This window comes from Artibeus jamaicensis, unplaced genomic scaffold, assembly GCF_021234435.1.
Source record: "Artibeus jamaicensis isolate MK-2021 breed Jamaican fruit bat unplaced genomic scaffold, CSHL_Jam_final contig_2790, whole genome shotgun sequence".
In the NCBI taxonomy this organism is placed as follows: domain Eukaryota; kingdom Metazoa; phylum Chordata; class Mammalia; order Chiroptera; family Phyllostomidae; genus Artibeus; species Artibeus jamaicensis.
Window position 1 is genome coordinate 2,957,217 of NW_026521616.1, and position 520,586 is coordinate 3,477,802.

The 520,586-nt window shown below is 50.0% G+C and overlaps 14 protein-coding genes, 2 long non-coding RNA genes, 3 other non-coding genes and 3 pseudogenes across 36 annotated transcripts; 8 read left to right on the forward strand and 14 right to left on the reverse strand.

The window, feature by feature from the left end:
* Positions 1-888: 888 nt before the first annotated feature.
* RPH3AL (rabphilin 3A like (without C2 domains)) lies at positions 889-96,901 on the forward strand. Its single transcript, XM_053662740.1, is given in 10 exon segments — positions 889-1,082; positions 14,057-14,168; positions 17,898-18,041; positions 22,180-22,309; positions 47,136-47,222; positions 72,784-72,958; positions 91,801-91,914; positions 93,800-93,909; positions 93,911-93,946; positions 95,784-96,901. Coding segments are annotated over 9 exon segments (993 nt in total). The 5' UTR covers positions 889-1,082; positions 14,057-14,091; the 3' UTR covers positions 95,904-96,901.
* Positions 96,902-124,624: 27,723 nt separating this feature from the next.
* DOC2B (double C2 domain beta) lies at positions 124,625-185,827 on the forward strand. Of its 7 annotated transcripts, none has more exons than XR_008391097.1 (11): positions 124,625-125,238; positions 133,140-133,219; positions 133,662-133,688; positions 136,068-136,142; positions 140,157-140,266; positions 140,401-140,527; positions 143,096-143,253; positions 151,128-151,209; positions 151,959-152,055; positions 152,661-155,663; positions 185,793-185,827. XR_008391097.1 is itself a non-coding variant. In XM_037133687.2 (10 exons), the coding sequence occupies exons 1-10, from the start codon at positions 124,854-124,856 to the stop codon at positions 152,795-152,797; spliced, it is 1,278 nt and encodes a 425-aa protein (XP_036989582.1). In that variant the 5' UTR covers positions 124,625-124,853; the 3' UTR covers positions 152,798-155,738. The 7 variants fall into 7 exon arrangements, 3 of the variants coding, with proteins under 3 accessions (XP_036989582.1, XP_036989583.1, XP_036989585.2); XR_005080902.2 differs by lacking the exon at positions 185,793-185,827 and having other exon boundaries at positions 152,661-155,012; positions 155,447-155,738; XR_005080903.2 differs by lacking the exon at positions 185,793-185,827 and having other exon boundaries at positions 152,661-153,127; positions 154,845-155,738.
* On the reverse strand, positions 166,603-211,288 carry YWHAE (tyrosine 3-monooxygenase/tryptophan 5-monooxygenase activation protein epsilon). 2 transcript variants are annotated; one of them, XM_053662742.1, is made up of 7 exons: positions 211,108-211,288; positions 180,629-180,828; positions 176,950-177,056; positions 176,060-176,266; positions 173,374-173,510; positions 169,408-169,451; positions 166,603-167,596 (listed from the first exon to the last, which is right to left on the reverse strand). In XM_053662742.1, exons 1-6 carry the CDS (start codon positions 211,169-211,171, stop codon positions 169,444-169,446), a joined length of 723 nt encoding a protein of 240 aa, XP_053518717.1. In that variant the 5' UTR covers positions 211,172-211,288; the 3' UTR covers positions 166,603-167,596; positions 169,408-169,443. The 2 variants fall into 2 exon arrangements, with proteins under 2 accessions (XP_053518717.1, XP_036989587.1); XM_037133692.2 differs by lacking the exon at positions 169,408-169,451.
* On the reverse strand, positions 205,200-211,097 carry LOC128626994 (uncharacterized). The gene is made up of 2 exons (XR_008391098.1): positions 210,952-211,097; positions 205,200-209,653 (listed from the first exon to the last, which is right to left on the reverse strand). It is a non-coding gene; the product is annotated as an uncharacterized LOC128626994 (long non-coding RNA).
* Positions 211,289-221,563: 10,275 nt separating the features above from the next.
* Positions 221,564-221,662, forward strand: LOC119040703 (small nucleolar RNA SNORD16). The gene has a single exon (XR_005080914.2). It is a non-coding gene; the product is annotated as a small nucleolar RNA SNORD16 (small nucleolar RNA).
* Positions 221,663-238,470: 16,808 nt separating this feature from the next.
* Positions 238,471-266,368, reverse strand: CRK (CRK proto-oncogene, adaptor protein). Of its 3 annotated transcripts, XM_037133700.2 has the most exons (4): positions 265,961-266,368; positions 254,828-255,193; positions 245,099-245,206; positions 240,995-241,088 (listed from the first exon to the last, which is right to left on the reverse strand). In XM_037133700.2, exons 1-4 carry the CDS (start codon positions 266,199-266,201, stop codon positions 241,081-241,083), a joined length of 723 nt encoding a protein of 240 aa, XP_036989595.2. In that variant the 5' UTR covers positions 266,202-266,368; the 3' UTR covers positions 240,995-241,080. The 3 variants fall into 3 exon arrangements, with proteins under 3 accessions (XP_036989594.2, XP_036989595.2, XP_036989596.2); XM_037133699.2 differs by lacking the exon at positions 245,099-245,206 and having other exon boundaries at positions 238,471-241,088; positions 254,658-255,193; positions 265,961-266,367; XM_037133701.2 differs by lacking the exon at positions 245,099-245,206 and having other exon boundaries at positions 265,961-266,367.
* Positions 266,369-271,962: 5,594 nt separating this feature from the next.
* MYO1C (myosin IC) lies at positions 271,963-296,043 on the reverse strand. 4 transcript variants are annotated; one of them, XM_037133712.2, is made up of 32 exons: positions 295,803-296,043; positions 288,238-288,393; positions 288,005-288,120; positions 287,240-287,438; positions 287,080-287,160; positions 285,544-285,723; positions 285,361-285,459; positions 285,044-285,157; positions 284,887-284,958; positions 284,351-284,470; positions 284,145-284,227; positions 283,830-283,935; positions 283,645-283,725; positions 283,254-283,345; positions 281,680-281,774; positions 281,554-281,600; positions 281,345-281,425; positions 277,644-277,749; positions 277,421-277,538; positions 276,738-276,851; positions 276,589-276,665; positions 276,145-276,213; positions 275,962-276,046; positions 275,703-275,862; positions 275,336-275,419; positions 274,525-274,618; positions 274,382-274,437; positions 274,101-274,236; positions 273,952-274,022; positions 273,765-273,862; positions 273,591-273,690; positions 271,963-273,187 (listed from the first exon to the last, which is right to left on the reverse strand). In XM_037133712.2, exons 1-32 carry the CDS (start codon positions 295,875-295,877, stop codon positions 273,161-273,163), a joined length of 3,192 nt encoding a protein of 1,063 aa, XP_036989607.2. In that variant the 5' UTR covers positions 295,878-296,043; the 3' UTR covers positions 271,963-273,160. The 4 variants fall into 4 exon arrangements, with proteins under 4 accessions (XP_036989607.2, XP_036989609.2, XP_036989606.2 ...); XM_037133714.2 differs by lacking the exon at positions 295,803-296,043 and adding an exon at positions 294,887-295,029; XM_037133711.2 differs by lacking the exon at positions 295,803-296,043 and adding an exon at positions 291,546-291,588.
* A 2,118-nt stretch (positions 296,044-298,161) lies between these two features.
* On the reverse strand, positions 298,162-317,270 carry INPP5K (inositol polyphosphate-5-phosphatase K). Of its 2 annotated transcripts, XM_037133734.2 has the most exons (12): positions 316,859-317,270; positions 314,940-315,047; positions 314,494-314,602; positions 310,890-311,006; positions 310,386-310,561; positions 309,764-309,875; positions 308,967-309,076; positions 301,389-301,575; positions 300,165-300,302; positions 299,851-299,934; positions 299,609-299,713; positions 298,162-299,413 (listed from the first exon to the last, which is right to left on the reverse strand). In XM_037133734.2, the coding sequence occupies exons 1-12, from the start codon at positions 316,909-316,911 to the stop codon at positions 299,360-299,362; spliced, it is 1,353 nt and encodes a 450-aa protein (XP_036989629.2). In that variant the 5' UTR covers positions 316,912-317,270; the 3' UTR covers positions 298,162-299,359. The 2 variants fall into 2 exon arrangements, with proteins under 2 accessions (XP_036989629.2, XP_036989630.2); XM_037133735.2 differs by lacking the exon at positions 316,859-317,270 and having other exon boundaries at positions 314,494-314,595; positions 314,940-315,026.
* A 1,186-nt stretch (positions 317,271-318,456) lies between these two features.
* On the reverse strand, positions 318,457-358,237 carry PITPNA (phosphatidylinositol transfer protein alpha). Its single transcript, XM_037133702.2, has 12 exons — positions 357,975-358,237; positions 354,272-354,302; positions 348,828-348,973; positions 345,187-345,278; positions 340,862-340,869; positions 339,729-339,803; positions 337,801-337,884; positions 335,669-335,746; positions 335,398-335,508; positions 334,551-334,673; positions 322,130-322,197; positions 318,457-321,066 (listed from the first exon to the last, which is right to left on the reverse strand). The coding sequence occupies exons 1-11, from the start codon at positions 357,992-357,994 to the stop codon at positions 322,153-322,155; spliced, it is 813 nt and encodes a 270-aa protein (XP_036989597.1). The 5' UTR covers positions 357,995-358,237; the 3' UTR covers positions 318,457-321,066; positions 322,130-322,152.
* On the forward strand, positions 323,162-323,265 carry LOC119040702 (U6 spliceosomal RNA). Its single transcript, XR_005080913.2, has one exon. It is a non-coding gene; the product is annotated as a U6 spliceosomal RNA (small nuclear RNA).
* On the forward strand, positions 357,993-359,957 carry LOC119040687 (60S ribosomal protein L18a-like; annotated as a pseudogene).
* A 3,099-nt stretch (positions 359,958-363,056) lies between these two features.
* On the reverse strand, positions 363,057-411,071 carry SLC43A2 (solute carrier family 43 member 2). 3 transcript variants are annotated; one of them, XM_037133752.2, is made up of 14 exons: positions 410,992-411,071; positions 409,951-410,148; positions 397,380-397,590; positions 396,187-396,242; positions 395,451-395,527; positions 382,056-382,148; positions 380,534-380,667; positions 380,248-380,450; positions 379,684-379,830; positions 377,029-377,167; positions 375,550-375,676; positions 373,272-373,345; positions 369,152-369,275; positions 363,057-368,640 (listed from the first exon to the last, which is right to left on the reverse strand). In XM_037133752.2, exons 2-14 carry the CDS (start codon positions 410,108-410,110, stop codon positions 368,479-368,481), a joined length of 1,707 nt encoding a protein of 568 aa, XP_036989647.1. In that variant the 5' UTR covers positions 410,111-410,148; positions 410,992-411,071; the 3' UTR covers positions 363,057-368,478. The 3 variants fall into 3 exon arrangements, with proteins under 3 accessions (XP_036989647.1, XP_036989648.1, XP_036989646.1); XM_037133753.2 differs by having other exon boundaries at positions 411,003-411,058; XM_037133751.2 differs by lacking the exon at positions 410,992-411,071 and adding an exon at positions 410,519-410,664.
* Positions 385,142-385,213, forward strand: LOC119040698 (small nucleolar RNA SNORD50). Its single transcript, XR_005080909.1, has one exon. It is a non-coding gene; the product is annotated as a small nucleolar RNA SNORD50 (small nucleolar RNA).
* Positions 411,072-413,195: 2,124 nt separating the features above from the next.
* On the reverse strand, positions 413,196-414,698 carry LOC119040686 (tubulin alpha-1B chain-like; annotated as a pseudogene).
* Positions 414,699-415,031: 333 nt separating this feature from the next.
* Positions 415,032-425,593, reverse strand: SCARF1 (scavenger receptor class F member 1). Its single transcript, XM_037133750.2, has 11 exons — positions 425,104-425,593; positions 424,736-424,797; positions 424,498-424,599; positions 423,059-423,584; positions 421,473-421,691; positions 420,964-421,092; positions 420,071-420,174; positions 419,471-419,591; positions 418,232-418,353; positions 418,003-418,149; positions 415,032-417,354 (listed from the first exon to the last, which is right to left on the reverse strand). Exons 1-11 carry the CDS (start codon positions 425,202-425,204, stop codon positions 416,495-416,497), a joined length of 2,493 nt encoding a protein of 830 aa, XP_036989645.2. The 5' UTR covers positions 425,205-425,593; the 3' UTR covers positions 415,032-416,494.
* Positions 425,594-425,683: 90 nt separating this feature from the next.
* Positions 425,684-429,513, reverse strand: RILP (Rab interacting lysosomal protein). Of its 2 annotated transcripts, XM_037133756.2 has the most exons (8): positions 429,097-429,506; positions 428,929-429,022; positions 428,721-428,827; positions 428,387-428,632; positions 427,942-428,087; positions 427,485-427,607; positions 426,462-426,545; positions 425,684-426,171 (listed from the first exon to the last, which is right to left on the reverse strand). In XM_037133756.2, exons 1-8 carry the CDS (start codon positions 429,322-429,324, stop codon positions 426,042-426,044), a joined length of 1,158 nt encoding a protein of 385 aa, XP_036989651.2. In that variant the 5' UTR covers positions 429,325-429,506; the 3' UTR covers positions 425,684-426,041. The 2 variants fall into 2 exon arrangements, with proteins under 2 accessions (XP_036989651.2, XP_036989652.2); XM_037133757.2 differs by lacking the exon at positions 426,462-426,545 and having other exon boundaries at positions 429,097-429,513.
* A 543-nt stretch (positions 429,514-430,056) lies between these two features.
* On the reverse strand, positions 430,057-463,117 carry PRPF8 (pre-mRNA processing factor 8). The gene is made up of 43 exons (XM_037133698.2): positions 463,032-463,117; positions 462,727-462,837; positions 461,589-461,757; positions 460,197-460,361; positions 459,893-460,111; positions 459,554-459,766; positions 459,300-459,425; positions 459,100-459,205; positions 457,859-458,049; positions 457,536-457,655; positions 457,257-457,446; positions 457,006-457,125; positions 456,762-456,896; positions 456,271-456,400; positions 455,585-455,781; positions 455,034-455,240; positions 454,745-454,908; positions 454,474-454,600; positions 454,165-454,357; positions 453,703-453,890; positions 453,343-453,581; positions 452,759-452,905; positions 452,370-452,580; positions 452,051-452,167; positions 439,259-439,506; positions 438,977-439,156; positions 438,660-438,795; positions 438,376-438,545; positions 438,082-438,211; positions 437,806-437,952; positions 437,447-437,607; positions 436,966-437,157; positions 436,490-436,727; positions 436,220-436,348; positions 435,182-435,295; positions 434,928-435,101; positions 434,439-434,632; positions 433,242-433,481; positions 433,002-433,143; positions 431,089-431,229; positions 430,813-430,952; positions 430,506-430,708; positions 430,057-430,388 (listed from the first exon to the last, which is right to left on the reverse strand). Exons 2-43 carry the CDS (start codon positions 462,824-462,826, stop codon positions 430,234-430,236), a joined length of 7,008 nt encoding a protein of 2,335 aa, XP_036989593.2. The 5' UTR covers positions 462,827-462,837; positions 463,032-463,117; the 3' UTR covers positions 430,057-430,233.
* An 11,949-nt stretch (positions 463,118-475,066) lies between these two features.
* Positions 475,067-477,878, reverse strand: TLCD2 (TLC domain containing 2). The gene is given in 10 exon segments (XM_053662717.1): positions 475,067-475,765; positions 475,767-476,000; positions 476,002-476,121; positions 476,620-476,630; positions 476,703-476,782; positions 476,979-477,042; positions 477,218-477,328; positions 477,330-477,419; positions 477,513-477,603; positions 477,868-477,878. Coding segments are annotated over 10 exon segments (882 nt in total). The 3' UTR covers positions 475,067-475,695.
* Positions 477,879-478,747: 869 nt separating this feature from the next.
* Positions 478,748-483,407, reverse strand: LOC119040690 (uncharacterized). Its single transcript, XR_005080908.2, has 3 exons — positions 483,314-483,407; positions 481,628-481,716; positions 478,748-481,273 (listed from the first exon to the last, which is right to left on the reverse strand). It is a non-coding gene; the product is annotated as an uncharacterized LOC119040690 (long non-coding RNA).
* Positions 483,408-489,685: 6,278 nt separating this feature from the next.
* On the forward strand, positions 489,686-501,379 carry WDR81 (WD repeat domain 81). Its single transcript, XM_037133693.2, has 10 exons — positions 489,686-493,645; positions 494,520-494,627; positions 494,892-495,082; positions 495,208-495,398; positions 495,676-495,841; positions 495,920-496,085; positions 496,768-497,457; positions 498,444-498,589; positions 498,874-499,053; positions 500,137-501,379. The coding sequence occupies exons 1-10, from the start codon at positions 489,967-489,969 to the stop codon at positions 500,455-500,457; spliced, it is 5,838 nt and encodes a 1,945-aa protein (XP_036989588.2). The 5' UTR covers positions 489,686-489,966; the 3' UTR covers positions 500,458-501,379.
* Positions 501,380-502,150: 771 nt separating this feature from the next.
* SERPINF2 (serpin family F member 2) lies at positions 502,151-509,950 on the forward strand. 2 transcript variants are annotated; one of them, XM_037133695.2, is made up of 10 exons: positions 502,151-502,259; positions 503,481-503,547; positions 503,683-503,721; positions 503,842-503,904; positions 504,175-504,376; positions 504,858-505,001; positions 505,141-505,344; positions 505,838-505,980; positions 508,018-508,222; positions 508,872-509,950. In XM_037133695.2, the coding sequence occupies exons 2-10, from the start codon at positions 503,485-503,487 to the stop codon at positions 509,282-509,284; spliced, it is 1,476 nt and encodes a 491-aa protein (XP_036989590.2). In that variant the 5' UTR covers positions 502,151-502,259; positions 503,481-503,484; the 3' UTR covers positions 509,285-509,950. The 2 variants fall into 2 exon arrangements, with proteins under 2 accessions (XP_036989590.2, XP_036989589.2); XM_037133694.2 differs by lacking the exon at positions 502,151-502,259 and adding an exon at positions 502,315-502,861.
* On the reverse strand, positions 506,499-506,692 carry LOC119040661 (translation machinery-associated protein 7-like; annotated as a pseudogene).
* Positions 509,951-520,586: the final 10,636 nt, after the last annotated feature.

Here is a 520,586-nt window from a genome sequence, read left to right on the forward strand (position 1 = left end):
TTTCCAATCAGCCGCCAATTCCTGCATGTCTCAGTTTCTGTGAACAGCTGGTTGGCCAATTCCTGCATGTCTCAGTTTCTGTGAACTCCTGGCACTCCCCTGAGTTCTGGGAGCATGGGAGATGCTTGGAGGATACCTCCTGGTCTGTTGCTTTCATCGGGTGCCAAATACTGAAGCCAAGGCTCCCTGGAGCAGAGAGGGTGATGGGAAGTCCCTGGGCTCAGCTCAGTCAGTGGGGCCAAACTGAGGGCCAGGGGCAGCTGTGTGGCCTTGAGAGAGTGACTTTGCCTCCCAAGAGCAGGGTCTGAGCCCCTTCTCTGGAAGAGAGGGTGTCATGCCATCCCCTTGGGATTATGAGAAACTTCAGGTGGCAGCTCTGGGCAAGCACCTGGCAGGTGGGCAGTGTCCTGTAGAGCCGACTGTTGTCCCTTCCCAGTTCAGTAGCTCAGGGTCAAGCTGAGCATGTGCAGGCATGTTTAATTTGTGGGCTTCTCCTAAAAGCTTTGAAAACTACTGGCAGATATGCTGGTGGTTCTGTCTGGCCTTTCCCCTGCTCATCTTCTCTGTGCCAGAAAACACTCCGGAGGTAGTTCCCTCTTCTCACTCTCAGATGACCCCCCCACCATTGCCCGAGTCCTCAGCAGTCCTCACAATGGTGGTTCGTGACAGGCACCCCCACTTGTTTGGGGTCTTAGCCTCTGCTAGCAGAACAGGGAGTGTGCACAGAAGTTGACAGCTGGTCCCAGGCAGCACGGCGCTTAACCTTGGAGTGGGGACAGGGAAACGTCTGTTTGTGTTTCCACGAATGAGCAGGGACAGCTGGCCCCCAGATAGCAGGTCAGGTCAGCTGGGAGGTGCCTCGGCTGCTGCTTTAAGCAAACAGCCAGGGCCAGGGTCCCTGCCCCAGCTCCGCCAACGCGGGCGGAAGGAGGATGGAGTCCCTGTCGGAGCCCCACAGAGCCACCTGAGGGCTGGTGTCCTGGTCAGGCTGTGCGGTGGCTGCTGGGGGAGCCAGCAGTGTGGGACGCTGCTCCTGGGGACCTGGAGGACTGCCCCTGAGGAACTGGGACTTGACCGAGCAGGTGAGAAGGGGCGGGTTCGTTTTTCTTCCAGAGGCTTTTTTGCTTCAGAGCGTTTTCTCTTGGGCTCTTCCAACAAGCAGCTCACATGTGATCTACAGTCAGATTTCCTCTACACAAACCCTGTTTGCCTGGGAGTTTCCAGACACACACAGATCGCATGCACGGATGCAGGCTTCTGTCTCTGCACTGAGGACACAGCAGTAACACCCCTCACCGCGGGCCCAGCCAGGCGCCCGCAGCCCCAGGAAGACTAGACGTTTTCTGAGCGAAGAACCCAGGGGGCCTGGAATCCTGCCGACGGCGAAGGCTCGATTTCATTCTGATCACCTTTCTGTCAGGCTCCGATTCTATCCCCCGTTCCTTGTTTGTGCTGGAGACCCACCTCCCTCTTTATTTTTAGAGTCTGGCGATTCTTATGGAACATTTCTCAAAATAGTGATTTTAAATGCACAAACAAGTTCCGAAGGAAACCAATTACATCGACTCATAGTTGATCAGGATATATTTTTTAAAAACAAACTTTTGATATAATGATCTGTGTGCTTCTTTTTTTTAATTGATTGATTATAGAATGAGGAAGAGAGGAAGGAAGAAAGAGAGAAAATTCATACCTTGTTCTGCCTATTTATGCATTCATTGGTTAATTCTTGTATGTGCCCCAACCAGAGATCGAACCCACAACCTTGGCATATCAGGACAAAGCTCTAACCAACTGAGCTACCCAGCCACAGCTTCTTCATTGAAGCTTTACGTAAACAGCCTTGAGGTAGATCTTGTAACTATTATAAAGGTAGCGTTGAGCAAAAAAAAAAAAAAAATATTTTGACCTATCTGCAACTCTGCATTGTGATATAAAAATAGCTGAGATTCTACGGATGACCCAGGCACAAGTTCTGTTAATACTGTGGTGTGTTGCTGATATTCATAGATAAAGGAAATAGAAAAGTTCAGTTGTGGGTTAACGAAAATAAAGATATAGTTTGTTCCCATCCAAGTTCACAGCCCACCTGTTAAGAACTCCCAAGTCAAACAATGACAGAAGAGACCGTCCTCATATGTCCTCTTCCTGCCTCGACCATGACAGCCCCGTGTCTCAGGCGGAGACCCTCGCCCTGGCCCTGAGCACCCTGGGGGCCCCAGGGCAGCTTAAACATCCCTGCACACCTCCTCGGGGGTCCACTGGGCCCGCTGTCCCCCACCACCAGGTAGGGCTCTGGGTCCTGTTTTCCCCATGTAGAATGGGGTGAACGGTGGCCCCCCAGAAGGACATGTTGAAGTCCTAACCCCCAGAACCTCCCAATGGGACCTCATTTGGAAATAGCAGCATTGCGGATATAATTAGCTAAAACGAGGTCAGATTGGCATCTCCTTTCGTCTTAATGTTCTATGACGAGTGTCCTTATAAGAAGAGAGACTCAGAGAGAAGGAGGCCAGGTGAAGGCAAGAGACACAGGGAGGTGGCCACGTGGGGTCGCAGAGGCCGGAACGCCCGCGAGATGAAGACAGAGGTCGGCGACGCAGCCGGAAGCTGCGGAATGCCAGGGATTGCCGGCCAACGCCAGAAACCGAGGGAGGAGCCGGGGACAGACACGTCCCGGGCCCTTCGGGGAGAACCCTGCCCTGCAGGTTCTTGGTTTTGGGCTTCGAGGGTCTAGAACGATCCCAAGCCTCCCAGCTTTGGTATTTGCGTCAGAGGCCCTAGGAGACAATATCATGAGACCTGTGAGACCCCTGGGCCCCTCGGGCCCCTCCTTCTTGTGCGCTCCCGGGTCACTCCAGGAACCTGGTTACCCTGTAGCCTTGACTCTGCTATCACCTTGCTTCGGGACTTCTTCTGCCTTGTTTCAGGCCTTCCAGAGATGACAAAAGTGAACTGTGCCTCCGGGACAGGGAGGCAGGGTGTGGAGCTGTTGAAATTGGAGGGCCAGCACTTGAAGGGAGAGGAGGAAGAGTGGGAGCCTTTGCATAGCGTTTTGGCCCGGAAATGAGAAACTGATTTCAGTTCAACAAAAAGATAGGCAGGGGTTGGGGTTGATGGAATGGGTGTTTTAGACGAGGGTTTATTTTCCTGGGGAGAAGACCCCGCCGTGCTAAGCAGGGCCTCCCAGCTGTGTACCAGGGAAGGTCTTCCAAGGGTACAAAAATCAACCCTGCTCAGCCTGCAGCAAACTGGGATGCTAGGCATGTGCCTAGTGCATACTTGGCACTCAGTGCATGTTTGTTGAATGTGTGAGGGTAATGAAGCCAAAAGTAGCTGTTTCTTGTCCTTCTGGAGACAACAGCAGATGCTTAGCTCTGTGACTCAGCGGGGATGTCCCACAACGCAGGCCACAGGGCGTCCAGGGTCTACTGCTCCTCCAAGGGCACCACCGATGAGGAGGGTGGCAGGCGTGTGAGCAGGGGCTGCAGGGCTTTAGAGAAGCCCACCCCAGCGGAGGAATCTCAGCAGAGGGCTGAGGATAGGTAGGGTACCCTCATTTGTGAAACTCTTAACTAAATCCTCCTTAGAAAGGGATCTCTGGAGCCCTGGCTGGTGTGGCTCAGTGGACTGAGCGCTTTGCCTGCAAACCAAAGGGTCGCCGGTTGGATTCCCAGTCAGGGCACATGCCTGGGTTATAGTCCAGGTAACACTGATGTTTCTCTCCGTCCCTTACCCTCTCTAACAATAAATAAATAAATTCTATTTAAAAAGAGAGAGAAAAAAAACTTGAGAGAGAGAGAAAGGAAAGGATCAGTAGAATAAATTCACCGGTAACCCCAAAGCCGCCTCCTCTGGCCGCCGGGCTGTGTCCCCGGGGTTCCGTGCTGGCCGTGCTGGCCGTGCACCTGCCACTTGCTCCCACTTCTTGCACCTGATCCTGCGGTGGCCCCGTCCAGGCCGTTTGTCGTTTTGACACCGCGCCCGCTCGTGCCATTGTTGACCATTCCTCCAGCTGGAGTCCTTTCGAGGTGTTCCGTGGTTGCAGAGGGTGGGAACCACTTGGTGGAGGCAGGTGTCATGGGCCAGCCCTGTCCAGTGCCCGGCCCTGCACAGCGCTGGGAGGAAGGCAGGCTGAGGAGTGAGAGGCCGCACCGCAGGGCCTTGAACCCCAGGCTGGGGAGGCTGGGCATTACTCCACGGGCCACGGTGGGCCCTTGGAGGTGAGCAGATGTGTGCCGGACACCTGCCATGTCTCGGGCACTGAGCCAGCCCGTGGACGCCAAGATGCATCCTGAGAGCTGCAGTCTTCACGGGGGAAACAGAAGCAAAGTCCCCCCGTGAAGTGCTGGGCAGAGGCCAGGGGGTTGGTTCCCACTGGGAGCTGAGCGAGGAGGAGCTAGAGACTCCCCGAGGAGAGTGCTGGGCCCCTGCAGGTAGACAGCTCCACGGGACATGTGGGACGAGGCTGAGCAGGCGAGCAGCCGGAGCGCGTCAGGGTCCAGGTGCCTGGAGCGCGAGTTCCTGGAGCGAGGTGAGACTGGAAGGGCAGTCTGGGCCCCGTCATGGCTGACCTAGAGTGCGGCCTGGGTTTTCGCTTCAGCAGTTGGGGAGCTGCTGTGGGTCTTTAAACGGGGCTTCTAAGCATGGCCCCGCCTAGGCTTTAAGGACGGCCTCTGTGGCTGCCAAGTGGCCGGGGTCAGGTCAGCCCCATTAGGTAGCTTTTGCCACAGTCTGGGCAGGACTTGGGGAGAATCAGAGTGGGGGTGAGGGAGAAGAGTCACCTGAAGAGGCAGATCTGGCGGGGTTGCTGTGGTGGCCAACAGGGTGAGCTCCAGGGACAGTCACCAGGGAGTAGCTTCCTGGGGCTCCTCTCATCTCCGGGTCCCCGGAGCCCTGCCTTGTGCACAGTCAGCCCAGACATGCCGAGGGCCCCTCAGGTTTCAGACAGGCCTCGGGCTTCCTGTCTGCATCTTTCATCCTCCCAGCACGGCTCCTCTCGGCTCCCCTTATCTTGCGGCTGTTATCGTGTTTCCCGTATCATAGTAACAGAGCAGATGTCAGGGCTGTTGCTAAGGGTTCCCTGGCATATTAATACCTGGGAGTAGAACTGACAGCTCTTACAAGTGCCTCTGAGGCCCGGGGAAGCACTGAAGCACGCGGCTGGGTGGCAAGTATTCTTTTATATATTCATCCCTGCTTTTTCTCCCTCCCTTAGACGCCTCGTCTCCTCCCCTGCTTCCCCGCCCCGCCCCGCCTCTGCACAGCTAGGATGTGACCAGCAGCCACTCTCCCCTCCCCCACGCCCAGGGCAGGTGTGACAAAGGGTCTCCCAGCCTTCCCTAGGAAACTAAATGCAGGGCCCGGGGGCCTCTTTTTAAAACAATTTTTTTAAAAGATTCTATATATTTATTTTTAAAGAGGGGATAGGAGGGAGAAAGAGAGGGAGAGAAACATCAATGTGTGGTCGCCTCTCATGTGTCCCCTACTGGGGACCTGGCCCGCAACTCAGGCATGTGCCCTGACTGGGAGTTGAACTGGTGACCCTTTGGTTCACAGGCTGGCACCCAGTCCACTGAGCCACACCAGCCAGGGGGGAGGAAGCCTCTTTTCCAACCTGCACAGGCCTCTTGAGAAGGCCCTGGCCTTTCCCTAGACCTCCCTGCTCTGGCTCTGGCTCTGGCTCTGGCTCTGGCACGTGGCTGGGCAGCTTGCCTTGTGGGTCTCCCGCTTGCCTCCCCACCTGGTCTTTTTGGCCTTTCCACAGCTCACCAGTTTGAAAGTCAAACTCCGAACAGCCCCGGCAGGGGCTTGGCCAGATGCGGAGGTTGGGGTTGGGGTGCCATTTGTATGAGCTGCCTGTTGCCATGATAATGCTGCATAACAACCACCCCCCCAAAAAAAAACTCAGTGGTTTACGACGTTCATGTCTTGCTCCTGAGTCTGTGGGTTGGCAGCTGCTCTTGGCTGGTCCACACATTTCATTCATTCCCTACGTGGGCGGAAGGGTGCTTTTGTTCTCTCGGAGTCCTGCACTTGCTGGCGACTCGGGTTTGCCTTTGTACACGGTGTCCCCTCCCAGACCCTGCGGTTTCCTTCAGCCCTTCCGTTCCGCCTGCCCTTCTCCCCGTATCATTTCTCGTCTGTCCATGAGGCCGTCCATCCATATCACACCCTGTGGGGAGAGGGTCCATTGGCTCAGTTGTATCATTGAGTTTCCCTGAAATAAAATCAAGGGGGCGGAAAATGTCAGGGTCTAAAGGTGGGAGAGAGAACCACACCGGGCAAAGGTGTGGGCGAAAGGGAGCTGTCCTTTCTGGGACAGTGGCTTTGTCCCCTTCCCGGCTGGCCCTGGTAGGTGGGTCAGAGACCCTGTGGCGGGGTCGTTTCCAAGTCTGGTGCATCTTAGAGATGCCGCAGGCCGGCAGCGCTGGAGCGGCTGTAAGTTTTGGGGAGTGGGGTGTTGAACAGCAGCGCGTTCCTGGGTTGGTGGCCGTGTGGCGTTCACAGGAGTTTGCTCCCATTTCATCCTCACTGTGAGCCTGTGGTGGAGGCGGAGACCCACCCTTTGTAGAGAGGAACTGTGGGCTGCAGAGGTGTTAGCTGGCTCCAAGGCCAGTGACCCGTTACCAGGTTCTGAGCCCACGAGTCTGTTACGTGGGGAGAGCCTTCTTTTGTAGACTCAAATGTTTCTGGAGAGGAGGCCTTCTTTTTTTTTTAATCCTCACCTGAGGATATGCTTATTGATTTTAGAGAGAGAGGAAGGTGTGGAGGGTGAGGGAGAAGCATTGATTGGTTGCCTCCTGTTCACGCCCTGAAGGGAATCGACCTCACAGCCTTTTGGTGCACAGGACAACGCTTCAACCAACTGAACCACCCAGCCAGGGCAGGAGGCGTGTGTGTGTGTGTGTGTGTGTGTGTGTGTGTGTGTGTGTGTGTGTGTGATTAGAACACTGTATGCATTATTAAAACCACGTATTGGAGACTTACAGATAAGTTCTCCGCCTTTGAGCTCTGAGAAGATACAAAATCCACATTATTCCGCCAGGATGCAGTTGCCTTTAGCAGATCGTTTTGTGGTGGGCAGTTGTAGGGGCACCTCAGAGAGGCCTGCAGCCAGGAGCTTTGAGGGGCTGCAAACATTGCCATCATAAATGTCTCAAGATACGTGCAGAAAAATACCCTTCCTTTCCGTTTCGGGAATCTGTCCTACGGGAATAACCAGAGATGGGCACAAAGGCCTACCTCCCAGGTTACCAACTCCAGTGTCCGGTACCGCAGCACAGGGTCACGGGTGATCTTGTGCCTCCAGACAGGACGCGATGAAACATACCCAGAAGACCGAGTCACCGTTAATCATGGTTCTGAGGACTTTTAATACTGTGAGACGATGTGATGAGAAAGCAAACAGCATATGTAATAAGATGTGAAGAGCCTCCATCTGGGAGCGGCGGCGCCTGAGCTCAGGCTGTCTTTGCCGCTGCCATTCCGCAGCGCCCGGGAGACGGCCTGCGCGGCTGCGTTATGGTCACGCTCCGTGGGGAGTCGGCTGTGGCGGCAGCCTTTGCCTGCGGTGACTGATGCCCAGGGAGAGGGGCTCTGGACTTCGGGGGGATGGGAATTGGATCTTCCTGTAAACATGTGTTTGTTTTCACAGATCTTCCCCAGAAAGTTACCTGGCCTCATGGACCTCCACCCCCTCCCAGGTGTTTTCTCAGGAAGTCACCACCAGTCACCTCCTGTTCTTCTTCCCCCCAACGTGGCCCCCTGAGCCCCCCGCTACAGGGTTTAGAGGCACTTGACAGAATGCAGCCTCCGTGGGCTCGTCTCGGCCCGCGGGTGCAGGTGGTGCCCGAGGGCCACGTGGGCACACGGGCTCCCGGGAGGCCTCTCTGCTGTCAGGGCACAGCGGGAGCGTCGTTGGGGTGCTGTCAGGAGCCCTGGGCGCAGGCCACCCCCGGGGACGCTGAGTAACAAATGCCTATGAGCGAACGAGTCCCAGAGGGTGGCGAGAGCTTGTCTCTGCTCTGAGCGTGTCTGGCTTGTTGTCTGGATTCTTCCTTGTCTGGGAAAGGCCATCCCTGATGAAATCAGCCCAGACAAACAGATACTCACTGAACACCCTGTGCCGAGATGCAGAGGAGAGGGGCGGGGCCCCCTGGGGCCGCTGTCCAGCCGGGAGGGAGAGGTGGGAGCACCTCAGAGGAGGAGGATGTCTGGGGCCGGGTCTCAGGTAGAACATCCACCTCCCCCAGGACTCGCTTCCCTTCCCCAGCCCCACACACACACCACACACCACACACCACACATCACACACACATACCACACACACCATGCATACCACACACATACACACCACACACATATACCACACATACCACATACCACATACATATACCACACACCACGTACCACGCACCATACACACCACAACACACATACCACATACACCATGCATACCATACACATACACACAACACACATACCACATACACCATGCATACCACACACATACACACCACACACCATACACTGCACACACCACACATATACCACACACCATACACACCACAACACACATACCACATACACCATGCATACCACACACCATACACACCACACACCACACGTGAGTACCCTACACCCTACACGCACATCACACACCACATGCCATACATATACCATACCATACATACCACACACATGCACACCATACATACCACACATGACCACCATTACCACACATACCACATACATGCTATACCCTGTATCTCACATACACTGGACATATACGTCATACTCCCACACTACACACGCACACACACAACTCACACACACACACCTCTCTTCCTCATCCTCTTTCTCTCACAGCTGGAAGGGCCTCAGAGACAGGCCTGGCCCACGTGCCCCTCCTCCCCTCGCTCACAGAGGAGGCCAGGCTCTTGGCAGCCCCCTTTCCGTGAAGCCCGCTGCCTCAGCTCCCCTCCCAGCCCTCGGCCAGTTCCACCGTTCCCCTTGTGAATGTGTGGGTTCTCCTTCCCTGTTTTTTACTTGGCTTTTTAAGCCTCTGTTTTGTTCCTCATCATTTGATTTCTGTCCAAGACATTGACATTTATTAATACAAGGGCACATCCATATTCAACTGACGTGACACTGCACTTTGGAAGTTTGAAGGACCTGCTCCGAGAGGGTCTGAGCCCGGCAGTGCCTTGGGAAGGGCCCTCCCGACCCTCCTCCTTGAGCCCCCCACTGGGCGGGTCACAGAGCCCAGCAGGGGGTGCTGGGTGGTGGTGAGCACAGTTTGGCAGCGGAGCCACATGGTCAAGGGGGTGTAAGAAGCCGGGGACGGATTGGCTGACGGGTCAGGGAGCTGGCAGCTGGCTCAGACTGAGGAGGTTTGGAGAACCTAAGCTGGTTTTGTCGGCAAGTTCCTCAAGTATGGCTCCTCAGGCTGCCCGCCCTCTCCCACGTCTGCCCTGGGTTGCTCTTTTTGGGCAAAGGACAGCTCCGGGAGTGAGAGGAGTGGGGGCCCCGGATGTGCTCCTCCTCCCGGACCTGGCAGTGATGCTGGGGTGGGGGCTCAGGTCCCATCTCCCAGGTCGGAGCAGCCAGCAGCTGCCGGCCCCAGGATCCTTCACGGGTCCCCTGCCTGCCCCTGTGCCTCCCTCCTGCAGCCTGGCAGGGTGGAGCCAGGCATTGGAACTGCACAGGGCAGTCCCTCCAGCTGCTCCATCTCAGCTCCCTTGGGTGCCAATGAGGAAACTGAGGCCGAGGAAAGATAACTGACTAGTTCCTGCACTTTCAGTAAGTTTGCGTGAAAGCCAGACTTCGTGGGTTTTTCTTTCCTAATTGAGTCTTTTCTCCACCATCCTCACTGCTCCAAAACCCCTCCCTCCACACTTGCAGCCACCAAGTGACCGACCTGCTGCAGAGAAAGCAATACTGGCCCAGGGCTAGTAAACCATCGGTTAGCTCAGTGACCTCTTCTGTTTCGTTACTTCTCCCTTTATGTCAAACAAACAAACAAACAAGCCCCCAAATGATTAGATTTAGTAAGAACAGAACAGAATACTCTGTGGGTGATCGCAGAGTTGTTTTGGTTAAATTAAAAAAAAAAAAAAAAGAAAAGAAAAGAAATTGCCGTCATCTTGGCTAGTGTGGCTCAGTTGGTTGGAGCCTTGTCCTGTACACCTAAAGGTTGCAGGTTCAATTCCCAGGCAGGGCACAGCAGGTTTGATCCCTGGTTGGGGCATGTATGAAAACACTCTCTCTCTCCCTCCACTCTTAAAAAGAAGAAAAGGAAATTGCCCTCAAATGGGTCAGAGGACACATAAATGTGAGTTTAGGGGTTCCCTTGTCATTGATCTCCCAAATCTGGCCACACTGGGAAGTGAGTCAAAGTGTTAAAATGGGGCTTCATGCCCCAGGGGTTCATTTGGGGAGTTGCTGTGTCCCTACCTATGTTTTCTGTTGCCTTCTCCTGGACGCCCCACCTGTCCCACCATAAAGGAGCTGATATTCTGAGCATGAGGGCGCAGGACCCCTTCTTTCTCCCCACCCCCTCCCCCCGCCCAGCTCCACACCCTTTTGGTTCAGAATCTTCTGCAGAAGATGGACTTCCCACTGTGGCTTGCTGCTCCCTACCATGGTCACCCCTGCTGTGGTGCGCCGTGCTTCTGCAGGGGTGCCTGGCAGACGAGAGGGGCCACTCCACACTCGTGGTGCCTGGCTGGCCTGGACGGGCCACAGGCTCCAGGCCTTCGAGGCCTGGGAGCAGCGGCCTGAGATGTGGCGGCCCCTGCAGGCCGGAGCAGGAGCGGCAGCATCTGTGAGGCAATGGCAGGTGGCTGCCCGGGCACCCAGTTTACACAGGACACAGTCTCTGCTGGCCAGAGAGACCCTTTCTTCCATTTCTGGAAGCTTCCAGAATACAGAGGTCCCCCGCGGTTTTCCTTTCTGTGGTTTCAGTTAGCTGTTGTCAACTATGGTCCAAAAACATTAAACGGAAAATTCCTGAAATGAACAATTCATAAGTTCTCAGTTATGTGCCGTTCTGGGTAGCGTGACAACATCTCATGCCATCCCACTGTGTCCCGCCCGGGCTGTGGCCATCCCTTTGTCCAGCGTGTCTGCTCTGTGGACACACTGTCCCTGTTAGTCACTCAACAACCGTCCTGGTTATCGGGTCCACTCGCAGCATCCCAGTGCCAGTGTTCAGGTCGCCCTTGTTTTACTTAGTGGTAGCTCCGAAGCTCAAAAGTAGGGGTGCTAGCAGTCCGGGTGAGCCACAGAGCAGCCGGACCGTGCTCCTTTGAAGGGAAGAGGCAGGCGCAGTGCGGCGAGATACTTTGAGAGAGGTTGACCACATTCACATAACTATTATTACAGCATACTGATGTAATTGTTCCATTTTACTTTTGTTGTTGTGGTTAATCCTGCACTATGCCTGACTTACGAATTAAACTTTACCCTAGGCGTGCGTGCGTGCGTGCGTGTGTGTGTGTGTGTGTAGGGAACAGCGTTGCGTGGCCACTGGAGGACCTGGAGCGTGCCCCCCCCCGAATAAGGGGGTGTGCTGTTTTTGAAATAATACTAGTAAAGAAACAGGGCTGCCGAGCTGTAGTGTATTTTAAGCCTTTACTTGGAACAGAGTAACACTTTTCCCACTCACAGCAGCGCGACGGTGCTATTCACAGGATAGCAGAAATTTTAAAACAAAGCAAAACAAACCACAATGCACCAAAGGCTGGAAGTGGGACACCTGTTTAAAGTTCTCTGATGAGTCTCATTTTTTTACCCTGTGTTTTCCTGGTGTGCATGTTGGCCTCATTTGAGAGAAGGTCAAGGCCGAATCTGAGGAGGACTTGGAGGATGGGGGCACGGCCATGCTGGGCCTGGCCAGGGGGTTGCCACACACGTCTCCCTCCCAAAGCCGTCCACAGTGGGAAGCAGGATCCTGCATGTGCTTGCAGAGTGGGATAGAGACACCCCCGTGGGAAGGGCCTGGGCTTGGTCCCCTGGTCACTGAGCTGTGGTCTGCGTGCTGCCCCCTGCTGGTCACCACAGAAATGGGTGACATTGGTCTGGAACAGCCATTCTCAAACCATGGGCTTGGGGGTCCCCAACAGGTCAGGGGGTCTACAAGGTCAAAATTATTTTATAATAATAATAAAACATTTGGTCTCATTTTCTCACAAATATAGGCAAGGTGAAAAGTTTATTGATGTGGTTTCAGATGCCACATTAGAACTAATCTTTAAGAAACAGCCAACGCTTGGGTGTTGGGGCAGCGCGGGAGAGGAGCCAAGGTAGCTGGGAAGGTCATTCGGACACCCCCCCTTTTCCAACCTTAGCACACATCTGCGAGCGTCTGGATGTCCCTGCTGCACTTAACAAAACCACTCTTGCGAGAGGTTGAATGAAAAGTCAGGTAGGGACATTGGCTGCTTTTTGTTAAGCCAGCCATTACACAGACTTATGAAAATGTAAACCAATCCTATTATTCTCACTAAGAGTTTTTGTTTTGAGAATATAGTTTTTATTTTGTAAAGTATGTGAACATCTAATGAGTTTATTATTTTAATGAAGTTTAAATCTTCCTGTTTTAAATATCCTAATGTTGTATCGGTAGATATAGCTCATATTCCTCTGGAGTACTCAAGAATTTTTGTAACAATTTAATGAGATGTAATTCCCATGCCATCAAATTCACACTTTTACAGGGCACAATTCCGTGGTTTTGGTGTCACACAAAGCTGGGCGACTGTCACCATAACCCCAGGACATTTTCACCCCAAAGAAGCCCCGAGCCCAGTCAGCCCCCCAGCCCCGCCCGACAGCTGCTGAACTGCTTTGCCTCTGCAGGTCCACCTTTTCTGAATAGTTCCTGTAAACGGGGCCACACAACATACAGTCTTTTGTGTCTGGCTTCTTTCACTTAGCGTAATGTTTTCAAGGTTCATCCACATTACGGCCAAACAATATTCCTAGTATGACAAGCCACACTTTATCCATCTGTCAGCTGATAGACATTTGAATTGCTGCCACTTTTTGGCTATTATGAATACTGTCGCTGTGAACATTCACGCATCTGTTTTTGTGTGGACATGTTTTTAGTTCCCTTGGGTGGGTATGTACTGAGAAGTAGTTTCTGGGTCAGATGGTAACTCTGGCCCCACTGGGAAGTGACTCAAGACTAAGATCCAACCTCAGTGCTTTGTAAGAGTAAAGCGAAAGAAGTTCCATGTTTGAGAGCCCCTAGGCTACATTAGAGCAGGGGAGTGTGGGTAACTCAGGACGGCCCCTCGTCTTTGCTCTGGGTTGATACCCTCCAATCACCCCTCTCCCCACCCTCGTCCTCCTTTTTCTCCTTGTGTTTTTCTAACACAACTCCTTGGTGGCAAAGAGAAAGCCATTATGACAGACTGTAGAGGTTAAACCACCAGAAGGTCCTGGGGCCGAGTCACCTCTCTGTAGAATTTCCAGGATGCCACTCATGCCACGTCCCCTGCAGGCCTGTGGGTGGCGGTCTCGGCTGCAGCTGTGAGTCCCGGGCCCCCTCCCCGCCCCAGCACTGTGATCGCTGCTGTGGTGGAGCTTCTTGGGGGCAGAGTCTGAGAAGTCCCTGTTAGCAGAGCTGGGGAAGGCGGCTGGCTTCAGCCACAGCCGTGTGCCTGCGGTCGCTACTCAGGTCCCCTCCAAAAAGAAGGGCTGTCTAGTCATACTCCCCACCCCACCGCCCGCCCAGGCCCCTCCAGGGAGGTGTTGTGCGAAGCACAGCTGTACTCGGAGGGAGCAGGCATCAAATCCCCCCCAGCCCAGGCTTGCCAGCTAAGTTGAAAATGCAGTTACCCTCCCAGAGTTACGAGCCTTTCGAAAGAGGAGCTTGGAGGGAACAGTATTTATCTGGAGGAGTGAGTCTGAAGGTGAGACTGCAGGCAGCAGTGGGCAACGTACGGGGACAGGCCGGAAGTGCCCGTGCGGAGCCTGAGGGACCCGCCTGCCAACTGCACCCCAGCCAATGACACGCTCTTTCTTTTCCCTCCTCTCACCTCAGATGTGACTGCCGCCCACTGGCTGGATGCTCCAGGCATGGCCGACACCATCTTTGGCAGCGGGAGTGATCAGTGGGTCTGCCCCAATGACCGGCAGCTTGCCTTGCGAGCCAAGTGAGTACCTCCGAAGCCCCGCCAGGTCTCCTCCTTCTTGTCCCTGTTCCCCTCCTTCTTGTCCCTGTTCCCCTCCTTTCTTGGGCAAGATTCAGTCCCAGGGACCCGGAGAGACACGTATGGAGACAAGCCCTGTCTGAGAAACACCATGCTCCACGCCCTGAGCCAGCACTGAATGGCCACTCACGCATTTAACCAGCCTGTGGGATTTAGCTCCATTTCTCAGGGGAGGAAAGGGAGGCCGGGCTCCTTGCCCAAGTCACTTACCCGTGACTGGCAGGGCCAGGACCACGCCAGGGTCCTTCCGACTCCCGTGCCTGGGTTATTTCTATCACAACAGGCCTCTCGGAGGCAGGCCACTTGCTTTGCCTGCCCTGTTAAGAGCATAAATCCCTGCCCCCCACCCGGGTCTTCTGTCCCTGAGCTTCCAGAGGCGGGGAGCCTTTGACCTCTGGAGACCCACCGTACAGCTGAGTGCCCGGTGCTGACAGACAGGACAGAGTGCGGGCAGGTCAGCGAGTGCAGAGCTGAGCCAGTGCCAGACACACGGCCGCCTCAGGGGCACCCCGGGCTCCACCGCCCTCCTGTCAGGGGCTCTCTGGTTCGGCCTCGTCCCCTTGGGGCCCTGTTCTCTCTCATCCTGGTGACTCAGCGCCACTGCCCCAACGGGCAGCGGGGGTCAAAGGGGTGCCACGTCAATCTGGGAATGGGCCAGGGCTTCACTTAGAGTGTGACACTTTCGTGGAGTCCTGGAGGGGGGGTAAGTGTTGGACGGAAACATGGGGGAGGGGTCCCTAGAAGCCCTGCTCTCCTCCTCTGGCTGAAGACCAGAGGCTCGGAAAGGCCTGCCTTGCCCTCCTGTCTCCCTGTCTCTCCAAGGGGTCAGAGGTCCCTGGTGTCACATCAGCCTCAGAGTCCCCTTCATCTGTCAAACCTTGCCAATTACCAGAGCCAGCATTTCACAAATGGGACCAAGTTCAAACAATCTGCAATTGGACGTGAGGAGCCTGGAGGGACACAGAGCTGAAACATCAAAGGGGGCGAGAAAAATTAATCTGAAATGCCCCAGAAGAGCAGAGTCCTGCATGATCTGCAGTTCATTTGTCCCTGTCACTGGGACAGCTCAGCCCTGCAGGGGAAGAGACCGGGGGGGGGGGGGGGGGACACCGGCCCCTCTCCCGTCTCCTCTGACGCCTGGCAAGGCGATGTGTCCTGCCCGCCTGGGTCCAAGGAGCCAGGGAGCGCTGCACTCTGGTACCAGGTCCCCGGGTGACCCCTGCTGTCCCTCCAGCATTTCCTTCAGTTTCCCCTGACCTTGGCCTGCGCTCAGCAGCAGCCAGAAGCTGTTGTCGCACCTTTGAGAAGAGCAAATGCTTTTATCTTCTCCCTGGGGCGTGCTGCCTTGGAGCACCAGGCGCCGTGTCACGCCAGGCCCCGTGTCACGCCAGGCCCCGTGTCACGCCAGGCCCCGTGTCACGCCAGGCTTTGTAAAGGAGAGCACTCCCCTTGTCCACTGTGCTGAGGGACCCCCCCGGATGCCTGGGGAAATTAGCGTCCCTGGCTCTAGCTCAGGTCTGTCCTTCTTCCTCCAGCCACGACCTGACATTTTCCAAACCCCTGCTGTGTGCCTGGCACCGGTTGCACAGCAGTGAATAAGACCACTACCGTCTTTTGTCTTCAGGCGCTAATGGGTACAAGTGAGAATTATGTGCATGGTGACCTGTGAGCTTTGACAGGGGACACAGGCCGTGGGGGTGAAAGGGGTGCCAAGTCAATCTGGGAATGGGGCAGGGCTTAGCTTAGAGTGTGACACTTTTGTGGAGTCCTGGAGGAGGGGTAAGTATTGGACGGAAATATGGGGGAGGGGTTTCTAGAAGGAACAACAGCATGTGCAAAGGCCCTGAGGCAGAAGGAGCAGGCACAAAGAGGACCTAACAGGAGGCCAGTGTTGACATGAATGCAGGGTGAGTAAGGCAGTGAATGGCATAAAGGGAAGACAGCAGAGGCGAGATGGGGCAAGGATGGGTCCTCCAGAGACTCACATTCTGGAGAGGGAACGAAGGGCCCTAGCTTGCCTCAAAATGAAGTTTAAGCTCAGTGATAGAGCTATGCCTGGACCTTATGAAAACTTGGAGCATGGATTCTCCAAGTTTTCCCATGGGGCATCTCAGAAAAACCTCCAAGATCCATCTCGGAAGGGATCAAGGAAAAACCTGCTGGTGAAGATCATGTGTAAAAGAATAGGAGTGAGCTCATGGAAAGGGGGTTCGGGAGAGGGGCTTGCTCCCCAGGTGGAGGGCATGGAGTAAGCAAAGGCCTGGAGACACCCTGGAACTCGGCGCTAGAAGCAGATGTTGGTAATGCACACCAACAGGGGAGGTCAGGGGAGCTGAGGGAGGGGGGTGCCTCTGGGGGGCATACAGATGGGTGCTGGGCACCACCGCACGTGCTTCCCCGTGGGCTGCAGCCCGTCTGCATCTAGCACCTTGTTGGGCCTGCGCTGGCTGTGTGGAGGGACACTGCAGGGCAACAAGACACTCAGTGGCAGCTGTGGCTGAAAGTGGGAGTGGGGCCTGATGGACGGGGGGAGGAGCCGGGGGAGGAGTCACATGGGAGGCCTAGTGGGTGGTCAGATGGAGGCAGGAGAGGCAGCTCGGAGGATGACCTGGGGGAGCCCGCAGGCTGTCCTCCCTTAGATGGGAGCCCCCTCTGAGAAGCTGGGATCCTGCCCTGCAGAACAGCACAAGGCCCAGTGGGAGGGGCCTGCAGAGCACCAGGCTGGTCCTGGGCCCTGTGTGAGCTGAGCAGGCGCTGCACCCCCTGCGACAGCTGGCGCTGCTGGTGTTGTGCCCTCCTGCCTCTGGCGGACTGGGTCAGTTCCCCTTATTTACGTGTCCTCCTGACACCCACCTGCACAACACCCGCACAGCATGGCTGCAGCCCCTTGTGGCCGGGTATCACGGTGCATGGATGCTCAATAAGCGTGCATTGAGTGAATAGCTCTTATACTTTCTCATTAAATGAATATTGTGTAATTGATTGGGCCTCTGTCTCCCCCAGCACACTGAAGTGCTTTAAGGCCGTGACTTCGCCATCTTGCCCCCAACACCTGGCATAGAATGTCTCGGAGAAGCTGGGACCCCGGGCAGGCAGCCTGGGGCTTGGCCTGCTGCTGCCACTCTCCTCAGCCAGAAAAACAGAAAGGATTTGAGTCTGTCCCCTCACACCCCGCTTACAGCCACAGGGCCCCGGGCCCCAGCCCACCTCTCCTCCCCTGCAGCTCCATTACCCTCCCACCCTTGATCCCTCTGCTTTCAAAATGCTGTCAATCTCCTTTTATCCTCGAGATTTATTTTAAACCCAATTACAGTTCTTTCCTTGTCCATGGTAAACTCTGTCTCACTTTCTTCTGTGACTCAGATGTGGGTTTTTATTCTTGTCCTGATCATCTTCTGGGCTTCTCCCGCAACACCTCACGCGCCGTGGCGGTGGCCTTCTCCATTTGCACAGCCAGCGCGTTCCATGCTCCTGCCTCCCGGGGAGCTGAGGTGGCGCTGCCGTCCTCTCAAGGCCCAGCAGCTGGTGGGTGGTGGAGCTGGAACGTGGTGCTGGCATGTGGAGCCTGACGTCTGCCCTGTTCCCTGACACAGCAGCCAGGCGTTTTGTGGATATGATGGGGTCGGGGTTTGCACTGGGGTGGCCTCAAGGCCTGTGTTGTTCTCTCTCGAGGCTGCAGACAGGCTGGTCTGTGCACACCTACCAGACAGAGAAGCAGAGGAAGAGCCAGAGCCTCAGCCCGGCCGAGGTGGAGGCCATCCTGCAGGTCATCCAGAGGGCTGAGCAGCTTGATGTCCTGGAGCAGCAGAGGATCGGGTAAGGGCTGCCCCAGGCTGGGTCAGAAGCAGGTTGGTGAGAGGAGAACAAGGGTGCCTAGTGCCAGATCAGTGGGCTGGGAGGCTGGCACCCTCGTCCTAGGGCTGGGTTCTCACCTCCAGGAGAGAGTCAGCTCTGCTCGAACACCCCTGAGTGCAGACATGGAACCCAGCCCAGCCCTTTGAAGCCTCAGTGAGCGAAGCCCCATCTGTAAGGTGGGGATAGTGGCTGATGTGCAGGCCCCAGGCCGTAGAGGGTAAGCGAGTGTGGAGAAATGTGTGAGGGGCTGTTCAGCTCTGCACACTTAAGAATTAGCTGTGTTCCAGCAGTGAGGGATTTAAGTCAAGGCTGAACCTGGGACTTCTGGCCAAGATGGAGGCATAGGTAGAAACACTGTACCTCCTCACACAACCAAAATTAAGGACAACAAAGATTTAGAAATAAAAGCACAACCAGAACAGACAGAAAATTGAACTGAACGGAAGTCCAGCAACCATTCGACCAGACCGGTGAGACGGGCGAAGTCAACGGCAGGCGGAGAGGGGTCTTGGCAGGAAAAGGTGGTGGCTGCCAGACCCCGGAGCACAGGCGGCACAGGGCTGACCACGGTCACACATTCCCATGCAGATAAACCAGCCAAAAATGGGCAGTGAGACAACTAGGCAACCCAGGGCCCCAGTGACAGGAAATAAAGCCTAAAAGCACCGAATTGAAAAGGTGCCAGGAGAGACTCCCAGCCTCACAGGAGAGTTCGCTGGAGAGACCCACAGGGTCCTAGAACGCACACAAGCCTGCCCACCTGGGAACCAGCACCAGAAGAGCCCAGTTTGCTTGTGGGAAGTGTCAAAGGGGACTGAAATCTGAGAGAGAGCGAGGAGCAAGCGCCAATATTCCCTCTCTGGCCCCGCCCCCACATATAGCCTCACAACCCAGCAATGTGGGTTGCCCCACCCTGGTGAACACCTAAGGCTCCACCCCTCATATGTAATAGGCACCACCTGACAAAAAAATTATGGCTCAAACAGAAGAACAAATCGAAGTCCTAGAGCCAATACTTCCAAGTGACAAAGAAATAGCCAACCTATCAGATGCACAGTTCAAACCACTGGTGATCAGGCTGCTCACAGAACTTGTTGATTTTAGTCACAAATTAGAGAAACATATGAAAGCTAAATTAATTGAAATGAATGGTAATGCACAGGAAACCAATAGTAATGGAAAGGGGACTGGGACTCAAATTAGTGGAGTGGACCAGAAGGAAGAAAGAAAGAAACAAACAGAAAAGAATGAAGAAACAAGAATTCAAAAAAATGAGGAGAGGCTTAGGAACCTCCAGGACATCTTTAAACGTTCCAACATTCAAATTATAGGGGTACTAGAAGGGGATGAGGAAGAGCAACAAGTAGAAAAGTTATTTGAACAAATAATAAAGGAGAACTTCCCCAATCTGGCAAAGGAAATGGACTTCCAGGAAGTCCAGGAAGCTCAGAAAGTCAGTCCCAAAGAAGGTGGACCCAAGGAGGAACACACCAAGGCACATCATAATTGTATTAGCCAAGATTAAAATGAAGGAGAGAATCCTAGAAGCAGCAAGAGATAAGAGGATAGTCACCTACAAGGGAGTTCCCATCAGACTGTCAGCTGATTTCTCAAGAGACCTTACAGGCAAGAAGAAGCTGGAAAGAAGTATTCCAAGTCATGAAAGGAAAGGACTTACATCCAAGATTGATCTATCCAGCAAAGCTTTCATTTAGAATGGAAGGGCAGATGAAGTGCTTCTCAGATAAGGTCAAGTTCAAGGAGTTCATCATCACCAACCCCTTATTATATGAAATGTTAAAGGGACTTATCTAAGAAAAAGAAAATCAAAAACATGTATAGTAAAATGACAGCAAACTCACAGTTATTAACAACTACACCTAAAACAAAAGCAAACTAAGAGGACAGTTAGATCAGGAACAGAACCATAGAAATGAAGATCACATGGAGGGTTAGCAACAGCAGAGTGGGAGAAGGAGAAGGGGAAAAAAAGGTACAGAGAATAAGTAGCATAGATGGTAGGTAGAAAATAGACAGGGGAGGGCAAGAGTAGTATGGGAAATGGAGAAGCTAAAGAACTTGTGGCACATGGACATGAACTAAAGGGGAGAAATGGGGGAGGGGTGTGCAGGGTGGAGGGGAATGAAGGGGGAAATGGGACAACTGTAATGGCATAATCAATAAAATATATTTAAAAACAAACAGACAAACGAACAAAAAGGCTGAACCTGGATCATCTCAAATAAGACTCTAACAGGAGATGCTCTCCAGCTTGTTCTAAGCTCTTCTCCTGGTCGACATCGAGAGCTGACTACAGCACAGATTTCAAATAACTTTGTTGAGTGTTTTTTTGCTTGCTTTTAAAAAAAAATTTGATTTATTGATTTGAGAAAGAGAAACATCAGTTTGTTGTTCCATTTAGTTATGCATTCATTGGTTATTCTTGCATCTGCCTGACTGATTGAACCCACAACCTTGGTGCAGTCGGGACAGTGCTCCACCCAATTGAGCTACAAAAGTAATTGCCATTTCCTCGAAAATCTGAAAAACATAGAAAAGCACAGTGGGAAAACCAAACATACTGTATTCATTGCCTCAGGCAGGAATTAATTTGATGCTGAATTCCTTGTGCTTCTTCTATTTATCTTTTTCTTTTTAAAGATTTCATTTATTTACTTTTAGAGAAAAGGGAGGGAAAAAGAAGAAGAGAAAGATCAATGTGTGGTTGCCTCTTGCACACCCCCTACTGGGGACCTGGCCCACAACCCAGGCATGTGCCCTGACTGGGAATCAAACTGGTGACCCTTGGCTTTTCAGACTGGCACTCAACCCACTGAGCCACACCAGCCAGGGCTATCTATCTTTTTCCGTTAAATATATGATCATTCGAAAAAGTCAGACATTATTGCCCTGGCTGGGTGGGGTTCTGCTCACTGCAGGATGGGGGGGTGGACAACTAGAGGAGATAATGTAACCAACCCCACTGTCCGTTCATTCAAGAATTTTCACTGAGTGGCCACTGGAGATACTGCTGCCAACAAAACAGAAGTGGCTGCCAGTTTCGGGGAGGTCATATTGTTGCATGATAAGATGTCATGAAATGGGGGCCATGGTGGGCTGAGGGGCCGTGGGACCCTGAGCAGAGGCACCTACCCCCGGCTTGGTGGCGTTCGGGGGAGGCTCCTGGACGGGCTCTTTTTCTTCCTTCTCCAGCCTCTCCATCCACCCAGGTGCTCAAACCAAAGTCCCCTGCATCATCCTGGATCTCTCTTACCTGCCCTCCCCCCAGATCTGTCGAGGCTGCCTCGGAAGTGCAGCCCACCCCACCCCCCTTCCCTGGGCCTCCCACCACCCCCTGCCGCCTTCCTCACCTCCACACCCCCCCCATCCTGAGTGGGATTTTAAAATGCCATTTGGTTTAAATCATTCCTCTACTTAAAATTCCTCAGTAGCTTCTCCTTGATCTTGGAGAATAATCCAAACTCCATTTTGTGACCCGCAAAACCCACGTAGTCCAGCCGTCCTCAGGCTCCCTCCCATGTGCTCACGGAGCAGCAGCCACTCGGCCTCCTGATTCTGCTGTGCCAGGCCCTTTCTTGCCCGGGACGGTCCAGATTCCCTCTGCCAAGAATGCTTCCTCCCCTAGCTTTTCGCACGGTTTGGTCCCTGTCATCCTTCAGCTCTCAGCCCAAGTGTCCTCAGCGAGGCCCCACCCACCCCCCCTGATATGCCCCCATCCCCCTTGTTTCTTCCTCCCCCACCCACTTACTTTATCAGTTTGCTTGTTGGCTTGTATCTGCACTTTCTCCCTTTACTGAACATACATTCTGTGAGAGCAGGGACCACGTCCGTCCCTGGCTTGTTTGCTACAATATTCTCAGTGTCTGGCACATCATAGATGTTCAGTTAATACTGGTGCATAGATAAATAACTAGGAGCTATAGCCAGGGAAAGAGATGAGGTGGGGAACAGTACCCCAGGTGAGGGGACAGCACATGGGGCTTGGTGCAGCGTGGGGCCTCAGGGCAGCCGTGTCCCCGCAATGGTTGGGCTGGGGACAGGAAGTACATCCCATCTGACTCTGTGTCCTCTGGTGCAGGCGGCTGGTGGAGCGGCTGGACACCATGAGGCGCAACGTGATGGGGAATGGCCTCTCCCAATGTCTGCTCTGTGGGGAGGTGCCAGGCTTCCTGGGCAGCTCGTCAGTGTTCTGTAAGGACTGCAGGAAGGTAAGACCCTGCTCTGGCCCTGCTACTCCGGCTACCCAGCCTGGACTAGCTGAGTAGCTGCTGCTCTGTGCCTTTGCATTCTGGCTCCCGGGAGTGTGTGTATGTTTGTGTGTACATACGTAAGCACATGGTATCCTATGGTTCTTGGCAAGAAGGGTTGGAGCCTGAAGGTCGAATGGCCCAACTTCTAGGGCTAGCCCTGGGGAGTGCACCTGTGCATCTCACAGGCCATGGTGTGAATTCAGCTCCTCCTCCAGCCATGTGACCTCAGAGAACTCGTTCAATATGCCATGCCTCACTGTTCTCACCTGTAAAACAGGAATAATGATAATACATACCTTAGAGAGTTGGGAGAATTAAATATTACATGCAAAGCATTTAAAACCTTGTCTAGCACATTAGGTACTCAGTAAATGTTACTGAGTAAATACAGTTCTCCTCGGAGCCAAATTATATGCTCGGATCACACCTCCTGTTCTGTTGGTCTGCTCTCCCGACCCTTGGCTGCCCAAACAGGAGTGATCTCTGCAGCAAGGCCAGATGGACTGTCCCCTGTTCTTATCATAATATCCCATTGATGGTTCTAAATTGTGCCACAGGTTAAACTGTTTCATATTGAATCCAATACATTTTATAGTAACTTTTTGTTTTTCCTGGAGTTTCTGATTGCCTTTCTTTTTCTTATTGACAAAAGAATAATGTGCCTTCTAACCCTCAAGATTATTTAGCATCTCAGTTTCATTCTCTCTCACATGGAGCCTGTGTTTTGGTCCTGCCAGAAACCCTCTTAGATTCTTACTCTTGCTTGGGCTTAGAGCGACAGCTGCACGGCTGTGATCATGGGACTTCACTTTTCTGCCCTCCTAGTTCAGAGGCACTGTTCCTGAGACACCACGTCATTTACTTTTTTAGATTTTCACTCTAAGTTTGCTGGGACCAATCTTCAAGTAACTTCCCTGGGCCAGTCACTCTTAAGTGTAGAATTATTTTGATGAACAAGACAGAGAAAGAACCTTCTTTCATGAGAGTACATTGGGTGGGGGAACCCAAAAATTTGATTAAAAATGATCAAACAATTAAGACCTCAGGAGGAATAAATTCTGGGAAGAAGTAACAGGGGATAGAAGTCTGGGGGTGGGGTGGGGTTGAGAAGACAGTAAAACATGAAGAAGTCAAAACCTGGAGGCCACTGGCAACCTTGATAAGGACATTTGCAATGGCGTTCGACAGCTGGATAAGAGAACAAGGCGCAAAGAGGTTAATATGCCCAATTAATAAGTGGAAAAACCAGGACTATCGCTAAGATTGTTTGCCCCTTACTCTGGGACATGCAGTGAACTGGGCTCAGGACTGTGGATTTACTGGTGAAGGTTCTCAAGGACACTGGAGGGGCCTGGGTGTCAGGGAAGGGATAGGCACTCATGTGCCAGCTCCTCCTGAAACCTTCCACAGACTCTGGATTCAATGCCAGCATAGGTGGTGGGCACAGGGACCTGGGCAGGCGGGGCTATATTTTGTGATTTCTGCCTTGGCAGTTGGGACCCAGCAACTTCTGACCTCCCTCTGCCCCTCAACCCCACAACCACTGTCCACATTCAGGTTTGCTGGTCCATGAAGAGGGGGCAGAACCTTACCTCCTTCCCCTAGAAATGTCGGGGGGCTCTGCCACAGAGGCAGGCTGCTGCCCCTGCTGCGGAGGGGCTAGGCCGGCTGCTCCACAGAGAGCCGTTTCCTGGGGCACGTGGCAGGGGCACGTGGCAGGCCCAGGGGAGGACCTCCGCTGGGTGTGGGGGCGGGCGAAAATGCTCCTGCAGACGCTCCTGCCTCCCCCACCCCATGGTGCCTGGAGCACATTTCCATTTGAAATTATTCTTATTCTGCTGTGGGCTGAGGACTGGGTCCTGGCTTGCGTGGCCAGTGAGGAGCCCTTCAAGCTTCTGAGGAGACTTGTCCTGGATAAAAGTGGGAGGAGAATGTGCTGATCGCGGCCCCGGCTGAGTGATGGGCATGGGGGGGGGTTTCTTCATCCATCCTGAAGAAGACTGTGCTATTCATTCATTCACTTTGCGGATAGTAGAGGGGCCACACTGTGCAAGCCCTGTTCTAGGGGCCGGTGATACTGTGAACGAGAGGGAGAAATCCTTGTTCTCATGGAGATTACTTTCTGGGGGTGGGCGAAGAGTGACAGGAAACAAACAAACATAAAATCACGTCAAGTGGTCTGAGGGCTCTGCAGTGAGTTAGAACGCAAGCAGCCGCCAGCCCCCCGAAAATCTGGGTGGAAAAGAGTTCCCAGCAGAGGGGACAGCAAGCATGAAGGCCCCTGAGGCAACAGCCAGCTGAGCAGGTTCAAGGAACTAATGAAACATCTGGGCCAGAGGGAGCGAGAGGTGGGCACAGCTGATCACACAGGGCTTCATAGTCAAGGTCAGGAGCTGAGATTCGTGCTGAGTTTAGTGGGACGCCAGTGGAGCCTGTGAGCAGGGCTGCGATGTGAGCTGATTTGTTTTTAAGAGGCGAGTCTAGTGCTGTCTGGCGGGTGGATTGCAGGGGGACACAGAGTGCAAGCTGGAGACGAGGTCGAGATGGCTGTCACCGGGAGATGATGGGGCCGGGGGCAGGGCAGCCTGTGGACAGGGACCTTCTGCTAGAGCATCAGGCTCTTCACTGCACTGTGAGCAGATGCACTGTGAGCAGATGGGGAAGGGTTCGAGGGAATGACCTGGGAAGGAAAGAGGGTCCTAGGCGGCAGTCGGGCCGGGGCAAGAGGGCACCCGTCCCCCCCCCGCACAGTGAGTGGGCGCTGTCCCTGCTGGGCTTGCCGACAGGGCTGTTCCCATGCAGGTGGACGAGGTTGTGGTCCCAGTGCAGTGACCTTGTGCAAGTCTCTCAGCGTGTCTCAGCCTCTGTTTCTTTATCCGTAAACAGGATAATAAAGCTTATGAACTCATTGCCCGGGTGTGAGCAGCAAATGAGCTAATGCAGGGAAGCCCTTCCTAGAGGGTCCACTTCGAACGTTCAGTAAAGGACACCTGTCGTTGCAGCCGTTACCGTTCATCTGCTCCAATGTCCTAGCTGTTCGGACTGCCCACGTGCTGCCCTGGCTGGGTGGCTCAGTGAGTTGGAGCATCATCCCACAGACCAAAAGGCCGTGGGTTCCATCCCCGGTCAGGGCACATACTGGGTTATGGGTTCTGTTCCCAGTGGGGCACATACTAGGTTGCAGGCTTCATCCTTGGTCAGAACATGTACTGGAGGCAACCGATCAATGTTTTTTTTCTCACGTCAACCTTCCTCACTCTCAAATCAACAAACATATCCTTGGGTAAGGAGCAAAAGAAAAAAGAATGGAACTTACCCCCATATATCTCAGAAGAGGGTTAGTGACATCCCACGAATTGGTCAGCTCAGCTGCCGAAACCAAATACCACGGACCAGGCAGCTTCAACGGCAGATTTATTTTTCGTAGCTCCGGAGGCTGGGAAGCTCAGGATCGATGTGCTGGTCAGGCCAGTTTCTGGTGAGAGCCTTGGCCTGCAGGTGGCCACCTTCTCACCGTGTGCTCACACAGGAAAGAAAACTCTGGTGTCACTTCCATTTCTGTTAGGACAGCAGTCCTGTCGGACCAGGGCCCCACCCTGACGGCCTCATTAAACCTCATCACCTCCAGCAGACCCTGTCTCTGCTGCAGCCACTTTGGGGACCAGGGCTTTAACGTTTGAATTTTCAGGGGACACAGTTCAGCCCATAGCACCCCACATTCTCCTTATTAGAATTCATGTTTTCTTGAACTTAAAATCAGAGTTCCTACACTTAGTCCCATATTTTTTGTAATTTCTAGAAAAGCCTCCGGAAGCCCTGTAGCCGTCCAGCACTGGATGCCCTGAGCCATCAGTGAAACCAGACTCCTCTGTTTCTGTGCAAGTTCCTCATATCAGTGACAGGCCAATCTGGGCTAGGGAAATCCAAAAGGACAAGTGTCCAGGTCCCTTCCCTCAGGTCTTCATGGTCACAGAGGGAAAGCAGTGTTCTCTAGAGTGATGCTGACCATAGCTGGGACCAAGGTATCCAGGACTAAGAGCAATCAGGAGGGCTGCCTGGAGGAGCTGGCTCCTGAAGCCTTCTGAGAGGCTGAGAGTAGAGTGAAGCGCATTCCACTCAGGGGAGAGCAGCACAGCAAAGACATGGAGCTGGAAATGGGCGGGGCAAGCCCCTGACGGTGAGGATGCAGGCCCTGAGGGCAGGGAGAAGTACTGAAAGAAGAAAAAACAGAGGAGATGACATCAGAGTTGACTTAGGAATGGGGGACTTGGAGGAGGGACAGAGGCCAGATCACAGGGACATGAAGACACAGGGCAGAGCTGAGACCTTCGTGTAGTAGGAGATGGGCCTTGTTGGAAGGAGTTCTCTGAGGCCAAGCTGCGTTTGAGCAGAGTGGGCAGGTGGGCAGGGCCCCGGAGCCCCAGGAGACGATGGGGCTATCACACAGACAGCCTGCAGCCACTGCCAGGCGCCGGCTACTTAGGAGATCAGGAGCGGGGCCCAGACCTAGCCCCAGAGTCCCCAGCAAAGCCCTAGCCCTTGCAGGGGCTCTGTGGTGTCCCAGAGGGGAGGACACCGTCATCGGTTCCCTCATCCGACAAACACGTATTGTTGTTCTCCCACTGGTGCAGGCAGGGGTTGTGGGGTGAGGACAGACAGACCCCTGCTACCTGGAAGGATGGGTAATTAGAGATGTGCTCAGGTTACAGCCACAGCCCTGGGGGCCTGAGAGCTCTCACAGGGCACTGGCCCAACTGGGTCCACCAGTGGCTGGGGTGCCTCTGTTTATTTCCAGCTCCGCTTTCTGCCCCTCACTCTTCGCAGCGGTGGGCAGCCCTGGCTCCTGGAAGCCTGTGGCCACGGGCAGGCTGCTGGGGAGGTCTCTGACACGGGGATTATCCAGGTCCAGGCCCGGGGGCCGACCCTCAGGTGCTCCTGGCCTCCCAGAGCGGAGCCCGCTCCTGCAAGAGCCCCGGCAGCACTCAGCAGCCATAGCTAACGAGTGCGCAGGCGGAACCGTGACGCGGCCCTCGGGCAGCGGCCCCTCCGTAATTGGGCCGGTGCAACCAGGCTGCCTGCCCTCATTAGGGGAGGGCTGGGGAGGGGAGGGAGGGGGCAGGCTGGTTAATTAGAGAGGCCTGGCACTCCTAATTGCTTAGGCTCTGAGTCAGCCAGCTCTCAGTTTAGCTGAGAGTCAGGCTTCACCAGCAATGGGAAGCCGGGCAGGGCTGCAGGAGCACCTGCCTGAGCCCAGGAAGCAGCAGGATTTTTTTCTGGTTTCAGAAAACGTGGGTCCCTAGGCGTGGATGCGGAGGAGTCTGTCTGTGAAACCACGGTCTCGGTACTGTGTGCTGAGTCCCCTGGGAAAGAGGATGAGGCAGCACCACTCTCTGCGCAAAGCCCTTGGGGAGTCCAGCCCAGGGAGGGCTCAGGCAGCCCCTGCTCAGGATGGGCAGGTGCTGGGGGGAGGGTCCAGGCCAGAGGAGGTGTGTGAGGGGGCAGGAACCTGGGGCAACTCATCCCATCACGGGAAGGGGTGGGGGGGGCCACCCTCCTGACCGCATCAAACTCCAATCACCTCCCAACTCCCCGCCTCCAAACACCACCACGCTGGGGCTTGGGGCTTCACCGTGGGAGTCTGGGAGTCTGACGGGACACAAACATTAGGCCCATTACAGCCACTGAACAGAAGCCCTGGGGGTGGGAGCGGGATCTCCACGTAACAAGCCCTCCAGGGATTCTGATCCTCTTCTGGGGTGTGAAAACTCCGCTCTGTGGTCACAGCCCCAGGCCTGGCTCAGGAAGGTGGGGAAGCACTTGAGTGGCAGGCAGGTCTCCCTCCACTGCTCTTCCTGCCTTCGCCCTCCCCCACACCCTGCCCTGCACCACTCAACCCCCACTCCCTCCCACACCCCCACCTTTGCACGCCACACATCCCACGCACCCCCACACAGCTCAACAGCCTGCCCACACTCCCCACCACGTCCCCCCAGGTCAGGGACGTGCGCCCTCAACCATGGTGGTTCTGGCCAACAGAGACCCCTGAGGCGAGTCTCTCACCTTGTGGTGCTCTTCAGAGTTTACCAGAAGCTTTCACAAAAGTCCGCCTGTTTGCTGCTCAGGACAAAGCTTTAAGGGAACCGGGGTGGCTGGGGCTGTTTCCCAGTCACAAATGCAGAACAGGGGCTCCATGGAGGCTGTGTGGCCTTCTAGGGTCACCCAGCTGGGTCATGGGGAGCTGGGTCCCCCAGGGACCTCTGCTGAGCCCTGCCCCCCCTCCGTTCTTTCAGATCAAAGCACTCAGGCCGAGAGCTTCCCCTCCCTTGGAGAAGCAGGGACCTCTTTCTAAAGCACACAGGAGGAGAAACATAATACTCAATGGTTAAATATTGAAAAGGTTTCTGTAAACCCGGGAGTAAGACAAGTTCTCTGTATCTCTATCGCCACTTGAATGCCGTGTTGCCCCGGAGGCCCAGCCAGAGCAATCAGGCAAGAAAAAGACCTGCCGTAAGGACTGGAGAAGAATAGCCCAGACTGTCATTGTCCACAAAGCGGAAGGCGTCTAAATGCGAGTGGCTAGCCTGAGCAGGTCACCTCAGCAAGGTTGTCATGTACAAGTTCAGTGTGCGAGAAAATCGGTATTTCTGTCCACCTGAGACAAAAATGGGAGAAAAGAAAAGTCCAATTTACGACAAAGGGGACACTGGCGTGCGGTGGGTAAAGAATGGTCTTTGGGTTAAATACTGTGAGGTCATTTGATATTCGTATGGAAAAAAATGTATCCTGACCTTTACCTTGCACCAAGACATGAAAGTCAATTCCAGACTGATTTCAGATTTAAATGTGGAAAGTAGAATAGTAAATATTTTGGAGGAAAAAGAGAGAGGGAAAGAGTCAGAGAGAGAGAGAGAGAAGTAAAAACGGAACACAGGGGAAGTCACCTTAAAGTGAAGGAGCAGGTGTCTATAGCAGCATGGACGGTGCCTCTGGAGGACCCCAGGAGGCCCTGCTGGAGGCCAGCTCCCGCTCTGCTCTGTCCAGTGGCCAGCTGGCGGCCCACACCACCCCCGAGGGAAAAGCATTTCCAGCCACTTTCCCCAAGGCCTCCAGGAGCAGCCTGAAGGTTCTCAGGATGTTCCCACTCCAAAAGCTAAACCTCTGGGCCTGGCTAAGCCCCGAGGGGCCAGGACCTGGGCCACCCTTCTGGGAGACTTTTACCTCCTTTGGAGCCAGCTCAGCTCCCTGGGCCCATCCTCACAAATGAAACCTCAGCAGAATGTTTTCATTCATTCAAGCTACAACGTTTCACCGGGATTGGACTCTGTGTCCAGCCCCAGGAGTATTGTGTTGGAGCAGGTGGGAGGTGGCTGTGCCCCGGGCTCCTGCTGGGGGGGTAAGAAGGGCCACTGCTTGCTTCTCCTAGCGCTGTTCTAAGGGCCTGACCCATGTTAACTCCTGTAGTTTTTTTCCTAACAGCCCTGTGGGGTTGGCACACTCGCCGCTCCCCTTTCACAGATGGGCAGGCAGAGGCACAGAGTGGTTAAGAGTCTTGCCCAAGGCCACTCAGCTGGCTGCTGGGAGAGCCGGTGTTGGAGCCCAGGCCGTCTGGTCCTGGGCATCCGTGCCTTGAACCGCTGTGCCACATCCGCCCAGAGTGTGTGAGCTGAGAAAGGGACATGGACCAGAACAAATACACACAGTCATTCCAGACAGTGGTAAAAACACAGCAGGTGGGCAATGGGGCATCGGAAGAGCCAGGGGATGGGAGTGGGAAGGCGGCTGTTTACCTCGGACACGCAGCACGGGCCTCTGTGGGGAGGTGACATCTGAGCTGAGACCATGGCGAGAAAAGTCAGCTCTGGCAGGAAGCGTCCCGAGCAGGGGGGCAGCGTGGACGAGGTGTGGGGTGGGGAAGACTGTGGCACGAGCGAGAACAGAAGGACGGCCAAGGAGGCGTGGGGGGCACAGGGCCCCATGAACGGCCCCCGGAGCTCTGTGGCCTGGCCCTTCCTGGGTCTGTGGAATGGGGGCTGTCCCACCCTGCTCCTTGGGTTAATTTGTGTCCCCCAAAATCAGGGGAGGCAATGTAAAAAATTATGTTTTAGCCCTGGCTGGTGTGGCTCAGCGAATTGAGTGTGGGCCTTGGAGCCAGGGGGCTGCTGGTTCGATTCCCGGTCAGGGCACATGCCTGAGTTGCAGGCCAGGTCCGCAGTAGGGGGTGCGCAAGAGTCAGCCACACACTGATGTCTCTCTCCCTCTCTTTCTCCTTCCCTTCCCCTCTCTCTAAAAATAAATAAAATCTTTTTTTTATTATTTTTTAATTTATAATAAAATATACATAACATAAAGTTGACTACTTTAACCATTTTTAACTATACAGATCAGGAGCATTAAGTACATTCACGTTGGTGTGTGACCATCACCACTACCATTTCCAGAACTTTCTCATCTTGCAAAGCAGACTCTGTGCCCGTAAACAGTAACTCCCCATTCGCAGCCAACCTAAGCCCCGGTAGCCATCTTCCTGCTTTCTGTCTGTGAACGTGACTGCTGTAGCAACCTTACACAAAGCGGAATCTCTCAGTATTTGCCTTTTTGTGACTGGCTTATTTCACTTAGCATGCTGTTGTCAAGGCTCATCCGTGTTGCAGTAGCATAGGTCAGAATTTCCTTCCTCCTTAAGGCTAGGAGCCCGTCGGATGCAGACAACCCCTCAGCTGGTCCGTCTGTCCGGCAGCAGACACTTGGGAGTTGCTTCTGCGCTGCAGCTCCTGTGAACGGCACTCCTGACGCAGCTGTGCAAGCGTCTCCTCCAGGCCCGCTCTCAGCGCTTTGGGCAGGTGCCTGGAAGCGGAGTTGCCGGGTCACGTGGTCATTCTGCTGGGTTCTTGGAGCTGTCATCCTGATTTCCATGGCGACTGCACCACTTCACATTCCCACCAACAGAGCACAAGGGTGAGGGGTGCAGCTTTTGCAGGGTCTCCCTCCTGAATGGGGGTGCGGTGAAACTCATCCAGTTGCCCCCCATTCCCTTTCCAAACCCAGCTCCCAGCACCGCTGCCCCTCAGGAGAGGACACAGAGGCAGCAGCCTCCCTGAGCAGTGCCATTGCGTCCGAGCTGCCTCCAGAGTAGCCCCATTGTGTCCTTCTTCCTCCTCCACCTAATTCAGATGCCTGTGCCCCATTACCAAGATAGATTTTTTCATTTAGCTACTGATGTTCCTAAATTCCTGGGAAAAGTCCCTTAATTTGCCTGCTCCAAGGGCCTGCTGTGGCAACTGCGTCACCGGGGCTACTGGCAGGGATCGACTTGGCTGCGGTGGCTGGAGCTGAGGGTTGGGCCAGACACCACACGGCGTCTTGGAGCTCCGCAGTCTGCCGGTCAGAACGTCTCCAGTAAGGCACACTCCTTTCTTGCTGCTCTGGCGCCTGCGGCGTGACTTTTCTTCTCCAGAGTAGCTTCTTTCTCACCACTTTATGCAGCCCAGATACCATTCTGTTCACCCTGTCATGCCACTGACCTTCAGCTCAAGGTCAAAGGCAGCTGAAGAGCTGCCAAGAATGAGGGTGGAACTGGGGGGCCTTGAGGTCCCCAGGTGGCAAGACCCGGAGCTTCCTGGAGACAGGCCTTGGGGTCATTCAGTCATTCGGTCATTGGGTCAGTTCCTGCAGCCCTCTGAAGACCCTGCCCCTGGGCTGCACGCGAAGCCCCGCCCCCCACAAGCTCACCTGTGGTAACAGATACCACAGTGCAGCGAGAGAGGTACTGTTGCAGCAGAAGGCATGGCGTGATCCAGAGCAGAGGGCGGCAGGGCCGGCCCCTGGAGAGCTGTCAGAGCCAGGCCTGGAAGGGTGGAGACCGAGGTGCCCACCCTTCCAGGAGAGGGCGTTTCAGGAGGAGGCACGGCTCTGTGGCCAGGGTGAGAAGGAAGTGCAGGGGTGGGGAGAGAGCAGGGAGAGGGAGGCAGGCGGAGGAGGGTGGAGAGAATGAATCGAGGACTGTGAAGGGCCTGGGTGCCAGGCTGAGTGTCCTGTAGGCAGCTGAGCCATCACAGAAAAGGGCTGTCTCTTCAGGAATCAAGCAAGCCTCTGGGGAGGTCAAGTCCAGAGCCAGATTTGGCGGGGGAACTTGTGGGGGTGGAGAGAGCCTGTTGGATGCTTGAGAACGGTACCCCGGGTTGCATTGCAGAGGCACGGAGAAACAGGTGTTCGAGTACAGCTGCGGCTGCTGCCACTCCCGACCTGGGGGCCGGTGCTGGCTAAGGAGCAGCGTCTGGGGCAGCGACGCTGCAAGGGCTGGACTCGGAGCTCAGTTTGTTGTTGTTGAAAGCCATGGTAGGTTTGCTTTCCAAATTCCTTTGTCTCATGTCCTCTTAATGGGGGGAAGGCAGTGTGGGGTTGGCGTGTGCTTCTGAGACCACCCCCCCGTCTCTAGGTTTCTGTGATGCCATATACCTTTCACAGCTCACCGCCCCCCACCCAGAGGTAGGTAGGCAAAAGACAGTGATTACACCCATTTTCTGGGAAGAGAAACTGAGGCTCTGAGAGATGCCTTGCTCCTGATGGCATAGCCAGGGCCTTAGACCTCAGTTCAGCACTTTGCTCTCATACTCATTGGGGAGCAGAAAGAGCTGAAGACTTGTAGGAGACCCCCCCCCCGAAAGGAAGATGATGTTTGGTGCCAGCTTGCTGATTGGGTGCCAAGGCCATTCACTAAGTGCCCCCAACACTGGGGAAGGGATTGTAGCCCTGGTGCCAACCATCCACAGTAGGGTGTGGGCCCCGTGGCCCGTCCCTGAAGCAGACCAACCCCCAGGGTGGGCCTGGGACTTTGCACTAGTGTGTTGCACCTCCAGGGCAGGCTGGGCAGAGCCTGGACGCACCTGGGGGTCTGCCAGGGTTTGTGGCTGTTGCGTCATGGATGAGAGTGGGCGCACCATCTGTGGGCTTGGGCCAGGGCTGGAGCTGGGCCTCTTTCCGGAGAGGGCTGCCTGGCCCCGCCTTGGGCCCCTTGCCACGGAGCTCAGGGGCTCCTTTCCCGGGTCCAGCCATTGTAAATTCAAGAGAACGCAAGCAGCAGGAAGCAGCGTTGGCAAATCCGTTTAGCAGCTGTTACCAGGAACGGTAATTTTGTGGCGCCTATTGTCCTCTGTTGTGGTAAATGACAGATAATGGCATTTCCCGTCCGTGGTGCGGCAGGCGCTCCACACGATGGCCTCACCTCACCGGCTGCGCCCTGCGAGCTGCCACACTCAGAAGACCTGCGATTCTTCATCGCTTTCAAATCAGCCTGTTTTTCCTGCCGCAGGCTGCTGGCTGTTGGCTGTTGGCTGACCTGAACTCCAGGTGGATTTAGTCTGATCTCTGTTCCTCTGTTCCCCCGAGAATGGCATCAGGGCACCTCTCCTACCGATGAAAGCAGCTGGGACAGGGGTGGGGTGGGGGGAGCCGGCCTCTCTGTAGAGGTTCCCTCTATCCCAGGCCTCCAAACCAAGAAAGAAACAGGCCTTTTTAGAGGCAGCTTAAGAGATCTTTCTTCTCCCCCATAAATTGTTTCTCACCCTTGTCATCCCATCTTCCGTGAGAGAGGTGATTCTCCCAGGCTGCAGATGGAGAGACTGAGGCTGGGAGGGATTACGATCTGCCTGGGAAGCATCGCCGTGCTGAGCTCCCAGGCGCACACCGGCACACACTTTGGAGCCTCCAGGGAGGGAGGCCTGAGCCCCGGGGTGCCGCTGCACGGCCTCCCCACCAGGCCCCCGCTGCCTGCGGGGGAGTCTCATTAGTCTTCCAGCTCATCCTCTGTCCCCCCACTTGCTCATCTTGCTCAAAGGCGGCTCTGGTCATTGTGCGCTGCCCATTAGCCCTGCCCCAAGTCTTCGCTGGCTCCCTCCTGCCTGCAGAATGAAGTCTAACCGCCTCCACATGGTGTCCAGGGCCCTCAGTCCATTCCCTGGGCACAAGCTGCTGACTTTAGCAGCATAAATGAGACACCAGGGCTGGCAGCTCTGAGGCCCGAGGGCTGGGCCTTGCTGTGCTCAGCCCAGACGTGCTGTGGCTCCCTGTGGGGTCCGTTCGTGAGCATCACCAGGGCCCCCAATTAATCATTAGCGCTGCCGCTACTGGAACATTAAGAAGTCTGAGGGTGTTTGTCTAGTCCACTGCATTTTTCAAATTAAAAAATCAGTTCCAACGACAGGTATTTACTGGCTTCGAGTATATTTCCTTTTTCCCAGGCACTGGCAGGGGCATGGAGAAGGGAGAGGCTATTTTCACATCAACTGACCATTTGGGAGTTATGACGATCCTGGGAAGTCAGAGAAGACAGTGCTCAGCTCTGGGACAGGTGGGGCTGCTGAGGGGCTGGAATGTCCTGTGCGGAGTTGGTGGGGGCAGAGCTGGGGGGCGGGAGGGCCTTCTGCCTTTGGTCGGCCGGTCTGTGCACGGTCTCTGGAGACTGTTAATGGAAGCAGTCAGCCCTGCTCTCCAGACGTCTCACTGCGGGGGCAGCAGGAGGGAGCGACCAGTGTGTAGGGTCGGGGAGGGGGTCAGGGAAGGAGCCATGGAGGAGAACACCCTGGGGGGTGGTTGCTGAAGGATGCATAGACGTTTACTAGCCACGAGGCACGGGCCGGGCAAACGCATGGAAGCGTGGAAATACCCAGAGTGCTGGGGGCAGGCGGTGAAGCATGTTGGCGGGCATGACGGGCTTGGTGAGGCTGTAGCATTGGGTGGGGTCAAGGACATTCGTTTTCTTGTCTTTCTGCCCCTCAGCCTGGGAGCCTTGCCGTGCTCTCTGCCTAGTCCAGGGCCTTGGGTTGTGTGCGCTGAATACTCTTGACATCATTAGGCCCGACCTGCACCAAATTCTAAGGGAAGGGATGGTGGGAGGTTTGCCAGAGGCTCCTGTGCCGCCCACGGAATAACAAGGATGTGGTTTCAAGGTCAGGCCGAGAGACTGGTCATGTGCCCGAAACGGCGGGATCTCAGAGCTGGGATCTTCTCAGCAGACCTGGCTAGGGGCTCCCCGCGTGGCTGGTGCGGACCGCAGCCAAGGCCCTCCCTGCCCGGTGGGGCGGCGTGGTGGTCCCGAGGGGCCAGGCTCACTTTGTGGCCATTAGCTCAGGGCGCTGCTGAGAGGGGCAGCGCATTTGGAGGATGCTGGTCGTGAGGACCACAAATTAAAAAATAAAAAAGATCTGGCCTCCGCCTTGGGGGTTACTCGGAGAAACAGGCTTTGACAGAGGCTGGACCAGACTGCCAGGTGGCAGCCGTGCCCCTGGGTGAAAAATTCTCTGTGGGAGGCCCAGCCCCAGGGCTTCTGGGAAACAGAGGCAGGTTACACGGCAGGGCCGGGCTGGGGCAGACTGCAGCTGGCTTTGTCTGGCTGTCAGTCGCCTGTGCTCGTGTTCCTGGCCAACGCCTCGCTCGGAGAGTGGGCTGCCGTGTCTTGAGACCACCGTCGTCCGTGGGATAACTGGCTCCCAGTGACATCTGTTTCCTGGGCCCCACGTGCATCCTTCTCGGCAAGTGTGGGGGGTCCCAGAGAGCACGGGTGGGAGATCGGGATTCGGACCCCAGTCCGCCCTCCACCCACTGCCCTTGCGTGACCCTGGACAAATCACCTGAGCGGTCTGCCCCGACCCAGTCACAGTTAGGGGAGTGATCCATCAAGGCACTCGCTCTGAAGCCCCACACAGTGCCAGGTACGTGAACTTTTGGTTTTGCTACTGTGACCTGGGTCCTCGTCCTGGCTCTGCCGCGTCCTCGCCACACAAACTCGTCCAGGCCACCAACATCTCTGGGCCTCCAGTAGCCTCATCCCCGACATTTAGATCGTAAAACCTTCCTCAAGGGGCCATTATGGACGTAAATGAGATTACACTTGACCATGATAATGTGTGCTGAGCGCTGAGCTTGGTGCCAGGCATGGACTAAGTGCCCAGTAAATGGCAGCTGTTATCATCATCATGAGTTGTAACTCCGAGTAACCACACAGCAAGGAGCAAGAGGGACGAAAGCGGCCCCCTTCTCCGCCTGGGCCTTCCCTGCCCCGACTCCCTCCCAGGCGGAGCCGAGGCACAGAGCTGCAGGCCGCCGTGTGGCACGGCCGTCCTGGGGGGCCACTGGCCCGAGTGTCGTCCCTCAGCCGTTCCCATGGAGCCCAGTGGACCTGCCGCTGGAAGTCTGGGGGGCGTGACAAGCTCAGGCTCCGTCACGTCCGGGAGCCAGGTCGTCAGTCAGGCGCAGGAGCCAGGAGCGAAGGCAGGCTCCGGGAGTCCAGTCCCAGGACATGCTGGGCCAAGCAGGGTGGAGCAGGCCATGGTCAGGGCTAGGGAGCTAGACGAGGGTGGTGGGACTCCGTCCACCATGTAGTCGCCCTCCCCTGGCAGGCTGGCCCAGGCACAGGGCAGGCCCGAGGCGCACAGCAGGCGGGGAGATTGCAGGAGCGGTATGTTCCAGAACCCTCCATAGACTCCTTCTTAGAGGAGTGGCAAGTTCTTCCCCATAATGATTGCTGGGTTTCACGTAACCCTGGAGAGTGGCCTGTGCCCACACAGGCCTCAGGACACCCGAAAGGTCCCCTCGGGTGTTTGTGGGAACAAGTGTGGAGTCCCCACACGGCTCCCAGACCAGGAGCTGGTGGGCCTTCTCCTGTCAGGGGTCCAGCCTTGCAAAGCCCAGGCTTCCTTTGGGTAAATAAGGAAACTCTGCACATTCTCTTGTAACACCGTTTGAAATTTCAAAATAAGATTCTGTGTTGGAAAAAAGTGAGTGTTATCTTGAATCTGCTTTCCCGTTACACGTGTCCTCTCCTCGGGCCCCTGAGGGCCTGCCACCCCCCTCAGAGGAGAGGGACCCCAGATGGAGTGGCAGAAACGCACACCTGAGGGGCTCGCCCCGCCGCTGGGTGGACGTCTGGCCCTTGGCTGAGATAGTGCTGGGTGCGGGAAGCGTCGTCCCTGGCTGTCCCCTCCAGCCCTCTGTCCCTTCTGTGTTTACATGCGTGACTCTCGCCTGCACACCCAGTCCTGCGTCGGTGCCCTTCATTCTTGTCACCCCGAGTGCCCTGTGCATGCGCAGGCCCAGGGGTTGGGACACTTCACATGCAGCATGGACCTAGCACCTGGTGCTTCCTCCACAGGTGCCTGTCCAGTGAATGAGTTTCTCAAGACTGAGTGCCATGGCGCACACAGTCCCGCTTTGATCGTATGTTATTAGGTTGGCTGGTTTTTTAAAACCTGCCTCGCAGCTTCAGATTGAATAACCCTCCTCCCCTCCTTTGCCCAGCTCTTGTTTGAAACTATGGCGCATGCCCCTTGGGCCCCATTGAGAGAGCTCAGACCTTCTTTGTTTCCCTTGTGCTTCGGAAAGGAGGCAAAAACCAGGCACACAGCCTCTGGTCTGAGAGGCGATGCTGAGGATAACCATGGGCAGGAAGAGTTAAGGGGCTGGCGGGCAGCCTGGCGGTCCCATCCTGTCTGATATCCCCCATCAGATCCGCACAGTGGGGCACGAGGGCTGGAATGATCCAAAGCCCATGCAAGGCAGGATTTCTTATTATGCGCTCGTGAATGGTCATAATCAAGAGCTGCTTCTGTTGCCTTTCTAACCCTCCCCTCCACACCAGACACAGTGCTGACTGACTAGTGAGTGGCAGGTGGAGGGAGGAGGTGTTTGGAAGCTCGTCCTGGACTCCGCAGTGCTTCCTTTCCTCTGGAGAGGCGGCTGGGACTGGGGACTCCACAAGCCTGGGGTCTGTGGGTGGTCCCGAGCCGTGTCATCTGAGGGAGGTGGCAGTGCAGCCTGGCAGAGGCCTGGTGACTGGAAGAGGCTTGGCCGTGACTGGGTAATGACACCTGCCAGCGAGGCCGGGGTGGAGGAAGGCTGATGCTTTCCTCGTGGGGCATTAGAGTGGGGAACAGAGAGGCCCTCGTCTTCCTTCTGAAATTCTTCTCTTGTGGCCTCCTGGCTTCTTCCTCAGACCAAGCAGTAGGTGACTGGCACTCAGGCTGTATGTCTCTGGGCCCTGGTGACTCCATATTTGCAGTGGTCAAGGCTAAGGTCAAAGTGCCCTGTGCCCCGCTGGCCCCCAGACTGTGTCCTAATGAATGGAAGGAGGGGTCTGGCTGTGCCCTCTCCCGGTTGGGGCTTGACCCGCTCTGCAGTTCCACAGGAGAGGCCCAGGGAGCCAGCACTGTCTTCATTTGCAGGGTGGGGGAGAGTGACCGCTTGGAAAAGTCCCTTGTCCAGGTGGCTACCAGGGCTCAGACAGGTCCACATCCCACCTCCCTGTGGTCAAGCGACTCAATGTTAAGCCTCAGGTTACCTTATTTATAAAACAGGGACATCTGTGCCCACCTCCTCTGGGGGTTGTGAAGGTGAAGTGAGGTTGTACAAGAATTACCTATTTTGGTGCCTGGTGTAGCTCAGGTGCTTGATAAAGTATAAACTACAATATGTACATTAATATCTAAACTGTGTAAAACCATTTGGCGTGGGACTTGGGTTCCAGATATTGAATAGATGGCCCCAGGGCCGTTTCCAGCCCCTTGGTCCCTGGGGCTGGGGAAGCACCTCCAAGCCCGGGAGACAAGCAGGGCTGAGCCCGGATCAGGGGGTCAGTGACCCAGTGACAACTGGGGTGCGGGGCAGGGCTGACTGCCTGCTTTTAAGCCACAGTCTCCCGAGAAGTTCTGTCTCCTGCCTCTCTGTGCATATATTTCAGCTTCTATAACCCAGGGGTGGCCAGTCCCCTGGCCGAGGACCAGTACCCATCTGTGGCCTGTGAGGAACCGGCCGAGCCCGGCAGGAGCTGAGCGTGAATGCCATTCCCTTGAGTCATCCTGAAACCAGTCCCTCCCCCACCCCAGTCCCTGGGACAATTGCCGAAAAGGTGGAGGACCGCTGCTTTAATCCACCCTGACACACAAAAATCCAGATCTGGTCAAAAAATGCAGTTGGGGGCGAGTGATTTCCCAAAACATTTAGCATTAAGCTTCCTTTAAATAGGAATTCTGCTTATCCATTTAAAATAGGCTTTGCCTCAGCACAGTGTGATCTACATTTCAGCCGCTATCTCTCTGCGCATATATCGACTTCTAAATAGCTTCAGGCACATGCACAAATTTATGTGCTAGAAAATTACACTGTGCGTGCTGTTTATAACGTGCTTTTCCCCCCATTTAGTTTATTGTGAACACTGCTCCATTTCAGTACCTGTGCTGCTTCGTTGTGGTTGTCTTCACGTTTCTGTCCCTACCGTCGTTTTTATTGCTGCGGAGCTTTCCCTAAAACACAGCTGGGCTTTTCCTTGTGGGAGACTTGACTTCCAGCAGCGAGAACCCTGTGTGTGATGGTGGGCGCGCGTGTGGGGGCCCGTCTTCACGTTGCTCCCGCGTGTGCCGCCATCCTCTGCTTGTGGCCCCTGCTGCCCTGCTTTTGGGGGCTGGGGAACCGGCCGCACCGTGGGCCCCGTTTGCAGCAGGGTTCCCGGAGGAGACCGTCTCACTGTCCCTGCCGGCGTGTCCGACCCCTGGGGAAGGCCTTTCCAAGTGAGCCTTGCACGTTCTCCTCCGTTCAGCGGGACGCTCGTCCAGGACAGAGGCTGTGCCTCATTCATCCTTGTCACCCCTGGAACAGTGCCTGGCATCCTGTGTCGACTAAACGTTTGTTGAACTGACGCACCAAATAGTTTCAAATTAACTGTCTTCAATAGTCGTCTCTGCAGCACGTTTTCCTGCCTCCTTGTACAGAACAACAGGGCACAGTTTCATCTTTGCTCGGTTGACTGCGCATCACGAACGGCGCTGTCTGGGTGATAGATGGCTGTGCCGCGGAGCCCTCCGGGCCTGTCGAGGGGCACGTGGCTGTCTCCCGGTGACTGAGTGTTCTCTGAGCACTGTTCCTGAGAGGCCCTGGTGTCTGCGTCCCGAGCAGTTTTGCGCCCAGCCCTGCACTGGCACTAACCCCTCTGTCTTCTGATCGGAGTCCATTCGGAAAGCCTGCTGTGGAGCTGGGGGCTCTCGGTGAGGATGGGAAGGCCCGGCCTGGGAGCAGGGGCCTGAGCTCTGCCGCCCCTCGCAGAGAAAGGACACTTGCGCTTCCTGCTCCTTGGCTGCAGTGTGAGAAGGTGAAGGTGTTGATGGCAATGGAGGTGCTCCAGGAAGGCCAGGGGTACCCCAAGCGGCCAGGATTAGGAGGACGTCAAGGAGGGCACCCAATCAGAGTCTGCACACACGGGCAGCCTGCAGAGTGCTCCCCAGGGTGGCGGGGCAGCAAGGAGGAGTCACGTGGGGTGCGACCCTTCACAGAGTACACTCAGGGTCCTTCTCCTGCTGGTGGGTCCAGCCTGAGAGCGAGGCCTGCCCGGCCAGCGGCCCCGCCACCGCTGGACCCTCTCCCTGGATAGCGGGCTCCCCGTCCCCCTGCCCCGTGCGGTCCGAGGAGAGTTTCGTGTCTTGCTGTGTCTCATCTCCCCAGTAACCGGCACATTCCAGGAGGGATCACATCGTGCGTTCTCATTGTCACACTAGAAGTAGCTCCTGAGGCCCTGGCTGGTGTAGCTCAGTGGATTGAGCACAGGTCTGCGAACCAGAGGATCGCAGTTCGATTCCCAGTCAGGGTACATGCCTGGGTTGCAGGCCAGTTGCCAGCAGGGGACTCATGAATGGCAACCATACATTGATGTTTCTTTCCCTCTCTCCTTCCCCTCTAAAGATAAATAAATTTAAAAAAAAAAGAAATATACTTCCCTAAAAAAATAAGTAAAAATAAAAGTAGCTCCTGTTTGTTCATTCATTTATTCTACAAATATTCATTGTGCCAGGCACTGGAACTAGAAAGGTGAACAGAACAGACATGACCTCTGCCCTCAGGGAGCCGGCAGCCTGGTGGGGGAAGTGAAGGCCGTCATGGGCCACGTGAATAAGGGTGAAATTCCTGACAGGTGAGGACAAGAGGCAAGAGCCAAGTACAGAAGCCTCAACCAGATGAGCAGTCAGGGAAGGCTTCCTTGCAGAAGGGGTGCTTTTGCTGAGATCTGAACGACGTATAGGTTAATAAAGAGAGGATGTGACCACACGTGCATGCCAGACAGAGGGAGCAGTGTTTGCCAACGTCCTGTAGCAGGAAAAGCTCAGTGAGGGCGGGGACTGAAGGCAGCGGGTGGGGCTCGCCCAGTGGGGCCGGGAGGGAGCGGGGCCTGGCCAGGAGGCAGGGTCTGGCCTGAGCAGGCGTCGCACACCACAGGAAAGGAGCTGTCTTCATCCAGAGAGCAACAAGAAGTCTCTGGAAGCTTTTAGGCTGGCAGGAGGAATAACAAGGTTATATTTGCATCTTGAAAACATCACTCTGGAGGCCCCGTATGGGGTACCTACGGGAGACGGGCCAACGTGGGGGCGAGGAGACCCGCCGGGAGGCCTGGGGGAGAGGACTGTGGCCGTTGCCTGCTCTCTACCCTGTGCTGAGCCGAGCACATCCGTGCATCGTCTCCTCCATCCTCTCTGCTGCGCTCGGTAGCCTGCGACCACGGTTTTACAGATGAGAGTCAGAGAAGGTCAGCACCAAGTTCAAGGCTGCGTCCCGTGCTGTCCAGCCCCAAAGCCTGGGTCCTGTGGGCTGTTCCCTCAGCCACCCCCTCCTCATTTGTGCTCTAGTCTGGGCGTACATTTGCAAAAGGGGTACATGGAGTGTCTGAGACAGGACGGAGGAGCTCGCACGTGCCGACTGCAGGCCCGGGCTTTTGTCACTCTGCTGAGTCAGGTCCGGAAGCTGGACTTGGTTTGTTTAATCCTCAGACACAGTTTCAGGCTGTGGGACACACAGGCAGCCCCTCCAGGGAAGCCAGTGCCCACTCGCCCAGGGCAGTTCTGCTCAATGCCAGCCCGTCCCACGCAGGAAAGCAAGTGACGGCCCTAGGCCCCAGGGCCGGCCTTGACAGGGCTGCTCAGTGTCCCTTTAAAGTTGCAGCTGGCTCACACTCTCTCTCACTGGCTTTTTAAAATACTACCTGCTTAATTTTCTTTTTTTGGAACCTGGGAATAAAGACCAAGCCCCTAGGGGAAACGGCTCATTAGTCTCATTGATTCGAGATTCAGCGGAGTAGCAATTATGTATTACTTGAACTGGAGCATGTTATCATTTTGCTGGCCTGGATTCCCCAGCCAGAGACGCTGCACGGCTGAGGGGCGGTGGGATCTGGCCGTGGGCTCCGCCGCTGAAGCCCGGCAGCCTGCAAACAGGGCTGTGCGTGGGCGAGGGGGGAGTCCCTCGTCAGGCTACCCTGGCCCTCACAGCACCCCACAGGGCAAAGGCAGGAAGGGACATTTGGGACATGCCACACATACCTCCACCCCAACATGGGAGCTGACCGTCAGCCTTCGACACACCCAGCCTCTGGGGGCAGCTGGCCCACACCACTTCTGTCCCCGGTCAGGCAGTGCCGTGGCCTGTGGGTAGAAGACAGGATGCAGCTCTGGGCACTCTCTCCTGGTCTCTGTCCCTGCCCCCAGCAGCACAGCTGTGTGGTCAGTCAGACAATGTTTATCGAGGGCATGTGCACACCCGTCCTTCAAACCCTGCTTACCTCTCACTCCTGCATGCAGCCGGGCGGCCCCTCGGCCTTGGCAGGCTGACCTGGGACTGAGCGTCGGGTGCTTCACTGGGAGCACACGAGGCCCGGGCCCTGCAGGTGATAGTTACCGGAATCCGTGACCTGAAGCTGGGCAGGAGTCAGATGGGGAGGGGTGGGCTGAGGTGGGGTGGAGACCAAAGCCACCCCAGCACACAGGTCTGAAGGAAAGTGAGGCCTTGTGGGGGAGCAGCAGGAGCGGCCGTGAAGGGCGACGGGGGTGCCGAGGCGCCAAGACCGAGGTCTGGGTCCTCTGGCCCAGAGCCAGCTGGCAGGACTTCCTGCGATGATGAAAATGTTCACTTCTGTGCCATTCGACATGCTCACCACCAACCACGTGTGGCTGTTGAGCACCTGAAATCTGGTTAGTGTGACTGTGAAACTAGGTTTTTCGTTGTATTTAATTTTAAATAATTTTAATTTGAGTAGACACATGTAGCTGGTGGCTACCTTATTAGATGGTGCAGGTCTAGAGGAGAATCACGCAAGGTTTTTGAGCAGGGCATGGGTGTGTCACTGATAATAACGAGACTGGCACTTACTCAAAGCTTCTTACGTGCTGGCCTCTCTTCATGTGTATCTCAGTTAGTTCTCAGGACAACTGGGGATCGATATTATCCCGTTTTACCGATGAGAACATCTGAGGCTTGGTGAGGCGTGAGTGGCTTGCCCAAGGCCTGCCTCACTCCGAAGCCTGTGCCCAGGGCACCAAGGCCCAGAGCTGTGTTTCTGGAAATTAAAACTGGTGACAGTGCAGGGCAGCGCAAGGTCGAGGCCCCAGGAGGACTGCGCTCTGAGTGATCCAGGCTTGACACGGGGGAGGATGAGCCCATTTCTAGGGCTCCCCATGTGCAGAAGCAAAAGAAAGGTCACTCTTCCAGTCGGAGGCTATGTCCTCCCCTAATTCCTATGCTGCAGCCCAACTCCAGTGTGATGGTGTTTGGGAGGCGACTAGACTTCATGAGGCCATGAGGGCGTGAGGCTGGGTACCCACGCCGGGGGCGGAGCCCTGGTAAGAACAGGAGGAGACCAGAGCTCTCCCTTCACCCTGTCAGGACGCAGTGAGAAGGGACAAACGTAAAGGGCCCTCACCGAGAACCTGACCGAGCTGGCACCCCGTCAGAGTCCCAGCCTCCAGGACTGGGAGATGGTGTCTGTCAGTGAGGCCCCCTGGTCTACGGGTTTTCATTATAACAGCCCAAGCTCACTAAGACAGGAGCACAAGCCACACCTCCACCGCCCCATCTTTGCTCGATGCATAGGGCAGGGAGGGCAGAGTGGGAGGGAGGCTGTGGGGACGGAGGCTGAAACCCCTCTCCTGTGATGAGCTGCTTGCTGCCCTCCTTCCTGAGGAACAGTGAGGAGGGCGGAGCCAGACTCCCCAGCCCCAGTCTGTGCTCCAGTCCCATCCCAGCAAAGCCTCATCCCAGGTCATTCTGTCCACTCCTCTGCCCATTCATTTTATTTTATTTTTTAAAAGATTTTATTTAGCCCTGGCTGGTGTAGCTACCAGTGGATTGAGTACAGGCCTGCGAACCAAAGGATCTTGGTTCGATTCCCAGTCAGGCCACATGTATGGGTTGCAGGCCAGTTCCTAGCAGGGGATGCACGAAAGGCAACCACACATTGATATTTCTCTCCCTCTCTCCTTCCCCTCCCCTCTAAAGATAAATAAATAAAATGTTTTTTAAAAATATTTTATTATTTATTTTTGGAGAGAGGGGAAGGAGGAAAGAAAGAAAAGGAGAGAAACATTGATGTTTGTGATAAATGTATCGATTGATTGCCTCTCACACGCCCCCTACTGGGGACCTGGCCTACAACCCAAGCATGTGCCCTGACTGAGAATCAAACCGTTGACCTTTCAGTTCACAGACCAGCTCTCAATCCATTGAGCCACACCAGCCAGGGCTGCCCATTCATTTGAGAGCCATCGGCCACACTCCCAGCATGTGAACCGGCTCCTCGGAGACCCGTGGCACCAGCTGGACACCAGGCCGCGGAGGGTGTTATCCGCTCTCCTGAGGTCTGGAAGGAGGGAGCCTCCCAAGTCCCAGTGGCCCCTGACTAGCTGTGGGACCTCAGGCACTCTTTAACTGAGCCTCTCTGAGCCTCAGTTTCCTCATCTGTATAATGGAGATCCTAACCCCCGCCCCCTTCCTCCTTTGTTGCCTGGCACAGACAATTGCTCGGAAAGGGTAGCAACTGGTCTCCGTTCTCTCCTTATTCCCAGCGCCACTGTCTCGCAGGGAGGGGCAGAGCACTCTGTGCTTGCAGGGTGAGCTGTCAGCAAACCCTGTAAGCACACAGAAAACTTCATAGGAAAATCTTACCCCTTGAGGGCCACACCTCTTTTCACACGTGCACCAGTTGCTTATCCCGGGTGTGGGAATTAGCAGAGAAACCAGCCACCTACCTGGTTTCACGTCCTCCTTCCCCTCTCTTTACCCCTGGGAGGCAAGGCCTGTGCGTGCTTCTCGAGGCCCACCTTATGGGCCCCCCTGCCCCAGAGGTAGAAGGGTTTGGGGGTGAGCGTTGTGAGGAGTATCAAGCGGCAGCTCCAGTGGAGAAGAGAGAATCTCCAGACAGGGTCAGGGATGGTGGCTTGGTGGGTGGGGGGTGGTGCCGCACGCCCCTGGAGAGGAGAGGCTGAGCCCCGGGCCGGCGTGGAGGCAGCCGGGACCCTTCCCTTTCTGAGGGACAGCAGCATGGCAGTGAGCACCCCGGACATGGGACCCTCCCAACATGTGCTGCACCTCGGAAGACCCAAGCCAGGACCCTCACGGGAGCTGGGAAGGGGCCCCAACTGTGACGGCGGCGGACTTTCTCGCCAGCACAGGGAGCTGGGGGCTTGGACAAGATGACATTTTGTTTGGAGAGACAGAAGGAAAGGGACGCTTGCCACACCCGAGTTTTGGATGGTGGCGAATGCACACGCCCGAGACTCTATCAGAGCTTGCCTTCAGCCGAGAGCTGGCTCCCACCTGCTGTGCTGGGCTCAGCTGCCCAGTCAGGCAGTGACGACATGCTCTGGGAAGCCAAGTCGGTGACATTTTCCTCTCCATGGAGAGGTGTGCTTCTTGCTCAGTTGGCAGCCTGCAGAAAAGGACAAGCAGTAGATCTGGCCTTCCCTCGGTGGAGGGAGGGGGGGGCAGGAGAGAACCCCCACCTGCAGGGACTGGGCAGCTACCCCGTGGTAGGAAGATGGATTAGCCCCGAGTGACAGTCCTCGGAGGAGCACCTGCTGTCACCAAGTCAGACGCCCCCCCCAGCCGGGAGCAGGTCTCAGCCCTGCCCAGTCCCCCTACCTTCTGGCGCATGTCATCTGGCCTTTCCCAGCACTGTGTGCTGCTGGGCATTTGGGGGAAACAAGTACCTACTTAGAAGTTATGAGCTTAAGCAGCACTACAGAAGGAAGAACACTGCAGACACTGGGTTCTGGCTGCTTAGGGGTCCAGAGCAATGATATGATGGCTTGAGAGTCACACCTAAGGTGAACTCGGTGGGTGAACTTGGCAAATTCTCAACCCCAGATTTCCCACCAGTAAAGTGGGCCTAAAGCTTATGTAGTAGGATTCGCGGGATCATTTACTGAGAGGACTTGGCATGAAGCGAGACCTCAAGCTGGCACTGGTATTTCTCACCACGTCATCTCACCTGGTCAGGCACATGCATGGTGAGGTTTTCGCGTGTTTGTACACAGTTGTATGTTTGCTTTGTGGAATAACATCACCCCTGCCCACAGTGCCAGGAGCGGACACGCTCTGCTGCGTACAGGGCACGTCGTGTTCTGCTGTGCGTGCTCCGATCTTCCGCTGGGACGCGCGTTTGGGCGCTTTCCAGTTCTCTGCTGCTGAACAAGAGACAGCTGCGAAGATCAGCAAGCTTGTTTGTGCTGGGCCCCTGCAGGACGAAATCGCGGGGGCGAACCTGTACCGCGGCCATCCGTGGGTGGGCACGTGCATTGTGCCCCAAAGCCGCCCATGGGCTTCAGATGACCCATGTACGCCCTTTGGGTTGTCTACCCTTTGGCCTGAAGCAAAAGCCGTCTCCTTCGGAATACGGCACAGGGTTCCTTGGTTACAGTTTTCCAGCCCCTCAGCTGAGGAGGAAGCAGCTGGTGTTCACCTTCCTGTGTCCTCTCTCTTGTAGAAAGTCTGCACCAAATGTGGGATCGAGGCCTGCCCTGGCCAGAAGCGGCCCCTGTGGCTGTGTAAGATCTGCAGTGAGCAGAGAGAGGTAGGGTGCCCAGGGCAACCTGGCGGGGGGCCCTGGGGCTGGGTCTGAGCCCACCCCATTTGGGGAAGTTCATGGTTGGGCATGGGGAGGGACTCCTCTGGAGGTCAAGGAGGACCTCTCCGGGTGACCGGGGAGAAGAGTGGGAGGGGTCAGCTGCTGGCTTGCTCCTTTTCAGGGTGCAGGGGTGGCAGTGGGCCCTGGGTCTGCTGTGCCTGGGGTCTGGCTTCAGTGGGAAGCCCTTCCCTCTGAGTGGAGGTCATGTGGCATCGGGAGTGGCATCTGTTATCACAGCAGCAGTAATGGCCACCCCAGATCGAACGTTTATTATGAGCCTGGCACTGCGCTCAGTTATTTACATGTATGAATTCATTTCATCCTTTCACAGCCCCTGTGTGGCTGCTATTATTATCCCTTCCTACTGACGGGAAATGGAGACTCGTGGGCACCAAGCTGGTTGGTGTGGGAGCTGGAAATAAATGCAGCCTCTTTAGGGGAAGAAATGGAGGCTCAGCGAGGCAGTAACTGGTGGGGGGCTCGAACCTGCATCTCCTAACCCGAACCCAGGGCTTCCCTCACTGCACCAGCGTCGGCAGTGGGGCCGAACCAGAGCAGGACGTTGGCAGGCCGCTTCTGGGGACAGTCATAACGCAGGGATGGGGGGCCAGAGCGAGCCCAGCAGAGGGAACATGCCCCTGGTTTTCCAGATGTGAATTTTTTCTTTATTATCTTGCTTAGCACTTGGTTTGCGCTTTTCATCTGAGGGTCCAGAAAACACCTTCAGTGATGGGACCTTCTCAGCCAACGTGGCTGCCCTGCCCTCCCCTGTCCCCACGTCTGAGAACCCAGGTGGACACCTCGTGGGGCCTCTCAATCCATCCTCCGTGGCTTCCAACCACGCCTGTTCGTTTCTTTGTCTTTCTGGGCTGCTTTCCGGGTAAATGGTTCCGTGCGGTCTTCCAGTTCACTAGGTCTCTGGGACTACCTCCCAACTGTTGGTAGTGTTGATCACCTTTCTTAGCATTGGCTCTTCTCAGGTGTTTTTGGATTTGGGTCTGCATGGTCATCTTGAATAGGATCAGCTTCTCCCCCTTTCTGTCCTTGCTCCTCACCTCCACCCAGGCCCACCTGGTTCCCCCCAACACAGACCCAGCCAGGTGTCTCTGGGTAGAGCAGAGCCTCATGGCTGTGGTGATTATTCCCAGAGCCCTGGCCACAAGCTGCTTCTAGCCCCACATTCACACTCTCAGGTAAGCTCCAGTGTGGGGGTGCAGGTGGGGAATCTGGGCACTTATCAGCCTCTTCTCCCAGGTAGGAGACCTCTTCATCAGCCCCCATTTTCAGTGACTCTGGCCCTGGTCCCCCACCTCCCCGGGGACACTTTCAGCCCCTGCGCCCTGGACCAGCAAGCCCCCAGGTGCCTCCACCTGCTTCAGAACCCAGAGCTTCGCAGGCTGCACCTTCGAAGCTCCCGAAAAGAGTAAATATTTGGAGTTTCTCGCTACTGAGACACACGTCCTGTTTTTAAACACAGACAGATTTGCCTGTCGTGTTCAGACAGTTTCTTCTGTGTGTCTGTAGAACAGGAAAGCTTCTCAACACGTGAACTCAACGTTCCGTCTGGCCGGGAGGTCCCTGATTGCTCGCCCTGAAGTGGAGCTGCCAATCTCTGTTTCTTAGAGAAGCTGTAAGAATTCGGGAAGGTTGTGAAATGTGCAAAGTACCCATATGTCCTCACATAGTCACACTGTCAATGTTAGGGGCCTCCCTCTGTCCCCCAGCCAGAAGTGCCCCCTTTAAACTCAAGGTCTGGGTCCCGGTCTTCCGGGGGTCCCATTGAAGGTGCAGATATTGACGGGAGAGGAGATTTCTTCAGACAGTGTCTTGTGGGAGACGCCTTAGCAGGATGAAGTCACAGCTGAACTGTCGTGGACAGAGATGGAGGTGCTGTCACGAAAAGAAGGTGGACTGAGGAAAGAAGAATGTGGTGGGCGACCAACCCAGTGGGGGGCTGCAGAGGCAGCGGTCCCTGTCCACCCCCACCACGAGCTACCCTCGCATCCTTGACGGTCCTGAGATGCCAGTTGCAGGGGCCACCACCAGCCTGTCCCAACCTCCGGAGCGCTGCTGTGCCCAGAAAAACCCGAACTAGCTGAGGATGAAATTTCTTCTCTTTCCTAAGGCAAAAAAGATTAGGCTGTGCGTGTTGCTAGCAGTTTGTCCTTGCATTTCTACAGTCCAGTTAACTTAGCAAGATGAAGGATGGTACATTCCATCTCTGCAGGACCTGGCCAGCTGCGGACGTTCAGTGGGCGTGAATGGGCCGTAAAAGTGTGCGTGCCTACGAGGCTGGGCACCTGTGCGAGCCGCACCCAGGTGCCGCCTTTTCCCGCCTGCTGTTGGGGTGGGAGAGTGACAAGGTAATTGGTTTCCTAATGTCTTTTTTTCCTTAGAAAGATATCTAATCACAGCAGAGAAATAGCTAAATATAAAGAGCATTTAAAATGTCATTTTAAGTGCCGAACAGATAGCTGGTCTGAATCTGTGATAAAAATGAGGAGTTCCACCCTGGCTGGTGTGGCGCAGTAGATGGAGCGCCGGCCTGTGAACCAAAAGGTCGCGACCCTTCGATTCCCAGTCAGGGCACCTGCCTGGGTTGCCAACCAGCTCCCCAGTTGGGGGCATGTGAGGGGTAACTGGTTGATGTTTTTCTCTTTCATCAGATGTTTTTCTTTCTCTCTTTCTCCCTCTCTTCCCCTCTCTCTAAAAATAAATAAAATCTTAAAAAATGAGGAGTTCCGTCCCGCCATAGAAGGCGCATCCCAGTGGAAGAACAAGTTTTCTGGTATAGGCTGGCATAATGCTCTGCCCGAAAACTCTTATCTTTCTTTCGGATGTTTCACTTCCATAATCTCCAGCTTTTAAATGTTTTTTTTTTTAATTCTGGAGTGAGATGAATGCTGGTTCAACGTCCCTGGGGCTGTCAGGTTGGCTTCGCTGCCCGCTTTGTGCACAGCAGCGGGGCAGCGGTGTGTGCATCAGCCCTCTGCGCTCCGGGGGTTAACGGCCCGGTGCAGGTGTTCATGCGGGTGCAGCACATGTTTCCTGGGCGTCTTCCATGGGCGGGTGAAGTAGCTCTTCCGGTGGGAGGGAGACCACAAGCACAGTTAAGTAAGTGCTGCTGTGTCTCAGGTTGTGATTAAGTGCTTGGGATGAAGGCAGGAAAGGGTGCTGGGAACAATGGGGGTACCTGTTACTTTATATGGGGGGTCAGGGAAGGGTTTCTAGATAAAATGACATTTGAGCAGAGCTAGAAGCATATTGTGTAGCTGTAGGGATGGGAGGCATTTTCAATGGAGGGCATAGTGAGTGCAAAGGCCCTGAGGCAGGTGTGTGCTTAGTAGTTTTGAGGAACAGCAAGGAGACCAGTGTGGCTGGCTTTAGTTGGGGTAGGGACAGGAGGTTGGAGATGTAGCAGGGGGTCAGATCACGCTGGGCCTCGTCGACCATTGTAAGGACTCCGGCTTTTACTCTGAGGGAAGCGGGGAGCCTTTGAGCGTCAAAGTGGGGGAGACACATGACCTTCGCTCTCCCCCTCGTTTTAAAGGCTACTCTGGCTGCTGCGCTGGGAATAAAATGTGGACTATAATGTCAGTGTCAGTATTATGATATTTTATCTTTCTTATTTAATATTGCTCCAGATATTTAAGTCCTTGACTATTGTTTTCTTAGGAGTTTTCATTATAAAAAGTATTAGATACGTTTTGCCATTTTCTGATTATAAAGTTAATATGGATTGTTGACATTTATAATGTGTAAAGTAATACACACCCAAAATATCCATAATCTTACCATGTAATCACTGTTAACATTTTGGCATATTTACTTCCGATCTTCTGTTTTTTTTCTTTATATTGTTGAACCCATGTTTTACAATTAACGTATCATAACTAGTTCTCAGTGTGATCAATAACTCCTTGTAAACATTCTGTCGTACGGATATTCTGCTAATTTAAGACATCTATTTCCTTTTGCCCCTCTTACTAATAACTGCACTACCTATCCATACAAATAGTTCTTGACCACGTTTTAGATTACATCAGAACGGATTTTTAGAAGGGAAAAATAAACATCAGTGTCTATATTCCTTCTTTTCTTATAGACACTTGAGTGATTACTATGGATTTATCTCGTAATAGGCTGGTATGTGATTTTAATTTTTTTAAATAAGATGCCCTCGCTGGTGTAGCATGAATGGATCATGGGCTGCAAATCAAAGGGTCGCCAGTTCAATTCCCAGTCGGGGCACGTGCCTGGGCTGCAGGCCAGGCCCCCATTGGCAGCCCTGTGAGATGCAACCACACACTGATGTTTCTCTCCCTCTCTTTCTTCCTCCCTTCCCCTCTCTCTAAAAATAAATAAATTTTAAAAATAAATTAAAAAAAAACAATAAGAGCACATTGATGTGTGTTTTCTTAGTTTTTGCTATGTGATAATAACTGTTGCCTTTACACAAAGAAGACAACTCAATTGATAATACAGTTGGCCATAGTCTCCCCCACTCGGACTCCTGTGGATTTGCCCGTCTTGTCCACCAGCCACACGGGAAAGGGCCGCCGCGGGGGAGAGGCAGCAGGTGGAGAATCGGCGCCCAGGGAACTAGAGATGATAGTGAAACCGTGAAAGAGATGTAAACAAGGTTCCAAAATGAATTAAAAGGGAGAAGAGAAGGAATAGAAACCAAATTCAACAAACAGGACCTTTGAAAAAAGAATGAGCACATTTGAAAAAGCAACAAATGAACCATTCTCATTTCTGGAAATGAATGTCATTAATGAACTTTAAAACTCAGTTGTACTGTATCTTGGTAATTTTAGAATAGTAAACCATGTCATTCCCATCAACAGCCACAGCTGTTTCCTTATCATTTGCTGCTTGTGATGGTTGGGGGGGGGTTGTTTGTTTGTTTATGTTTCATCCCTGGGTGGCACTCCCAGCATTGGTCCCAGATATCCTCTGTACCAGTGGTCACAAATGTGCTGATTTTATCACCACACCAAACTACAGTCTTCGCCACTTAGCCGCTTGCCTTTTCTCAGCTTGCTGCTCACGGAAGCATTCGTTTTCCCAGCTGCCCGCCCCACCCCTTCTCCACGCCTCCTGTGGGCAGGTGCAGTCTTTAGTCACGTCCCTGGTTCCCTTGCCGGTACATTAATAAACTCGCAGGTGTGTTCAAGATGTAAAGACACAGAACAGGGAATGAAACTGGGCTCAGCAGCCTGGCCGACTGGCTCATCGGGCAGTCACCCGGAGAACCCCGACCGAGAAGGACCTGGGAACCAGACAGCTGTCCCCAGTTCCGAGGATGCAGCAGAGGCGACCGTTCAGGGAAGCCCGCGATGTCCAAGTTGGGAGAAGGAGAAGACAGGATGAGAGGAGCTGATGCCTAGCGCGGTGTTGTTTTCAAGGCAGGAACAGAGACCTGGGGAGGAGTCGGAGGCTGGGCTTCTGCTCCGATTCCCCTTTGAATAGGCTGGCAGGGGCTGGGGGGCCGTGTGTGTGCAAAAGTAGGTGTGCAGCTGTGAGTACACGGAACATGGTTTCCTCTCGTACCGTTATTTATCCTTGTATGATATCCCATACAAACAGCTGCAAACCTACGTTGCCCCAGTACATATGGAAATTAAAATTTCTGCCTTGCTCTGTCTAGGTCATTTTCATTGATTTTTGCGTAGAACAGACACATGTGGATTTTTGATTCAGGAAAGCTTTTTAATTTTGCGTTTACTTATTACTTTGTTCCTGAACATTCTCATTCTTCTCTCGGGGGTACGTTGGATTTGAAAATGGCGTTTCCACTCTGTCTTCTGTATCCATCATCTTCTACCCAATCAGTTTTTTTCCCTCCACTCTGAAAAGTCGTAAAGCTCCTTTCCCACATCACTGATTCCTTTTTTTTTTTTTTTTTGCCTGACTTTGGCGGATTCCCGTGTTTCGCCTGGAGTGCGTGCATTTATGTCTGGCACATGGGGTGCTGTGAGTGCCACAGACCCAGACCCAGACCCAGGGTTTACCAGAGGCAGCACGCACACCTCTCGCCGCCCCTTCCTTTGCCCAGGATCCTACCTGGGATGCTGTGCTGCACAGGGGGGCACCTGTGACTGTGCCGTGACCTGGTCCCTGGCCTTTAGAACTGGGGTGGACGTGGACGTGGGCAGCCTCCGTTGGTGCTGTTTCCTTGGTTCTTCCTGCCTCTCCCTGCCGCCCCTACTGAGCTGTCCTGCAAGTCACGCGCCTTCCCAGAGGCAGCGCCCCGTTCCAGCTCCTTCCCGCTGCCGCCTGGCCATTTCCTATTGTCCTTGTTTATCCCAAGGATAAAGACAGGGTTAGAGGAGGAAGGACAAACGCCTCTGTGGCACCAGAAACCGACATGCCAGGCTTGCCATGCCAGGAAGGCTGGCCATGAAGGGGCTTGGACCCTGCACCCTGGTCCCTGCCAGGCGGTGAGGGCCCAGGTGGGCAGAGACGCCCTTTCCATCCAGCGCACTTCCCTGTGTCGGGGGCGAGACTGCCTGCCTGTAGGTGGACGTCTGGTCCCTCCTGTGCCAGTGTGTGTGCGCCCTTTCTTTCCACTTTCACAGGGTGTTTGTGCGAAGTTGGGGGTGGGGAGCTGCGTCAGGCTTCTCCAGAAACTCATTTCACTTGCTGTTTAACCTTTAACCCCATTCATTAAAAACAACAAAGTGACTCATTGAAAGTTATACTGTAATCAGTGGAAAAGTTAATTGGAACATGGATTCCCCAGGAGTCTTGAAAGCATCCCCCCAGCCTTTCTAAAAGGTATCTTTGAAGTAAGAAGGCTTCTGGGAGGATGCAGGCGTTCTCTGAGGGGTGCGCTGGAAAGGGGCGAAGGCCAGTTTGTAAGTATCTGAAAGCTGATTAATACAATTAGATCACAGTTCTCTGCTCGGCAGAGGCTCAGCCTCCCCAGGTCCACAGGCTTCCTGACGTCGTCCTCGGCGCCAAGGCCGTCCGCACCAGCGCTCGGGTGCTTCCTGCAGTGCTTTGCATATCAAAGGGGCACAGGAAATGACTGTTGACTGAAAGAGACGTTTGCAAGAAGGAAAGCTGGTTCCTTGTTCAGATCACCTTAGAATCTCTTCCCAGCAGGGCGCTTTTGATTTTCCCGGTAGCCTTATGACAGATGGCCCCGGCTGGGGGCTGGGGTCTCACCGTGCTGTGGCTGGTGGGTCTGCAGTCCTGCCTCCCGGCCCCTCCCTTCTGCTTGTTGATGGACTGTGGGAAGAGTTTGTAAAGTAGGGAAGTGGCTTCATGTGGGGATCTTCAAAACATCTCCAAGCAGCCCAGCCTGGAGCGCGACCAGTGGCCCAGTTAGGGCCCCCGGGGGAGTCCACCTGGGCTCAGGCCTGCAGGAGGCCGGGCGAAGCAGGGGCGCCACCCCTCCCAGCCAGCGCCCGTGGGAAGCAGCCCTGCCGGCCGAGCCCAGCATCCCTGTGGCACCTGCCTCTCTGGCGGGCAGCCTGGGCTCGGTGCAGGCTGCCATCTGCTTCCCCACGCTAGTTTTCTCCTGGTCCTGCTGTTACTTGCAGTTTGGATTTTTGCTGCAAACAGCTTTACCAGAGGGTCCCCTCCCGAGGCCCGCGAGCACAGTCAAGAATGGGGGGCCAGCGCTCGGGTGGGCGGGTGGGTAGCTGCCTGAGCTCTTTGCCATCTGTGTCTAGCTCATTCTGAGTTGCTGTCACGGTGTCCCTAGCAGACCCGGATGGTCACACCTCTTCAGTGTGTTGGTCACCTCCCACACTCCCGGCTCTGCCAGGCAGACCCACTCTCAGAGCAGGCCCCTGGCCTCCCACACACGTGGAAGTAGCTACAGGAAGAGACTCCTGCGGCCGACCAGTCCCCCCTTCCTCCCAAGGGGGGGCAGGGCAGTCTCTCACCCCTCCTGCCCCACGTCTGGGGTGCCTACCTGGGCCTGTGTCCGTGCATTGGAGAAAGAACTTCCTTCCTTTCTGAGATGCTGTCGAGTCCAAGAGGGAACTGCCTTTCTCACTGCTGTGCTCGTCCTCCGACCCAACTGACCCACCCGTGCACACCAGGAGGATCCCGTCTGGCACTGAGTGGTGGACATTCACTGAGTCCCCACTGTGGGCCAGGCAGTGACTGTCTGGCTTCCCTCCTCACCGGAGCCCAGTGGGGTATCACCCCCAGGCCACAGATAGGGAAACTGAGGCTTAGAGAAAGGTCACTTGCCCAAAAACACCAGGTTAATAATTGATGGAGCCAAAGGTGTGTTTACCTCCAAAACACCTTCTAACAACTCTCTTTTCATTCATTCATTCATTCATTCATTCATTCATTCATTCATATATAATAGTTACTGAGCACTTACTACATGCAGGGCACTGTTTTAGGCCCTTGGAAAATTGCAGTGAACAAAGCAGCCAAATGCTGCTGCCTTGAGTTTGCATTCTAGCAGGGGCTGGGGCAGGAGAGAGGGAACAGACAGTGAACATAACCAAACTAATAGATGAGCAAAGATTATAGTACGTTAGGTGCTGAGTGGGAAGAAGAAAGAGTAGAGCAGGGGGAGGGACCAGGCGGGCTGGGTGGAGGCAGGGTGTGGAGGGAGGCTGTGGCGTTCAAGGTGAGCCAGCTGCCACCTCACGCCCGTGAAGGGGGCTCACACATGAAAAGCAGGAAATAACAAGTGCTGGTGAGGACCGAGGGGACCTGGACCCTTGTGTGCCGCTGGCGGGAGCGAGAAGCAGTGCAGCCACGTGGAAGACAGCAAGGCGGTTCCTCGAACAAGGAGTGATGTCACAAGTCTGCTTCTGGGTAAACGCCCCGAAGAACCGAAAACAGGGACCGAAACAGACATTCGCCCACCCCGTTCACTGCAGCATTACTCCCAAAAGGTGGAAGCAACCCAAGCATCCACTGTCGAGTGACTGGACAGACAGAAGTACCATGGATATCAATCATTCCTGTTGTTCAACCTTAAAAAGGGAGGGAACGCTGACGCAGGCTACAAGATGTGGGCGAACTTTGAGGACATTACGCAAAGTGAAATAAGCCCGTCACAGAAAGGCAAATGCCGTACAGTTCCACTTATCCGAGGTCCCTGAGCAGTCACACTCCCGGAGACTGGAGTAGAACGGTGGTCGCCGGGGGCGGGGCTGAGAATGAGGGGTTACCCTTCAATGGGCACAGGGCGGCGGTTTGGGGAGATGAAGGAGGTCACAGTAGCGCATCAGTGTGAACGTAGTGTCCCCGGACCACATAGAAAAAGTGGCTAGAAGGCTAAATTGTGTGTTATGTATATTTTACCACATTAAAAAGGGGGAGGGGCTACTGGCCAGGGTGGCTCTCTGTGAGAAGGTAAGATGCGAGGGGTGGCGGGGAGGCTCTCCAGGGATGGAGCGGCCCAGGGTGGGGTCCTAGGCTCCCCGAGGCAGGCATGGGAGGGGCGGGTTGGTCCCAGGATGCTCGTGGGCCATGGAGAAAAGGGTTGTGGGTCAAGGTGTTCCAATACAAAGACCCCCGGCCCATCAGGAACACGGCCCAGACCTCCGAGTGTGTGGCTGTCTCACCACTGCCCCGCCCCTTGCTCAGCCACCCGGGTGGGTGCTCAGCAGGCTGTGTGACCAACCTTGAGAATAACAAGGTGCGGCCCTGGCTGGTGTGGCTCCGTGGATTGAGCACCGGCCTGTGAACCAGTGGGTCCATGGTTAGATTCCCAGTCAGGGCACATGCCTGGGCTGCGGGCCAGGTCGCCGGTAGGGGCCACACAAGAGGCAAGCACACATTGATGTTTTTCCCTCTCTCTCCTCCCCCACCCCTCTGTCTAAAAATTAAAAAAAAAAAAAAGAAGTGCGGAGCGGCTTCCCTGTCCCTGTAGGTGCGGTGGTGTTACAGCGTCCTGACGCCACAACCCAACTCACCCTCCCCACCCCCCCACTCACGCCCTGTTAGGGCCCCACAGCCTGTTTTACCTGCTCAGATACCCTCTTGTTCGTGCCCCTCGGGAAATGGGCAAAAAGCTAGAGTGCAGACATCTGAATCTGGTTGTTTTCTTGCATTAATCGGAATAAAATGTTGCATCATGAGATCTTCCTGCTCAGGTTTTTAATTATTTTGCAGATGCCCAGTGACATTGGCTGGCACAATTTCGCCCCTCCCCTTAGCCAGCTGTCTTGAAATTGGACACTGGGGAGTACAGTGTGGCTCCATCCTCCAGGAAGTAGTTAAGCTCCTAGGTCACAGGTGGCAAACACAAGGCCCACAGGCCGAACCGACCCTCCACCTAGTTTTATCTGGCCCGGTTACTTTGTTTCTACCCGGCGGCAGTGCCGAGGGTCGCTTAACTGTTAAGGAGCGGTTACATTTATCCGGTCCTAAAATTACATTCAGCCCTTTGAAGGCAACTGCGAGGCTAATGTGGCCCCCAGTGAAAATGAGTTTGACACCCCTGCTCTAGGTGGTACCCAGTCCTGCAAAAACCTACCAATCCCTTCTCCAAAGGAAATAACTGTGGTGACAAGAAATTCCTCCATGAAAAAAGGAAGCAGAAGAGAAATGGTATTGTTTGGGATCATCCCCTGGTACGGAGAGGTCAGGGGCTCTTTGTCCCCATTTTCTAGCCGAACAGAAGCTCTGGGACCTTAAGTGACAAGTCCCCGGTGGCACAGCAGAGCTGAGATTTGACTCTGGGCTGTCATACAGGCTCTTGCCACTAGACCAGATTCTCCCCCCTGCTTTCCACCAAGCCTGTGACCACCCCCTTCAGGAGGGAATAAGCCCTCAGCCTTCCTCTGACAGGCCGGCCTGGAGGCTGGAGAAAGACGGGACAGATGAGTGGAGCTGGTCCCTCAGCCCGGCTCCCTCCCGTTGCCAGAGCAGGTCCTGCCCACTTCTCTCGTCACGACCCTGTGTGTCGTTACATCCCAGACGGGCTAACGTACTCACAGCTGAAGCCCAGCCTGGCCCTGACTGTCATCTAAGTGCATCTCTGAACCTGGCTTTGGCTCCCAGCACCTGGTGGTTGTCCCCTTGACCCGTGAGCTTTGCCTGCCGCTCCCAACCCTGCACTGACTGGAGGGCTGCGCTGTGGTGCCAGCCAGCTCCGCACGCTCCCTGTTTGCAGACCAAGTCAGAGAGGCCCGTTCAGTGGGAGGCCCGGCCGGTTCATCTCCACGCGGCGCCTGTCACCCCCTATGAATGAAACTCCTCCTAGCACCCCACTCCTAGCTGCACCCTAAGGAAATTCTCACATCCTCCCCAGGACGTGTGAGCAAGGGTGCACGTGGCAACAGCTTTTGTAAGAGGAAAAAACTGGAAGCAACCCAAACGCCCTTTCACAGTGGGATGGGCAGGTAAATTGCAGTTATGAAATAACACACGGCCATGAAAGAACTGCAGCTAAATTCATCAAAGGAAGGATTAAAAATACAATGAGCAATTGAAAAGAAAACAAGTCACCAAAGAATACACAATGATTCAAACATACGATGTTCGAAAACAGGTAATAATAAATATTTTATTTAGAAATGCACAGACACGTGGACTTTTAAAATAGAAAGAAAAGCACGAAGTTGCCGTACACAAGAGGGTGGGCTTCCTCTCAGATTTGGTAATATTCCATTTCTTGATGCGTTCACAGGTGTTTGCTTGAATTTGGTTCTTTGAAATGTACTTCATTTTCACACACTTCCGTGTGCTCGCTGGATTTCACAGGCACATACCCAAAAGATGACAGGAGACCACTGAAATCAGGCCCCCAAAAGCTTGAATCAGCGAAATGGAGAAAAACCTTTAAAATCCCCCGGAAGGGAGCAGGGAGCAATAAAGGAGCCCATGATGAAGGTGGAAGAGACAGAGGCAGTGAAATCTCAGCATTACAGGTTTTCCCCAAAGAGGAGCAGGACCCGTTGGAAATGGAGCAATAATCAAATCCAGAACCAAAGAAAGCATCTCTGATTCAAGACTGTCCCTGGCCCGGCCCGCTAGCCCAGCCGGGGTCAGCCCAGAAATGGGTTCACGTTGGCTTTGGAATATGTTTCTGAGACTGTGTTTAAACATAGGATGTTTGTTGTTCCGGGAATTGAATCAAAATCACAAAGCTCTTCTGAAAAGACCTGGCTGGGCACAATCGGCCTGTCCAATTCTCTGATCCAGCGCTATTCATTTCCTGCGCGAGGCCCACTCCATCTGGGAACAGAGGCCGGCCTCGCAGCCAAACACGGCGGTAACACGTTCGCCCTCTCTCAGATGTGTTGGAACAGGGAAGAGCGTTAATATTTGGGATTCAAAGGGATTTCATGCTGCATGCAAATGAAGAGTGAGAGGAGGCATACAGGCAACATCAACAAAGCAAGTAAATTAAGACCAGTAGTGAGAGCATCCTTAGCCTGCATGGATTTGTGGCTCATGCAAGACCACTCTGAACAAAGGGAGAACCAGGAGGGATCAAAGGCTCGTTGGTAATGCAAGGAGGTGGGGGGGGGGGCGACACTCAGGACACAGACCCTGAGCTCAAACAGTGAGAAGGGGGTGAGGCCAGCGATGGAGGCTGGAGGCGGGCCTGCCCCTCTTGCCCGCCCTAGAGGTTCTCCCGGGCCCAGGGCACGCAGCCCCGCGGCCATGGAGAGACATCATTGACTGTCACCTCCCTCCGAAGATGGCAAAGGCTGCTCAGTGGTAATTGTGCAGAAGTGTCGCAGGATCCAGCTCGTCCACAGGGGTTAACGGAAGCCAAAGCACTCCCTATGGTTCTAAAACAATCCAGCTGAAGTGTTTAAATTATTGGCCAAGAAAACAGCACCCGCAGAGTATTTTTCTCCTCCCTGCGTTTTTTCCTTTCCACTGTGATGGCAATTGCCAGCCTGCCAGGCTGACCTGCTTGCTTGAAAACCCACTTGAAATGCAGAGAAAATTTGCTCAGGCCCTGGCGTGGGCTCATTGCTCTCGGGCTGAGCACGGAGCTGCCCGGGGGTTGGAAGAAGGGGCCCTGTGCACCCTGCCTTTGCTGGGCCTTCATTTCCTGCCCGTCCCCTGGCTGGGACACACACACCTGAGGTTTTAAAGTGATGTCCATCAAAGTGCAAACACACAAGTGCTCCTGGGAGGGGTCTCACTTTGATTTCCATGACCACGTGGGTTCTGAGGTAGCACTTGAGAAGGGGTTAGTGCAGAGTCACAACCTGACGATGGGGTGGAGGGGAGCCCTGCCCTGCACCAGTGCCCGGTGCTTCTCACAGCCCTCAGAGGCGGGCTAGGGATTGTTTGCTGGCGCCGGGCACCGCAGACTGGGAACCCACCCCTGAACAGAGTAGCCTGGAGAGCAGAGCTCTTATGTGGCAGAGGAGAACAGAGCCACGGACGTCAGCCCTTTGTGGATTCATGCCACGGGGCCACCCATCTACCAGAACACTCGATCTTTCTCTAGCCCAGTCTTGACGCAGGATGGGGCTGAGTAAATGTCGTTTGAATGAATGAATACCTTTTCACTAACTCCCTATTCAGAAGTCCTTGGTGAGCTTCATCTTTCTGAAGGAGGGGAAGCAAGCTATGAGAGAAGCTGGCTGCTCTGAACTCAATTCCCCCAGAAGAAAAAAAGACAAGAACGAGGGAAAAAAATAGAACAAAATAGCAGGGTAGGGAGAGGCAGGGAAGAAGGGAAAGAAAAAGAAACACAGTAGAAAATCAAGTATTTCAAGTATGATAAATGTTTTTTCTAGTTTTATAATTTAAAATTTTTGAAACCAGTATTTGTCTATCACGTGGTAATAGATACTGTTTCTGCCCAGCCCCTTGCCTTTAAGAATGAGGAACCCAGCCCTGGCTGGGGTGACTCAATGGATTGAGTGCCAGCCTGTGAACCAAAGGGTCATTGGTTTGATTCCCAGTCAGGGCACATGCCTGGGTTGCAGGCCAGGTTCCCAGTAGTGGGTGCATGAGAGGCAACCACACACTGATATTTCTCTTCCTCTCTTTCTCCTTCCCTTCCCCTCTCTCTAAAAATAAATGAAATCTTAAAAGAAAAAAAAAAAGAATGAGGAACCCAGTGCTTTTTTTTTCCCCAGCCACTTCTTACTTTTCCTTGAGACACTCTGGAATTTGGGGTCAGATTATTATTATTAACTGATTATTTTATATCTTTTTTTAAGCATCACTTCTTTCACATTTTTACTACTTTGTAGTTGTATTTATATTAGCTATTTAGACTGCATTCTGTCTTTAATGCAGTTCATTGCTCACCTAATTTTCTGGTACGATGAGTCCCCCATTCTGGAGCTTTTTATTTTAATTCATCTGTTGGTCAACTCAACTATACTTTGGAGCAACTTTTTAGGAAGACCAGGTGCACCCTGTTTTCTGCTGTTGCCAGTCCCCGGGCCCTTCCTGGGATAAGAATCCCAGCCGTGTTGCGGACTGCAGGGCAGGTGGAGGTGCCCTCCTAGGCAAGTGGGGGGCAGGTCCTTCCTGGGCTACCTTTCGACGTGTTCCTGCCCCACCGGACGAATATGCAGTCACATCCCTGCCCCAGCCATGCACACTGTGAGATTCCGAGTCTCCATCCGAGCTGAGTAGGGCAGCAGGTAACCAGCTCCCTGTCAGAACTGTAAGGTAGGATGGCCCCAAGCTGGTTTGAGCAGCAGACAGTATTTCTGAGGCAGAATTGTACTAAAATCGGATGTGTTTGTTGCCTTAGCACATCTTGCATCTCCTTCCTCTCCGCTTGTTGTCCTTGGCCGTAATCATGGCTTCTCACACTCAGCTTGTCACCACGGAAACCTGGTCAGACTGTGCCGCCCCCAGTCTGAGAGCAGCAGCCCCTGCGACAAACAGACCAGCAGCACGGCAGGAGGGCCCCTTCCCGCTTTTCCAGGGACCCAGCTCTGCCGGGCTTACTGCTGGGAAGCCCTGGCCCCCTTTGAAAACTGTCCAGCTCCCCCCCCCCCCCCATTGTCAAAACTCCGACCCTGGGGGCTGGGTGAGTACAGTGACATCCGAGGGGGCCTGTTTTCCTTTGGGTCAGAAGTTTCAGTGGTGTGGACTCGTGCTGTGTTCTCGAACTCACCGTAATTTGACTAGGTCTTTTCCTATCTTGTTCCACTACAGAAAGAAATTTTAACTACTGATTTCTTTTCCTTTCCTGAGCTATCAGCTAGGAACGGGAAAAGGAGCCATATACTAATCCCGACAAGCTGGATGGGCAGGAGGGGCCCCTGCATCGCAGGCCTTACAGGCTGGGTAACTGAGAGTAACCACACAGGATGGTCTGATCACAGGTTCCAACTGGGCAGGTCGTAGCGGGTGGTCACATCCTAGGCCTGCAGCTTCTTAGCAAAGGGCAGTCTTTTTTCAAAAAAATTGTTTAAATTTATTTTTAGACAGAGGGGAAGGGAGGTCAGAAAGAGAGGGAGAGAAACATCAATGTATGGTTGCCTCTCGCACGCCCCCTACTGGAGACCTGGCCTGCAACCCAGGCATGTGCCCTGACTGGGAATCAAACCAGTGACCCTTTGGTTTGCAGGCTGGTGCTCAGTCCACTGAGCCACACCAGCCAGGGCCAAGCATACGTCAGTCTTTACCTTATGTGAGCCCTGCCAGTTGTTCTTAGGCATCTAGGATAACATTCCTTTGAAATGTCAGGGTACCCTCATCACACCACAGCTGGAGACCCCAGAGCCCCTCATTGTTTATTTGTTCCCCCGAATATGAGCTCTATGCACTGTAAATGTTCATTATTAGTGACCCTGCGCCCACCAGCGTGAACTCGTTTCTCCATTTTGCTTTTTCTCCGTCCCCAGAGATTTCCCTGCTTTGCTTTCTGCCGGCTCCTTAATCTACCACCAATGGACTTCAGGTACTTTCCTTATGTTTCTCCTTTGGTGAATGGGAACCAAAGGGACAAATATTGAATCTAAAAAAACACAGAACACTTTGTCTCCAGGTCAGTTCTAAGAGCTGACTACCAATAAATAGCATTTAAGTTCGCAAAGCTGGACGTGCCTCCGAGTGAGGGTTAGGGGACAGGCCCGGAGCCGCTGCCTGGGCTCCATCCAGAGCTCTGTGCTAGCCCGAGCGCCACGAGTTTCCCCTGCATCCACTTTCCTCCCCTGAAAAATGGAGCCGATGGTGGTGCCTGTCTCAGGGTTGTGTGAGAGTTAAATAAGGTATATATAACATTTTTGAAACGGTGCTTGATGCGTGCAAGTGCTCAATACTTATTAGGGATTAATTTTTTTATTATTTTGTAAACATCAAACACCTCAAGGTCAAATGATATGCGAGGATTGCATTTTACTAACTTCCTTGACCCCTGGACCATGCAAAGGAAAGTGTCCCTCGCATCATGATCACGTGGAACCCTTTTTAACTCCTTGTTTCATAGAGCCAGGTCGTGTTTCAGTTTACCCAGGAACGGGGCCATGACTTCCTGGTATGGTTTGTAGTTTTCCTTGGAGCATTTTATTGCCCTTTTTCCTCATTGACCAAAGAGTAATGAAACCATACGTCCTTCTACACAGCTTCTTCATCTAGCCTTCCGTTGTGCAGAGCCTTCCCTTTTCCAGTCCGTCAGACCCTCTCCCGGCTGTAGCCTAACGCTAATTCCTAACAGCTACTTTCATGGGATTTCCCTTCAATTCGCCCCCTGAGCTGGAGACACTGTCTCTGGGAGCCTCTGTCTTCCTCTTTCTTGTTTTCCACCTGGGTTTTGCTGGAGCTCATCCTTAAGTAATTTCTTAAGAAGGGAATGTGCAAGGGAAACTTGGAGGTGTGCAAGTCTAAATGTCTCTACTCTGCCCTCGTGTGTGATTGATAGTTTGACTGATAGATTCTAGGTGCAGAGTTGTTTAGCATCCAAGTGTTGCCAATGAGAAGTCTGATGCTGTTCTGGGTTTCTTTGGAGGACACCTGCTTTTTCTTTCTGGATGCTTCTGGGATCTTTTTATATTTATAACTAACTTTATGAATATATGTCTATCGCTTTTTACTTTTTGTTTTTCCTGCCTTATATTTTATATAAACCTGAAGACTGAAGACTCATGTCCTCCTTCAGCTCCGGGAATTGTTTGTGTATTGCTTTCTCTTTCTGGGAAGCCTGTTACTAGGAGTTTGCTCCCCAGGTCGGGCATTTGTGTGTCTTACTTCTTTCATGTTTTTCTGTTTCTTCATCTTTATGTTCCAGATCCCAGACTTCCTCATTTCTATCATCCATGCTTTATCTTGCATTTTCATATTCCTGCGAAGTATTTTTAATTTCCGGGAGCCTTTGATTACCCTCCAGTTGTTCCTTCTTCACAGTGTTTCATATTTGACAAATGGCTGTACAGTTTAGGTCCCTGAATTTAACTTGCCTACTGTACTCAATTAATTAGCAGCCTGTCTGATTATTTCTTTTTCTAGAAGTGTCTAAATGGGGCGGATATCCTGCCAGAAGTGTGGAGGCTTAAACAGCTTAAAACAACAACCTTTATTTGCCCACAACTCTGCAGCTGGGGCTGGACTCCAGGGGACGGTCCCATTGCTGGCAAGGGGCTGGCCGCTGGCCAGGGTGTCTTCCTTCCTTCCGGGTGGTCTCCCCTCCTCTGGGACCCTAGACGAGGTTCTACCACCTGATGGCAGTGGTGTTCCAAGTGGCCAGGCCTCTGGCTGCCAGGTCAGAAGTCACATGTTACTTCTGCCACATTCTGTTGGCCAAAGCGAGTCAGAAGCCTAGGCCAGATTCAAGATCCTGGAGAAACAGGCTCCACCTCTCGATGGCGGGAGAGGAAAGTAATTTGGGGCCGTGTTTTATCTACTAAAACAGTAGCAGCTGCTCCCATCGTCCCACTCGGCATGGGCTGCCAGGACAGACTGCCTGTGGGGACGTGGGGCTTAAACAACTGGAGTCTGTTTCTCACAGTTCTGGAGCCTGGAAGCCCCAGATCAAGGTGCTTTGGATTGGGTTCCTGCTGAGAGCTCCCTTCCTGCCTTGTACTTGGCTGCTGCTGCCTTGTGTCCCCACATGGGGAGAGAAGCAAGCTCTCCAGTGTCTCTCCTTGTAAGGCCGTGAGTCCCATCATGGGGCCCACCCTCATGACCTCAGCTAATCCTGATTGTGTCCCAAAGGCCTCACCTCCAAACACCGTCACATTGGGGGTTCGGATGTCAACGTATGAATTTGGGGGTGAGGCACGATTCAGTCCATAGCCGTCTCTGGGAGCCAAGCTGCTCTTAGGTAAACTGAGTTGCTTAAAGCCTTGAAATGTGGGCATGTTCAGGAGTCTCTGCCGACAGGTGCTTGTTCGATGCCTAGCACGTGCGGGCCTGGGCCGGGCATCCTGGGAGGCCCGTGGAGCTTTTGATCTCATGCGGGAAAGAAACAGGCATGTAAGTAGGCAAACGTGACAGTGTGTGTTTTGGAGACACATCCTGTCCCCCACTCAGCAGTGGGAGACCCGGAAGCTTCTGGATTAAAATAGTCTGAACTTCCTTATCCCAGTCTAGGGAAGAGAAAGAACAGCATGTGCAAAGGCCCGGGGGGAAGAGACAGCTTACATGGTTAGGAATGGGAGTGGCTGTGCCTGGTTGATCCAGAGAAGCAGGAGAAGGTGGGAGACAAGGCCGAGGGAGGGGTGCCTGGCAGAGATCTTGGGGTCTTGTTGGCCATGCTTCAGAGTTCAGAGTTCCTGAGAGGCCAGCTCTCTCTCTCTCTCTCTCTCTGTCTATCTATGTTCAGGTAATGCGGTAGGGGGGGCCATGCTGCCTCTCTGCCAAGGTGGGTTGACCCTTTAAAAGCCCTTTTTATTTTATTTTATTTTATTTTTATTTTATTATCGACGCTGTTACAGATGTCCTGAATTCCCCGCTTTGCCCACCCCCACCCAGCCGCCACCCCCGCCTTTACCACATTGCTGTCTGTGCCCACGGGCTGTGCATACATGCATGTATGTCTTTGGCTAATCTCTTCCAGTTCCCCACCCCCTCCCGTCTGGGATCTGTTAGTCTGCTCCATGTGTCCATGCCTCTGGTTGTATTTTGTTCATTAGCTTGCACATATGAGTCAGATCATACAGTATTTGTCTTTCTCTGACTGGCTCATTTCACTTAGCATAATGTTCTCCAGGTCCATCCATGCTGTCCCGAAGGGTAAGAGTTCCTTAATGTACCACAGCTTTTCCCTCCGCTCATCTGCTGATCTTGGCTGTTATAATTAACACTGCTATGAACGCAGGGGTGCATATTTTCTTTCTGATTAGTGTTTCAGGATTCTTAGGATATGTTCCCAGAAGTGAGCTCACTGGGTCAGATGGCAGTTCCATTTTTAGTTTCCTGAAGAAACTCCATACTGCTTTCCACAGTGGCTGCACCAGTCTGCATTTCCTCCAGCAGTGCACTCGGGTTCCCTTTTCTCTCCACCCTCGCCAGCACCGTTGTTTGTTGCTTTATTGATGGTGGTTAAAGCGACCAAAGTGTAAGCAAGAAGACCCTCTGCAAAAGGCCATTTCCCAAGGCATCTCAAGATGGGCCAGCCTGGAGCCTGTCAGGCAGGGAGAATGCAGTCTCCCTGGAGACCCCACCTTCTGTCCCCTGGGGACAGTTCTTTGCTTCACCTTCTTCGCTTGGTCAGTCAGTCAGTCCTCAACATCCCTGCCACACACAGGCTCCTCGCTGGGTCCGGGGAATTGGGGGGTGGCGCCAACACAGCCCTGCCCTCGAAGAGCTCACAGCTGCTGGCCGGGTGAAGCAAAGACCCGCAGCACAGGGTGGCCTCCGGGAGCTCAGCAGAGGCACTCGGTTTCACACAAGGTGGCACGCGAGGCTTCCTGGGGGAATGTCACTGCTTGATGGAGCCAAGGACGAAGGGCACCCCAGGTAGAAGGAGCAGCATGTGCAAAGGCCACAGACTGTCCCCCTGCTCAGACCAGTGGGGCGAGGGCTGGAGAGCCTGGACCCCTCCCCCAGGCCCTGCAGGTGCAGCCCTAACGGCATGGGAGCCGGGAACACACACCAGGGGAGGAGCACTAGGCTGGGACAGAGGTTGGCATCCCCTCCCCCTCCCCATTCTCCCCAGTGGCTGGTCCCCTAGGCCTCCCCTTCTTTCCAGTAGGGCCTGGCAATTACCATCTTCTCCAGCCACAGCCACTTAGGAAATGCCAGTGATTAGCGATTGTTATCATGGTAATTAAAATTCCCTAGGAACAGCTTGGCTAATAGCCATCAGTGTCTGCAGTCAGGTTTGGCCGTGAGCTGAAACCGGAATGAAAACCTGGAAGCAGAACGCAGAGGGGTGCTGTGGGGAGATGCAGTGCCATCGGCCGCCCCAGGCAGGTGCCGTGGCGGCTGCGAGGGTCTTTTCTCTCGAAATGGCATTTTCAAGGCTGGCTGCTTTGCTGGCCTTATCACAGCAAACCACACGTGGGGAGCAGAGAGGGGCTTTGCAGAATCACACAGCTTCTTCCAGTGGTGAACCTTTTCTGATCTGTGGCCCCAGATAGGGTGGGGTGGGAGTTAATTCGCATACAGGGCTTTTCCTGCCACTGTGCTGGGGGAAGGAGCCAGGCAGTGACGCTGGCAGTGGGTGATGGGCCTGGATAGAGGGAGCAGAAACCACGTGATTAAAAGCTACTGCTGTGCGTTTTGTAGGGCAAGGGAATGGGCATCGAGGCCAGAGAAGGCCAGAGGATGCGCTCAGATTGGCACCAGGGGAGGAGAAATGGCTGCTTCTAACTCAGCCCAGCTGGGACTTCTCACGCCGCACCTCACCAGTCCTGCTCTCTGTGGGGTAGGCATTTCCCCAAACACACGCACAGTGTGTTTTTCGCACCTCCACCCAGGTGCGCCCTCCATACCAGGTGGTGCACCTGTGTTCGCTCCTCGAGCTGGTGCAGGATCACCGGCCAGTCCAGCCTGGTCAGGTCTCTGCCGCGGCGATGGCGTCAGGCCCTCCCCTGGACACAGTGCTAACCCCCGGGAAGCAGACAGGGTCCAGGCCCCACGTTACAGGGACTCGGGGAATAACTGACCAGCCCCTGGGCCCTGGGGACACACTGCAGGCCTGGCAGACCCCTGGGGGCATTGCCTCTGCTGAGCGTAAATATCGGGGCAAATTGTATGAAATTGACTGGGGGCTTATAGGTCAAAAGTGGTTGAATACCATTAAAAACATTGAATGTCAGCAGTTTCATGCAATTCGACCTAATAGTTTAAATCCTGTTCTCTTTATTGTGTTTTCCAAAAGCACCGGGCTGCTCAGTGTTTTTTAAGTACTGAGGGTGTGGGTTGAAGATGGGTTGTTGCAACCAGAGGTGAAGCTGATGGTAAGGGGCCCTGACTGTAAGGTACCAGGTCGGGCAGGGGCAGCCGGGGCTGTGGGTCGCACTGGTGCTGGGGGAGGGGCTGGGAACACGCAGCCGCCTCATGCTGTGGAGTTCATGGTCAGGGATGTTCACTGGAGCTTGCTCTGCACTGGCATGCCTTGCTGGGCACTTCCTCTTTATCCTTCTTTTAATCTGACGCAGTAAATCTATTTGAACTTGGGTGAAGCCCTCAGCCCACTTCCCCAGGAAGGCGGCAGATTTTATGGGTCGGGCCACATTCCAGGGGACATCCCACACCACCAGTTCAGCTGTTCAGCGGTGTTTACTGAGCACCTACTGTGTCAGGAGTGTGCGGGGAGCTTGAAGGCACAGTGGTGAGCAAAACACCCTGACCCTCCCTCCTGGGTGGGAGGGTCACGAGGGAGAGACAGATGAACGTGAAAGGACCAGACCAGGGTGGAAGCAACCCAAGTGTTGGATGGATGGACGAAACGTGGTGTAACAGGCAAGGGAAAATTATTCAGTCTGAAAAAGGAAGGAGAAAGTCTGATACATGATGCAACATGGGTAAACCTCGAGGACATTATACTGAGTGAAGTAAGCCAAATACTGTATGTATGTCAAAAAGACAGGTACTGTCTGATTCTACTCATGTGAGGGAACTAGAGTAGTCAAGTTCATAGGGACAGAAAGTAGAAGAGTGGTCCCCAGGGGCGGTGGGGAGAGGGGAATGGGGTTGTTTAATGAGCAGGAATTTAAGGTTTTAAGATAAAAAGACTTCCAAAGACGGGCGAGTCAACAACATGAATGTACTTTACACCCCTGAACTGTGCATTGAGAAATGATTAAGACGGTAAATTTCATGTTATGCGTATTTCAACACAATTGAACATATTTTAAAAGATTATTTATTCTTAGAGGGGAAGGAAGGGAGAAAGAGAAAGAGAGAAGAGCATAGATTGGTTGCCCCTTGCACACACCCAGACTGGGGATCGAACCCACCACCCAGGCCTGCGCCCTGACTGGCAACGTTTTGCTCTATGGACGATGCCCAGCCCACTGAGCCACACCAGCCAGGGCACAACTGCACATTGTTTAATTAAAGGGAGAGAAAGAAGCATGCATGCTCTCGAGCCGGCGCAACAGCCCCAGCTCGGCAGGAGACGCGCGGCGGCGGCGGCGGCGACCGCGGGCTCACGGAGTGCTCGTGGTGTGCTCGGCCTGCTGGCCTCCCCAGACACTGCTCTGCCGCGCTTCTTGGTCCCTCCTGATGAAAGCCACACAGGAAGGAAGAGTGAGCCACATCTCTGAGTCTCCCTCAGGGTGTCCCGTCCACTCTGGCCAGGCACAAGGGGACTGTGCCCCAGGGGTGGCAGCAGGGTCCCCATCCTCCCCCGCACCTCATTCTAGTGACCTCAGGACCTGACAAGGCCACCCCCAAGCCCACCACCCCACAGCCACTGCAGGGTCTTCCAGACCAGACCCCGGATCCCACCAGGAAATGCAGTACAGCAGACACTTAGCGCCCCAATGGGCATTCAACGTTCTTTTCCGGGGGGAAAATGTATCACCATCTAAATGTACACACGTCCCTTGACTTGGTCGTTCCACCCCCAGAATGTTCCCTCAGGTGGTGACGGACCCGCGTCTGATGCCATGTGTGCAAGGTGGTGGCCGCGGCGCTGCTCACAGAGTGGAAAATGGACAAGAGCGTCAATGTCCCTTGGTGTGGGACCAGTTTAGTTAAGTGTGATCCAAACCAGGGGCCATTAGAGTGTGAGTCTGCAGACGGTCACTTATGAACAGAGGGGCTGCTGGGACACAGAGCCGAGTGGGGGCAGAAACCGTTCGCCTCTGCAGCATGGGGTGGCAAACACAGGGCCCCCCACCTTGGTTTATCGGCCCGACACCTTGTTTCTACCCTGTGGCAGCGCCGAGCTCCTAAAATTGTTTCTGCTCTTTGAAGGCAACCGTGAGGCTGATGTGGCCCCCGGTGAAAATGGGTTTGACATCCCTGCTTCTACATGATGCTGTTCTTTAAAAAAAATTACGTCTATGCCCAGAAAGTTCACAGCATCGTGTTAAACAGGGCTCCCTCTGTGTGTTAACGTTATGAGTGACCTAAAGTTTATCCATTTTACTTTTTTGTTGTTGTCCTGGTTTTATCACCTATGTATGTGTGTCTCACCTCAGGAAGAAGAAAGACAAAGCCGTTTCCATGGCAGGGGTGGGGAGGCAGTGTGGTGCCGGTCCGCAGCCAACCCCGGCCCCGCTGGTCACACGAGGCTCTCAGGGGCTTGCTTCATGTGGCCTCTGCCCGCCCCCAGGAAGCCCAGCCCGTGCTGGGGGCAGGGGCCAGTGCGCTCAGGGGAGGGCAGGCAAAGCCCGAGCTCACGCTGACGCTGACAGTGAGCCGGCCCAGATGAGCCTACTTCGCTTTGCAGAAGTAGGTGGAGTGAGCCCATCACCTCCGGCGGGGGCCCCTGTTCTCAGGAGCTACGCAACAGCTCCTAGGGACAGGGTGGCCTGGGCAGCTGCTACTTATGGTAGTTATCCCCCCCTGTGTGGCACTTCCCTCCCCTCTACGTGTCCACTCTGCAGGATACTTAGTGTCCACGAGGAGAACCCACTGGGGATTTTTTAAGTTTATTGAATTGTTCAAGTACAGTTTTCTGTGTTTTACTCCCATCCCAGCCCACCCCCCACCACCGGGGATTGATTCACCGCTCAGACACAACTCAGTGCGCTGCTACTTCGGGTCTGTAAACTTTTGGGTTGAGACTCTGGCCTCCAGTCTGGCCTGGGGCAAGTGGCTTCATAAGTCAGAGCCTCGGTTTCTCCATCTGGAAGGTGGGAATAATAATAGCACTTCCTCAAAGACTATTGCACCAGATGCCTCTGGGACCAGGGGAGGAGACTTTTTAATTGTGTATTTTGTGAATTTTGGATCACATGCGTGCGTTAGCAATTCAGAGAAATAGTTAGGTATGGGAGAGAGAATCAGAAGGGGGCTCCGTGCAGCCTGCACCCCTCCAGATGGCCCTTCTGCAGAGGGGAGCTGGGCGGGAGGGGTGAGTGACTCCCACCAGGGACCCGTTGGACTCTGGTCCTGTGTCTGGCACTCTGGGGTGTAAAGCGGGGGCTGCTGGCCGCGGGGAGCAGGGATGCTCGTCACTCCGGGAGCATCCGTCAGTGCTGCACAGCGACACACACCCGCGACGGGGGCTGAGTTTCTCAGGGAAAGCTTGCTGGACGGTTCCCTGTGGGAAGCGTCGTGTGTCCTTCCACCCGGTTAGGGGACCCGGAGCACGTTCCCGCAGTGACAGAGCTGGGCCCCACCTAGTACTTCCCAGCATGTGTCATTGGGGCCCTTTGGTTTCTCTTTCATTTGGATTTGAGTCGCCCCTGGTAGCAGCCGCTGCACCGAGGAGGCACAGAGGAAGCTTGGGGAGTGGGGACACTGTCCGAGAGGGAATCGGGGCAGACCTGGCCCTCTGAGGTTCCCTTCCCCCTGTCAAGCAGCAGACTCGGTCCACAGGCGGTGAAGTTGTCCCCGTGTGTCGGGTGAGAGGCTGAGGGGGACAACGACAGTCATGAGCATCCGTCCGTTTTGTCCAGCGGCCCGCTGTGCCCTGCACTGGGCCGATGTCCTTTGTGAGTCCGAGCCCCACAGCCGCCTTGTGAGATGGACACTGTGCCCATGTCCGCCTACAGGTGACGAAATTGAGGGTCAGGGAGTGTTCCCAGCTCTCAGCTGCGGGGTGACAGGTCCAAGACTCAAACCGCCAAGGCTTCCTGTTCCCCGAAAAGGTCATGTCGTTCCTTCACACATTCCCACTCTCATTAGAGACCACAAGTGTATCTCCTCCCCCGGAGAAGAGGAGAGTGGCCCTGGGTGTCGTGTGAAGTAGGCATTGAGTTCGGGCCCTTGTCTGGGTGGCAGCTCTGATTCTGCTCTGTGGCCTTCTCTGAGACTCCAGCCCTCCCGTCGCCCGCTGCAGGTTGTCTCATTCCGAGTTGCTGTCCTGACAGCTTCCAGTGCTGTGTGGTGCCTGGCCAGCCTCCTCCTCCAGCCTCCAGAGTCCCAAGGGGGAGGGGCGGGCAGGAGGTCGCAGGTGGCATCTACTGAGCACTGTCCAGCTTTGCACCAGGAGGGGAGGTGGGCCGGCGTGGGTTCGTGGTGTGAGGGGCGGCTCTGCATTCTGCGCGCTGAGCAGCTGTCTCCCCCTGCTCAGGTCTGGAAGAGGTCAGGGGCCTGGTTCTACAAAGGGCTGCCCAAGTACATCCTGCCCCTGAAGACCCCCGGCCGGGCCGATGACCCCCACTTGCGACCTTTGCCTGTGGAGCCGGCAGAGCAAGAGCCCAGAAGCACGGAGACCAGTCGAGTCTACACGTGGGCCCGTGGGAGAGGTAGGTCCCGTTTGCCCCTTCTGTCGTGGTAGCAGCTGACACCCAGGCCGTCAGCCAGCCAGTGCCACGGGCACCCGGCCAGTGGCCACCACAGTCTCCACGTGGCTCTCACCAGTGTTCCATCCCTCTGTGTGTCCTCGACTCGCCACCTGCACCCCCACGGGTGGCGGGACGGACCTCAGCACCATGACTGCTTGCATCCTGTGGGAGCCATCCCACACACAAGCGCTAATTGGAGGGTGGGGAATGCCAAGAGCAGCGCTATAGATCTTTGCAGAAATGTGATGTCAGCTGAGGTTTTTTGCAAAGTATGAAAGTGTGTCTTTCTAAGGCAGGCTGGTGCCGTCTCTTCTTAGCACTTGTCTTGGGTCTCAATAAGGGGAGACTCTGGGCTTTCTGGGTCCTAATGAGGAAAATGACCTTGTGCCAAGGGCCCCTTGGTATTTGTGGTGGATGCACCCAGGGGGCCACCTTCAGAAGGGGAGCCCCAACACACTGGCAGTCACCATATTTTGCCATGTGTTGTGCACACTGTACACGGGGTTCTTATACCAATGGTATGCAATCAGTATACCCATGTGTAATGCACATCCTTCTTTTTCCCTCAAAATTTTGGGCAAAAAAGTGTGCATTATGCCCGGCAAAACCCGGTATATGTAAAAGTACCTGGTGTGGCAGGTGTCTCCGCACAGCTTGCAAGATGCTTTAATGTTTGCGGTTATTTCCAAAGCTCCAGGCCACACAGCAGGCTCCACAGCAGGCGGGGCTGGTGTTTGGCAGCCCGTGTGAGAGATGAGCAGCCTGAGGCCCAGAGGAAGGCTGGTGTGTGGCAGGGCTGGGACCCAGAGGCCGGGTCCCGCCCTCTGGGCTCTCGTCCTTCTGCCCCGAGGGGCCTCGTTTCAGCGTAAGACTCACGGACCGAGGGTCCTAAACGAGTTGAAGCCAGAGAGGTGAGGGGCTCCTCCCGATCCAGGGGTTTTCTTGGGTTTCTCAACCAAAGACAATAGACATGCAGCTGCTGCCAAGGGCTCTGAAGCGTGTCTGTCTTTGGATTCTCACCTGGCAGCTAACTGTCTTTGTGCCATTTAGGCTGTTTTCTTCTTCTTACAGAAGTACAACATGTTTATTATAAAATTGTGAGGGTTATCAAAAGCTATCATTTAGCTGGGAAAAATTCCCTGTAGGTTGGCCCCTCCAAGCATGACCAGCAGTTAACAGCTTGGCGTCTGTTCTCCAGACACCTCTTCCTGGCCCTCACTCGGCTCTTCCGCAGCAGGCCGTCTCCGCTGATTCTTCAGGACTCTGTCTGCTCTTCTGATTCCCAGGAGTTCGCCTTCCCTGCCCTTGCAGGGACTGGGCCCGCTGGGGCTGGCCCGCCTCGGAGGGAGCCTGGGGGATTTGCTGGAGAAGTGGCTCCCTCTTCCCTTCTTCCCTGTTTCCACCCTTGGTGCCGGGCTTTCCTCACTCCCAGGCCTGCCGGGGAGAGTCAGTGCCCTTCAGACTGAGGGAAGAGACCCCACAGCGGGAACCAGCTGGTGGGCACTGTCGGGGTTCGAACGGTGGGCCCCGGGGCCCACCACCTCACCCAGAGGGGAGATCCCTGCCCTGTCTGCTCCAGCATCAGCATGGCACACGCATGCACACACGTGCACACACGTGCATGCACAGTGCAGCTCCTCCCCAGCCATACGGACACAGGAGGCCTTTTAATGACGTGGGTGAGGAGGCCAGGGACCCGCACACTCAGAGTGGGCACTGTTTATTAACCAAGTCTGCACTGAGGCCAGGCCGTGTGGAGGCCCTTTGCGACTTCGGTCTCCCTCTGCACACCAGGCTGGGAGCCCCCCACCCCCCAGAGCTCCATGCCAGGCACATTGCAGCCCCGCGATGACCCATATGTTAGCGCTGAGCAGAAGGAGGTGGCCCTTCTGCTCGACAGGTGGCCTACAGGTCTCACCCAGGGACAGCGGGACAGTGAGGGCAGGCTGCGGAGCTGGTGGCGGGAGTGGCAGGAGGAAGGCAGAGGTTCTGTGGCACAGAAGCCAAAGTGTCAGAGGTTTGTGAGGAAGGGCTCCAGAGAGCCACCAACTTGGCCGATTCTTCTTGGCCTGATCTTGGGCAGTGGTGTTTGTCCTTTCCATGGAGCCTGTGCACAAGCCAGGATCTGTGCTTTCTGGTTGCACTTGGGTCCCATGGCCGTCCTAGACTTGGCTGTGCAGTCACAGAGGCTCTCGGGTGGCTGCCAGCTACTCGTGGGAGACCGCAGGCCTGGGCCAGCTGAAACCATCCTTACAGGAGGTCCTCCCTGAGGCTACAGGCAAGGGCGGAACCTTCCATGAGGTCGGCCCCGTACTAGCCCTTCTGTGGTTCACATGGCTTCAAGGTCAAGTCTGTGGCTGGAAGGACTCCGGCATGTGTGCCGCTGGGAAGCCCCCCAAGCTTCCAGGGGCTGCAGCTTCCATCTGATTCCTTCTCAGGTTGGTCTCCTGGAAGCCGCCAGGTTCCTGGCAGCAGGTGGGCCCCATGAGCAGCCTTGGGAGCGTGGCACAGGGATGTCACCAGGCCTTTCCCGACCGCTGCCGACTGGGGCACCAGTTGGTGTTTTTCCACCTTTTAAAGCAGTTTCTCTCCCCATCCCAGGCCCACCATCAGCAATGCCCAGGTGCCAGGCAGATGGTTGGGGTCAGACCTGCATTGTGTGATCCGGGTAAAGCGGGTCTCATAGGCCTGGCCCTCATGTCACCCCATCCAGCCAAATCCGAGCTTGAGGCCCGGGAAACAGGGACCAGCCTTGGGGTGGGGTCTCCCCCACCACCTGAAAGCTGCATGTGGGCAAGGGCACAGCTATCCTGGGCAGCCTGATTTTTCAGCACACAGCATGGAAGAGGCACAGGAGAGATGCTAATTAGGTGAATGAATGAACCACCCACCTGCCCCAGGATATTCGAAAACCTTTGGAGAAGTTTCATTAGGGCCCACAGGCTCCTCCAGGTCAGGGGTCCCTTGGGCAGCGCCAGGAAACACTCCAGGATGTTAGTGTCCTCGCTCTCATGAAGAGTCTCACCCCGGCTGCTGCCTGCAGGGGCCCAGGGCCAGCGTCCCCCTTCCGCCCCAGAGTCCTTGCTCCCTGGCATGGAAGCTGACCCTGACAGCCACACACTCTCTCCGGCCCTCTTTCCCACGTCGACCCTAGCCCCTGTTCTTCCCGTCTGCTTCTCCCTCCCTCCCGCTCCCGCTCCCTGGGGCTGGTGTACCTGTGGCCCGCAGCTCTCCCCCTCTTCCAGCTCACCCTGCTTTCTTTCTCCTGCCCTTTCGGATCAGGAAAGGTAATCAATAGATACAAGCCGTGAACTTTTCAGTTCACAAAACCATCAAATGAAATGTATTGATGTTTCCAAGGCAGGGTCCTTTTCTTCTTCCTTTAAATTTTCTTTGTTAATTTTTAACTGCATAAGCATACATAGTATATTTTAACAAGTTAATTCAAAAGCATATGAAAAATTAAAGTCTCTTGCTGTCATCTCTAAAACCCTTTCTCCCTGTTCCTGCAGACAGATACTTGATCTTGGGTTATTTTTCGTTTTGCTTGGGGTTTTTGCTTTTGTTTTAGTAACAGAAATAGGCTTTTACACATAACTCTCCATGTTGCTTTTTCAAATCATGGGCACCCCTCCAGATCAATAGATGTAGTTTTACTTTATTATTTTTAATAGCTGGATAAAATCCCATTATATCCTGTATTGTTATTTAATTCACCTATTGCTGGACATTCAAATCGTTCCTGGCTTTTCATAACTGCGAAACAGCCTTGTACGTAGGTGACACCGTGTTTCCATGGGGCAGGTCTCCAAAAATGGAGCTGCGTGTGTCAAATTTCAATAGTCATTGCCAAACTGTATTCCAAAAACGTTTGCTAAAAAAAGCTTTCACACTCATTTATTCCCGCATCCTTGCCTGCCGTGAATAGTATTGGTATTTACCATCTTGGCAAGTATGCCAGATGAAAAATGGTATTTTGTTACTTTAATTTAAAAAATTTGCGTGTCTCTTCATATCTTTATTACGTGTTCATTATTTAGGTCCTCTTTTAAAAATTACCTGTTTAAATCCATTGATCATATTTTATTAAATTATTTTCTCGTATTGAAATGTTAGGGATACTAAATGGTTTGCAAATATTTTTCTCCTTAACTTTACATTTTGCATAGTCTTTGCCATTCAAAAATCGATTTCACCATTCAAAAACACTTTTTTTTCTTACTTTTTGTGAAGTCAAGCATGTCTGCCTTTTGCCTAGTGGTTTTTAGTTTTCCTTTGAAATGTCTTCTTCTCCAAGGTTAAAAAATGTCTGTTAAGTAAAAAGTTTAAGTAACCTAATGATAAAAGGAAATGACCTGAAATGATAAGTCTACCAAAAAGGGAAATCATCTGACACCAAACACCATGTAAAGTGGTGGAGCGCTGAAGCCATGTTCGGTCAGAATGCAAACCACGCCCACCCCATGGTCCCCATCGTTCAACAGTATTTTATTGTATTTAACGACTGTCATAAGGCAAGAAAATAAAATAGCCCTGGCTGGTGTGACTCAGTGGGTTGAGTGCCAGCCTGCAAACTGAGGGCTCACCAGTTCGATTCCCAGTCAGGGCACGTGCCTGGGTTGCAGACCAAGTCCCCAATTGGGGGCATGAGAGAAGCAACTGATGGATGTTTCTCTCACACATCTAGGTTTCTCTCCCTCTCTTTCTCCCTCCCTTCCCCTCTCTCTAAGAGTAAATAAATGAAATCTTTTCATTATACAAAGGAGAAGAAAATAATCTCTTACTATTAGAAAAGAGAAGAAATGCTTATTTGCAGATGAGGTGATGGCAAGCCAAGAAAGCCCACAAGAATCCACCATGATAAACAACCCACTAGGATTAATGGGAAAACTTGGGAAGTGATAGCACATACAGTAAATCGATGGTTTACACAAAGAATCAATGGTGTTACTCTGTACTGACTAATTAGAAGTAGAAATGGGAAAATCCATTCAAAATTGCAGTAAAAATTATAAAATGCCTACAAGCATTTTAAAAAACAATTAATTATAGGCTCAACAAACTTATCACAGGACAGAAGTAAGACGGGAACGGAGGGGCAGCAGGAATCTTGAGGCCTCTAAATGAGTAAGTGGAACAACTGTCTGATTCCCAGTGGAGTTTTCAGCGACGAGTGAATTCTGATGTTTTTCTTACCTGTTGGACAAAGAAGTGGCACAGAGCGGACTGTGTTCGCTGTAAAGCGAGGAAGTTCGACCCACACGCTGTGTCACGGACGAGCCCATGCGGGCGGAAGGCCGTGCGGCGTGTGAGTCCACTTCCATGCAGTGTCCAGAGCAGGCAAACCCACAGTGACAGAAAGCAGACTGTGGGCTGCCAGGGGCTGGGAAGACTCGGGACATGGGGAGGAGCTGCTAGTGGGTGCAGGGTTTCTTTTAAAAGTGGTAAAAATGTCCGGAATTGGTGGTGGTTGCGTGACTTTATGAAGATACAAAAAAACACTGAATCGTGTCCTTTCTTTTTTAAAAATATTTTATTTCTTTTTAGAGAGAGGAGAAGGGAGGGAGAAAGGGAGAGAAGCATCATTGATCAGCTGCCTCTCATACGCGCCCCCAACTGAGGACCTGGCCCACAACCCAGGCACGTGCCCTGACTGGGAATCGAACCTGTGACCTTTTGTAAAAGGCGAAAGATTTATACGATCTGAGGAGAAACCAGAGTGTGAACCAGTGACCTTTTGGTTCGCAGGCTGGCACTCAACCCACTGAGCCACACCAGCTAGGACTTGAATTTTATGGTACATGAATTATATTTCAATAAAAAAATTTCATCAGGAAGTTAAAGAATAGTTTAACAAAATATTTCTTAAAAAATAGCAAGGGTAATGGGAGGAGTTGCCTGACCAAATGTTAAAGCTTACTCTAAAGTTACTTTAGTCAATAGAAACAGTAGAGTGTTCACACCAGAATAAATAGAATGAATAAATAGAGAAGTGGGACCGAATAGAGAAATAATAGACCTAAGAACGCGCATGGAAGCTGAGCACCGGTAGCTTTTCCACTCAATGGGGAAATAGCAGGTTTTGCATGACAACTGGAGCTGGCATAGTTAGATCCCCATCCTATTCCATGTGCATCCAGAAACACACTGCAGATAGATTAAACTTCTGTGTGTTAAAAATAACACAATGAATGTATTAGATAAAGATTAGCCATCTCCCTCCCCCCCTCCCGGTTATCTCAAAGACAGCTAGCGACACTCTGGCACCCACAGGCCCGGTGGACTGCCTACCTGAGTTTGCTACCCCCTCCTCTGGCTGGGGTGTCCAAGGTTTGCCTGCAGGCCCTCTTTGTGAGCCCCTACCAGCTTGCCGTGAGTAGGACAGTCTTTCCTCAGGAATGGGCGTGGCACTGTGAGGCCTGAGTGTCTCCTGGGGACGAGCCGGGGCCGACCTGGCCACCCCTGGGGAGAGGTTGATCCCGATCAGTCTGGACAGAGTACGGGCTCTCTGCTAATTTCTCCTGGCAGACGATTGCTCCAAGTTTATGGCAGCAATCAGTAAAGTCAACTTTTGCACACTCCCAGGGTTCTTTGTTCTCCCGTGAAATATAAGGTGGAAATGGTGAAACCAGTATTTCAGGCGCTTGGGTCTTAATCCCTTTGCAGCCTGGCCCACCTTTTCTTCAGGTCTCTTTCCTCTGGTCGGGATTCCCTCCCTTGAGTTGTATGTAGAGGAGTTGGAGTGGGGGTTACCGTACCAGTCTTGCATTTGGGGGCAATAAGAGATTACTTTTTTTTTCCTTAGAAGAAGGCAACTGTAGCCAGTTCAGCAGCTTGGTGACATCACCACGTCTTTGCAAGCCTTGCTCTTCCTCTCATGCCCCATGACGGCTACTGCCGTTCCAGCCATCACTAGAAAGGAAGGGAGAAGAGATCAGGGGGACCTGGGAGATGAAGCCTATAGCTTCTGCAGCCCTTCCTTATTGTAGAAGTGGGCAAGTGGGGCATGGCCTGGTTTCCTGCGAGAGCTGGAGAGTCGAGAGGATCTGACCAAAGTCACTGCATGTGGAAATCAGCCTCACCCAGGGTTCGTGATGGGGCTTCTGTTTTCTTTAGTCCCAGCGCTGTGAGCAGGAGCCAGCTCTGCCTGGGTCTGCCCTGTGGCTGGTGTGCCCCGCCTTTCCCAGCTGCGGCCGAGCACCTGAAGGGGACAGTGTGTCGGGGGAGGACCGAAGCCCCGGGTCAAGAGTCCAGACAGTGTTCAGTGGGCCTTCTGGGCTGTACATCCTCTTCTCGGGCGGGGGCAGAGAGCTTAGGGCTCTTAGGAGACTGGCCCCTGGGCTGTGCCGTGTTGCCTGTCCCAGGGAGCCCGAGGCCATTGTCCAAAGCCTTCATCACTGCCCTGTGGCCCGGCGGATTGGCAAATCCTTTTCACTTTGTCCTCCAGCCCAGACCCCGAAAGTCTCCAGATGAGCACAGGCAGGTGCTTTGAGCTCCCTGTCACCAGGAGGTGAATTCACTTCCCTGTCTGCACTGGGGCCTGGGTCCCACAGTCCCTCCCCAGGACCCTCGACTGCGGGAGGCCTCCCCCCCGCTTCAGGCATCCCGCCCCCCCCGGAGCAGAGCCCAGCTTCCTGGATGGGTTTGAACAGAAATGACACGCTGGTTCACTTCAAGGACTATTCTGGAAAAGTACTCAAGTCTCGGATTTGTTCTGGTTGAGTGGTTTTAAGAAAAATAGGAGTTTCATTATCACTTTACTGGTCTGACAGATTTTAAATAATATTTTTAAAATTCTGAACTGTGGTTCTGTTTGCAGACCAGTGAAAGCAAGCTTCAGGGCAGTTTAGGTCAAGCAGTCTGGTCCCACTCAGCCTACAAATGTGTACCGTGGCCGTCCTTCCCAAATGAGCCATGGCTGCCCTTTCTGCCCACCCCCACGCCACCGTCTCTGCTCCCTGGAGAAGTCGAGTCACTGGGTGCTGCGCTGGCCTCAGCCAGAGCTCCGTGACTCACAGTCATTATCTCATCTGATGCTCAGAAAAGCCGGTGGGGCAGCTACAAGCGGCAAAATTGACGCTTAGTGATGGATGGAGTGGGGAACCTGCCCAAGGTCACGTAGGCTGCGGCCGAGAGGGCCTGGCACCCAGGCTTCTGAATCCTGGCCCACACGCCTCCCCCCTGCATGCAGTTCAGAGTAAAGCTGTGGCCCAAATAGCCACACACGCCGGCTTCCTTCTTTTGGATTTGGTGGGAGGACTGGGGGTTGCACGGGACAGAGCCACTGAGGCCCAGGTCGACTCAAGGTGTGGTTGGCAGGCAAGGGAGGAAGTCTCCCGGAGGCAGGGATAGAGACAGAGGCTTTCAAGACCCATGGGGACAGCAGCAGCTCCTTCTCAGGGAACTCTTGGACCAGCTCGTCCCCCAGCCTCTGCCTGCTCGGGAGCTGGTACTCTCTGTATGCCCTTCAGTCTCAGCATCTGCCCCCACTCTCAGCACCCCACTCAGCAGGGAGGGGATTGGCCTTTCTGCTTATGCTGCCTCCATTTGCAACATAATAGATGGCATGGCCAGTTAGTGCTGCTTTTCCCCAAAGCAGATCTGGGACAGAGCAGGGGAAATTTGTGTCCCTTGCTCAATAGTCATTGAACCCCAAATTGGGTGTTTGCATCTGACAGAGTAGTGAGCTCCCTGTTACTGGGAGCATTCAAGCAGAACCTAGGTAATAGAGGGTTGAGAAACTCACTGTGGGCTCGTTAGTGTGTATCCAGAGTTATGCCCCTGTATTAAAACCAGGGCTTAGGGGACAGAGATACATTCCACTGTCCAAGATGGAGAAAGCCACACAGCCCACGAAAGCTTTAAACCTAAGGCCTCTGTCTATTTAGCACCAAGCTGTAGCCGACTAAGCTAATAAGCAGTTCCGTGGCAGCCGTTTTTCCATCAAACGCATATGCTGTTTCCTGACTTCTTAACGCAGCGTGCTATTTATACCAGTAGATCCATTCATTCTTAATGAGCCACAGTTGTGGATTGTAAAATGTTTTATTTTCAGACAGGATTGCTCACTGCCCAGAGCCAGCTGTTGCTATGCCACCTTCCTTCTTTCCCTGTCCCCGAGAAAGTAACATTTCCAAAGCCCCTCAGTGCACTCCGCTGCCCTTTCCCAGCCACCCCACTGACCCCAGTGTTTCCCCAGCAGGCTCTGGACTTGCCACGTGTGTGCCACATCAGCCCGGACGTGGTACGTGAACTTCCTGCAGCCTTAGGAGCAGCTGGGAGCGTGTGCTGTGGGCGGGTGCCAGGCCGGCTGGGGCTTGGGGAGGGGGCAGAGCGGGGCAGGAGGCGGGCTTCCGTGCCGGGGGTGTGGGGTGCCATCTGTCCTTGGGGGGGTTGGACCTCCGCCGCTGTCATAAGTCGCAAGCTGGTGGAGCAGTGACTCAGTCTGGCTCACTGTTCTGAATTCATTGACAACTTTTAAAAATGTAGAGAATTCTCATTTAAAAGAACACAGGGTGGCTCTGGCTTCCCTTTTGAAATCAGAAGGCCTGCCCGTGCTGCCCCTCCCTGAGAAAACGGGACGGGCCAAGTAAGAAGCAGCTTCCCCCGCACACAGGGCTTGCACGTGGCAGTCTCCGGTCTGCCACGGTCCCCTCCCTGTGGCCTCTGACACGCTTCCGTCATCGCCCTTATGGGGTTATTAAGACAAAAGTGAAGCAGGTCTTGTTTCCACATCCCTGTGGCAGGAGAGAGGGCCCGCTTCCCTGCGGCAGCGAAGCCTTCTCGCAGCCGGCCCACGTGGCTCCCCGACCCTTCCACCTGAGCGGAGGAAGACAGCAGCCTGACCCTGCCGCACCTCTGTGTCCCGCCTCGCGATCCGGACCCACAAACCCTGCCCGTGGTGGCTCTGCGCCGGCGCCTCCCGGGCTTCACCAACTCAGGGGCGTCAAACTCATTTTCACCGGGGGCCACTTCAGCCTCATGGTTGCCTTCAAAGGGTGGAACGTAACTTTAGGACTGTGTAAATGTAACTGCTCCTTAATGAGGGGCAAGGAGCTCGGCGCTGCCAGGTCCCCAGTTGGGGGCACGTGAGAGGCAAACACACATTGATGCTTCTCCCCCTCTCTTTCTCCCTCCCTTCCCCTCTCTCTAAAAAATAAGTAAATAAAATCTTTAAAAAAAAAACAGCAACACTACAGCTTCCAGGGGTTCACAGTCACTGGTGGAAGGCTGTACCAGGTGCCGTGCAGCCACTATTTCAGGTAATCCCTGACCACCTGTGTGTGGGGGCACACTATTACCCCATTTTATAGAAGGGGAAACTAAGGCATGAAGAGGTTAAATAACTCATACCCTAATCTTGGCATGACAGAAAGAGGCACCTTGCGGCGTCCGGAAACTGCCCTTCCCCCAAGGCCAGGGAAGGAGCGACCTGGCCACATCCTGTGTAGCCGTGTCTCCAAGGAGAAGCCCATGCGCACTAGGTTGTCTTGGCCTTCCGGGCCCTGGCGAAGCCAAACGCGAGCTGAGTGCCACTGGGTGTGAATAGAGGGGCCAACCCCAGGACAGAAGCCCTGGGCTTCGGGAAACGACCTGTGCACCCTCCCGCCTGTCTGGGCGGCGTGCAGATTAATTTTTCAAGACCAGAAGGCCCTCATTAGCCACACTACTGAGGTCAGGGGCATGGCTGTCGCTTCCAGTTTGCCCAAACCTGATGACAGCCCAGCTGCTTGGTTGATTCCAGCTGCAAAGTGAGGTCTGGGGGCTCCTTGCCCCCGGTCTGAGCTGCAACAGGAAAGCAGGGCCCGCCCCCCCCCCCCCCCCCCAGTCAGACTCTGGCTTTGGTTCAGCTCCCGTGTGCCAGACCTGGGCTAGGCTCTGTGCAATAAAGCACACTCTCCGCAGCCGCGCCCCTGCCTCACCAAGTCAGCCTCCAACTTAATTCTGCCCACTCTAGATCATTCAGCCTCTGGGGAGCTGGGCAAAGTGAATGACTCCGGACCAGCCTGTCCTGTCTGACTCCGACTGAGCCTCAGGAGAGAGCAGCGCCAGCTCCGCTCAGCTCAGCAGCCCCACCCGGGCCTCCTGTCTGGCATGGAGTGGGGGCGGCCACTCAGATGGGCTGGCGTTCATCTCCCTGGGCTGGTCCAGGCTCAGCAGGAGAGGCTGGGCGGTTCTTTGGGCCGCTGATCTCCATGCAGGAGGGAGGGGCCCGGCAAACCCAGCAGCCCCTCCCTACCCTCCAGTTCTGAGCACTGAGCCCACATGCCAAGCAGGGGCTGAGGTTCCACACCAGGTGAGGGGCAAATCCAGAGGCCAGGACAGGCGGACCCTGAAGGCATGTGACAGAGAGGCCTGAGAGGAGACAGAGATGCGGAGAATTTTTAAAACATCAGCAAGAGGAGCACAGAGAGACAAAGGAAAAGACCAGGAGACAGAAGGATGGAGATCGCTGAAGTTAAGGAACTAACAAAGGCGCATTTTTCATCCCAGCAAAGGAATAGGCAGGAAGTGTGCACTTGCTTGGTTTCGTCTCTGCCGTACATCAGAAGCAATGATCTGCCAGAGAGGAACGGTGCAGAGCACATCTAAACCAGACCAGCCCCTTGTCCCTTAAGTGCCTGAGCCTAGAGCCTTTCTCTTGAGCCAGTAGGGCGCTCCTGGCCCCAGAGAAGCCCATCTCTGGCCTTTGCCTTTCCTATTCTGTCAGAGATGCCAGGCTCACACAGGTTCCAGCATTTCTACCTGTAAATCAAGGCCATCTTTAAATGCCACCTCTTCCAGGAAGCCCCCTTCCCTGAACACTCACCGGCTCTCTTTCAGGGTATCATATTCTCTCTAAAGGGAGCTATTCTTATCTTCCACCCATCTATCTCCTGTTCAATATGGAGAACCTCAAGCAAGGACAGGACCACAGGATTTTGGTGCTGGCGACTACATCACTATTGATTTGAGGACTTGTCTTCATTATCCGGTGCCTCCTGTCTGTGAGCCCAAAGGAGGGAATTAATTAAAATCAATGGCGAATGAATAAACAAGCACAGAAAGCCCTCCAGTCTCCAGCTCTGAATTCCCAGTCTGGTCTGGGCAGTCCCTGCTGGTGTCCCCTTTGGCAGCCTGGAAGGGGGACCCAAGAAGGAAGGTTCCCTGGGACCCTCCCCGCCTCACAGATAAAGAAACGAGGCTCAGGGTGGGCAGGCAGCTGGCAAGTGAAGGTCACCTGGATCTCCTGACCCCAAGGTCCCATGAGGAGGGAGGCTGTAAGCCTCTCTGGCCACCGCCTGGCCCACTCCCATGAGGACAGGTTCCCGGCTTCGGGGCCACCTTCCCCCTGGTCCAGGCCCTGACTCTCCAGGGCTCTGAAGAGAGTTTCCAAAACGAAGGAAGGACCTGCTTCCTCTGTCAGGGCCTCAGCTTGGGTTCGGAAGGAGAGCAGGCTCTGTGTGAACAGTGCTCTCCCCGCCTCAGGCCCACTCATCTTGTGTCCATGGCAACTGGTCTCAGACAGCCCCTCCCCCTTTGCCTGTCCCTGGCTCAGGCTGAGGCCACCAGCTGCCTGGCTCGTCCCACTTGAGTGTCCTTCAGAAGGAAGCTGGGAGGAGGCGCCTGCTTGGTGGAAAGCGCGGCCCTTCTGGAGACGGAGCTGGCTGCCACCGCCGTGCTGACCACTGCCCAGGCTCCGGTCTCTGCACCCTGCGGTGTCCTGTCCCCGGGAAGGCCCTTCAGACGGCTCGGCAAGGATCCTGAGAGCCCACTCGGGCCGAGGCCCAGGGTCAGGGGCTGAGGGCAGGCGCCAGATGTGGATTAAGATGTGTCCCCTCCCTTGAGTTGTGCCAGGAACAGTTGGGGAAGTCAAGGCAGGCATTTGTAGGAAGGCAAAGTCAGTGCCAGGTGGCGGCTGAGGGGCCAAGAGCTGCCTGGCGGTCGTGGGGAGAGCGAGGGCAGCTCTGCCCCCGCCCCTCCCCCAGGCCTGGAGGGACTTCAGGAGAGGCTCAGTTCAGATGGGTTCCTGGAGGATGGATAGTATTCAAAATTTTAAAAATATTTATAACCTTGCTTTGGCCAGGTGGTTCAGCTGACTGGGCCATCGCCCAATCATCAAAAGATTGCTGGTTCGATTCCCGGTCAGGGCACACACCTGGATTATGGGGTTCCGTCCCCGTCGGGATGCACAGAGAAGTCACCCGATCGACGTTGCCCTCTCACATCGATGTTTCTCTGTCTTTCTCTCCCTTCCTCTCCCTCTAAAATCATTAAACATATGCTCAGGTGAGGACTTTATTTAAAAAAATTCATAAGCTTGTATACCTTTTAAAACTTACAGCGCCCTCTGCCCTGCTCGGTCTTACTTTATTGGTGGTTGTGACTGTCTCCATTTTACCGAGGAGAAGGTCGAGGTCCGGAGAGGTGGACGTGGGCGCCCAGGACGGAGAAAGCGACTGCAGGTGCCGGGAGGGGCCAGAAGTCCTTCTCTCTGCATTGCGGCCCCGCCTCTGACAGGAAAAGGGCCCAGAGAGAGAAACGCAGGAGGGGCCTGCCCGGAGGGGGCTTCTGAGGGAGCAGAGCTGGGGGGGGCGCACCAGAGCCGCCCTGCGCACCAGCTGAGCAGGAGAGAACAGAGACTCCCAAGAGAGGAAGGCCTGGGTTCAGATCCCAGCTCAGCCACCAAACCGCCGTTGAAGATAGTCGTGTCCTCAGCGTCCCATGAAGTACAACTTGGGAGCATAAGCGCCCCTGGAAAAAGTGAGTCCACCCCTGTGAGGGTGGTCTCGGCATCGGTGACCCCAGACAGAGGCCAGCCCCACACCAGGAGGTGCGGGCCGTGAGTTCAGGCGGCCCCCTGGAGTGAAACAGCTCCCTCGTATCAAGCACCTGCCATGCGCCAGACACCACCTGTGCGACCTCTTTTAATGCTCACAGCAACCCCGAAAGGGGCCCATTGCCCCACATTTCATGGGTGGGCCTGCTGAGCAGTGACATGGAGAAACCAGCCCAAAGCTACATGACTGGGAGGTCGCAGAGCCAGGGCAGAACTGGGCTCTCTCTGACTCAGAGCCGGTGCCCATCACCGCCGAACGGGGCCCCAGACCAGCCAGGCATCTCTGTAGGCTCCCCGGCTGCGGGCCCGGCGCTCCCCTGGCTCACCGGGGCAGCGTGGGCCTCTTCTCCGCAGCTGCGCCAGTGTGGTGGGCTGCGTAAGGCTGATTGGGGATGTCTGTGCATTCCCCAGGGCCTTATCGTTTTTCCTCTACATTAAAAGAAAAATGTCTTGTTTTTAGTATGCAAAACTTTCCACCATCTGCTTTGCCTTGGCAGAGTGTTTGCTGAAAATCTCCCTCTTCCTCTCTGATTCCCATAATGTCTGGGGGCTTCGGGAGCCTCCGAGCAGGGCAGCGGCAGCAGCTCGCAGGTGCCTCCCGGGCTCCCCGGCGGCCACTGTCCTGGAGCCGGGCAGGCGGGTGTTGTGGGGTCCAGAAGTCGCATCTCCCCACCTCTCGGCCAGAGAGGGGCAGGGGGGTCTCTCCACTGATGGAACAGAGAGGGCCTGAAGGTGAATCCTAGAGTCCAGACCCAGAGTAGCTGTCCAGGTGGTATGTGATGAAACCCTGAGGGTAGAGGCCCCGGGTCACAGAGAGAGGTGGTGACAGAGCAGAGCCAGGAAGCCAGTCCCCCAAATCCCAGTGCAGGCTCATGAGGTCAAGTGGCCAGTGTCCCGCCAGTCCCCTGACCATCCCAGGCCAGGTGTTCCACAGGGCTGCAGTGGCCACACCTGTCCTTTCAGGCGTCTGGAAAGATGTTAGAAAAGGGAAGACTTCCCCCCACCTTCATGTGCCAAAACTCTTGAGTTTCCATGGAGACAGTCAAATTGCAAATTCATCCAAGAGTGAGCCAGGGGTGGGGGGGTTGGGGGAAGCTGGCCGATCCCCGGAGAAGTGGGCGGGGCTGGTGCTTTCATCCTTAGCAGCAGACGGCCCTTCTGGAGCAGGTGGGGGAAATCTCAGAGATGCCGGCCCCGGGCCAGAGGGCCAAGGGCTCAGGCCTCTGGAGGGGAGGGCCCTCCGTCCTCCCCGCCTCGAGGCAAAGCCCAGGTGAATCCCTTTGGCGACACCTCCTTGGGGAAGTTCTTGAGACAGTCTTCCTCCTGATGGGTCTTCCCATCTGAAAAATCAGATGTGAGCAGCACAGGAGCATTCATCACCCAGCTCCCCTGGACTCCGCCTTTGGTAATTAGAGGGGGAGAAAAGCAGCCTTCAGACATACAGCGTTTGGGTGAGGGTGGAAGAGCAAGGGCCAAAAGATTTATGAGGCTAAACGCTTTGTTAACAGACCTGAACGATTTACAGCCACAGCGGCCGTGCAGGCGGGAAGGTGGCTGCAGCCATCAGACGGCAAACTCGCCGAGGTCCGGGCCTCACGGAGCCCTCGAAGCGCCGCGGCCTGGCCCCACCTCGAGATCCCAGACACAAGGCGCTGAGATGCTTGAGCCAAGGGAGATGCACCCGCGAAGGGAGTGAGTCTCGTTGGCCGGCCGCTGCTCTGCCCCGTGATGCCTCCGTGAGCTCCTCACTGGGGCTGTCCCCACCTTCCGTGGCCGGAGCCCTTTGGGGTCTGAAAGGAGACAAAGAACAAGCCAACCAACTGTCACTTGAGGAGGTTTTATTTTTTCAAAACCTTGTGCAACAAAGGAGCCCCAAGGGATGTACACGACATGGCGCCCGAACCCACCTCCAGGGTGATGCTTTGGACAAGGCGCACCCCCCACGAGGAAAACTGCTCTCCCAGAGGGCAGCCCAGCACAGCCTTCTTGCAGTTTAATCCCACGCCCACGCCCAACCTAACGCTGTGCCTGGGTACGACAGGTGACAGGAGAGGAGGGGGCTAAAGAAGTGTGATAAGTGAGCTTGCCCCTGTGACCCAGGCCCTGGGACAGTCCTTCCCATTGCCTCTTTGGAGTTATTGGTACTTTTGTGCTTTTTTGGCATCCGCCTGTTAGCACCAAAGAATCCTGGTACTGTTTTAACGCCATGGAGCCCCATGTCCTCGCTGCCCCAGATTTATGAAGATCCTGAACGTCAAGCGTGGGAGAGACGGGACACTCCAAGTCGGAAAGGAGGCGTAGATCATAGGTCCTTAAGCGTCTCTGCCAGAGAGATAGGGAGACCAACGTGAGACCAGTCACCAGTCACCGTGCCCTCCCAAGGGATTCCCACTGCTTCCCCGGCTGCTGGCCCCGCCCCCACCCTGCCACTGGGGGGGGGCAGATCCTCTCTGATGCCTTTGCCGCTGCCTCCACTGCCGCCCACTCCCTCTGTCTGGGGGCCCATAGGGTTGGTGTTTAGTCAGTCAGTGAGTCAAAAACACGTAAATGCTTCTAGAATTGACACCGGTTGTGTCTGGTCTCGGTGGAGTCACCGTCATAGAAACCCGGTCCAGGACCTGAAAGACAACTGCAAAGTCAGGCCTTTACTTCTATTTCTCAGCTACGGTGAAAGAGGCGTGTGGACCACCGGCCCCCAGGCCCTGCCTCTTCTTGATTCCACAGCACAAAAGCCCAAGAAGCCCTCCCTGAGGGCAGGGGAGGGAAAGAAACAGGGCAGAGGAGGCAGAAGAGTCCGGAGCAGAGGTGCGCCTCGCTCTCGCCCCTCCCACACAGGTCAGACTCTGCAGAAGAAGCACACAGGCCTGACGCAGAGTGTGATTTGGCCCCTGCCGGAAAGGAGCCTCAATTCTGCTGGGGGCGGCCACACCCACAAACACGTACATCAGAACGTGGTCGGTACAGGTGTAGCAGAATGCACAGGGCACCTGGAGGAGGTGGTGTCCACCTGAGCCAGGAGAAGAGCAATGGGCGAGGCGCCCTGGGCAGAGGTGGGCAGGAGGTGCACACTGACGCTTTGGCAGGAGCTGCAAACCGGTGGGGCCCGGGGACCTGGGTCAGGGGAGCAGGCTGCGTGGGACGAGGCCGGACGAGCAGACGAGAGCTCGGGCTTGATCCCACAGATGATGAGGAGCCTTCGCAAAGGCGTGACTAGGACTTGTGTACTCGCTGGAGAGAGAGGTGAATGGGTACTCCGCGCGGACCAGCAAGTTGAAATACATCTGAGAGGACGGACAGAAGGATGGACTGCCGTCCCAGGGGAGCCCTCCTTCCTGCTGCCTGTTAATGCAGTCTCAGCCTTCTCCGCCCACGCTGCTCCAGCGGGGTCTGGAGGATCAGACGAAACCGCTTAGCCACCCTTGGTGTAGATCAATTTTGTTTCCAATCTCCTCTCCCACAAATGGGTCCCTGTGGCACTGGGTTGTTTGGCAGGTTGAATAAGATAATGCTCGCTGGGCGCCCAGCACAGCGCCGGGCGGAAAGCGCTCAACCCTGCTAACCGCCCTCTGTGACCAGCGCTCCGCACCCCCTGCATCAAACCTGAGTCTCATTATCCTGCCGCTGAGTGAGCCAGTCACCCGTGAGAGCTGCTTCCCTGAATCCCAAGCCTTGCTGCGAAGTTGTACCTGTTATAATTACATCATTTAGTTAAAAGTTATGTAAAGTCGTGAAAAGAATCAGAAAAGACAAAGAGTTGTTATTAAAGCTGAGACTCTGGAAAGCCTTCCTTCGGCAGCCACTTGCTTAAAATAGCTATTGAATTAGCTGTGGGCAGGACAACTGTGAAAACAGGAGGAAGAAATGGGAAAGTGGAGGATTCTGCCCTCGTCTTGCGTTGCCCCTGCCTCCAGCTCGGCTCCAGCGTACAGACGCCAGACCTGGACTCACAGACGCCGGGCCTGGACTCACAGACAGCTGAGCGTGGGTGCAGTGCAGGCTTGAAAGACAGGGTGGACCCAAGCCCGAAGGAGCACCCAGGCTCTGCAGCAAAAGATTGGCGAATGGATGTACATTTCTACGCTTAAAGTTAAAATAGAACGTTTAACATATGAATGTATCCTGTATTGTGACTCCCACCGGTGACAAAGCAGCCAAATGCAGTTCCATTTAGTCCAGAAAAGAGGGTTTCTGCCACAGTGGGTGCTGACTGTGAGGGATTTTCTCCTCTCCCCTCTCCTGGGGCTCCAACCCCATCAGCCGGCTCCCTTCTGCTGCACCCACGAGACCCCGCTGTGAGTTACTGGGTGAACTGGGATGCGAGCCCAGCCTGCTGGCCCCCAGGTCCATCCTGCCGGCAGAATCGGCATGGTCAGGGACACAGGCTGTGGAGCCGACTGCAGGGCTGGATCCTGGCTGCTCCACTTACTATACTGGGCAAGTGCCTCAGTTTCCTCACCTGTAAAATGGGGGCCATGCTGTTTCTGACCTGACAGGGTCGTTCCGAAACATCAGTGGGTTAGCAAGTATAAAGCGCAAGAGTGTCCCGTAGGGATTGGCGAGGGCCGGCACTGCCGTGACTACAGAGCGACACCTCGCACCTCTCGGTGTGGCTGGGTGCGGGGCTCCGAGCGTTGGTGCCTCCACCAGAGGGGCTCGTCGGCTCCTATCCCAGCGGCAGACTTCCAGTTCCACCACAGGGAGCAGGTAACGTGGAGATGGCGAGCCCTCCCCACTGGTCCTGGTCATGCTGGGCCGGAGTTCCAGCCTCCTCACCTCAGGACTCACCTCTCCAATTGGCAGAAAGGGGCAGCCTGCTGCCCCATCCCCAGGCCACTGTTCCTGTGCCCCAAACACACAGGCCAGCTGAGGTTCTGTGCCACCGTGTCCTGGCAGGAGGGAGGTCTGCCTGGCCCCCTCTGTCCAACATGTCTGCTAGTGGTGGCCCATAGCGGTGACCTCCTGTGCTGGCGTCTCTTCTTTCCAGTGGTTTCCAGTGACAGTGACAGCGACTCGGACCTCAGCTCCTCCAGCCTGGAAGACAGACTCCCGCCCACCGGGGACAGAGACCTGAAAGGCGACAAGTTCTGCAGGGAGTCAGGTGAGTGTGGGAAGCACACTGCCGGTGCAGGGAGCTTTGCTGCTTCCCTGGGCCTCCGCTCCCCTCGGGTGTTGGCAGGGTTTTTCTGGATCAGGAAGGAGAAGTAGCCCGGGGTCTGGGACAACCAGGAGCTAATGTCTTAGCACCAGTGAGGACTGGGCCCGAAAGGCCGCTTGGGTGCGTATTCAGTAGAGGGAGGGGCGGGTCCAAAGGCCACCCTGCCCCTCGGCCTGCACACCGGGCCTTCCTCCCTCGACTCCCTGTGAGCATCCCAAATGAGGTGCGGCCACGTGGCTGATGAGACTGTGAGAGTCAGGTGAAGTTGTCCGGACTGGCTCGGCGCCGCCAGCAGCCTGCGGTGGGAACCCGGGTACATGCGTACTGTGACCTCTTGGGCCTCCACTTCCCGCCAGTTGGCACAGACAGGACGGAGCAGGGGTCTCCAAAGCTGCTTCTGAATTTAACATCTCTGAGCTCTCCTCAGTGACCCTGCTGTTTGAAAGAGAATTAATCAGGGCCCCTGCTGGTGTGGCTCAGTGGATTGAGGGCCTGCTCACTGAAGGGTCGCAGGTTTGATTCCCTGTTGGGGCACACGCCTGGGTTGTGGGCAGGTCTACAACTGAGGGCATGTGAGAGGCAACCAATTAGTGTTTCTCTCACATACCAGTGTTCCTCTCCCTCTCTTTTTCACTCTCTTCCCCTTTCTCTAGAAATAAATAAATAAAATCTTTTAAAAAGAGAGTGAATTAACCAGGCCTCGAAGCTGGTGCAGACAAGGCCTGAGGGCACATGTGCCTCTTCTTTAAATCCGCAAAGGGCCTCCCTGGGAAGAGGGCCAGCTTCATTCAGAGTTACTCCAGAAGTTAGAACTGGGATATTTGAACAATGTGTCAGGAAGGCTCATTTCAGTGCCTGAGAAAGCTTTATAATAATTGCCCCAACCTGGAATGAAATGCCCCGGGATGCTGTCCTGGGTCAAAGGCTGGGTGACCTTGTGCCAGAGCTGACATGGAAGGAATTCCTGCTGGGATGACAGTTTGGGCTGGACCAGAGATGGCACATGCCTTGCACACGTACTCGTACTTCCACTCCTGGGCCCATGGCAGGCATTACTAGTTGATCAGGATACGTTTTTCCACCGAGCCTGACTTGGTCTCAGAATCCTGCTCTGTGCAGTTTTCCAAGTGGTCAATGTCAGAGATGACGTGAGGATGAAAACTGTTCCCAGACTAGATGATCTCTTCGGCCCCTTAGGCCAAAGATTCTACCTTAGGAACGTGTGAAGGAAGCCTTGGTTTCCAGACCGGGCTCTACACTCCCCTCCTCGTTCCTCCCTTCACACCAGCTCCCAGCTCTGACCAAGAGGCCCAGTGGCGAGGAGAAGATGGAGCAGAGTGTCACAGGCCCCAGCTCTGCTCTCTCGGCCGGGCAAGGACTAAGACATATTTGAGTGAGGATCCTTGAGTTAGTAAAGGCAGCAACTAATAACCCATGGAGCTCACTGAAATATATACCCTGCCCCCCGCACATTCTCATTCTCTGAAGGCAAGAAAAATTCCTCCTCGTGGCCAATTTTCATGTTGGTGACTTGACTTGCTCCTAGTGAAAGGTCCTGAGGGCCCACTTGGTGGCTCTTATGCGAGTTATGATGGACCCATCCGCAGCAGCCAGAGGGTGGGGTCACCTAGAACATGGCAGCCCTGTGAGGGCGGGAGTGGCAGTTCCCAGGGTGAGGGGCTCTGGGCAGACGGTCCCACAGACACCCATCATGAATCCACGGAGAAGGCTGTACGTCAGCTCAGTCAGGCCGAGATCATCCCAGTCTCAGTTTATGACCGGAAGGGCCCAGCCCTGAGCCATTTGGGCTCACACAGGTCTCTTGCAGGTGGCAGCATGGGGTCCCCCAAGATGGAGCTGGCCCGCCCACCCAGCCACCTCTCGGGAAGCCAGAGCAGCCTGGCCAGCGAGACTGGGACCGGCTCTGCGGACCCACAGAGGGGCACCCCGCCCTGGCCCGACCCAAAGGGCCCCAGTGAGTACCCAGCCACTTCTAACCCCCACCCACTGCCTCTCCCTCTGCCCCTCCCCCGGGCCCTCCTCCTCTCCCACCCAGTCCTCCCAAACTGGAAAGTGGTAGATGAGGTTTCCAACCCTTGTGTTTACTGAGCTCTGGGCAGGCACTGGGGGAACAGAGGCGCCAGACCCTCCCCCTCCCACCCCCGCCTGCAGTGAACAGTGGGAACTGCAGATCAGTCACGGCAGACATCCCTGTCCATCATCAGCCACCGTGACAATGGGGCTAGCACCCCAGCTTCACGGGGTGTGTGACCTTTCATCCCCATCTCCGTGACAGTCACAGTAACTCCCATTTTGAGAGAGAACACCTACTACGCTCCAGGCAATCCAGCGCTCACCAAGCCCCACAGTGTGCCCAGCCGGGGTCCCAGGTGCCCTTGGGATAGTCGTTGACCACTAGAAACCTACCATGTAGCTGAGGAAGCCAAATCAACTCACCCAGAAGAGCCCAGCCCAGGGCAGGCCCAAATCAGAGGGAGAATTGGGGACCACCAAGGCTGTTGGCACTGGGGCCCAGCCTGCCCTTGCACTGCCAAGGTCAAATTTTGTTCTATTGGAAGAATAGGCAGGAAGCTTGGCCCCCCCATTTGATGGGCGTGGGAACCAAGGATAAGAATCAGAGCCCCCACCCCCTCTCTGTGCCTGCTCGCTTGGACTGGCCAGCTTGGGGTCCACAATGGGGGTGCGTGGGGGGAGGTCTCCTCACAGGCCAGAGAAAATTGTGCAAGTGATGTTCGGCCCTTAGTTTCTTTCAAGAGAGAAGCCCCAGCTGGACTGGGTGCCCCCGGGACCAGAGGCTCCACAGTGAGCGTGGCACACGTGTGCATCCGTGGCGGGCCTCCCAGCTTGGTCACTGCTGGAGCCTAGATGTGCCGCAGTCACCCACCAGGAGACCAGTGGGGGGTCTCGCCTGCTCCCCACTCCCTGCCCTCCCCCTTTCTCCTTGCCCTCCCCCACCTACGATTCTCAAGAAACTGCAGGGCAAGGTACCAACGACAGGCAGCTGGTGGGCAGGTCTGAGCGAGAGGGAGCCACAGCGGGCGTGGCCATGCAGTGGGTCCCCTGGCCTCCCTCTGGCCCCTGGACACCCTCTACAGGGGACAGTTTAGAACCAGGCAGGCCCGAGTTCCAGTCCCAGCCCTGCCACCCACAGATGTGAACTGGGGCGAGCCATCAGATTGAAACATGTGAAACTGCATTTTATAGATAAAAATTCCTGAATATTGGCAATTCAGTATGACTCAACCTAATACCTGGTCCATCGGTGCCCAGTTTCACTGCCGTAAAGTAGGGCCCTCATCACGTCCCTCACGGGGTTGCAGGAGGGTGAGTGCAGGGTGCGTGTGGGGTGCCTGCCCCAAGCAGGTCTTAGGAAACGTCCAGTTGTGTGGCCCGTGCACAGAGAGGGTCCCAGGGCTGGAGACACAGCTTGGAAAGGAGCGGCCTGCAGGGAGGTCGTGCTTTCCCCCGTCCACTCGCCCCGTCTGGCAGTGGAAGACCACCCGTGTTGTCACCTGGGTCTCAATGGGCGCACTGAAGCTCGGGCAGCAGATGGCCTGCCGTGGTGGGCAGCACAGCAGCGCAGGGCTTTGCCCTGGGCCCCCGCCCCCCACCCTCCCTGGCAGCCCCTGTTAGTTTCACACGAGGAAGCCACGCCAGGTGCTGGGCTGTGCCAGCGAGGAGCCCTCCTTCCCTGCTGTCGCCTCCGTTTCATTCCCAAAGGTCCAGCTGTCGCCAGGGAGGTGCCCTGCCTCTCTTCACCGTACAGTGGCCTTTTTTTCTCTCCCCCACAGGCAAAAGGCACACCTGGACGAGCCCCCGCTGTTGATGTGGCCTCCAGTGACCCCCTCTGCCTGCCCTGGGCAGAGGCCTGTCTGGTGCGTGGAGTGGGCTTTGCAGGTGGAAGAGGTTGACAGAGAAAGAGCACGCTCGCCGGAGCCACGCCCCCCGGCCCCTTCAGGCCAGTCCAGGAGGCCTCACACCCAAGCCTGTGGGACGTGACCCCTGAGTCAACAAACCAGTGGGCCAAGTCCGCAGCCCCCCACTCAGTGCCTTTTCCAGGAGCCCTCCTCACTGCCCACCCGGCCATTCCACTCAGCCGTAACCTTTATTTATTGTCCTCCCCGACCCCTCCTCAGTCTCCCCACCCCCCGTGTGTATTTCAAGTTGACCCTGGTCTTGGTTTGGGCTGGAAGGGCCTTCAGACCCACCGGGCGGGGCCCCCACATGCACTGCGGTTTCAGAGGGCACCACACGGGCTTTCTCCACGTTTGTATTAAAATAGAAGAAGAAGCCCAGTCCCGAGCATTACCCTTCAAAGCTGAGCTGGGCCCCTGGAGAGAGCAGTAGAGCCCAGAGCAGGTGGGAGGAGACTCACCCCCCTTTCCGTCCGCCTTAGAGCTGGGGGGCCTGCAGCAGCACGCTGCCCTGCCCTCCTCCCCTCACTCGGCGGCCCAGGGCTTTCTTCCAGCCCCTCCCTCCGCCTCCCTGCTTCTCTCCGCCTCTCCCCTGCCTGTGGAGCTGAGCAGGGCTCTGTTGAAGTCTGAATTCACTCACTGAAGAGCAGCGGGCCCAGGCCCCAGCTGGGGCCCGAGGGCTCCCCTACGCCATTAATTCACTTCTCTTCATTAGGTTGTTTGGCATGAAAAATACTCAGTGCAAAACACAAATGCTTCTGCAGCACCCTTCCCTGAAGAGAGAGTAAATGTGTGTTTGTGTGTGTGTTGCCTGTACCCACCCAACCTTCCTCTCCGCCCCCAGGACCCCCCCACACCCAGCCCTCCAGGCCCTGGGGCCCCCACTGTTGGCTTTTGCACCATTGCTACGGGCCGATGGTTAAAAAAAAAAACCTCACTGCTTCCCAGTGACTAGTTAGCCTCAGAATGAAAATAAAGATGAGGATTTGTGTGGAGCCGGTGTGTTCATTCCGAGGGCCACGCTCGCTCGTGCTTCTGACCTGCGTCAGGAGAGAAACGGACAGAAATGGTGACTCGCTGGTCACTGGGCGGTTCCTGGGCCGCAGTGGCGGGGACGGATTGGCGCTGTGTGTGCAGAGCTGACAGACCTAACGCTGAGTGGGGAAAAGCAAGCCATCTATGTTTTTTAAAAAGTTAAATATACATACAAATAGTCAAAACGAGTCATCCAAACTTATATATACATTTGTAGAAATGTTCGTAAAACAGACAAGGACTTCTGGTTAAGTATGGTGGGCTGAACCATGTTCTCTCTGCCCAGCAAACTCCCAGTAAAATGCATAAAGGCATGAAAATGGCATCAACTACAACAGCGAAAAGGTAGGAGAGGAAATGGCAGCACATGAGAAACACCTGGCCCTGGCCCGGCGGCTCAGTTGGTTAGAGGCTTGTCCGGATACCGCAACCTTGGTGGTTGCAGGTTCGATCCCCAGTCGGGGCACATACAAGCATCAACCGGTGAGTGCATAAATCAGTGGGACAACAGATTGATATCCCTCTCTCTCTGTCTTCCCTTCTGTCCCTCAAATCAATGAATACAAACTTAAGAAGAAAGGTCTGAAAATTTGAGAGAGAGTATAACTTGTTCAGTGCTGGCTCTCACTACTTCCCAAAACATCTGCCAGAGAGAAAGCCAGCCGCGAGCAAGCAGACAGCTCTGCAGCGTCCCCCAGACGCTTAGAGCTGGGCGGGGCCGGTGTCTCTCAGGCGGAAGTTCAGGTGCGAAAATAGTATTTTTCCTTGGAAGAAGAGGTGAGATCCCCAGGTCCCTCCTTCCAGCCCCCAGCTCCCATGGTCTGCAACTGCCCTGCCTTTCCCTGACCCCGGCAGGAGACAGGTTTACTGCTGGCCGGGGTGGGACTAGAAAGTCTGGATTGGCACCCCAAGCCAGCGAAAGACAGAGGTAAGGCTGCAGTTAATGGGGGGGCTCTCAGCACCCATCCCCCCCCAACAGCCAGGCCTGCACCCCAAGGCGCGACGTGTCTGTCTGGGAAACTGACCAAAGAGAGAAGCTGGACAGAGCCTGATGTGGGTGATCCCCAGCCTCTGCCCAGTCACCATGAGACCCCGGGCCACCGGCCCCGCCCCCGTGGACACAGCTCCCCCTGGGCTTTGCTGCGCTGCGCTGGGCAGGAACAGCCAAGGGCACCGACAGAGACCAAAACCAACCAAAATACAGACTCCCGCCATCCAGAGGAAAGGGGTCAGAGTCCAGCCCTCTGCAAATATTCACCCATGAAACAGGAAAAATAATGTCATTTTTAAAAGGAAGAGTTAAAGCTCTTAAAGTTAAAATATACAAGTAGTAGCAGAAATTTTTTTCCACACTGCTGTCTGTGTCTATGGGTTATGCATATATGTCCTTTGGCTAATCCCTTCACCTTTTTAAAAAATTATTTATTGATTTATTTTTTAGAGAGAGGGGAAAGGAGGGAGAGAGAGAGGGAGAGAAACATCGATGTGAGAGAGAAACATCAATCAGTTGCCTCCTGCTCCCAACTGGACACCGAACCAGCAACCTAGGCATGTGCCCTGACTGGGAATCGAACCCTTGACCTTTTCCTCTGTGGGACGACGCCCAACCAACTGAGCTGCACTGGACAGGGCTCCTTTCCCCTTCTTTCATCCCTCCCCTACCCAACAGCTGCCGATCTGTTCCATGTATCTATGCCTCTATTTCTGTTTCGTTGTTTTTAATAAATTTATTTTATTTTTAGACAGTGGGGGATGGAGGGAGGAAGTAAGGGAAAGAAACATCAATGTGTGGTTGCCTCTTGCATGCCGCCCACTGGGGACCTGGCCTGCAACCCAGGCATGTGTTCTGACTGGAAATCAAACCAGTGACCCTTTGGTTCACAGGCCAGCACTCAATCCACTGAGCCACACCAGCCAGGGTGATTTGTCACTATATATTTTGTTCATCAGATTCCACATATAAGTGAGATCATATGGTATTTCTCTGACTGGTTTATTTTATTTAGCATCATAATCTGCAGGTCCATCCATGCTGTCACGAAAAATAAAATCTCCTTTTTTATGGCCACAGAGTATTTCATTCCACAAAATATATCTCCACTTTTTGTATCCACTCATCCACTGCCAGGCACCGGGGCTGCTTCCAGCACTCGGTGGCTGTGAAGAATACCACACCGAACACAGGGATGCACATAGGCTTTCGAATTGGTGTTTTGCTATTCTTAGGATTTACTCCCAGAAGCTGGGTCGAAAGGCAGCTTCAATTTTTATTTTTTGAGGTACCTCCACACTGTTCTCCCCAGTGGCTGCCCAGCCCTCGTTCCCACCAGCAGTGCACTAGGCTCCCCTTCCCCCGCAGCCACGCCAGCACCGTTGTTTGTTGCTTTATCGACAGGGGCCGTTCTCAGGTGGCAGTTGGTATCTCAGTGTGGTTTTCATTTGCATCTCTCTGACGGTTAGTGAGTGAGCGTATTTTTCATATGTCTATTGACCATCTCTGTGTCCTCTTTGGAGAGGTGTCCATTCAGGTCCTTTGCCCACTTTTTAATTGGATCGCGTGTCTTCCTGCTGTCGTAGAAGTGGAAATTCTTCATACCCTTCGGAAATGAATCCCTCATCAGATATGTCATTGGTGAATACGTTCTTCCATACAGTGGGCTCCCACAATAGCAGACATTTAAAAACGCATTAGGGGGAATGGGAGGTGAGAGAAAACCTCCCAGAATGTAAAACGTGAGAACAGAAATGTAAACATGGAACAAAAAAGTCAAGAAAGTTGGACAACCAAAAGATAAGATCTGTGCAGAAGGTCTAATGTCCAACTAATAGGAATTTGAAACCAAGAAACAAAATACAGAAGGGAAAACTGTTGGAGAAATGACACGAAAATATTTCCTAGGGCTAAAGGAAATGAGCTCCCCAGTGAGAAGACCCACCGAGTGAGGGCACAGTGGCCCCCACTCACAGCCAGGAGCTCGGCCACCGCCCTGGCGAGCAGCCACACGGCAAAGCCTGAGGATGCGGATGCACGTGGTCTGCACCACAGTGCAGTATCAACGCCCGGGGTCTTGCTGAAGCAGACTCTCACTCCTTCACGAGGTCTGGGCCGAGCGGAGAGCATGTGTCTGACAAGCTCCAGGCGATGGTGCCCCAGCTGCCAGCTGGGGGGACGCACTTTGGGTGGCGCTGGTCTAGGGAAGTGGTTGTCGCCACTGGCTGCTCATCAGAATCACCGGGGCAGCTATGCAAGCACTCCTGCTGGACTCACCCCCAGAGGCTCTGGTTAATGAATTTGGGGCACAGCCTTGACGCCAGGATCCTTGAAAGCTCCCCACACAGTGCGCTGGCAGAACCAAAACCATTTCCCCATAGAAGCTCTTCTACGTGGACTCCGGGAGACGTGCAGAGAATGTTTGTAGCAACACCTGTGTATTAGCTAAAAACTGGAAACAGCCTAAATACCGTAGACAGAATAGATACATAATTGTGATACAGCAAACAGTGGACTGACGCAGTGGTGAAAATAACGGGCCACCCTCAGCAAAGATGACTCACAAACAAGGCTGTGCAAAGAACCAGACGGCAGAAAGATAAATACATCGTGCCGCCGTCTATACAGAGAATTCCGAAACACTCGCAATGTTATATATTAACATACATTTTATGCAGTGAAAGAATAAAGAGATGCACAGGAAGGATAAACAACAGATTTCAAGCTACATCTTGAGAAGAAGACATGCTATTAAGGGAGGACTTCGACTTTATTGGTAATGTTTTGGTGATCTCAGTGACAGAGAGATGAGTTTATAATGTGCACATTATAATATTTCATTCTGTGTCATACGGGGGTGGGAAAACGTAGGTTTGCAGCTGCAGTACGGCCTCTAGCAGCTGCCTGGGAAAGAATGTAGGGGAGAACTTTTCTGTTTTTTAAGAGTTTATTTCTTTATCTTTAGAGGGGAGGGGAAGGAGAGAGGGAGAGCAATATCAGTGTATGGTTGCCTCTCGTGCGTCCCTCCTGATAACTGGCCTGCAGCCCAGGCATGTGCCCTGACTGGGAATTGAACCTTGATCCTTTGGTTCGCAGGTCCACACTCAATCCACTGAGCTATGCCAGCCAGGGCGGGAGACCTTTTCTTAAAAAAAGAAGAAACAAACCTACGCATGTCTGAAAATATCTTCATTCTACCGTCACTGAGATTGGCTGAATATAAGTAGATTAAAAATCATTCCCCATCAGAATTCCAAAGATGTGGCCTCGCTGTAAATACATCACAGATTCGTCACGATGACGTCTGTGTAGAGATTCTTAAACACTCATAACTGCAAACCTCCTTTTGCCACTCCTGTATTTATTACATTTGTATTATTTTTATGTCTGAAATCTTTCAAAAGAAAAATGTAAGGAATTACATCGAGCCTTCTTATAAAATTTTAGGACACTGGGATAAAAATCCCAAAGGGGGAAAAAAAGTCCAAAAACCTTCTAAAGAGAAAAAAAATACAGGCCACATAGCAGGGGTCAGAGATTAAAACGGCATTGAAATTCTCAAAGCAGATTCTGGAGCCGGAACAGAGTGAGCAGCATCTTCAGAATTCTGACAGGGGACGATTCCTACTCTATTAGTATGTCCAGCTAAGTCCCAGTGAAGGCGGCGAGAACATATTTTCAGACGTGTGCGTGTGTTTTAAATTTACCTCCCATACAGTCTTTCTCAGGTGGCTACTAGAGGATGTGCTCCAACCAAACAAGGGAGACAACCAGGAAAGAGAATGTCGGACACAGGACACTGGAGGTCCGACAGAAGAGAGGGCCACAGGGAGTCCCCAGGAGGACGGCAGTGGCTCTCGTGATATACAATATATAAAACTGAAAAAGCAAGAAATAGGCTCAGCATAGATTTCCGTACAAAGGTGGACACCAGCAGCAGCGGCTGAGAATTCTAAGGTTGCCTAGAGAGGGCCTTGAGAGGACTGGGGGCTCCACCCTGTTACAAACTTTGTAGGAGAGTTGCTCCATTTAAACTAGATACTATATTTCTAACAAGGAGATTTGTTTTTTCATGGAAAATACATGTAAAACTCAGGATGAACCCCTGGGGCAGAGGTGAGAGCCCTGAGGCTATAGCAGGTGAAGGAGACAGGGACCCCGCAGGTCCACTGTATCCAAATATGTGGCCAGAGGGGCTGGTGCCTCTGCCTCCCGGCCCAGAGCAACCTCTGTGCTGGGACCGCCAGCCCCTTGGGCCCCTCAGACCTGCTGGAACACAAGCCCCCACACTCAGCTCCCACCAGAGCCCCCTGCCTGGGCCGGGCTGGTCCAGGAGAAGGACCCGATCCTACAAGCCCTCAGGGTGAATCCCAAATGCTTTTCCTAGGGATGTGTCCCGGGGTTGATGGGGTTCTGAAGTGGTTTCATGGGAGGTTAATCCCCCCCGGAAGCCCTGGGCTTTGGCGGTGGGGGGAGAGGGAGTGCATCTCCCCACGGGGGGCGGGGGGAGCCTGGGAGCTGCGGGGAGTCGAAAGCTCTTTGTGGGCTGGTCTGAGAACTGAGAAATCCTTTCTTGACAAAAATGCTGGCTCTCAAGCAACCAGGTTCCAAATGAACTGTTGGACCTGAGCCTTTCCGGGCGCGGGGGGGGGGTTATTTTGTGTTAAAATCGGGGAGTACAGAAGTGACTTGATTTGTCCCCTATAGCAGATAAACCAAGTAAGTCCCTAAAAGAGGGGATGGGTGGGAGCTCGTGAACTTGGGACAGCTGCTTTCAGATTCCAGCTCCCCTTCGGCGCACCTGACTGACGGGCCGTCCCTGTGCCCCCATTTCCCCGTCCACGGAGCGAGGATAACCGCTCCCTCGCGGGGCTGCTGTGCAAATCCACGCCCGCGGGCACGCAGCACTGCGTCCCCCCGTCTCCCTCCCCGGCTCTGAGTCACTGCGCCCGGAGATTTCGGGCGTGTCCAGGGCGTGAGGGCAGCAGCGCGTGGGGCCTGGGGGATAAAGGTGCTGGATCCATTCAGGGCTTTGGGGCAGCTGCCAGGGGCCGAGCGCGGTGTCCGGGCTGAGGTTGAGGCCTGGACAAAACCGACGGGGCCCTGACCCGCCCCCGGTATAAATAAAGACCCAGGTTACGGTCGCCGCCCCAGAACTTCTGGCCCAGAAGTCCAGGGTCCGGGCGGGCGGAGACCCGTATGGTCAGGTCCCCAGGGGGCGCCGGTGCTCCTGGTGGGAGGCCGCGGAAGGACCTCCGGTCCGGGCAAGCGCGTCCGCCACGTTTCCTTGCACTGCGCTCCCTGAACCGACCGAGGCAGGGGATCCGGGCGGGCGATGCGGCCCGGCTGGCAGAGGAAACGCAGCCCCCACAGGCGGAGGGGGCCAACCTCCGACGGAGGCCCGCGGTCGTGTCCCACCGCTGGACAGATGTGCTGCCCCCAGCTGTTCCTCAGCCCCGGAGCCAAGAGCATCCACAGGCCGGGCAGGGCGAGGGCTGCTTCCCCCGCAGAGGTGGGGGCTGGCAGCCTTCCCAGGGAAAAAGCGCCCACTCGGCCGTGCGTTGCTTCTCAAGGTCCCCGAAGCCTGCAGTCCCTGGCACCGCCTGTTCCTGCCCCTCCCTCTCCGCGTGCTCTCCACACTGCGGGGCGCCGAGAGGGAAGCCGCCGCGGGGGGGGGGGGGAGCAGGCCGACTCCAGGTCCGCGCTGCCCCGCCTCCTCGCACCACTTTGTTTGCTGACAACGAACAGCCCCAGAGCCCCTGAGCCAGGCCCGCAGCAGATGCAGCGTTTTGCTGCGTAATAACCATCATGGCCACCATTTGTGGAGTGGAGCACCTGGTACAGGCTTTGGGGACCCTCACCCACCTGTGAGACAGACACTCCCACTGTTCCCATTTTACGGAAGAGGAAAACCAGGCCTAGAGAGAACAAGAGAGCCCGCGTTTAAATACAGGATGCCACAGACCGGGCTTCGGGGGAGGGTAGGGGTCTGCTGGCCAGGTCACAGGGCAAGGTCCCCAGGGAGGAGGGAGCCGGGAGCAGACGGAAGGGCAGAAGGGCTATGCTGGCGGCACAGATGGACACTTCTAGATGAACGGGGGAAAGTCGGCCCGTGTCCCACTGGGACATTTTCCCATTGCTAATATGACCAGTGAGGATCAAGCCCAGTCCCCAGAGACTTTGTCCCATGTTGGATTCTGTTTGGTCCCCGTGGCCAGTGCCTCTGAGGACACCAGACGCTCTCACGAGTCTCTCCTCATCCAGACTCGGGGAATCTCAGCAGGGCGCTGTCTTTTCAGGCCACGTGTAGGAGCGGACGGGCGTGGATTTGGCCAGGTTTCCTGGGGCTTCCATCATTCAAGTGGCCTCAGGGCCCTGCAGCCAGAGCCTGGCTCCGGACTGACCAGCGACTCCTGCCAGGACTGCAGGAGCCGCATGTAAGCACGGCACAGCCCACCCCCCCCCCCCCCCCCCCCCCCCCGCGCATCTCACCCATCCCACCCCCGCCCCACACCTGCCTTCCTTTTAATTTCTTATTGTGGTCAAATTATACATACACCTACCACCGTAATCATTTTCAGGGTACAGTTCAGTGGCATCAAATGCATTCACATTGTTGTAAAGCCATCCCCACCACTCACCTCCAAGACTTTTCCATCTTCCCAAACTGCACTCTGTCCCCATTAAACAGTAACTCCCCACTCGCCCCTCCCCCACCCTGGCAGCCCCGTTCTGCCAGAAGCAGGGCTGCCACCCCCGCCAGACAGTTCCACCTTTAACTTCTTGAGGAAGCGCCATTCTGTTTCCACGGTAGCAGCAGCCTCTCTCATTCCCACCAGCAGGGCCCGAGGGGTGGCCGGCCCTTCCTCCTATGGCAGGAGGCCGTCCTGTGTCTCTTTGTGCCCTGTGCCTCATGGCATGGGACCCTCTGCCACCCAGGGACCTCAGCTGCTCCCTCGATGGCCGGAGTCACACTGGCCTAGGTGCTGGCCTCACGGGCACATGCAAGGCCATGGCCAAAAGCTCGGCCTCATGCTCTGCTATCACTACCTTGAAATTCTTAATTGTTCTGAATAAGGGCCCCATTTTCATTTCACACCAGGTCCTGCAAGCCACTGAGCCACCCACACTGGCCTGGCTGTTCCTTCCGGTGCAGGCTCTGCAAGCAGGGCCAGCCCAATGGCCAAGGCCCGGTGGGGAGCGTCCTCAAGTTCTGCTGATGGGCAGCCTGGGTTGGGGGCCGGCGCCCCCGACTAGGCATCTGGGATGCAGGTCCTTGTCCTGGCCCTGCTGCCAGCTCTCCGCGTTAGTCACTGCCCATCTACAAGATGGAAGAACTGGACTGAATAGAGAGCTTTCTAATTCTCTTCCCCAGAGCTCCTTGGGGCGGGGGTAGCAAGATGGGAAGTCCCGGGGGACCGTCGGGGACCCAGCCCCATTCCATCACCAGTATAGGTGCTCCCTTGGACCTGGCATCTCTACTGGGATCCCCAGCAGGAGGGAGGCCAAGACCAGGTGGAAGCCCCGCCTGTCCGGATCCTCCAGCCCAGGCTGCCCACCCCTACCTACACTCTGCCTCCGCAGAGGCAGCAGAAGCCTCCAACATAAGGTAACCAGGTGGTGAGCCCCACTGGAGGAGAGGTGCCCCCGGTATGAGCCAGAAATGCCCTGGAAGGGGAGATGGACACACGCACATCACACCCTGGTGCACACAGACACAAACACTCAACTGTTTATGAAATATGTGTGAACAGTCAGTTCAAATTGCTCATCCAAGTGCCAGAAAGGCTCTACGGCCCTGGGGAGGGATGAGCCCAAAGGAAAACCTGGCACTGGCCCTGCCCAGACCACGTGGGGAGAAGGACCCCACCAGGCCCTGCACTCAGAACAGTGGCAGAGTGCCTGCCAAGGCTGTCCCCTGCACAGGAGGGCCTCGATGCTCCAGTCGCCTCCTCCCTGTCCCTTCACAGCCAGGGCTCTGACCTGCACGCGCCCATCCCCCACCTGGCCCCCGCCCAGGCTGCCCTTGTGCAGAAAGCCAAGGCAAGCACAGCCTCCCCATCAGTAGTACCGTGAAGGTGGGCAGGAAAGGCAGGCGGGTGGCCGGGGGCTGGGGGAGAGCTGGACGAGCCGGGACAAGCTGCCCGAGTCTTCACCGAGTCTTCACGGAGACAGACGGCAGCTCTGAGCTCTCTAATGCAGACCCCAGGACGTCTGCAGCTTCTTCAGTGCCAATTACCGGAAAAATAATTCAGTGTGCTCACCCCCTGCCTCTTAGCAGATGCTCTTCAGGGACATTTTAAGTCTGACTGTACCTGCTGAGCTGCTGACAAGTGAGGTCTCTCCCTCCCTTCCTTCCTCCCTCCCCAGTGCACCTTCACCACTTTCTACCAGGCTTTGCCATAGGAAAAAGGGACCCTAAGCTGGGTGGCATCATCCTTGTCCCCAAGGCAAGGCCTGCTCAGATCAGTCCCCTGCACCCGCTGCCTGTTCTACCTCTAGCTGGGCTGTGGCAGAGGGGGGTCCCGGGAGTCCACCTTCTCTACTGGCACCTTAAGGCAGGAGTCGTGTCTTATTCATCTTTAAATCCTTGGTTAGCTGTCAGGAAATATCGCTGGGTTGGTAGGTGGGTAGGGGGATGGGTAGGGGAGTGGATGGATGCAGGGTGGGAGGGAGGAGGGGAAGGAGGGTGGGGTGGAGGAGTAGAGGGAGTGTTAGAGAGTTGAACAGATGGCTGGGGAGAGAGGGAATGGATATTCTGTGTGGACCGGCATATTGAAATACACCTGAGAGGATGGACAGAAGGATGTACTGCTGTCCTAGGGGAGGATAGAGGGACGGATGGAAACAGTCCCAGTTCCAGCGTCCACCTGCTCTCCATCCCTAGGGAAAGGCCAGTGTATCTGGAGCCCACGCTTCCCAGAAGTTGTGGGGTCCCCTGCCTGGGGCTCATTCAATTGTAATCAGTTGATAGGCCCCCAGCAAAGAGAGGATGCTGAAGCAAGTCCTGGCTGTGGAGAATCCAGGCTTTGGGGCTTCAGTCAGTACCCTGATGGGGCAGCAGGCCACGCCTCCAGGCTCCAAAGCTGCCAGTGGGAAGGGAGTAACAGGTCTGGCCCGCCCACCCCCTGGCTGTCCACACACCACCTGGGCCGGCCAGAGCCCCCCAGCCCGGTTCACCCTCCAGACCGGTTAGCCACTGAGGGGCATGGACGGGGTGAGGCCCATGTCAGGACCCCAGCTCCAAGCGCTCCCCAGCCTGCCTCAGCAAACACCCCCCCAGAGTCTGCACCATTAATGTTTCCTGCCCCGCACCCTCAAACTCACAAATTCCACCCATGAAAACCTCTGCAGCATTCCTGGCGCTAATAAAGCGACCCGAACAGGTTTTGCAGATGGGGATTAACTGGTTTATTTCGCATGTTAATTAGCCAACCCTAAATATGTATGCTGATCAGAATTTAAATTAATTCACACAGAAATATTTTTAAATAAATCGCTGAAATGCGCTGCGGCACCTCTGCCCTCCCTCTCCTCGACTCTGCAGCCTCCGGGTGGGTGCCCGTGGCCGGTGGCCTTGCCTGCACAAGCCTCAACTTCCCTGTTAAATAAAAGGTTGGCCTCCCTGTGGCTGGGGTCTCCTGGCCCTGAAGGTCTGTGCCTTTGTAGCCTCTCTGCCCCAGGCTACGGGGTGAGACCAGGCCTGGTAGCCAGGCCTCTCAAAGGCAGGAGCCGGGCAGGAGGCCATCCCTCGGCTCCAGCAGCCGCAGCTTCGGGATCTGAGAGCTGAGCCGGGCTCAGCAGCTGGGGCACCAGGAGGGAAACCCTGGGAGCCCAGAGCCACGGAGATGAGTGGTCTTCCCAGGCAGCGCACATCCCAAACATGGCCTTTCCCAACTTCCCCTCCCAACAGACCATCCGACATGGTTCCGTGTGAAACACACCGCGATGACCTGAACGGTTGACCCCACAATTCCTCCTGGGAAGGGAACTATCTTTGTTGAGAAAAATACGTGTAAAGGGTGATTGTGGCTGATCCTGAGAACACAGTTCAACCGAGACCAAGGCAACAACAGAGATACTAGAAATGAACGGGAATTCAGAAGGTGAAGTCAGAAAGAAGGGATGAGGCAAGGGGCTCCCGAGTGAAGCCCCCACAGCCCCCACGTGGCCACAGCCCCTGTGGGGGAGGCTGAAGGACCGGCCTGTCAAATTCCACATGATGCTGTTTGCACTGTGATGACACACGCCACTCCTCGCCCACCGATCCACCCACAGGTCTCCTGCACACCCAGATGCCTTGCAGAGGTGGACTCGGGGGAATGAGGGGCTGAATTACACATTTGAATCTCTGTCGCCCTGAGTCTCACATCTGGAAACTCAGATCTAACCCCCAGTGCAGAGTTAGCTCAGCCACAGCAAGACTTCAGGGCCAGAGGTGACTCAAACGCTCCAGGATTTTGCAGAAAACTCAGCAAAGACTTTGGCCTTCACCGGGACACCAAACAGACTTTGAAGGCTCCTCTCCTGGATCTGAGGAGCCAGGGTGACCGGCCACCCCAGCTTCCCCACAAACGAGGGGCTTTCCGGGAAGTCGGCCCTCCAGCGCCAACACCAGGAGGTTCCTGGGCAACCAGGAGGAGTCGGTTCCCCTGGACAGCTGACGTCTGGGTCACACGCACCACAGCCGGACGCTGGACTAAGCTCTTTAAACATTTCACAGCAATTAGTTCTCACAATGCTGGGAGGTCGACACGATTCTCCCCACTTCGCAGATGAGAAAACTGAGGTTGGCAGGGGGTTAGCACCTGGCACAAGATAACACAACCAGCAAGTGGTAGAGCAGGGATTTGAACCCTAGGTCCCTCCTCTTAAGCTTCGTGCTCATCCACTTGGGATCCCGAGGAGGCTCAACTTGGCGAAAATGGAAGCTGGCATCCTTAAGCAGCCTCACTCTGGGCCCCGGGGCAGGGCCTGGGTCTGGGAGCCCTCTAGTTTCGTGGAACCTCCCCCCCGCCACCCCCCCCTTTCCTGCTGATGACTCTGCCTTCCTCAGCCCCGGGCTGCAGGCCACGGCAGGCCTCGGCCCCCCCCACCTGTCAGCCCAGCGGAGACCTGTGGAACACCCGCCTCTGGAGTCAGAAAGAAACAAAAATGCCCCCTTCCTGCCCCCATCTGCTTCTCATCCGCTCTGAGGGCAGAGCAACATTTCCCGCCCGGCCCAGGGATTTCCGAGCCGGGAATTCAAAGAGCTCAGCAAGGCACAGGCTCAAACAGCGTCTGCTAATGGAAATAACAAGATGATAAATTATTCCAGGGAAAGAGCAATTTTCCTTATACCTTGCTTGACTCAGAAAACTGTGATCGCGGTAGAAATTGGAGGTGTCAGAGCCGGTATCGGGGGGAAAGAGAAATGAGAGCGGCATGCCCACCGGGCAGTGCGGCCCTGGGGGGTGGGGGGTCGTTGTGCGGTCAGTCCCAGGCCAGCACACAGCTGGCCCTGATCACCATGTCTTCCAGGAAGGCCCGGGCAGCAGGACCTGCCACCAGCTGGCTGAGGAGGCTGCAGGGTCAAGGGCAGAAAGCCCAGGTCCCGGAGTCAGGCTGAGCTGTCTTCCCTTCCCGGCTCCGATCACAGCCGGCCACCAGCCGGCCACCAGCCGGCCGTGTGACTCTGGCTAGTCTTGGAATCTCTCTGGGACTCCCGGAGGCAAGCACCCTGAGGGTTACTCGAAATAACCTATGACACTCCGAATGGCACCTCATTTGTGCCGCGGGCAGTGAATCCTCTGATCCGTCAACCCTCTCCACTGTGCCGGCTCCCCAGGACCAGAGGGAGCACAGAATAGCTACCAGGCTCTGGGTGTGAGCGGCAGCAGGGGACGTGGGACCTGCTGATGAACACACGCCCCTGGGACCCTCAGGCGGCCAGGTCCGTCCCAAGGAGCAGCTCCCAGAGGGAGCTCAACAGGGGCGATTCTGAGGGGCCCAGCCTGACCCCTGACCCCACCGGGGCACGCGCACTGTGCTGCTCCGCCCCAACTCTCTGGAAGCTTCCAGATCAGTGAAAAGTATCCTTTCCTGTGCCTGCTTGATTTCATTTTGGTTTTCTCAGAACTTTTCAGCCAGTGTTATGAAAATTTTTCCATGATATGGAAGGAGTACCTCTCTTTGCCAGATGAACGTGTAAGCACCTCATGAACTTGACTGGACCACTTGGGGTGCTGTGCCCCGAGGATACCTCTCTGCATTTACACGAATGGCCCCAGGGTGTTGAGGCCAGTGCCAGCCCCCAAAATGCTCGTGTTAAGAAGCCAACCCCACACGGCCCTCCCGGCCTCCCTCCGATCCCGGCCCGAGCCCCCGGGGGAGACCGAGTGGGCTGGTGAAAGGAGATAAACTTCACCCAATGGCTGTTCTTAATTTGCAGTAAGACCAAAGCCCGGCTTGAGGCCTGTTCTAAAGACATTTTTTTACTGTTCAAAGGCCTTTGATTCCTTCACTTCCCCGGCGCTGGCTGAATTCCCGGGTGCAGCTGCCTTGAAGTCTGACTGCCAGAGGAACTCGAGTTTTCCTCCTCGTTGTTGTTAACTCAGTCCTCAGTCTGAGCTGGGAAGCCTAGAGGTTTCAAACACCCTGGCTGGGGCCCCCTCAACCACATTGTTTTGGCAAACACAAACAGGGAACTGCAGAGGACAGAGGCGAAAGAAGGAGTCCGACTCAGGGGGGCACACGCTCGCACTTCTGTCTTGTCCAGTAAAAATAGAAAATCATAACCATCGGAGACTATCAGCCTCATTTCAGAAAAAAGAAAAGATTCAAGAAAAAGGCCATCTTTTTTTTAAAAGATTTTATTTATTTATCTTTAGAGGGGAAGGGAAGGAGACAGGGAGAGAAATATCAATGTGTGGTTGCCTCTCATGAGTGCCCTGCTAGGAATTGGCCTGCAACCCAGGCATGTGCCCTGACTGGGAATTGAACCTCTATCCTTTGGTTCGCAGGCCTGCGCTCAAGCCGCTGATCCACTGAGCTACACCAGCCAGGGCCTTTTTTAATTAAGGGACTTAATTTAAAACTTTGTGAAAACCAGATGACATCCTGTGTTCTTCTTATCCTGCCGCGGCGGCGGGGTCAAACCTTCATCACCCACCTATTCTGCCAGCTTCTGCACACCACGCAGGCCTGGGGCTCGCTGCGACTCCCGGGCTCCTGGTTCGAGGTGGCCACCGTGGCCCTGGCTGGGGCTGGGTATTTCTCTCACCAGTTGGCCTCACCAGTTGACACACAGCCTGGGCTTGGATGTGGGGCCCACTTCTTGTTAGCTGTAGGACCCTGCAGAAGGCTCCAGGCCTCCGTTCCCCCAGCTTTAAAATGGCAGTGGTCACCACGCACACCTCAGGGACCGGCGGTGGGCGAGGGCATGTGCCTGGTACCCTGCACGTGCTCACCTGTTATTTGCTGCTGCTTTTTGATGAGGCCCCCATGGCCCCTCGCCGGTCTGTGCAGGTTCGAACGACTCCAGGTACAGGGACGATCTTCGGGGACAGGAAGTATCCAGGCCAGTGAGTGGAGACGCGGCAGATTCGACTCCTGGCAACACAGGGCTGGGCTGGCCCTGAGGCTCCTCAGCCAAGTCCCCAGAGATCACGCCCAGCTGTTCCCCTGGCGCTGACACTGTATTTGGCAAAGGCCCTCAGCAGGCACCTGGGCAGAGCAGAGGCTGTGGGTAGGGAGGCCACGCCCTCCCAGCAGGGAGGGGCCCTCAGTGGCAAGGCTTTTCTCAGTCCTGGACCCCAACAGGGGCCACCCAGGGATCCCTCGAAACTGACCCCCCACTACCCCAACCCACACACAGAGACACACAATGACAGTCTCTTCACTCGAGTGACAAAGGACCTCTGCGGACCGAGTCTGGTCCGCCGAGTATGTGTGTATATACCTGTGGGTATGTACACGGTGCTTGCGTGTGGGGATGTGTGCACCTGTGTGTGGATTTGCACACCCGTGCAGACATGCGTGTGTGCCAGCGTATGTGCCTGTGCAGACGGGTCAGTGTGCTTGCCCGTATATGATGAGCATTAAAGGGTTTAAAAGTTGGGTCTGACACCTCTCTCTCCCTTTCCACCCACCCTCCCCCTGCCTCTCCCGCTTTCCCTTTTCTGGAATGATAAAGAAAAGCAACAGAGGGGAGTGCAAAGGGCCAGGGGCTCTGGGAGTCGCTTAGGTCCAGATTCAAATCCCAGCCTTGCTACTTCTTACCCCAGGGACACCGAGAAAGTCACCGGCCTCTCTGAGCCTTGGTTTCTCCTCTGAGGATAAGAGTGCTTGCCCGACACACCGAAGGGCGGAACGACGCAGAGTCAGCGGCTGGGCGGTGGGACCTCCGGCGCAGGCTCTGGGCTCAGGGGCTGGGCTGTTCTGCAGGCTTTCTGCTCTGTGACCCTGGGGGTTTCTCCCCCTCTCTGTGCCGCCCCAATACTTGTCTCTAAGGACACTCGCCTTATGCGGTGGGTTCAGTGGTGATGCGTGTAATGCTCTCAGAACAGTTCTTGGCACAGAGCAGGAGCTTTAGAAGGGGCAGTTTTTAAAATGCACATCGAAGAGCATTTAGAGACAGAGTGGGAACGAAAAGGCGTCCAGGTGTTTGAGGGGGGATGGAGGTGCCCTAAAATTGGGCTTGCTGACGGCTGCACGGCTCTGTGAATGGACTAAAAACCATTAAATCGTACGGTTTCAATGGCTGAACTTTATGGTGTATAAATGATACGTCAATAAAGCTGTTTTTATAGAGCATTGAGAGCTAAGTGAAAGGCAAGTTGCAGAATGCCTCACGCACTGTGGACACCATCTACGACAGGCCCTGTGCCGTGTGAAATTCCTCTCCAGCACAGACACGCACGGTGACAATGTCACACGGAGCCGGAGTGACACACATCCATTTCACGCCTATGCTTGTCCCCTGGGGTGGGCACGGCACTCAGGGAGGGACATTTTTATCTGTAATGTTTTATCGCATTTATGTTTCCAAAAGACCGAGAAACCTAGGCAATGGTGTCGTGAAAACTAGAATACGCAGCAGCCCGGGCGGGGGATCCCCAGGTGGCGACCACTCCCTGCTTCCTGGCTTCTGGGGGTGTGGGGCAGTCACCCCACTGTTTGCTCTCAGACTCTGCATTGCGTCTGTGCTTTATGCAAATGTCTGTTATAATTCACATTCTTTATGTTGAAACACCTCTAAAAAAGGGTGAAAATGTTCACTTTGGTGGGTATGCTTTGGGGTTTGTTATGTTCATCTCTATACTCTTGTATATTGAAATCTGAAACGATTCAAACTAAATGCCTTGCAAGATGAGGTGAGGGTTGTGGAAGTTAACTGGCCACTTCTGGGCTAACACACCCAAGTGCCTGAAGGAAAGGGAGGCAGCGGGCATGGAACACTGCCTTGGTCCTTCCTCTCCAACCAGGGTGGCCCTGGAGTTGCCTCGGCTGTCCCCAGGCCCCACGGGGACAACGGGGCTGAAGCGGCCCCTCAGCCTGCCCCCCAGCCTCCCAGACTCCTGAAGCCCCAGGCAGACATAGGGCAAAGACACCTCAGACAGCATCCCTGATTTTCCAGGCTCTCCACGTCTCCGGCTGATGGATGACCCTCCGCTCCTTCCCACCCTCCCTCCTCCTTCTGAATGCTGCTGTCTCCAAGGCCACTGCCTGCTTGCAGTGGGAACACAGAAGGCAGGGAGGAGTGGCAGGCGGGTCTTCCCTCCCTCCTTCCACCCTGCCACTCTACCTGTAACCCTGAGGTCTCCCAACCGCCCTCTGGGCCTCACTGGCCAGGCTGCAGAGGCGCTCAGAGCCGTCCCTCCCACCACTGCTGAAGGGAATCAAGGCCCCGCCCCCGGGGCTAGGTCCCCGCCCCCAGAGATGTAAACAGGCCCGAACACAGCTGCTGCGGCAGGGTTGTCAGGCCCTTCCAGGAGATGGCCTTGACCTGAGCTCTAAAAGATGAGAATGAGTCTCCGGCCAGATGAGGTGCAAGGGTATTTTGGAGGCGCTGCTGGCTGGTGCAAAGGCCCTGAGGAGACCCAGGCTAAAATCTCTGGGCCTGGGCAAGGGAGGGTAAGGTGAAGAGAAAGAAATAGATTCCTTTTCACGACTAAGTATTCTTAGCCATGGCCCTGTGGAAGGGTGTCAAGGTGCAGTCTCCCCCCGGGGCCACCAGAACCCGAGCAAGGCCCAGGGAGCAGCCGCAGGAAGGCCCCGCCGCCTAACCGGGGTGGGCTTTGGGCCCTGAGCCAGGGGCTGTGCTCCAAGACTCCCAGACGGCAGGAGAGGGAACCAGCTACCCGCCCCAGGCTGGGGGAGCAAAGAACCCGGAGCCCTGGCCCTGCCTCAAAGTTACCGTGTGACCTAGGCCAGGTCAGGTCACCTCTCTGGACCTAGGTTTCTATGCTAACAAAGACGTGAGGTGCTTGTGGAAGGCCCCTGGCTCCCAGCTTCAGAGCCCTGGGAACAGGCTGCTTCCCAGCCCCCTCTGGGCCTGCAGTCTGGGCTCGGAGGGCGGGAGGGACCCTCCCCCGGGCTTGGGAGGAGCATCGAGTTGGACCGCACAGCTCTAGGGGCCACGGAGTTGAAGCAGCCCCTCCAAGCCCTCGAGAAACTTGACACTGTTGAGGAAACACACAGGAGAAGGGTGATAAGCCCTGTGACGTGACCCAGACCCGGTGCCAAGGGGCCATCGTGGGAAGACCACCTGAGCAGGGTGCCACGGGCAGCGTAGGAGTGAGCCTGCGGTCAGGGTGGGTGAGGGCCGGTGAGGTGGGTGTTTGGGGCCCTGGGCTGCACCGTGGGAGGGGGCTGGCTGCCTGGGCTGTGAGGACCCTCCTTATCCTGGAGGCTTTGACTCCAAACGTGGACACAGTGAAGCACTCGAACACTGACCCAGCAGTAAGTGGGGCCCCTGGGTCTCCAGCCCGGCCTCAGACCTCCTCCCCGCACTCCTGTGGGACCCCCACCCAGCCCCACCCCAGGGTTTCAACCAATGACAGCGGATCTACAAACATCCCACACTCTCATGCTGGGCCTTACTTAGCATCCGCTGTTCCCTCTGCATGGAGGTCCCCCCCACCCCACGCCGTCTTCCTCCACCAGTTGTGCCAGCCCAGCTGCTTCTGAGCCTTCCAGGTTTCAGGACAGAGGCCGAGGCCCTGGCCTGGCTGCTGAGGACCTAGAGCTGGGGGCCCAGGGGCCGGGCCGTGGGCAGGGGAGGCAGGGCACTGCTGCGGACCAGGCTCTCCAAGGAGGGCTGGGGATGAGCCGGGAGGCCTGGCCCTGCGGGAGTGTGGGTCCCCGGCCACTGCCCCATGGTGGGGACAATTGGCCCAGCACTGGCAAATGCTGGGGACAATGTTAGGCAAACTGCATCCAGGCTCATCCTCACTTCACATTCCTGCAAAAAGCTGTGCTCCGCCATCTTCAGCTTAAATGTGTGTGGCACACTTATCCTGTCAGTGGCAGTTGGGGGAATACTGACTGTCACAGTCCGGGGTGACAGGGCTGAATGCGTCAGGGCCAGTGATGGTCAAGGGCATGGATTCTGGAGCTGCATTGCTTGGGCTCAAATGTCGATTCCACTTCTTTCTGGTTATAAGACCCTGGGCAATTGACTTAGCCTCATTTACTTAATACAATAGTTTGTTGTAACCATTATATGTTGACTTTAATGTACAATAGAGAAATATAACCAGCACATCAATTCCCATCGAGACATTATTGTGAAGTAATATTTAAAGCATTTTTGAAGCAAGGTGATTTTTACAGAGAGACATTAAGTGACTAATAAGGCAGGTCCCAGCTAAGAAGCTGCTTCACAAGTGACGGAGCTCAGAGAATGACACTTCAGGGGCCTGCTCGGCTGCGCTTTGGGCTTTCGCCGGGGCCACAGCTTTTCACACTCCCCCCCCAGGCCCTGGGACTCCCAGAGGGTTTGGGGCCCACACACATCCTGCCTGGTGGGTGAGGAGTGGCCCTCAGCAGCAGGAGAAAGCGTGTAATGTTCTGTCCTGTGGACTAGAGCCCCCTCTCTGGTGTCTGACCCCCCACCTGGCCTGAGCCGCACAGGTGGTTGCGGAAGTAGTTCGGCCATGCGGCGTGGCAGAGAGGTGCTGACTGAAGTGGCACGCTCGGGAAGGTGGCTGGTGGCCCACAGGTCCGTGACTGGGGCGGCTGTGCTGGCTGGCGAAGGCATCAGGAGCCACCAGAACGACAGGGAGGGGATGGCTGGTGTGTCTGTGGGGGCCGAGGCACAGCTGGTTGGTAGGAGCCCCAAAGGGAGGTGGAGGGCTACACTGTGGGGGGGGGGGGAGGCCAGGCTGGGTGAAGTGGTGGGAGGGGCCCGGTCCCCAGGGAGCTTGAGGCACAGGGAGAGCTGAGAGCAAGGCAGCAGTGGGGGAAGCATGGGGGCAAGCTCGGGGCTGTGTGCGCCCTGGCCTACCGGGTCCATGGGGACAGACGCCCTGGTGAGGAGCTAGGCAGTTCTCGGCCTGCGTGAGGCTGCAGGAGGGGCCTCTCCTCCTGGGGAAGTCGCGGCCCCACCCGGGGTGGGGGGGCCCCTGCCTGGCGGCTGCGTCCTACCCCCATCTCCACCGCCATGGTCACCGTGGAGCCAGGGTTAGGGCCTGTCTCAGGAGCCAGAGACTCAGTGACCGAAATGAGTACAGTTTTTTATCGCAGTACAACTGACATAGTTAGTTTCTGTGCGTGACTGGGATTTGATGTCCACGTGGGTCGTGAGAAGGTCGCTCCCGTGATCCAGCTCGCACGTGGCGGCTGCCAGTCCATTGTCAGGAGGACTTTGAAGATCCACTCTCTTTGACTTGTTATTTATAATGGCGCAATTAGAAGTTTATTTTCACTGTGGGCTCATTTTCTCCTACTTTTTTATTGTGGTAAACATACCTGACAAAATTTACCATCTTTAAGTGCACAGTTCAGTGGGTCAAGTTCATTCACAAAGTTGAGCAACCATGGCCGCCGTGCACGTCAGAGCTCGGTCAGCGCCCCCAACAGACACTCTGCACTCATAAAATAGTGACCGCACCCCAGGCCCTGAGACCCCCTCTTCCACGTTCGTCTCAACGCGCACAGAACAGCAGAGCTTCCCTGCTTCCCGGCTCCCGTCCCAATGAACTGTTTCTACGTTTCCTGTTTATTCTTTCAGAGATCGCTCATGCTCACAAAAAGATACATAGATGTATACATTCTTTCATTTGTAGGCAGAGGGGACACACTTAGGCCTCTGGCTTTTTTATTTAACAATATGTCTGGGATGAAAGGGTTTTAGTGCACCTGAGTATCAATATATCTTCAATTTTCAATTTGCCATATTGATCTGTTGGCGGTGCACGCCTGCCCTTCTGAAGGAAAAACCGCAACCGCACCTCATTAGCATGAACAAATTAAACCCATCGAGATGCCCTTTCTCACCTACCGGTCCCGCAAAAATTCCAAGTCTGGCGAGGCCAAGCATTGAAGAGGATATGGAGGCACTGGAGCGCGCGGGCTGGGCCAGTGGGAGCAGAAATGGTCACGACCACTTCGGCGAGCGACCTGACACTGCCTGGCAGAGCTAAAGACACGCACGTCCTTGGACCCGGCCAGTCCCGGTCAGCGCGCCGTGAGGTCGCTCTGCGACCTGCGGGCCAGGAGACGCGACACCCTTCACACCAGGCTTCTACTAGCAACGTGCAGGCATCGGCCTCAGCGTGCAGCCGCAGGAGAAACAGCCCGTGACGTGTTCCACGCGGAACATTATACAGTGATGAAAACAAACGGCAGCAGGAACAAACCTCACCAGCGGCAGTAAGTGAAACGCACCAGTCGGAACGAGGACGCGCGCGGTGTGCTGCCGCCGACGAGACGTTCGGAAACGCGCAAAGGGTACCAAGTGTTGTTCGTAGATGCGCACGCGTGGAGCGATTGTGAAAATGAATGCATGGAGGGGTCGTCGTCCAACTCAGGCTCGTGGCTGCCTCTGGAGTAAGCAGTAGACGGAGGAGGAACATTGGGGGACTTCGAACATTTTTTTTCATCCTCACTCCAGGACTTTCGTTTTCATTGCTTTTGGAGAGAGAGGAAGGGAGAGAAAAACGTGGACCAGCTGCCCTCCTGCACACGCCCACCAGGGACCGAACCCACAACCTGGGTATGTGCCCCAACTGGGAATTGAACCCACAACCTTTCAGTCTACAGGATGACACTCCAAGGGGCTGAGCCACCCAGCCAGGGCTGTGATGTTTTGTTGTTTTTTTTTTGTTGTAAAGTATAACACAAAATTTGCTGCTTTAATCATTTTTAAGAACACGATTCAGTGGCATTGTTTACATTCATAACATTGTGCAGCTATCAATACTATTTCTCCCCAAGACTTTGTCTCATCACCCCAAACAGAAACACTCGTTAAGCAGTAACTGCCCATCCTCCCCTCCCCCACCCTCGTCCGCGCCAGACTCTGCTCTCGCTGTCTCTATAAACTTGCCTATTCCCGGTATTTCGTATAAGTGAAATAATACAGTATTTGTGCTTTGGAGTCAGTCTTATTTCACTTAACATGCTTTCAGAGTTCATCTAGATTGTATTATTCCTAATGCTACAGTCCAGTGTTGTAGGACTTCACTCCTTTTTAGGGCTGAATAATATTCCCCTCGATATACAACATTTGTTTCTCTGCTCATTTATCGACGGACATTGGGTTGGTTCCCTCTGGGCAACGCTGCAGTTTAGCATCGCTGTGCCAGTGTCTGCGTCCCAGTGTTTCTCTTTCGGTAGACACTTAGGGGTGGAATTGCTGAGTAACGTGGGAATTCCGCACTTAGCTTTTAGAGGAACATGTAATTCTTTTTTGAGCTACCTGGTGGGCAGGGGCAGTCTAAATCGTACCCTAGGCCTTTTTTGTATGACTGAAATATTTCATAAATTTGCTTTACTTTTAAAAAAGATTTTGTTTATTTATTTTGAGAGAGAGAAGAAGGGAGGAAGAAAGAGGAGACGAGAAACAGCCATGTGTGAGAGACATTCAATCGGTTGCCTCTTGCACGAGTCCCACCAAAGCATGAACCCACAACCCAGGCATGTGCCCTGACTGGGAATCGAATTGGCAGCTTTTTACTTTGCGGGATGCCGCCCAACCAACTGAGCCATGACAGCCAGGACAATATTTCATAAATTTAAAACGTAAAGTGAGCCCTGCCTGGGTTGCGGATTCAGTCCCTGGTTGGGGCACATACGTCAACTGATGTTTCCCTGACACATGGATGTTTCTCTCCCTCTCTTTCTCCCTCATTTCTCCTCTCTCTAAAAATGAGCAAGTAGCCCGGGCTGGTGTGGCTCAGTGGATAGAGCGCTGGCCTGTGAACCATAAGGGTTGCCAGTTCGATTCCCGGTCAGGGCACATGCCTGGGTTGCAGGCCAGGTCCCAGTGGGGGGAATGTGAGAGGCAACCCACATGGATGTCTCTCCCTCTCTTTCTCCTTCCCCTCTGTCAAAAAATAAATACATAATCTTTTTTAAAATGAACAAATAAAGTCTTTTTTTAAGTAAAGTGAGTTAAAAGTAGAGGCCACCATTGGCAATGTTCCCACCTTCTGAATCACATCAGTAACTCAAAGCCGTTTGCGGGAACATTTACAGCTGTCAGCCCTGGGTTTCGAAATCGCCAGTTAGAGCTCCTCCCTGTCCTAACCTGCTCACGATGCTGAGACGTCCGCTCCCGGCCCAAAGACACTCCAACAAGACACTGCTCATGCACGCTGTCACCTAAGCCTCAGGCAACACCCCTTGTCCTCCACCAGGGTATTTCTGGAGCTTCCCCCCCCCCCCAGGATTCAGCATTATCCTTCCCTGGCATCTGATCTCCAGTCGGAGGCAGCCTGATCCTGGGCTGAGCCTCTCCTGGCAGGTGAGCCTCTCACCTTGACCTCTCTCCATTCCAGCAGCCTGCCCCGTGGCCTGTGTGGTGGCAGAGAGAGCCACAGTCCCTGCACTCAGCCCCTGAGTGTGAGCTCCAGGTCTGCCTCGTGCGACCTCGGGCCACGTCCTCCGAATCAACAGGCCTCAGCTTCCGCATGTGGAAAGCCAGAGGGGTAGGTGAGGTAGGGGCTCAGAGACCTGTGGTCTGCAAACCACTGGACGGGTGTCCTGGGGGGGTGGGGAGAAGGAGACGAGCAGTGAGCAGCGCTTGGAGCTGTTTAATTAATCACAGCTGCTCTGAGAGCACTTGCTGTCTATAAAACAGCATCATTAGGTAGGTGTTAACTTTTCCCCACTGGTAGGACTAGTGCTAGTAAATGTACTGTGACGAGCGTAATGCATTTAGGAGAAAGTGCATAATAAATTATCAGAAAGAGCTGCATTTTTAAATATCACTTAATACATCAAGTTTGCCTCTCAGCCGCCACCAGCTACAAGGCAAACTTTCACGCAGACTTGCTTACGCTGGCACTCCACCGCGCTCCCTGTGCCAAGGCCACGGTCGGGGCCAAGGAAGAGGCAGTGATCAACCAGAGTGGACAGCTCCCACGTCCCTTCGTGACTTGCCCTTCGTCTTCAGAATCTAAAGAAAAACAGGGCTTCGTTCACCCCGGGGCCCCTTGCAGAATGCGGCACCGGGCTGGTCACAGGGTAGGTGCCTGATAACTGCTTGTTAAAACCTGGATTCACAAAGAAGTGAGCGGACAGGGGCCCCTTCCATCAAACAGCAAGTGCTGGGAATTCCTCCACTGGCCCCACCTTAGGGTTAGAAATTGCTGTTAAATAGAGAAGGTCCTACCAGTGCAGCCTGCCAAGCTCTGCCAGGAATCGGGAAAGGGTGGAAATCGGGGGTTCACGTTAGGCCCCGGCCACGCAGACCCCAGCGGGAGGTGCCAACCAAGGACACTCAGCGAAGTGCAGGGTAAAGGTCGTTTCCTCTAAACGGCCTGTCGCCTGCTGGAAGGAAAAGCTTTAACAGAGGCTCTCCGCCGGGAAACGGGTGGTGATGCCCGAAGCGGGATGCGTCAGACCCCCTGCTGGGACGCCGCCCAGGGGCTCTAGAGATTCTGACGCACCGCCCCCGCCCCCAGGCGTCGCACACTGAACAGTGTGGCGGCAGCAAAACAGGTGAGAATCACTGTATTAGACCATTAGCACCTTCTAGCCCAGCAATTCTCACAAAAATAATTGTGCATAAAATAATCCAGGGGTGCTTGATATGATGCACCCAGAGACTCCATGAACATGCCTGCGTCAGTGGGTATAAGGAATAAGACCTGCATTACCAACAGGTGTCCCGTTGGTCCAGATGCCAGGACCGTCCTTCCTGCATCCTCCTCTACCTCACCGGACAGGAGCGTTTGTGTGTTGGTGGAGGTGGGAGCTTAGAATTCTGGGAGGGATGCAACTGGGGGAAGAAATGAGGGCATAGTGTTCCCTAGGGCTCTGGGCAAGGACAGACTCCACCCACTGCACTTTGCCAAGGACTCGTTCGAAATGCCGAGCTGCCCCCCCAGCATGGGGACCGGATGGGACAGGACTGCTGGGGTCTGGACATGTCCAGCTGCTCAAAGTCCCCGATACACGCCAGCTGGTGCCCCAGCCTTGGCACGGACATCCACTTCTCAACACACTTTTCCCTGTGTTCACACCCAGTCCCTGCAGCAGAGAGAGAGAGAGAGAGCAGCCAACTGCACTTCACTGGTAGAGAAACTGAGGCAGGCACCAGGCGTATGACGGTGTTTTGCACCAGGAAGGCAGAGGCAAGAGAAGAGGTTCAGCAGTTCACCGACTGACTGCTGTGTGCCCAGCCCTGCGCAATGCATTTCTATCCATCTCCACCTCCAGTTTTCATGGGGGTGTCTACGGGCCTCCTCTCCCCCTGGGGGAGACCAAGGGTCTAAGTCAAGTCAGGCACAGGAGGAAGGAGCCACTGGCTTTTGGGTCCGAGTATGCCTGACTCCCCAGCCCCCACGCTTTCCAGAAACTGCACCCCTGCCCAGATAATACCAACTCTACCTATCCATCTTGGCTGGGCCCGGGGCTAGACGAACTCAGACCTTGGAGTGGCTCTTGGCTCCACCACCTGTGATTCTCCAGCCAGTATCCCAGGTCCCCTGACTCCACACTTGGAGTCTCAGCCCCTACCCCACTTCTAGGCCTTCCCCAGAGCAGCACCTGCAGAGCCAAGAGCCATGAGCTGATCCTCCAACAGGCCAGGATGGAGCTGTCACCCCCCTTCTAACCCCCTCCCCCCAGTGAACATGGGTATAGCTTTGTTGTCAAAAGAACACAAGGTCGGTGAACCAAAAGGTCACAGGTTCAATTCCCAGTCAGGGCATGTGCCTGGGTTTCAGGGCAGGTCCCTGGCTGGGGGCAGGTGAGAGGCAACCAATCTATGTATCTCTCACACATTGCTGTTTCTCCCCCTCTCTTTCTCCCTCCCTTCCCCTCTCTCTAAAGATAAATAAATAAAATCTTTAAAAAAAAAAAAAGAACACAGGGTCAGGGGCCAGAATATCTCCGCTCTCATTCCCAGTCTCTTGACGTTCAGAAGCCTTAGTTTCTCCAGCTGTAAGATGAGGACAACACTCTTCTTATTCCTCAAGTGAATTATGAAACGATGGTTCAGTGTCTGTATTTTAATACCCTGTGTCATTACATAATCGCTTAGCGATGCGGCCACCTCTGGCACACAGGAAGTCATTCCGCGCCTGTTGAAGGACTAATCCCCACAAGCATTCCTGGAAACGAGAAGCCCATCGCGACGGCCGCCAGGCTCGCCTCTCCTTCCCTTGGCTTTTGACTCTTGGAAGGCCGAGTTTTCTCCCATCAGGACCCCTGATGGTCCTTAGGAGCCTCCGGTGGGTCCATTCCTACTGCGACCCCCGCTTCCTCTTGGCCCTCTCTCTCCTCCCCGTTTCTCTCTCCTCAGTTTGAGCTGTCCCCAAGCAAGAAACCTCAGGAGAAGGGTTAGGAAACGAGGTTTGGCCCGTGTTTCCAGCTGTGCTCTGATCCCTGGAGCTCTGATCCCTGGAGGAGGGCGGGGCCGGGGAGGGGAGTGGAAGCTTCGGAAAGTGAGCACGCGGGGTTCTAATGCCAGCCCTGCCGTCAGCTAGCGGCCACCCTGGGCAGGTTACTGTGTCCGCCGATTACTACGCAGTACACTACTGTGTCCGTAGTGGACGGAATCAGCGACATGACATCCTGAGACGTCCGTGACACAGCGTACCGTGGTTTTCACCAGTGCAGAACTCACCTTGAAACAGCGTGGTTCTTCATCACTTCTCACCCGCGAGTCTCATCTCCCACGGGAAAGGGGAAGAGAAAGCAACCGCAGCCTTGCTGAGCACCTCTTATCTGTCCTGCTCTGTGACAGATGGGGCCTCACCATAAGGCTGTGAGGTTTGAATTAGCCCCATTTCACAGATGAAGAAACTGAGGTTCAAAGAGATCAGATGATCTGCCAGAATGATGCACCTGGAAGTGATGAGGACAAGGCCTCCCCTCCTTTCTCCCTGCTCCCCACACCCCCCACCCACTTACAGGGTTTATGTGGAGGGAAGGGAATAGGCTGGCAGCCCCTCATTCACACTCCAGGAAAGGACCCAGCCGAGAAGATAAGCATTCCTGATCTGTCGGTAGAAACCAGAGTAAACAAGTTTCTGGCCGTGCCCAGAGCTTTCGGGGGACACACCTGTGTAAGCAGCAGCCATTCCCAACACAGCTCTGTTTCCGGAAAGCAGGACAGCCGCCAGGGCTGAGCTGTCTGGAATTTGTTTAGTTATCTGACCATGTGAGGCCAGAGCCGGAGGGCAGACCACACCCTGCGTCTCCACCTCGGCCTCACCCATCACCCCCGGGAAGGGCTCCTCTGCCTGGGTGCTGCCTGCCCTCACCCGGCGCCTGACCACAGCTTGTGATGGAGGTTGTCACTGAGCCTGCCCCCAGGGGTCCCTCCAAAGACACACGGGCTAAGCGAGGGACTGAGCTGAGTTTACAGAGCGCTTGTGTGTGGTCTGAGAGGAAGTGTGAACACACTGGGTCAGAAATGACCTTGGACAGCTGAGGATGCATGAATGTCCTGCTGCTGTGTGAGCAGCCTGGGCCCACACTCCTAGGAGTGTGACTGTGTGTCCCAGCGGAGGGGTGTGTGTGGGGGGTGTGGAATCCCTGATCACTTCTGTGGTGTGTTTGTGCGCCCTGGCAGGCGTGCGGGGGGTGTGGAAGGCATCGCGGTCTGCCGACCGCCTCTTTATGCCCGTGTGTTATCTCGGCTACGCTCGGCCGACTCTGCGTGGATACATATGCTTGTGTGTGTGTCCTGCAGATACGAGCCAGTGGACACGCGCTGCCAAGTGTCCACACGTGTTTGTGTGTGCTCGGGGTGTCCTTGCACAGCTGCGTGAGCCCCGTGAGAGCTCTGGAGAGACCCAGCGAGCCCTGGCACGGGCGGGAACGTGCAGAGTGTGCACCCTGCGTGTCCCTCCCCAGCTCCCAGCTTGTCCTGCGAGACCGTGTGAGAGTGGAAAGCGCGCAGGTGGCCCTGCCTCCCGTGTGTGCGCGCGCGGGGTCCCGGGCCGGCGCGCGCCGGTGTGAGTGCGAGTGAGTGCGGCGCGGCTCGGCTCGCTCGGCTCGGCGCCGCCCGCGCAGCCCGCGCGCTCGCTCCGCTCGGTTGCTACCCGGGTGACGCGGGCTGGGCCCGCCCCCTGCCTGCTGGCCCCTGCACTCACTCGCGCCCGCGGCCGCCGAGCGGGTAGCAGCCGCGTCAGGGCCGTCCTGGGGCGCCGCCGGCGCTGCCCAAACGCCCCCGTCGCTCCCCACCGGCCCGCGGAGCCGCCCCGGGCCGGGGCCGCGCCAGACCAGGCCGGGCTGCGCCCGGGCGGGACCGCGCTGCCTGCATGACCCTCCGGCGGCGCGGGGAGAAGGCGACCATCAGCATCCAGGAGCATATGGCCATCGACGTGTGCCCCGGCCCCATCCGACCCATCAAGCAGATCTCCGACTACTTCCCCCGCTTCCCGCGGGGCCTGCCCCCGGCCACCGGGCCCCGCGCCGCTGCACCTCCGGACGCCCCCGCGCGCCCGGCCGAGGCCAGCGCTGGCCGCCGCAGCCCCTCCGACGGCGCCCGCGAGGACGACGAGGATGTGGACCAACTCTTCGGAGCCTACGGCGCCAGCCCGGGCCCCAGCCCCGGCCCCAGCCCCGGCCCCAGCCCCGCGCGGCCGCCCGCCAAGCCGCCCGAGGAGGAGGCAGACGCCGACGGCTACGAGTCCGACGACTGCAGTAAGTTTCCAAGTCGCTGACTTCGCGCCCCCGCCCGCGGCTCGGTTTCTAACGCGCTCGCCGACCTCGCCGCCCCTCGGTCCCCCCGCGGTCGCCCGCGGTCCCTCGGCACGCACGCCCCGCCGGGTCGCGGCCCCCCTGCCCGTTCCGCGCGCTCTCCGCGCGCCCTGCAGACCCGGCCCCGACCCCTCCCTGGACCCCGACCGAAGAGGTGGGAAGTTTGGGGGCGACCCATGGGGCTGTCCCATTTCCGAGGTCCAGCTCCCCGGAGCCCGCGCCGCACCCCCTCTCCGCCCGGAGCTCCGGCGCGGGCGGCAGCTTTTGTTCCCGGGAAGGGCGGAGCTGCGCCCTGGGGAGACACCAGTTGCTGCTGCCCGCGCGGTAGCTCTCTGCCCGGGAGTCCGCTGCGGGTGGCCCCTCGGCCGGGGATCGGGCTGGAGCGGCAGGGGCGGGTGGCCGAGGGCGGGGACCGGCCGGCCTCCCGGGTGGGCCCGGCGGCCCGCAGAGCGCGGCGGATTTGCTGCCGCGCGGACCAAGGACCAGTGGACTGCGGGGCCGCTTGTCCTTTGGGAAAACCTTGGCGATTCCTCCTCCCGCATCTGTGGACCCCCGCCACCGCGCTCGCGCGGGCTGCCCGCCTTCGCCCACCTGTTACTCCCGCCTCCCCGGCCAGGAAGGGCCCCCAGCCCGCACCTCCTCCTCCCGGGACTGGGCCCCCAGCCCCAGTGGGCAGGCAAGCACTGGGGGTCCCCGGGACCGGGCCGGCAGGCGCTGCTGGCGCCCTTCGCGTCTCTGAGGCGCTGCCGCGCCCGCCCCAGGACTGGAGGGGAAATGGAAGCTGAAGAGGTCGCTACCGGTGCGGAATGGGTTGGAGCGGGATGGGGGTGGGGAGGGGGGGAAGCGCTGCTTGCAAGGCCCCCAGCCCAGCTGCAGCCCCAGCCACGTTCCTCTCAGACCTGGAAAACCAGCGTCAAACGCCAGCCCTGCCTGGGATGTGGACCTTTCGGAGCAGGGGTCACTCGCGGGCGTCTCCAAGGCCCACCCGGCCCCATCCCCGGCACAGCGCAGCGAGGTCGGCTATGCCTGGCTTGGGTGCTCGCAAGGGCCTCGGGCTGGGGGTCGGGAGTTTCCTCGGGTAAAATGTGCCTCTGGAAAATGATGGGGGGGGGCTATCAGCACGACTGGGGTGGGAAGGAGAGAGAGGGTGGCGGGTCTCTCGTTGCCTACCTAAGGGGGCCCAGGAGGAGTGAGCAGGAGGCCCGTCAGCCGTGGTGGGTCGGAGACCGGGCCTGTGGGGGAAACTGCCTGCTCTGCACTTCCCCTGGGCCTGGGCCCCAACCCTACAGCCAGAGGTTCCTCTGCTGAGGCCCCGCCCCCACCCCGCGTGCGGGTGGGAGCAGCCCGGCACCTCCACTTTTCTGCCGCCTTGGGGAAATTGCACTGGGAGAGTTTATTGGCCTCAGGGCCGTGCCCTGGATCACCCCCTCCGTTCCTGGCACCCTGGGCAAAGTGCACCCCCTTACTTGCCGTGTTCCTGGGCAGGCCCTAACTGGGCCCCAAGTCGCCCCTTCGGACACCCTGAACCCAAAGTCGCCTCCTGAAGAAGGGACGGGGAATTCGTTCCTGTTTCTTCTTTCATCTCTTCTCTCACCCCAAGGGAGTGAGGGGGCAGAGCGGGGCTTCCGCCTGAGCTCAGGCAGCCCTCAGGGTGCCACCAAGGGTCCCCTGGATGACATACAACAAGGAGATGAGAAATTTGGTCACATCTTTTGGCTATCCCTGACCCACAGACAAGGAGAGGACTGGAAATTCCAAAACTCAGGCCGCCTGCCACATCTCCGGTCCGTCAGCTCAGCAGTCCTGCACAGGGCACTGTCCCAGCAGCAGAGAGGGGTCGGAGCTGGGGCCTGGGCCCAGAGAGCTCACTATCCTAGCAAGGGCAGGCTCCCTTGGGGTCAGCAGTAGGGGGCAGTCTCAGACGCAGCCTCCCCAGCCTGGCCTGCGCCGGGCTGGCCACACCCCACTGCCAGGGCACCTGCTGAAAAGAGCTAGGGCAGAGGGAGTGTGTCCGAACGGGGCCAGCCTGGGCCCCTCACCCCCTTCAGGGAGCAGCCTGTCCTGGGCTTGGGTCCCATCAGTGGCTTAGCGAACCCCTGTGCGGGAGCACAGAAATCTGGGCTCCTGCCCACAAGGGAACTAAGTTCTGGGGCAACAGCACTCTCAGGCCACACCCCCCTCTCAGCTCTGACCACCAGATCCCTAGGATAAGCCTAAATGATTCAAGCCAGATGGTTCTTTACCGCTTTAGCCAGGGTTATGCTATTTGCTGCCCTAATTATTGGATTATCTCTCCTCTAACAACAACAACAGAAAAAATTAGGGCAGTTGCTCTCTTGTCCAAGGCCAAGAGTGAAGTGCTCTTTATTCATTTGGCCTTTCCTTCTCTTTAAAGCTCATCCATCCTTATTAAGTCACCTCAAGTCACAAGCACAAAGCTGACATGTTCCAAACTGATCTAATAGAGGAGTAATGACGGACAGAAAACAGGGTGAATGGTAGAAGTGCCCCCCCCACCCCAGATGGTCCACAGAGCACCCAGCTGAGCTGGGCTGCAAGGCCTACTGCCCTCCAGACAAGGCCCCATGGCCTGCCTCCGGGTGCACCTCTTCCTGCCCACCCACTCTCCACCTATGAAAACCCGGTCCGTTCTTCAAATCTGTGAAGACTAGAATACTTTGGGTTGTAGTAGCAGAAAACTGAAAGTGTGTTAAACACTGAGGACCATTGAGGTCAGTGGCACCAGGGCAGATTTATGTAGCAGCTCATTGGTTATATCAGTGGTGATGGTTCTGTTTGTCTTTCCACTTAGCCATGCTCATTTCCTTTTAGGCTGGCCTCCCTCGTAGTCCACGGTGGCTGCTGCAGATCCAGCCATCACAGGATAAGATCTTAGCTTTGATAAGGATCAGTTTTCTCTCTCATGTCTCATTTTAAGAGCAAGGAAAGCTCTCTCAGAATCCCCAAGAGACCTGTCCTTCTGCCTCATTGGCCAGAATTGCATTATGTGCCCATGTTCACACCTGTCCTGCAGGATTCAGCCTGGGCCTGGGCCCGGACTTACATCAGGGAGGCCTGGAGCAAGAAAAGAGTGCGGAATCAGTTAGGCCTGTGCCGAAAACCCTCACCTGGTGCCATTTGCTGGATTTCCCTCCCTCGGAGCCAGCATGTCCTGCCGAGCCCTGTTCTTATGGGCTGGGCACCACAAGACCACCTCTGTGCCAGGCACTGTGCCGGCCATGGAGATTCGAGAGTGGCTGAGACACAGTCTCTCACCTCAGGCAGTTTATGAAAATCAACATGTACAAACAGCCCAGCAATGAGGACAGCCAGGCAGGACCCCGACAGGGGGCGTGGCCTGCAGAGCTCCCCCGCAGAGAGCGCCCTGTGCAGAGGCTGGAGGGAGCGGGGAAGGGAGGTGCTCCTGGCAGAGGGACTGCCGTGGGCACGGGTGCAGAGGTGTAGGAAAGAGCCCGGCAGAGGCAGAACAGTAAGCTGAAGTGGAAAAAAATTAATGATGAGGCCAAAGCCACCATGTCTCAAAGGAACAGAGGACCTTGAATGCCACACCGAGGTGGCTGAAATGAGTCCAGGAGGCAGTGGAGAACCTTTGAACAATTTAAAGCAGGGGGATGAATAGATGTATGAAAGCCCAAACCCTCTGCCTCTGAGCTCCTGGGGAAGCAGGAACACATGACTCATCCCTCTCTGTATCCCCTGCATTGCCCGGCACAGTGCCTCAGTTTCCCCAACCACGAGATGCTTTCAACTCAGGTTTAATCATTTATTAGATTTTTAAAACAATTTGAGAGACTGATGATTTTCTTTAAAAAAAATTAAGAGCTGCAGATTTCCTATTCCCAAGAGTGTTCGGGTGAGGCAAGTCCAGGTGCAAACCAAGGTCAAAGTGATGCTGCGAGTCTCCATCAGCAGAGCAGAGGGATGTCCAGCCTTATAGGCACCAACAGGGGCTGGAGCTTGATTTCCTCGGAATTGGCCCCATTAAAGCTCTATAATTACCAACAAGCGGGTGACAACTCTCAAAGGCCCATTAGTGACCAACGCTCATTATTTTTCCAAGGATGTAAACTTTAGCCAGGACACGTGATTTGAGTGAGTCAAGGGCAGGGCCCCGGGGCTCACACGGACAAGGCCTTCACCTACCCTGAGGGCCCTCCTCACCCAGGCCACAAGCCTAGGGAGCGTCTGCAATTCCGAGGGCCCCCTGCAGGGCATGGCCAAGCCCTCCTGGTCCCCAAGAGCAACTCTGCTTTTCTCTCTTGTTTTCTCCATTGCATTCTCCTGAGATTTCAGCTAAACTAAGTGGTAGACAAAAAAATGTGGAAGTCACTAAGCTTTAAGACAGGAACTATCAGGATGGAAATGAAGAGGCCTCGATTCTTCCCTGGCTGGGTGGTTGAGTTGGTTGGAGCGTCATCCCATGCACCAAAAGGTTTCGGGTTCAATTCCCAGTCAGGGTACACACTTGGGTTGCAGATTTGATCCCCAGTCGGGGCATGTATGAGAGGCAGCCAATCGATGTTTCTATCATTAATGTTTCTCTCTCTCCCTCAAATCAATAAACATATCCTCAGGTGAGGATTAAAAAAAAAGAGGCTTAGATTTTGTGTCCAGCTCTGCTGTGCCACCCTGAACAGGTCACCTGCCCTCTCTGAGCCTCATTTCTCTGAACAGGAAGTGAAGACTTTGGACTGCAATGCCCTAAGAGAGCCCCACCACTGTGAAGTCTCTCAGAATGGTCACTAAGCCCTGGCTGGTCTGGCTCAGCTGGTCACTGTGTCCTCCCGTGGACTTGAAGGTCCGGGGTCCCATTTCCTGTCAGGGCAACATAACCAGATTGCAGGTTCGACCCCCAGTCCGGGCACATGTGGGAGGCGACCAATCGATGTCTCTCACATCGATGTCTCTCTCCCCCACCCCACCCCACCCCAAAGCAATGAAAAAAATGAAAAGAAAAAGTCCTCAGATGACGGTTAAAAAATAATAATAAAAATAAATGGTGACTGAGCTTCTATTTATAAACTATTATTTCTTACAAAACTTTCATTGAAGTTCAAAGAAATTCATCAACCTCACCCCGGGGCGACACTAAGCATGTTATTCCTTCCAGAAAGTGGTAACAGGTGTGAGCTCCACGGAGCCTCAGCCGTCCTCAAACAGGGGAGTCTGGAGACCCAGCGGAAGGGGCTCCCCTCTCCTCCCGGAGCTGTTTCCCCGTGGGAGGCCGATGGTGCCTCCAGCGCCCTGGCTTGTCCTTCTCTGGGATTAGGAAGCAGGCAGAGATCGTGGAGTGTGCATTTTAACATGCAGGCATCACGCGAAGAGCAGCGGGAGGGAGGTTGGTTTGCAGGGACCGGCCACGTGAGCTGAACATCTGCTCTTTGCTGGTGTCCCAGGTGCGGCTGAGGCTCGGCCCCTGCTCCCCGGAGGCTAATATCTGGGAGCAGCAAGGCTAGGCCTGAACTGAACAGCAGAGTGATGGCCTGTCGTGCGAAGCCAACAGCTTTGGAGAATATTATTACAAAAGCATAGACCTGAAGAACGTTGGGCCCGAGTATAGTTTTAGAGGTATGGCGATATATACCTCACCTAGAGCGCCCTCACCTGCCCACCTGCGCGGGGAGCTAGGAATACAGGCAGAAAAAGGCTAGAGACAGCCTTAAAGTAACAGTGTTTTCAGAAAAAAAAAATGTTCCCCTAGGCTCCTCCGCTCAAGGCCTGTTGACTCCTAATTGGCCACAATTCTAACAAGTATTCTCACTTGGTTTCACGGAATAAACAAGTAAGTGTTGAATGGGAGGGAGCCGGTCTGTGCTGGGAGATGCAGGGCCTCCGACAGGAGTTCCCAGCTGACAGCAAAGCAGGAGGCAGAGAATGAGGAAAACCAGGGGTCGCCTGGTGGGGGAACCGCCTCGCACCCCGTTCCCGGTCTGTGCCAGGGCTGCGCCCCAGAGCAGTAGTTGTCGTCATAGCGATGACTCAGGTTACCCAGAAAAGTGTAGGTGACGGCTGCCTGTGCGACTCACAAAGCCTGGGAGGGGAGTGATCCAGTTTGGAGCGAGTTCATTCCGGAAGGTGTCTCAGAGGGGCAAGTACAGTTATCTGGAAAAGTCACCGAAATGGATCTGCTCCTTCTATAATTATCTCCCTAGCACTTTCTGTACTGCGGGCGTGTTTTACAGCACGATGCTGTGACGTGGGTGCTCCAGCGCCTCCATCTTGTGGAGGAAACTGAGGCAGGAAGAGGCTAGGTAAGCTGCTAGAGGTCACACAGCAAGGAAGTACAGAGTCGGGATCTGAACCCAGGGTCATGTGCCCCCCAGGCAAAGACAGACGTGGGCCGTGGGCCTTGTCCAGTGTTAGAAGTTGGGGAGAAGACACAGATGACGCACCATCACTTTGGAATGAAGGGCAGGTCCAGTGCCCCGGCTGTGATTTGCCTGCTTCTCTGCAGCCCCAAAATTTTGCCAGGCCTGGGCCCCCATATGAACCCGGGATCTGCAGGCAGTGTGGTCCCTGTGACAACCTCTCAGCTCCGCCGCCGTTGTCACAGTGAGAAGGCATCTGTAGTTCAGACCTGAACAGGTGGGTGCGGCTAGGCCCTTGGTGGGTGTGGCCCTCCCCCACCATCACTCTGCCACTCCGTCCCCCACCCTCTTGTTGGCCTGTGATTGGATGCCCCTTCCCCAGCCCCACTGTGCAATGGCCAACTCCTACTCAGCCTTCAGGCATCACCTCCTCCAGGAAGCCTTCCCTGAGGGCTGCAATCAATTCACATCAAGACCAGGCACCCCTGTCACTCCTGGTCCACCAGACTCTGTTATGGCAAATTCTTTTCATCTGTTACTCCCATTGAGCTGTGCTTTTCTTGGAGCCAAAATAAGCCTTATTATCTTCATCCCTAGAGTCTGCATATGACAGACATTTGGTAAGGAATGAACGAATGAATGAAGTAGATACCAGTTGACCAGCCCAGGAGGCTTCAAGCAGGATCTGGGCTTCCAAAGACCTCCTGCAAGTGCGCACTTGCTGTCTGGAGACTCGCCCCGGGTCCGCCCCCACCATAGGTCCCCCAGGTCCGTCCTCATCTTCATGCCTGGAGCCACGTCCACACTGGAGGCCACAGCTGCCATGTGTGATTGCCCCCGAGGGTGGCAGCTGCACCCAGTTATCGCTGCATTTCCTGCCTAGCCCTTGGGAATCCCCCACTGCCCTTAGGAGGCTTGGTGGTAACAGCACAAGGACTCAGCTGGCTCTGCAGAGCCCGCCCAGGCCCTGGAGGGACCGGACACCCGGGAGCTGCACCCCGTGTGTTGCTGGGAGGTGGGTGAGGGGAACAGCCAGTCAGCCTGCCAGGCCTGCAGCCTGGCAAAGCCTCGTCTCTTCTGCCTTCTCACACACCCCTTGTGACAGCTAACACATGAGGAGAACTAGACTGAGGCCCAGAGTGTCGGGCGCTCGTGGAGGGCGGGACAGGACAGCACTCCTTCAGCCCAGCACCCGGTACACATGTGGGTGCTGCGCTGGGCTGGCCTCGGGGTCGGCAGCACAGCCCAGGTCCTCAGGGCCTTGGTCTCCCTCTTGGGCCTCCACTCACAGGGACGGGGGAGCCACTGACCTAGCCTCTCTGAGCCTCAGCCCTTCATCCAGAAAGTGGGAACAATACTGCTCACTTCCCAGGCTTGGGAAGCTGGGTGGAGGGACGGACGTGCCTTGCTGGTGGCAGTCACTGTGGCACCGGCACCCTGTCAGACCTCACAGAGCTGGGTGACGCTTCTCCACCGTGCAGCTGATGCATGACCTGAGCCCCCCTTTGTCCGCAGCCGCCCTGGGCACACTGGACTTCAGCCTCCTCTACGACCAGGAGAACAACGCCCTGCACTGCACCATCAGCAAGGCCAAGGTAGGCCCCGGGGCCCTCCATCCCCAGGCCTGGGTCCTGGAGGCGGGGCTCAGGGCGGCAGGCAAGTCCCCCTGCCCCGCCCATTCCCTGGTGTGTGGCTGTGTGGGAGCAGGGCCCGGAGGGGATTTTCACCTAAATCGTCTCAGCTGCTCTAAAAAGCCCTAAAAAGACAGAAGTGTGGGGGAAGGGGCAGAATCGTAGAGAGAGGAGGGGAACTAGAGTTTGGAGGCCTGGGAGGGGCATTCAGGGGACTGAGGCACCTGAGGTGGCACAGGGCTGTTGAGCCAAGGAAGGGTGCCACTGTCCCACTCTGGACACTGAGGCCATTCCGGGCAGGACAGTCATCTTCTGGACTCAGGGCCAGGCTGGCACAAGCCAGCGCTGTGTTCTCAGCCGCACTGTTCCCTGCCTGCCCCCCTGCATCGCTCCCTCGGGGAGGAAGGTGCCCAAGCTGATGTTCTCTCGAAAGGTAAGGACTGCGGTGCAGCCTCATAGGACCTCTCAGTAGAGTTGTAGAAGGGCCTGGGCCCCCCAGAGAGTCCCTGTACCCCCCACAGTCCCCCAGCCTGCGAGCTTCTCTGCCCTCCCTCCCACCCACCGGAGGGGCAGGTTGCCTGCCACTGCCCCACCTGGGCCCCTCCCAGCTGGGCCCACCACCGGACTGCCAGGGAAGGGACGAGGGTCGTCCCACGTAGAGGCCTGCACCCTCCATCCCGACCCCCACCCTGTCTCTGGGAGCTGTTTGGGCAGCGATGTGGAGCACGCCAGGCCTGGCACAGCCGGGGCCCCGGACCTGCCCCGGGTACGGGCGGAGAACCCGGTGACCTGCAGCTACGCCAAGGTAGAGGGCAGATGGCAAAGCGCAAACATACCAGCTTTCTACAGGGCACTCGGGTATGGGGACAGAATGGACATGGCTGCCCAGTCACTCTGACCAGAGCCATCCCTTCTCCCCACCCCAGACACAGGGCCCTCTGGTGCTATATGCCCCGCCTTCCCGACCCTCGCCCCAGAGGGCCTGTTCAGGTGTAGTGGGGTGCAGATGTGTGTGTGTGTACAGGTCTCTGGGCACCTGTGTGTGCACACATGTGTGTGTTCACTTAGGGGAGTGTCACTTGAGGCATTTGAGGTGGGGGATGTGAGGACCCCGAGCCATGGCAGCTCCCCTGTTCTCCAGGTCATTAGCTGCTTAGATCCAGTTCCACAGAGCAGGGGGTGGCACAGGCATGAGAGGAGCCCCCCGGCGCAGAAAGCTGAGGGAGGGCTGACAGGCAGAGCCCCTCAGGGGACTCTGGGAGGAGGCCAGATGCCCGGGCACCAGACCCTGGTTTGGCCACCTTCTCCTGGGTAAGCGAAGCAGCCTCAGTTTGCTCACCTGTGACCCAGGGTTAGCCATCCCCATCAATTCGGTGGCCATGAGCATCAGATGATCGAGTACCGGATGCCACCCTGGGACACCGTGCCAGGTGGCAGGCACCCCCCCAGGTGCACATAGACGCGAGGGCCACAGAGGAGTTACAAAAACCGGCAGACCCCCAGTCTGGGCACTTCAAGGGAGCAGGCAAGAGGCCCGAGTTCGGAAGGGCTGCCTCACTGCCGTGGCCGTGGCGGCGCACGAAGCGCCTCTGAGCCGAGCCTTGTCCAGAGTGCCCCCCCCGCAGACAGCGCAGAGCTCAAATGCCCCTCCCCTGCCCTCAGCCACTTCCGCTTCTTTCCAGGGAGCTAGCGTGTAGAAAAAGGGGAGCGAAGCCCTGCTGTCCAGGCCCTGGGTCAGCATTGCCTCACTCGCACTCCAGCCCTAGGAAGTGTGACTGTTAACCCCTTTTGCAGATGGTGAAGCTGAGGCTCAGGAAACCAAGGAACTCCTTCCCTTACCCAACTCGCAAGTGCGGGAGCTGCCTGGCCGGGCCAGCATGGCTCTGAACCCTGTGCGCCCCTCACAGAGGCAGAACAGTGGGTGGTTGGAGGTGCCCACCTGGGGGCTCCTTTAAACCGAGGTGAGGGCAGGGGCAGGAGATGAGCCTTATCTCCCCTGGGCGGTGGGCCTGGTCACAGACAGCCGACCAGCTCACCTCTGAGTGACGCCATGGGTGGTCAGCTCGGCTTACACACGCCACGGCTGCCTCCCTACATCCCTGTGCACCATTGCGTAAAGAAAAGGTACGATTTTCAGAAACAAGAGCAAGCAGGCAGGTCAGCTAAGCCCTGTCTGTGTATGAGTCTGCAGGTTGCCTGGCTGGGCACACCGATTGTTCCGAAAGTGAGGGATGCCACCTTGTGGAGGGACCCTCCGAGGCCACCAGCCAGCTGTGCGGCCTCCACAGGTGCAGCCGGGCCGGGCACTGTGGCAGATCCGGGGGGAAACTGAGCCTGGTGTCCAGGACACAGACCATTTTCCACAGCTGCAGAGGCCACATGCGGACGGGTGGACAGGTGGTCCTGTGGGTTTGGGGTCAGTGAGGGAAGTTTTGTTTGGAGGGTTCCGGGAAGGGATACAGGAAGAAGGAAGGGCCTGACCAAAGCTGGGTAATGAAGGCCTCATTCAGAGAAAGGTGAGTCGCCTGGCCCCCACAGTAAGGAGAAGAGGAAGAGAAAGGCTGCTCGGACAGACATCCCATGCCTGCCCGGGGTTGGGACAGTCGCGAGAGGGAGACTATGACAGCACTGAGCCCCCTCACTGCCCCTTCTCAGAGTGCGATGCCAGGGGGCTTCTGTGAAGAGGGTCATGAACGACTGAGCCAGGTAGCCTAGGGAACAGGGGTACCTGATGACCCGGGCACCTGGAGGCCCTGGCAGCTCCGCGTCCCCGACACCCAGTTCACAGCCTTCACTGTTCTCCTCTGCTCAGGGCCTGAAGCCGATGGACCACAACGGGCTGGCAGACCCCTATGTCAAGCTGCACCTGCTGCCCGGAGCCAGTAAGGTGAGGGGGTCTGCCCGCTGTGACAGGGTCCAGGCTGGGCTTGGGACACCCGGGGAGGCCCGTAGCTCTCACACCCACCTCAGAGCCCAAGCAAGCTGATGGGACCACAACCATTCAGCTCCACCCGAGCACCCGGTCAGTCCCACACCCTCGGGACCTCCCAGGGACCTAAGGGTCAGCACCGCCTGCCTGCTGAGCTGGCAAAACTCTTAAGAATTTCCAGGCCAGCATTTCACAAGGAGCAATCTTAGCTGGAGATTAACATTATGGTTTTAAAAAGGGTTCTGCTTTGGTTGGGTTGCACAGTGGGTTGGAGCATCGTCCTGTACACCAAGAGGTTGCAGGTTCAATTCTGGGTCAGAGCACATACAGGACGCAACCAATCCATGTTTCTGTCTCTCTCTTTCTCCCTCCCCGCTTTCCTCTCTCTCTAAAGTCAATAAAAACGTATCCTACCCTGGCTGGTGTGGCTCAGTGGATTGAGCACTGGCCTATGAACCAAAGGGCCACCAGTTTGATTCCCATCTAGAGCACATGCCTGGGTTGTGGGCCAGGTCCCCAGTAGGGGGCGCGCAAGGGGCAGCCACATGTTTCTCTCCCTCTCTTTAAATCTCTCTCTTCTCCTCCCTTCCCCTCTCTAAAAATAAATAAATACACTCTTTAAAAAAAAACATATCCTGGGGTAAAAATTAAAAATAAATAAATCAAAGGGTTCTGTGGTTGGAAAACATTGTTAACCAGGTTTCTTCACTGCAGGCCTTGTCAGAGCCTCTAACGTGCTGGTGGCCTGCTCTGTGATAGTCCAAGGGGCTCGGTGGACCGCGCCTGCCCAGTCTGTCCCCAGAACCCATGTTCCCCTGCCAGACGACCCAGCAGGCAGACCGAGCACATGGGCATCTGGGAAAAGAGAGGAAAAGTTTAGTGCAATGGGCTATGAAACAACAGCCCCGAGGTGACAGCCCCGGAAGATCAACTACACAGACGTCCTCTCACGTGCCTTACAGCTCCGCGTTGTTTCCTTTTACATTTCACGGAGGGAAGGTCACATCCGCTTCTCAGATCTGGGTCTTGCCCCTGCCCTGGGGCCCACAGACATCTCAAGGGGTGAGCTGTGCAGACTCCATGTCCAGGGAGGACTTGACTGCCAACCAGCAGTTTTGTTTCCAGTGGAGACCAGTGGGAACCCAGGGGACACGGGAGTGTGAGCAGCACGGCCCTGCGACCGCATCCTCGTCCTGGCCCCTTCCTCTGAGGTCGGGAGGGAGGGAATCCCTTCGGGGGCCCTCAAGTGGCCTGAAAGGGAGGAAGGGCCCTTCTTAGGAGCGCCCTCTGGGCAGAGCGCCTCCCTGGCATCGAGGGAGTCTCCTGGGCCAGCTGGGTGTCCTGCCCGCAGCTGAGTAGCCACGGGCTGTGGGGCCTGAGCCGACGCTGAGGCTCAAACCCTCGGACCAGGGTGCAGGGCCGAGGCTCACCCCCACCCAGAAGAACCACTCAAAGTCTGGGAGGGCAGGGCCATAGGAGAATGACGGTAGCCCTGCAGTGCAGGGCTCCCCGCTGCAGGGATCCACATCATCCTGCTGCCCGTGGAACTTGCCGGGCTGAAGGCCTTGGGACCAGGGGACGTGCCCCGCTCAGGAGCTCAGGGACCAGAGTCCCTAGACTCCTGGGACCTAGAACGGCAGTGCCTGGAGTCTGAGTTGTGGGGGTGCCCACGGGATTTTCCAAACGGGCATTTTACAAAGTCTCCTGCTGAGGCAGTTCCCTGAAAGCAGTGCTGCCAGAGGGCTGCCGTCGTGTGCCTTCCTCACGGTGCGGAGCCTGGCACAGAGGGCAGCAAGGCACCGAGTTCCACAGCTTCTGTGGGGGCTGGGGCTGGGCTTTGAACCCAGGCCCATCTGACCCCAGCCTGGGCCTGGCATGGCAGGACCCAGATCCGCAGAAGCACAGAGGAAGGTGTGGAGGTGCCGCAGCAGCTTGGGCGGGCCACCCCACGGCCATCTCCAGGGAGGGTGACATTCCAGGCCGAGGGCACAGCCAGGCAAAGGCGAGGAGGTGTGAGGGAGACAGTCCAGTCCAACAGGGTTCCCAGCAGCCCCCACCCAGCCCCAGTCTCCTGCAGAACCCACCCCACACACGCAACCTCCACACACACCCACACCCACACCACCTCCACACACACCCACAAACACCACCTCCACACACCCACACACACCCACACCCACACACACCACCTCCACACACACCCATAAACACCACCTCCACACACCCACACACACCACCTCCACACATACCACCTCCACACACCCACACACACCACCTTCACACACACCACCCACACACACCCACATACACACCACCTCCACACATACCACCTCCACACACCCCCACACACACCACCTCCACACACACCCACACACACACCACCTCCACACACCCACACACACCACCTCCACACACACCCACACACACCACCTCCACACACCCACACACACCCACACACACCACCTTCACACACACCACCTCCACACCCCCACACACCACCTCCACACACCCACACACACCACCTCCACACACACCCACACACACACCACCTCCACACACCCACACACACCACCTCCACACACACATACCACCTCCACACACACCCACCACCTCCACAAACACCCACACACACCACCACCTCCACACACACCCACACACACACTACCACCTCCACACACACCCACACACACACCACCTCCACACACCCACACACACCACCTCCACACACACATACCACCTCCACCCACACACACCACCTCCACACACACCCACCACCTCCACAAACACCCACACACATACCACCTCCACACACCCCCACACACACCACCTCCACACACACCCACACACACACCACCTCCACACACCCACACACACCACCTCCACACACACCCACACACACCACCTCCACACACCCACACACACCCACACACACCACCTTCACACACACCACCTCCACACACCCACACACACCACCTCCACACACCCACACACACCACCTCCACACACACCCACACACATACCACCTCCACACACCCACACACACCACCTCCACACACACATACCACCTCCACCCACACACACCACCTCCACACACACCCACCACCTCCACAAACACCCACACACATACCACCTCCACACACACCCACACACACCACCTCCACACACACACCAGGGCAGGAAGCCTCCTGTCTGAGGGCCCTAGGTCTGCAGGAACAGCTTGTACCGCCAACCACACAAATTTCTTACCTTCCAGTTCTGTAGCTTAGAAGTCTGACATAGCCCCCACTGGGCTAAACCCAAGTGTCAGGGGCTGCAGTCCCTTCTGGAGGAAGGGACCATCCCGTGGAGGAGCCGTTTCCCATACCTCTCCAGTGGCCAGAGGCCGCCCCTCTCCCATCTTCAGCAGAGCGTGCCTCACTGCTTCCTCCCTCCCTCCCAGCTCCCCCCCCCCCCCCCGCCCCCTGCCCCCCCTCCCCTTCCGCCTTCAAGGACCTGGTGATTGCACTGGACCCACCCAGATCGCCTAGATAACCCCCCTGTTTTATTTATTTATTTTATTTATTATTATTATTATTTTTTTTTTACCAAGCAGTAAATTAGTTTATTCGGGAATAGCAGGAGAATTGCAGTCTGGGACTTGCAGACTGTGGCAGACCACAGCAGTACAAAGAAACAAGGGAGGTCAGTTTGGGGGGTTCTTAGAGGGTATTGGGGAGGGCTGTTTTAGCAGAAGCACATCAGCTGGGGGGGCAGTGGACAAGGTTGTGGCAATTTCTTTTTTTTTAATAATGATTGTTTTTTTATTTAATTTTATTTTAATCCCCCTGTTTTAAAGGCAGCTGGTTAAAGACCTTAACTCCCCTTTTACTCCTCACAGGTTGGGGGGTGAGGGCATGGTCTTCTTCGGGGGCCATTATTCCGCCCACACCCCGCACGCCTTCATGCTCATGGGATCGTTTCTGCTCTCTCCAGGCGAATAAGCTTAGAACAAAAACCCTCCGAAACACTCTGAACCCCACGTGGAACGAGACCCTCACTTACTACGGAATCACGGACGAAGACATGATTCGGAAGACCCTGCGGTGGGTGAGGGCCCCGGGCAGTGGGCTCCCCCCAACCGCGCCTGCCCCCGCCTTACCCACTCCTCACTCGCCGGGAGCCAGCCCCCACCGACCGCCCGGCGTGTCTGAGAGCTGGCCTTGCCCTTGACCTCCAGGATCTCCGTGTGTGATGAGGACAAATTCCGCCACAATGAGTTCATCGGGGAGACGCGAGTGCCCCTGAAAAAGCTGAAGCCCAACCACACCAAGACGTTCAGCATCTGCCTGGAGAAGCAGCTGCCGGTGAGTGGGCCCTCCCGGCCGGGAGCTTGGGGCCAGCCCCATTGATTGAGCACCTTCTCTGTGCCTGGCATGGCTGCAGGCGCTGGGGAGATAAGAATCCCTGCCCCCATGGAACTTCAGCAGGAGGCAGACCCCAGACGGGTTACCATCACTCATTTGGATCCCGTGTCACAGTGATCAAGGCCAAGAAGGACAGCACGGGAGGGGCTGAGGGTTTGGATGTAGGGCAGGGAGACGGACTCCCGGAACTGGAGTATTCCAGGCGGAGGGAACAGCAGGTGCAAAGCCCTGTATGACAAGTGCCCGGCCCGCTGGAGGCACAGGCGAGAAGCCCACTCCGTGCAGCAGAGAAAAAGAGGGGAGGGTGTCCTAGGGGTTGAGAGCAGAGGTTGGGGGTGGGGAAGCTGGGAAGGACTCAGGCCTTCACCCTGACCGAGATGGGCTAGGTGAGGGCTAGGGCAGCCAACTACATCCTTACCGGGGTCCCTGGGGTCAGAACGGCAGACAGGAGGGTGGGAGCAGGGAGAGCGGTGAGGAGGCGGAGAGCCTGGGGCGGGCCGGGCGGGTGCAGCAGTGCCTGGGCGAGTGTGCCCGGGCAGATCCGTGTCCCTGCTCCTGGAGGTGAGAGTCATTAACTGGGAAGCAGAGGACCTTGGGAGGAGCATCTGGGGACACGGGAACTCAACCGGAACATGTCAGGCATGAGGTGCCTGTGAGGTACCCAGAGGAGACAAAATAATTCTTTCCTAGAAATTGCAACTGTTTGAAAATGTCAAAGCCAATTCTGCCCCCTGGCCGGCCACAACAGCTGAGCCCTCCCAGAGCCTCGGTCCTGTCACCCCTCAGCCCTCCCCTCCGGCGGAGGCCTCACCTTCGCCCAGTTCACGGGCTGTGGGGTTTGGCCAGGAGGCCCCAGGGTCCTAAGAAACCATGACCTTCTCACAGACTAGTGCCCAGGATACAACCCCCTTCCTGGAACAGTGCCCCCAAAAGCCTGGACAAGGGGAAAGCGATGCAGGACAGAGGCCATTGGCTGTGCCCCACACGTGGGGCCTGAGCTCTGGGACGGATGGCCAAGCCCTGGGAACAAGTGGCCCGGAGGCCAGAGGTCCCTGCCAGAATCCTAGCTCTGTGTTCTTGCATAACCTGATCAAACGTTATCTCCTTGTCATGTTCTCTCCCACTCACAGACATTTGTATGATGGGCATGACCTTTTTTGTTTTATTACTAGTCACTAACCACAGGTAACTCAGTTTTCCCAAATGATCTATGTCACTTATAAAAGGCAACATCAACTGCTACTGTACTTGTGTGCCTGGGATTTGATCCTCAGCATAAAGAAGCACCTGCGTGTGGGGGTGCACGTGTGAGCCGTGTATGAGAGCACTGTGAGTGTGTGCAAGCATGTACCTGCACGTGCATGAGTGTACACATGTGGGCACACTGGAGTGTGTGGACTGCATGTGTGAGGGGTGTTTGTGCGCATGGATGAGTGAGGGTGTGTGTGCCTGCACTCAGGGTGTGACTGGGGTTCTGCTGGGGGCTTGTTAGTCTGGTTTCAGGGACACGAGGTCACCGCGGGAATGGACCGCTCTGGCCGTGAAAACACGTTTTGATGCTGCAGGTTATATTTGACGTCATCTGAGAACTGATCTGTTCTCAGTAAATACTGAGCAATAAACCAGCTTAATGGGCTTTATGTGAAATGACCCAAAGCACTTATATGAATCCCCCCGAAAAATAGATGAATATATCCATGCTCATTTATTTTGTTTAATTTTCACACATCACACAAACTAGCACAAGAGCCGTGGTTCAGTGCGGCCCAAGGCCAGAGGGGCGCACAGGTGACTCGCAGCACCTGGCCGGTCCACACCCCCAGGCTGCCTGAACACTGTTGAGAAGGACGCTGAGGCTGCATCTGAGCTCCGGGTGTGTGCTGCGATCACTTAGCCATGTCTGCTCTGGGTGCGGGAGTTGGGGAATGCGATCCTTCCTTCACCTCACAGGAGCCCCATCTCCAAGGAAGTGTGGGCACGGCCCCTGCCAACGAGGGCCCATGCGGGGCCTCCCCTTAGCCATTGGCAGAGTCCAGTTGTGGGCAAGGGGCCATGGCTGAGGCTCTGTGGGGGAGGGGCCTGGCAGAGGGACCCTTGGGAGCCCCGGGGCTCCAGCTGGGTGTGTCTGGTGGACAGAGGGTGCAGGAGAAGGGTCCATGTGAGCAGCAGCCAGTGTGGGAACGGCTGCTCTCAAGAGGGTGAGGAGCGGAGAAGCATCGGGCTGGCAGCGGCGGGGAAGCCAGACAGCGCTGCCCAGAGCTGAGGTCTGATCCCAGAGGTGGGCACAGGCCTGGGTGGCCTCCACCGGCCTCCCAGCTCTCCCTGGGCTTGGGAATGTGTCAAAGCTTTGCCTTCCATGTTCTCCCCAAGGGGAACGCCCTGAACCCTGAGAGGCTCCAGGAAGCACCCGCTCCATTTGTGCTGGGCCCGTGGGTGGCCTTGGCGGCCCGTGGCTGAGGGAAGGGATGGGAGCAGGGGAGCACAGCCCAGTGACTGCCCGCCCCACAGGTGGACAAGACGGAGGACAAGTCCCTGGAGGAGCGGGGCCGCATCCTCATCTCCCTCAAGTATAGCTCGCAGAAGCAGGGCCTGCTGGTCGGCATCGTGCGCTGTGCACACCTGGCCGCCATGGACGCCAACGGCTACTCGGATCCCTACGTGAAAACGTGAGTGTGCAGCCCAGCCAGCCACGTCCTTCTCCATTTATCTCAGGGGACAGGAGGCCCGTGCGACAAGGTGGGTAGTTAGTGGGGCCAACACAGAGGGCGCACCTGAAGCACGGTGGGCACAGTGCCAGAGGCCAAGTTCCTCCTGCTCCTCTGGCGACTCCATGGGTTAAGTCTACCCAGCCCCACTTCACAGATGAGGAAGCTGAGGCCTGTGGAAGCTGAATGGCTTCCCAGGGTCACATAGAGTAGTCATCTCCTGATGCCCCACTTAGCTTCCCCATGACCACATGGCCCAGGAGGGGCAGATTGCAGGAGGGGGCAGCCCGTGCCAAGAGGCTGGGAGATCCGGTGAAGGAACTGCACAGTGGACCTGGTGCTGCCCACGCCTGCCCGGCCCTGCCGGTGCCCCAGCTGTACACGAGGCCGGGGCTCATGGTGGCGCCGGGGAGACACTAACTCAGGGGCCCTGCAAGGCGACCTGGGCCCCTGAGTCCAAACCTGTGCCCGGAGAGGCTGTGATGCTCTGAGATGCAGGCAGGAGCTGTCGCCCTTCAGGTAGGGGTGGGTGATGCAGGCGTCACGGTGACCGCCATCGGTGCTTTGGGCTGCCCACAAACCAAGGTGGACATTAGTCTGTGTTCACAGTGAGGCTGTCCTGGAGGCTGACATGGGGAGGTGTCTGGCTCCTCTTCGCTCAGAGGAGCAGAGGGGTTGGGACGGGCCCGGCCTGAGGGGCGCTGAGGAGGTCCCGGGGACAGGGGCCACGGGGAGGCCCGTGCTACCACATGGCACGACTCCGCAGCCCCCTTCCCACTGGTCACTTTCATATTTCTGTCACTTTTTAAATGAGATGACAGAAATGGAGCACTTTGGAAAACAGTCTGGCAGTTGCTCAAAGGTTAGGCCTGGAGTTACCGCACAACCTGGCCACCCCGCTGCGTGGCATGTTCCCAAGAGACTGAAAGCAGTGTCCCTGCAAATCGTAGGACATGAACGTTCATAGCAGCATCGTCCACACAGACAAAAGCGGGAGCAGCCTGAATGTCCGCCAGCTGCTGAACCAACAAAACGTGGCCTACTCACACGGTGGGACCTCGCTTGGCTGTGAGGAGGAGTGAAACGCCGATTCACACTGCCGCACGGATGAACCTTATAAACGTGATGCTGAGTGAGAGAAGCCGGTCGCAAAGGCCACCTACGGCACGGCTCCATTTACACGGCGTGTCTAGAACAGGCAAACCACAGCAACAGAAAGCAGACCAGCAGTTGCCGAGGGCCGGGGAGCTTGGGGAGATGGGGATGACCGAGGCGATGGGGGCTGGAAACATTGAGGGACCGAGGCGGTGACTCTGGGAACGGCCTGGAAACCATCGAATTGTGTGCACGCGAGCAGGACACCTAGCACGGCACGTGAATCGCATCTCAAGAAAGCTGTGACTCTTTTCAAGTCCAATGCCACCAGGCTCCAGGGGCAGCACCAGGTATAATGGGGTGCTGACCAGGACCCCTGGGGAAGGCCAGGGGCTACTCATTTTCCACATAGAAAACAACAAGGAATTGGGCCCTAATGTCAACCGTTAGCAAAACACGATGTCCCATGGATCAGAGAGCCCCGAGCGGGGAAGTGCTGTGACCAGTCAGAAGACAGACAGGACGCTCTGGGACCCCTGGTGGGAAGGTCAGCAATTCCAGTAAAGCAGGAAGCGGTTGCGGCCCGTGGCTGCGTCGTTTCCTTCTTCGTGCCCTAGAAACCCACGCCTGGTGGAGGCCGTCACCGCAGCCTTGCTCCTCACAGTGACAGCCGGCCAAAGCCCAGCACGGTCGGCTGAGGCTCCGCTTCACAGCGCTCGGCGTGAGCACAGAGTAGGCACCGAGCAGTTAAAAACGAGTTCTTAGGACTACCAGGGTCAGCGTGGACAGCTGTCCAAAACAGGCTAAGCCCAAACGCAGACCGCAGAATGGTGTGCGCAGTGTCATGCCATTTCTGGCCATTTTTTACATTTTTTCTCCTCACCTGAGGACACGCTCATTGATTTTAGAGGTGGGGGAAGGGGGGGGGAGAGAGGGAGAGGAATGTCAGTCGGTTGCCTCTTGCACACACCCTGACTGGAGATCGAACCCGAAACCCAGGCGTATGCCCCGACTGGGAATTGAACCAGCAACCTCGCGGTTCACAGGACAACACTCCAACTGAATCACATCAGCCCCAGCCCCAGGGGAGGTCTGAGGAGGAGAGAAGGGGAAGGGACCGGAAAGGGGAGCGGGGCGCGACCACCTGTACTGGTAATGCTGGAGTTCAGGCTGAAGCTAAACGCTGTGATGCTTTCAAGTCAGGCTCGGTGGCCACTCGCCAGGTTGGCAGGAACTCCGGGGTCCTCCGCTGGGTCCTCCAGGAAGCAAGGTCCCACCTGACACAACAGAGCTGGAGCAGGTCGCCCCGTGGCTGGACCTGTGCCCCGAGAGAGGGCACCTGTGAACTGAGATTCGGCCAGGGACGCGCCAGGTGCAGGTGCAGAGCGAGACGGACGGAGGCCTTCTGTCAGCACCTCATTTTCTACACCTCGTCCCGGATGACACGTGCCTCGGTTTCCCCAGGCTGAAACTGACCCCTGATCCAGCTTTTCGGAGTAGGAGGGACAGACAGCACTGGCACCGTGCTGGTAACACCCGTCACTGCCGTGTGTGCTGAGGAGCTGCGGTGTGTGGGCCTCGCCCGACCCTCCCGGGGCCCCTGCACTGTCACAGCCTCACTATCTCCTCACGACACCTGGGCGACGGAGGGAGCTCAGGTGACTCACGAGTCCTGCTGGCCAGTGCAGGAGGGGGTCCTGAGGGCCAGGGAGGGACAGAGACCAGTGGGTGGCCAGGCTCTGGGGCTTTGCCAGGCCTGCTCCTGGCCCGTGCAGGTTGTACTCGGGGGGCTCACTAGTGCGGAGGAGAGCTCCCGGCAGGGGGGTCAGCATGGGCTGGAGGCAGGACAGAGGACGACCCCTAGGGGAGCTGTTCCTGCTAGAGGCCCTGAGGCTGGTGGCCACCAGGGGAACCCATGGAGGGGTCACTAGGTAGACACGGCCATGCAGCATTGAGGACGTAGGGATCCTGGAACAGCTGTCCTTCAGGGGACTCCCAAAGGGAGGGGCACAGAGCACCCACTGGGTGGGGCTCCCCCAGCCTTTCTCCTCACACCCAAAGCAAAGAGGCAGAGGACAGTTCAGAAAACGAAGCACCGATAAACAGCCGAAAGGTCAAACAAGCGTATGGAAGCTTGTAAGGAGCTGAAGACATTCACCATGTCTGGGCGGGGCATTTAAGGGAAACCCCAGCTTCAGAAATCAGGCATCTGGAAGCATACTTCATATGCAGCAAGCGTGAGCCACCACCACCACAGCCAAGACATAGACTGCTGCCGTCTCAGAGTTTCCCCAGCCTCAGGCAACCGCTGGTGTGTTTTCTGCCCCAGTAATGTTTCCATTTCCAGCATTTCCCACCGAGGCTGTCGTGCAACGCGCCAGCTTTTGAGTCTAGCTTCTTCCGCGGGCACAGTGCATTGGAGACTCCGCCAGGCGGGCGCACGGGCCGGCAGCTTGGTCTTTCTTGTCTCACAGCCGTCCATTGGACAGGCCGCCCGCAATGATGCATCGGTTCACCCGCCAGAGGGCCCGTGGTCTGTTTCCAGTTTGGGGGTGACTTTGCGTGACGCTGCCAGAGGACAGGGTTTGTGTGGACACACGTCTTCATTTCTTTCCCCCACCCCCAGCTTTTATCAATACGTATTTTGTAGAGTTTCGATAATGAACCAGTATTATTTATGCAATAAAGTCACAACCCCAAAACTAATAAGTGCAAAGTAAAGCAACAATCAGGTAGCACTTTCTGCCTTTCAAACTAGCGAGGAATTTTTATTAAGTTTGCTGGAGTAACTGACACTGGGTAGTAACATTATACTCATTCCGGGTGTGCGACTTTATAACATGGTGCGTTCACTCCGTTGCGTGCTCCCCACCTGAAGTATCGTCTCCTTGCCTTCCGTCACCTTCTGATTTAACCCCGTTCCCCTCTGATACCCACCAGTCTGTTGCACCTGTGCGTTTGTTTGTTCACCTGTCGCTTTCTGTTTCCTGTCCCACATGTGAGTGAAATCACGCCGCTCTTGCTTTTACCTTATGACTCATTTCACTCAGCACAGTACTCACAGCAGCCTTCCGTGTTGTCATGAACGGCGATATTTCATCTTTTCTCTCTTTTATGGCTGAGTAGTATTCCATTTTATATATACACACACACACATATGTATATATACACACACATATACCTTTTTAAAAAAGATTTTATCTTTTTTAATTTTTATTTTTTTAAATATTTTTAATTTAATTATTGTTCAAGTACAGTTTTCTGTCTTTTTCTCCCATCCCAGCCCCCCCAGTGCGCTCCACCTCCCTCCTATTTCCACCCCCCCCTTAGTTTTTGTCCATGTGTCCTCTATACTTGTACCTGTTTATTTATCTTGAGAGGGGAAGGGAAGGAGAGAGGGAGAGAAACATCAATATGTGGTTGCCTCTCGTGCGTCCCCTGCTGGGAACTGGCCTGCAACCCAGCCATGTGCCCTGACTGGGAATTGAACTGCGGTTGTTTGGTTCCCAGGCCCACGCTCAATCCACTGAGCTACACCAGCCTTTATATCAAATATGCTTTATCTAGTCATCCACCAAAGGACATTTAGGTTGTTTCCACATCTTGGCTTTTGTATATAATGCTGCAGTGCACACAGGATATGCATCTTTACAGATACGCGTTTTCAAGTTTGGGGGCGGATGCCCAGAAGAGGCATTGCTGGGCCGCGTAGCTTCGCCTTTAATTGTGGGAGGAGCCCCCGCACCGCTGTCTCAGAGGCTGCACCAGTTACGGTCCCAGCAGCAGCGCACACCCACCGGTTCCCTCTGCTCTACATCCTCCCAAAACGCTTGCCGTCTTGTGCATGACGGCCGCTCCAACGGGGGGAGCTGGCGTCTCGCGTGGTTTTCATTTTCATTTCCCGATTAGTGACATTGAGCATGAACATACATCTGTGTGTCTTCCTTGGAAAAATGTCTATTCAGATCCTCTGCCCATTTTTTAATCTGAGTGTTTGTGTTTTTTTGTTGAATTGTGTGAGCTCTTTATATATTTTAGATATTAGGCCCTTCTTTGCGGGCATCATTTCCAAATACCTTCTTCCATTCAGCTGTTCGCCGTTTAGTTTTGTTGATGGGTTCTTCGCTGTGCAGACGCTTTTGGTTGGATATGGTCCCATTTGTTCGTTTTTACTTTTACTTCCCTTTCCTTTGGGGTCAAGTTCACAAAAACCCCTCTGAGACCAAAGTCCGTAAGTTTAGGGCCTGTGTTTTCTTCCATGTATTTTATTGTTTCAGGTTTTATATTCAAGTCTTTAGTCCATTTTTAATTAATTTTCATGTATGGTATCAGATACGTCTAATTTCGTTCCTTTGCATGTGAGTTTCCAGTTTTTTCAACACCATTTATTGAAGAGACTTTCCTCTGTATGTTTGTGGCTATTTTTTCAAAACCAAGTTGCCCATATACATGTGGCTTTATTTCTGGGCTCTCAGTTCTGTTCCATTGGTCTCTGTATAGTTTTTCTGCCATCCTTACTGTTTTGATTACTGTAGCTTTGTAGAGTGGTTTGAAGTCAGGTAGTGTGATACCTCTGGCTTTATTCATTTTCTCAGGATTGCTTTGGCTATTCAGGGTCTTTTGTGGATTTGAAGAATTTTTGTTCTATTGCTTTCAAAAGCGCCATTGGGATTTCGATAGGGATTGCATTAAACCTGTAGATTGCTTTAGGTAATGTGGCCACTTTAATCATGTTAATTCTTCCAACCCATGAACATGAACTGTCTTCTTCTGTGACAGCACTTCCAGTCCCTGCTGGCAATGGCTGTCAGCACTGCTGTGCCGTCTAAGGCTCCCCAGCCACCTCTGCCGGGGTCCACCTCGACGGGACTCGGGCAGGGCCACGCGTGTTCCAGGAGGGGGCACTGCCTCCACCCCTCACACTCGGGGCCGAGTGTGGGGCTGCAGCCCGACTCCCCTCCACTGCCACACTCCGGGGCCACGGCGGCGCCACACTACCTCTGTGGCCACCTCCCCTGTCCCTTCCAATGTGCCCCCCGTCAGAGGTTCTGATGCATGAAGCTTTCACGCATGTTTGTGTGTCGAGCAGGAGATTCTTTGTTGAGTGACAGTTGTCCAACTTGTTACTAATTTAAGGGAAGAAACAAAGACATCATCTCACTCTGCCATGACCCTGACGTCCCCGGCAAGGATCTTTTTGTATTATATTTTATTGATTATGCTATTACAGTTGTCTCAATTTTTCCCTCTTTGCCCCGCTCCACCCAGCACCCCCACTCCCTCAGCCAATCCCCACACCATTGTTCATGTCCATGGGTCACGCATGTAAGTTCTTTGGCTTCTCCACTTCCTACACTGTACTTTACACCCCCATGGCTGTTCTGTATCCACCTGTTTGTACTTTATAACCCCCTCACCTCTTTACCCATCTCCCCCTCTGCCCTCCCATCTGTCAACCATGAAAACACTCTTTATGTCCATGATTCTGTCTCTGTTCTTCTTGTTTGCTTAGTTTGTTTTTTTAGATTCAGTTGTTGATAGATATGTATTTATCGCCATTTTATTCTTCATAGTTTGATCTTCTTTTCCTTAGATAAGCCCCTTTAACAGCTCATATAGTACTGATTTGGTGCTGATGAACTCCTTTATTTTTCTCTTGTCTGGGAAGCTCTGTATCTGCCCTTCAATTATGAATGACAGCTCTGCCCAGCAAAGGCTTTTAAAGTGATGGTGCTCAACTGTGTCAAGGGCATCACCGGTCAACTGGATGGCCTTTCTGGAGGACCAGTTGGCGAAAGGAAGGAAGGAACTTGACAGGTGCATGGCTTTGGGTGGTTAATTTCACTTCCAGGAATTCAGTGACGTGTTCAACAGGTGTTTACTGACCTACCTGGTGCCGGGCACTGGGATGAGTGCCAGGAAGCTGGGGGTGGGTGAGACAGATGCAGTCCTCCCACCCCTTACCGGCAGCAGGGGCTTAGCAATTATCACTCAATCCTCTATGCAAGGAAAGGCTGAGCAGCTCTGTAAAGGGGAGGTCCGGAGCCTCCTGTCCTGGCTTCTGAACACCAGCCGTGTGCCCGGCAGCTGGGAGGCCTTGCGCAGTTCCCGCTGCCTCCCTGAGCCTCATGGGGAGACGTCAGACTCCAAGGCGCTCGTGCCAGCGGGGGAGCCGACCTGCAGGCCAGGCTTCCCTCTCCCCTGGGAAGCATCGGTCAGGGCCCCGGAGGCCTCTCTCCTGCCTCAGCGCTCCAGGGAGGCAGCGGCCAGGGTTGCACAACTCCTGGAATGTACTAGAAACCGCTGTACTTTATGCTTTAGAAAGATGGAAATTTATAGATCTTAATAAATCTACTCTAAAAAAATAAAGATAAGTTCTAACAAGGGACAAAACCGTTCAAATGGTGTTCTGGGGAGAAACGTGAGCTCTGTGGACACCGGGCCTGCAGCATTGAGGAGAGCCCTCTTCGCTAGAGGGACCCAGGGGCTCCGCGGTGAGTAAGTTCCAGGAAAGGGTGTGTGAACAGCAGTCCAGGTGACAGAGGAACCGCTTGTTTCTTCCGCTGCAGCCAACTGCCCACCACCGCCACAAAGTCTGCTGGGGACGCTGGTGAGCAGGGTGAGCAGGGGGCCCGCAAATCTCCCTCTGAGGCCAGAAAGCTCTTCCAAGCCCTGCCGCCTCCCTCTGTACCCACAGCCTCCCACCCTCTTGCCTGCCTATCCACTGGTTATAATTCCAGATACCTGAAGCCAGATGTGGACAAGAAATCCAAACATAAGACGGCCGTAAAGAAGAAGACCCTGAACCCCGAGTTCAATGAGGTACACGGGGCTGGCGGAGCCACAGAAAGCCATCTCCCTCTCTCCCAGGGCAAGGGGACTGGATGGGAGGGACTGGGTTCTCAAGGGCCACAGCTTGAAGGACGGGAAGGGAAGGTGGGGAGGGGCGGCAGGGAAGAGGCTCTGGCCAGGTTGAGCCAGGCCAGGGTGCTGCAAACAGAGGGGAGGGCAGCCTAGAAAGATCTTCAGAGGATGGAGATGACGGGAGTTGAAAGGGGGACCCCCGCAGCAGGAGTGGGAGGTGCGAGGGAGTGGGGGACACTCCGGGTGGATGTGATCGGGGCGAGGAGCAAGAGAAGGGCGAGCAGCGTGGGGGCAGACAGAGGAGACCGTCCAGAGAGTGAGGGGGCCCCCCCTCCAGAGCACCATGGGAACCACTGGGAGACTTTGGGAGACAAAGAAGGGAGTGGCCAGCAGAGCTAGACCCAAAGAAGTCAAGCGCAACAAGGCTGAGGAACTCGAGTTGCTTTGGCAGTAAGGAGGCTCTCGGGGATCTGGGAGAGAGGCCTCCGTGACAAAAGGGGCCGCCGGTTGGGATGAGGGGACCTCAGGACCCCGGCTCGGCTCGCAGGCACGTGTGAGCCAGCTGACTGAGAATGTACATCGCCACCTTCAGACACTGGCCGCCCTCCCGCGCACCCACCCACCCCTCAGTCCCTGCCCGCACCACAGCCTCCCGAGCCCTCCTGGCCACGTGACATTAGCAATGACTCTCCCCTTCTGGCCGCCAGGAGTTCTGCTACGAGATTAAGCATGGGGACCTGGCCAAGAAGACCCTGGAGGTCACTGTTTGGGATTACGACATCGGAAAATCCAACGACTTCATTGGTAAGAGGACATGGTGAGACTGCTGTTCGGCCACACGCCTGTCCTGGCTTCAGCGAAGGACAGTGGCCCTGAATCAGACCGTAGCCCTTCCATTCTGGCCTCTGGGGAAATCTGGGGCCGTAGACCACCTGCCCCCACACGTGAAGGGCTTCAGACAGGATCCAGTCTGACTGCATGTGACCGAGGAAGAGACAAGCCCAGAGATGGAAAGAGGCCTGAAGGGTCGCACAGGAGTCTGAGGTGGAACAGGGGAGAGAGGTGGTGCTGGTCAGCGCCTTGGGCTGGACTCTGAGCCCTCGTGGCCCCCAGTCCACGGTGGCGTGTGCACAGGAAGGCTCCCCGGGCCCTTCCTTGCTCCTTTGTTGTCCCCTGCACTCTGCCCCAGCACTGCTCTGGTCCTGGGTAGTAGAAGGGCAGGATCCCTGGGCCCCGATCTGGGGCAGGGGGACCACTGTCCACCCTTGGAGCTCTGTGGGCGAGGTAGAGAGTCTGGCCTTGGAGCGTGGAGCCTGGGAGGGGGTGGGGGGAGCACTGGCCCCGGAGGGAGGGGCTGTGGGAGAGCCTGCCCCAGGCCCCTGGCTGCCCCCTCCACTCCCCTCCCGCAGGTGGTGTTGTGCTGGGCATCAATGCCAAGGGCGAGCGCCTGAAGCACTGGTTTGACTGCCTGAAGAACAAAGACAAGCGGATCGAACGCTGGCACACACTCACCAATGAACTCCCTGGGGCCGTGCTCAGCGACTGACCAGCCCCCACCTGCCACCGCACCCGTCCTTGCCTGTCGCTTGGCCCAACACAGGCCTGGCCCTGGGCTTCCTCAGCTGCTACCAAGGGCCTCAGCCCCCACGTTGGGGGAGATCCAGGACACCTGTTCGGACACAGAACCGCCGCAGCCCCCACTTGGAGGCCACAGAGGGCCCGGCCACTGCGAGGAACACCGAGGGCAGAGGGCCAGGCCTCCTTTCAGCCCCTGGGGCCTGATAGGGCCAGAGGTGAGAGGAGAGGAGCTTGGCCTCCCACCCCAGCGACAGGGAAGGGGCCGTCCGGGAGGCGAGGACCCTACTAGAGGTCAGCAGTAAGTCACAGGGGACCCGGGCTGAGAGGACGGGAGTGCAGGGGCGCCTTGATGGGGTCAGTGAGAACTCCTGAGGGAGACATTAGGAGGGATGTGGGAGGAGGAGGTTGGGGACAGGACTCTGACTTCATCTGTCCATCTCTGTCATTACTGGGCAGGTGGGAAAAAGTTGACCTGAGAGCCAGGAATCTAGTGAAGTTCTCAGAAGCTCCCAATGAACATGGGCACTTGGCACTTGAGTGAAATGCTTCACTCGAGGATTTCACAAGCCCCTGGGGACAAATGAAACCCAGGGCCCGCCCTCAGGGAGTTCCTGGCCTAGTCAGGGAGCAGGAAACGAATCATTACAGTGGACTGAGGACTGTCAAGGCCAGCCTGACCTACCTGCTAGTGTTCTGGATTCTGCTGGGAAGGCAGGGAGGGCTTCGTGGAGGAGGCCATGCTGCAGCAAGGCCTGGAAGGGTCGTGGCGTGTTCAGGCAGACAAACACGAAGGGGCCTGCGGGCAGTGGAAATGGCCGGCAAAGGCCTGCAGAGGAGAGAAGGGGCCAGGGACTCCGGGAATCTCTGGGGCACAGGGTTTGTTAGGACAGCAGTGGGGCCCGGGAGGGATGGCACCCAGTCCCGTTCCCTCCCCGTCCCTGGCTGTCAGGCCAGCAACTGTGGGGAATCATGTTGGTGCGGCCACAGGTTCAGTCCTCAGACCCAGTTGTCCACCTCTGATCACTCTGTGCCCCTGAGAAGCCTAGAGGATGGATCCTGCCTCTTGTTCTTCCCAGAGGAAGCATCAGGTCAACTGCAGTCAAGACAGAAAAGGGTCCCTTGTTTTGCATGAAAAGCAAAATTCCTCCTTGTCTTCCCACTCCTCTTCCCTTGCTCTGCCTCCCTGACCTTCAGGGTTTGGGACTGGGTAGCGGGGGGACCTCAGGTGGTTGCCTACGCATCCTGGCCCAATTGTGGCCACTGATGTCCCTCTCAGGAATACTTGGCAACAGCCCAGAGCCTTGCTTCTGGGAAAGCAGAGAGACACCCTGCCCAGTAGGCCTGTTTGTGCCCTGGGTTAGTCTCCAAGGGGGTTGAAGGCTTGGGGCCTGGGTCTGAAGCCCCAGACTTTCCCTGCCTACCAAGGGGCCATCAGGAAACCTGGGTGAGCAACTGCATAACCAAAGGGCTTCTGTGTTCGACCCGTCACGGCACTGATGGGAAACAGCCCAGAGAGGGAAAGTAACCTGCCCACGGCCTTGCAGCCTAACCACAGCCGGGGCCGGCCAGGCTCCACAGCCCCTGCCCCACTCCCAGCCCAGGCTCTGGACACCACATTTAGGGGAAGTAGTGTGCTGGGCTCACACACAAGAGGTCCTGCTAGCTGCCTGCCTAGCGCCGTTCCCTGCCTGCTGCCCACACACACCAACATCAGCAGCAGGGCTCACAGGGACACACGGGTTGGACCTGCTGCTGCAAACACAAAGCACACTACCATCTGAGGCCTGGGGTGAGGATGTGACTCCCACAAAGTGCCCATCAGCCCTTTCCCAGTTTGCAGGGAACCCAGGACTCCAGCCCCCACACAGTACCTGGCAAACTTTGCTGGTCGTGGAATGTTGGTTTTCCCGTCTTTAAGAAGGCTTTGTGTGTGTTGAGAGTTTTACATGCACTGTTTTGAATTTTCACAGTCCTTGTGTCTGGGTGAACTCTGGGTATCTTCTTTGCTTTTGGAGGGCCTCACTCGGAGAAGAGACTCATGGCCTTTCTGTGAAGACACGGAAATGCTGAATGGCAAGGCTACACGGGGCTGTGAGATACAGAGGGAAGCAGGCCCAGCTGGGACAAGAAGCCCGGACTCCTAGCACCCAGCCCAGGGCCCACTGCTGCTCCAGGCTGTGCAGGTGTAGACTGGGCCCTGAGAGGTGGTCCCAGCTGACCACAGGCTGGGAGGCGGGGCTTTTGCACAGCCAGCCCAGGTGGAGGATGGGGCGCTTGGACGGAAGGGCCCCCAGAGAGGGACAGAACCCTGGCGCTGTTCTAGACCACTTGCAGAATGCATCTGTTAAAGAAAAGGCTCTTTGAGAAGCTGCAAAGCTCTGCCTTTAACCCCAAACTGGCGTCTTTCCTCTGACCCATTAGACCCACAAAAATGGGAAATTTGACACCAAAAAAGTCATTCCAAACGCAGGTGTCAATAACCGGGGGTCTCCCCAGGCGCGCCACCCTACTCCACCGCCTTCCTTCCTGGTCTCCCCCCACCCACCCACCATCACCACTAGCCAATCCCTGACGGGCCCGTCTTCCAACACTGAAGCGGTAACCTCCTGACCTCTAGTGGTGAGAGCGAGGAACTGCGCCTCCCGGCCCGTGCATGTCCAGCCTTTGTTCCTTCCCAACCGACAGAACCTCCCAATGCATGGACTCTGGCTGTCGTCGACACAGACTCGTGCACTGCTTAACAACGTTTTTGCTACCATATGATGGCTGCAGAAACCGTCCTTAAACTGCAGCCCCACACACAATTTTTGTACTTTCGTCTGGCCTACCCAAAGGTATCCTTTTTAAGTCTTATTTGTTAATATTTATAATAACATATAATCCAAAGTAAATGAAAACGTTCATTGTGATCCTATCAGCTTGGGAGACTCATTTACTAGATTTGAATGGATGGGCAGGAAAGGATGAGAGAGTGGTACTGGGCTTAATCAGCACATTTTCTCATTTACTCCTCACCAAGAATCCCTTTGAGGTAGGTTCCCGTGTTACAGATGAGAGAAGTGAGGGGTTGAACCTCTGGTAGGCAACAGAACCACAAGGCAGAGCAAGTCTTCCAAGACTTTTTACACCAGAAACAGGATCCCATGCTGTTGACCACCCATTCGACAAACAGCTGTGGCAAATTAATGCCGGGCACTAGTCTAGGTTCCTAGGGCCGATTCATCAGCAAGATGGTCAGTACACAGCATGTGTATGTTAAAAGATTTTTTTTTTTTCAAAAAGTCATAAAGGAACCATGTGGGCCAGGCTGGCTGGGTTTAAGAAGGGAGATCAGGTGAGCCTGTGGACAATATGACTTCTAAGCTAAGACTTGGAGAGGGTGAGGTAGGGAGCTATGGGAATTCTTGGGGCAGAGCGACCCAAGTGAAGGGAACAGCCAGTGCCCCTCTAGGTGGGAGCAGGCTTGGAGCGGGCTAGCAAGGAGGCCCATGTGACTGGAGCAAGGTGGGGCAGAGGAGGAGCGATAGATGAGAACACAGGGTACAGGACGCCAGACAGAGGAGGGCTTTGTAAAGACTGACTTTCACTTTCTGTAAGGTGGGAGCTTTGTTTCCCACAGGCCACCCGGTAGAGAACAAACCTGTGGTCTGGGGCAGGAGATCAGTCCTCATTTGGAGGTCCCTTGTGGTGGCATGCCAGTAAGTCCAGGGTTCAATGTCTAAATGGTACCCAGTGTCCAGGGCAACGTCAGCTGGGTCCCAGGCAGAGCCTGCTGAGACATGACTTGGGTCAAGGTGTAGGTCACCAGCCTCCCTTGGCAATCACCTCTGTGCTGGCCTGATTTTCCAGGCGTCCTGCCCACTCTCTGCACTACCTGACACCTTTCCAGGGCATTCCTTTTCTGCTCGCATTAACAAAAGTCAGATCTTGTTATTTTGGACAAAGAACACTGCCTGGTCCTCTAAAGCAATCTGATCATCTAGGTCTCGTTACCTCTTTGTGAGGCCTGCCTGACTACCTCAGTCACTTTCTCCCCCATCATCCTACTTTATTTTCTTCACGGCGCTTACCGACTAAACCAGTGTGCATTTGCTCATTCCTTTCTCCCCTCACTAACCTTCTTGACAGTTTGGATCACATTTTGCTTATTAACCTCAGTAACTCCAGCCCAGGACCGAGCACCAAATAGCCCTCTAGTATTTGTTGAATGAATGGATGAAAGTTGTCACCATGAACACTGTTTGAAATACGCCAAATCCATGTGCCTGGAATATGTGATTATAGGTTGGGTCTAAGCCCAGATACGTGCACGAGACTTCTGTTAGTGCCAGACTCCTGGGGTACAGAAGAGAAAGGACCCCACGTACCACAGAGTTATTCTGAGTATAGGAAGGGGAGAATGAGAAAGGGTGGGGGAAAGGGGAGAAAGACTGAAAGGAGAAAGGAGAGAAGGAAGACTGCAGGGGACTGAGGAGGGACAAAGTAAAGGGATGGCAAGAACGGGCCTAGGAAAAGCTACAGAAGCAGGCAGGGGTCAGGATAGCCAGCTCTCCACTGCACACTCAGGGGTCCAGAAGTGACAGCCCAGAATGGCCAAACACATGGATTTCTGTAGTGTCTAGTCCCCAGAGCGAGTGCTCCAGGGATGGGCTGAAGAGAGATCTAGAAACGAATCACATCAGGAGAGGCATGTCCCCACACCCAGAGCCAGCAGGAAAGGGGACAAGGAAGCCCACTCATTGTCCAGTGGCCAGTGTTATAATTAATCCTGACCGTGAAGATTCCTGGGTACATCAGGCAGCACTGTGCTGGACTCCAGGAGACTGTTAGCCCAGGAAAACTGTACACAGCCAATCTGAAGATGGATGCAAAACGAGAAGGAGCACTGAGGGCAAGACTGACAGAAGGCTTGGAGTTCAGGTCTGGACTATGCGAGGCAGGGACAGGGGAGGGGCGGGAATCGGGCACATGCGGTTTCCGGGAGTGACACCGCTCTCTGTGGACGGGAGACCCGGCCAGCGCAAAGCCTGTTCGTGAGGACACCCTGGAGCAGCCCCCGCCTCCTCCAGACACTTCTGCTCTCCCTTGAAGTATTCCCCACGGTGAAGGCAGCATCCCCACAGGTCTGCCCCTGAGCAGGAGAACAAGGGCCAGCTGGGGACAGGCAATTCGTTCCTGTGCTATTTCAGCAGGGAATCCTTAAAGACTCTAAGAAAGCGGCAGGGACCTGAGGGAAGGTGCCAACATCACAATGTTAGTGAGCATAACACACAGAGCTCTCAGACATGTGCACACTTAATCCTCATAATTATATTGTATTAACCCCCACTTTGTAGGTGAGAAAACTGAGGGAGAGTAGAATGCTCAAGGATAATTAGAGGTTGAGCTGGGACTTGACCCCAAGCCTGTGGCTACAGAAACCACTCAATGTCTACGATACATTGCTGGAAGATGTAGATGGTGGTACCAGGCCTAACAGATTCTCGGGTCCCTCAAGGTCCCAGGGTCCTGCTCTGCCAGGCAAGTTCCCCAAGGCTCCCCCTCAGCCCTTGCTGTCGGTCCTGACCACATGCAGCACTGCCGGATGGGCTCCCAATTTGTCACAAGCCCCAATTCCCGTGTGCCCCATGGGTCTGGAGACATGAAACCGGGACACTTGTGTGGCTTCCCAGAGGCCAGGTGTGAGCCAGTGTGAATGCATCGCATTTTAGGAATCAGAAAACCGAGAATCCAAGCGCTCGGAGCGTCCTGGGTTCTCTCCACTGCTCTGCACCTTCATCCTTTCACCTCTCTTCACACTTTCTCAGCCGACTCAACACATAAATGATCCACAACGATGGCCTCAGCCCCAAGTGTGGGTGGCTCTCTGCTTGGCTCACCCCACCTACCTAGGAATGTTCTCAGTTTCTCCAGAGAGCAATGGCTCAATCCAGGTTACAATTTACCTCTTTGAGTCAAAGGATCAGGGGACGAGGTCACAAGGTACAACCATGGCTTGTGGGCAGGACACACGGGGTCAAGTACGCCTTTCGCAAGGCTCCTGAGCCAGTGGGAAAGGAGAAAGGGCAGGTTATCAGCCAAGGGAAAGAAGGGACAGAAGCCAAAGACCAGTGCCACAAGCACATTATGGCAGAAACCATTCAAAAAGCAAAGGGCAGTGAGCAGCCAATAGCAAAACACTAAAACAACAAAAATCCTAAATGATCAAGAGTGAATTAATTCCATTGTGATCCACATGGAGGTAAGAAAGTAATGCAGCCATTTCCATTTTAATTATGAACATGGCAAGGTATCTTGGCAAGGAGTAACAAGAAAGTGAAGGGACAAAGACATGAGTATAGACGGCAATCCTTTTTATTCTCAGTATTATATATATTGGTAAGATATACATAAAATTTGTCGCTTTAACCACTTTTTAAAGTATTTTTAGAGGGGAAGGAACAGAAAAGGAGGGAGAGAAACATCGACATGTGAGATAATCTTACCTCTCCCACCCCAACAGGGAATCAAACCAGATATTTAGGTTCACAGGCTGGCACTCAACCCACTGAGCCACACCAGCCAGGGAATCATTTTAAGCATTTTTAGGTTTACAATTTAACAGCACCAAGTACATTCATAAGGTAGTGCTCCCATCACCACTACTCCTAGAATGTTATCAACCCAAATTAACAATTAACTTCCTGCTCCCCCTCACCCCAGCCCCTGGTAGAGTTGTTTTAGGTACTTAAAAAAAAAACTTTTTGAGAGGAACATCAATGTAGGATTACCTCTTCTGCACCCACTACTGGGGACCTGGCCAGCAATCCAGGCACATGCTGACTGGAAACCCAATTGGCAAATCTTTGGTTCGCAGGCCGATGCTCAAATCCTCTGAACCACACCAGCCAGGGCCATTTTCTCTTTGAATGTGCCTCTTCTGGTTACCTCACATAACTGGAATTATGTATTTGTCCTTTTACGTCTGGCTCATCTCACTTAAAACAGTATTTTCAAGTTTCCTCCACGTTAGTTCCTCTTTACGGCTGAGCAATAGTCCACCATGCGGGAGAGGCCCTTTTGTTTATTCATCTACTGAACAACACTTATTTCCATTCTTCAGCTATTTGTGAATACTGCTAGAAAAAATTTTAAATGTTGACTTTGTTTCAAAACATATGGCATAATGTGCAGAACAGTTCCACATACTCCTCAGAGTATGTTTCCAGCCAGCCATCAATGAACGAAAGCTCCGAACCGTGAGGTCTTACTGAGCCTCCTCGGAAGATCTGTCCGCACAAATGCTCACCATCTCCTGCTTTCTTCTGGGTTAAATAGAATTCCATTTGTTTATGTCGACTATTAGCTAAATTTCTTTACAACATTTTAATATTGTGCTTGCCCTAAGTATTACTATGTATCCTTTATCTGAGTCTTCTTAGAGTTACTATCATGTTACTTCAAGTAATATTTTAAAAGTTGCAAGCAAATGAATTTACTTACCACCCCTGGCTGCTTTTCATGCTATAGTTATCTTATGATGTGCCTATATATATATTAATCCCAAAATACAGGTTTATTCTTTGCTCTAAACACATATTTTTCCTTAAAGATTTATTTTTTAGAGGGGGAAGGGGGAAAGAGAGGGAGAGAACACAAATGAGTGGTTGCCTCTCACATACCTCTTATGTGAGAGGTATGTGAGGGGACCTGGCCCACAACCCAGACACATGCCCTGACTGGGAATCAAACTGGCAACCCTTTGGTTCGCAGGCCAGCACTCAACCACTGAGCCATGCCAGCCACGGCACACAAGTTTTTTTAAAAACTGGAAGAGAAGTCTTTTAAAAAGGTACTTTCATATTTACCATTCACGTGCTCTTCCATCCCTTCTCGAAGATTATGAATGTCAACTGTTCTACCTTGTCTTTAGCATCAGTGAAGAAAAACTTCGGGTGTTATGAACATTTCCTCACCCCAGAAATTTCAGGCATAGGCTCATGAATGTAAATGCAAAAATTAAATAAACAGGATTTTAGTAAATTAAACCAAAAAATTATTTAGAAGATAATAGATAACTAGGGTTGATCCCAGAATGCAGAATGGGGTTTAACATTCAAAATGCAATCAATGTAATTCACATTAACAAATGAAAAACAAAAACCCATATTACCATCACAATAGGTGCAAAATAGGCATTCGATAAATCCAACTTCCATTCTTGACAAAAAAATATCTCAGCAAGCTAAAAATAACAATGATCTCAACGTGATAATGGGCATCTATAAAAACGTTAGGCTACCATCATACTGGACAGTGAATGACAATGCTTTTCTCTGGAAGATCAGAACCACAAGTAGGTCTGCTACGACTTGCTTCTGTTCAACACTGTACTGGAGGTTCCAGCCAGTGCGATCAGGCAAAAATAAACACAAAGTCTCTAAACTTAAGAAAAAAGTTAAAACTTTATATTCACAAGCAGTATGATTCCCTGTGAAGAACCCCGATGAAACCTACAAAACCCAACACCACTACTAGAACTCAGAGACCGAGGTCAGCAAGGCTGCATGGTCCCTGCCAATTCACAAATGTCCGTTTTATTTCTAATACCAGCAATAAGCAGTCAAAGTGGAATTTTAAAAGCAGGAATTTTAAACATTCATCACAAACATCAAAAATTATGAAATATTTAATAATCTGACAAAAGTAAAAGGACAAATTATTGCTGAAAAAAACCTAAACTATTAAAAGATAACTTGTTCATGAATCAGAAGACTCATTATAACACACACTTCACAAAATACAGATGGCAAATCAACACATAAGAAGATGATCATTAGTCATTAAAAAATACAAATTAAAATCATAATGAGATGCCACTTTACGCCTATTAGAATGGAAAATTTTAAAGGACTGACCATACCAAGTGCTGGAGAGGATGGAGAGAACAGGAGAGCTTTCAGGTACTGCTGGTGGAAATGTGAAATGGTACAATCACCTTGTCAAGCAATTTGCCAGTTTCTCAGAAAGACATATACCTACCACACTATTGAAGCACTCCACTCCCATTAAATTAAAAAGTATATGCCCACATAAACACTTGTAAACATTCATAGCAGCTTTATTTGTGACAAAAACTTAAAGCCCAAATGTCCATCAGCAGGTGAATAAACTGTGGTATATCAAACAATGAAATACTTCTCAACAATAAAGAGAATGAACTATTGATACACACAAGATGACTCTCAAAACAATTATGATGAGTGAAAGGAGCCAGACACCACTCCTAAAAAGAAATACTGTGTGATTCAATTTATATAAAACTCAAAAAAAAAACCCCGCAAACTAAGGTAAAATAACAAAAAGCTGGTGAGTGGTTGCTTGAGGGTCAAGGGAAGAATTTACAAAGTACAAAGAAATTTCTGAGAGTGAACGCTATCTTGATTATGATAGTTTAATGGGCATATACACATTCCAAAACAAACCACATAGTTTATATACACACTTTATATGTCAATCGTACCTCAATAAAGCTGTTCTTTAAATGAAAACGTTATCTTTCAGAAATTTCCTAAAGATAAACAAGTGTATTTTTCCTGTTACATATATTAGTATCTTACTTTTCTCATTTAACATTCTATGCAGATATAGGTATCTGAAATGGTTTGCCTCATCATTTTTTATAACATAGTATACATAGTTAGGGTGTACCATGATTGATGGGCATTTAGGTTGTTTCTAATTTGCCATTCTAATGCTGAAATGCAAATATTTTGCAGGTTGTGGGCACACTCACACAAGCAAGGGATGCATGCACTTAACACTTTCATTTATGTTATCAAGTAGTCAGTCCTCTTGAAAGACGTATCTCAGGACACCCATACTTAGAATTTAGCAAGGTCATGTAATACAAAATCAATGCATAGTATTATCACTCTAATAATTTGAAAATAAAACTTAAAAATACTATTTTAAGTAACACCAAAACGTCAAATACCTTCAAATAAGCCCAACAAAAGGTATCAGACCTCTCCAGAGAAAACCACACATTGAAATAAACTAAAGACCTAAATGAGTGGAGGAGTATAATATATAGTGTTGATGAATTTGAGGACGATTATATAAAAATGTCATTTCTTCCCAATTTTATCATACATTCAATAAAATCCTCATCAAAATCCTAGGTTTTATTGCTGCTGTTCAATTATTGAAATTGAAAGGTTTATTCTACAATGTGTATAAAAGTGGAAAATGCCAAGAATAACCAATAGAATCCTAAAGAAAAGGAAAAAAAAAAGAGAACTCAAACCACCAGATACTGAATTATTTCAAACCCACAGTGTTCCACTGGCACTAGGACAAATACACCAATGAAACAATAAATGGCGCTGGATCAACTGAGTATCTATACTGAAAATACTGTTTTAAAATTCTGTTTCAAGAGGAGAGGGAAAGGAATATTGATTGGTTGCCAGGGACCTGGTCTGCAACCCAGGCACGTGCCCTGACCAGGAATCAAACCAGTAACCCTTTGGTCTGCATGCTGGCTCTCAATCCTCTGAGCCACACCAGCCAGGGCAGAAAAATATTATTTTTAGTATCTCCCTATTATAGACAAGAGCTCCACAGGATTCTAGATCTAGATATGAGGGGTTAAACAATGATCTTAGAAAAATAACATAAAAGATCTTGGGGTAGGCAAGTATTTCTTAAATAGGACATATAAAGCACTTACCTTAAAGGAAAATATGGATAAACTGGACTGTATCAAAATTAAGAACTATTCATCAAAAGACCTCAAGAAAATGAAAAAAGCAGGGCAAAGAAAATAATTACAATTAACAACTCCAAAGACATACTCTTCCTAAAAACCAGTAAGAAAATGACAACCCAACAGAAAAACAGACAAAAGGGGGTATTTTAAAAAATATCCCAACGTCCAATAAAGCTATTAAAAAGTTCTGCCTCATTAATCATAAAGAAAATGCAAGTTAAATTCATACTACTACTATACGAACTCACCTGAATGCTACAACTAAAAACAGTGACCAGATGAAATGCCCAAGGATGCGGTGCAAATGGGATTCCCACGAGCAGGGCTGGGAAACAGCACCACTTTGAAATGCTGTTCTGCAGTACCTACTAGAGTTGAACGACTGTGTTCCCTACGACCTAGAGTTAAGTCCATCCTTAGGTATACATGCCACATTAATGTATACATGTAAATACCAGAAGTCCAGAAATGTCCAGAACATTTGTAACATTAAGAAACTGAAAATAACCCAGTTTCCATCCATAGAATGCAGTGGTATACTCACACAATACTACATACAGAGCCATGAAAACACACTACTACTGAGCTAATCACATGGACTACGCCACAATGTTCAGATAAAAAAAAGTGTATGACTACTCCATTACTATCAAGTTCAAAAACAGGCAAAACTTACTGATGGTGATCAAAATACTGATTTAGTTGCAGGAGTAATCACTAAGAGAACATAAGGGAGTATTCTAGATTCTGGTCCTATTTTATTTCTTGATGTAGTGGTGCTAAATGGGGTGTTCTTTCTGTTAAAATACATTAATAAATTGTATAATTTATCTTTACAAATTTTAAACCTTATAATTACTTGACATACAAATGTCTATAGAGCAAGAAATTTTTTTAAGAACAATTTGCAGTCCCGTTCCTACAACCCTATGGTGATGGTGCAAGAGCACCAACCCAGGACCCTTCCTCAGAACAGTACTGGTACAGGGCGTGTTTCTTTAAAAGCTAGTAAGTGATGTATTTCAGAAATATTTTCACCTAAAGCAGCTAAAAAATGGGTTTGCCTTTAAGGTATTAAGCCTTTGGTTCTGTAGAATAAACTGTCACAGCACTGCAGCAACTTAACAATCCACAATCACCAATTACCTATTTGTCCAAGCTCTAACTATAAAAATGACCAATTCTTGAACTTACAAATTAAGCTACAAAATAAAAACTGCCAAAAAACTTATCTAGGTAACAAGCCTTTACATTTATGACCCTTCCGTTTTAAACAACTACCTCAGAGCCTTAAATGTACTTATTGTTTATATTCTCAGTTCTCATAATACATATCACAACTTTTGAAGGGGTATGTATCAATTGTAAAACATACTTACCTCAGTAATGTTAAAATATACGGATCTTAAACGATCACCTTAGGATAGAGAGTTTCAATAAACACCAAGTTCTGATTAAGAACAGAAAGGTAACCAAACTCTGAAATCTGCTTGAATACCACCAGTCCTGTGGCTTTGGGCAAGTTCACCTTCTCCTATTGTTCCCCTATTTGCAAAATGCAAGTGACAGCTCCCCTAATCACCTGTGTGCTAGATACATTTTAAAAATGACTCAGTGCCTGGTCCATAGCTAACAATGTCGGCTCATTATCAGTATCGACTACAAGCCTAGTAACTCCTAAGATATGAAACAAGATATGGCTGGGTTTTACCCAGGAGTTGGATCCAGCACCACCACTTCCTCTGAAATGCCCCAATTCTTTTAATCACCCATCTTACACACCTACCAGGAATCCCTGTGAACTGTTATTACTTGTAACCATTTTCACAACAAAATCTTTGACAATTTTTCAGCACTCCTTTCTACTAGCCTAGGATCAGTAACAGCTAACTTATTTCTAAGTGGCATTTGTCTGGGGCCGGAGCCAAGTTAGAAGTTATATTGCATTAATTCCCCTTAGAATGATCTATTCTCTTCCCAGAAGCAAAATACATTAGATTTTCTTTCCTGGCCACCCATCCCAGAACCCAAGCACAGGTATCAATACTCAATTATTGGTTCCAACCCTTTAGAATACACCTAGATTTAAAACTTTCTACAAATCAAACACAAAGAATATTTAAAACACAAATTGCATCCTAGTTATAATGGTAACTCAAATTTCTATGTAAATCAATTGATCCGTGAAGATGACTAAACCAAAAGCTGAAAAACACATCACCTGACCAGTTCTAGGAAGTGGGAGTGACACTGTCCCTACAGAGTTACTGCCTTTCTGCAACCTTCTGATCTTTGACAGAGACCTTTCTGAAGACCTACCCCAATCTTCTCTTCTTACCTATATCAATCTTCTCAAGTGCCTCACTGGTTTCTTTGGGTGGCAGGTTTTCTCTCAATACCAAGACTGCCACAAATTTTAAAATGTTCACAACATCCTATTTGCTTAATGAAGTCTACACAGCTAACTAAGGACCCTTTCACCAAACTCCTGATACAGAATGATGTATATTAACTAAAATATCTATACAAACCAATATACAATCTCTGGAAGAAAACTACTTACTTACAGTGTTCCTAGAATGGGGTACCATAGCTATACCACCGCTTGACCATGTGTACAACCAAGAATTTAATTGTATCCTTCTCTGCTCCTGCCACTGACCTCAGTGGTGGAAGTGAGGATGGGGGGTGGAAATTTTACCTCAGCCTGAGAACAATTCTAAAATATTCAGCCATATTTGGTTATACAACTCACAAATCCATGCTAGGAAACGATCCATAATTACACGTGTATTAAATACACATTTGTACTTTAATGATTAAAATTCTGTATTGCTACCTGGTTGATTAGGCAGGATGGGTAATGAGTTGACGTGGAGTACTTAAGTGTTCTTCACAGCCAGGTTACAGGTCCTTTTTTTCCCCAAAAAAATAATACATCGTCATTGGGAAACAGACAAGCAATTTATGGGGGAGGGGGAAAAAAGACACCTTTTCACATTCAGGCAATAATACCATCAGTGTGTTTAGAGATTTTATTTTAGAAAGATAAAAGATGGAGGCGCAATAATATTTGGCATTTTTAATTTAGGTTTGTTTTATTTAAGTTTAATGTTAATTCCATGCTGTGTTTCAGTAAGAACAATACAGATTCTGTATCTGTGGCTCCAGTCAGATATCCAGTAGTACAAATTAGCTTCAAGTTACACATACTGAACAAAAGAGGTTGAGCGAGCGAAGGAGGGGGGCCAGGAGAAGGGAGGAGAAGAAACAAAGAACTGAACTCGCATGCAGGCTTTTCCATACCACCTTCAATGCTAACCTGCTTCAGAGGAGAGTAAAAGTAGGCAAGAATGAGCAGCCACGGATTGTTGAACTGTTACCAGCACCACGCTTTTCCGCAACATTTCAGCAGAATTTTAAACACTTTTTACAGCAAAACCATTACAACAAACTCCCCAAAGAACCTTTAACCACCTCAAGCTAACACCCAATTAATTTTAAACATTGGTATAAAATCCAATTTGAACAATTAGAAAAAAGAAAAAAAAGATACCATACCACATATGCCTCTATATGTGATTAACCTCTCTCTTAGATGCTTACTTCACCTAAAAGTCTACTGGCTTCCAATGTAACTTCCACTGCTAATGGTTACCTTGCCACATCTGGCAGGAGACAACACAGTAATGCCGAAAAAGCCTCTATACAGTCCTGTTAGTGTCTTAAAGAACCTAAAAGCTGGACCAGTAAAATCCACAGAAATTCACTCTTGCCTTTAAGAACTTTTGAAAACTGTTTTTAAAAAAACCAACAGGGCAGGAACCTAAATTCTGAGACCAAATGTAAAAGTCAGATTTGGTGGTTCTCAGTGACAATGGGGAAATTTCCAAGGGGGGTGGGGGTGGGATGGGAAGGAGTTGGGTGGTCAGAGATGGTTTCTCTCGTTGGCTTTTATGTCTCACTGATTTTCATCTTCCACATCCTGCAGCGCTTCTTTATTCTGCTCTTCACCTGCAAAGGAGAATGACAGTTAATTATTTCATACTGACTACATCAGACTGTCATGGTCACAAACAAAGGTATCATTCCAAGCATAAAAAAACTCCTTATGTTTGCTATAGTTTGTATTAAACAAAGACAAGCAAAGAACTTCTATCATCCTTGACATCTGAGATGCCTGAGCCAAAAGGTATAGGTGCGGCTGGATCAAGGTCCTAAATGGTCAATAGGATGAAAACAAAAACAAAAAAAACAGACACATAGTAAAAGTCAATGTTTTTAGTAACCATATTATTAAAATGATTTTCAAGCTTTCATGTATATTGTGTCAAAATACTCTTTCTCAATAACCTCACCTCATCAAGAATCAGGAATACTTTATAGTTTTTTGCAAAACCTACTTTACCTACATGCCTCATATCAAAATACTTCAATAAAGAGAACTGAGCAGTAAAATGCTCCAAAGAACTTCAACAGTTTTGGAGAGAGGGTTCTGCTTTTGTAAAAATTTCATGTTTTGTATATTGGCCAGTCACACCAAACCATAACCAGATTTTTCACTCCAGAGTGAAACAGCATGCTCAAAGTAAACCAGGCCACTGAGGTTATTAAAGAAGGGCATTTAGACTACTTTTCTCATGCCATTTTTCTTTTCCCTTTGAACATGACGATTAGCCTGAAGTTTCAACTGCACTATGACATGCAATAGAAAGCCAGCCTAAATATCTACCTATTCATAAGCATTAAATATGTCAGCCACAATAAAGCATGCAGGCTTTCACTAAAAATTAAAACAAGTTACATTCTTTTGTGCCGTAACAAACCACTTATAATTCCTGCATATTACTAGTTTGATTCAAAATAATTTAAAAATCAGTGAATTAATCCAACAATCATAATATGTTCAGACCATCCACCCATTCATATTGCTTATTAAATTACTTAATTAGGATGGACAAATGACACTGAGACTGATTATCTACAGACATAAAGCAGTTACCCTGAGAAATGCTTTTAACAGTCTTGCCCTGGCCAGTGTAGCTCAATTAATTCAAGCACCCAAAAGGTCATGGATACGATTCCCAGTCAGAGTACATGCCTAGGTTGCAAAAGTTTGGTCCCTGGTTGGGGGTGCACACAAGAGGCAACCCATCAATATTTTTCTCTCACATCAATGTTTCTGTCTCCCTCAAATCAATAAGCATGTCCTCGGGTGAGGATTAAAAAATAATAATAAACAGTCTTAAAGACCCTGATATCATAAACAGTAGATGCTGTCACAGCAACCAGGGTTGAGTAGTCATTTTAAAATTTCCTTTGTGATAACAATGTTTAGCATTTGTATGTGACTCTAAAAGTACTTGAGGTACATAAAGATTTTTTACTCAAAACTAGAAAAACACATGCAAAGAAATAAAAAAATGCCCATTTATTAAGGAAAGAAATGATGGACCACACAACTATTCTTCCCCAAAGAACAATGATATATTCAAACAGGAACATTTCACTCTCATTTTTAACAGAAATATACTGTTCCAAAATATAGTTAACATAAACAGTAGAACACTCTGATTCACTCATAAGCAAACATTAAATTTGCCAAAAGTTCCAAGTAACTTTGGCATAAAAAATACTGTCAGATCAATCACACCCAACCAAAGGTGACAGAAGGTAGCAAATCATAAATGTCTTAGAAGGTTTCGCATCCTGGAATGTGGAACAGGCAGTTTTGTAAGCAACAGGATGATGATGATATATGCAAGCATGATTAGTGAAGAACCAAAACTAAAAGCAGAATTCACTGTGCCATGGTAATGACTTACAAAGTAGTTTTTAGGAAAGAAGAGTTGGGTTTTCCTTTAGGAATCTATATTGCAAGGAGAAAGGGAGGGAGAACAATCACATGAAAGCAACATTACAAGAAAAATAAACCAAGAGAGCAGGACAAAGGAAAACATCAATGACTAGAAAAGTCAGATTCTGGTCTTTTTGTTTTGTATAAACTTCACTCTAAGAAATACTTTGTTCCTTTTACCTTTAAGAGGATGAAATAATATCCTTTTAAAAGCTATACAGAACAAAAGTTTTCCTTGGATATGTTATTTCTTTGCTCACTGTTCACAAATTTGGGGGGAAGAGAAATGGGAGGTAGAGAAACCACATTTCCTCTCTGTGGATTTGTGTATGAAACAGTCCTCTAACCACAGGTTAAGAGAAAGGACTGGAAATCATGATAAAAAGTTGTGATCCCTTTAAAGAATTATGTTCCAACACAGACATTAACATATTCTGCAGTCAAAAACATAAAAGTGTGTATGTAAGTAAAAACCACATACAACCCTGGCTGGTGTGGCTCAGTGGATTGAGCTTGGGCCTGTGAACCAGGAGATCGTGGTTTGATTCCCAGTCAGGGCACATGCCTGGGTTGCAGGCCAGTTCCCAGTGGGGGATGCACAAGAGGCCACCATACATTGATGTTTCTCTCCCTCTCTCCTTCCCTTCCCCTCTAAAGATAAATTTCAATTCAAATGTTTTGTGATACCATTTTCCCTAGATAGTAAAGTAAAAAAATGAGAAATCAAGTAAATATTGGGTTGAACAAAAAGTCCAAGTGTTTTTTTCCCCTGTAAAATAAGAGATACATTTTTCACTTTCACCAGCAACTTTGATTTGGCTATTTTGAGTATGTCAGCTACCTCCCTCCCATTGGCTTCTAGTGGGTAGAAACCAGGGATACTACTAAACATCTTCCAACATATAAGACAGCCCCACAGCAAAGGATTATTTGGCCAAAATGTCAAGAGTAGCAAGAAATTTCACGAGCTACTTTGACATGTTCCATCAGTTACAGGACCTCCTCCACGCACTGCACAAATCTTTTTGTGTTTCAGTTGTGTTTTTTACCTTTCTTAAAATAATAAAACATTATGTCAAAAACGTGTATTTTCTTCCACTTTCAATATTCAAATGGCTACATAAGAATTCACCAATTTTGATGTTTTAAATGGATGCTGATGATGGCTGTCACAATACAATCTACTAACAAAAGAGTTTCAAATGAATTTAAAGACAACTAAGCACTACTAGAGAGCCACTGTACAGGAAAAGCAAAACAAACTTACTGCCCAACCCATTTTTAAACTAAATTTAAGTAACCTGGAAAACTGCCAATTTCATGATCATAATTCTTCTATATTCAGCATTGATTCTAAGTCACAAAATCAATTTTAATAAAACATTATGTAATCCTATACCTTTTGGCATAACTGGGAAATAAAGTCCTAGAGTACCCACAACAATTTATAAAATCAGATAGTTGTTAATTTTACTAAAAGGTCAAGATACTACTTGGGTTTTTCAGTGTTAAATTATCATACCTCCTAATTCCAAATATTTTATAACAAAGCTCTTAAATGAAAATTAGGTTTTTTTCCACTGAAGTTAACGGTTTAACTTAAAAAGTAAAAAAGTAATTGAAGCAGTTAGATTTCATTAAATTAAGAAAACTTTTAGGCCCAAACCAGTGTGGCTCAGTGTTGGGCATCATCCTAAAAGCTAAAAGAAAGGTCGCTGGTTTGATTCCCAGCAGGGCACATGCCTCAGTTGCGGGCTCAGATCTTGGTTGGGGCATTTGCAAGAGGCAATCCATCAATGTTTCCCTCTCACATCAATGTTTCTCTCCTTTTCTCCCTCCCCCCTCTAAAACAAACAAGCAAACAAGCAAACATTTTTTAATATTTAGAATTAATCTATGCTAATGTTAAAACATCTTGGGATAAAGAACCTTCTCAACTATGAAAACAAAAGCAGTTTAAAGAAATGTCTTGTTTTTAAATGATCCATTTTATAAAATGACACCTGATAACCAAGAAAAAGAGTATCTTTTGTTCTGTATACTCTTGGTTATCAATGATAATGAACAACAGTAGCACCAGAAAGTATAAGCTAGCTTAACACCTCAGTTATGGAAGCTGGCATCAAATGGCTAAAAAAAAAAAGTGTTTTCTACTCAGGTCACCTTCTTTTTATTTTTACCCTCAAAAAAAATGTCCCCAGGTCAGAGGGATACAGTTTACTTATTAGGTCAATACCGCTTACCCGAGCTCTCCACATGCTTTCCTTTTATCCCCTCAAACAGGCAGGCTTATTAGTCTTCTCAGAGCTGAGGGTGACTATGAAGAGTCCACAGCTATTTGGCCAATTCTTAGTAGTTATTGTTAGAATAACAACAGAATTTTACAGCTGGAAGGAACCTTAGGTCATTAGTTCAAAGGTGATAAATTGTTGAGTCCCACTGATTGGTGGTAGTGGCTGCCTGAAGAGCTACGTTGAAAAGTAATCAGTGGCTCAATCTGAATTTGTTGGAGAAATGTACAAGTAGGTCACGTGCTACATATGTCAAGCCAACCCTTATCAAATATGTTAAAACTTTACAGAGCTAGTGAGCTCTAGAAGCTGCCATCACCCAATTCTTACTTTAGCACCATAACCCAACATAAGCCTAAAAAACCCGACTCTATCCTACTGAGGGTCAGGAGTAAGAAAAAAAGACAATTTACATTCCTTTACACTGATTTTCAGAGGCACCTTTAAAAAGTATAATGCTTCTTGGTTGGGTTGACCAAGACTAGAGCCAGCTTCAAGCAATCCAACCTATGCTTCAATCTGGGGAACATGACACTGAAGGCTCTACAGCTAAAACTGACAAATGTTTCGTTTCTGCTCCCTAAATCATCACTCACTATAAAACTACCTATGGCTACATCACACTCATTTGTCCTCCCTTGTTCAATGACATATTGTGTATGAAAATGATTCTTTGGAAATATGAACAATAATATCTCCTTTAAAACAAAAAAGTGACAAATTTGAGCTTTTACTACATTTAGAACAAACTGTAAGTAAACCCTTCACCTCATCATAATATTAAGTTCTATAAGGTACTCTTAGTGACTGTTACTACTGAAAATGCTAAAACATAAAAACAGGGCTGGTGTGACTCAGTAGATTGAATGCCAATCTGTGAACCAAGGGGTGGCCAATTGATTTCCAGTTGCTGCAAATGCGGGCCAAGGTTGCAGGCCAGGTCCCCGCAGGGTGTGTGCATGTGTGGGGGGAAGGGTTGGCAGGCATGTGAGAGGCAACCACAAACTGATGTTTCTCTCCCTTTCTCCCTCCCTTCCCACCTATCTAAAAATAAATAAAATCTTAAAAAAAAAAACACCCCAAACAGATTACACTAGACCTCTTAAACAGAACCCAAGGGACGGGCATCCCATTTACTGTACAGAATCCACAGGGAACATTCCTTTTTTTTTTTTAGATAAAAGATTCCAGAGAACATGTTTCATAAATATCTAGATACCATCTAGTTTAAACCTGAGAACACTACTCAACCAAAGGCAGTGATCATGGCATTCCAATACAATTAACCTTAGACCCCTAAAATTAAATCTGAGTGAAATAAAATAAACCACTTCTCTCCCTTCATCTTTCAAAACAGTGTGAGAGAAGTAAACTAAGTTTAGTGAACATTAACTAGAAGTAAAACTTTTAAACCTTTAAATATTAATAGAAGATCCCCTTTTCTAAACAGGTCTTTTAGTTTATCATCTTATAACCCAGAATGGAAGACCACACTTCGATATCTTTTCATGAAAGGTAGTAATTAAACTTTGATAGTTTGGAGGATCGAGGAAACTGTAACTTGATGTAAAGAAATACCAAGAATTTCTAAGAGTAAAAGATCCAACAAAGGAAAAAGACACATTTAACTTGAGTTTCCTTACCATCACCCTGCATGTCTGAAGTCCATAGTGTCAGATTATCACGTAACAACTGCATGATAAGTGTAGAGTCCTTATAGCTTTCTTCACTCAGCGTATCCAGTTCTGCAATTGCATCATCAAAAGCTGCTTTTGCCAACCTACAAATATTTACGTAAGTGTATTATAAAAATAAACTGAAGTCCAAAAACAGAATTAGAAAAGATGTTAAGGCATCACTCTTTTCGACTATCCCAATATGTAAAGTGACACTGAATACTTGGGTTTAGGCATTGAAATAAAGGAAAAGCTCATGTAATTGATGAAAATTAACTCCCTACTTAATTTTGTAATCTAGCAGCTTGTGAGCTAACAGAATTTTTGGAACATCACTTCTTACTATGCTTTCAACAAGCCTCTATCAGTAAGGAGACTATATAGACGAAGTAGTTCCAAACTAAAGCACCACCAAAATATATGTATAATAAAGGTATTTCCAAGTTCCAGTCAATAGCTCACTTGTTTAGTAACATTTTGCCCTGGCTGGTGTAGTTCAGTGGATTGAGCACAGGCTGTGAACCAGGTCCCCAGTTGGGGCTATGTGAGAGGCAACCACACATTGATGTTTCTTTCCCTCTCTCCCTCCCTTTCTATCTAAAAAAGTAAATAAAATCTTAAAATTAAAAAAAACCCAACTTTTTGGACAGCATCTCACTAAAAAGAGGGTAATATAGAACCCATGAAAATATAAAGAAGAAATATAATGAAGATTATATGGAAATATAATCTAGAAACAGAAAAGACATAATTAACCTGTGTGTGCAATTAACTCAGAAACATTTAGGAATAGGACACATAATTAAGATTATTTTTAAAAATTATGTACTACTCTACAGCAAGCGCCGCAGGAACCCAGGAGGAGGAGCAAGTGAGAGAAGTCAAGTTTCAACTAATTTTAATGGGTAGGGATAGAGCAAGTGGCAAACTTCAGACTAAGGCCAAAACAGGAGAAATGGCATAGAGGTAAATTAATCTGAAACCATGTATATGGGACAGCTAGACTGGAGACTAACAATAAAAGATTTGACCAATACTATCAGCTGAACAGATAGGTGTAACTTCTTCAGTGAAGACATATCTGTTTTAATGAACTCAAGTAGCCACTTAGAATATTTTAAGATGAGTATTACTTTGCATTCAAATGAATCCACCCTTATACCAGGAAAATCTCCCCTTTCATGGAACATTTGGTTGCTACGTATTTAAGACTACTGAAGTTACAAAGGGCAAATACAGATGACCCTTGAACAACATAGGTTTGATTTGTGTAGGTCCGCTAACACACTTTTTTCAAAAATATATTGGAAAATTTGGTATTTGTGACAATTTGAAAAATTTTGCAAATTTCATAATCCAGAAATATCAGGTTAGGTATACTGTGAATGAGTAAAATGTATTTTCACTTATGATTTTAATAAGATTTTTTCTAGCTTGCTTTATTGTAATACAGTATATAATACATATCACATATAAAATGTGTTAATAAAGTTTATGTCATTGGTAAGGAATCTAGCCAAAATAGACAATTTCATAAAGACAGAAATTAAAGATTACAAGGGGGATATGGAATTATCACATTGAGGTTGTAGTCTGTTTCAGGTGATGAAAAAGTTTTGGGAATAGATACTGGTGCCAACTAAATTGTATACCTAACAATGATTAGAACGATACATTTCATGTTATATTTATTTCACCGTAACTTTTAAAAGTAAAAAGCTACATACATATATTCCTTATATCACTTAAATCTATACCAAAATTGGAGATAGTTTAACATCCATCAGTGAGATGAAAAACTTTATATTAAAACAGAAAATACAGCCCTGGCTGGTGTGGCTCAGTGAATTGAGTGCCAGCCTACAAACCAAAAGGTCACGGGTTTAATTCCCAGTCAGGGCACATGCCTGGGTTGCAGACTGGGTCCCCAGTTGGGGGTGTGAGAGAGGCAACTGATCCATCCATGTATCTCTGGATCAATGTTGTTTTTCTCCTTTCCTTCCCTTCCCCTCTAAGAATAAATCAATTAAAAAAAAATACAAAGTGGTATATATAGCCCCGGCTGGTGTAGCTCAGTGGATTGAAAGTGGGTCTGAGAACCAAAGGTTCAATGGCTCAATTCCCAGTCAGGGCACATGCCTGGGTTGTGGGCCAGGTCCCCAGTTGAGGGCACATGAGAGACAACCACACTACTGATGTCTCTTTCTTCTTCCCTTCCCCTCTAAAAAATAAGTAAAATCTTTTTTAAAATAAAATCTTTTTAAAAGTGGTACATATAGAGCATAAGCACAACCATACTGAAAATATACCTACAAAGACCGAAACTAATGTATAAAAACAAAGGTAATTTTAAAAATAATTCTCATTCCTTTTCCCCACGTTCTAACAAGTTCGAGATTCTTTTTAAAGTACCAACAAAAATTTTCCCCATCAACATAATTATCCTAGTGAAATGAAGGTTTGTCTTGAATTGAGATACATGTGGCTTTAGATTACAAAGCATTTTCATTGAGAGCCAAAAGGATGCTTTATTATATTCCCAAGCCTACAAAGGCTGTCCCAGAGAACAAAACAAAAAAAAGCAAGTAGTTATTCTCCTTAGTAACCCTTTTTAATTTCATAATGAAAGCTTCTGTTCCCCTCCATAACTTACCTGCAGGCACGGTCAGGGGAATTAAGAATTTCATAGTAGAATACAGAAAAGTTGAGAGCAAGACCTAAGCGGATGGGATGCGTTGGTGGAAGTTCTGTCATTGCAATATCACTAGCAGCTTTATAAGCCACTAGACTGTTCTCTGCAGCCTCCTTCCTGTCATTTCCTGTGGCAAATTCAGCCAGATACCTGTGGTAGTCCCCTTTCCTAAAACAAAACAAAACAAAACGACAGAGTTAGAAATGCTTTTTAAACAAAAATAACTTAAAATTTTTCTATGTGAAAATTAACAATTAACTGGTACACTTCAATCATTTTTAGAAGTCTCTTTCAGGAATGACTAACTCATCAATTTAGTTTTCTTCCTTAAAGATTTCACATTACCAAATATAAGCAAAATCCTAGAGATTTTAACTGGAAACCTCAAAAAAAAAAAAAAAACAAAACCCATAAATAAATCTATCACTCGAGAGACTAGAATTAAATATCAAGTAATTCCAAAGAATAGCACAATAGTTTGTTAATCATGAACTAAAACTTCTATATAAAAATGTTTAGATTGAACTACATAATGCTTTGCTGTAGCTAGGGGGAAAACCCCACAATCCCACAAAGGCAAATAAATGTAAATAGGTAAAACAAAACCTAGTACATTTTTACAGTAATAATCTGACCATCTTAAATGCAGTAATATTAGTATTTCATTAGCAGTGAATTTGCAAATAAGAATTCAAAAATTAACTTTTGAGAATCACTCCTCCCATGTAAACTATCCTTCCAACATTAAACAATTCTTTTTCAGTAAAAATTGAAAACCTACACAGAAAAAGTGATGATTCTAAGAGGGCCAACATTTAATCTGACATTTTCCCTTCCAGTATAGAACCTACATTTTATAATAGAAAACCTTGGACTCGCCAGTGTTAGCTGCTGGAATGAGGTGTTTGTCCAGTACATCCAGAATGTCACAACAGATTAACTTTAGTTCAGTCTCAACCTGAAAAAAAGGTCAAAACTTGTTTAAGTCCAAGAAATTATAAATTATAACACATTCTACCTCTGGTTTTGAAGGAGAGAGCTATATTAAACAGAACATACATGCCTCTTCAAAGCCCCTTTTCCTTCTTGATACAAAAAGCAGAGAACAGCTCTCCCCAGGTTACAGAAATTATTTCCATGTACTATTAAGTGCTTTTAAAAAACTAACTTGGCCTGGCTGGCGTAGCTCAGTGGATTGAGCACGGGCTGCAAACCAAAGTGTTGCTGGTTCGATTCCCAGTCAGGGCACATGCCTGGGTTGTGGGCCAAGTCCCCACTTGGGGGCACACAAGAGGCAACCACACATTGATGTTTCTCTCCTTCCCTTCCTCTCTAAATAAAAATAAAAATCTTTTAAAAAAATCAATGTTTCTCTCCCTCTCTCCCCCTCCCTCTATAAATGAATGAATAAATGAATGATTTACAACATTAGCTTGGTATGTGGGGGAGAGGTAAAAATGAACTCTTAGTTCAGGTACAGAAGAGTAACACTGATTACTACTACGTGCTGCGCATTTATATTAATTTAATTAAGTTTTCCAATGAGGTAGCAACTACTGTCTTTATTTAACACGGAAAAACAAAGATTATAATATTTGCCTGAAGTTCACCAAAAGAACTTAAAAGTGCCCTGGCTGGTATAGTTCACTGGACTAAGCACAGGCCTGCAAACCAAAGGTCACCGTTTTGATTCCCAGTCAGGGCACAAGCCTGGGTTACAGGACAGACCCCTATAGGGGATACACAAGAGGCAACCACACACTGATTTTGCTTTCCCTTTCTCCTCCCCTTCCACTCTCTCTGAAAATAAATAAATAAAATCTTAAAAAAAAAAAAAAAACCCTTAAAGAGGCAGAGCTAAGATTTGAACAAAAGCAGGTTGCATGCCTACCATCACAATTTGTAAGGAACAAAATAAAAATTGAAACACAGGCAATGTACTCACATTCCTAACCACTATTATGCTCAATAGCCAATCACTTTAGTAGTAGATATCCATAGCCAGTTATGGCACCAAAAATCTGTATACCAAAAACAAACAAACAAACAAAAACCTTTATTGCCTCTGAATTCGTTTACCATGCCAAGAAAGTACACCATCCTAAACACACCTACATGTCTTACTATCCCATTTTCCATTAATTCATGGTGACATTGCTAACCTTTCCAAATTCTTCTCATGCCCTCTGTAACCTTTCCATTGTCAATAATTCTCCAGCTTTCTCCTTTTCTATAATCTCATCCTGATCCTAAGTAAAACTAGCTGTTTCCTGAATACCTCCCCTTCTAGCTTTTTAAGTAGTGACTGCTCTAGAAGGAATTTCCAAATCATCATAGGTCCTCACTGACTTGGTGTGACTGCTCTATTACTACAAACCCTTTCTCCTTGAAAGCTTACACTTTCAGTTCTCATTTCTGAATTACTGTAATCAACAGCTGTAATCAACAGAATCTGTAGCTTTCATCCACATTCACTAAGGATTGGTAACCTACCTCTCCAATTCCTACTATCACACCAAAGTATTATCACCAATGTTCCTTTGCACATAACTCCTTGATCTCAACTCCATGACCTTCACTTGTCAATACCACTCACTGTGGCTGCTCTCTCCCAGACATCTTAAATTCTAGTATTGCACTACTGGACTTCTATCTAACTTCTTTTTCAGTTCCTTTACTCCCTGTTATTCATACTAAAGACGTTATCATGACATCCAGCCTCGTGAATCTTTCATCTTCTCCCTATTTATCAAGCCTTTCTGCTTCCTTTCCTACTTAGCCCAAATCCTCATTCTACCACACAAGACATTTCTTTCCACTTTCTCATTTCCTCATCCCTCTGATGCACCAAACCTGTCTACTGACAACCCATACATATTCTTTATTACAACACACTTGAAGGTCTAAGTCACAATGACACCAACTCACCTTCTTCTATGTGACCCCAGATACATTTAATCACTCAGAACCCTCAGTTTTCCCATCTATAAATTGAAATACCTACCCTTTATAGGGGATCATTTAAAAATGTGTTAAATAACATATTTTGCTGCACATAATGTGCTCCCATGTACAACACCCACCCACGTTTTTGTGCACATTATACATGGGGTTATCATGTACATCCTTATTTTTCCCTCAAAAATTTGGGCAAAAAAGTGTGCATTATACACAAATACATTACAGTATCTTACACCATTATATATCTCCCCACTCAGAACAGTGCCCAATAGAACTGGAAATAGTCCATAAATGTGGCTCCCCCTTCCCTACCCTTAATAAATTCACTCTCCATCCTATTTGTGCCGGTTTATGCAATTTCTCTCACTGTACTTTGTGTTATATATATACCTATCTCTTCCACTAGATCACTTTAATTTTTATTTATTTATTTTTAGAGAGAGGAGAAGGAAGGGAGAAAGAGAGAAACATCAATTGGTTGCCTCTCATATACTCCCTGACCTGGGACCAAACCCACAAGCTAGGCATGTGCCCTAACCAGGAATTGAACAAGAGACCTTTCACTTTGAAGGACAACACCCACACTGGTCAGAATTTTTAAAAGATTTTTAAAATTTATTGGGGGGGGGGGGATGCCAGTGTGTGGTTACCTCTCGTATGCCCCCAATGTGGGACCTGTCCTACAACCCAAGCATGTCCCAACTGGGAATCAAACTAGTGACCCTTTGGTTTGCAGGCTGGCAATCAACACACTGAGCCACACCCGTCAGGGCTAGAAATATTTTTTATTTTCACATTCAGTTTCTTAACAGCGACACTGCCATTCTGAGCTACATAATCCCACATTGTAGGAGGTGGTCCTATGCACAGCAAGATGTTTAGCAGCATCCCTATTTCTATATGCCAATAGTACTCTCCATGTTATGATCACCAAAATGTCTTTAGACATTGCCAAATGTCCTCCAAGGAACGAAATCACCCTCTGGTAGACAACTACTACATCCATGGCTATCAAACGTTTTTGACCAAATTTCACAGTAAAAATAGTACTACATAAATGTATATACACTCATTTATAATATCTGAAACAATACCTTCATGAAATAATGTTCGGTGCCCTCTGATATTCTTCTATTAAAAAAATAAATAACTACACTGAGATCCATAAGGATAGTAACCATCTTTCTCATCTTTATACACACAGCACCTAGTACATTACGTGTTGCAGGAGAGGCACGCAAATATTTGTTAAATTGCCCCGGCTGGTAATTTTAAGTAACTCTATAAAGTTATCACAGTAAAAACAAAGATTAACGTAATTCCCTACTTCTGTGGTGCTCAAAATTGAACACCACCCTCTGCAGTTTACCAAAAAAGTTCACCTCTGTCCAGAAATACTGTAGTGTGTATTCCTAATCCAGGTAAGCAAAATTAAAATGTAATCCAGCCCATTAAAATGTAAAATGTATATTACATGTTTATAATACATGGCTGAACTGGGCTATGATCTAAAATATCTAACAACTAAGACACCTTTCTTGAAAGATGTCTAGAATATAATAATCTCACCATTTGCCGATATTCCCGAATCATTTTTAGTTTGTCTTCTCCTCCTTTGTTTTCTTCTTTCTGTTCAATGCTGCTGATTATTCTCCAGGAAGCTCTTCTAGCCCCAATCACATTTTTATATGCAACAGATAGAAGGTTCCTTTCTTCAACTGTCAACTCCACATCCATACCTGCTACTTTCTTCATTGATTCCACCATTTCTGTAACAGAAAAGTAAAATGAGACCTTACAAGGTTTTTTAACACATTCCCTCCACGGGTCTTTTTTCTGTCAAGCTAATGTAAAACAAAATATTAAAATTTTAACATAAAAAATCCTTTGCAGTCATCACAACTAATGTGAGTGAAAACTAAAAGTATGTACAAGAAAAGAAGAGCCTAGAACAAGAGACTGTTGTACAACTTCGACAGTGCCACAACTTCATACAGTATCTAGTATAGTATGGTTTGGAGGAATCTCTTATTTTTTCTTAAAGATGGGGAAGGGAGGGAGAGAGGGAAAGAAACATCAATGTAGGCCCTAGCTCATGTAGCTCGGTAGACTGAGCGCAGGCCCATGAACCAAAGCTTCGCCAGTTTGATCCCCAGTCAGGGCACATGCCTGGGTTCCAGGCCAGGTCTATTCGGGGGCGCAAGAGAGGCAATCACACATTGGTGTTTTTTTCTCCCTCTTTCTCCTTCCCTTCCCCCCCCCCTCTAAAAATAAATAACATCTGCTCGGTTTTTTGTTGTTGTTGTTGTTGTTTTTAATTTACAAGCTCTAGCCCTGGCTAGTGTGGCTCAGTGGATTGAGTGCCAGCCTGTGAGCCAATGGGTCACGGGTTCAGTTCCCAGTCAGGGCGCATACCTGGGTTGCAGGTCAGGTCCCCAGTGTGCAGTGAGTGCAAGGCAACCACACATTGGTGTTTCCCTCTTTTTCCCTCTCCTCCCCTCTATCTAAAGATTATTAAATAAATAAAGTCTTTAAAAAATAAAAATTTACAGGCTCTAAGTATATTTTCTTTCAAATAAATTTCTAAATGCAGTAAATTGTATTTCCCAAATAACAGTCATGGAAGGAAGGGGGAATGCAGTCATATAGCAACAGCTTTGAATGTTCCCTTCTTTCCTCCTTTAAGGGCACTGTCCATCTTCATGAATTCATTCATGGGCAAAACTTTTGATGGTTCCTACTTATTACCACTAGGTGGCAAGCAAAGAAAGGGGCCCATATAAGTCTTGCAAGATCCCAAGCATAGGAATAAATAGGTAGTACAACGCATGGTGAATGCAAAAGAACTAGAAACAGCTCAATAAACACTAACTGAATAAACATATTAAAGAAAACTATGCTTCTAAGAAAAAATGAAATGCCATATTACCAGGTGGTCTTTGGAAAAACAATTTGATAGTTTTCTTCTACAGTTCAACACAGGAAGAAGTCAGCAATCCCACTCCTACATTTTACCCGAGAGAAAATTTATCTTCACAAAGACACTTACATATATGTTCACAGTAACTTTATTCATAATAGCCGAAAAGCAGAAACAACCCAAATGTTCACTACTGCTCAAGAATAAAAAATAATCTGATACTCAAAAGTAAAAACATGGATTAATTTCAAAAACAGCATACCAACTGAAAAAAAAGCCAGACCAAAATACATACTATGATTCCACTTAAATGGTATTATAGAAAATACACACCTATAAAAACAGAAAGCAAATTAAGTGGTTAGTAGGGTATGGGGGTAAAGTGAGGAGCTCATGTGCAAAGGAGTACAAGAGAAATCTGGGGAGAGAGGACAGAATTAAATGTTCAACTGTGGCGATTACACCCTTTTTTTTTAATAAATTTATTTATTTTTTTGAATTGATTATGCTGTTACAGTTGTTCTATTCCCCCCTTCATTCCCCTCCACCCTGCCCCCCCAACCCCACCATTACCCCCCTTTAGTTTATGTCCATGTGTCTCAAGTCCTTTAGGTTCTATATTTCCCATACTATTCTTGCCCCCCCCATCTATTTTCTATCTACTGTCTATGCTACTTGTTTTCTGTACCTTCTCCCCCCATCTCCTCCCTCCCACTCCCCTGTTGCTAACCCTCCTTGAGATCTTCATTTCTATGTTTCCACTCCTGATCTAGCTGTTCTTTTAGTTTGCTTTCGTTTTAGGTGTGGTTGTTAATAACTGTGAGTTTGTTGTCCTTTCACTGTTCATGTTTCTTTAACTTCTTATTCTTCGATAAGTCCCTTTAACATTTCATATAATAAGGGTTTGGTGATGATGAACTCCTTGAATTTGGTCTTATCTGAGAAGCACCTTATCTGTCCTTCCATTCTAAATGAAAGTTTTGCTGGGTAGGTCTTGGTTGTAGGTCTTTAGATTTCATGACTTGGAATATTTCTTTCCAGCCCCTTCTTGCCTGTAAGGTCTCTTTTGAGAAATCTGCTGACAGCCTGATGGGGACTCCTTTGTAGGTGATTGTCCCCTTAGCTCTTGCTGCTTCCAGGATTCTCTCCTTCATTTTAATTTTGGCTAATGTAATTATGATATGCCTTGGTGTGTTTCTTCTTGAGTCCAACTTTTTTGGTACTCTCTGGGCTTCTTGGATTTCTTGGAAGTCTATTTCCTTTGCCAGATTGGGGAAATTTTCTTTTATTATTTGTTCAAATAGTTTTTCCACTGGTGGTTGTGTCTTTCCCCCTTCTGGTACCCCTATAATTCGGATATTGGAGCATTTAAAGATGTCCTGGAGGTTCCTAAGACTCTCCTCATTTCTTTGAATTCTTGCTCCTTGACTCTTTTCTGTTTGGCCATTATTTGGTTTCTTCTGGTCCACTCCATTGATTTGAGTCCCAGTTTCCTTTTCAACTCTATGGGTTTCCTGTGGAATTCCATTCATTTCCCTTAATTTAGCCTTCATATGTTTCTCTAATTTGTGGCTATAATCAACCAGATCTGTGAGGAAGCTGATGACCAGTGTTTTAAACTGTGCGTCTGAGAGTTTTGCTATTTCTTCGTCACTTAGATTTATCTCTGGGGCTTTGAGTTCTCCCTGCGACATTTTTGGTCTGTTCTGGCCCTTTAAGTGGGAGAAGCGGCGCCTTGGACTCCCAGGTCGCTGGGTTGTGACGCCGTATGTGGGGGCGTGGTCAGAGCGGGGAAATGGCGGCGCCCTCTATTGTCGCCGCGGCTATCACCGCCGCTGGTCCAACCGCTCACTCCCTCACTCGTGCGCAATTAGGCAACCACAGTCAACACGCAGCACCGCCTCCCCACCGTCTCCTGAGCAGTCGCTCACCCGGTGGGTTGCTCGGTCGCTCACTAGGTCCAATCCTGGGTTTGGAACCCGTGCGACTGGATTCGCACGTCTGGATTCCGCGCCCGGGTCCGACCGAGACCTCCTTTGTAACTCCTCACCCGACGCCGGTTTCGCCCCTTACCGACGCCGGTTTCGCCCCTTACCGGTCGGGCTGAAGAATTTGTTGTTAGCGGACTTCCGAAAAGTTCAGTTTTCCGTGTTCTGGTTGTGTTTTCTGATGCTAATATTTAGTTGTCCCTAAACTTGGTTGTATGAGGAGGCACGGCACATCCACCTAAACCTCCATCTTGGCGGAAGTCGCGATTACACCCTTAATAAATACATTTATTAGCCCCAGCTGGTGTGGCTCAGTGGAATGAGTGCCAGCCTGACAACCAAAGGGTCACTGGTTCAATCCTCAGTCAGAGTACATGCCTGAGTTGTGGGCCAAATACCTAGTTGGGGGTGCACAAGAGGCAATCACAAACTGACATTTTGCTACCTCTCTTTCTCCCTCCCTTCCCCTGCCTCTAAAAAGAAATAAAATCTTAAAAAAAATACATTTATTAAAGTTTACTGAATTATATGTTTATATTTTAAAGTGGCATATTTTATCATATATAAATTATAGCTCAATAAAGCTAATTTTTTTAAATGTTGTTCTGAAGGTTAGGGGGTATGGTAATGAGACCATTAATTTGTAAGAGTCTGCAGGCATTCATTTAAAACATCCAATTTTTCCCCCCTGGCTGGCATGGCTCAGTTGGTTGGAACATCATCCTGTAACCTAGATGCAACCAATCAATGCTTTTCTTTCACATCAATGTTTCTCTCTCTCTCTCTAAAAATCAATGAAAAAACGTCCTCGGGTGAGATAAAGTAAAAATAAAACATATAATTTAAAAAAATCCTAGTCACAAAAAAGAAGACAATTTAGGGGCAGTAAAGTAAAAGGGCATGATTTCAACCTCAATTCTATATACTAGTTCATTCTCAAAAATTAACAAATCACACATGCCTCAGAAGTGAAACTCACAGATACAGAGAAACTGATGGTTGCCAGATGGGAGGGTGTTTGGGGACTGTGAAAAGGGGGAAGGGACTAAGAAGTAAAAATTGCCAATTACAAAATAGTCACCAGGATATAAAGTGCAACAAAGGAAATAGTCAACAGCATTGTAATTACTATATATGGTGCCAGGAGAGTGATGGTACTAGACTTATGGGGTATCACTTTTTAAGTTATTCAAATGTCTAACCACTAGGTTCTACACCTAAAACTAACATTAAATGTAAACTGTAATTGAAAAAAAATTTTTAACTCAAACTGTCATTCACTTTTCTAAATTGCTCCCAAAAAACCCAATTCTTCCCAACAAAAACCTAACTACACCAAAAACATTAATTCTTTAAAATTGTAAGGCTTTGCAGTATGACATATGTAAAAACTATACACAAATATCTAACACCATCAAAAATTTAACAATGCTATGCCTCTCAATACTATTCCAGGTGGTTTAGATTTTCTTCAGTTTTATGCTTTGAAATTTTCAACAACGAACATTCAATATTTTTATAATGTGAGGGAGAAAATATATTTTAAATTACTCAGTGATATTCTTCTCTCCCAAATTCAATTAGGTATATAATCCCCTACATTTAGAGAGCCACAAAATAATGCCCTAAAAACTGGGGTACAACTACAAAAGCAGCAGCTATCTACTTTTGTTATATAACAGCTTTACTAATCTATAATTCATGTGTCATACAACTCACCCATTTAAAGTGTACAAGTTCTATTTTAATATATTTGCAGAATTGTGCAACAATTACCACAATCAAATTTAGAACGTTTTCATCACTTAATAATGAAAACCTCCAGCTCTTTCCAGCAAGCACCAAGCCACCAGCATCTCTCAGGACAACAGGGAGAAGACCTGGGGCAAGAGAAAGCCCTACCTCAAGAAGTGGAAGTATGAGCTGGGGCACCCTGATGTTGCGAACACTAACACTGCCCCCACCCCAAGCAAGGAGGCAGTAAGTACGGTGCCTTGAGTGGCTAGGTGTGGCTAATTTCTGGTGTTCCAAGTGTTGTATGCATAAAACAAGGATTACTGGTGCATCCACAACAAACTGGTGCTCACCAAGACAAGACCCTAGTCAAGAATTGCGTCATGCTCACTGACAACTCTGAGACCCACTATGCACTGCTGCTGAGCCACACGAAGGGGACCAAGCTGACTCCTGAAGAACAAAGAGATTTTAAACAAAACAAAACATTTTTTTCAGCCCTGGCTGGCGTGGCTCAGTGGACTGAGCACCAGCCTGTGAACCAAAGGGTCACTGGTTCAATTCCCAGTCAGGACACATGCCTGGGTTGCAGGCCAGGCCCCCAGTTGTGGGCATGGAAGAGGCAACCACACATTGATGTTTCTCTCCCTTTCTTTCTCCCTCCCTTCCCCTCTCTCTAAAACTAAATAAAATCTTAAAAAAAAATAATAACCTTTCCAGAAAAATATGAAAGGGAAAAGAATGCCAAAATCAGCAGGGCAAACTTCTTGTATGCACTGCTTCAAGACCAGGCCAATGTGGCTGAACATATGGTTATGAGCTAGAAAGCAACACACTGCAATTCTGAGAAAAATCAAGGCCCAGAAAGTCAAGCAAATAAAAATAAATCCCTCTCCCTCCTACCTTAGCACATGTAATAAAGGTGTTTATTGAAGGGGGGGGGGGGCTGGTGTCCAGTAAGAGTCACTCCCTAGGTACCCTCAATTCCCTTAGCCATAGGACACCTCCAAATTATTTTCTGTCTGTATGTAATTACCTATTCTATTCATTTCACATAAAATGGAGCACATACTATGTTGTCTCTTGTGACTGGCTTCTTTTACCTAGCACATCTGAGGTTTCATCCATAGTGCAGCACCTGTCAACACATACTACACGGATATACCATATTTTACTTGTCCATTCATCATTTAATGGACATATTAATGAATCTCCAATATTTGTGCCTATTATAAATAATGCTGCTATGAACATTGATATAAATATGCTTTTGAGTTTCCTAAACAAATACACCTAGAACTGGAACTGCAGGGTCATATGGTAACTTTTTGAGGAACTGCCAAACTGTTTTTAATAGGGACTGCATCATTTTTACATTACCACCAGCAATCTAGGAGGATTCCAATTTCCCCATATTCTTACCATATTCTCATTCTTAAATTTCTTTTTTTAAGTAATTCAAGTGGGTGTGAAGTGGTAGCTCATGATCCTGATTTGCATTTCCTTGATGACTAATGATGGTAAGCATCTTTTCACATTTTTATTGGCCATATGTGTGTATTCTTTGGATAATATTCACAGGCTTTGCCAATTCTTAAATTGAATTATTTGCCTTCTCATTACTGGAGTTGTAGGAATTACTTACTTTTAAACCCCCAATGTCCAACCCCTCATCTTCAGGAATTTCTCCATTCCTGAAGATAGTAAATTAAGAAATAGTAGCATGAGTCAGGAGAGGAAAAAGCCTTCCTTTTACTCCTAAAAGTCCTACCATCAGTAATTTGTACCAATGACTACCATGAAGCTATCATGACATTGGTGTCACCCTTATCCTTTTACACCAGCAACATAAACATGATCTGAACTGTAGCATACCCCAAAAAGTTGATTCATGCAAAAGTCTAAACTGACCACTTTCTCAAAACCTCCATTAGCAAAGGATTAACACCAATTGTATTCACATAAATTTTCACAACTCGACTAGTATTTCATGAAATCACCATAGCAGCAACTATATTTCACAAACTGATCAAAGAATTTCTGAGATGGATAAGACTGTCAAACCTGTTTACAGCAGGTATGTTCATGACATACGAACAAGTGAACTGCGACTCACAGTCAAATCACTACTTGTGGATAAAGAGGAAGTTAGGTACATGAAGTCTGGGCTCCGTAGTAGCTGACAAAATTAATGTGTCTCAGCCCTAGCTGGGTAGCTCAGTTGGTTGGAGTGTCCTCCCGATACGCCCAAGTTGCAGGTTCAATCCCCAGTCAGGGAAAATACAAGAATCAACCAATGAATGCATAAATAAAACAACAAACGAATGTTTCTCTAAAATCTATAAATCACAATAAGAACTTAAAAAAAAAATTATCATGCCCCTCTGGCTGGTGTGGCTCAGAGGGTTGCATGCAGCCCTGCAAACCAAAGGGTCTCTGGTTTGATTCCCAGTCAAGGCACATGCCTGGGTTGTGGCCCAGGTCCCCAGTTGGGGGCGTGTGAGAGGCAACATACACTGATGTCTCTCTTTCTCCCTCCCTTACCCTCTCTCTAAAAATAAATAAATTTAAAAAACAGAATTAATGTTCCTTGCAGTGCCTTGCACCAAAGCATACTGGGTTATAACTGTAATTTCTCCTAAAATAAGAAAAAAAAAGTTTGGCAGTTGTTACAACACATAAAACTGAAACTAAATGTAACTTGCCTGAAGTCACACTAACCATAACTCAAACCCACACAATTAAAGTTAAGTGCCAGAGGTTTTACCCGCATTTAACTAATTTTCCCAAGTGCTCATAGAAACAAAATCTTTCCCCCAGATTTTTAAAATTTATTTTTAGAGAGGGAGGGGAAAGGAAAGAGAAAGGGAGAGAAACATCAATGTGTGGTTGCCTCTCACGCACTCCCTACTGAAGACTGGACTGACAATCCAGGCATGTACCCTGACTGGGAATCAAACCAGCAACCCTTTGGTTCTCAGGCCAACACTCAATTTGCTGAGCCATACCAGCCAGGGCAGAAACTAATTAAGTCCAAAAACACTGAAGGTAATCACCCCATGGTAAGAAAAGGGCCTTAGCATCACACACTGCCCTAAAAAGTTTCAGTCACTTGAGGTTCTGTAGAAATGTTGGCTTTGTGTAAGGTATCAATCAGTTGATCAACGACCTTTTCCTCTTTGTCTAGGGAAGAATTCACAGCTCCAGATCAAACTCAAAAACCTTATTCTGTGAATGTGTTCCCATCAAATATTACCTTCTTAAAAGGGCATGAACTGTGTCCTCATATTTCCAGAACAGCACAATATTTAATGCCACAAATGGCACACATCTGATGAAAGAATGAAGAAGGTACCCTGTCTGGTGTGGCTCAGTGGATTGAGCACAAGCCTGCGAACCAAAAAAAAACTGCTGGTTCAATTGAGGGTCAGGGCACAGGCCAGGTCCCCAGCTGGGGATGTGCAAGCAGCAACAGAGCAGTGAGTCTCTCCCACTCCTTCCCTCCCCTCTTAAAATTAATAAATAAAATCTTTAAAAAAAAAAGAAGAAAAGAAAGAGTGACAAGGGTAAAACAAACCGTTAAATAGACTGAAATATATTCTGGTGGGCTTGACTGAAGATGTCCTAGGTAAACAAAACCTATTGAAGCCATCACCTCTAGATAGAACCAGAGATTCTATAGTCCTTTCCCAGCAGTTTCAATAGGCCTTCTTGCTGCAGCCAGTTTTATCTGGTAGAAAATTGTTATATCTGCCCTAAAGGACTCTTGAGACCCAAAGAATCATCTTGAAGGTCTGAGTGAGCTTTGTTCATTAAATATATAAAGGGAATTTAGTATAGGTGTCCTACGTCATCACACTTTAACAAAATGCCTATACATTAACATCCCCAACTAACATTAACATCCCCAACTAACATACTATGGCATCCTGACTTAAAATATGAAGTGCCTAGTATTATATAATCTGATCTCAAATCATGTAAATGAAATGACTTAAAGGAAAACGTAACACAAGCTCATAATACAGTACAAGAGTCAAGGCATTTGTGGATATTCTAACAATCTAGTATACTGTAGTCTAAATAATCTGCTACATATTATCAATAAATGGCAAGCAGAAAAGTGTAGGGTTATACATTGTCTTATATGTATAAAAAGTGTCTGCTTGGTATAAAAAAGAATGGGGACAGGGTAAGCCCATCAGAGCAATCTATACAAAGGGTAGAAAAGTGCCACTTCATATAATAACCAGACCTGATTCCCAATCAAGAGCTCCCACAGCAAAATAGTTAAGAAAAAAACAAGCTCCTTCTTTTTTCCATTTAAAACACTACAATGGGTCTAGCACCTCACACCCATTAAGATGGCTACCATAAAATAGAAAACATGTTGGTGAGGATGGGGAGAAAATGGACCCTGTGCCCTGTTAATGGGCATGCAAAATGGGACAACTGCTGTGTAAAAAAACAGTATTACCATATGACCCAGCAATACATAGGAAGGGAGGGAGGGGACTTTTTGAGGAACTGCCAAACTTTTTAACAGGGGCTGCACCATTTTTACATTACCACCAACAATCTAGGAGGATTCCAATTTCCCTATATTCTCGCCAACACTTGTTAAGTTTCCTTTGTACACTCATGTTCATAGCAGCATTATTTATAATAGCTAAAAGGTAGAAACGATCCAAGTGTCCTCTGATGAATAAATGTGTAAGGAAGACACAAACACATGAGTAATTACTCACATGTGTATTCACATAAATGTGAATATTACTCAGCCTTAAAAAAAAGAAAATTCTGCAATATGCTACGACATGAAGTACCCTTGAGGACATTATGCTAAGTAAAAGAAGATAGTCACAAAGAAAATACTGTACAATTTCACTTTATATGAAGCACTTAGATTAACTAAAATCATAAAGACAGAACAGTATAATGGTAGTTGCCAGGGGCTGAGGGGAGAAGGGAATGGACAGTTGTTTTATGAGTACAGATTCAAATTTACAAGATGAAAAGTTATGGAGATAAGATAGTGGTGATGGCTGTACACAAAAGGGGAATGCATTTAATACCATTAAACTGTACACTTACAGATGGTTAAGATGGTAAATTATGTGTATTGTAACATAATTTTTACAAAGCTATGATGAACTATGTAGCTCTGAAGTCCCCCTTCTCAATGAAAAATAATCTAGATGACAGACGTAATGACAATGGAATCTTCAGTTGACTGCAGATGGTTGAAAACTCCTCCAAAGACCCAACATGAGAAGAAACTTAAGACAATACATTTATTTATGGCTTGCATGAAAGCAAGTTTCCCAAATAACCAGGTCAATGGAAAGAATGCAAAATTGTCTTAGAGATAACACAACACTATCATGGGAAAAAATCAGGGGGAAAAAACAAGGGTACTCTGTAAATTGTAAAACTCTATAAAATTCACCTTGTAATTATAAAAGTCACTTCAGTAAAAATATCTACAATGTCACCAGTAATAATTTTTTTAAATTTATAGACACTTAAAAAATATCTCTAGACAAATTATTAGTTATCAAGCATGGATGTTTGGTAGTTTAGAATCTATCAGAATATATTTTGTATGCATACATCTGGACTGTCGTATACAGAAGTCTTTACTCCCTGAGATAAATGTAGTAGTATTAAAGGAGAATACTGCTTCGAAAGAGGAAGATCTGTTAAATTAAAAGTGGCAAAATAAGACCTATCACCATCTTTCCCTCACGTGGAGTTTTGTTATCATTTGACGATTATTACCTTATAAACATTTCACAAAATAACTAAAAAGAAGGATAAATACAATAAAGAGAAAAGATTCACCACCACAGAGCGCCAATCTGCACTAAAAGAGAACAACATGGGTAAGAGAACATATTGAAGCCATTTTCCCAGGTGCTGAGGAAAACAGTATTTCATCCTTCGATGAGAAAGGCAAGATAAACTTAGGAGGGGAGTGTCAATAGTTTAGATTTCGGGAACTTTGCCATTTTATCATTATCAGGGAAACTGTTAATACTGAGAGCTAGGATCTCTGTACAAAGATGAACGACTCTTGGCATGCCCTCCACTTGTATCTTCTTTTGGGGTGAATTTTCATTCTCCTAAACTCTGTGGGTCGCCACAAGACTTGTAACGAGGGGAGCAATGGGCAGAGGTAGCTCATCCTGGGCTAACCTCCTGAACCTGTCTCCAAGGCCCCCTTTTCTCTGACTTCCCATGGAGCTGACATTAGGCCTGCCTTGGCTCACTTCTTTCCAATAACATTTTTAGAGAGCCGAAGCAGCCCCACCTAGTCTGGAGATGGCTGCTGCTTCTATCCTAAAAATAAAAATAAGATGAATGGCTCTTGCACCCTATGTAGTAAAAATGTGTGTGTCTTCTGGGCTAAAAGGGAAAAAGAGAAGTACAGCAGCAAAGGAAATCCTGATGTATGCATTTGGGGGAAGGATGGGGGAGGGGTCCCAATAAAAAACTGAAACCCAGACTTGTGTGCCAGCAACAGTACTGGGAGAGTAACAGCTATATCGAAGACCAAAGGGAGAACAAGCAGACCTGAGATAAAAGAGCTCAGGATGGACAGAGAACTTAAAAAATGACAAATGTCTCCCTTAAAATCTGAATACTTAGTTTTCAAGAGATGTAGTTTAGACATTAACAACTGAAAACGATCTCTGACAGAAAATTAAGTATGCACTGAAGGATAAAGTGTTATGATTCATTCATACTCTAAAGCATGCCATGAAAGCAAAATGTCCTTCATATGGCATGCACATATTTAACATACCAGCCAGAAAATTATTTTATTCATCTTTAGAGAAGCTTGTAATTTTTCAAACAACTCTACCTCCCTTAAGATTATGAAAAGCAGAGAAGCCTGGATATAATCTACTTAACATCTCAAAACTGAAAGCACAAAAGAGACAATAAATATTTTTTAAACCTTTAAAAGGTTTAAAATCCCCAGTCAGGGAAAATACAAGAATCACCCAATGAATGCATAAAGAAGTGGAACAACAAATCACTGTTTGTCTCTAAAACCTATCAATTAAAATAAAAACTTTAAAGAATTACCATGTGGCCCTGGCTAGCATGGCTCAGTGGTCTGCATGCAGCCCTGATAACCTAAGGGTCAACTGATTTGATTCCCAGTCAGGGCACATGCCTGGGTTTCGTGTCAGGTTCCCAGTGGGGTGGGTGCGTGAGAAGCAACCACACATTGATATTTCTCTCCCTCTCTTCCCCTCTCTAAAAATAAATAAATAAAATCGGGGGGGGGGGGATAACAGTCATGAACTGTGACTGATAACTATGCCCAAAGGATAGAGAAAGTGGGCTTGGAAATCATATAACCACCCAAATCTCAGAGGGTTGACACAAAGGTTTCTCACTCAAATGTCTAAGTGAGGATCTTCCAACATGTAGTACCTTTTGATATTTGAAGCTTCCCTTGTCAAAAAAGTAAGGGGAAAAAACCCTCAGCTGGATAGCTCAGTTTGTAAAGCATCATCCCAATATGACAAGGTTGTGGGTTTAATACCCAGTGAGGACACATATAAAAACCAACCAATAATACATAAATGTTTATCTTTCTCTCTAAAAATCATTTTCTTAAAAAAGAAAAAGCAAACAAATTTTTTAAAAAATTGTTAAAGGGAAAAAAAACGTAAGAATCAGGAATGGGTTTTTCACCACCTCTACAGTTATACCCACAAGGGTGGGCAAAAATAGGTTTACTTGTTCATTAAATTACCAGCCATCATTACCTGTAAGATAAATTATAAGGATACAAAATAATTAGACCAATAACACAATACAATAATTAAATAAATAGCAAAAGAATAAGAATAAACTTTTGTGTGCTCACACTATAAACTTTCTTTTGCCAATCCCTTTCTGCTCACGCTTCACTAGCCCAAAACACAATCCTGAAGCCTAAGCAGAAGTTGGGGAAAAAAATGGCAGGAACACTATAGTGTCTCAACATATTAAACACACACACACACAATATGAAACCACACTTAAAAAAAAAACTGTCAAGTAATATCAGACATTTAAAAGAGTAGAGATACACACAGAAACTATGGTCAAATAATGCATACCACAAATTTTGTCTATGGTTAATGGCATCAAAGCAACAACTTAAAATGTCCCAAGTTAAATTACTTTTATTGTATTTGATTAAAAAGTATGAAAGTTGTTTTGTTTTTTTTTGGGGGGGGGGCACGGGAATTCCAAGATACTGCCCTGGCTGGGTAGCTCAGTTGGTTAAAGTGTCACCCCCATAAACCTAAGGTTTCAAGTTCCATCCCAGGTCAAGGCACATAAAAGAATCAACCAGCCCTGGCTGGTGTAGCTCAGTGGATTGAGCGCAGGCCTGCGAACCAAAAGATTGCGGTTCCATTCCCAGTCAGGGCACATGCCTGGGTTGCAGGCCAGTCCCCAGCAGAGGATGCATGAGAGGCAACCACACATTCATATTTCTCTACCTCTCTCCTTTCCTTCCTCTCTAAAGATAAATAAATAAAATCTTTAAAAAAAAAAAAAAGAATCAACCCAATGAACACAATAACTAGGTGAAACAACAAACTGATGTCTTTCGCTCTCTCTCTAATCAATGAATAAAAATTTTAAAGCCCTATCCAGTGTGGCTCAGTTGGTTGGAGTGTCCTCCTGTGAAATCAAAAGGTTCAATTTCCTGGTTAGGCACAAGCCGGGTTGAGGGTTTGTTCCCATCAGGGTGTGTCCCCAGTTAGGGTGCCTAGTAAGAGAGACAACGAATCGATGTTTCTCTCCCCTCCTTCCTCCCCTTCAATAAAAATCAGTAAGCATGTCCTACACAGTATTAAAAAAAATTTCCAAGGTACTAAATCTAAGAAGAATTTATATCATACAGATCTTGACTTAAGAATAGTCAAAAAAATGTTTGACTGGATTTACACAAGAGAACCAGTCTTCACATAGATACTCCTGATCTCATGAAACCATTAAGGGCATTTTTTTAAATTCTTTTTAAGATTTTATTTATTTTTAAAGAGATGAGGAGGAAAGGAGCAAGAGAGGGAGAGAAACATCAATGCCTCTCACATGGTCCCAATGCCTCTCACATGGTCCCACTGGGGACCTGGCCTGCAACCAAGGCATGTGCCCTGACTGGGAGTCCAACGGGTAACCTTTTGGTTCACAGCCCACGCTCAATCCACTTAGCCACACCAGCCAGGGCAAGGGCATTTCTGAGAAAGTTCTGTATGTCAATGTCCAGATGTTTTGTTGCTTTCAAAGGATCTGGTGGACTTAACCTCCAAGGAATGAGTGAAATTACCAGCTAAGCAAATCACTAAACATTGTCAATTCACAGACAACTCAGTGACGATCAACATTCAGATTTCTAAAAGTTCAAAGTATCTTGGTAGTAAAGACTCTGTTGTTAACATTTAGGATTATATAAATAGCAATTAAATTTTTTTCTTAGATTTTATTTATCTTTAGAGGGGAAGGGAAGGAAAGAAAGAGAGAAACATTAATGTATGGTTGCCTCCCATGCTGGGAACTGGCCTGCAACCCAGGCATGTGCCCTGACTGGGAATCGAACTGGGATCCTTTGGTTCACAGGCCCATGCTTAATCTACTGAGCTGTATCAGCCAGGGCTAAATTTCTTTTGAAGAAAAGTACTTTATCACACTACTGGAGGCATCACTTTTGTACCATAAAGCATGGAAAAAAATTTTGACTTGAACAATTTTAAGGGCAAGTATTATCAGTTAACCATAAAGATATCCAGTTAAGCGTGGGCAGTCTTAACTGCCATTATTCCAGGTGATCTTAAATGTCTCTGGGGAGAATCTAACCCAAAGCCCAATCCCTGCCCCACTCCTCCATGCCAGTCATAACTAATCACGCTTGAGCAGCCACTTCCAAATCTTTGAAACCGTTATTTTTCTACTCCTCTGTGGCCACAGCATCCTTTCCTGGCAATGCTCATTCCCACTACTCTTATGTTCCTGCCTTAGGGGAAACAACTATTTCCTCTAAGTCAAAGCTTCCTGGAGGCACTGCCTCCCTCCCTACTCAGCAAAAAAAGAAATTCTGTTAAGATCCCTATGGAATATGATTTCTGACAGAGCTACACTCCAATGAATCCATCAGATTAAGCTGATTACAAAACATTCTCAGCTAAACTGACTCGTCTTGATGGTTAAACATTAAATACCTGACAAATATGACAATTTTAGTTTTATCATATACAATTCAGCTATTTTAAATCTGCTCAAAATTTATGATACCATCATCACTTCAAAAGGCTATCTGCACTTTTGCAGATATGCTTCCAAATCTCTTTTTTAAGAGCTCTACAGGATGCTAAAACAAGATTTCCACATTACTCAAAATTCCTATTCAACTATTAAATTATTTGCTTTAATTCCAACAGTAACTAAGACCTAGGGATGCAATAAAAACCTGAGGTTTATAGCTTTAAGAGAAATGCATCACTTATATTTTCCTATGGAAATAAAATGTTATAGCAGTAATCACTAGGTATGTTTAGGTAAAACCAGCAAAATGTTATGAAATACATCTTAAGAGTTACATTACAAATGAAGTTATAAGGGAGTAATTTGAAGTAAACAGTTTGGCAAGATTGGAAGCCACTCCTGGGATTTTTTAAGCAAAATTTTTAATGGCTTAAAGTGAACAAGATTAATAAACTGACTTCTAAGTACATTTTGTGTTGAGTACTATGAAAGAAACAGGATGCTGAAATAAGAGGTCTGGAGCCCTGGCTGGTGTAGCTCAGTGGATTGAGCTCGGGCCTGCGAACCAGACAATTGCGGTTCGATTCCCAGTCAGGGCACATGCCTGGGTTGCAGGCTGGTTCCCTGCAGGCCAGTTCCCAGCAGGGGACACACAAAAGGCAACCATACATTGATGTTTCTCTCCTTCCCTTCCCCTCTAAAGATAAATAAATAAAATTAAAAAAAAAAAAAAAGAGGTCTGGGAAGCCTCTCTAAAGGAGATTTTCTATTCTAGTAACACTTTTGCTATTCTTGTCATATCTACCTGACATATGTACTCGTCTTAGACCAAAAAAAGACACACACACTTTGTGAAACATAGGTAGAAAAAAACACCAGCTTTGTAAGCCAAAAATATTCAGATTAGATTTTCATTCCAGCTTATGTGTTTAATTACATGCTATTTGATATGTGTCACTTAACCTCCATGAGTATGTTTCCTCACAACTTGGGAGATACCTCTCAGTTATGAAAGTTAAAATGAGATTGCATAGTAAATTCTCTGGCACATAATAGGAAGTCAATAATGTGTTAAAAGCATTTCTTTGCTTGCTTTTCTTTCAAGATTAAAAGCACACACACACAGAAATTCAAAAGGATGTAGGACAGTTTTCTCTGACAGCTACAGCCCATAATGCCCTCAGTTCTCCTTTCAAATTCCTGTATCACAGAATTTGCTAAGGATAATTCTTATTTTAAGCCAGTTCTCCTTGATTAAGTCTTCTATAATAGTTATTATCATAAATTATCATTCAGAAAGGGAAACTCATTCCCAAGACATCCTAAATATATACCTGTTGATGAAAAAGTCCAAGAATGGACTTGTAAGAGAAATCCTTAGGAATGCTTCTGAAGGAGATGAAGGGAATTCCAAAACATATAAAATCATCAAAATAAAATAAAAATACAGAGATACAAGGAAAAGCTACAGAAACAATGTGTGTTTTTGCTCATGGCTCAGTGGACTGAGCACGAACCAAAGGCACTATAGTTCAATTCCCAGTCAGGGCGCATGCCTGGGTTGCAGGCCAGGTCCCCAGGTAGGAGGAAAATGAGAGGCAACCACACATTGATGTTTCACTTCCTTTCTTTCTCCCTCCCTTCCCCCCTCTCTCTAGACAAAGAATCAAACTGGCAACCCTTTGGTTCGCAGACCAGCACTCAATCCACTGACCCATACCAGCCAGAGCAAAACCACACATTTTTAAAGTTTTCATATTAGTCTGGCTAAAATGGTCCAATTTTGTTTTTTAAAGTTTTTTAAATGTTCATAATATTTCACTGAGAGAAAAAGACATGTTGCTCAACAATACATGTATTACTTCTATGAAAGAAAACAGTATATAGTCTTCACATCAGGAAACTTATTCACATTAAGCATCTCTAAAATTCAATTTTTTTTAAGCCAATGGTTTGTCATGGTGCAACTGGTAGCAATTATCTTTATTAATGTTATGTAAAATAATTATGCATGTTATACCTATAGCATGTTGGAATCAATAATATGAGGTATAACCCCTAGCTAAAGTGGCTCAGTTTGTTAGAACATCATCCCCTAACCAAAAGGATGCAGGTTACATTTCTGCTTCGGGAATGTACCTAGGTTGGGGGGGCCTCGTATGGAAGACAACCAATCAATGCTTCTTTCTAGCATCCATGTCTCTCTCTTTCTAAAAGCAATGAAAAACATGCCCTTGGGTGCAGGATGATGATGATGATGATAATAAGTATGTTTTTGTTTATAAATGCATTGGCACTGAAGTTCTGAAAGTATATTCAAATTGTTGGCAAATATTTGCAGGGTACTTGTCAGTATTTACTTGATATGACTGTAACTTTGTTTTCACACTTAAATTTCACTTTTGCAATGAAGATAAAACAGGAGTGGGGAAAAGTGTACACATTTTAAGTGCAGTTTAAAATTTTTAAACACCTGAGTCTTTGCAGCTAAAAGTTATGTACTATGCATTCATTAAGTTGGTGGTACTATAAAAGAGAACAATGGGAGCACACAAGCCAAACCTTTAGGTTCACTTACTTTGACCAGAAATATTCCTTCTCAGAATCTCTCTTAAGCAACCCAAATTACAGAAAAATATATTTTGGTATATATATATATATATATATATATATATATATATATATATATAAAATTTATTTTTAGAGGAGATGGGAAGGAGAAAATGTGTGGTTGCCTCTCATGTGCTCCCCCCCACAACGGGAACCTGGCCTGCAAACCCAGGCATGTGCCCTGACTGGGAATCAAACCAGCGACCCCTTGCCCCACAGCCCATACTCAATCAACTGAGCTACATTAGCCAGGGCTATCTGTATTTTGGATGTAAGTTTCATTGCAGCATTATTAGGAATATTCTAGCCAACAACTCCTTTAGAGTTTAATTAATGTTATATGGCCAGTAAAAATATTTACAAATAACCCATGATATCAGAAAAAGGTCCATAATACAAAGCTAAGAAAAATCAGATAAAGATGTATATAAAACAAAAAAATAGTATATAAGGCAAAAAACTTCTGCACACCTGGCTGGTGTAGCTCAGTGGATTGAGTACGGGCCTGCGAACCATAGCATTGCAGTTCGATTCCCAGTCAGGGTACATGCCTGGGTTGCAGGCCAGTTCCCAGCAGGGCACACATGAGAGGCAACCATACATTGATATTTCTCTCCCTCTCTCCTTCCCTTCCCCTCTAAAGATAAATAAATAAATCTTAAGAAAAAAATCTGCACAGAAAATACCAGGTACAGTTTACTTCCCACCTTTGACTCCTCAAATTTTCCAGGTACAGTTTACTTCCCACCTTTGACTCCTCAAATTTTCCATAAGTATATATAACGTATATATAAAACACATTTATATTGAAAACACAGAAGATTCGCAGTACTGAATACTTGAGATGGAAAATATCCAAGCTGCTCAAACCATATTTTAATGCAATTTAACCACAGCTATTTTTAGTAATGCTTTTCCTCCTAAATTCCTCTGTGCTTTAAAAGTGTCAGTAAATTTTAAAAATCGGTTTCAGATTTTTAAACTTAAAAACCTGAATAATGGAGAACAAATAAAAGAAGTGTATTTTAGTACTTTAAATCACATCTTGCTTAGTGAAGTAAGTCTACCTGGTCTACCCAGACTTAACCTCTAAAGTAAGAATAAACCAGGTGCCTTCTACCATGAGGGGAACACAACAGAAAGGCACCATCTATTATCCAGGAAGTGGGCCCTAACCAACCACCACACCAAATCTGCTGGCACCATGATCTTGAACTTCCGGCTTCCTGAACTGTGAGAAATAAATTTCTGCTGTTTATAAGCTACCCTGCCTGTGATACTTTGTTAGGGCAATCTGAATGGACCAAGTCCTTATACACTGTAAAAATGTAAACTGCTTTAGAAAAATTGCTCCTCAAAAGTTTAAAGAGTTACCATATGACCCAGCATATACAATCTCATGTACAATACCCAAGAGGAATAAAAACATTTGCTCCACCCCACACACAGAAAAAGAACAAACCAAACCTTCTCCTAATCACCCTTCAAAATCACGCAGAAGAAAAAGACTGCTAAACAGAATACTGCTAGTGTTCCAAAATTTTTAGCTTTTAGAAATGGAGAAAATTAAACTGGGAAACCATTAATGCAGTGTAATAAACAAGGATAAAAGGTAAAGACAAAAAAGACTGAAGCAAGACTTACATCGCATTCTGAAATGAGGAAAGGTGAAGGTCAAGAAAGTTGTAAGAAGAAAGATGCAGCAGGTCCTACAGTTCTGAGTGCAGAAAGGTATCATCCCCACGAGTCTCAAACTGGGGGAACAGGAGGGAAATTCCCCTTCATCAAAACTAAGATATCTCCTTAGAATTTAAGATACTGTCAGGCAGCCAAATGTGGTTAGCTGTAGTATAGAGGAAATAAGGTAGTAAGTAAGAGGTGGGGGGTGAGGGTGGTTAAGTGACCTAAGACACTGATGTGTATGAGAGGGAAAAAAAGAAAAAGAGCTCCAAGTCTAAATCTCTTCTCATAGTTTTTGAATTAGAAAACAAAATATCTAAAAATTCTGCTTTGGAATACAATAACAACAAAAAAGAAACAGAAAAAACCCTTATACAGTTCAGGAGAAGAATTATACTACACATTCTATGTTATTTTATTTATTTCTCTAAGTCTTTGAACAGCTAAGAAACCCCAATTGATACTTTAGCACTTTTATAGTAGTACATTTAAAAGTTGTAGAGAAAAATGCTCACTCCACACAGAAAAATATTTTGTATTAATACTTTTTAAAAACATCTATAAAAACAAAATCACAGCTGTTGTGATATTTTCTAGTCAAAGTAGACAAGGTTTTGAAATTTCCATGGTAATCCAATTATTAATTTTTACTCATTAATTTACAACTTATTTTGATCAAATAAAATCACAAATTCTTAAATAGGACACTTAACATTCTACAACACAAAAGTGCTTACAACAACCATTTCAAGGTCCTAGAAAATCCTTAAGACTAACCACCATAGATTAATTGGTATCTATTAATCAGAACTCACTGTCCAGGGCTTATGCTAAATCTTTAGAATCACATTCCACAAAATCAGTTACTATACAGGTATTGCCAATTTTCTGAAAGTTCATGTTAACACTTCCCCTTTTATTTTTTAATCCTCACCCAAGGACATGTTTATTCATTTTATTTATTTTTTAATATTTTATTTTATTTATTTATCAAGGGAAGGGAAGGGAAGGGAAGGGAAGGGAAGGGAAGGGAAGGGAAGAAGGAAGGGAAGGGGAGAAGGAGGGAAGGGGAGAAGGAGGGAAGGGGAGAAGGAGGGAAGGGGAGAAGGAGGGAAGGAGAGAAATATCAATGTACGGTTGCTTCTGGTACATCCCCTGCTGGGAATTGGCCTGCAAACCCAGGCATGTGCCCTGACGGGGAATTGAACTTCCATCTTTTGGTTCACAGGCCTGTGCTCAATCCACTGAGCTACACCAGCCAGGGCTTATTTATTCATTTTAGGGAGAGAAGAAAGGAAGGGAAGACAATCACCCAGTATGCACCCCAACTAAGCACTGAACCTACTACAACCTAGGTATGTGCCCAGACCAGGGATCCAATCCACACAACCTTTTAGTGAAAAGGATCACATTCCAACTGAATCACCCAGCCAAGGCAACATCACTTCACTTTAAGGAAGACTTACATTATGCCCTCGCTGGTGTGGCTCAGTGGATTGAGCACTGGCCTGGGAATTGAAAGGTTGCTGGTTCAATTCCCAGTCAAGGGCACTTGTCTCTGTGGTGGGCCGCGTCCCCAGCTGGAGGCATGCAAGAGACAACAGATCAATGTATCTCTCATATGTCGATGTTTCTCCCATTTCTCCCTTCTCCTTTCTCTAAAGATAAATAAAAATCTTTTTTTAAATCTCATAATGTAAGAAAGACTTACATTATTAGTGTCAATCTTCATTAAATGAAAGAAATCGAAGAGCATTTTCACTTTTAGAAAAAAGGTGAAAAGCAAAAAGAACACTCAGCACTTGCCATCAGTGAGGCAATACACACCTAGAGCAGGGAGAGTGGCAGACAAGCTCCTTACTGTAACCTACACTCAGCATCCAACCACCATATGCTTTGAACCATTTGAACCATGTCTACAAATGTTATCCACTTATTTTGTAGATCCCTTAGCAAAATGTGTCCTAAGGTAATTTCTTCTTCACTTTAAGCCACAGGTGGCAAATACAAGGCCCGTGGGCCAAATCTGGCCCTCCCTCTTGTTTTATCCAGCCTGGCACCTTGCTTCTACCTGGCAGCAGTGCTGAGCTCTTGCTTAACTGTTATACAGTCCTAAAATTACTTTCAGCCCTCTCAAGGCAACCACAAAGCTGATGAGGCCCTCCGGGTGAAAATGAGTTTGACATCCTGCTTTAAACCATTTCAGCTTATGAAAGGTTTTACAGAAATACTTCTTTCAGTGTGTGTGTGTGGGGGGGGGACATCTGTATGGGTGTACTATCACTATTTTCTTCTTTCAGTTGGAGGTGGGGGCATCTGTACGGGTGTACTGTCACTATTTTCTTAGCAATCTGGGACTGCTAACATGCAAATATTTTAGCACTGATTTACTTGAGCATTTCATACTATGGAACCTACCTTTCACCCCAAATCCATAGACAACAGGTGTTACTGTCTCTTGGAATTAGTATCAAAAGAACTACATATCAGCCCTGGCTGGTGTAGCTGTGGATTGAGCGCGGGCCTGCGAACCAGACAATCGCGGTTTGATTCCCAGTCAGGGCACATGCCAGGGTTGCAGGCAGGTTCCCTGCAGGCCAGTTCCCAGCAGGGGATGCACAAAAGGCAACCATACATTGATGTTTCTCTCCCTCTCTCCTTCCCTTCCCCTCTAAAGATAAATAAATAAAATCTTAAAAAAAAAAAAAGAACTACATATCAGCTCAACATAGCCAAAGTATAGATTATACTGCTCAGAAATAATTTTAAACAACCTTCACTTTCTGGATATGCAAATTTCTAGTGTAAGATTAAGAATTTTATTTTGAAAATTATCCATATTTACATAAACATATAGACTAAACTCATGAATATACCTGCTAAGGAAAACTCAAAAAAGGTAGGTTATCTTCTAATCTGAGCACAATAAATCAATAGCAAAGACATCATTCTCACAATAATGCTACAACCAGTCAAATATTATTCTTTGCAGCTTACAAAACCTCCCAATTTCATGACGACCCTATAAATTAGCCGGCATCACTGATTCCCATTCTACAAACAAGAACTTCAGCTGATTTCAAAGCCTTTGCATCTTACAAAATGTGAGTCAGTTACTCTTATTCATAGTGTAATGTGTCTCTTTTGAATGTTATACATGCCCTGGCTGGTGTAGCTCAGCAGATTGAGTGTGGTTCTGCAAACCAAAGGATCGTGGTTCGATTCCCAGTCAGGGAATGTGCCTGGGTTGCAGGCCAGTTCCCAGCGGGGGACGCACAAGAGGCAACCGTACATTAATTACCTCTCCCTCTCTCCTTCCCTTCTCCTCTAAAAATAAAGAAATAAAATCTTTTAAAAATTATGTTAGATATGAATGAAAAGTTTAAACACTTTTCATATTCAGCTAGAGAAAATCCTGACCTCATCACAAATCAAGCCTATACCAATGACAGATCTGTCCAGCTATTGTGATATCATTAGAAGAAGGATAATAAAGTCAAATTAAATTTCAAAAAAGATAAACCGGCCCTGGCTGGTGTAGCTCAGTGGATTGAGCTCGGGCCTGCGAACTAGACAATCACGGTTCGATTCCCAGTCAGGGCACATGCTTGGGTTGCAGGCCGGTTCCCTGCAGGGGATGAGCAAAGAGCAACCATACATTGATGTTTCTCTCCCTCCCTCCTTCCCTTCCCCTCTAAAGATAAATAAATAAATTAAAAAAAAAAAAAAAGATAAACCAGGACCATGGTCATTTGTTTCTAAACTACACGGATTTGATGGTCTAAAAAGAATAGTCATAACAGAGTGTGGATTAAGGTGTAAAAATGCTTCTGGAGAAGTTCTGACCTTAAGATAGACACTAAGACCTAACTTTTTTCTTTTAATTTGTTGATTTGAGAAATAGATAGAAACATCTATTTGTTGTTCCACCTATTAATGCATTCATTGTCTGTTGTATGTGCCCTGAAGGGATCAAACCCACAACCTCGGTTTATCTGGACAAAATACCTTTACCAATTGAGCCACCCTGCCAGGGCTAAGTCAAGTATTTTTAAACACAGATCTGTTCAAGGTAGACATACATAAAACCAACATACTTGGCTCTGACAGTATCACTCAGTGACTACTTCATATGCCAGCAAGTTCTATTTTCAGCAAACTACCATACCCTTGGCTTTTCCAGTTCCCATTTGGAGGACTAAGAGGAGGAAACTTAACCTCTAACTGCTCCTAAGTTCTGGCAAACGTTGACTTCATTTAAGCAAGAAAACCGATCTGAAGACTTAGATGTAAGATATCTCTGTGGCAGAGGCATGGACAAAGCTTAAGAAACTTTTATTATTAATCTCTAAACGAAACAACTAGTAGTAACAAATGGCCTTAAAATAAATTGACTACAGAGGCAAGTTCACAGCTCAGAACAATCCCAGTTTATACATACAGCACTTATTATATGTTGGTACCCCTTCATTTCAAGGTATCCAGATTTGGATGGTAAATTATGACTTTTATTATTTATGGCTCTTGTTGTTATTGGGTTGGCCAAAAAGTTCATTTGGTTTTTTCCATAAGATGGAATTAATAGCACTTAGTTGTCTTTAACATGTTCATTCGAAAAAACTATTAGATTGTATTGTGACAACTGTCAGACCAGCATGCTTTTTAAAGAAACTTATCAAAATTGGTGAATTGTTATGTAGCCATTTTAATTTTGAAGATCAAAGAAAGTACACAACATTTTCGGCATATTATGCTTTATTATTTCAAAAAAGCCCAGTCAGGGCACATGCCTGGGTTGCAGACCAGTTCCCTGCAGGCCAGTTCCCAGCAGGGGACGCACGAAAGGCAACCATACATTGATGTTTCTCTCCCTCTCTCCTTCCCTTCCCCTCTAAAGATAAATAAATAAAAATATTTTAAAAAAACAAAAAAACAAAAAAGGTAAAAATGCAACTGAAACGCAAAAAAAGACACACAGTATGTGAAAAAGGTGCTGCTGTAACTAATGGAACGTGTCAAGAGTGGTTTGCGAAGTTTGGTGCTGGAGATTTCTCACTGGACGATACTCCACAGTGGGTAGACCAGTTGAAGTTGACAACAATGAAATCGAGACATAACTGAGGTCAATCAAGCACATACTACCACACAGGAAACAGCCAACATATTCAAAATATCCAAATCAATAAAATTATTGGTGAAAATGAAAAATGTGTTACTTTACTGAAAAAGACACACTTTTACAATACAATTTAGTAAATTTAAATGAGCTGAAATTGTTTTAGGAATGTGACTGGCATGAATAGTTAATGAGTTCAAACCTGAGTTATGTTGACAAACCAATGTGTCAACTTGGATATCAATATTTAACTGTATCAAACTGTTAACTGACCATTTCAAAAACAGTCAACAGTCCTGATTGTGTATCTAAGTCGGTTAGAGCACTGTCCAGATATGCCAAGGTTGTGGGTTTGATCCCTGGTCAGGGCGTGACCTTTAGGTTTTCCAGGGCAATGCCCAACCCACTGAACCACACCAGTTAGGGCTACATAAAAAATTTTTTTAAAACCAGTAAACTATTTTATGTTGCTATTCCTCACTAACCCTTAATGGAATCTGTTTGACAACTATTAGGCTATTGCTTAGAACATTTGTGAATCATTCACCAACCTTTCTCTCCCTTCTAAGTTTTCTGTTTACATCAGTAACTTAAGGGCTAAATCCATTAAGACAAAGGTGAAGGGGGAAATGTTTTCAAAAGTACTTTACAGAAATGCATGGCCTTAGCCATATCCCAATACAAACACTGTGATAAACCAAGGAAACTGTATGCAAGCAAACATTCTGAAATTACCTAAAATCCTCACCCTAATTTCACTGTGCCTGGAAGTGTTTTTTTAGAAAAGTATGAAGCTACTTTACCTACTATTTCAATAGATACTAGTCAGTCATAAACACAAAGACATAGTATTTGAAGTTAACTGCTAAAAAAATATGCAGTTCTACTACCACCCCCAGGGCACCATCTTAATTACACATAGGTCTTTTGTGAGTGGCTCAGGAGAAAATACTTATCTGGTCTAAAAGTCAGAAGACAATTTCTAGCTCTGCCATTTACTAGTCAATTAGTCATGTGATAAATATTCTCAAATTCACTTTCCTGAAGCATGAAATGGCAGTAACATTACCTACACATCAATGTTATATGAAAAAAGTAAAAAATTTTGTGAATGTGGTCTATGAAGAATGAAGTTCTCTATATATATGGCATTATGTAGTTAAATTTTTTTATTTTATCCTATGACTATCATTACTATTTAAACACTTTTCTTAAATATAAGGTAAAAGTCTGGCAATATGAGCCTTATGGCCCTCTTTTATTATTTTTTAAATATCTATCTATCTATCTATCTATCTATCTATCTATCTATCTATCTATCTATCTTTAGAGGGGAAGGAGAGAGGGAGAGAAACATCAGTGTATGGTTGCCTCTAGTGTGTCCCCTGCCGGGAACTGGCCTACAACCCAGGCATGTGCCCTGACTGGGAATTGAACCTCGATCCTCTGGTTCCCAGGCCTGCGCTCAATCCACTGAGCTACACCAGCCAGGGCTCCTCTTTTAAAATATAAACATATATAAACACACACACACATATATACCTACATATATATATTCCTGACTGGTGTGGCTCACTGAATTGAGCACCAGCCTGCAAACCAGAGTCGCTGGTTCGATCCCCAGTCAGGGCACATTCCTGGGTTGCAGGCCAGGTCCCCAGATGGGAGAATGTGAGAGGCAACCACACACTGATATTTCTCTCCTTCTTTCTAAAAAAATTAAGTAAAATCTTAGAAAATAAATATATGCACGCTTTCTAGGGGGTGGTTAGGGCAGGGGAGCATTAATGGAGAAAAATGGAGACAACTGTAATTGAACAACAAAAGTAATTTAAAATATATATTAAAGCTTTCAGATACACTTCTTACAAATTTAAACCTCATCTGTAAAATTAGATACACTAATACACTGGGCAGAAATTTCACTTGCTGTACCAGGTTACAGAAATTTTTAAAACACATTCCTTTGACCAAGCTATGAAACAATTAAAAAAGCCTGTTTATATAGACTTTCAATGTGTTTCCTTGTACTTACTGAGTCTATATTTTGCTCAGTTTAATACTTGTTATAAGTATTCCTTCCCTACCAGAATTTAAATTGAGATCTTTTCATATAAAGTTGAAAATGCGTGTCTAAGAATGTCCACGGTAGTAAGAATTTGACTCAAATTGCAATGATTCATGACTACATTATATTCCAGTGCTATAAGCCAACACAATAGATTGAAGTTTGCACAATACTATACAAAAAATCTACAGTATACACAAAAAAGCATCTGCTTATAATATGAAAACTGAAGGCTATCAGGAGAGATTTTAAAAACTCTATTAGCCAATTCTGCTTTTACTTAGAAAGGAGAAAAAATACACTCAATAAAGTTAACTCCATTAACTGAAATAGCAATTAATTTCAACAATAAAATAGCAATAAAATTACTGCCCTACACTCAAGAACTGATAACCTGTTTTTTAACTCATTATTAAACTTAATTCACAAGACATATATAAACAAGTTAATTCAAAACCCCTCACTAAAACAGTAAATTAGAGATGAGGCGGTGGTACTGTTAAAGGATAGCTCTAATAGTAACTCAGGACAGATGTATTCCTCATATTGATGCCTTCGTACAGAGTGAAATCAAAAGTGACCATCGAAACTTATATGGAGCCAAGCATTACAGCAAGAAGGTAAAATGACAAAAGCAGCAACTACCCTACAAACCCAAACACAGTGTATGCTGATCCCTCTACCCTCAAAAAAAAAAAAAGTTAAAATACTCACTGTCCCCCGTAATCTCCACTTTTCTGTACTATCGTGAATCACATAGATGGGAGAGTAAGACTTAGTTCAGGAATGCTGTAAGGTCACAGACTTCCTTAATACGGCTAGGAATGCTATAAAAACTACCCCTCAGACTACCGACTTTAAGTGATGCAACGCTAGATTTAATCTTCAAGGTAAAGAGTCATAGCCTCAAATCTCAGTATCTCCTATCTGTAACTCAAAATTGTTCTTGTGCTGAACATATCTTAGCTCTTCCTCCAGCACTTAAAAAAAAAATCCTCACCCGACGACATATATTTACTGACTTTAGAGAGAGGAAGGGGGAGGGAGAAAGAGAAACACATGCTACAGAGAAACATGCACTGGTTGCCTCCGGTATGCATCCTGAGGAGAGCAAGGTTCAAACCAGCAGCCTTCTGGCATATGAGCAACCCAGGCAGGGCTCCAGTACCTTTAAATAAATCATACAAATTAATTCCAATTCCCCAGGGTAGAGTTAACTGATGCCACGAAGTTTATATATTAGATTCAACACAGCATGCAAAATAGAAGATTAAAGTACTGCAGGAACAATGAGAAAAATCAGTATTTATATCCAAGTACCCAAAATCATTCAAATACACTCTCACCTTCTTTCAACACACTTGATGAATGTGTGACTAAAACTATGGGTTCATTTTTTGTCACCACAAACACTGAATTATTGTACCCAATAAAGGAGTGGACACAGGTAGAGTCTGCTTCCTGATAACTGTCTTCCTCTTTTTCCCTTCCCATGAATCCCTCTCTATCTTGTGCCCAACAGTCACAGGAGTTCCTCTCTACCTGGAAGAACATACTTCCTTCCCCCTTTTGATTCTAAAGGAGAAACCCAAGCACATAGAATGATGTGGCTCTATCTACAGAGTGCTATGTTGAATAACCAGTAATACATTTGGTAAAAAATCCTCATCACTCAACCCCAAAATATGATTATCACTAAAATGTCACTTATTTGGAAACTACAATCATAGGTTTCCAAATCAGTTCTCAAAACAAATTTTTTTAAAAACCTTCCTCCTGTTCTTTTTAGTTATTAAGAGCCTAAAATCCCTACAGAACAGAAAGCACTCAAATATAATTTCAAGTTTCCTCCCAAGGACATTTGCAGACTAAGAGGAGAACCTGTTTGGAACGGGAGGGGGAAAAGAAAAAAAATTGCATTAAGAGGACACCTACTTGTGTTTGACTTTTAAACATGAAATAAAGACAAATCTGACCTTGAGCTGTACTGCCCATCTTACTCCCCTCCCCCTCTCAACAGGAACCTTATTCAATACAAATAGCAATTTAAGGACTTACAAAACAAAATTTAGTGCAGTATCTTCCCCAAGTTCGAGTTTAAATCCTTTTCTCATTTTCAAATTCCTGAATCCTAATGCATGGTACTAGTCCTGAGGCTATTCACGCGACAAGCATTCAAGGAAAGCAATGGTCCTACAGAACACTGAAAAATAGGTGGTTTAGTAGTTAAGAAAAACTACTACAGCTCAATGGCACTTGATTCCAACCATGTCTCAACAGCAATAAAACCAGAGAAACCACATACATGATTTTTTTGTGTTTATAATACTACATTTTAACGGATGTGGAGGTAATTCAAGTACCTCGGTCCGAAATGGGGGGAGGGGCAATTTTTGAAAAGCAGCAGCCTGAAGTCACTACACAGAAACAATGGACAATTCGATAAAGTTGTAAAAAATGACGAAAGAAATCTTTACGGCCAACGGAGCACTGAACCAAGAAAAATTGTTCAAATCTGTACATAAAATTTATTCCAAATGGAGAGAATGGGAACCCCCTTATTCAAAATCCCAAAACCCAAGCCTCAGTTGAGTGCTTGGGATAAATTAAGATGCCAAATGAGGTATGAACACGCATTCCAAGCCCGGGCAATCAACCAAAATGTAGTTACTAAACATTATTCGAAATAACTTTATTTTTCAACAGGTCTTTCTCCAATTGTCACAATGGTGCGTGGAAAGAGCCAAGTCATTATTTTCACGAAGTGCTAACACAGGCACTGGGAAAGGACTACGAATCATGGTCTCCTTATTTTCTGCTCAATGTTTTATCCACCAGAACTCACAGCTTACGGAAACACAAAATAATTACAGGAACTTCGAACTCCCCGGGATAAGTCTAAGGAAAGGGGGTGTGAGGAAGGTTTTCCTAGGCCTCCCCAGAAGAAGGCGAGGCTGACCGTAAACCCTCACTCCAAGGTGTGCCGGCCTAGGGGAAAGATAACACGATCGCAGCATCACAGCCAAGGATGAACTGCAGTGATTCCAACCCTCTCCCCTTCCGCCGCCTCATTCAAGACTGCCCTCAGTGCTCGCCCAAAGACCTCCGCTCGCTACGCTTCTCCTTTGTGAGACTCCACAGCCGCCGCCCCACATTGGGCCTCCGGGGAAAAGCCACCGCCCCCAACCGCCATGTTTCCCTGAAAGGCGCCCGCATTACAGGTCCTGGTCGCCACTCTCCCCCAAGTGACGAATGTTTCTTTCCCCATCACCCCACTCAATTGTTCACATCCCAAGACCGGCCAGAAGCTCCCCGAAAGACTGCTCGCTCGGAGACAGGACCCGCCATCTCCTCCCCCCTCCCTCGCCGGGGGACTCGCCCTCCCCCCAGCCGCCATTTTACAACCAACTCCTCCACCCTATCGCCTGTGCCTCTGGGCAGGCAAGTGTCTGCAGCTGAGGACACTTAAGGGGTCAAATTCCTAAGCCCGAGGCCTCCCACCGCTCCCGGAGACCACAGGCCATTTCCTGCTTCCCGAATCCACGTCCCCGAGCCAGGCTTGGAGACTATGCCGCCATTTTGTCTCCTGCTCCCAGTCTCTATGGGCGGCGGCAGAGGGTCCGAGAATTCCAGCCCCCAGTTGACCCCCCAACTCACCGTCGTATCGCTCAGCCTGCTCGGCCAGCTTCGCCTGGTACACCAGATCCTCCCGATCATCCATAGCGGCAGCGGCTCCGGCAGGGTCTGCGCGACGGATGGAAGCGGATAGCGTCTCCGACTCTCTCAGCCTCTCGCTCCGCGTCCGAGCAGCAAAAATGGCGGCGTCTCAATCCGGGACTTCCGCCTGCGCACGCGGACAACTGCTTAGCTCTATGGCAACCGCTCCCTGGCAACTGGCGCGGGGGGCGGTCCGGGAGGTCGGACGGATGAGGCTGGAACTAGCTACACGCCCCTCCTCCAGGGAGTCCTGCTGGTGCGGGAGATCCTAGGCGGGAACTGCGACTGCGGGAAGGAAGAGCGACCCCGGGAGAACGAAAAAGGCCTGAGGCGTGGCCAGTCTGGATCGCTCCTGAAGAGAGGAAACCAGTGAAAGCGAAAGGCTGTAACGGTTTTTTAATGCCAGACCTTCCTCCCTGAAACCAACTCCTTGCCCTTGTTTTCTCAGCCGTACCTAGTCCCGGGCCTTTCCCAGACTTTTTTTTAACCCCGGGGTAAAGAGTTGGGCCGTGCTCTAATTGGTAGGGGAAAAGGAACTCCAGTTTTCACACCACGGCCTCACCCTGGCCAATCGTTTTCTTCTCTTGTGCTTTAGCCTTCTTGGGTTTAGGCCCACTATGGATAGGAACAGGGTAGTTGTCCAAGAAGCCTGGTCCGCAGTGCAAGGTGCAGAAGACTGGGACCCACATCACATTGAGATTGAAGAGACAGGAAGGAGGACCTGGTTTGTTTTGCGTCCCACTGGCTTCCCAGCACCTTGAACTCGATAGGACATCGGTTGCAAGACTGAAGCTCAGATAATTAGGACATAAGCTGTGTAGTAAGATCTGCAATCAATGTAGAATTAAAAGCTTAGAAATAAATTATTAGGAGCCTTGGATGGCAAGCTGAGAAGCTTACACCTTATTCAGTGGGCACAAGAAAGCTATTTTTTAATGATTTTTTTTCACGGAGGATGATACCATCATCGTTTACCCAACAACATATACTTTAGAAAGATTAAAAAGTAAGGTATAATAGTGATTAAAGAAGATAAATTATGAGGCTATTACAATAATACAGGCAAGAGGTAATGGTAGCAGTGAAAACAGGAAGGAAAGGGGAAATAGGAGTACAGAGAGAGGCCACAAGAGTTGTAGCTGATGGGATCTTGTGAGGGCCAAAAAATTAAAGTTGATTTTCCATATTCCCTCCTGAGTGACTAGGATAATGAATGTCAGTACCATTAACAACAACAAAAAAAAAATGAGGGGAGATGTCAGGAAAGTTTGCTGATGAAATGCAGAGAGAACAGTTCCTTTTAGCGCATGTTGGTTCTAAGATTCTCAGAGATCACCCGCGTAGAGAAAACCAGCATGGAACTGGAAAAAAAGGGAGAATGGCCTTCCCACCTGAAGGGAAACTGCCGTGGAAGCAGGTAAAAGTGTGGGAAGGTAGAAGAGGACCAAACACAAAACCTTGGAGAATACCTACTTTTAAGAGAGAGGTGAAAGCAGAAGATCCCAACAAAGGAGACTGGGTGGCCCCTTATTGCATTACAAATTAAGCCCCTTCACATTTTAAACGAACATCAAATTTCAATAATAGAAGACAGAATCAAAATACCTGGGTTCTACTCCTAATTCTATAACTAAATAAATACACATTCACTTATTTAAACCTCCAGCAAGTGATTTCACCTCTGAAGATTCATGTTCATGGGTCAAGTTGAGAAACTGGAGACCATATGTTAAGCCATAAAACAAGGCCTAAGTGTTAAAAAACTGAAGTCATACAAAATATCTTTTCCTAGCACAATGGGATAAACTTAAAAATTAATCACAGCCCTGACTGGTACAACTCAGTGCATTGAGTGCTGGCCTGAGAACCAAAGGGTTGATGATCCGATTCAGATTCCCAGTTAGGGCACGTTGCCTGGGTTGCAGGCCAGGTCCCCAGTAGGGGGCGCACTGAGAGGCAACCACGCATTGATGTTTCCCTCTCTTCCACTCTCTCTAAAAATAAATAAATAAATAAAATCTTTTTTAAAAATTCACACTTTTTTTGAAATCCTAGCAAGTTCCAAAAAGCAAAACTTGAGTTTGCCACACACTGAGCAATGTATGGAATCCACATGAATAAAGTGGTAGAGGTATAACCCACTGTAGCTGTTGTATACGATATCGGTTATGCACAAATACTGCCACAACTCTATTATGTAAGGGACTTGAACATCTGCAGATTTTGGTATGGGAGGGATGTCCTGGAACCAATTCCCTGCAGATGTAGGGATGTAGGGGGAAAACTGTATGTGGAAATTAAATAACACTCAAATAAAAGATGAGTCAAGGAAGAAATCACAAGGGAAATTAGAAAGTGCCTTGAGATGAATAAAAACTAACACAATGCAGACCCATAGATAGCAGGATGACGGCTAAGGGGGAGAGTTTAGGGGATGGAGGGACTGAGCAAAAAGAAAAAAGAACTCATGTACATGGACAACAGTGTGGTGATTGTGGGGGGAGAGGGGTATAAGCAGACTAATGGTAATGGGAAAAAATAAATAAATAAACACGACGTACTAAAAGTTATGAGATACAGTGAAAATAGTGTTGAGATGAAAAAAATTTTAGATATTATTTTTATTTTTAGAGAAAGGGGAAAGGAGGGAGAAAGAGGGGGAGAGAAACATAGACAAGTGAGAGAAACATCCATGAGTTGCCTCTCATATATGCCCCAACCAGGGACCGGGCTCCCAACCCAGGCTTGTGCTCTGGTCAGGAATCTAACTGGAGACCTTTGACTTTGCGTGACAATGCCCAACCAGCTGAGTCACATTGGTCAGTAAGGACTCAGATGAAAACCTATAGCTGTAAATGCCTCCATTAAAACCTTGCCCTGACTGGTTGAGTGTCCTCCCGCAAAGAGAAAGGTCGCCTGTTGGAGTTTCAGTCAGGACACATGCCTGGGTCATGGGCTCGGTCCCTGGTCACAGTGTGTAGGAGAAGCAACTGATCAATGTCTCTCTCACATCAGTATTTCTCTCCCGCTCTTTCTACCTCCCTTCCAAGATGGGCCGGGGGGAGGGGGGAGCAGGGCAGGAAGAGGGAAGGTGGAGAGAAAAAAGAAAAGGAAACAAAATTCTAAGTTAGCCTAGGTGAATATCTTAAGGAACTACAAAAAGAACAAACTAAACCCAAAGCTAGAAGAAGGAACAAAAATAAAGATTAATGTGGAGATAATGGGTTGAAAAAAGAAAATCAAGAAACCAAAAATTGGTTCTTTGAAAAAGTCAACAAAATTGAAAAAGCTAGGTTGACTAAGGGAAAAAACTCAAATTACTAAAATCAGAAATGAAAGTTGGGAAATTACTACCAATCTTTTTTTTTTAATATTTTACTTGTTTATTTTTTAGAGAGAGGGGAAGGGAAGGAGAAAGAGAGGGAGAGAAACATCAATGTGTGGTTGCCTCTCATGTGTCTGACACTGGTGACCTGGCCTGCCACCCAGGCATGTGCCCCGACTGGGAATCAAACCTGCGACCCTTTGCTTCACAGGCCCATGCTCAATCCACTAAGCTACACCAGCCAGGGCAAATTACTACCAATCTTACAGAAACAAGGAATCTAAGTATCATGAACAATAGCATGCCAGTAAATTAGATAACAAATGAAACGGACAAATTCCTATAAACATGCTGCAATGTCTTGATATAATAAGAAGTATATATATATCTGGTCTTTGTCCTTGGTTTCTGGCAGAGAGCTCCAAAAACTCTGGTAATTTAGCAAGTAATAGGGGCGAGGAATTTGTTATTTATAATAAGCCCCTTTCAATCATACCTGGGTTTATGCTAATGAGATGGTTCTTGTTGGTCCCCTAGAGAGCTTCAGATGGGGGCTAGTTGCCAGAGGAACCAGCCCTACAATTAGAGGACTACACCTTTCAACCCCACTTACTCATGACCCCCAGGGATGGGGGAGAGGCTGGAGACTGAGTTAATCACCAACGCCAGTGAACGTGCCTAGGTAGTGGAAGCTCCTTAAAAGCTCTCAACGATGGGATCCAGAGAGCTGCCGGGTTGGCGAGTGCAGCCACAGCGCCACAGAGGGACAGAAGCTCCTGTGCTTGGGACCCTTCTTGCCTTTCACCTATGTGCTTCTTCATGTGGCTGTTCATTTGTATCCTTTACAATATCCTTTATAATAAAGCTATAAGAGTAAGTAAAGAATTTCCGAGTTTTGTGAGCCACTATAGCAAATTATGAAGCCTGAAGAAGGGGTCGTGAGAACTGTGGATTTGTAGCCAAAATGGAGAGGTTTGGATAACCTGGAGACCCACTACTTGAGGTTAGTATCTGAAACAGCGGGCAGTCATGTGAGAATGAAGCCTCAACCTCAGCCTTCTGGATCCACACTAACTCTAGGTAGTATCAGAACTGAATCAAATTGTAGGCCACACAGTTGGTGTCCTCAGAACTCTCAAAAATTGCTTGATGTGGAATATCCACACATTGGTATCAGAAGCGCTGAATACAGAAACAGACCACACTACCAAAACTAACTAAAAACAAATAGAGAATCTGAATATTTGGTTGGGTGGCTCAGTTCATTGGAGCATCATCCCGTGCACCAGAGATGTTGCAGGTTTGATTCCCTGTCAGGGCACACACATGGGCTGTGAGTTCGATCAGTCAGGGGTGCATATGAGAGGCAACTGATCTATGTTTCTCACATCGATGTCTCTCTCTCTCCCTCCCTTCCTCTCTCTCTAGTAATCTATAGATATATGTTTAGGTGACAATTTTTAGAAATATGGCCCTGGCTGATGTATCTCAGTGGATTGAACGCAGGCCTGTGAAGCAAAGGGTCACTGGTTCAATTCCCAGTCAGGGCACATGCCTGGGTTGCAGGTCAGGTCCCCAGTAGGGGGCGTGTGAGAGGCAACCACACATGGATGTTTTTCTCCCTTTCTTCCTCCCTCCCTTCCCTTTTCTCTAAAACTAAAATAAATAAAATCTTTTTTAAAAAGATTTTATTTATTTATCTTTAGAGGGGAAGGGAAGGAAAGAGAGAGAGAAATATCAATGTATGGTTGCCTCTCACACGTCCCCTGCTGGGAACTGGCCTGCAACCCAGGCATGTGCCCTGACTGGGAATTGAACAGCGGTTGTTTGGTTCCCAGGCCCACGCTCAATCTACTGAGTGACACCAGCCAGGGCTTAAAATAAATAAAATCCTTAAAAATATATATACAGATGCAAAAACCTTCAGTGAAATAATAGCAGACTAAATTCACAGCCAAGCCCTGACCAGTATGGTTCAGTTGGTTGGGCATCATCCTGCAAAGCTAAAGGTCTCTGGTTCGAATCCCAGTCAGAGCACACACCTGGGTTGTAAATTCAGTCCCTGGTTGGGGTGCGCAGAAGAGGCAACTGATAGATGTTTGTTTCGCATTAATGTTTTTCCCTCTTTCTTTCCCTCCCTTCCCCTCTATCTAAAAAAATATATAAAACAAAAAATTTAAAAAACTCAAATTCAACAGCATAAGAAAAGGATTGTACATCATAACCAGCTGGGATTTAATCCAGGAATATAAGGATGTTTCAAAAAAATCTATGTAATTAATATCCCATATTAATAGGTGGAAAAGAGAAATTATGACTAGCTCAACTGATGTAAAAAAAATTTAACAAAATCCAAAGCCCTGGTTGGGTAGCTCAGTTGGTTAGAGTGTCATCCCACTATGCTAAGGTTGTGGGTTTGATCCCCAGTCAGGGCACATACAAAAATCAACCAATGAAGACATAAGTAAGTGGAACAACAAATCAATGTTTCTTTCTCCCTTCTTCTTTCTCTAAAAGAAATCAATTAATTAAAAAAGTAAAATTAAAAAATCCAACACCTTTTCATGATGAAAATAATAAATTAAGAATGGAAAAAGCCCTGGCTGGTGTAGCTCAGTGGACTGAGCGCGGATCGCACTCGAGCCTGTGAAGCAAAGGATCGCAGTCCGACTCCCAGTCAGGGCACATGCCTGGGTTGCAGGCCAGTTCCCATCAAGGGACACATGAGAGGCAACCACACATTGATGTTTCTCTCCCACTCTTTCTCTATCCTTCCCCTCTCTCTAAAAATAAATAAATATTTTTTAAAAATTTAAGAATGGAAAAGAACTGCCTCAACATGATTAAGGCTGTACAGGAAAAACCCACAACTAACGTCATACCCAGTGGTGAAAAACTGAAAGCTTCCTCCCTGGACCATGAACAAATAAGATGCCCCTTTGCTGCTTCTGTTCAAAATAGTACTGGGCATTCTGAGCAATTAGGCAAATTATTTCTGTTCTCAGACATGACCTTATATGTACAAAACCCTAAAGTTTCCACCAAAAATTTATTAGAACTGAAAAATGAATTTAGCTCTGACTGGTGTGGCTCAGTTTGTTGAACATGATCCTGCAAAGCAGGTCAGCAGTTTGATTCCAGGTCAGAGCACACGCCGGGGTTGCAGGTTCAGTCCCCTGTTCGGGTGTGTATGAGAGGCAGCCAATTGACGTTTCTCTTTCACATTGATGTTTCTCTCCCTCTCCTTCTCCCTCCCTTCCATCTCTCTAAAAATAAAATAAAATCTTAAAACAATTTTATATACAGTGGAATCAAAAAGAATAAAATTTATAGAAATAAACTGACCAAGGAGGTGAAAGACACATGAAAAACTACAAAATACTTGTGAGAATGGCCATCATAAACAAATCAACAAACAAGTGTTGGAGAGGATGCAGAGAAAAAGGAACCCTAGTGCACCGTTGGTGGGAATGCAGACTGGTGTAGCCACTGTGGAAAACAGTATGGAATTTCCCCAAAAAGTAAAAATGAAACTGCCTTTTGACCTGGCAATTCCACTGCTGAGATTGTATCCTAAGAACCCTGAAACACCAATCCAAAAGAAACTATGCACCCCAATGTTCATAGCAGCACAATTTACAATAGCCAAGTGCTGGGAGCAACCCAGGTGCCCATCAGTAAATGAATGAATCCAAAAACTATGGTACACCCGCCCCCCCCACCTGTTGTAGCTCAGTGGATTGAGCACAGGTCTGCAAACCAAAAGATCGCGGTTGTATTCCCAGTCAGGGCACATGCCTGGGTTGCAGGCCAGTTCCCAGCAGGGGATGCACAAGAAGCAACCATACATTGATATTTCTCTCCTTCTCTGCTCCCTTCCCTTCTAGAGATAAATAAATTAAAAATTTTAAAAAGAAAAAGAAAAAAAAACTATGGTACATTTATACAATGGAATACTACGCAGCAGAGAGAAAGAAGGAGCTCCTACCCCTTGCAACAGCATGAATGGACCTGGAGAGAATTATGCTAAGTGAAATAAGCCAGGTGGTGAGGGACAGATACCATATGATCTCACTTTTAACTGGAGCTTAATCAGTAAAAGAAAAGAGCAAGCAAAATATGGCCAGAGACATTGAAATTAAGAACAATATGGCAGTAACCAGAGGGGAGGTGGGAGGGAATAATGGGGGAAGGGGGAAGGGGGAAAAGGCTCTTAGGAACAACTATAAAGGCCACATGGACAAAACCAAGGAAGGGTAGAAGCAAGGGAGGGAGGAGGGTTTGGCTGGGGTCGGAGGGGGCGGGCAGTGGTGGGGAATAAATGCCGACAACTGTAATTGAACAACAATAAAATAATTTTTAAAAAGACTACAAAACACTACTGAAAGAAATTAAAGAATGAATGAAAATAAATGAAAAGGCATTCATATTGTTGGATTAGAAGATTCAGTATCATTAATATAACAATATTATCCAAAGTGACCTATAGATTGAATGCAATTCCTATCAAAATCACAATAGCACATTTTTGCAAAACTAAAGTGAAGCAGCTGGCTTTGCTGACCTCTAGAAATGCCTTCCAACCCTGTCCGACACATCACAGCAGTCAAAGCCATGGACTCTGCTCTTGGCCTCCTTGGGCTGGATGGCTGCTTACTACCCATGAAATGCAACAAATTAGTTTTCTATAAAATGGGAATGATATTTTCTTCACACACAAAAAGAATTAACTGGGCAATTACATGTAAAGAGCCTGATACTCAGTGAATGTTAGCTATATTTATTAACATTTCTATGGTACCTTCTTGAACTAGAATCAGTTCATGTCATAAAATACAAGTGAAGCCCTGGCAGGTGTAGCTCAGTGGACTGAGCATGGGCCTGCGAACCAGACAATTGTGGTTCGATTTCCAGTCAGGGCACATGCCTGGGTTGCAGACCAGTTCCCTGCAGACCAATTCCCAGCAGGGGATGCATGAAAGGCAACCATACATTGATGTTTCTCTCCCTCTCTGCTTCCCTTCCCCTCTAAAGATAAATTCTGCACGGACATCAAGATTAGCACTGAAGAAAAAAAACCATTGGGTATAGCAGTTAGGTTTTGGTGACCTTCAAGAGCAGTTCTGAACGCAGGTTGGAAGCCAGATTGCATTTGTTTGAAGCACTGCGAAGGCTAGAACATGGAAGTGGTAAGTGTGGGATACTCTTGAGAAGAATAGCAGTGAGGAGGTGGAGCGTGACCGAAAGAGAAGAATGGTCAATAAGGGAGGCCAAATAGTAGAGTTGGTCCACGTGTTCACAAACCCCACCCACTCTACAGAGCTGGCTCTGCTGCCAGGTGCTGCCAGGCTGCCACAGACCTGCAGATGTTCGGGGTAACCTCCTCATAACCACTGGGTCTCTGCTCCTGGATCGTGTCTCCCAAGACTGGCTGGAGTCTGCTCTGAGGGTGCCTGTTCCTAAGAAACAACTGGGAAGGCAGAAATCTTAAACCCGAATTGATTCTCTGACATACTGCCCGTTCTTCCAACAAACAGAATGAAAAGGACCGCCAATCACAGGCAGGGCAACAGAAGAACAAACGGAAACATTTCTGATATGTCACCTGGGGTTATAAATGGATATAAAAATCTGGTGCCCCACCAAGGTGGCTCTCGGGGTGTAGGCTGCACTTCTCAACACTGCTGTGTCGAAATTCCTTTAAAACAATCACCAGGTCATTAGGTCACATTCTTAAGCACAAGTCTCCCAACTTTAATGAAGAATTTGTTTTAAAAGAAACAATAATTTGCCCTGGCTGGTGTAGCTCAGCAGATTGAGTGTGGGCCTGTGAACCAAAGGATCCTGGTTCGATTCCCAGTCAGGGCACATGCCTGGGTTGCAGGCCAGTTCCCAGCAGGGGACGCAGGAGAGGCAACCACACATTGATGTTTCTCTCCCTAACCCTTCCTCTCTAAAGATAAATAAATAAAAATTTTTAAAGATATTAAAAAAAGAAACATTAATTCACTTGACCTGTGTCGAGTAGAATATTCCCAAATATATGGCAGTGTATTAAGCACTACAAGAAGGAATAAGACGTTAAAAAATTTCATTAGTCATTGCCTCCAGGATCTTGCAGTTTAGCACTTATTTGGGGAAAAAAAAGTTATTCTGTTTTCATTTGCAAAAAGTAGGCTATTTACTTTTTTATTTTTAGATTTTATCTGTTTATTTTTAGAGAGAGAAGAAGGGAGGAAGAGAGGAAGAAAAACATTGATGTGTGAGAGAACCATCTATCAGGGGCCCCTCACCCTCCCCCAGGTGGGACCTGGCCTGAAGCTAGTCATGTGCCCTGACGGGGAATTGAACTGACGACCTTTTTGTCTCAGGCCAGCACTCAGTCGCCTGAGCCACACCAGCCAGGGCTATTTTTATTTTATATCTTTTGGAATTTGTTTAATTTTTTTTACTATATACTACTTTTACAATTTAAATGTATGTACGAAGATACGTAGTCATACGAAAAATTCTCACGGTGTATGACTAAATGTAAAAACCAAGAAATCCAATCCCATTTCAGTATTATTGCACTGTTAAAAATACAATTCTACTTAGAAGGAAAGATCCAAAGGCTCTGGCTGAGTCGCTCAGGTGGTTGGCAGTGTTGCCCAGATGCACCAAGGTTGCAGGTTGGATCCCAGGTCAGGGCACATAGAAGAACCAACCAATGATGCATAAACAGGCGGAACAACAAATCCACGTTTTCTCTCTCTCCCTTCTCTCTCTAAAAAATCAATTGGAAAAGTCAGAAAAACACATTAAAAGGTTAAATAGCCCTGGCCAGGGCGGGTTCCGTTCCTTGAAGTGCCCTCCCACACATGGAAAGGATGCCAAGCCGATTCTTGGTCGGGGCAGGAACCACCGGGCGGCAGGTCCCGCCCCTCCCCACCTGCTCCAGCCCCACCCCCTATCATGGCTGGAAAGGGAGGCGACCAATGTTTCTCTCTCTCTCTCCTTCCCTCCCATTCTCTCTCTCTAAAAAAATTTTTAAAACATATCCTCTGGTGAGGATTTTAAAAAGAAATGATTTTTCCCAATGATGTAATTTTCATCTTACTCTGTTTTCAGCCACAGTTGCCTCCTGTTAGTAAGCTCATTCAGAAGGGTGATGAAAACTCTTACTGAGAAAAAAAAAAAAAAAGAAGTTAAACAGGGGAAGGGAAGAGAGAGGAGAAATATCAATACTCCCCTCAAAAAAAAAAGGTTTTTAAAAAATGTAAATAAATTTAGTTTAGGGGTTATAGGTGCTTTATTTTCAGATTTGTGTATGTGTTCATAAGTATCTTTAATTTTTAAAATTGATTTGAGACAGAGAGAGAGAGACATCGATTTGTTGTTCCACTTACTTATGCATTCATTGCTTGGTTCTAGTACGTGCCTTGACAGGGGATGGAACGTGCAACCTTGGGTTGTAGTGGAACGACTCTCTAAGCAACTGAGATATCCTGCCGGGGCCATAAACATCTTTGATTACATATTACTTTTGGAGGATAAAAAGGTGAACTAAAAGAAATAAAAATAACTTCTGATACAATACTGTTCTTCAGATTGCTTTTTCCACTTAATATATCATGAACCTCTTTCCAATACAGTAGTCCCTATAAAGCTACTTTAGTCTTTTTCATAAGTATGCTATTGTCTTGCACAGATTTTATGTTATTTAATGAATCCTCTATTGACAAATATTTCAGATCTTCAAGATGGTTTGCCATTATAACTAATACCACTAGAATCCCCTTTACACATATACAAGGGCATTTCCAGGTGAGAAATTATTAAGTCAAAGAGTATGCACATGTTTTTGTCACAGTTTATATTGAATTGTAACACACAGATGAGCACACAAATCATAAACGCACAGACGAGCTTCTCACAGAATGACGGTAACTCATGTTGACTGCATCGCCTTCCAGACACAGAAAACCAGTCAAGCCCCAGGAGCCTCCTGTGCGTGCAGCTTTTTATGATCACTGTGAAATTTCCTTTTAAAAATATTAAACCAATTAATGTGAGTACTCAAATAGTATTTGAGACTACCAGGTTCCCATACCCTCTCCAACACAGAAGATTATCATATTCTTAATTTTTGACAGTTGGATGGGTGAGAGTCATGTATCATTAACTTGCATTTTTTTGGTCCTTCATGAGTTTGAGGATTTTATCATACATGTTTTTCTCCAACTTATCTATTACTATCCTTGTTCATTTTTCTACTGAATATTTTTCTTATTTGTAGGAATTCTTTACATTGTATGAATGTTACCCCTTTGGCTGTTATATATGATTCAAATATTTTCTTCTCCTTTGTCATTTGTCTTTTAACTTTATGCTGCCTTTTAAATTAAAGAAGTTTCAAATATGTTATAGTTAGATATTTCAATTCTTTCCTTTGGGCCTCTCGACTTTGTGTCATCATTTAAAAATCTTCCAGAAATTTACCCTGGCTGGTGTGGCTCAGTGGATTGAGTGCCAGCCCATGAACTAAAAGGTTGCTGGTTTGATTCCCAGTCAGGGCACAGACCTGGGTTGTGGCCAGGTCTCCAGTGGGGGACACGTGAGAGGCAAGCACACACTGATGTTTCTCTCCCTCTCCTTCTTCCTCCCTTCCCCTCTCTCTAAAAATAAATAAAATTAAATTAAAAACCTTCTAGACATTCAACAGTACAAAAATATCCTTCTATATTTTCTCTTCTTGTTCTGTTATAGTTTTGCTTTGAACATTTAGATATTTTTCCCAAAGTATTTATTTTTATTTTATTTTATTTATTTATTTTTAGAGAGAGGGGAAGGGAAGGAGAAAGAGTGGGAGAGAAACATCAATGTGTAGTTGCCTCTCATGTGTCCCCCACTGGGAACTGGCCCCTGCTGGGAACTGGCCTGCCACCCAGGCATGTGCTCTGACTAGGAATCGAACCGGTGACCCTTCGCTTCACAGGCCCGTACTCAATCCACTGAGCTACACCAGCCAGGGCAAAATATTTATTTATTTTTAGAGAGAGAGGAAGGGAGGGAAGAAGAGAAGGAGAGAAACACTGATGTGCAAGAGCTACATCAATCAGTTGCATCTTGCACGCCTCTAACTAGGGACCTGGCCCACACCCCAGGCATATGCCCTGACCAGGAATCGAACCAGCAACCTTTCAGTTCACAGGCTGGCACTCTATCTACTGAGCCACACCAGCCAGAAACGAACATTCAGATCTTTAATATATTTGAAATTGTGTATTAGGTAGAAATCTTTTAAAAAAGATTTTATTAATATAGTCTTAGAGAGAGGGAAAGACAGGGAGAAAGGGAGGGAGAGAAACATCAATGTGTGGGAGAAACACTGATCAGCTGCCTCTTGACACACCCGACTGGGACGGGGTCACAACTCAGGCACGTGCCCTGACTGGGAACCTGACCGGGGACCCTTCACTTTGCAGGATGGTGCCCAACCTACCGAGGCACCCTGGTCAGGGTAGAAATCTTTTCTTCTTTTTTTAAAAAGAAAAATCAATATGAGAGATTTAAAAAGAGAACAAAGGAAAAACATTTTAAAAAGTCGATGGACTTTAATGCCATTAAAAATAAATCCATTATTTCTCAATTGATTTGAAATGCCATCATCTTTACTAAGTCCCAAATTTTCTTAGGTCTGACTCTAGAATTTACTTATTTCCACCGACCTGTTTGTATATTCTTATTTCAATATATTATTTATTACAATAGCTTTATGGAACATCTTCATATGTGGTGGAATGCTTTTTTCTTCAAAATTTCACTCATCCTGTGCTAGTATACTTTCAGATGAACTAGAGCATTAACTTGAAGTTTCTGCAGAACCCATTTGGGTTTTAATAGGGGTTGCCCAGATTTTACAGATTAGGGGAGAATTGAAAAGCTTTGGCTCCAGATGAGTTTTCCCACTCAAATACATTTCTGCCATTTTCTTCAAGCTTATTTTGTATAATCTTCATTATATTTGTATAGTTAGATGTATGGAAGTCTTACATATTTCTAGTTCATTTTGTTTACAAGCATTTAGGAGACTATTGATACTATGAACAGACTCTCCCCTTGCTTTTAATTTGGGACCGTTACTGCTGAGATGCAGGGTGGGGCACAAATAGCCCCTTTTTATTATAAAATCTTTTATTATAAAATCATAAGCAAGTAATTCTATAACATAACGTTACCACACACGAGCACACCGTGTGACATTGTAGGTGAAATGTTCAAATTAAAACAAGTTATCACACCCACATTGTTACCCCGCCAACCACACTCACGCGGGCGTTTCTTCTGCCGGACCCTGTATATGAGAATTAATGATTTTTGAACAGTTATGCATCCAACAGCCTTACTGAACTTACTTATTTATGTCATCACCCAAGGATATGTCTATTGATTTTTTAATCTATATTTGTGTTTTAATTTTTTAAAGAGAGAGAGGGAGGGAGGGAGAAAGAAGGAGAGAAGCATTTATGTGAGACAAAAACATTAACTCTCTCCTCCTATCACCCTGTACAGGCATCGAACCCACAGCCTTTCGGTGCACGGGACAAGGTCCCAACCAATGGAGCCGCCCAGCCAGGGCCCTGACAGTTTTTTTTAATTTAAGTTAAAGAGATCCTTCTATTTCTAATTGGGTAAGAACGTTTATTAAAAGTGAATGCTGACTTCGCCCTGGCTGGTGTGGCTCAGTGGATTGAGTGCCAGCCTGCGAACCAAAGGATTGTGAGTTTAATTCCCAGTCAGGGCACATGCCTGGGCTGTGGACTCGGTCTCTGGTTGGGGGTGTGCAAGAGGCAACTATGTTTCTCTCCCTCTCTTTCTCTCTGTCTTCCCCGCTCTCTAGAAATGAATAAATGAAAAATTTTTTTAAAAAGTGAATGTTGAGCCCTGGCTGGTGTAGCTCAGTGGATTGAACACAGGCCTGTGAAGCAAAGGGTCACTGGTTCGATTCCCAGTCAGGGCACATGCCTGGGTTGCAGGCCAGTTCCCAGTGGGGGACACATGAGGCAACCACACACTGATATTTCTCTCCCTCTCTCCTTCCCTTCCCCTCTCTCTGAAATAAATAAATAAATAAATAAATAAATAAATAAATAAAACATTTAAAAAAAAGTGAATGTTGCCTTTTACTGGATGCTGTTTCAGGCTCTATTTTTATGAACTATGGTTTCTTCTTTAATGAGTAAGTATAGCTAATTATAATAATAAATTTTCCAACATTGAATCCTATTTGCAGTGCTGGCATAACTTCTTCTTAGTTATATATACCTACATATCTACATATACACATACATATGACAGGCAGCCAGTGACTGGCTCACCTGGGGACACGTGGGAGTTCTCTGGAAGGTTCTGCAGGGCTTCCCTCCTTGGGAGGCTACAGCCAAGCAGGTTCAGCTCATCAACTTACCGTCTTGTCCCTTTGACCCTCAAGAAAACACCTGCATTCTTATGCCAAAAGATGGGAGTACAGAAGGCTCCCCTGGGACCCCCCGGCCCCCCTCCTCCACCCTCCTGTCAGGCGGCCAGCAGTGCCGGGCCCGGGAGCAATCCACCGCACCTGCACCCTCTACTTCTGTGGCTGATTTCGGATTAAGAGTCTGTTCTCCAAGTCATTCATAAAACCCAACACTTTCATACCTCTCAAGATTCCATGACATAGGAATAGTATTATAAAAAAGTGACTTGAAGACAAAAGTACGTTAGAAAGAAATTAGGTCTATTCAATAGCCAAGCGATGGAAGCAACCCTACTGCCCATCAACAGATGAGTGGATAAAAATGCTGTGGTATATTTATGCAATGGAATATTACTTGGCCATAAAAACTAATGAAATCTTACCATTTGCAACAGTCTGGATGGACCTAGAGGGTATTATGCTAAGTGAAATGAGACAGTCAAAGAAAGACAAATACCATATGATTTCACTCATATGTGGAAGCTAAAGAATATGAATGATAAAACGAAACAGAAACAGGCTCACAGCCCTGGCCAAGTGGCTCAGTCGTTAGGAGCACCGTCCTGTACATCAAAAGGTCGTGGGTTCAACCTCCAGTGAGGGCACGTGCCCAGGTTGCAGGTTCAATCCCGGACCAGGACGAGTATGGGAGGCAAGTAATCATGTTTCTCTCTCTCTCTCTAAATGTTGATTAATAAATAATTTTTTTAAAAGTAAGACTCATAGATACAGAGAATAGACTGATGACGGTTGCCAGAGGAGAGGGAGGCTGGGGGCCTGGGCAGAAAAGGTGAAGGGACTGAGAAGTACAGATTGGTGGTTACGGAAAGGTCACGGGGACGTAAAACCCGGCACAGGGAACACAGTCCAGGATGTTGTGGTGACTACACACACGTACAGTGCCAGCTGGGAACAGGAAATATCAGAGGGAACGTTGTGTAAAGTATATGATTGCCTAACCGACATGCTGTACAACTGAAACTAATATAAAATAATACTGACTGCAAAATGTAATTGAAAAATAAATTTTTTATAAAATATTTAACTTATTTATTTTTAGAGAGTGGGGAAGGGAAGGAGAAAGAGAGGGAGAGAAACATCAATGTGTGGTTGCCTCTCATGCGTCCCCTACTGGGGACCTGGCCTGCAACCCAGGCATGTGCCCTGACTAGGAATCGAACCAGTGACCCTTTGCTTCACAGGCCTGTGCTCAATCCACTGAGCTACACCAGCTAGGGCTGAAAAATAAAATTTTTAAAAAGGAAAGAAATAAATGCTGACATTGGAAAGCAAAAAAAAAAAGGGGAAAGAAAGAAGTTAGGTCTACACTTTTGGCCATTCATCAATTATTTTTTTAATTTAATAAAGTTTAAGAACTTACAGAAATACTAGTAGAAAATAGAATCAGGTACCTGTCAGCTCTGTAGAGGAATGCGTTTTCAGCAATAAAAGTAAAAACTGACTCTTGCCCTGGCCAGTAGCCCAGGTGTTTAGAGCAGCATTCCCATTTGCTGAGGTTCTGGGTTCAGTCTCCGGTCGGCGCACGTACGATGTTTCTGTCTCTGTCTCTCCCTTCTCTGAGATCGATACATCTAAATACTGACTATGTTAGCCCTGGCTGGTGTAGCTCAGCAGATTGAGCGTGGGCCTGCAAACCAGAGGATCTCGGTTCAATCCCCAGTCAGGGCACATGCCTGGGTTACAGACCAGTTCCCAGTAGGGGATGCACGAGAGGCAACCACACATTGATATTCTCTCCCTCTCTCCTTCCCTTCCCCTCTAAAGGGGAATATTATCTAAAGATAAATAAATAAAAATATAAATAAATAAATACTGACTGTTTTAATAAGTAGTAAATCCAAAAAATGTGATGTAACTTGATGATTCATTCGTGAGGAAACTTAAGGGAAATAACTTCATTCTCATTGGTAATAAAAATATACAAATAAAGTGATTGAGATATATTTTTTAAATTGCTTTTAGGGAGAGCAAGGAAGGAAGAGTGAGAGAGAAACATCAACTTGTTCCACTTACTTTCTGCATCATTGGTTGCTTCCTACATGAGTTCTGGCTGGAGATCGAACCCAGAACCTGGGCATATTGGGACGATGCTCTAACCAACTGAGCTATCTGGCCAGGGCGCAACATAATTTTTAAAGATTTTTATTTATTTATTTTTAGAGAGAGGGGAAGGGAAGGAGAAAGAGGGAGAGGAACATATATGTGGGAGAGATACATCGATTGCCTCTCACATGCCCCCAACTGTGGACCTGGTCCACGCCAGCCAGGGCATGACTCAATATAATTTTCAGTTTCAGGTGTAGAGCATAGTGGTTACATAGTCTAGATTATTCTTTAAAAAGTTGAGCCCTGGCTGATGTGGCTCAGTGGATTGAGTGCTGGCCTGCAAACCAAAGGGTCACTGGTTCAATTCCCAGTCTAGGGCACGTGCCTGGGTTGCAGGCCAGGTCCCAGTTGGGGGTGCGTGAGAGGCAACTGATGGGTGTATCTTTTGCACATCAATGCCTCTCTCCCTCTCTCCCTCCCTTCCTCTCTCAAAAAATAAAATAAAATAAAATAAAATCTTTAAAAAAAATAAAAATCTGAATAAGGGTCCATACTTTCCAGGTTACTCTGCTGGCAGTGTTGATAACAGATAAACACTCTTTGGAAAGCAGTACATTTAAATGTGGTAATAGCTGTGACCCTGAAATCCTACTCCTGGAAATTGTGCTAAAAATAATTTAGTGAACCAAGAGGCTATAGCCATGAAAATATTTGTGATGTTTTCCTATTAGTACTGTAACAAATTACCATGAGCTTTGCGGCTTAGGCTTAAAACAACACCAATGTATGACCTATTATCTCAGTTCTGGGGGATAAGAAGGCCTAAAATCAAGGTGTCCTCGGGCTGTGCTCCTTCCCCAGGCTCCGCGGCAGAATCTGTTTCCCTGCCACTTCCGACCTCTAGAGCCGGCCTGCACCCTCCGCTCTTCGTGCCTTCTTCCTCCAGCTTCCAGCGCCCGTGGCAACCTCTGGTCCCACTGTCACATTTCCTTTTTCTGACTCTGACCCTCCTGCGTCCCTCTTATCAAGATACTTGTGGCTGCATTGGGCCCACCAGGAAAACCTCCCAGGTCCAGGTTCTTCATCTCAACTGCAAAAGCCCTTTTGCCATACAGTTAGGTAACATATTCACAGGCTCCAGGAATTAGGATGTGGACATTTTGGAAGACCATTTTTATTTTATTTATTTTTGGAGAGGGGGGAAGAGAGGAAGAGAAATAGCAATGCGTGAAACACCCATGGGTTGCCTCTCATTCATACTCCGAGCAAGACCCAACCCACAACCCAGGCATGTGCCCTGAGTGGGAATTGAACTGGAGACCTTTGGCTTGGCGGGACAACGCCTAACCAACTGAGCCACACTCGTCAGGGTGGAAGACCATTATTTTGTCTCCAGTAGTATCACTAACACGTTTTGCTATATGACTACAATATTATTACACCACAATATTATTACACCACAAAAGCTGAACATTTATTTCTTAATATTATCCAGTATCCAATCCAGTCCATGCTCGATTTGCCATGATTGTCTCAAGCATCCTTTTCCAATGAGTTTACCTGACTCAGGATAAATGCTAAATTCTCAGTGTCTCAGTTGATACGTCTCCTAAGTTTCTATCTGCAACATAGTTCCCTTTCTTTCTCTTTTTGAAGCCATTTACATTGTATATCTCACATCCCAGATTTGTTTCTTCACTTTCTTGTTGTTATTTAACTTGTTCCTCTATTCCTCATATGTCCTATAAACTGACAGCTGGATTAGAGTCAGGTTTGATTTCTAATTTTTATTTTGAATGTCTCAGAGGTGGTGCTTCTTATGTTTCCTGTTGTACGTGTGACCTCACAGCTCCTCCCATCAAAAGGTGAGTCTGTTTCCTCACTCCCTGCATCCAGGCTGGCCCTGTGACTTGCTCTGATCCACGGAATAGGGTGGAATTGACCGTGTGTCCATTCTAAGGCTAGGCCTTAGGAGACCTTGTATGATTCTGCCCGTTTATTCGAAATCCTGTCGACAGCCATGAAATCTAATCCGCCCCACTGGAGGATAGGAGATCACAGGAAGCAGAGATAAACTGTACCAGCTGAGGGCCATCCAAGACCCCAGATAATGAATGAGGAGCTGACCTCACACTTACGAGACTAGCTCAGACGGAAGAACTGCCCGGCTGAGCCCAACCCAAAGTGCTGAACTGCAGAACTGTAAAATGAAGAAATGATTATTGTTCTAAGCCACTAAGAATTGCCCTGGTTTATTTTACAGCAAAAGTTAACTGATAATTTTCTTAAGTCCCTGGGATTATTACTCCCACCACTCATGGTTGGTTTGCTTTTGGTGACCTCTAGCCCACCTATCCTGTGTTTCATTCTTTTGTTTAAAATACATATCCTGGGTACCTGCTGCATCAAGCCAGGTTGGGTATTGGAAACGCAACAATAAATAGTCTTGTCTTGGTCTTGTGACAGGCGCACACACGGGCAATTTCAGTTCAGTGTGATGTTGTGACAACAAGCATATTGCTAAGAGAGGACACGGGACATCTAATCCAGACTAGAGTGTCATATAAGACTGGTATGGAGCATCAGACAAGGTGAGGGAGAAGGTGAGCCAGACAGAGGTACTGACTGTTCAAAAGCCTGGAGAGGAGAGGAGATGGTTCAGGCGAAGACAAGACAAAATACTCAGTGTGGCTAGAGTCCAGAGTACTGAGAGTGTGGAGTGGTGAGGCCGTGTACAGAAGCAGGAGCGAGAACACGAAGAGCTCTGTACCCCTTACAGGAGTTTAGGCACCTGCTGAAGGAGATATGTAATGTAACATGTAGTCTAATATGTATTAGAGGAAGAGCATGAGGGCTTCAATCTGACAAAAAAAAGTTAGAGGCAGGAGACCAGTCAGATGGCTGTTCGGATCATCCAAATGACATCTCATTTGGTGGCAGCAGTGGGGACGGAGATGAATGGACTGCTTTTAGATGCTTAGGAGTTAGGGCTTGGTGAATGACTAGAAATGGGATGATGAAAAAAAGGAAAGAATAAAGAATGTCTCCAGATGACTGACTTGGCCGAATGGTGATAGACACCAAAATAGGGAATCTCTGAAAGGAGCAGGTAAGGGAAGGGGGGATGAATTCAGTTTGAAATATGCTGAGTTTCTTATGTGACATCGGTTGATTAAATTATATAGGTTTCCGGTGTACAATTCTATAACACATCGTCTGTGCATTGCATCGTGTGCTCACCACCCCCAGTCTAGTCTCCTTCCATCACCATTTTTCCCCCTTTACCCTCTCCTGCCTCCCCCCCCCTTTCCCTTTGGTAATCACCATACTGTTGTCTATGGGGGGTTTTCCCCTTAATCCCTTTACCTTTTCCATCCAGCCTCCCTGCATCCTCCCCCTCTGACGGCTGCCAGTCTGTGCTCTGTGTCCGAGTCTGTTTCTACTTAGTTTATAAGATTCTACATGTAAGTGAAATCACATGGCATTTGTCTTTCTCTGTAATATGTTGAGTTTGAGTGCCTTCAGGACATCCAAATGGAGATGTCCTGTAGGCAGTTGGATGTACCTAAGACCTGACAATATATTTCTTAAAGATTTTATTTATTTATTTTTAGAGAGAAAGGGAAGGAGAGAAGGAGAGAAATATCAATGTATGGTTGCCTCATGCATCCCCCACTGGGAACTGGCCTGCAACCCAGGCATGTGCCCTGACTGGGAATAGAACCGTGATTGTGTGGTTCGCAGGTCTGTGCTCAATCCACTGAGCTACACCAGCCAGGGCACGACAATATTTTATATGTTTATTATAAAGTTGGAGAAAAAGGAAGGATAGCATGTGGCTGATTATGGAGGCGTTAGGAACTGGAAGTTCCCTCCAGATGGAAGAACAAAGGTTTTGGGAAAACAGCGAACCGGAAGACGAGACAGTAGTGGTCAGTGTAAGGTTCCAGGGATGCAGCAGTCCTAGACAATGGATCTGAGATGCTCAAAGAAATGAGAGGCCAAGGTGATGAGTGGGCCACCCCAGATGATAGCAGTTGCTGGGATGAAGAAACACTGTGAGCCAGATGTCAAAATCTTTAAAACATGAGAGGAAGAGCGGGTGATAGCAGTAAAGAGGGCAGGGAGCATGGCAGGATGGACGGCACGAGCTTCAAAGACAGAATCAAGTCCAAAAATGGGGGTATGTGTGGTCAGGGAAGGGAAGACTCAGAACAGCTTGAGGATGCCAGGAACAAAATGAGAGGCCCCCCTCCCTTGGGCCAGTCACCAAAGATGACAGGCATGTGAGCTGTGGAATGAGCTGCTTGTCCCCGCTGTCCCAGTAGCATCATTCGTGCTTCTTAAGGGATTTGGTTCCACTGGAGGAAGGAGCAGCAGCCCTGGGGCAGCGCTTCTCGGAGAGCAGGCCAGGGATAAAGTTGCCTGATTTAGCCAGTGAAAATACAGAATGCCCAGTTAAATTTCAATGTCAGGTATTACAGAGACACGCTTATACTTAAGAAAAAAGTTTATCCGAGGTGCCCAAAGCACCTTACTGATTTCTGCAAAGTGATGGCATCTTGTGGTCAAAACCTGCTGGTTAGTTAACCTCTCCCCTCTCCAAGTCAACTCCCTTGTATAGATAGTAAGTCAAGAACATGCTAATTGCTGGAACTATTAGACCTTAAAACATACAGTGATTGAACATAAGTTGTTGTTTTTTTTTTTTTTTTGCTAACTAAGCCAGTCACTAAGCTGGAGAGGCCCTTCTCCACGCAGTACGCAGTCATTTAGGGCTCTGGGGGACAAAGGCCCTGTCCGGGGTGTCCTCTGCATTCTGGCCTGATGGGAAAAAAGAGCAAGGAGGAGCACCTGTGGGAGGTTTCTATAGGCCAAGCCTGAACAAGGTGCAGACATTTTTGCACAGCCCATTGGCTGAACTCCGTGAAGAAGTCATATATAATGGCAAGGGAGCCTGGGAAATGTAGTCAAGCAGTGTGTGCAGAAAGAAGACAATGAGAATTTGAGTGAGCAATTCCTGCCACAGCCTTTGTGAGGGCTATCTGTGGGTCTCATGTGGGTCAAAAGATTCTGGATCAATAACCTTTGCTCTAGAAGAACTGGCACGGGTGTGCACATACACACCACATCCCCACTGCTACAGAAAATGTGATTAAGAACAGAATTAAAGATCATCATCACACTAATTTTTTCTAGGTATTGCAATTTGATAGTCAAAGGTGTCACCTCTCAAATAGCTCTCATTAAAGGGAATAGGAAAAGTCCATTCTGTGTTTCCAAATTCTAGCTGCTAGCCCACTGAGTTGGTGTTGTAGTTTTCCATTATGATAAAATTTACCACAAATCATTCCAAAACAAATGTTCCCCCTGGAGTTTTTGCTTATGTAAACATCTGTTGCCATGACAACAAAAAAATACTGCCCTTGACCATATGGCAGAGCTTGCTGAGGAACAAGAAGCTACTAGTGGTCCAGACATAAACCCAATCCCACAGGCATGCCCAACGAGAGAAATGAGAAACAAGGGCAATTTTTTATTTAAAAGAAAAAGTAAAAATAGGGGAAGAACTTGATTCTAGTGGGAGAAAAGATGTGGCCAAAGAATTTAAATAAACCACTTCCTCTTGTTACATTCTGTTTTGGGGAATGGGATCTGGCTTTCTCCTTTTTCTTGTCACCATATTTCACCATCTATAATGTGCACCCACGTTTTGGTGTATTATATCTGGGATTATGCAATTGGTATACCCAATGTATAATGTGCATCCTTATTTTTCCCTCAAAAATTTGGGCAAAAAAGTACACATTATGCATGGCAAAACATGGTATGGTCACAAGACTCCTAAAAGGATTTGAGTCCAAGAATCAGTCCAATTCTCTCGACTTCCAGCCTACCTTGACATTGGTTGGCACGGGGTCATGCCCCTTCACCATAATGCGCAGAGAGAATTCACAAGGACCCTGCTCCTACTGGTTGCCTTCTTCGGTTGCTGCCTCTGAGGTCTTTATATTCTGAAAGACCTAAATAATGACAGGATGAGTGATTCCTTTGAATAGTGTTTAGGATATACTCAGCTACTTTCATTATAACTGACATTTTAGGTTACAGGATTCAGACTGTTTGAAAATACGGCTAAAGCTAGAAATTAAAAATAAGATACAAGTGAATAATGTTCATTGTTTGAGTATAGCTCCACTCTTAAGTGGTCCAGTTGCCACCCCTTCTGTGGAAAGAAAAAGGGACATCGCCACAAAGAAGCACCCAAACTTTTGAGGCTGGGCTTTGACAAGCATTCCATATTTCAGCCATGGAAGGACCTTCCTCAATGGCTTTTACTCTGACACTAAAAGTGAGTCTACATTCTTTGAACACACACAGGACCAGGGACTCAGGGCGGAGGGTGAGGGAGCGGCTGAGACGTAACCAGCTAGATCCCTATTCCTCAGGACTCAACCCGGCTGAGGAAAACATTGATTTGACAAGCAGGCAATGCCTGTGAAGCAGGCCCTGTGTGGGCTCTGGAGATGTCATGAGCAAATGAGAGGCGGCTCCTGTCCTGCTAGGGCTGCTTTATAGATTGAGGAGATGGAATGAAATCATCAGAGAAACACATAATCATCAGAGAAATACGTAATTGTGACCTGAGAGGAGTGCTGTCTAGGCGAGTGATGTGAGGATTATAAATGGGATTTGGGGGTTCAAGGAAGGCATCTCTGAGGAATGGCCATTTTTTTAAAGATTTTATTTGTTTATCTTTAGAGGGGAAGGGAAGGAGAGAGGGAGAGAAATATCAATGTGTGGTTTTGCGTTTTGTGCGTCCCCTGCTGGGAACTGGCCCGCAACCCAGGCATGTGCCCTGACTGGGAATCAAACCACAGGTCGTTTGGTTTGCAGGCCCGAGCTCAATCCACTGAGCTACACCAGCCAGGTCAGGAATGGACATTTAAACTGGTAAGAGTTATGGGAGGACGGTGGGAGAGCGAGGAAGTTTCCTAGAGGAGCTGGAAGGAAAGCCTGCCAGAAGCACAGAGGGGCAGGTGGGATTGAAGAAGAGGCCATCGCAGCGTGCAGGCAGACCCATGGAATGCAGACTGGGATGGAGAGGAGACCGTCAGAAAGCTTTTTAAGCCAGGGAGTTCCAGGACCAAGTTTACTTTGCAGGAAGATCTCTCTGGTTGCTCCATGAGGGACGGACTGGGGAAGTGAATAACCAGGAAGGCTGCTGCAGGACGTTGGCTACTCGGGAGCTGGAGGTGGAGGTGTCTACAGATGTGCGACAGTGAGTATTTGGGAGGCGGAGCTGACGGGACTCGGTGATGAACTGGCTGTGGGCAGGGACGTCTGTAAATGGGCTGCCGACTTGAACGTTAAGCAGAATAATCAAAGCCAATGTTTACTGAGTGCCAGGTAGTCCTGCACTGATCAGGGACACTGGATGGAGGTGGCAAGAGGGGCTGTGACCTAAAGCACACTGTTTTCTGTAAGTTTCAAGATGTGAGCCCAGCACAGGGGAAGAGCGTGTTTTTCTACTGGTTACTCACAAAAAGCTGGGATCTGCTCACTGAGCTTTGTGGTGACCTTGACCAGAACACTTTTAGAAAGCCACCAGGGGCACCTATGGGAGTTATGGGTGTGGTTATTTCTAGAGTGTAAGACCCACAAGGGTGGAGTCTATTCTACAGGAGCTACCACTTAGAACTACAGCAATCCAATCAAATTCTAGTCACCGAAGCACCCAGATAGCCAAGAAAATATAGTCAAGCCCCTCTTGGTGATAATGAATGAAAGAGTACCTCTTTTCTGTGGCAGTAGGCATCCTTGAGTTCATATGATGTTCTCTAAGAAAAAAAATTACAAAACGATGATGAATGAGGTTAAGATTACTATCACCCATTGTTGGCAGCCTTTGGACACTGTGGCACCACCAGCAAGGCAGCCACACCGCCGTTACAGCCCCCAGCAATAAAGGGCTGATGGGAAGCCAAAGTCAGGCTGGAAGCCTAGGAACAGAGCGAGGTAGCACTGAGCCAGCACTAGAACCTGCACGAATGGCAGAGCGACTACATAAAGCACCGTCCTGCGGCACACAGTGCTGGGGTAAGTCCACACGTACCTAACAAGCAGTGTATTGCGCTCCTATAATAGTACCACACTCACCGGCACTCTCAGAACAGGCTTTCCCAACGTAAGGAAGAAGGACGAACCTGTCTATAGCCTCACCTCAGTGTTCCACTTTCCTAGCTGCCTTGCTGGTACTCAGAACCTTGGAGAAGCCCTCTAGCCTTGAAATGAGGCTAGAAACACCGTGAAGTTTCTAAAGGGAACAGATGGAGGCTTTGAACAGGTGAACCTCCATTACATCTGGTCACTCTTTCCCATTCCCAGAAAGCTAAAATGTTGTCTATAATCTCCCCCATTTGAAATGCAAAGACACGAAAGGTCCTGCCAAGCCAGATCACCTGTGAACATTTAGTCAATTTGAGTGCTCACTTGTATAGGATTCGACGCAGGTCTAAAATCTAGGCAAATCAGGCCAACCACAGAAATATTGGAGGCGTCCCCTTAACCAAAAGCAAGACTGACAGCTCATTTATTTCTGCTTGCTTTCATTCTGTATCCCTAACAGGGGTGTCCAATCTTTTGGCATCTCTGTACCATACCGGAAGTTGTCTTGGGCCACATTGATAGCCATCCTAGACTGAATGCAGCCATAGGTTGGACACTCCTGCAAGGATCCTCCAACACTGCTCTTTCGACCTCACATCTTTTCAATTAAAAATCCTCATCCAAGGAATTACTTATTTTTAGAGAGAGGAAGGGGGTGGGAGGGTAGAAAGAGGGAAAGAGAAACCTCAATCAGTTGCGGTACCCATAAGTACCCTGACAGAGGATTAACCCTGCAACCTTTTGGTGTATGGATGACACTATAATGAGCCACCTGAACAGGGAGAGCACGAATCTCACTTCTTTAAGATTTTATTGCCAGAGAAGGGAGGGGAGGGAAACATCACTTTGGTTGCCTCTCATGCGCCCCCTGCTGGGGACCTGGCCCACAATCCAGGCATGTGCTCTGACTAGGAATTGAACCAGCAAGCATTTGATTCATAGGTCTGCTGCGCTCAATCCACTGAGCTCCACTAGCCAGGGCTGAACCTCACATCTTCATGACTTTTTTTCTCTTAAGACTTATTCACTTATTATTATAGAGAGGGAGAGAGGAGGAGGGAGGAAGAGTAACATCAATGCGTCAGAGATCACATCTCACACGCCTCATCTGGGGACCTGGCCAGAAACCCAGGCACATGCCCTGACTGGGAAGCAACCTTTTGGTTTACAGGTCAGCACTCAGTCCACTGAGCCACACCAGCCAGGGCTTGATGACTAGCTTATTTTTATTTATTTATTTATTTATTTGTTTGTTTGTTATTATTTATTTATTTATGCATGCTTCCCACCTTATTCCCCCCATTTCCTTTTCCTTAGGATATCTGTGGCAGCAGAGCTCCAAACTCTTACCCTCCTCCTGCCAAAATTATAACTATTTTCACATTTTCTTTTATGGAGGGGCCTCTTCTATCTGTAAGATGAATAGAGCTTAATCTGAAGATCAGGGTCCCAAGAGTAAAAACTGGTATGAGTACTCCAGGCTATGCAAAGGCACCCAACACTCAACGTTTTTTTAAAACATTATTTTGGCAGTTTATTTTTTGACAGAAAGGTGTAACATTCTTTTATCCCCTTGCAGTTGAGCGTGTGAGTGCCGATGCTGAATCTGGAGCAGGCTCCTTTACTTAACTCTGGGTGGACTCTGTGCTGTCTATGGCAGTAAGGAGGTGTTTTGGGTCCAAGGCAGAACACAGCATAAGTGACTGGTAAAGACTGTCCTTTTCACTTTAAAACTTCAGCACCCACACAACACAAAACTTAAGTGTTATGCCAATTTTAGGTATATATATTCACACACTGTGTATGTGTCTATATAGTTATCTACCATGAAAACGTGCTCCTTAAAAAGGAGCTATCTGGATATCTATAATAACATCTAAAACCCTACTGTACAACATCCAAACCTCTCATTTGCTTTCCCAAGCCCCCAGCCACACCCCTACTTTTTTTACACCCACATATAACAATTTCCAGATGTTTGATGTTCTCTGTTCATGTCATTCCAGATTTCCCATTACATAGTCATTCTTACATTCCCTTCAAGTCAGTATTTCATGACTTCTGGAGACCCTTCTAACCATCACCAGTGATCAATCCCAGTTTCAGTGAGTCCCCATAGAGTGTGTGTAACTTTTTAGCATCATATGGCTGAAGGCTCGGTGCGCGCAACCATTATTAACCATTACTCCCTAAGCATAACAGACTTAGCTCTTTTGTGAAAAATATTCAAAGATTACTTCCTTCAAAAGATCACCAAGCCAAACATTTGGCCATATTTTTATTTACTACATATACTATAAACATATACAATACATGCTACAAAAAAAACATTTTTCAAAATTTAACTGTCAAGAAAGTGTATAGTGTTATATAATACAATGGCACATGTTCGTATTTATTTCAAATTTGTTTATCACCCATTTCAAACCATTAATAGTGAAATGTTACTTAAGGATAATTAAAAATTATTTATTTGCATTATTAACAATAAACAATTCCAACAAATTAATAAGAATTAACCATGTCAAATATTAGTCTCCAAAAACTGGGCTTTTGCAGAAATGATTATATAAAATATAGCAGCCAATTTCAGTTTGCTCTGTGACAATGTATATATGCAATTGAATAGGATTCTAGTATTTCTTTTTGGAAGATACTTTTAACTACTCTGATTTCTTAAGGTCCACATCCAGCCCAATCCAACCTGACAGTTCATATAATGGCTTCAGACAACCCATCACTGAGAAATTCTTATGATTTAGGTAGAGTTGCATGTTATACTAATATTACATAATACGAAGAGACATTATAAGCCAGTATCATGATGTCAAAGGTAAAAGAAAATACAAACATTCAAATCAGTTGTGACAAGGTTTTTCTACAAATATTTTAGATGTCATACTTTCAGCAAAACAAGATTTACTGTGCATTTGGATTCTACAGTATGTAAGCTGTAACTGAAAATTTCACGAAGCTGTCAGATGGAATTAAGTCCTGTATTGCAAATTTGTTCACTCGACGTTGAGCACCCACTATGTGCATAGCACTGTGCTAACATTTGAAAAAGTTGAGTATTAATATCTTTATCAAGCATTACCTTAGTGTGAGGTAAAAATATATTAAATTAGCGTCAACTCATTAGTTTATCTGTGGTAATGTACGTAGTCCTGTGCCAGCTGGCTTCCCTGTGGCGACAATGAGCTTCTGCACACCTCTCATTCACCCACACGAACATCTGCACACCAACTGTGCCAGGCCTTGTGCTGGTCACTGGGAGGCCACGATTTGGTGTACATGGAAGAAGGCAAATTAACCATTACCTATGCAAAAAATTCAAAAGGTACGTTTCTTTTCTAAAATGAGGCCCTAAGCAAAATATAAGGTGTTTCTATTGGTCTCACCACACCATACACCAGTCAGTGCCTTTCTAGACTAGGAACTAGCCTTGAAAATTTCATGTTGTAGTCTATACAGCCTAGATCATTTTTGGTCTCAGAAGTCTATTCTTTGGAGCACCTGACCCTATAAAAACCTTTCCATACTTAAAATAATTTGTAAACCATACTTGAAGATAAAGAAAAAGAGCCAAAAATGAAGGCAGTTTATAACGTAATGTATTTCAAGCACTATTCTGGCAATTTGAAATGAATAATACCTAAGTAATTCATGATTGATTCAAACATTTTTCAAAGTGCTAACCCTATCCCAAAACTCATGTAATTTTAACTTGACTTTTATACAAGTTGCACATAAAGCAAAGGGCAGAATTTGGCCCCCACAACCTTCTATGGAACATTCTAAGTGATTGGTCCTTCCACTCCAAGTAGAAGTTAAGAATCCCAAAGGATCCCCTAATAGGACACTGCCACTCAGGAGAAACGAAGGGCCCCGCTGGATCCCATCAGTCAGGACCCTGGTGAGCTGCGGTAGCACTGTGAACCTACCAGGACCCCTGAGGGAAGGCAGAGAGCTGAGAGTTTGGCTGTCCACTCAGTGAATCCAACACTGGCTTAAAGCTATGCACTGAATAAAGTGCTCTGCACATCCTGCTTGTCATCCGGAATGAAAATAACCACTTTTTTTGAGAACTAACCTATCTGCAGAAAAGGATGACAAGGGTTCAAAGAATCCCAAGAAAAAGTATGAAGCATTGACTAGAAAGGAAGACAAATGCCTCTAGTAGTGTCCTCAGAAATCTCAGGATTTGAACTGTCAGAATGAGTCATACAATGATCATGTTCTAAAAATGAAAAAGCAATCCCACTGGGTACTATTCACATGGTACATGATTACTTCACGGGGTGAAAGGGACAGTCTATTGCCATTTGGTAGGATGGTTTCAGAACGAAAACAATGCCACTGGATAAATGAGGGTAAGCGGTGGGCAACACTTCTCTTCTGTCCATCAGTTTTCCACAGGTTGACTCACACTGCCTGAGAGAAAGGAGGCAAGATACCTACGCCCTCTAATATCCTCAGGCATGGCGGCTATCACCTAAAATTTCCAATTCAAAAGTTAACACACAAGCCCTCCAGTTTTGTACCCTGAATGTGGTAAATGGAACTAGCAATGTAGTAGTTCAGTCTAAAAATAATCACAGGTAACAGAACGTTTATATAAACTAGACTGTTTGGACATCTGTTAAGAAAATTGTATAGATGGCAACTGAAGAGAAAAAAAAAGATTGTTCCCATCTGTCAGCAAAACTGTTTGTTGAGCTATACTCAGCTGAAGTCCTCATCAGGATTCTGTTGATCCAGCAGACGGACATGTGTGAATGGGAAGTGACCTCGTTTGCCATTACACTCCCCTTCCCACTGACCACTGACATTAATCTTCGTAACCTTTACCAGTTCACCGACCTGCAGGAGGAGAATAAGGAGAGCACTTTATTTCCAGTTATGAATGAAAGCAGACAAATTCATTCCTGATTAGGCATACCCTGCCCACATGATTGCTCTAGGTCTGACGATACAAAAACGGCTACTTGCTGCCTCCCAAGCCCCAGCCACCAGAATGATTACTTGTGGTTAATGCAGGCAGAAAGAAGTGATTTTAGCAGTGCGGAAAAACAGAGCATACAGAAAATAAAAAGGATCCTAGAGAAATGATACTTTTTTGAAGCCTCACGTGTCTTTTGATGAGCAAGCCCAACTAGAATAAGCTACTGTTCCTTTCCTTCATACCCACTACTTTAAGTTTCCTGCCTGCCCCACAGGCCTTGGCCTAGGGAAAGAAGTCTATGCACCCCCCACCCCCAACTCCCTCCGTAAAACAGCGGCACAATCTCCCAGCCCACTCGCACACATATCCTGGCCTATCACTACTTGTAGAGCAGAAAGCAATTATAGGAAGCATACTTCACTCAGTCCCAGAAAATGAAGTGTTTCCACCACCTTCCTATCAAGGCAAGGCTTTCCCTGTTTGGGCAGGTATAGGTAAAAATTCCAAACACCCCTGGCTCCCTGCAAAGCCGCCCCCCACCCTACCATGCGCTGACAGACTATTTCTCCCTCAATGCCATTTGGTACCTGCTCATTAATAAGGGCCACATCATGTTTTTATTGTTACAGAAAGTTTCGTATTACAATATCAAATATAAAGATTTGAGCTCTGGCTACTGTGGCTCAGTACACTGAGTGCCAGTCTGCGAAACAAAAGTCGCTGGTTCAATTCAAGTTGTGTGGCAAGACCCTGGTGGGGAGAGTGAGAGAGGTAACCAATGCATGTATCTCTTGCACATTGCTGTTTCTCTCCCTCTCTTTCTCCCTCCCTTCCCCTCTAAAAATAAATAAATAAAATCTTTAAAAATAAAATGAAAAAATGTTAAAAAAATTTTAAATTGGTAAGGTCACTCTGATAAATGAATTCACATTGTGGAGAAACATTAAACAATACTGCCCCAGCTGGTGTGGCTCATTTGGTTGGAGCATCATCCCACAGGCTGAAAGGCTGTCAGTTCGGTTCCCAGTCAGGGCACATGCCTGGGTTATGGGTTAGGTCCTTAGCCTGGGCACATTCGAGAAAGCAACTGATCAAGGTCTCTCCCTCCCCCTCACTCTAAAAACCAAACAATAAAAAAGTCAACAGGCATGTCCTCAGGCTAGGATAAAGATAAATATGTAAAATAAATAAAATGTTTTAAAAATATTAAACAGTATTTTGTTTAATATTTGGAAATAAGGCCCCAGATGTCCCTGGATATCGCATAGCTATCTTTTATTTTATTTTTAATTATTTATTTATTTATCTTTAGAAGGGAAGGGAAGGAGAGAAGGAGAGGAATATCAATGTGTGGTTGCTTCTGGTGCTTCCCCTGCTGGGAACTGGCCCCTGCTGGGAATTGGCCTGCAACCCAGGCATGTGCCCTGACGGGGAATCAAACCGTGATCTTTTGGTTCACAGGCCCATGCTTAATCCACTGAGCTACACCAGCCAGGGCCTCACGGCTATCTTTTAATCGTCAACATTTGAGTACTGAGCACACAAGTAATTTTTTAAGTGTAACTGTTCATTTGGTTTTATTAAACAACTAGTATTTATTGAACTTTCATAAAGTATAGTAGAGGGTATTTTCAATAAATTCCTTTCTTTCTTTGAGACTTTATTTATTTATTTTTAGAAAGAGGGGAAGGGAAGGAAAAAGAGTTAGAGAAACATCAATGTGTGGTTGCCTCTCATGTGGCCCCCACTGGGGACCTGGCCTGCAACCTAGGCATGTGCCCTGACTGGGAATCAAACCAACGACCCTTTGGTTTGCAGCCCGTGCTCAATCCACTGAGCTACACCAGCCAGGGCTCAATAAGTTATTTTCTAATCATTGTAATAACCCTGTAAGACAGAAATTGTTTTCATCTTGCAGGTGAGAAAACTAAGATTCCAAAAAATTTCATGATACACCTGAGGTCACATAGCCAGTGGCAGGGCTGGGATTTGAACCCAGGAGTATCTAGCTCCAAAGAAAATTTATATTCTTTTCACTATACCAGGAACTTTCAAATTATGCTGGCAGGGCCCTACAGGGTCCCTAAGAATGTCTGCAGGCCAACTACTGACCAAAGCCAACTCAGGTCTAGGTCCAGGGCCTTCTCTAGAACCAGTCTGATCTCATTCACAGAGGCAACAGCTTTCCTACTGTCCTGTCTGTAATTTCCTAAAGAACTACCTGAAAAACACAGGGCTACAGTGGTTGTGGGGGTCATAAGATGTTGAGAAAAGGAAACAGAGACCAGGGAATATTAGAGAGACAAAGCGTAGTCAGAAAAAGCAGCAGCTCAGCCTGCTGATACTGTAAAGATTAATAAGGCTGACGGTGTAAGGGGAGGAAGGGGAAGAATGATACTGCATGTACATCCTTCCAAACAGATCTGATCCATATAGGCTGCCAGCACCAGGTTCTGTTTATTCCCAGCAGTCTTCTAATTCAAAGTTCCGGACATCTGAGCAGACCAACTATGACAAGTAAAGATTTTTACATAGTCTTTGGGGAGAGGAAGACCAGGACATCAAGTGAAAATTTCCTTACTAGTAAAATCAATCTGAAAAATTTCCTCCCTTATCCCCAACTCTAGTTCTGACTTTATTTCACTTGCTTCTTTCTTTTAAAAACTCTTACAGTGTTGCTGCCCTGGCTGGTGTCGCTCAGTGGTTTGAGTGCCAGCCTGTGAACCAAAGGGTCACCAGTCTGATTACCAGTCAGGACACATGCCTGGGTTGCAGGTCTGGCCCCCAGTAGGAGGCGCACAAGTGGTGAGGGCGCACAGGCAGCAACCACACATTGATGTTTCTGTTTTTCTCCCTCCCTCCCCCCACTCTAAAAATAAATAAATAAATAAATAATTTTTTTAAAAGAAAAAAAAAACAACCCTCTTACAGTGTTGTAAGAAGCTAGGCACAGCATCACCTCTGTAACACTTGACAGTTCCTTAGTGAATTTTCCTTGTGCCCGTCCTGTCAGCTACCCCCCAACTCCTCGCCCTTCACACACACACACACACGCACACGCACAGCACATTACTAAAATCGCTAGAGATGCTAGCTCCTTGCTCTGTTCAGGTCAATTCTATCAAGTACAGCACTTCCTCCCCCCATTTAAAATATTTATTTATACTGTATGTCAAAACAGCCATATCATACTAAGTGCTATTCTGGTAACTGGATCTAGAATAATGTAAGTCCCCCACTTCACAAAAATATTTGAGGGTATGTGTATGCTCATATCGAAAATCTAAATAGCCCCTCATGTTACGTTCTCCAGATGGGGACAAAGGGGCCAATCTCTTTCAAGAGGCTGGTTTGATGACATCCCAGCTAATTTCCCCAACAGCTATAGTGTCTGAATCCATCACTTTATTGACATTACAAACATACCCAAAGGAAACGAGGGAACATTCTGGAGTACTGGAAATGTTCTATACTTTCACCTAGGTGGTTATCACATAGGTTAATATGCATGTAAACTGAGAGCTGTATTTATAATTAGTACATTTTACCAAATGATTTCAAATCTACATTAAAAGCTGTCAAGAAGAGAATGTCTGTTACATTTTATCCAGCTTTTCCGGGTGTTTTGCAAGAGATCGTTTTCAGGATATATCCTTAATAAGCCCACCATTCTACTTGTTACCAAAATCTAGGTTTTGACACCTCTTTTCTCTCAGTGTTCCAGGCTTTATTTTTAAGAATTCAAAGTGTCGTACAGCAGCAGGGAGTAATGGGGAGAAAATGGGGACAACTGTAATTGAACAATAAAGTTTTTATAACTAAATACATTTGAAGTGCCATGTCACACTGCACCCCCCAGAGCCGTAAACAAAAGGCAGGATGCACCGTGGCTCAGCCCAGCTCCTCACTGTCAGCACCACGGACCCACCTGGCTTGTCCACAAGCGGGCAGAACCTGCCGGTCTGCCCTCGGAACTTTCTCTTCTTCCAAAGTTCACAGGGAGAAATAGCAGGGGCACCTACAAGGCCAGATGTTTCTTGGAGAGGAGAATTATGTACAAATTAGACCTCTGGACATTAGAACCATCTCCGATGTACTTACTCTCCTGATTTTACCCTATCGGGGAAGGGTCAGGAAAACCATTCCATATTCTGAAATTCAAAGTCTTTTTTTTTCTATTTTATAATTTTTTAAAAAAATTTACCTAATTATTGTTCAAGTACAGTTTTCTGTCTTTTACTCCCATCCCAGCCCACCCCGCCCCCAGCACTCCCCACCTCCCTCCCATTTCCACCCCCTTGGAATTCAAAATCTTTTAGGTTCCTGGCAGAGAAGCCGAAACACCAGGGGTGAAAGAAAGGCTATGCCATGGATAAAACAATTCTGATTTTAAGTGGATAAAGAAAAAAGTTGTAAGCAGTCAACTGGGCTAATAAACCTGCCCAAAGTGGATTCAAGGTACAAATATTTCAAGGAAGTCCTTATTAAAATTAACCGTTTGTACCCAAGGGGTCTTCTTCCTGAATATTCAAAGCACATGGGGACTCCTGGGATCAAAAACAGAGAAGCCCCTGGCCTTGGTCGGGTAGCTCAGTTGGTTAGAGCATCATCCCAATACGCCAAGGTTTCAATTCAATTTTCAGTCAGGGTACATGCAAGGCTCAACCAATGAAGTTATAAATAAGAGGAAAGTATCAAATCATTGTTACTCTAAAATAAGAAAACAGAACAACAACAAAAAAAACCCAGGCCCTACCCAGGTAGCTCAGATAGTTGGAGAGTAGTTCTATAATCCAAAAGGTTTTGGGTTCGATCCCTGGTCAGGGCACATACCTAGACTGTGGGTTCACTCCAGCTGGGGCGAGTATGGGAGAAAACCAGTCTATGTTTCTCTCTCTCTCTCCTCTCCTAAAATCAATTAAGATATCCTTGGATGAAGATTAAAAAAAAAAGACAAGCTCCAAAGGCAACACGGCTGTCCTCAGAGACCACATGAGGCCCTAGTGCTTCAACAGTTTGGAAGAAAGGGTGGTTGTCAAGCCTGGGGGCTGGGGACCTGGGAGTGGGGAGGAGTGGATGAGGGGATAGGGCAGTCTAAGAAAATGGTGCTAAACTTTTTTTTTTTTTTTGCCTCTGTAACTTGTTTTCTGAGTCCACTTTAAAAAGAGAAATTTAAAAAATTACTTAAATTTTTTAAAAGAATTTTGAAAATGCCCTGGCTAGTGTAGCTCAGTGGATTGAGCGCAGGCCTGCAAACCAGAGGAACACTGTTCGATTCCCAGTCAGGGTACATGCCTGGGTTGCAGGCCAGTTCCTGGCAGGGGACCCATGAGAGGCAACCATACATTGATATTCTCTCCCTCTCTCCTTCACTTCCCCTCTAAAGACAGATAAGTAAAATCTTAAAAAAAAAAAAAAAAAAGAATTTTGAAAATTATTTATTTTCAGAGAGAGGGGAAGGGATGAAGAAAGGGACAGAAACATCAAGATACAAGAGAAACACTGATCAGTTACTTCTCACATGCCCCTAACTGAGGACCCAGAATCAAACCCATCTTTCAGTTCACAGGCCAGCACTCAATACAATGAGCCACATCAGCCAGGGCCCTGAGCCCACTTCTTCTACAGCTCACTTCTTCCACCTCTGTGACCTTCTAAATAACCTTTCTCTCATAGTTTGAAAAAAAGAAAGAGAAAATGGTGCTATACGAAGTGCAGTTCATAACACATTTCCAAATGCATACTCCTCCTTTTGTTAGGCAACAACTTACAAAGCAGAATTCCTGAAGGCCAGAGAAGGGAGGATGAGGAGGATACATAACTGGAAGCTTGGTATACTATATCAAAGATAAAGAGAGCAAAACTGAATACTTGTCCCAGATATGTTACAATCTTAAGATACAAAGTAATGCACATAACTAATCAGTTAGTGCAGGAACAACCTTAATTCTAACACTACTGGTTTCAAAAGTCAAGTTCGAAAGGGAGAAAAAATCCTAGTCTGCATACCAATGAACAAGAAAGACCTTACGAAGGACTGGGAGCACTAAACAGCAGCTAACCTTTCTTTGTATGGGGCAGACTCACTACTGCCTTGTAAAGGAGAGACAGTGATGATCCTTTCACCACTGAGGAACTGTTTTAGTGTCTGGTCAGTTCCTCAGCCTCCTGATACTAACACCACATCCTCAGAAGCAAGTCTGCAAGTAAATCCTGATGTGACCTGTAAAGAAGACTGAGCCCTCACTTGAATATGGGTAACTTGTTTCTTCACTCCCAGTCCCCCCGGATGAACACAGGTTTCATCACTCGCTCTGTGTAGTTCCCGAGGTAAACCATCTGGTACAGATGTAGTCAAATCTACAATTGGTCTAGGAGCAAAAGATTACCCAATTGATCTTTATCAGAGTTCTACTGATAATGAGAAACTGGGATCCAAATGGCATTAGTAACTGGTATCCACTAAACAGAAGACATCAGGAAACTGTGTGACCTCCTTTGCTCATGTAACCTAAGGGGACTGACTGCTTTTCTAGTTTGTCTCTACTACCCAACAGGAAAGGCCTCAACAACTGCCAGCATTCCTCTGATCCAGGTTTGCCGCAGGATTCCAGTGGTCTCAGGGCAGAAAACACACACACAATTCTTGCAAGTGAAGCCATGGAGAAGCAAGTAGAGAAATGGAATACAGGGCCTTGTCTTCAAACATAGCAAGTACACAATTGGTAAATATTTAAAGACTTGGTTGAATGAGAAAAAAAATAAGAAAACTACAACAACCTAAGCTAGGCGTCAGCAAACCATGTCCCATGAGCCAAATCCAGCTAACTGCCTATTTTTGTGAATAGTTTATTGGAACACAGTAGGCTCATTTGTTGTTTTGTCTATGGCTGCTTTCGCGCTACAATAGTAGAGATTAGTGGCAGTGACAGAGACCGTACAACCTTTACTGAAAAGCTTGCAGACCCCTGATCTAAGGAACAGGTAATATTTAGGGCCCATCCACAGTCTTTCACATCAAGGGAAACTAGTAAGGGCAATTTAGCCATAATGATTCACTTGCCTCAGAAATGGACCGAAGTGGTCATGAGTGGTATTGGTAGAAAGTCTCAGGTCTTTGAGATTTAAGTGTCTGTTAGGTTGCTAAGTGAAAAGAAAAAATAGCCCTGGCTGGTGTGCCTCAGAGGATTCAGTACCAGCCTGTGAACCACAGGGTTGCTGGTTTGATTCCCAATCTAGGGCACATACCTGATTTGCAGGCCAGATCCCCATGTGGCGGGGGGTGCTCATGAGGCAACCACACATTGATGTTTCTCTCTCCCTCCCTTGCCCCCTGCTCTAAAAACAAACAAACAAAAAAACTCACCAAATCCTTGAAGATACATCTCACCCTGGTTTTAGTCCAAGTCAGAAAAGTTCTACTGAGTTCAATAACTGATACTGCTTAAAACCAAGTTCCCTATCCCCTTGCTGAGAAGTAGGGAGGTGACCAACCACATAAAATTGGTACATTTTAGTTAAACATAAAGAATTTTCTAGGGTGGAGGGGAATGAAGGGGAGAATAGAACAACTGTAATGGCATAATCAATAAAAAAATAAATAAAATAAAATAAAAAAAAAGAATTTTCTAGCCCTGGCTGGTATAGCTCAGTGGATTGAGCGCGGGCCTGCGAACCAGAGGATCGAGGTTCAATTCCCAGTCAGGGCACATGCCTGGGCTGTAGGCCAGTTCCCCGTAGGGGACCCACGAGAGGCAACCATACATTGATATTTCTCTCCCTCTCTCCTTCCCTTACCCTCTAAAGATATATAAATAAAATCTTAAAAAACCAAATCTAGACGCACAATAGCAGAAAGACAAACTGGACACAGCAAGGATATGCCACTCATGTTCTTTTAACTTCCAAACTCATTTTTTTCTGTTAACAAAGAGGAATTTGGGGTCTTCACTCCTATTTTCCATATATAGGTTAAAAGGTCTTAACAACTTATGTTTCACGGAGTTCCATGTGGGTAGAGGTGGAGTTGATATAACCACTGCCACATATAACCCGGGACCCAAAGCGCTTTACAACTTCCCTGATCTGTGCCCTGAAGAACAAGTCAAACCCTAAGAACGCCAAAGAAGCTCCTTGGTTACTCTGAAGTTTTATCATCTATCAAAGGAAAAATGCCAGGTTGAATCAGAGAATGGAAGTTACATAATTAGTTATTATTATTATTATTTTTAAATGAGTTTAAACAACTTTTTTAATTTTTTATTTATCTTTTTTTATGACCTAGTAATAGTGGAGATATTAAGTATTACATATATATTTTTTAAAATAGGTGAAAAGAAAAAACACAGACAGCCCCCCCCGCACCCCCCCAACACAACCGGCAACGACCCCCATTTTATTTATTTATCTTTAGAGGGAAAGGGAAGGAGAGAGGTAGAGAAACATCAATGTATGGTTGTCTTTCGTGCGTCCCCTGCTGGGAACTGGCCTGCAGGGAACCGGCCTGCAACCCACAAATGTGCCCTGACTGGGAATCGAACCGCAATTGTGTGGTTCGCAGGCCTGCACTCAATCCACTGAGCTACACAAGCCAGGGCTATTTCTTTATCTTTAGAGGGGAAGGAGAGAGGGAGAGAAACATCAATGTATGGTTGCCTCTAGTGTGTCCCCTGCAGGGAACCGGCCTGCAACCCAGGCATGTGCCCTGACTGGGAATTGAACTGCGATCATCTGGTTCGCAGGCCTGTGCTCAATCCACTGAGCTACACCAGCCAGGGGAAGTTACATACTTAATTATTGTACTTAAATACATTGTGATTGTTTTAGACAGGCTACAGAGGCATAAAGCAAATTTTTAACACCTGCCATTTACAAGATAAGATTCAACACTACCCCAGCTTCTACAGAGCCATGAAACAAAAATTAAGATCAAAAGAATGAAAGGTGGCTCTATATAACTCTGGTGTTATTTCTAGCATTTCTTCTTCAAAACACTCAGCATATCTTCATTTGATTAAAATCTTGTCTTAACCAGGAGCTCCAGGATAAAATAGACAATTTCTGTCTCATTCAGTTATATTCCCCAGAGTATGAGTGGCTGACCCACAGAACTATAATAGGCAGAATACTCCTGCTTTGGTTGTTAACTAGAATTATCCCTCTTTTTTCAGAGTATTCATTCCTACTAAATAAATCTGGTGGGTGGGAAAGAGGAAATATCTAATAATTTATATTCTAGTGGGAGACTCTGGGCACAGCAAATATACCTGCAAGAAATATCCACCTATAAGTGAGGGCAGGTGGTTCTTTGAGTACCGTGTTTTTCATTTTTGTTCTTTTAAGATTTTGTTTTCAGAGAGATGGGAAGGGATGGAGAAACAGGGAGAGAAACATCTAATGCTAGAGAAACATTAGTTGGTTGCCTCTAGCATACTACCAACAAAGGACCTGACCCACAACCCAGGCATGTGCCCTGCCTGGGAATCGAACTAGAGACCTTTCAGCTCACAGGCTGGCCCTCAACCTATTGAGTGACACCAGGGCTGAGTACTACGTTTTTGGGTCTTTTTTTAAGATTTTATTTATTTATCTTTAGAGGGGAAGGGAAGAAGAGAGGGAGAGAGGGAGAGAAATATCAATGTATGGTTACCTCTCATGTGTCCCCTGATGGGGAACTGGCCTACAACCCAGGCATGTGCCCTGACTGGGAATCGAACTGCGATCCTTTGATTCACAGGCCTGCGCTCAATCCACTGAGCTACACCAGCCAGGGCCTGAGTACTATGTTTTTAATTTATTGTTTGATAATACAAAAACCCTTTCTTCAAAATAAATACATACATATGTACATGCAAAAATCTTAGCCCTGAACGACAGGGCTGTTTGTTGGGCTTTGACCTGCAAAGGAAAAGGTCACCAGTTGGATTCCCAGTCAGTGCACATGCCTGAGTTGCAAGGCAGGTCCCTGGCAAGGGGCAAGCAAGAGGCAACCAACTGATGTTTTCTCTCCCTCTCTTCCCCTCTCTCTAAAAAATGAGTAAAATATTTTAAAAACATCTTAGAGAGACCCCAGCATATAACACAGTTAAAAACAAAGTTACTGCCCCAGCTGATAGCTCAGTTCACTACAGTGTCATCCCCATACATGAAGTTTGCAGGTTCAATCCCTGGTCAGGGCACATACAAGAATCAACCAATAAATGTGTAAGTAAGTGGAACAACAACAAAAATCGATAGTTCTATCTCTCTCTCTCTCACTAAAATTGATAAATTAAAAAAAATTTTTAAGTTACTTTAGTTAAGCAAGAGAAGGAACTCAGCCTTGCATCCTCGGCTTCTCCCTCTCACCAGGCACCTCCTAGGAACTCTAAGAATACTGCTTATCTCTAAAGTCTTGCCCAATTCTAAAATATAATGACTCTGTTGTACTTCAACTATAATTTTTTTAAGATTTTATTTATTTTAGAGAGAGGGGGAGGAAGAAAGAGAGGGAGTTAAACATCAATGTGAGAGAGACACGTCAATCAGTTGCCTCTTGCTCGCACCCCAATAGGAGACCAAGCCCTGCAACCCTGGCACGTGCTCTGACTGGTAAATCAAACCAGTAAACTTTGGCTTTGCGGGAGGATGCTCAACCAGCTAAGCCACACTGGCCAGGGCTATAATTTCTTTTTTTAAAGGAAAGGAAAAAAAAAGAACCCTTCCAGAAAAATACATACATACATAAAATGCAAAGATTCTAATGAATCAATTTTAAGTTAAGTGTATACTGAATGTCAACTATAACTGAAAAATATTTCAAGTTACGTGTAAAACTCCACTAAAATGTACCTAGCTGGTCTGCAGGTCTGGATTTATAGTAGGTCAAACATAGCAATAAATGTTTTTTGTTGTTGTCTTTTTTAACCAAAATTCAAAGGTCAGAAAGCCAGTCTCCTAATCTTACCTTCGAGCCTCACCTCAATAGGAACTAGGCACAGCTCCTGTGAAAAGCCAGGAACGGGCAAGGAGAACTGTGCTTCTCTGCACAGACAGCACAACTGAGGATATGCCGTCAGTGAACCCACGTAAAACCTGCACTGAGGAATGCAACAGCACTGTTATAAAACAAAAGTAGCCCTGGCTGGTGTGGCTCACTGGACTGAGTGCTGGCCTGAGAACCAAAGAGGTGCTGGTTTGATTCCCAGTCGGGCACATGCCTGGGTTATAGGCCAGGTTCCCAGTAGAGGGTGCATGAGAGACAACCACACATTGATATTCCTCTTTCTCCATTACCCTCTCTAAAAATACATACAGGTATACAATCTTTTTAAAAAATAAATAAATAATCACAGACTCAATTTGGATATGGTAGAAAAGGCTCCAACACAAACCTGGGTTCATCATCCCCATCTCCAGCTAGTCGGAACAATCCATCCAATCTGTCTAAACATCAGGGTTTTTTCATATAATGAATAAGGATAGCTTAGGTCCTTTCCAGCTATAGAATTCTATGATGGTAAACTAACACCATGTTTTCAATCACATAAAAGGTTTTAAAACTATTACTTGGATATTTGTTCTAACTTGAAAGAGGCTATCTTCAGCAATCAACGTATGTGGCTCTAAACCAATATCCAACCAAAAAAGAAAACTTACTGAAATCATAAACTAATTTTATGCTATTCTTTATTCACAAGGTTTCTATTTCACAGCAGAGAGAGCAGCCCAACCACTTTGGAGTACTAAAGCCTCTAATCAAGGGAGGCATCATTAAAAACAATTCTCTTTCAGAAAGAAAAATGCAAATGGAAGCAAAACCAATGTGATCTCTATTCTCTCCTGGTGTTAGCTGCCTTGTTCGATGAATGCTACTTTCACACTCCAGCCCAGTGCTAACAAGGTCTGCAATGAACGTCTAGAGTCGCATCTGTCATGTTCACAGCACCTTGCTGGATGTTGCCATTATCTGTGCTTAAATAAAGACATGAGGCTAGAAACTTGTTTTTTTTTAACCCACCAAACTCTAATGGGAAAAAGTGGCCAGCTCTAGACAACCAACATTTCATTTTTCTTCAAAGCGAGGACATGAAACTTTTAAGTCAAACATAATCTCAAAGAACACACACTTCAAACACACCCATTTTTGCCCTGGCTGATGTGGCTCAATGAATTGAGTGCCGGCCTGAGAACCAAAGGGTCACCAGTTCGATCACCTGTCAGGGAACATGCCTGGGTCGTGGGCCATCAATGTGTGAGAAGCAACTGCACATTGACATTTCTCTCCCTCTCTTTCTCCCTCCCTTTCCCTCTCTCTAAAAATAAAAATCTTAAAAAAAAAACCCCACACATTTTCCAGTCAAACCTGTAAGACAACTAACTCTTCTTTGCATCCACTATCCAGAATGTAAAAGAAAAATTTCAAACCCAGTAATATCAGAGACTGGTTTGAATAAATTCTAGCTTATTCTGTGGGCTAGCACTCGCACTTAGGGGGCAGCTCTTCCTTCTCAGTGTATGAACATGACCAAATTAAACGTAACTCAGAGAAGAGTTCAGTTTACAAGAATACACATTTGCCCCTTCTCAGCTAATCTGTGCACGTGGAACTTCAGCCTGTGCTCAGAAAGCTGCTTGCTTACATTCCAGGTATAGTGTCAGCAGGCCCTGAAAGATGGGATGGCCCGCCACCTCTGTACAAGCTTCTATGCTGAACTACTAACTCTGCATGACTGAGAAAGGGGGAGAGGGAGAAGAGGAGCAGGGAGAGAGGACAGAAAAGAGCAAGCCATGAGTGCTAAAGAGAGAAAGAAAGGAATAAACACAATGCAGTGACTGGCCAGAGAAGACAGACTACCAAGGATAACTATTTATCAGTGAAAGGCAGTAATGTACTCCTCAGGAGAAACTGGCTTCCTTACCTACAAAACGCATTAAACAACAAAGACCAAGTAAACCTGCTGCTCCTTAGAACTACTAATTTTAGAAATGTACCTCTTTACATCTATATCATGCTTTGCTTTTCTTCATGAATTCTTACTTGAACACAATCAATCAATGATAAGGAACCCCATGCCCTGACAGTAAAAACATTTTTTGTGAGGGAAACTTTATGAGTGATAGGAACCACTTATTATACTCAAATCTTTGTGAGCCCACTTTATTTCAGACAATGATAAATGGAAAGAAACAGATTAGAATGTAGACAAGAAAAAAATATTTTAGGTTAATTTCTGTGAATTTAGGTGGTGTTATTAAAGTAGTCAGAAGTATGTTTAGTAGATCAATCAGAACATTCAGTTATACAGTTTTAAGCTTACTCATTCCAAAACAGGTTTTCCATAAAAAAGAAAACCCAACTTTAAATGCCAAAATCAGTACTTAATGGCTCAACATCTACAACATCACAATGCTGGTGCCTGTATTCAGCATTCCTACAAAGCTCTAAGAGGTCTGAAAGGGAGACCCTGTAGCAGATCTCTTCTTTCTATATTTTGCACATTATGTACCTCCAAAGCCAAGGCTGTCTTGTCGTAGGCATTAGGGACTCGCTTCTGGATTACCCTGGCATAAATGGGCCCATTCTGGAGGTTAGGGAGCGGAGTGTTGACGCTGGGTTGGGCATAGGGCCCAGGCTCCGGCCCACCCAGTGGCTGTGGGTGGGAACCCTCCTGGTTACCTCCAATCAGAGCCGATACTGAGGCGGAGGCAGGTCTATACTTCTCCACGTAAGGGACTGGAATCATCCCCCTCTTGCCTTCGCTGTCCTCTGCATTCCACCACTGCTCTTCAGGCTTATCCCGGATTCTCAGGATGTCTCCTTTCTTAAAGGGAAGATCTTCTTCATCATTCCCATTAAAGTCAAAGAGGGCTCGCACATACTCTGCCTCCTCCTGCCTGAGAATCACTCCACTACCCTGCCTGGATCTGGAAACTGGTTCTATCAACGTTGTAGTGTCCAAATAGTGTATTTTGTAGAATTCCAGTAAAGCAGGCAATGAATCAAACTCTTGATCGCCTATTCGGAGTCTGGAGGGGCTCACCCCTGGAAAAAAAATAGAGCAGGGTATTATTTAAAGAATTACACTGGTGATAAAAACACGGGTTGTAAGCACTTCCCCCACACATTTAGTCAGTATTTAATTAGGAAAAATATCTGTCTAGAAAAAATAACTACTTCTCCTCATAGCAGACAAACCGTATTTTGTAGCTGAAACATTCCTGGGAAGAAAGATGCCCATCACCACCTGCAGCAGAGAAGGAACACAGGCCATGACAGACCAAACCACTCAGGACATGCTCTCATGCTAGGCCCAGGAGACTCTGCTCACTCCCCCAAAATGTGTTGTCGCTGTCCCATTTACACAGTAGCATAAGGTTCGAGGTTTTGTTGCAATCTTCTTTTCAACCTCAAGAAATGTAACAAGCTCCTCTTTTTCACAGGTCCCAGCAGCTATTCCAAGAAGAGGGGGGAAGAACTTTATCTACACTAGGCTCATACATTTGTTCTCTTCACATCTAGAATGTACTATGCAACTTGAAAGAAAAACACTTTAAGACACTGCTGATATCAATTTCATTTGTGACAACCAAAAAAAAAAAAAAGCTTAATTAAGCAAAAAACAAAATCCTAAGGAGCCTAAACTGAAACTAAAGGAACTAAATACTCAAAAATCAATTCCTGCCCTGGCTGGTATGGCTCAGTGGATTGAGCATGGGCCTGGAAACCAAAGGGTCCCTGGTATCAATTCCCAGTCAGGGCACATGCCTGGGTTGGGCCCTTGTAAGAGGCAACCACACATTGATGTTTCTCTCCCTCTCTTTCTCCCTTCCCTTCCCCTTTCTCTAAAAATAAATAAATCTTTAAAAAAATCAATTCCTAAGGCCCTCACTTAAATAAAATATGGAAACTGGATTGTTCCTTTAGAAGCAAATGGGTCTCTCTCTCACACTCACACAAAGATGCTTGGGGAAAAATAAGTATTAAAATCCTCAACCTCTGATGATACACTGAGGATCCGAAGCAAAAGACATATTAGGAATGCTTAGTCTATGGCCATACCACCCTGAACATGCCCGATCTGGTCTGATCTAGGAAGCTAAGCAAGGTCGGGCCTGGTTAGTACTTGGATGGGAGGGATGCTTAAAATTCTTATGATGCCGAGATGCGTGTGGCCCTAGACACAGGTCCCTCTCTATCTTGAGTTCTAGAATTGAAAAACAATCCACGAACACATGTGGATTCAAGTAAGAAAGTTTTCTGAGGAATAAAAACCTTTTACTTGCACTGTGCTAAGCACCCAAAATATCAAATCATCTTTAATAGATTTTTTTACTTTTTGGTTTCCTGGTAAATAAATGCTCTATAGAAAATTGTTTCTGGATTTTTAAAAAATTTCCCATATCCTTCAAGAACATGACTTTGAATGGTTATAAAGTATCCCAACTTTTCCTTAAGGAAATGAGGCAGTTATGATCATTTTTCCTGTTATCCATTAATGAATATTTTTTATTGCTTCCTTAGGATAATCTCCTTGAAATGTAACTGCAGGACCAAATGGTCAGAACATTAAGATTTATGTTGCCAAATTGCTCTCCAAAGTTTGTCTACTTTTTAACTCCCGCCAGTGGTTTGTGAGTTCCCATTTCCCCAGTGTCCTTATCAAAACAGTGCTTTAAAAATCAGCATTTTAAAAACTGTCCTGGTTGGTATGGCTCAGTGGATTGGGCGTGGGCTGCAAACTAAAGGGTCGCCAGTTCGATTCCCAGTCAGAGCACACGCCTGGGCTATGGGGCCAGGTCCCCAGTGGCAGCCACGTGAGAGGTGGCCACCCGAGAGGTGGCCACCCATTAATGTTTCTCTACCTAGCTTTTCCCCTCCCTTCCCCTCTCTCTAAAAATAGATAAATAAAATCTTAAAAACAAACAACAAAAACTGCCCTGGCTGGTGTGGCTCAGTGGATTGAGTGCTGGCCTGTGAACTGAAAGGTTGCTGGTTTGATTCCCTGTCAGGGCACAAGCCTGGGTTGTGGGCCTGGTCCATAGCTGAGGGCCTGCAGGAAGCAACCAATCAATGTATCTTGCATATTGATGTTTCTCTCCCTCTTTCCTCCTCCCTCCCCCTTCAATAGTAAATACATAAAATCTTTTTAAAAAATCATTGCCAGCTTATTCAGAAATCTTATCTTTTGAAATATTATCTTTAGTTGTTTTTCACATTTACTATTTGTTGGTTTTTTTGTACTTCTTTTGTAAAAGTTACTTGTGTTAAGTCCTTTTTTAAGGGAAAACAGCCAATGTACCCTCTCCACTTGTATTTACAATGGCCCACCCATCCAAAAGCTGTAGTGATTAATGCTGTAAAATAGGAATACCATGGTAGTCCAGATGTCTAAATTAATTTGCCACTCGAAAAATGAGACCAAATTATTTTGTTCAATGTTAGAAAACATCTCCTGCAGAATGACCAGAAAAACTACATTTAAAACTCTCTACTGGGGAGGGATGAAAAGATAAGCTTTGCAAGTTAAACAAAAGTCCTCAACACAAAATGAGCACTGATGAGTGCCTTCTCTTTTCACCCAAATGAATGATGAAAGAGCCCTGGCTGGTGTAGCTCAGTGGACTGAGTACAGGCCTGCAAACCAAAGAATGAGAGACCAAGACATGATTTAAAGGAGAGTTGCACATTTCTTAAATTACAAAAGTCCATCTGTGGAATTCGCAGCTGCGGGCTAAAACAAGTTAACAGCCCACACTCAGTAAAGCTGGCTGTTTCCCCAACTCAAGATGATAAAATAGATGCCCGGACCTGGGACTATCCATCTATGACAAATACTTAGGCACCAGCAGAACATAACCCCAATAGTTCCAAGTACAGGACTGGAGACATGAACTTGGTTATGACCATATCAGAGCATGCTGGTGCTATAATCTGGAGTTTCTCATCACTAAAGTAGATCACCAATGAGAGATTATTGCTCAAGTCTGGAAGGTGAGGAGATGCACGGACACCTTGCTTGTCACCACTAAGCCAATTCAGTGATTCTTTAGGCCAGCTGAACTAAATGTTAAGGACAGGGTCAGTTATGAGCTCCAAGGAGACCTACTTAGCACTGCTGGATGAAGAAAGGCTCTGGGGCTGTGTAGGAGGGAGAACCCTCACATCAGCAAAGAGCCCGTGCTTTAGAAAAATGGTCCTGATAACACCTGGGGAGCAAAGCTCCCTTGCTCAAGTTCATCCAACTATATGCCAAGGGGCAACCATATGGTTTTCACTAGTCTTTTTTGGACAGTGGTTAGCAGACAGTGAGTGCTCAGGAAGTGTTAGCTGTTACTCTTAATGACTACAACTCTAAAGACAGGGAAGTTAAATGAAAATCCATTCCCAGCTTGGAGCTCACAACTCAGTTGAGAATACAAAAGCATACAAAGTGTGGTTGGTAAGCAAGAAGCAAAGCAGCACGTTTTAGGAAGACATCATTCCACCCTCACTGCTGGCTTTCACTTTCAACTGGAGTTGTGTTCTCACACACACAAAACACTGTAGCAACAATAAACCCTGTTCTCAGATACAACAAAACCACAATGAAAGACCAGTTCTGACAATCCCTAAACATTTGCAAGGCACCCTTTTAATTCTTAGAAAGAACACAACCACTCCATCACCCATTGTTACGGCTCCATTACTTTAGTAGTCCAAGTAAAAAAAAAAAAAATTGGGGGGGGGGTGGCATTTAGAAGAACAAACAAGACCACCAAGCCAAGATCAGTGTGAGAATTCTGAACACTGAGGCTTTATCTGCCATAAGGGTAGGAAGTTAGCTAAATTCATTTCTTGTTCAAATGCTTCATGGTGTAAACTGGTTCCATTATGATCCACCCCCCCCAGCTGTGCGATCCCAATGGTCACAGAAATACAAGTTAAACACTAAGGGAAGTCTTCGACATTACCTGTACATTCTTCATCTATTTTAATGGCACTATAATAATCCCACAGAGGAACACCTGTTTTTGTGTACTACTGGAACAGTTAGATATATGGGGCGGTCAACCTTTGTTGATCCAAACTCCAGAAGAAGGGGAGGGAAGGGAAAAGAATATACAAGTTCCAGATAAGCCCAAACTTCATCCCAATCATGTGTTCCAGGTCCTTTTCCCTAGTTCATCTCCTTCCAACCACAAAGAGCCAAAGGCAGGAAATAGAAAGGCAGCAAAGGAAGCAGATAGGACAGTCAGTCAGTCTAAAGAACAGCACCAACAAAAGGGTTCTCATTGCTGGGACTTAGAAAACCTCACTGACTTGTTCTGCATCAAACTTGTGCTGGATTCCGAACATGCAATTTAAACTAACACATTCAGAAATCACAATCAACACAAGCAGCCCTGGATGGTGTGGCTCAGTGGACTGAGTGCTGGCGTGTTCCATTCCCGGTCAGGGCACATGCCTGGGTTGTCGGCCAGGTCCCCAGTTGGGGAGTGTGTGAAAGGCAACCGATCGATGTTTCTCTTGCACGTCAATGTTTCTCTCCCTCTTTCTCCCTCCTCACCTCTCTAAAAATAAACAAATATTTTAAAAAATCAATACAAGCAGTTGTTTTGGTTTCTGTACATGCTCGTCTTAATACATTTCAGCATTTCAGCCCCTGGGTTACCACTCCCTCCAAGTTTTATGAAGCACACACAAGAGCTCTGCAGGCTAAAATAGGCCAAGGCACTTCTACCATTGCCATGGAGGCCACTGTGACAGCTCCAATGCTAGCCTCGTCTTCATCTCACAGCACCTCCCTTTCCTTAAATTCCCACTCCCTCTCTTCCTTCTCCTCAGCCTATGCTAATTACAGAGGTGGCTTAAACACTCCCCACTGCCTGTCCAATAAAAAGGGCTAAAAAGACCACTGACTTCCACTTGTGAGGGCACCCTAAAGAGGTGTCAAGATATCTGGCCTCCTAAGCAAACAGTTCTACAAATGGTGAACATTAGCATGGTACTTTGTAGTACCATTAGCATGGTACTTTGTAGACTGGATTTGATGAATTCTTTGTCATTTACAAGCTGTATGAACCATTTTTTAAAAATATCTCATGGCCTACCTAATAAAGTTCCCAAAAGTAGCCAATATATTATAGGTGCTCAAAAAAAAAAAAAAGAAAAGAAAAGAAAAAGACCCTGGCTGGTGTAGCTCAGTGGATTAAGCGCTGAATAAGGCCTGCGAATAAAAGGATCGCAGTTTGATTCCCAGTCAGGGCATATGCCTGGGCTGCAGGCCAGTTCCCAGCAGGAGACGCACAAGAGGCAACCATATATTGATATTTCTCTCCCTCTCTCTTTCCCTTCCCCTCTAAAGATAAATAAAATCTTAAAAAAAAATTCAGTTTAATATATCCCCAACCTCTGAATTTCTTCAGAAAATTTCAATTTATCCCCAAATCCAAGGGGATAATTCTTCTGCTGTTTCCCAGAGAACATTCCACAGAATCTCAAGCTTCTTCTCAGTTCTGTGGTCATCACTTCTGGCCCTTTTGTGTCAAAAAGTTCTGTGGTCAACTAAGTTTGAAAAACCCAGAATCCGATACCTGCCTCTCTTGGAGGGTTGTAATTTTACATGGGCATAGTAAAGGCTTGGAGAAATCCTGCACCAAATAAACCTACTTCTTTTTACCATGGAATCTGTTTTGGGGGGTGTAAAATCTGTAAGTCAGTGAAGAACTTTTCCAGAACCACTGAATGGATACTCATACTGAGGGATAAAACATGAAGACCAGGTTTGAGAACTGCCTAGATAAGATAAATGAAAGAGATGCTGAAGGTACAAAGGGGTGGCAGTGGGCAATCAGCATTCCCACAGGATCCCCAGAGAAGTGGCTTTAGCACTGACCACCACCCGAGCTAATGCCTACTCCAACCCCCCAAAATGAGGTAAGCTTCTAAGCTACCCTTACCCACTAGGGCAGCAGGTGGGCAGCTTTCGGTTGGGCACATAATAGGAGCCATCCTATCTCCATGTACTGGATCCAAAGTCCTTTCACACTTCTTGATGCACCCCACCCCTCAGTCCCTAAGACATGCTGGATATTTTTTAAATTTTTATTTATTTTTAAAAAGAGGGAAAGGGAGAAAGAGAGGGAGAGAAACATGCATGGGAGAAACATCAACTGGCCGTGGCCGACTCCCACATGCCTCCGACCAGGGACGTGGCCCACAACCCTTTGGTTGGCAGGCCAACACTCAATCCACCAAGCCACACCAGCCAGGGTTTTTCTTGTTCTGTTTTAATTTAAAGATTTAGTGAGGGGAGAGGGAGAGAAACATAGATGTGAGAAACATCAATCAGTTGCCTCTCCTTGCATGTGCCCCAGCCAGGGATCCAAAGCAGCAAACCCAAGCATGTGCGCTGACTTAAATTGAAGTGGGGACCTTCCACTGTGTGGGATGCTGGCCAACCGACTGAGCCGCACAAGCCATGGCCTAAGACAGGCTGTTTTAGCATGCACACTACCCAGGTATTCTGGACCCCCTGAAAGCTGAGTTTTCCATTTTGTTTGTACTCCTCCCTCCCAACCTCAGAGTTACATTAGTAACATTAATATAGCTAATACATATTGGGTATTTACTATATGCCAGCCCATTCCTAAAGATTTAATGTGCTGTAACTCTTAATCCTCCCAATGACTCTATGACATACTACTATTTTCCCTCTTTCACACGTGAGGAACTGAAGCAGAAGAAAGTTAAAGAACTTGCCCAAAGTCACACTAAGTAATAAATGTCAGGTGTGATTCAAACCCAGGCTCCAGAGCTCAAGCTTGTAACTACTACACACCTAGTTTTGTCGACTAGTCAAGGTCTAGTAATACCTCATTGTTCCAAGAGGAAGAAATGAGTGAATCAATGATTGCAAAGCCTTCCCCAGATGTATAACTTGAAGTCTCACCTGACAGACTATGACCCATAGACTTGACTGAGCCCAGCCCTATGGCACTGGAGCACAGCCAGGGCACTCCCAGGCTTTGGCCACATCCATATTCTGCAAGAGCTGAACACCCAAGTTAAAAATAGGTTCACTGGAAAAAGGTTCAGAATTCCTGGACTATTTTATCCCTAAGCCTCTACAAACTCTCTAAACCAGTTCCAAACAAAATCTACCTATACAGCAGGCTCTCTGGAGCATGTCCATGCCCTTCTTCCCTCTCAGATGTGCATCCTCACTTTTCTCTCCTAAATGCTCAGGGTCCCCATGAGACTTGCAACCAAGGGAGCAGTGGGCAGCTTGTTCCAGGCTAACCCTCTGAACCTGTCTCCAAGGCCCCTTTTCTCTAACTTTTCAGTGAGCTGAGAGCAGCCCCGCCTGACTCACTTCTTTCCTACATTTCCAGGGAGCCAAAGTAGAGTACCGCCTAGACTCTCTTGTTGCTTCTTCCACCCTAAGCCCTTCCTTTGTGTCACTGTCTACAGCTTTAATAAATGTACTTGCAAAAAAATTTTTTAACACTGGCTGGTGTAGCTCAGTGGATTGAGCCCAGGCCTGCGAACCAGACAATCATGGTTCGATTCCCATTCAGGGCACATGCCTGGGTTGCAGGCTGGTTCCCTGCAGGCCAGTTCCCAGCAGGGAATGCACGAAGGGCAACCATACATTGATGTTTCTCTCCCTCTCTCCTTCCCTTCCCCTCTAAAGATAAATAAATGAAATCTTACCCCCCCTAAAATTTAAAGACATTTTTACTGATTTCATTTTCTTTTTTAAGATTTTATATTTATTTATTTATTTATTTATCTTTAGAGGGGAAGGGGAGAGGGAGAGAAACATCAATGTGTGGTTGCCTCTTTTGTGTCCCCTGCTGGGAACTGGCCTGCAACCCAGGCATGTGCCCTGACTAGGAATTGAACCGCGATTGTCTGGTTCACAGGCCCACGCTCAATCCACTGAGCTACACCAGCCAGGGTGCAAAAAAAATTTTTTTTAAATCTACTTTTTATGCCCACAGATACCCTATATTATCCTAAGCAAAAATCTCATTTTCTATATTCAATTTGCCAAGTAATGATTTTAAAGCCTCTTCACATTGACTTTTAGGTGGCAGATGTGTACTGTCTGAACACTAATGCCAATTTCTTTTTCCTTTTTGTCAATTTCCGAGCGACCCTTTCCTTTTGGTCTTTAAACAGAATCTGGGGCCCCAGGACAGAAACAAAAGTGTTGTGGATCTCAAAAGGAAACTGGCTTTGGCCCTGGCCAGGTAGTTCAGTTGGTTAGAGCACTGTCCTAATACACCAAGGCTAGGGGCTCGATCCCCAGTCAGGGCACATTCAAGGAGCAACCAATTAATGCATTACTGAGTGAAGAACAAATCAATGTCTCACGTGCTGTCTCGCTCTCTTATCAGTAATTTTTCTTTTAAGTAAACTGGCTTTGACAGAAAGGAATACAGTGTAATAGTGTCAGCTCTCCAGTCAGAATTCCTGGGTTCAAATTCTGGCTCAGTATTTACAAGCTGTGTGACCTTGGGCAAGTTATTGACTCTCTGATCCTCAGTTTACTCATCTATAAAATTGAATTTTTTTAAATAAAGAGATCAGAATACATTCCTCACTAGACTGTATATAGACAGTAAATGAGATGAGGTGTCTAAAGTACTCAGCAAAGTACCTGGCATAAAACAGCAAGTAAATATTAGCTTTTTAATATTCTTTAAGTCTTTTGTCCTTCCAAAATTCAGAAGTTTATGTTTAAACTTTTGTGTGGTTTCAAAAGAAAAAGAGCTTGAAGGAGGAAGGTGAGAACAAAGATTAAATATTCTTTATACAGAATAGTGAATCCATTACCCTACATGGAAAATAGGGTGTGTGGCAGAAGGAACTACCTTCCCCACCCCATTGACAAACTTCAGCAATCTTCACCTCTCTTGGGCCAAGGATCTGAACTCCTATGTTATGAAAAGGTGGAACTCAGTGTCAAGATAAGTACCGAGATACCGTCATAATGCCAAGGTGTGGAGAAAGCTCAAACTACAAAACCGCCTGCTGTCATTCCAAAATTTGCAACCAATAAAACACATATACAAACAAAAGGTTGAGAAATGAGTTTCAGCCCTGGCTGGTGTAGCTCAGTGGATTGAGCATGGGCCTATGAAGGAAAGGGTAGCCAGTTTGATTCCCAGTCAGGGCACATGCCTGGGTTGCAGGCCAGGTCCCCAGTAGGGGACACATGAGAAGCAACCACCCACTGATGTTTCTCTCCCACTCTTTCTCCTTCCCTTCCCCTCTAAAAATAAATAAATAAAATATTTTTTAAAAAAAGAACTGAGTTCCACTGACAGTTTGCCATCATGTCACTATACTGTAACAAAACACCCTGAATACCAGGGCATTTTGCAGAATATATCTGGTATGGGGCATACATGTCACATCAATACTCCCATCTCATGTTATAATGCTGTTAAGCCAACCAGAGTGAGAAAGACCTAGGATAATTTATAGAAGTCATGATCCCATACTCTCTGAAAATGGAATGTATTAACAACAGAGACTCACTACCCTGTCTCCCCATTTCTGGCCAGAGTAAATAAATTTACACTGGGACTATCTATCCTAACAGGGTAAGCCTGCAAAGGCTGGTTCAGGAACTTCCTACTTCACCTGAGACTGGCCTATATCTAGTCTTCGCTGGTCAGGAGGAAAATGCTTCAACCTGGGACAGTGAGAAGGCACTAGGACTCCTGGAGCTGTCACACAGATGATGACCACCTCGGAGTCACTCTGTACTTCACCAATCTCCTTCCCAGTCCCCTAACAATGCCAACGGCATGGGTAAGACAGTCATATCTCAATGATCCTTGACAAGGAAGACCCAATGCGGATCATTTAAATTCTCAGAATCTGCCTGCCAAGAGTCTGTTCCCCATATCTAAAGACTCTGACCACAGCCCCAACTTACTGAGCAAGAAGAGGCCCTGGAGTACAAGAGTGACAATGTTTAAGTCCCAGGAAAACTGAAGTTCCTACCATTCACTTTCAGAGAAAGGACTGTTTCCCTTTGCTTATTTCTGTTTTGTTTCCTGAAAAAAAAATCTTCCTTCCATTAAACACTTTGAAAACTAGAACCACCTAACTGTGGAAAACAGTTTTCTGGGCAGTAAGATCTCTTCGATAGTCAGCCGAGTACTGACTTATTCTGGGCTGGCCACAAAGGGCTTTCCTTCTATCATCAAGGCACTAAGCTCACCTCCGCGGAGGGAAAAGACGGTAAAAGTATTATGAAAAAACGCCCAAGAAAGGAAAAAGCTGACCGGTTTCCTGAAGTTGTCTCCATCCCTCCTGGCCTGTGTGTGGTGACTTCCTACCAAAGGCCACCAGTGGAGTATAGCCAAACCCGGCTCTCCCAACATTGCAGGAAATGTTTCAAACCTAAAAAGCCACTTGTAGGATTATCGGATTCATTCTGGGCACTGCTGCCAAGTGATGCCCCCGCAGTGCCAACATCCCCCTCAGCTCTTTGTCCCCACGTTGCCTAGCCCTGCCCTTGTGCCTGGGCCGGGCGCTAGCCCCACCCTGGGGCCAAAGCAGTTCCCCTTCCCCTGGGCTGTCCTCCCAAGTCACACCCAGAGGCCTGGGTCAGCGGCTCCTCCTCCCCCACGCACTCTCGCTAGTCTGTGGGAAACAGCCCGGCAGCAAGGCGCCCCCTGCCACGATCACTCCGACCCTCTGCCCACGTCCCTCGTGGGTGCTAGCTCGCGAGGAGCAGCCAGCCCGGCTGAGGAGTTCCGCGGCCCTCACCCCCGCCCGGGGCCTCCCGTCCTGTCCGTCCCTCACCGGGCGGAGGCTGGGCGGGCGACGGTGGCAACGGCGGGCGCGGGCCGCTGCTGTTGATGATGTAGTGGGAGACGCGCGAGTTCTCGGACACGCTGAGCACATAGTCCCCGGGGCTGGTGCTCGAGTCCCGCACCAGGAACACCCCGTGCCGCTGGCCCTGCAACAGCGCCACCGCCTCCTGCCGGCTCAACCGCCCCCAGTACCAGCTACTCCGCTCCTCCGAGTCGAAGTTGCCCGCCATGGCCGCCTCGGTGCCTACACGCTGGGCCGCCGCCGCCGCCGCGCGCGCGCCTCTCCAGCCCCGTCGCCCGCCGCCCAGCGGACCGGCTCCGGTCTCAGCCTAACAGCAGCGCCCGAAATGGCGGCGGCGGCCGCGGGCCTTCCCGACCGGAAATGACGCACTCCCTATCCCCGGGAGGTTGCCGGGAAAGGGACCACCGCCCGCCATTGGGAGAAGGGCAAGGGGACAGCTCGCTCACGCACTGCGCATGCGGCCTCATGAGCGTCGCCGCCCGGCGGGAACCGGGACTACAGGGGAGAGAGAGGCGGAGTCTAGGACCATGGGGGCGGGGCCTCAGCCAGCAGTTGGCTGATGTTTGTGTCTTTTCTCTTGACCACGCGTTTCTTCAATCCACTCAGCTTTAATTTCCTGAATGGCCCGGGTCTTCAAAGTAGCAACTCTGAGGCAAAATTGAAATAGAAAAGATTATATGGCCCCAAGGCCTGAGCTACCTGAGATGGTCTTTTTCTGACGGTTCCTCCAGCTTCTGTCTTCCCACGCCACCTAAAAGCTCTTGTTTTCATGGATACATTCAGTAGTTATTGACACATTTGCTTTGTGGGTGCAAAGGTAATCAAGGCTGAGCCCTTTCCGCACTGAATTCTCAGGCTCATGGGAGGAATCAGAAACAGTCCAAAGGAATGCCATGCTAATAAATAAGGACAGACAGATGCTCTAGGAACATAGAGCAGGGCCCCCTAATCCAGTCTGTAAAGTGATGCAAGAGGGCTTCCCAGCGGAGATGGCATGTGCTGAATGAATGTTGAATGACAAGAGGAGAAGGGCATTTAAGACAAAGGGAACAGTGTGCCAAGTAGGATAGAAGTCTAGAGTTCTCTGTATTGGGGCTATCAAGTCATCTGCCCAGATTTTTCTAAACCCTAACTATGGCCAGAGGTATCTTCTGCTCTCCGTACCTTCACGATCGTCTCTCTCTATATATATTTCATATCTGTACCTGTGTTCCTTTGAACAGGCTGCTTGTCTTGCTGCCCCTAATTGCACTGCACACATCTGCCTATGTGCTCTTTCTAAATTACAACTCGGAGACTGGCTGCCCTGTGTAAAACTTTTAACAGTTGTCAGGTGTTAAAGCTCACAGCATAAAAGTGTACCACAGTCTCATCTTAACTGCTTCTACATGAAGCTTGTGCTTCCTCTTTCTGAAACACCCTTCCACTCCTTTTGGGACCTCAAACTCAAATGCCTTCCCTTTCCTTTCCACCGCATGTCTCCCTCTCTGCATGGGCAGCACTGTGTTCGTGTTATCTCCATTACAGTTCTTACCCAGTATATTGTAGTCTTTCATTTGCAGGTCTGTTTGTGCCCCATAGTAAAGCACCTCAAAGGCCAACCATCTTGTGTAGGAGACATCTCATAAATGTTTCATTATAACAGCTAACAGCTAACGTTTATTCAGGGAATACTACCCTCAGGGCATAGTGCTGCTCTTGTGTGGATCACCTTATTTAATCTTCTCAAGGACGTTATGGTTGGTATTTTACAACTATCTCCATTCACAGTGAAGTTCAGCCAGCTTGAGTAACTTTGTTTTTGTCCAAAGACAATGGTGCTAAATGGAAAGCCAAGATTCAAATCTTGGAGGAGAAGAGAGCTATGGTCACTCTTTTATTCTCAGACATCTGGAATAAGAATGGTGGAGGTGGCAGGTGGGGGAGGATGGCAGAAATAGACATTTTAAAGAATGAGTCAGCCCTGGGTTATGATCTTAACGAATAACACACCTCTTCCTGACCCCCTTCACACACCCCTGGGCCTGCTCCAGGAAGGGGAGGGGAGCAAAGTCACCTTTCCTGCTGTGGATGACTCATCCTGGTGACCCTGGCTTAGTCACAAGCTAGCAGCAGAAGCCACCCAGTGTGAATTCTGCTCTCTGGGAAAGAGAAGTCCCTGTCCCTCACCTTCCCAGGATGGCCTGGCTTTGAGGCAGGACTTGACCCAGAGACTTCCTGTGAGGCTTTGAAGCCATGTCTTTAAGCCCCATCCTCAGGGCATATGAGCACGACTGTGGGGGAGATGGGAGGGGAATACTCCAAGAAGGGAAAAAAGGAAAGCACAGACAGGAAAAAAGAGGAAGGAAGGAAGGAAGGAAGGAAGGAAGGAAGGAAGGAAGGAAGGAAGGAAGGAAGGAAGGAAATAATAACTAAGCTGGAAAATAAGCAAGGAGATTGCCACAAGCAGTTACTGAAGTATGTTCTTCCTTGGAGCATAGAGAATCTACTAATTCAGAGAACAGCAGAGTAGAAACAGAAGCAGCTTTGGGACAAGAAGAAGGCAAGTTCACTCTGTCCCTTTTCTTCTTTCTCTTTTCTTCCTCCTCTTTTCCCCTTCCTACATCAGGCTTTGCAGCTATAATGGCGGCTCTTGCCCATCCACCCCCACCCCATAAGCCTAAGACCTGCCTTACAAAGAATGTGACCTTCTTGCTTAGAAAGGGCTCCCAGTGTTGGGGGTGGGGGTGGGGGTGGGGAGAAGCAGAGGTGAATAAAGGTGAAAAAGGGAAGACTGCCCTGTTCAAGAGAAAAAACACCAAAGGTCATTACTCCCAATCCCATCCAAAGTAAGACATTCCTTATTACAGCAATGGAGGAGGAGCAGGGGGGTTAGTGCCCTGCCTGCCTACCTGCTCTGTATCACGTAAAATAACCAGAGCTGCGGCATACAGCTGTGCAGGCTGTGGACTCCACGACCCCCTGACTCCACGGTAATGCGATGGAACCCTCTGGAATTGGGCTACTCATACCCACTTTACCTTAAAAGAAAAAAAGGCAAACAGAAAACTTATTTGTATCAAGATGACGAAAATTAGCCCTGGTTGGTATGGCTCAATGGATTGATCACTGGCCTGTGAACTGAAAGGTCAAAGGTCGCTGTTCGATTCCCAGCCTGGACACATGCCAGGCCCCCATTAGGTGAGGTACGAGAGGCAACCAATCACTGAATCTCTCACACGTTGGTGTCACTCTTCCACTCCTCCTCACTCCCTACCCATCTCTCTAAAAGTAAATAAAGAAAATCTTTTGAAAATATTATTTAGGGAGAAAACTGACAATATCACCTTCCAAAGCCGGGGTGTCAAACTCATTTTCACCAGGAGCTTCATCAGCCTTCAGATTGTCTTCAAAGGGCCAAATGTAACTTCAACTTCTTAACAGTTAAGGAGTGATTACATTATACAGTCCTAAAATTATTTCGGGCCTTTGAAGGCATCCACAAGGCTGATGTGGTCCCTGGTGAAAATGAGTTTGACACCCCTGTTCCAAAGTGTGTGTGAGAGAGAAAATGTGGGTGTGTGTAGGCACAGTTTGTATTAGTGGAAAATTACACATCCACCCTGTTCCCATTCACGTATGGAGATGGAGAAAGAGAGAAAGGAGGTAGAGTGACTTGAAATTTCCTTCTCTACTGGAGCTTCTGAACTGTGAAAAAGATGCCCCACCTCCAGTGGGTAGCCCTTAGTTTTGCAGAGACAAGGACCAGTCTGAAATGTGCAGAGATAGGATGTGGAGTCAGACACTGGCGAAGAGCTCTGGGGTGAAACGCAAGAGGACTCCAAGGAGGTTCTAGGGGAGCAGGGTGTGCTGGGAACCAAGGCAGGAGGCCGGACCTTCCTGGAAAGGCTGCCGAGATGCTCCCCGCAGCGACATGCTGTAAGACTGTTGAGAAAGAGTCGTCTGCTTTGCTGCAAAGTAAACCCTTCTCACTACCCCACTCTTTAGGAGAGCTGCTCCCACAGATGCTTTTGTGGGGAGGAATCCAGGAGCAGGTGCCAACTTCCCTAATTCCATCTCAGGAGCTGAGAAAATCAAGAAGATCTGAAGGAGGTGAGATGCAAACCCACCTGTCTTTTCCCCGCTCTGCTCTCCCTCCTGCTCACTCCTCTCTGGCTGCACCACCTTCCTCCTTCTCTAAGGAACCTCCACACTTTGCACTTGCCATTCCCTTTGTTGGGTGTCCAGTCACTCCCTCACCCCCTCAGGTCTCTGTTCCAGTGTCAGGCTGCCCCCTCGGGGAGGCCTGCCCTCACAGTCCATTGGGAACTGCAAAGTGCACACCCAACTCCTCTCTTCTCTGCTTTATTTTTCTAGCACTTATCTCCTTTTAATCCATGATATATATTTATATACTAGTTTTATGTGTTGTTCTCTCTTCCCCTCTAGAATGTAAGCTCCACAAAAGCATGGATTTGGGTCATTTTTGTTCTGCTGTATCTCAGGTACCAAGGCTCTCCCAAGCAGCCTGGCACGTAAGTAAATATCGGTTGAATGAATGAATGTAGAGTTGGGTAGAGGCTTGTGTCCAGAGCCAAAATTAACTTCCTATAACTCGCAGATATATCCTGGAGAGCATCGCACTTCCTCCAGGATGTGAGCCGGGGTGCAAACCATTCTTGGTCACCTCTGTGACGTCACTCTCCCATGCGTACCAATTGGCTGCAGCAAGGAGTGTTGTTACCGCTGTAAACCTGGTCATTGCACCTGACACAATGTTTATCTTATCTGTTCACTTCTTCGAGTCAGTTACTACTGATAGACCAGACAAATGACTGTGGTGCTTTCATTTTTCTGGAAGTCAAAATCTCTAGGTGTGCTCATAGGATAGTGTCAAGCTCAAGACAGTCACACCAAACTCAGTGTCTCATTCATTCATAACTTTTGCCCTAGGTGATGAATCTAAATGCAGCAGGTAGCCTGATCCTAAAACTTTCTTGCCTTTAAGGCCTATCATTCTTTCTGCCTGCGTGCTGCTCCTGCTCAGAAAAATGCTTAGCCATCTGCTGATGGGTTCTGTGGTTGCAGCTTCCAACACTAATTCCCTTCTTTTGGAGGCAAAAGCTGATTTTCTTTTGGGAAGTCATCTGCCCCCACTCTTGGTCCTCGTGGTCAAGTGTGGTACATGTCACTTCTGGTTTTTTTTTTTGGGGGGGGTGGGAGGTTGTAGACACATGACCCAGGCCTGGCAGGCACATGTTAGAGTAAGCCCTCCTCCCTATGATTGGGTCAGGGAATAGCACCTCATGTGAGCTGTCCACTGAGAACTGGCTCTGAGACTTGAATTACTCAGAAAGAGGCACTTTTTCTCTGCCTCTGCTGTCAGCTTCATACAATAAGTCTGGTGCTGTTAGTGGCTCTTGCTACCACAAGGAAAAGCTGAGCAAGAGTTGGTTGCAGTCACATCTGTGACGTTGTCTAAGCACCTGACAGCAGCCCAGCCTGTTAGGTTGCAAACGCTGTTTTTTTCTTCCCAAACCAGTTTGGATTAGGCCCATCAATTGCAACAGAATTTGGAGACTATCCTTTGAAACCTATCTGAAATGTCCTCTTCTCTGTGAAACATTGGCAAAGCATCCCCCCACCCCGGTCAGGAGTCTGTGCATCCACCTCTTGGCACCTGCACTTCCCACACTGGGCTGCATTTCTGTGCACCAGGCTTCCCTGCTGGGCTGAGGCCACAGGGAAGGAAATATGTGTGATGTTTATCTCTCCCCAGTCCATCACCCTGGGCCAGGCTGAGCAGCCCTTTGGGAGACAGTGAATGAAAAAGCAAGTTCTGTTGCAGCGATTGGCCACACTTGCCCTTTCACCTGGGGAGGGAACCCTGCCTCCTTCCTTCTGGGGACAAGGCAAAAACTCTAATACAAGACCCCTGGCTGCCTTCTGGGGGTCTTGTCCCTTTCTTAACATTCACAAGGAGATCAATATTGGCAAACAGTATTGCTTTATTTAGTGTTTTTCTGGATTGCAGAAGTGTCAGCAGTGGGCCAAGACCTCAGGAGGGCAGAGGCAGCTGGGCAGCCCCAGGCCCCCTGGGGAGGTGGTGGGGGAAGCAGCAGAAAGAGGTGATGTCCCTGCAGCTCCTCCCAAGGCCAACCCCTTCTCCAGGTTCCCCGGACAGGGAGCAGGTCAGGGCCCAGGCAGGGCCTCACATCCTTGAACTGGGGCCAAGGTTATGTGAGCAGGGTATTTGTGGTTCTAAGGCATGGACCCAGGCAGAAGTACTTCTCCTACCTGGTGGCCCCCAAGGGTGATTGCTGGTCAGGGAGCCACATGCTCCCTTAAGACATGAGCCTGTTCTATGGGGCCCCCTGTCCCTGGAAGAGGCAGTAAAATGTGCTGAGAGGACAGGGCTGCAGTCCCAGTTTTGCCCCAGCCTGCTGGATGAAGGGCAAGTCCCTTCCCCTCTTGACCTACTGTCTGCTGCTGTCACACCAGGAGGCTGGACCAGATGACCTCTCAGTTCTCCTAAATCTATGTCTAAGACCCTTCCCCCACTGCAGGATGCCCTCAGGCTAGGCTGACAACATTGAAAGGGCACTTTTAAGGTAGGAGGAAGGGGGCAGGCAAGGGTGGTCTCAGCCCCTAGGAGATGTCAAAGTGGGCTGCAAAGGGTATAGGTGGGTAGGCAGGCAGACAAGGCACCAAGGGAACCAGGAGGACAAGGTGGCCTGGGCAGGGAAGAGTGCACCAGGGCCCAGACCGCCCAACCTCTGAGCTGCATTCCCTGCCCTGCTGGAGTCAGAAAAAACACATCCAGTGTGTCTTGAGGTGGGAAAACAGCATTTAAAAAAAATAGTTTCCTATAAAGCATCAAAAAATCTCAGAGAAAATCTCATCAAAAAGTTCCCTTCTCTCAAATATTTGGCATCGGCAGCGGGGCTGGCATATTTGCCTCCGGTCCCGGCTTTCCTATTGCTGTGGCCCGGCCTGGCCCACTCCTGGGGCAGCTCCCTGGCCCCCGCAGCTCCCTCAAGAGAGGGGTGAACAGGAGACAGGAGTTTGTTGGTGGACTTCAAGGTGTCCCTGGGTCCCTGTCTGGAAGCTTGAGTCTTTGGTAACTGGGAAGGGGAAGAGAGGATAAGCAAAGCATTGGGAGGTGGGAGGGTCCAGTGGGCGCCTTCATCACCGAGAGTTCAGCCGTGGGGCCACCTGCGGGGGCAAAGGGAGAGGCCCAGTGGTGAGCGGGAAGCAGACAGAGGCACATCTGGCATTTGTCCTCATAGGTCAGGAACACACAGCAGCAGCCTGGTCCTGGAGAAACTGATGCCCCTCCCACAAGACTCCCTGCCCTAGCCAGCGTGGGCTTCTCCTTCCCACCCAGCACACCCCTGGCCCCCAACTCTTCTCCACCTCCCTGTGCTGCCATCTTTATGACCCTCTGCACTGTGGGGCTCAAAAGTCCCCTCTGTCTGGTCCCCAGCGAGCAACAGGATGACGGGAGTGGTATGGTACCCAAGCAATGCCAAGGGAGCCTTGGCCACTGGAGGCTCCACCCCAGTCCTAGGGCCACTGGCAAGGAAGCAGGTGTTGGTGCCTGTTGAGTCCCACTCACCACAGCCAGGTGACCATTCTTGGCCTTAGTGATGAGCAGTTCTGAGCCAGGTATGAAGTCAATAATGCCGTCCCTGCCAGGGCCCCCTGCAAATGTGATGCTGGAGGGAAGGTGGTGTGTGAGCACTGCCCACGTGTGTACACATAGCCCCCTCACCACCCCAGCCTGCCTTACCTGCCCTGGTTGATGTTGATGTTGTCCACACGGTCAGCATTAAGGGCTGTCTTGGTCAGTGTCTCAATCACATGGTCACTCTGCAGCACTACATCCCCCTGTGGGGCCCGGACGAGGGGAGAGGTCAGGCTCTGCCCAGGGCTGGAGAAGCCTCCCACCCCGCTGCCCAGCCCCCCCAAAGGGGCACCTTCTGCTTATTGTCCTCACGCTGCACATGCAGCACAAAAAGACTGTCGCTCAGGCTGCTGACGGAGATTCCTGAGGGAGAAGGGCAGAAGTCAGGGATCAAGGGTCAGAGCAGGGGCCCTCCCTATGCAGCCCTGGACTCTGGCTCACCGGTCAGGTTGGCATAATCAATCCTCTGCTTGACCTTGGCATCTTCCACAATGACCACGGCGCTGGGCGTCAGCAGCAGCTGCCGGGGTCGGGGTTTGTAGCCCTTCCGGTCATATTTCACCACAGGCACTGCGTACTGAGGACAGAGGGTGGGAGAGGGGCAGGGGCCGGCTGAGGGGGCTCCAGGGAAAACCCTCTCACCCTCTGCCCAGGTCCTGGTGCCCCCATCTGGCCCTTGGGCAGCAAAACTCTGCTGGACTAAGCTGCAGGCAGGATCTTACCTGGATGGGCTCGGTACCCAGGGCCTGCAGCACTTTGGGGCTGATCTCGTCTGCACCTGCAAGCCAGACGGGGGGAGTCAGAGGAGAGAGGGGACTAGGATGCTGACAGGGGGTGGCTGGGCACTGAAGAGTCAGAGGCTCACCAAGCCTTGTGCTGATGAAGAGCCTGGGGACACTCTGGGGGTAATTGTCTTTCTTGCCCTTGAAGATCTCACTGGCCACTGCTTTCTGATGCAGCTGAGGAGAAAAGGGCAGGGTGGAGGGGTGTCAGAGGATGGGGACTATCACAGTAGGGGGCACAGGCCAACCTCAGAATCTGAGGCACTGCGACAGCCCCCCTTACCCGCTCTCTGGGCCCAACACCAGGAGCCTGCCCCCTGCCCCCAACACGTCCATTACCCCTCCTCTACCTTACCACCGGCTCCGCCAACCAAGGCAGAGAGTTCCCTAGAAGGGCCATGACAGCCTTGTTGGGGTCCAGGCCCAACCTGGGGGGTAATTCCCCTCATCACGCCCTGGAACCCCCAATATTAAGCTTTGACATGGGATTTTGAAGCTGGCTGACTGCTAACACTCAAAACAGGTTACCTAAGCTGGCTGGGTCTTTTAGCATCACCAATATTGAGTTGGCAAATACAAGGCACACTGGCCACCAATGTCTGTCTCCAGAGCCATGGCAGACATTACCAATTGGTCAGAATGAACTACAGCCTTTTCAACATAGGGCTCTGGGCATCCTCTACCAGTCCAGTGGGGCTGGTCCAGAAGGTGAACCCTAATTTCCACCCACGATCTACTCCAGCCTCTGCTTCATCCCAGAGGCCAAAGAGGGGCTGGGATCCATTTGAGGTCACATGGTAAATCAGGGGTAAAGTGCTCTCCCCAGGCCAGCACTCTTAAAGAGGTGCCCGCTGCCCCCTCGCCAGTCCACGCCTGCCTCCTGGTTCTGCAGACCTGCTGCTTCCACTCAGGGCTGATGCTCCGGCAATACTTCCACACCATGTTCTTCATGCACAACTCCCGCAGCAGCTCTGAGGCCTGTGGGCACAAGCCACATCAGGGCACCTGGACAGCCCGGCTCTCTTCCCTCTGAGGACAGCAGGCATGTGCCCACCACCATGCTTTCATCTGAGCGACACAAACCCAATCTGGACAACCCCTTGCACTCCCAAGTTGTTTCAAAACAACTTGCCCTCCACAGCCCAGCCCCGGTTTGCCCCCCTCAGGGGACCCTGCTGACTGCTCTTCTGGCCATGTGATTATTGGACCCCTCCACTGAGCGTTTTGAAGGTCCCTGTGTCAGCCGGGAGGGCCCACAGACCTCACGCAGGGCAGGTGGTGGTGTGGGCCAGGAAGTGTCCAGAACATTTCGGGGTAGCTGCCGCCGCAGGTTGAGCAAAAAAGAGGTGCGCACGTGGTCCAGGAAGAAGGCATTCTCAGGGCAACGGGGTGCGTGGCGCAGGATGAAGCCTCGAATGAGCCTGGGGGTGGGGGCCCAACAGGGATGAGGGTGAGAATTCTGAGAACAGACCCCTGCACATGCCCTGCTCTGCACCCCCTCACGGCACCCGGATGCTCACCGCCGGATCGTCTGTGCTGCCCACTTCCTCTTGGCGGCCTTCCTCCGTCCCAGAGTTCCTCGCCACCATGACTGGATGCAGATCGCTGCAGAGACCACAGACAGCTGACCTCTATCTCCTCACCATGGTGGCACTCCCTAGCCCCAGTCCCTGCCTCTACCGAAGACCCTGGGGCCCCCGAACCTGATCGCTTCACCCGGAGGAATTTCTGCCGCCAGTGATAGCCCCTCCAGGAAGCCTGGATCTTCGTGGCTGTGGTTGGGAAAGAGTCAATTGGTCAGAGCTCAGGGGAACTGGCTGGGGCCTGGCCTGGCCTGGCTGGCAGAGCTGCCAGAGCAGCAGGAATGAGGGAGTGGCTGAAGGAGCTATTGAGTGAGAGGATAAAATAAGAAGGGACAGTAAATGAAAGCAAGTAGGAGGGGCCAAAGGAATGTGGGGACATGCTCAGAGTTTGTACCCAGGGGCAGGACAGATGGCGGGGGCTGGGTCTGGAGCTGGAGCTGGTAAGGAAGGCAGCTGAATATGGGCGAGGTGGACTTCCTGGAAAAGGAGCCGGAGCGCAGTGATTTATTTCCTGCTCCCCGGAATGGGCCCACTGGGACAGGAAGGGTGGGGCCTCTCTCTCACCCAGGCTCTGCCGCCGGACCTCCAGGGCATCCTCTGTAGCAAATAGGGTCTTGGGAAAGCGGATGAAGATCTTGGTCCTGGGAGGGCAGCAGTGATCAGCCCCTGGTCACCCCTCTGCCCCCCAGACCCTAGGAGTGGGCACCACTCACCTGCCCATCTTGTACTCTTCTGGCTTGTAGCCGAGATGCCTGACCAGCACAGCTACCCCGTCCTGAGGCCTTCCTGTCCACATGGGCCATGTCTCCGGGCACAGCGACTTGTACCTGCGGGCAGGGGCAGAAATGCACCCAGCTCCCACTCCAGCCAGCACCCTTCTCTAGGGACCCAAACCAGCATTCCTGGGTCCCTGCAGGGAGGTCCCCTTAACTGGAAGCTCACAGAAGCCTGGGAGGTAGCTGTTATCCCCATTTTAAAGATAAGGCAACTGAGGTATTCTATCTGCTCAAGGCCCTGGGGCTGGAATTCATGCCTGACTAACTCCCCAGACCCTTAACTCAGGATAACCACAAGGCTGCTCTCTCCTTTTTGAGGTGATCAGACCCTCTGTCCTTCTCATAAGCTTTTACCATTTCTCTTGGTGACAGGTAAGTGGATGCATGATGCATGGACCCCTGCCCAGGTGCTCCACCAGGGCAAGACCTGGGGGGTGTTCTACCAAGTTTGACATTATGCCTGCAGCATGGAAGGCCCCCTGGCATAGGTCCTACTGCTCAGAGCCTCAGCATCCTGTCTCTGAAATGGGGCCAAGATTCTCTGATCTCCCACCCAGGTTGTAAGAGGCTCCTACCCTCTGGACCCCTTTCTTTGGCACTGAGCCAGGTCCCACCACTACCTTTGCAGGAAAGCCTCATATTTGCGGCGATAGGCAAAGCCGGCTCTGCGCACACGCAGGTTCTCCATCAGCCCTAGGTACTTCACCTGGTGCCGGATCAGCACCTCATCAAAGCGGCCTGGAGGAGGGATAACAGAGTAATCAACGGGTTTGCACAGACAGATGGTCCACGGCCCTTGCCCAGAGTCTAGGCCCCACAGGCCCATGGGTGGGAGGGGCCTACCAGGCTGTTTGGCGTCATTGGGCTTGATGCAGCGGATGTAAGCGGGCTCCTTAGACTGCAGGATCTCTACCAGCTGCAGGAGGCTCATCTTGAACTGGGTGGCCACCTGGTAAGCCAGGGCGAATGGGAGTTTGGCTAGAGCTGGGCTGAGGCCCCTGATACCAGCCTGGTACAGCCCCTCTCTGAGGTGAAGCAGCAACAAATCCCACAACTACCCCTTGACCTGCTGCAGCCCTTTCTCACACCACCCTTTCTCACAACAGAGGAGAGGACAGACTAGGCCCACCTGCACCACTCTGGCTTGGCTAGAGACCTCAGTTCATGAACCTCACTGGGGTCTAAAAATCCTGCTCAGGCCTCAACACAACCACGATCCTACATCTTTCTTTGCCAACCACTCTTTCTTTTTCTAAAATTTCAGGGCCACATTCCCAAACAATGTGTCCCACGCCTATGTGTTCAGCCATCTCCCCTGCACACTGCTCTCTGTAGGACCGTCAAGCAGACTCCGGCAGACTTGCAATCTATTGTGGCCCCATTAATGACAGGCTGCATGCCTGTGGTTCTGGGAGCACCAAGAGGGGGCAACTAATCCAGCCTGTGGGGTGACGGGCATCAGGAAAGGCCTCCTGGACACGAGCTTCAGCTAAGATTTAAAGGATATATAGGACACAGGCGGCAGGAAGAGAGGAGAGGAAGGTGCTCCAGGCAGAGGGACGGCCTGAGCAGAGGCTTGGTGGGTACAGGGAGCAACAAACAGCACATGGATCCAGGTGGGAAGTAGAAAGGAGGGTTAGAGGCAGGTGGAGGCAGCACCAGGGCAGGTATCCAGGGGCTGAGGGGCAGTTGAGAAGTGTTTAGGCTGCAGAAGTGGGCAAATCCATTGGTTGCTTGAATGAGAGAGTCAAGGACTGAAGAAGAGTTGGGAATGCTGCCCAGGTTTTTGGCCTGTGGGACTGGATGGAGCATGATCCCTGTCCCGAGTTAGGGACACAGACGAAACAGGCCTGGGGAGCTGGGAACCCAGGGCCCATTATACAGCTGTGGAGTCTGGGATGCCTGGGGGCGACTTGGAGGACATCGCTGGATACGTGAATCAGCTTGGTGGAGAGGCTTGGGCAGTAGTGGATTAGCAGGTGTCCTCATGGGGGGGTACTAAAGCTGAAGATGAGAGTGCTAGGTGGGGGGTAGGAGGAAGGGGAGGGCAGGGTTCCAGGGAATCAGACCCCGCGGCAATATGCTGCCTCCCTCCCAACCCGCCTTGGGCCACAGCACTCGGGCCTGCCCTCCTTTGCTGCCCGTGCTTTCCTGGCCTCCTCTTGTCAAGCCCAACAACAGCCACACCTCTGCCCTCAGCTCATTGGAGCTCTCCCCAAAGCTGGCACTGCTGGCCACACTTGTCTTTCCTAGCCTCTTTCCTCAATGATGTCACTCTCCTTTTTTTCTAAATATATTTTATTGATTATGCCATTGCAGTTGTTCTATTCCCCCCTTCATTCCCCTCTACCCTGCACACCCCCACCCCCACCATTCCCCCCTTTAGTTTATGACCACGTGTCTCAAGTTCTTTAGATTCTATATTTCCCCTACTATTCTTGCCCTCCCATCTATTTTCTACCTACCATCTATGCTACTTATTTTCTGTACCTTCTCCCCCCTTCTCCTCCTCCCACTCCCCTGTTGCTAACCCTCCTTCAGATCTTCATTTCTATGTTTCCACTCCTGATCTAGCTGTACTTTTAGTTTGCTTTCGTTTTAGGTGTGGTTGTTAATAACTGTGAGTGTGCTGTCCTTTCACTGTTCATCTTTTTTATCTTCTTTTTCTTAGATAAGTCCCTTTAACATTTTATATAGTAAGGGCTTGGTGATGATGAACTCCTTGAATTTGATCTTATCTGAGAAGCACTTTATCTGTCCTTCCATTCTAAATGAAAGCTTTGCTGGATAGAGCAATCTTGGTTGTAGGTCCTTGCCTTTCATGACTTGGAATACTTCTTTCCAGCCCCTTCTTGCCTGTAAGGTCTCTTTTGAGAAATCCACTAACAGTCTGATGGGAACTCCTTTGTAGGTGACTGTCCCCTTATCTCTTGCTGCTTTTAGGATTCTCTCCATTTTAATCTTGGCTAATGTAATGATGATGTGCCTTGGTGTGTTCCTTCTTGGGTCCAACTTCTTTGTGACTCTCTGAGTTTCCTGGATTTCCTGGAAGTCTATTTCCTTTGCCAGATTGGGGAATTTCTCCTTTATTATTTGTTCAAATAAGTTTTCCACTTGTGGCTGTTCCTCTTCCCCTTCTGGTACCCCTATAATTTGGATGTTGGAACGTTTAAAGATGTCCTGGAGGTTGCTAAGCCTCTCATTTTTTTGAATTCTTGTTTTTTCATCCTTTTCTGTTTGGTCATTTTTTTTCTCCTTCTGGTCCACTCCTTTGATTTGAGTCCCAGTTTCCTTTCCATTACTATTGGTTTCCTGTGCATTTCCATTCATTTCAATTAGTTTAGCCTTCATATGTTCCTCTAATTTGTGACTAAACTCAACCAGTTCTGTTTGCATCCTGATCACCAGTGTTTTGAACTGCGCATCTGAAAGTTTGGCTATTTCTTCATCACTTAGATTTATCGGCTCTGGGGCTCTGAGTTGTTCTTGAGCCATGTTTTGATCTGTTTGTGCCTGTTACATAAGAGGAGCGGAGCCTTATAGTTTTTCACCAGGGCGGGGCCACCCAGGTCACTGGTTTGTGATGCTGTATGTGGGGTCAGAGAGGGACAATGGCGATTCCCTCTGCCACCTCCTGCCGCTGGGGCCTGTGAGGTCCGTCTCACTGCTCACTCCTTCACCGGTTTATCTGTGCACAAATGTGTGACCTCAGTGGGTCCACCCACTTCTCCACACCCGGGATCCGCCCATGGCTGCTGGTGCACCTGGGTCATGCTCCCGGGTTGGTCGGGTAGATCTTTCCTGCCTGACCCCACTCTGCTGCTGGCTCTGCCCCTCTTACCAGTTTGGCTGAAGGGTTCGTTGTTGTCAGACTTCCATATAGTTCAATTTTCTGTGGTTTGGCTGCATTTTTGTTGCCAAAACTTTGTTGTTTTTAAATTTGGTTGTGTGAGAAGACGCAGTGCTTCCACCCATGCCTCCATCTTGGCAGAAGTCACTCTCCTGGTTTTTTGGGGACTCTCTGTATTGGGGCCTCTTGCTGCCTACAGTACCCTCCCATGAGTCCATTGGGTTTATCCGACAAGCACCTACTTATTCCCATTATGGAAAATGCTTCCTCCTCCAGGAAGCCTTCCCCAAACTCCTCATTCTTTCCACTTCCTCATCCAGTTTGCTGCTCCCTATTCTGTCTCCAAAGTACCCTGCACACATTTTTGTGAGAGCACATATACATGTTTGTATTCTAAGTGCCTGATAATACTTGCTACCAATGTCTGCTGAGTGAATGCATGCAAATGCCCACACAGAGATGTGTGTAGGTGTGTGAGTATGTGTATGTATACACATACTCACACACACACAGGCACAGATGCACACACAAGTACACAGATACACACCCACAGGCAGCCTCCTAGACACAGGTAGATGTGCACACAGGCACCAGCAAACACACAAGCTCTCATGCACACAGTCAGCTCCCGGGCTCATGCAGGCACTCATACATGTGTGCACACATACCCCCTCTGGGCCCACAGCCTCCGTACCGTCTCCGGTCGCTTCTTGTCACTGAGCTCACTCCGGTCGAAGCACTGGCTCATGATGGGATTCTCCGAGCTGCACATGGTCTGTGAGGGTAGAGCAAGGGATCAAGGTGGTAGTGGGGGGGGGGGCAGGGAGAAGGCAGGACAGATTCCCAGGGCGCAGGTCATTTGGGGTCAAACCTGGAGTCACCCCCACCCCCAGTCCGCCTCACCTCCTTCAGGTTCCGGAAGAGGAGGTCATTATTTTTATCCAGAAACCCTGGGAGGGAAGAACAGATGTGAGATGAGGAAGAGCCCCCCTCCCTGACCGCTGTGGGGACCAGCCCCAGAATCCTCACCGGTCACGCTGTAGGTAACTTCCCCAGCATAGTGCAGAAGGCGGAACTCCCCGCGGCCCAGAGATTTCCTGGTCCGTTGGTCAGCCAGCTTGTGCCTGGGTGGAGAGATGACAGGGAGGGGGAGCTACAGATTGCAGGCCTGAGCCACGCGGCCAGCCTGCTGCAGTGCCTCGGAGAGGAAACAGGCATCCAGTGTGGGGCAGGCGCGCCCAGGGTCACCCCACGGCCCACTCTGCAGCACGGCAGACGGGGCAAGGCCATCAGCCTCCCTGCACAGAGGTGGCCACTGAGTCTCGGGGAGGGAGACAGTCTTGCCCAGGGTCCTCCTGTGCCAGGACCAGGACCTGGGCCCCCACATTGCCCAGGCACACTGGGCCGAGGGCTCCTCCCAGGCCTCTTGCTGCTGCATGACAGCTCAGAGGGCTGAGCACTTGCCCACTACATTTTAAGAATGGAATTTGCCCCAGGAGATTACTTAAGTCTTAAGCATGTTTATACTCGTTAGCCTATTTTCTACTTTTAAGAACTATTTCAAGCAACTAACCAGAGACACAGGCAGAGAGTTAAGGCACAAAGATGTCTGTGGCAGCTCTGTTACTTAGCAGAAGCCTGGAAGCGGGCCAGGGCCCCCCAAGGCTGGGCGAAAGCAGGGGGGTATCTGTGGGGTAGAGCCGTTGGAGAAAGCATCCTGAGGAAATTTCTCTAATGATACAGGAACACTCAGGACATAACATTACCCTGGGCCTTCTACAGTCAGTCCTCACTTAACATCATCAATAGGTTCTGGGACTTTGATTGAAATGACGTATAACGAAACCAGTTTCACCATCTGCTAATTGACATAAACGAGTGGAGTTCCCACAGCATCTCATCAATGTTATAACAAAACAACATCGACCCAGCAAGTTCTCGACTATGAAAAAAATGTATAGAAAAAGGCAGGAAGGAAATGCCTGGAATTGTTACCAGTGATGACCTCTGAGTAACAGAACTACAAGTGACTTCTGCACACAATCCAGCTTCCCTCTAATGAGCAACATTATTTTTACCATCAGAAAAAGGGTTTGAATAAACTATTAAGCAAAAAGTGCTCAGGGCTTTGACATTTGTGGCCCTAGAACTGAGGCCCAGCTCTGTAACTTACTAGATGTGGGATAACTTTGGGCAAATGACTTCTCTCTGAGCCTCAGTAAAATGGAGACAGCACCACAAACACCTCCTTCCCGGGCTGCTTCAGCAGGAGGAGATGGTGTGCACAGAACATGCAGGACAGAGATGGGACAGAGGGGCTGGCTTCCTTTCTCCCTCTCCCCACTTTAGGGGATTCCTTAAGTAAAAAGCAATTTCCAAATAAGGAAGCTAAAAAAATCTTAGCAAGTTTCATTCTCAGAAAAGAATAAGGAAGAAGCCATCCTCCCGGCTTCTTTCTTTGTGGATGTCCTGTGAGCTGCAGCCTTGTGCGCCTGTCCTTAACTCAGCACCTCCTATGGTCACCTCTTCATGGCTGGTATTCCATGATTGTGAGGGGATCCCAGGCTTCCACAGGCGCTACCCAAGAGGAATTTCCCACTCACGTCAGGAAATGTGGATGGTGCTTGATCGTGTCCTCCAGCTTCTCCAGGAAGGTCAGATCTGTGGCCTCCCCAGGGCGCAGACACTCCTCGTCCTGGCGGGAATGGCACAGAGTGACGGATGTGTCAGTGGAGGGGCTGGAGAGCATAGGGAGTTCAGGGGCACCAGGCAGGCCGCACAGACACAGGGAAAAGGGGCAGGTCATAGGGACCCCCTCAAGACAACTTCCGGATCCAGCCAGCACCACACCTCACCCTCCATGCACAGCCCTGCCCTGGCCCTGCTCCACCCCAAGCTCTGGTCCTCTGTGAACTGGCCTGGGAAGAAATGGGAAAGAGTGACATCCTCCCACCCTGCCCCTCAGGCAAGTCTTTGGAGGAACAGAGGACTCACCAAAATGGAAATGATACCCTTGAATTTCTCCTCTACCAGATCACAGATGATCTTGTTGTTGAAATACTGGACAGGCTCCCACTGAGGGGTAAAGGGAAGGAGGGCATCATCATGGGGTCCTGGTGCCTCTCCGGGACCAAGCCTGGGCTTTTATGGGGCCTGGGACACCAGCAGCCTATACTCACCGCGATGCCCTCTGCCTCGTACTCCTCCTGTTCTGACTTGAGGGTCAGTTCGATGAAGAGCTGCTGCAGCTTCTCGTTGCAGTAATTGATGCAGAACTGCTCGAAGCTGTGAGCACAAGAGACCACAGGAGCTCAAGGGAGACACAAGACCAGGGGTAAGAGAAAGGTGGGCGAGGGCTCTAAGCAGCTATGGGAAGAAACACTGATCAGGACCCAGGGTGGTCAGGGAACCACCGATGGGAATGAAAGAGGCAGGGAACAGAGGATGGGGCAGGGAGACGAGAGGAGAAATGGGCCAGAGACGGGGGCACCAACCTGTTGTGCTGAAACACTTCGAAGCCATAAATGTCCAGGAGCCCAAGGACAGTGGTGCTCCGCCAGCTGGGGCTCTCGGCGTCCTAGGGCCAGTCATCCAACCAACAGCATGGGTGCCCATGTCTGCTGGCCCCCAGCTCCCAACCCCAGGCCTCCCTGGTCTGCCTTCCCTGCTGCCCTGGGGGCAGCCTGAACCATGCCCTCACCTTGGAGGCCAACGACCTGTTGATCTTCCCGACCAGCCAGGTAAAAGTTCGACTATACACAGCCTTTGCGAGAGCGTCTCGGGCATAGGCAGCCTGTTCCAGGTTCAGTGGGCTCAGGAGCTGCAGGCGTGATGTGAGACAGGGAGATGAGTGCCGAAGGCTCCCTCCCACCCTGTCCCCTCTGGGTTCAGGCTGAGCACCAGGAAACTATGCCTGTTCTGCCCTCCTCACTCAGAGGTGTGGTGGGGAGGGACACAGGAGAGGACACAGTGGCCACACCAGTGGGAGGGTGGTATAGGGACAAGAGGTCTCATTCCTAGAGGCAGGAATCTTGGTTCCAGCCTGAGTCTGTCATCCTCTTCCTGTGTGACTTTGGCAGCTCCCTGTGCCTCTCTGAGCTACCTGCCTTATGTCCTTCCAGCACTGCTGAGAGGTCCAGCTGAACAGACCAGGGAAAGGGGCGTGATGAGAGTGGGAGCTACCTTGGAACACCTGCCTCCCTCACCCCACCCCCGGAGGCAAAGACTTGGCCTCACCTCCTCTCCCTTGGCGATGATCTTCCTGTGTGTCAGGGCTTCCCGCAGCGTTGAGCCATCCACACCAAGGAGCTGTCAAGAGGGGGGCACACGGTGAGGGGGCCCTTCCCCTTGCCCAGTTGCTCCACTGCCCTTGCCCTCTGCTCACCACGCTCACCCTGGTTAGATACTTGAGCTGATTCTCAGTGGTGACCTGGGCATTGCTCTCCTCGTTGGCGGCAAAGTGGATGTTACCCAAATGCAGGACACTGGCCACGATGCTCAGCAGGTCCTGGGGGACGGGCAGGGGAAGATCAGGGTCACAGAAGAGGCTGAGAGTTTCCCAAGGGCAACCAGAGGACAGTCAGATGAAATAGGGACCAGGAGGTGAAGTGTGTGTGAGGAGAAGGGCAGTCAAGTGGAAATGAGTGGCACAAGTGGACTATTTTCAGCGAGTGACAAGAGGAAAGGAAGGGTCCCTGGCAGAGGCCTCACCTCCACTTCATCCTCAGTGAAGTTGATGACCGTGAGAGCCTTTCTGACGACCTTCCAGTCACTCTTGTCATTGATGGAGGAGACTTTGGCACACTGGCCCTGGGGGAGGGGCAAAGCTGGGTTAGCAGCCCCAGTGCTGTGCTACTCCCCTGGTGGCGCCTGCCCCGCCTGCCAGCCACTCACCTTCACCAGGTACAGGTAGCTCTGGGGGTTGCGTTCCAAGCCCAGCCTTCGCAGCGTCTCCTCTTCGCCCCCCTCCAGCAGCTGATAAAAAATGTGGAAGTTCCTCTCCCCGTGATTCTGGTGGACCACGCGGGACTTCTCCAGGAGGTAACTGAGGATGTGGCCACCCACGGGGGCACCCTGTGGGCAGGACAGGACATGGTGACTGCTTGGGGGGCTGGAGAATGGGGCCCATCTTCCCTTCTCTTCCCTGCATTCCTGGGCTCTAAGTCCAGCTCTGCTACTAGCTGCATGGGCTCAGCAGGCTACCCCTTCTGCCTCAGTTTCCTCATTCAAGAAATGAGGACATTTGACCTTATGTATTTGTCAGCTTCACTTGGATGCACAACAGGCATCCCAAACTCAACAGGCCTGACACTGAACTCCTAACCCCCCTCCTCGTGCTAGCTCAATGAGCATCTCCCATCTGGTCAGTGGTTACTTCATCCTGTTAGGTGTTCAGGCCAACATATTCGCAGTCCTCCTCACTTCCAGTGACACAGCCAATCCTCTGCCTTGACCTTCAAAAGCCCTAGAATCCAACCATTGCCCACCACCTCCACTGTCACTACACTGGTTCGCCCACACGCATCTGTCACCTAGATGATGATGATTATTATTTTAAAGACTTTATTTATTTACTTTTAGAGAGAGGGTAAGGAGGGGAGAGAGGAAAATATTGATGTGTGAGAGAAACATCGATTGGTTGCTTCTCACATGCGCCCTGACCGGGGACCGAACCCACAACCCAGGCATGTGCTCTGACCGGAAATGGAACTAGCAACCCTTTGCCCTGCAGGACAAGGCCCAACCAGAGAGAGCTATCACCTAGATTATAATGGTATCAGCTCCCTAACTGGTTTCCCTGCTTGACCACCTATTCTCAACAAAGTGGCCAGGATAATCTTTTTAAGAAGAAAGTCCGATATGGACATACTTGTTCCAAATCCTCTGATGCCCCCTTCCACTCAGAGCTAAAAAACAACAACAAAAGTTCATACAAAGGTCCTGGAAGGCCTGCACTATTCGGCCTCTCCTATTCCTTGGCCCCTTGCTCTCTCCTCCAGACACTCTGACCTCCTTGCTTCAAAGCACCGAACACACTCCTACCTCAGGCCCTTTGCACTGGTTATTCCCGCTGCCTGGACCCCCCCCCCGCCCCCCCAGTATCTGCACAGCTTGATCTCCTGTCTCCATCAAACCTTTATCAAAATGCCACCTTCGTAGTGAGGCCTGTCTGTATTATTTGAGAGAGCAACCGCCCCTACTTTATTTTTGCCACGGCACTTGTCACCTATATTATGTTTTTCTGTTTACTCTCTATCTCTCCGGAAAGCAGGATTTTTGTCTGTTTTGTTTCACTGCTGTAGCACCAGCACCTGGAACAGTGCCTGGTGCACAGTAGGAACTCCATAAATATTTCCTGGTGCCCAGGGCCTGACCAGCAGGTGCCACTGAACGGGAATCCCATGCCCTGCCCTGGCACACCACAGGTACCTTGAAGTCAAACTGCACGTCCATGTACTTCCCAAACCTGCTGGAGTTATCATTCCGGAGGGTCTTGGCATTTCCAAAGGCCTAGGAGCAGAAGGGGTATGAGGGATGCCAGCCTTCTCTCCCTTCTCCTCCCTCCCCGCAGATGCTGCTGGTCCCTCACCTCCAGCACAGGATTGCTCTGTAGCAGCCGGTCACGCACAGCACCACCCCGCTCAGGAGCTGGGCAGGTCTCAGCATAGAACTGTAGCAGCCGCTTGGTGGCCTCTGTCTTGCCTGCTCCACTCTCCCCAGAGATCATCACTGCCTGGTCCCGACGCTCCGTACGCAGTGCCCGGTACACAGTATCAGCCACCGCAAACCTGGGACAGAGGCTGGTCAGGAGCTCAAGGGATAGAGGTTCAAGCAGGTGCATGTAGTGGGAGTCCCACAGGTAGGACCAGGGGAAGGCTGAACATCTGGTTGCAGTTCGCTTGTGGGTGGGAGCTGCACGTACCCTTGAAGGTAAGAACTGGGGGACCCCCAAGGATGTGGGTGAAGGGAAAGTCTTCACAGCTGTGGATGGGTCACTTTCAGATGGAAGATGAAAGGGATCACTCGTGAATAGGGGTGTTACAGGTTATTCAAGTGGAGGTTGGGATCCCTCATAGGTAGGACTGGAAGTCCCTCAGAGGATCACTGAGGCTGGGGGCCACGCCATGTAGAGGTGGGCAAATAAGTCATGAGTGTGAGTGGCTCTGGGGGCTGCAGAGGTTTTGCCCAGTCGGGGCGGATGCATCTCAGTGTGGGGTGGAGTCAGTGCAGGGTGAGGGACTATGGGATTCCTCACAGATGTGAGCCCTGATCCATCCAAAGTGCGAGGTCCGGAGTCATTGTAGAATAAGGGTCAGGTGGGGTCATCTCAGATGGGGAGTCAGATCTCACTCACAGGTGGGGTGGCACCTCATAGAAGCTGACGCCCCGGTAACGCTCCATGTGCTGACGGCTGTAGATCTGGAGGTCCCGGTAGGGGTTGACAGAAACCAGGACCGGGCCAATGTAGGTCTGGGGGTCAGGGGAGGAGGGTCAGAATTTTCTCCCAGAGGCCCCTGATGCCTCTGGTCCCATCAGTTCTACCTCTGAGCACCCCAACACCCCACTATCTTCCCACTTGGGCCTCACGTAAATGAGATTCTCCCGGAACCGTCGCCGCAGGTTCTCGATGAAGGCTGCCTCACTGGTGAAGTTCTCCAGCAGCACAAAATCCTGTACCCCCACCCGGTCACGGGCGGTCAGTGCGCTCTCCATGGTCACCCGTACCCCGTCACTGCCCAGGGCCTGTTGGGAATGAGCCATGGGAGAGGGTCAGGGCCACAGTATGAGGTAAGGCTGCTTCTCCTCACCACAGCCTGTGGGACTGAGAGGGCAGCCAGGGGCAGGTACACACAGGAGGTCTGAGCACAGGACACAGAATATCCAGGAGATGGACCATGCTGGGTACACGGGGCCTGGGTCACAGGAAGCCAGCACACAGAACAGAGGACACAGGTCACACAGAACAGACCCCTTGCAGGGCACACGAGATGTGGACACAGGCACTGGAGCACAGAGGACCCTAGAGGACATAGTAGCAAGACTACCAAATCCAGGGAGGTGCTAGTTTTGTGTGGAGAAAGGAAGGTCAGGACAAGGAACGCCTATGGTAAAGAAAAAATTCTGTTGACCTTGGACAAATCCCTTCCCCTCTCAGGGTTGCTTCCGTCTCAAGGAGGAGGGGTTGAGTTAGACCAGGTGACTTCAGGTTTCTTAGCTCCAAGACATGTGACAGGTGTTTTGGAGGACAAATAGTTCAGAGTGAATTCTGCGGGCAGGTAAGGGGCGACTCTCTCATCCCCATCCACCAAAATCTCCAGGAGCACAGTGTCTAGGGACCAGGTAAGAGGCCACCCCCAGGCCATAGGAGAGGAATCTCCCAGAGGGCTTCTCAGTCCAGCTGGACTGAGCACTCACCCTGTAAGGGGCGCCTCCCTCCCGTGGGCCACACCCTCCCCATCAGCTGCCAGGCTCCCCAGACACCCTCCTCCACTGAGAACCCTAAGAGGCCTCAAGGGGGTGGGGGTTTTACCACGGAAAGCCCAGCTGCCTGCCTCCAGCTGCCTCTGGGGCCCACCAGAGGGTAGGAAGACGGACAGGCTCAACAAAGCCCTCACCCCACACAACACACTCTCTTCAAAAAGGGCCTGGGGGCTCTCGGAAATTGGCACAAAAAATGTCATGGGTCAGAGAAGAGCAAGGTGGCGGTGGTGGGGTTTAGATCCCTAAGAGGCCACCAGGTCTTCTCCAACCACGGACCACCCAGACCTCTGGCCATGGGCCCTCCTCTGGGTCTAACCAGGGGTCTGCCTCCCCCAGGCCTGTCCCTCACTCCCCCTGCACCCCCATCCTGCCCTGAAGCTGCTAGCAAATCTGGCCAACGCTCCCGCCCCCTCAGCGCTCTGGGTGACGGTCTCTGAGCTCTCAGCCTTCCCCACGAGCTGGGGGACAGGCCCCAGGTCCGCGCGCCCCGCGGCCCTCCCAGCATCGGCCTCCTCCCGCTGCAACTTTCTGGGACGTTTTTCCAGCCGAAATTCCTGGGCCGCGCCCGCTTCCTGACGGGGCCGAGGCGCCGCCGCGAGGTAGGGAGGGAAGCCCGGGACCCCCCGCCCTGCCCTCGCCCTGCTCACCGACGCCCGGTAGCGCATCCTGCTCGGCCGGCCTGACGTCCCGCTCCGCAGCCCAGGATCTCCGCCCGGGGCTCCGCGGCCCGGGCGTCAAGGAGGGAGGGGCCGACCCGCCCCCGCACCGCCCCCTCAGGGAGCCTGCGAAACGCGGGACTCCCCCGGCGCCTGGGGGTTCCTGGGGCCGGGACTCCAGGGTCCCTCTGCAGTTGGGGGGCTGGAGCTAAGGTTGCTCTGGAGCGGGGGCGGGGCTCCCCGCCGGGCAGGGGCTCCGCCTGAGTCAGGTTTTCCAGGAGGGACGTCGTTGGTTCCAGGGTGGGGCCCGGAACCCGCGCGGCCGCCGCGTCTACACCGACCCGGAACTCACTTCCGGGCCTGTGTCTACACCACGCACCAGGCCAGGCGCGGGAAGGGCGCTGAGGCCGGTGGGTCGCGGAGGAAGCAGGATTTCCCTCTCCCTTCCCCCCAACCTCAAGTCCAGGCAAAGTTAAAAATAGAACGAAATGTCCAAATACGGCCGGCGCACCCAGGGGGGCGGAGCCTCCGTGCGGGGCACTGTCCACCCCCATACCCTCTCTTTGCGGGGTGTGGGCCCCGTGTCTCTCCGTCCCGAGAAAATCTCTTTAGGTTCCCGCATTACCACGGAGCGCGTGCCCAAAGGACAGGGGAAGCCACAGAACGACTTTGCCCGGAGCAGCGTGTGCCCGGCCTCAATGGAGATCTCAATTCCCCATCTGGGAAACCCATGTCTGACTTCCAGCATTTGGGGCCGGGCACGCACTGCTTCTTCCCTGCCCCAGACGCCCCAACTAGGGCTTCTGTGCCCTAGGGTCTCCTCACCTCCCTCCTCTGGATGGGGCCTCCCTCTATGGTCCCTCTGGACACGCCCACACTTTCTGCCCCGACCCCCTCCTCCCAAAACCAGCCCCCAGCAGCCCCACCCTGGCTGGACTTTGGGGAGGCACGACCGTGAGGAGCGAACTCGGACCCAGACCCCACCGCTGCTGGGGTGGTGATGGCTAGTGCTTGCAAAAGGCTGGACGGAGTATTTACTACAAGCTGTTTGAAAGCAAGCCAGTCACTTCACTTCTCAGAACCTCTTCTTCCTTAAAATGAAGCTAATACCTGCCTAAAAAGGGTTATGGAGAGGGCTCAGATACAGCCGGGAGGCACCTCCCAGGCCCTCGGTAAACACCACTTCCCAGTCTCAGCCACACACTCATTCCACTCGTGCTTGGGGCCGACCTACTAGGAGCCAGGCCCTGGGCGAGACTTCTTATCTGGCGGGGAAAGCCCCTCGGACGAGTCCACCAGTCACAAAGAGCTCTCCAGAGCGTCACCTGTCCCCGCCCCCCACCCGACAGATAACCTGAGGCGCAATGCTGGAGACACTGACTGATCAATGCTCAGGGAAGAGGGCAGACCCTGCACCCCGACCTGGGCTCCCGGGGGAGGGGGTGAGGCTGCGGCAGGTGCGGGCTACAGCCCCGTGGGGAAGGTTCATTACCTCGGGAACAAGAGCTCGGCCAGAGCCGCGACCCGGGGAACCCCTTGAGGCGAGCGCCAGCTGGGAGATGGGGCCCTCTGGAGGGGGCGAGGGGACTGGGTGCCACCGCACGCAGCTGGGAGATGGGTGGGAGCGGAGGGGAGTGCTGCGATGAAACGCCCCCGGCAGAGGCGGGCTCAAGGCAGGAGGGGGCGCACGCAGCAGTGGCCCCGGGTTTAAACTCCAGAGGAAGCGGAAGCAGGTGAGGGACTCAGCGTCTAGCCCACCTGGGCTGGGGGAAGGAGTTCCAGTGAGCTCCCCCGGAGAGCGGCTCTCTGCGGTGAGAGGGGACTGGCGCCCGGACCTGAGGGGAGGAGCCGGGAGTGGGCGGAGCCTCGCGACCGCAGTGCCCGCCCACCGCCAGCCGCGTCAGGCAGCTGGAATGAGGGGAATCCGCGTGCGGAGGGGTCCGGCCGGCCATCCTCCACCGCGGGCCGGGCCGTGCATTCCCGGGATGCCCTCTGGCGCCCGGGTAACCACCGCCCGGCGGCAGAAGGCAGGGTGCGTCCCCACGGCTGCCCAGGCCTGAGGGCCGGCTCCGGCCCCTGCACCAGCCCAAGCAGCCCGGCCCGCTGCTTCGCCCCGCCTCCCCGGACGGAAGTGCCATCCCGGGAGAGGGGGTAGAGAGACTCCGGGACGAAAGCTGCAGCACCGGGGCATCCTCCGTTCTGAGCCCAGCCAAGACAAGCGTCCTTGTTGTTACCCCCGTTCCACAGATGGGGAAACTGAGGTGGGGCAGGTGAATGACTTGTTCAAGATCTCAGGACTAGGGAGGAGGAGGGGAGTATAAGGGGACTAAATGGTAATGAGAAAAATATAATAAAGATTATATATATTAGGAAAAAGTCTGCCCTGGCTGTTGTGGCTCAGTGGATTGAGTGCTGGCCTGCAAACCAAAGGGTCGCTGGTTTGATTCCCAGTCAGGGCACATGCCTGGGTTGATGGCCAGGTCCCTGGTGTGAGGGGCCCGTGAGGGGCAACTGCACATTGATGGTTTTCTCCCTCCCTTCCCCTCTCTAAAAATAAATAAATTTTTTAAATTAAAAAAATAAGATTTTGTTTAGTTATTTTTAGAGAGGGGAAGGGAGGGAGAAAGAAAGGGAAACATCATCTTGTGGTTGCCTCTTGAGTGCCCCCCACCAGGGACCTGGCCGGCAACCCAGGCATGTGCCCTGAGTGGGAATCAAACCAGCGACTCTTTGGTTTGCAGGCCAGCACTCAGTCCACTGAGCCACACCAGCCAGGGCTTAAGAATAAATAAATATTTTGTAAATTCTATTTAAAAACAAATGCCAGGACTAGTAAAAGGAGGGGTGGGATTGGAACCAGGAGCTCTAGCACTCACTACTCCTTTAGGACTGTCCTAGAGCCTGAAGATTTCTGAACTTGTCTGTAAGAGTTAGCAGCTACCCTGCCAGGCTGTGACCTTCCTCAGTGACCCCATGACGGCAGTACCAGTACACAACCCTGTTGGTGTCACTATTGACAGGTAGGCCTCAGGAGTAGCAGCTAGGAAGTAGTAGGTCATGGCCTTTGGGACCCTAGCATGGCCCTGAACCTAGGGCCTGGCGTGTAAACATGGCTTCTGAGTGACCCAGGACTTATTTCCTAAGGATGCTTCTGAGTGTCCTCCCACTTGGGGAGATGTTTCCAGAGAACCTGGATTATCTAGTGCCATTTACCTAGTATGGACCAGGTGCCCCCAAGCCTGACCTCTGGAGGAGTAGGGAGGACAATGGGTAGCCTTGAATGTGCCCCCAGCCCAGGACCAGGGCCATGAAAGCCTGAAATGGGTGTTCTGAGGACCCCCAGGTCACTGCTATAAGCAAATTTTTACTGAGCCAGCCATAAGGTTTCTTGGGATATTGGAAAGAACCAGAGCTTATCTCACAGGTAGTGCTGTGCTGGGAACAGAACAGGTGCTCAATTTATATTTATAAAACATTTTAAGCCCTGGCTGGTATAGCTCAGTGGATTGAGCGCGGGCCTGCGAACCAGGCAATCGCGGTTCGATTCCCAGTCAGGGCACATGCCTGGGTTGCAGGCTGGTTCCCTGCAGGCCAGTTCCCAGCAGGGGACGCACAAGAGGCAACCATACATTGATGTTTCTCTTCCTCTCTCCTTCCCTTCCCCTCTAAAGATAAATAAATAAAATCTTAAAAAAAAAAAACAAAACATTTTAGGGCTGGGTCCAGACAGTCCCACAAAGGACTGTTCCAGACTCAAGGGCTCTACCTGATTGCTCGCAGGACGAGTCTAGCTTTAGAACCATGGGCCTTTGGCCTGCCAGAGGCTTCTGCCTGGGTGTCCAGCAGAAATAAACAAAGCACCTTGCCTCCTAACCTACCCTCCTTGTTCAATATTCTGTACGAAGGGAGACAAAGGCCTGCCCTCCCTCCTCCCTCCACTCCTCACACCAAGGAGTCACCACCTGCTAGAACCTTTCTTCTGCTCCACAGTTACTGTTCTACTCCTGGACCAGGCATCCTCCAAACTAGCTTCCCTGCCTTCCTCCCATTAACCCATTTTCCCACAGCAAACGGTGGTTTTTACAAATGCAACCCGATCAATTAACATCTCACATTAACAGACTGAATGTTTACAGGGCATCAGTCCTTCTGCCAAGCCTGTACTTCACAACCACTGCTTTTGGACAGGCCCCCCTCTGCCCTCAATTTACCCCGCTGCTCTTACATTCCTGTGTGACCACAGGGGTGGCCCTCTCCAGTCCCTTCTCTCCCTGTGCCTCACCACCACACACAGCCAGATAAGCTGCCACCAGCCACACGTGGCTCTCTAGGCTTCCTGCCTTTGCACCTGCAATTTCCTTGGCCCTGCACACACTTCCCCTCCCCAACTGAATGACTCTTAGTGACCCTTGAAGACTCAGCCTAGGTATCGCCTCCTCCAGAACCCCTTCCTGACTCCCTCCAACACACCGTTCCCTCGTTATCACAATACGCTGTAATCGCTGGTTTCCTTGTTAGTCTCGCCCAGGAGACTGCTCCTGCCTAGAGCATACAACCCAGCCTGGCACAGTGGGGTTCAATAACCCTTTGTAGTCGCCTGCGTGAATGAATGAATCACGGAACAGACAGTGTAAACAGGAGACCAGAGCATGCCGGCAGTTGAATAAGGAGGTGGGTCAGCCATTCATTTTTCATTCATCTGGAGGCCCCCCATCGGCCTCACGCACAGGGGTCGAGGTGCGCCGGCCCCTAGCAATACTTGGCGCAGAGGGCGGGGAACGGGAAGGGGCGGGGCTAGACGGCTTCTCCGGAATCTAGAGGCTGAGTTCGACCAAGGGGCGTGCTGGGTGCCTGGGTCTATAGACCCCAGCCTCACTTCCCCGCCCTCTCGTTACCCACATGTAATCTTAGGTCTCTGCCAGGCCGAGCTCTGGCACCACAGGGTCCTGGGACTTTGTACAGACTGGGCCAAGCCGGCCCTCGGCCCCAGCGACCACGGGGTCAGTGACCTCCGCTTCCCCCCCGGTAGCGGAGCCCTCCCGTGGCCAGGAGACCGCTGCCTGCCCCCCCGAGCCTTAGTCGGCGCCCAGCGTACTCACCGGCTCGGCTGTTTCGGTGTGCGGGCCGGGGCCAAGCTGGGCGGCGTGGCCGGCTCCGGAGTCCGCGGTCCCGGCACGTTCTCCCCGCCCAGGGCCCGCCCGGGGCCGGGCCGCTGCCTGTCGTCATCTGTGGTAGGGCGCAGACACGGGCTCGCGCCCGCGCGCGCGCACAGCCTTCTGCCCAGCACAGCCCCGGGCCGGCCTGCCCTGGTCTTGACCCAGTCCTAGTCCGAGAAGACTTGGTGCCGCACACTCCGCTACCAGCTCCCAGGACAAGGCGAGTCACAGTCATACGTACACACGCACACAAGCCCGCGCCTTCCTCCAGCAAAGAGCCGGCCCTTTCACTGCAGTACTGGGTGGGTGGGTGCATCTGATGGGGTTCTCCCTCATCATTCTAGGGCCCCTTTGCATCCCCAGAGCAAACCCGTAAACCCATCCCTCCTCCGCGTGCCAGGCCAGGTCGGTTCTTTTTGTGACTACCTCCCCCCCCCCCCCATTCCGTTCAAGCCACTGCTCTGAGCTGGCCGAAGGAGGCCTTGACTGAGCTCGTTCTAGGTGCCTGGAGCTTTACATGCACTAGTCCTTTGACCTCAGAGCAGCCCAGTCACCTGAGTGTTGTTCTGCCCAGTTCATAGCCCAGCCCACTGAGGATCAGAGAGCAGGAGGAGGAGGAATCCAACCCCAAGTCCCCACTGTGAAAAACCCTGCTTCTAGTGACAGTTAATAGTGGGGCACTTAAAACCCTACCCCTTCTTTTCATATACTGCTCTTGTCCAGTCTGTTCCTGTCCCACCATGGATCAGAACCCTTCCCCACTGCTCAGCTCTTTCCCAAGGGATTTGCTTGAAAGAGCACTGAGGGTGCTGGAAAGATACTGCCCCCCTTCCTCCCCGCCCAGAGCATCCCAGCTTACAAGTTTGCAGGGCCTGTGGGGATGAACCACACGGATGATCTCCCCGGTGGGGATCAGCTCCACTTGCAGCGCCATTCCCCTTGTGGATAGCCAGTGTTGCTGAGCACTGGGGCCTCTGAGCAAAGATCTGCCTGCCGGACAACAGGCTGTGGCTGCTCCTGGAGCCAGGGATCTGGCCTTATGCTGGGATGGCCACTTGGTTCAACTTCAACTTCAGCCCCAGGGGATGTGTCTGGTCCAGCTACTCAGGACACAGCTGGAACAGCCCAGGTCTGATTGGGAGGCCTCTGGGCCCAGAGGGTTGGGGCAGGAAGAGGAGGGGCTGAGTGATGGAGGAAATGCCTGTTGTCCCAGGTAACCAGAGCAGCTTATACAGCCCCTATAGGGTACCCTGGGCTCTAGGTCAAAGGGTAGGAGGACTCTCCCCCAGCAACTCGCTGGCTGGGCCTCCCCCTGCCCACTCACTGGTGTCAGCTGGAGGGCAGTGACCACTCCCCAAACCAGTATGTACATCCCGTCCTAAGCCAAGAGGATCCAACAGTAGGCACTGCCCCTCCGGCACGCCCTGTCCCCCTCCTCCCAATTTGCCTGCCTCCCATGGCAGCATGTGAGTCCCTTGACTCTGAAAGGCTAGGGCTGCTGGGGGCTGGCCATGTTAAGCAGAGGTGGTTGACCTGCTGGAGAAGCAGGGCACCGTGAGAAGCCCCCTGTACCAACCTCCTCTAGAGACAAATGCTTGGGAGGTTTGTCCCTGGGTTCCCCGGTTGTGGGCAGCCTTAGCCCTGCTGGCTCCTTACTTTTCCATTAGCACCCTCAGGTGCCCCCTACCCCGAATGTCCCTGTTTTTCTATCTTTATTGTTGCTAAATCACAGCTGACACTTTCCTGGCCTGGGACTGAGCCTTGGGTCTCCAGCCATTCCTTATAGGAAGTGAGAAGCGGGAAGTGGATGGGGGTAAGTGGGAGGGGTGAAGCCCAGTGTTGAACAGTCAGATTCCCCCAGGCACTACTCCCTACCCTCCTCGCAGCTTCCCCTGTCCAGCCCCGGAAAGACCAGCAAAACTTCCTTCCTTCCTCCAGGAAGCGCATCTATCCCGCGCAGGCTCATCCCCGGCAGCCACACAATGGCCCTTATCAGCCGTGGAGCCAGGCACAGAGACCCAGAACACATAAGTCTCACATATTTCCTGTTTCCACCCAGAGGGTCAGGGCTGGGCCCAGAGTGGCTATATCCTGACTGGGGCCAAGAAGAGAGAAAGCACTCCCCTTTCCCGCCTCTCAATCCCTGTTGGCCCCACCCCTGCCAGGCTAGGAGGGGCCCCACAACATGAGGCGGGTATAGGGACCAACTTAGATCTACAAGGGAAGGGGGGAGAGAGGTGGGCATGAAGACAAGCTTGCTTCACATGGAGAAACAGGGGTACCCTGGACTCAGGAGCCATGAATCCAGCCCCAAGGTTACATTAATCAGAATGAGGAGGTAGTGCTCTGGCTGGCGTGGTTCAGAGAGAATTGAGCGCCAGCCTGTGAACCAAAGTTTTCTGGTTTGGTTGCCAGTAAGGGCACATGCCTGGGTTGTAGACCAGGTCCCCAGTTGGGGACAAACAAGAGGTAATGAATCAAGGTAAGGAATTGATGTTTCTCTCCCTCTGTTAAAAAAAAAATGTAGCTATAGGGGTTTTTTTTGTATAACTTGTTACAACTATGTTGTGAATAGGTGCATTATTTGTATTTTATGGACAACTAAGACTATGTGGGTAGAGACTCTGATTCAAACTCAGGTCCTGAGCCAGTTCCTGCTTCTGGCCCTGCACAGCACTTCGGGGCTGTGGTCTGACAAACGGAGGGTGCTATGTGACAACACCGCGATGGCTGTGTACGCGAGATGCAATAAAGTGGGCAAGCGCAAGGGTTCGGGGTTCTTCAGGGGTGTGTGTGTGTGTGTGTGTGTGTGTATTGGGGACAGGGAAAAGAGCTTACCAGGGGAAGTTCCGGGTAGGGGGGATCTGGGACAGAAAGACAGTGATTTTTGTATAGCTTAACTCAGGACCAAAACTCAATGCGAGGGAGTGACGGGTGAGGAGCCACTGAGAGTAAAGCACCTTTGCTGAGTTACCAGTTCTAGGAAACCCATTCTACTGAGCAGCAGAATGAATTAAGTGCCCAAAAGCATGTCTCGAGTAAACCAGGAACCCAGAGGGCCGCTAGTTCAGACCCTCGCCCCATTCTCTCCCAGGCAACATGCCATTTGCAGACACAAAGTCTAGTCTGGACCTACAGGGCCCTCATCCTGGAACCTAGCAAAGGCCACTCGCCATGCACCCCTTCCCGTCATCACAAAGGAGTCACACACACAAGCGTAAAAGCCATATTTCTCATTATCTCCCCATGTAACAGAAAACAGACAGCCAAGGCCCACTAGGAGCCAGAGGAGTAGTTCTTGACGGCCCACATGGCTCCCAGGATGGAGTATGGGATGCAGAACAACTGGAGTGTTCCTCAGTTCCACGTTACAGGACTGCTGTGACAGTCAGAGCAGGCTCCCTGAGATGTCTTTTCCTGGGAGAAGGGCCATTGAGTCACCAGCGGCTGGAGGCAAGTAGTAGGAGTAGGGACAGCCATGTCCACACAGCACCTGGAGAATGCTCTCTGAAGACCCCCAGGGCCAGATTTCCTAAAACATCTTCATTCTGGCCTTCTCCGCCGGCCCCCACTTCTAGGTCCCACAGTGGTCTAGAGAGACGGCAGGCTCCTGGCCAATGACTGCAGGCAAGGGGAAGGGCAGATGAGCTCAGTTGGGCAAAGACCACCCTAGAAAAGTCTGTGGCCACAGCTTCTCTATACCTGCCAACCCTTCACAAGATGCCAGGTTCAGGGCATGATCCATCAGCAGTGAATCAGGGCCCAGGGGGCCCACAGGCAGGACCCTCAACCTGCCCACTACCCCTAGATGAGAGCCTAGGTAAAGGGGCCCCTCTGTCCTGCCCACTTAGTCATGCTGTCTCTGCTCAAAGCAAGGATCCCAGACCTTCTTCCCATCCCTCAGGGGGACAGGAGATGAGATGCCAAGACTCCTGGAACCCACGGCTGCTGTGCCAGCGAGTCGGTGGAGCCTGTACAAATGTGAGCATCTCCCCCTCCCAGGCAGCCTGAGGTCCAGGATGGGATGAGGAGACTGCAGGCCGGTGCCAGATGGGGCATGCGTCTGGCAGGCCTGCTGGGGCAGGACTGAGACTGGGGCGGGGGGAATCGAGAAATAAGATGTAGGCTGGAGGGCCCTTCCCACCTTTGGTGGATGATCCCCAGGTCTTCACTGTTGACAAACTAGCTGGTTTTACTCACATCTCAGCAACAAAACCCTGTATTTAAGTGACTAATGCCAGGGGTCTGGACTGGAGAGAGCAAAGGAGTGTGGCTAGAACTCCCCTTGGGAGGTGAAGGATACTTGCTGCCTCCTCAGGGGGCTGGGCTGGGCCCCCAGTGCTCCTGGAAGTGGCGAGCAGAGCTGGCTGCCAGCTCTGGCCTCTGCCCTGGCTTCCTCCTCATCCAGGCTCACATCTATGACTGGGATTCACCCAGCAGGTCCTCCTCCAGGAAGGCACAAGGCTGGATCTGCAGGGATAAAACGGGCAGTGAGCAGGAGGGGAAGAACAACAGGTTTTCCTCCACACTGTTCCATCACTGTCATTCCCCAACTGCTGCAGCTCCAGGTACACGTGGGCTGCTAGGCCTGTGGCCTTGGGGAATGGATGTCGGGTTCAAGCTCAAGTCCTCTCTGCATCTTCTCCCCCACCCCAACCACTTTACCTTAAAGGGATTGCTCATCCCCACCACGGAATGTAGACTGTTGCTGTAATAACAGAGGAGAAACTGACCCTCAGTCTCAGGGATATCGCTGACACTGATGTAAACCTGGAGGGGAGGGTGGACAAGAACGGGGTCAGCTCCAGGGCCCTGGGTCCCACCCAGCTGTTAGCAGCAAGCCACCCAGCAGGCAAGCCCTCCTGTGGGAGATGTGGAATGCTTCTCTCAGGAGGCGGGGCAGGTACCTGGTTCAGCCCATTGCTGAAGGAGACCTGGTTGTCCCCAGCCCAGACATAGCACACGTAGTCATTAATGTGACGAAACCCGACCTGTGGGAGGGGGGATTGGGCAGTCAGTGGTCTGGGAGGACACAGGACCTATGGCGAACCCTAAAACGAGGATGGCTACACCCCTAGGTTTGGCTATCATACCATATGCTCTTCCCCTCACTGCCAGTCCCTAGGTGAGCTCTTTAGTCTGTGCCCAGCTCCTGCGGGTCCCAGGACAGATAAACCGAAGGGATGTGGCTGACTGACTCCCTGCCTTGCCATCACATCACCTTATATAGTCCAATCCAGTCCCAGGGGCTGCTGGGGAAGTCTGGAGTCAAGGTATAGCTGATCAGCATGTCGTTCTCCATGGTCCACAGGCCCTCTGGCATCAGGGTGATCGGTGGGGCAGATACCAATGGCTTCAGCTACACGGAGGGATGGGGAAAAGGTTGAAAATCCTTAGTGTCATTCACTTCTCTGAGACAAATGCCCTTACTGTGCCTTTCTAACAAGTCTAACAAGTAAAGGGTTGAGGGGAAGGGGCAGCAGGTTGGTGGGCACAGAATGCCAGGCTGTCCTGACAAAGTAGCAGGCCTCGGCTGGCCAACTGGAAAGAGAAAGGACCGGGCCGTGGACATGCAGCTCAGCTGGTGTGAGTGTCCTCCCAATACAATAAGATCTCAGGTTCAATCCCTGATCAGGGCACATACAAGAGGCAGCAATGAAAGCACAAATAAGTGGAAAAACAAATAGATGTTTCTCTCTCTACAATCAATAAATAAAATTAAAATAAATAAATAAATAAAAGAGAAAGGACTGAAGGCTTAACAGGGGCAGCTGGCTCTGGCAGGAAGGACAAGACAGAGGGCCAGCTGGATAACCAGACACAGAGTCCAGCGCCGAGGAGAGAGGATGGGAAAGAATGGGGTGACCTGCTGACAGGTTCAGGAGACCCACAGCTGCTCTTACGCCTTCAGGGTGTGTGACCCAAAGACCCAAATTCAGTATTTCAGGGGAGTGTGCCTGCAGTAAGAACAGACACAGGCACGTGGAAGGAACAGATGGTACAAAGACAGACAAACGAGGATGAAAGGGGAAGGCTGCAGGCAGCCAGCAGCTCACAGGTTAACACTGATTGGCCAGTAGATGGCAAAGCTGGAGGATGGAGAGAGCTCCCTCTGCAACCTGACCCAGACAGGTTCAGGACAAATAAAAGGAAGTCCTACTTCACGTAGCAGGTAATAAGCATAATGGAAATCAGCCCCAGGAGACAGTACCAAGAGGAAATGGAAACCTATTCACAGAGGGTTCAAGCACGTTTCTGGCAGGCAGAACCATCAACAGCTCCTCAGAAGAGCTGGGATCCCTGACATGGGAGGAAGGGCAATCACATCGTCCTATGGGTCTCCCCTGGGGGATCTGCTGACATTAGAATCCAGGGCTGTAGGGTTTGGGGATGTGACCCAGCATGGCTGCTCCTCCACCAAGTGCTGAACAGCCTGGAAGTTCACCTCCAAGTCAAAGGTGCCAGTGACAGGCTTATGGTCACTAATGGTGTACATCATGTGGCTGATGTAGCTCCTCAGAGACAGCGAGAAGTGGGGGGCTGGCAGGCTGGGGGTGCAGGAGCCAGTGTGGGGCTGGCGCTTCAACCTCCACAGGATACGGTCGGTCCATGCAGGCTTGCGTTTTTTCTCACTGGGGGTGAGGGAAGAGAATGGGGAGAAAAGAAAGCATTGGCAGGAGAGCACTGGGTACCCTCACTAGCTTCCTGGAGCCCCTAACACCAGGGCCCACCAGCAGCCATGAGCCCCCTGGCCCAAAGCTGGAGCAGGGATGGCCTGGAAGCAGGAAGGAGGGTGCCCGGCAGAATCAAAGGTATGCTGGCCCTTCTCAGACTCAGCCAAGGACCCTCAGCCTAGTCTACGTATTTATGAATCAAATGGTGGCTCAGAAACATTCCATTGCAGAGCTTTTCTTATTTCTTAAGCAACAGCAGCAGTAGATCAAAGAAACTGAGGTTTGGATTTTGGAGTCAGACAGAACGAATTTGGTTTTTCCTTTACTAAACATGCAACCTTGGGAAAGGACAGGGACGCATGCAGGGAATGCTCACTACATGCCTGTGATCAGTACTGTTTATTTCACTCTCTACAGGTGCAGAGATCGAGGTTTAGAGGGGAAGTGACTTTCCCAAAGCCAGAGCTCCTGAGTGGTGGAGCCAGGATTCGGGCCTGGCAGCCCAAGCACGGAGCAGGTGCTCTGCAGTCACCTGGCCGGGCCCTCTTAGAACTCAGCTTCCTCCTCTGTAAAACGGAGAAGATAACTAGTTACCTCATAGGGTTGCTGAGATGACTGGATAAGATAAAGCACAAAAAATGTTTAGCACAGTGCTTGATATCAGCTCTCTGTAGACACTGCCAATTATGGTTCTTTGTTCTCAAGAGTCAGTGGAGACACCTCCCGCCTACCTGTTCTTCCATTTTCCCTAAGAAGCAGGAGGACCTACAACCCTAGACACAAGAGTGTTTCCCTCCACTAGGTACCTGTAGTTGCCCTAAGACAGACAAGTCTCTGACCCCTAACCCGGCCCTGCTCAAGCAGCTACTGGTTATTCTTTAAGACGGGCTGTGCACCCAGGCCCCACCCTCCAAATGGAGACCCTAAGTCCTTAAATGGGGTTGGGGAACAGTTGATAAATTGATATTTCTGGGTTCCTCTAACTTGTTTTTTTTTTAAACGGGGAAGGAAGGAGAAAAGTAGAGAAACATCAATTCTCTCCCCCCCCCCCCCACCAGCCACTTTTTTAAATACTTTATTTATTTTTAAAGGTGTGGGGGAAAGAGGGAGAGAAACATTGATGGTTGCCTCTTGCAGACCCCCAACTGGGGACCTGGCCCACAACCCAGGCACATGCCCTGACTGGGAATCAAACCTGATACCTTTTGGTCTGCAGGCCAGGGCTCCGGCGCTCAGTCCACTGAGCCACACCAGCCAGTACTCCCCCTTGTTTTTTTTTTTTTTTTTTAATTTAATTTTATTTATTTATCTTCAGAGGGGAAGGGAAGGAGAGAAGGAGAGAAATATCAATGTATGGTTGCTTCTGGTGCATCCCCTGCTGGGAACTGGCCTGCAACCCAGGTATGTGCCCTGACAGGGAATTGAACCTCAATCTTTTTGTTCGCAGGTCCGTGCTCAATCCACTGAGCTATACCAGCCAGGGCTTCCCCCTTGGTTTTGAATGAACCACAGAATAGTAAAGCCTGGTCAGATGAGTCAGATTTCCTACTTTAAAATCTTTGAGAAGTCTCACTGCCTCTAGAGTACAGGGCAGGTCTCCCAGGTGCAGCTTTCAGGGCGCTCAGCAGCCTGGTGCCTCCGCCTGCACCTGCTCCCACTGCCCAGACCCACCCCGCCCCGGAGATTCTCTCAGGCCTTAGGACCTTTACTCTAACAGGGGGGTCCAACCTTTTGGCATCTCTGGGCCGCACTGGAAGAAGAGCTGTCTTAGGCCACATATTAAATACCCAAACACTAACAAAAACAAGAAAATCTCATGTTTTAAGTAAATTTATGATTTTGTGGTGGGTGGGCAGCATTCATAGCCATGCTGGGCTAAATACGGCCGGCGCGCTGGACACCCCTGCCGTCTGGAAGTTTTTGCCTGGAGCACGCTTTTTCACAGGGAGAGGCCCAATTCCAATGATGTCTTTGTCATGAAGCTGTCCCGTCCTCTAGTCTTTCCTCCAAAAAAGTTTACACTAGTATTTTCACCATTACATTACATTGTAATTGTCTGTTTCCCAGTCAGCGTAGCAGTTAGTATGTCGACTAGGGAGGCAAGGCCCGGCTCCTGGAGTCTCCGTGTGTTCTCAGCATCAGTACAGAGCCTGGCATGGAGTGGGTACTTGACAACTGCTTGTGAACCCAAACTGACTTACCCCAAGCTCAATCACTCTCCTCAAAAGTGCCCTTCTGATCTTAATGTATTTTTACCTTCACAGGCTTACAGTCAGTTAGAAATGCCATTTTTGTCTTCTCCTTTATTCAATTCCTATTTTAAATAAACATTTCTTACATAGTGTTGTCATTTCAACAGTGATAGTTTTGTAGCAAGAGAGGCAGAAACGACACTTCAGTGGTGAACTTGGACTTTGCGGTCAGAGACCAGTTGGGGGAAGGTTCTGCCCTGGTGATTTAAGAGCCACGTGGTGCTGGGCTGGTGAACACATGGAGTGGAGACCGGGTAGGGTGGCGGCCCGGAAGCTCCCGGCCCTTTCCCCACACTTGCCCTGTGCCTCTCTTCCACTTGTTGTTCCTCGGTTACATCCTTTTATAATAAACCAGTAATCTAGTTTTAAAGGATAAAAAGGCTAATGTGCCCTTGGGCAAGTGACTTCATCACTCTAGCCTTGGTTTTTCCGACTCTCAGATGGGTTGATAATAGCACATACTTCAAAGAGCCATCCGTGAAGATTAAATAAATTAAGGCGCGTCCAGGGAGCGGTCAGGAAGCAGTAACCGGCTACACCACCACGTCTGCTCCGGCCTCTCTGTGGGTTGTTCCAATGGCTCACTCGTCTCAGGAGTGTCCAGGGTGGACACCAGAATGTGGTATTTCTATCCCAGAGAGCACACCACGTCTTGCACACTCAGTGCCTAACATATGCTTAAACTTGGTAATAAACCTCGGAAATGTACCGCTCTCCCTTTCAATGCATTCCCTTTCCCCAACTTCCCTCAGGGTTAAGAGCCCAAGATCTGCAGTCTCGTTGGAATCCTCCCCAAGGCCCGACCACACCCGTCTCCCCTCCTCCTCAGAACCTCTCGGCCTTCCCTCCTTTCCCATGGCCTGGCCCAGGCGAGCCTCTGGCCACCTGTAGGGCTCACTCTTTCAGCGACATTCACTGAGCCCTTTATGCCAGGCCAACTGGAGAGCTGATAAATGAGATTGTCCAGGCCCTCGCGGACCTTGTTTGAGCAACAAAATTAAGCAAAAATAAATGTGTACCAATTAAATATTACACACATCCCCCCCAGTTCTCCATTTCTAGTCATAGTGCAGCTAAATGGGGGCACAGTCATCTGTGCATTAGGCAGTAACCAGTGCCCCAGAGACTGTTCTAATCCTGACACTGGAAGAGTGTTACAGATCCCGTTTTTCTCCTACAGGACAACGGGGTTCAGAGAGGTCACCCTGTCCAGGCGGAAGCAGGGCGCTTGCTCAGTCTGCCGGCTGTGAAGTCTGCACTCCTTCCGCTGCACTCTGCTCCTCCAGCTTGCCCGCTGTGGCCCATTCGCAGCTGCCAGAACGGGCTCACAGTGCATTACATGTACGGGGCCTCTCTCGTGCTTTCTGGCTGAATGATCAGGACTGAACATAAGAATTGTTTCTGCAGATTAGTATGCCTTTACTTAAAAAAATAAATAAATGAATAAAACCAAGCAGCTTTGCAAGATTCTCCCAGTTTAAAAGCCTAGAAAACTGAGTCAATTTATTGACCCAAAAGTAGTGACACGTTCCGTTTGGGGTCTGAAAGCATTTTCCCCTTCAGTTTCTTATAGACGGCTTCTAAGTGTCTCACTGAACTCTGGACACGAGCCCTGACTAGATTGATCATAATATCCTCTGCCCACTGCCTAGCAGAGAGGTTGACTGGGTTCATGTAACAAAACCCTATTGCAATCCCTGACTTTAACAGGATTGCTGGCCCTCAGCCCTTTCACCCTCCCCTGTAATGGAGCTGACCTCGGTTCTCATTACATCTTGGCTCCGAGACACTGCCTGGGCTGGCGAAGCTGCCTCCCATGCCCTGCACACAACTCACTCACAGTTACTTTCTACGGCTGGGTCAGGCTCCACTCAATCTGCCTCTCGTCAGTGCTGCTGACTGATTGGAATGCCTGCCCTTCTTTCTGCCAGACTCGGCTGCTTTTTTGACAACTCTGACCCCTCCTGGCTTCAGCTGCTCCCCTCACCATCTGCCTCAACCTCCTTTGGCACTTCCCACATGGAGTTCTGGGACCTTCTATCTGTCAACCAAGGAACCTGATAGTGCGTATTTGAATCTTTTGCTACTGGGGGGGGGTCCCCTTAGCAAAAGATTAGCTGCATAGACTAGCTGCTCCTTAAATACTGTATCTTTCCCTCTTGTCCTTTCAGGCTCCCAATTTAAACATATGCCAGGCATTATGCCATATTCCGGGGATGGTCATATATCAGACCCTACCTTTGCACTCTGGCATTCACAGCACAGCAAGGAAGGCTCGCTGTGTCTTAAAAACAACACAGAAAGTGTGGCGTACACAACGCTTGTGGCAGCATAAGGACAGGAGAGAACTCTCAGTGAGACGGGGAAGGGTGGGTCAGGGAAGGCTTTCTACTAGAGATGATGTCTGAACTGGCTGTCAAGGGTAAACACCAGTCTGATGAGGCAGGAAGGCTTCCGCTCCCAGTGTGGGGCTCGGGCCCTGGCCCTGGCCGCTGCAGAGACTCCCAGCTGCCCTGGCCCCTGGCTCTAGCCGTCAATATTTTAGTTTTCGTGCCCTTCTGTAATGACCTCCCACCTGCCATTCCTGGAGTCTTACAGACTCGAGTTCAAATTCTTGCTCGATCATTGACTGTTACTCTCCTAGATATTCCAAGACTCAGTTTCCTTATTTGTAAAGAGTCAGTAACAAGTGTCTACCTAATGAGAACATGGTAAAATTAAGTGAAGTGATGCAGGCAAAGCCCTCTGCATGATGCCTGGCAATAAAAAGTGCTCAGTCACGTCAGCCACCAGGTGGACTGTATCTGTAATGTGGAGATAAGTACTGTCTCTGCCTCCTCCTTAGCAAGACTTTGCTGTCATCCTGCCCTCCTTTTTGCTGCTATTGCTGCTGAGGGCAAAAAGAGCAGTGACTCTAGAGATACTGCTGGCTAGGGGGAAGCATTGTGGGCTGGAGTCCACAGATTCAGGTCTGAGCTCCAGCTCTGTCATCCTGTGCTAAGCCACCAGGGGAAGTCCTTTAACACATCGGAGTCTCTCCGCCCGATCTCAGTCCCCCAACTGCAGCCGACACCTAGCTGTCTGCAATAACTCTCATACAGTCTCCTGATGGTTGCCCCACCACACCTGGGGGTGGGGGCAAAGGGACACTTGGCTACGTGGCCTGTCAGCAGCTCTCTTCCTGATGGTAAGGGAGGTTAGAGTCAACTGGCGGGGAGGAAGAATGTTGACAGCTAGGCTGTGAACTGCCAATGAAGAGGAGCAGCCCCTCGGGGCTGAGAATCGTCCCAGCCAACAACTAACAAGAAAATAGGGACCAGAGCCATACACCACAAGGGAATGAGCTGTGCCAACAATCTGCATCAGCTCAAGCCAGCACCTGAGTGCAGCCTTGTGCGAGCAGAGGGTCCAGCTAAACAGTGCTCTCACTGCTGACCCAGGGAGGAGCCAAGATAACACATTCATGCTGCTTTAAGCTCTTATATTTGCGTTGGTTTGTTATGCAGTAATGGAAAACTAATACATAAACTGTCCCAACTTTTTTGTAAATTAGGGAGGGCATAAATAAATAAAACACGAATAACCACCTGTGACCACTGTAAAAAAGTAAAATAAAATAAAAGTTAATTGGTGGAGGGTCACGCTTCCACGGCCCCAGCCTGGCCCACCAAAGCCTTATAATTGCCATGACCCTCATTTCTTTTTTTTTTTTTCCTCACTGTACCTTTTTTCCCCTTTTTAAAATATATTTTATTAATTACGCCATTACAGTTGTTCTATTTTCCATGACCCTCATTTCCAACGATGGCTGGGGCACTGGCAGTCTCCCTGCAGCCGTGGGCCTGGGCCAGCTGCAGGCTGCCCTCTTCCCTCCTTCCTGGCCCGCTCGGTTGCCCTGGCTGAACTCTATCTCCAGTGCTCGTGGCCTCTTCTTGTGTGCATTGCGCAGCCATGACCCCATTCCGTCTTGCTCCACACTCCTGCAATGGCTCACCCATTTCTTGGCGGAGACACTGACTGTGACTCTGTCCTACCACTGAGAGCCCTGGGCTGGTGCTTCTACCTCTCGCCTTGGCCTGGCTGTGAAAGTACCCATTTACCCCCTAAATCCCAGAGGCCTGGGTTGTCCTGGAGGACCTCCTATGTCCCTCAGAAGACAGTTCTGATAGGAAGAATAAATGAAGGAGCTGTTCCAAGTAAAACAAAAAGCCCCGTAACATGTTAAGGGCTTCTTTTTCCTTCCTTGCCCTAAGCTGGGCCAGGGACCTCTTGCCAGAGCTGCTTTTGCCCTTCTCCCTAAGTCTAAGGTTTTGGTGGTTACCCCACCCCTTCTTTGCTTCTTAGAAAGGTTTTCAGTAAAACTACCACCTGAAGACATGGATCTAGAAATAATAATAACAGTCATCACAGTGCCTCTAGGGGCCCGACACCGGGCTCTATGTATGCAACCTAGTGGGTGGGTAGGTGCTGTTATCACCCCTGTTTTATAGGTGACAAAGTCAAACCTTGAATATATTGGCCGAGGTCATACAGCAGATGCAGAGCTGTGCTTCTAACTACTACATGCACTGTCTATATTTTTCTCCATAAAATTCTCCACTGATGACCACTACTTCACCTTCCTCAATAGTATCTGACCCATTCACAGCTAGGGCAGGGGTCCTTAATACCAGTAACTGGCTGAGCCAAGCCCCCGTCTGGGGAGGAACAGAAAGCCCTGGGAAGTGGGGGCAGGGGTTCCCAGAACGCTGAAAAGCAGCCCCTCATAAGTCAGAAATCAGCTGCCTCCTCTTCTCCTCTGGCCCTATCTGCCTCGCTGCCCACCCCAGACTGTTGCCAGCACCGGCTCCCCCACCTGCCTTCTCTGAGGACAGTCTGGACAGCTCCCAAGTCAGTGCCTCAGAGGGGGTGAGCGGCACTGCTCCCAAGAGGTGATGGCGGGATCTATTCCTGCTTCCTTAGTACTTCTGCTCCCAGGCAGCTCCCACTGCCACCGGGGCAGCACTGCCTGACTCCCAATCCTCATGGGTCCCTGTTTCCTCACAGGCCAATTCCAGATCCAAGGCAGGCTGACCCTCTACCGGTGGAGCCCCTCACCTGGTGTCATAGTTGTCGGAGTTCTTATCAAACTTGTAGGTGGGCGGGAAGAGCAGAGGGCCCTCCTGGAACTCCCGGAGCAATGGGTCATACCTCTTGGCAATGCTGAGCTGCGGAGAAAGGCACGGCCCCATCTACCAGTGGTCCTGACTCCACAGCCCAGGAGCACACTCCATTCAAGGGATCAGCCATCAAAGTGAGGGAAGAGTCAGGCAATGCCACTTCATTTCCTCACAGCTACAGGGGCAGCCTCAGCACCCCACCTCCACCCCCAGGACAACAGCTGAAACCTTTCGCAAACGTTACCCTGACAGTCCCAGGGGAGGCAGCTGCCTGCCATTTCCCAGTCCTTGGACTATAGGGACCAGGCTTTGAATTCCATCTCTCTGGAAGCCACTAGCAGACATGTGTCACAGGGGAGACGGGGTAGCCAGGGTTCCCCAAATGGGTGGTATCTCATCCTCTGGGAGACAAGCAAGCCTGGGGGTGGGAAGGATGACAGGGATACAAGGGGGTTGGTGCTCCGCAGGCCAAAGCCCCTCTCGCTCCTGATGATAATGTACACCCAGCAGCTATCCCGTGGTTCCTCCAAATGAAGACGAGGCCCTGCCAGGGCTGGCTGCCCTGCCCCACGTGCGAAGCCCTGTTAGACTCCTCCCTGCTGGGGACAGGGCTTTCAGAGGACTGGGAAAGGGGAACAGACACTAGGGAACCTGGGCAACTCTCTGCCCATTTCATGCTGGACCTCCACCATGGGCTCAGATCACCCCTCCGGACCCCCTCACCCCAATCAATACCTGATCCTTCTTCCACAGGTCACTGTAGCACTGACTTTTTATGGATTCCCGAACAAAGTGTAACCCAAAGTCCTCGATCCGAAAGTTCATGTCTCCAAACCAGACAATGAGGCTTCAGAAAGAAAAGAAGGCGGCCTGAGGTTCGTGATGAGGACAGAGAAAGAGGTGCAACAGGTGGCCGAGGCCGGCTTCCCCCAGGGGCTGCAGGTGAGAGGTCAGATGCTGGGAGAGTGCTAGGTGAGGTCCAGGGCATAGGTCCAACAGGACTGTTCTCACAGCTCCTAGCCCATGGGTTAGGCTGAAGAGACCAGCCCTGAGGGCAAGTGGCAAATAGGAAGCAGGCTCTAGCCCTCCTGCCCTCTCCCTCCCTCAATTGGCCACCAGGCAAGGCTGAGAACCAGCCCTCTGAGTGACCTCGGGAACCACTGGGTTCTTGCCCAGCCACATTCAGAAGTGGCCAGGGCTTCCAGGCAGAGGAGGGGGTATCAGGGACGAGGATGGGAGAGGGTGGGAGAGGAGTATAGACTACCTCTGACTGGGCGGCAGTGACTGGGCAGAGGACGTTTGCCTGGGCTGGTGCGGGAAAGAGGGCAGGGGCAGCAGTCTGGGACTGCATGCTCACTCATGGTCCAGGATATTGGGGATATTGAGTCCTTCAAAATTCTGCATCTCCAGGATTCGGTCAAAGTGCTCCAGCCGCTGGTCATTGTTGGCCATGTGCGGGGGCAGGTGGCAGTTGACAACGCTGATATAATAGCCGTAAAGCTTCAGACAGATGTTGACACCCCCTTTGTTCCCCTGGTAGGACAAGTGGGCAGAGGCGTTGGAAGCTGCTGCGGGTGGGATACACCTCTCTTTTCCCACTGTAGGCCTGGGGGGAGATGGTCTCTCCTCCCCACAGGCTCTTCCAGGGCCAGACATTCAGCTTCCCAGGGCAAGCTCTCCACCAATGAACCCAGCTCATTTAGCCTGAGGTCTCAGGATGCTAAGACCCTAGAGGCAGGAGAGTGGGTATGCCTGGCACTGGCCTGGCCAGAATGCCAAGACTCATTTTGCTCCTTCTCCCATTTGCCCAGCTCTAAAGCTCCCAGCCCTTCCCATGACTCAGACAAGACTTAGTTCTTACCCAGAACCCGAAGAGGCCGGTGGGGGTGGACTTAGTAGAGAGGATCTGGATAAAGGGCAAATGCTGACACTTGGCAAAGACCAATAAGAGGAGCCCCTGCATCCGGACAGAAGAGACCTGCAGGACAGGGGAGGACAACGGTCATGCATTTCCCCACACAGGCTGCATGTGTCCCTGCCAGGCCCTGTGCCACATAAATGCCCTTCCCCAAGGTCTATGGTATCTCAGTTCAAGCCTCAGAGTTTCACCCCCTTTCGCTGCTAAATGATGCACTGGAAGAGCTGAGCATGTTTGTGCCTGTTCTTGGGCCTGGGGGCTGAGGACAGAGAAGGCAAGGCTGCCAGGGCACCCTTCCATCGGGAGGGCATCGACTCTCAGTTCCTGCCCCGTGCATGCGCAGGTGCCCTCCCTGAAGATGCCCTCCTGAGGTCCTCTGGGTGCACATGAACCACCATCCCTGCGGGTCAGGGCCTCAAGGAGGACTGTAGCTGTACTGGATAGTGGCTAAGGGCACCAACTTTGAGTTAGCCAGATCTGGTTCAAATCCTGGCTGGGGCTCTTAGAGTTTGGTATTGGGAAAGTCTCTCAGCCTGTTATTTAACTGATAGAGCAGGAATCTATCTCATAGATGCTGTTAGAATTAACTAGCAGCTACTGTTTTTTGGTTTAAGGGTTCTTAAAAAGATTTTATTTATTTATCTTTAGAAGGGAAGGAGAAAGGGAGAGAAACATCGATGTATGGTTGTCTCTCATGCATCACCTACTGGGAACTGGACTGCAACCCAGGCATGTGCCCTGACTGGGAATTGAACTGCAATCCTTTGGTTTGCAGGCCAGTGCTCAATCCACTGAGCCACACCAGCCAGAGCTGGTTTAAGGATTCTTAAAGATAAATACAGGAAATGAACATGATCTAGGTAGGGTGCTGGGAATATTCTGACTCTTGACTAGACTGGTGGTAACATGGATGTATATACATATAAAATCTATCAGCCCTGGCTGGTGTGGCTCAGTGAATTGAACACCAGACTGTGAACCAAAGGGTCGCTGGTTCAATTCCCCGTCAGAGCACATGACTGGATTTCAGGACAGGTCCCCAGGAGGGGGCACTCGAGAGGCAACCATACACTGATGTTTCTCTCCCTCTTTCTCCCTCCATTCCCCTCTCTAAAAATAAATAAATAAAATCTAAAAAAAATTTTTTTAATCCATCAAATGGTACTACAATATGTTGTAGCTCAGTGAAAATTAAGAAAATGCTCCCCCAAAATAACTATAGATGGTGGGCAGCTGCATGTTCACAAAAGCAACGTAGAGCGGGTGACGGTGAGAACAGAGGACAAGTGTTCACAGGCTGGGGAGAACAGCTAGCATCTACTGAGTGCTTCATATCCCATTTACTCTTTACGCCGGCCCTGTAGGGAACCACTGTCCCTGGTTTTCAGATGCAGGGCTGAGGCTCAGGGAGACGAAGGAACCCCAGGACTACCTGGACGGAAACATCGAAGTACCAGGCCTGCCAAAAGCCTTGCTGTGTGTGGCCACGGAGGGGGGGGTGGGCGTGAGAATGGGCTACAGCCAGTCACCCTCTCTCTCAGATTCAGGCTGTCTGTATCCACCGCTTGAGTAGCTGTTTCCGGAGCATGAGGTGCAGAGGCCAAGAAGGAAATCCCCGGGTGGGGAGTGTGTACTGGGGCCTTCCAGGAATTATGAAACTTGATCCTGCAGGTCAGGAGCTCTGGCTAAGTGGAGGCGTCAAAGCAGGGGGAACCCCAAACCCAGGCCTGAGTGAGGGAGGCGTGAGAACCTAGGGTCGGGCAGCGGTTGTTACGACTGTGTCCACAACCCCACCCTGCACCTCGTCTTGGTTTCTACCCTTCACGGGCACATATGATAATGAAAGTAAAGGGAGGGCTATACTATGAGGGACTGACTCCCAAGGGAACGAATAAAGATTCAAGAAGAGTTTCAAGTTTAATCCTTACCCAGAGCTGACTGGGGCCATGGGGCTCCACCACAAAGGCACCAGTCCACTTTGTGAAGAAGGGCAGTGGAGGGGTGGGGGCAGGGCAGGAAAGCCTCAGACTGGGAGAAAGGGTGGGGCTGTGGGGAAAGGCAGGAGATTCGTAGGGGAAATTCTAGTTAGAGGAAATGAAGTGGGTGGGGCTAAGGAAAGGTCAAGAAAGGAGGTGACTAGGAGTCCTGAAGCCAGCCAAGGGGGCAACCCCAGGCTTCCAAACATATTCCTGTCCAAGAAATAGGCTATAAGGGGTCACCCCTTCACCTCAGTTCTTGGCTAGGGATAGGAGGGTCATCTGTTTTGGGCGCCAGGCCCTCAGGCTGACCCCCCAACCTTGGGAGGCGGCATGGGTAGAAGAGGTTGTGTCCCTGCCACAAGCTGAGCTAATTTCCTTGGCTCAATTCCATTCTACCAATCCCTCGCCAGTTAGCTGAGGTGTAAGGAGGCTGCCAGTCTTGGGAAGGGAGTGGGCGGTGAGAGAAGTGGTTCTGCCCTTTGAGAGGATCTAGCTCCCTGCCTGCAGGAGGAGGCCTGAGTTTGATCTGGAGGGAGCCAAGGGCTCGGGCTGGCATTTTCTAGCCTCAGTAGCAGGACCAAACCATGCATTCCCTGCTCCTGGCTCTGCCCTCCTTGGGAGGAGTCACAGCTCTTGCCTTAGCACCTTTGAACATACTAGGGTAGTAGAATTAATTCTAAAGAAATCCAGTCACACAGTGAAGGGAATAAGGCAATTCTGGTATTTTCAAGAAGTACTGCATTGGGTGCTTTAAATGGGAGTGTGTTTCATCCCTCAGCTATGCAAGGCAGAAAGATGAAGATCAGCAATTAGGAGGCTTCCTATGGATTCTCCCATGAGCTAAAAATTCCCCAAAGAATACTGACCCTTCTGTCTGACAATCCTTTTACTCTGCACCCATCTCCCCTTTTCTACCCTTGAGCTCCTGAGAATTTGAGATGCATGACTCCTATAATCCGAGGACACCCTCTGATACCAGAGGGTGAGCCATAGGGTACCCACCAGCCTTAGGGCTCCCCAATACGGCAATAAAGTACAGTAGTGAAGAATTTGGGTTATGAAGTTTGAAAGGTCTGGATTCAAATCCCAGACAGCCTGTATGACTTCTGAATCTTGGTTTTATCTGTAAAATACCCACATTCCAAGACAGTTAAGATTATTAAATGATGTAATAAAGAGCTTATTTATAATGCTTAATACCATGTAAAAATTCGGCAAGTGGTAGCAATTATTATTATACCCAGAGATTGCACGCTAGGCATCTAGTGTACAATCCTGGCTAGGGATGGGGCACTGAGCTGTTAGTACGCCCTGCTGCACCTCCTCAAGGAACTCTCCCAACCTGAAAAATACCAAGGTGTGAGCTACCCCTGGGGTGCTCCTCTGCTCTGGCTACCTTGGAAATGCACAAGGTAGGCAGGAGCCTCAGGGAGACACGTGTCACTGAGGTTTAGGCCTTTAAATAAATGGGAAACAACACAAAAGTTCGAGTGGGAGACCAACAGACTGGGAAGTTAGTGACAAGAGATAAGATGCATTTCCCAATTGCCCGTGAACTTGAAAGTTACCTTGACGAAACTGAGAGGGGAAAGCACATCCATGAAGAAACTGCTCCATGGGTCTTCAAAGGCAGTGTCAGCAAGGAGGCTCATGATCCCACAGTCCATTTCCTGCAAACTGCCAGGCCCAGGTCAGAGGCTGTCCGCTGTCCTGGAGGGAACCGCCTCTGCCACCAACATTTTGTACTGCCCTCAGCAGACTTTCAAGCCTTGGGTTCTCATGGCTATGCTCTATCCGTGCCCCCGCCCCCCCACCCCCGCAAATTGCCAGCCCTTTGCCATTGCTGACCCAGGACAAGAGGCACTGGCCCTGATGCAGACTCAAGACTCTTAGCCATCAGTCTCCAGAGCGAGGGAGGAAATTACAGTAGTTCCCCATGGGGACAACTTGGGACTGGTCAGGCTTACCTGATCTCAGATATAGGGGTGAGTGAAGGGACACTGCAGACACCTACCCAATGACATATATGTCCAGATTCAGGTTCTGGTTGTTTAGCTGAAGGAGATTATCGAGGTCTGGAGGGGGTGCTGCCGAGGCCACATTCCATGTCACAACATGTATGCTGTGGAAGGGATGAAAATCGAGGTCAAGGAGGAAGGAGGATAACACCTCGCCCACGTAATGGACAGTAGTGTAGGCCTGCTAACAGCTGCACCACCATCCACTGCTATCACAGTGAGAAACACGTTTCTGCATCTGATGGTGGTGACAGAGAAGCTGAACTACAAGCCCTCCATCTGCACCTTTGTCCTCTGAAGCAGGAAATTCCCACCCTGACTGGCTTCTCCACACAGGCCTAAAGCTGCCCCCCTTTCTGGCAGCACTGGTGCTGCTGATACTAGGGAAGCTGCCAAAGTGGGCCCAGAGGTTTTGGGGTCGGACAAAGGAAGGGGTGGATAGTCAGGAATTTATTAATTTCATCGACTAGTCACACTGCAGCAAGCATCTATGGCTCAGTCAGCAACTCCCCACTCCCCATTCTTCAACTCAAGGGACCCTAGGATCACCAGAGTGATTCTAGAGGTTTGGGTTTCACCTTTTGACAGACCTCAGCACCACAAGAGAGGGGAATTTCAAAAATAGCAGATAACACCACATTCCCTTCCTCATTTCTTCCTATGGTTGGAACCCCTGAAGCACAACTAATTCTGCCAGCATTTAAGAGAGACTAAGGAGATGATTCTAAGAGGTCTCTCGACATCTCTCTCAGAAGTCTGCCATCGTTTGGGAAAAGCCATCAGTTAGTGATACGCTCCATCTCAGCTTCACATGAGCCCTAGGGAAGCAGCGGAAATAGATCGGCAACTCTCGTTAACATTGGATCCCATCAGAGGCTCAGGAGAAGGGGAGACTTGCAAATCTCTACGGAATAGTTATAGGAACACTCAGTGAAAGCCCCAGGCAGTGCTGAGTCCGGGGAAGGCAGTGGCTACAAACCCCATGGAGAGCAAGAAAAGCCACCAAGCCTCAGGTGAGTCCTAGCTAAGCCATGCAGCAGCGGCAGCAGATCTAGAATGGGAGAGGGTTAGAAAAGGGTAGGTTTTCCCAAAACATCTCTTCTCCACCAGATCCTTGTTCTTAGAGGTTCATGTTCTAAAAAAGCACAACTTGAAAAAATTCTTGGCCGGCTTAAAGCAACTTCCTGCTCCTTGCCTGAACAAAAACAAAACACAAAAAACACCTTCCCAGGCACTCAGCCAGAGAGTCTGTGCTTCGTTTGTTTACGATCTCCCCCTGCTGTCCAACAGAAGATTAAGAAAGGCAGCCCTTTTATTCCAAGATTCCGTGTTTTCCTAGGGACCTGATCTAAGTGAATGAGAATGTAAAGTAGGGATTTCTTGCCCAAGTCCTCAAGTCCCACGATTAGCAGCAAATCCTTGCATGTGACCTGCACTAAGTTGGTGATTAGCTTTGTTCCTTGTTCCAGAGCAAGCATGGGACCAAGCTACTGTCACTTCATCAAAGCATCTTATCTAAATCTGATTTCAAATTTTAGGAGGTCACAACGGGATCAGGCAGACCCCATGATGTAAATGCTGTTCAAAAGAACAGATTTCTACCCTACAGCTGAGGTGACAATGCTTCGTTTTGTCTTTAACTTCAAACAGCCCGACACCACTGCCTCCTTCAGAAGCCAACTGGGCACTTGCTTGGGGGCCCCAGTGGAAAGTAGCGCGGCAGCTTGAGTTTGGAAGGGGAGTAGGGCTCAGACTTAATTTAGCCTGCTCGACACAGGGATAGTTTGGCAGGACCTCCGAACTAAAAGCAGTTCTGCAGGACTGGTCTCTTCTCTCCCAGTCCGGTTCTAACCCCAGATTCGCAGCCCCAGTTGGGTCGGAAGCAGTGACTCGGCCCGGAGCTGTCCTTCCTCACCTGAGCTTCCTGCCTCTCGGTTCGGTTGGCTTCAACGGGTTCACCGTCGCCATCGTCCCCACGCTGGTGGCCCGGCCACTTGCTCCAGCCGGCCCCGGACCGATCAGCACTGCGCAGACAGCAGGTCTCGGGCCGCTCAGTCTTGCCGGATTGTTTTCCTTCCGGATTCTGAACCTACGCCTCGGCTCCCGTAAGAGGCGGGGCCTGAGCGCACGGTCCACTCGGTCTGGTGAGGTCCGGGGGAAGGGGCGGTACTCTCAGCAAGCGCGAAAAGGCGAAAGGCTGAGGGGACCTGGCGTGTGAGGCGTGTCCTAATGTCTACAGAACCCGACGTAATACTGCCCAACCTGACATGCGGGGTGCGGCTCCCTGGATGTCAACCACTGGGCTCTGCTAGCCGTCTTCGCGGCTCCCGCGGCTCCCAGACTGCACCGCGCGAGGCCGGCCGGGAGGGGCGGTCTTCCGGCGCAGCCGTGGGCACCCCCGCAGGAGTGTCCCAGGCTCCTACAGAATTTGTTAATATCCAACCTGAGATCTCTAATGTATGCGCTCTCCGTCCCCCTACAACATCCCGACGCCCGGAGACCCATAGAGAGAAGTGGGGAAGGGGCGGTCTAGCCACTGTCCTGTTAGTAATCCAGCCTCTTTCCCCAACCCAATTCCAAGTAATCTCTCCTGTTGGTCACTGGGCTCCTCCATTCTTCGTTTTCCACGCCCACTTTAAAGTTTGTTTTTTCTTTTTTTTTCGGTTTTCACTCTTGGACACATTGGACATTTCGAGGTTCTTAGACTCAGAAAATTAGCCATCAACGAGTGACAAAAAAATCGCTGCCTCTACTGTACGACCGAAGAAGAAATGGGTGGTTATTCATTTTGTCAAAGATTAACTGATTTTTTTCAGATCACTGGTTCTTAACGTTTGGGGGGTGGGGGTGGGTGAGGGCGGCGGTGAGGACAGTGCATGGATCTGATAAGAGCTGTGACTTTCCCCAGAAAAATTCAGTTTTACAGACAAGCTTCATGAGGTTCACAGACCCAGAAACAAAGTTAAGAACTATTTTTAAATGTGTTTTGCTTGGTAGGATGAGAAAAAGAGGAAGAGGTGAAGAAGACGGGATATAAAAGCCAAAAGGAACTACTGTCAGTAGGAAATGGCCAAATTACTTTCAGATATGTGATGTTTGCAAAGCAAAATGAAAGGGGGATGTTTTAATTTTTAAATATTTTATTCATTTACTTTTTTAGAGGGGAAGGGAGGGAGAAAGAGGACAGAAACATGGATGTGTGAGAGATACATCGATAGGTTGCCTCTCACACACCCCCAATGGAGGACCCTGTAGGAACCCAGGCATGTGCTGTGACTGGGAATCCAGTTGGTGACCTTTTAGGTTCACAGGCCAGCAGTCAATCCACTGAGCCACACCAGCTGGGGCAAGGGGATGTATTAATTTATGGAAATCTACCTGTAAAAAATGTGAGATACCTTGTACCTTCCCATATCCTTCCCTGGTGAAATAGGGGACATCGGCAAGAGTTGGAAGACATACAAGTTGTAAACTGGACAGAAGGGCATCACCAATAAGTTCGACTCCAGAAAGCTCTGTCTAGGATTTTATTAGACTGCTTTTTTCCCCAATATACCTGTATTGGAAGATTGAGACAAAAAAGGCACAAACTCACATTAAATAAGGTAATCTACTCAAGTCTACAAAGTGTATTTTGTAAAAGAAGTAGCACTAGGAACCAACCAAAATGACTCAGGGAGTCCCAGCGGGGACTGTAAGAGAACTTGGGAAGATTTACTGGTGCCCACAATACTGACCCTGTCCTTGACCTCTCTCTGTGAGAAGGCCAGAGCCCAGCACCACTCCCACAGAGGCACTGCAGCTTCCAATTGGGACTGTTACCCTGGAAATCTAATCAAAGCAGCGGATCTGAAGGGGCATGGCCCATCCTCAGATACTACCCTGAAGCTGAGCCTTTCATCACAAGCCCCTCTGGGTGCTCGCCACTTTGGGGGATGGTGTGAAGAGAAAGGGGGATACTTAAAAAAGGACTACACTGTTGCCCAGCAGCAACACTATCCGAAGGGATGGAACAGACCAGGGAAATCCCTCCTTATGTTTATGTGTGCTGTAGCCCCAGATCCAACTGATTTCAGGAAATTCTAGCTCAGCTCATGTGGATGCTTTCCAACTGGGGCAACAGGCGAAGGCGGGAGGAGCCAGAGAAAAGGCAGACAGCGCAAGCCCCCACCAGAGCTGGAGTGATATGTGTGGACCTCAGAGAAGAGCTGAAGGAAGGAGACTAACATCTGACCCTCAAACCATCCAAATAACTGTCTGCTTAGAATATTAACAGTTGTTTTTCCCAGGATAACCCACAACTGGACTTCACTGAGTTGACGAAGAAGGGAGAGCATTAAGCATAAATATAATTATAGCTGATTCAGAACTTGTAGGAAAACATTTACATTTTTCTCCAGTAGGAACACCTCTTCAACTTTCCCAGTCAAATAAATGCTACTAGCATTTGGGATGGTAGTAATCACCTAAACTGCACCTCATCATTGCTAAAACAGACCCCATACAGTGAGGAGACTAAATGGAAGGACATCTGGTCGGAAACGGGCTTTGGTGAAGGTCAGAGCTGATCATGTGGAAGGGTCTGAGTCTGTGCACCCTTGCCCCAGGAGGGCCACAGGGACACATCCTTCAGGATGTCACAGGTGAAATCCTGTGAGAGACTCCCTTATTGCACTTAGAAATAAGGCAAAACAAACTGACAGAAACGTGAGGATAAAATTTCCCATCTCACTTCCCGCTCCCCCAACAGAGATTTGGTTTCTCTCATTAGCAGCTGCACGCAGGCCAGCACGGGCTTGGGTCACGGTGCACTTGGCCAACATTACTTCACAAGGTTTGGGAAATGCTAGGAAACAAAACAGCTATCTCGGAATCTCCCGTCGGGAAAGGCATATCCAGGTTCTGCCAAGTCATAGGAAACTTGGAAGTGCTCAGCAGCTTCTGTTCCCCTGGAGACTGAGCTCTCCGAGGCCTACTTTGGTCGAGTTCTGTACTATGGTCACTACTTGCTTCTGATTGTCCAGGACACAGCTCATCTTAAGGGCAGGACGAACTGAGATCTTGATTCCCAAATCCTTTCCAGCAATTCCAGCAACTGGAGAGAAGAGGGAACATGTTCTGCTGGGAAGAAGCTTTTGCATGCTTGTTTTGTGCAGCATGAAAAGATCAGGATTGTTGGGTCCTGACCAGCCTCAAAGTCAGAGGACAAGAATCTAAGAAAGCACAGAGAAGAGAGGATTATTGCTGAGTGACAGCACCAGCCCAAATGGGAGGAGGAGCATGGACACACAGAGCTCCTGGGGTGCGGGGGCAGACTAATTGTATATATGGGGCAGGCTCAATTCTAAGGGCCACACTGGGCAGGCACCTCCAGGTGGAGAGCTGACCCTGGCATATTACAGTCTCTGCAGAGATGCAGACAGCAAGGGCAACAGGAGGGCTGAGAAGCCTTATGTACTTCTAAGACTAGTGACCAGAGATGTAATGCCTGGGGCAGGGGTTATCTTTATGTGTAAAATTTCCAAAACAGAGACTGGCTGGGCCTTTGGGATTTCCGTAGTGCTTAGAACACTTCAACAATGGGTTACTGGGAGCAGAGGTCAGAGTTCTGAAGCCACATTGCTGTTCTGTGGAACTGGGAGGGGGGAAACTCTGTATTTCTAATCCATCCCCTTTCTCCACGTGAGCACTCAAAATTGCAAAGATCTGCCCAGGAAGCAAACTACCTCAGTTTATCCCAAGGCTGAAAACAAACAAACTTAAGTCATTTAAATCACCACATCACAAAAGGCAGCTATTTTGAAAGACTAAAAATGTCACTTGAAAATAAAGGGGGATGGGACACACAGAAATGGGTTGAGAACACAATGGCTGGAGAGGGAGGAGCTGTAAATACAGCAGCCTACATGCCACATATCTCAGAGGAGCAGGCTCCTGCACGCACGGGCTTCATAATACCAGAGGGTCTATTTGTTCACAATATTAAAGGGCATCTAGAATTGGCTACAGTAGGGGATCGAAAGTTGCCTGAAGAATGGGCACAGAAAGGCTGCATCGGAAGATGGCCTGTCACTCGGGAGGGTGGAGCTGCTGGGCCTTCCTGTTGACCACTGTCTTGCAAAACTAGAAGAGAAATACAATTGTTAAGGAAGCAACAGCAACAGAGAAAAACAGAAACACTTTAAATCAGTAATTGGGGCATATCAAAAGGAAGAAGGATGCCAGTTGGTGTTCTGGGGTTACAGGGAGGGACCAAAGTTAGGGTCAGTAGCTCCTGAGAAACTGGCATTGCAACAATCCACTCAGTCCTCCCCTTTCATATCCTAGAAGTTCTCCTCAAGCACTTGGGCAGGGAGAAGGAGAGGTTTGCATCACTGCTGGTGAGACCCCAGGCCTCCAGCTCCTTGACGTGAGGTGACAGCCAGTTTTTATTTGATAAAATAATCTTCTCTCAGAGCTGATGGAGAGCAAGGCCAAGTTTTTCATTCCTGGCCGGGTTTGTCAGGGTCACAAAATGCACCCTGAGTTGCTGGAAAAACAGCAGGTCTGGAGGTGTGCGGGGCACTGGGAACAATTAGAAGGGAATTAGGGAAGTGATAATATGAAACAAGGAGCATCCCATCCTGGTCCTGTGACCACGGGGGAAATGCCTGTCAAGCTCCTGAGAGATGTTGCCTCTGATGAGGATAGCTACTTAGTACGGGGTCAGGGCTACAAAAAGGAAGGAAATGAAGCACCAGGCAAAACAATAAATGCCAACAGACTTTCCAGGTGATGATATCAGTTGGGAGCTAGGAACTGGCTCTGGCACGGGGTGGGGAGGGTATAGAGTGTCCTAGGATGCCATCCTTGACTTCAAATGGCTCAAGTTAGGAGAGGAAGAGTAATTAGTTACAAATAAGCTTCAATTCTGCATCCGCCGTGCCCCGTCTCACTACCTTGTCCATGTCTCTGTCTGGGTAGTTCCTTGTAAAATTACATGTGTCTGAAATGTTCTAACAGTCATAATGTTTTCAGTGGAAGCCCAAGAGCATGACGAGCCCGTTTAGCACGGCAGTCATTATTCCTAGGGGGCAGGATGAGAAATGAAGCCGATTTTCTGACTCCGTAGTGAGCTGCTGAGGCTTTGAGGGCCCAAACTGATTTTAGGACCTATGACATACACACAGGGAAACTGGGTACATACAGTGCAGAAGGGGAGGGGTGGCTTTAGTCATCTGCTGTCATTCCTTTCACTGGGTCCTTTTGTCTCATCTGAAACAGAAAAACAGAAAAAAATGGAAGCTCTTGCTGTTGATGGAACTCCACCACAGATACAGCATGCCTTCACGGTCCTGCCAACGGACAGGGTGGAGCACTTTGTGTGCCCAAAGTCAAGGAGAAGAAGAGAATTCCGCATCCCTACAGCCAAAGCCATACCATTTACATCTCTGTCACTGCTCCCACCATCCACGATTCCTGTTTCTCTCCGCTGCACCCCAGTGTTGGGGATTTGTTCTTAAGTTCCTGTCTTTCTCTCTTTCAATCATTCAACAGATATTTATGAAGCACCGCTTTTGTGCTAGGCACTGCTCCAGGCCAGAGGATTCAGCAGTGAACCAAAATGAACCAAGTCTTACTACAGGGGAAGTGCTACTTTGTAAGCGGACTACAGAAGGCTTCTCTGGTAAGGAAGTGAGTTGGAAAGTCCTTTGGCTCCCTGGAGACAGGAGGACAAGACACAGTGTTCAGGCAGAGGGAACAGCAATTCTCTCTCCTGAGCTCTGCTTCCAGGCTTCACCCAGTAAGTCAGGTGGGCACAGTGTGGTACCCACAGTTTAGCACAAGAACACGGGTAGAAAAGACAGGGGGCAGATCTCAACTTAAAAGAAGTGTGAGGCTGCTGGGAAGCAGATGGGTCTTCTCCGGAGGCACTGAGCACTCCCTGTCACTGGCACCTCCCAAGAAGTGGCTATAAATTCTTATTGGGCATATTGTGGTTGTGATCTTTGTCAGATCCCTTCCAACCTGGCAGTTCTATTTGCAGAATATCTATAACGTGAATGTTAACTTTCCATCAGATATACACAGAGTCCGGAAGAAGTAAAGCCTGCCTGAGTGTGGTTGGTGGCTACGTGAAAGTCTCACACGAGATGGACAGCAATTGGAACATTACACCTAAAATGTCATATGGTGTGCTTCAGTGTGATATTGTTACTTTAAATAATTACATGTTTATGTACTCGCTTCAGTAGCACATATACTAAAATTGGAATGATACAGAGATTAACGTGGCCCCTGAACAAGGATGACACACAAATTTGTGAAGCATTCCATATTTTTACAGAAAACCCTCAAAAAAAAAAAGAATTACATGCTTATGATTTTGTAATCAAAAAGGGGCGTTATTTGTCCCAAACCCTGTATATTTTTTATCCTCACCCAAGGACATGCTCACTGATTTTAGAAAGAGGGAAAGGGAGAAAGAGAGAGAGAGAGAAACATCGATGTGAGAAACATCAGTTGTTTGCCTTTCGTATGCGCCCTGACCCAGGACTAAACCCACAACCCAGGCATGTGCCCTGACTAGGGAATCAAACATGCGACCTTTTGGTTTGTGGGATGATGCCCAACCTACTGAACCACAACTGGCCAGAGCCCATTAGATATTTCTTTACTGTTTATGAGTTTTCTGTTCAATTTTTGTTCTTTATTCATTCAACAAATTTTGAGAGCCTAAGAGCATGATCTCTGGAAAAAACTGCCTGAATTATATTCTGGCTTCATCACTAATTATGTGAACTTAAGCATGTTACTAGACTATTCTCTAAGCCTCAATTTCTGTAATAATATGGGGTGTGGTAAAGACTAAATAAAGATACTCAGGTGGAGTAGTTAGCACAGCAGACGGCTTGGTGTGGAGCACACCCTCGGTACATGTTATCTGTGTTGTTATTTCTTTGTTCCTGGAGTGTGTGCATGCACACACTGGACTGAAGCTACAGCCCTCCTCAGAGTTACTGCCCACTAAAACTTCAGTACTGGCATGCTTTGCAGAGATTCTCTCTTAGTAGTGACAGCTCCCCACAGGGAAAAATTCTGAAAATATACTTCCTGACACTTTCCAAACCCATCTTTTGTGTTCACACACGTGGGAGTCCAAGTGGAACATGGTCATGGTAAAAAAAATTCTCCTAGTCGTCCCCATTATAGGCCAGAGTTTCCTCAAACATGGTCAAAATAACCGCCTGGGTACTTGCTGTAGATTCTTGGGTTCCAGGCCTGATGAACCAGAACCAGAACTAGTAGGAGATGGATCACTGGCCATAAAATGACTCACATTCCCTAGCTCCCAGCAAAGGTCCTCTGCTCTCAACAGGTGAGTCTATTTTCAGACACTTACTAGTCCCAAACCTCTGAGTAGGCTCTTAGCTCCACCTGGACAGCCTGTCCCCTGTAGGTTTTGCTCAAAACCCACTTTCCTGAATGACAGCTTTAAATTGCTATTGCTCCTATAACTTTAGTTGTGCACATTAATTAATACCTGTTATTACAATGTATTACTTCCTAAGGGTTCAACAGATTCAAGAGTTTCCAGCACGGAAGAAATCTGTTAAGGATAAGGCACTGTCCTGGTTTTAAAAACACAAACACCCTGTGGTATCAGGTTGGAACTGAGGTTATTTTGCATGAACACAATATGTAAAGTAAATATAGAAATACATGTAAATGTAAAAGTTCCCTAGCTCTGTCCTGTGAGGCCTGGGACAGCAGCTCCCCAACAGTGACGAGCACACCTAGCAGCCAAACATGCCCTCCCCTAAAAGAAACCAGGGCTCCTCAGAGATGTGGCTGAATATTAGGCTGAGTCACGGGAAGAACGAGACCAGCCCAGGACACCCTGTGGTGCTTCAGGTGATCAAAGGTAACCTTACCAGTAGCTAGATAGAATACAGAGAAAAGAACACCGAATCTGTGATATTCTGGCTTAAAATACATAAACTGGATCTAACCATGCAGAATCACTGGACAGACATAGCCAGATTGAGAGGCATTCTTCAAAGTGCCTAGGCTGTAACCATAAAAAATATGAAGGTCATGGAAGTGTAGGAAGACATGAGGAATGTCACCAGATAGACAGAGACTAGAAGGCTGCAGTGTGTGATCCTGGGGTTGCACCCTCTGCTTTAAAGGAATGGAGTCTCTTGACCTGACCATCCCGCAGGACAAAGGATCACCAGTTCAACTCCCGGTCAGGGCACATGCCTGGGTTGCGGGTTCGATCCCCAAATGGGGCACATATGAGAGGGAAACCATCGATAGTTCTCTCCCTCTCTTTCTCCCTCCCTTTCCCTCTGTCTAAAAATAAATAAATAAAATCTTTTTAAAAAAGAGAAAGGAATGGAGCTTCTGGGTAAAGGGGTATTGTATTCTTGCCATTTTCTATAAGTTTGAAATTCTTTAAAATATTTTTTAAATTTTTATTTATTTATTTTAGACAGAAGAGAAGAGAGGGAGAGAAACTTCAGTGTGTGGCTGCCTCTCACACACCCTCCACTGGGGACCTGACCTGGCCAGGAACCAAACTGGTGGCCCTCTGGTTCATAGGCCGACACTCAGTTCACTGAGCCACACCAGTCAGGGCCTTTAAAATATTTTTAAAAGACAAAAACACTCTTATTAAATGTCAGCTCACTAATGACCATTCACATACATTTCCAATAATCAGACAGATAATTTAATATCATAAGGCCCAAGGAACTTTGCCTTGGGTCTCATGATCTTTCTTTGGGCCTCAACCAGACCCTTGCTTGCCCTCAGAGTTCACTGCAAATGCAAAGCAAGGTCCTGTTTGCCTACTGCTTGAAAAAAGATGCAGCTTCCTATCAGGGAACCTCATAACATCCCCTACTCTCAGAGACAAGGTTATTCCTCAGGGCGCCACTGAAATGAAGATGCATTACTTCATTCTTATAATGAAAGGCTCTAAGAATGCGTATTTCCTGTTTCCTGGGGCCTAAGTGGCATGAGAGATTTTATCTGAAGTTTGCAGTGTTCCTCGGATCAAGCCAATGCAGGCTCGCTCTCGCTCTCGCTCTCTCTATCTATATATATAGTTGAGGAACATGGAAATAGAAACTCCTAGTTTGTTTGTTTTTCACAGTCATTTCCTCTAGGAATGCAGCCAGGGGTTAGAGGAAAGAGACTTTCATTTATCTATTTAATTTATTTATATGGACTTGTATTTTTTAATATTTTCTGTATCTTTTGAAAATTGCTTTTACCATAAAGTATGAAACACTCTTGCCATGGCCGCATAGCTCCCTTGATTAGAGCATCGTCCCAATATGCCAAGGTTGAGGCTTTGATACTGAGTCAGGGCACACACAAGAATCAACCAATAAATGCATAAGTGGAACAACACACCGATGTCTCTCTCTCCCTCTCTCTCGTCCCTCCTCCCCACTTCCTCTCTCTAAAATCTATAAATTAAAAGAACATTTTGTTGACTTGAAGAATTAGTAAATACACCCATGTCAGCATCCTGACTCTGACGCTGTGCTGTCGTTCTGTAAGGCACCACCATCAGGAGAAAGACCTGAAAAGTAACCACAGACCAGAAGCACTCGGGAGGAACATGGACACGAGGCACAGGCAGGCTTGTTTTCAGAGCCTCTTTGGAAAGCCTCTATAAATAGGCTCAGCCCTTTGGGAAGGCAATTTGGCAATACATAACAAGAGTCCTAAATTCTATAATTCCATGTATGAAATTTATTCCATGGAAATAATCCTAATTACCAAAAAACCAGAGTGCACAAAAATGTTCATCACAGCATTATTTACGACAGAGGGAACCTGGAAACACGCAGGTAAACTCCACGTTGGGTAATGACAGGGCAGAGGAACACGCACACCGCGGTCAGGAAGAGCTCCGTGAAGGAGTTTTTAGTGGGAAAATGCTGTTATAACGTTCAGAGTAAAAGGCAAAATATTCACCTGGCACATGTAATACAATCATAACTAAATAAAAGTGTGTAGAGAAACTGGAAGTGCAGAAAAATGTTTCTAGTGCTTGTCTTTAAATGGTGAGAGTACAGTGATCTTTTTCTTTATACTTTCACTATTTTCCCCAAAATGTTTAATGTTTATACATTATTTAATACTGAAAAATGAAACTGCGTTTAAAAAGAAAGGAAAATCACTCCCATATTTCAAGGTGTTGTACAGTGTTCTGGGGGGTCATTGCCAGGTAGGTCAGAGGTAACTTCGACCCCACAGGACAGCCTCGTCCTCCACGCACAGGGATCCCTTTGCCTTGAAAAACCTCGTTCTTTCCTCTGCAGACAAGATGGGAATCTCAGGCTCTAATCTCCCATGGCCCAGTAGGTGAGCGAGACACCAAGCAGTTTCTCTTTATCAGCCTAACTCTCAGAACTTATACAGGATGGAGCAAAAGTACACTTACCGTTGTTTGTAAGGAAAATAATACAATAATTAATAAATATAATAAACTCTGTGTTTCATGTACTCACACCTGTGAACCTACTTCTGCCCCACCCAGTATTTACTACGACCCCAAACTGGAAGCTGCATACAGTGATCTGCCAGGCACCTCACTGCACAGGTAACCAGCCTAGAGTTTAAGGCTTAAATCTAAAACTGATGGTGATCCTTCAGTCAAGAAGCCACAGGATGAAGCCAGGGCCCTCTGCACCGAGATTCGGGTGGTGAGAAAGGACAGGCACGTTGCCATGCAAGCACAGGAACAGGGAGACCGGCCTCAGGGAGGCTTGGAGACAAGGAAGGCCTCCCCCAAGGAAGGCCAGCTGAGCCAGCATGCCATGTGGCCTCTCAGCTCCACCACGAAGGACCAAGTCCAGAAGGGAAGGACCATGGCGAGACTGGAAGACCCATGGAGCCAACAGGAACTTAGAGAGGAAGACCACGGGGAAGGCTGGGAAAGGAAATGTGGTGGAATCTTAATCACGTGCTCTAACACACAGCATCTCCGTTGTTCTTCGGCCGAGTGTTCTAGATAGTCCAGTAAGTAGGGAAACAAGTTTTCTTACAAATTTGTAAATGAGTTCTCTTCTCACAGGCTCATTATCTCCAGAATTAATGGCCAAAGGCCTAGGAAGCAGCTGGTTCAGTGAACTGAAAGGTAGCCCTCACTTCTCTGACTCTCAGTTTTTTATCTATGAAGTGAAAATAATAGCTATGGCCCAGGTTGCCATGGAGATTTGATGACAAATATGTGCAAAACTCTTACCACACATGATAGGCACACAGTAAGACCTCAATAAACAGACATTAGCTTCTAGTAGTAATAAAAATACTTTTCATTTTAGAAGCTAGTGAGTGCCCCATCACAGGAGGTGACCGAGCACAACTGGTGGGGAGGCTACAGAGAGGACTCAAGCACTGGACATGTAATTGGACTAAATGACTTTTATGTACCTTCGTCTACTTTTATGAGTCCCTTAAGAAAGCAAGAGCGAGTGAGAGGGAGAAAAAAGGGAGTCAGGCAGGGATGGAGACAGGGTAAGGGAAAAAGGGAGGGCGAAGGAGAGAGAGGGAAAGGGAAAAGTGTGTGTTGGGGGGAGAGAGAGAGAGAGAACTTTCCCACAGGCACACATTTCCTAACATTTTTCTTTTCAGGGCAAAGGACTAATCTCTTGATCCCTTGTTTCTCAAATCCTTGAGCCTCATTCAAGAATGGCGGGTCCGCCTCTAACAGGGACAAGACTTGTATCAGTGGTGACTGTGGCCGTATGGCAACCCCTCATAAGTCAGAAAACAACCTACTCGAACTAGACTACTATGCAGTGATTTAAAGAGTAACAGTTATAATTCCAAGAACACTGGCCAAGATGGAGGCATAGATGGAAACACTGTACCTCCTCACACAATCAAAATTAAGGACAACAAAAATTTAGAAACAAAAAGCACCCAGAACTGACAGAAAATTGAACTGTATGGAAGTCCAACAACCATCCATCCAGACTGGTAAGAGGGGCAGAGTCAGCAGCCAGTGGAGAGGGGTCACGGCAAGAAAAAGCAGTGGCTAGCAGACCCCGGCTGCGGGGTGGCAATGAGCAGACCCAGTGAGGCGTGCAAGGTGGCTGGCTGACCGTGGTCAACACATTCGCGTGCAGATAAACCAGGCAAAAACGGGCAGCAAGACAGACTACGCAACTCAGGGTCCCAGCACCAGGAAATAAAGCCTAAAATCACAGTTTGAAAACACTTGTGGGGGTTGAGGTGCCGGGAGAGACTCCCAGCCTCACAGGAGAGTTCGTTGGAAACACCCACAGGGGCCTAGAACACACACAAGCCCACACACCTGGGAACCAGCACCAGAAGGGCCCAATTTGCTTGTGGGAAGCAGCAGAGGGGACAGAAATCTGAGAGAGAGCAGAGCAAGTGCAATTGCTCCCTCTCTGACCCCGCCCCCACATATAATGTCACAACCCAGCAACTGGGTTGCCCTACCCTGGTAAACATCTAAGGCTCCTTCCCTTACTACATAAGAGGCGTGGCCAGACCCCCCCCCCCAAAAAAAAAGGCTCAAACAGAAGAATAGATCTAAGCTCCGGAGCCAATACATCTAAGCAACTAAGAGATAGCCAACCTATCGGATGTACAGTTCAAAGTACTGTTGATCAGGATGCTCACAGAACTGGTTGATTTTAGTCACAAATTAGATGAAAAAACTAAGGCTATGCTAAGTGAAATAAAAATGTACAAGGAACAAATAGTGATCGGAAGGAAACTGGGACTCAAATCAAGGGAGTAGAACAGAAGGAAGAAACATCTAGCCAGAAAAGAATAAGAAACAAGAATTCAAAAAAATGAGGAAAGGCTTAGGAACCTCCAGGACATCTTTCAACGTTCCAACATCCGAATTATAGGGGTACCAGAAGGGGAAGAGGAACAGCCACAAGTGGAAAACTTATTTGAACAAATAATAAAGGAGAACTTCCTCAATCTGGCAAAGGAAATAGACTTCCGGGAAATCCAGAAAGCTCAGAGAGTCCCAAAGAAGTTGGACCCAAGAAGGAACACACCAAGGCACATGATAATTACATTAGCCAAGATTAAAATGAAGGAGAGAATCCTACAAGCAGCAAGACATAAGGGGACAGTCACCTACAAAGGACTTCCCATCAGACTGTCAGCAGATTTCTCAAAAGAAACCTTACAGGCAAGAAGGGGCTGGAAAGCCGTGGCTGGAGTAGCTCAGTGAATTGAGCACGGGCCTGCAAACCAGAGAATCGCAGTTCGATTCCCAGTCAGGGCACATGCCTGGGTTGCAGTCCAGTTCCCAGCGGGGGACACATGAGAGGCAACCATACATTGATATTTCTCTCCCTCTCTCCTTCCCTTCCCCTCTAAAGATAAATAAATAAATAATTAAAAAGGGGGGGGCTGGAAAGAAGTATTCCAAATCATGAAAGCCAAGGACCTACATCCAAGATTGCTCTATCCAGCAAAGCTTTCATTTAGAATGGAAGGGCAGATGAAGTACTTCTCAGATAAGGTCAAGTTTAAGGAGTTCATCATCACCAAGCCCTTATTATATGAAATGTTAAAGGGACTTACCTAAGAAAAAGAAGATAAAAAAGAAAGCGATCCCCCTCCCTTCCCTTCCCCTCTAAAGATAAATACATAAAATTAAAAAAAAAATATGAACAGTGAAAGGACATCAAACTCACAGTTATTAAACACACCTAAAACAAAAGCAAAATAAGTGGACAGGTAAAACAAGAGCAGAGCCATAGAAATGAAGATCACATGGAAGGTTAGCAACAGGGGAGTGGGAGGAGGAGAGGTAGGGAGAAGGTACAGAGAATAAGTAGCATAGACAGTAGGGAGAAAATAGGGGGAGGGCAAGAGTAGTGTGGGAAATGTAGAAGCTAAAGAACTTATGATACATGGACATGAACCAAAGGGGAGAATATGAGTGGAAGGGGGTGTGCAGGGTGGAGGGGAATGAAAGGGGGAAATGGGACAACTGTAACAGCATAATCAATAAAATAAAAAATAAAGAATAACAGTTATAATTCCTATTGGAAACTTGCAGTGAGCCCTGGGAGATTGAATACATGCATTTATTGCTATTCCTCCCCTCAACCTTACTAGAATGACAGTGAAAGAATAAAAAAAACATAAAGGCATGAAGCCAATAAGAACAGAGGAGACAACAGCAACCAAGAGATGATAGTAACATTCTGGAAGGTGAAAAAATGACGGATGAGTAGCGCCTAGTTTTCAGTGCAGCCTGAGCTGACACCTAAGTGCCTGTGGGGGCAGCCAAGGGGGAGCCGGAGTGTGCTGCAGGTTCTCCCAAGTTTCGGGAACTGGAAGCACCAGGAACCTCTGAAGGTGGGAGTAAAGGTAGAGTTGAAAATAGGTGACATTTAAAAAAAGAAAAAAGAAACGGGTGATTTGTTTGAAAGTCCAAATAAAGAAAAGGGCAGCCCTGCCAGGCCCTCCCTCCATTCTCACAGCCCAGCAACCCTGCCCCCTGCTGCGGCAGCAAAGCCTGCTCCCTCGGAAGCGGCTGAGGGAAGCGTGAACACCAGGCCCTGCTCAGCAAGGGGCCAAGGGGACAGGATGCAGAATGTGAGAGGGTTAAGTTAGAGCCGCCCACGGCAGGTGAGCCTGCCTGGACCCCTTTCCAGCTCCGCTCCCAGAATCCTGGCTGCCTGTCCATCCCCAGAGAGGGCACTGGGGAGTCCTCTAGATAAAATGATATCAGCCCAATAAAAACAGACTCAGAATTCTGAAAGGGGGGGGACTAGGGACACCAAGGATACCACCTGACTACCCTGCATGAAGCCCGCCCACTGATTCACAGAGCTTACAATCAGGTTTTTAGAGTTTCATTCTCAAATGTGGCCAAGGACCACCAGTCATTTCAGGAAAGCCCCAACACGCAGAGTCCAACAAGAAAAAGGAGCTCAGAGGAAACAAAGACTGTTTATTCCCTGGGGCAGAGACACTGCAAACCCCAAACACAAAAACAAAAAACTATAGCTTCAGGAAAGGAAGATAATGCATGTAGGAAAAAACATAAAGTACTTTAGAAACTAGAAGGTTAATTCCTGGGGTCCAACTTCTAATAAAAATTCCAAAAAGAGAACAAAGAGAGGGGAAAGAGTTGTGAAATAGATAACACAAAAACATTTTCCAGAACTAAAGGGATCTTTAGATCAAAGTGTCCACCAAGTGGGAACAAAATGAATGAGAACGGACCATGCCAACTGCATTACCATACAACACATATCACACACCAAAGAAAGCAAACCATTCATGTAGAGACTGGAAAACAAAACCTGAGACAGACACATGAAACGAGGCTAACAGAAAGAAGGGAGGCAATTACTAACTTTTTTTTTAATGTTAACAACGACTGAGTATTATGTTTTATTAAATGCACATTCTGTATGTATTGAAATGATTAGTGCATGCTTTTACTTCTTTCTTTTTTTAATATATATTTTTAAAAATTGATTTTAGAGAGGAAGGGAGAGAGTGAGAAAGACAGAAACATCAGTTTGTTGTTCCACTTATTTATGCATTCATTGGTTGGTACTTGTATGTGCTCTGACCAAGAACTGAACCTGTAGTCTTGGTGTATCAGAACAACACTCTAACCAACTGAATTCCCCTGGCTACCTTGCCAGGGGAATTACTAACTTTTTATAACAAACAAACAGCCCTGACTGATGTAGCTCAGTGGATTGAGTGCTGGCCTGTAAAGTAAAAAGTCGCTGGTTCGATTCCCAGGAAGGCTACATGCCTGGGTTGTAGGCCGGGTCTCTAGTTGGGGGCATTCAAGAGGCAACCAATCGATGTATCTCTCACACAACAATGTTTCTCTCCCTTTCAAAATAAATAAATAAAATCTTACAAAATAAAATACATACAATAAAGAAAGAAAGAAAAATCAGAGCAGACTAAAGTGCTCAGCTGGGGAAAAGAATGACAGCGGCAGTAACATAAACACCGCAACACGGATGAACCCCGGGCTGACACCGGAGGACAGAGAGGGAGAATGTGAGTGGCAGGTGGAGAAAAAGAGCTACATCTTCCCTGGGAAGAAGTTGACAGCTAATGTCAAAAGTTGAGAATGAGAAATTAAGAATTAAGAGCACAGGCATATTATTCAGAAGTACGGAGATAATTAACAAAAAGGCACCCACACATACGAATTAGGCTGTGTCTGTTAGACACTCGGGGGCTGGAGCTCCAGGCTAAACCCCCGAAGCCTCTGTGATCCTCTGTTTAGTAACTTCTTTTTGTCAGGACCAGGGTGACCAAAAGGCTCAGGCCTCTCTTACATGGTCTGAATGGCCAGAGCCTTGGATGTTACATTCCCCTACATGCTGAAGATCCTTAACAGAACAATCAGAAATTGTGCCCCAAACCCTGCCACTCCCTGCCAAATGTAGCAGAATGAGTAACCGAAACATCTGCCTCCAACAGGAACTAACTCAGCGTACCATTTAACCAGTGACTCAGCCCAGGAAGTGTCATGCTGGACTGCAAACCACTCCCCTGGGGGCTGCCGAGGAAAGCAGGGCTGCTGCACCCCACAGCATGGGACACCTCAGCACTCGGGCCTGGAGCTCCCCAGGCCCTGCAGCCCCCGAGGCCCTGCTGGAGAGCCAGGCAAGGCCATGCAAAGCAATGTCTGCCAGACACCCAGGCTCCGTGCCAACCCACCCAAAGCAAGAAGGGAGAAATGGCAGATCTTATGAAATAGAGCTTCCTCCCTTATTCTTAGCCTCAAGAAAGCAGGAGGGCCCCAAATGGCATTTAGAGGGAGAAGAGGCCTAATGATTAAGAGCTATGGCTCTCACCCTGACCTTATCACCAGCAGGCTATGTGACCCCGGGCACATGACCTCTCAGAGCCTCCACCTCCTTATTGGAGTGTGGGGGTCACAGTGGTGCCCACTCAGGCGTGTGGTGCGGCTCACAGGAGATGGTGTGTGTAAAGGCCCCCAGAACAGTGCCTTAGGCACAGTCAGTATGTGAGTGTTATTTATGACAATCTCCTCAGCGTGAACCTCACGGGGAGCATCTCCAAACAAGGCAGGGGAGTGTTAGGTCTTCCGACTCCCGTGAGGCATAGAGCCCTTCTTCTGGGAGTCATGCCAACCACCCACCCCACCCCCACCCCACCCCAAAGCAAAGGCTTTAAATTCTAAAAACAGCTCAAAACCACCTTAGTTGTGTGCATGCTGTTGTGTCCACTGTGGGTCACGCGTGTGGTATTCACGATCAGCCCAGCCCAGCCTGCCTGCTCCTGGGGGCACCTCCTTCTCTGTAGCCAGCACAACCCCCACCCACGGCTCTGGAGAACCACTGCAGCGGCTGTATTACTACCTGGCACTCAGCACCCACTGCCGTATTCACTTCTCTGGATACGCCAAGACCTCGACTAGACTGCAAATTCAAGAGCAGGAGCTGCTTTCTTCCTTATAGTTCCCAGAATGCCTGGCATTAGACCTTACCCACAGGAGACAAGGACATGTTCCTAGATCCACAGAACAGTGAACTGCGCCAGCGCAACCGTCTCCTGCATGTCCCCAGAGTCTTCTCTCGGCGTCCACTTACCTCGTCCAGCTGTCTCTTCGTCTCTTCTTCCATCCTCCGAATGTCATCCATCGTCAGGTCAACCCACTTATCGAGCCAACAGAACAGCTGCCTGTGGAAGTTTGTAAACAGACGCTTCTCTTGCTAGAAAAACGAGGGAATGTAGTTGGAACCCAGAAGATGAAGGCTACTGTTGTGGCTGCCCCACCCCATGACCCCACCCCCAATACCCGCACTTCAGTGGGGAGGCTGGGGAGGAATGATGTCTGGCTGGCTTGTCTGGATCAGGCTTCCAGTCCCGTAGGTCAGTGACTTTTGCCTTCACATGTCTAACAGGTGTGGCTTCAAGTAGGAGAGAGCCCCCAGGAGAAAACAGGTGTCTACCTCACAGGTAGACCCTGAGCCCAAAATGCTATGAAGGCAGGCAACCCATGAGCTCACACCTAAGCCAAAGCCCCAAAAACAAGTGTGCCAGCTATGAAATATAGTCCGAGAGCACATCTGAAAAAAGGCTATAAAAACTCCTTATGTTTGCCTAGTTCAGTAATTCAGGGCACTGGAGAATTTGGCTTGCAATGCCTCTTGCCTTTTGGCTTCAAGAAAAGAGAAAGACTGAGTTCTGTTTTTGTTTCATCATAGGGAGCCTTTTCCTGTTTCCTTCCCTGTCACAGAGTGTCCTTGGATGGACGACATTAAACTAAAAGACAGTTAAGTACAAGGACAAGTGGGGGGTCTGGGAAATCAGACTAAATATTTGAATGCCATCAACCCTAGAAAGTAAGTCGCATGGGTTGTACGATCTTCTCTGGTTGGGCAAAACACCCTACCAACCCATAAACACTGGGAAGGCCTCACCCTGGCTACTCACCTTATGTATAAAGTTTTCCACTTTGTTCTGCAGGCCCCACCACTTGAACTTGACAGTAACCAGTTTGTATGCACACATGTACGGACAGTCTTTCTGATTTACAAGTTCTTGCTGTATTAGAAACATATCCATAGGCAGGAAGGTAACTAACAGGGCAGACCTCAGGATCTCCCTCTGCCCAGCCCCAGCCATTCATTCCCTTCCTCCAGCCAAGGGAGGAGGCCCACCCGGACCGTGCCCAGCCCCCTGGTGGTTAGGAAGTGAACTGCACCTTCCAATTGGGGCCCAAGGGTCCTCGTCCTGTTTTGATAGATTTAAATTTTGCTGGGTCTTCCTCTGCTTTGTAATCCTGAAAGAAGTGGTAGAATTGGGAGTTGGGGGAGGGAGAGGGGAAGAGAGACGAAGGGAGGGAGAGAGGAATCAGATTTTCCATCAAAATACACATCATGCCAGTCTTCATGCTGCTGGAGCACAAATAAATCTATTATAAACAGGATATAGAACTGTTTACATTTGCCGAGGTGCATTCTGTATGACTTTTTCTGCTAGGGTTTGTTTTCAGTGTTACCATATGCAAGTGTCACCTGACAATCTGAGCAAGCAGGTGCTACCACCGTTTAAAACAGGGATTTTCAACCTGCAGTGAGCACCCAAATTGCCAGGGACAGCTTCGTCAAAACACAGACTCCTGGGCCACTCCACCAACAACCCAACGAATAAGAATATCTGCAGGTAGGAGCAGCACAGATTTTTTTTAAACCTCTGAAGGTGAGTATAAAATACACAGCCAGAGCTGAAAACAAGTGGCTGTCATTCCTGAAATCTAACCTGATCTCTCTCTAGCTTGTTTTTTTTAAATTTTAAACTGGCATGTTATAATAAAATCATTATTGTATAGAACATAATAGAATGCTTGATGTATCACTATATGTATCCTCTTGAGGATTATTGTCAGTCTCACTTCACTGATTTCTAATGTAATCAATGCTGTGTGTTAATTAACCGTAACAAAAGTTTAATCTTTGGCCATTCCTCTGCATTGACCATGGCCTCAGAAAAAGGCAACTCATTACAGCAACTGCCTAACAAAAATAAGGAGATCACACACGGTCATAAAGTACTTCTAGAAGCTGAGATTACTTATGTGTACTTAAAAAAAATAAGTCTTCCCTACCTCTGCTTCTCTCCATTCACAACCAGAGCTGACAAAATACTCAAAGAGGCATACTCTGCTAGCATTCCTGTTTGAGACATACCTGGGTATGTATGTATATTCAGTCTGAGAAAATCCATCAAGCTGTACACTTACGATACATTCACATTGCTATATATGTTATACTTCAATAGAAAGTTTTTTGAAAAATCCACTAATCTTTTTTTTAAAAAAATATTTATTTACTTATAGAGGGGAAGGAGAGAGGGAGAGAAACATCAATGTGTGGTTGCCTTTTGTGCATCCCCTGCTGGAAACTGGCCTGCAGGGTAGCAGTCTGCAACCCAGGCATGTGCCCTGACTGGGAATCGAATCACGATGCTTTGATTCACAGGCCCGTGCTCTATCCACTGAGCTACACCAGCCAGGGCTCCACTAATCTTTTGAGGGTCGGAGCGGGAATATCCGGTAAGGAAACACAAGATGTTTTTCATCTTTTTTGGAAATGCACAAATTGAAGTATCTTAAGGGAATAGTGATTCCAGGAAAGAGTTACCATACCCCTGGGATGGGAAGCGCACACGCTATTCCTGCTAATGGGCAGAGAGCCAAATTCCTGTGCCCAGGTCCCCACAGGCCTGCCAAAGAGGAAGACTTTATACTGAGCGAAGGAGAACTGCCCTTTCCTGTCCTGTGCTTTCTGGGAGCACAGCAGTGTGCATGGCAGGCCCGGGCCCCTGTGCTCCCCAACTGCATGGCCAGCAAAACACTGTCCATTTCTAGCATTTGCTGCCATGTTTGTTACTCTGGAAGCCACGACCAACTTCTTGAGGGCAGGGGACTTGTCTTTTCATATATCTGGAACAGTACTCACCCGGAACACACAGGAACAGAATACCCCAAACGCAAGAGGCAGGCAATAAAGTTTCTTAGTTACTGGGTTGGAAAAATAAATTTGAGAACTAGTTTCAGGCTCAGTGTGATTTCAGCAGGGCAAATCATCCTTGGACTACCAATGACACCACAGTGTCCAGAGGCCAAACAGGACACTCACACCTGGGCCACTATTTCTCTTGTCTTGATCAAGTCAAGACAAGAGAATTATTGATACTGATTTAAAAAAATAAAACAAGTAATACCCAAGAAAGAACTTCTCTCCCAGCCAACTTGGGTCTGGTTCCCTGGTTTCTCTGACACTTAGAGGTCACTGCTGCATCTCAAGGCCACCCACATCTCTAAACGGTTCCTACCTTGCTAAGTACTTGGCTTCGATCTGCAATGTCTATATATATGACTTCCACATGTTTCCATGCCTCAGGCTCCAGTTTGTGTACCTGCAGGAACAAGGAGGACCACTCTGTAGTTTGCTTTTTTGAAGATTTTATTTATTTTTAGAGGGGAAGGGAGGGAGAGGGGGACAGAAACATCAATGTGTGGTTGCTTTTCACGCATGCCTCACCGGGGACCTGGCCCACAACCCAGGCACGTGCCCTGACTGGGAATCGAACCAGGGAACCCCTGCTTTGCAGGCCGGCACTCAGTCCATTGAGCCACACCAGCCAGGGCCCCCTGTGTAGTTTTGATCAGCTACAAACCACCCCTTACCCGGAAGAGACACCTATAAACAGCTATCCCCATGATCGGAAATGTGCGGTTTCTATTGGTAAAGAATTACATATAAAATCTTTCAAAGGAATGGGAGGATAAATTTTAAGTGGACACACGCTTGGGAATTAATGCTCTGACTTTTTAGCCTCGGTACCGCTTCAGCCAAAACACTCTCAGAGCTACCTGTACCTACAGTTACCTACATCACCTCCACCTCCCTCTTGGTAAAGACTAGAAACATCTGTGGAGATATTGCTTCCTTAGCCACAGACTGCTTATTTTGATGCTTTTCAGAAATTAATTCAAACAGGCGGTACATGTCCATGATATATAAAATTATGACACAAAAAATGTATACAAGGATATGATAAAGACTCACTCTTTCTCTTGCTTGTCTCCCAGTCCCCTCTTGAGTTAACTCCAGTGGTACCAGATTCTATGCACTTACCAACATCCGTATGCAAAGATTTTTCTTCTAATACAAACGGGAGCACATATATACTTGCCATTTTGCATCTTGCTTTTTAAACACTGAACAATAGCCCTAGCTGGTGTGGCTCAGTGGATTGAGTGCTGGCCTGAGAACTGAAAAGTAGCCAATTTGATTCCCAGTTGGGGCACATGCCTGGGTTGGGGGCCAGGTCCCCAACTGGGGGCATCTAACTGATGTCTCTCTTCCTCTCTTTCTCCCTCCCTTATATTCTCTCTGAAAGTAAATAAATAAATACTTAAAAATTTAAAAAACAAGCTGAACAATAAATCTTGAAGATTTTTCTGTATCGTTTTTTCCCCCTATTAGTTCTTTTTATTTTTACTTATTTTTAAATCTTCACTCAAGGATATGTTTATTGCTTTTAGAGAGAGGGAAAGGGAAGGAGAAAGAAAGGGAGAGAAACATCAGTGTGAGAGAGAAACATCAATCAGTATGGGCCCTGACCAGGAATTGAACTTGCGACCTTTTGGTGCCCAGGACAATGCTCCGATCAACTAACTGAGCCACTCAACAAAGGCCCTAATGGCTACTCAATATACCACTATTTATTTTTTTAAGATTTTAAAATTTATTTATTTTTAGACAGAGGGGAAGGGAGAGAAACATCAGTGTGTGGCTGCCTCTCGCATGCCCCTCACTGGGGACCTGGCCCAAAACCCAGGCCTGTGCCCTGACTGGGAACTGAACCACCAACCTTTCAGTTCACAGGCTGGCACCCAATCCACTGAGCCACACCAGTCAGGGTGACAGGTGTATTTTGACTTTGAGGAGTTAGTGGCAAATTGTGCCCTACAGAGGCTGTCTAATTTTGATGTTTTAAAAATACAGTTCCTGTGTGCCAGGAGTTGCATCTTAGATCAATCCCAGTACTACAGAAAGGCCTATATGGAGGCGTGGAGATCACATTTTGCAAATTAGAGGCAGAGCAATCCCATGCTGGCAGGACAGGTCTAGGCAGAGACCAGGAAAAAGGGAAGCACAGACGGGACCCCACGGGGATGGAACAGGTACAGGGCAGAGCCTCAATACCCTGCTGAGGCTTGGAAGCCCTTGGAGCTCTTGGGAAGTGCTACTTACATTCTCCTGGGTGCCAAGGTCTGGTTTGTGCCAGGTCTCAATTTTAATCAGAAAGTCTTCTTTCATGTACTCATTCTGAAAGGGGGAAAATATGTTACAGTCGCCAGGCTCAAAGTTGGAGAGTAACCACTACTGGATCGTGGGTAGTCGAGAGTCCAGCCTCCGCCTCACAGCAACAGCTAACCTTACTGGGAGCCCACAACGGGCTAGGCGTGCAGTATCTCACTCAACCCTTTACAAGGTCAGTAGCAACGGCACCCTCATTTTATAGATGAAGAAAGTGAGGCTCAAAGGGGTGAGGTGACTTCTCTAAGGCCACAGAGATGACGATAGAGTTGGGCCACAAAATTAGCTTTGTCTGACTTCCAAAGCCATGACTCAGCCTCTGGGCCGCACTGCCTTCTGCGCAGGTGCTAATGGTTACTTAGCAGTGTGAGAAGAGCTGGGGGAGACCCTCTCACCACCCACGAATGTCCACCACTGCCTCATTCCCTGCAGCCAGCCTTCTGCGGAGGCCTGATGTTCTCATCCCAGCAAATGAGCTCTTCATGCTTATCACTATTTTCCTCCCTTGGTGCTTTTTTTAAAACTGGAACTACGAAAAGGAGGAACACAGTCCATGAACATGAACACCTTAGCCGGGATTAGGTTCCCAAGAGCTGCCTATGTTGACCCACAGGAACGAGGCACTGGATGAGGATGCAGAAGGGTGGAGAGAAGGGGCAGTGAGATGGTCATGGAAGAGAAACCTTGCTGACTCCATGATGCTGCCAGGGGTCAGTGCTCACTGGGGTCAACAGATGCCCCGTGGGAAACCCTACTCAGGCGGCTGACCGGAAGTTCTGCACAACCCTGGTGGTCACTCTGCACAGGTGGGACCCAGAGCTAGGATGTCACAGCCCTGACTGCTGCCCCGGACAAAGCCACGTGCCAATGTAGCATAAAGAGGCTGCTTTGCCAATGAGCAGCTTCCTCCTCAGGGCTGCAAGGATTGAGCCTCAACAGCTCCAAGTCGCCCAGGAGAAGAGGAGGAACACCGAGGAACCTCCAGTGCAGTTACATTTTTACTTCTTCCTTCCTTATCGATCACCTACAGTCCCAGCACCTCCGCTCCCCACCCAAAAAATACTTACTGTAATAACTGCTCCAAGGCAGGGGCATGGAAAGAAGAGAGAAAAAGATTAACGAAGATGAATAAACACCTGCCCCCCCAGCCCGAGAGACGACGACAGTGAAGAGTTCTCCGCTCCCTGGGGCTTATTCCACAGTCACCCACCAGCCCCAGGGAATGTATTCGGCACCTCAGATGCACCAACCCTCATGTTTCAATCACACAAAGGTCCCAAAGGACCACATCTGGAATTTAATTTTAAAAATGCCACTATCAGCTCCTTGGGATTCTTTCCAGCTGGGTAAGGAAAGGGGACTGGCTCTGAGGGGCTGAAGCGCTGAGACCCACCGCTCTGCCTCAGAGCGTCCCTCAGTGTCACCTGCTTCAGGGGCACGGACGGAGCAGGGCACTTCAGACCGGGCACTGCCTGTCTGCCTTCGCATCCCTCCTCTCGCTGTAACCAAACCTCTCACCCTCCGTACTCCTGCTCATTGTAATGAGACCCCCTCGGAAAGCACAGTTTAATTATTTATCAGAGAAAATGACTGCGGCTCTAATGTCACTGGGGAGCAGACTAGCTCTTGTCCTGACGACAGCCCGGATCACTCTGTACCCTCTGACTTCGGAGCTACTTCAACTTCTGGTGGGCGCCACATGGCCATGTTTGGACATTCACGGCCCTACCAGTCAAACCCCAAAACTCCAAAGCTGCAGCTAAGGTTATCTCTGAGGCTGAGATGAGGGAAAGCTGAAATATAAGGAATAAAATCTACCTTGCATAGAAACAGCCCAAGAGACTGTAAGTACTATCCCCAAATCCAGTGAAAGAAACTTGGATGGAAGAAAGCACGGGAGTAAGATTATAACTAAAAGGCCTAATGAAAAAAGTGTTCTGCTATCAGCGTGGAGAAAACTGTGTTAATGAAAAGGACATGGTGGGTATCACATCCATCAAGCGGGAGCCCAGAGAGGCCGGTTTGGCAGAAGTTCTCCGGGCCATCCTTGGAGGGGCAGCCCCGGGCGGCCGAAGGCGGCACATCTAGCAGCCCCACCCCGAGGATGGAGACGGCAGTGTCAGGCTGGCCTGGTTTGATGACATGGGCCCCCAGGGTTCTCCAGCTAACCACCTGATCTGAACCCATGTTCTCCAAGCAACCTCCTCCTTCTAGTCTGTCCTCTGTGAGGACAGAACGTGCTAATGGATAGACACAAGAGTCTGATCACAAAACCAAGTGACCATTTTCACTGCATACTGGCATTCTGATCATACTCTGGTTTCCCTGTAAAGGAGTCCATAAGGGAAGAACGCTCTAATCAGCAACAGGAATATGTGGTCTCATTAGTAATTTTGGATTTCAATATAACTTAATATATGGGCATATGAGGTTTTAATGCCTTTGTCTTTTTCTTCCTTTTTTAAAATTTATTGATTTGAGAGAGAAAGAGCAACAGTGAGAGAGAGAGAGAAAGAGAGAGAGATCAGTTTGTTGTTCTACTTATTTATGCATTCATTGGTTAATTCTTGTATGTGCCCTGACCAGGCATTGAACCCACAACCTTGACGTGTTGGGACCCTACTGGGGTAGGGCCTATCTTAGTCTTTTTGAGACCCTGAGAAATAGATCCACTCAGTTCCAACAAATCAGGTTTCTGAATCAATGAGGGTGATGATCCTCTGTGGCCTTTAATGCCAACCTGGGTGACCAACCAACCTTCCCTAACCTCTAGCTCCTCTCCTCCAAACACCTCTGATTCACAGCACTCCCTTCGCAAACTGCAACCCCTGAGCACACTGGAAGAGTCCCAGAAAACTCTTTGAAGTTCCAAAACAAGGCTCTCCAAATAAGGTACTTTAAAGCCAGGGCTTAGCAAGACAATTCAGCCAAGGGTTAAGGATAGAAGGAGGGATAGAAAGAGAAACGTTTTTTCTGTTCCTCTTTTCATTCACAGACCAAACCCTACCTCACTGCCTCCTCACATCTCCACCCATCAGCAAGGAGAGAGAGACAGAAATAAGGTAGGAAGACAGAAAGAGCTGAGAATGAGCAGAGTGTTCCAACTCCATCTTCATTCCACTCAGAATAAGCGTAGAGCCTTCCAAGAAGCGTGAGGAATTTATTCCATGCTCCTCTATCCATTTCGCCTCAAACTTTCATCCACTTGGTCCAAGCTTAGATGTCTGAATTAATCATCTTTCTCCCACCAACCCCCAGAGGGAACTAGAAATTAGCTTTCTTTATTGTATTTTCAAAGAGCAACCGTCTAAGTGAACAGATCTGAGATTCAACATATTCATCTCCTACGATGGTGCCTACGAGTGTGACACTGGCACCTGCAAAGAAACCTACCTTCCCCCCACCTCTGCCTCCTCTCCGTGGACTATTTGGAAATTACTTTTATCTTTTATTTCTTTTGGCCAAAGATCAGAACAATATGTAAGTGAACATTTGACGGCTAGAAAAACACCCATGTCAGCTGCAGCACACTCCCAGATTACAGAGGACAGCGGCGTCCCTCGGTCAGCACACGCCGCGCGCCCAGAGCCCTGCCCCAGGCACGGGGGAGCCCATGCTATCTGTTTGCCTCCTTCATGCCAAGTTGGCGAAGGTTCTTATGACGCATGCTCAGTGCAACTCTCTTAGACATCAAGAAAATTCACCTTTGGCCCTAGACCAGACATACCCGGCCACAGTGCACACAGTCTTCTAAGAAAGTGTGTGCAAGCCTCTTGTCTAAGAATTTAACAGCTTCTTGCCTGATGCTTCCTGAGTAGTGATATTTGCACTTTCGGTGACAGCAATAAAACTAACACACACCCAGGTCCTGTCAATGGTTGTTAATCTCCTGGCCTAAGGTTCTTAAGGATTGGAAAGAGCAATGACCCTGTGCTCTAGACTTTAATCATTCCCAAGTTCACAGGATAAGGACCACATGGGTGGAACATCCTCATCAGATATAATCTAGGGAGTGCCAGGTTGCCAGGCCCCAAAAAATAAGGCAAGTGAAGCAGGACATGTAGGCAGAGGCTGGCAAGAGGACCCTGTAGCCAGACTGCCCATGAAAACAAACGGGGGTGGACTGGGGGAAAGGCCACCCCCTGCAGGGACACATTCCAGGGGACCTCTAAGAACCAGCCTAAGACACGGATCAGTGCCAGCTGCTGCCCTCCAAGACGTCTACTCCAGAATCCTGGAAAGTTAAGAGTCTAAACTACTCAAAGGGAACCCCCCGAAGTCTAGAAGAGAGTTTTCTGTCCAGGTGCAAATCTTTCCTTTCCAGAAACTCCAGATAGGAGACTGGCCCAAGTTAAGAAAATGTACCCCCACTCCCACCTGTCACTACAGAACATGCTGGTTTAGTGTAAGTCAGGGCCCTTAACAGCAACTTCCCTCCTCCTTGCCTCCCTCCACCCAAATCTGACACACACATTCCATGAGTGACAGAACATATCTGAGGAATGGCTGATTCTAAATCCCGTGTCATCAAAAACTGGGCTGATTTCCACTTTTCCCCGATATCATCAGTGCTCCTTTGCTACGTTTTCCTGGTGTCTGGGCCTGGCCCTTCCCTGGGGCAGGAAGGTCACGCCGCAGGCCCTTTTCTATCACTGCTGCCTCTCTCAAAGAGTCCCTGGCCTCAATGCTGTTTTTCAAGTCAAACACAAATATATCACATTAAGACTGGAAATCACAGTATCTAATAATAAGGGAATGGTTTTAAAAGATCATAGCACATTCATACAATGCAATACTAAGCAGCCAAATTTTAAAAAAAACAGGAGACTATACAGTGACAGGGAACAGAATTCCCATTTACTGAGTAACATGAACAATTTAATAGTTAGCATGATGTGATCCAAAATTTGTCTAGGAAACATATCTGGAGATTTTACATAGGTGTGTCTATGTAAGACTTAAAAAAATGACTACAACAAAGACATGAAAATGTTAACAGTGACAACCTGGGGGTAAAAGAATCACAGGTGGGTAGTTTCTTTAGTTTGTATGTACTTACTAAAATTTAAACAGAGAACATTACTTTTGTAATTAGTAAAAACAATCAAAATTATCATACGATCCCCAAATAAGAGGGGCTGGTCCCCTCTTACAAGCTCAGGCCACGACCATTGGGTGGCGCTCACCCAGCTGCCACACTGTACCGAACAACACAGACACCGCGGGCCCCAGGTCTGAAGGGCGTCCCTGAACTCATCCGTCCACTGACTTAATCCAGAAAATGAACACGAGACTCCAAACCCCAATTCGTCCCCACCACTGGGTCTACTTGACTAAATCCTCTGTCCACCTTAGGGCCCACACTCCAGCTTCTCGCCCGGTCTGCACTCACCAGTTCTGCAATACGGGTAGGCATTCCACGCTTTTTCATGAATATTCAGGGCTCCCTCTGGGGCCAGCATTCGAACAAATGTGGGTACTTTGCTGTAGTGAGAAAAGGGGTCATGAAAAGAAACAGAGGACAGAATTAGAAGCCAATGGGCTTTAACATCACTCTTCGAGCCGCCGCTCCAGCTTCCTCAATGGGGACCTGACAAGTCAATTTCCATGAGATAAGTAGGCTACACCTGTGTGTGAGAAGCCCCCCGTCAGAACCTAAACCTGCAGCCCACCTGGCTACTCATATCCGCCCACGGCTTGTCCCACCACCCACCGGGAACAGAACAGGAGGTGAGACCTAGCCTACTTGCTACGTGTATCAGCCATTATATCATCACTGTCATTTTCTCCAGAGCTCAGTAGGCCCAGGGCATTATATTCCAAAGTGCAAGGATGAGCTACCTCCAAGAGTGCACCGATCCAGGTTTATGGGCCAGAGAGACTGACTAAGTACGGGCTCCGAGATGATCTGATCTGTTGTCAGTTCTGGGCACCAGGAGGCCCCAGGGCCATCTGCCTCCCAGGGCAAAATATTTTCTTCTATTTAAGTCTTCTTATCTCAGGTTACAGAACAGTATGTTCAGTAAGAGTCCATATTTTTAAAGATTTTATTTATTTTTAGAGATGGGGGAAGGGAGGAAGAGTAGGATAGAAACATCGATGTGTGAGAAACACCGATCGGTTGCCTCTTGCACGTGGCCTGTCCAGGGACCGAACCCACAACCCAGGCATGTGCCCCAACCAGGAATTGAACCGGTGACCTTTTGCTTTGTGGGACGATACCCAACCAACTGAGCCACACTGGTCAGGGCCTATTTTGTTATTTCTTTTTTAAAGGTACAGATATTCCTCTTTCTTACTTTTTCACTGGTATTCTAAGCAGTCGTTAGCAGGCTCCAACAATCTCATCAACTTTAGTGCTTGAGGCCCAAGAAAAAAGAGCCAGCCCCAACAGAGATCTAATTCAGAGCCCTCACAGCAGCCCTCTGAGATTCACGCACTGGCACATTCACTCGGATAAGTGTTTCCATGTACCTGGAACCACACAGACTTGGCTCCTGCCCTCAAGTAGCTGACATTCCAGTGGGGAGCAACCAACCAGGCAGCGGACAACACTGTGTGTGCCATAATGGGTGAGCACAGGGCTCTGAGGGCAGAACGCCAGAGAACATGGTGCTGGCAGCATGGTGCAGGGGGAGGCTCCTCAGAAGAATAAGGATTAGCCCTGGCTGGCACGGCTCGGTGGACTGAGCGCCAGCCTGCGAACCAAAGGGTGGCCCGTTCGATTCCCAGTCAGTGCACATGCCTGGGTTGCGGGCCAGATCTCCAGTTGTAGGTGTGTGAGAGGCAACCAAACACTGATGCTTCTCTCCCTCTCTTTCTCCCTCCCTTTCCCTGTCTAAAAATAAATAAATTTTTTTTTAAAAAAAGAAGAAGGATTAAACGAACATATAGAGTAGAGAGTAAGAAGGACTGAACTAGACACAAGGATAGGAGTTGGGTGGGAAAAGCTAGGAGAAGAGAGGGAAGTTCAGAGTAGCTGGTGTAGGGTCTAAAGTAAGGAATACAATAGAACCTGCAGAGGCTGGGTCATAAAAGATCTTCTAAGTTACATCAAAGGGTATGGCCTTTATCTGGAGGGCAAAGGGAAACCATCTATAGCTTTCAAGCTGGGGAGCAACAGGTCTGTCTTTTAGAAAGAGCACTTAAAGCTGTGGGAAGTGGAAAACAAGGTGATCGGTTAGGAGCTACTATGGCAATGAAGGCAGGAGCTGATGAGGGAACCGGAACTGCCAACTTAGGTTGGCAGTACTAAGGCAACAGAACCAACAGAACTTGACTTGCTTGAGGGACGAGAAAGAGGGTAGTGGTGAACCCTCACTCCTGACTGGGGCAACGAGATGGCTCACGGGAGGCTTTGGTGCTCATGAGGAGAGGTGGCTGTGGCTTTTTTTTTGCATCTGTGTATTTGGAGTTAAGGAAATAGTAGTAGCAGCTCCAAGTTTACGCTCTGTCCTATAAGCCAGAGGGTAAGTCAGGTCCCACACCTCCTCCCTGCAGCTCTGGTCGGGCCCCTTCCACCAGCCTCCCTGTCTCATTTCAAAATCCTCTTTAAAAAATACAAACGCAACTATGGAGAAGACAAATCTTGAGCCTTTAAAAAAACTTTTTTTAAATTTATTTTTCAACTATAGTTGACATACATCTTGAGGCTTATTTTAATGAACTGTTAATGGCTCAGTAAGGCACTGGTTGGCAGTCAACTCCTGAGCGGGGGAGCGGGGACGAAGGATGAAGAAGTGGAGGCAAAGAGGAATAAGCCCCCTGGCAGGGAAAGGGGAACGCAGTGAGAGGCCTCGCACCCCCACTTCCCAGCGCTGCCTTCCTCCTGGCGCCAGCGCTCCCAGCATCCCAGCCCCTCTTGGGCCAGGACCTGCCACCTCCAGAGCGCAGACAACGCTCAGTGAGGGCTCTCACCCAATGAAGATGAAGTTGGTTTTAGTTCGGTCTGGTAAATTTTGCATTTGTGTATTTTTATCACAATTTTTAAAATATTCAGGTTAATTTTTTCCAGTTTTGGGTAACTTGCTTGGTTCAACGTCCATTCAAGCTGATGAATGTTTGCTGTCGCTTTCAACACTCTCAGGATCAGCTCAGAGTTTGCATGCAGGGTGGGCAAAAGTAGGCTTGCTGGTGTTCATAGGGAAAATGATGCAGTAATTAAAAATAATACAAGAATAAACTCTGTGTTTCACATACTCAAAACTGTAAACATATTTTTGCCTCATCCTGTAATATCATTTTAGTTAGGGATTCAGCAAATCTGTGCGGTCTGCTAAGGATTTTAGTACACAAATCAGTTCGGATATTTAAATACTTATGTCTTTGATCCCAAGAGAGGTGCCAGAGTTTTTCTGGTAGCTCATTTGACAATATCGGAATTTAAAACACTCCCTGAGCCAGCAATCCCACTTTCAAACACGTTTACTATGGATTTACACACACAGGCACATGAATAGGTTTGCACAGGAGTTTTACTGGAGTTCTCTACGTAAACACCTGGAAGTGACTAGAAACAGACGTCAGAGGGCAGATGAGATAACGCACAGCACATCTGTACAAAACAATGCTATGTGTGCTTCCAAAGACTGAAGCCAGACTGCTGACAGTGAGAGAAAGCGATGCTATGGTAAGTGACAGAAGAGCAAAGTCGAACAGTTCTGTCTGGTATGACTTCATCCATGCTGGGATGACCGTAAAGGAAATGAACACCCACTCACCCCCCACCCCCACACACTCACAGACAATGAGTATCACTGCGGGGGGGGGGGGCCCACAAGAAACTAAACACTCTCACCTCTGAGGACTGGGAGTCTGGTAAAACAAGTATTACTTTTATTTTTAAAAAATAAAATAAAATAAAAAACAAAAAGCAACCGCTAAAACCTTTAAGTGAACAAAGGAGTACTACCATCTACACCTGCTCTCACAAGTGAAGCAACCTGAGCGGCTGACAACCTGGAAACCCCCAACTAGCCATTCCCTCCACCTCCCAACCAGGCCAGCTTCAGGCTCTGCTGTGCGGCCACGTACCTCTGTAAGTGGTAGATCTTGTGTGTGTACTGGCCTTTCTCACCGTCCTTCTCGTATGGCTCATTCACCAGGACCTCCACGCCTTCACCGCCACCCGTTTCGTTTTTGCTGGCCTCAGCCACAGAATACAGCTGTCCTACTTGATACTAAAGAAACAGAGAGATGGGGGTTATTGACAGTGCAGAGTCTTTGCAACGGTTACACACTGTCCATTTGCCAGGACCTGACCGATTAGTTCGCTTTGGGGTCCCCTCATTCAAGAACTCATTCTGAAGCTTCTTCACATGGGGCTTTTCCCAATTCCACCCAAAGCAACTGAGAATGCTGCTCTGTGGCCTCTCTTTAGCCATCAGATGGTTTAATTGCATCCTTCCCACTTTCACACCACCACCCAGGTTATAGAGTCCAAGATAGCTTTTGCCCTGCTCTTAAGACCTCAAAGCAAAGTCTGGGGCAGTTACTAGAAGTCTGTTTATCCCATTCATTTAAACAGACTAAGACATGACTTCTTGCTCCAACGGTGAGCCCCTCCTCACCCTGCCAGCAGCTCAGAAAAGAGCCTTACAGGCAACCAGACCTCCGGATACTGTCCGGACTCCTGACGGGGCCGATGCCAGCGCCCTGCTTCCCACGTCAAGCGGCGCAGATCCCTACTCCACGGTCTCCGCTGGCTGGTGCACCCTCTGTGTTGGCACTTGGGTGCGCCCTCTGTGTCGGCACTTTCTACATGGCAAAAGCCTAGTTTTCCTTTATTTGGGTCACATGCCACCCTATCAAATCACCAGTCAAGATCATTGGCCTCCTCTGACCCCTCAGGACAACTCAGTGTTAGGGCCAATGACCTGGGCGTGCCCAGGCCTCGCCCTGTGGCTCCCTTCTCTCTGAAGGAAGCTGTCTAGATAGAAAATAAGGTGAAAGGAGAAGGAACGGGAGCATTTAATGCAGAAAGTTATGTCTACACCACAGGATGCACCTTGCCAGTCACTGCCAGTGCCAACCAGGCACAGCAACTTAGTAAGTATGAGAAAAAGGTCACCCCACATGTTGTGGGGGGAACAAAGGTTTCCCTTGCCCTCTATGCCCCCTTCCCAACCTGCTGGTACTCCCGAGAGTGAAAGATGAGAGCATTTTTCTCCCTTTGAGATTAACACCGACAGGCTGTGTCTCTGGGCAGCTGTCACTTAAACCACTGTCTGCAAGAGCAAGGAGCAGAGGCAGCTTCCACGGCTGTTTCTCCTCAAATGTGGAGGCTTACTCAACCAGGCAGCTTCCTAAGCGTCACAGGGAAATTTCTGGGCAAAGTCTGGGAGGGGAAGCAACCGACCAGGACAATCTACTGTTCACCATAAGCTGAGAGAGCCCTACTTTCCAAAGCAACAACCCAGGACAAAATGCCAAGGAAAGGCTCCGGCAAGCCACCAAAGCTCACTTAATCCCATAAAGAGGAGTACTGGGGTGACAGCCAGTCATCTTGACCTTGCTAATCCAGAGCAACATCAGTGTTGCTTCAATGCCCCCGTGGAACCCTAAGCTGTCCCTAGGCCTTTCCAAGGCCACCCCCTAGCTGAGGCACACGTGGAAAACCCCTATCAAGTGGGTCAACGTTTGGCTGAGCCAGGGGTTCCTAAGAAAGAGCAGCAATTCTGTTTCAGAGAAGAGTCGCAAGAACACCCAACCACTGACTCAGCAATCCTAAAGGGCAGCCTGGGAAAAAGGTCTGGTGGCGGGGACTGCGTTGCTGCTGGTGGTGCTCCTTGGGGGTGCTGCTTGGGGAGGGGCTCCCAGCAGAGACTAAGCCCCTTCATGGGTTCCTCCTCAGCTGCAGGAATCAGAGGGCAGGATCTAAGGGGATCAGTCTGTGAGACTGGCTCTTCCCCTGCTAATCTCCCTTGATACTCTGATCCTTTAATCCCAATGAGACAAGTGAGGGTAGTTTTGTTAATCCAAAGGGGTAAGTAAAACTGGCCTCCGCAAGCCACCAGTGAAGGACAGTGTCACTGTCCTAGGGTTCCCTTTGGCATGGTGGCTCCACACCCTGGGAATGCAGAAAGCAGCCAGACTCAAACAGGGTGAAGGTAGGAGTGGGGATGAGACCATGACATCAGATAGAGCCTTGTGGAGACTGGGATTCCAGCGGCCTCAGGCCTAGGACATTGCTCCCTGCCCTTGAGATCTGTCCCCTGCCCTAAAGAACTAGACACTTGGCTGAAAAAAACAAGAGACTCCACCACTTCCGCAATCTGGGAGATGGAGCCCACGAAGATGCTGTGGGTGGGCCTAAAACACTGACATTAAACAAACCAGCTCGGCTGGCAGTCCCACCCATGTGGCCCTGCCAGGCCAGTTAGCACAGGGGAATGGTGCCATGTGTCTCTGAAAATAAGCAAAACAGCCCTGCCCACAGGAGAGGGTGGGCAGCCCTGAGCCAGGAATCACTGGTGGACAAACCTGTGCAGAACAGCCAGAATTTTCTTGCTCTGCTGCAGAAAGCCCAGACACCCTGCACAGGGCTAGTCAGGCCAAAGGCTCTGGCCAGCCAGAAGCGAATTCCACCCCAAAATATCAATGCAAGCCATCAAGATGGTTATAAAGATGTGGTTTTCTCTCTCTGTCTCCTCTTTTCCCCCTAAATCAGAAAGCTCTGACGCCTCCAATCATGGTCTCCAATGAGGAAGTGAATCTATCAGTCACACAACATGGGCTGTGCCCATGGGAACAACGAGTCAGGATGGGGTTATGGACAAAGACTGAGAAGGCTGATCATTACTTGTGTCTTCTTTGACCACCCCCAGTCAAGTTTTTCTGGTCTTCTGGAACTAAGGTTCAAGCCATCAAAAGAGCAGCTTTTGCTTCAACCCTAGACCATGCACTGCTTTCTCAACAGCACTTCTCACTGGGGACAGGCTGACCACCAGCAGGCAAACGTGAATCCTCATCAGCGCCAACTTCCCCAACTCCTGCTTCAACTTTCAGCTCTGTTCACCTGCCCCACCGCCTCCTCAATGCTGCAAAAAAGCCATCACAAGCTAGAGCCCCAAGGTGCAGACACTCTCGGAGTCCCCCCTCTCCCTCCCTTCCTGGCCTGCTACAAGCAGTCAGTGTTCGGGCCCCTGCAACCACACTGCAGAGCAGCCGGATGCCATGGGCAGGTGCTGGCCCTCCCGTGTCTGCCACACTTCTCAGAGACATTCCCACCCTCCGTCCCACCAAGAAACTCCCTATGAAAAGATCCATTTCACCCATAAATGCCAAACTGAGGTGCTCCCAAGTTCCCGGGACACCTTCCTGACTGTAGGAGTGGGGTCGTGCTGTGCAGCAGAGAGGGCGCCATCAGACCCCCAAGAGCTGAGTCCCAGGGCAGGAGACATGCTGGCCTTCCCGCCTGGCCCCTGGCTTGGCAAATCATCACTTGCTATTTTTCATAAATGCAGCAAGGCCCCCAAAGGAAGTGGGTTAACAGGGGCCCCCCAAGCCAATGCCTGTCAGCCCAAGAGGGCGGTTCCCAAGCCCTAGACACACCTCAGGTGCCTCCAGGGATCGCAGCATCTCCCCCCTCCCCCCGCTTCCCCAGTCCTGTTTCTCTTGTCCTTTCCCGGGACTCCCACATTAAGCTCCAGGCCCACCTCTGGCTCCTGTCCCCAGGTCTCCAGGGCTCTTCCCAGACATGAGCCTACCACTACAGACAAACCTCTGAGGCTAATACCTGCCCACCACATTTTTTTTTTTTTGCAGTGGGCAGGGGGCGGGGGGGGGGGGGGGGGTCAAAAAACTTGGTTATTTGTTTCACTTAGAGTGTGCAGTGGGCTCTGTTGGCCTGATTTCCTTTTTCAAAGGTCCATTTCATATTTGGAACAGATTGGAAGGTTCCACGGGGGCTTCACACTGACGGTGCAGGAGGAGAGCAACTGGGCACTATGCTGGCTGACAGGACTTCGCCCAGACTTGAGCTTCCGGAAGTGGGGGTGGGGCAAGGGCTGTGGATTCAGAAGGAAGCAAAGAACAAGGCTGAGCCAGGGGAGGACAGTGGAGGAAGTTTGGAGAGAGGGTGGGACAAGGGAGGCTCTGTGACAGGTCTCTGCTGTCCAAGAGACCAACTCTGAGTCAGCACGGCCTTTACACTTTCTCGTGGCAAATCCTGCCAGATCCTCACAGACAGAGACGGCAGGCCCAGGAACCATAAAAGGACAGAGGGCAAGCCAAGCCCGTCTGCACTTCCCTGCCCTCCGTAAAAGGAGGGTTCCGGGCCTTGGTCTTCCCAGGAGTCACCTCGAGTGTAGCGAGGAAGGGCCTCAGAGATTCCCTGCCCTGCTGGTTTGCTGCACAACCGGAGAGAGCCACGCACACTTCCCAGTCAAGTCACGGAGGTCCCAGAAGTGCCTGTACTCAATCCCTTCATGTCTCCAAACAGGCACAGTCCCAGCAGGCAGAGGGGCTGAGTTAGCTCTGCTCAGCCGACTGGCATGCTGATAACGCGCGGCGGGCTGCTCACGGGGGCCTAGGTGTAGAAGATAAGCGCCTCCCCTGCAGGTGGGAATGCAGATTGGAGCAGCCGCTATGGAAAACAGTGTGGAGGGTCCTCAAAAAATTAAAAATGGAACTGCCTTATGACCCAGCAATTGCACTTCTGGGTATGTATCTAAAGAAACCCAAAACATTACTTTGCAAGAATATATGCACCTCTTTGTTCATTGCAGCGTTTTTTATAATAACCCAAGATATGGAAGCATCCCAAGTGCCTATCAATAGATGAGAGAATAGGAAAGTTGTGATGATATATACATATAACGGGATCTACTTGGCCACAGAAAGAAATGAAATCTTACCATTTACAACAGCATGGATGGACCTAGAGAATATTATGCTAAGTGATATAAGTCAGTCAGAGAAAGACAAATACCATATGATGTCACACATGGAATCTAAAGAACAAAATAAACAAACAAATAAAATTGAAACAGACTCACAGATACAGAACAGACTGACGGTTGCCAGGGGAGGAGGGCGGCTGGGGAGCTGGGTGAAAAAGGTGCAGGGACTGAGAGGCACAAATCCGTAGTTACAGAACAGTCATGGGATGTTAAGTACAGCACAAGGCACGAACTCAGGGATATTGTAGTAACTACGTACGGAGCTGGGCAGATGCCGAAAATACTGGGGGGACAATCTGTAAAGTATCTGACTAACCACTATGCTGTACACCTGAAACTAACACAAAATAATATTGAATGTAAACTTTAATTGAAAAATAACTTCCTTTCCTATCCTCAAAGAAATTAAATTAAATTTTAAAAACAAGTGCCTTCCTTCCACTGAAAGTAGCACCAGGAAAGTTCACGTCCAGAATTGGTTACCTCTATGTTAGAACAAACACGAAAGGCATACAAAGAGTTTGGGTCACTTGGAGCAATTGTACATAACCAGGGATAAAGTGAAGAAGGACTTACCTCATCTACAGACACCGGGAGGATGACTCGACTGCAAGAGAAGGAGAAACAGTAACAATGTGGGCTCCGAAACCTGCCCAAGGTTCTTACAGCATCCTCTTAGAAGAGCATTAAACACTTTGTTGCCAGTGCCGCCACACTCACTGTCAGAAACCCAGCAGAGAACGGCGCCCCAGCACTTCGAGGCTAGGACCCTCTGTGCCCTCCACAGCCCAGTTGGAGCCCTGTGATTCAGTGCAAACATGTGCCCCAGCCAGCCGCTTTGCAGGCAGGCCTCTGACATTTGGAACTGTCTTCTCCCTCTCCTCCACTAATCTCCCCAATAAAACTTGCCAACGAGTAGAGTAAAACAGAGAGGTTAACGCAGGAGGACCCAGCCCTGAAAACTCTGAAGCCAAGGTAAGGATACAGGCCCTGGAGATTCGCATCTCTGTGGACCCAAACTCCCAATAATGCAGCCCTCGAGGTGAAAGGTGAGGAAGGGGCCAAGCTCCTCCGAGGCTGAATCACTCTAAGCATGGGCCAACCATCTCTGCTCTGGGACAAGACATAACAATACAAGCTATTGCCACAAATTCACCAAGAGAGGAGACACCCAACTTGTGTCCGGACCTCCAGAAGCTGTCCAAAGGCACCCCAACTGATCACTGTCTTTTCCTTCTGCATTTCAATGACCACCAATTCTTGGAGATACCACCAAAAACCTGACAGAGAAGCCATGGCCAGCAAACTCCCCACACTGGTCAGATCTCCACCTTGGTGCAACAGCTAGCGACACCCCTTCAGGTGGCTCGCATTTGTCACAAAGAGCAAGGGCCAACCCCTAGTTCAAAGCTGTGAGGTCAGAGGGCTGATACCAAAATGCTTGGCTGCATTCATACAAACCAGGCCAGCTTCCAAGCCGAGATGTCGGCCCCCAGACTCCAGCTGGAGCCCCTGGAGCCTCCGGTGTCTCCAGTGCTTGGTGAAGCATGAGCTGCTCTGCTCTGTCCTGGGCAGTGGTCCCACCAATCAGGATCCTTGCTCCAGGCTGGTAAGTAGTAGTCCACTCACCATTTTCTAGTTTCACAAAGGTCCCTCAGGTAGCAAGGAGCACCCAGAGGGGTCTGAGAAAAACATCACACTACATGCAAAGCACCAGGCAGAAAAATAGCAGGAAAAATAAAACGGGCTCTAAGTTTTTCCTGCCTGCTACTCCCCTCCTCCAGAATGACTCAAATAATGTAAATCCGGCAGGTCACTGGATGCTGCCACTAATGCTCTCTTCCCATTAAAAAAGGCCGACAATGCAGGAAAATACTTCCAACTTGGAGGCCACGGTTTCGGCACCGTCAGTAGAAACTTCCTAGAAAACAATCAACCTATTACCTTCAAGAACAGCATTAAAAATCACATCTAAGAATTTGCAGAAATCAAATCAAGGAGAATCCTGTTAGAGGAAGTGTCAGAAAAATCAACAGAGACACCCTTCAGACCCTGGATGGGCACCAAGTCTCCTTTCCGCCAAAAGAGAAGGGCATCAGCCAGTTCCTGATAGGATGCTCACACCCGGACATTGCTCCCTGGCTCCCTGGGAGCAAAACCACTCCAACAGCAATAGGGTGCAATTTCTAAGGCTAGGGCCACAGAGGCAGCGCTGGGCTGAGACTGGAGCTGTGCTCACTTCACTGTGACCTTCACTCACACCCTTCCCAGAGCTGCAGTGCTGCAGCCACAGCCAAGTGTCTCAGATGCCCCCCTCCGCGTCCCCTGCCAAGGGATGCACACTCGAGTCTGAGCACACACAGGGCACAAGTCAGGCAAGAAGCAAACGCACATGCCAGGCAGGCTCTGCGTCCCCAGCACCTTGGACCTTTCCCTAGTAGACTTCAAAGAGAGGAGAACAAAGAACGGGAAGGGAGGACCACTCTTGAAAACTCACTCTGATCTCTTCTGAGTGAAGGTCCCTTTCCTTTCCTATCTGACCTTCTTTACAAAATTACAGGTTTGGACAGATTCTCAGGGCCATCTGGGAATAGAAAAAAGGCTCTGGAGAATGGGAAAAGCCTCTTTTTTGGACAGTAAAGATGAGAATCCAAAGTGCACCATGCTCTGGCTGAATCAACATCAACTGAAAGTCAAGAAATAAAGGCAGAGGGCTTCAAAACAATACTCTTTAGACAAGGGGTCCAGCTGGCATGACACCCGAGTTTCTGCTCCCTACGCTACGTCCTAAATGTTGTAAACACCTCGGAGGAGCAAGTCCGATGGGGCAAAGTGCCTTCACTGACAACCGAAATCAGCCCTCCACACCTGCTTGGCTACCAAGTGTTCTCCACCAGTTGCTCTCTACTTGGACATCTCTCACTTCCAGAATTCCTGGGCCTCTGGCCCAATGCTGTCTGTCCACTTGCCCTCCCCTCCACGAAAGCACAGTTCTACTGTAAATGGTGCACACACACCTCCAATCTCTCCTCTTTGCACAGGGAAAAAAAAAAGTCCTGAAATGCTTCCTTGGAACCATGAGTTTCAGGGATGGGTCATCTCACAATTGGAAAATATAGCAATCCCATCCTCCCAGCCTGTCATACAATCCCCTGCACTTCAGGAGCAAGCCCTGAAACTCCTCCCAGAAGTCACTAGTTTCCCACCCCTTAGTCTTTACTCAAGAACTTCCTCCCCCTTCATTATCTTTTCCCAACTAATGGCTTTATGGCCACCTCTTCAACTCCTCAATTCCATCGCTTTGCACCAAGGCTGAGAATTCCCAAGAGATTGTTTGCCCCTGTTCCTCACCGCCACTCCAGGGATTCTAAATTTATTCACAAACGTACTCTTTCCCAACTATTCTCTACCCTGGTAACATCCTAGCTCTATCACTCCCTCATATCACTCCAGCCCCTGCCTAATATTTTCAGGACTCCCTGAATCCCAAGTCACCTTAAGCTTTTTTCCCCCAACACCTCCTCTTCTATACCTACCACTTGGGCACCATGTCTTGTGCCCAAGGGGTGGGTCCTTAGACCCTTCCCCTGTCACCCAAGCCTGGCCGTGACTCCCTATCCTTTCTCCTTTATCCATTTACTACGATTTTCTCCTGACGCCTAAGGCAGCCATTCATTCTGCAGGCTCCCCTCAGTACTCCATCATCTCAGCTCCATTCCTGAAGATGTCTTATCTGATCTTCCGAGCCCGTAGCACTGTGCCCCGGCGGGCTCACGGACTCTGCCTGCCCTTGTCTAACTGGTCCTCGGCCCTTCAGACAACTCCTCCCCCTCCCGCAGGTCCTCAGAGCTCGCAGCCACTCCTGCAGCTCTGGCTGGTCCCTCCGTCCCCCGGCCCCCACCGTAGAACCACCCCAGGTCTCCCCCAGTGCTCTCGACCCCCTCAGGCCCTCATGCCCTGTCCAGCTCTCACTGTCCCCTTGACCCTGTCTCAGGCCCTGTCGGGCCCTCATTGTCCCCTGGGCCTCTCCCCAGACCCATCTGTCCCTCACTGCCCCTTGGGCCCCACCTCGGGTGCTGTCTGCCCCCTGGATCCCCCTGGGCCCCACCTCAGGCCCTGTCCGGCCCCCGCTGGGCCGCCCCGCAGCCCATCCAGCGCTCTCCATCCCGCTGGGCCCCGTCCGGCCGCTGCATCCCCTCCGCCAGGCCGTCGGCCTCCCTGGTCGTCACCCCCGACCCTGCCTTCCTCCTCACTCCCGTACGGCCGGGCGGACACTCACTACTCCTTGAGCAGCACCATGTCGCTTCGCGGCTCGGCGGCTGCCCGCTGCCCGCCCGGCTTCCCGCCCGCTTCCCGGCGGCCGCTCTCCCCGTGGCCCGGCCCGGCCCGGCTGCCTGTGCGTCTTCGTCGTGGTCCGCTCCGTCCCCGCCGCTCTCGCTGCGGTCGCTGCGCCGGCTCCTGCGCCCTGGCCTCACCGCCTCCCGCGCCCCTGCCGACACCGCCCGGAGCTCCGGTTCCGCAGCACCGCGCGGGGGCGGGGCGTCTCTGCGGCAACCAGAGCGTCACACGCAGCGGTGCGCGCTGACCTCAGCGCGGAGGCGGAGTCTCCTCCGTCCGTCCCCTCCGGTCCTTAAACGGGCCGCGGCGTCGGCGTGGCGAGGGGGCTGGGGCCCACCTGGGAGCCCGCCGGTGGGCGGAGCAGACGCCGGGCGCGGGGGGCGGGGGCGGGGTTGGGAGGGGTCGGAGGGGTGACAGTTCTACAGCCGGAGCAGATGTGCCCGCACGCTTGGGTCTCCCCAGTGGGGTTGGTAGAGATCCAGGAAAGGGTTGTCAAAAAATCATATTAATAACAGCTGACTTTACGTGCAAGTGCTGGACTCCTCGGGTCGACACCACCAGAAAACACCATGCTGATTTTTACAATAAACTCAGTATTTTAAAGTATGTACATGTCTCTGAAATAATTTACATCTTTTTTCCACAGGCTAAAATGAAAGGTGATATGCAAACACCACTGAGAATGGTTTTATATTTGATATGAGCATAATGGATTAATTGACATCCCTTACCCACCAGAAAGAAATTATAATAAAAGCTAACATTTATTGAGCACATACTATGCACCAGGCATTACTCTAAGTGCTTCCCATGTATCAACTTTTTAAAAAACTGATTTGAGAGAGAAAAACATTGATTTGCTCAGGAATCGAGCCCACAACCTTGGAGTATCAGAACGACGCTCTAAACAATTGAGCTACTAGGCAAGACGTCTGTTTTTACGTCTAGCAAGCTTTGCTCCAGGTGTGCACAGGCGTTAGCTCTTATACGCAGGGGCCACAGCGCTCTTCCACCGGCCCCCACTGTGAACCAACAGCCCCGCTGTGGGAAGAGAACCCCTGGCGCCCGGTGCCCTGAAGTCCCAGGCCTGCCACTTGTCACCTGTGTGACTTGGTGCAAGCTACCGAACCTCTCTGTTCTGCGTCAGCTTCTTCATTGGCAAAATGGAACGATTGTGCCTGCTTTGAGGCCTAAAGAAATTTTGTGCAGTGTGTGGCACATTCCATGCTGCTATTGTTGGGGGCAGAGGCGTTGTGCGGGGGGGGGGCGGATGGACATTGCTGCCCCTCAAAGCCATTTCTACATGCTCCAGGCTTAAAGGGGGGAAAAGAAGTTAATCTCCGCCGTTGGCGGGTGGGGGCGAACGCAGAGAGAACGCTTTGAAGGTCTGGCGCTGGGAGAGTTCAAGGTGGTGGGGCGCTGCCTGCCCACCCTGAAGCGCCGCACACCGGCCCTCTACTGCTTGCGCATCTTTGCACCTAACCACGTTGTTGCCAAGTCCCGCTTCGGGTACTTTGTGTCTCAATGGAAGAAGATGAAGAAATCTTCAGGAGAAATCGTCTGCTGTGGGCAGGTGTTTGAAAAACCCGTCCTTCGGGTGAAGAACTTCGGTATCTGGTTGTGCTACGACTCCCGCAGTGGGACTCACAACATGAACCGGGAGCTGAGCACCGCAGGTGCCTGTCACCTAGTGCTACCGAGACATGCCCCCCCCCCCGCACCGTGCCCGCGCCCACTCAATCCAGATATGAAGGCGGAGGAGGTCGTGGCCCGCGAGTGCTGCCAACCAGCAGTCAAGCAGTTCCATGACTCCAAGATCAAGTTCCCACTGCCCCACTGGGTCCTTCGTGGCCAGTACAAGTCCCGCTTTAGCACCAAGAGGCTCAATGCCTTCTTTGAAATTCAGGGCCTCCATGTCCCCTAGCCTGCCCAATTACACTCCTTGGAGAAATCCGGGGGGAAATAAACAAAGAAGTGAATCTCCACTGTCAGTGATCTTTCCCTCTCCGGGGCCTCCCTCTGTTTCCTTCCCTCCCTACATCCCTGCCTGCACTTCTCCGTCTTCTCTGCCTCCGTCCCTCCAGCTCCGGCTCTAGTCACGATCACTCTGTCTCCCCTCTTTACCTCACCTCTCTGCCTCCCTTTATCTTTTGTTTTTCTGTATTTCTGTTTAATCTCCCTCTTGTTATCTCTCCTTTTCATTTCTTCGTCTCTCTTTACTCTCTTCCTGTCTTTCCCCACCTGATCTACTCTGGGTGATGCATCTTCAGCCTGTATTTCTTTGACTTTCTTTTTCATTTTGTATTGATTTTGAGAGAGATTGATTTGTTATTCCACTTATTTATGCCCTGACCTGTTGATTTTGACTTTTTTAACCTCACCTGAGGGCTTTTTTTTTTTTTTTGTCCTCACCTGAGGACATTTTCCATTGGTTTTAGAGAGAGAGGAAAGGAGAGAAACATTGATGATGTCAGACAGAAATGTCAATTGGTTACTCCCTGTACGATCGCCCTGGACTGGGCCAGCGATCAAACATGTGCCCTGACCAGGAATCAAACCCACGACCTTTCGACTACAGGAAGATGCTCCAAACAACCGAGCCACACCTGCCATTGGTTGATTCTCGATGTGTCCTGGCTGGGGGGTTCCAACCAGCAACCTTGGAGTCTCAGGATTAGAATCAACCTGGCCAGGACACACACAAGAACCTGGCCGGGGCTCTTTCATCTTCCTTTCACTGCTGTCTCCTTTCCCCATCTGCTCTGTGTTCTGTCTTGGTGAGTCTCTCTCTCACCTTCGCCTTGGTGTCTGTGCCATCTCAAGGTCCCGGCCCCTGGATGGTTCCTCCTGGCTGGCCCCAGTTACTGCCTTGGTCACAGGCACACCTGTAACCCATCTCTGGGTATCTCGGGGAGACTGTGTTTCACTGTTTCCATCTTCTGCTCTGTCCTTCCTGGCTGCCGCAAACATGCTCTTCTCCCAGCCTGTGTCTCAGCCTGTTTCAGCCTCTTTTCATTTTATTTCTGTCTCTCTCTTTTGAAAAATTTCACCCTCTGTCCTGGCTGGTGTGGCTCAGTGGATTGAGTGCTGGTCTACGAACCAAAGGTTGCTAGTTCAATTCCCAGTCAGGGCACGTACCTGAGTTGTGGGCCAGGTCCCCGTTTACGGGCATGTGAGAGGCAACTGATCCATGTTTCTCTCTCACATAGGTGTTTCTTTCTTCCTCCCTTCCCCTTTCTTTAAAAATAAATAAAATCTTAAAAAAGTTTTCATCCTCCAATTATTGAGGGACAGTTCCATGCCAGGCACCGTTTGAGGCCCTGGAGGTATCACGGTGACAGAGACACAGCATGTGCCAGCTCTCAAGGCCCATTTGTTCTGGTGGAGAGAGACGCCAGGCAAACAGACACGTGACCGCGGCTGCCCAGCTTGTACCACCAGGCATAGAAGTGTGCTGGCCAGGCCAGGCCGCAGGCAGGGACTCACGCCCATGAGGGCGAGCTGCCTCTGTGTTCAGCTTTGCCTGACAAATCTGTGTCCCCAAATAGGGGCTGTGGGCCACTCTAGAAGCCAAACTCAATAGCATTCATTACGTACCAGGCTGAGGGAGGCACAAGTTAAAAGAAAAAGGTTCCAGCCCATGTAGGGCCACATTCTAAAGTGAGACAAATATAACACCTGCTGGAATCAAGGAAATAAGGCAGCAGGTGCTTTGGGCACCCAGAAGTGAGGAGGCACTTTGCCTCCACTTCTCTCTCTCTATTCTGATGGTGTTGGGGCTGCATAGAGTTAAAAAGCATTGGAGCGGCTGTGATACTTTAAAAATATTTATTTGTATTTATTTATTTTTAGAGAGACAGGAAGGGAGGGATAAAGAGAGGGAAAGACACATCATTGTGCGGTTGCCCCCACACACGCCCCACACTGGGGACCGCCCGCAACCCAGGCATGTGCCCCGACTGGGAATCAAACCAACTACCCACTGGTTCGCAGGCCAGCACTCAATCCACCGAGCCACACAAGCCAGGGCTAAAAATAGTTTTAAGCCAACATTTGAGAATAGCGGTATTTTATAGAGAGGGAGAAGCAGGATTTCCAGCTTGAGAAAAATCAGAAGATCTGGCAACACTGGGCTCCTTCCCACATGGCCATAATTGAATGGAGCTATGTCAAGGCTGTCCCCTGAGATGGGGGCTGTGGCCTCCAGGTCCCCACAGTCACCACCAATTTCTCATGTGTCCCTGGCACAGAGGTCAAGGTCTAGCTGCCCCTGGAGCAGCACAGAGCTCACGCTGTGGCTCTACTTATAGTAGAGAAATATTTCTTTGTGCTGTCTCGCTCAAACACAGGAAGATGAAAAGTAACAACAAAGGAAGTGGCAGCGCCCCAGCTTTTGAGTTTGTGGCCCTAAGAAGTAGGACACCCATCTAGCATCTCTCTGCCTGGCTGTCATGCAAGGGGGTCACTGCTTATCCCTTCCCCAGCTGGGCCCCACGGCCATCCACGTCCCTCCCCTGGGCCTGAAGCCCCCTACACCCCAGCAGTGTCAGGGGCCAGGTCTGAATCAGGCCACCTCCCTCTCCTCCCCGGTGGTGGGGCTTTCCCTAGAGCTTCTCTGGGGGAGGGCAGTTGGTCCCCACTTCCTGCTGCCATTGACCGGGGCCTTGGTGGGAGGGTGGCCAGCTTTGTGGGAATTCTACGAAGTTGCAGTCATGCCAGTGACCACTGCCTTAGGACAAAAGTTCTCTTTTGGGAACTAGGGAAGGGGCAAGGATGCACTCCCTCCCCTAGTACCAAAACTCACCAACAGCCCTGTCTTTCCACCCAAGATGCCCCCTACTGACCCCTTCCCCACCTCTTCAACCGACCACAGCAGCAGAGCTGGGCCACAGTGGATACAGCACAAAGGAGGGGTGGGGGCCACAGAGCATGATTCGGGTTAAGCTATAGGGAATCTGAGCAAGAGACAAGGGACAAGGAATGTGCAGCTTTGGGAGAAAGAGACACAGGAGCTAAGGAGGAAGCAGTTCTTGTCGTTCTCAGCATACATTTATTGAGTGCTTAGGTGTGCCAGGAAGTAAGCCAGATGCTAGAAAGAGCAAAGGGGCAGGAAGAGTCAGGGTCAGCGACCAGGTTGTCAGCGACACTGCACTGACCCTGGTTAACACAGAGCACAGGTGTACCCTTCCGGCACAGCTCTGATGGCCCGCTCTGGGTCCTCGGAGAGGGCCTGTCTCGGTCTTTCCAGCAACACAAGGGGACTGAGTGAGGTAAGACCCTCTCCCTCTTCTCCACCCAGGCAGAGAAACACACAGACTGCTCTAAATACGCTCACCCGAACATGCTCGCAATACATCATACCTCAATACAAGCACTCACGCATGCACACACACGCACACGCACCTGTGCACACAGGCACAGCCAACCCTTTACAGGGAGGTGGTCTGGAGGTGCTGCCCACATGCTGTGACCTGTGTTACCCCCACCCCAACGCAAACCTGTCTGATGTCTGGGTCTCTACCACTTAGAGATTGCCTGGAGAAGCTTTGTGGCTAAGTCTCTTACCAAAATGTGAAAGACATGAAAAGTGAACAAAGGGCTACTTCTTAAGGCTTTTTGCTTTAAAAAGAGGTTCTGTGAGGGTCGGCAGAAACAGACCCCACTTCCTTTACTTGGCTACAAGTCTGCCCTGGTCAGAGCTGCCTAAAGTAGGGGTCCCGTTATACCGGGGCGGGGAGGGAGTAGAGGAGTGGGAGTGGCCCTCGTTTCCTGTGGCATCTGTACTCTTGCAGAGTCACACAAATAATGCTGTCACTTGTTAACTGCCTATTAAGTGCCAGGAACACTACTGTGCAAATGATTTACCTCTGTGTTTATCCATCCTCATAGTGAGGGTATTAGCTCCACTTTACAGATAAGGAAATTGAGGCTCAAGTCTTGCCTAAGGTCATTGATGTGGTTTGTGTGGTGGAGCTGGGAGCTGCCAGGGGCCCCGGTGCAGTCTGGGATCCACCTGGGAGGCTGAAAGTGAGTCACTTCAGAGCCGTGGACACACTGCCCACAGAGATGAAGGAACACAGGTGGTAGCCCCATGCTGGCAGGCCACCCGCTGGGAGATGCTGGGAAGCATCTCCTCGCTGAGACTTGGCAAGCTCCAACCTCGCTCCAGGGATTGGGGTGAATTAGGACATGGGAGCAAGTGGGCTCACAGAGCCCGCCTGCTCCCTCTGGCTCCCAGCTCAGGGGAGGGCTGCAGTGTGAAAAACCAGCTCCTCACTTTGGGGTACCAGGCTCCTTAGCCTTGTAATCCCACAATCTGTATTGGGGAAAATGGGCTATCATCACCCTTGAGTCCAGTCCCTGGTGATTGGAACAGATAAGGAGTCTCACTGCCCCAAGTACCCTTAAGAACACATCATATATATTATCCTCCAGAGGGCGCTGTTGCCAAACCAGACCCTGAAAATCCTGCTAAGCCTTAGAGCTCCGACTAAAGCCCCTAACCACAGGATGTGGGCCACCTGACCCTGCCGCCCACCACCCACCCCACGTGCTTATCTGCTCAAATTCTGCTCTCAGGCTGATACATAAGTACATCAAAAACTTTGCTGGGCTGAATATGTTTCTGCTGCTGAGACAGGCCTGCACATGGACCCTGAATACTGGATATCCCCCGTTTTCAGTGTCCTTGGGGCCCAGGGCAGTGGGAGGCCCTCCACAGACCATGCAGCCCCAGGCCAGGACGAGGCGGGCTTAGCAGAAGTTGTTTGGACTAGGCTGATAATTCATACAAGAGGGGAATAAAGATGGGGCAAAGCAGAAAGGCACCTGCAGCCCTATCTGTGGCCTTTAGGAGTGTTGGCACCTTCCCTGGTACACATCCAGGCAGCAGGAGCTGCAGGCAGAGGCCAGAAGATCTGGAGGAAGCCAACAGAGGAACTCGTGGACCTGAGTCTAGGGGGACTAGAGGGAGAGGGGATCCTGTCGGTGCTTCTAAGACGGGCCCACCCCCTTCCTCACACCGACTGGAACCGCTGGCCGGGCATCACTTCCTGCCCCTTCCCACCAGCAGCCTGAGGACAAAGGAAGATGGAGGGCTGTGGCCACCGGGTGCTGCTGCCTTGGACCAGCCCACGGGCCGTTTCTCATGTAAGAGCATTCCTCTCAAGGGTTGGGCTGACCAGAGAATGCTTCCGCAGGAATCCATCTGCCTCAAGAGCCAAGATGACTACTGAGTAGAGGTCAAACCATTTCAGAGAAATCTCTTGGCTCCAAGAAAGTGGTGCCTGGGTTTGCTTCTCTTCCTCAAGCTGTGGCCTCCTGGCTCCCAAAGCCTGGTGGCCCCTGGGGCTATGGCTCCAAAAGGAATGTCCTGGTCTTGGGCTTTCTTTGGTGGCTCCATTGATGTTAAGACCCATCAAGTCCTGGTTCCAATCTTGAGTGAATTACTCCACCTCCCTGGGCCTCAGTTTTTCTAACTGTAGACTAGAAATGATGGTAATCTTAATTCTTGGATTTATCATAATTCAATGATACTAACAGGAAAATATGTAACCCACCAACTCTGTAGTCAGAGCAGAATCACTGGCCCCAAAAGGGGGTGCAGACGGTAGCTGGCCCATCTGGTACCCTGCTCCCACTCTCATATCTCTAATTCCCATGCACCGCAGGCCCTAGACTGATTTCCACCCTGAACTCCTTTGTCAATGCCTGCTTCTTTCCATATAAAGTGTCCACACCCTGCAGGTGGGTGGTACAGAGGCAACAGCTCCTACTTTGGGTGCTGCTGAGGATGGCATAGGCCTTGTCTGTAACCTCAATGTTTTCCTAGCTACAAGGGCCCCTGCCAGTCCACATTTCCCCAAATTGTACTCCTCTGTCAGTGGTCTCAAACTCTGGGGAAAGGACTAAGCAAAACACAGGCTCCAGATTCCCTCTAGGTCAGAGGCAAGACCTGGAATCCACATGATCAACATGCACTGAGGAACTCCACTGGGCCACACATCGGGGACAGCTCTCTCTTAAAGCCACTCATCCACAGCCTATCTCACGCCCTCTTGGGTGGCCACAAAACCCACGAGCATGCCGAGAAGTGCTGCAAGTGCTTGCTGCAAGGAAACACGTTTGGCCCTGGCCAACGCAGCTCAGTTGGCTGGTGCATTGACCCATAACCAAAAGGTTGAGGATTTGACCCCTGGCCCGGGTGTATATGGGAAGCAGCCAACTGATGTTTTTTCTCTCTGAAAGTGATAAAAATGTCCTCGGTTATGAAAAAACACTTCATTTTAACTCAGCATTTCCCAAATTTGAATATAACACCCTTTTTAAAAATTAGAATAACCATTAAACCTCACAAACTAGTGTTTGGAGGAAAGGTTTGGGAAATTTTGATCTAAAAAATGTAGAAGCATTTGAGATGTTGCTTCCTGGCAATTGTTGGCAGTTTTGGCTCAAATAAAATCTTAAGAGAAATTCCCCAAAAGTGCTTTAAACAAATTTTTAACATTTGAGTGGACTGAAGCCTAGGCAGGACAGACATGTTCGAGGTGCCCAGCTGTTGCTGCAGAGCTGGAATGCGGGCCTGGCACTGCCCCTTCCTGTTGTCCACCACCCCCGCTCTCTGCCTCCACCTCTTTGAGCAGGAGGCTCTCCTGGAACTGCCCTGCCTCTTGAACTCAGGAAGGGACCTTCAGGAGAGTTGACCAGTGACAGGAGATCTGAGCAGGGGTAAAAAGGGGTCAGAGTCAGCCTGTTTGGCTGGCGGCAGCAGCAGCAGAGGAGGGGTGCCCCACACTTTGAAGATACTGGCACAAACCCAATTTGTTTAGGGGCGGTGGGAGCTCTTTTCCTGGCCCTTCCTCTCCCAAGCTGGCAATCATCCAGAGAGACTGTCAGCAGCTAGGTACAACAGGGACCGGGGTCAGGAAGTCTTGCCTCTTTTTAACTTTTAATTGAATTTATTGGGGTGCCACTGGTTAATAAAATTATATAGGTTGCAGGTGTACAGTTTTATAGTTGTCTTGCCTTTTCTCCTCAAGCTCAAAACAGGCACATGTAGACTTAACTGATGGGCGGGCAGAGGCAACTCTCAACAGGAGGAAAATGGGTTTATTGCTCTATAAAAAGGAGTCTGATAAAACTTAAAACGAAAACCCCCCATAAAACCATAAACCTAAAAATCCACCCAGCTCTCTCTGCACTCCCAGGAAGTCCAAGACCCATTTCCGGGGTAAGTCCTGGTGGGTGGATTGGTAAATCAGGCCCGTCTGGCAGAGGAAGGGCATCTGCTTCCATGTAAACAGCGCCAGGGCCCTCAGGCAGTCTGCCAGCAGGGGGCGCCGTAGCTCCACAGCCTCCAATAAGCTTTGGGACCACCACGCTGGCCCCGGGGGCCCTCCCCCTGCTGCAGGCCTGGCTGTCCTCTGAGCAGCTCTGGGATAATGTGTAGATACCCAGGGCCCACACCCCTGTCACACGTACACACCCACGCATGCACACACCTCTAGACCCTTCGCATACCTACCTCCCCATCAGGCCTAGACTTCGATGTCTATCAGCCAGTCTCACTTCCACCCCCACGAAAATGGTGTGTGTGTGTGTGTGTGTGTGTGTGTGTGTGTGTGTGTGTGTGTGTCTGTGTGTGTGTGTACGCGGGCTGCCCTGTTGGTGTCCCTTTCATTTCCTTCAGGTCACAGGCTGAAGGGTGGCAGTGGAAGCTTGCTCTCCACTTAGGTCCTGAGGAAAGAGGTTAGGGACTGCTGATCACCTCAGTCCCCAGCTCCTGAGCCTAGTATGACCATCCAGCCCTCCCGCCACTCCCCAGGCTGTTAAGCCAGGGGGGCATCCCCACAGGCCTTTAACGGGAGGACAGGCTAGGGACAGGCCACATGGGGCTGGAATTACAAAGGAGTTAGCACCAACAACAGGAAGCGGGTCCTTCCTTCCTCAGGCAGCCTTAGACTGACCACGGGAGGAGATGAGGGGCCAGGCGAGTGGGTGCAGACAGTGCAAACCTTTGTCCTCTGGCAGGCGTGGTTGGTGGGCATGCAGCTGTGGGGTAGGTGGTAGACAGTGAATAGCAGACCCCTCTGCTTTGGCAAGAGGCAGAATCTAGATGCTTGAGGAACAGAGCCTGCCTATCGGGGATCCTCCTGGCTCCTCTTGCAGGTACCATGGAGCCTCAAGGCTCCAGAGCCCCTCCAAGGTAGCTGGGCAAAGCCCAGGGCAGCCTCTGCTTCCAGCAGTAGGAAAATCGCATATCCAGGCCCTCTCCTGTACTTCCACAGCAGAGCTCCAAGGCAGGACCAAGGCCCTGGGAGGGGGCACGGACTCCAACATGGTGAAGGAGAGGTTCCTGGGGGTGCATGGAGGTCCTCTGGGGTGGGGAGGACACTGGTGAGTCACTAAAGCAGGAGCAGGATGCCACAGTTCTGAGGTGGTGGGCACTACACGAAAGCCTCCTGGTTGGATGAGCCGTTGAGCTTGAGGAAAAGCTTGTCGTTCTCCCTCTTCTGCTGCAGCTGCCTCTCCAGCTGGCGCCGGTAGCAGATGAGGTAGAGGGGAAGGCAGAACCCCAGCATGCTCAGGACGAGCAGCCCCACGTTCACCTGGGGTGGCAGGGATGAAAGTTGCCATCACATGGGGCAGGGAACCAGGGCTGTAGTCTTTTGCAGAGTCCAATTCAAGACCCTTCCTGGCACTCAGGTTCAGGGAAGGGGAGGCCACAGGAAGGGAAAGGGAAAACTGAAACCGGAATGTCCAAGAGGCTGGAGGGCCGCATTCCAGTGCCAGATTCCCCAGTTGTCTGAAGGCTGCCCAGCAACCCTCAGGGCCTGCCCTCCGCCACTGTCCCGAGACCCTGACCTCAGACCTACTGATCTGCATCTCCAGAGAGGCAGGGACAGCGACTAGATTCTATTTATCTCAAAATCAGGTCTAGAAAGGAAACTTCTCCTCCTGCCCCACCACCATTCAGAAGGGGACCCTGATTTGATCTTAATCAAAGTCCCCAAACTGCTTGTTCTCAGGGCTCTGGAAGCCCCAGAGAAATGCCTCTCAGCTCCCACTTAGCAGAGCGGGGCAGCTGCCTGTCACCCACTGTCCCCTGGCCCTTCTTACCCACAGAGGATCTCCTTGGAGGGGACCCATCATGGCCAGAAACAGGGGCTGCTGCAGGAGAGCGAAGAGGGCACTGACCAAAGACTGTAGTCCTGTGAGGCTGCCAAACTGGGTGGAGGGGTACCTGCCAGGGCAACAGAGAACATGTCACCGAAGGTGCCACTCTCAGGCTTTCCAAATGCTCCTTGGCTCCAGCCTGGCCCCAGGTGCGCCCGTGCCAGAGAGGAGGCAGGAGGAGCCTCAGAGAATAGGGGGCAACCGCCTTCAGATTGCTTTCTGCTGAGCAGGGGCACAAAGTGAATTTCTCTCCTGGACCAAGCTGAGGCCCCAGACTCTGGGGAGGACCCCACCCTGCGCAGGTGTGTCCTGGGCTCGTGGGTGTCTGGCTGAGCCGAGTGGAAAGTGTGGTGCCAGCAGAAATCTGCAGCTTGGGAAACAGGCCCAGGGAGCAGGATGGAGGCTGGGCCTGGCTCTGCCGTGCCCTCATCTAGAGGAGCATTGTGTAATCATGGAAACGCAGTATCAGAGCTTTCAGCAGCCTCCCTCAGACCCCGCCAGGGTAGCCGCAACTTCCTCAGGCCTGAGTGGGTGGGGGACGTGCAGGCCTGGAATGACCTTCGTGCAGTGCTGTTGAGGGGGACAGAGTTCTGGCAAAACCTTATAAAACATCAGGCTTCAGGGCCCCAGAGGAGGGCAGGGTAACCCAGCAGTGAACAATCTGATCTGTGGTCAGAGAGACAGGGGATGGTATTTGGGTTCCAACTTTTTTTAAAAATGTTTTATTGATTATGCTATTAGTTATCCTATTTTCCCTCCTTCACTCCCCTCTGCCCTGCTCAACCCCTCCCACCTGCATTTCCCCCCTTTAGTTCATGTCCATGGGTCATACATGTAAGTTCTTTGGCTTCTACATTTCCCATACTAGTCTTAACCACCCCCCCCGTCTATTTTCTACCTACCATCTATGCTTATTCTCTGTACCTTTTCCCCCTCTCTCCCCCTCCCACTCCCGTAGATAACTCTCCATGTGATGTCCATTTGTTTGTTTCTTCCAATTGTTTGCTTTTGTTTTAGGTGTGGTTGTTAATAATTGTGAGTTTGCTGTCCTTTCACTGTTCATCTTTTTTATCTTCTTTTTCTTAGGTAAGTCCCTTTAACATTTCATATAATAAGGGCTTGTGATGATGAACTCCTTGAACTTGGTCTTATCTGAGAAGCACTTTATCTGCCCTTCCATTCTAAATGAAAGCTTTGCTGGATAGAGCAATCTTGGATGTAGGTCCTTGTCTTTCATGACTTGGAATACTTCTTTCCAGCCCCTTCTTGCCTGTAAGGTCTCTTTTGAGAAATCAACTGACATTTTGATGGTAACTCCTTTGTAGGTGACCGTCCCCTTATCTTTTTTTTTTAATTTTTAAAATTTATCTTTACAGGGGAAGGGAAGAAGAGAGGGAGAGAAACATCAATGTATGGTTGCCTTTCATGCATCCCCTGCTGGGAAATGGCCTGCAGGGAACCAGCCTGCAACCCAGGCATGTGCCCTGACTGGGAATCGAACCGCGATTGCCTGGTTCGCAATGTCCCCTTATTTTTTGCTGCTTCCAGGATTCTCTCCATTTTAATCTTGGCTAATGTAATGATGATGTGCCTTGGTGTGTTCCTTCTTGGGTCCAACTTCTTTGGGACTCTGAGCTTCCTGGATTTCCTGGAAGTCTATTTCCTTTGCCAGATTGGGGAAATTCTCCTTTATTATTTGTTCAAATAAGTTTTCCACTTGTGGCTGTTCCTCTTCCCCTTCTGGTACCCCTATCATTTGGATGTTGGAACGTTTAAAGATGTCCTGGAGGTTCCTAAGCCTCTCCTCATTTTTTTGAATTCTTGTTTCTTATTCTTTTCTGGCTAGATGTTTCTTCCTTCTGGTCCACTCCCTTGATTTGAATCCCAGTTTCCTTCCCATCACTATTTGTTCCTTGTACATTTTTATTTCACTTAGCATAGCCTTAGTTTTTTCATCTAATTTTCGAACAAATTCAACCAATTCTGTGAGCATCCTGATTACCAGTGCTTTGAACTGTGCATCTGATAGGCTGGCTATCTCTTTGTTGCTTAGTTGTGTTTTTTTCTGGTGCTTTGATCTGTTCTTTCTTTTGGGCCATGTTTGTCTTGACACACCTAGTATGTAGTGAGGGGCAGAGCCTTAGGTGGGTTTACCAGGGTGGAGCAGCCCATGCTACTGGGTTGTGAGGTTATATGTGGGGGAGGGGTCTGAGAGGAAACAGTGCCGCTGGCTCCACTCTGCTGGATTTCAGTCACTTCCCCCGCTTCCCACAAGCCAACTGGGCCTTTCTGGGGCTGGTTCCCCAGTGGGTGGGCTTGTGTATGTCTTGGGACCCGGTGGGTCTCCCCAACAAACTCTCCAGTGAGGCTGGGAGTCTCTCCCGCTGCCGCCTCTGCCCCCACAGGTGTTTTCAATCAGTGGTTTGAGGCTTTATTTCCCGGCGCTGGAGCCCTGGGTTGCTTGGTGTGCCTCACTCCCCGGGTCTGCCCCCCAGTTTACGTGCCCTCCACCAGCTGCCACTGCCGCAGTCTTGTCAGCTGCAGCCTTACACACCCCACTCCACAATCCAGCACTGGGTCCGCCAGCCGTTGCCTTGCCTGCCCTGCTCCTCTGGCCATCGCCTTGCTGTGTCCTCTTAACGTTCCTGTCTCCGCCCCTCCGACCGGTCTGGATGAGTGTGTCTTCTTGAACTCCTTGGTTGTTGGACTTCCATACAGTTCAATTTTCTGTCAGTTCTGGTCGCTTTTAAATTACTGTTGCCCTTCTTTTGTTTTTTATTTACTTGTTTATTTGTTTTTATTTTTATTTTTTAAAGATTTTATTTATTTATCTTTAGAGGGGAAGGGAAGGAGAGAGGGAGAGAAACATCGACGTGTGGTTGCGTCTCATTCGTCCCCTGCATGTGCTCTGACTGGGAATTGAACCTCGATCCCATGGTTTGCAGGCCCGCACTCAATCCACTGAGCTACACCAGCCAGGGCTGTTGTCCTTTTTTTAGCTGTGCGAGGAGGAAGTGTGTCTACCTACATCTCCATCTTGGCTGGAAGTCCCCAACTTTTTTTTTCTATTCCTCACCCAAGAATATATTTATTGATTTTAGAGAGGAAGGGAGAGAGATCCCGTGTCTATCCCTGACAGGGGACTGAACCAGCAACCTATGTGTGTGTCTCCTGACCAGGAATCGAACCTGCAACCTTTTGGTGTATGGGACAATGCTCCAACTAACAGACACACTGCTGGGGCATGGGTTCCAACTTTTGAGCCAAGCCACAAAGGAAGACGAACACTGTGATTCCTTATGTACACATGGCCTCTTGGAAAAGGAGGCAGATTTTATTTTAGGCAAGACCTGAGAAGGCTGTGGGTAGAGGCAGACTGTACAAGATTCTAGGTGAGCACTGGCTGGTGCTGCTCAGTGGACTGAGTGCCAGCCTGAGAACCAAAGGGTCACTGGTTCGAGTCCCAGTCAGGGCTCATGCCTGGGTTGTAGGCCAGGTCCCCAACAGGCGGCACTCGAGAGACAACCACACAGTGATGTTTCTCCCTCTTTCCCTCCCTACACCTCTCTAGAAATAAGTAAATAAATAAAATAATTTTTTTTTAAAGTGAAATGATTCTGGGTGAGGACTGTTTGATACATTCTGGGCTCAGTTATTTGTATGTCCCTGCTCCTGCTGAGGGTCATTTGAACACCAACACTGAGCTGTGGGCAGCCAGAACGCAGCCCTGCCCTTCCCCTGAGCGAGCAGAGGCAGCCCGGGGCTCAGTGGAGCAGCAGCCCCCAAGGCAGTATGAGCTGCACAGGGGCACTGCCTCTGGCTGGGAGAAGTGACTTCGTGTTAAGTGCTGGGACTTGCGGGCACCCAACTTTCTGCCCACTGACCCTCCTGCCCGGTGTGGCCTTCCCCTGAGACACCCTACAGAAGCCCTGGCACCTGTTTTTGATGCAAGAACATGACAGGGCAGGCTGATCCCTCTCAGGACCTCAGTCCCACCACAAACCTCCCTTCAGTCATCCCCTTGCCCTCTATCACCAGGCCCCCCACGGCCACCAGGACTTACACTGCAGCGTACAGGCCCCCAATGGCAGAGTGGATGAATCCCCGCACAACTGTGTGCAGGATGAAGGAGAGGATCTGAGGGAGGAGAACAGAGAGTGAGCAGAAGACTGGGAGGGCCCCAACCCCAGTGCATGGGGTCTGAGCGACCAGAGTACCGCGACCAACAGTTGGCTCACACCAGCTCTGCAGAGCCAATTTCTGAATGTTTAGGAATTTGGTGAGCCAGTTGTTAAACACGGTCATTATTAAAACTTGGATTTTATAAACTTACAATTAAATTATATTAAAAACAATGGTAATGAATACTGAAAACTTACCACTTACCAATTACTTTACTACATTTTACTATTCTCTATGTTCTTAAGGTTTTTGTATAGAGGAAATAGCCTAAGATTACGGTATGTTACTGGGATTCTCCTTCCAACTCCACAACTGGTGGCAGCACAGTGATTGAAATCAGCCAGAATGAGAGCGGTTACACCACGGAAATTGGCAAATGTTAAACATCGGCCCCCCTCCTGCTACTGCTGACCTGAGGACTGTGCCCCAGGGTCTCCCTGCCTTATCACTCAGACCCAAACATCCCTAGGAAAGCTCTGCTTCCCTGTCACCAGAGAAAGGGGAAGGGGAGAGAGAGGACAGAAATAGTGATCAGTTACCTCCCGCACATGCCCTGAATGGGGACCAAACCTGCAACCCAGGAATGTGCCCTGACTGGCAACTGAACCTAAGACGTTTTGATTTATGGGACAATGCTCCAACTAACTGGTGGAAAGCTCTGCTTTTTAGGAAGGCTGCTGCTAGCCCTGGTGGGATAGCTCAGCTGGTTAGAGCGCCGTCTGGATACGCCAAGGTCCTGGGTTCAATTTCCCGCCAGGGTACATACAAGCAGCAACCAATGAATGCAAAACTGAGTGGAATAACAAAACAATGCTTCTCTCCATCCCCCCACCCCGTCCTCTCTCTCAGATCAATAAAAATAAAAGGCAGTTGTTGCTAGCAGGCTTGGCAAGTCCTGAGAAGCACTTGTTAATAATCTGAGGCACGAGAGTTGTGCACTTTGCCACCAGGACCCTTTTGTTGTCCTTCATGCACAGCACTGACGATCTATTCAGCAGCCAGGACCTGTTCCCAGGAATGTGGGTGATGGAGGGACAGGGGCTACTCTCTGCGGTGTTGAAAAAGGGCTGTGCCTGAATGTGCAGGGATGGACTTGGGCAGGCTCCCCCTTTCCACTTCAAATGCCTCATTGCTTTTTTATCACTTTTCTTTCCATGGGAACTCAAAAAAAAAAGAAGAAGAAAAGAAAAGCAGATGACTGTCCTTGACCGGACAAGGTGGCCAGGCAAGGGTTTCTTAGTCTCACAGAGGGCAATCACCAGTAGGCCAGGAGGACACCAGGGAGGTCACAACACTCCACCTGGAACTGGGACAAGTTGCCAATGGTTTACTCTGGTCTGCACGCACAGCGTCGGCATATTCACGTGCTAGGATCCATGCGTGGTGCACACCTGAGTATTCAATGTACCTACACACATGGCCACCTGTAAAAAGGAAGGGACTCTTGTTTCCCCCTGGACCTGGCCCAAGATACCACCTGACCTTGGGCTCCACCCACTGGGAGCAATGCCATCACTCAAGTCCCTCAAAATTAATCATCTTGGGGTTCGAGGCTAGTGAGAGTGGAGCCAGACAGGTGACAAAACCTGCCTCGTTCACATCCTCTGTCAAAAGTCAGGTTTCAAAAGCATGAGAAATCTGTGGAATGAAATTAAGCTTCGAACCCAGATGCCAAGCGACCACCACAATCTTTTCCCACTCTGTCCCACGTGGAGACCCTATGGACACTCCTGTACTTGAGGGGCAGATGCTCCCATCAACACCAGATTAGCCTGACCTCTTTGGACATCAAATTTCAGCTGTTTGAGCACTGCAGAACAAGTAGCCACACAGCTACAGAACAAAGCTCTAGAAAATGGTGTAATGTGGTATTCGTGCTAAGCAAATACACAGGAGACCAAGAGGAATATGCCTTCACCGGGAAGAATCTTCTGTGAAAGGCGATCCCAGTGCCATCTACAGCTCCCTTCCGGGATCGAGCACAAAGCCTGGCAGGTAAGAGGCTCTTGGTGAATGACAGGGGCCGGGTAGTTGGTCAGCTGAATTAAATGAATGAAGAGGCACCGTTCTCTTCGACAATGGCTTTCATGGCACATCATGTACCTTTCAGTCACCTTGTCCCCTCATCCTACCTGACCTCTCTCTTTCCCCACACCCACCTGTAGGGGCAGGTTGGGAATGAGGCAGGTCACCCCAAAGCCCACGAGCAGCACGTTTGTGAAGGCAAAAGCCCGCATGGCGTTGGTGATCTTCTGGATCTGCCGGTCCCGCTTCTTCTTCTCGCCCCTGCAGAGACACAGAGCACACACTGGAGCTGAGGGCTCCTGGAGGAGGGTGGGCTCCCCAAGGAGTCAGGCCCTGGGAGTGACAGCCTGTGGACAGCTCGAGACTCAGAGACCACCCAAGCGTGTTGTAGAGACTGCTGGGACTAGACCAGCACTGGGGCCTCCCACGGCACCCTGCTGACAGTGCTGAGCAGGAGCCTCAGTGGAGAGATCAGATGCGAGAAGACGGTCATCAGCACACTGTGCTGCTTTAGTGAAGACTGAGCGCAAATGATGCGGTGGGAAAGAACAGAGCATGCCCAAATTAGGATGCGGCAAAGCCTCACTTCATCATTGGCTCCAGCTTCACTGAAGTCCTGCAGAGAGCTGAAGATAAGGCAGATAATAAGGCAAATAAGGGAGTGAGTGGATTTCCCCTTGGGGTGGCAGGAGGGAGTGAGGTAGAAACAAATATGCAGCAGATGGAACTGGAATGGGCACAAATAACCTCTCGGCTGTAGGACCTGACCTAGATAAACAAGCATTCTCTATAATTATTTCCTTGTGAATTCGCTATTAATGATTCTAGTCTCACCACCCACAGATACCCCCATGGACAACTATATGACATCCAAGAATGAATGCCAAGTGCTGGGAGATGTGCAAGGAATCTCAGGCAAGCTCCTCAAACTCCTAGCTTCAGTTTCCCCATCTGTAAAATGGGTATCACACTGGTACACACCTCACTGAGGTGTTGACAGGCTTACTGAGCTATTGTGCATTAAGTGCTTGGTACAGGGCCTGATAAAATAAATAGCAGCTTATTATACTAAGGCAGAGTCACAGTAGACAACATTTAACTCATCCTCTGATCTTAAAACCCAACCTTTACATAAAGCTGGGCTCCAGCACCTTGTTTAATGCTCATGATTACTGACACATCTATTAACACCTGTTATAGGTAGAGCACTTTGCTACTCCCACCGAGTGGAGCAAGCCTTGTAGGCAAGGCAGCACTGCTTTGAGATCGTTCACCCATTGAGCTGCTCACACTAAGGATCTGCATGTAGCCCTGAAGTAGAATGGTTCGATAGCCATTGTCTGCACACAGACCTTCCTCTCACTTCTCTGTTCTTTCATCTAACTCAATACTCCCAAAGAACTGCCATCAAGGACCAAAGGCAGTAGACCTGAAGGTGTGCCGAGCTGAGTGTCTTAAAGCCCTTGGGAGATCAGCCTCCGGCACAACCCCCTTTCCCCTCTCCTGCTGACTTTAAAACCTACCCCGTTCCCAATCCTGCCCCTGCCTAACACTAGACTCGGGGGCTTCTTTCTCTGGGGGCTGAGAGCCAGGCACGAGTCCTGTCTACGCACTGGTTGGTGTCTTTCTCCTCGGGCTCCTCAGAGGCATCTTCGCATTCCTTCAGCCTCCAGTCCATGATGTAGCCGATGATGGGGGCTGTCAGCAGGCAGAGCAGCTGGAGCACACCGAAAATGGAGGTGTAGAGGCTAACTGAGAAGGAAGACGAGCTGTGTCATGGCGGGGGCTCCTGAAAGAGGCCAGGTGCAGGCACTGGACAAAGTCTAAGCCCCACAGGTCCTTCTGGGGTCTTTCCAGACCCCCTCTTGTCATTGGGGATCTTGAGGGGAGCCCAGAGACCTTAACCCCTGAATTCAAAGCTGGAACAAGGAGTAGGCACCCTATTCTCTTCTCCAAATCCCCTGCCTGCTTCCAAGAAACAGCTAATGAAATCCAGTATGTCACAATGACTTCCCCCAAAAGCTCCAGGAAGTCTCTATGACTTGGGAACCGCAAAATTACCAAAGCCTGGGACGGAGGCTTTGTGCAAGACTGGCCATTAGTTCTCTGCCTCTAGAAAAACACCAGAGAGGCGTCACTCACGGGGGCTCTGACGTAAGGGCTTCAATCTTGAAAGAGCCTTATTAAGATGGAATTTTGGGGGGCAAATAGAAACTGAAAGCTGACTACCCCACCCCACCCACAGTTCTGCCTAAAAAGGTTGTTTCCAATTCAAGGCAGGGCATTTCTTCACTGAACAAACACTAGCTGGGAGGGGATGCTGCAACGTGCCCTGGCAGTCCCCCCTGCTTACCAGTGGCCATGACTGCATCAAGAGAGCAAAGGGAGAAAGCAGAAAGGAGCAAGGTCAGCTGCAGAAATCTCAAAGGTTGTCATAGGGAGACGGCACACGGGGCAGGCTGGCTAGCTCTGGGCCCAGGGAAAACCTGATTTCCCACCCAGACCTCACTCTCAAGCACCCACGGGTGGCTGAGCTTGAGTCCGGTTTCTAGGAGCGGAGGTGGGAGAGAGCCCAACACAGGCACTCGCTGACGTTTCTCTATCTTCTAGGGCCTTAGTCACATGCGGCTGGTCCCTGGTCACAAACAGGCTGGTGAATCAGGCCTGTGGCTTGCCAAGGACCGTGATGGGGAAGTAATGTGGGTGCAGACCTGGCAGAACTCACTGCTGCGTGGCCCTTCGGGAACACTGCTCTGTCAGAGCTGCATTCCAAGGGCAAGAGAAGTCAAACGACCCACCCCAATTCCCAGCAGAGCACCTGACACCACAGGGTTTCCCCGAGACAGCGAGCACTGGTCTGCTGCCCCCCACCAGCTCCCCGACCCTGACGCCGTCCCCCTGGGCACAGGTGTCGTGCACAACAGCTCACAGGAGCAGGATGGGGAAAACCAATGCCCTGTCAGCGGCAGAGGGAATTTCCTGGCCCAACTTCCGCTACTTTTTGAAACTGACTTTCTGAATGTGGGAAAGTTAGAAAAAAACATTCCTCCTAGACAGCAAAGGATTTCTCAGAGAACCTGAGTAAAAGCTCACTACTCAGCAGCGGGAGATTTGCTTTTGAAGGGCTGGTGAGGACCCTCCTCCACACAGGGCTTCCACCTTCCTGGGCCCGGGAGCTTTTAACAGAGGGTGTTCAGATCAGCTTTCCCCAAAGCTTGGTCCACAGACTTTAATAACTGTTACATAAAGAAAGCATTCCTGTGGATGCAACAAAGCTAAATAGGTTATTTTTTCCCATAAAAAATAGAGCCTTACTATGTCAGCATTCATTAGGAAATTTTGCAAGGGCACACTTCACAGTGGAACCAGTGTTTTCTGGGTGCCTTTGTCATCTTTCCCTTTTGTTAAGGCTAGATTTCTCATCCCCTTTAAAAACCGTGTCTGATTCCTTACGGTCCCTTGGGAAAAACAATTAAACTAACACGAAGGTTGCACACCAGTGAGACTGCCAATAAAAAGCATTTACCGAACGTGTTTGTCCCACTAGGGATGACTAACGCTGACTCAGCTCAAGCCCTGAGGAAGTACTGACTTTCTCTGCAGAATCAGAGCCTCTCATCCGCCAAAGACCTTCTGTGTTGTTTTGGGAAAGCAGTGTGTGGGTTATCGGTTCTGTTTACCAGACTGGACGAGTCTCGGCTGGATTACACATGTGAGGAAGCCTCCCCTGGCCCCGCTTCCAGTTCAGGGCGCAGTTCCCAGCGCCAGTCCAATTGCCTTAGCATCCCCAGCACAGATGGCCCAGGCCCCCTTGGCACCCGGGCTCTCCACGCAGCAGCCCTGTGGTTTCCCAGGGGGCTGCTGGGGTGGGGTGGGGCGGGATCGGCTGTCCTTCGATGGGCTCTTAGGCGGAGCACTCTGTTCCTCGCAGTGTTTTCACTCAAACGCATCACCCAGCCCCTTGGGCAATGAAAAACATACACCTCACACACCAAATACATGTAGTTATTTTAGTCCTCCCCACCCTCCCCTCCTATCCCGGGAAACTCTAATGGGGATGTGAAAGAGTGGCTGGGGCCGGCTGGGATGCAATGGCTCTGGCAAGGAACAGGTCTCCTGGACTCTGTCATTTCACGGCCCTGCTGGCCCAGCCCAGGCTAATACATTCAGCCAGCTAGGCAGTCGGCTTGACCTCAGGTGGCAGAAATGACCACCACTGGTAGGGGGCCTCCCTACGGGGCTAGCACCAAGGTCCAGGGGTCACCAACCTTTGCCCTGGTCGCCACTGACCAGGAACTTGAGGATGTTGTTCATGGCGCCCATGTAGAAAATGAGCCGCAGCTGCGTGATGCACATGGTGACGAGGCTGAGCAGCAGGATGGGGCTGAATATGCTCTGCATGAAGGACGGGGCTGCTGTGGGGAGAAGGCCACAGGTGTTCAGGGGCAGCATCTCTGCCATTCAGGGGCCCCGTGCATGGGGAGAGGCAGTTGATTTGTTGACTTAATCACTCCATGCTGGATGCAGAGATGGGCTCTGTGTGAGGTTAAAGGTGTGGGTGCTACAGGTGGGGCCACCCAGCTGTGTAACTCAAGTTGGGTGAATCCCTGGCTCTCTCTGAGCCTTAATGTGCTTATCTGCTGTACACAGGATGGATGGTGCTGTGTGCCCTTTCGGGAGGAAGTGGGAACTGAGATAAGACTCACAAAGTCCTCAGCCTGGGCCAGGGCTTCCAGGGCTGGATCGGCTGTCCCTCCCTGTCTTGGGGGTGTGAGTGGGGGTGAGTGTGTGTGTGAGGCAGGCCTGGCAGGTGAGGGCCTCGTGGTAGGTACCTGCAGCGTCTGGCTGGCACTTCACCTCCAGGTCGACGGTGGACAGGCACAGCTTGTGGCCCTCCTGCAGGGCTGCCTGCTCCTTGGCACTCCTCATGGAGCTACCCACACTGAGGCGGCGCCCCACCGTAGTCACCTGCTTGTAGAACTGCTTCCCTGTGATCTTGTGGTCAAAGCCCAGCCAACTGAACTTGATCTTCACCCTGGAGGCCACAGGAAAGTGCCTGTCAGTGCTTCCGGGACCATAAACCGGGGTGGGGTGGGGACAGACGGCACAACCACTTACGAGTAATCCATGTCCTCTGGCCCTGGGAAAGGCTCTAGAGGCCAGTTGAAGAAGCAGTTGAGGAAAACTAGCCCAGAGCAGCCGGCCCAGACCACGAGGATGGTGATGAAGGGAGCACCAAAGTCGTAGATGACCTGAAAGGCAGGCCCGGGGCCGAGTCAGCACGGGGAGGCCAGGGTGGGGCGCAGCGGGGTCTCCAGCAGCCCTGTTCTCCTGTGCTGAGCTGTGTGAGGAGGCGCAGCTCCATCAGCTGTGGAGTTTGGTCATCACTCTGTATCCTGATTATCCCAACTCACCCTGTCCTGTCATTAGCCCCCTATGCCTCCTCTGGCACCAGCTGTCACTTCCTCAGAGACGCCTTCCCTGACTATGCCATGACTGTCATATCACTGGCTCAAGTGAATAGATACACACACTGACATCTTGATCCGTTCACTCGTCCACAGTTAGTTTAGCTCCCTGAGAACAGGAACCTGCTAGCCTTGCCCACTGATGCTTCTCCAGCACCATGAAGAGTACCCAGAACAGGTGCGAAAAATACATGACGAACGAACAGGTAGCTGTCTCCCTTTCCTCCTCCGTGACATGGGTGTAACAGTGACGTGTCCTTATGGTATGGTGGCAGGGGTTGGCAGGTGTAACCCGAGAAGAGTGCTCAGTGGCGGGGGAAGCCTGCTGAGCGTAAGCATGGCAGCTATTACTGTCACTACTACAATATATTTCCGGTACCACAGTCCCCAGGGTACTGGCAGAAGCTGCCCAGCTCCCCGGGGGGGGACCCGCAGCAGCTAGGAGACAGGAGGAGGTGGCACATACAGACGTCTCTACACACCAAGGAGTGTGACAATCCCTGTAAGTCCACAAGATGCCCGGCCCTAGACACTCCAAGTACCTCGATTCCCAGGTGACCAGCCCACACCTGTGACTCCTCCTCATCTATGGCCTCCCCACCACACACCTCAGGAAAGGGAATTTTACTTGGGGTGGGTGCCAGGGGAGAGGGAAGCCCCTTCTGAAGCCCTGGTAGGAGCAATGGGATTTGGAGTAGGAACCGGGGCTGATGGACTGTGAGATGTTGAACTGTGACCCTGTGTGACTTCCATGGGCTCAGGATCCTGCCTGGGAGGGAAACAGCTGAACCAACTTGGCCAAGAGCAGCGCTGGGGCTAGTGGCAAGCGACAGCCCAACAACAACAGACCTGGGGGTGGGGAGACGGGCTGCACTCAGGCTCAAGGACAAACTCACCCACCAGCGTTCTTTACCCTGCTCCGAAATGCAGAAGTGGCCTGCGGTGACACCCTGTAGTGACATGCTTGAATTTTCCATCCCCCATGGCCCAGTGGGATTCTATTCTTCCTCCCATGGTGCCCGGGTGCACCCACCAGGTGAGGAAGGGTGGGGGAGGTGGGAGGGGCCAGCCCAGCACCCAGTTACGTCCCTCTTCAGAGAGGGCAGAAGGAGCCCCGAGAGAAGCCTCTGTTCAGACACTAGTACAAAATAAATGTGCTGGCCACACCTCACCTTGATTCCTGGGAAGGTGACTGCTGAGGAGGCATAGGACCCAATCATCAAGGCAATAAACGTGGACCGAAGGTCACCAAACATGTTGGGCAGCTGCAAAACAAGAAGCAAGGTGACTTCGGCTGAGAGAAGGGACAGAGGAGGGAAGAAAGAGGCACTTTTTCTTATCTGCTGTCCTCCCCTAATTTATAGGGCAGTTAGTCCAGAGGATAATTATTACTAATTGAAAGTTTTTCCTTCAGGAACTGAGGCTGGTAAGGGCAGGGGAGGAGTGCAATGCAGAATTCGGACCCCAGACGTAAGGACAGAGCTGCTGGACCTCCTGGCTGGCAGGTGCCCCTCCTCTCCACTCCAGCACAGGCCGGGGGCCTTCCAGTCTTGACAGGATTACACCGAGACACCAGCGAGCAAAGTGGGAGACTCAGGCAGCCCTCAAAGGGAGCAAGCCAGGTAGATATAAGAATCTATTTGGGGATGAGAGAGTCACTTTTATAAATAAGAATATCAGCATCTCAGAAGGGTCAGATGTCAGCAAAAGCCGCTTTTCGTTCTGAGAGATTTCTGAAGGGTGTCACAGCAGAACTCTACAGCTCCCTCAGGGCTGGCAAGGGACTTCCGCTTCTGAATTCCTAAGTGCAAAGAGGGCTTTCCCTTTCCACGGTTTTGCCCCGAGATCACTCCCTGGGAACGCCAACGGCAAAGAAGGCTCAGGCCTCCCTCCCAGCACGGCCACTCTTCTGCATCTCACCGAAGCTCATTCTGGGCCCACGCCACGTAAGTGCATTCCACACAAACCCAGACCTAGTAAACTAAGATAATGCAATCATGGATTCAAACAGACAGGAGGCCAAGTACATCCCCCAATGGCCAGTCAGAGCTTCTCTCTAGAACCTCAAGAGTCCCACAACCAGGTCGAAAAGGTTTCCACCCACACTACAAGGATGCCTCCCTGAATGGCTATGCCGCCTGTTCTGTTGAATTTAGACTGTTTACATGGACTTAATCTATGCTCCCCGCCCCTGTTTGTCTGTGATCACTTTGGGTGTTAGCAAACTTGAGAGACGTGATAGCTGCCTGCAGGCTAACCCACTGTTGCTGAACAGAGGTCGTTTGAACTTGGCCACACACCTGCTCCTCATCAGTTCTGCCTACTTCCCCAACAATTAAATATGAGTAAGGCATATATCAAATTATTGTGTGGTGCCATGTTTTACTAATACGATGTGTTATGTAATTACATCTCAATAAAACTGGGAAAAAATGAGTGAGAGACATCATCCAAATTTAAAACTTTGGAAAAAGAAACTTCCGCCAAAATGGAGGCATAGGTGGAAACACTTTGCCTTCTCGCACAACCAAGTTTAAAAACAACAAAGTTTTAGCAACAAAAACTCAGCCAAACCACAGAAAATTGAACTATATGGAAGTCCGACAACAACGAACCCTTTACCCATACCGGTAAGAGGGGCAGAGCCAGCAGCAGAGCAGGGTCGGGCAGGAAAGATCCACTGGACCAACCTGGATGCACGACCCAGGTGTGCTGGCAGCCGTGGGCAGATCCCAGGTGTGGAGTAGCGGGTGGACCAGCTGAGGGCTGACAGAGGTCACACATTTGTGCGCAGATAAACCATAAACCGATGAAGGAGCAAGCAGTGAGATGGACCACGCAGGCCCCAGCGGCGGGAAGCGGCAGAGGCAACCCGCTATTGTCCCTCTCTGACCCTGCCCCCACATGCAGCGTCACAAACCAGCGGCCTGGGTGGCCCTACCCCAGTGAACACCTAAGGCTCCACTCCTCATACGTAAGAGGCACAAACAGATCAAAACATGGCTCAAGAACAACTCAGAGCCCCAGAGCCAATAAATCTAAGCGATGAAGAAATAGCCAAACTTTCAGATGCACAGTTCAAAACACTGGTGATCAGGATGCTCACAGAACTGGTTGCTTTTAGTCACAAATTAGAGGAACATATGAAGGCTACACTAATTGAAATGAAGGGAAATGCACAGGAAACCAATAGTGATGGAAAGGAAACTGGGACTCAAATCAAGGGAGTGGACCAGAAGGAAGAAAAAATGACTGAACAGAAAAATATGAAGAAACAAGAATTCAAAAAAAATGAGGAGAGACTTAGGAACCTTCAGGACATCTTTAAACTCTCCAACATCCAAATTATAGAAATACCACAAGGGGAAGAGGAACAGCCACAAGTGGAAAACTTATTTGAACAAACGATAAAGGAGAATTTCCCCAATCTGGCCAAGGAAATAGACTTCCAGGAAATCCAGGAAGCTCAGAGAGTCCCAAAGTTGGACCCAAGCAGAAACACACCAAGGCACATCATCATTACATTAGCCAAGATTAAAATGAAGAAGAGAATCCTAGAAGCAGCAAGAGATAAGGGGAAAGTCACCTACAAAGGAGTTCCCATCAGACTGTCAGCGGATTTCTCAAAAGAGACCTTACAGGCAAGAATGGGCTGGAAAGAAGTATTCCAAGTCATGAAATCCAAAGACCTACATCCAAGATTGCTCTATCCAGCAAAGCTTTCATTTAGAATGGAAGGGCAGAAAAAGTGCTTCTCAGATAAGGTCAAAATTCAAGGAGTTCATCATCACCGAGCCCTTATTATATGAAATGTTAAAGGGACTTATCTAAGAAAAAGAAGATAAAAAAGATGAACGGTGAAAGGACAGCAAACTCACAGTTATTAACAACCACACCTAAAACAAAAGCAAACTAAGAGGACAGCTAGATCAGGAGTAAACCATAGTAATGAAGATCACGTGGAGGGTTAGCAAACGGGAGTGGGAGAAGAAGAGGGGAGAAGGTACAGAAAATAAGTAGCATAGACGGTAGGTAGAAAATAGATAGGGGGGAGGGTAAGAATAGTATGGGAAATATAGAATCTAAAGAACTTGAGACATGTGGTCATAAACTAAAGGGGGGAGATGGTGGGGGAGGGGGTGTGCAGGGTGGAGGGGAATGAAGGGGGGAAATAGAACAACTGTAATGGCATAATCAGTAAAATATATTATAAATAAATAAATAATAAAAAAAAACAAATTAAAAACTTTGTGCTTCATATCTATGATGATCCTATCCTGAACCTGAATTTTCTGGTGAAAAAAGTTAGTATGAGTCTGGCTTCTGAGACTGACCATTATAAGGACAATAACATTTTTTTTGTTGTTGTTGGTCAGCTTTTTTAAAATTTTTATTTTATTGATTATGTCATTACAGTTGTTCTATTCCCTTCATTCCCCTCCACCCTGCACCTCCCCACCCCTACCATTCCCCCCTTTAGTTTATGACCACTTGTCTCAAATTCTTTAGATTCTACATTTCCCATACTATTCTTGCCCTCCCCCTATCTATTTTATACCTACCATCTATGCTACTTATTTTCTGTACCTTCTCCTCCCTTCTCCTCCTCCCACCCCCCTGTTGCTAACCCTCCATGACATCTTCATTTCTGTGTTTCCGCTCCTGATCTAGCTGTCCTTTTAGTTTACTTTTGTTTTAGGTGTGGTTGTTAATAACTGTGAGTTTGCTGTCCTTTCACCGTTCATCTTTTTTATCTTCTTTTTCTAAGATAAGTCCCTTTAACGTTTCATATAATAAGGGCTTAGTGATGATGAACTCCTTTAACTTGACCTTATCTGAGAAGCACTTTATCTGCCCTTCCATTCTAAATGAAAGCTTTGCTGGATAGAGCAATCTTGGATGTAGGTCTTTGGATTTCATGACTTGGAATACTTCTTTCCAGCCCGTTCTTACCTGTAAGGTCTCTTTTGAGAAATCCACTGACATTCTGATGGGAACTCCTTTGTAGGTGACTGTCTCCTTAGCTCTTGCTGCTTCTAGGATTCTCTCCTTCATTTTAATCTTGGCTAATGTAATGATGATGTGCCTTGGTGTGTTTCTTCTTGGGTCCTACTTCTTTGGGACTCTCTGAGCTTCCTGGATTTCCTGGAAGTCTATTTCCTTTGCCAGATTCGGGAAGTTTTCCTTCATTATTTGCTCAAATAAGTGTTCCTCTTGTGGCTGTTCCTCTTCCCCTTCTGGTACCCCTATAATTCGGATGTTGGAGCGTTTAAAGATGTCCTGAAGGTTCCTAAGTCTCTCCTCATTTTTTTGAATTCTTGTTTCTTCATATTTTTCTGTTCAGTCATTTTTTTCTTCCTTCTGTTCTACTCCCTTGATTGAGTCCCAGTTTCCTTTCGATCACTACTAGTTTCCTGTGCATTTCCCTTCATTTCAATTAGTGTAGCCTTCATATGTTCCTCTAATTTGTGACTAAAAGCAACCAGTTCTGTGAGCATCCTGATCACCAGTGTTTTGAACTATGCATCTGAAAGTTTGGCTATTTCTTGGTTGCTTGGAGTTATGGGCTCTGGGGCTTTGAGTTCTTCTTGAGCCATGTTTTGGTCTGTTTGCGCCTGTTCCGTATGAGGGGTGGAGCCCTAGATGTTCACCAGCGTGGGGCAACCCAGGTGCTGGGTTGTGACACTGTATGTGGGGGCGGGGCCAAAGAGGGGCAATATCGGTCCCCTCTGCTGCTTCCTGCCTCTGGGGCCTGCACAGTCTGTCTCAACGCTTGGCTGGTTTATCTGCGCGAAAATGTGTGACCTTGGTCAGCCTGCTGCCTTGCGTCCTCTCTGGGTCTGCCTGTCGCAACCCCATGCCTAGGATCTGCCAACCGCGGCCAGTGCGCAGCCCATGCGCCAGGGTCAGTCTGGTCGAGTTTTCCTGTGCTACCCCGCTCCTCCAGCTGCTGGCTCCGCCCCTCTTATCCATCTGGCTGAAGGGTTTGTTGTTGTCAGACTTCCATATACAATTTTCTGTGTTTTGGTTGTGTTTGTTACTAAAACTTTGTTGTCTTTAAACTTGGTTGTGTGAGAAGACACAATGTTTCCACCTATGCCTCCATCCTGGCTGAAGCCTGCATTATCATTATTTTTAATATTTGCCACTTCACCAACATCCTGGTGTTACAAAACCTATTTCTTTGTGTATATGAATGAAATGAATTAGTGACTGATACGTGCTTCCAAATAATCTGGAAGGTGGGTAGAGGCAGAAAGTAAGGAAAAGCGGTCAGGAATGGACCATTGCTGAGGTTGCAAGACGGAAGTGTGTGCTTCATTGTACTCTGCTCTACAACGCCATGTACATTCGAACTTTCTGCCGTGGCTGGTGTGGTTCAGTAGATTGGGTGCCAGACTGCGGAACAAAGGGTCACAGGTTTGATTCCCAATCAGGGCACATGCCTAGGTTGTGGCCCAGATACCCCAATAGGGGGCACTCAAGTGGCAACCACACAGTGACATTTCCCTCTCCTTTTCCCTCCCTTCCCCCATCTCTAAAAATAAATAACTAAAATCTTAAAAAATACAAATTAAACTTCTCATGAGTAAAAAAAAGAAATTTAAAACACAGAATTTTCTTACTAATGATTTTGAACACTGTTATATAATTTTTAGTATCATTTATAGTCCTCGTTTGTCCTTTGTTCCTGAGAGGATGTTAACCTTTTAATATAGATTTAGAATGAGCTCTTTATATATCAAGACAATCAGTTTGTTCACATACTATAGGTATGTTTTCCCAGTTTGTCATTGAACTTCTTAGCCACGTTGTCTTTTGACCAACGGAAGTGCTGAAATAGGCAGAGTGTGTTTCGGCTTTGCGTATTTATGTCAGATGACGACTCTCTGAAGGGAACACGGGGGGAGGACCCTGACCAATGACACCCAAAACATTAACATCCTGGCAACAGTGGTTACGAAAGAACAGCAAGCACAAGAGAAGAGAGGGTTTCCCTGTGGACACGAATTATTTTTAATGTTAACACTGATCATGTGATCCGTTAAGCCACTTCCTTCCCTTCCTCCTCCCAAAGCTGGCACACCTGCCAGAAATCTCCCCACCCGCGGTGCCCCGGAGTGGTGTGATCAGAGGACTCCCCTTAGTACTAAGCGGTGATACATAATAGTGCAGCTATAATAATGTACTATTATAATATAACAGCATTGTTACAACAGCAATTATTTGTAATACCTGCTCTGTATTTTGTCTTAAAAACCCTCAAAACAACCTTAACAAGGTAGGTGTCCCTTATCACCCTCTCTTAATGGGTACAAAACTTTAGAATTAGGGAAGTTAAGGGACACCCCCCGACCTGGTAAGAGTCAAATTTGGGATCCAAAGCAGGAAGCTTACGTGCACCACCTCTGGGCTGCCACGTCACTTGGAAACCTCCCAAGTGCACACTTCAGTGGGGCCCCAAAGCAATGGCCCTCCTCTCTCGTGCCTCCCTGTGTTCCTGGTTAAGCATTCTGTCTGCTCTCCTTACTAAAGATTTCTTACATCCCTCCAATGCTCCTTTTAGTTAAATATTCATTTATTTTATTTATTTTAGAGAGAGAAGGAAAGTGTGAGAAAGGGAGAGAAAGAAAGAGATAAAAACATCGATTTGTTGTTCTACTTATTGATGCATTCATTGGTTGGTTCTTGTATATGCCCTGACTGGAGATCCAACCTGCAACTTTTTATTTTATTTATTTATCTTTAGAAGGGAAGAGAAGGAGAGAAATATCAATGTGTGGTTGCTTCTGGTGCATCCCATGCTGGGAACTGGCCTGCACCCTAGGCATGTGCCCTGGCGGGGAATCAAACTACGATCTTTTGGTTTGCAGGCCCGTGCTCAATCCACTGAGCTACACCAGCCAGAGCCCAACCTGCAACTTTGTGGTGTATCAGGACAATGCTCTGACCAACTGAGCCACTCAGCCAGGGCTCAGATGCTCCTTTGAGACCTCAGATGCTCCTTTTAGACCTCCCCTTCCTTGGCTGACCTTCCATGGTCCTGGGCCACACCATCAAGTGGACTCTCCTGTTTTATCTTCCTGACTGAGTCTCCTCCCTTCTCTCCCTCCTCTGCCTCTGCTTGGCCTCAGCTGCACATAACGGCTACTCAGAAGCCTGGTGAGGCAGTGATGGCTGAGTACTGAGCAGAGCACTCCAGCTCGGGCCTCAAGGGCAGCTGGGTGGAGGTGAGGGAAAGAGCCAGCTCTGCTGCCAAGTAGGAAGCTGGAGCTGTGCTGCAATGACAGACGCCAGGGGAAAACACTCAGCAGAGGCTGCTTCCTGACTCGGCAGTCACTGCACTCACAGGTGGGTGCTTTACCACTGCGACACCCCCACTCCGGCTACTTCCCACCACCACCCTTGTGGCCTGAGCAGGCAGGGCTGCAGTGGGCTCAGCTGGGCAGAGATGCCCTCCATGCTAGCTGTGTTTCTTCAAATGGGGATGCAGTTGGTGACTCATTCTCTCAGCCCCCCAGCTGCACAGTGAACAGGCCCAGCTATGTGACCTTCCTAGAGGGGAAACCAGTAGCTGCAGATGGCCCTCTCCTGGAGTTCTGGCCATAGACCAAGGCTACGGGACACGAGTCCCCAGAGTGGTGACTCCTGGTGGTGAGGATGGGCTGCCCTCCCAAGGAGAGCCCCTCTAAGATGTCTCTATACCCAGGGACCCCAAGACGGCCCTTGGGCTTGCTGGCAGGCAGGGACAGAAGGGGCCACGGTGGCGCCACGGTGTAGCCACCTGGCACTGACGTTCGAAACCTGTGTTTTCCTCACCCACCCGCTAGGGACACACCCTGGCCCTTGGGGAGATGCCATGTGCAGCCTGGGTGGAGGCTGGCATTCTGGCCCTCAGGCCCCTTCCAGAGGTGTCCTTGGGTGGCTGGTGTACACTCCCAGAGCTCTGTACAACCTGTACAGGCCAGGATCCAGGTACCAGTCTAGACAAGCGGACTTAGCAAAGCCAGGCTATTTCCTAACCCCAAACAACCTGGCAGCTCCAAGCACTTAATGTCAGGAGCAGGTCCTTCTGGTCACCTTTCCTCTTCACTGCTGAAGGGGTGGGAGGAGGGATTCCACTCCCCTAGCCACCTCATCTGCCTTCCCTGCCAGTGCACCCTGAACTTGTCACATGCTGAAGCAAGTTCATGATGCGGAACCCTCTGATGGGTGAATTTTTCCCAGGCCAACAGTAATCAGCTGACTGCTCTGGGTTCACAAGACACAGAACAGAAACTGAGAGTCAGAATAGGTTCCGGGCTCTGGGACAGTCCTGCCCCCATGGCACCTAGGCTCCTGGAGAGCTGACTGGGGCTGTGGGGACCCTCTCCTGGCTATAGAAACAGGTCCACTGAGCAGGAGCGCTAACCTCCACCCCCACAACCCCCAGGGACATCTGCTTCACTGCCACACCTGAATACTTCCCTCCTCTTCTCTCTGGTTTTGGCTGAGTGTTATTTATTCTGTTCTCTTCAAACTCAGATCCCAACTGCCACAGAATCATTTCTTCCTCAGGTTCAAAGTCAGACTTCAATGAATCAAACAGGAGAAGCCCACAGAGAAATTTTTCATCAAGGAGCCTGGCAACCATTTGTAATCACTTTTCTGTGCGGGTTTCAGCTCAGAACTCCCTGTCCTGCCCGCACTGACAGGGGTCAGAGTAATGAAGCAGAAAAGACGTGTCCACAATGTTGGCTGCATCTACTCCCATCACTAAGCAACCCAGGCCCGGATTGTGGGGTGGTGCCCCAAAGACACTGCCTTAGCCGTCGGCTGGTATTTGTACTTCAGCCGATGGAGCGAGTTAAAGGGCTGTGCAAACACAAGGCACTGAGCAAACAGACTGAAGTGTGCTGTCCAGGTGTCCAGGGGAAGGCTGTGACTCAGCCCCTCCTCTGGGAGGGACCAGGCGCCCTGCTCTAAGGATATCAACCTCTGTCGCAGGGATCCAAGAGCGTCAGTCCTGCCATCAGGGGGCCCACGTGATATGGGATTCCCCTTGCCCCTCTGAGCACCTCCCGCCCGGGAAGAATCACCTATCGGCAGGCCTCTGGGGGTGTGTAAGGGACGCCTCCATCTGCCGTCTTGTCCTAGCCTGTAAGGAAAAGGCATTTTGCCCATTTGGGTCCCCCATCAACCAACAGAGGTAATGGCTTACAGTGTCTGCATGTCTTCATTTATGCCACAGCCCACTGAAACGCAAAAACCCCTTGGGACTCAGAAAGTCCCCAAATGAAGGTTTCCATGACAACACCCCCCCCCCGGCATTCCCAGGTTATCATGGACCAAATATCCCACGGTCCCAAAGTGATTGTCGATTTGATTTAGATGCTCCTGAAGGCGACCCTGAAGACTCCTCTGGACCCCAAGTTAGAACATGGGCAGGAGACACAAACAGAAAGTGCCACCATGCTGCGAGCTCTGCTTTTCTAGGAGCTGCTCCTGACAGTTCTGCTTTTTAAAGCCCTGGGCCACGTCACACAGGACTGAGCTCTGCTCAGCAGATGCTTTGGCCAGCCCAGAACGTTGCCCAAGTGCTCACGCCCTCTCCTCTTTGACCTGCTTCTCATCCCCTCTCAGGATCTGTCTTGGAGAGAAGCAGCTCTGGGAGCCCCCATCAGAGGCCTCAGGGGACAGGAGGGTGCTACAAAGAAGCCTCAGACCGGGGCAGTGGTCGAGGGGAAAAGAGGTGACTTTAAAAGTACTTAAAGAAAACCACTGAGGGAAGTGGCCTGTGTAACTAGAAGGGGGGTCAGCCCCTGCCTTCCCGCAGGGCACAGTGGCTGAGCAGCTTCTGGGTGCCTCTAGACCAAAGGTTGTCAAACTTCTGTAAAAAGCCACGCAGTAAATATTTCAGCTTTTGCAGGCCATATGGTCTCTACAAGTGTTTCATTCTGCACAAATGGACAAGTGGGAGTGGCCACGCACCAATAACAGTTTGTTTACAACACCGACTCCCTGTAGTGGTCTGGATCGGCCTGGGGGTGGCAGTTTGCGACCCCTGCTCTAGACCCAAGAATACGGACCTCAGAAGTTACAAGCCGCCAGCCTCCCTTAAACAGGTCCCTGCTAACCAAATACTTTAAGCGCCGATCAGACAGTTTTCTTGGCTGGTCACTGTCTGGCCTTCTACCTCCGCCTGGGAGAATGAGGCGCTAACAGGAACCCTCCGGGCGGCACAGACCAGACCTACTCGTGGATGCTGAGAGCAGTGGACCCGCCCCCAACCCACAGAGCACACACTCGGTCTGTCCGCCTATAATCTCAAGGGAGTGCACAGCCCTCCGGAGCTTATTCACAGACCACGTGGAAGCCTAAAAACCCTAGGATAAGATCCCTTGCTCACTCAAAAAGACAGCTAATTTTCTACAGGTTATGAAAGATAACCCTGTAGAAAAACAAATGACACAGAGAAGCAATTCACAGACTAAAATGGCCACAGAAAGAAGTGAAAAGATGTCAAGATGCTCCATTTCACTAACAAAGAAAAACATTTTTTTAAAGAATTTATTTAGTGTTATTTTTAGAAAGAGGGGAAGGGTGGAAGAAAGGGAGAGAAATATCAGTGGTTGCTTCTCAAGCACCTCCTACCACGGACCTGGCCTGCAACCTAGGCATGTGCCCTGACCAGGAATCGAACTGGGAACCCTTTGGTTCACAGGCTGGCACTCAAGCCACTGAGCCACACCAGGTAAGGCTAAAGAAAAAAACTTTTTAGATCATGATATAGCACCCTGATCAGCCTGGCTGAGTGAGTTGAGCTTTGTTCCACAAAACAAAAGGTCGCCAGTTCGAGTTGCAGTCAGGGCACATGCCTGGGCTGCAGGCCGGGTCCCCAGTTGAGGCACATGCAAGAGTCAGCTGATGGATGTTTCTTGCCCCTTCTTTCTCCCTCCCCCACCAAGAGTAAATAAAAAAAATCTTTAAAAAAATTAAAAATCAGGCCCTGGCTGGTGTAGCTCAGTGGATTGAGCACAGGCCTGCGAACCAGAGGATCACAGTTCAATTCCCAGTCAGGGCACATGCCTGGGTTGCAAGCCAGTTCCCTGCAGGCCAGTTCCCAGCAGAGGACACATGAGAGGCAACCATACATTGATGTTTCTCTCCCTCTCTCCTTCCCCTCTAAAGATAAATAAGTAAATATTTTAAAAATAATAATAAAAAAATTAAAAATCATGGCATGGCATTTTTCACCCCATGAGAGTGGCTAAGAGATTGACGCTCGGGCACTGGAAGGGGCGTGGGGAAAGGCCCTCTCACGCACGTTGCCAGGGCAGTGCTGGTGCACACCACAACTTTTGGAAAGGCCGCCTGACAGTACGTATGAAAATTTAAAGCCTGCTGACCCTGTGGCCCAGCAATCCCACTTTGCGTACACATTTCACAGAAATCTATGTACAGGAATGTTCACTTCAGCAGCATCATAAATCAGAAAAACTGGAAACGAACCCAAGTGTCCATCAGTAGGAAGCTAGTTAAGTAAACTGTGATATATCTATACTATAGCATCACATGGAACTCTTTAATAATGAGGTAGATCTCTAGAGTTTAAAATAGTAAGGTAGCTTTCTAAGCACTGGCAGGAAAAGACATAAAGGATACATCGTTAAATATAAAAGGCAAGTTGTAACAGTATTTTTAAAAAAGAGTAACATTGGTATATAGATTTTTTTAATATACTGAAGAGATACACTCTAAACTGGTAAGGTAGACTCACAAGTTCTACAGTCTATATATTTCTGAAATATTGACTTTTTAAAATAAAAACATTTTTGTTTCATAATTTATTTATTTATTTATTTATTTTTAAAGATTTTATTTATTTATCTTTAGAGAGGAAGGGAAGGAGAGAAATATCAATGTACGGTTGCCTCTCGTGAGTCCCCTGCCAGGAACTGGCCTGCAACCCAGGCATGTGCCCTGACTGGGAATTGAACCGCGATCGTGTGGTTCGCAGGCCTGCGCTCAGTCCACTGAGATATGCCAGCCAGAGCGTTGTTTCATAATTTAAAAAAAGAAAAAGAGAAACCCTTATGGGCTTAACAGTCTCCCTTAATGGGCTCTTATCAACAATAAATTCCTTTTACAGGCTTTCTTAGCATTTCTGGTATGGTGATGTGTGTCTGTCTTACGCTGTATCACAACAAAGCATCTTTCTGCATCTCACAGCATAAATTCCCAAGTTCAAGGACCATCTCCTTCTCTTACCCAACTCAGCACTGCCATGACATAGGCACAGAGTGACTGAAATAATGGGGTGGAGCCAGGTTTCTAGGTTTCATTTCAATGGAAGAGGTGGCCATCTTCAGGCTGTCAAAGAGCAAACAGAACCACAGCTCCTGCCACATGGTTCACACAACTTAGTGCAATGTGTGGGCTTTTGGCAGTTCTAACAAATTTCCTACAGTTAGGGAGAGGATACATTTGTTTTTATTTAATCTACCTGGTTAAAAAAGTCAAAACAGAAAAGCACAGAAGAGTAAAAACCCGACCGCTCTCACCCGGGAGCCAGGCAACCAGAGCACCCAGATCTGTGGATGTGACCCGCTGCCCGCGCACACCGCCCACGTGGCCCTGTGCCATGCCTTTGTCACCTAACACAGACGCCACTGAACACTCATCTCCTAGGACCCAGGCCCAGACAGCTGATCCTTCCATGCAGAGCAGACTTCACGAGGCAAAGCACGGGAAGGGCAAACAGAGACATGCTGGGCACAGGGCTCTGGCTCCCACCCAGAACAGGCAGGAAGCCAAAAGGAAAGGTACTGTGTCATAAAAGCTTTTTCATGGGGAAACTGAGGCAGGCCAGACTTTCCCGTTGCACAGGAATCTTTGAAGAACCCATTAGTCTCACTGTTTTCCCAATGGCCACTTTGCCCCACCTTGCAAACAGCTTCCTTCTCCCTCCCAGGAAGGCCTTTCCTGGCTCACTCTCTTTCCATGAGATCCTTCCTGCAGTCTCTCTCACCTCCCGAAGGAGCACATTCTGTGACATTCTGGTGCTCCCTATAAGGGGGTGTTCAGCATCCTGGGAAAACATCTTTCCCTCGAGGGTCCTTCTGTGTCCTGGCATATCAAAGACCAAGGAGAGACGCAGCCTGTGTGCTCCCTGGGTTTCCATTCGGTTGTGGACAAAGACAATGGCTGGGGGTGGCACTGTTAACCAGAGTTGTCATAGAAAACAAGAGAAAAGCAAGCGGCAGTAGCTTTTATTTCCCTGTTCCTATCTCTCCCCGACACATGGCTAGTAAGCTGGCTTCCTCAGCACCTAAGCCAAGGTCAGCAGCCGGTGGGCCCACTAGGAGAGCTGAGCTCTGCTGTGCCTGCAGGACATTCCTCCCAGCTGTGGAGGCTGTGGCTGGCTTTGCTGTCTGGCCGCTTCGCCACCAGCAGCCCTCCAGTGCTTGGGATGTCCAGGCACGTGCCGGTGAAGGGAAGGCAAGGAAACTGAAGCCAATAAAAGCTGTCTCAGATTCACAAGGAGATGACTGAGCTGAGATCTCCTTAAAGAAATTGATACTTACTGTTAACGAGGTGAAAGTCATGCACATCCCACCAAAGCCATTCAGAGACAGGGAGATGAAGATGAGCACAGAGAGAGCTGTGAGAAAACAGAAGGCACGTAAGCAGGGAACCACCAGCTGCGCTTCAGGGAGGCCAGGACTTGGGCTCTTACAAAAGGTGCCTCCCCATCTTCTGTTCTCCACTAACCTGAGCAGCGAGTGACAGGCCTAAAGAAACTGCTTCACTGAAACAAAAAATACAGGTATCCCCAAATCAATCAATGGTGAAACTGAAGGTCTATTTTGGTGTTTGTTCTATAAGTCCTTGAAGCAACAGCACCATCTGGACAGGGTTGGTGGCCAGGTAGCTTCTTGGCTACCTTTAAAGTACTGGCCTGAGCTGCCTCAGGCAGACGAAGCTGACGATTCTGCACACACCTCTGCAGCTGGCCTGGCTCCGTGAACTTGTCTCTCAGGCTGGATCAATGAGGCCACCTCGCACTGGCCTGGCTTGGTGATACAGCATGGAAGTTTCACACACCCTGAAGCGTGCCTCCCACATCTGTCTGGGGCGACTGTTTTTTCACGCAGCCACCCATTTGAGGTAAATAAGTGGGTAAAGGCCTAACAGGCATCGCCTCTCACTGGATCAGTGAGCACCAGGCCTGGCTGAGCGTCCTAGAACAGATGGGCCTGTGAGCCCCTCTGGGTGCCCTCCCCAGTCCCTGACAAAAGGGTGGAGAAAAAGGGTACTCACAGCCTGGGTTACTTGCTCCATACGCAATCAGCAAGCAGGAGACAGCAAAGCAGGCACTAAAAATGAGCAGAAATAATGCATTATTTCCTATTATCACTACTGTTCATATTATTAGTATTTGGAAGTATTCACTATGTTTTAGGTAGTTCTGGAAAAATTATATACAACATTTTATTTAACAATTCTAAGGAGTATCACTGGCTCCATTTTACTGATGAAGGGGATTAAAAAGAACTGATTTTTCCTAAGTCTCCAACTAGTAAAGTGCCTAAGCAGGAACTGCACTCTGGCAGCCACATCTGGTAAATACCACACTGCACTGCCCCCTTGCATCCCCCGACTGGAGCTGCCAGGGCTCTGAAGTGAGCAAGGGCACAATCTACTCCCCAGGTTCCTTGCTCATTCAGCCAGGGGATGACAGAACCCACCAGACACGCTCGAGAGGAGTGGCAGCTGCTGGATCCCCTCCACTTGGCTCTGCTCTGCAAACCGGGGCCTCTTAAAGCTCCAAAAAGTGAATGAAACTATTCCACCACCCATTCCCTCCCCAGTCACAGGTCTCACTCACTGCAAACCATTGCCGCCCAAGCCAACCCTTCCCAGTGGGACTGGCCTGCAGAGGCCACGACCTGAGAGGCCAGCTGCTGGCTGACGGACCCTGAGCCCAGCACGCTGGGACTGTGCAGACCAGGGACACCCCCCCGAAGGATGCACACGGTGATCCGCACAGGTGCCGGTGGTAGGGGAAATATTAGGACTTCTATTTTACAATTTTTTATCTCAGCCATTTTCATTCATATTTTTTGCATATGTATCACAAAGCATATAAAAGAATTAATGGCATACATATTAAAATTGATAATTCCATGTGCTTATATTAAAAGTACGTTTTCAAAACCTCTTTTTTGCTGATAGAGGTAGAAGGTCAAGAAGACTGTGGAAGCCAGTGGCCTTAATGACAAGCAACTGCAGACCCTCCCAGGCAGGCCTGGGCCCTGTGCCTCTTTTATGCGCTACTGGCACATTACAAGGACCACAGTGTCCACTGATTCGATGGAAGACAGGGTAGAACTTCCACTCTGGGTGGGCATTTAGGGAGCTCCATGGTGTACCTGATAGCAGGTCCCAGGACTCCCCATAGTGGGCAACTCAGCCCAGGATCCACCAGCCCGCCTCCCACGCCCAACACTGACCTGCCCAGCAGCCTAAGCTTCCTTGGGCCGTACTTGTCCATGACGATGCCCAGGGGCAGGGTGATGGCACTGAGCAGGAAGGAGCCCACGGTGAAGGCCAAGTTTAGCATCTCATCCTGGGCCTTGCAGCTGAGCCAGCCATTCACCCAGGTCACCTCTTCCTCCTGTTCTGGTTTTGCTGTGCCCCCCACTGTGCCGTTGGTGACATTCTCTGTGTGTGCAGAGGGAGGAAAACCTGATCACAGGGTCGTGGTGAGGATCCCGAAGATCAGAGGATCAGGTGCACATTTGAAGTCACTCCACTGGGAATGGCAGAGCTGTCTCTGGGCCACCTGAGGGCTCAGGCCACCCCATGGCGGGCCTGGATGTCCATCTGGCCCAAGCCTCCTAAAGCAATAGTGCAGAGGTTCTTAACATTTGCAGGTATCACAGACCCTCTGGTGAATCCAGTATAGAAAGCTATGCTCCTGCTCCCCAGAAAATGCACAAAGTCGTACCCACCCTTCTCAGGGGCCTCATGTGTCTCTTAAAGCAACCCTGAGCCCGAGGCTGGGATTCCTACTCTAGAGTCACCCAGACCCTGGAATAGTAGACCTCAGGACCCAGCCTTCGCAGTGGGGCCCCAGGCTGGCCAGAGCCTAGTCGGCAGCTCTGTCATGGAAACAGATACAGCCAGTACATAGGAGGATGACGCTGGACCACCTGGGAAGGACAAGCTGCTGGTCTCACTGCTATGCCCTGGGGTTCTCTGAGGTCAGTTTGGAAAAGAGTGAAAGGCCTCCTCTACGCTAAGTGCAGGGGACTTCTCAAACACACCATCCTCTTGCTACCTCCTCCCCCTCCCATTTTCAACCACCAACAGCCACACATACTGAGCTATAGAAGCCCTTGGACGGTTAACAGTCCCCACCTACCTGCTCCCACCTGTTGAGGTGCACCTTTCTCACTTTCTAGCTACAGTCACCATGTTTACGGTCCCTGAGGCCACACCTATGCTATAATCCTGGCCCTTAATGACCCTCTCCAAAGTCCACCCAGCACCAAGACAACAAAATAGGCAGGGAAAAGTGCTGTAGCAGCTGAAGGCAGGGGGTGGGCGACAGGTCTGGGATGCGCGGCCGAAGGACTGTCTCCTCTCTGGGACTGCTAGTTAAGAGATGCTGACTAATCCTGCAGCGAGAGGAGCGGCCTCTGATTAGATTTGCAGGAAGGCTGGGAGAGACGAGGAAATGCCTCCTTCAGAGAACCGTGTGCCTCCAGGCTGCGGCCCTCTGGCGCCAGGGCTGTACAGCTGAGGTCTGCAAAGGCCTCCCAGGGCTGCTCCAAAGACAGAAAAAGATGTGCTTGGGGTGAATCATGCCATGTGCCGACCTCTAACCAACAAGCCCTCCTGGGGGCGAACTGACTATGGGTGAGGTGCCAGGCCCCGATGTTGATTCCTCCACTTCCTACTTGTACAACCTTGAAGAAATGACTTAATCTTGCTCTTTTTCCATTTTGTATCTGTAATATGAGCACAATCTAACAATATGTATCGGCCACCTAGAGTTTTAGGGAAAAAATCCAGACAACATTCTAGAACTCACAGAAGCATAGAAAGTGATCAATAAATAGTATCTGAAAGTTATTACAGTTACTATTATTAGAGGCTCCAGACAGAGGTAATGCTGCAGCCGACCGGCAGCAGAACCCAACATAGCGACTTGGAGCAGAGCTCCCTGACCTCGGGGGTGGCAGCATGAGCTTGTACCCAGGCTCCCACGGGGAGGGGACCCTGAAGGGCAGACAACTGTGTTCTAGTCACCTGTGTCCCCAGCACCTTACTTGGGTCCTGGTGTAGGGCAGTCGCTTACTGAATTAATGAAAACAGTGGAATCAGATCACAGTGGCCAAAAGGATCAAGAGGGAAGGAAGGAACCAGGATGTACAGAAACAAATGGAAGATTAAGGGGATTCAAGGAGATTAGAGCCACACTGTTAACCTCCTGAAGGCACGGCAACCAAACCTAACAAGTCAGATTCCCACCCCTCCCAGCCCACTACTTTCTCTCACTCCTCCAAGAGGCCCCGCCCACTGGCAGCCAAACACACATGCCAAACAGGGTCAGAGCCCATGAGGATCCACCTCGGCACTGTCCACACACTGACTTAACCAGGGGGCCGAGGGCTGAGCTACCCACCCAGGGCAGCTTCTGGAAAGGTGGGGCTGCCTCACAGGTCGGCACTGGCTTCAGGTGACAGCTCTGCCAGCGGCAACAAGAGCTGGCTGTGAAGTGGGACAACAGCCATTTCCAGGTTGGTGTGCAGATATGAGCAAACCAGCACAAGTGCGACTGAGTGGATGGGTGGAGAGGGTGCCCCAGGGTCCAGGACTGCTGGCTTGTGAGACCTGCCTGAGGCCGAGCAGGGTCTAGAGCCCATTATTGCACTAGGTGCTTCAGGACCTCCTGCTGTGAGCAGAGAGCCACAGCTGGACAAGGAAGCGAACTGCACTCTCTCTGAGGCACCGGGATGCTTACACAGAGGCTTCCCAGAGAGGAACCACAGGGGACCCTTAAATCCATGACTGTACTCACCAAGATAGAAATGATAAAATTCTAAGGCAACATACACAGGGCAGTCTCCCTAATTTGCTATAAGTGGGGATAGGGTATAAACATCTGAGTTGGTTAGACGTCTGATCACCCCTGTTACTAGACAGGTGGCTCATGAGCAGACAGGTCAAAGAGCCACTACACACAGAAGCAGGGGCCTTACTTTGGGCTACCAGCCTTCTCCTCTTAAAGAAATCCTGCCAAAGGAGCCACCTGGCCCTCCTGCCTTCAGGCAGTGATAGCCAGCAACAGGGGTGGGGGTGGAGGTGTGTGTGAGTGGCCCCTTGTCTGCCTGTGGAGCAACATGCCAGTGTCCTTCACCCTGGAGGAAACCCAGAAGCTTTCCTGGCAGTAAAAGTGCCCACATAAATACACAGAGATTAAGCAGATGCCCAAACAAAGTCACACCCAGGCACTCCTCTCCCTCTACTCCCACCTGGGCCAGGGGACACACAAACAAATAAGGACCCAGGAAGTGTCAAAGCTCCTCCGGGTGCCCCTCTTGCCCCAGCTACAGCTCAGCCCTCACCTGAACCCAGCCTGCTCTGCGCCTCACCTGTACCTGTTTAGTAAACAGATGCCTCCGCAGTGGGAGGCCAGAGTGGCCTGACCCAGCCCAGCTGGGGAAGGTGAACCAAGAAGACAGGCCAGGAGCTAATGCGGCCGGAGTGTGCTGAGAACAGGCACACGACTGCTTTGGAGGAGACCCAGGGAAAGGGAAGAGAACAATGCCTGCACTGTTCAGCCTCACTCACAGAAGACTCACACACAAAATCTTACAGAGAAAGCTGAGGAGAAAAGCGGGTGCTGTGACCCCACTCAGGCTCCCTTGACATCTCTGGGTTGAAGAGGGGGCTCCCCCATCCCAGGGAAATAAAGGGAGTGGGAGCCTTCAGAACAGCTGGCCAGATGATGCCTCCAGTAGCTAAGGGCACAGGGCTGGGGGCCCCTCTAACTTCCTGAGCAGCCCCTTTCTGACTGGCTGCTTACTGAGCGCCCCTGCCCTGGGGGCAGGACCCTGGACCACCCTGCCCAGGGTCCCTGCCCATCTTTCTCTCAAATCCTTAGTCTATCTGGCAACAGGAAGCAGCATCTCCAGGGTGTGTGTGTGGGGGGGGGGGGGTGTAGGTGAGAGGTCAGACTCAGACACAGAGCAAACAAGAGGCAGGACACAGACGGCATGCCCTGCTAGGTGGCCAGGGCCTAGCCCCTTAGCTGTGGTCACCTAGTGAGAATGGGACTGCCCCCAGATCCTCCCAGGAGGTCCCTGAAAGCCAACCCGAGCTGGATAGGACCTTACTAGCACACCAAAAAGCCAGGTGGGGTGAGCAGCGGATGTAGGGGAGAAAAATTGGGTCATGAAATGAAAAGGAGGAAAGCGGGGGTTGGTGGGGAAGGCCGAGGGCGCCAGCTCCCCACTGTGAGTGACATCCTGAGGCTGTGGCCACCAGCCTTTAGGCTTCTTTACCCAATGCTACAATTTAAAAAATATATTTTATTTATTTATCTTTAGAGAGGAAGGGAAGGAGAGAAGGAGAGAAATGTCAATGTATGGTTGCCTCTCATCAGTCCCCTACTGGGAACTGGCCTGCAACTTAGGCATGTGCCCTGACTGGGAATCAAACCGCAATCGCGTGGTTCATAGGCCCACGCTCAATCCACTGAGCTACACCAGCCAGGCACAGTAGGGTATTTTAACACCCCATTGAAATCAATGAACAGATCTTTCAGACAGAAAAGCAACAGGGAAAACAGTGGTCTTTAAATAACACACTAGATCAGACGGATTTAATTGGCATCTTCAAAGCATTTCACACAAAAGCAGCAGAATATACATTCTTTGCAAGTGCATATGGAACATTTTCTAGGATAGACCTCATGTTAGGACACAAAACAAATCACAATAAATTTATGAAAACCGAAATCATACCAAGCATCTTCTCTAACCATAATGGTACGAAGCTAGAAATCAAATCACAAGGGAAAAAACAGAAAAATTACACAAAGACATAGGGGCTAAATCACATGTTACTAAACAATGAATGGGTTAACAAAGAGATTAAGGAAGAAGTCAAAAGATACTTTGGAACAAATGAAAATGAGAACATACCAACCCCAAATCTATGGGATATAGCAAAAGCAGCCCTAAGAGGAAAACTGACAGCATTATAGGACTACCCGACAAAACAAGAAAAATCTCAAGTAAACAATCTAAATTTACACTTAAAGGAAATGGACAAAAAACAACAACAAAAAAAGCCCAAAGTGAGTAGACAAGAGGAAATAATAAAGATCAGAGCAGAAATAAATAGAATAGAGTCTAGCCCTGGTTGGTGTGACTCAATGGACTGAGTGCAGGCCTGCAAACTGACCTGCAAACTGAAAGGTCACCAGTTCCACTCCCACGCCTGGGTTCCAGGCAGGGTTCCCAACTGGGGGTAAGCAAGAAGCAACTGATTCATGCGTCTCTCCCACAGTGATGTTTCTCTTCCCCTCTTTCTCCCTCCTTTCCCCTTTCTCTAAAAGTAAACAAAATCTTTTTTTTTTAATTGGAAAAGCAAGTCTTATTTTTTTAATAAAAGGAAGTCTAAACAAAATTATAAAATTTCAATGAAACCAAGACCTGGTTCTTTGAAAAGATAAACAAGATTGACAAACCTTTAACCAGACTCATCAAGAAAAAAGAAAGAGGGCCCCAAAAAACAAAATTAGAAATGAAAGAGGAAAAGTAACAACTGACTCCACAGGACTTTAAAGGAGTGTAAGAAATGTTCCGAACGACTATATGCCAACAAATTGGAGCATCTGGATGAAATAGAGAAATTTCTAGAAAGATACAAAAAACTCCCAAAAAACAAAAGCCCTGGACCAGATGGCTTCCGAGGTAAATTTTACCAAACATTCAAAGAACACACACCTATCCTTCTCAAACTATTCTAAAAAATTCAAGAGGAGGGAAGAATCCTGAGTTCATTTTATGAAGTCAGCATTCTCTTTTAATTCCAAAACCAGATGAAGATACCACAAAGAAACAAAATTATAGGCCAATATCCCTGAAGAATATAAGATGTTAAAATCCTCAACAAAATATCAGCAAACTGGATCCAGCAATACATTAAAAAGATTATACACCATGATCAAGTGGGGTTTATTCCAGGAATTCAAGGACTGGTACAGTATCCGCAAATGAATAAACATGATAGACCACGTGAACAAAATGAAGGATAAAAAAAGAGAAAACGAGGGAGGGTGGCCTGGGGCTGTAAAAAAAAAAAAAAGAGAGCGAAAACATGATCATATCAATAGATGCAGAAAAAGTATTTGGTAAAGTCCAGCATCCATTTATGATAAAAACTCTCAGCAAAGTGGGAATACAGGAAATATACCTCCATGTAATAAAGGCTATATATGACAAACCCACAGCCAACATCATACACAATAGCAAAAATTAAAAGTGTTTCCCTTAAGATCAGGAACAAGACAGGGATGTCCGCTCTCAACACTCTTATTCAACATAGTACTTAAAGTCCTAGCAACAGCAATCAGACAAGAAAAAATAAAATGCATCCAAATTGGAAAGGAAGAAGTCATTGTCATTATTTGCAGATGACACAATACTGCATATGAAGAATCCTAATGACTCTACAAAAAAAGTTACTTGAATTGATAAATAAATTTACTAAAGTAGCAGAATACAAAATAGATATCCAGAAATCAGCTGCATTTATATAGACTGACAATGAACTATCACAAAGGGAAACTAAGAAAACAGTCTCATTTACAATTGCATCAAAAAAAATAGTACTTCAGAGGGGGCACCAGATAAATAAATAAATAAATAAATAAATAAATAAATAAAATACCTAGGAATGAATTTAACCAAGGATGTAAATGACATATACTCAGAAAATTGTAAGACACTGAAAAAAGAAATTGAAAAAGATACAAATAAGTGGAAGCATATGCCATGTTCATGAACAGGAAGAATTAACATCATTAAAATGTGCATACTACCCAAAGCAATCCACAGATTCAATGAAATTCCTATTAACATACCAATGGTGTATTTCACAGAACTAAAACAAATATTCCAAAAATTTACATGGAACCACAGAAGATCACAAATAGTCAAAGCAATCTTGAGGAAGGAAAACAAAGTTGTAAGAACCATGCTACCTATCAAACTATATTACAATTCAATAGTATTCAAAACAGCATGGTAGTAGCATAAAAAAGACCTACAGATCAATGGAACAGAATAGAGAGTCCAGAAATAGACCCACACTTTTATAGTCAATTCTTATTTAACAAAGGAGGCATGAACATACAATGGGGTAAAGACAGTCTATTCAATAAATGGCATTGAGAAAAATTGAACAGATATGTGCAAAAATATGATATTAGACAACCTTTTCACACCAAATATAAAAATAAACTCAAAATGGATTAAGGACTTAAATGTAAGACTCAAAACCATAAAAATCCTAAAGAAAACATAGGCAGTAAAACCTCAGACATTTCTCATAGCATTTTTTTAAATGTATCTCTTCGGCCCTGGCTGGTGTAGCTCAGTGGATTGAGTGCGGGCCTGTGAAGCAAAGGATCGCGGTTCGATTCCCAGTCAGGGCACATGCCTAGGTTGCAGGCCAGTTCCCAGTGGGGGACACATGAGAGGCAACCACACATTGATGTTTCTCTCCCTCTCTCCTTCCCTTCCCCTCTCTCTGAAAATAAATAAATAAAATAAATGTATCTCTTCGGGCAAGGGAAATGAAAAAATAAACAAAATGGGACTACATCAAACTAAAAAGATTTTACACAGTGAAGGAAACCATCAACAAAATGAAAAGACAACCCACTGAATGGGAGAACATACTTCTCCCATTGGCAATGATACATCTGATAAGGGGTTAACATCCAAAATTTATAAAGAACTCATACAACTCACCACCAAAACAACAAACAAATCCAATAAAAGAAGGGCAGAGGACCTGAACATAGGACACACAGATGGCCGACAGACATATGAAAAGATGTTCAACATCACTAATCATCAAAGAAATATAAATTAAAACCACAATGAGGTATCACCTCACACATGTCAGAATGGCTATCGTCAATAAATCAACAAACAACCAGTGTTGGAGAGGATGCAGAGAGAAGGGAACCCTCTGGGAATGCAGACTGTTGTAGTCACTGTGGTAAAACAGTACGGTGTTATCTCAAAAAACTAAAAATGGATCTGCCTTATGATCCAGCAATTCTACTCTGGTAATACAGCTGAAGAAATCCAAACCACTAATTTGAAAGAATACCTGCACCCCTATGTTCACTGCAGCATTATTTACAGTAGCTAAGATCTGGAAGCAGCCCAAGTGCCACCCATCAATAGATGAGTGGATAAAAAAGGCTGTGGTACATTTTACACAACGGAATACTACTCTGCTGTACAAAAGAAGAAAATGCCACCTTTCGGGACAGCATGGATGGACCTGGAGAATATTATGCTAAGTGAAATAAGCCAGTCAGAGAAAGACAAATAAATATGATTTCACTTACATGTAAAATCTAACGAACCAAATAAACTAAAAAACAAAACAGAGACAGACTCAGACAGAGAACAGAGGGGAGGGGGGTTGGGGAGCTAAGTTAAAAAAAAACAAAGTCATAGACACAGACAACAGTATGGTGACTATCAGAGAGAAGGGGGGGAGGGGCGTAGAAGAGGGTAAAGGGGAATAAATGGTGATGGAAAGAGACTGAACTTGGGGTGGTGAGCAAAATATAATACAATAGAGATGACGTATTCTAGAGTTATACACCTGAAACCTAAAGAATTTTATTAACCAGCGTCACCCTAATAAATTCAATAGAAATAAAATAATTAGCCCTGGCTGGTGTGGCTCAATCAGACTGTAGAGCAAAAGGTCACCAGTTCGATTCCCAGTCAGAGCACATACCTGGGTTGCCAGCCAGGTCCGCAGTAGGGGGCCTGTGAGAAGTAACCACACACTGATGTTGCCCTCCCTCTCTCCCTCTCCCTTCCCCTCTTTCTAAAAATAAATAAATAAAATCTTTTAATTTTTTTTAAAAAGTAAAAAAATTAGGAGAAGGGGATATAGGGAAACTAAATGGTAATGGGAAAATATACAACAAAGATTAAATCAGTCCTGGCTGGTGTGGCACAGTGGACTGAGTGCCAGTCTGTGAACTAAAGGGACACAACTTTGACTCCCAGTCAGGGCGCAGGCCTGGGTTGCAGGCCAGGCCCCCAGGTGGGGGCGAGTGAGAGGCGACTGCACACTGATGTTTCTTCTTCCCTCTCCCTCTCTAAAAATAAATAAATAAATAAATAAATATTTTTAAAAAACACAATAAAGATTAAATCAAATCAAACAATCAATCAATCAATCGAGGAGGGACTCGAAGCCATGGGAATGTCTCCTGTCCACATCTCGGCCCAGTCTCATGGGGACCAGGCCTGGTGGGGCTTCCCTGGGTGGCAATCACCCCTCTGCCCTCTCGGAACCCCAAGGGCCACCTCCCGCTTTTTTTCAGGAGAACCATAAACTCTAACCTTCCAATGCCAAGTGGGCTCTCCCCCAACACGGCAGGTAAAGTGACCGCAGGGACCCAGAGCACAGACCTGGGGCCTGCTTGGTGTCTGGCTGGGCCGGACTGTGACTTCCTCAGGCAAAGCCCATGTCTCTCATCTTCACTGCTCCCACCCCAGCCAGCATGGACGAGCCTGCATTCAGTAAGTCATTAAGTCTAAAGAGATGAAACTGATCACCCCCCCCTTCACTTCTTCGCGAGTTGAGAATAAAATCCAGTCTCCCCAAGCAGCCTCCTCCACCCTGTAGACCCAGGGCCCTTCCCACTCCTCAGTCCTTTCTCTCCTCTTCTGCAATATGCAGTCCACCTTAGGGCTCCCTGCCCCCTTCTCTCCTGCCTCACCTCTGCCTCACCCTCTACGCTTCTGCCCTCCCACCCAAGAGAGGGCAGAAGTGGTGATTGCCACCACTCCTCTCTGATCAGAGAGGCCCTCCCACCCAAGCTGATCAGATTTCCACCATCACTCTCAGTCCAGGCACCTTGCTGTCCGTTGGCGTGCTGACCGCCACTTGAAATTATAGATAGAGGTCTGTGTGTGGTGACTTGATTGATGCTGGCAGACTGAGGATTCCCTGAGGGCCAGGACTGCTCTGTAACCCAGGATAGCACCTCAACGATGTTTGCACCAGTTACATGACAGAGGAGATAAAACAGCCACAGGTAGCGCCAGCCCTCTTGAGCTGACCCTGCTGAAGTGGGTGCCCGGATGGCAGAAAAAACAGAGAAAGAGGTCGGGGGTGTGGGTGGTTACAGGTGTCATCTGGAGGCTGAAGGAGACAGTACTGGAAAAGCCCTCTTCCTCCCAGGCTGGGAGCCCAATCAGTCTCCTGTCCACACCAGGGCGACTGGACTGGGGAGGTACAGCCTAAATGCCCATTCCTGGCCTCTGTCATCAATCCCGATTGTCCCACAGGCCGGGCAAAAAGAGCTCAGGGGCACCAGAGAAAGGGGCTTTTTCTTCCCTCCTCCACCTCACCAAGCTGGAACCTGGCATTGTCTGTGGCCAGATTGTGGCTGGAGTCAAAGAAAGAGTTCTGAGAACTTTTCAACAGGTTCAGATTTTCTTTAGCGAACAAACCAAAGAGCATCAGTTCTAAAAGCAACAAAAAGTGACAAATCTGCATCTCAATCAGCTGGAGGCTGGTCAGCTTTTCACAAGTCTAATTCAATAAATTCAGCAAATGGCTTGACTGCCCCTCTGTGATTCAGCCATCCACCAAGTCTGAAAATATTTCACCTCAGCAGAAACCTTGACCCTGAATCCTCCAGTCACTCCCAGTCAGGCAAGGCACGAGGATTCCTGGCCCTGGAAAGCAACAGGCTACTTGGACAGGCACTTGGACTCCAAGAAGCCAAAGAGATAAGCAGAATCAGGAGGCCTGTCCTCGGAGGATGCTGAGTCAGTGGATTTACCAGAGAGTCAGAGAAAACAAAATCAGAAGAAGGAGCAAAGGCATGGGATAAGAAGTTGTTGTTCAACCCACATCCTGACCCTTCACCTTCACTTTGAGTTATGGGGGGGGGGGACTAGTCAAGCCTTAAGAGCTTAAACACCAACTCGGCACTGTGTTGCCACAATCTCTCAGACTCCTCCCACTTAAACGAAGGAAGTAGCCAAGACTGAGACAAGAATGAAGTGACTGACCCCAAAGCTGCTGATTCCATCAAATAAATTAAATCAGTGGACAAACTTGGGAAGAACCCTAAAATCTAACCTTCCGATACCAAGAGGGTCAAAAAAATTGAATACAGGAGTCCTCCAGTGTGGACAAGATGCTAGAAAGCTTCATCTGGGGGTGATCAGGTTTCTTTTTGCTCTTTAAACTTCCCATTCAAAAGCCTAAGTAAGAGACCAAGGAAGCAAGCAGGAAGGGTTATGATCTCAAAGGGAGGAGACAGGGGAGGAGAGGAGGAGCCAAATACCCCCACCTGTTCCTTCCCGAAAGTCATTAATCCACCATCTCTTGGGCAGAACAGAAAGCTTGTTTAAGGAACAAGGTCTGAGTGGCTTTTTCATCGCCCAAGATTTCTTGCTGACATGGGGAAAGGTCTGCCAAGAACCCTTAGGCTATCAGGAAATATTTCTGAGTGGCTAAAAGGGTAAAGGTTCTACATGACATATTCTCTGCCCTCTCCCAGGAGTGCATGCATCAACTCCCTTTCTCCTGCCCTTAACCTCTCCATTAGGCTTTCTTAGAGACTGGCACACTCAAGAATATCCTGGGAAGATCAGAGAAAGGAAGCAAGCAGGGAGGACTACAGGGGGTCGCAGGCAGCATGAGCTGGTTCAACACTTTTTCCATCCTCCAAAGGACTCTTGGAAGGGAAGGCATGCTGGTGGTATGATCAGGGGGTCAGGCTTGGGCTATCTCCACCCAAAGGGACTCAGGCAGGGGATGCCTCACAAAGGGACTGGAGAGAGGCATTAGGGAGCTCAACGGTTAGGCTGAACAGTTGCAGACAGCAGGAAGGCAGAGGGAAATGTTTCCTATCAAAGTTGCCTAGGAAGGGGGCACGAGGGTAGAAGCTGGCAGCCACCTGGGTCCCACTGTTGAGCTGAACCTACCGATGTGCAACAATCAGGACCGTCAACAGAGCTGAATAACGTTAAGGTAAGAACGCGGATTCCGTTTCCTGCACACCGGCATCTCAGCCCACACTCAAACCACCAATGTCGTGGCAAAGGGAAAGGAGAGGCCCAGTGTCATTTCCACAAATGCCCCGCTCGCCTCTTTTCTCACCCCCTCAGTGGGGTAGAAGGCCACTGAGATGCTCTCACAGCTTGTGGAACACAACGTCCTTTGGAAAATCATAAAGGAGCAAAAGTAGACAAATTGTATCTGACAGGCCCTTAAAAGTCTCCATAATGGTCTGCTAAAAAACATGTAGATTCTAGATGAACCTTCCATGGGGTGGAGACCAAACCACTTCCTCTGTTACATCCCAGCCACCGACTCAGGAGTTCCTTTTTCTACAGTGAGGGAGTGACACGCTTACTCCAAGGCAAGTGATTTGCTAAGCACTGGGAGGAGAAGCGTCCAGCAATGTTCCCAGGTGGTGAAAAGAACACCCTGGACTCGGGGTTCTGGATCTATTACTATTACAGTCTCCAGCTGTGTGGCCCTGGGCAAGTCAGAAGATCCGTCTGAGAAGATCTGTCTGAGCCTCAGTTTCTTTGTCCCTAAAACAAGTACAATGATACATACCCAGTAGAGCTGGGTGAGGATTAAATTGGGCTTTTGCTAACTGGGAGGCACTGTACAGCGAGGCAGTATTGATAGTTAGGTCTGCACCGCCATCTCGCCCTATCCAAGAGCCCGTACTCAGGACCACCCCGACCGAGCCCAACGCGCCCGTCTCACCTGGCTCAGTACACAGGTAGGAGTAAAAGCCTTCCGACTTCAGCATGATGAGCAGTGAGCCCCAGCCCAGGAGGACTGCCGAGAAGAGGAGGTTTTCCAACACGGCTGTGCAGGCCATCCACCAGCGGCGCCGATGTGCAGTGGCCAGGGTGGGCGCCATGACGCGGCGAGGTGGCTCGGCTCCGGCTCTGCAGCCACCTGCGCACAGACCTCGGCGTCAGCACCCGGCCCTGCCCAGTCGGAGCCGCCAAGCTCCGCCGCTGCGGCAGCGCAGAGGTTACCCCTCCGAGGCCCGGACTGCAGGTGCGCGCAGCGAAGCAAGTCCCAGCCTTGCCCGGGGCCTGGGCCACCCACCACGGCTGCCTCGTATGGTTGCTCTCCACGCTGGAGCGACCGGCGGGAAGGCTTCTCCCTCAGCTCACTCAGAGGTAAACTGAGGTATGCTAGAAGGAAGGGACTAACGCATGCTCAGGGACGTGGAATTAGTCCTGGCTTCCAGCAGTACTGACAGAGCTTGGGGCCTGCAGGAGTGGCACCCAGAGATTCCGACACCTGGGCAGCGGCATACCTGAGAGCGACCACTGGCTCGGAACCTGATGGGCGCCCTCCCGCCCGCGCCGGAGACCCTTCCCCAGAGCTGGTTTCTTCAACCAGAAGATCAGCGCACCGAGCTCCTGTACAGTCCGCCCAAGGCTCACTGATTGGCCTGACGGCACAGGAACTGCCGCTCCATTGGCCGCTGTCTAGGTCGCTAGGCGCCGCGGCCACGCCAACCCCGCATGGGCGAGGCGAAGCCGGTTCAAACCGGCGGCGCGAGCCACCTGCGCGACCCTCATCCTGGGCATTTTCCCACGCAATTTTACTGCTTCGATGGGAGCAGATCCCCGTCCTTTCATTTCCTTGCTCTTCCTCATTCGTCATCTCTTCTGGCGACTCCTCATCCACCCAGTCTTTCCTTTTGTCTTTTGTATTCCCAGCGTATCCGTACGCCCCCACCCCCGCACCCTCACCCGAGGCCCAGATTCCCAGGATGCAGCTCACCCGGCACCTACTGATGTGTATCGGGCCCGGCTGGCGCTTTTTCTGTCCCCTTTTATCCAAGCCCTTTTATTAGGACCCCAAGATGAAAACACTGCTGCACGCTCATTGGCTGAGTAGGGGCTGGAAACAGGCGTTGGCCAATGAGCGGGCACACGCCCGCCCCGTGGCAAGCAAAAGCCGGTTCCGGCCGGACTTTGAGACAAACAAGAGAGCTCAGGGTGCCGGTGGGACGTGGTGCTGACGCTCTACCTGATTACTTAAAACTGGAGTCACAGCCTGGCTGGAGCCCTTGGAGGCATTGCCCTATTGAGTCTCGGGAGCTCCACCCCGAAGCCCCGGGTTAGGTTCGGGTTCATCCTGTCGGCGTCCCCCAGATTTCCCTATGTGCTCTCTCGTTCCCCTAGCGCACCCAGCTCAGCTTCTGCACTACGCTCTCCGACCTGATAGTCCCCAGCTTTCTCTCGGCCCTGGGCACCACGTCTCGATGTTCTGGTTTCCCGTGGGTCGTTCCTCTCACGCCCCGTCCACTGCCTCCTCCCCACTCTACGCTGCCATTCTGGTTTCTCGCTTCCCTACTCCTAATGTCCCCCATCCAGGAGCTATCTGCCTATCCGGTTCTCCAGACCTCAGTCCAGGTGTGGTGTGCCTCTTCCCTGCATCCCTGTCGACTCCTCTCCTGGATGCTATCTGCCAGGTCCCTAGAACGTGCTCATCGAGGATCCCCAGGTAGTAGGAGTTTGGGGTTTTTCTTTCCCCTAGCACCATGTCTCCCCTGTTACGCCATCTAAACTCTGATCCGGTCCCCTCGGTCCCCTCGGGAACCATGTCCAGGTTGACTATCCTATATCCACTGCCCTGCTCCACCTTCACCCCATTCCTGGACATCTCCCTCAGTTAAGGGCCCTCTTCAGGGTGACGCGGTGGGCAACGACAAGCTGCGAAGACAAGTCGGGCCTCCGGGAGAATGCGTGGAGTCCGGAGGACTCCAGTTCCCAGCCTGATAAGTGAGCTGGACCTCCTCGGAGGAACTGCCCGGGCAGGCGGAAGGAGCCAAGGCTCTGGAGGTTCAGCTGCCCGGCCCCGCCTTCCTGATCGGAGGAACTAGCCTGACCTCGGAGGACTCTCGGTATTCCCCAGATTGAGATTCGTCTCCTTGGCTTGCTCTTGGAGCTCGCTTATCATCCCTGGGCTGTGGGAGCCCCAGCATCCTCCTCCCTGTTACTTGTTCTCCAGTTCGAGTGCGCCCCCTGCCGCCCTGAAGCCGCATGCTCGTTCACACCATGCCTGCAGCTGTAGGCTTGGGGGATCTTTGCTGGTTACCTATTCCCATTCCCACCACCGTGCAGAGTCTAGCCCACTCACAGATTGCGACCACCACTCGACAAACTCTGTTTCTCTTCTCCATCGTCCTAGTAGGCCACCTGCTTGAGGGCAGACTCCGGGCAGCTGTTCATACACATCTCTCAGATTGCTCTCTCCAAAACTGTCCCTCCCTTTCTTTTTCAGATATTAACAGTACTACCTACTGAAGTTAGAGACCATGAACCATCCTGTCAACACCTGCTGTTATTTTTCCTCTCCACCCCACCGATTACAGCCATATCTAATTTGCCTTTCTGTTCATCCAGCCTCCAGTCTCAGCCCCTGAAATTCATCTCTCCATCCCACCCCATTCCAGTGAGCTATGGAAAATGGAAATCTGACCTCTGTAAATCTGCTACAGTTGGTCAGAAACCCTTTACCCTTTGTCCTACAGGATAAAATTCAAGTTCTCCAACCTGACCCACACAGGCTCCTTCCTCCCCACCCGCATCTTTCTCCATAAAGGTTGGTTGGCCTGCCTGGTCCTAGATGCTCCAGTCATACGGAATTGCTTGTTAGTTCCTGCACGTGCTTTTCTCTCGCCTTTGGCCTTCAGAGTCCCTTTTTGGACAGCTCCTCCAGGAAACCTTCCCTAACCTCTCCCCAAAATACTTTCCATTTTCTTTGCTCACTGATTGTATTATATATCTTTAATATCCTTGAAATACATAAACGAGTGAGAAAGAATGAACACCTCGTTGAAAATCGGGGAAAGCCAGTAACATATGGAAAGAAGCTCAATCTTAGAACAATCATAAAAATTCACTTTTTTTTCCTTTCTCAAAGTCTTTACTCTGAAACATGAGGGGGAAATCGTATAGATATACTCGAAAAAGACGTGATCACAGGTAAAAGTGAAGAAAATCTAACCAGAAAGCTTTAAGGCCTGTCAGCTGTTGAACCTGAAGTTCTGAGTATGACATGTTGCAGGGCTGAAAGGAATAGTAGTATTTCTCACACTCAACAGAATCCACACTAACAACCTGATCCTTCTCAAGGGCAGCTATGTCCTCACAAACCTCAGAAAACTGCTTCCTCCATGCCCTTACTCACATGCCAGTGGACAAGGGCATGCTCAGCGTACATCAGGTCAACCATGTGGGACAGGCAAGCCCAGGCCTCAGCAATGGCTGTGGTGTTGCTCAGCCTGCACACAGCTCGCTATGCTTTGGCCAAGTCCCCACCAGACACCACAGTGGCAAGCTGGTAATTAATGCCAACTTTGAAGCCAGTGAGGCACCAATCCACACACTGGATGCTGTGCTTGACCTTGATAGTGGTAATGGCAGCACTGACGTCTTTGGGAACCACATCACCATGGTACAACAGGCAGCAAGCCAGGTATTTACTATGGCGAGGGTCACACTTCATCTGGTTGGCTGGCTCAAAGCACACACTGGGGATCTCTGCTACCGAAAGCTGTTCATGGTAGGATTTCTCAGCAGGGATGACAGGCATATGTGGCCAGGAGGAAGTGGATTCAGGGATAGGGCACAGGGTGGTCTAGAATTCAGTCCAGTTGACATTCAGGGCTCCATCAAACCTGAGGGAAGCAGTGATGGAGGACGCAATCTCGCTAATAAGAATGTGAAGGTTAGTGTAGGTTGTGCTCTCAATATCAAGAATTCTATGACAGATGTTGTAGATGGCCTCATTGTCAACCATGAAGGCACAATCAGAGTGGTGTGAGTGGCAAGGATAGAGTTGTAGGGCTTCGCTACCGCTGTGGAAATGGGTGGCTGGGTAGATGGAGAACTCCAGCTTGGTCTTCTTGCCGTAATTGACAAGACATTCCATCAGCCAAGAAGAGAACCCAGAGCCAGTTCTACCAAACTGTGGAAACCAAGAAGACCTGAAGACCTGTGCACTGGTCAACCAGTTTCCAAATTCAGTCCAACACGAGGTCAATTATCTCCTTGCCAATGGTGCAGTGTCCACAAGCATAGTTATTGGGTGGCATCTTCCTTGCCTGTGATGAGCTGCTCAGGGTGGAAGGGCTGGCAGCAGGTACCAGTGTGAACTCATTAATGACTGGATTCCAGGTCTGTAACCACTGCCTTGGGCACCTGCTTGCCAGCACCTGCCTCACTGAGGATGTAGAGTCATCTTTCCCCTGACAGTCTTGTCATTTGTCATCTGGCCATTGAGCTAGATGTCATGTTGTGGGCAGTAGAGCTCCCAGAAGGCACAGCCAATCTGGACACCAGCCTGGCCCACGTGGATGGAGATGCACTTATGCATGGCTGTGGGTCAGCAAGCACAGGCAACAGGTAGACGCGGGGTCCCGGTTACTGTCCCTGATGAGCTAAGAGTCAGGATGAGTAACACAGTCAAAATTCAGATTTTAATGATACTATTTTTCGCTCAAAAAGCAAAAATAAAATTTTTTATCTGCTCAAAGATTTTAATTTTTTTTTAAGTTTTACCTTTTCATAAAACTATAGTTCTCAATAAAAATGACTCTTATCTGCCCTGGCTGGTGTGGCTCAGTGGATTGAGTGCTGGCCAATGAAGCAAAGTGTCACTGGTTCAATTCCCAGTCAGGGCACATTCAGGAGTTGCAGGCTGGGTCCCCAGTGTGGGGCCTGCAGGAGGCCAACCCCACATTGATGTTTCTCACCCTCTCTCCTTCCCCTCTCTCTAAAATTTAAAAAAAATGACTCATCCATGAAAAAATGTTTTGACCTGTTATCACTTTATTTTTATTACCCCCAAATAATGAGATACCATTTTACACTTACCAGATTGGGTGTAAGGAAGTAGATACCCCCATAACTTGTGAGAATATGAAAACCATACAACTTTTTTGGAGGACAGTTTGGAATAAGTACACAGATGTTTAATGTTCTCACTCCATAACTCAGCAATTCCACTCCCAGGAATCTCTTGTACAAAAAAACTTGCACCAATATAAAAAGAAACGTGGACAAAGTTGTATGCTGCATCATTTATTGTATCAGAACAATTAGAAACAACCAAGTCTCCATACGTAGGGACGGTTTAAATAACCTGTGTTATTTCCACATGATGGAATCTCACGTAGCCATTTTTTGGTAAAAAGAGGTAGCTGTCTGTTTACTGACACCAAAAGATACCCAGGATGTATTGTTAAGTAAAAGCAAATTGCAGAGCAGTATACTCTTTTGTTTTCACGAGCACAGAAAAACATCTGAAAGGAAGCATCTGAGCTGTTCATGAGACACAGCATGGGCGGGAGGGGAGCCGCCCTTATACCCGACCGGGCGATGCAAGTCCGTATGGAACTGGTTCAGAACGAGACCAAAAGACACTCAGTGGCAGTAAATCTGGCCCCTCCCTGGTCCCTCAGCCTCCTCTAGGGAGGAGGGAAATCTCATTTTTACTCCATACATGTCTGTGATGTTAGTCCTATTTATTTTTAACAAAGAATATTGCTTTAAAAAAAATCTAGTGAGAAAGTAAAAAGAACATTCACTGTAAAATATTTGCAAATTATACAAAAGTTTAAAAAGATCAATCTCATCTGAGAGGAAAATGTCATTTGACACCTTTCCTTTAAAACTTTATACTCTTACATCCTTCTTTAAAAAAAGTGTGTAAAACAATCACAAAATATACACAAAAGGAAGAATTCTAAACATGTATCCTGACGCAAAAAGAAATGTAATTTATAAAAAGAACACTTAGTTTTGCACTTAACGGTATAGCATGGACACTCTCTCCTGTCCCCCATACTGAATGTTCTTGCAAAAACAATCTTTCATGGCTGGTTAGGAACCTATTTAAAAAAAACAAAAAACAACTTTAACCAATCTTCAAATATTTAGGTTATTTCCCATTTCAGAAAAATATTTTGCAAATAAAGGAAAGAATGGCCTTTTGGGGCAAACAATCCAGGACGGCAGAAAAAGCCCCCGTCTCTTTCCCCTTCCTAACCCCGTCCTGTGGGGTCTCCGCCCAAACTCTCCAGGCCGTCCCTGGGGTGCTGCCGGGGCCCACAGCCAGCGGGCCTCTGCCTCGAACTTTTCCCCACAGACGAGCAGAGGGCCTGGTAGGTCTTTCCTGGCCCTGGGCCTTTTTTCAACACAAAACAATCTGATGCAAGGGCAGTTTGGGTCCCTAGCTCCCCATCCAGTCTTCCCACTCCCTCAACTCACGGTCCTCAGGGCTCTGGTGGCCCAGACATGGGTGTAACATTCTCATACTGGGGCTCCTCCTGCCCTTCCTCATCAGCCAGCTTCTGGGGCTCCTGTTCTGTGGGACCACCCTTGGGGGCTGGCTCCTGGACCCTCCCTGAGCTCGTGATGCCATCCCTCGTTCCCCTGGCCATGTCCTCTGGCCCCGTTCCTGCAGACTCCAAGGCCCCAGCGAGCTCCTCATTTGCTGCCGAGCCAGGGCTCTGACTGGCAGAGCCAGCGGCCACCCCGGAGCTGCCCTTGTTCCGGCTCAGTGCCCGACGTGGAGGCTTGGGGATGGCACTCTTGACCTTGGGCCCTGCCTGGCCTTTCTGAAAGCTACCAAAACGGCGGAGGACAGACCGGACCGGACCCTCAGATTCCTGGGGTGTTCCTGCCAGCATGTAGATCGTGGTTACAGAGCCTGAGCTTTCCTGGACGTTGCCTTCAATGGCTTCCACACGCTCAGCCACTGTCCGGCCACCAAATGGAAGCCGGCGGTGGCCAATGGCTGAATCCCGGGGACTGGCAGCTCCAGGAGGCACTTTGTCCCTTTCTGCTTGCTCAGGGCCTGCGGACTCCTCGGCCTCCTGGTTTTCAGGGCCTGGCTGGGCCCCCCGGGAGAGCCGCTTGGGCTTTCGGAGTGGGCTGGAGAGCTCCCCTGAGCTCCGGCAACTCTGCGGTGCAAACTTGGTGCCTTCAGCAAAAGAGACTGATGGTCGCTTGGCCCGAGCTAGGCTGGAGGTGCGCGGGATGGCGAATGGCGTGGAGGCATCCTCAGGGACAGGGAAGGGACCTCCAACCAGGCTGGCCTCTGGCGACTCTGCTTGGGCTACAGGGACTATACCTGGCAGAGGAGACAGAAGAGCTTGGCCACAGCTAACAGACTGGCCACCCTGTCCCATCTGGCTTACCCGGGTCAGTATCTTCTGGGAGGCCTCAAAAATGGGGGAGGGTAGGGGGCGAGGATGCAGAGAGGCAGGATAGAGCCTAGCCAACAGACACTACTTCCTCCACACTCTGTCCTCCCCTCCCTCCTTCCCTACTCTGACCTAAAGCCATACTCTAACCAGCTCCTCTCACCTCTGGGCCTTGATGTATGTGCCCTTTTCCCTCCTCCTGACACACCATGGCCACCTCTCCCTGTCACTAGGCTAACTCCTAATTCTGCCAGACTCAACTCCAATATCACGAGCACTGAGACATTTTCCCTGACCTCTGTCTGCCCTGACCCAGCTGGATTACAGCCTCTCCTTGTACGTCCTCCATCGAAGCATCTGTCACTCCATCCTGTAAGTGTCCGAGGACCACCCACCAGACTAGAAGTTGGGTAAAGAAGAGAACCTATCTTGTTTCCATTTTGTATACCACAGTAAAAGTTTGTACACTTTATAGAAGTATGGGATGGTTATTTCTGTAGGACAAAGGGGTCAGAAGGATTCCCAGACACCCAAGCAGTATTTGAAGGTGACCCAGGGGGCTAGAGGGGGGCTACCTTCTTGGGGAGGCACGCAATAGGCAGGACCCTCATCCTCCTCTCCAGACGCGGAATCAGAAGAGAAGGAGTCATCCGAGGCCCAGCCGGCAGAGGGCGCCTCGATGAAGCTGTGGTTGAAGGGGATCTCCGGGTCGTGATGGGAGACTGCAGGGAGATCCAAGTCAGGCGCAGAGCCTGATGGGAAGCCGAGTCCCATTCCAGCCCCCGACTCTCAGCGCCCACCTACCTGTCACCCAGGGAAGCTTGTGGCTGCTGAGGGAACTGCAGGGCAGCGTGGAGCCCAGGCTGGTCAGTGCCCCCCAGACCTGGAGCTTCATCCTGGACACAGCAGCTCCATCTCTCGCTGCCCTGAGGAGGGTGGTCAGGGTGTGAGACCCCTGGTTGGGGTAGGGTGGCAGCAGGAGAAAAGGGCCAGGACTGCCCTAGGCCCTCACTCAGCTGGAGATTTGGGCCTGCCACGGAGGGTGGCATGGCTCTCAAGTCCAACAGACCTGGTGTAGAAACTGCTCAAACTACCTTTCCAGGCCTCAGTTACCTCACCTGTAAAATGGGGACAACTACGATGTAGCAGAGCTTTTTTCAGGATCCCACATAGCACCAGGCACCAGGTGGGGTTCCCCAAAACGCAGCTATGTGCTGTCATCACCCCAGCTGAGTGCCAGCTCACCTGGCTTTCTGGAAATGACAGCACCTCCAGAAAGCCTGCCCTAGGCCTCACCCCCACACTGGAAGTGACTGCTTTGTCCCCAACAGCCTTTGCGCACCTCCTGGTCCTCATGTGAGGGGCCCTTCTCCCCACCAGCTCCCCTATTTCCCAGGGGACAGGCTACTAGGAGGACATACTCAAGGGTTAATGCACAAACTATGAGAGAACACCAGACAAGGAGTCCAGAACACAGGGCCCAAGCTTTGTGCGTGCCGGGCCCAGCCGAGTCACTATCAGTGTCCTCCGTCCTCTGCTAACCCTCTGGCCCCCACCCCCCCTGCTCCCAACCTCTGTACTGCGGTGAGTCTCCAAGGAGCAGAGAAATGGGATGAGATTTTCTGAAAAGACAAACCCTTTGGGAGCAACAGTCTGTAGTGGGCCATGTGCCCAAGTCCTTCCTCTTCTCCTCCGGGAAAGCCACGTTCTCTGCCTGCCCACTGCCCCGTGTGTCACTCTCCTTCTGGGGGGTGAGGCCTGGTCTCTTCCACTCCCTGCCCAGAGCTGCCTGCTGCTTTTGCCTTTGCACCCTCCTCCTCTGGCACTTTCAGTTAGCAAACCCTCAGCCTCGTGCTGTGGGTTGGAGTTTCCCCAGCCTGGTGTCCCTGATCATGTGACTCCCACTCAAGGCTTTTGAGGAAGGCAGGCGGCTGACCTGATGTCTCTGGGCCAGGGCCACTGCCCACTATCCCATCGACTCTGACCTAAGTGTGTGACAAGGCCAGCCCTTCCCCACCCGTAAAAGGAAAAACCAGCGTTCACCTGTCCTTGGGGTCCAAGCGGGCAGCCCAGCAGCAGCAGGCACAGCAGGCAAAGCCCAGGAGAAGCAACAGCAGAGGCACAAGGATGCCGGCAATGAGGGCTGCATCCTGGCTGTGAGACCCTGTGGCAGAGGGTGGGGGGCGGGGTTGAGCAACGGTGAAATATTCAGGGCCTTCCTGTCTCCCATACAGCCAGCTGAGCTGCCTCCTCCTGAGAGTCTTCCATCTGTGGGTCCCTCTTCTGAGAGACATAGACTCTGCTCAACTGGAGGCCCCCTCCTCCAGGCAGCCACCCTGCTGGTCTGTCCCATTCTGATGGTCCGTGGTCTGTTCCCCAAGCCCTTGCCCCCAGTTCTCATGACTGATGCACGTCCCAGTGTCCAGCCCCCTTCCTGCTCATTTTCTGGGTGCTACCCTAGTTTCCCAGGGAACAGAGACTCTCACATCTTCAGGGGACCCTAATGCATCCATACAGATTTCAGGCATAGGGAATGTCTCTGAAGTGGGCTCAGCCTTTCTGGGAAATGATGAGCTTCTGGAGCCCACATAAAGGGCCAATCTTTCCCTGGTTACTGTACCTGCACCCTCCTTCCCATCTTACCCAGCTGGCAGGCTCCAGAGACAGGGTGGCAGGGTCCCTCTGGGCATTCACAGGGAACAGAGCAGTTGCTTCCATGGAAGCCAGATGGGCAGGAAGCGTTGCAGCTGTGGGGTGACAAGGAGACAGGCTGAAGGCTGGTGAGAAGGGATAGAGGTGGGCAGGGGGAGGGGAAGGCAGGTTTCTGGGCACTGCTCTCCACCCCAGCTGTTCAGACCTCCCTGGATGGAGTCCGGCAGACCCCTCCTGCCTCTGAGCCACATGGCCAGCACCCCTGACAGTGTTGGGAGAATCTCTCAGCTCCTAAACCCGTCTTCCAGGGACACCGCATGCAAGCTGTCCCTTGGCATCCAGCCCCAGGTGTAATCCTCAGGCAGAGTCCACTTACGATTCTCACCCCTTACCCGCCCACCTGCGGTATGAACTAAGCAAGATGCCAATGGCATGCAGAGACATCCTCGGGGCCTGGAAGTCCGAGCCAGGTCCGGCCCTGCCGCTACCTCTCTGGGCCTTGGTCCTCTCCTCTATAAAATAGGGTCTCTTCCATGTTATGCTAGATTCTGTCCCATAGCTGGAAAACGGGACCCTGGGGACACTGACGTGGGTTATGGTTTCCTACCTTAAGCCCTTAGGGAAACCACAGTGGGGTTTGGAGCCCTGCCCCTAAATAACTTCCCCAGCTAGGCCAGGAGCCAGGCCTTCTACACGAAGCATTAATTATGCTGGCCCTCCTTTGGAGGATGCAGACCCCACAACAGGAAGAATAACTCCTCAGTAATGAGGATGCTGCAGGGGTACATGGGAAGTGGATAAGCCCAGGAAGGGAAGCCAAGGAAACAGATTTCACAGAGGCCTGACCTAGGCCCCTGCTTCTCTGCTAGGGCCCCAGTCCTCACCTGGGTCCCCAGTAGCCAGCGTTGCAGACACACTCCCCAGTCACAGCATCACAAGCCCCCTGAACACAGGTGGGGCAGGTCGAGCCACAGCCCTCCCCAAAGGTGCCACTCGGGCAGGGGTCTTCACACCTAAGGCGAGGCAAGACCTTGAATGGGGCCCTGCCCATCTTCCCCCGTGCTTCTGGACTCAGGAACCCAACTGTGGGTCCTCAGTAGTGAAGCTCAGATACAAACAGGGCCTTGAAGCTGGGGCCAGATCCAACAGGTGACAGACCAGAGGTCCCCAGAGGGAGGAGAGGGCAGGCAGCCTGCGTGGCAGGAAGCTGGAAGAGAACCCCGCCCAGGGCCTCATCAGTGTCCACCTCTCTCCCCTCACTCTGCTATGTGGCAGGCCCCGGAGGGCTGTGTGACTGTGTGTTTGGGGAAAGGGACGCCTATCCCAGAGGGAGCAGCTGGGGTGAGGATCCTGAAGGAAGGTGCACCTCAACCTGAGCAGGCTGGCCCCTTACCTGGGCCCCAGCCAGCCAGGGTCACAGCTCTGACAGTGCCCAGTGTCTGGCTGACAGGCCTCGCCCCGCCGGCAGCGGGGGCACTGCTGCCCACAGCTCTCGCCAAAGGTGCCAGGTGGACAGGGCTGGAGGCACTGGGTCCCGTTCCAGCCGGGCTCGCAGGACTCGCAGCTGCCCGTGTCTGTAGAGCACGGCTCATTCCGCTTGCAGTGGCCACAGCTGGGAAAAGAATTTCGCACGACACGCTCAGGCCACATGGATGGAGTGCCCACCCAAGCCTCCAGAGAGGCCCTGGAGAGCACCCGGGTCCCAGCTAAGTCACTGAGGCAGGTCTGAGCCTCAGCTTCCCCACAGCGTGCTACAAAGAGGCTGGACAACTTATCTCCACAGACTCTAGAGAGTTCCAGCCCTCTCCTCCTAACCCCCCATTCCAGGACTCATCCTTCCCTGGGTCCCAGGGTCACCAGGAGCTACCAACCCAGCCAGAGCAGCCATGTCACTGCCGGACTTTTGCCTCCCTCCTGCCCAGCACCCTTCCACCCACAGTACCCCTGACAGGGATGGGCCTCAGCAGTTTATCTCCTATCCCATAACGTGAAAATTAGTGAAAATAAAAGCATTTTGATGTCTATTTCACCACTATAATTTCAAATTTACCTTATCTTTGAGAATTTGCCCCAGTTTTATCGAGATATAACTGACATACAACACTGTACAAGTTTAAGGTGTACCACACGGTGGTGACATGATTTGCAGATACTGTGAAATGATCACCGCAAACATTTAGTTAACACCCACTACCTCATATAGAGATCAAAAAAATAAATAAAAAGAAAGAAACATTTTTTTCCTTGTGATTAGAACACTTAAGATTTACTCTCTTAGCAAGTTTTCCAATTAGGTTCCTATCGTCTTAATTTCTCATTGATCCTTCACAGTTACTTGAAGTTTCTCCCTCAGATATTTAATTATCTGGAGTCATACACTTTGATTAGACTCATTAGTGGGGGAAGAGGGAAGTTCCTAAAATCACTTTAGCATTTCTGGACCAGCATTAAAAAAAGGGGGGGGGGGGAGCAGGGGGGAGAGAGACTAGAAAGCATTAGAGTATAATGCATGTTATAATCACATATGTACGTGTAGCAAAGATAAATGTACTGTCTGGTTAAGCTTTTTACTTCAGTGATATGTGTACATATACGGGTGTGTGTTAAGTGGGAGGTAAAACGTATTATTGTGAGCGGAGTTGGTCGAAGTCTGAAAGTCATTTCATCTCAAAGGGACTGAGCAATCATTTTGTCTTGTGATTTATTCTTTACCCACTTCTTAGTATACTAGTAATCCTAACCCTATATTACTTGCTATACTAGTATTTTGTTATTGTTAACAGTAATCGGATGAAAAGGGAGTGAGTGGGCGGCTGGACTTCGGGGCATTGAGAGTCTTTTATCCCCGCTTCCATCCTGCCCTTGTAGATTGGTATGCAGAGCATGGAGCCGCTTTCTCCCTCTTGCCCTTCTCACTCCCTCCACCTCTATCCCACCGCGCCCCGGTGCCCCTCGCCCCCTCCTGCCGGCCTCGCTCACCGGTGGCTGCACTGCGTCCCGTAGCGGCCCGCCCGGCAGGGCAGCTCGCAGCGTGTGCCGCGGAAGCCGGGCGGACAGGCGCACTGGCCGGAGGCTGGGCTGCAGCGGCCGCGCACGCACTCACACTGCTGCCGGCACTCGCGGCCCCACCAGCCAGGCCTGCAGACGCAGGTGCCCGACTCCTGTGCACAAGGCGAGCCGTTGCAATTGCAGGGGAAGCTGCAGCGGCGGCCCCACCAGCCCGCCTCGCACAGGCAGGAGCCAGTGTTCTGATCACAGCGCGCCCCCACTTTGTTGCATTGGCACCGGTGGTGGCACTTGGTCGACCACCAGCCAGGCTCGCAGTAGCAGTCGCCAGTCTTCGGGTCGCAACGCCCATGAGGGCTGCAAGAGCACTCGAACTCGCAGTGGCTGCCCCAGCGGTTGGCCTGGCAGCGGCACGCACCAGTGACGGGCTCGCACTGGCCATGGGGGTAGCAGGAGCAGCTCTCACGGCAGTCGGGGCCCCAGTACTGGCCTGGGCAGCCTGCGTGGCAGAGAATGGAGGGGTGGGGGAGAGACGGAAGGGGGTCGGTCAGTGGGCTCAGGCCTGGCACGGATGCAGGGTCTGGGGCCCCTCCCACAATGAGGAGGGGCGCCAGGCCCATCCTCCAAGAACCAGGAACAGACCCCTGGAACATCTGGCATCATATCCTCCAGAGGCAAAGCTCACTTCCTGCCCCAGACTCTGAACTACAAAAGCCCTCAGCAGTGACCCAGCCTCCCACTTCATGTTCCACAACACACTTAAAGGTCCTGAGTAGGGAAGGGGCTTGCCCAGAGTCACACAAAAGTGTGTGTGTGTGTGTGTGTGTGTGTGTGTGCAGGGGGGGGCTTCATTCATGCCCCCTCCTCCCTCCCACTGGGTTCCTCCACTGCGCTGGAGATGCGCTGGGCCCGGGGAAGGCCTGGATGCTGCCCATCAGGGTCGCAGGAGAAGCAGCCACATTCCCTCCCAGGGTCTCCTCTCAACCCCGCTTCCAGCTGTCCTCTGGTTATCCTGCCCACCAACCCCTTTCCCATGCCCTTATTTCTGCCAGAAAGGGCAGACAGCCTGGCCAGGGCCCTCCTTCCACCCCCGCCCCCCACCACCATGTACAGGTATATGTTGGGGAGACCAAGAATGCATCCATTTTGCAATTAACAGGAATTTCCAGCAAGTTTTCTGAGTTGAAAAGGAAGGTGAAGGGCCCAGAACTGACACTGTGCATAGGTCTTTGTGGTACAAGTAAAAACCAGATGAGTCAGGGCATCTCCCAGGAGTGTCACTTCCTGTCCCTGGGCCTCAATTTCCTCAGCTTGGGAGACTCTGGCCCTGCTGTTCTAAGGTCATGACGATCCTCCCTTCTCTCCTAGGCCTGCCCGGCAACCTCATCCCCTGGGCGAGACTCAGGACTCACGGGAGTTGCACTGGGCCCCGAAGAATCCAGGTCTGCATCGACAGAGGCCTGGTTTCACGCACACTTCGTCTTTCTGGCAGGCGTCGGGCCCCTCGCAGATGGCTGAAAAACACCCCACCCAGGTCAAAAAGACTGGGGCTTGACCAGGGGACTTTCTGCCCTCTCACTGGCTCCTGGTTCCCCTCAGGGCTGGGTATGTGTGCCACAGGAGGGGTGGGGGTCAGTCTTGGCTACTCACGGATGGTGCACTCTTGATCTTTCTGCCTCCAGCCTGGGCAGCACTGGAGCTCAGCAGAGGGGCTGTGGGGCAGAGAGGGGTCAGCAGGGGCGCGCTTGGCTTCAGAGGTGCTTCGCTCTCTCTGGCTGAGATGTGGGAGGCCGCCTTGGCCCGTTGGGCAGGCCTAGCGGCGAGTCGCAGCCCCACTGACCCCAACCATTTCCCTCTCCTTCCCTGGCCTTTCCAGCCCGTCCTGTCCACCCCTCACCCCCGCTCTTCCCAAGCCTCCCTCCCTTCAGCCCCATGACCTCTTCCCTCACTTCCTCCTCCCCCCCAGGCCTTAACACCAGTTTGGCCACCACCCCCCGTCAGACTCCCACAATATCCACCTGTTGGCCTCGCAGACGTGCTGCCCATTAGGGTCCAGCTCAGACCCTTGGGTCGCCCGAGTCCAGAGCAGTAGCAGTGGGAGCAGCTGCCGCGGCCCCATGGCAGCCGGTGCCGTGAGCGGGCTGGAGTCAGTCTGGCCCCCACAGCTCCCAACCCCCCCCCCTGTTTCCTCCTGAGGCTTTTCCTGAGGAAACCAGGCCGGAGGGGCGGGCTGCCCCGAGGCACCTCCCTGAGAGGGTGGGTACAAAGGTGCTGGGGAGACTGGCGATCCTGGAGAGATGAAAAGGAAATGAGGGCCTGTGCCAGTGCCAAGTGGGGGCTTAAGGGGCTGGTTTCAATCTGGAGGGGGAAGATGAAGCCCTAAGTCATGGGGTACTGGGAACAGGTGAGGGGATGCGGCGAGGAGGCAGCTATAGTTTCCCATTAGGTCGTATCCTCAGTGAGGCCCAAGCTGGGAGAAACCTCCCCACCCAGTGACAACCAAGGGGACCCTGTGAGGTGGCCTCAGCCCACCCTCACCCCTGGCCAAGGCGGGGGGAGCGGGGGGGGGCAGACCAGTGACAGACAGACATGGGACAGTTTCTGGGTATCACGGGCAGTAACTTTATTACATGAGCTTAGGCCATCTGCACAAATCTCTGGGAGGTAGGTAGTCAGTTCTCCATTTCATGGATGGGGAAACTGGGACTCAGAGGTGAAGCACTTTTACCTGACCATGGTGGCTCAGCTCAGAGAGACAGGGAAGGAAGAGAGGCTGAGCCCCCAGCGCTGCCCTGGGTCAGGCCGAGACCGGGAAAGAGCCTGGGAGGCTGGGAAGGAGGGAGCCCGGTCCTCGTTTGAGGTCGCACATCCACCCACAGTCAGACTCCAAAGTCAGGCCTCTGGGGCACCTGAGACCCCCAGACAAAGGTGTTCATCGAGAGCAGAGCAGGGCCGGTCAGGAGCTGCCCATAAGCCCCAAGTGGGGTCGCTGCGGGGTCTCTCCTTCTCCCCCTGGCTCGCTGGGAGCTGTGCTGCTGCTCTTGGCTTCAGGGGCCTCCACTTCACCCCGATAACACTGGCCAAAGCTGCGGGGGAAGAGCCAGAGGTACTTTGAGCCTGGATGCCAGAGAGATCAAGGATATGGGCTGGGGACAGGGGACAGGGGACAGTGAGAAATGGGGACACAGAAGGAAAAAAGGGCAGCGCGAGGTAGTGGGGAAGTGAGGGGCCAGGGTCAGAGAAGCAGAAGGGGAGGGGCGCTCAGAGCCCAGGATGGCAGGGTGAGCGCCGGGACAGTAGGGCGGGGATGCCAAAAGGAGCACGGTGGGGCCCCCTCTTCACCACCACGTCTGCCCTTCCTCCTGCCCCGACGTACAAACTCTGTATTCTGGAATCGGGAGGCGGGGGGTAGTCTCCCTTGTGGCTGGAGAGCAGGAGCCATGAGCCATCCTCATCGTCACTGAGGCAGAGGAAAGAGGCGAGGGTCACTGACCAAGGCCAAAAGGGACAACGGGAGTACAGCTATGGTCAGCTTTCTGTGCAGCCCCCAGGAGCAGGCAGGGGAGGACAGAGTGACAGCACAGCCCCCACGTCTGGAGAGGAGACACTGGGGAGACGAAGGATAGCTTGAGACTTTCATTTTATAGGCTGATGGACAGTGGGCCCCTGACAAGGCTGTAGTTTTAGTCTTTTTCTTTTTCTTTTTTTCTTTACTAGACTACTGATGTATTACATAAGAATAGAACTCAGGAATAGGCAGGTGGAAAAGGAGCACAGGGCGAGGTGTGGGGAAAGGCACGGGGCTTCCACGCCCTCTTCAGGCCCGTCATTAGCCCCGTGTCGCCGTGTGCTCACCAACCCAGAAGCTCTTAGAACCCAGTGCTTTGGGCTTCCTATGGAGGCCCCACAGCTACAGCCTTACCCCTCCGAGAACACACAGACACAGCCAGGACAGAGAACCGAAAAATGAGTGTGGAGAGACGGCACTGGCAGGGCCCCTCAGCAGGAGGCATAGCGAGCGCGGCCGGGAGATCTAGGGACAGGGGCGGCAGGCTCAGGACAGCAGGCCCGGGGTGACCAGCGGGAGCAACAGAGTCTGCAGGGCAGGCTGTAAAACAGGCTCGGGAGGTAACCGGGCCAGGTTAGGGAGTTCAAACGCTGCTAGACTAGAGTGGTAGGTTCTAGGGGTGACTAGTCTGCAGGCAATAGCTTCAGCCTGAGACAAAAGACTCCAAAGATAGCCAGGCTGGGTCAGCCAGCTAAAGGGGGGTGGGCAGAGTAGGTCAGCAGACCTAGGAGACGCTAGGCAGGGTGAGAGCAGGACCAGCTGGGCCATCGGACTCAGCAGGACACAGCCGGCAGGAGGGCTGGCCCCGTGAGAATGGAGGCAGGGACTTACCTGCTCTCTGCTTCCTCTGGGGTCCCTAACATCTTGGCCTTGATCTTCCTCCGCTGCTTCCTGACAGCCACCTTCATGGCTTCCAGCAGAAGCCCAGGGACCCTGTGGTCTGTGAGCAGCTCCCTACAGGGGAGGGGAAAGGGCAGGGGAAAAGCGACAGGGTTGCCAACAGTGAGTCTCACACCAAAGAACCCTGTTTCTGAAACACTTTGCCTTACTAACAGTCCCCAAACCTTAGTTTAGGTGTCACTGCCCCTTGCGACCCTTTGTATTGCCCTTCCCTCATTTGGGTGAAGTCCCGCAAGGGCAGGAGCTGTGTGATTCATGTCCTCCCAGTGCCCAGCACAGTGCCTGGTACACGTCACTGAACTAAAGAATGAGGCAGGTGACATGAGTGAGGCCCAGGAACAGGTGTGACTGGAGCCCCTCAGCTTCCTATTCCGCCCGGTGCCCTCACCGCTGGAAATAGGCCAACTCCTCCTTCAGCAGAAACACATTGGCTTTGAGCTCGTTCCGCTCCTGGAGGATCTGCTCAAGCTCCTCTCGACTGAAGCCACACTGCCCCACGTTGGAGGAACACAGTGGCTGCTGCGGGGCATCCTCCTGCAAAGGGTGGCTTGGTCAGAGGGCCGCCTTGGTTGGCGCTTCTGTGTGCCTGGGTCGTCACAGGAATGCTCGGGGGAGTGACCGGCAGGGAGACTTGGAAGACGAGGGCGCTACAACAGATGACGGAATGCTCTAGAGGAGAGTGGGAAAGAGTCTGGGTGGGGGACATACTTGTGTGCCACCTTCCAACTTCCTCTTGGACCTGCTACGCAGCACAGCAAACCTTTCCCGAGTGCCCGCCCAGTGCCAGACGCTGTCAGTACTGGGAAGAGCCCCTGACCTCAGCAGGCACTGACCGGGTCCTCCTGGGTCCTCAGGACTTCTGCTTCGGCGGTCGGCCGCTTGGGCTCCTGCCTCTGCTCACACCCAGGACCCCCGGACTGTTCCCGTGCCCGCTGCTGAGACAGTTTCACGGTCCCTTCACGCAGCGGCTCCCACTCACTCTCACGGTCCCATGCAGCGCGCAGCTGGGTTTGTACTGCGGCCAGCTTGTGCCGCAAGTCTGCATTCACCAGCAGGAGGCGCTGCAGCTGCTCCTGCAACTGGGCATAGCAAATGATAGGGCTGGTGGGCGAGGCACTGAGGGAGCCCCGCCCCACACTGTTGCCTGTTGTCTGTCGGAGCCCTTACCGCCTCCGTCTCCTGGCTGCGCTGCAGCAAGTCACGGTTGTATGCCCGGAGTTCGTCCCGCTGTCGGTCGGTCACCTCCTTGAGCTGCCGCAGCAGAGCACGCTCCTCTGAGGAAGGGGTGGTCTTAGCGGCGGCCCGCGGGAGATAGGCTCTGAGCCTTCCCCACACCCCCACCCCATCCCCCGGCTGGGCCACACTCCACACTCACCCTGTGGACCATGGCGCAACTCTCTGCGGAGGTGCTCGTTCTCCTTGTGCAGCCGCTGCAGCTCCAGTTCAGCTTGCAGCGCCGACACCTGCAGCTGGGGAGTCCGAGCCCTCAGGGTTAGGCCCCCGCCAGCCCCGCAGGTGGCAGAGAGAGCGGACAGTGACTCACCGAGTCGGGGGCGGGCCCCACGACAGCCTTTTCCAGTAGCTCCAGCGCCCGCACTACGAGAGGCACGAGCCCCGCTGCGGCCTCTGGCCCAAAGCGGCGTGCTAGCTCCTTCAGCTCAGTGCCCAGGGCCCCCGCCAGATGGTACACGAGCTCCGCGGCCGTCTCCACCCCCGTGGCCGCTGGAGGCCCCCAGCCCTGCCCTTCAGGCACCGCCCTCCTGGGCTCCATATACCCCGAAGGCCAAGGGCTGTGAGTCACCCCACCAACCCTCACTGGTGCAGGAAAAAGCTAAACAGTTCCCGCCCAGGAAGCAGTTTAGTTTAGGTCAGTAGAGGGTGGGGTAGAAGCGACAAGGGGAGGAGCGTGTAAGGAAAACAGCGTGGGAGGAGACAGCACCCTGGGTCCCCTGGGCCCTGTCCTGTCCAAGTCCCAAGGTCACAGGAAGCAGGACAGCTGACCTCCAGCCAGGCGTCCAAAAGCTGAGGGCCAGGGCTGTTAAGTGGTCACTTTCCTCAAGCCCTCCCCAGTGCCCAACCCAGGCTCCACCCCCATGTCTGGCGTTACTGGGCTTCACTGTCACTGACCTCAGCCAGAGGCAGCCAACTGTCCAGCCATGTGCTTATTTTACTTTGTGAGTGACACAAAGCTTAAAGGGCTAGGCTGGGCACCAGAGTGGCAGAGAACAAGCCACAAGCTTTCAGACTCAGGAAAAGGCAATAAGGAGTGACGATTTGCAAGTATTTTGGAGCAAAACTGGCAAATGTGGTGAAGTAGTAGGAGTGTTATTCAACCCCCAGCACCTCAGTTCCCTGAGTCTAGGGGACATTTAGCCCCACAGCCTCTGAACAGGGTCCTCCGCTCCCCTCAATGCAGAGCCCAGCACCTTGCTGTTAACAAGTCCAGCCTCCTGGCAATCCTACACCCAGAATTTGAGCTCAGGGGGAAAAAAACCTCAAAAACTCCAATTTATACAAAATTTATTATACTCTGTTCAGGATTACAAGCCACCAGGTCAACAATACAACAAGCACAAAACACAGGGAAAGGGGCCAAGCTGCTGAATGTCACCAGCTTGTCTGTGGGGTTAGAAGGCTCCAGAGTCTTTGGGGAGTCAGGCAGGAGAAGGTGAGGGAACAACTAGGCGTAGAGGTCCTCCCGGTCGGCGGAGTAGACCTCGCCCTCCTGCAGGAGGGCGAAGTTGAGGAAGTGGGAGGGCCTGTGAACCTCGTGGTAGAACTCCTTGGGGTTTGCCAGCTGCAGCTCATACTTCATGTTGGGATCATGCCGCACACCTTGGGGTAGATGAAAACATCCAGTGTCACAAAGGGCCACCTCCAAAACAGCCAGGGCCCAAGCGCCAAGGATGATGGCCTAACCCCATCCCCACTTTCCAGTGCTTCCCCACTCACCCATGAAGTTGTAGTTCCACGAGGACTGGGCAGGGACCATAAAGAAGCCGAGGAAGCGGTCCGACAGCAGCATCTGGACCCTCTCATAGTGTGAAGGTAGGTAGCCCTTGGGGTTGTTGCCCTTGTCTGTGTTCTGGCGGCCCCATTCGTAGCCACTGGGCGTCAGCTTGTAGGCTGTCAGCGTGCAGGAGCCTGGTGTGAAGCTAAAAGAGGGATGAGGATGAGGTCAGAGCTTAGGCCACCATTCTGTTCCCTGGCCTGCAGTGCTGATCCCACCACGCTTCCTCCCAAGGGGCCTCAGGCCCACCTGCAGGTGATGATGATGGTTTTCTCGCCATCCCAAGATGGGTTGTCAGCCATGATCTTGGCATGGGTGGTGACATCCTGGGGTGACAGCTGGGGGGACTCATTGGGCTGAGTGTGGATCCAACCCAAGGGTTCCATCTCCTACAGGCAAGAGCAGTGAACAACTATTTACAGCCCCATCTGCAGACAGGAATCCCACGGATGAGAACAATGTGCGTGCCTGCCCTCCCCCGCCCCCGAGAGCAGAAAGCCCCCGTTCTCCCACACCCCCACTGACCTTGAGGTACTCATGCTGGGGCAGCTGGCTAGGCAGGTGTACGGTCTGGTGGGTGCCCCACTGTGGAACCATTACGATGCAGCGGATCTCCTTCACCTGAGGGTTATCCGGGGGGCTCACCCCATACAGGTATCCTGCAATCTGTAGATAAGGAGGTCAAGAACCAAAATTATTCTTAGTACCAGCCTAGACTCTGGGCTGTTAGCCCCGTGTGTGCTTCCCTTCCCCAAGAACAAGGGCAGAGTTTCTCAAAATGCAGTCACAGTCTACCACCTCAGAACCGCCTGGGGTATCTGTGTCAACATTAAACACAGACCTTGTCTCAGACTTACCACATAGGAATCTCTTGAGTGGGGCCCAGGAATCTGCACTGCTCACATGCTCCCCAGTTGATTATTATTATTATTTTACAATATATTTTATTGATTATGCCAGTACAGTTGTCCCATTTCCCCACTTCCATTCCCTTCCACCCTGCACACCCTGTCCCCCATATTCCCCCCCTTTAGTTTGTGTCCATGTGTCATAAGTTCTTTGGCTTCTACATTTCCTACACTACTCTTGCCCTCCCCGTCTGTTTTCTCCCCACTGTCTATGCTACTTATTCTCTGTACCTTCTCCCACTCCCCAGTTGACGTAATACTATCCATAAACAAATGAGCACGCAACTGCACAACTTAGGAACACACCTTTAAAACCAACTCTAGGTGGTATTTTAAATTTAACACTGCCATCAACAAAGTTAAGAGGACCTGTGTTCCTATTAACACCCAATTAACACCCACACAGGTTAGTAAGTCTTTCTAAATTCACCAAGCAGAGGCCATATATGGTGTTTTATAACACATGAACTGCCCTGACTACTAGTAAAGGTGAGCATCTTTCCACATCGTATTTGGCATCTGCAGTTCCTTTTCTGAACTATTCATATTCTTTGCCTATTCTTCTACAGTTATCCTTTTTAAAAAACCAACTTTTGAAAATTCCCTGTTCTAATGGGAGAGTTATGCAAATATTTTCTTTCCATTTTCAGTTTATCTTTTGTGGTAACCCTTGTCACACACAAGTCATTCAACTTTTTAAAAATCTTCAGCCCAGGCCCTGGCTGGTGTGGCTCAGTGGACTGAGCACCGACCTGCAAACCACAGGGTTGCCAGTTGGACTCCCAGTCAGGACACATGCCTGGGTTGCGGGCCAGGTCCCCAGCAGGGGGTGTGTGAGAGAGGAAACCACACTGATGTTTCTCTCCCTTTCCTTCACCCTCCCTTCCTCTATCTAAAAATAAAGAAAAATCTTTAAAAAAAAACCTTCGCCCAAGGACTTTATTGATTTTAGGAAGAAACACTGACCAGTTGCCTCCTGCAGGCATCCCGACTGGGAGTCAAACCCACAACCTTCTTGGTGTACAGGACAACACTACAACCAACTCGGCCACTCAGCCAGGGCCAGTCATTCATTTTGACTTTGGTTTTGTGCTTTTTATCTTCTTTAAGAAGGCTATCCCAAAACTAAGGTAATAAGTATTTTCTTCTAATACTCTAGTTTATTTAGTATTTTACATTTAGCTCTTTATTCCACCTGGATTTAATTTTTGTAAATATTGTGAGGTAGGGATCTAGATTTCTTTTTCTTAACTGTTTTATTATAAGGCATCCTTAACCCTACAGACTTGATTTACCATATTTATTATATACACATGAATCTGTTTGACTGTATACTATTCTCTTAATTGCCGTAACTAAATAATGTTTTGATATCTGGTGGGGCCAAACCCTTCCTTGCTGCTTTGGCTATCCTTGTACATTTACTTATCTATGCATCCTGATACCAGCCTCCAGTTCCAGAAACCCTAGGTGAGCTTTAGATACATAAAATGTTTGGGCACACATCATGGCCTAGTTGAACACACTCACCTGAGCCCGAAGGTCAGATATGCAGATGAACTTCTTAAGCACATTCTTGGGAAGGATATAGGTGTAACCAGTCTCCTTGATGTCGTCAGATGAAACATAGATGTGATTGGTCCTTAGGTGCAGATTAGCAGCCGAGATGGCCCTAAAAACAGAAAGGGGTATCAGCCCTTCTCAACCCGAGCACCTCAGGTAGCACTAGCAGGCCCTTCCACCCCCACCCCGCTCCCCCCTTAAAAGTACCTGACCCTCCATTCGGTTTTAGATGAAAAGGTCTGGGTCTCGTAGTTGCTGGTGGTGGAGGTGATGATCTCATCCCCGTGCTTGTTGACGGTGCGCGTCTGCGTGGCAGTCAGCTGGGACTGCTCCTTGGTCTGTTTCTCAATCTCGGCGATCTGCTGCCGCTGCTGTGAGGGTGCTGAGATCTCCATTCCCAAGATGATGTCTCGAATTTCCGACTGTGTCAGTGACGCCACATTCACACTGTGGAGACAGTGTAGGTGATACCACAATGATCCCTTCCCCTTGGTCACTTATGCCTCAATGGCAAGAATGTCACTTGGTAGTACTGGGGAGCCCATGTTATCCCGGACAGTCCTCGAGGGACACTTGTACAGGAGTTGCGAAGTGGAGAGACACTAATATTGGTAAGAATCATCAAACCCTAGAATGGCCCTATGCACATGCACCTTTCAGCCACGCTCAAACCAGCTCAGTATCCATACCTCCCACTCTTCCTTGATAAAAAGTGCCCTACTGCCATGGCTGGTGTGCAGCAGTAGATTGAGCACCAGCCTGCGAACCGAAAGGTCGCTGGTTGGATTTCCAATCAGGCCACATGCCGAGGTTGCAGGCCAGGTCCCTGGACAGGGTGTGCAAGAGGCAACCAATCCATGTGTAACTCTCATACATCGATGTTTTTCTCCATTTGTCCCCACCTTCCCCTCTCTCTAAAATAAAAAAAAAAAAAAAAAAAGTGCCCTAGCACAGCCATTTTTGAAAACAGAAACCCTAAAACATGTTCTCAGAGCTGGTACTGTCAGTCGACCTACCAGACACCTGGAAATCTATGGACACTTGGCCCCCACAGTACCAGGGAAGGAGATGGAAGAAGGGGGTGTGTGCGCCACTGGCAGTGGTACCTCAGGGTCGGGGATGTTAGAACGTCTCCTATGGACAATAAAGAACCACCCTGCTCAAAGTGGCAACAGTGCCTCTGCTGAGAGACGATGCCCGGAAGTCAGCATGAAGCCCCCAAACACAGACCCTTCCTTCATTATTTGAAGACACTGCCTTCCTTTCTTCTACTGGCATCACCCAGGACAATTTCTTCAGAAACGTCTGAGCCTAAATGTTTCAAAAAACCCCAGAATCTACACACTGAGCCATTCGCTTCACCCTTTTTGGGTCTTGCAGCTGTCTCCCCACTGCCCCACTCACTTGTTTTTCTTGCCGTAGTCAGCCAAGATCAGATCCTTGAGCTGCACCTCCACCTTAATCCACTCCTCGTCAGTCAGAGTGGGCCAGATGTGGTGCGGCTCTGTAATGGTGGTCTTGTCTGGCTTCAGGATCACCTTCGCCCGGTCATTGTTCACGTGCAAGGCACGCAGAATCAAGATGAGGCGGGAGAAAGCCTGGGAAGACACGAGGCAGTGTGGGGGGAGGTCAGCCACTTGATGTTCCTCCCCTACCTTGTACCGTTCTTTCAGGGAACCCAGGAATTGATTTCAAATTCTAAGGTGCTACCCCCTACCCCCTCAATGTGAATCAGTCAACTTGATAGGCAGAGCACAGAGTTGCTGTCCACAGGCTGAAGATGTGAAAATGGCCCCCATACACGGTCTGTGGTTAAAGGCAAGGCACAAGATTTTCTCGTGGCTTCACACCCACTCCTCTCAAAGTGACCCTCTTCCTGAGGTGGCCTCATACCGTGTAAGATGAGATAGTCTTGAGCCAGTCATCATAGAGGTTAAAGAGAACCATCTGGGGCTCGGTGGCTTTCAGGATGAGGTCCCCAAATTTTTCCACTTTGAGACAAGCCTGGAAGGGGAGTTGGAGCTCGGACCCTTTGATCACGATATTGGGGAAGTCCAGCAAGTGCACCTGAGACAAGATCAAACCCAGGATCAGAAACAGAGCCGACAGGTCTCCGCACTCCTTCCCTCATCTCACGCACTTCCCACCTCCAGTGGGTCCAGCATGCCCTTCCTGGTGACGATGATCTGCTTAGGCTGCTCCTCCACAGGGAGCGAGCGGATCAGAGCAGCCACCTCCTCCGCTGTCTTCCACTTAGCCAACTAAAAAGCAAGAGAAGGAAATGAAAATTTAGTCTCCACCCTCCCAGGTAAACTAGAACAGATGGTCCTCGTCTTAAAATAATTAAACTATGCTTCTACTGAGCACTGCTACAGAACGTTAGGTACTTCAGAGGTAAACTAAATGGCCTCACCCAAAAGGGTTTTTCAACCTAGCTGGCTGTAGAAAACTCATAGAAGCCGGCATTTGATTATACTACACTGTATCAGAGATAAAAGAAATTAAGGCTAGTCCTGGCTGGTGTGGCTCAATGGACTGAGTGCTGGCCTATGAACCCAAGGGTCACCAGTTTGATTCCCAGTCAGGCACATGCCTGGGTTGTTGGCCAGGTCACCAGCTGGGGATGTGTAAGAGACAACTGAATGATGTTCTTGTAGATATATGAGCAAAGCCACAAAGGTGGAGAGGAGCAGCAGGGTTTGGGGATACTAGGATCCTGGACTAATTGCAAAAGGAAAATGCTATGAAGGAAGAGAAGTTGTAGCTGGACAGGTGAGAGCCCAGTCAAACACCAAGCATCTAGGAAGCCAAAGAAGAGTTAATTCAGCAGTAAGGGGCAACCAAAGGCTTTGAGGTAGAGAAGAAATTTGGTGAAAGTGGCATTTTAAGATTGCTTGTTCCCTTTAGAAAGATGATTTTTGGTATCCCTGTTCAAGAGAGGTTAGAGGTAGGAGATTCAGAAAGCAGAGAGACCAGCTAGCAGGTGATCAGAGACCACATACATTCTTGGTCCTCCTATAGGAGAATATTTCCCAAGTTGAGTAATTCAAAGAAAAAGTTCAAACGAGATGTCTTCCATCTTTCAGAGGGAAACAGGAGATTCCTTTGCTCACACATACCCACCCAACCACCTACCAAAGTTAAGGGCAAGTTTCTGCAGCTTCTCTGTCCTTTAACCGGCTCACCTGTCCCAAGCGCTTCTGTCCAGCCCACACAGATGTGTGGATTATCTTGAGAAACAGCTGCCCCGTGCGTGGGTTGAAGATGAAGATGGCCCCATTGATGGGCTTGGTGGTCAAGTTCCCTTCAAAGGTCTAAAGAACGATCAAAGCAGTTACTTAGCACGGCCCAGACACAACCATCCTGCCTTCATTCCAATATGCACGCACTTTCCCTGTCATCCCCGCAAAGGCATCTAGAGTCCCACACCCCATACTGATCGTGCCCCTTCCCACCTTGTGAATTGTCACTCTGTAGACATTAGTGTCATCCACAAACCAAATAATCTGGTTGGAGAAAAGTTCGCCATAGTTCTGTGAGGACAGATAAGGCTCAGTGGGCTCAGATGAATAGAGCTGCAGCCCCTTGCGAATCCGTTCACGTAACACATACAAGGCAGGGTTCGCCTTCATGATCTTGGCCATGGCCTGCTGTATGAGAGGCTTGCTGCCTGGGAACCAGTTTCCATAGGCGCTGTGAAGGCGGAAGAGACAAGAAAAGTTAGACATGGCTGGTAGCCTCAGGAACAAAGCAAACCACAACTCTACAGGGGAGGAAGATTAAGTGTCTGTTCATATCCACAGAGGCAGGGAAGCAAGAGTTCGTGACCCAGAAGAGGAAAGAGCCAAACCTCTTCTCACCTGGGCCTAAAACATGTGCATGTCAAAGTGTGGGGCTGATGAAAAATACATGCTTCTGAGCCCCACCTTACCTGTGCAGGTTATAGGCCAGGTCAATGGCAATAAGCACACCCGTGGGTGAAGGGTAGATACTCATGTTGTCTGTGGTGTAGTCCAAGAACTTGGCCCGGGCATAGCGCTCAATGTCATGAGAATCATAGTCTCCCCAGCGCAACTGGATGTCAATCCAATACTTCTGAGTGGTGGTGCTGTCCATCACATCCCTGAGGGGGAGAGAGGTCAGGATCCAGGCTTCTAAGAAAGCCACCGACACAGCCACTACATCTCTCAATCACTACATCAAAATCTTAAAACCAAGCCCTCTGCCTGTTCCAAATCAGCAAGACTCCTCAGAGAATCAGCACCCTTGGCTAAGGGTGTCCAGAGGATGCAGGGGTAGCACTGGCTCCGAGTTAGGAAAAGAGGCTGGCAGGGACAATTCCTATAGTACTACTAGAAGAACAGGAAAACTAAGGTTCCTGGATGCCTAGGGCTGGGCCATAAGGCACTTACTTGGAGTCTGCCAGCAATGAAGGCCGGGAAACATTCCACTTATAGGAAGCAAAGAGTAGGATATCTGCACAGGAAGAGTTCATTTTATAGGACTTTCGGGGGTGGATTGTCTCCTTTTGTACTGTCTCAATTTCCAGTGCATCCAGTTCCTGATCAAACACCTGGAAGCAAAGGTTGAAAGGTTATGAATGGCCATGGAAGCCCACTTAGAATAAAGGCTTATAGAACTTAAGATAATGTGGCACCTGGTACCACAATAGGAGACTTGTCCTAAGAGCTTGCAGGGTAGACTTCCCATTCCCAAAAGAGCATGGTGACCTGACTTTTCACGGCCTCCTCTGCCCTCAATTCTAGCCCACCTGACACAAGTCCATAACGATGCTCTCATGGATCTTCTGCCACAAGTGAGCTCGGAAGATCTGAATGAGAGAGATCTTCAGTGTGGGGATCTTGCCATGCATAAAGATACCTGTCAGGTCCAGCTGCACCTGAAAGCCTACATATACCTGGTGGGAGAAAGAGAGTGACGCTAGAGATCAAGAGACTATGGGTCTCAGGACCTTATTAAGGAATTAGAAACACTTATTTTTTAGAAGAAACACTTCTGATCTCCCAAGTCTACCAATCGCACTCACATTGGCTCGGTTGATGGTTGGGGACCACCAGAGGGTGAATCTACGGTTAGGAATCTGGTTCAAGCCCGATCGCTGAGCGTTAGTTAGCTTCTTCCACTTCATAGACTCCTCAAAACCACTGGCCTTCTCCCTGTGAAGCAGAAGAGACCAGGTAAAGTGATGTGCTATTTTCCAGAGTGCTCCTGACCTCCTGGGGGTGGCTGTCTAGAACACATCATCGTAGAACAAGGGCACACCGGGGATGAGCTCAGAGAGCTGCAACAGGTCACTGTAAAGGGAGAAGAAAATCCTCACCAGAAAAGCCCCTCCCAGGTGGGAAAGTATGTGCCCTTGAAGAGTGTGTGTTCCAGAATGCCTTCCACACCACCCAGGGCCTGGATCATATCTGTGCGGTAGTTGTTCAGGTTCCAAAGCTTTCCATCATGCCGCTGATGTGTCCACCAGAAAGGGTTCTGCTTCAAAACCTAGATGGAAAGAAAAGTGTAGTCAAGCTTCTAGGTGCCTATTGCCCCAGGTTCCCAGCATGGCCATGGAGTCTCTTCATTCAGGAAGATCTCTCCATCACCCCCTCCACGTACCTGGTACTGCTTAAAGTCAGTTCGAACACGCCAGCCCTTATCATAAGCCAATGTATGCCGGTCCTTCTGGAAGAGGGTGTTGATTCGAGGAATGCCACGATCCCATGAATCTTCCAGGTCTTCTAATGTCAGTCGTCTGCCAAAGAAAAAGATCAAAGTCAAGTATGTGCTCATGCGAAGAGTTCAGCAAGCCTCCTACCAAGGATAAACATGGTCACATGTAGAGCCTACTTTCTTATTTCCATAAAAAAATGTCATACAGGGCACAAAGGTCACCCCCAACCCCATAAGACTGCCATGTCTTCCCAGATGCCCACCTGTTCTGAGCAATGGCCTCTTGTCTCTTGAGTGCATACTCAGCCCAGACCCGCTGAGAATCAATGAACTCACTCTCCCACGGCTGTATGTAGCGGTACAAGTTGGGAATCAGCTGGTCTTCCTCATGGCTCATGCCTGAACGGAAGTGTGTGATACCTACGTCTGTCTGCTTGGACCACCTGTTTTGGGGCACGACCAAGATCAGAGAAAAAAATAAAGTCTAAAAGTAAAGAAACACATCCTGCCCTGAGGGTCTAACAAGATTTCCAACCAAGTCCTACCTGAGGTCAGACTGGGGGATAAGCACATGGCCCATGGAGAGCATGCCGAGCCCACCCAGCTCTTTAGGGGTGTAGAACACAACAGGGGGGAACCGACTCGGCATCTTGGAGTTGAGGCCAATCTTGATACGTGTCTGGATCTTATTTTCACACTTCACCAGCAAGTCCAGGAGCTCCTGGGTGTTCACCACAGCTTCCCGAAAGTATGTCATAAGGCCGATAAGAGCTGTGTTCCACTTATTCACAATCTGAAGGTAGTAGGAAAGAAGTACATTAGAGATGAGCCAGTGGGTGGGGGGCAGAGGGACCACAGACTACTTAATCCAGTTAGTTATACTGTCCCTAATTCTCAAGAAAGATTTCAACTCGAAGTCATCAGGGAAGTATGTATAAATCAAAACCACTGGGAGATACTGCTTAACACCCACTGGAGCGGCTACAAGACAGTGACAAGTGTTATCAAGAATGTGGAGAAAATGGAACTCTCATATACTACTGGTAGGAATGTGAAATGATAAAGCCAGTCTGAAAGACAGTCTGGCAGCCCTGACCAGCATAGCTCAGTTGGTTGAACATCATCGCACAAAACTAAAGGTCTCCGGTTTGATTCCCAGTGAGAGTACACGCCTGGGCTGCAGCCTGTTCAGCAGTCTCTGTCTCTCCCTCCCTTCAGCTTTCTCTAAAACTAAATAAATAAAATCTTCAAAAAGGAAAGAAAGTCGGCAGTTCCTCAAAAAGTTAAAACAAAGTTACTATGTAACCCAGCAATTCTGCTCATAGATATATACCCAAAAGAAATGAAAATATACGTCCACACAAAAATGTGTACACAAATTTCACAGCAGCATTATCCCTAATACTCAAAAAGTGGGGGGAAAAACCCAAATGTCTATCAACTGACAAATGGAGACGCAAAATGTGGTATATCCACATGACACTATTATTCAGTTATGAAAAGGAATTAAGTATTGATATATGCTAAAATATGAATCTTGCAAACATCATACTAAGTGAAAGAGGCAAGACAAAAAAGGTCATGTGTGTTATATGATTCCATTTACATGAAATAGCCAGAACGGACAAATCCGGAGACAGAAAGTAGATTAGTGGTTGCTAGGGGCTGGAATGGGGAACAACAGGAAGTGAGTGACTGCTAATGGGTAGTTTCTTCTTGGGTTGATGAAATGTTCTGGAACTAGACAGTGGTGAAACCTGTGCAATTTTATGAATATACTGAAAAGTGTAAATTTCACCAATAAAACACTGTTAAAAATAAGACCAACTACAGCATATAATCCCAGGGCGGGTAGGGGAAGAAGAAGGGATGAGGAAAAAACTATGAAAAGGTAATAGAGGGAATAAAAACTAATGGGGCTACAGAAACTGCCTTTCCACTGTAAACAACTAAAAAACTAAACAAGATATATAAAATGATATTTTCAGAAAACTGGCAAACAGGCAGCACAGCTAAGACCTCGAGAAAAGGGAAACAATGAAGTGAGCCCCAGCAAACTGACTAGTGGCAGTTTCCACGCTGCAGCGCAAACACGGGGCGGCGGGGGGGGGGTAAACAGAGCCCATAGTCTCACTGAATTGAACAGACCAAGATTAGAGTTCCGGAGGCCAAAGCAGCTAGACACTGTGGAGTAGAAGTCCTAAAAAGGAGAAAAGTACACAAAAAGAGATCTCCGGAGATCCATGAAGGGGAGCCCCCCCCAGTTTTTGACTGAGTCCCAATCTGTATGCTGTAAACCTCCCAGGTCAGAGAAAGAACGACCGAGATCAGCGAGCTGAACAACTGCCCCAGCTCGTATAAAGCTGATAAGTTTGTGTTCCCGCCAGCCAGGGCAGAGAGACCTTATACTACATGGGAACTGGGCAGAGTCCCCAGAAAGTTATCAACTCATTAGTGTAGGTAAATTAGCCTCAGACAACAGGTGCTCTGAATTGGCCATAACCAAGGTTAAAGCAAGCCTCCAAAGGATCAAACTAATCCACAAATTACTAAACTGTACCCTTTAAAGGAATATAACAAATCCCATAAATCAACTATATAAAATCCACAATTTCTAACCGCTCTAATCTGAGTGCATTTCAATTGAGTGCGCTCAGAAATGCACTCAAATTACCATGACATACAAAGTAGAAATAACCAGGAAAAAAAATCAATCAACAGAAACACCTAGAAACAATAGATGGTGGGATTAGCACAAAAGCATGTTTGAAACTATCAAAAAAATCTTGTAGCCCTGGCCAGTGTGGCTCAGTTTGTTGGAGTGTCTTCCTATAAACCAAAAGGTTGCAGGTTTGATTCCTGGTTGGGGCACATGCCTAGCGTGCAAGTTTAGTCCCTGGTCAGGGCATGTAGGAGAGGTAGGCAACTGATCCATGTTTCTTTCTGGCATTGATGTTTCTCTCTAAAATCAGTAAGAATGTCCTCAGGTGACGATAAAAAAATAAATATTAATCTAAAAAATATCTTGTAATTATGCTTGAGTATATTAAGAAACACATGAAGATAATGAGAGAAACAAAAGATGTTAAAGATTCAACTAGAGCTTCTAGAGATCAAAATTACACTATCTGAAATTTTAAAAATACACTGATGGGATTTGATTTTCTTTTAAAAAAATTTTTATTTCTGCCCTGGCTAGTGTAGCTCAGTGGACTGAGTGCAGTCCTGTCAATCAAAGGATCATGGTTTGATTCCCACTCATGCCTGGGTTGCAGGCCAGTTCTCAGCGGGGGATTCACGAGAGGCAACCATACATTGATATTTCTCTCCTTCTCTCCTTCCCTTCCCCTCTAAAAATAAATAAATATTTTAAAATTTCTATTTCTTTATTTTGAGAGAGAGGGGAAGGGAGGGAGAAAGAGAAACATTGATGTGCAAAAGAAACATCAATCGGCTGCTTCTCCCACGCCCCCACCTGGAGACCTGGCCGGCAACACAGGCATGTAATCTGACTGGAAATCGAACTGGCAACCTTTTAGTTCACAGGGCAGTGCTCAATCCACTGAGCCGCACCAGCCAGGGCAATATGCTAATGGGATTAGTAACACTGTAAAACTGCATTAGAAAATAATGGTTTACATTAACAAAAATGAAGGTTTAACAAATTAAACCTTCTTCCAGACAAGCAAAAGCAGAGTGGATTCACTGCCAGTAGACCTTTACTGTAAGAAATGTTAAAGGAAATTCTTTAGACAGAAGGAAGACAACACCAGATGGAAATCTGGATCTGCATAAAGTAATGGGTAACACTAGAAATAGTATGTGGGTAAAATGTAAAAGACATTTTTTCTCATTTTGTAATTTCTATAAAAGACAATATCTGTTTAAAGCAAAAAACAGTTAATAAAGTATTGTGTTTATAATACAGCTACAATTAAAACATGATGAAAATGCTACCAAGAATGAAGGGCGGAATGGAAGCACAGTGTTGTAAGTTCTTGACAAGTGGTATTAGTATTAGACTAGTGGTCACAGTAGTGATGTAAGTCAGAGATGTATACTGTAAACCCTAGAACAATCAATAAAAAATATACAACAGCCCTGGCCAGGTAGCTCAGTTGTTTGGAGCATCATCCTGATGCACTAAGGTTGCGGGTTCGATCCCTGGTCAGGGCACATACAAGAATCAACCAATAAATGCATGAATAAGTGGAACAACAAACTGCTGTTTCTTTCTCTCTCTCTCAAATCAATAAATAAGATTATTTTTAAAAAATACATAAAACAAAGAAGCGTAGTCAATAAGCAAAAAGTAAAGATAAATTAAAATATTAAAGCCCTGGCTGGTGTAGCTCAGTGGATTGAGCACAGGACTGCAAACCAAACAACTGCGGTTCAGTTCCCAGTCAGGGCACATGCCTGGGTTGCAGGCCAGTTCCCAGCATGGGACACATGAGAGGCAACCATACATTGATATTCTCTCCCTCTCTCCTTCCCTTCCCCTCTAAAGATAAATAAAATCTTTAAAAATAATAAATCACAGAGGAAAATACAGATAGAATCAAAACAAGATTTACCATATGCCATCTACAAGAAATGCACTTTAATTATAAACACACAGGTTAAAAGCAAAAAGCTGGAAAAAGACAGCCATCCAAAGCTCAAGTGGCACTACTGGTATCAAAGTAGACTTTCATAACAGGATATTACCAGGAATAGAGGGGCATTTCATAATGATAAAGAGTCAATTCATTAGGAAAACATAATAATCCTAAATATATCACATACCTAATAACAGATCTTCAAAATACATGAAGCAAAAAAAATGATCAACCTGTTAAAGTGTAAGACTCAAAAAAACTCACATAATCATACCCAAGTGTATGAACAATACATGTTCCTTTTGGGAGTCAATGGAGTTGCTTCTATCCACAGAAGCCTGCACGCGTGTGCTGGCTGTCGGGCCCCTGTCTCTTCAGGTACATGGTTCAGCACCACCCCCCGCCCCGTCCCCAGCACATTCCTTGGTCATCATCCACATGCAGGTTCACTGCTCCTTGGACAAAAGATTTGTCAGTGTGCATTTTGGTATCAGTGACATAGTTCCCAAGCCCCCTAAGCTAACATCCTGGATGACCCCTCAGTTTTCCATCTGCTGGGCAATTAATTACTCTCTCCCCAACTCTCAGCAAAATGTCCTAGTTGCCTTTTTATTTTTTTTAGATTTTATTTACTTATTTTTAGAGGGGAAGGGAAGGAGAAAGGGAGAAAAACATCAATGCATGGCTGCCTCCAGTGCGTCCCCTGCTGGGAACTGGCCTGCAACCCAGGCATGTGCCCTGACTGGGAATCGAATCGCTACCCTCTGGGTTGCAGGCTCGTGCTCAATCCACCAAGCTACACCAGCCAGGGCTCGACTAAATATATTTTTTTAATCCTCACCCAAGGATATGATGTTAGAAATAAAGCAAAGGGAAAGAAAAACATTGATGTGAGAGAAAAACATTAATTGGCTGCCTCCTGCAGGTGCCTCGACCAGGGATGGAACCCAAAACCTAGGTATGTGCTCTCACTGGGAATTGAACCTGCAAACAATTTGTGTACGGGACAATACTACAACCAAATGAACCACCTGGCCAAGGCTCAACTAAATATTTTAAAGATACCAGAGCAATCTGACTTTCAGACATTCTTCCATGCTCAAAAAAATGTACAAATTTCTTTTAAAAATGTCATGTGGCTTTATGCTATAAGCTTGGATATCTTTTTTTAAAAGACTTTATTTACTTATCTTTAGAGGGGAAGGGAAGGAGAGAGGGAGAAAAACATCAATGTATGGTTGCCTCTCATGGGTCCCCTGCTGGGAACTGGCCTGCAACCCAGGCATGTGCCCTGACTGGGAATTGAACTGCGATCCTCTGGTTTGCAGTCCTGTGCTCAATCCACTGAGCTACACCAGCCAGGGGATAAACTTGGATATCTTTAACAAAGTGAAGTATCTCTGAAGCCCTCTCACCCCCAAAAAGGACTTGAAATGGAAAATAAATAAATCCACAATTATAGTTGGAGATTCCCAACACTCCTTTCTTAGTAACTGATACAAGTAAACAAAAAAATCTTAGGATATAGAAAGGCTTGACCAACACAATCAATAAACCGACTAGCTCTAAGTGACATTTATAAAACGCTCCCACTGAACAATAGCAGAACAGATTCTTTCCAAGTACATGTGAGAGTCACAAGATAGATTACATGTACTAGACCTAAAAAATAAGTCTTAATACAGCTGAAAGAACTAAGATTACACACGATATGATTTCTGACTATAATGCAATTAAACTAGAAATAAGTAACAGAAAAACACTTGGAAAACCCTCAAATATTGGAAAAATAAACAGCATTGCTCTAAATAACCTATGGATGAAATAAAAACTCATACAGGAAATTAGAAAATATTTTTAGCTGAATGAAAGTGAAAATAACCTATCAAAATTTGAGAAACATAGCCAAAGTAGTGCTTACAAGGAAAATCTATAGTACTGAATGCTTTTATTAAAAAGAAAGGTCCTAGCCCTGGCTGGCATAGCTCAGTGGATTAAGCACGGACTGCAAACCAAAGGGTCGCAGGTTCGATTCCCAGTCAGGGCACATGCCTGGGTTGCGGGCCAGGTCCCCAGTATGGGACACATGAGAGGCAACCACACATTGATGTTTCTCTCTCTCTCTCACTTTCTCCCTCCCTTCCCCTCTCTAAAAATAAAGAAAAAATATTTTTAAAAAGAAAGGTCCAAAACTTATCATCTTCTTACCTTAACAAATTAGAAAACTTTTATTTAATTAAACCTAATTAATTAAAGGTTTTAGTTAATTATAACCTTTCATTAACTAGCAAATTAAACCAGAAGTTAGCAAAAAGGAAAGATAACATAAAAACAGAAATCAATAGATACATTTTCTATTTCAATGAACAGAAAAAGAATACCAATGAAACCAAAGCTCATTCTTTGGAAAAAAATCAATAAAAAAAGATCAAACCACAAAATGCCAGAAGATATAAGCAAGACTTTTAAGGTAAAGAATATGTCAGAATTCTGGCCCTTGCTGGTGTGGCTCAGTGGATTGAGTGCTGGCCTGTGAACGGAAGGGTCACCAGTTTCATTCCCAGTCAGGGCACTTGCCTGGGTTGTGAGCCAGGCCCCCAGTTGGGGGTGTTCAAGAGGCAACAACACACTGATCTTCCCCCTGTCTTTCTCCTGCCCTTAAATAAATAAAATCCTAAAAAAATAAAATGAAAAAAAAATTTAAAGCAGCAACTATTAAGTGCATGGATGGGTAGAGCAGATGATGTTTCTCTCACCCTTTCCACCTCTTCTAAAATCAACCAGTTAAGAAAATAAGCAACTGGACGGCAGGGGGAGAGATAAATAGGCAGAAAACAAGAGGGTTTTTAGGAGAGTAAAAATACTCAGTATGATACTATCATGGACATATACCACATGTCACAATAAATTTAATCCAACCATAGAATATATACCACCAAAAGTGAACTGTACGCACTTTGGATGTTCATGATGTGTCAATACAGGTTCGTCCTCAGTAAAAAACTATACTACTCTGGGGAGTGTTATTGATAATGGGAAAGGATATGCATGTGTGGGGGCAGGGAATATATGGGAACTCTCTGTGCCTTCCTCTGAATTTTATTATAAACCTAATGATGCTAAATAAATAAAGTCTTCACAAATAAATAAACAAATGAATGTTGAAACAAAAACAAATAAGAAAGAACAGAAAAATACATCTATTGCCAGGCAAAGGTGCTCTCTCGAGGTCTCTCCCTGTTGACCTTAGACGTCAAGCCATGTAGACATGTTTAAAGGGGCTCCCCAGTGGGCAGGACAGAGTGCCTACTGTCTGTGAGGAGGCAGGAACCTAAACAGGAAGGTAGCCTTATAGCCCTTCATAAGTTAAAACTAAATAGCTGGACCATCTCAGTCAGATTATCTAATAAGATGCATCTCTATTACATTTCTATTGCATCTTCCTTCTGTTACTCCTGGCCCTTTCAAATCAGTCCTATTTAAATATCTCAGTCTTATTTCACAGTTACTACCAGAGCTGAAGAGAATGGTCCCGGCTCTAAGCCTGAGCTAGAACACTGCATATACCCAGAGCAAGAATGGTGGGAGCGCCTCAAGTGGTGGTGGTAGCAATGATTATAGGAGTCCAAAAGGGAAGGAAAACTTTATGGGGCAGGAACAGGCCACCTCTAGCCCTACTGGATATTTCCCTTTTATTAGCAACCCTGAAATACCAGGAAATTTTATTGTAAGAACTACCTTACTTTACCATACCTCAAGAAACAAATCCCAATATTCTAGCTGATTATAATCTCGGACCCCTCTAATTAATGACAGCAAACATTAAGCAATTTAATACAGTTGACTGTATATGCATTATTTAATTCTCACAAAGCTGGGTAATGTATCAGTACACCCATTTTATGGATGAGGGAACTAAAGCCCAAAGTGGTGATCTGCCCAAAGTCCCAACTAGCAAAGTGAAAGAGCGGTGATATGAACCCAATCTGATTCTAGAACCGGTCCTCCTAAGCACTAGAGTACACAGCTGTCTAACTTCTGACACTCTACGTTATTCAAACTCTTAACTCTCACACCTTATACCCTTGATCCCTCCATTTTTCCTAAGGCCAATGGCCTCTTTCATTCTCGTTCTTCTCACCCCTCCCATAATCCAGGATTCCAACAGGGGCCATAATTCCCCCACATCCAATTCCTTACCACTCCACAACAGCCCTCCAGCAAAAGCCCAATCCTAAATTGCCATAATGATCTACTCACTTTTTCCATCCCATCACTGGTTAGCTGAGTGCTTCTGGGAAGAACTCGCACTCACAGCTGTCTTCATTTTCTTGACACCCACTAGGCTCTCAGCATACAGCTTCTTCAACAATCCTACCATACCCCCAACACTGCGCCTGAAAGTCTGAAACACTGGCCAGTGTGGCTCAGTTGTTTGGGCGTTGTCCTGCAAACCAAAGACCTCAGGTTTGATTCCCAGTCAGGGCCCCTACAAAAGGCAACCAATCACTGTTTCTCTTTCAAGTCGATGTTTCTCTCCCTTTCTGCCTTCCTTAAGCAATAAGCAAGTCCCCAGGTGAGGATTAAAAGAAAAAATAAAAAGTCCGAAACCCCAGACCTCTTACTCCAGCCCAAGCAAAGCTGAAAAATTCAAGACTTATTATAACTTCCTACTAAATGTATCTACATTCAGCCCTGCCCATGTGGCTCAGTTGGTTGGGGGTCATCCTGATAAGCCAACGCTGCAGCTTTGGTCCCCAGTGAGGGAACATACAAGAATCAGCCAGTGAATGCATAGACATAAGTGGAACAATAAATCAACGTTTCTCTCTCTTTCCAATCAATCAATAAAACAAAAATAAACTTATCTACATTCACATCTATCCAGATCTCTTTTCTGTTACATTCAGAGGATGTTTCCTCTGCTTGCCTTTTCTACCAACCCTACACAATTCCTCCAGAACGCTGCTCCATCACTTACCACACTTGTTGCACCCTAAACTGCTATGGCTCCTCCTCAATGAAAACAGACCCAAGTCACTGCCATTTAAAAATACCTGCCCTGACTTACATCTCCCTCTAGGTGGCATCTAACGTCCTTCCTCCTTACTCCAGCTCTGGCAAATTGACAGTCCTTGCTATTTCCACTCCCTCATTTCCCATAAAGCCTCATCCACTGCAATCTGGCTTCTATCCCTACTATTTCTGAAACAGCCCTTGCTAAGGTCACCAGTGACGTCCAGATCACCAAATCCAATGGATACTTTTCAGACCTTATCTGACTGAAAGACTCTTAGGCAACTGCAACTGTTAAGTGGCCACCCCCTCCTGACAGCCTTGGCTCCTATGTCGCAGCACTCTCTGTATGGCTACACTGTTGCTTGGTGTTCCTAATGGGTCCAAATTCATCTCCTTATACTTTTCCTGGATAATCTTGCTCATTCTTGAGCTTTCAACCATCTTATTTAGCTGACAGGTTCCTAAATCTTTTTTTTTTTTAATTTTTTTAAAAGATTTTATTTATCTTTTTTAGAGGGAAAGGGAAGGAGAGAGGGAGAGAAACATCAATGTATGGTTGCTTTTTGTGCATCCCCTGCTGGGAATTGGCCTGCAGGGAACTGGCCTGCAACCCAGGAATGTGCCCTGACTGGGAATCGAACCTCGATTGTCTGGTTTGCAGGCCTGTGCTCAATCCACTGAGCTACACCAGCCAGGGCCAGGTTCCTAAATCTTTATCAACTCAGTCATCTTCTCCAAGCTTTGGATTGTAAAATGCCCCCACTTGGACATCCTAAGTGGACTTGTAAGTTATTCCTACTGCTCTTACTTTCTCTCCTTATTTGTTTCTCTGGAGCTTCAAACTCAGTATTTTTCATCAAATCTAAGAGACCATCAATTTAAGAGGCACCAACCACTAGGGGGGAAAATACAGACATGCACATACGTATGTTTATCACGGAATTAAAGAAATATAAAAATACTTGCTGGACACCCCCACCTGGATGTTCCCAGGTTACCTCAAAGCTTTTACATCCTAAACTAAACTCATTTCCCCCCAAACCTGCTATTCTTCTGGTAGTCTTCCAGACGGTGATACCAGTATCTACCCTCCTAGTCACACATGCCAAAACTGAATGTTATTTTGACTTCTTCCTGTCCCTCTGGCATACCATCAAAATGAAGCTCTGCTCATTTTACCTGCTAACTACTTATCCAATCTGTTTCCCTGTCCTGACCTGCACTTTCAATGCATTCGTAATTTTTATCTGGACTCCGGTGTAGTTCCGAAACCCAATCTCACATCCCATTCCTCTAAACCCGTCTTCCCCACAGCTGAAAGAGTGAACTGCCTACCACAGAAATCTAAAAAAATCACTCCTTCCCTGGCTGGTGTGGCTTGGTGAACTGAAAACTGACCTGTGAATCCAAGGTTCAATTCCCAGTCAGAGCGCATGTCTGGGTTGCATGCCAGGTCCCCAGTAGGGGGCGCATGAGAGACAACCACACATTGATGTTTCTCTCCCTCTCTTCCCCTCTCTAAAAATAAATAAAATATTTTTTTAAAAGTCACTCCCATGCTTCAGTAAATCTTAACTCTTACTGAACTTTTAACAAGGTGTATAATGTCCTCCACAAGCTGGCTCTTGCTTATCCACCCAGCCTCCACCCACTGAAAGTACCGACTCCACCATTTCACTCCAGTAAATTCTCAGTTTCTTAGAGCCGAACATGTACCACACTAGCTACCTCTCCACACTTCTGGCTGAAGGAATGCCCTCCCTCACCACCTCATCGTGTTCTTTCTTTCAGGAAGGCTTACCTCTCCTTCTCCCAGAGTGGGCTGGTCATTAACTTGAGCATTCTCAGAGTCCCAAATAATACAATAGCCCTATTAGAGTTCTTCTGACTATGCATCTGTGTCTCCAACTAGATACATGTGCTCAATGAAGGCAGAGACTCTATCTTACGTGTAGTGCGTCCATAATGCCCTCAAAGCAGTAGCTACCAACTAGCACCAATGGAATGAATGAGATACATAATTCCTGTTACCTCACACTCAGAGGCAATTACCAATCTAAAAGGCAAGCTTCTTCCTTGCACTATATTCCAAAAAGAAAAAAAAAAAAGGTATCACAAGGAATTTTAAGTAAAAACATTAAGATAAAATGTATCCTTCAAAAGAAACACCCCTAACAAATTTAAAGCATTCTTCATTACGTGTTCTGTGTATCTGAAGGGATACGAAAGTCAGAATCAAAGAAAAATGCTACGGCTAACAGTTTTCATTCAGAGGGAAACCAGGATGAAGTGACTTTTTTTATCCATTGAGATACTTTATTTCTATGTATGTATTACGGTCCTAGAAAAAGAACCCCAGGATTTTCTACCACTTGCTTTCTTTTTTTTTTTTGCCTTCCTTCTGTGGACCAGGATGCCAACAGAAACTGTCATGACAATGAAAACAAACCAACAGGGTAGGTACAGATTATTTTGCCATTTTTTTCCTAGATCTCTGAGTTGCACATCAAATCTGGGCCTGAGCACACACCACACCTGTTTAACCTGCCTGTGAAGTTCAGTTTTCCCAGCTCTGTGATCACAGTGCTTTCAAATTCACCAGTTTAACTCTGCCTCGTCATCTTAGTTAAAAATTAGACAGTGACTTTGGAGAACAGCCTACTAAGAACATGGTGTTTCCCTCTCTTTTTGGCATTATGGATGCTCTTGAGAGCATCGGCCAGGGCATTCATGTTCACCAATATAATGGCAAGAAGAGAAAATGGAAAGGTCAAGATGACTTTTTAAACCTTGTAAAAACTTAAGCATACACACTCAACAAATCCTCAGATTATTCTTTTTCAATTCCAAATGCCTTCAGCTGGGCCTTTGGAAGCAAATGACAGAGAAAATAAACACTGAAATTACTACTTACACTTGCTTTGCAACATGCATACTATGTTATTTAAAAGATGCTACTTAAAAGATGAGCTACGGGACTTGGATGACTAGTGCTTGGTAAGATACAAAGTCAGTGGTGTTAAAACTAAAAAATCGAACTTCTAATCCTAGCTGATGGGGCGCAGAGGATTGAGTGCTGGCCTGCAAACCAAAGGATCTCGGTTCGATTCCCAGTCATGGTGCATGCTTGGGTTGCAGGCCAGGTCCCCATTAGAGGGCCAATGAGAGGCAACCACACACTGATGTTTCCCTCCCTCTCTTTTTCCCTCCCTTCTCCTCTAAAAAGAAATATAATCTTTAAAAAATAAAAACCCAACTTCTACTTTTTTTTTTTAATTTTTTAAAGATTTTATTTGTTTATCTTTAGAGGGCAAGGGAAGGAGAGAGGGAGAGAAACATCAATGTATGGTTGCCTTTCGTGCGTCCCCTGCTGGGAACTGGCCTGCAGGGAACCAGCCTGCAACCCAGGCATGTGCCCTGACTGGGAATCGAACTGCGGTTATCTGGTTCGCAGACCAGAGCTCAATCCACTGAGCTACACCAGCCAGGGCCCAACTTCTACTCTTACCTTAATTTAGAATCATCAAAGTACACAGAAATAGGCTGAATTCCTACAGGGAATTCTCAGACAAACAACTATGAGCTGATCTGACACTCTAAGCATGGAGACTGGTACAGTGGACAACACTGGGAAGAAAGGAGAACCACGGAAGAGCTGAAAGAGACTCAAGATGGACAGAGGACATGACGAAAGCTGGTGCTGACTGTCTGACGTACCTTGGTGAAGGTGGTGGAGCCAGAGGCCATCAGTATTTGACGCACGCGGTTGTGGAAGCGCTGCATTGACTCATCATCCACACGCAGGAAACACTGGGCTGTCCGCTCCTTAGTAACCTAAACCACAAGGTCAAGGTGAACCTGTCTCCAGTACTGCCAAAAGAGCAAGGACCAACTCTGACCACACTATGCCCTGCCCACCCACGAGCCTCAGCTGGCCAATAATGAAAAATTGGTCACTACCCCTCACCCCCATTTATCACAGAGGCACAGGGAGGCATACGGCAATGCCATATCTAGCCCCCTTCCCAAGTTGTACCTCATTCTGTAGGTTCCAGACCCCATCCTTGTGGGTGAACTCCTCATAGCTGGTGCGACACTTAGGCAGAATGCGGCACTCAAAGCCACACATGTTGAAGAGCAGGTTGGGGTTGTCCTTGCTGTACACGGACACAAAGCTGTTCTCCCACTGAACTGTAGTCACTGACCGTGGCAGCCGGTTCTTGATGTCCCAGAACACTGCCCGACCCCTGCCCACAGAAAACATTTGGTCACATCAGTCTCCTGGAAGAAAATTCCCTTCCAAGGCAAGAGTGAGGATATCCTGAAAGGGGACCTAGGACACCACCTCTTAAATCCCCTCTAGTTGATCTCTGAATCCCTCAGGCTGGTGTTCTTCCAGCTCCCACAACCCCCTCTCGGACTCACAAGTTGACGTCATGTTTCATGAGGCGCATGCGGGCATCTCGGGGCCAGCACTTCTTGTTATTATAGCCAACGATGTTTTCATTGTTGGGGTCGGGGTGCTCTGTCAGGTAACGCTGAATCAGGTCTCGAGCTTCATCTGCCGTGAACCTACACCAGGCAAGGTGCACTGCTGAGGGCCCCATACACTAGGACCTCATCAGACCTACAGCTAGTAATGGAGCCCACCCCAAACCCCTATCCTACTCACAGGACTTCATTCCATTTTGGAGCCCCAACCCAGCAGAAAGTCAATTACAGTACAAGAGCCACTTTCAGAGGCTGGGCATATGTCTCAATGCCCTGCAAAGACAAGAATCCAGCCCTGACCAGGCGGCTCAGTAGTTTGGAGCACTGCCCTGTATACCCAGACTGTCAGTCTGATCCCTAATCAGGCGCACGCAGGATGTGACAGATGGCCTTCCTCCCTTTCCCTCTCCCTGTCTCTCATTAACATTTCTCTCTCCTGGCCCTACTCCCTGAAATTAATAAACATACCCTCAGGTGAGGATTAAAAGAAAAGGGTATGAATCCAGACGAGCTCTCACCTGAAGAAAATGTGGATGCGATCAATGTATCTGCAGAAGAGACGAATTGGGTGGGCGGTCTCAGTGGCTATGTCCTGGAAACTGAGAAAGTCATTTGGCATCTGAGGGGGCCCAGCCATCTCACTGGCCCGGTGTAATCCCAACACAAGCAAATCCATCACCAGGCCATAGTACTGCACGATGAATGAGGCAAACTGCAGGCCTCTGATGATCCCATATGAGTTCGTGTGGTTCATGTCCTAGAAAGAGAGACTTACAACTCTTAACCCCTGGCCACATCCTAGGCTTCTCCGGCACCTACCCTCAGTGCGCAAGGCAATGCCCTCTACAATTCCTCGTTACCCTGCCCCTAAGACACACCTTATAGTTGATGACAACGTTGTTCTTGGCTGTCATGTAGTCAGCTATATTGTGGTCTACAATGAGTCGCAGCAGCCTGTTCAACAGGGTCAAGTCGATCTTTTCATACATCTTCTCAAAGCGTGACTCCAGCATGACATTGCACTCACCCTCACTTGTCTCCCATACATCCTGTAGGTTATTGATGCCTGAAGAGTAACCCAGACAGGTCCCCAGAAGGTCAGAAATTCCCTTTCTGCACACGTGCCCACGACAGACACATACTGCACAACCCCACCGCACTGCCACTCTGTCCAGTCACGTGGATGGCTAGCAGTGTCAGCTGTGTTCAGTTTAACGGTAACACTCACTTCCTTGGTACCATGCAGCAAGAAACTAAACAGATTATGCTGCCCACATGAGAATTCTGATGTGGAACTCACCTCACCTCCCTTGCTCAGGGGTGATTCTAGAAAAGCTCACCTTGGCACCACTTGTACACGAGCAGAGGAGGTGGTTCTGTGTCAGCAGGCTTGATCCAGGGTGGGAAAAGGCGGCGCTTGTCAGCTTCATACCACAGGTACTGGTCCAGGTAGGCATCGGTGATCTTCTCCAGGGGTTCCACATCGTACACTGGCACCAGGTGGCTATAGAGATCCATGAACTCAATGCCCACCTGTGGGGTAGGGAAACTGGCTCACACCAATCCACCTCTATCACCTGAGGCAACTGGCCAACCTGGGTGCCATGAACAACAGAGCCAAAATGAAACTCAGGGGGCACCTCACTCACCTCTTTAAAAGCTCTCTGTGTGAGAAGGTGACGCTTAATGCGGGACAAAGCCTCGTGTGGGTTGTCGTAGGCTTGCTCAATAAGCCCCAGCTCCTCCCTCTGAGACTGGTTTAACCGAGACTTCACACTGACGAGGCAACAAGAAAGTGAATGAGAACCAAGAGGAAACCAACCCCAGAAGGGACTGAGGCTAAACCCTTCTTTGGACTCGGAAGATAATGCCACTCTCCCCGTCGCCTTCCCACAGGAACCTAACTACTCCACTCCTCACCTATAAGCTTCCTTGAGCCGCTCCAAGGCCAAGATGAGCAACTTGGTGTCATGTTTATAGGACAGAGGGGGGAATGGGATGGGTGAGAACCTGCGGCTTTCCAACCAATGCACAGTGGTGGTATATACTGCCACAGCTTCCTCTGCTGTGATGTAAGGCCCATCCTGCAAGGCGGACATAATAATTAGCCTCCTACTGTAGCCAATCCCTCCATAGCAAGGCATGGGCACAGCTCTGTAGGTCCACCCCTGCCATCCGCTGCAACCCAGCCCAGCCTACTATGCCTAACCTTCAGGTAGTTGTGCTGTCGCTCCTGTTCTGCCTTCAGGTAGAGACGGGTGAGGCGGCCCAGGTTCTTTTTGCAAACAGTTTTATCCACAGTGGCCCCACGGCGGATGCGTTCTCGGTTGTAGTGGGCAGTGTTGGTCCACCAGTCAGCCTTGGCCTTCACATATCGAAGGATCATATTCTCTATGGGTGTTGGCAGTCCAGGGACCTGAATGTGCAAAAGGCACAACGGGAAAGTGATGGGAACTCTGGCCAGTGTGGCTCACTGGACGGTGCGAGCCTGTGAACCAAAAGGTCTCCAGCTCAGTCCCCAGTCAGGACACATGCCTGGGTTGCAGGCCATGTCCCTCCCTAGTTGGGAGAGTGTGAGAGGCAACAGATCAATGTATCTCTCACACATTGATGTTTCTCTCCTTCTCCCTCCCTTCCACTTTCTCTAAAAGTAAAGAAAGTGATGGGAGCCACACGGCCCCCTGAAAGCATCTAGGAGTAGTAATCCTAACCCCAGGAAGATGATGTGCATGACTCCCTCAGAGTTGGGGAGATACCAACCTTCCAGGGAATGTTGGCCTTCCAGCAGCGCCAGGCTTCACTGAGGTGCTGCAGAATTGTCCTGGCCTTGTTCTGTTTAATCCCCTCAGGCATCATGTCCAGAATGTCATGCATCACGGCTGCCCGAAGCTCAAGATCAAAATGTGACTCCACTCGCTGCTTTGTCACAGTCTTTGCCACCCCCTTTGAGTGGCGGCCTAGAAGTGAAGTGATTAAAAAATTCACTGCTTTTAGCTGTGGCTGGTGTGGCTTAGTGGACTGAGTACCAGCCTATGAACCAAAGGTCCACTGGTTCGAGTCCCAATCAGGACACATGCTTGGGTTGTGGGCCAGGTCCCCAGTTGGGGGCACACGAGAGGCAACCACATATTGATGTTTCTCTTACTCTTTCTCCCTCCCTTCCCCTCTCTAGAAATAAACAAATAAAATCTTTTTTAAATTTCTCAAAAAAAGAAAAAAGATTCACTGCTTTTAACAAGAGTCTCTACCTTCATGACCACCTCACTAACCACAATTATAACAAAACAAGAAACAAAATAGAAGGCCTGACTCATTAAAGAATGGGCCTTAGAGGCACTCCAGCAGGGATTCTCGGTCTCAGACAAAGGCAGCAGACAGAAAAGCACACATATGATCTACTCTTGAAGATGTAACAGGACAACCTGGGCAGAGAAAAAACCACTCACCTTCAAACTGCCGGGCCAGGAGGTTGCCCAGCCACCGCTCCAGCAAGGGGGTGATGCCGCGCATGAAAAACAGCCAGACCCGCCAGCCAGCAGCCCAGAAGCCGCAGCCAGGGCCCTTCCCTACAGGGCCCTATGATCCCAAGCACAAGTCAAGAATATAAGTTAGCAATTCATTTAGACGACAACAGAAAATTGGGCAGAGATGGGATAGAAAGAGAACGTATGACAGCAAAGGGGAAAAAAGGAAAAAATGTGGGCCCTCAACAGCTAAAATGGGGTAAATGAGAAAATTTAAGACAGAAACCAGTAACTGAAATTTCCTATTTAGACCTACAGATGGGCTTGGGGATGGGGGTAATAGTGAGGGGAGGAGGGCCGTTGAGATTCCCAAGGTGAGGGTGGTAGTGACACAAACAGGTCCCTGGAAAGCACCCTGACTGGATGCAGAATTAAATGGCTCTGACAGAGTGAGTGCATGCGCAGGGTCCCACCGTGTTGAAGCGGTAATAGATGAGATGCTTCAGGTCCTTGCACATGCGAATCTGCCGCATCAGCTTGTATTTATACCGGTACATGCCCGTCAGCTGCCCCACGTGGGCGAAGATATACTGCAATCCATCTGCCAGCTGCAACACAAATACCCCATCTAGCTTTCAGCGAAAGCCATCTCCACAGTCAGCCCAGACTTCACCTGGTTTTTCACCTGCAGTAGGGGTTGGGGATACATAGCCTTACCTGGAAGGCATCCACATTGCCCAATCGATACTGCACATGGCTATCTACCACCAGCTTAGTTAAACGCAGAACTTCTCGACACAGGTGGAACGCATTCCCAAAACGAGATTTCTTTCTTTCCTGGAGAAGATGCCAAGAACAGAAAAACTAATCAGCAATGGCCCCAACTAAAAGTACGCCTTCTTTGAGGACCAGAGCAAAATCAGTCCATCCCTCAAGCCCAGGAGACCCTTAAGGTCCAGTGCAGGCACCTTGGTGGTAAGCGTCTTGACAGGCTTGAGGTTGAAGTTGTAATCCAGGTGAAGATAGTTAAGATTTTTACGGTGAATGAGAAGGTTGAGCATGTTGTAGCCCTGGCGGCAAACCTGTAGCCCCACCTCAACCCAGTCCAGCTTCGTAGACTGAAAGAATTTGGTGGCTTTAAAGGAGCGGAACAGATACCTGGGGTGGGAATGAGGACAGTGATGTTAGCCTTCTGATTTTGGGGGGAAATAAAAAGCAGTCTGAGCAGGGGCCCACAAGTACTTTACCTCTTCTTTTGGGCTTTAGGGGGCCGATGCTTCAGGGCATTAAGCACATAGTACTTAAGCAGCTTCTGGTAAGAGACCCTTACTTTCACAGGCTGCCCAGCAGGACAATGCTCCCGATACCTGGGAAAACAAACCCAGAAGAGATTGGCCCATCTCTACTTCCAGCGACACTGATAGAGCCTGCACGCCCACCCAGTCGGAGTCTTCTCCTATACATCCTCTACCATCTCCCCAGGTCAGCAACACTGATAGAGCCTGCACGCCCACCCAGTTGGAGTCTTCTCCTATACATCCTCTACCATCTCCCCAGGTGGTAGCTTTACCAGTTCTTGACAAGGGGTATGTCCAGGGCCCGGCGTGTCCGACCAGAGCGTAGGTTGAAGGGCCGTGGGGCCCAGAGCAGGGCAATGCCACTGGCTGTATTGTCGGTGTAGAGAGGTGTGTCCTTCAGGAAGGGCTCTACAAACTCTGGGAGCTCAAACTCCTCATCGTCATCCGGCAATGGTTCCTGGCTCTGAAAGAAGAACCCCCAAAGGTTCAGCTCTTGCTGAATGGAGCAGAGACCTGGGATGAAAGGGAAACAACACTCTGGGGCCAAGAAGAGTGGCTACGACTGCCACGGAAACTGGGCTACCCGACAAGAGAAACCCTAAAGGGCCAGGGCAAAGGGGGCCAAGAAAACAAGCTAGAGCCAACCAGGAAAGCAACCATCACCAGTCACACTCCAACTGGCTCATAACCAAAGGCCTCCCAAAGGAGCCCAATACCGTAAGTAAACACTGCTCTCAACTCCTGTCCAAGCTCCAAAAACTAGCCTTGGGGAAGCAGATCTGTTCATGTTGAGAACAGAATGGAACATAGATAAATATCAAAAAACATTCTGTTCGTAAGAAACCAGTCATAAAAGACCACATGTTGTGTGAAAAAGAAAAGAAAAGAAAAGAAAGAGCCCTGGATGGTGTGGCTCAATGGACTGAGTGCCAGCCTGTGAACCAAAGGGCTGCCAGTCCAATTCCCAGTCAGGGCACATGCCAGGGTTACAGGCCAGGTCCACAGCAGGGGGCACATGAAACAATCATATAAAACTTTTAAAAAAGAAAAAAGGAAAGACCACATATTGTATAATTCTATGAAATTTCCAGAAGAGGCAAATACAGAAACATAAAGTAGATTAATAGTTGCCCAGGAAAGGGACGTTCAGAGGAAATGGAGAGTGACTGCTAATGGGTGCAAGGTTTCTCTGTGGGGAAATGAAAATGTTCTAAAATTGCCTGAAAGTTGATGGCTGTCCAATTCTGTGAATAAACTAAATAGCACCAAATTGTATGCTTTAAAAGCATGAATTAAATATCAAGAAAAGAATTTAAGGGAAAAAAGAACACAGTAGAAATATACCAGAATGAACTTAAGCGTTCTGGAGGAGTAATAATAAAGCCCACATGCAAAAATCACAGAAACCAAAATTGTACAAATAACTCCGTCTTGATGGACTCTTAATCTAGGAACGCCTCGGTCAAGGTCAGAAAATTTCTCTTAGAAAGTCAAATGTGTCCCTTCCTCTCACCTTGACTGAGTGCCTGTGGGAAATCGGGTTGATCAAAGGATCAAAGTAGAAAGCTGGCAAATCAGGATCCTCAGTTTTGATGAATACAACATTAGGAGTGTGGTACCTAAAATGAAACAAGTGTTAGCCAAGATTCTCTTGCCCAGGCCCAACCTAAATGCCAGCCTTCTCTTCCCCAGCTGTGGTTCCCGCTCTCTCACCAGGTGAGGTGCACGTGGTGCGGAAGGTTGTTGTACAGGTAAGGGAAAGCAATCTTGTACTCAGTGCGGATAGGCTGCCGGATGATGATCTTGTTAATGTCATTGAATTCATTCCAGTCTTCATCCCTAGGGTACAAAATCGAAGATGAGCAAACTAGTTACAGCTTAAAATCTAGTTCGTTAGAGCAAACTAGTTAAAATCTAATCAAGATGAGATTTTATTCAACCCCAAATCTCCACTCTCTCCAACTTACTGTAGGTTGATATCTCGAACCAGAGGTTCAAATTTGGGGCCTCCAGGAATGGCCATATTGAGTGCCTTGGAGGTAAAGAAGGCCTTCAGATCAAACAGATAGAAATAGTTGTCATCCACCAAGTCTGTCAGAAGCTGATTGGCCAGGCGGTAGAGAGTAGACATCATGGGCAGTGTGAACTGCCAGCGCTGATAAGTGGAGCCATTAACATACCTAGGAAAAAAAGAGAGGCCCATGTCAGGCCGGTGTACCAGGAACCAAGCCACACTACCAACTGTTCTCCCAAGACTCCTGGATTTCCAAAACTCTCACGGGAGTGGTAAGTCCAACCACACTCACTTCCTGCTGTCTCTCAATGGCTGGTGGTCATAGAACCAGTCCAACACGGGGGCATCCTCCTCAGGGTCCAGTTCTAGCTGAATAGCCTCCAGTGGCTCAACATCTAGGATGTTGTCAGCATAGTCCAAAGGCGGCTCCTCATCGTCAAAAGGGGGAAAGCGCATTCTCTTGAAATGCCTCCTGTCTCTTTTTTCTCGCCGCATCATAATCCACATTGATCTGGAAGCCAACAATAATGCCACATAATGATTTCAACCCACTGCTTCCCTACCACTACCACCCACCATATTCCTGCCTTTCTTACCCCCACTGGGAGATGTAGACAGGCTCAATGACCCAGGGAATCTCATTGACGAAGGAAATAGCTCCAGTAATGTGGTATAGCACAGGCACATCCCGTATCTGCTCCCAAGGCATAGGCATGTTCTCCAAAAGTTTGAGGACTGCATGCGGCATGTACTTTAGGGCACTGCAACATTAGGAAGACAGGTGATTATGAGCCACAAGGTGTTCTGCTATCTGTCCCATTCAGAGAAGCCACAGGGTATCACAGTACCATATTCCACAGAAGACCCTACCTTAAAAACTTAGTACACAGGCCTTCCATGACCAGGAACTCTGCTTCCCCCTCTCCAATTGCGCTACTCTTCTTAAACTTCACAGTCCCACAATATTGGGTTTCAGTCCCTCTAAATACAGCTTTTAGGCTGTCTCACTTCCTATTCTCTCTGAGCATTCCCATAAATAATAAAATATTCACCACCCTTTACTATAACCATCTGTCTCATGTCTGTCACGCCACTAGACCAAAAGCTCCAAAAAGGCCATTACTTCCTGTTTACCACTTTATCCCTGGTACCCAGCATAGTTCTCAAGAGTTTTGAACTAAAACAAAACTTCCATGGTTGTCTCAGTGGTTAATGAACTGGTGTTCATAATGAACTGGTTAACATTTTTGTGTCAAGACGGAAAAGGGATCCGCTACAGTATTTGTACCTGTACTCACTCAGCTTTGGGCCACAGAAAATTAAAGAGTATAGATACCTCAGAAGTGAACTACTCCTGAGCCTGAGAATTCTGGTCACTGAGGAGTTACAGGCAAGAAGAATGCACAAAGTGTCTTGCTATGGGCCTCAACACTTTCAAAGATAAGGACATTTCATCACAGCACCAATAGGACAAATAAAGCTCCAGTCCCAGGTCAGGAAGTAAAATCAGGGTGCAAAAGAGCATATAGGAAGATCTGGAATTATCACAGAATCCTAATGGTTTTCTCCCTTTTTTTTTTTTTTTTAAATAAATCCTCCCCAAGGCTTTTTTTTTTTTTTTTTTTAAAGATTTTATTTGTCTATCTTCAGAGGGGAAGGGAAGGAGAGAGGGAGAGAAACATCAATGTATGGCTGCCTTTCATGCATCCTCTGCTGGGAACTGGCCTGCAGGGAACCGGCCTGCAACCCCAGTATGTGCCCTGACTGGGAATCGAACCGCGATTGTCTGGTTCGCAGGCCTGCGCTCAATCCACTGAGCTACACCAGCCAGGGCTCTCCCTTTTCTTACAACCGCCAAGATGGGTTAAACCATCAAGAAGATTAAAGTTCCAAAATGATACAGCAGCTACCCAGGACTACACCTTATGGAACAGGGAGAAAGGAAACAGGCCAAACTCCAAATGAAATAATCCCAGGATGTTCTTTACCCCAAGTAGACCCTTTTGTCATGGCGAAACTTCCTGTTGGTCATGTCTCCATGGTCTCGAATGATCTTCCTGACATGTTCTGGGGGCATGTCTTCCTTCTGAGCATCCACAAATCCAAACTTCCGCTTTTCTGCATAGCGCTTGGCCTGCAACTGCTGCCATTTTCGGGCTACAAAGATACCTCAGTTTAAAGGACTGCACACCCTTAATCTAATCATCTCCAACTCTTGACCTACAGCAGCAATTTTCAACCAGTGTGCTATAAGAATTTTTCAAACATGTAATACCTGGCTATTTAGTCAAGGGCGTAGACCTCTTTTCCCTTGGAGTGTCACATAAAAAAATGACAACAGCCAACATTTATTCTGTCAAATCGGAAAAAAATGTATTTTTTGGTGTGCTACAGAATTTGGTAATTAATTAATGTGTGCCATGAGAGGAAAAAGGTTGAGCCCAGGCTGGCTAGCTGAGCTGGCAATAGTATTGCCGGAATGCCCAATTTCAATCCCTGGTCATGGCACATACATACAAGAAGCAACCAATGAATGCACAAATAAGTGGAAGGAGAAATCAATGTTTCTCTCTAAAATGTTTTAATCAAATTTTTAAATTAATTTTTAAATCAAAACAAAAATTAAAAGGTTGAAAATCACAACCCTAGGGTGAGGGCCTGCCTGTCAGGATGTGTAAGAGGCTCTGGCATCCAGCAAGAGCGCTCGCAGTTAACTCTCTTGTCATCTCGATATTCTTTATTTTTCTTTCATCACATTCACGTCAAATGTTTTTTTTTAAACTTTTCACAAATTTGCATGTCTTCCTTGCCCGGGTATGTTACAGGTAAGCTTTTTTATTTTCTATCTCCTTCATAGCATTTCAAACCCATATAAGGACAGCCGTTCTGTCTACCGTCACTATTGCATCTCCACTGTCTGAACCAATGTCTGCAAATAGCAGACGTTTTTAAAGACCTGACTGGGTGAAAAAAATTGGGAGGGGTTGGCTAATAAATGAGCTAACACCTAATGTTTTGACACTTGCCAAAAAAGAGGAAAAAAAGGTTCAAACTCCCCGCGCACGCGCGCGCACCCATCCCCACATCTCGGGGCCCGCAGACAACGCTCCCGCCCGCTTTCTTCACCTTTCTCCTGCAGCTTCTCCTCCGACATGTAGTCCGGCAGCGGGGCTAGAGGGCCGGGCACCGGATTACCCGGCCCTCGGTAAGGAAATACTCCGGCCATGTCCGGAGAATCTGGGGAGAAGGCGGAAGAAAAGAATTAACAAGCAACAGGGCCCGGGCCCACAAGAGGCGCAGCAGCAACGCGTCGAGACCCCCGTCCTGCAGTCCCTCCACACTTAGCGTGGATACAGCCCAGGCTAACTCCTCTGGCCTCTCAGCTCGACCCCACCAGGCCTCCCACTGCCCCTTTAAAACCCGCCACACACCTCCACAGCCCCTCACACAGACTGCAAACCGTAGTCAGGGCAATGGCGGCAGGACTACGTCCGCACCGCGTTGCCAACACTGGGAAGTGCGCAACCCGACATCAGCAGTTGACCCAATAGGCGCCGATGTGCTCAGACAGATTAGATAGCTCACCAATTACAGTTGCACATCGGGCCAGAGGGGGCGGGCCTATGGGCGGAATTATTTGAAGGCTAGGGGGCGTGGTAGGAGTAGGCACAAGTCCCGCCTCCCGCGTTCTGAAGGTGCTTCTGGGACCTCAAACAGGCCTCATCGTTTTTAGCTGCCACTGGCTTGGGAGCGCTACAGACTCAAGCTTCCAGTTTTAATAAATTTGTCAAAAGTTGCATACTATTCTGTGTCTAGTCTCATAATGTAGACTCGAGGTGCAGTACTAGCTCCGAGTCAACCAGTCCTTTGTTCATGCATATTTTCATTCATTCAACCATCATTTATTTTAATTTATAATTAATGTTTTTGGGAGAGGGAGAGAGAAAGAGAGAGAGATTTGTTGTTTCACTTATTTATACTTTCATTGGTTGCTTCTTATATGTGCCCTGACCAGAGATCAAACCACAATCTTGGGATATTGGGATGATACACTAACCAACTGAGCTACCCTGCCAGGACCTCAACCATCATTTATTGAGTACCTGCTATGTATTATCGGGAACATAGCAGAGGGAAAAATAACCTCATTGAGCTCACAGGGTATCAAGGAGGCAGACCATGTTCTTAGATGCATTGTTATGGAAGTTGCGGGGGAGGGCGTTTAACCCTGCTTGGAAGTCAAGGAATAGTTTAGTGAATGAACCTAGAAAAATAAGAGGCCATGGGAAGAACATCCCTGGGTGCCTTTTCCCCCCTCTCTCTTCATTCCTCTTTTCTCTCTCTGCAGTGATTACACTATGGAGTGTATAGTGGACCCCCTATAAATGCTTCTTGACTCCCTCAGGCTCTGCCTATGTCTTGCTGCCTGAATAGCTCTCCACCTCCTGCTATCCGTGTTTCGATTCCCAACCTTCTTGCTTCATCCTTCAGTAACACTCTTCAAGCTGATTTACCACAACAGATGAGTTTATTTGAACTCACACCAAGTTTATTATAGAGAATACAGGGGAATTGTAACCACTGCAGCCTCTCAATCTAGTTGAGAATTTAGGACTCAAAGGTGAAATAATCAGAGAAAAATGCCAAGGAGAGTTTAGGCAAGTGGTGCTGATGTGGAGGATCATACACTTTTAGGAAGGGAAAGGAAGATTATCGAATGTTTAATGGAGATAAATGGATGTGAAGGATTTAATGGGGTAAAGAAAGAGAAAGGAAGAAGGAATTGCAGAAGCTGCTAGAATAAGAGTCTTAATTAATTAATTAATTAATTATCGGAGAATTTTTGTGAGTTTGAGCCAAACTGATCACATGATGGGAGCAATATCTCAAAAGCTCTTAGAGTTACAGTTTAGAAAGAGAAAATGGCGTGCTCTAAAAAGAGCCAGCCCATCATCAAACTGGCTTCAGTAAAAAGTCCAGAATCATCATTATTATGTTCATCATCATCATTGTAGTGAAGACTTTACCACCTATATAAGGTTCACTGTGTACCAGTTATTGTTCTAAACCCTGGTAAAATCCTAATATTGACTACAGTCTCATAACAGTATTATACTAATAATGATGACTTGTAATAATGTCAACAATAATGTTAATTTCCTGGTTTTGATTATCCTACTATTGCTATATAAGAAGTTCTCATCCCGGATGGTGTGACTCGGTGGATCAAGTGCTGGCCTGCAGACTGAAACATCTACAGTTCAATTCCCAGCCAGGCCACGTAACTGGGTTGCGGGCCAGGTCCCCAGTTGGGGGCACCGGGAGAGGCAACTGATCCCTGTATTTCTTGCACATCAATGTTTCTCTCCCTCTCTTTCTCTCTCCCTTCCCCTCTCTCTAAAAATAAATACATAAGATCTTTTTTTTAAAGTTCTCAAGTGGGTGAAAGACACAGAAGAACTCTATACTATTTTCTAAATAGCATTATTGAAATATATTATGCATTCCATAAAGTTTACTTGCCTAGCCCTGACAGGTGTGACTCAGTTTCTTGGGCAGCATTCACACAAAGTGAAAGGGGGCCGGTAAGATTCCTATTCAGGGCATACAAAAAAAGTTTACCTGTTTAAAGTATACGATCCCATGATTTTTAGTATATTTACAGAGTCATGCGATTATCATCACTATCTAGTTCTAGAACATTCTCATCATCCCTAAAAGATGCTCTGCTCCCATCAGCACTCCCCATATCCTCCCACCACCTCCTGCTCAGCCCTAGGCAACCACTAGTCTATTTTCTGTTTCTATAGATCTGCCCGATTGAAACATTTCATATAAATGGTAGTGTAGAATAGTGTGGTCTTTTGTGACTGGCTTATTTTACTCAGCATAATGTCCTTGAGTTTCATCCTTGTTGCAGCATTATATAACTTCTTTGGAGAAATGTCTTTTCAGATCTTTTGCTCATTTTAAAATTGGGTTGTCTTCTTATTGGATTGTAAAAGTTCTTTATATTTTTTAGATATAAGTCCCCTGTCATATACAATATATATCAATATTTTCTTCCATTCTTTGAGTTATCATTTCACTGTCTTGATTGTGTCCTTTGAAGCACAATAGTTTTTAATTTGGATAAAGCCCAACTTTTCATATTTTTCTCTTCTACTTCTTGTGATTTTAGTGTCAAATCTTAGAAAGCATTGCATAAGCCATGTCACAAGATGTACTCCAATGTTTTCTTGTAAGAGTTTTATAAGAGTTTTAGGTCTTACATGTAGGTCTATGATTCACATTGTGTTCATTTGTGTGTGTGGTATAATATAGGGCTCCAAATTCTATCTTTTGCCCGTCGATATCTAGTTGTCCCAGCACCATTGGTTAAAAAGTGTTCTCCTCCCTTTAAATCGTCTTGGTCCTTTGTCAAAAATTAACTGACTATTTCTTTGTTTCTGGACTCTCAATTCTACCCCATTGACCTATATGTTTATTTTTTTTTAAAGATTTTATTTATTTATCTTTAGAGGAGAAGGAAAGGAGAGAGGGAGGGAAATATCAATGTATGGTTGCCTCTTGTGTGTCCCCTGCTGGGAAATGGCCTGCAACCCAGGCATGTGCCCTGACTGGGAATCGAACCACGATCCTTTGGTTCGCAAGCCCAAGCTCAATCCACTAAGCTACACCAGCCAGGGCCCTATATGTTTTATCTTTATGCTCTCTGTGCCATTTTGGTAACTTCCATGTAAACCTATAATTATTTAAAAACAAAAAGTTAACAGATAGCCCTGGCTGGTGTGGCTCAGTGGATTAAGTGTTGGCCTGTGAACCAAAGGGTTGCTGGTTTGATTCCCAGTCAAGGCACATGCCTGGGTTGTGGGCCAGGTCCCCAGCAAGGGGTGCACAAGAAGCAACCATACAACGATATTTCTCTCTCTCTCTTTCTCCCTTCCTTCCCTTTTCTCTAAAATTAAATAAATAAAATCTTTTAAAGAACTTAATAAATAAATAAGCTAATTCAACCCTCAAAATAACCTAAGAAGATAGGAACTTTTTTATTCCCATTGTACTAATGAGAATTCCAGGCTCAGAAAGGTGGAGTAACCTGCCTTAGGTCACACAATTAATTACATGAACTATATGTCCAGTTCTCTCTAACAACTTTATATGCATTAGTTCATTTAATTGTCATAAAAATCCAATGAGATAGGTGTTATTATTAGCCTGGTTTCATAGGTAAAGACACTGACGCTCAGAGAAGCTGAGCCACTTTCTCAAGGCCCCACAGACGGTAGCACAGTGATGACTCTGGCACTCCCATCCTTAACCGTACGGCCATATCATTTTCTATTTTCATGCAAAGAAGCACAGATCATGTTGGATGGCAAAATTCGAGCCAAATTGAATCTGGTTTTGAATTCCAAGCAGAGTTTTGACATTTTGCCAAATTTGGACCTATTTGGCAATGATTTCCAGGCTTCTTTTTTTCTTTTTAAGATGGAAAACATTCGTGCAAATGAAATAATTTAACATCAAGGAATTAAAACCTAAAGAATTAAGGCTTTCCATTAAGGTGCCTTTACTAGTCAAAAATAGTCGGTGTAAGTTAGTGTGATAAAGCCCAATTGAGAAATGACCAAGCCAGGAATAGATCTGAATAGAAAATATTAGCTGCCACAGTTATGGACCAGTCATTGCAGTCAAACCAGTCTGCTCATCGTTTGAGTTTAAAATTGGACTTGGAGGTGACTGCAGGTCATACTCATAAAGACATCCTCTAGCTAAAAATACACAAGTGGCAGTCTAGGATCAGAGATGAGGGGTTGAATTATCAGACCAAAATTGATACTAAAGTCAGGAGAAGGAGTCTGTTCACAGAGGAAAGAGTAACAGAAAAGTAGACGAGAAAGGCTTGAGGCACACACAGTCTAGGTAGGATAGGAGGAAGCCAGAAAAATCCTGGGAAAGAACAGCTGGACAGGTCAGAAGAGGAATACAGGAAGGAAGAGCTTCACGAAAAGATGTTAGATGATGCAAAAGGTAAGGGAAGACTGAGAAAGGACACAAGCTTACTAAGAAAGAATTCCCTGACCTAAATAGCAGTTTCAGAAAAATAATGGAAGAGAAAGTTTCCAGGTTGCCAAGAATTTTAACGAGACAATGGAGGCAATGGGAATTGACTATTTATTCAAAAATTTAAGAATGAAAGAAAGACGTGAATTTGGACTGAAGCAGTTGAGAGGAGTAGGAAAGTGGATTAAAACTGTGGAACTGACCTTGGCTGGTGTAACTCAGTGGATTGAGCACAGGCCTGCAAACTGGAGGGTCTCTGGTTTGATTCACAGTCAGGGTGTGTGCCTGGGTTGCAGACCAGGTCCCCGGATGGGAATGCATGAGAGGCAACCATATATTGTTTCTCTCCCTCTCTTTCTCCTTCCCTTCTCTTCTCTCTAGGAATTAATAAATAAAATCTTTAAAAACATTTTTAAAAATCATGGAACTGGCAGGTACATTGGAGATTTTCTTGTCCAAACTCCTATTCAGCGCAGGAAATCTTTCCAAAGCTTATATAGCCCTTAACTATTCCCTTCTACAAAAGTTTAATGCACACCTCCAGGTGCAGTCCTTGCCAGGGTGCCAGGGTACAGAGGAGAGCTGACTAGACAGAGGCTGCTGGGAGCTGGCATTCCAGATGTGGAGATGTGCATTAGCTACACAATTGCAGTGGTTCGTCAGTATCCACATGGGACTGGTTTCAGGACTTTCCACAAATACCGAAATTCAAAGATGCTCAAGTCCCTTATTATAAAATGATGTAGTATTTGCATATAACATATGCATTTCCTTCCATATATTTTAAATCATCTCTAGGTTACATATAGTCCCGACTGGGTAGCTCAGTTGGTTGGAGTGTCATCCCAATATGCCAAAGTTACGGGTTCAATTCCCAGCCAGGGCACATGCCTGGGTTGCAGGCCAGGTCCCCAGTAGGGGTCATGTGAGAGGCAAGGACACACTGATGCTTCTCTCCCTCTTTCTCCCTCCCTTCCCCTCTCTCTAAAAATAGAATATTTAAAATCTTAAAAAATGTAAATGCTATGTAAATAGTTGTTATACTGTATTGTTCAGGGAATAGTTACAAGAAAGAATGTCTGCACATATTCAGTACAGACACAACCACCATAGGCCAAGCTACATAGTACATGTCAGCAACAATGTAATGTTTTTCCCCAATGTTTTTGATCTGAGGTAGGTTGAATTCCCTGCAACTGTAATGTTTTTAGTTTTAGTGTTTATGAAATTATACAGTCTTGCAGAATTTGTTACCAAGATTTATTATAAAGAACAGCTGCAGCTGCTTATGCTCCCCCTGACCATTTCTCCCCCAAAAAACCACTTTCACCAATTATAGCTGATTATTTTGGCATTTATTGCCATATCTTCGAGTAATAAGTTAGAATTGGTATTTCTTAACTTTTTACTTTTAGGCATTATCTACTCACTCCCCACCATAGAGAATGGAAATCCAACTCTCCCCCTAGGCTCCCAATACATATATGAATATGAATTTTATAAATTTCATATATGTCAAGGAAATGCTGCTACAGCTCTCCTAGGATGTACCCTCTGTCACTCTCCCTGAAGAAAATGATGGGTTTTTTTTATTAAAGATTTTATTTATTTATCAGAGAGGAGGGAAGGGAGAGAAAAAAAGAGGGAAAGCAACATGGATGTGTGAGAGAAAACTCGATCGGTTGCCTCTCGCACGCCCCCAGCCAGGGACCTGGCCTTCTGAAAACCAGGCTTGTTCCCTGACCAGGAATGGAGCTGCTGACCTTCCAGTTTGCAGGATGACACCCATCCCACTGAGCCACACCAGTCGGGGCAAGACAACAATCTCTAATGAGCTGCTGAGGGGAGAAAACAGCAGTGTTGTTTTAGACCAGGGCAGCAGCAGGGACTTGCGGCACTCCAGTTCTGCAGGCTCCACTGTCTTTCTTTAACAGTGCCCTGACCTGAGGTCTGGGGCAGGGAGAGCCACTGTGCCAGTGTCTTAGCCCCTGGGACGAGCAATGCCAACCAGAGAAGTTCAAGGAAGCGAAGGGGTTCTCTTAAGATCATGGGCGGGCAAGCCAAAGCAACAGGGGAAAGCTCGACCCAAAGAAGTCATTTACTGGCCCTGGAAGGTCAGATACTCCCCAGAGTCTGTTTTGTTGCTGTTGTTGGGTGGTGGTAGGCACAGAGCCCTTTGCAAGGACCCTCATATCACACTCTAAGATCAAACTCCGTCCTTCTGTCCTTGAAGCCTGAGTGGCTTGCCTCCTTATCTCAGTGTGAAAGTCACTTCTGTGTTCAGTTCCTGGAGAAGATGTGGCAAGTGAAATTTTGTCTCCCACTGGGTTAAAGGCATGGGAAGAATGTGCTCACAACACTGAGTCAAATGGTGCTCACAGCGGCAGGGAGAGCTGAGACGGACTTCTGCCCTGCACAGTTACCACATTCCTGAAAAGTGCAGAAATCAATACTCGGTGAACAGAGGTCTGGCTTTCAGACTGAAGCATCCTGACTTATAAATACCACTTCAGAGGCAATTTATCTGACTTGATTGATTTTTAGTTGTCAGCTGGCTCCTATTTTGCTGTCTTAAAGTTTCTCCACTCCACATCCTTCCTATAAAGAAAGAGGCAAGATAGTGTATAGGAAGGAGCCTGAACTAGATCAAAGACCTGGATTCTAGGTCTGGCGGTGCCACGGACTAGTTGGGTGTGCTTGGATAAACCACAGCTTTCGTAGGCTTCAATTTTCTGCAAATTGAAATGACAAGCCTGGATAATTTCGAAGGTGATTTATTCATATATGAGGTCTATCCAGAAAGTATCCAGCCATATACTATGAAAAATAGAGACATTTATTGAAGAAGATGCAAGAAACATTGTACAAAGGACAATGATACCACCTTGGTCCCTTTCAAAGTAGGCACCTTGAGACTTCACACAGTTCTCCCAGTCACCATCAGCTACACCATTGTATTTTCCTGAATCTCATCAACAGTCTGAAATCTCTTCCCGTTCAAAGGTGAGTTTAGTTTTGGGAAAAGCCAAAAGTTGCAGGATGCCAAGTCTGGGCAGGGGGCGGGGTGGCCTGAGTCACCTGGGTGATTTGATGTTTCACCAAAATCTCTGCACAAGACATAATGCATCAGCAGGCATGTTGTCATGAAGAAGCTGCCAATCACAAGTTGCCCACAGCTTTGGCCTTTGGAATCATCTGAATGGTTTCCAAGGAGGAATGTTCAACCTTAACACAAAATTTGAGGCAGATTCTTTGGTCTCCTTGCTCAGTCATTTTGAATGTGATGGCCACACAGTACACATGCTCACTCAACCGCATCTACCACCCCCACTAACTAGTACAGTGAAGTCATCATTGTTCACACATGAGCATTTCAGTACACTCTCCTTGGCTGCCAGGCTACAGTGATGTCGCACAAACCGTTCTCTTTGTACTAACAATGGTTGGAATTTTTCCAGATGGTTCTTATATATATGTTTGAGTCCAGACCCCATCAGTAACTGGTTAGATAACCTTGAGAAAGTTGCCTTGGTTTGCTGATTAAAAAAATGGGGTGAGGTCCTGGCCCCATAGCTCACTTGGTTAGGGCGTCATCATGCACCAGGGTTGTGCTTGCTCCCACGTCAGGGCACATACAAGAATCAACCAGTGAATGAATAATAAATGGAACTACAAATCAACACTTTTCTCCCTTCCCCCTCTCTAAAAACCATTAAGTAAAAATTTAAAAATACATAAATAAAGATATAAATCTCTATTGTACAGGATTAAATAAAATAAGGTATAAAAAGTGTCTGATGAGGTAATAGTGCCACAAATGTTTAGCCTGGAATGCTGACTTTAAGCTAATGACTCTAAACAGACACTTTATTTCAATAAAAGAGCAACTTAAAAAATTTTGTTTTCAATAAGTTTACATTCAATATTATTTTGTATTAGTTTCAAGTGCACAGCATAGTGGTTAGACACTCATATAGTTTACAAAGTGTTTTCTCCAACATTTCCAGCACTCATCTGGTACTACACACAACTATTGCAATATTATTGATTATATTCCCCATGCTGTACTTCACATCCTCGTGACTATCTTATAACAACCAATCTGTACTTCTTAATCCCTTCATATGTTTCACAGGAGCAACTCTTTAAAAAATAACCTCACCTATGTAATCTCTTACAAAGCAAAGACTCCTAATTCCCAGCCTGACAAATCTAGATTTTACATACAATAAAATCTTGACACCTCAGTTATTCCTTGTCAATGAACAATTTTCTTGTTAATTTGGCTAAAAGAGTCTTTGTTTTCAACCCCTAACATTGAGAATCACTCTAACTTGTCTGCACCCATTCCTTTGCTCTAAATCCATTCTTCTAAACAAATTGGGTTTGCTTTTTGATAGTAGAGAAGCTTAGAACACCTTAGGGCTTTGTAGGTCATAAAGTCAGTGCCCAGAGATTGTCTCACAGCAAAGTTTCCACAATCCAGCATTGCATTATGTATCAGAACACCACTGGAGCAAAGAAAATAAAAAATAAAAAAGTGACTCATTGTTACCACACTCACAAAAGACATGCAATTATTTGCTTAGCAATTTGTTAATTTATGACAAGGACAGTGTTCCAAGCCCATAAAGTAGCAATGTTCCCCCATCCAGAAAAGCCCTTCCTCTGTGCTAAAAGGCAAATAATTCATCAGGAAGCAGCTTGGTAGGTATGGAGTGAAGACTGGAGGGGGATTCCTGAGCCATGCGAGGTCTGACAGGGCACTGCCACGGTGACCCAACACAGTGCACCAAATGTAGCATCTGCCAACCTCTTCATTCTTTTAGCTTCCCTCTTCCAGGGTACCACCTGACCACGCCTCTCCGATCCGCATCGTCTATATCTGGTGCACACGATAACTGGTCTAGTTGATGAGATGCCACTTAATTATAATCACAATCCAGTTCTGCCTTCTTCTTTTTCAAATTTATTTATTTATTTATTTTTAGACAGAGGGGAAAGGAGGGAGAAAGAGAGGGAGAGAAACATCAATGTGTGGTTCCCTCTTGCACACACCCTCAGCTGGGGACCTGGCCCCGCAACCCAGGCATGTGGCCCCGACTGGGAATCAAAATGGTGACCCTTTGTTTTGCAGGCCAGCACTCAATCCACTGAGCCACACCAGCAAGGGCTGGTTCTGCCTTCTTGAAGTTCTACTGGATCACCATGATGGAAAGTTGTGTGTAATCCCAAACTCTTCAAGTATTCACTTATGTCCTACCCCCACCAGTAGCTAATCTCACCCTTCCTGTGTGGGTTCTACGAATTAACCACAGAAACTGCCAGATTTCCCTTACAGTCTAGTTCTTGGGCATCCTTCATAGATAACTATCAAGTATTACCAAGAAGAGTGTTCATTTGGAGCACTGATTTTATGACATGCCCCTAAGTATGTCACCTTTTGGGTTTGTTTTTGTTTTGCTTCGTTTTGGAAAACTCACGGCCATGTTCTTGTTAATCAAGGCATTCCACTGAAAGTTTTGAAGGTTCTACTTGTATTAAAAGATGGACTCTGGCAGAATTCTACTTTGTTTCTCTATCTCAACTTCTATACCTTGGTTTCTCTGGTTTTAGTCTGATTACATTTAAACCCTGTGTTCTCTTTTTCTGCCTGTGTTTATGTCGCAGTTTCTCCTCAGCCTCTATTTGTTGTTCTTCCCCTTTGAGCCTTGGTCTTAATGACTCTGATGGGAGATCTCTCACGATCCTTCTCTCTCATATTTTCCCCTGTCTCTGCTATGTACTGTCTCTCTTTCCATCTCTGTGTTCCCTTCTTTCCCTTGTTCCTTCCTTTGGATGTTTATTCAACAATTCTCCCCTCCCCTTTTTCTCTCTGAGATTTCCCACTGTCTCCAGGCCTATTCTTCTATCTCAGTGTATGCCTCTGATTTGGACTCTTCTCACCTTCCTACCAGCCTCCACCTATCAGCTCCTGTTGGTCTGTCTTGGTTTTGCACTGTAGCTGCTTGTCCTTTGTCTCGCTGCCTGTCTCCAACACCACCTATTTCCTGCTCTTTTTCTGTCAATAAATCTTCCCACTGCCTGCCTCCTCCATCTTCCGCTCTTTTGCTTCTTGGGTCCCCTGACAAATCCCCCTTGTCTCTCTCCACCTCTCCTCTCGCTCTGCTAATCTCTCAGTCTGCCACTGTTACCTCCGTCTCTCCTGAGTCTGGTTGTTCCTCCTTGTCACTCACTCTCAATAAATCACTGTCTAGACTATCTGTGCCTTCCACCCTTGGGGTCCCTTGCTGTCAGATTTTTTTTTCTTGTCCTCTTTGTTTATAACCATTTTACCAAGTCCATGATTTTGGTTTATTTCAAGCTTCTGTAACAGTCTTTCTTGATATTCCTGCCAAGGATTCTCTGTCATGTACTCCATCTCCATTCCCCTCTGTCTCTTCTATGCGAGGAATCCTCTTTCTTTCTATCTGTCCCCCAGTCTCTGTATGCCTGTCTTTAAGATCCCCTTTGTCTTTCTCTAGCTTAGCTTTTCTTTTCGGCAGGGTATTTTTTAAAATCTTCCTGTCTGTTGCTTTTGCTTCCATAGCTTTTCTGTGGGTGATTAAGGGTTATCTCATTTCCTCCATTGTTTAGCAGAGTAGCAACCTTAACCTGCTCTACACTTCCCATAACCTGGATGTTCTGCCTGAAGAAGGGAGGGGTGTTGTGCAATAGAGAAAGAGAACACAGCCCTGGCTGGGTAGCTCAGTTGGCTAGAGCATTATCCCAACACACCAGGCTTGTGGGTTCAAACCCAGGCAGGGCTCAGGAATGTAGAGTTAAGTGGTACAACAAATAGATGTCTCTCTTGCTCTCTCCCCCTTCCTTTCTCTCCCTAAAAATAAAAAAAAAATTTTTAATTTAATTTTAGAGAAAGGGGAAAGGAGGGAGAAAGAGAGGGAGAGAAACATCAATATGTAATTGCCTCTTACTCAACCACTACTGGGGATCTGGCCCGCAACCCAGGCATGTGCCCTGACTGGGAATTGAACTGGTGACCCTTTGGTTTGTAGGCTGGCACTCAATTGACTGAGCCACACCAGTCAGTGCCTAAAAAAAAATTTTTTTTTAAGGCAGCAGAAGCAGCTGGGGAGAAAGGAGAGCTTGTGAATGACTCCCAGAAGAGGCAGGCATTCCTTAACCCCTTTGCAGCCAAAAGGAAGCCTTCCCTCAGCTGCTTCTGCCTCTGCCTCATTCTTCCATGAAACCCGGGGCCTAGGAAGACCTTGCACTGTGCACCAGAATAGGTGTTTGAGGCCGTACTATGGCTCTGGCCTTCTGCACTGTCCTAAGAAGAGAGACCTAGGCCCATGTTCCTTCCTCTAAAAATATCTGTTTGCTTTGAAAAGGTCAAGAGATACTAAAGAAACTGAAAAAGCAGATGCTGGAAACAGTAGAACTTAGGTTAAGTATAAACACAATATAGTGAGGTTTTGAGAAACAGAAATATCAGCAGCAATCACTACAACCAGGGTCTCTGGTCTCGTGGCAGCCGTATGTCTAATAACTACTGGCTATGGACAGCACCGTGTGTTCCCCTGTCACTGCCAGAATTGGGTCATATGTGAGGCCTCTCTTTCCTCTGGTCTCACCCCCTCCATATCAGATCTAATACTGGTAGAACTTCACCTTCCCTCATCGGTCCTGATGCTAAAGCAAAGGGTTTCTGCAGTCTCATGCCTCCTCCCACACTTTATTGGTAGCACTGGCTGTACCTCTGGTAGCATTAGTTTTCTAGAAAGGACAGTTGGTTATCTGATGATGAAATTCAGTGAACAATAGCCCAGATTTTCACCCACTCATGACCATTAGCATTTCTTCCCAGATCCTAGGAATGGGGGAGGGGTTTGAATTAGCTGAAAGAGGAACTGGGATACTGAAAATCCAGTCCAGTCCTAACGGGGGGCTGTGCATTGAAGACCGCCATCTCCTTGTCCTGGTCTTACCTTTCCCAAGACTGGCAGAAGAGGAACCCGAGGCCTCTCTCTAGTCTTTCAGGTTGAAAGGGGAATCATCCCTGGTGACAGGCTCCCCATCACATGTCCTGGTGCCCAGGGATGGGTGAATGAGGCCAAGGCCATAGGGCATCACTGACCAAAATGCAAACACCTAGCGTGATGCTCACAGCTCCCACAGTGGCTGGCCCAGTTCCACCAAGGACAACCAGAGCAGGAGGTACCTGATGGTGCTGCTGGATGAACCACAGACCCATCCACCCCAGGGGTACCAGGCAGAAAAGGGCCAGGGTGGCCAACGTGGCCCAGCTGGCCACAGTGAAGGCCAAGGAAGGGCCTGGTGGGAAAGCAGTAGCAACTTCTTAGGTGCAGGCAGGTAGAGGACTTTAGCTGTAGGAGGAGAGATACCACAGAGAAGCCAGCATAGTGGCCAGAGAGAACGATGGTGCTGAGGCAGCTCACTATTTGGGGAGCCAGGGTCAAAGGTTAGAGAACCTTCCATGACCTACTACCCAATCACGTTCCAATATCCACCCTTCAGAGAGTAGCTCCCAAGCATTTTCTGACACTCCCTCCCTCCGGACACCCAACCTTTATGCTTCTCCTTACATCAGGAGGCTGAATGGCCTTGAAACAGTCTTGCTACAATGCGAGCAGCCTTGGCTCAGAGGCTGTCTTCCCTGGGGCTGCAGCACCTGCACAGGACGCCCCCTAAATTCTATTCCTGGCTTTTCATGCCCCATTCCCACTCCCAATATGGGAGCTCTGCCTTCTCAGAAGAGCTTTGTATTCAACATTTCTGCAGCTGACAGGACACCTGTGGCAACCCAAGCTCCTGAGGCACTGCTCAGACTCCAACTGTGGCTGGCAGTCAATCCCCTCCCTTCAATTCAGCCCAAAATTGGGCGGGTCAAGCCCAGAGGAGGTGTGAGTCGGAGACTCTCTGGGCAGTCACGAGACATAAAGCTGGTGAAGAGACTGGGGTCCTCATCTGGGCACATCCCCCTTCCTGTCTAGCCTCTCCCTGAGTCTCACCACCAAATGGTGACGGAGAAGGTCCCAGGCCTGGCCCAAGGTCTGCTTCCACAGCATGTCAGCTCTATCAGCCAGGAAACAACCTGCATGCAAATGGGGTAGGGGTGGGAGGGCCTTAGGCTTCCTCCAAGCCAGTGTACAACCTGAGGAGGAATCTCCAGCCCCTACCTTTCCCAGTTGTTTAGTTTCTCTCAGCAAAGCTAACAGAGGAGGACTAGAATTACTGTTGGAAGCTTGTCTCCCACCCTCAAACCTGCCCAGCCTTCCCTGTAGACTCACCTAGAGGTACAGCCACCAGCATCAAGGCCCAGGGCGCGATGCCATGAATGGGGTCGGCCCCCATCTAAGGCACAACAACAGACCAGAGGAGACAGGACCACTGCGAGTGTGGTACAGACCCAGATCCCATTCTCCTGGTGGGCACTCCGCCCACCCATCCCAGCATCAGACTGTCAAGACTTAGCATCAATTTTAAAGGTGCCCACCAGGTTTTCTAATATCAGCTTTCCATCCTTTACCCTCATCCAAGCGCCTCCCGAAGCCCCTCACCGGAGCAGCGCCCCAGCCCCTGTGAGCAGGCTGTGCACCAGGGAGACACAGATGTTTCGCCACTTCCAAGGGTCCTGAGCAAGCAGATCCCAGGCTGGGCAGCAGCTGCAGCACCCAGTGCATCTCGTGGAAGGCGGCACCGCTCATGAGGGGCCCCAAGGGCGACAAGGCCTGGCGGGCGGGCTAGGACCGGATCAGTTCCTTGGACTCCTGCACACTCGGCTTAGAAGCACCCAACACCCGCTATAGAGACGCTGAACCGGCCTCCTGGCAGGGCTGAATCCTTAGCTCTCCGACCCGCCAGGCCTTTGGAATCTGCTGTAACTTTTCCAAGGTCTCGCCCAGGATCTCTCGGCTGGGCGGTGATTGGAGCAACCACGCAGCCACCGCCCCTGGAGCCAAGGCAACCGATCTCGTCCCGCCCTAGCAACAGACCTGGGGTTACAGGCCCTAGGGGTGCAACGGAGCTCAGGCGGACTTCCGGGATGTAGATAGAGATCTTCCCTAACTCTGTCCTGAATTCTCGGGAGCTTCCGAAATAGGTCACTAATCTCACCTGACACTCCCAGAGGCCCCGCCCCACTAACTTTCACCTCTTCTCCCCACTCAAAAATCTCACCTGTTAATCATCCCTCCCACCGCATCCACGCAGCCCTGAAGTTCGAGGGCATGGCAAACCCACTTTCGTTTGCTTCAACCTCACTACCACTGCACTGCTCCACCCCCGCCCCCCCAGTCTCAGTTGTTGCGGGGGTGGGGGGGTGGGCAGGGAAAAGCCACTTTATTTTCTTAGGACCACCCCTTCTAACTCCGGAGGTTCGCAGGCCTCTAACACATCCCAGCAACCATATAATTCTAGGAGCCCCGCCGTCATACACAGTATTTCTCAAAGAGAACAGCTTCTATTTTGGAGAGGCGATCCACTGGGGACTCCCCCCCCCAACCTTTTTTGGGTGCCCTACGTTGGAGCCTCGTTATTAGGGAGACAGAGGGAACTACTCAGCACTGTAGTCTTGAACACCACCCCCCACCCGAGAGTGGTACCTGTTGGGTGGATAATCTCTTCCAATCTGAGGAAGCAACGAGAGGTCACGCAGGGTCACACACCTCAAGGCTGGGACAAAATTAAAGAGAAAAACAAAGACCCATCATGCTTTCAGCAGCAGGACTCTTGAGGATTCCAGAACCTTCCCTCCAGGAGAGGAAAATCTTCCCCCCAACACCTATTTCCTGAAGAGCGAGTGATAGCACTTTGCTGTCTCCCATCTCCCTCCAAGCCCCATCTCAAGCTGTCAGTCAGAAATTCACAGAGCCCTTCCTGTGCATGGAGCCAGTGGGTCCAGCTCCTCCCAAAGAATGACCTTCGTCAGCCAACAGGTGCTCCCCCAGACGCTCTCACCACCCTTTCCCCACCAAAACCCTATTAGTACAAGGGGCCAGGGGCATCCCTTCATTCCTCCACACCCACCACCCCATTAAAAAAAATTACAGTGGTTCTTTTCAATTTTATTTGTTATATGAAAGCCATACAAAATTAATATAGCAGATTTGGAAATTACAAAAAAAATTACAGCACACTTGGAAAATTACAGAAGGAAAATATGATGACCTTATTCCAACATTCAAAATAACCACTAATATCAACATTCCAGAGTATGTCCTCAGTCTTTATCTATGTATTATGCAAGTACATACTTGTATCTTAAAAAAACAAAATTAAGACCTACACTATTTTTATAAACTTTTTAGTATTCAAAGAGCATTTTTCTTTCCAGTCAAATGTTCTTCCACATGATGTTAATGGCTGCACAGCACTCTACCATCTGGATGGATATACAATAATTTACTTAAGCAATCCCCTATTGCACATTTTCATTACAGCAGAAATGAATTCCCAATCAGAAAGTTGCTTCCCATTTTTCTCTATTGCAATGCTGGATGAACACCTTTTAACTAAATCTTTCATTATTTTCTTAGGATTAATTCCCAAGTGTATAATTACTAGGTCAAAGGCCATGGTAATGTTTGATACATATCACCAAACTTGCATCCAAGAAGACTGTACCAATCTGTATTACCATATATGCAATGTACGGTGGTGTTATTTTAGTACCCTTTGCCAACAACTAGGTCTTATTTTTTTCTGATATAGTCTGCTATGGGAAAATTGCTTATAGCTCTATTTGCTGCTCTTTAATTACTAATGAAGCACACTTTTTTCCCCCATGGTTTTATCCATTTCAATTTTTCATGAATTTCCTATATATTTCACAGCTGGCTCTTGTTCCTTAAAGCTGCTTATATAAAAATTATAGGATGGAGGAGAGGTGGAAGGGTGAGGATGAAACCACAGGACACTTTAATATGGCCCCACATCTCTGAAGGAGGCAGACAGACTGAAGGTGGCTGGAAGCTTGCCCTTGCTGAGGGTGGCTGTCCTCCCTCTTCCTGGGGTGTGCCTGGCCCTGACAGGCCCCTGCCCTCTCCGGGCCTTGTTCTTCACTCGAGTTCTGCCTGCCTCTGTGTGCCCAGGCCGCTCGTCCTCATGTCTTCTCCATGATAGGTGAGGTTGGCAGAGCCACATATCCATGGCTGGAGGGAAATACTGTGGCCAGTGAAGTGAGGAGGGGAAGAAAGGATGGCAGCAATGTCCAGGGATACAGTGACCTTTGTTGAAGTCTATGAGTGGACTCAGTCTACCCACCCCTTTCTACTACAGCCCCACACACATGCAGCTTAGGCTGCAAGAGCTTGGTTCAACACTCTACTTTTCCCTAAATCTTTCAGTTTCTTATCAATGGAGAAGAGGATGCAGCTCCCTGTACACCTCCTCCCCCCAAATAGAACAAACAGCTTCCTGCAGCCCCAGGATATGGCTACTTTCAGGCAGGGAGACTGGGCAAAGGCTGAACCATACCAGAGCCCAAGCCAAAGAGTGAGATTGGATCAGGAGCTGGGGGTGGCAGGTTTACACAGTCTGATGCCCCAAAGTGGGGGGTTCTGTCCCAGAACTCAGCTTTCCTGGTTGCCGGGGTGGGGGGCATGTAGTTCCTGCCCCATACAGGCCTGAGCTGAGTCTCACACACTAGCCTGGAAAGTGAAGTGAGGAAAGAGAGCAGTGGTAGCTGGAGCCCCATGGGAGCTGCAGTCCTGTTTTGGGGAGTGGAGGACACCTGGTGCCACCTTTGCATGATGAAAAGTCCATGTAGAGATTGAGCTTCTACTAGCTCTTCTAACTCTCCAACCCCTACCCCCACATCCTGGGGTTACAGTCAGGGAGGGAGGAGGGGCAACAGCTTAAGTGAAAAGCAGTTTTCTTCCCACCCCAAGCTCTGAGTCTGCACGATGGGCTTCTGATTCCCTTAAGTGGGTGATTTCCCCACCTCATGGGTAGGCAGAGAAACTGAGACAGGGGGTCTAAGGGTCCCACATACACTAAATATCCCTGAATCTAGAGTGTGAACCAGTCTATGGAAACACAGGGAAAGTGAAGAGTGGGGGCATGACTACTCAGATGGAGAGTTTCAGTATGAAATGCTCCCCAAGACACAGCTTACTTCTGGACCCCACCTGGAAAGACCATGGGGAAAAATGAGGGATAAGGAAGGAAGGTCAAGAAAAACATCTGGATAAAGGGACAGACAGGGTCTTCTTTGCTCCACTTCTCCCCATTATCACACAAACACTGACTGACCTTGGGTAGTCAGAGCCATCCAATTCCCTAATTCAGTCAGGGTTTCTGATCTAAAACTGCTGTCTGGCTGTGCCAGTCAAGGTGAAGACTCTTCAGAGGAACAGGGTTCCCTTTCCTGAAAGGTTATCATCACCACTCCTGCTGTTTGGACCTTCCCGGACCGTTATGTCACCTTCCAGACGAGGGGGAAAGCAGCTCCTCCTCCTCCTCGAAGCCAGGGGCAGAGGGCAACAGTTCTTCAACTGGCAGCTTTAGCTGGGTCAGGACATAAAGCTTGCCACTGAAGAACTACTGCGGCTCAGCCAGGTGCAGGTGTGGGAGGTACAGGCTCCTAAAGACAAAGGAAAGAAAAATGGAAAAGACCTGAGCAGGGCAATACCCCAGGGACACCGTCCAGCTGACTGTCCAAGTCCAGCCCCAGCACTCAACCTTCTAAAGAAGGGTTCTTGGCTCTCACCTGGGCCTACAGGAGCTGTTAGCTTCAGTGAGAAGCAAGAAGTAGTTCTAAACATACTTCCCTTCCTTCTCTTTCCAGACCTGAAGCTGTAAAACCCAGGTCTTCTCTCAACCCTTTAATCCCAGCCACCAATGGAGGACCCCAGCCTATTCAGTATTCAGAAAAGGCAGGACCTGGGGCCCTGGACACACCCCACCCATCACCCAGGTACTAGGTGAGAAATTGTACCTCAATTCCAGAAATGTGAATTCAGTGATCAGCCCAGCTGACTTATTCCCAGGGAGTTCAGCTGGAAGAAGAGTTTTGGGGCCCTGGATCTGGGAAAGAGCGAGGAAGGGAAGAGATCTAGAGTTTGGAAGGTCAGCAGAGGCTCCTGGGACTGTGAGGAGAGGACAAGGGACCAAAGACTGGAGGGGAGGGAGATTAAGCAGGGAGGTTGGGCAGCCTCCCCAGGACTCTCAAATGCCAGGCATTCCGCTTGCACATTCCGGGTACATCTGGTATGAATTCCAGGCTGTCTGCCGGCCCCTCCATGTCTGAACTTTGTTCCAAGTTCCAAGCCCCGCCCCCACAGTTCCAACGCATGAATCAGCAGGAAAAGCCGGGCCCTGCAGCATGGCCCAGGGAGGGGGCTGGGGGCGTGGCAGGCTTAGGGGTTGTGAGCTGGGGTGGCAGGAGGGTTTGTGCTGACACTCAGCTCCAAGGGCACATCCATGCCAATGGAAGGGGCCAAGGTGGTCTTGCCTTGAGACTTTTATACTCAGAAGGTAAGAAAGATTAGGGTAGGGGTGGGAGGTTTTCAAATTACAAAACCCTTTTGGGAGGCATGAACTTTGAGATACCTTCCTTCCCCCAGGTGACTAGTCCCCAATTCCTCCCCAGTCCTTTTTCTGGAAGCCGGCTGTGGTCAGCCCATAGGACTTAGCGGCTGCTGAGAGTATGTGCCAAGCAGGTGCCCTTGGCTGCAGGGCGGGGTGGGTCCAGGGCCGTGACCCTCTGACCAGCTGCTCCATCAACCTTCTGGCACCTTGACAGCTTCCAGCCCGGTCTGACAGCCAGGATGACAGGCCAAATGAGTTGGAGGCAGGAACTAGGGCCGGAGGGAGGTGGGGGCGACAGTCTAGTCTGAGGCTACGGGGAGGGGCCAAGAGTTGGCCGAGAGGTGGGGAGAGAGGGAGCCCAGTGATGACTAACCCAGGCGCCCCACCCAGCCCGCCGGTTTCCCAGGCGGTCGGGGCCAGGTTTGGGCTAGGGCCCCCACAACCGAACAGGCTGGGGGGAGGTGCAGAGGTGACCTTCTCTCGGCCCAAGACCGCTAGTGAGGCTGGGGCCGGGGGTAGAGTTTCCAGGCCCTCCTCAAGTCCGCTTCCCCCACCAACCGCGGTGAAACCCTAAACCTTTGGGTTGCATAAGGTCCCGGCACCGCCGCCCCCTACTCCTCTCCCCTCCCCCCTTACATAACATCCTTGGGAGGGAATGAGAGGGGCCGGCCCACCCAGAGACCCCTTCTCTGTCAGCACACTCAGCTGACCCTGACCCACTGAATGCCGGTAGAGGCAAAGCACCTCTACCGCCACCCGCCCGATCCAAATCCTCCCCAGGCTGGGGAGCCGTCTCCCATATCCTCAGAGCGAAGGGCGTCGAGGTTAGCCGCCCCCAGCCCTCGGGCCCCTCACCTTCCTCCTAGTTACTCCGCAAGACCTTCCGCGAAGACTCCTGCCCCAGACTCTCTTAAAATCTCCTGACACACTACTCCAGACAGTCCAGGCCCCTCTCCCCCAGAGTGCCCCTGTATCCACCGCCCCCTCTCCCCTCCCCCGGAAGGGCAGGGTGTGGCCGCCAGAACCCTACTTGCCCCCTTTACCCGTTAGCACGGTTCCCTCCGGTGGGGCCAGGACCCCAGCTCACACCCACCTGGTGCTGGGTGTGTGGTGGGTGCTGAGAGTAGGGGAGCAAATCAGCGCGTCCGTCCCCCACGGCCGGCGGCGCTCTCTTCCCAACGCCCAGCACTCACCGGCTCCAGTCTCCGATCAGCTGGCGGCGTCGTGACGCACAAGTTGCGATTGCACCTCCCAGGGCCAATCACCGCCTACTGGTGGGCAGCGTGACCACACCCACTCGGGGGTGCCAGCCCTTAGCTCTGGTCCCGCCTTTCTGGCTGTCTTAGCTCTGATTGGCAAGATGGCCACCCCTTTGCTTAGTAGAGTTGTACTAAGCCACACCCACCAACTGACGAGCTGGCCAATACGTGAAAAGGTGTGGCCCAGCCCTCCTCCTAGGCTACTTGCTTTGAAGAGTGCTACGTCAAAGCAGGGTCCCAAAGAGCAGAAGGAAGTAAAGGCGTGTGTTTGTAGTGCATACTGGTCAATGTAGTTCTCGATCCGACACATCCTTCCCAGAATCCAGAGCGCTCTGTGAGTTGGCATTTTTAAACTCATCTCTGAATTCATCCCGGCTAAATCCTTAAAGGGCTACAGCCCCTCCTTTTTTGAACCTGTGAGTGCTTCTTTTAGACAACCCCAAAACGGATTCGCTGACCTCTGCAGGAGGCTGAGGAAAGGTGGAGCAGGCGAAGGAAGCAGCAGGAGTGGGCAGAACTGAAAGTGGAAATCAGCCCCCAGGGCGGCAAACCCTTCCACTGGATGGGAACTTCTCGGGCTTTTGGGTTAGGGAGGACTGTCCATCTCGCCACGTCCCAGCTTTCACTGGAGATAATCTAGCCCACCCCTCCTGGGAAGGGGTGGGGTGAGGCTTCCTGATCAGGAGACGTTTATTTCCTTGGAGATGTCTCATCCCAGCCGCAGCGAAAGAACCGCTTCCTGACAAAAGATTCATACTTTTCAGCGGCTGCGAAGCTGGGGAAATCCCGGCTGGGCCTAAGATGTCGGACCTTCTTGTACTCTCAGCCCTTGGACCCTCCCCCGAAGGCCCTCAATAGAATGGTTTGATACCAGACCCCCTCCCAAAAAGATTCATAGCACAGCCTTCATCTGAGGGTAGAAGGACGACTTGTGGCCAGAAACTAGGGGATGGGCCATGTCAAAGTACAGATGGTAGGCAACACCACCCTCTCCCTAATAGCCCCATTCTCTGCCGCCCCCCACAAGCTTTCCACTGACTCAGACCTACTTAGGGAAGAGATTTCAAAGGTAGAGGCCAATGAGGAGGTTGCTCTTTCCCCTAGGGGCCAATCAGAATTTAGAGGGGCGGGGGATGGGCAAAACCTGAAAGGAACCTAGTGACTTGGCAAAAGCTAGTGAACTGCGTATTTAAAGAGGCAAGTTTGAGACCCACCCCACCTCATCACTCGGCTGCCCTCACCCCTCCCAAAACCGAACAGAAACTGGTAGACAGGGATCCATGACTTTTTCATAAGTGCCAAGTTGGGGGTGAGGGTAACCGAGTTGCAAGTATTAGCCTGAAGTGAGATCGTTCCTTTTGTATTTAATCAGGGCTCTGCCAAGTGATTGCTATGGTTCCTAGGAGCTCTAGAATTCTGAATTGTGTTCAGAATATTGTGCCTTTAAGGAAACTTCCTGCCTTCCACCCCAGTAACAGCTGATTGTTGGAAAGTGTGACCTCAGGGGACGAATCAGCTGTTACCACATCCTCTTTCCTCTTGGCCTGCCCTACTCCATCGGCTTATTCCCTCCTCCCCCACCATCTGTAGGGAGGGAAGGAAGGAGATGGGACCCCAAATATGGGGGGGACCTGCTTGTATGTACGTTTCTCTTCCCTCTTTCTTACTCCAGCACTGTCACCATCGGCTCCCCCCCCCCCCCCAAAAAAAAAAAAAAACACTACTGGTTAGTTTTTCAGAGGTTCTGAGCTTGGAATGAGAGGTATTTCCTGTCAGCACAGTCAGCTGAGACCCACCCTCCTCTCCCTGGTCTAATAAGGGAGGCCACTGCTGCGGGGAGGCCCAGAATGGAGACTGGATGGGTGTGTGGGGGCCCCAGGAATGGGTACTGGGGAAAGTCCAGTGAAGCTGTGGACTAAGCCTGGAGGAGAGGAACAGCTGTGGAAAAGAAGCTTCCTGGTGTCAGAACCCTGCTCTCCAGGCTACCTGCCCACTACTCTCTGCTGAAGTTGCCATATTCCTCCCCAAACAGGGACCTCCTAAGGGGACTCTCCTGGCCTTGCCTATTCACTCCTTTTCTAACTGTTCTTATACCCCCTGGCCCTTGGTTGCTTCAGTTTTGCACTCTTACCCTCCACAGCAAGGTAGCTAACTAATGTGGAGCTTCCCAGGGCTGCAGGTGGAACACACTGGCCCCGGGAACCAGGAGCTTTGGCTGGGAAGTCCTTCAGGAAAACCTAAATAAATATTTTACCCCAGCCCTGGGCTGGGAATCAGGGTCACTGCAGGACAAGCTTAGTGTGAAGTCTCAGGACTCACTTGGCAGGGTTGGGAGAAACTGATCAGGGCCTTGGCCAGGCTTGGAAGGGAGAGAAATCTCACCAGCTGACCCATTCCCATTACCCTTAGCATAAAAGCCCCATCCTCTTCCCACTCAAGGCCCTTACGGTAGGCTCTTCTCTCCTACCACAAGGTAGGAGTTTCGTTCTGCTAAGTTTTCATCCCCTCACCCTCGCACCCTATAGGGTGAAAGCACAGGCGTTGAGTCCAGAGTTTCTCCACCTCCTCAGCACTATTGACATTTTGGATTGGATAATTTCTTGTGGGGCTGTACTGTGGGGGCTACCATCCCTGGCCCACTAGATGCCATGACAATCAGAAATGTCTCTAGCCCTGGCTGGTGTGGCTCAGCGGGTTGAGCGCCGGCCTGTGAACCAAAAAATCGCAGTTCGATTCCCAGTCAGGGCACAAGCCTGGGTTGCAGGCCAGGTCTCCAGTAGGGGGCACGTGAGAGTCAATCACACATTGATGTTTCCTTCTCTTTCTCCCTCCCTTCCCCTCTGTCTAAAAATAAATAAATAAAATCTTTTAAAAAAAAAGGAAAGAAAGGAGATGGGTCTCCTTTGGAGTGAGGGTCTACACGTCAAAGAATGTCTGAGATTGCTGATAACCATCAGGAGTTTAAAAAACAAAACAAGTGTCTGTAGACATTACTGAATAGTCCCCGGGAGACGGAATTCCCCTCAGTTAAGAACCACTGAGTTAGACACAGTTGAATTCAAATTCTAACTCTTACCAGCTCTTAGTCTGATGAATATACTTGCAAACATCTCTGAGCCTTAATTTCCTCATCTACAAAACTGAACGAATAACAAATTCATGATTTATTGTAGGAATGAAGCAGGGATTATATTTGAAAATACCTAGCACAGCACCAGGCCCACCAGCCCACAGTCAGTGCACTGAATGTTAGCTTCCTTCAGTTTTCTCCCTGCCAAGTCAGCAAAGGCTAACCTCACTCACCACGGGTGGACTGCTGGGCCAGCTGCAGCCTGTCTTCCTGACTGTCCAAGCCATGACATCCAGGAAACTCAATATGGACGTCGGTGAAGGAGAGAGGCTAATTTGGTCCTAGATTCCTCAAAGCCTGAAGGTGCTTGGGTTGGGATTCAAGGGAAATTGGGAATAGGTCTATTACAGAGCATTATATGTCTCAAGATGTGGCCTGCAGATTGCCTGCATCAGAATTACCTGCGGGTGCTTATTAAAAATTCAGGTTTCTGGGTCTCATTCCAGACTATTGAGTCAGAAGTACCTCATAAAGTTTGAACAACACACTTTTAGGGCTCAGACTGGGGAAGGTGTCATTGTGTCAGAAATTGCAGTGCACCAGTGCCCACCATTGCAAGGATTTTCCTATTCAAGGGAAGGAAAGAATACTGATTGGATTCCCTTTCTTGGAAGCCATGTTCATTGGCAGCCAAGGTTGATCCAGCCCTGTGTAATCCATTGATCCTAACCAGATCATTAATCCTCTTCTTCGCTCTCACCATTTTTCAGATTAAGAATATGACAGGAACAGTTTAATGTATTTTAGATTCTAAGCTACCTCCAAATATTCCCTTTTGAATATTTCCTTTTATATTTTGGAATTGAAAAGACATAACTTCACGGGCCTGTGAACTAAAAGATTGCGGTTCGATTCCCCATCAGAGCACATGCCTGGGTTGCAGGCCAGTTCCCATCAGGGGATGCACCAGAAGCAACCATACATTGATATTTCTCTCCTTCTCTCCTTCCCTTCCCTTCTAAAGATTAAAAAAAAAAAAGACATAACTTAAGTGAAAATTAAAATGAAAATTCTGGCCAGGTAACTCAGTTGGTTAGAGCATCATTCCCATACACCAAGGATTCAGGTTTTATCCCTGGTCAGGGCACTTGCAAAAATCAACCAATGACTGCATAAATAATTGGAACAACAAATCACTGTTTCTCTCCCTCCCTCTTTCTCTCTAAAGATCAGTAAATAAAAATAAATAATTAAATAAGTAATAAGGGCACTATCTCATAAAAAATAAGTAAAAGGAGGCATCTTATGGAATGATTTAAAAAAAAAGAATCCTGAAGTTAGTCACACCCAAGGTCATTGATGCACTGCAAGCCCAAACCACTAGAGGTCAGGGCACACACAGACTTGCAGAAAGAAAAAGTGGTGCCTGCTCAGTCCAGGGAAACTGAGGCCAGAGCAAAAACCAGGTGGATCCAGTTTTATTGGTACTAAGAAGCAGGCACTACCTCCTGATCATTAAAACTCATCCTCCCATCTCAGGCACTCAGATCAAAGTTGGGGATGCGTGATTGTCAAGGAACACCTAATTTACCAGCTGGAAAAACGATAGAGCGAGGGCCAAGAAGTACAGAGAACATTGCTTTTAGAAAGAAATAGGCCTGGGTTTGAATCCTATCTGTATCACTTCTTAGCTATGTGACCTTGGGCAAGTTACTTAAGGTATATCCATTTTCTTCATCCTAAAATGGATACAAAAATTTCTTCTTAAAAGGGTTGTGGTAAGGGTTAAACAAAACAAGTTATGCAAAGTACTTAGCATGGTGCCTGGATCCTACTCAGTGCTTTGTAAATGGTGGTTGCAAGTTATTACTTATGACCAAGGTCCTATGACCAGGCTACAGATGGAATCAGATCATAGCCCAGGAATTCCTGTCTTCTCTCTAGTTTGAACTTTAGTTTCTCTTAAGTGTCTTTATGGAATCCCTACACCTCTACACCAAACTACCACACTCTCCTTCTAGGAGTGAGACTCAAAAAACAGTTAGTGATGGCCCTGGCTGGGTAGCCAATTTGCTTGGAGCATCATCTCTGTACACCAAGGTGGCAGGTTCCATCCCCAGTCAGGGCACATCAAAGAGTTAACCAGTGAGTGCATAAATGAGTGAGACAACAAAAACTGATATTTCTCCTCTCTTTCTCAAATCAATAAATAAACTTAGAAACAGCCAGTGGTTTCGCTGCAGACAATGGCCTATCTGTTCTGCAAAAGAGTCAGAACAGAGACCCCTCAAAGCAGTCACCCAGTGTTGGTGCCAGCACTCGGTGTTCACTCACTGTCCTGTGCTGTGCCCTCCCTCCAGCCACTGTGGCATCTGCAAGGCTCGACACAGCAAGCAGGCTCTGTGGCTCCGCAGAAGCTGATCTTCAACAGGAAGTCTTAGGGAACATTTCCTCCCAAGAATTCCAGGCCTCTGGGCCTGGGCCACTTCTCTCTCTCAGATGGCCCAGAATTGGTGGGGGAGGGGGAAACACACACACAAAAAAACCTGTAAGAGGACTGCCAGCTGGGGGGACTCCGGGGCAGAAAGTCTGTGCACCAGCTTCTAAGTCTCCATTCTGCTACTTGGACAAACCTCTTTGACAGCTTTTGGTTATTTCCTGTAAAATATAAATGATAAAAACTGTCCTCCCTAAAGTGTTGTGAGGCCAAATTGAATGTTACTGGTGACATGTTTTGGAAAAATTAAAAAGCTCCTTCTTTTGGAAGCTAGCGTGGAGGCAATGAAGAGACTTGATGTCAGAAGTCCCATCCGGGCCTCGGGTGTGTCTGTAAAACCGGGCGGGGCGGTCAGCCAACCTAAAGGCTAGAAGCTCTGTGAAAAGCCATCCTTGGATCTGCGTTCTGGAGAGTGTAGGAGGAAACAAGTGGCATAGGGCAAATCATGGGCGGTTTAGCATCCCCCTCCTCTGCACTGATGGAGCTAACTGGGACTCCTTCCACTCTCTGAGGAAGCAAAGCCGCCACCAGCACCCGGGAGAGCACTGGGCCGGAGGTGCAGGAGGTGGTGCAGGAGGTGGTGCTGGCGGTAGGCGGGGTCCAGCCCGCCCCTTCGAGCCACGTGCGGTTGTTTCCGTGCCGGGGCGATCACGTGAGTCGCGTCAGCTGACCAGTCACTGTGAAGCCCGGCGTTGGCACCCTTCAGCGCCCACCCTTCCGTGCTCGGAGTGCAGGACCCTGCAGAGGGGTAAGAGCGTCCCGGACCTCAGTTCCTTTGTCCCTGGTCCGCCCTCGCCGCCTCCGCGTAAGGCCCTGTCTCTCGTGCATTCCTACCCGGCCGATCTGGCACCCCGGAAGCTGTCGTGAGGAGGGCCGTGGCCTGCCTCAGTCCCGCGTTGCCCCCAGGCAGCCTGGAGGGAATGGCCCCGGGAAGCAGGGGACGGGAAGTCGCTCTTACCTCCGGGGTCGAGGGCTGGTCCCCGCTACCAAGCCCTGACATGTTGGAGCTGCTCCAGAGCGTGGAAAGGGACCTGAACATCGATGCCCGGCAACTGGCTCCAGCCCCCGGGGGGAACCACGTGGTGGCCCTAGTGCCCGCGCGCTGGCTGGCCAGCCTCCGTGAGCGCCGGCCCCCGGGGCCCTGCCCCCGGCCAGAGGGCCTGAGCGAAGCGGAAGTCAAGACTCTGCTGCAACGATCCGTGCACAGGCTGCCTCCAGGCTGGACACGAGTAGAGGTGCACGGACTGCGGAAAAGGAGGCTGTCCTACCCGCTGAGCGGGGGCCTGACCTTTGAGGAGGGGTCCTGCAGCCCTGAGACCCTCAATCGCTTCATGAAAGATGTGGCTGCTCAGAATTACCGCAACCTGTGGCGCCATGCATATCATACTTATGGGCAGCCCTATAGTCATAGCCCTGCCCCCTCAGCTATCCCTGCCCTGGACTCAATAAGACAAGCTCTGCAGAGGGTCTATGGCTGCTTCTTCATGCCAGTGGGTGAAACTACCCAATGCCCATCATACTCCAGAGATGGCCCCTGTCCTCTTCGGGGCAGCCCGGCCTGCCCCAGTCTTTTGAGAGCTGAGGCCCTACTGGAGTCTCTGGAGATGCTGTATGTGGTGCACCCTTACGTGCAGTTCACCCTGCATGATGTGGTCACCTTCAGCCCTGCCAAGCTGACCAACAGCCAAGCCAAGGTGCTCTTCATTCTCTTCCGTGTGTTAAGGGCTATGGATGCCTGTCACCGCCATGGACTGGCCTGTGGGGCCCTGTCTTTGCACCACATTGCTGTGGATGAGAAACTTTGCAGCGAGCTCCGGCTGGACTTGAGTGCTTACGAGAAGCTGGAGGAGGATGAGAACGAGGAGACCCCTATAGCAAGGGATAGAGCAGGCACTGATTGCAGAGAGGAGGGAGGAGGAGGACCTGGGTGTCCTAACTGCCAAGAGGAACTCAGGGGCTTTGTGCTAGACTGGGTCCATGGCCGCATCAGCAACTTCCACTACCTCATGCACCTGAATCGGTTGGCAGGTCGGCGGCAGGGGGATCCCAACTACCACCCAGTATTGCCCTGGGTGGTGGACTTTACCATACCCCATGGGCGCTTTCGAGACCTGCGCAAGTCCAAGTTCCGCCTCAACAAGGGGGATAAGCAGCTAGACTTCACATACGAGATGACACGGCAAGCGTTTGTAGCAGGCGGTGCGGGTGGCGGGGAACCCCCTCATGTTCCTCATCACATCTCAGATGTGCTGTCTGACATCACGTACTATGTGTACAAGGCTCGGCGCACACCCCGGCCTGTGCTTTGTGGACATGTGCGGGCCCAGTGGGAACCCCATGAATACCCCGCCAGCATGGAGCGTATGCAGAGCTGGACACCTGATGAGTGTATCCCTGAATTTTACACTGATCCCTCTATCTTCTGCTCCATTCACCCTGACATGCCTGACCTGGATGTGCCGGCCTGGTGCAGCTCCAGCCAGGAGTTTGTGGCTGCCCACCGGGTGCTGCTGGAGAGCCAGGAGGTGTCCCAGGACCTCCACCACTGGATTGATCTCACCTTTGGCTACAAGCTCCAGGGCAAGGAAGCTGTGAAGGAGAAGAATGTGTGTCTGCACCTCGTGGATGCCCACACACACCTGGCCAACTATGGTGTGGTGCAGCTCTTCGATCAGCCACACCCCCAGCGCCTGGCTGGGACGCCTGCCCTTGCTCCGGAGCCTCCCCTCATCCCTAGGCTGTTGTTCCAGACTATCCAGGAGAGCACGGGCCTAGAGGACTCCCCAGGACAGCTTACAAATGGGGTGGGCAGGCTGGTTTTGGAGGCCACTCCCTGTGAGGCTGGCTGGCTCAGAGACAGGCCTGTGGCAGGGGAAGATGACTTGGAGCAGGCCACGGAAGCTCTGGATTCCATCTCCCTTGCTGGGAAAGCAGTTGACCAGCTGGGCCTCTCCTCCTGCCCCTCTAGTCAAGCTGCTTCAGGCCTCCTGTCTTTTTCAGTGGCCTCAGCGTCTCGACCAGGCCGCAGGAACAAAGTTGCTGGGGCAGACCCTGGGGAAGGTGAGGAAGGGAAGATTCTTCTTCCAGAGGGCTTCAATCCCGTACAGGCTCTGGAAGAGCTGGAGAAGCTAGGCAACTTTCTGACCAAAGGCCTAGGGGGCCAGTTGGAGGTGCCTGAGCAGCCTCAGGTGCAGCCAGCTGTGCAGTTGCAGGACTTCTTCCATCGGGACATGCAGGCACTGGGTGTCCTGTTGGCTGAGATGGTGTTTGCCACCAGGGTCCGAACACTGCAGCCTGATGTGCCTTTGTGCGTACGCTTCGAAGCTGTTCGGGGGCTCTGTAAACGCCATTCCAAGGAGGTCCCCGTGTCTCTGCAGCCCGTGTTGGACATGCTCTTGCAGCTGAGTGGACCTGAACGCCCTGTGGGAGCCAGGAGGGGCACGATGAGTCCACTGTTTGAGTACAGGCCTGTCTCCCAGGGATTGCCTCCAGCTGGCCCGGCCCAGCTGCTCAGCCCCTTCAGCTCCGTGGTTCCTTTCCCTCCATACTTCCCAGCACTACACAAGTTCATCCTCCTCTACCAGGCAAGGCGCGTGGAGGATGAGGCTCAGGGCCGAGAGCTGGTCTTTGCTCTGTGGCAGCAACTGGGTGCAGTGCTGAGTGACATCACCCCTGAGGGCCTGGAGATCCTGCTGCCCTTTGTGCTGTCACTCATGTCTGAGGAACACACGGCTGTGTATACGGCCTGGTACCTGTTTGAACCTGTTGCCAAGGCACTGGGCCCCAAAAATGCTAATAAGTACCTACTGAAGCCTCTCATTGGTGCCTACGAGAGCCCCAGCAGGCTCCATGGCCGCTTCTACCTGTATACTGACTGCTTTGTGGCCCAGCTGATAGTGCGTCTGGGCCTGCAGGCCTTTCTCGTCCACTTGCTGCCCCATGTCCTGCAGGTGCTGGCTGGTGTGGAGGCCTCCCAAGAGGAAAACAAGGGCCTGGCGGGGGCTGCTGAGGATGAGGAAAGCGGGCTCCCAGGGGCCAGGCCCAGCTCCTGTGCCTTTGGGGAGGAGATTCAGATGGATGGGGAGCCTGCTGCTTCCTCGGGTCTGGAGCTCCCAGATTATACATCTGGCGTCAGCTTCCACGACCAGGCCGACCTCTCTGAGACAGAGGACTTCCAAGCTGGGCTCTATGTGGCTGAGTCTCCACAGCCCCAGGAGCCTGAGGCTGTGAGCCTGGGCCAGCTGAGTGACAAGAGCAGTGCCAGTGAGACCTCCCTGGGTGAGGAGCGGGCTGCAGATGATGGGGGTGCCCCTGTGGACAAGAGCAGCCTCAGGTCAGGGGACAGCAGCCAGGACTTGAAGCAAAGTGAAGGCTCAGAGGAGGAAGAGGAGGAGGAGGAAGGCTGTGTAGTGTTGGTGGAGGAGGAGGAGGAGGAGGAGGAGGGAGAGCAAGATGAAGTCACTGGGACATCTGAGCTCACTCTCTCCAACACGGTGCTCTCCATGGATACGGTTGTGACGGGTGATGGCGGGGCACACAGGGAGGAGGAGGAGCCGCTGAACGAGCAGTCGGAGGGCCAAGAACAGAAGATCCTTCTTGGTGAGTACTCAGGCCTGAGGTGTAGGCCAAACAGTCACCTGGTTTTCACTCAACATTTGCTGACCATCCACTCTGTGCCAAGCAGTGGGTGGAGCAGATCTGCACACAACAGTAGATATGTTACAGAGCCCACACCTTACAGAGGAGATTCCACGTTGTAGACGGTCTTATGTCAGTGCAAGTTAATGTGCTAAAAAAGACATGGCTGGGTGCCCCAAGGGAATACAAAATGGGGCTTAGGTCTAGTTTTCATGGGTCAGAGACTTCCCATGGAGGCAGTCATGGTTCCATTAAAGAATCAGTGAAAGGCTCTGGCTGGTGTTGCTCAATGGCTTGAGCACTGGCCTGTGAACCAAAAGGCCTCTGGTTCGATTCCCAGTCAGGGCACATGCAAGGATTGTTGGCCAGGTCCCTGGTTGGGGGCATGCAAGAGGCAGCTAACTGATGTTTCTCTCTCACATCGATATTTCTTTCCCTCTGTTTCTCCCTCCCTTACCCCTTTCTGAAAATAAATAAATGAAATCTTAAAAAAAAAAAAAAAGAATTAGTGAAAGGCCAGCATGATCAGAGAATGGGGGGAAGAGGGGGAGCAGAGGCCAGAGGGGACAGTGGCCATTGTGCAGCCAGGGCCTCATTCATGAGCTGGAGGAGATTCACTGAAAGGGTAACCTGGAGCAGCCCCAAAGCCGGAGTCCCACAGGCCCCTCTGCACTGCTGAACAGAGGTTGATGGTGTGGGGTGATCAGGCTCAGGCTGGGCTCCTTGGCAGAGTTGTGGCCGGAGTTGTCTAGGTGGGGTGCCCTAGGGTAGAGTGGGAGGAATGGTGAGCTGTCACCATTATCTGATGAGCTCAAGGCCTGCTCCTGCCCTGCAGATACGGCCTGCAAGATGGTCCGCTGGCTGTCCGCCAAGCTGGGCCCAACTGTGGCCTCTCGGCACGTGGCTCGCAACCTGCTCCGCCTGCTGACATCGTGTTACCTTGGTAAGGCCCCTGGTCCGTGCTGGAGATGAAGCTCCTCGCAGTCCCTCTGCCCAGCTTCAGCCCCCTTTGGGGGACCCTTCCCACTCTGGCTGCAGCCACCACCTCCCAGCCAGGTCCTGGGTCCCAATCTGGAAGCTCCTTCCTTCCTTAGGTAGGGCACAGGGCAGCCCCCAGGCTAGAGTAATCGGGAGCGGTTACCACAAACCCTGGAGTCTAGCCCCCTCCCTCCTCTAGCACTCAAGGCTTCTGGCCTTTCTTTGGCAGGGTCCACGCGGCAGCAGTTCACGGTGAGCAGTGGTGAGAGCCTCCCGCTGAGTGCTGGCAACATCTATCAGAAGAGACCAGTCCTGGGTGATATAGTGTCGGGGCCCGTGCTTAGCTGCCTCCTCCACATCGCCCATCTGTATGGGGAGCCCGTCCTCACCTACCAGTACCTGCCCTACATCAGCTACCTGGTGAGTCCCTGATTTGGCAGGCTGGGTGCTAGGGGTCTGAGGAGCGTAAGGACTGACTTGGGGTTTCTGGGGGTTCCCAGGGGGGTCTCTGAGGCAGTCTGGCCTCATCCACTCTGTGGCCCTAGGTGGCCCCAGGTAACACGTCAAGCCCCAGTCGACTGAACAGCCGTAAGGAGGCTGGGCTGCTGGCAGCGGTGACTCTGACCCAGAAGATCATTGTGTACCTCTCGGACACCACCCTCATGGACATCCTGCCCCGTATCAGCCACGAGGTCTTGCTGCCTGTGCTCAGCTTCCTTACTTCCCTCATCACAGGGTAGGCCCCTGCCCTGCCCCGTGGGGAGCAGCTCAGCTGAGGGGGCCGTGGGGGTGTGGGCTGGGAAGCTTGGGGGAGAGTCCAGTGACACTGGGCCTAGTGTCCTAGTTCTGATCCCAGCTGTGTGGCCCTGAGCAAGCCACACCGTCTTTCTGTGCCTCAGTTTCCTTATCTGGCGTGGACCAATTGGTCTTGTAGCTCCTTTCACTTGCAGCTTTTGATAAATTGTGGGCAAGTTCCACAGTCTCGGGGGCTGGAGCTTGTGAGTTCTTTCTAGGTTCCCAAGCGGAGCCCAGGCCCGGACCGTCCTGTGTATGAAAACCATCAGCCTCATCGCCCTCATCTGCCTGCGCATCGGGCAGGAGATGGTCCAGCAGCACCTGAGTGAGCCCGTGGCCACCTTCTTTCAAGTCTTTTCACAGCTGCATGAGCTTCAGCACCAAGTGGGTAGACCTATCTGGCTGGGGTGAGCTGGGCAGGGGCCATGGACTCAGCTGACTCCCTGGGCTTCCTTCCCCCAGGATCTGAAGCTGGATCCCGTAGGCCACAGTGACGGCCATCTGCCAGAGGTGGTCTTCTCTGATGGGCAGCAGAGGCTGGTGGACCCCACCCTGCTGGATGAGCTGCAGAAGGTGTTCACCTTAGAGATGGCGTACACAATCTACGTGCCCTTCTCCTGCCTGTTGGGTACTGCCCCCTCACCTTCCCTCACACAGCCTCCGTGGCTCAGTCTGTCCCCTGGGAGGGTCCCACACTCTCTCTGCCCTCAGGGTCAGTAGAATGTTAAGCTGTTTTCTGGGTCAGAGCAAAGGATTTTGGCCTCAATCCTCGAGTCCCAAGGTGACATGGTAACAGACTGAGCATTAGCCAGGGAGGCCCAGGAGTGGCCTGGTGCCTCCCTGAGGAAGGTGAGGAGTCAGGCTGACGCACTGACATCTCTAGGAGCTGTCTGAGAGGAATGATCAGCCCGCCATTTACATTGCCTCCTATGTACAGTGCAGGCCAGGTACTGTGCCACATGACAGCAGGTGTCTCCCTGAGAGGAAGCAGTAGCCCCGTGATCAGATAAGCTGTCACCTCTCCACTGAGACCTCAGCTGTGGGAGAGAGAGCGTGACCCGTCTTGTTCACTCTTCTGATGCCTGCATGGTGCCCAGCACACGCAGAAGATGCTCACATGCACATAGTGAATGGATGAGCCCACGTTTTCCTGGGGAGCAAACTGAGGCTCAGGAGTGAATAGTCAAACTTTGTTGAGAGTTGCACTGCCAGTACCTGCCCTGTCTTCTGTGGTTCTCAAGCCCTTGGGTGGGTGGTGGCAGCCACCTATTATCTCCCCTAATCTTAGGACCATTTCCACTTCAATCCAGGTGACATCATCCAGAAAATCATCCCTAACCATGAGCTGGTGGGAGAGCTGGCGGGGCTGTATTTGGAGAGCATCAGCCCGAACAGCCGCAGCCCTGCCAGTGTGGAAACCGCTGTGCCCTACACTGGCCTTGAGTCGGACCCCCAGGGTGGGGGCTGCCCCCAGGATGACAGCCACTCAGGGACCTTTGGGAGCGTCCTAGTTGGGAACCGCATCCAGATCCCTGACGACTCTCAGCCTGAGAGCCCCGGCCCACTGGGCCCTATTTCTGGAGTGGGCAGTGGAGGCCTTGGCAGCGAAACCGAGGACAATGCGCTGAAGCTGGAGCTGCCGCGGAGTGCCCACGCGCTGAACGGGAACTGGCTGGCATACTGGCAGTACGAGATTGGTGTGAGCCAGCAGGATGCCCACTTTCACTTCCACCAGATCCGCCTGCAGAGCTTCCCGGGCCACTCGGGGGCTGTCAAGTGTGTGGCACCCCTGAGCAGTGAGGACTTCTTCCTGAGTGGCAGCAAGGACCGCACCGTGCGCCTCTGGCCACTCTACAACTCGGGGGATGGCACCAGCGAGACGGCCCCACGCCTCATCTATGCCCAGCACCGCAAGAGTGTCTTTTTCGTGGGCCAGCTTGAGGCCCCACAGCACGTGGTGAGCTGTGATGGGGCTGTGCACGTCTGGGACCCCTTCACAGGTGAGGGGTCCCCTACTAGTCCTCTGGGAATGGGGCCCAAGGGTGGGGTGGATGGGGTCTAATGGTGTTTTTGGTTTTGGGTGACCCAATGAGGCCACACAGAGGAACAGTTAGGACTTAGAATCTGTCAGGCCTCAGTTTGAATTGGCCCCTGACCACTTACTTGCTGAGTGACAGAGCGAGTCACTTCACGGCTGGAGATATCAGTTTTTCCATCTGTAAAATGGGAATCAGAACAAAGTGGTTGAGCTCAACACAGAGGTTTGGCTTAAAATTTAGCGTGTAGTGCATGTTTGATAAAGGGTTGCTTGATTATTTTTTGGCATCACTGTAGGGAGAAATAGAGCTAAAAAGGAGGGGGGAATAGCGTTGAGGGAGACAGCGAGCGTTCAGTCAGGGGGCGCTGTGTGAAGAAAGGTTGCTTGAGGATGGGAGCCTGGCCACGAAAGCAGGTGGGAGGGTCAAGAAACAGCATTTTCTTTCTTTTTCTTTTTTTTAAATATATTTTATCGATTATGCCGTTACAGTTTTTCTATTCCCCCCTTCATTTCCCTCCACCCTGCACACTCCCTCCCACCATTCCCCCCCTTTAGTTTATGACCATGTGTCTCAAGTTCTTTAGATTCTATATTTCCCCTACTATTCTTGCCCCCCATCTATTTTCTATCTACTGTCTATGCTACTTACTTTCTGTACCTTCTCCCCCCTTCTCCTTCTTCCACTCCCCTGTTGCTAACCCTCCATGAGATCTTCATTTCTGTGGTTCACTCCTGATCTAGCTGTTTGCTTTTGTTTTAGGTGTGGTTCTTAATAACTGTGAGTTTGCTGTCCTTTCACTGTTCATCTTTTTTATCTTCTTAGAAACAGCATTTGCTGAGATCCCTGGGGTTATGGGAGGCAGGTACGGGGTGGTTTGGGGGATAGGGGGGTCAAGGCACTTTCACTGGCTGCAGGGGCCCCAAGTCCACCGTGCCCTTTCTTTCCAGGGAAGACCCTTCGAGTAGTGGAGCCGTCGGACAGTCGAGTGCCCCTGACCGCCGTGGCTGTCATGCCTGCTCCCCACGCCAGCATCACCATGGCCAGCTCTGACTCGACCCTGCGCTTCGTGGACTGCAGGAAGCCTGGCCTGCAGGTCAGGGGTGTCCAGTTCCCTGAGCCCTAACTGGGGAGCCTGGCAGCAGGGAGAGATCCCGAAGGGGAAAGGCCAGGGCGTAGTGTCTTTGGAGACAGATCGCCAATAGCAGTAAACCTGGGGGTGGGGGTGGGGCTCTGGCCTGTGATGTGAGGAGCTCTCCCCTTGATTGGGTGTCTACTCAGGCCTTCTGGCTGTGTGGGGCTTGAAGGGTGAGCGGGACATCAGGGAGAAGCGGGATGGAGCAGGTGGTGGCACCTCAGCTTGTCTCCCTCTGCCTGCAGCATGAGTTCCGCCTGGGCGGCGGGCTGAACCCTGGGCTCGTCCGCTCTCTGGCCGTTAGTCCCAGTGGCCGCAGCGTTGTGGCCGGCTTCTCCTCGGGCTTCATGGTGCTCTTGGACACCCGTACGGGCCTGGTTCTACGAGGCTGGCCTGCCCATGAGGGGGACATCCTGCAGATAAAGGTGATGGACCAGGGCCCCTTTCCCACCTCATGGTTCTGGGTCCCCACGTCTGTTTAGGGCTCACCCAGGACAGGCTCAGGCCGATCTCCCTGATACCTGCCCAAGGAGAGATAAGGGAGGATCAGGAGCCAGCCTCATTGTGGGGCCTTGGCAGGAGGCAGGCCCTTGGGGTGGGCACCAGGGGGCTAAGCTGACCCTGCTGCTCCCTGGAGATGTTCTAATGAGTAACCCTTGTCCATATTTGTCTTGCCTGGAGGATCAGGGGTCAGGTCCTGTCCGTGACCCAATTCAGGTTAAATAAAACTCAGCTCGGAGGCTGTTTACCATGCCCAGACCACTGAGCAGAGTCCATGCTCCCTGCTTGGCTGCTCTGGTGGGGGCAGGAGCAGGGGCAGACTGGGCCTGGGGGATCCTGCCCCCAACCACTGCCCCACCCCATTCTCAGTCACAGACATCAGGGAACTGCTCAGGCAGGCACAGGAGGAGGCACAGGGCTACCTGTGGGAGGATCTTCCCAGGCAGCTGGGATTCCCTCCCCATCCGAAGTGGAGGCCCGGCCAGGAGACATGCGCTGACACTGGCGCTGGGGGCATGCTGCCCCGGCTCCCTCTAGCTGCACCCCCTAGAGGACCCTGGAGATGCCTCTAAATTCTGACTTTCCAGTGCAGACTTTTCAGGAGGGTTCTAGGGGCAGCCTGGGTGTCAATCCTGACTCGGCAACGTACTGGCTTTGTGACCTTGGTGTGGCTACTTTTCTGCACCTTCATTTTTCTCTGTAAAATGGGAATGATGACAGCATTGACCTTACAGAGCTGTTAAAAAGATTAAATGTAGTAATGAGGCGTGCCTAACGCAATGCCTGAACACAGTGAGAGCTGAAACTAGAGTGGTGAGTAGGTTAATGACATTTTAATGTATGCATATTAACTAACATTAACATAGTGTGGGAGGGTGGCAGCCTGCCAACTGCGCCGGACACCTCATCTTCCTGGGAGGTACCATGGGGGGAAATGGGAAGACCCTGGGGCTTGGTGGGCACAGAGGAGGCCCAGGCCCCACTGAGGCTCTCTTCTCCCTGAGCAGGCAGCGGAGGGCAGCGTCCTGGTCAGCTCCTCCTCTGACCACTCCTTGACCGTCTGGAAGGAGCTGGAGCAGAAGCCCACGCACCACTACAAGTCGGCGTCTGACCCTGTGCACACCTTTGACCTGCATGGCGGCGAGGTTATCACCGGCACCGTGGCCAACAAGATCGGGGTCTGCTCCCTGCTTGAGCCGCCCTCCCAGGCCACCACCAAGCTCAGCTCTGAGAACTTCCGTGGCACACTCACCAGCCTGGCCTTGCTGCCCACCAAACGCCACCTCCTGCTCGGCTCAGACAATGGGGTTGTTCGCCTCCTGGCATAGGCTGAGGTGGAGGCTGGCCAGGCCCAGGTTGGCAGACCTCTTCTGGGAGTGTACCCCCTCACCCTTGTTTTCCCAGCACCCCTCTCTAGGCAAGCCTCAGGCCCCATGCCCAGCGTACCCCCATGGCTTGCAAGCTTCGACAGAGTTGGAGTCCGGACTCCTGAACCCCCAGAGCCACTAAGGCTGTCAGTAGGAATCTCATTCATGGCTCCAGGAGACGCTACTCCTAGCCAGTAGAAAGCAGGAGGAGCAGCTGGGAAAGCATCACTGGCCCCTCTTTCCCCAGTTTGGCCCCTGGGTTCAAATGGGGACAGGGAAGCTCGGGAGGGGGAAGGGAAACTGGTCCTGCCTATCTAGTCGCCAGCAAAGCCTCCCCCCTTCACCACTGGGATCTCTGACCCTCTCCCCCAAGGACAGAGAAGCTGCCCCAGTCCAGGGCATCATGGTGCTTGGGCTCCAGCCTCTATGGAGAGCTGGCTGTGGTCCTGGAGTTAGGGGCCTTGGGCTGGGATTTAAGTGTCCGCCCAGCCAGGCCCTGCCCAGTGTGGGACCACTAGGACAAGAAAGAGGTCGGGACCAGGGAAAGGAAGGTGGACTGGGCTAGTGGTGCCTGCCAGGAGTGACCCCAGGCCTTCCTGCCTACCCCTAACCACAGTGTTTGTGCCTTGAGCTGAGGAGGCAGACTCTGAGCCCAGAACCCCTGAGCGGGGGGGTTGGGGGGGATGGAGCCCAAGACCCCAAGAGAAGGGACAAGACGAGTTCCATCTCTGCATCTCAGGTCTCTCCCAGGGCATAGAAAGACCCCGGCGTCCCCAGGTCCTCATGTCCTGGGGCAGAGATAAGGACTGGGACTGGGCCCCTGCCGCCTCCTCGCCATTTGCAATAGATGTAAATATGACCAATAAATCCTTTGGAAGAGCCATGGAACTGCATGAGGCTTTCCTTGACGGTGGTGTCAGGTGGGGGAAGGTTGAGACCCCACAGCCTGTAGGGCAGTGAGGAGTTGGGCAGGAGGTGGGGAGGCAGCCTGGCCACTGTTCCTCAGGCAGCGCAGGGGACAGGGCTTCTGGTGGGTGAAGCCGCGCCAGCTTCCAGAACACGTACCGCTGAGGAGGGTAAGGAGGCATTGCTCCTAATGAGCTAGGATGCTGAGAGAGGGTGCGGCTCTCAGCATCTCTTCCCATCCCCTGCCGTCTGGCCCAGGCTGAAGGCAGCCAGCCAGGATCCTGGGCACGTATGGGTTGGTTTGGGCACCTTATCCTGGCTTCCCTACATAAGCTCCCGCTGCTTCCTTTTCCCTGAAATGGGGAGGCAGTTGTGGGGGAGAGAGAAGGACATTGGGAGCAGGAATCTGGATGTACCTGAGCCCGGCTCTGTGCCCTCAGGCAGGTTACAGAGCCTCTCTGAGCCCAACTGAAGCAGGGGTAACTCCCCACCTAACGGGGTCTCTGGAGGATCCCTGTCCTTCCTGGATCTGCTCTTCAGGTGAGGACACCCTCCTCCATTGTCTCCTGAACCTCCTTTCCCAGGCTCAGCTGGAACCTAAACCTGCGTGGTTCCAGGTGGCCGTCTCAGGATCAGACGCCCCGGTGGGAAAGGCCTGTGGCCCAATATCAATGTTTAACGGATATGCAGGTCAATATTTACCAGAGGAGAAAGCAATCTGAGCAGGGGTTGGCTGAGAGCAAAGGTCCTGGTGGGAGGGGAGGGCTCAGCTAGGCTGGCTGGAGCTGGGCAGAGTGTGGGGAGCACCCAAGCAGAGCCGGAGGGACATCGTGTGCAGCAGAGAGAAGCCCTAAGAGGTACGAGGGCAGGGGTGGCTTGGCCTGCTCCTCGGGCAAGACAGGAGTTAGGAGCTGCCCACCCGGCTGAGGGCGTCCGGCTGAATGTATTCAGGAGGACTCTTGTTTCCCAGCCTCTTGGTGTGATGCGGGGCTAAGGTGGGGGGTCCAGGGGAGGTCTCTTCGGGACTTGAAAAACTGGAGGTATTTTCTGGAAAAACTGGAGACAGATTCAAAAGCCCAGGTTGGGGATCAGAACTTGGGCTCAGGGCCCTTGTGTGTGATGGGGGTGAGGCCAGGGGATAGTAGAATGATCTCCCAGAAAGACCGGCCCTGAGATGGGGGCAGGGTATGTGAGACCTGCTCTGAGGCTAGACCTGGACCTGTCCATCCCCTCCTGCCAGCCTGGCTTCCCGGAGGCAGCCTGGGGCAGAGTGTTTCCCATAAGTCCAAAGGTGGCTCTGGGGAGGTTAGCCCCGCATCACACCAGAGTCATTCATTGGGTTCTGCTGCTGGGTCAACAAGACGGCTCTCAGGACCAACCCACCACTCCTGCTGAGACCTCAGGGCCTCACTGGCAGGCCTACCTTGTGGACGAGACGAGACCAGACCAGCCAGAAAAGGTGGGCCAGATGGATAGAGACCTGGGGATGGTGCCCAAGTACAGGGCCAAGTTCTCAGAAGAGGGGCCTTAGGCTAGGCTGACAATAGCCGTTACGAGTGCCAGCTGTTGTACTCGGGGCTCACAAAGACTGTCTTATTCTAGCCCTCACAATACCCGTGGGCAGACATAGGGACTTGTGCCACCATTTTACAAAATAAGAAGCCCAGAGGGGCTTTAAGGGAGATGTCCAGTTTCCTCTGGCGGGGGTCAGAGTCTAGATTCAAACCCAAGTCTGACAATGGCAGGCCTTGAAGAATGAGGAGGGTCTTTGTTTTGATATTTTCCCCCCATGAACCGAAACATTCTCAGTGCATGAAATGTGAAAAACCAGCAAACGTGAGCGAGGACACAATTCAGGGCAGGGGCGGGGATTCCACCCCTCACAGCTGAGAGCCACTGCCAGTGTGTTCTGGGGCGGGTGGTAGCTGATGTCCCCTCCGGGCTTTGCCAGCTGGTGGTCACATGGGCGGATCCACGGTGGGTGTGGGGGCTTGGCCTCAGGTAGCCAGTCAGATCACTGGTGACAGTGTGAGGGGAGGGGGGGCGAGTTTGGAACCGAGGCCTCCTGTCCCGGACAGGAACATGGCGCTGCTGCGGGGGCTCCTGGTGCTCGTCTTGTCCTGCCTGCAAGGCCCCTGCTCGGTGGTGAGCCTGCGTGGTGGTCCGGGTCTGGTGGGGAGGGCAGGGGAGAGATCTGAGAGGGAAGAAGAGAAGGGGTGGGTGGTGCCAGGGTCTGGCTCTAAGGGGGTTCTCCCTCCTCTCCTCATCCTTTTTCAACAGTTCTCTCCAGCGAGCGCCATGGAGCCCTTAGACCAGCAGGTACTGGGAAGCGAGGAGGCTTGACAGGAAGGAAGGCCCTGAGGGGTGTTGCCGGTGGCTTGTACAGGGTGGGGGACCTGGGGGAAGGGTCCCTCTCCATCTGCTTCCTCTTTTCTTCAGATAGTGATTGGGCCAAATCAGGAGAAGCTGTCCCCACTTAGCTTCCTCAAATTGGGCAACCAGGTACAACCAGGTGGGGCTGGGAAAGAGTGGGTGGGACCCGAGGGGAGGGGACCCATCTGCAGGGGTGAGGGAACTGGGGGGCATGACCTGGGGCCTGAGAACTGAAGGGTGAGGGTGAGAGGGACAAGAGGAAGGGATCCATTCCCCAGAATGTATCAGGACTGGGACAAGGCCCTGCTGTCCCCAAGTGCAGGAGCTATAAAGGAGATCTCTGACACAGAACCCGGAGTTGACCCCTGGCCCCCACTGGCCCCTGATATATCCCTGCAGGAGCTTCGGGGCCAGCCTGCCCTGAAGAAGGCCCTGGGTGACTGCAAGGCGGCCCCAACCCCGGAGCAGACCCACAGGCTGGCCAAGGCCATGATGGCCTTCACCACAGACCTTTTCTCCATGGTGGCCCAGAGGTCCACCAGCCCCAACCTCATCCTGTCACCCCTGAGTGTGGCCCTGGCACTGTCTCACCTGGCACTAGGTACTGTGGCAGCGCCTGTGCAGACCAGCAGAGCTGGGAGGCCAGCAGGGACTCACTACATCAGAGTCACTCCTCTGTTGGGGTCACTTGGACATTTGGTGGACATGCAGATTCCTGGGCCCACCTCAAGTTTCTGTGAATCAGATTCCCAGGGGCTGGACCCAGGGATCTGCTTCTGGTGACTTTCATGCAAGAGTTTGGTAGCTACACTGTCTCCATCAGAGACATAGAGGGTCTCACTGTGAGAAACCGAGGTCCAGAGAGAGATGACAGTTTCCGCCAGGTGTGGTCCCCCAGACTGTCAGCAGCAGCAGAGGTAGAAGTAGAACCTGGGGGGCTTGGCACGCAGACCAGCTCAGTGGGTATGAGGAGGGTGTGTGGTCCCAGGGCCGTGCTCACCGTGGGCACTCAGGAGGGACTGGGTGGACAGTGGTGGTGGGAGAGAAACTGGCCTGGGCCATAGCCAGTGGGGTCCCCTCAGGTGCGCAGAACCAGACGCTGCAGCGGTTGCAGCAGGTGCTGCATGCAGACTCAGGGCCTTGCCTCCCCAACCTGCTGAGCCGTCTCTGCCAGGACCTGGGCCCTGGGGCATTCCGAATGGCTGCCAGGATGTACCTGCGGAAAGGTAGGTGCTGGTGGTAGGGGAGTCCCTAGGTAGTGCCCTGGGGTGGACAGGGTAGGGGAGATGGGATTGGCCTCAGGTTGCCAGCTGGACCACTGTGGTACCTGAGCCCAGGGAGCAGCTTGTGGCCCCTTCTGTGTAGGATTTCCCATCAAAGAGGACTTCCTGAAACAATCAGAACGTCTCTTTGGCGCAAAGCCCATAAACCTGATGGGCAGGAAGGGGGATGACTTGGCGAACATCAACAAATGGGTGAAGGAGACCACGGAGGGGAAGATCGAGGATTTCCTCTCGGAGCTGTCCGACGACACAGTGCTTCTCCTCCTCAATGCCATCCATTTCCAGGGTGCGCTCCCCCTCTTCTCTGGCCCCCCGCGCTGGCAGCTCCGACCCCCACCTTGTAGGCTGAGCTGGCTGTGTGGCCTTTTTTCTGAGGGTCCCTCTTCCTACTCAGGGCTGAACAAGGAGGCAAGGACCTCTCTGGGTTGTTGCTTGGGGGAGGGTGGGAGGCAGGCAACGGTGTGGTAGGGAGGCAGCCCAGGAACCGGCTGGGGCTGTTGTGGAGGGAGCACCCTAGAAGGAAACCGAGTCTGGGAAGGCCCGAGGGGAAGTTCCTGGGAGCGCGGCAGGGCATGGGCAAAATGCAGGCCCAGGTTTTAAAAGTGCAACAGAAAAGAGACCTCAGATCAACTGTGTTTCAACTGGCACAGCACCCTCTGGGGTCTCAGCCCTCACCTTTTGTCCTTGGAATGGGTTCTGGGTGGGATGGGGAAGAAGCTGGTGGTACAGGACCCACCCTGGTCCCAGTCTACGTGGCCCCTGCCCTCTGCTGGACGCAGGTTTCTGGAAGAGCAAGTTTGACCCGAGCCTCACCCGGAGAGAAACCTTCCACCTGGACGAGCAGTTCGCGGTGCCAGTGGACATGATGCAGGCCCTCACATACCCTCTGCACTGGGTCTCGCTGGAGCAGCCTGAGATACAGGTCACCCCTGATGGCCCAGGCCGGGAGGTGGGGAAGGGAGTAGGCACAGGGGTGGGGAGGGGTGTCTCCACCTTCCCCGTATGTCCTTGTCCACATGTCCTGGGGACATGTGGCCGTGAAAGGTCTCACTGTGCCCCCTCCCAGGGGCACTGAGGCTCCAGGCTCTTCAAGGTTCATTTATTCAACAAGGTGATATCGGGCACTTGCTGTGGGCCAGATTCTCTTCTAGGCGTGGGGCATTCAGTGGCCCACGAGGGGAGCCCTGCTCCCTGCTCTCTAGTGGGAAGGCGCACGGTACACGAGCACACAAAAATCGGCAGGATGATTTCAGTGCTAAGTATTACGAAGGGAAAAAATATTTATTTATTTTTTACAAAAGTTTATTCTTAAATGTACAACAGGCTCCCAGACAACACTTCATCCTAGCTGTAGGTGGCAAGAAATGTTATGACAGGGAATCCAGGTGTTAACACAGGAGGGGGATGAAGGATCACCAGTGCCCCCGTCACGAGAGCAGCTCACTTTTTGCCAGATTTCTTAATTCCACCTGTGGCCAGGGGGCCCTTCCCCGCAGCCTTCATTTTAGCTCCTCAAGTTTCTTCTGCTCCTCTTTTCGCTTCTGCTTGAATGCCCCACCTTCCTCGTCCGTCCTCTCCGACTGCTTCTCGGGCCGTTTCAGGGGCTTCTTCTTCCCACCTTCGCGGCTGCACATGGTGCCTGCTGCCCCTTCCCCAGACCCTGCCCAGAAAAAATTTTCGAAAGGCGATCTATTAGTGACTGGGGCAGTTATTGTAGATCGAGTGGCCGTTTTTTGAGGAGGGGCACTGAGTGGAGCCCCAGGTGATCCCTGGTTGTGGGGGTTATATTACAAAGACCCATGGGTTGTGGGGCAGGCACCTCAGCAGCCATGCAGCCCCTTGGGGCCTCAGCACCCCCACACCTAGAGTCCCCCGCAGTACTCCTTAGAAGCGAGGGTCTGACTGGGATGGATTTGTCGGCATCCTGATGGAACATTCTGGTTGGACAGAGTGCTATTCCGAGCCACCTCAGGTGTGGACTCCCTTGCTTCCGGCCTAAATGTGGTCCCTTCGGCTTGGTCACTGATGGCTGGGTTGGAAGAACTGGTGCCTGTGGCTGAGATGGCAGTGTCGTCTAGCTTTAGCAAGGCCGCATCTGCTTCTGCAGCCCACCTGAGGGCAGTAGTCGGCGAGGCCGAACCGGGCAACAGCGTCCCCGGCTTCTCTCCAGTACACCCCGAAAGGCGGACGTCTGCTTTACCACCCCACCAGTTTTCCTACTGTAGCTCCTTCCCTCCAGGTTACATCCTGCCCACTCTTCCTTTGCCCTCTGTCTGTCTCCATTCCCCGTCCTCCCTGCTCTCAGGCACTGTGCAGACAGCCCGGGGGCCTGATGCTGGTGTTCCTCCCACTCGTAGGGGTTCTGCCGGCGGGGCCTGCTGAGAACTGCAGGCGTCAAAGCTGCAAGAGACCATGAAGCCTGGTGGCTTTCCTACTTCCAGAGCTGCAGAAACCCTGTTCATATGAAATCTTAGCCCAAGTCACGGCAAATATACAGGGCTGGGCAAAGTCAGTGCTGAAGGTGAGAGGGGTAGAGAGAGGACCACCGTGGCAGCAGCTGCTCTGTAGAACCTAGGGCGCAGTTGAAAACTAACAACCCAAGTCCATTGAATACATGGAAAGGGGACCACAGCCGATTTTTCACCCCCAGCCACAGGACTAGCAGGTAGTAGCAGATGAAGAGATAGAGAAACGCCATTTATTGACGGAGCCTAAGCGCAGACATTCTGCTAGAAGCTTTAGAGGTGCTGTCTCTTTTGGTCACATGTCAACCTGCAAGGTGGGCAAGTAGTGTCACTCCACGTTACAGGTGAGGAACTGGTGGCTCTGGGAGGTGCGATCATACCCGAGAAGGATGCACTGGCGCCCGGCCCATTGGTCTCAGAAGCTCATGCTGGCCCAGACCACCCTGGTCTGGGAGCGGCCTGGTCCTCATGTTGCCTCCCTCCTTTGTCTGTAGATGGCTCATTTCCCCTTTAAGAACAACATGAGCTTTGTGGTCATCGTGCCCACCTACTTTGAGTGGAACGTGTCCCAGGTGCTGGCCAACCTGAGCTGGGACATCTTGCATCAGCCCTTGCAGCGGGAAAGGCCCACCAAGGTCCAGCTGCCTAAGCTGCGCCTGAAATATCAGCTGGACCTGGTGGCCACCCTCAGCCAGCTGGGTAAGGAGGCTGGGCGTGGGGCCACCACCTAGGTCAGGCTGGGTGAGGAGGAAGCCCCCAGCTGTCAGGGGGTCAGGGACAAAGCTAAGCCTGTGTCCTTGCCTTTTCTGAGGTTTAAGAAGGTGAGAGGGTTTGATGGGAGGCCCTAGGCCTCTGTCTTGGGGTGTGCTGGGTGGCCTAGGGAATGGGGACCTGCTCTGCCTGAGACAGCGCTGCAGAGAATCAGCCAGGGGTGGAGTGTGAGCCTCGCTGGCTCTCCTGAAAGCATGCAAGTGGCATTGTGCTAGGTAGCCCTCTGTGTACAAAGGGCTCAGTTTAATGGAGTGGGCAGGTGAGGAGTAAGTATTTATGATTCAGCATAAGTGATAAGACATAGGGCTTCTCTCCATTTCACCCAGAAGAACATTGAAAAGGTACCTGTCAGGACTTTGGAGCAGGGAATCAAGGAAGGCTTCCTGGAGGAAGTAACCTTTAAGTTGATACTTGAAGGTTAAGCAGGAGTTAGCCAGGGATCTGTGAGTTCCAGATCAGGAACTGGTCAGGGAACTGGTAGGTTCCCTGGTCAGGATGCCCGACACCCTCCTGGGCAGGGCTGGGCAGCCTGTGGGGCAGCAGGCAGCTCTGACCAGCCATCTGTCGCCCCGGGCAGGCCTGCAGGAGCTGTTTCTGGCCCCAGACCTGAGCGGAATCTCGGAGCAGAGACTGGTGGTGTCCAGTGTGCAGCATCAATCCACGCTGGAGCTCAGCGAGGCGGGTGTGGAGGCGGCTGCGGCGACCAGCTCTGCCATGTCCCGCATGTCCCTCTCCTCCTTCAGCGTGAACCGCCCCTTCCTCTTCTTCATCCTCGAGGACACCACGAGCCTGCCCCTCTTTGTGGGCAGCGTGAGGAACCCCAGCCCTGGTGCACAGCCAGAGCACAAGGAGCAGCAGGATTCCCCTGACAACAGGGACCCCTTCCAGAAGCAGAAAGCCTTCCCCCGTGGAGACAAGCCCTTCGGCCCTGACTTGAAACTGGTGCCCCCCTTGGAGGAGGAGTACCCCCAGCCTAGCAGCCCCAAGTGAGGGGCTGTGGGCTGCAGCATCCCAAGTCCCTGCCTGGACCAGCCTCAGTTCATGTGACTCTTTCCCAACAGCTTCATGGGGTTAGGGGCGGGGGCTGGGCAGGCAGCCTGAGGAGGAGAGGGGCCAATCAATCTCTCTGTCTCCTCTGGGGAGTTTGGGGCGGGCTGGGGTAGGGAGGAGGGGCAGCTGTGGACCCACTTCTGTCTGGAAGGTAGGTGGGTTATTCCTTAAGTCTTAAGTTGGCTGGGGTACTTCCCTGTTCATTTACCAGAGGGGGTGGATCGGAGGGACTGGATGCCCTGGCTGGGGAGAGAAAAGGCAGGCCCTGGGGGTGCCTCGGGGGAAGAGCCCTGTCCTGGGGTTAGACGCCTGGATCAGCCCTGTCTTGCTCTGTGGGTGGAGGCGGAGCACCCCACGAGGGCCTCTGTCATCACCTGCACAAGGCCCACTAGCCCCCGCAAGGCCCCAGGTCCCATGCCCTGTCACCTCGGTCTCCTTGCTTAGAGACGCCGACACTGCCAGGACTCCCTTTCCTTCCTCTCTCCTCTTCCTCCTCTGCTTGGGGTCTCAGGGGCTGAGGGCGGTGGTGGCATTAGCTCCTTAAGGCTCTTTTGTAAAGTTTTTGTAGTGATTTGTATGCTACCTGAATAAAGAATGAATGGGCCCTTTGATGTCACTGTTCTGGGCATGGGTGGGAGCAGGGGCTGGAGGAAGGTGGAGAGGAGGCCACGGCACAGACTGGATCGAGGATCTGGCTGGACCCTGAGGAACAGCAGCCCTGGCTGCGCCACGTTTGGTCTCTGGCCACTCGCCAGCGCTTCTCCGCCACGCAGTCCCCTCCGACCTCTCCAGGCCTCCCCAGGGCCACCTCCACCCAGCCTGGCTCTGCTCCCAGCCTGCTCCTCTCTACAGGCCTCAGGGAGCCGGCAACAAGGGCTGCTCAGAATAGTACCGGCATCCCGTTTTGGGAGAAGAACTGGCAATTAGGGAGCTTGAAGAGTTTCTAATTACACGCTGGCCCCTCTGCCAGGAGCTGGCGCCCGCCAGCCGGGGGTCTGGCTCCAGCTGGAGGCTGTCAGCGCCACAGGCTTTGGAGGGAGTGGTCGGGGGCAACTTGGCTGGGCTGGGGCAGCATGGGTGTCCACGTGGGTGGGCCCTAGTCGGTGAGTGCAGCCACCTGCAGCCTGAAGTGCTGTGACTAAAATCAAGGGATGGAATCCTGCTTCTTGAAAACTAGCAGTGTGGGGAGCTAGGTAATAAATAAACACGTGAGACACCCTGACTGTCAGGGGTGACTGGAGCTCCGAGAGCAAAAGCAGGGAGGTGAGACCCGAAGGAGGTGAGGGGGCACCGCGGCAACCTGGGAGGAATGTGGGGGCAGAGGACTACAGGTGCCGAGTCTGTGAGGTGGAGCAGGAGATGGAGGGGCTGGAGAGGAGGGACCGAGGGAGAAGGAGTGGGAAGGGGTCAGAGAGGAAGTAGGGACCAGAAAGACTGGTTTTAATCTTAGGAGAAATAAGGAGTAATTGGAAAATTAAATTAGTAAGCTCACCACCTTGACTTTACCTCTGAAGTCTTAGCTTCCTCTTCCTCTTCATTCTGGCTCCAGTCAGGGTTTCGATCTAGTCCTCTCTCTGAGGGTCACTGCCATTGCCTCCTAGGTTCTCCCTGAAGCTGGTCTGGCTGCTTTCATTGCGTCCTTACTCAAGCATCTCCTGTGTGCCCAGCAGTGCACCCTGCTCTGGGGATGGAGCAGTGGGCAAGCAGACGAGATCCCCACTCCTGAAGCCTAAGTCTAGTCTTACTGTCTAGCCTAAGTCTAGACAATAAGCAAGAAATCATTTTGGGCCCTGGCTGGTATGGCTCAGTGGATTGAGCTCTGGCCTGTGAACCGAGGGGATGCCGGTTCAATTCCCAGTCAGGGCACATGCCTGGGTTGTAGGCCAGGTCCCTAGTTGGGGGCATGAAGGAGGCAACTGATCACTGTTTCCTTTGCACCTCATGTTTCTCTCTCTCTTTCTCCCTCCTTTCCCATCTCTCTGAAAGTAAATAAACAAAATCTTTTTTTAAAAAGGAAAACATTTTGGTTCGAAATATAGTACGTAAAGTACACAAGTCATGCTGAACATAAGCTTAATAATTTTTTTTCTTTTTTCTCTTTAAAAAGATTTTCTTTTTTTATTTTTAGAGGGGAAGGAAGGGAGAAAGAGGGGGAGAGAAACATCCATGGGAGAGGCAAACATTGATCAGATGCCTCTCGTACACGCCCCCACTGGGGACATGGCCCACAGCCCAGGCACATGCCCTGATTGGGAATCGAACCTGCGACCTTTTGCTTTGCGGGACAATGCTCGGCCAAGCCACAGCGGTCAGGGCCAATTAATTTTTCATGAACAAAATACCCCTATTGCAACCAGCAGCCAGATCAGGAACCAGTACTCACTCTGCTGACTTCTAATAACAAACAGAAGTCTGCTGACTTCTGTTTTTCCTCATTTTGAACTTGGTTTAAAGGAATCATATAGCCCGAGATACACAAGAGATACAGGATCTTGCTCTTGTGCCTTGCTTCTTTTGTTCAACCTCACGTTGAAGGTTTTGTTCAACCTCACTTTGTGAAGTTCGCCTGTGTTACCATGGATGGCAATAATTCATGCACAGTAGAAGCCTCCCGTGGGAGGCTTCTAAATGATGGGTGCCACAGTCTGATTTAAGCTCTAGAAGGGTCCCTGGGCTGCTCTGTGAAAACAGATCACAGCGGGACAAATGCGGGAGTGGGGAGGCTGGTCAGCAGGCAAGACACGTAGGTGGCTTGGCCCAGGGTGCTGGCTGTGGAGGAAGTGGTCAGAACCCGGAATCATTTTGCAGGTAAGTATTGTAGCAACTGTGGACAGGTCGTATGGGAGATGAGGGAAATGAAAGGCTCAGGGGTGGTGGGGTTCATCATTCAAGTTCCTGGAGTTTTGCCTTGATAAATGTCTTTTGCTGAGATCAGTGAGAGACAGATTTTAGGACTGGCTGGAGATTCCCACTGTAGATGTCACACTGACATAGGGTGAGCATACACGTGTCCCAGGCTGCGAGGGGCAGTTCAAGTTATGTCTGTCCCGGTGTAATTAATTGCAGTCGTTTCTGCTTTTAGAAGTGTTTGGATAGTAAGTCATATGTCCCTCCCACCTACTGGGCATCCACGTGGATGCGTCCAACAGGCAACTGGATATTGTGGTCAGGGCTGGAAATGTACATCTGGGAGCCTGCCGATACATTTAGTTACAGAACGGGCAGAAATCACCTAAAAGGAGATGGAGAGGGAGAAAGAAAGAGGCCCCAGGATGGAGCCAGCAGAGGATACAGGAATGACGCCACAGCGCGAGGTGGGAGGAAAACGGGACATGCGTGAAGAGTCAAGGTCTCGAGAAGGAGGAACAGTCTGTTCTGCTGCCTGCTGCCAAGGTAGAGATGCCCACTTGGTGGGCAACGCAGAGCTCACCCGGCAACGCGGCGACAGTAGGTTTAAAGGTGGGCCCAGGAGCAAGTTTGAGGTTGCAGAAGGACAGTGCAGACTCGAGAATGAACAGCTCTTCCCCACGCGGCTGAGGGAGAACAGAGGAATTGGCAGCGGCGTTGGGGGACGTGGTATAGGGGGAGTGTTTTTAGAGGGGTAGTAGAGGATGCTTGAATTATAAAAGATGGATGGATTAGGCACTAAAATTAAAACTTGTTTTCATGAAGAAAACACCCTACCTACAACAAGTGAACCACGAGCCTGACACTTCTGTAAAGGCTGAGGAATGACCCCACAGCAGGCGGCTGCCTGCGGAAGCCAAGTCTTCCAAGGGCACCAGTGTGGAGGCCTTCTTTTTTAGTAGGAGGGGAAAACGCTTCTTTAGTTTTTTTAGATTTTATTTCTATATTTTTCGAGAGAGGTGAGAGAAAGGAGAGAGGGAGAAAAACTTCGACGTGAGACATAAAAACACCAATCCGTCGCCCCTCACACGTGCCCCAGCTGGGGACCTGGCCCCGAGGACACCGAGCCGCACCAGCCTAGGTGGGGCCGGGCGGGGAACACTCGTTTGACGAAAGAGAAATTGTTTTCGTTTTTGTTTTTTTTTTAAAGATTTTATTTATTTCTTTTTTGAGGCAGGGGAAGGAAGGGAGAGAAACAGATCGGTTGCCTCTTGTACACCCCAAACTGGGAACCTGGCCCACAACCCAGGCATGTGTCCGAACCAGGAATTGAAACTGTGACCTTTTGCTTTGTGGGACCACGCTCAATCCACACTGAGCCACACCAGCCAGAGCCATTTAAAAAATAAATTATGAAATAACTTGGACATGTAAAAAGAGTAATGAATTGCGTAACGCCACTGCCCAGTTTAACAACTATTCTCAGTACAGTGCCAGCCCTACATTCCTTCCCCCATTCCCTCCCTGCCCTAGTACCACCGTTCTGAATACGGTTTTATTTTCATGCCTTTCTTTTATTTTCACTACATGAGTTTTTATCTCTAAGTGCTACGTAGTACCATTTCGTGTTTTTAAGCCTGACATAAATGTATCGTCCTATCTGTACGCTCCTGCAACTCATGTCTCTCCGCGCTCTGACATAAATCTGTTGACTTAAATGGCTTCCCTCCATTGTTTCTCGGAGGGAAGAAACAGTTAGACTTTCCCAACCTTTATTCAGTTTCCTGTTGATGGACGTGCAGGGAGCTCCCATTGTTTTGCACTACAAATCGTGTTCTGGAACATTCTTTACATACTTCCTTGTGCACATACATGGACTCTTTTCAGCTCACATGCTTAGGAGAGAAATTACTGAGTTGTGGGTTTGGGTTCACCTACCTTTGACCACCGGGGCTGCCACAGACAGTTGCCCGGCTTTGCCGCCTGTTGCCAGACTGTTCTTCAAACCAGTTCTGTCAGTCTACACCCTCGCTGGCAGGGCATATGAGAGCCTGGTTGCCCACATCCTCACCAACACCTGGTTTTGTTCCACATTTAAATTTTGTCCATCTGATGAGTGTAAAGTACACTAGTTTTAAGCCTTGGCTGGATAGTTCAGTTGGTTAGATAGAGCATCATCCCGATACACCAAGGTTGTGGGTTCAAGCCCTGGTCAGGGCACATACTAGACTCAACCAATGAATGCATAAATCAGTGGAACAACAAATCTTTCCCTCAAATCAGTAAATTTAGAATTTTTTTTAAAATTAGGGTTTTAAGAGGGTTAATGGGACTTCCACCAAGATGGAGGCATAGGTGGAAACACTCTGCCTTCTCTCACAACCAACTTTAAAAACAACAAAGTTTTAGCAACAAAAACGCAGCCAAACCACAGAAAATTGAACTATACGGAAGTCTGACAAAAAGAAACCATTCAGCCAAACCGGTAAGAGGGGCAGAGCCAGCAGCAGAGCGGGATCAGGCAGGAAAGATCCACCGGACCGACCTGGGCGCACAGGCAGTGGGTGGATCCCAGGTGTGGAGAAGCGGGAGGACCCACTGAGGGCTGAACGGGGTCACTCATTCGCGCGCAGATAAACCGTAAACCGATGAAGGAGCAAGTAGTGAGACTGAGACAGACCTCGCAGGCCCCAGTGGAGGGAAGCAGCACAGGGGACCACCATTGTCCCTCTCTGACCCCTTCCCCACATACAGCATCACAAACCAGCGACCTGGGTGGCCCCGCCCTGGTGAACAACTAAGGCTCCACTCCTCATACCTAACAGGCACTAACAGAGCAAAATATTATGGCTCAAGAAGAACAGCTCAAAGCCCCAGAGCCAATAACTCTAAGCAATGAAGAAATAGCCAAACTTTCAGATGCACAGTTCAAAACACTGGTGATCAGGATGCTCACAGAAGTGGTTGATTTTAGTCACAAATTAGAGGAACAAATGAAGGCTACACTAATTGAAATGAAGGGAAACACACAGGAAACCAATAGTAATGGAAAGGAAACTGGGACTCAAATCAATGGAGTGGACCAGAAGGGAGAAAAAAATGACCAAACAGAAAAGGATGCAGAAACAAGAATTTAAAAAAAATGAGGACAGGCTTAGGAACCTCCGGGACATCTTTAAACGTTCCAACATCCAAATTATAGGAATACCAGAAGGGGAAGAGGAACAGCCACCAGTGGAAAACTTATTTGAACAAATAATAAAGAAGAACTTCCCCAATCTGGCAAAGGAAATAGACTTCCAGGAAATCCAGGAAGCTCAGAGAGTCCCAAAGAACTTGGACCCAAGAAGGAACACACCAAGGCACATCATCATTACATTAGCCAAGATTGAAATGAAGGAGAGAATCCTAGAAGCAGCAAGACATAAGGGGACAGTCACCTACAAAGGACTTCCCATCAGACTGTCAGCAGATTTCTCAAAAGAGACCTTACAGGCAAGAACGGGCTGGAAAGAAGTATTCCAAGCCATGAAATCCAAAGACCTACAGCCAAGATTGCTCTATCCAGCAAAGCTTTCATTTAGAATGGAAGGGCAGATAAAGTGCTTCTCAGATAAGATCAAAATCAAGGAGTTCATCATCACCAAGCCCTTATTATATGAAATGTTAAAGGGACTTATCTAAGAAAAAGGGAGGAAAAAAGAAGAAGATAAAAAAGATGAACAGTGAAAGGACAGCAAACTCACAGTGATTAACAATCATACCTAAAACAAAAGCAAACTAAGAGGACAGCTAGATCAGGAGTGAACTATAGAAATGAAGATCTCATGGAGGGTTAGCAACAGGGGAGTGGGAGAAGGAGAAGGTGGGGGATGGTACAGAAAATAAGTAGCATAGACAGTAGATAGAAAATAGGCGGAGGGCAAGAATAGTATGGGAAATATAGAATCTAAAGAACTTGAGACACGTGGTCATAAACTAAAGGGGGGGGAATGGTGGGGGAGGGGTGTGCAGGGTGGAGGGGAATGAAGGGGGGAATAGAACAACTGTAATGGCATAATCAATAAAATATATTTTGAATTGCCTCACCTGTTTTCCTGAACTGTATTTTTTTCCTGTTGACTTGTAGTTTTTTCTATGTCACAGTAATTTTTTGTCAGTTAGCTCTGTTACAAATACTTTCTCCCAGTGTGAGGTTTGTTTTTCATCTTGTTTTATGATACTTTTTCATCAAAACAGTTTCTTTTTTAATTTTAGAGTCAAATCTAACAATCTTTTATAATTTATGCTTCTTTTGGTGTATTGTCTTTAAAAAACTTTCCTACCCAGAGATCACAAAAATATCCATCTATATACTTTTTTCTAAAAAATTTACATTTTTTCCTGTTGTATATGTGTCTTTGTGTTTGCTTTTTATTTTTCTTTTTTTTTTTTTAAGATTTTATTTATTTATCTTCAGAGGGGAAGGGAAGGAGAGAGGGAGAGAAACATCAATGTATTTCTTTTCATCTCCTCGCTCAGCCCGCCTCCCTATACAGCCAGGGCTCTATTTTTCAATGACTTTACTTATTTATTTTTAGGTAGAGGGGAAGGGAGGGAAAAAGAGAGGGAAAGAAACATCCATTGGTTGCCTCTCACACACCCACAACAGGGGACCTAGCCCATAACCCAGGCATGTGCTCTCACTGGGAATTGAACCAGTGACCTTTTGGTTCACAGGAGCCGGCACTCAATCCACTGAGCCACACCAGCCAGGGCTGTGTTTGCTTTTTAAAGCATTAAAAATATCTCTGAAAAGATACATAAGAAAGAAATGAACATGAACTGTCTTCAGGCAGTGAACTCCAGTAACTGAACATCAGAGCTAGAAGAAAATTTTTTACTGTATGCCTTGTGTTGCTTTTGAGTTTTCAACCATGTGAACATAAGCTCCTATTTAAAAAATAAGTAAATAGCTCTGGCTGTTGTAGCTCAGTAGATTGAGCTCAGGCCTGTGAACCAAAGAATTGTGGTTTGATTCCCAGTCATGGCACATGCCTGGAATTCAGGCCAGTTCCCAGCAGGGGACACATGAGAGGCAACCATACATTGACATTTTTCTCCCTCTCTCCTTCCCTTGCCCTCTAAAGATAAATAAATAAAATCTTTTTAAAAATCTATTCCTTAAAAAATTTTTTAAATAAGTAAATAAATTTTAAAAATAATTATTTTATTGTTGTTCAATCACAGTAAATAATTTAAATAGCCAATTTAAAAGTTTCTGCAAAAACAGAAATAGTTTTTTTAAATTAATTTATTTTTTTATTGATTATGCCATTACAGTTGTTCTATTCCCCCCTTCATTTCCCTCCACCCTACCCCCCATCCCCATTATTACCCCCCTTTAGTTTATGACCATGTGTCTCAAGTTCTTTAGATTCTATATTTCCCATACTATTCTTGCCTCCCCCATCAATTTTCTATCTACTGTCTATGCTACTTATTTTCTGTACCTTCTTTCCCCTTCTCCTCCTCCCCCTCCCCTATTGCTAACCCTCCTTGAGATCTTCATTTCTATGTTTCCACTCCTGATCTAGCTGTCCTTTTAGTTTGCTTTTGTTTTAGGTGTGGTTGTTAATCAATTTGAGTTTGCTGTCCTTTCACTGTTCATCTTTTTTTTATCTTCTTTTTCTTAGATAAGTCCCTTTAACATTTCATATAATAAGGGCTTGGTGAAGATGAACTCCTTGAATTTGACCTTATCTGAGAAGCACTTTATCTGCCCTTCCATTCTAAATGAAAGCTTTGCTGGATAGAGCAATCTTGGCTGTAGGTCTTTGGATTTCATGACTTGGAATACTTCTTTCCAGCCCCTTATTGCCTGTAAGGTCTCTTTTGAGAGATCCACTGACAGTCTGATGGGAAGTCCTTTGTAGGTGACTGTCCCCTTATGTCTTGCTGCTTCTAGGATTCTCTCCTTCATTTCAATCTTGGCTAATGTAATTATGATGCATCTCAGTGTGTTCCTTCTTGGGTCCAAGTTCTTTGGGACTCTCTGAGCTTCCTGGATTTCCTGGAAGTCTATTTCCTTTGCCAGACTGGGGAAGTTCTCCTTAATTATTTGTTCAAATAAATTTTCCACTTGTGGCTGTTCCTCTTCCCCTTCTGGTATTCCTATAATTCGGATGTTGGAGCATTTAAAGATGTCCTTGAGGATCCTAAGACTCTCCTCATTTTTTTGAATTCTTACTTCTTCACTCTTTTCTGTTTGGCCATTATTTGCTTTCTTCTGGTCCACTCCATTGATTTGAGGCCCAGTTTCTTTTTCATCGCTACGGGTTTCCTGTGCAATTCCATTCATTTCAATTAGTTTTGCCTTCATATGTTTGTCTAACTTGTGGCTACAATCAACCAGTTCTGTGAGCATCCTGATCACCAGTGTTTAAAACTGTGCGTTTGAGAGTTTTGCTATTTCTTTATCACTTAGATTTATAGACTCTGGGGCTTTGAGATCTTCTTGAGCCATTTTTGGTCTGTTCTCACCCGTTAAGTATGAGGAGTGGAGCCTTGGACTCTCAGGTGGCTGGGTTGTGGCGCTATATGTGGGGGCGTGGTCAGAGCGGGGAAATGGCGGCCCCCTCTACTGTTTCTCGACACTGGGTGAGGAGCAGAGCCTTAAGTGGTTCACCAGGGTGGGGCCTCGCAGGTCGCTGGGTTATGACGCTGTACGTGGAGACGGGGTCAGAGCGGGGGAAGTGGCGGTGCCCTCCGCTGCCGCTCGCCACTGGGGCCTGCTGGCTCCCATCCAATCGCCCACTCCCTCGCTTGTCTATCCACGCACGAATGCGTGACCACAGTCAACCCGCAGCCCTGCTCCCTCGCTGTTTCCCCGTGGTCAACCCCACTCTGCCAGCTGCTGGTTTCACCCCTTACCAGTCAGGCTGAAGAATTTGTTGTTATCAGACTTCCGAAAAGTTCAATTTTCTGTGTTCTGGCTGTGTTTTCTGTTGCTAATATTTAGTTGTCTCTAAACTTGGTTGTGTGAGAAAGCACGGCTTCTCCACCTATGCCTCCATCTTGGCGGAAGTCCTAGAGATAGTTTTTCATATTTAAACCTCTAATGTACATGGAGTTCTTTTTTTTTAAAAGATTTTTATTTATTTATTTATTTACTTACTTACTTATTTTCAGAGAGAAGGGAAAGAAAGGAAAAAGAGAGGAAGAAAACCATCAATCATTTTCCTCTTGCCCTCCCCCTACCGGGGACCTGGCCAGCAACCCAGGCAGGTACCCTGACTGGGAATCAAACCAGCGACCTTTCAGTTTGCAGGACGATGCCCGATCCACGGAGCCACACTGGCTAGAGCTATAGCTCATTCTTGTGTATGTTGTGAGACAGGAATCCAATTTTAACCTGTCCACATGGGTAGTTCTGACCTTCTCACCTTTCTATGCTTAGCCCATTCCCCCTTCAAGATTCAGCTTAGACCCCTACATTGCGGCTGCACTGCCACAATACCCCACAGGGCAGTGCTGTCCAATAGAAATGCAGGGCAAACCACGTGCGTAGTTTAAGATTTTGTAGTAGACGTTAAAAAGGAAATACATGAAATTAATTTTATTGATATACTTTATATAACCCAGTATGTGTAATCAGTGTAACATGTTCGAGATGGTTTACATTGTGTTTTCATACTAAATATTAAAAATCTGGTGTGAATTTTGCACTTACAGCGGATCGCGGCTCAGCCTAGCACACTGGAAGTGCTCATGGTCACACCTGGCTAGTGGCTGTTGTTTCAGACCGTGCAGCTGTACAGACTGCTATCCCAGAAGGAAGGTGCTGCATTATATTGAAATGGTCTGTTCTCACATCAGCCTCTGTGATCAGCCAGTCAGTTTCTAGAGGGTGGGCACTGAGTGGCATTCATTTATATTCTCCCTCTCCTTCGAGAACCTAGCTAGTGTTGAGTTACTCCACTTTTTGTTGAATGGAGTGAACTCTGACTGTTGACACACTTTCCCTTATATAAAGCTGAACTTCGCCCATTGGAAAGTTCTACCCAGGGGCCCTTGCTCTGCTCCCTGGGACCTCACAGGAGGTGAGGTTCACCAACATTTTCTCTCCCTCAGGCTAAATATCACAGAGTGATCTCTTTTCCTCTTCTGGCTGGGACTCATACCTGCCTAGAAAACATTTTGTTACATTCTCTAGTTACTTCTCATACCAGTATTTTAGTTTCATAACCATACTGCAAGCTCCTGAAGACCCCGAGGTGGGCGGGGCCTAGGCAGTCTCTCCAGGTGACACGGATTGTGTCAAGGTGGGTGCCAGGCACACACAGCTCCTCTCAGGACTGGTTATAGTATAATATATCTCATTTCTTCCTCTGGTCAGATATCTTCCCCCACGGTC

Coding starts and splice junctions, on each gene's coding strand:
- DOC2B (XM_037133687.2), top strand. CDS start 124,854: ATGACCCTCCGGCGGCGCGGGGAGAAGGCGACCATCAGCATCCAGGAG. Junction 133,220..133,661: donor GCACCATCAGCAAGGCCAAG/GTAGGCCCCGGG, acceptor TCGGGGAGGAAG/GTGCCCAAGCTGATGTTCTC. Junction 151,210..151,958: donor TGAACCCCGAGTTCAATGAG/GTACACGGGGCT, acceptor TCTGGCCGCCAG/GAGTTCTGCTACGAGATTAA.
- YWHAE (XM_037133692.2), bottom strand. CDS start 211,171: ATGGATGATCGGGAGGATCTGGTGTACCAGGCGAAGCTGGCCGAGCAG. Junction 177,057..180,628: donor TTCGGGAATATCGGCAAATG/GTGAGATTATTA, acceptor CCTTTTTTTCAG/GTTGAGACTGAACTAAAGTT. Junction 176,267..176,949: donor AAGGTTTTCTATTATAAAAT/GTAGGTTCTATA, acceptor GTTTTGTTTTAG/GAAAGGGGACTACCACAGGT.
- CRK (XM_037133699.2), bottom strand. CDS start 266,201: ATGGCGGGCAACTTCGACTCGGAGGAGCGGAGTAGCTGGTACTGGGGG. Junction 255,194..265,960: donor GCCCGCCCAGCCTCCGCCCG/GTGAGGGACGGA, acceptor TTTTTTTTCCAG/GGGTGAGCCCCTCCAGACTC. Junction 241,089..254,657: donor AGACAGCCTTGGCTTTGGAG/GTACATAATGTG, acceptor CTCCTCCTGCAG/GTCGGTGAACTGGTAAAGGT.
- MYO1C (XM_037133712.2), bottom strand. CDS start 295,877: ATGGCGCTGCAAGTGGAGCTGATCCCCACCGGGGAGATCATCCGTGTG. Junction 288,394..295,802: donor CCCACAGGCCCTGCAAACTT/GTAAGCTGGGAT, acceptor CATTCCCAACAG/GCCCTGGGCAGTGACGGGGT. Junction 276,666..276,737: donor GAAGAGTACAAGATGGGCAG/GTGAGTGGTGCC, acceptor CTGCCCTCCCAG/GACCAAGATCTTCATCCGCT.
- INPP5K (XM_037133734.2), bottom strand. CDS start 316,911: ATGGCGACGGTGAACCCGTTGAAGCCAACCGAACCGAGAGGCAGGAAG. Junction 314,603..314,939: donor CTGGACATATATGTCATTGG/GTAGGTGTCTGC, acceptor TGGGCCTGGCAG/TTTGCAGGAAATGGACTGTG. Junction 299,714..299,850: donor TCAGCAATGGGCTGAACCAG/GTACCTGCCCCG, acceptor CCTCCCCTCCAG/GTTTACATCAGTGTCAGCGA.
- PITPNA (XM_037133702.2), bottom strand. CDS start 357,994: ATGGTGCTGCTCAAGGAGTA. Junction 335,509..335,668: donor CCTTGGGCCCCAATTGGAAG/GTGCAGTTCACT, acceptor TTTCTAATACAG/CAAGAACTTGTAAATCAGAA. Junction 334,674..335,397: donor TGGAAAACTTTATACATAAG/GTGAGTAGCCAG, acceptor TCGTTTTTCTAG/CAAGAGAAGCGTCTGTTTAC.
- SLC43A2 (XM_037133752.2), bottom strand. CDS start 410,110: ATGGCGCCCACCCTGGCCACTGCACATCGGCGCCGCTGGTGGATGGCC. Junction 395,528..396,186: donor TGGAGCAAGTAACCCAGGCT/GTGAGTACCCTT, acceptor GTTTTCTCACAG/CTCTCTCTGTGCTCATCTTC. Junction 380,451..380,533: donor CCAGAGGACATGGATTACTC/GTAAGTGGTTGT, acceptor TGTGGCCTCCAG/GGTGAAGATCAAGTTCAGTT.
- SCARF1 (XM_037133750.2), bottom strand. CDS start 425,204: ATGGGGCCGCGGCAGCTGCTCCCACTGCTACTGCTCTGGACTCGGGCG. Junction 421,692..423,058: donor GGGACGCAGTGCAGCCACCG/GTGAGCGAGGCC, acceptor TTCTTTTCCCAG/CTGTGGCCACTGCAAGCGGA. Junction 421,093..421,472: donor CCTGGCTGGCTGGGGCCCAG/GTAAGGGGCCAG, acceptor GCCTCGCCTTAG/GTGTGAAGACCCCTGCCCGA.
- RILP (XM_037133756.2), bottom strand. CDS start 429,324: ATGGAGCCCAGGAGGGCGGTGCCTGAAGGGCAGGGCTGGGGGCCTCCA. Junction 429,023..429,096: donor TGGGGCCCGCCCCCGACTCG/GTGAGTCACTGT, acceptor CGGACTCCCCAG/CTGCAGGTGTCGGCGCTGCA. Junction 428,828..428,928: donor GTTGCGCCATGGTCCACAGG/GTGAGTGTGGAG, acceptor CCCCTTCCTCAG/AGGAGCGTGCTCTGCTGCGG.
- PRPF8 (XM_037133698.2), bottom strand. CDS start 462,826: ATGGCCGGAGTATTTCCTTACCGAGGGCCGGGTAATCCGGTGCCCGGC. Junction 455,241..455,584: donor AGGCCAACATTCCCTGGAAG/GTTGGTATCTCC, acceptor TTGCACATTCAG/GTCCCTGGACTGCCAACACC. Junction 431,230..433,001: donor TATCTGACCTTCGGGCTCAG/GTGAGTGTGTTC, acceptor CCTTATCTACAG/ATTGCAGGATACCTGTATGG.
- WDR81 (XM_037133693.2), top strand. CDS start 489,967: ATGGCCCCGGGAAGCAGGGGACGGGAAGTCGCTCTTACCTCCGGGGTC. Junction 496,086..496,767: donor GCCCTTCTCCTGCCTGTTGG/GTACTGCCCCCT, acceptor ACTTCAATCCAG/GTGACATCATCCAGAAAATC. Junction 499,054..500,136: donor GGGACATCCTGCAGATAAAG/GTGATGGACCAG, acceptor CTCCCTGAGCAG/GCAGCGGAGGGCAGCGTCCT.
- SERPINF2 (XM_037133695.2), top strand. CDS start 503,485: ATGGCGCTGCTGCGGGGGCTCCTGGTGCTCGTCTTGTCCTGCCTGCAA. Junction 503,722..503,841: donor TGGAGCCCTTAGACCAGCAG/GTACTGGGAAGC, acceptor TCTTTTCTTCAG/ATAGTGATTGGGCCAAATCA. Junction 505,002..505,140: donor CAGGATGTACCTGCGGAAAG/GTAGGTGCTGGT, acceptor CCTTCTGTGTAG/GATTTCCCATCAAAGAGGAC.